The sequence below is a fragment of the Maniola hyperantus genome, chromosome 23 (genome assembly GCF_902806685.2).
Source record: "Maniola hyperantus chromosome 23, iAphHyp1.2, whole genome shotgun sequence".
Taxonomy (NCBI): domain Eukaryota; kingdom Metazoa; phylum Arthropoda; class Insecta; order Lepidoptera; family Nymphalidae; genus Maniola; species Maniola hyperantus.
Window position 1 is genome coordinate 9,237,644 of NC_048558.1, and position 554,983 is coordinate 9,792,626.

General features: G+C 39.1%; 16 protein-coding genes across 35 annotated transcripts in view; 8 read left to right on the top strand and 8 right to left on the bottom strand.

The window, feature by feature from the left end:
- Window positions 1-3,831: 3,831 nt before the first annotated feature.
- LOC117993084 (facilitated trehalose transporter Tret1-like) lies at window positions 3,832-18,100 on the bottom strand. 5 transcript variants are annotated; one of them, XM_069506604.1, is made up of 5 exons: window positions 9,399-9,524; window positions 8,700-8,793; window positions 7,260-7,308; window positions 6,031-6,166; window positions 3,832-5,443 (listed from the first exon to the last, which is right to left on the bottom strand). In XM_069506604.1, exons 3-5 carry the CDS (start codon window positions 7,278-7,280, stop codon window positions 4,098-4,100), a joined length of 1,503 nt encoding a protein of 500 aa, XP_069362705.1. In that variant the 5' UTR covers window positions 7,281-7,308; window positions 8,700-8,793; window positions 9,399-9,524; the 3' UTR covers window positions 3,832-4,097. The 5 variants fall into 5 exon arrangements, with proteins under 5 accessions (XP_069362705.1, XP_069362702.1, XP_069362703.1 ...); XM_069506601.1 differs by having other exon boundaries at window positions 8,695-8,793; XM_069506602.1 differs by lacking the exons at window positions 8,700-8,793; window positions 9,399-9,524 and adding an exon at window positions 17,805-18,100.
- Window positions 18,101-28,231: 10,131 nt separating this feature from the next.
- LOC117993081 (lysine-specific demethylase phf2-like) lies at window positions 28,232-53,711 on the top strand. The gene is made up of 23 exons (XM_034980806.2): window positions 28,232-28,332; window positions 28,809-28,894; window positions 29,886-30,068; window positions 30,533-30,645; window positions 31,093-31,229; window positions 31,724-31,919; window positions 32,630-32,725; window positions 33,250-33,395; window positions 34,716-34,842; window positions 35,918-36,040; window positions 36,793-36,909; window positions 37,392-37,984; window positions 39,498-39,721; window positions 40,185-40,324; window positions 42,815-42,910; window positions 43,391-43,601; window positions 44,052-44,199; window positions 44,708-44,830; window positions 45,520-45,629; window positions 46,661-46,763; window positions 47,537-47,720; window positions 49,166-49,241; window positions 49,779-53,711. Exons 1-23 carry the CDS (start codon window positions 28,232-28,234, stop codon window positions 49,856-49,858), a joined length of 3,513 nt encoding a protein of 1,170 aa, XP_034836697.1. The 3' UTR covers window positions 49,859-53,711.
- A 1,868-nt stretch (window positions 53,712-55,579) lies between these two features.
- On the bottom strand, window positions 55,580-68,390 carry LOC117993082 (uncharacterized). The gene is made up of 6 exons (XM_034980807.2): window positions 68,173-68,390; window positions 62,657-62,792; window positions 60,562-61,890; window positions 59,593-59,651; window positions 57,499-57,634; window positions 55,580-56,910 (listed from the first exon to the last, which is right to left on the bottom strand). Exons 1-6 carry the CDS (start codon window positions 68,212-68,214, stop codon window positions 55,580-55,582), a joined length of 3,033 nt encoding a protein of 1,010 aa, XP_034836698.2. The 5' UTR covers window positions 68,215-68,390.
- Window positions 68,391-84,912: 16,522 nt separating this feature from the next.
- LOC117993197 (facilitated trehalose transporter Tret1-like) lies at window positions 84,913-92,156 on the top strand. 3 transcript variants are annotated; one of them, XM_069506352.1, is made up of 4 exons: window positions 84,945-85,031; window positions 87,154-87,208; window positions 88,013-88,148; window positions 88,704-92,156. In XM_069506352.1, the coding sequence occupies exons 3-4, from the start codon at window positions 88,025-88,027 to the stop codon at window positions 89,990-89,992; spliced, it is 1,413 nt and encodes a 470-aa protein (XP_069362453.1). In that variant the 5' UTR covers window positions 84,945-85,031; window positions 87,154-87,208; window positions 88,013-88,024; the 3' UTR covers window positions 89,993-92,156. The 3 variants fall into 3 exon arrangements, with proteins under 3 accessions (XP_069362452.1, XP_069362453.1, XP_069362451.1); XM_069506350.1 differs by lacking the exon at window positions 87,154-87,208 and adding an exon at window positions 86,188-86,253 and having other exon boundaries at window positions 84,952-85,031; XM_069506351.1 differs by lacking the exon at window positions 87,154-87,208 and having other exon boundaries at window positions 84,913-85,031.
- Window positions 92,157-98,496: 6,340 nt separating this feature from the next.
- LOC117993259 (facilitated trehalose transporter Tret1-like) lies at window positions 98,497-105,437 on the top strand. Of its 3 annotated transcripts, XM_069506609.1 has the most exons (5): window positions 98,497-98,636; window positions 99,425-99,504; window positions 101,558-101,693; window positions 103,397-104,148; window positions 104,486-104,682. In XM_069506609.1, exons 2-5 carry the CDS (start codon window positions 99,481-99,483, stop codon window positions 104,534-104,536), a joined length of 963 nt encoding a protein of 320 aa, XP_069362710.1. In that variant the 5' UTR covers window positions 98,497-98,636; window positions 99,425-99,480; the 3' UTR covers window positions 104,537-104,682. The 3 variants fall into 3 exon arrangements, with proteins under 3 accessions (XP_069362710.1, XP_069362707.1, XP_069362709.1); XM_069506606.1 differs by having other exon boundaries at window positions 103,397-105,437; XM_069506608.1 differs by lacking the exons at window positions 98,497-98,636; window positions 99,425-99,504 and having other exon boundaries at window positions 101,563-101,689; window positions 103,397-105,437.
- Window positions 105,438-112,458: 7,021 nt separating this feature from the next.
- Window positions 112,459-166,388, top strand: LOC117993124 (facilitated trehalose transporter Tret1-2 homolog). 3 transcript variants are annotated; one of them, XM_069506588.1, is made up of 5 exons: window positions 140,749-140,954; window positions 146,175-146,258; window positions 154,242-154,568; window positions 155,821-155,956; window positions 164,978-166,388. In XM_069506588.1, the coding sequence occupies exons 2-5, from the start codon at window positions 146,229-146,231 to the stop codon at window positions 166,195-166,197; spliced, it is 1,713 nt and encodes a 570-aa protein (XP_069362689.1). In that variant the 5' UTR covers window positions 140,749-140,954; window positions 146,175-146,228; the 3' UTR covers window positions 166,198-166,388. The 3 variants fall into 3 exon arrangements, with proteins under 3 accessions (XP_069362690.1, XP_069362689.1, XP_034836759.1); XM_069506589.1 differs by lacking the exons at window positions 140,749-140,954; window positions 146,175-146,258 and adding an exon at window positions 112,459-112,579; XM_034980868.2 differs by lacking the exon at window positions 146,175-146,258.
- LOC138403992 (uncharacterized) lies at window positions 159,698-161,265 on the top strand. Its single transcript, XM_069506636.1, has one exon. The coding sequence runs from the start codon at window positions 160,059-160,061 to the stop codon at window positions 161,148-161,150; it is 1,092 nt and encodes a 363-aa protein (XP_069362737.1). The 5' UTR covers window positions 159,698-160,058; the 3' UTR covers window positions 161,151-161,265.
- Window positions 166,389-166,679: 291 nt separating the features above from the next.
- On the bottom strand, window positions 166,680-176,537 carry LOC117993125 (uncharacterized). Of its 3 annotated transcripts, none has more exons than XM_034980870.2 (5): window positions 176,406-176,537; window positions 173,121-173,420; window positions 172,289-172,451; window positions 171,543-171,780; window positions 166,680-168,947 (listed from the first exon to the last, which is right to left on the bottom strand). In XM_034980870.2, the coding sequence occupies exons 1-5, from the start codon at window positions 176,499-176,501 to the stop codon at window positions 168,830-168,832; spliced, it is 915 nt and encodes a 304-aa protein (XP_034836761.1). In that variant the 5' UTR covers window positions 176,502-176,537; the 3' UTR covers window positions 166,680-168,829. The 3 variants fall into 3 exon arrangements, with proteins under 3 accessions (XP_034836761.1, XP_034836760.1, XP_034836762.1); XM_034980869.2 differs by having other exon boundaries at window positions 166,680-168,962; XM_034980871.2 differs by lacking the exon at window positions 166,680-168,947 and adding an exon at window positions 170,210-170,651.
- Window positions 176,538-179,775: 3,238 nt separating this feature from the next.
- Window positions 179,776-183,783, top strand: LOC117993260 (facilitated trehalose transporter Tret1-like). Its single transcript, XM_034981014.1, has 4 exons — window positions 179,776-179,814; window positions 180,782-180,917; window positions 181,605-181,750; window positions 182,596-183,783. The coding sequence occupies exons 1-4, from the start codon at window positions 179,776-179,778 to the stop codon at window positions 183,781-183,783; spliced, it is 1,509 nt and encodes a 502-aa protein (XP_034836905.1).
- Window positions 183,784-191,280: 7,497 nt separating this feature from the next.
- Kdm5 (Lysine demethylase 5) lies at window positions 191,281-218,078 on the bottom strand. Of its 2 annotated transcripts, none has more exons than XM_069506481.1 (31): window positions 217,658-218,078; window positions 213,434-213,511; window positions 212,602-212,740; window positions 211,171-211,349; window positions 210,799-211,015; window positions 210,148-210,305; window positions 208,989-209,150; window positions 208,410-208,520; window positions 207,902-208,013; window positions 207,155-207,291; window positions 206,401-206,507; window positions 205,507-205,659; window positions 204,950-205,061; window positions 203,572-203,766; window positions 203,072-203,250; window positions 202,530-202,701; window positions 202,147-202,345; window positions 201,742-201,857; window positions 201,126-201,345; window positions 200,646-200,860; window positions 198,495-198,665; window positions 197,831-198,030; window positions 197,168-197,289; window positions 196,637-196,791; window positions 195,521-195,693; window positions 194,716-194,833; window positions 194,239-194,404; window positions 193,876-193,946; window positions 193,089-193,197; window positions 192,445-192,588; window positions 191,281-191,893 (listed from the first exon to the last, which is right to left on the bottom strand). In XM_069506481.1, exons 1-31 carry the CDS (start codon window positions 217,868-217,870, stop codon window positions 191,751-191,753), a joined length of 4,746 nt encoding a protein of 1,581 aa, XP_069362582.1. In that variant the 5' UTR covers window positions 217,871-218,078; the 3' UTR covers window positions 191,281-191,750. The 2 variants fall into 2 exon arrangements, with proteins under 2 accessions (XP_069362582.1, XP_034836767.1); XM_034980876.2 differs by having other exon boundaries at window positions 208,404-208,520.
- A 1,159-nt stretch (window positions 218,079-219,237) lies between these two features.
- Window positions 219,238-448,624, top strand: Cals (calsyntenin 1). Of its 3 annotated transcripts, XM_069506515.1 has the most exons (22): window positions 219,238-219,485; window positions 416,077-416,237; window positions 425,353-425,474; window positions 426,020-426,237; window positions 426,773-426,919; window positions 427,813-428,013; window positions 428,403-428,483; window positions 428,838-429,020; window positions 429,477-429,604; window positions 429,984-430,164; window positions 430,896-431,033; window positions 431,615-431,747; window positions 432,204-432,397; window positions 432,810-432,988; window positions 434,281-434,397; window positions 435,492-435,581; window positions 436,432-436,576; window positions 436,988-437,172; window positions 438,392-438,509; window positions 438,962-440,551; window positions 443,804-444,098; window positions 444,139-448,624. In XM_069506515.1, exons 1-20 carry the CDS (start codon window positions 219,401-219,403, stop codon window positions 439,027-439,029), a joined length of 2,874 nt encoding a protein of 957 aa, XP_069362616.1. In that variant the 5' UTR covers window positions 219,238-219,400; the 3' UTR covers window positions 439,030-440,551; window positions 443,804-444,098; window positions 444,139-448,624. The 3 variants fall into 3 exon arrangements, with proteins under 3 accessions (XP_069362616.1, XP_034837018.1, XP_069362617.1); XM_034981127.2 differs by having other exon boundaries at window positions 443,804-448,624; XM_069506516.1 differs by having other exon boundaries at window positions 432,813-432,988; window positions 443,804-448,624.
- On the bottom strand, window positions 318,695-321,445 carry LOC138403956 (uncharacterized). Its single transcript, XM_069506329.1, has 3 exons — window positions 321,410-321,445; window positions 320,758-321,159; window positions 318,695-318,850 (listed from the first exon to the last, which is right to left on the bottom strand). Exons 1-3 carry the CDS (start codon window positions 321,443-321,445, stop codon window positions 318,695-318,697), a joined length of 594 nt encoding a protein of 197 aa, XP_069362430.1.
- On the bottom strand, window positions 326,585-380,995 carry LOC138403997 (keratin, type I cytoskeletal 9-like). Of its 2 annotated transcripts, none has more exons than XM_069506662.1 (3): window positions 380,884-380,995; window positions 328,614-328,832; window positions 326,585-326,805 (listed from the first exon to the last, which is right to left on the bottom strand). In XM_069506662.1, exons 2-3 carry the CDS (start codon window positions 328,779-328,781, stop codon window positions 326,650-326,652), a joined length of 324 nt encoding a protein of 107 aa, XP_069362763.1. In that variant the 5' UTR covers window positions 328,782-328,832; window positions 380,884-380,995; the 3' UTR covers window positions 326,585-326,649. The 2 variants fall into 2 exon arrangements, with proteins under 2 accessions (XP_069362763.1, XP_069362762.1); XM_069506661.1 differs by lacking the exon at window positions 380,884-380,995 and adding an exon at window positions 330,537-330,561.
- A 2,819-nt stretch (window positions 448,625-451,443) lies between the features above and the next one.
- On the top strand, window positions 451,444-464,418 carry LOC117993146 (fez family zinc finger protein erm-like). The gene is made up of 2 exons (XM_034980891.2): window positions 451,444-451,572; window positions 461,811-464,418. The coding sequence occupies exon 2, from the start codon at window positions 461,818-461,820 to the stop codon at window positions 462,937-462,939; it is 1,122 nt and encodes a 373-aa protein (XP_034836782.1). The 5' UTR covers window positions 451,444-451,572; window positions 461,811-461,817; the 3' UTR covers window positions 462,940-464,418.
- A 27,149-nt stretch (window positions 464,419-491,567) lies between these two features.
- Pur-alpha (Purine-rich binding protein-alpha) lies at window positions 491,568-538,317 on the bottom strand. 4 transcript variants are annotated; one of them, XM_034981112.2, is made up of 9 exons: window positions 538,179-538,317; window positions 524,203-524,250; window positions 521,980-522,092; window positions 521,356-521,520; window positions 520,917-521,113; window positions 519,530-519,653; window positions 517,630-517,755; window positions 517,069-517,125; window positions 491,568-515,787 (listed from the first exon to the last, which is right to left on the bottom strand). In XM_034981112.2, the coding sequence occupies exons 1-9, from the start codon at window positions 538,219-538,221 to the stop codon at window positions 515,758-515,760; spliced, it is 903 nt and encodes a 300-aa protein (XP_034837003.1). In that variant the 5' UTR covers window positions 538,222-538,317; the 3' UTR covers window positions 491,568-515,757. The 4 variants fall into 4 exon arrangements, with proteins under 4 accessions (XP_034837003.1, XP_034837004.1, XP_034837005.1 ...); XM_034981113.2 differs by having other exon boundaries at window positions 519,548-519,653; window positions 538,179-538,316; XM_034981114.2 differs by having other exon boundaries at window positions 520,935-521,113; window positions 538,179-538,315.
- Window positions 538,318-544,330: 6,013 nt separating this feature from the next.
- Window positions 544,331-554,983, bottom strand: part of Tdg (Thymine DNA glycosylase) — a 104,779-nt gene continuing 94,126 nt past the window's right edge. The window contains exons 14-19 of the mRNA XM_069506666.1: window positions 552,114-552,252; window positions 551,538-551,607; window positions 551,308-551,396; window positions 550,470-550,758; window positions 549,912-550,089; window positions 544,331-549,197 (exon numbers count right to left, since the gene is read on the bottom strand). Coding sequence (XP_069362767.1) covers window positions 549,075-549,197; window positions 549,912-550,089; window positions 550,470-550,758; window positions 551,308-551,396; window positions 551,538-551,607; window positions 552,114-552,252 — 888 coding nt within the window. The 3' untranslated portion in view covers window positions 544,331-549,074. The remainder of the gene's footprint in view (window positions 549,198-549,911; window positions 550,090-550,469; window positions 550,759-551,307; window positions 551,397-551,537; window positions 551,608-552,113; window positions 552,253-554,983) is intronic.

Sequence of the window (554,983 nt, forward strand, 5' to 3'; positions counted from 1 at the left end):
GGTCAGCGTGGTGGACGATACCCTACACCCTTCTCATTCTATGAGGACATCCGTGCTTTGTAGTGGGCTTGCGATGTACCTATTGATGATGATGATGAAAACTATCGCTAAGCGCTCAGATGCTGTCTGTCTGTCAGCGTGCAGCGTGCTGTATCTCGTGAACCGTAAAAGATACAGAGTTACAGATTTCGTAGTGTGTATTTTTATTGCCGCTTTATTGCAAATCCATATTAATATCATAAACGCGAAAATAAGTCTGTCTGTCTGTCTGCTTACGCTGCCCAACAGTGTAACCGATTTTGATACAGAGTTAGTTTACATCCCGGGGAAGGTTGCTCTTTATCCCGGAAGACTAAAGAGTTCCCACGGGATTCTCCTCGGAAGTCATAAGTTCTTACCCAAGTTGCAGCCGCCGAGTGCCCTCGGTGCCCTAGCACTGGTCTCGCGGAACATGTACTATAGTCTGTAGTGACGAATATACGAATAAGGTACCTATGCTATTACTATACTCGCAGCGTTTCTTTGGCCGCAGCAGTCCTTCCCCTACGTAACAAGTGTTACAATACTTAATAAAAATTAAAAAATGGTTCCCATGCAAATTAAAAAACGCACACACTTGCACGATGCACGATGGTTCGAAACCCTTCGTGTGCGAGTCCGACTCGCACTTGCCCGGTTTTTATGTACCTATTTACGTTAATAACACGTTAATATTTGATACAGGCTATTTTTGGCAAAATATTAATGAATTTTTGACAAAGCTTTTTGTGTAGACGGTCCTTCGCCCGCGTGTGCCAAATGTTCGTTTGAAAAAATTGGAAAACACGTCTATTGAAATGAAAAATTGAGGGATTTTGATTTCCTTTTGAAATGTAGGTACAAGAATCGGATCTCCATTTATAGAACGTTCATTATGAAAGAATTTTTATATCAATAAGTAGATATCTACTTACGTACGGCTGCTCTTCATAATCATCATCATCATGATCAACCCATCGCCGGCTCACTACAGAGCACGGGTGTCCTCTCAGAGTGAGGGAGTGAGATGTGTACAGTCAACCAATCCGATTTTCAAAACCTTCCGGTGCTAATAATAATAGGTATAATATAATAATCCTTGAGAGCTCCTGCAGTCAGCACTCGAAATTGTAGACGAGTATATACCTAGGAGACACAATCCAAGGTAGGTCCAATTTCGAGAAAGAGATCAGCCGCCGAATCCAACTCGGTTAGGCAGCGTTCAGGAAGCTTCGAGACCTAGTGCTTGAAGACCAAAGTCTTTGAACAGTGCGTGTTGCCAGTGATGACATAATGGATCCGAGACATAGTCGCTAACTATGGGCTTCATAAGATAGCTCAGAGTCACTCAGCGGGCGATGGAGAGAGCTATGTGAGGAGTTTCTTTACGTGATCAAATAAGAAATGAAGAGATCCGTAGGAGAACTAGAGTAACCGACATAGCTCAACGGGTTCAGAAGCTGAAGTGGTAATGTGTAGGGCACGTAGTTCGTGAAACCGATAGAGGACGGACGATACGGACGACGCTGGGAGCCGCTGGATTCAGGCGGCGCAAGACCGTGGCGTGTGGAAGTCCCTACAAGAGACCTATGTCCAGCAGTGAACGTCTATCGGTTGATGATGATAACGATGAAAACTTGCACCTATTGGTTGTAAAATAGTTGAACTTGACCTAAATCGGTACATCATATTGGATACTTGTCCCATCTCTGGGAGGGGGGTATCTTGTAATACCTCGCCTATTATTGGCTCAGCATCGAGGCTCGCCGCTGCCTCACTTGAGCACGCTTGCCGGATTTCAAAATTAAGTGTATAGAGATGTTGTTACCACAGTTGTCTAGTTAGAGGAGCACAAAGAATCAGCTTGGCAGTTCAGTGCGGAGCTGCAACCACCATTTGATGAGAGCTTTGACTTGGACAGTATAAAATCTCGATCGCAATCACCTATGATTGGTTGATGCTCGCTTTATTAATAAATAATAAATAAATAAATAATATTGGCTACAATGTATTGTTGCAACAAAAATAACATCAATTCAGCGACAACGATTGCGATTGTAATAATGATTGATGCAGGTTTTACGGAATCGAGCAGCCAGCAGGGCGATTGTCTAAAACCTGCATCAATCATTATTACAATCTCAATTGTTCTGATTGGCTGAATTTGTGCGATTCTTGTTGCAACAATGCATTGTGGCCAATAGTGAGCGAGCATTAACCAATCAGAGCTGATTGCGATCGTGACATTGTAGCTGTCAAACAACCGCGGTAGAGCCATTCATTGTGTGTCAAGGATTTCCGCAAAGTAACCCTTGCTTCTATACAATATAACCTCTTAGTTATAAGATGTGATGTGTGGCACAATTTAAGAAATAAACGTATTAGTATTTTCTTTCTTTCTTTTTCTATTAAAAACGTCGTAAAAGGTTGTAAAATCATCTCTCAGGTAGTCCTAAATATGTAATAATATGATATAATGTGAGTCGTCCCGTTCGTCTCTGCGTGCTCAAGGGGCGACGACGCTGCGCTCTCAAGGAGTCAGCCACCCGCAACTGGCTCCCGAATAAGAAACATTTGTCGCTTCGATATTTCAGAAAATAATATTGGTACACATACTTTAGTTTTTCTTAGCTGATATAAAGGATAAACAAATCGCAGAAATCTTCTCGGAGAAACGCGTAATCGACGCGATCTGTCCGGTCCTTTAGTCCTTCAGGCCTTAGGATTTTTACTCAAGTCACAGAATATAAATAATAGTACTAACGTAGCTCAAGTATCATAATTTCATTGTCAGTTTGCGGTCTGTCCGTATGTCACAGCCACTTTTTTCCGAAACTATAAGAACTATAACTGTTAAAACTTGCTAAGTAGATGTATCTGTGAACCGCATTAAGATTTTCACACAAAAATAGAAAAAAAAAACAATAAATTTTGGGGGTCCCCATACTTAGAACAGAAACTCAAATATTTTTTATATTTACATCAAACCCATACGTGTGGGATATCTACGGATAGGTCTTCAAAAATGATACTGAGGTTTCTAATATCATTTTTTTCTAAACTGAATAGTAGTAATAGCGCGAGAGACACTTCCAACACTAAACACTCAACTAAAATGTGTGTGTGCCCCCCCCCCCCCCACTGTAACTTCTAAAATAAGAGAGTATATGCTAAGTAGTTTTCTTAATAAACACCATAAATTCAGTAGTAGATATGCTAACTAAGTGCCCATAAATTATTTTTCAAGCCGAAAAATAAAGGTTATAGACAGGACTGACAGACGAACAAAATTTTTTTTTTTTAAAGAATATTAGCCATGTTAAATGACTAATATTCCCCTTTCCTCTCCAACTAAGCGTCAGGCTTGTGCTAGGAGTAGGTACGACAATAGTGCAACGGGCGGGGTTTGAACCGTCGACCTTTCGGTTTTCAGTCCACTCCTTTACCGGTTGAGCTATTGAGGCTTCAAAAATGGTTGTATTTCGCTGCATTTCCAATGTCTAGAAGCATTTAAGATAATCAGATCCATAGAATAATATACAGACCGTGATAGAATAGAATAGAATAGAATAGAATAGAATGTTTTTTTATTCATGTAAACTTTTTAAAAGTGCTTATGAATAGTCAGGTAGTTTTAATTTACCACTGGTTCGGATATAGTGTGGATAAAGGTAGTGTGGTGCAAAACAAGGTCCCAATAAAAATCTTCTAATATCACTTAAAACAACTTTATTTGAGTTTGTACATTGGTATAGATATTAATTTTTTTTATTAATTATTAACATTATTACAATGAATAGTGGTACAAAAATGTATCACAATTTCAATTATTTTGTGTACCTGATACAAAATAATTAACTTAAATTACTTATTTCTAACTATAAGTCCCACAAATTGCTATTGCGCTGGAACCATGTCTCATTAACATCAAAATGATGTCATTTTGACGTCAGCCGAAATGAAAATATACCATCAACTCGAAACTTCAATCTAGTGCTGACGTCACTAAAATGGCGGCCACGCGCATTAGCAATTTGCGGGACTTATATAATATACTGATGTTAAATATAATTTGTTTCTTATTTTCTAACGAGATTACTTTTATCATCCATTAAACTTAGTTGTACTTCGATATCAGAATTCCTTTTGCCTTTGAAACTGTCTTCTATGTCTTGAAGAGTACGGTCTTTCGTCTCTGGCAACATCGCATACATGACCAACAAACATACTGTTAAGGTAGCAGAATAGACTAGGAAAGCACCTTCTACGCCTATAGAGGAGTAAAAATGGGGTGCCGTTTTCATTGAAACAACGAAAGCAGGGGTTAAAAATGAAGTGGATAACGTTGATCCTAGGCTTCTATATGTCAAAGGGAATACTTCACCACAAATCACCCAGTTTAAAGGTACTAAGCCTAAACAAAATGATACACTATAAAAAACCATCAAAGTCATAGGTACTGTATCCAATAACCAAGTCTGAGTAATAATCTCGGCTTTCCTCAAGTAAACAAAAGCAGATATTAAAGCAAGAGACAATACTGTCATCGCACCACTAGTAAATAAAATTGTTCGTCTTTTAACAGTTTTAAGTAAAAATATAGCAAGCAAAGCGCAAATTGTCCTTAACATATCTATTACAGTAAACTGCCATGCGACATCTTTAGCATCACTCTTATCCAAAACTGCTTGTAAAATTTGGTTTCCATATGCCGGCACCATATGTGCACCCCCAAATTCAAACACAATTAACATACATATAGCTATTATTAGCGGTTTGTAAAACTCTTTTTTCTTAAATATCCTCATTATAGTTTTAAGCGTATCCGTTATTGATTTGAAAATCCTGTTTATCTTGAACTCCTTTCTTACTTGTCTGTTCTTCCTCATTTCTGCTGACTGAATCTCTCTTTCTTGTGCCCTGATCATGGATTCTAATTCTTTTGTTTGCCCCTCGCCTTCCCCACGTACCCATCTGAAAGCTTTCTTAGCATCTTCAAATCTGCCTTTAGAAATTAACCAACTAGCTGATTCAGGGGATAAACTTATTATCACCATAGAAATTAAAGGGAATAAAGAACAGACTATAGCAGTATTCTTCCAAGACAAATACGCTCCCCAGATATGAGATAGCATAATTCCTAATCCTAAAGATATAGCGAAAGTTCCCAAAAATACTCCTCTGTATTTAGGTTCTGTATATTCTGCTACCAAGATGGCAGCTAAAGGTGTACGTAAGCCTAATGCAAGCCCGTGTAAAAATCTTGCGAGTAAGAAAAGTGGCACAGTGTTTCCTAGAACGAATACTATCCAGCCGAGTAACGCTGGGATGGTGCAGATGAGGTGAGACTTTTGTCTGCCGAAGCGGGTCATGAGGACTGGTGATATGAAGTTGCCGACGATGCCCATCACGCCTACTGCTGACCCTGGAACAGAGAAAGAATTCAAGTTAGTATATTAGATACACCTCGATGCAAAAAGAGAGTGGTATTTGGAGTTTTTGTACGTTCATAGGTTTTGAAAGATTGTAGCTAGTAGCTCCAAAAATACGTAACGGAAATTTCATTGTTTTTGACTGTTCAAGAGATAATTTATCCAAGATGGTCCTTAGCTATGTTTTGTCGAGGTTTAACTAATGAAGATCCCGATACTTTATAAGTTACCAGTTCTAGTGAACACAAATCTCTTCATTCAAGGTAACTTCTTCGTTTTTTTTTATTGGGCGACCCTCCTCACCAGTGATTTAAAATAATCGATAACAAGTTGACTTGACTGCAATCTCAACTGATGATAAGTGATGATGCAGTCTAAGATGGAAGCGGGCTAGCTTGGAAGGGATATGGCAATTTCCTTAAACCCATACACCTGATCGGTTTCTATAGGGCATCGTACTGAATAACTTGGCGGTATGGCTTTGCTGGCAGGGTGGTAACTAGCCTCGGCCAAAACCCACCAGAAACACATTAGTGCAGGAACAGCCTCAAAAGGAGAAGAACAATGAGGAGGTATTTACCTATCCAGGACGTGTCATGATCGGTCAGCGTGACGGGGCCCCCGTCGGCCTGGAGCTGCGCGAACAGCACAGCTGGGTAGCCGTGTGCGCAGCCGTGACCCACGATGTTCAGCGCTGCGCCGGATACCACGAACGCCTGGAACATTGGAGCAGAACATCTTAAAATCCTGACCATATTATAAATGAGAAAGCGTGTTTGTTTGTTGGTTTATTGGTTTATACTAGCTGATGGCCGCGACTTTATCCGCGTGGAATTAGGTTTTTAAAAATCCCGTGGGAACTCTTTGATTTTCCGGGATAAAAATTAGCCTATGTCACTCTCCAGGTCTTTATCTATACCCATGAAAAAAATAACGTCAATCCGCACACCGTTGCGACGTAATTGAAGGACAAACCAATAAACCAACAAACAAATACACTTTTGCATTTATAATATGGGAAGTGACAATATGGGTAGTGATTGGTTTGTTGGCTTGTTGGTTTGTCCTTCAATCACGTCGCAACGGAGCAACCGATTGACATGATTTTTTGCATGGGTATAGTTAAAAATCTGGAAAGTGACATAGGCTACTTTTTATCCCGGAGAATCAAAGAATTCCCACGGGATTTTTAAAAACCTAAATCCACGCGGACAATCAGCTAGTGTATACTAACGTACTTGTGGTAATACTAGTACTCTGGTGTACTTGCTTGCTACACGCTATTGATAATGGACATTATATGGGAGGAATCTACGTAAAATACAGTCCGCGACAGGTCGAGTTGGTTATCGGGGTATGAGACGCTCGCCCGCAATGGGTTACAGAGGGGGCTGAGCGGGTGTGCGGGGCGTTTCCTACCCGATTGCCATCTTGATCTGTCCCGTACTTTACGTAGGAATTCATAGGGCAACGGACGCCCGTCCGGCGTCCAGTGATCTCGCTTGAAGCGGGAATGTTTTTTTTTAGATAAAAATAGCGAGCAAGTAAGGAGGCGGGGCACCTGATGTTAAGTGTTATTTTATGGAGGTGTTCAGTTAGCCTTCTGTCCGTGCAAGCGAACAAAATGTTTTTAAAAATAAAAACTTCTTTAGTTCCGTTGTGTTTTGAAAGACGATGAAACGAAAAACCGACACTAAAAAAAATATTTAAAAAACCACGAGTTTCCCACGAGATTTAAAAAAACTAAATCCACGCGAATCATATAGTTCAATATATAATTACTTTATTTTCTCTTTTATTTTGATTTACCTGTTTAATAAAGGGCTTCATCTTGTTACGGCTTCATCAAGAACTCGAGCTGTAACAAGAAATACAGATTTTTAATTTTATAGATCGGGAAAGTACTTAATTATGTTTGATTTCCAGTGACATGAAATCAGGCATCTGATGTCGTAACTGGATGATCTAAGATTTTTTAAGATTATTATTCGAACCACAAAGAATTCAACCTCAAGAGTGTACGCATATACAAGGTTTTGCATGAAAAAAGCGTAAAATATTAGCGGGGGACAGAGGAGAATGCTTTGTTGTGATTGGTGGACTCAAAAGTCACGTAATCAAGAAAATGTGCTGAATGAGGGTACCAAACGGGCATGGGCTGACTTTTATGCTAAGCAACTACCTAAGCTTGCCGATCGGGGGTTTCCGGCTATTAGACGTTTATAAGTGGTGATCTGTGATTCGAACCATCAAATTCGAATCTGGTTCGAAGGACTATTTTTACCACAACTTTTTGCCAACTTTGAAAAGGTGACTACATTAAATTTGTATATGTTTAATTTATTGCTAAAATATGACTTTCTAAACTTTTAGAGCACCATCAACCGAGAACTCAGTCAAAAGTTTAAAAATTAAATGTAATTTTCTAACTACCCTCTCACACATTATTCATATAAAAGACATTGTTCCGTGACAAACGCACACTTAACCAGGTTAAGTGTCTCTTAAGTTACATGTAGGTACTCTGTAAATGTAAAATGTCAAACTGGATTGCGAGGGTACTTGGTTAAACTAAGTAGTGTTCATGTTACTTTTTAACCATTTATAATGAGATTACAAAGATAGAGAAGTGGCTCATTCTCTCTTTATCCCTGCAACATACTTCCTCACAGCTGAAGGTCGTGACCTCTTTCCATTAATCACATTAAGAGGGCGGAGTTCGGTGCTTTCTTCATTCAAACGTAGAAGGGTGATTATTAGGTTATTTGAAATTGTACGCTCAAAAATAAGTATTATATCGGTTTGTCTTGCCATTATCTACGTTCATCGATATATAAAACATTGAAAAAATATTGATTTTAAAGTTACCTACAAGCCTCGAAATAAAAATTATGTCAACTTTGGGCGTAAATAAATAAAATTGTGTGTGTGTGAAAATTCTAAAACAATTTAACTTTAGATATAGTTTATCTATTTATTAGTTGAAATATCTTAACTTTGCAAACATACATATGTGCTTTTTTTTTCAAAAATACTTTATCGGTAATAGAAATACACTACAATTGTAAAGATTTCAACTCTCTACCTATTACGGTTCACGAGATACAGCCCAAGCGACAGACAGACGGACTGACGGATGGACGGATGGAAAAGAAAAAGAAAAATATCGACATTGTAACATGAAATCGGTCTTTATATGTGTGTTATACAGATAGTAGGTACATATAACAAAATGGTTGTATACCCCACATCTTTTGTTGTAAGCCTCGTTTAGCCGTCGCCGTGAATGTGTCCCATTACATCAAGAGCGATTACATGCTCTTAACTCGTGTATGTGCTGCCGCTAGAATATGAAATACGGTAGAGTCTAGAGGTAAATCGTTTAGAGCGAAATTTTACCTAAAATGGCAGATTTTTGCACTTAAATGTGGGATAGCTTAGTGGTTAATATATCAGCCTTCTATTAGTGGGTTGGGGGTTCGATTACGGGCACGCATCTTACTTTAGGGAGTTATGTGCGTTTTAAGCTATTGAATATCCAAATTGCTCTAATGGCGATGGAAAACATCGTGACGAAACGTGTATGCCTGAGTGTTCTCCATAATGTTGCACTCTTGTCGTACCTACTCCTAGCACAAGCCTGACGCTTAATTGGAGAGGAAAAGGGAATATTAGTCATTTAATACGGCTAATATTCTTTAAAAAAAAAAAAATGTTCTCAAGGGTGAGTGAAGTCTGCCAATTCAGATTTGGCCGGCGCGGCGTGGTGCCATGATGATGATTTTTAATTTTTTGTCGTAAAGTACTGACACGAGTACTTTACTACCATTACAATCTAGCCTATGAGAGAGGCTCATAAGCAATAATTATATTAACCTAAACTTATAAACGTACTTATACCTAAGTACTTAATCGGTCCATTGACTTAGCTTAGTTTAGTTGAGATACCTTATTGGAAGACACTTTGTTCTTGTGTTCTTTGATATTAGCACTAGCACTACACTTTCACTATAATGATGATGATGATGAAGATAGATAGTTATAGTACGTATCAGGTATTTTGTTGCAAGCCTCCCATCGCGGTCGTCGTGAGTGAGTTCGTTGCATCAAGAGCCATCACATAGGTAGGTACTCTTAATTATTGATGTAGATGACGTGTTACCCCTACAAATCAGAATACCGTACAGTCTGAAGATAACCCGGTCAAAGCGAAATTTTACCTAAACACTGAATTACCTGACTTTACTTAGACTTATTCTTTTTTTTTTTTTTTTATTCAGATACAAGTTAGCCCTTGACTGTAATCTCACCTGGTGGTAAGTGATGATGCATTCTTGGTAGCGGGCTAACCTGGAACGGGTATGGCAGTTCTTATTAAACCGATACCCCTTTGGTTTCTACACGGCATCGTACCGGAACGCTAAATCGCTTGGCGGCACGGCTTTGTCGGTAGGGTGGTAACTAGCCACGGCTGAAGCGTCCACCAGACCAAAACCTGTACCGAAAATGCACGCTTCTCTATACAAACGTATTAAGTATGCCAATTATTATATTAGTTGTTACACTAGATCTAAAATAAGCCAATTAATTTTATTTATGTCCAACAATAATATAAATTTGATAAAATTATATTTATTTTGAAAGTTATGGCCCCTGAAATATCTCTATTTTAAGCCAAATGAGGCAGCTTGGTGAGTAAATAAACCATGTAAAAAACAATAAAATTGCAAAACTAATAGCTTTAGCCGAGACACGGTCGCAAGTATGGGTGGGAGAGATAGCTTACCTTATAAGAGAGCTCAGTCACTCAGTGGGGAGAGAGCCATAGATAAAAGAAGGAGAGAGCTATACTCGGAGATACTGATAAAACCAGAAATGAGGAAATTCGTAGGAGAACTAGAGTAACTGACATAGCTCAGATTCAGGCGGCGCAAGACCGTGGCGTATGGAAGTCCCTACAAGAGACCTACGTCCAGCAGTGGACATCTATCGGTTAATGATGATGATAATGATTATTGGATATCCATTTTCGTAGTTCTTACGGAACCCTAACAACTTGACATAACATTGCATTGTCTGGACAATGCAGAGTAATCAAATAAATAATGAATTAATGACGATGTACAAGTATTATTACAATGCAAAATCACTTAATTGCCAAGTGCTGACTTCAACAAGTCCTACTTATCTATTACAGCTATATAATTAACTAGCTTATGCCCGCGACTTCGACTGCGTGGACTACACAAATTTTAAAACCCCTATTTTCCCTCCTTAGGGGTTGCATTTTCAAAAATCCTTTCTTAGCAGAATTTCAAAATTCAAATTTCAAACAGCCTGATCTGTCTTAGTTTGAGCTGTGCGTTGAGTCAGTCGCAGTCAGTCACCTTTTCCTTTTATATATTTAGATGTATTATAATGCTATAATATTTTTTGTAAGATTGGCACGTGGCACGGCAGAAATAAAACTGAAATGAAGTAAAAAAAAAGTAATGACAAATAAAATAAACCTTTTGTTGACAAATCCGGCTAGCTACGTACCTACCTACTGAAAAAAATGAATTCTTTGTTACTTTAAAACGTGACATGAAGGGAATTGATAAACGAATCAATGCCAATTTAAAGCATGATCTATACAAATTGCAAAGAAATAAACTGGCTAAGTGCGTTACAGATGCATAAACGCCGGGTTCATAGTCTTGAAACTAAAGCGCACAATTTCACCGTCACCACGTCTGGTACACTTCGACCGCCCGTTGTGCCAGATGCTATTTCCCACGCACATGCACACTGTGGAATCAACTGCCTTCGGCGGTGCTCCCATTAGATTACAACATGGGGTTAATCAAGGGGCGGACCAACTAATTCCTGAAAGGCCGGCAATGCATTGGTGGTTCCTCTGGTACTGCAAATGTTCATGGGCGGCGGTAATCACTTAACATCAGGTGACCCGCTTGCTCGTTTGCTCGCCATTTTTATTTAAAAAAAGCTTGTAAACCAAAAGCAAGAATTATAAAAAGCAAAGTTAACAGACTTGTAACGTGTGTTTGTAATCAGTAAGTACCCTTATTATAAATGCGAAAGTGTGTTTGTTTGTTGTTTTGTCCTTCAATCACGTGATTTTTTGGATGGGTATAGATAAAGACCTGGAGAATGAGAAACTTGTATTGTAATGTAACACTTAAAGGGAATTCGCGAAAAATCCGATAGACGAGTGGAGCACGCAGCGCTCGCCGCGAATGATACATTACAAACTTATGGTTTGAGTTACAAAAACTCGATACATTACACCAAAATGTTACAAGTCAATCTCCAGCATTAGGTATCTAATTGTCCTTATTGTATAAGGGCACACGTAGCGTTGCGAAATGTTATAAATAAGTAATGACGAACGCTGACTGCTGTTTACGTATTTAATAATTATTATTGTTGCTTTGTTTCACATAAGGGCTTTACTTTCGCATTTGATTACATAAGCATCTATAAATAGGTACCTTACATTTGAAAAATCACGGCCTGAAAATCCGAAAAGCCACAGTTCTACAGTTTATTATTGTAAGGGGTAGGTACATAATATACCTACAGTAGTAGGCTCTGTTATAAAATTACTGCACACTAGCTGAAGCCCGCGATTTCGTCCACGTGGATTTAGATTTTTAAAATCCCGTGGAAACTCTTTGATTTTCCGGGATAAAAGTAGCCTATGTCACTCTCCCGGTCTTTATCCATATTCATGCAAAAAATCAAGCCGATCCGTTGCTCCGTTGCGGCGTGATTGAAGGACAAACAAACAAAACAATAAACCACTGCCGACAAACAAACACACTTTTGCATTTTTAATATGGGTAGTGATAGTTACAATAATAAATAACATCTTGCCCATAGATTAATTATTGGTTTCGCTGCATCTTACCCTTCTAATTAAAAAAACATTCAGAATCAAAATTAACCAAAATCAAAATATGGTTTATTCAGATTGTATTTTAATGAATTTTTGAAGGTCAGTTGTTGCATTTGTAAGATGATATTATAGTGGTGATAATTTTTTACGCGAACTTAAAAACTAAAGCTACAAGGGTTCCAAACGCGTCTAGGTTTGAGAAGAGCCCACAACAATCTCAGAATTTAATCCCAAACGTGTTAAATACCGTGACTCCATCACAAAATTAGTGAAAAACGACAACAATAACATTCGATTCTGCTTTTTCTGTTTCCGTATTTCGTTTTACGGATCAGCAGTTTTACAATCGAGTAGAATAAAGGCATAATCGATTTTATAATGATTCCCAGTAGAATAACAGTAGGGCGATTGTCTAAAACCTGCATCAATCATTATTACAATCTCAATTGTTCTGATTGGTTGAATTTGTGCCATTCTTGTTGCAACAATGCATTGTAGCCAATAGTGAGCGAGCATTAACCAATCAGAGATGATTGCGATTGTGACATTGTAGCTGTCAAACAACCGCGGTAGGGCCACCGATCAATAGTTTAGAGGTACAGTACGCGGCCGAAAGTAATGTACATCGACCTTTAGAAGGAGATAGCAGATTTGAAGAGCGTTGTCTCTGTCGTTGAGACCGACAAAACATCATATAGGCACGAGTGTCAGAGACAACGCTCTACAATACAAAGCCGAAATGTCATTCTAAAGGCCGATGTACATTACTTTATGCCACGTACTGTATCTAAAATACTTGAGATAGACTTTTTAACTACAACACTGGCGTTTGCCTTCGGAATTGCATAATAAAGGAAACCTGTATTTAAAAAAAAATATAAACAGCAAGGAACCAATCAGGCGAGTCACCTGAAGTTAAGTGATTATAGCCGCCCATGAATATTTGCAGCACCAGAGGTACCACCAATGCGTTGCCGGCCAAGGTAGTATTGTATTCTTCTATATCTCGAATCAATCTGAAGACGTTAGGTGACGCAGCACAACACTATATTACATTGCGACACGGCTATCTTGGCGCGTGGCGAAAATCGGAACTAACGAAAATGAAATGAAAATGAAATGAAATGAAAATGAAAATGAAAATGAAAATGAAAATGAAAATGAAAATGAAAATCTTTTTTTATTCGTATAAACTTTTACAAGTGCTTACGAATAGTCGGATGTATCTACCACTGGTTCGGAATTGCTTTCCTGCCGAGAAGAACCAGCAAGAAACTCGGCGGTTGCTCTTTTCAAATATTTGATATAGGTACAAGATTATGCCATGTATAAAATAGTATTTGCAGTCTTGTGCGTTGCTGGAACGAGCTGCAGGTCAAATCCACGTTCTTTTATCATTTGCATAACGTTGCCGTTGAGTGTCCCCTTTGTTCTTGTTTGAATATTCTAAGCCTTTGTTCTCCAACAGCGCCCCCCTGTCAATGTCATTCAAGTGCCAAGAGAGCCTTGTAGCACCGTATATCCATTTGCACAATGGACGCTACGACAGATTGCTTTGTGAAATTGCAACAAATCACATCATTCACGCCAGTAGTCAGTAGTGTGTCTGCACCTTTAGACAGTAACACCATTCTCCATCAGATGAGACCGCAACAATCGCTCTTGACATCGAATGAAAACTTTTTTTGTGGAATAAAAAAAAAAACGATCAAGTACTTACGCCCTATTCCATCAATCGGAAAATTACCGTTCGCGTAAAAACGCTACTAATAAGGAAACGAAATTATTGTAGTGTTATTGATTTTTTTAAATTTGATAATGAAATCAAGGGCCATTTGCATGACAGTCGGTTAAAATTACGCTACGATTAGTGCTACACTTTGTTTACAAAAAAACCTTTCAAGTGCGAGGCGGACTTGCATACGAAGGGATCCGTATCATCGTAAAAGAAATACTTGCTATTTAAAAAAAAATGTTTGACGGCGGCTATTTTGAATGTTTTATTATTTTGTTGTTATAGCGGTAATAGAGGAGTATTTGGGCCGGTAACATAGCTAATCATTTCTCTTCGGGGATATTGTTGGCTATGGCTAATGACCTGGCAGGGGGAGGTTTCTCCGCGTGTCCCTCTGACTAGCAGGGGGCATAGTGGACGAGGCGAAGAATGAGACGCGGGTGACGTGTTGGGATCGCGTTGTCGGCCGTCGGGTTTCTGGGGGAGGGGAGTTGCACATAGTTGGTGCACCTGGGATGTGCGGCGGGCGTGAATTTATATCCAGGAAAATCAATTTATATCTAATTTTTATCCAAGAAAATCAAAGACGTCTCGCAGTATTAAAAAAATCAAAGTTAATGCAACCCAAATTCCGAGCATCACATACCTAAGTAATATTTGCTTTTTTTTAGCAAAACCCGACAGATAGTTACTGACCGAAGAATAAATATATACATAGCGTTTTATGTGTGTATGTAAAATGTATGCAAATATTATATTTTTATGTTTGTCTGCAATTCTTTTAGAAGAAATACCGCTACACATAAAATACTTACACGTACGTCATCATCATCATCATCATTATCATCATCATAACCCATCGCGTGTCTATTCTACTAACACGGGTCGCCCTTCAGAATGAGAAGGGCTTAGGCTACAGTCCAACACGCTGGGCAGGTGCAGATTGGAAAATGATATTTGGCTTGTTCCGAAAAGTTAGAGGTGCGTGCCCGAACTCTAACCCCGGACCTCCGAATAGGAGAGCGAAGTTTTAACCCCTAGGCCAATCCAACCCTCAGCGTACCTACGTACTTACTTAAAGCTAGCCTTATCTAAATTCTATACAAACCATGCCCGCGTGGAATGGTGCCAAGAATAATAGCTGCATTTCCGCGCTGGATAGCCAGGCTGATCCGTTGCGCAAAAAATGAGCCAGCCCTTCTGTCACCTGATGAGGCTATTAATCGCGGTGAATTGTCTCGTAATTTTTTTTAGCACTAAGACTCCATGGCCCCAGGGTCTCCACAGCAAACGGAACATAAATGTAACTCTTGATAAGAAAGGCATACTTGCGCCGCTTGCCGTTTAGCTGTTTCTGCTGCGGCTCCCGGTCTTGATGCTGTCTCCCTGATATGACACGGGGCCAATTTGTCAACGCATGTTGCGTCCCACATTAGCGCCCGTCCCCGTTCCCAGGAAACCAGCGTCAATCCATCAGGTCTCTTGCCATCATCCAGATCAATTGTGCACAATTTTTCAAAAAATTTACATTAAAACTTTTACCTTACCTAGATTAGGCTTGTTACCTTTCACGTAACTTTTTGCTGAAGTTGAAACTAAGTATATGAAAACTTTTCATTAAAGGCTTTTTAAAGCACATTTTTTGTAATCAATAAAAAAAAATTATACTCTGGTATAATATTTTTCTTTTTCTTTAGACAGATTTTTAACAAGAAAAGCAAGTTACTTACTTATCTTTGCAAAAAGTTTTGAAATTCGCTTAAATATTTATCAAAATATAAGAGCGCACTGCGCTAGGTAATTAGGAAACTATTGAAAGTGTGATATAAAATTTTGATAATATCAAGATAAGTTATAATGTTATTTTGTAACTTTTTATTCAAAAAAAATCTCTTATTAAAAAAACGCTTCCCTACTAATAAATAAAAAAACAAAAGCTTTGCATTAAATTAAATTACCCTAAAATCATTTTTATATTATTATTAAATTTTGTTTTTATAAAAGGTTCTTTCTTTTTACATGAAGCTGAAAAGGTTATTTTTCACCAAACTTACCGTAAAAAAGACCGCGTTTCACAAAAAAAAACCACACCGACATAAAAAACTACAGCACCATTCCTATTGCTCCAACAATGAACTGACGATGAGAACTAAATCTTTGACGATTGGCGAACAAATTATAAGCTTATTCACACATTTCGACCTTGACTTTGAAGAAAGCTAATTTAGAGGAATTGTTAGGTTTATTACTAGGAAATAGTACTACTGATTGAAATGTTCTATAGACACGTAATATCGTACTGGAGGCAGAGAAGGTGTATTGTACACTTCGTGATTTTAATTTTTAATAATAATAATAAAATAAATATTTTATTTTATTTTTGTTGTTTCTGTTATTTTATTATTTGTTGTATTTAAAGGTATAATTTATTGTAATTTGGAAGGTAAGTAGGTATAATAATAACAGACAATTCTATTAAATAAACTCAAAACGAGCAGGCGGGTAGCCACTTACCTATGAGATTTTAACTTGACACGCAATCACGCCATAGCAATTTGTTTTTCAAATTTTAACACTGATATAACTACATATTAAAGTAAATTAAGTATCTTGTTAAATTAATATGCATGTGGAAGGAAAAAAGAGGAGAGGATGACCAAAGAAAAGGTGGATGGATTGTTTGAAAGAGGATATATGCGTGTAAAAGGGTTGGATAATACGTAGACGGATGACAGAAGTGAGTGGAAGAAGAAGACATGTTGTACCGACCCCACGTAACGTGGGATAAGGTAAGGAAGAAGAAGAAGAAGATACATAATAATATAGTAAATAATATGTTCTTAGACATGTATGTACAAGTATCTTTTATATTACACGACTGCCCAAACAAAATGTAATGCTGTAAAAACAAGTGCGAGTCGGACTCGCAAATGAAGGGTTCCGTTCCATTATACAAGAAATAACACTTTTTCATGGTGGACATTTTGAAATTTTTAGTATTTTTTGTAATTTTTTTTTTAATAGAGATAGCGAGCAAACGAGCAGGTGGGTCACCTGATGTTAAGTGATTACCGCCGCCCATGAACATTTGCAGCACCAGAGGAACCGCCGTGCGTTGCCGGCCTTTTAGGAATCTGTTGGTCCGCCCGCCCCTTGAATAACCCCATGTTGATGTTGTAATCCAGTGGGAACAGCCCCGATGGGAGTTGGTTCCACAGTTTGCATGTGCGTGGAAAGAAGGATCTGGCACAACGGACGGTCGAAGTGCACCAGACACCCGGGTATTTGTTGTTATAGCGGCAATAGAAATACATATTCTGTGATGTTTGTCCATCAATAACACGTAAACTCATTAAAAAATCATATTACAATGTAAAGGATTATTTAAATTATAAGAAAGCCTAAAAAAGAGCTGCTAAACTGCTTTGATAATTCAACCCCACACTAGTCAGACAGACGACGTCAAACGAGTCGCAGGGAGCCGCTGCATACAGGCGGCGCAAGACCGTGGCGTGTGGAAAACCATATACAAGAGACCTATGTCCAGCCGTTTACGTCTATCAGTTGACGATGATGACGATCTTGAAGTGTAATAATATTATGACGTTTGAATAATGTTATATAACCATTGCTATAATAGGTGCCTGCATATACTTATTGACCATTGCCATGCTTACCTCCTCACAAATACAAAAAAATTACGTGTGTAGATACTTACCATAAACCAAACTTTTTTTTTCACATCTAGGTCACATCACGCACTGGTTGACGCAACTTCACAGCGTAAAAAAATTATATAATTGTTTTAGCATTTATAAATTTGATTCAACTGTTTATTTAGATTTAATATTGTATTCACTTTTCACATTTTTCGTATTAATATTTTTATAATCCGCGCCATATTTTTTTTTGTATACGTAATATTTAGCTATTCGAATTTTAAAAATTAAAAAGTAGCGTTTTTAAATTATTGAGGAACGCGTCGGCTAGTGAGGGGAAAGTGTGTGCGGTCGATTTCTCCCTCGCCGGCAAATCGACTGTCGTCAGTGCATCGCACGCTATTGCAACACTGCTTCTTACGTGTTATTAGAGATCCGTGGTGGAATGATAGGTTTTTTCACGAAATAAGCCGGTATTAGGCATTTGGGGAAGTATGTTTGTTTGCACTTGTTAGGGTTACCGGTGGCGGTTCCGTACCTGAAGGGTGAGACTTTATTAGTCTATACTAAGCCTCCGCTGCCCGTCCGTCCGTCTGTACGTCTGTCTGTAAGTGGGCTGTCATAGTCAAAGTCAATTGCAACACTGCTTCTTACGTGTTATTAGAGATCCGTGGTGGAATGATAGGTTTTTTCACGAAATAAGCCGGTATTAGGCATTTGGGGAAGTATGTTTGTTTGCACTTGTTAGGGTTACCGGTGGCGGTTCCGTACCTGAAGGGTGAGACTTTATTAGTCTATACTAAGCCTCCGCTGCCCGTCCGTCCGTCTGTACGTCTGTCTGTAAGTGGGCTGTCATAGTCAAAGTCAATTGCAACACTGCTTCTTACGTGTTATTAGAGATCCGTGGTGGAATGATAGGTTTTTTCACGAAATAAGCCGGTATTAGGCATTTGGGGAAGTATGTTTGTTTGCACTTGTTAGGGTTACCGGTGGCGGTCCCGTACCTGAAGGGTGAGACTTTATTAGTCTATACTAAGCCTCCGCTGCTCGTCCGTCCGTCTGTACGTCTGTCTGTAAGTGGGCTGTCATAGTCAAAGTCAATTGCAACACTGCTTCTTACGTGTTATTAGAGATCCGTGGTGGAATAATAGGTTTTTTCACGAAATACGCCGGTTTTATGCAAATAAGCTGTGATAGCCTAGTGGTTAGGACGTCCGCCTTCTAATCGGAGGTGGCAGGTTCGATCCCGGGCACGCACCTCTAACTTTTCAGAGTTATATGCGTTTTAATTAATTCAATATCACTTGCTTTAACGGTGAAACATCGTGAGGAAACCTGCATGCCTGAGAGTTCGCCATAATGTTCTCAAAGGTGTGTGAAGTCTACCAATCCACACACGGCCAGCGTGGTAGACTATGGCCAAAACCCTTCTCACTCTGAGAGGAGACCCGTGCTCTGTAGTGAGCCGGTGATGGGTTGATCATGACGATGATGATGCATTGGGGGGGGGGGGGGGGGGGGGGGGTATGTTTGTTTGCACTTTTTAGGGTTATTGGTTCCGTACCTGAAGGGTGCCAACGAGGCTCTATTAGTCTATTAAGTACTAAGCCTTCGCTGTCCGTCCGTCCGTCTGTCTGTATGCCCATTTCTTTGTCTGTCTGTCTGTAAGCGGGATGTCAAAGTCAAAGTCAAAGTCAAATAATTTATTCAAAGTTTCAAATTCAAAGGTAGGTATATAGTACGCAACAGCTCGAGATGCCAATCAAGGTATGAGGCACGACGCCCTGCACACCCGCTCTTCACCCGCGCATTCCCGCATCGGGCTAGCGAGAGGGATGTGCGGAAATGCGGGGCGTCCGCACCCCGATTGCCATCTCGACCTGTCGCGACTGGCAGACTATGGCATTAAACCCTCACTCTCAGAGGAGACCCGTGCTCTGTAGTGGGCAGTGGCGTGCACAGGAGTTCAAGCCAGGGTATGGTATATAAAGCATATTACACAATTGAAGATTATCTAAATGATAAAAGAGCGTGGATTTGACCTGCAGCTCGTTCCAGCAACGCACAACACTGCAAATACTATTTTATACATGGCATAATTTTGTACCTATATCAAATATTTGAAAAGAGCAACCGCCGAGTTTCTTGCTGGTTCTTCTCGGCAGGAAAGGCATTCCGAACCAGTGGTAGATGCATCCGACTATTCGTAAGCACTTGTAAAAGTTTATACGAATAAAAAAGATTTTCATTTCATTTTCATTTCATTTATGCATTTAGGTATGAACTTATTTTCCGGCAGGTTTTAATGAAAAATAAGCATTGATTTATTACAACGAGGGTAAGCAGTGCGTTTATGCCTCTATCAGCTGCACGCCACTGGTAGTGGGCCGGTAATGGTTGATCATGATGATGATGATGACTTGACATGTAAGTACCTACTTACAAGTACAGCTATAGGTACGTAGCTATATCAAAATTATTACGCAAATTATGTAGCGTAAATAATTTTTAATTACTTTAATAATCAAAGCCGGAGCATCTTCAGGACGCAGTGTTTGAAATCGCGGTAATTGCATTGCATCACAATTCACAACGTCTAAGTACCTACCTACTGACTGTTTACTAGGGCGTTTGTGCACAGATCCGTCTGACGGATTCGTCAAAATACGAATCGAATGTAGGTATATTGTTAGTTTACTTACTTAAAATAAAGTATGTTGTAGGTACTTATATTTAAGTATGTTATTTATGTCATATTTCTTGAAGAATGTATAACTTGCGCTTTTCTGTTTATTAATTCATAGATTAATTATTGGTTTCTTTTTTTTCTTTTTTATGTGTTCCTCCCTTTTTTTCCTCCGACATGGCGGTCGGAGACTGTTCTAGGTCGGTACTAAGATTGGCTTTTTTTTTCCCATTTGCCTTTCTTATTGCTTTGTTGAAATTGGTGCTATTACACACTAAGTGCAGTGCGTTAGGGATACTACGTTACACTAGGCTTTTACTTAGACTATGCTAGTTTTTTTTAAAAATAATATAATATTCTTATTTTTCTTTTTTGTCTTTTTTTTTAAGTTTTATATCTTTACAAACAAAAACTTGCTTTCCGTTTGGTTATTATTATACGCATAATACTTACTTTTTTTTGCATCTTTCATAACATTTTTTTTTTTTTTTTGGTTTCGCCACGCTCTTAATTTTTCTTTTTATGTCATTGTTTATTATGTTAGGTTAGGACTTTTGTTTTTCTATGTACTTACTTAGATTAAGAATATAATAGGGCTAACATGTATCAAATAGGTATGTATGTATAGAATAGAATAGAATAGAATAGAATGTTTTTTTATTCATGTAAACTTTTTAAAAGTGCTTATGAATAGTCAGGTAGTTTTAATTTACCACTGGTTCGGAATGCCGTTCCTACCGAGAAGAACCAGCAAGAAACTCGGCAGTTGCTCTTTTTAATTCTTAATTTTTCAATTTACAATGTTATTATACCGTACTATACAAGCCATTGCAGCCCCGTGCATTGCTGGAGCGAGTCATATGGAGGAGTATGTAATAGGTAGGTATGTATGTAAGTATGTTATACTTATGTATCAAAGCCCTTAAATAAAAAAATAAAAAATATTCAACTGATCTCAGTACCTACTCGGTAGGCATAATAAATAGGTACTTACTTAAGAAGCTGTGATAGCCTAGTGGTTAGAACGTCCGCCTTCTAATCGGAGGTCGGGGGTTCGATCCCGGGCACGCACCTCTAACTTTTCGGAGCTATGTGCGTTTTAATTAATTAAATATCACTTGCTTTAACGGTGAAGGAAAACATCGTGAGGAAACCTGCATGCCTGAGAGTTCTCCATAATGTTCTCAAAGGTGTGTGAAGTCTACCAATCCGCACATGGCCAGCGTGGTAGACTATGGCCAAATCCCTCTCACTCTGAGAGGAGACCCGAGCTCTGTAGTGAGCTGGTAATGGGTTGATCATGATGATGATGACTTACTTAAGTAGTTAAAGTAGTTTTGTAAACAAAGAGATGGGGCTGGTTTCATGGTTTTATTTTTCTTTTGCAGCCAACTAGCAATTATTTTAAATGTCAAGGGCTAAGTATTGTAATTTACGTGTTGTCCGGAAATGAACGGCGATGCTTCTGGTTTCAGATGATAAATCCCTTTTAAGAAAAAACGCGCATACACGACGGGTCCCGTACTATTGTACAAGATGTACCTACCTACCTACTTATTAAATTTTTGAATTACAGACATTAAAATAAAAATAAAATAAAATAAAAATCTTTTTTATTCGTATAAACTTTTACAAGCACTTACGAATAGTCGGATGCATCTACCACTGGTTCGGAATGCCTTTCTCATCCATACTAACATTATAATCTAAATATATAAAACGAAAAGGCGACTGACTGACTGACTGACTGACTGACTGATCTATCAACGCACACCTCAAACTACTGGACGGATCGGGCTTAAATTTGGCATGCAGATAGCTATTATGACGTAGGCATCCGCTAAGAAAGGATTTTTGAAAATGTAACCCCTAAGGGGGTGAAATAGGGGTTTGAAATTTGTGCAGTCCACGCGGACGAAGTCGCGAGCATAAGCTAGTCCATACTAATATTATAAATGCGAAAGTGTGTCTGTCTGTCCGTCCGTCTGTCTGTCTGTCTGTCTGTCTGCTGACGGATGGGCAGTGAACAGCCGTTCACTGCCCATCCGTTCAACCGATTTTGACTACAGCGATATCTTGCATCCCGGGGAAGGACATATAGGATCATTCATCCCGGAAAATCAAAGAGTTCCCACGGGATTTTTAAAAACCTAAATCCAGACAGACGAAGTCGCGGGCATCATCTAGTATTAATATAATGTACTAGATAATGCCTGTGACTTCGTCCGCGTGGATTTGGGTTTTTAAAAATCCCGTGGGATTTATTTTTCTTAGATAAAAAGTAGCCTATGTCCTTCCCGCGGGACGTAATCTAACTCTGTACCAAATTTCATCGAAATCGGTTAAACTGTTGGACCGTGAAAAATTAGCAAACAGACAGAAAGACAGACACACTTTCGCATTTATAATATTACTAGCTGATGCCCGCGACTTCATCCGCGTGGAATTAGGTTTCTAAAAATCCCGTGGAAACTTTAATTTTCCGGGATAAAAAGTGGCCTATGTCACTCTCCAGGTCTTTATCTATACCCCTGCAAAATCACGTCAATCCGTTGTACTGTTGCGACGTGATTGAAGGACAAACTAACAAACCAACAAACCAATAAACCAACAAACCAACAAACAAACACACTTTCGCATTTATAATAAGGGTATACTGATAACATTAGTATGGATGGTAGCCTGATTCGGGAATCGATCCCAGGACTTCGTCATACGCAGTCGAATATGCTAACTCACTAACACTAGACAAACGAGGCACTTTCATTGCAGCAGCTGCGCAGACATTGCATACGTAACACTGTATGCATGCAATGCAAGCAATGCAGTCTGTCTACGCCTAGGCACTTGTCCCACCGACGAGGAAGTAACTATAGCTATCGACTATCTTCTCGTAACCGATTTGTGAGTCCATGTCAATAATAGATCGCTGTCTGTCAGCGAGAACCATAACTCATCGACATAGGAATACACTAGTAGTCTAGTAGTACATGCAAGTTCTTTGGCCATAACTTTCTCTCCTGACAGAAGCGAAAGTTCTGTCAGATATATTAAAGAAAAATCTCGGTTAGGGACGCTCTTTTGACGGTCAACACACTCGCGCAGTTTGCGCAAGGATTAAAATATGCTAAACGACCGGCAAAAATGTTAAATGTCCTACAAGAGACCTATGTGCAGCAGTGGACGTCTATCGGTTAGTGATGAAGATGAAGAAACGACCGGCCTGAGTTTATTAAAATCGCCTATCGCACTTGCAGACTCGCTCATACTTAGCGACAAAAGCTTTCTTTTTTTTTAATTTAAAATATAGTACAAATCAGCCCTTGACTGCAATCTGACTTGGTGATAAGTGTAATATTCCAAATTTCCCCTGCCAGGAATCAAACCGAGGGCTCCCACTGGTGAGATCACAGCGCTTATCACTCCGCCATAGAAGTTCTCGCTGCTCGCTTACGTTTCTAGTTTTTAGCTTAACAATAGTTTCTCGTTAATCGTCGGCGGTCGGACAAGTGCCTCATCCTTGCCTCAGCGATCTTTGTCGCTCATGTCACGTCACGCAGGTTTCATCATAGCTGTATAATCCACGACTGGTCGAGATGGCTATCGGGGTATCAAGCTGGGGGACGCCCCGCACATTCGGACGTCACTCGCGCTCGCACGCACCAGGTTAGCGTGGGGACTGTGCGGGTGTGCGAGGTGTTCCCTCTCCGGTTGCCATCTCGATCTGTCGCGTACTATAGGAAGAGGGCTTAGGTTTCATCAAGTGTGAGTTATGTGACAACATATATTTTATGCATTGTGATATTGCTCCACTGACATGGACTTATATGAGTACGCTGGAAGATCAACGTCATCATCATCATCACCATCATCAACCGATAGACGTCCACTGCTGGACATAGGTCTCTTGTAGGGACTTCCACACGCCACGGTCTTTGCCGCCTTAAGCTGCGACTTGCCTGATGTCGTCAGTCCATCTAGTGGGGGGTCTTCCAACACTGCGTCTTCCGGTGCGAGGTGGCCATTCCAGCACCTTGAGACCACAACATCTTTCGGAAGACGTACTAATTTAAAAAAAAAAAGCTAGTAGATGATACCCGCGACTTCATCCGCGTGGATATAGGTTTATTTAAATCCTTCGGGAACTCTTTGGTTTTCTGGGATAAAAATTACCCTATGTTTTAAGTTAGGGTTTAAGCCATCTCCATTTCAAATTTCAGCCAAATCCGTAAAGCGGTTTTTGCGTGAGATAGTAGCAAACATACATGCACACAAACACACACAATTTTAATAGTAAAACTGTGCTAATAATCCCCTTTCCCCTCCAATTAAGCAATGTAACTTAATTTATTATTACAATTTATTATTTTATTATTCTTATTATTATTACAATTTATTATTATTATTACAATTTTGGTACATGAAAAATAAAAATAAATAAAAGCTTGTGCTAGGAGTAGGTACGACAATAGTGCAACGGGTGGGGTTTGAACCGCCGACCTTTCGGATTTCAGTCCGCTACTTTAACCGTTGAGCTATTGAGGATTTTAAAATGTGTCCATCAATCAATTAGCCTGCTTGCGTCCACAGCTGGACATAGGGCTTCCCGAGAGTGCGCCACCACACCCGGTCCTCTCCCTTCCTCATCCACCCACTTCCCGCCGCCGCGCGCCGAAGGCTCGCTGGGGCAGACGTGTTCTGGAGTGGAGACCGCGTATCGGCAAGTGTGGGACGACCTCCAACCCGCTGGACTGACGTCCTCAAGAAGGTAGCGGGAAGTGGGCGGATCAGGAAGTACCTACGTGTGCCATGCAAATGCCATTCGTACGTGTGCCATGAAAATAAAGTTTCTTCAAAAACAGTTTGGCAATTGCAGGTCTAGCGTGTAAATTAATAGGTCAGTGCATTGTTCACATAACGTACGCTGACGGAATAACTGCCTTTCTAGTGCTTTCTATCCATTTAAGCTTTCTACCTTACAGTCCTTAGGTCTTATAGTATGACCGAAAAGAGTCAAAATTTAATGAGGCCACTTTCGTTCTTATCAAAGTCAAAGTCAAAGTCAAATGATTTATTCAAAATAGGTAATAAATTACTCTTCGTATCTTAATTATCGTATTATGCTATAAGTCTCTCAAATTGCTATTGCGCTGGAACCATGTCTCATTAACATCGAAATGACGTCATTTTGACGACAGCCGAAATAAAAATACATAGCGAGACCAATAAAATTATCCTGTAAAAATCGTGGTAAAAATATAGGTAGGTACCATCAGCTCGAAACTTCAGTCTAGTGCTGACGTCACTAAAATGGCGGCCACGCGTGTCGCGTATTAACAATTTGCGGGACTTATACTACGCTAAATAAATAAAAAGCTTTGCCTGTCTGTAGTTTATGATATGTTTTGTCAAGTCATGATTTCTGATTTAATAATTTTTTAACAAAGGATCTCTTAACTGGGCACGTTTCATTTACCTAAATTGAATTGAACAAAAAAAAGTTCAAATATCGGCGTTTGGTCATAAACTAATTGTAATTGGTTATATTCATGACTTCAATATAAATCTAATCGAGTAAAATATATCTAACTAGCTTATAATTTTCAAAAATCCTTCCTTAGCGGATGCCTACGTCATAATAGCTATCTGCATTCTGCATGCCAAATTTCAGCCTGATCCGTCCAGTAGTTTGAGCTGTGCGTTGATAGATCAGTCATTCAGTCAATCCTTTTAAGAAAAAGATTACCTATATTCATAATACTAGCGACCCGCCCCGGTTTCGCACAGATAGCTTATTACAATTTTCGTAGGCATTTCGTATTTCGTGGGCTATGTCACTCAGGAATAATGCAGACTAGGCTTTCTACTGATAAAAGAATTTTCAAAATCGGTTTAGTAGTTCCAGAGATTACTTGCCACAAACAAACTTACAAACTTAACCTCTTTATAATATAAGTATTTATAGATAATGTTTAAACAAGGAAGTAGGTAATAATAACAATAACATAAATGAATTGCAGTGCAAACGCTATGTTACAGTCAAAGTTCACAAGGTGGGCTAATCTGGCACTGCCTGGGCCGAATCGATGTCACACATCATTATCCATCGCCGGCTTACTACTGAGTACGGGTCTCCTTTTCTAATGAGAAGGGTTTGCCTATAGTCTACCACGCAGACCTAGTGCGGATTGCCAGTCGTGAAGTCTGAGAACATTATCGGAACTCGCAGACATGTAGGTTTCTTCACGATGATTTCCTTCACCTTGAAAGCAAATTGACATTAATTAATTGCGTAAGACCTCATAACTCCGAAAAGTTAGAGATGCATGCCCGGGATCGAAACTTGGATCCCCGTGCAAAGTTTACTCTGCCCGGACAATGTCAACTTTGCACACCTTGCGAACTAGCTAGCTAGATGATGCCCATGACTTCGTCCGCGTGGATTACATTTTTATTTTAAATCCCGTGGGAACTCTTTGATTTTTCGGCATAAAAAGTTGCTTGTATAAATTTCCGGGATGCAAGCTACCTCTGTACCTACCGAATTCCATATAAATTGGTTAAGCGGATGGGTCTTTAAGAATCCCGTGGGAACTCTTGATTTTTCGGGAAAAAAGTAGCCATGTCCTTCCCCGGAATGTAAGTTAACTCTGTACCAACTTTCATCAAAATCGATTTAGCTGTTGGGTCGTGAAAAGCTAGTAGACAGATAGACAGACATACATTCGCATTGGATGGAACAGCTAGTAAGTACTAGCTGTAGGTACCGACATAAGGACTTCATGCACACGATTGAGTAGTTATAGCTGTTATTTATTTACGCCAATACATAATCAAATAAAAACTAAATATTAAGGAAGTACCACTTAACTTATATACTCAGGTAATAACACTTATATTAAAAAATAGCTTGGCCCGCGACTTCGTCCACGTGGATTTAGGTTTTTAAAAATCCCGTGCCTGTCCGTGTATTCATTTTCCGGGATAAAAAGTAGCTTATAGGAGACCTTAGGGCCTTTATTAAGAAGGTACCTATTCATTATTCAAAGTAGATTACATAATAATTATGAACATCGATATAAATGACAAGATATGGTCAAGCGAACAAAATTTTTCACCGTTTAGGAACCTAATAAATCAACGCCACCTCTTAGATACTAATGAACGACCCGTTTGAAATCCAGACGTCACTGAGGTTGCATTGTCGGTTGGAGGTCGGTTGGAGCACCTATGAGTCGGTGCCATTTTGTTTGTTCAATAACCCTGTCCATACGAAGTAATATATAAGTCAATGGATATGAACGACAATGCAACTTAGAACGTAGTGGTTACATACTCTTTGATACGATCATAGTAACTAGAACTACTCAAACAAATTATACAAAAATGTATAAATTAAAATGCACTTCAGTAATTTTACTGTTCGGTCAGAATAATAACAGTTTTTTTAACCCTGGGAGATCTGTATAATAAAATAACAATTTTGATAACAACACGATAACGACTGCGCCTGCAAAAAATATTATACATTATTGTCGTTCAGAAATCTTTGCTTCATAATTTGTACAGGCGCTATTTTTAAGAAAAAAAAAGAGATAAATCTTGTAATAAGATAATTACTTTGCTTAGTTACTTTAACTATTATAATAAAATTATTTATTCGTTGTGCTAACTTTTATTTGAAAATATTCAATTTTACTGTATGTGATTTATTGTCTATGATATGTAAGCATTTTTTTAAATGACCACCCCAAAGCAACGTGGAGAAAAAAAAAAGATAATTGTCTATTCGCCATCAAAATGGCGTCATCGAAGGAAACCTATTGTTTGTGTGGTCAACCATATAATCTTGGACAATTTATGATAGAATGTGACTGCTGCCGCGAGTGGTTTCATGGGAGGTAAAGTGGAAAATGTTAAAGTTTTTCAGTTAAAGGCCTTTTGTGTGTGAGAAAAAATTGAATCAATTTGACAGCACTCGGCTCTTCGGCCATCATGTTGTAAAGATATGTTTTCTTTGATTTTTCTACATTGAATCAAGTGGAAACTGCGATATTGGTAATGTAACTTTCCTATTCAAAGCGTGCCAATATTTTTTTAGGGGTTCAAGGCGATTTCTCGGTCCCAGTGTTTGTTTATATTGTCGGTCACCATAGGGCCCTAAAATGCGTGTTTCTTTACACCAAAGCTTTGTCTAATATTATTTTTAATATATCCTAGTACAAGAAACATTAAACACAAACAAATTTTCAAAAATTCAGCATAGCCCCATGTTTTACATGTTAATATCTAGATTTTCTTGTTTTACCAATCAAAATATGCAGGTTGCTCCTAGTACAAAGTAGGTAATTAGGTTCTTATTGTTTATTTTTTTCAGCTGTGTGGATGTCAAAATATACCATTCAGACGATATTGACAAGTACCATTGCCCAAAATGTGCCCAAACCTACGGCCCTTCTGTATGTAAGTGAAACAAAACAGTACTTTACAGATTTCCTATTTGTATACAGTATCATCACTATCATGATCAATCCATCGCCGGTTCACTACTGAGACTGATTCTCTTCTCAGAATGAGAAGAGTTTAGGCTATAGTTCGCCATGATAGCCTAGTGCGGATTGGTAGATTTCACACATCTTGGAAAATTATGGAGAACTCTCAGGCATGCAGGTTTCCTCACGATGTTTTCACCACTAAAGCAAGTGATATTTAATTACTTAAAATGCACATAACTCCGAAAAGGTAGAGGTGCATGCCTGGGATCGAACCCCCAGCCTCTAATTAGAAGGCTGTCGTCCTAACCACTAGGCTATCATAGCTTACTACTAGGCTACAAAACTAGGGTACAGAACATAACCACAAGTAAAGATCACGCATGCTTGTGAATTTAAAAATCTAAATTAACACACCTATTGCAGTATTAAATACAGCTATAAAAATGTTTTAGGGACATGTTTATTTTTTGGTAATAACTAATCACCAAGGTGAGCCAAGCCTATTATTATGACTTCATACCAAAATATTGCTATGTCATAGTTTACTAGCTACATACCAGCTTTTTTGTTAAAATGGTCATTAAAGTGGCATAATTTATATTTTACTAGCTTATGCTCTCGCGACTGCGTCCGTGTGGTTTACACAAATTTCAAACCCCTGTTTCACCACGTTAGGGGTTGAATTTTCAAAAATACTTTCTTACCGGATGCCTACATCATATAATAGCTATCTGCATGTCAAATTTCAGCCCGATCCATCCAGTAATTTGAGCTGTGCATTGATAGATCAGTCAGCCAGTCAGTCAGTCACTCACCTTTCCTTTTATATATTTAGAAGGATTATGTTGGTATTTTAATGATACATATTATTTACTGTGAAACATGTGAGTTTTCTAACCTTATTCCTCCCCACTACCATTACAGATTTAGTCAATGCATTGAAATAATATTGTTTTCAGTGAAAATCCCCACAAACAACCACCGTGCGGACAGATACGAGATCGGGGCAGAGACTCGGCCGTCTCAAGCGGGGACTCCTGCCTGGGTGCGAGCGTTGGCCGCCCGACCCTTGCGCCCGACCTCTGCATCTCTGCAACGGATGAGACCTCAGCACTTTACCGAGGAATTTGTCAGAGATAATGGTAAATCAACTCTGTATTCTATTAATTTATTCACGTATAGTTTGCGACAGGTCGAGATGGCGATCGGGGAGGAAACTCCCCGCATAGCCCCCGCGCTAACGCGGTGCGGGCGAGCGCGTTTGACGTGCGTCATTCTCCAAATGCGATCTCGACCTGTCGCGTACTGTAGATTTAGGATTTGAGCAATCCCATATGAACACTTGATTTTCCCGTAGCTTGTGTTGTCTGTCTCCAGGATGCAAGCTATCCCTGTACAAAATTCATCAAAATCGGTTAAACCGATGCGCCATGAAAAGGTGTTAGACAGACAGACAGACTTTCATAATTAAATGGATGACTAGCTTATGTTTGCGACTTCACGAATTTCAAACCCCTATTTCACCACCTTAGGGGTTGAATTTTCAAAAACCCTTTCTTACTGGATGCTTACGTCATTTGTACGAATGTGTACTTATATGTTGCAGGGTTCACCCGGCCAGTGATATTCAACACTACTGAGGGTTTGGACATGAAGATACCAAACCCTGCCACTTTCAATGTCAGATCCGTGCTGAGATATTGTGGGGCACAGTTAGAGGTATATTAACTCTAACCTTATTTGAGACTTCCATATTTTTAGGGTTCCGTACCTCGAAAGGAAAAAGGAACCCTTATAGGATCACTAACTTATGTGTGTTTTTAAAAACAATTAAATATCACTTGCTTTAATGGCGAAGGAAAACATTGTGAGGAAAACTGCATACTTGAGAGTTCTCCATGTTCTCAAAGGTGTGCGAAGTCTGCCAATCGGCATTGGGCAGACTATGGCCTAAACCCTTCTCACTCTGTGAGGAGACTCGGCTCAGTAGTGGGCCGGTAATGGGGTAATGGGTTGATCATTATGATGATAGGATCACTTTGTTGTCTGTCTGTCGTGACTGTCAAGACCTGTCAAGGGAATCAAAATAAATATGTATACTGTCAATATAATATGGATACCTAGAGAGTGACATAAGCTACTCTTTACCCCGGAATGTTCTTCCAGGTGGAAGTAATAGACGTGCGCAGACAAACGACGCTGCGCATGCCGCTGGCTGACTTCGTGGAGTACTTCGAGACGCCGCCCGAGCTGCGCGACGACAAAGTGCTCAACGTGCTCAGCCTCGAGTTTACTGACACAAAGTTAGTTGCACTTCTTTTCATTATAAAAAATAATGTTCCCTAGAATGTTCTTCAAATTTTATTTGCTAAAATGTTCTTCAATATTAGCATCGTTTTACAGTCCTTGTTACAGTAGATTTTTAATTATTATCATCAATAGGTTTTTAGCATAAGTTTTAACATTTCCATTAAATTTTGAAGCACATATTTTGAAGAAAATAAATTAATGCTAGTAAAAAGCTAAAGCCATTGCTAAGGCGCATGGCAGTGCATAGGCCAAATTCATGGCAACAAGATTTTTTTTAGTGATACTTACTTCTCTATCTGCAATGTCACATAAGATAATTTAAAAAACGACGCCATTTTGAATGTGTTTGTTCTGTTATTGAGTTGGGATTCTTTCAAAATCAATATCTGTGCTTCCTTGTGACTATAAAAATTAACTATTGTCAAAATTTTTAGTTTCACTTCTTTGGCACGTACGCAATGAAGACACGCAAACATTTTCTTTTCAGCATGTGCAATCTAGTGGACCCGCCCGGCATCACTCGTCGTCTGGACTGGGCTCAGAATGTATGGCCTGCCAGCGGCGAGCCCGCGCGGCCTGCCGTGCAGAGATACTGTCTGATGTCTGCGCGCGCCTCCTATACCGACTTCCACGTGGATTTCGGCGGAACTACTGTGTGGTACCACGTGCTGCATGGACGAAAGGTAATATGAATGAAAATATTTTGAAACGTCGGATGCATCTACCACTGGTTCAGAATATCTTCATCAGAATATATCATAACTACAACCGGCTACGGGAATTCGCGCACCATTGGCATAAGAGGCGAAGCAGCTCGGAGCGTACAGGTGCCAGGACGGCACCACGGAGGAGCAGCAGCGGAGATCACAGCTGTATTAGAGACGTCTAGCCCCCAAGGGGGGAGAGTGAGCATAAGGGACAAGGAAGAGACAAATAATTTGTAGGGAGTCAAGAAGGCGCCCCGGGAAAATGCCAAGAGCAAGTACCGAACGGGCGTCCTCCCGCGATTCGGCCCATATAACCGAGAGGTTGGTGGGGCCATGGGAGGTGGAGGGTTCAGAATATCTTATGTAGTATTTTTTTTTCAACATTTACAATATTATAGTAAACCCACCCGGTATCACTCGACGTCTATACTGGGCTCAGAATGTCTGGCCTGTCGTACAGAGATACTGTCTGATGTCTGCGCGCGCCTCCTATACCGACCAGGGTTGTTGCGGATGCGGATTATTAGAAGTTCACATCCGCGGATGTGGATGCGGATGTTTGAATTAATGCGAATGTTCCGCATTCGTGGATGCGGTTCCGGATATCCGTAATACCCCTGATACCAACTTCCACGTGGAACTGGGGTAACTGGGAGCTTGAAATTAAGCAGTAAATTTTTTTTCAGATCTTCTACCTGATTCCGCCCACCACCACCAACCTGGCGCTGTACCAGCAGTGGAGCGCAGCCAACAATCAGTCCGAGAGATTCTTTGGTGATATGGTGAGTTGGGCTGTAGTTCTACAACCGCACCCCACGTCACCGCAAACAATTCCACTTCACATCAAAATCACTTAACATCAGGTGACCCGCCTGCTCGTTTGCTCGCTATCTCTATTAAAAAAAATGGATGATACAGAGTTGAAATAAATTTATTACGTCTCTGCGGTGCTCCAGGCTTTCCAACGAGCCGGTTAGTTTGGGATCGTCCACAAGTCGAACCCGCCTTTGGGTCCGATCTAATGGAAGGAGTTGGTACTGGTATCCATGTAACTATTACTATTATGTAGTCTAGGTCTAGGAAGTGTTTCATGTAACGATATTTTATATGTACAAATATGCACTAATTAACAGCTTTTAATTTTTATAACAGTTTTTTACTTAGATTTTATTAAATTTGTATAACGCGAACTCGCCATCCTCACATAAACTTTAACAGTTTCTAGAGGATGGCGAACTGTTTATTTTAAAATGTATTATTGAAATTTACGTGATCAATAAAAAAAAAAAAAAAAAATTTGTTCCAGGTGGAATGGTACGGCACAGCAGAGCTGGGTCAGGGGGAGACGCTGTTCATCCCGACGGGCTGGATCCACGCGGTGTACACTCCCTGCGACTCGCTGGTGTTCGGCGGCAACTTGCTGCACTCCTACGCTATCGAGATGCAGTTGCAGTGAGTATTGTCTCATCATCATCCATTTGTCCAATTTTAGAGCATTCGCATACTCTTCTTACTTATATAATATGAAAAGGACAGACGTAGTTTGACTGATTTAAATTAAATTTAGAGCCGTCAAACCTCATGAGTTTAGCTGCTAGTCGCGAGCCTATTGTTCAAATTTGTGAGTCTTTTAATGCAAAATTCATGTTCCGTCCATTTTTAAGGAATATTTAAAAAATAAATAAAAAAAAACCGACTTCAATAACCACAAACACTAAAAAGTAAAAAATAATTTAATTCATTACCCAATATATGTATTATGTAATATGTATACAAGAGTTATTGTAGTTCTATAGTTATATTTTTTGGAGCCGGTGCCAATTAGCCGCACGAACCGTCTATCTACTCTTCACATTGTTTTATGACTCCACATTGGCACCTCATATTTTTTGGAGTCGGTGCCTAGTTAAAAACCTACCGTTTACTAGCAGCAATTTACTCTTATCCACTGAGGAGTTCCGTTCTCCATCTCCGAAGATATTCATCAGATCTTTACCAAATTAAAATGGGACCACTTCTGAAATATGTCCTACAAAACAAAAAAAGAATCATTAAAATCGGTTCATAATTGACCAAGTAATCGCGTAACAAACATACAAAAAAACAAAAAAAAAAACCGGTCAAGTGCGTGGCGGGCCACGTGCAGTGTAGGGTTCCGTAGTCACAATCCTCGAAAAACAGATATAACTCCTTAACCTGTGAACTTTACATAACCCTGATAGTTTTCCTTTAAAATTGATTATATAATATACTACTGCTGTGAATTTTTTCACGTTCCTATATATATACTACCATTTGGTTGATAGAGGGGGGGGACACTTGACTCTAATAAAAATTAGCACTTTAAAACATATTTGTTTCAAACGAATCTAGAAATCGAAAAATGATGTTCCCACACCCGCAGTATTTTTAAAAGACCTATTCAACGATACCCCACACTATGGGATAGACGAGAAAAAAAATAACTCATCCCCACTTTACATGTAGGGGAGCTACCCTAAAAAAAATATTTATCAAAATTTTATTTCACCACTTTGTCGGCGTGATTAATGTTTATACCCATGCCAAATTACAGATTTCTAGCAGTAATAGTCTCTTGAGATTAACCGAGGACGGACGGACAGACGGACGGACATGGCGAAACTATAAGGGTTCCTTGTTTACTACGGAACCCTAAAAACATTCAGATGAATGAGAACCTCCTCCTTTTTTTGAAGTCTGCTGGTCCGAAATTTTTGATATGTATTTGAAATGATTGTGCTATATTTACAGGATCTATGAAATCGAGGGTCGAGTAGAGACCCCCATGATGTTCAGATACCCCCTGTTCGAGGCGCTGCACTGGTACGCGGCCGCGCAGCTACTGACTACGCTTCGTAGGCACAATGAGGAAACACAGGTAAATACACTACTACTATACTAGTAAACTATACTAGTATACTAGTAGGGTCGTTCTATAGCGGGATCCTATACGATCCCGCTATAGAACGACCCTCACCGAGCTGGTTAATGGATGAAACGTATTTTATATTCAATTTAATATGTCAATAAATATATTGCATATGGGTTGCCTAAAAAATTTCAGTCCAGGATGATTAATCTAAATATATAAAAGGAAAAGGTGACTGACTGACTGACTGACTGACTGATCTATCAACGCACAGCTTAAACTACTAGACGGATTGGGCTGAAATTTTGCATGCAGATAGCTATTCTATGGGCTTTTTACTTTCGATTGATATGGAATTTGTGAAATGATTTTAAATTTTTTTTTAATTATTAACTAGCTAATGCTCGCGACTTCGTTCGCGTGGACTACACAAATTTGAAACCCCTATTTCACCCCCTTAGGGGTTGAATTTTCAAAAATCCTTTCTTAGCGGATGCCTACATCATAATAGCTATCTGCATGCAAAATGTCAGCCCGATCCGTCCAGTAGTTTGGAGCTGTGCGTTGATAGATCAGTCAGTCAGTCAGTCAGTCAGTCACCTTTTCCTTTTATATATTATTTTAATTAATCATCCTGGACTGAAATTTTTTAGGCAACCCATATGCAATATATTTATTCACATATTAAATTGAATATGAAATACGTTTCATCCATTAACCAGCTCGGTGAGGGTCGTTCTATAGCGGGATCTTAGACCATACCATTGATATGTAGAATAGTGGGTAGTGGGTACAGATGACAGATCACAAACAAAGATACATCGCTCAAGTGACCATGTTTTTAAAATGAGAACAAGTATATTTATTGAGTTATTGACTGACTGATCTATCAACGCACAGCTCAAACTACTGGACGGTTCAGGCTTGAAGTTTGGCATGTAGATAGCTATTATGACGTAGGCATCCGCTAGGTAGGTAGGGGGTGAAATAGGAGTTTGAAATTTGTCTAGTCCGTCGGACGAAGTCGCGAGCTAGTCGCTTATAATATTATTGAGATGAATGAAGGTTTCTTTGTTCCAACCAGGATGAAGACTTCACATTAAGCGAGAGCTGCGTGTCCACTCCACCGGCAGAACTACCCCCCTTGTTGCTGCGAGGGATCAAAATACTATCCAGTGCCCTTAAAGAGTGGCATGCACTTAAAAGCGTAAGTATCCTTTCTGCGACGTATTCCTTATTGTTGAGGGTCGTGACCCTTTCCATTAACCACACAATCATCATTATCAACCAATAAAGGTCAACTGCTGGACATAAGTCTCTTCCTTCGACTAGTTTGATGTCGTCTGCCCATCTAATAGGGGGTCTTCCAACGCTGCGCTTTCCGATGCGAAGTCGCGCTATTCTAGCACTATGGGACTCCAATGTCTATCGAGGAACCGAAAGCTTAATTTGCTATAATCCGTTGAACAGACAAGTCTGTAAGTACAACATGCAGCATGCGATATGCGGTTCTTCTAAATATATAAAAGGATTGACTGACTGACTGATCTATCAACGCACAGCTCAAACTACTGGACGGATCGGGCTGAAATTTGGCATGTAGATAGTTATTATGACGTAGGCATCCGCTAAAAAAGGATTATTGAAAATTCAACCCCTAAGGGGGTGAAATAGGGGTTTGAAATTTGTGTAGTCCACGCGGACGAAGTCGTGAGCATAAGCTAGTTGGTATATATAATGCGGTGGATTCGCTTGATCCTTCTGCATATGATTCTACTGTCTATAGACATAGTTTATATTAAATTCTACACAGATCTCGGAAAGGTATTCTAAGCCATGCGTATGAAAAATGATGGCGCAAAGCGTTTCGTGCGTGTGCGTGCAGTTCTTTTCATTTCGCGAACCTGTATGATTTTGTGTAATATATTATAATTTTTGGGGTTTTTTTGTTTTAAACAGTCTGACTCGTCAAAACGCGACAACGTGCCCAAATGCTTAAACTCTGGACAACTGGTCAGAGAACTGTGCAAGGAGTTGCGCCTTTTGGAGAAAAGGAGTTCTAGCACTAAGGATAAGGTAAAATTATGCTTTTAAATTGCATATTAATTGATGAGACCATTCCTAATCTTATTTCTTAGATGTATCCTAGGTATCCTGTAAAGGTCGGGACATGCTAGCGCAGAGTTGAAGCGCATCAAAGTTGAAATGCGTCAACCAAAATATTTTCCCTGGACGCATGTGCTGTCTCTGTTCAATAATAGCCGATTCTTTCCAACTTGAGTCATCTAAATATATAAAAAGAACAGGTGACTGACTGACTGACTGATCTGGTATTATGACAGAGACATCCGCTTAGAAAGGATTTTTGAAAATACAACCCATAAGAAGGTAAAATAGAAGTTTCAAATAAGTGTAGTCCACGGGGACGAAGTCGCGGGAATAAGCTAGTTTAAAAAAAAGATTCAAATACCATTAAAAACATACGTTTAATAATAAATAGCTGTAAATTGTATAATTTTTAACAAAAATTGAGATTAATATTTTGGTTTTTTTTGCAGGATTTAAAAGTAAAGAATCACTCGCCAAACAAATCTCAGAGCAAAAAGCAAGCGACACCAAAAAAATCACTAAAACTAACATTACCCAAACCTATAATGCATATGCAACCAAATGCAAATGGCGATTTTGAAGAGAAAGTATATGCTGACAAATTCTATATAGACAGTAAAGAAGTTGTCTACCCAGAGAGATACATACAGGATGTTAAATATGTGACTAGCGATGTTAAATACGTGAATAGTGGTGTTAAATATGTGGACAATGGTGTTAAATATATAGACAGTGGTGTTAAATATGTGGACAGCGGTGTTAAATATGTGGACAGTGATGTTAAATATGTGGACCCTAATGTTAAGTATTTGGACGCTAATGTTAAGTATGTGGACAATGGTGTTAAATACGTGGAAGGCGATGTTAAAATTGTGACAGATGATGTTAAATATGTGAACGGTGTACCTGATATCAAGTATGGTTTGGAGAAGGATTTTTCGGAGAAATATGCATATCAAAATTATGACGAGGTTGCCTATCAAGATGGGAACGGATATGTGGATAGACAAGATAAGAAAGTTGGCTTGAAGATTAAACTGAAGTAAGTTTTTAAGAACTTTAACATACAAAAGACTCAAGCGTTGAAATATTTTTGAGTCTTTTGTATGTTATATAGTTAACTAGATGATGCCCGCGACTTCTTCCGCGTGGATTTAGCTGTTTGAAATTCCGTGGGAACTCTTTAATTTTCCGGGATAAAAAGTAGCCTATGTCCTTCCGCAGCATGCAAGCTATCTCTATACCAAATTTCGTTAAAATCGGTTGAACGGTTGAGCCGTGAAAAGCTAGCAGACAGACAGACACAGACAGACAGACACACTTTTGCATTTATAATATTAGTATGGATAAGTTGAAGATTTTTTAGATTACAATGATCCATCCTGCTACTATAAAGTAGCTAACCCCAAAAAATTGTATTTGAGTTATCGCCAATGGGAATAAAGTAAAAAAACTGATGTTTCTGCAAAAGTATGCTATACAAGAGCTAGGTTTTTAGCTTAGTTTGGTCATATGTGGTATTTTTCTTTATTTTCATGTTTTTGGTAATACATAACTCCAAAATCGGCCTAAATCTGGCTCAATCCAACCCAGTGTGACAATCAGCTAGGTGATTCGCTAACTCAGTGTCTAACACTGAACGATAGCCACTGAGGTTGGTTAGTTCTACATTGCTGCTTCACTGGTGTTAGCTTATTGAAATTAGTTTAATGAATTGGCAATATTTGACTCATCCGATGTCGCGCAATCTGTGGTGGGGTAGCCATCTTGATTCGATTTGTATAAATACGAGTGTTTGACAGTTATTACTTCAGTCTCGTTCCGATTCGAGACTCGACGACTATTAAATACTTTTGTGTTTAGCTCGTTATTTTGATTAAGTGGTTACAATAGCAATTGTGCCCTAATCAAGTTAATATTGCAGTTAGGTTATAATAAAGATTAAATCTCTCGATTAGCCTCTACGCGTTGTGATCTACATCCACGTGCAAGCTTTATATGAGGGAACATTTTAATAACTTATAAAATTAGTTAAATTTAACCTGCTTTTCTGACTTATGCTTAAACTGGGTGATTTTAAATATTTTTTCATAGAAAACCTTTGTCGGATTAAAAAATGAGCTTGGTGGTTATCATTCAGTGTTACGACACTAAGTTAGCGAATCACCCTGCTGGCAGTGGCGTGCAGCTCATAGAAGCATAACCGCACTGCTTACCCTCATTGTAATGAATCAATGCTTATTTTTCATTATAACCTGCTGTAAAATAAGTTCATACCTAAATGCATACCCTGGCTTGAACTCCTGTGCACGCCACTGCCTGCTGGTCCTATATTATAACCTGATCACTGGTCTACCCCAGTCCAACACAATTCTAATTAAAATAATCAGAGTTATTGTGACCCAATCAGATTGGGTTGGCTAATGTGACCCAATTGATTGTGTTGGCCAGACATTTGCACTCACACTGACATAGATCATTAGAGTTGTGGGTTGTGTTACGTTGTATTGTTTCTTTAGTAAAATATTGGTTCACTTCAACAATCTCTCTTCCAGCAACTCCCCATCATCATCACGCGAGGAACCGCCTCCATACAGCCTTCCGGAACATTCCATCCTCAAATCCCATCTAATACGAACGGAGCGCGCTCTCAAACCACTTCAGCAGTGGACCATCTCAAAGAAAGACATCGGAGACTACCATGAGGAGCAGATTCTTTTCACCAACGAGAATCTTCCCAACATACGGCCAGAAGGACAGGAGATGAACTATGGAGCAGGTATGCCAACATTGCCACATACTTCAGCAGTGAACCATCTCAAAGAAAGACATTGATGACACAGTCAAGCAGTGCAGCTCCAGCAGTGGATCCTCTTACATCATGATTGCCATTTTCAGGAAACATTCCAGCCAATTGGGAATTTCAGACCAGTGTTCTGCATTAGTTTGCAATTTACAGAAGCATTTATACACTCTTACCCCAATTTGAAATAGATCAAAACAATTTATTTTCATTTTTTTTTTTTTTTTTTTTTTTTTTTATTGCAATCAACAGCGATATATACAATATAATTTTACATAATAACAGACTGAAATTATGTCGTACCTGAACCTAACCTTCCAATGCCTGTCTTGGTTTCAAACCCTGTGTACGCCATTGGTGTAGCTCCCCAAATCTTTGTGTAAACCTAACAACCTTCGCAGAGATCATGATGAACTGCTAAATGGGTGTATTTTTCCAGGAATGTATTCAGCGGAAGACATGCAACATGAGTACCAATATGGAGATACGGCTCGCGCGGGCTACCAGCAGATCTACCAGCAGCCAGAGCTGGCCTACAGCGAGCCTGCTTACCAGCGCTACCCAGAGGTGGAACATCAGGTAAACAACAGCAACAAGAGTACCAATATGGAGATACGGCTCGCGCGGGCTACCAGCAGATCTACCAGCAGCCAGAGCTGGCCTACAGCGAGCCTGCTTACCAGCGCTACCCAGAGGTGGAACATCAGGTAAACAACAGCAACAAGAGTACCAATATGGAGATACGGCTCGCGCGGGCTACCAGCAGATCTACCAGCAGCCAGAGCTGGCCTACAGCGAGCCTGCTTACCAGCGCTACCCAGAGGTGGAACATCAGGTAAACAACAGCAACAAGAGTACCAATATGGAAATACGGCTCGCGCGGGCTACCAGCAGATCTACCAGCAGCCAGAGCTGGCCTACAGCGAGCCTGCTTACCAGCGCTACCCAGAGGTGGAACATCAGGTAAACAACAGCAACAAGAGTACCAATATGGAGATACGGCTCGCGCGGGCTACCAGCAGATCTACCAGCAGCCAGAGCTGGCCTACAGCGAGCCTGCTTACCAGCGCTACCCAGAGGTGGAACATCAGGTAAACAACAGCAACAAGAGTACCAATATGGAGATACGGCTCGCGCGGGCTACCAGCAGATCTACCAGCAGCCAGAGCTGGCCTACAGCGAGCCTGCTTACCAGCGCTACCCAGAGGTGGAACATCAGGTAAACAACAGCAACAAGAGTACCAATATGGAGAGACGGCTCGCGCAGGCTACCAGCAGATCTACCAGCAGCCAGAGCTGGCCTACAGCGAGCCTGCTTACCAGCGCTACCCAGAGGTGGAACATCAGGTAAACAACAGCAACAAGAGTACCAATATGGAGATACGGCTCGCGCGGGCTACCAGCAGATCTACCAGCAGCCAGAGCTGGCCTACAGCGAGCCTGCTTACCAGCGCTACCCAGAGGTGGAACATCAGGTAAACAACAGCAACAAGAGTACCAATATGGAGAGACGGCTCGCGCGGGCTACCAGCAGATCTACCAGCAGCCAGAGCTGGCCTACAGCGAGCCTGCTTACCAGCGCTACCCAGAGGTGGAACATCAGGTAAACAACAGCAACAAGAGTACCAATATGGAGATACGGCTCGCGCGGGCTACCAGCAGATCTACCAGCAGCCAGAGCTGGCCTACAGCGAGCCTGCTTACCAGCGCTACCCAGAGGTGGAACATCAGGTAAACAACAGCAACAAGAGTACCAATATGGAGATACGGCTCGCGCGGGCTACCAGCAGATCTACCAGCAGCCAGAGCTGGCCTACAGCGAGCCTGCTTACCAGCGCTACCCAGAGGTGGAACATCAGGTAAACAACAGCAACAAGAGTACCAATATGGAAATACGGCTCGCGCGGGCTACCAGCAGATCTACCAGCAGCCAGAGCTGGCCTACAGCGAGCCTGCTTACCAGCGCTACCCAGAGGTGGAACATCAGGTAAACAACAGCAACAAGAGTACCAATATGGAGATACGGCTCGCGCGGGCTACCAGCAGATCTACCAGCAGCCAGAGCTGGCCTACAGCGAGCCTGCTTACCAGCGCTACCCAGAGGTGGAACATCAGGTAAACAACAGCAACAAGAGTACCAATATGGAGATACGGCTCGCGCGGGCTACCAGCAGATCTACCAGCAGCCAGAGCTGGCCTACAGCGAGCCTGCTTACCAGCGCTACCCAGAGGTGGAACATCAGGTAAACAACAGCAACAAGAGTACCAATATGGAGATACGGCTCGCGCGGGCTACCAGCAGATCTACCAGCAGCCAGAGCTGGCCTACAGCGAGCCTGCTTACCAGCGCTACCCAGAGGTGGAACATCAGGTAAACAACAGCAACAAGAGTACCAATATGGAGATACGGCTCGCGCGGGCTACCAGCAGATCTACCAGCAGCCAGAGCTGGCCTACAGCGAGCCTGCTTACCAGCGCTACCCAGAGGTGGAACATCAGGTAAACAACAGCAACAAGAGTACCAATATGGAGAGACGGCTCGCGCAGGCTACCAGCAGATCTACCAGCAGCCAGAGCTGGCCTACAGCGAGCACCTACAGAATATCAGGCAAGATTTCTTGTTCTTTTCGCTGGAACGAGCAAAATACATTCACAACGTCATTATTCACAAGTCGTACGATGCTGTCTTGCATCAGCTAGTAATATTACAATATAGCTGTGATAGCCTAGTGGTTAGGACGTCCGCCTTCTAATCGGAGATCGGGGGTTAGATCTCGGGCACGCATCTCTAACTTTTCGGAGTTATGAGCGTTTTAAGTAATTACATATCACTTGCTTTAACGGTGAAATAAAACATCGTAAGGAAACCTGCATGCCTGAGGTTTCTCCATAATGTTCTCAAAGGTGTGTGAAGTCTACCAATCCGCACATGGTTAGCGTGGTAGACTATAGCCAAAACCGTTCTCACTCTGAGAGGAGACTCGTGCTCTGTAGTGAGCCAGCGATGAGTTGATCATGATGATGATGATTATAATATGGTTCTTTACGGTGTTTTTTTTTAATTAGCAGCAAGCAGCAAGCTACAGCGGCGACCCTGCGTACGCGCACACCCAGTTGCCGTCGTACGACGCCGCGGTCGCGCACCAGTTCCACACCACTAACTATGTAAGTCTTGTAAACATCATTTTACCTACGTTTTTTTTAATAAAGAATATTGGCCATATTAAATGACTAATATTACCCTTTTCTCTCCAACTAAGCGTCAAGCTTGTGCTAGGAGTAGGTACGATAATAATGCAACGGGCGGGGTTTGAACCGCCGACCTTTCGGTTTTCAGTCCACTCCTTTACCCGTTGAGCTCTTGCTCTTGCACTAAACGCGATCAATTTACTATTATCCGTTGAGGAGTTCCATTATCTATCTTCGAAGATTTTCATCAGATCTTCACCAAATTCATATGAGAGCACCTGGGAACCCTTATAACAAAAAAAAAATCCATTCGGTCCAGACGTCTTCGAGTAATCGGTGAACATACATTACAATACAAAAAAAAGATTCCGACTAATTAAGAACCTCCTCATTTTTTGAAGTCGGTTAATAATGATTAAAAAGTATGTCAACATTTTTTTTTTTAATATTTAATAGGTAGTCGAAGAACAAAAGCCCGTTGTACCAACACCACCAGCCAACGCAAGCCCACTTCCGGTGCGGCGGTCCGAGCGTCCGGTACGAAGACGCGTATCCAGTACATACGAATACGAAGACGCGGACTTGTACATAGACGAAGCCCCTCCCCCTACAAGGCGGAGGGCGGCCAAACCCAAACACCAAAGACATCATGCGCATAGGAATACAGGTGAACTATCCGAATGATCCACAAAACTGTTACACCTTCCAGCTCTCCATGCTAGATGGCGCTGTACGGAGTTCAATCGCACTAGAGAAGTTACGACCAATATATTGAAGATTGCTTCTCTGTACGCACTGCGCTTTTGCACATGCTTTTCTTCGTTGCACATGCACCTTAGCTCAGCATATGCGCTTGCCCGTTTAGTGAGATGCATGAGTGATTCTGATTCCTACTGTGACTACTTCCACATGTAGATGGCTTTGTACAAAGTTCAATCACGTTAGAAAAAGCCGTGTAATAATTGTTTTGAAATGACTCATTCAATTTTGTCCCAGCTTCCACATATAAATACTAGATGGCGTTGAATGAAGTTCAATCGCGCTAGAGAGCCGTGTATGAACGTTTTGTAATATAATATGTGCGGAATGTCGTATAGACCAAATCGTTTTGTTGCAGCATCAAACAGCAGCGCGTACCGACAACAACAACAGGCGGCGCAACAACAAACACCACAACCCCCGCCGGCGAGACCTGTGCCCGCCAATGGCATCGAGTCGCTCATCCAGGCGTCTGTGTTGGCTGAAGACCAGCCTGTTAATGACACGTGAGTCTAAATCTTGTACATATCGACCAGGATACAAATATAAAAATCGTGTCAGCAAAAGGGATAAATTTGCCTATCAGAATACTTTCTGTCGCACTCATTCTTCGAATATGAGAAGCGTGTGTGAGATTTTTGGATAAATAGTTAAAACAGTGGGCTTTAATAATGATGATTAATAGAATCTAATGACGACTAATAAAAGTTATCATCTATCAATTATTTGAAATGTAGGTAGTTGTAAATTTTGTCAGGTAAGGCTAAGTAATTAAAACTCAAGCAAAACATCGATATGATATGACACGTGCGTCCAATTCGGTTACATGTTCTAATAGAGGCATGTTTGCAGAGTCTAGAACAAAATATAGCGCATATAGGCAGAGCGCTTTCATTGCGAGTCAGATTTTTTCGGTCAAAACAATGCGCGGGCGCAGCGAGCGTTTTTTTTTGTTTGAATACAGGAATTAAAAGCGAAAACTATAGCAAAAATTGCTGTTTTAATTTTTTTTAGTGAGGATGCGGCAGTGGCGGGTATGCTGAGTATCGGTGAGCAGCGATTCGAGGCCCCTCCACGGACCTTCGGACTAGCAGTGGACACCCCCCAACCGACTACCGACACCTCTAGAGTCGAAAGGTAGGGTATTTTTCTATTGATTTTAGACTTATTTTGTGGTTTATCAACGTATATAAATAACCGGTACTGTACTACGATTTTTAAGAGTCGCATCGGCAATATTCTTTTGCGCAGAGAAACGCAACCTAACGCAGACTAAAACCGAAAGTACACCAATGAAATACAGACCGTATTGCAAGCAATAATCTCTTTATATGGTTGTATGGTGTGGTAATAATCTTATTATATGGTTTAGTTTATTTAGCTATTGGTATTTAGGTTTATTTTACACCACCTCCCATTGTCCATTTGTTCGTTTTTTCCCTAGCGTTAAGGTTGTCTGGAAGAGATCGCTATTTAGCGATAAGACCGCCTTTTTGTACCTACTTATTAAGATTTCTTTTTGTAACCTGTCATTTGTGTTTCTGTGGTGCAATAAAGTATATACATACATACATACAATAACGTCAAGACGTTAAGATTTTAAACACAAGAAAAGCAGACTCGTGCTATATCGCTCACAATTGCGGACTCCGAAAATGACGCGTAGGCAACAACCAATAGCGGACGGACGCGCGCTGATTGACTGAGATATTTCGCGCCATTCATAAATAAGACTTCTGCGCAGGTACATCAGCGTAACTTATAGAAGCGGTACTCATTTTGTTTTTTATCGAAGTGATAATGAAAATTGACTCTTATTTCTACAGCAGTAGTGGTGGAAGCCGGTCGCGGTCGCGCAAAGCAGCCAGCAGTGCGGACGACGACGACTATGATGAAGAAGACGTCATTAAGGAGGTGCATCGAGACGAGGAGTATGGTAAGCGATATTGAGCTTTATTACCATAGCAGTAGAAGCGAAAGTCGCTCAAAAAACAGGTCATGGCGTCACATGGCTTGGTAACGGCGTTTTCTTAGTGAAATACAATCTAGGTGACGTCACAGTCGGAATTCATCATGGCGGCTACTGCTTCGTGCGTTTCGAATATTTGTAGAAAGGATAAAAAAAGTGAAATCTTTGTTTGTTATTTTTAGATTTTTTCTCGCTTGATGACAGAATCAGTTCTCACGCGCCATTTTAACTTTATGTGTCAACTGTCATGTCAAAAGTTTTTTTCACTTTTTAAATACGGACTAAAATAGTACTTTGACATGACAGTTGACAGATGAAGTTAAAATGATGCGTAAGAACTCATTCTGTATAGGTCTAGCAATTCACGAAAGCGAGTGAACTTTACAGTACGCGGAAAGAGATAGCAGTTTTGTAGAGAATTGTCTCCGTCTTCGAGACCGACAAAACGTCCCATAGGTATAAGTGACAGAGACAACGCTCTACAAAGCCGAAGTCTCATCTAAAGGTCGATGTACATTATTTTCTGCCGCGTACTGTACTTGTGGTTACGTCGTATACATGGGCATTGCGCAAGTTTGCGTGCATGTTTGACCAATCAGTCCCGAGTAAGCGCTCGAAAATGCACACATTTAGACTGTTTGTGCACTCATCCGTATTCGGTTCGTATCCGTGATTTCACGGATGAGTGTGTACGGGAGCGGTGTGCAGGCTCGACCGTACCAAAGGGGAGATCTCCCACCGAGCGGTTGGTTGTGCTCGGTAGCGCCAGCTGGGCCGACGGTTGTATCTTGAAACTTCTATATATAGTCCAGATTGCAGAAAACTCCGTTAGTGCGATTGCTATCGGCGGTACATTTGTTCGGGACTACGTCATCGATTGAACAGCGCCATCTAGTTGCTATTGTGGTAACCGCCACAAGTGCACAAACGTCCTAGGTGTACCTTATTTATACCGATACGACTTAAACACAAGCATGAGCACTCTGTTTCGCTCGCAGTATACCCGTCGCTGGAGATGAGTTCGGACGAGGACGAGGACTGGTCGGTGCGGAGACGCCGCGCGCCGCGCAACCGGACCGACAGCAGGAGCAAAACCGACAAGTGAGGTTTTTTCCCTTTGTATATATAATACTAGCTTATGCTCGCGACTTCGTCTGCACGGACTAAACTAATTTCAAACCCCTATTTTACGATTTTATGAGACGACACACACGTAAAAATTAGAAAACACTAAACTATCATAACTAAACATTGGGGCCGATTCTCTTGTACACAATCTCTAAGCTAAACTAAATTAACGGGTCTAAATCTAGTGCTATCCTTTTCCGCAAGCAACATTGTGACAGGGATAGCAATAGATTTAGACGTGTCATTTTAGTTTAGTTTAGAGATTGTGTACAAGAGAATCAGCCCCATTGTATGGCGGTATCCACATACAAAGTTTGTATGACTAGTGTTTGTATCCCTATTCCCCAGCTATTGAAGCCATACGAAAGATTCTACAATCCACTCCCATCGCACGGTGGGGTGAAGTAACTTACAACGTAATAGATGTCGCCACAGGATCTTAGTCATAGATCCTGAATTACGCTAACGAAGTTTCTCTAGTGCCAACGGGAGTGTCTATTGCTAAGCTTTCGCGGTCCGTCCGTCAGTCTGTCAGCGGGCTGTATCTCATGAACCGTAATAGTTGAGTGAGTTGAAATTTTCATAGAATGTTTATTTCGATTATGGCTTTAACAACAAATAATAAAGTTTTCAAAATGGCCGCTATGAAAATAAAAAGTGTTATGTCTTGTGCGATGGTACGGAACCTTTCTTGTGCGAGTCCGACTCGCATTTCGCCCGTTTTTTTTATTTCTATTATATCCTAGGGACGAGTCTTGGTCCCCCCGCGCGCGGCTGGGCCGCGTGGCGCCGCGGCTGCGCGGGCCCGCGCGCTCGGCCGTGCGGCGCGAGTGCGTGCGCGCCGCGCTGCACGCCGCCGCCATCAGCAACGCGCAGGACAAGCACGACAAGCACAAAGACCACGCGGTGCACGACAAGCACCATCCACAGGTAAGTGGCGAGGAAAAATTTCGTGCTCACTGCTCTTGCGTTTCCATCCTTTTCTGGTGGGAGGCTTCGGCCGTGGCTAGTTACCACCCTACCGGCAAAGCCGTGCCGCCAAGCGATTTAGCGTTCCGGTACGATGCCGTGTAGAAACCAAAGGGGTATGGGTTTAATAAAAACTGCCATACCCCTTCCAGGTTAGCCCGCTATCATCTTAGACTGCATCATCACTTACCACCAGGTGAGATTGCAGTCAAGGGCTAACTTGTATTTGAATAAAATAAAAAAAATCCATCCAACCACTTGCAGCTGTCTTCTTTAAATCGTCAAGCCTGCAGGCTGGCGGTCGTCTAGTATAAGTCCCGCAAATTGCTAATGCGCGTGGCCGCCATTTTAGTGACGTCGGCACTAGACTGAAGTTTCGAGCTGATGGTATATTTTTATTTCGGCTGTCGTCAAAATGGCATCATTTCGATGTTAATGAGACATGGTTCTAGCGCAATAGCAATTTGCGGGACTTATATACGCAGGCCCGCTTGTTTTAGCACTACGAATCTACTCACTTCTGATTGGAGCACGTAGAGAAACTCCAATCATAGCCCTCTGAGTTACTCTGACCTTTCTTAAATATTATTTAGCGAGGATAGAACCGTAGTGATTCGAGTAACATTTTTTTCAAATTTTTGACATGAAGGCGCAAAAAATGCACGATCGGTCCATACCTCACTGATCCACGCTCTATTTATTAACAATTTTCTTTGAAAAAATCCCAAGTTATTACTATCCATACTAATATTATAAATGCGAAAGTGTGTCTGTCTGTCTGCTAGCTATCCACGGTCCAACAGTTTAACTGATTTTGATGAAATTTGGTACAGAGCTAGCTTACATCCCGGGGTTAGGACATAGGCTACTTTTTAACCCGGAAAATAAGAGTTTCCACAAAAAATTTAAAAGCCTAAATCCACGCGGACGAAGTCGCGGGCATCGGCTAGTTGTACAATAATGGAATTAATAGCACTTTTCTCTTATTTCTTAAAAAATAAAAATAAAAAAATTCGCCCGTTCGGTACTTGCTCGGTGGCTCTTTCTCGGGGCGCCTTCTTGACTCCCTACAAGTTTTCCTTTCTGCTTCCTTGTCCCCATCATGTCACTCTCCCCATTCTGGGGCAGACGTCACAGATACGGGAGATTCCCGTCGCCGTTCGTGGTGTCTCCTGTTCCCACATCCTCTCCTGTCATTGCGTATCTGGATACCTAGCTCTCGCTTCCCTCCTCTGAACTCGTCGCGTCGTCGTCGTCCTCCTCGCTTCCTTCCTCTTCCTGCTCTCCGTCGTCGCTGCCGCACTTCGGAGCAGCTCCTTCTCCTGTGCCACGCGTGCGCGAACTGCCGCATGGCGATAGAACAGTCAGCCGCTAACTGAAGATGTAAATAACGGTGTAATGTGCAGAGCGCGAAGCGAGCGGTGCTGGCGACGAAGAGCAAGCGACCGCCGCCGCCCGTGCACACGCCCCAGACTAGCAAGAGTGAGTTTTTTTTTATATATCTAACTAGCGACCCGCCTCTGCTTCGCACGGGAGCTTATCACAATTTTCGTAGGGATCTTTAAATTAAAATATATAATCAGGAATAATGAAGCTTTCTATTGGTGAAAGAATTTGCCAAATCACTTCAGTAATTCCGTAGATTACCCCCTACAAACAACTTTACCTCTTTATAATATTAGTATCTAATTAATAAAATTATTAATACAAACACAAGAAGAAACAAAATACAAAAATATAAAAAATATAAAACATTAAAAGGATATTGAATAACAGGGTCGTTCAATGCTCTCAGCTTACTTCAGTAACTCATGATGAACCCATTCATAGCTGTTGTCAGAATTACTTTCACCGAAAAATTCGAAAAGTGTCCCTGACGCTTTTACAAAAAATATGTTCTGAAAAGCCCCGTATTTTATGAAAACTGTTTAAATAAATGAAAAAATACCCAAAATAGTAAGTTTTATTTCTTGTTGTACTTTTTGTCTACGCGTCGAATCAATTTAACTTCCTTTTCAGATATGAGACTGAAAAAGGGTATGAAGACGGCGAAACAGCGTCTCGGCAAAATCCTCAAAATACACAAAATGATATATTAGCTTAAATTAATTAATTAAAACATTAGTAATACTGTTAACATAGTTAATTGTATATCTGGTAGACACCGCACTGGCGCCCGATTTTGACCCATAAATTACCCTAAAATTTGGGACATTCTTTTATTATGCATTCAATCAGTATAGTTAATATTGGGGACACCTTATTGATGTACTCGTATGAGAAACAGTTTTAATGTTTGTATATTTGTGTGCTAAATGGCAGAAAAACGTGAAACGTTTATGAACTTTATTTTATTTTTAGTGTTCGTTGTAGTTTTGAAGTTTAGGAGCTATGAGGTAATCATGCATCGTCATGCATTGGCAACCCTCTGCCAATAAATTGAATAAATTGTTAACGTTTAAGAGTGTCTTGCAATGCATGACGTTATTTCTAATACCCTTCCGAAGAAAGAAAAAAAAATTGAGTTTATACTTTGACGAAGATTTTTTTTACACCTTAATTACCTGTTATCTCCCAAAGCCACCATGATCCAAACTTCATAGTCACTGATCGTTCCTCCCTGTGTTGGGGACAATACGCAGAGCAACTTTCAGCATTTATAAAATAACGAAGGTCTGGTACGCGCTGGCTCGTAGTCCATAACGTGCCTATACTTATTTCTTTTTCATATAGACCTTGATTGAGGATAATAATTTTCACATATCTATATTAGACCTTGACTGAGGATAATAATAATTTTCACATATAGACCTTGACTGAGGATAATAATAATTTTCGCAATTAGACCTTGACTGAGGATAATAATAATTTTCACACATGGACCTTCACAAGGATAATAATTTTCACATATAGACCTTGAATGAAGATAATAATTTTCACATATAGACCTTGACTAAGGAAAATAATAATTTTCACATATGGACCTTGACTGAGGAAAATAATAACTTTCACATATGGACCTTGACTGAGGAAAATAATAACTTTCACATATGGACCTTCACAAGGATAATAATTTTCACATATAGACCTTGACTGAAGATAAGAATTTTAACATGCTTTTTTTGTTTTTTGTCTGTGTGTGGATACGGCTTTAGGTCCCAAATGTTAGGGTCCAGGTCGTAAAAAAGCGGGTATGTAAGATGTATATTTTATATTATGTATTTAGATCACGGACCAATATGTGTTGTAGGCGCACTTGTACATTGCGACATTAACTAGTGTCTCACTGAGATATCATGAATTTATTTAATTACTAAAGAAATATAATAAACATCAGTAAATTACTATAAAATTTCCTTTTTTCATTAATTTGTCAAAGTGATTGCTTAAAAATTTAATACTATTATGTAAAAATTACGGTACCCGGCAGGAAATATTGCACATCGGGCTTTAGAAAGAGATAACAGTTTCGTAGAGCTTCTGTCGTTGAGATCTACATTACGTCACATAGGTATGAGTGAAAGAGACGACGCTCTATGAAGCCGAAGCTATCGCATATCTCTTTCTAAAGTTCGATGTTTAATCTTTCCTGTGAGGTACCTACTGTAAACACTTACGTAGTCGGGTAAAATACGTACGGTACGCGGCAGAAAGTAATGTACATCGACCTTTAGAAGGAGATAGCAGATATATGTAGAGCAATGAGAGGAGACCCGTAGTCAATACTGGGCCGGAAATGGGTTGTGATGATGATTATTACTAGTGGTCCATCCCGAACTAAGACCTCACGGTATCCCATAATTCCCAATAGTTTTCACAAAATAAACAGCGCCATCTAGTAACATTATTACCAATAATTCTGAATAAATAATTTGAGTTTGAATGTCTTTGTCGTTGAGACCGACAAAACATCATAAAGGTATGAGTGACAGAGACAACGCTCTACATAGCCGAAATGTCGTTCTAAGGGCCGATGTACATTACTTTCTGCCGCGTACTGTATTGTCATTCTCATGTACAGGGTTTTCTAATAAAGGGGTTTGAATATTTTAGTATGGAGCCTGGCCTGCCTACATTTTTTTTTTCAAAATATCTGCCACGCACAAAACCTACATTAATCAATAGCTGGCATCAATACAAACAAGTAATGTATGAGATATGAGACAGACAGACAGACAGACACACTTTCGCATTTATAGTATATATTAGTATAGATCAAAGTTGTACTAGTACTGCACGCTAGTGATGGAGTCTTCAGTACAACTTTGATAGTTTAAATCTCAGAAATGTGACACTTTGGAAGACTTATCTCATACAATACTTGTTTGTATTGATACCAGCTATTGATTAATACAAGTTTTATGTGTGGCCGCTATTTTGGAAAAAAAGAAAAATGGCGGCCAGTAGCTAGGCCAGAACCTTCAAAACCCTTTCGCGCATATAAATAAAAATGCATTTGTGTCTTTATGTATCACATACCTAATTTATTATTTTATATGTGACGAAACTTACTGCCGTACTCTGAGTCGCTTAATCGTTACTTAAGTTTAGTGAAAACGAGACAGAGCTATATCTTTCACATAAATCTGTCTCGTTTTAACTCAATCTTAAGTACCGATTAGCGACTCTGAGTACCGCGGTTAGATTAGTTGACTAATTCTATCTGAAGTTGCAATACGGGGGTTTGTGCAGGTTATAGTACCTAGTATATATGTATACATTCCGCAACAGATTGAGATGGCAATCGGGGTATGAGGCGCATACACCCGCACGTCACCCATGCCCGCCCGCACGCGGTTAGCATGGGAGCTGTGCGGGTGTGCCGGGCATTCTCTCCCCGATTGCCATTTCGACCTGTCGCGTACTATAGGTATACAAGGCCAGCTGAGATCTGTTTTTGTACAGTCTGCAGAAATACTCCTCGTGTCCACCATTGGACTAGTTGTTTTGCGCGCATTATACATCTACTTTGTATGGTATAAGTCCCGCAAATTGCTAATACGCGTGGCCGCCATTTTAGTGATGTCAGCACTAGACTGAAGTTTTGAGCTGATGGTATGTATTTATTTCGGCTGACGTCAAACTGACGTCATTTCGATATTAATGAGACATGGTTCCAGCGCAATAGCAATTTGCGGGATCTTATACATACGTTATAGATATTTATGTATATCTGCGTATCTTTTTCTTAACATTCAGTGTTTTTAATCAAAGATCTGAGTAAATGTATTGTTTTTTTAATAAAATATACTGATAAATTAGTGCTATGTATGTATGTACAGTCAGTGTGCCTTTTTAACTTGACATGCGTTTTCTGGGAGTTTTTCTTAAGAGACAACTGTTTTATTTTCTTTATCATCATCGGTGTTTTCGTACTAAATATCACAATACTAAATACGCTTGTCTAGTTAAGACGAATTTTAAATTAGTATTTTCATGTTTAAGACTAGCCCTACTACACTGAATCGTTTTTTTAAGGGCCACATAATAGTTTTTTTTTTTTTTTTTATAAAAAATGTTACAATAAAACATAAAGCTTTGTCTAATTACGGAAGAAATGTAAAATTTCTGTAAATCTCTTCGTACACTGCGTACGCCTTATGTAGTATGTATTTTTTCTTTACATTAAAAACAATACTATATCAGAGTTTTTGTACAATATTTTATTTTTTACTTAAATATTCAAGGTGCCCTTGATATTAACGTGTCAGTGTTGTAGTTATTGGTATATTTTGATCCGATTTTGAATTTTAAATTTCGAAAAATATGTAAAACACTTAACACATATTTTTTACTTTATAAATAAATCTAGACTAGAAATAAATTCGGAATCGGATCCGTCTTCTACTTAATACTTGTATTAACATAAAAAGATATAAATAATATTAGAAAAAAGACAAAAATATGTATTTTCGTAAATCGCTAACTCACCACCGACTTGATGTATGATTTTTTTATAAAAAAGGTTTAGTGGAATATTAGTTTTGTATTTTATATTTTTATCAGTTAAATTTTACTATTCAGCATCGATTCGGTGTTATTAGTGCAAAATGTTTAATTTAAAAAAACGTGGCCTTCCGTAATTTTTTTTTCAAAATATTAAAGTCATAATTAAATAGTATACCTACTTATAGATTAATTTAAAGAGAAACATTTTGCATTATTTAAACACGATTAATTTCAACCATACATAGGGTGTTACAAAGGCAAAATAAAATTTTGTTTTCTTTATAAAAATAATTAAACATTAACAAACTTATGGTATGCAGAAATTACCAAAATAAATTATATATTTCATTTTTAAAGTAAAATATGAATTTTTTGCTTAAAAAAATAAAATAAACACCCTGTACTCAATAGTCACAATGCTAGTACGATATGTGAGTGAAGAATTGCTACACACTACAATACTTTAATGGTCGAAAAATAATTAAAAAACAAATCGCAAAATGCCACGTAAGCACTCCCTCTCACTCGCACACTGTACAGGTATTGAGGGTAAGTGAGAGAAAATGATTATCGCCGCCATTTTCGATTCGGATCGTCACGACTTACGAGTTTACGGTTCGGCATCTTTCATTCAAACATCGTAGTATGAGACTACAGACTCCTAGCATCAAATGATTTGTTGTAATATTCTGTAACTATGGTACTCTTACTTTGACTAAATTTTACCCCATAAATAACACAGTTGTACAGTTCGTACAAAAATAGAACTCACTCGCCATTTTTACTATGTGTCAACTGTCATGTCAAAAGTACGGTTCTCCTTTAAAATAAGGACTAAAATCGTACTTATGACATGACAGTTGACATAAAGTTAAAATGGCGAGTGAGATCTCATTTTGTACGCACTATAGAGCAAAATCCCAGGACTGCCAGACCTAACTTATTTTTTGGGAAACAAAAGTATGGGATAGAGTAGTGTTAGTATGCAAGCTAGCAGATATATGGGAGCTAATAATACACACTACGAATGTTTGTGAACTCATCCATGATTTGACGGACTCGTCAAAAAAATACGAATCGAATGTACGTATTTGTATGACGGCCACTTCGAAGAATCACGGATACGAACCGAATATGGATGAGTGCACAAACGCCCTAAGGGTAATTTGTGCACTCATTCATAATCGATTCGTAAAAATACAACTCGAAGTGGCCGTCATACAATATGTACGGATGCTTGTGCACTCACTTGATTCGCATTTATGTGCCCAAGCGTACGTACATTTTGAATGACGGCCACTTTGAATCGTATTTTTACGAAAAGGAATACGAATGAGTGCACAAACGCTCTCACACTTCTCTATCCCGCACATTTTCTCAGAAAATAAGTACTGTCTGGTGGCACTGGGATCTTGGACCAATAGTAAAATGTTGACATGTAAAAAAACGCAATGATTGCGATCAAAGTTTGGTTCTAGGGGTATGTATAATGCAAAATGGGTGCTGTATATTATAATTTGATTTAAAAAGATCGTTATGTTATTAATAAAAAATAGTTTTAAGAGTTTTTTTTACTGTTATTTTTGTGTTAAGTAAAGTAGTAACAGATGCAAATTTTGTTTATTGCTACAAAATATAAATATTATAATTAAACAAAAAAATAAATGAGTTGATTATTGTAAATCTTTTGTCTTTTTATTTAATACACATTCCAATTTCCACAGGGGTTTTCCTAATTTTGAAAAAACGTCGTTAAGAGTTTCAATGATATAAATCATTGCTATTATTTTGGCACAGGCAACAGAATTCTTATTTCTTCTAAAATTGATAAAAGAAAGTTTAATAATTACGTAATCACTATAATAAACAAATCATATAAGAGGACTGCTAAACCGTCTGTCCGTGTTATATTGCTTCATATAAGTCAGAGATTGCGTAAATGACAACTTTTCGGGAGACAGCGGTCTACCTCGGAATTCGTCCTCTATTTCTTGCAGTGTCCTATCCTTCGTTTCTGGGAGAAATATCAGAGAAATCACGAGACAATAACCCACGACACATGCATACAAAACATACGCTCCGTAAATACCAATACTGTTGAATAAATAGGGAACTGTTTTAACCGTAGTAAACAGATTGAACGACAAGAAAAGAACGCTTATACCACCAGCCAAACTTCTATATTCTAATGGGAATACTTCCCCAGCTATGATGAATGGTAAAGGCACCGTACCAGTTGCTATTGAGAACATATGTATGTGAATTAGGACAATTCCAATAGCTGGGTGATCGAAAAGTAACAGGTCATGTCTTTTGCAATAAGTGTAAGCTGCTAGAGAAAGAAACGCGAATAAATTTATCCCAACAGTTCCCAGCAACATGGTCCGTCGCTTGACTTTCCTAATTACAAAGACAGCCATGCTATTCGAAAGAATTCTCTGAATATCTAGCGTGATCATCATGAGAGGGAAATTCGCTCCAGGCCCGATAATGTTTGTGAAAATATCTATTGTGTACGCAGAGATAACGTTCGCCCCAGCCCATTGTCCTAAGGTGTAAATGTGGATCATTATAAAAATCGGCTTGTAGAACTCTTTCTTCCTCACTGTCGAATTTATGTACGCTAAATTACTCTTTAATTTCTTAGCAAAGGTGTCTGATATTTTTCCGAATTCTTTAGCTTCTCTTATCATTTTGCTGGCTTCTATCATTTTTGCTAATTCATCATCTTCACTGTCACCTCTCAGCCAATGAAACACTTTCCTGCACTCATCGTATCTTCCTTGATCAGCTAACCAACTGGGCGATTCTGGAGAGTATATCACTATTAATAAATCCCCGAAAACTAGGAATGCGTTCACCAAAGCAGTCATTTGCCAAGTGAGGAAAGATCCAAGAGTATGAACACACAGTACTCCTGCCGCTATCGATAAGGATATGAATGTGAGGAAAGCTCCTCTATTTCTCGGGCTGGTGTATTCTGCTATTAATACTGGTCCAAGAGATGCACTCATACCCATGGCAAGGCCCTGAAGCAGTCTGGCGATGAGCAGTGTAGTTATATTCGTCGCAAGGATGATGCAGAACCAGCCAACGAGCATTGGCACCAGGCTGGCCAGGTTGGCAGTTCTTCTGCCGTATTTGGCCATTATCGTGGGCACAATGAAATTACCTGCTACAAGGGCGAATCCCAGGATTGAGGCTGTAATGAAAAATTTCTATGTCAGGTAAGCAAGCGCAGTATAAAATTTGTGATCAAAAGAGATTTAGAAACTACGTAAGGTAAAGGCTCCAGTGAATGAACGCCCCCCAGTCAATGAACAAGAAGTCCTTTTGCGAATATTAAGAGCTGAAATAGAAAACCGTCTGATAGACATTTTTTTAATGTTTGCTTACAAGTTTTCCACTAGACCTACTAAATTGTATATGATTTCAGATTTGCCTGTTAGTGGCGGCTGATTGAAGAAGGCCGATTGTTGTTCCTCTACAAAACTGGTCAACAATAGTACGGACCGAGATAAGATAGGTAAAGCTTGGGAGAGTCACCTAGTCCCTACCGATATAATCCTTTACTTACCCATATTATAAATACGAAAGTGTGTTTGTTTGTTGGTCAATCACGTCGCAACGGAGCAACGGATGGACGTGTTTTTTGCATGGGTATAGTAAAAGACCTTGAAAGTGTTTATCTCGGAAAATTAAAGAGTTCCCATGGGATTTTTAGAAACCTAAATCCACGCGAACAAAGTCGCGTGCATCAGCTAGTAATAAATAATTAATTGAACACTACCAATCCAGGAGCCAGAAGTGTCGTCTATGGGGATGATGGAGTCAGGTTGTCGAAGCTGGGGCAGCAGTATGGCCGCGAACCCGATTAGAAGTCCGTGTGCTGCCATATTCACTGATACGCCGATTGTTACGAAACACTGAAATTATTAAGTTAAAATAATAATCCAAGGAACTAGGTAAGTACAAGCTTAAATTGCTAATCCACCAAAACAGACAAATCTTTATTAAATATTTCTCAAATAAACTTTTAAAAGTGCTTTTGAATCGTCAAAAAATTATCTTACCTCCTGTTGTTGTTCGCAATGCCTTTTCTACCTAGAAGAACCAGTAAGAAACTCGGCGGTTACGGTTGCTACACAGAAGCATGTTTAAATGAAAAAAAATCACCTACTAAGTAGGTAGGTAGGTACCTACTTCCTGAACGTGAAAAGCGTGGGTAAAAAAAATTAGGTTTACCCCCTCGAGTGATACCTTGGTAAATACCTACTTAGGTACCGTAAAACTACACAAGTATGGTCCTGATTTGCCAATTTTTAAATTTGTTCTTTTTCCACTAGAGAATGGATTAACATATTTAATACCTATTGATGTTTTTAGATAAAGTAGAACATAGTAAGTTAACACCCCAAGTCAAACTATGTTACGTGTGTTATTTCAAGTATTAAAAAAAAATTAAATTTGGACCATTGTTGTATGGCATGTTGCCAACTATGGTTCAAATTATAAATCATACTCGGGACGCATATTGTGACACATCAGACTATAATTGGATGGTTTGTTTGAATGCCTGAAGTTTAGTTTTTAAGAAAAACACAAAATAATGGGATCAAATCAGGTTTTATTGATTAAATTACATGTTACAATAGAATATTTTGTGAAAAATCTTTTAATCTCAAATCAAATGTTTTAAAATTACTTATCAAATGTTATATACACAGGAACATATTTGCCCAGGTTTTGCCAGGTAAGTTATTTTTGAATTGGTCTATTTTGCGACCATTTTTATCAAGGTACCTACATTTTCACAATGCATCTCAGATCGAACATCGTATTCGTTAAACTGTGGTAATAGGGAAGCCAAAGTTACACATTTCTATTGCATGCTGGATAAAACTGGCTGGCTGCTGGCTTCTGAAAACACACATTGAAGACCTGGCGGCTGCCTAACTTTGTTACCCCGATACGCTTTTAATTTCAAAATTATCGAGCTTCTCGGAATTTTATATTTTTCACCAGCTTGACGCTGGGTCAGCACTTTGTTGCTTATATATCAATCAAACAAAGTTCCATTTGGCGATCATTGTAGTACCTACTTATATGCACGCCCTCCAACTTTCCTTCTCATAAACTTGTCTCGTGACATCATTTCTGGAATAAAACATGTTGGTTTTTAATTATGGTCCAAAAAAACGTTAGGACCAAAGTTGAAACCTAAGTACCAAATTATTTAAAAAATCTTTAAAAAAAATTAATAGGTGCAATTACAGAGAAAACTATATGTCAAATACATGTTAGCAACATTACCTTTCTTATGAATTCAACTCCGTGTCTTTTTCCTCACTTTAGCCAGTGTTTACGAATAAAAGTTTGCAGAGTACTTACACGTCTTAGAAACAGGTTTCTCTCGCAGTAGGACGAATAAATTAAATTCACAACGCCATCTCACCAAAAAGCACAAAACTAGTAGACTTATAGGTTAAATCAAGTAAAAACTACGAAGCAATGTACTAGATGTCACTACAAGTCAAAAACAATTCGATTTTGTTTAAAGAGGTAGCAGGACTATAGTTGTGGCCCTGGACTATGGTTGTGTAGTTTTACGGTACCTAAGAAATTATTTTAAAATTTCTAAAAAATAAGTTTCTGACTTTTTCAAACGGAACACTATCGTGAACTGTGACCCCTACCTTATGCATGTAATTTATAAGTAGGTGTTGACCTACTTGACAAGTTTTTTTAGTGGTACCTAAGTGTTAAGCGATCATTCATTCCACTTCGGGATTTTAAGAAATCAACGCAGTTACTTGTTCTAATTTCTTCTATTTTACTTTATTCTACGTCAAAATAAAATCAATGAAAAGTTTAGTATACTTACCTGTTTCTTGAACGGCGTAATCCATGATTCCTTTCTCCCCATTTTCACACAACACGAGCAATTTTATGTAATTTAGTTAAAATAATGTTAAGCACATTTAAATATAATTTTACCAAAATATTTCAAGCACATTTATGTAATTTAACCAAAATATTTTAAGTAGCACATATTTTATGTAGTAGGTACAGCTACCACATTTAACCAAAATATTTTAAGTAAATACATATTTTATGTACAACAAGAATTTAATATACTTATTTGATTTAACACTTTCGACTTCTCGACATATTTGTCGTTAATGTTTTATCCTTCGCATTCTGTTGGATATCAATATTGTCATAAAAGTTCTTATTTAACTTTTTTTTTATTAATTTTATTACATAATCTTATCAACTCTTTTTATTATTAGAATGGTCATTTATGCCGAGCATATTAATTTACTGCCAATAAATAAATATATCTAATATATCACTGTATTATAGTATGTATTGTAACTACTTACCTTACCTACCTACCTAAATAATGGATTATAAAAACGTCATTATTGCCCTGTGATATGAAATATATAGTTAGGTACTTAGGTAGATAGGTACCTACGTATAACTGATATCGGAATTTATTCAATCAAAAATTTAGTAAAGTAAACTTTATTTTATTTTATTTATTATCACATTTTATTTATATTGATAGGTAAACAAGTACCTACAATTAAAATATAACTATACATACTTATTTCATTAGATTACTTACCTACTAACCAACATTTATTTACACTATCTTACTAGAGCAGCATCAGAAATTTTACATTTTCGTGAAGTATTTTCAACCCCAAATATATATCTTTTACCAATTTTTTTCGAATACATTTTTGCTCTACAGTCATCTTAAATCGCACCCATTTACTTTGTCTCATTATGTACATTTATAATTACCTATAACAATAACACTTAAAATACAATATTATGCATCATATAACGGGGCTACTACACCGTCTGTCTGTGTTGAATTGTTTCATAGAAGTCAGAGATTGAACGGACTTCAGTTCCTCGGGAGATAGCGGTCTACCTCGGAACTCATTCTCAATTTCTTGCAATGTCCTGTCCTTAGTTTCTGGCAGAAAGAGCCACGCGATCACAAGGCAGTAACCCACCACTCCTGCGTACAAAACATACGCCCCGTGGATGCCAACATTCGTGAACAAGTATGGTACAGTCTTCACCGTTATGAACAGGTTTGATGACAGAAAAAGAACACTTAAACCACCAGCCAGACTCCTGTATTCCAACGGAAATACTTCTCCAGCAATGATGAATGGAAGAGGCACTGTACCAGTTGCTATCGAGAACATATGAATGTGGATGAGAGCTATGCCAATAGCCGGATGTTCAAAAGGCAGGAGCTTATGCACTCTGCAGTAAGTGTAGGCTGCTGTTGCCAAAAATGCGAACAGATTTATTCCGACAGTTGCAAACAGCATAGTCCGACGCTTGACTTTCTTTATTACATAAACGGCCATGGTATTCGATATAATTCTCTGAATATCAAGGGTGATCACCATGAGAGAAATGTTCGCTCCAGTTCCAATAACATTCGTGAAGATATCAATGGTATACGCGGCCAAAAGATTCGCGCCAGACCACTGTCCTAAAGTATAAATGTGGATCATTATAAAAATTGGTTTGTAGAATTCTTTCTTTCTCATTGTCGTATTGATATACGCTAAATTACTTCTTAATTGCTTCACGAAAGAGTCTGAAACGTTAGCGAATTCTTTGGCTTCTCTTACAATTTTGCTGGCATCTATCATTTTTTCTAGTTCATCATCCTCGGTATCACCTCTCAGCCAGTGAAAAATTTTTCTGCACTCATCGTATCTTCCTTGATCAGCCAGCCAACTGGGTGATTCTGGAGAGTATATCACTATCAATATATCCGCGAAAACTACGAAAGCGATTACCAGAGCAGTCGTTTGCCAAGTGAGAAAGGATCCTAGAGTATGGACGAAAAGCACCCCTGTCGCTATCGTTAATGATATGGATGTGAGGAATGCTCCCCTATTCTTTGGGCTGGTATATTCTCCTATCAATACGGGACCGAGGGAAGCACTCATCCCCATAGCGAGGCCTTGGAGGAATCTTGCGATGAGGAGTATAGTAATGTTTGTGGCGAGAATTATGCAAAACCATCCAATAATCATTGGCGCCAAGCTGGCTAGATTAGCAGTTCTTCTGCCGTATTTGGCCATTATGGTGGGCACTACGAAGTTGCCGGCGACGAGTGCAAATCCCAGGATTGACGCTGAAAAGATACATTTTGACGTCAGATATTATTGGTTCAAATATTCGTATGATTAAAATTAAATATCGCTCAATGAAAACACCGTGAAGAAACCTGCTTGCCTGAGAGTTCTTTATAATTTCGACAAAAGTGTGCATGAAGTCTACCAATCCGCACTGACCGGTACGGTGGATTATGGCCCTTCGCCATGGCTGATTTTAAAAGCAATTTTGGTAATTGGGGGATACTCACATAAGATAGAAAAAGGTCTAAGGAGAATTGTCGTGCTCAATACCCCAAGGTCTAGTAGATAGAAGAGTAAGTAGATATACCACATCTACCTGTCTACCAGGCCTTGTAGTTAAAGACGACATCGACAAGTTTTTCTGCCCCATTCGTGGGTTCGTATATGTCGCTTGCGCATTAGCTTACAGTTTTATTAAACCATACCCCTTTGGTTACTACACGGCATCGTACCGGAACGCTAAATCGCTTGGCGGCACGGCTTTGCTGGCACGGTGGTAACTAGCCACGGCCGAAGCCTCCAGACCTTCAGACCAGAAATTTAAAAATTATAAAGTTCCAAGCCCCTGCCGGGAATCGAACCCGGGACCTCCCACTAACAAGACCACGGCGCTTACCAGTGCCAGGGAGATCGTCAAAAATCATCGACAGTTATCGACAGGCGACGATAGATATAAAAAAAAAAAAATCTTTTATATTCTAATAAACTTTTACAAGTACTTTCGAATACTCGGATGCATCTACCATAGTTAAAAATCTTTACCTATCCAAGAGCCAGAGGCGTCGTCTATGGGGATGATGGAGTCAGGCAGTCTGAGCTGGGGCAGCAGTATGGCCGCGAACCCCATGACCAGCCCATGGGCCGCCATGTTGAGTGACACTCCAAGGGTGACGAAACACTGAAAAAAGACAAGTATAGTACGCAAGTGCGAAACTTGAAAATACTAATTATTTGTTCATGAATAGGTACATATTAAATTTTTTTAATTGATGTAACCAGAAATTCACGGTTTTCAGATTTATTCCTTTACTGAGATCTACCTACCTACCTTTCATGATTTTAGGTCAACGGGTACCCTGTAGGTTTTCTTGACATACTCGACGGACTGACAGACAGACAACAAAGTGATCCTATAAGGGTTCCTTTTTTTTCTTTTGAGGTACGGAACTCTAAAAAGGAACCTTTATAGGATCACATTGTCTGTCAAGACTATGGGAATCAAAACCTATAGAGTCCCGTTAACCTATTAATTATAGAATCATGTGGCAACCTATCAATTAGTAATATCACACACAAGTAGGTAAAAGAAAAAAATCTGTGTAAGCAATAATAACATGAAAAAAAAATTAAGTGTTATTTCTTGCACAATGGTACGGAACCGTTTGTATGCGAGTCCGACTTGCACTTGACCTGTTTTTTGTATAAGATCGGGATTGAATTGCTTGCTTGACTGCAAGCAGCAGTTTTGAATATATTTGTTGACTAGCTGATGCCCGCGACTTCGTCCGCGTGGAATTAGGTTTTTCAAAAATCCCGTGGGAACTCTTTGATTTTCCGGGTTAAAAAGTAAGTAGGCTATGTCACTCTCCAGGTCTTTATCTGTATCCATGCAAAAAATCACGTCAATCCGTTGCACAGTTGCGACGTGACTGAAAGACAAACCAACAAACAGACACACTTTCACATTTTATAATAAGGGTACTGATTACTATAGATATTTTGCTTCAATGATGCTTCAATGGTATCCTTATCATTATCAAGATATGTAATACTTATCAATGATTATTATATGAGAAGAAGGTTCCTACCAAGTGTTTTATATCTTTTTGAAGTATTTATCGTTTTACCTAATTTTGATAAAATCAATTCTGATAACGCTTGAAGCGTGAGCGATAATAAAATAAAATCCTGATAATATGGAGATCTCTTGACAGATATTTGATAGCGCTAATTTTTCCAAAGCTTTGACCTTATTTCGGTATTATAATACCTATTACTAGATGACGCCCGCGACTTCGTCCGCGTGGATTTCGGTTTTTAAAAATCCCGTGGGAACTCTTTGATTTTCCGGGATAAAAAGTAGCCTATGTCCTTCCCCGGGATATAGGCTAACTCTGTACCAAATTTCATCAAAATTGGTTGAACGGTTGGGCCGTGAAAAGCTAGCAGACAGACACACTTTCGCATTTATAATATTAGTATGGATAATATTTTAACTTATCGGTAATCAGCCCCCTAATTGTGTAAGAATAACCATTTCATGGCTATCGCAATCGTCAAAAAATTCTGCCCTTTGATTGGTTGATTCGCTGCTTACATTTTTTCACAGCCAATCAAAGGGCAGAATTCTTGACGATTGCGATAGCCATGAAATGGTTATTCTTACACAATTGGGGGGCTGATTGGTTTGGGATCTTGGGAATAGGTAGTGGCGATTAAAATATATTGAGTAAGGTCGATAAGATAATTTAGGACTTGTTAACGTATAACCTCTACTTCAAAAAAAAAAAAAAGTCAAGCGTCACTCAAAAAAACAGGTATTATTGAAATAATGATGCCCGCGACTTTGGTAGGTACCTCGGTATCTACTGTAAGTAAATCTATAATGGAAAACTGACTGAAAATATCAACGCACAGCTCAAACTGCTCTGGGTCTAGAAACATGAGATAGAGTCTCTTTATAACGTAGTCTCATTACCATCATCATCATGATCAACCCATCGCCGGCTCACTACAGAGCACGGGTCTCCTCTCAGAGTGAGAAGGGGTTTGACTATAGTATATCACGCTGGCCAAGTGCGAATTGGCAGCTTCACACGCCTTTGAGACCATTATGGAGAACTCTTCAAACTCTTCTTCGTGCTGGTTTCCTCACGATGTTTTCCTTCACCGTTAAAGTAAGTAATGTTTTAATTACTTAAAAACGCACATAACTCCGAAAAGTTAGAGGTGCAGGGGATTGAAACCCTGACCTCCGATTAGGAAGCGGATCCTACAGCTTATAACGTAGTCACTAGTCACTATAAGAAAATATTTTCATTAAAGTAAGTAATGTTTTAATTACTTAAAAACGCACATAACTCCGAAAAGTTAGAGGTGCAGGGGATTGAAACCCTGACCTCCGATTAGGAGGCGGATCCTACAGCTTATAACGTAGTCACTAGTCACTATAAGAAAATATTTTCAAAAATTAGGCTTTATTCTTATCAGTTATCATAACAACACACATAAATGTGAAAATGGTGCCAAGTTCAATAGAGAAGTGGGCTTCGGCTTCGGGCGATAAAAGATTTCAAATCTAACTAAATAGAGCGAGATAATTTGTCTAAATAACTCAGTTGAAATAGAAATTTCAATTAACAAAATTTCCCACAGAGCTAAATATTGGTGGAGACCTTGGGTAGGTAGGTACACCATCTATAATATAAAAATTGAATCACTAAATGTGTTGGTCATCGCAAATCTCGAGAACAGCTGAACCGATTTCGCTAATTCTTTTTTTACAATATTCCTTGAAGTACGAGGATGGTTCTTACGGAGAGAAAATTTTAAAAAATTTGAATCGACTGTTAGGCGGAACGAAGTTCGCCAGGGCAGCTAGTTGCAAATAAAATATCAAAACACACATTTGGCAACCACGAACAAAAACCTACCGAAACAAAAATATAATGTGTGAGGGTGTACGTAGCATAATATTATGTTTAATAGCTTACCTGAAGTGTTAAAACTGACTAAATCCATTTATCAATTTAAAAATAGGCTAAAGAAATATATTGCGGACTAGGTATATTGTTTAACTAGAACTTGTAATTTACATAATTAAAATTGAATTAGTTAATAAGTTAGATAAAAATATTATAAATACGTAAATACATAGTTAAGATATTTTGGTAAAATTTTAAATTGTATTGTATCATCTGGGTTAGTAGGTACTGAAATGTATGTAATAATTATTAATCTTAATGTAAATGAACAGTATGTTCTTTTTGAAAACAAATTTCTTTGCTTTCCTTCAACTTTTAGAATCGCCATATCTCAGGAATGGTGATTCTTAGAACAAAAAAGTATCTGACAATTTTTGTAGATAATTTTATGATCTACAACTTTTGTCTGAGCTATTTTTAAATAAAACTTACCGTCTACAGGAAAACTCCAAAAACCCGGAAGTTTTGACTTTTGACCTTGAATAACTTTTTTGCAGACATGGGTTTGATGTCGGTATTTAATAATTCCAAATTTCTGACTTGGACTGGTGGGAAGCTTCGGCCGTGGCTAGTTACCACCTTACTTTCAAACGTTTCGTTTCGTTTCGTTGCGTTTCGGTACGATGCCGTGTAGAAACGAAAGGTGGTTAAAGGAAAGGTTAGCCCGCTTCACACCACCAGGTGAGATTGCAGTCAAGGGCTAACTTGTATCGGAATAAAAAAACCTTGCATCTCGGGGGTAGATTTGTTTGTCCCGGAAAATCAAAGAAAATCACGGATTTTTTATGATACCTAAGTCCGCGCGGACGAAGTCTCGGATATCATCTCTAGTAGGTACATAAGTATTAATTCTTATATATCTATATACGATACGATACGAGCTAATGATATAATTCGATTAATATACTGTTAATAGCTATTCACTTGGATTATAAAGATAAAAAAAGATACAATAAAACTGTAATTGATCATTGATCCTGATGCCTATAACACGAGTGTACAACTTATTTTAGGCATCGGTGGCTTAACCTAATATGGTTGTAATTCTCGTGAAACAATAAATTATTTATTTATTATTATTATTATTTATTGAATTATTCTGTAAGTACCTACTAAACTTTAAAGTAATGGTGAATAGGTGAACCCACCTGGGCGAAGTCTGCAATAAAATTGCACATTGCAATTCAATATATTTTCTTCTTTTGCAATTATCATTATAATAAGTAGGTATTTTAAGCGTGACCTTAAACATTATGATTGAGTAAGATAAATAGATAAGTAAACCTAAATTATTTTGTTTTATTGCAATCTAGTAGGTAGGTATATCTATTGGACCACACTTATTATGAATAATTTGCGCAACTTCGCAAGCATGCCTCTCTTATCGAGAGTTACATTTTTGTTCCGTTTGCCGTGGAGACCCTGGGGCCATGGAGTCTTAGTGCTAATAAAAATTTAATATAAGACATTTCAACACGAATAGCCTCATCGGTGACAGAAGGGGCTGGCTCATTTTGTTTTGTGCGCAACGGATCATCCTGGCTGTCCAGCGCGGAAACGCAGCCAGTATTATTGGCACCATTCCACGCGGGCATGAATTGTATAGTAATTAGAGATAAGGCTAGCTTTAAGAATTATTAATCTAGAGTAAATTATATACTTATATTTACAAAGGAGAATGCCAGGTGGCCATAATAAATTTGGCCCTTAGGCGCCCACACATGAAACTAAGTTTATGGAATCAACAATAGGTACCTACATAATACAGCAACTAATTGGTAAAAATATGAATTTAAAAAAAGAGAGGGTTTCAATGTTACAAATTATTTTTATTCTTTATTAGCTTATGCTCGCGACTTCGTCCGCGTGGACTACATAAATTTCAAACCCCCACTTCACCCCCTTAGGGGTTGAATTTTCAACGATTATTTCTTAGCGGATGCCTACGTCATAATAGCTATCTGTATGCTAAATTTCAGCCCGATCCGTCAAGTAGTTTGAGCTGTGCGTTGATAGATCAGTCAATCACCTTTTCCTTTTATATATTTACTTAGATTATTTTCCATAGAATCGATTTTCAAATTGTACAAACGCATCGTAGGTATATGCCAAATCTCGGTATTCTCCTTTTTGTCTGTCTGTCTTTTTGACTGTTTGTACGCGCTTCATGCTGAAACTACAAAACGGTTTTGAAATGAAATGCAACTTGGCATATACATACTTATATACCTATAAGGGGTTGGTTTTTGAAATTCATTAATTATTACTTGTTTAAAATACAAGTACTTAGATTAAAATATAGTTATACACAAATTAAACAATACACAGAACAGAATAAAATATTTAAGTAAGTAAGTACAAATAACTAGGTAATACATTAGTCAGTCGAACATGCAGAATTGTTTAAAATATTTCCATTTGGAAATAAATTCACAATAAGTACCTAGTTATCTGAGTTCGCACTACGCCCAACCCACTTCAGTTAGGTACTAATAATAAAAAGCAACAACATTTTAAATAATATTTAGACGCAAATCTACATAAAAATAATGTAAGTAGTTTACAAAATTGTACCTGTTTCTTGAACGGCGTAATCCATGATTCACTTTTCCCCATTTTTCATCACAACACGACCACTTTTATGTAATTTAACCCAAAACAGCACTTGTACCTATGTAATGTTAGGTTAACTGTCGCACATTATGACCGCCTCCCTCCGTTACTTGACTCCAATGGTTCGATTTGTCACGATTTGCATTGCACTATCGGGTATCGATATGATAAATACGTTTGCGAGTGTTGTACTTATGGCTATTTGTGTTTACAGTTAGTTCAGGCGCCAATAAAATCGGATTTTTCCGCGGACTTTTAGCACAAACGAAACAATGGGGCCAATTCTCTGGTACACAATCTCTAAACTAAACTAAAACAACACGTCTAAATCTATTGCTATCCCTTTCATAATGTTGCTTGCGGAAAAGGATAGCACTAGATTTAGACCTGTTAATTTAATTTAGTTAAGAGATTGTGTACAAGAGAATCGGCCCCAATGGCGCCGATTCTCTTGTATACAATCTCTAAACTATCTGGTTTTGATTGTATGTTTTTCGTGGCACTGTTCCAGTTAGTAGATTACCTCAGCTTGCTGGATCTAATTTTTAACATCTCTTCTCTTGTCCCTATTTCATTTTTCGTTTTTCTCCTTATATCTAGTTTTCTCATCGCAAGCTGTGGCAATCACTAAGTGGATCTACATTATAGCATATAATATGTACCTATTTCTAGTTGTGCAATTGTAAGTTTTCTTTGTGTAACCTGTTGATTGTCCTTTCAAATAAAAAATTAAAAAAAAATTAGAATTAAATTAAACTAAACTAAATTAACTGATTATAAGCTGTGATAGCCTAGTGGTTAGGATGTCCGCCTTCTAATCGGAGGTCGGTGGTTCGATCCCGGGCACGCACCTCTAACTTTTCGGAGTTATGTGGGTTTTAAGTAATTAAATATCACTTGCTTTGACGGTGAAGGAAAACATCGTGAGGAAACCTGCATGCCTGAGAGTTCTCCATAATGTTCTCAAAGGTGTGTGAAGTCTACCAATCCGCACATGGCCAGCGTGGTAGACTATGGCCAAAACCCCTCTCAGAGAGGGAGACCCGAGCTCTGTAGTGAGCCGGTAATGGGTTGATCATGACGATGATGAAACTAAATTAACAGCATCCTTTTCCGCGAGCAACATTTTGAAAGGGATAACAATAGATTTAGACGTGCCATTTTAGTTTAGTTTAGAGATTGTGTACAACGGAATTAGTCACATTATATTATTATGTTCTGAATTAGAATATGTACCTACCTATACGAATAAGAACAGGAAAGCCAATGGGTTCTACTTATTAACTGAAAAGTGCGGTTTATAAGGAAAATAGGTACCTACCTATAGTCCGCAACAGGTTGGAATAGGTATCAATCGGGGTATGAGGTGGGGGGGACGCCTCGCACCCAGTGGCGTGCAGGTCATAGAGGCATAAATGCACTGCTTACCCGAGTTGTAATAACTCAATTCATATTTTCATAATATGACCTGCCAGTACCAGATTCCTACCTAACAAATGCCTACCGTAGCTTCAAACCCTGTGCACGCCACTGCTCGCACCCGCACGTTACCCGAGCTCGCCGCACCAGTGGCCCTACCGCGGTTGTTTGACAGCTACAATGTCACGATCACAATCATCTCTGATTGGTTAATGCTCGCTCACTATTGGACACAATGCATTGTTGCAACAAGAATCGCACAAATTCAGCCAATCAGAACAATTGAGATTGTAATAATGATTGATGCAGGTTTTAGACAATCGCCCTGCTGGTTAGCGCGGGGGCTGCAAATGGCGGTCAGCAATTTGCGGGACTTATAAGTAGAATTACATTGAAGGAGGAACAAGACAAGTCCCGAAAATTATAGTTTTGTATGTGGCAAACCTACTTTTTACCTACAACTTCGTATGGAGATTTGCCAAATTGCATCTAAAATAGATGTTGATTATTATCAACACATTCTGTGCACGATAATGAAAAGAATGATCTATATTTTTATATTAGTTTCTATGTCCACGACAGGTCGAAATGGCAATCGGGGTATGAGGCAAGGGGACGCCCCGTCGGACCCGCACGTCGCGTCGCCCGCACTGGGTTAGCGCGGGGGCTGTGTGGATGTGTAGAAAGGATTTTCAGAAATTCCACTCAGGGATGCCAGGGCGGATAGTAAGATAATTAGATACTCGTAAGTATGCCCTTTTTCATCAATTCAAAGCCAAAAGATGTACATATGTATGTATCATGTATTTTTGTAACCTATTGTGTATCATACTTTTTTTATTTAGATACAAGTTAGCCCTTGACTGCAATCTCACCTGGTGGTAAGTGATGATGCAGTCTAAGATGGATGTTAGGTACCTACCTACATCAAAAAAGTGGGGTCTCCAAAATTTTATTTGCTATTTTATCGAGCGGGATATCAAATGAAATAGGAGGAAATGCTGAGTTTATAAATATACAACACTAGCTGACCCGCCCCGGCTTCGCTCGGGTGGAATTTAGAAAATCGAGGTGGGTGATGAATTTTCAAAAATCCTGTAACACCTATTTCTTCATTTGTGACCGAAAACCCAAATACCAATTTTCATGCAAATAACTTGAAAAATGACGGATTTTCATACAAATTTTCATCCCATATTTAACCCACTTAGGGGTGGAATTTCGAAAAATCCTTTCTTAGTGGATACCCACTCTTTACAAAGAACACACCCTCAAAATTTCATATCTCTAGGACCAATGGTTTAGGCAGTGCGTTGATATATATGTCGGTCAGTCAGTCAGGACTTTGAATTTTATATATATAGATTAAAATATACCAAGTGACAGAAAAACAATTATTAGGACAGCAATTATTAGGATTTAAGAAGATCGTATAGAGTTTTAGTTTTCAGCGTTATCTTGTTTTTATACACTAGATACCTATTTAGCAATTGATGCAAGTTTCATTTTCAATTGCCAACATTTTTTAAATGAAATTACGCAGGCATATCTACGAAAGGCAATTATAATTTACAATACCTTCGTATAAAAAACGCTTACAAAATATAGCAGTTTTGCAAGAGCTAAATAAGTACTACAACTTTCTTTTTTGCCGATCATCTAAGTATATAAAAGGAAAATGTGACTGACTCACTGACTGACAGACTGAGTGACTGATCTATCAACGCACAACTCAAACTACTGGACGGATCGGGCTGAAATTTGGCATGCAGGTAGCTATTATGATTTAGGCATCCGCTAAGAAAGGGTTATTCAAAATTCAACCCCATAAGGGGGTGAAATAGGGGTTTGGAATTTGTGTAGTCCACGCGGATGAAGTCGCGAGTATAGTAGTGTTATCTAAGCAGATAAGCCTTTCAAGGTAACTGAAAAATTATACATACCTACTTACAATACAACTATAATATTATTATTATAAAACTCCAGACATGCAAGCGTATTTAAAAAACTCGGCCAGGAGTGAGTCGGACGCGCACCCGAAGGGTTCTGCACAATCGTACCTACATGAAATAATGCTTTTTAATTTTTAATAATTTTCATGGCGGTCATTTCAGTACTTCAGTACTCTTATTATATATGCGAAAGTGTGTTTGTTTGTTGGTTTGTTGGTTTGCTCTTCAATCAAGTCGCAACGGTGCAACGGATTGACGTGAATTTTTGCATGGGTACAGATAAAGACCTGGAGAGTAACATACGCTACTGACTTTTTAACCCGGAAAATCAAAGAATTCCCATGATTTTTAAAAAACCTAATTCCACGCGGACGAAGTCGCGGGCATCAGCTAGTTTTTAGTATTTGTTCAAGTTACAGCGGCGGCAATAGAAATACGCAATATTTGAAAACTATAACTTTTACGGTTTACGTGAAGCAGGCCACTGACAGACAGACGGACGGACGGACAGCGTAGGTAGGTAGGGTCCGTTAGGACCCTCAAAATTCACACGATAGATTACATAGATGTTGATAAAACAAGTAAAATAAAAACATTAAAAACTGCGCACTTCACTCCTTAGCCTTTATTCTTTACTAATAAATAATTAAGCTATTCCTTCCGAATATAGTAGGTTACTGTAAATACAACAACTTCCTACGTTTGTTACGTCCTACAACTTTGGTATGGTGCAGTCCAAACTAGACTGTGAGGTCGAAATCCATATTGTCCGATCATGCGCAGTGCAGTGTGCGCTGGTGATTGCCAACAAGTTGACGACCTCCCTGGCGCAGTAGTACGCGCGGAGGTCCCGGGTTCGATTCCCGGCTGGGGTTAGGAATTTTATAATTTCTAAATGTCTGATCTGGTGGGAGGCTTCGGACGTGGCGAGTTAACACCCTACCGGCAAAGCCGTGCCGCTAAGCTATTGAGCTTTCCGGTACGGTGTAGAAACCAAAGGGTTTAATAAAAACTGCCATACCCCTTCCAGGTTAGCCCGCTTCCATCTTAGACTGCATCATCACTTACCACCATGTGAGATTGCAGTCAAGAGCTAACTTGTATCTGAATTAAAAAAGTGAAAAATCCATATGTTACCTACTAAATTAGTAGTATTTTTTGTAACATTAGTATAGTACCAACTAATGTTTTGAAAGTGTGTCTGTCTGTCTGCTAGCTTTACACAGCCTATTCGTTCATCCAATTTTGACATTTGGTACAGAGATCGCTTCCTTCCCTGGGGGATGGGACTCACCTAGGTTACTTTATTGCTTCGAAAAATCAGTGTTCCCACAGGACTTTTAAAAGTACCAATTATGACATTTGGTAGTTTTGGTATATAAGTAGATAGGACTAGCTAGCTTGCCCGTTGGCAGTGGACACACTTCGAGTGCGGAATCCTCAAAAAATCTTTCATAGATATATGGAATAGGTAAGGCCACCCGTGCGAAGCCGGGGGCGGTACCAATACCTAATTATAATAGACTAGCTGATGCCCGCGACTTCATCCGCATGGACTTAGGTTTTTAACTATCCCGTGGGAACTCTTTGGTTTTCCGGGATAAAAAGTAGCCTATGACTCTCCTATGATAGCCTATGATTGATGCAAAAAATCACGTCAATCCGTTGCTCCGTTGCGACGTGATTGAAGGACAAACCAACAAACAAACACACTTTCGCATTTATAACAAGGGTACCTACTGATTGTACGTCGTCGTGTACATTATGTACTTATATTAAAATCAATTATTATTATTTATCATTACGATAAAGTAAGTGGCACTTGGCAAATGACTTCGCATTATCACCTCACTCAGTGGCATTACCACAGGCGTATTACTATGTTAATAAGTAAGAGATAATATACGATTGGGTATGTAGCATACATTTTACTATTCAGGGCACCTTCACACTTATCTGGCTGCAGTGCGTTTTTTCAGCATGGCTTTTGAGATTTCGGCTTTGTAGAGCGTTGTCTCTGTCACTCATTTATTTATTTTATTTTATTTTATTTTATATCTTATTAGAACAGCAGTGCCACTTACACTAACTAGATAATTAATAATAAATTTAAATACAAATAAAGGTACAAGAAAAAAGACATAAAATACAAAACGAAAAAAAATCAAACGAAACCGCTACTTACCTATCTCTTTCTAGTTTAGATTATTAATATTATTGTAGTATTATTGTTATTTTAATAGACTAACCCAGCTTTCGCTGTTGCGTCTATATCAAAAGTGCTTCGAGTTTTCCAAATGTTTAAGTCTAATTTATTCTTGAACTGTGGCCCTACCGCGGTTTTTTGACAGCTACAGTGTCACGATCGCAATCGTCTCTGATTGGTTAATGCTCGCTCACTATTGGCCACAATGCATTGTTGCAACAAGAATCGCACAAATTCAGCCAATCAGAACAATTGAGATTGTAATAATGATTGATGCAGGTTTTAGACAATCGCCCTACTGTGGCCCTACCGCGGTTGTTTGACAGCTACAATGTCATGATCGCAATCATCTCTGATTGGTTAATGCTCGCTCACTATTGGCCACAATGCATTGTTGCAACAAGAATCGCACAAATTCAGCCAATCAGAACAATTGAGATTGTAATAATGATTGATGTTTGTTGTGGGCTCTTCCCAGACCTGGGCGCGTTTGGAACCCTCGTAGCTTTAGTTTTAAGTTTGCGTTATAATTATCACCACTATATCTTACAAATCTAACACCATACCAAACCATCAATAAGAGTAATTTATTACCTATTTTGAATAAATCATTTGACTTTGACTTTGATGCAGGTTTAAGACAATCGTCCTACTGGTTAACAGAATTTGACATAACCACATCCTTAGGCAATTTATTCCATATGTGAACAACTCTGTTGTTCAGAAAGTGTTTTAATAGATTTGTCGATGTATAATATTTTCTGCCGCGCATTGATAACGCTTTTGGCAGTTAGAATATAATAGAGAAAGTATCTGCAAACATGAACTTGTAATATAGTCCGGTTTCTTAAAAATATATAGCTGTAGTCAGCTAGTGCTTATGCCTGCGACTTCGTCCACATGGACTTCACTAATTTCAAATCCTTATAAAATATTTTACCTCCTCATAAATTTTCAAAAATTCTTAGGTTGTGTCTACGTCGTACCAACTATTGTACCTATCTAGTTCGGTAGTGTGAACTGTGCCGCCGCACAAGTGTGGCACTATGGGTAATTTACATTTTCGATTGTACCCAGTCATCATTTGTTTTGTTTTTAAGAATGAGGACTGAGGACTAATGCCTTGTTTCAATTGCGCAAAAATATGAAAGTTGTATAAAATATTAATATAATTTGTCTATTATGACTGAGATAGCTAGTCAAGTAAGACTTCGGTCTCCTTCGGGGAGTTCGGGAATCGATCCCGCTCACTCATTTCTAACTTTGCGGAGTTATGTGCATTTAATAAACCAATTAAATACCTACACCACTCGTATTTACCGGTGAATGAAAACATCGTGATGAAACTTGTATCGTGCATGCCTGAGAGTTTGCCATAATATTTTCAAAGGTCTAAGTATGTAAGGGTGAGATCTACAGAGCGCACTTTGACTTTGCTTAGACTTAAGACAGAGTTAAAACGAGACAGACGTATATCTTTCACATAAATCTGAATCGTTTTAACTCAATTTTAAGTCTGAGCAAAGTCAAAGATTTCAGCCTTAGTCTGTCAATCCGCAATTGGCCAGCAGAATGGACTATATGAATCATCTAAAACCCTTCTTATTCTGATGTTCTGAGAGGAGGCCGGTGCGTCAAAAGTACTTGTAGAAGTTTTATTGAATGAAAAATATTTTTATTTATTTAATAAAATCCGTACCTACTAAAATAATCATAATAGAAGGTACCTTATTATTATATTATTTAATTTTCTGTAACAATTTTTTTACAGGCAAACGTGTTTATAAAACATTTGATATAACTTTTACCATAGGCGTTTGCTTAAAAGCAAACTGCAAGCAGATAGATCATTACAGAATACAGTTGTATCATGTAGAGCTTCAATAGCTCAACGGGTTAAGGAGTGGACTGAAAACCGAAAGGTCGACGCGACGGTTCAAACCCCGCCCGTTGCACTATTGTCGTACCTACTCCTAGTACAAGCTTGACGCTTAGTTGGAGAGGAAAGTGGAATATTAGTCATTTAACATGGGTAATATTCTTATTTAAAAAAAATGTATGTAAAGCACGCTAAAGAGTGAACACCTAACTGAGATTAAAATTACATAGGTGCCTATTTAATCTAACTATATAAAAGGAAAAGGTGACTGACTGGCTGACTGATCAACGCACATCTCAAACTACAGGACGGATCGGGCTAAAGGGCATGTAGATAGCTATTATAACTTACCTAGGCATCCGCTAAGAAAGGATTTTTGAAAATTCTATTCCTAAGGGGGTGAAATAGAGGTTTAAAATTGGTGTAGTCCACGCGGACGAAGTCGCGAGCATAAGCTAGTTTAATAATAATAAAAAAACCGGCCAATTGCGAGTCAGGCTCGCGCAATGAGGGTTCCGTACTACAGTCGTATTTTTTCGACATTTTGCACGATAATTAAAAAATTATGATGCATAAAAATAAATAAAAATCTCTTTAGTATGTACAGGTGAAGACCTTTCATATGATACCACACTTGATATAGTCACTCACTTCGAAACTTGAAAATACTAATTATTAGTTCATGACCACAATTAAATTTTTTTTGTGTGATCTAACCCTAAATTCACGGTTTTCAGATTTTTCCCCAAATGTCAGCTATAAGATCTACCTACCTGCCAAATTTCATGATTCTAGGTCAACGGGAAGTACCATGTAGGTTTCTTGACAGACAGACGGACAGACAACAAAGTGATCCTATAAGGGTTCCGTTTTTCCTTTTGAGGTACGGAACCCTAAAAAAAATTCACCGATTCATACACAGTAAGCAGAATCTTGTTATCTATCTATGGCCTATGTTAAGACAAATAAAGCCACGAGTAGGTATGTTATCATTTATCTTATTAATATCATTAATAATATGCCTTTTATACACTTAACATATTATAGGTCCGCCTTCTAATCGGAGGTCGGGGGTTCGATCCCGGGCACGCACCTCTAACTTTTCGGAGTTATGTGCGTTTTAATTAATTAAATATCACTTGCTTTAACGGTAAAGGAAAAGATCGTGAGGAAACCTGCATGCCTGAGAGTTCTCCATAATGTTCTCAAAGGTGTTGTAACAATCATGGACTCTCATACTAATAGTCTCCCATACTAATAAAGCAACAGGAAAATTTATTGAAAAGCGTACTAAAATATTAGGTTAAAGTTTATAAAATCAGTTTAGTAGATTATAATAATGCTGTACTAACACATAAAAACATAAAATAACTATTTTAGAAGGTCAAATTTACAAAACGTTATAAACACTCGTATAACGAGGAAAACTGCAGTTGGGAAGGTAGTACATGGGAACGACCGAGCGGTCGATGCCTAAATGCCAAATGAGTTGTCGCGGGTGTTGACGGACCACCGGCACGGCGGTGCTTGCATACATTGAGTGCTAAGTGCAAGGGAACGTGCACAGAGGGAACACGTTCTTATCTGTAGGGCCACGCATGTGTCTGAAACTAGAATTGAATTGACTAGAGACACAGATAGGTCTGTTGATCTCTATGTTAAACAGATATTGCTTAAGTGCAAGGGAACGTGCACAGAGGGAACACGTTCTTATCTGTAGGGCCACGCATGTGTCTGAAACTAGAATTGAATTGACTAGAGACACAGATAGGTCTGTTGATCTCTATGTTAAACAGATATTGCTTGGAGTTCTGCACTCTTCTGATGGTTTTTATAAATACAAATACATAAATCAACTTTAGCGTTTGAAGACACTCATGCGAAGGAGAGTCGGAGCGCTCTGATGTTTGTACGTCCTGCCTAAAGGAAATCCTAGCGTCTCGGTGCTCTGAGAATCTTTTGCTAAAGTGATTTCGAACGTGAAATATTTTATCGCTTACATGTATAATACAAATACATCTAAAACCTAAAATTGTGTGGGGATAGTTATATACCCTTCTGAATGGCAATAATATATTAATACAAATGCATACACGGCAAACTCGAAGGATTGGGGTTTGGCCTGCGAATATAGCTCGTTTCGACGATACCGTAGTGCTGCCGCTCATCCTTGCGATCTTCTAAAGATCAACTGTGGGAATGCACCACGATAAAAATGCAACTCATGTTCATATTCATGATCATTATCATTATCGTAATCATCTATTCTCGATCGAACATAAGCGGGACGCACCGCTTTAAATAGTATGCTTGCATACGTTGCGCTATACAAAAAATGATGACGTGTTGTGGGGGGGGAACTACTGTTCGTTGGTATTTCATGAGATAAATTGCTCTCTCAATAACTTGAGAAATCAAGAACAAACGATGGGATACTAAGGGAAGGTAGAAGTTCACCGTTGATGGCGTGGCGGAGCGATCAACCATCATTTATCTTTTAATCTTTTCACCCATAAGGTAAATGATGCCAATACACAAAGCTCTTCTCCTGCTTCACCGGAGAACAGCTTGCACACGTCTAATAGATTCGGGTTTTAACTAATGTGTTCATCTCGTTGTTTACGGCATGATTCTATCTTGTTGTCCATACAAACTAAAGGAAGATTTACTTATTTAGATTCATGCTTAATAGGACTTAATACGTGAACCAACGAATTATTGTTTAGACAAACCCAATACACGAACGCACGTATAAGATAAATGGTTAGAGTTGCTATTTATTTCTTGAAATTGCTACTAAACTCTTTAGATTTTGCTTAAGAATTAATTCTAAACCATTGACATTTTATTTGTAAACAGAGGCACGTCAAAATGATAGACAAAATACTACAGACGTAACAGATAATATATAGCAGCTAATCCAAAGGTCTTACATGGTGAAATTGATTTTATTATATTTTAGAAGTAAAGTAATTGTAGATTTAAATAGAGTATAATGTGGAATTTTGAAGTGTATAAATTTAAAACTAAAGTTTAATCTCTATTGTCGACTCTATTGAATTTGAGTTTTATATGGTATCATTATACTTATGGAAAGGGTAGCCAAAGGGCTATAAATGGCTCTGCTTTGACGGTAGACATAATTAATTTTCCTATTTTTAATAAGAAGCTGTGACATACCTACAGGTACGAATATTGTTGATTTTATATTTCTATTGTTATACTATGTATGTTGTTTAATGTGTAATTTGTTATTCAACTGGTATTCCTTTGTAATAGTTTATGCTTATACCCGATGTGGGTTGGATATGTTATGGTAATACCATAGATGTATCTATTTTTCAATAATTGTGGATAGACACCGCCGAGTTTTTTCTTGCCAGTTCTTTCTCTCGGTAGATATGCTTTTTCGAACTGGCGGTAGATTTTTCTTAAAGGAAATAATAAATTATTTAATGATAAAGCAATAAGTAATGGTAAAGATAAACTTTGATATGGAGGGATTTTTCCCTGAATAAAACAGTTTATTTCCTTATACAATCTTTTATTTTGTTTTCTACCTTCAACCACGCCCTAGCTTATTGATAACGAATTAAGGTTTAGGCTCTCAGTAGGTGATTCCTGACTCTATTGTCTCTCTATTTCTGAGGCTAATCTAGCATCAGAAGTGGGATACGATATGGCTGAATTGTGCCTTTTCTAATGCAGTTTGTACAAGTTTCAGAAATACCGGCGAATTCGGATGGCTTTGTGAAAAGCCATCAAAGATGTTCCAACAGGCGTTGTGATGACTGACGTCCACGAGAGGTACCACAATGGACATTGGATACCCTAAATCTGGAAATCTTAATATGAAAATATGGTATGAAAAAAAAGTGAAAGTGAATTAAAACTTTTTTGCAAGACAATTTTTCAGGCAGGTAGGCCTTAGAAAGTTTTATTGCGTAATCATGGACCTATTAATACTCTGTGTAATGTAGTAACACAGTTTCATAGTACCTGTCGTCATTTTATTTGTTTTAAAACTAATTGTATTATAGAAATAAAGATGTGGGTACTAAATAAATAAAATTTTTGCGGGTAATTTTGTGTTCAGTATAGATGTTCTGTTTCAATGACTCAGATTATGTTTGAAGGTGTTTAATCGCATGATGTCCCAGCTAGTAACACAAATCGATATTACGTAAATTAATGTTAAAAATTTGCAGGTAGTTAGTTGGTATGAAATTTTTATTAAATGATCATACGATAAAATGTGGTTAAATGTCAGACTGACCGAGCGGTGAAAAACTAAAGCAAGTTTGTCAGTAAATATTTACTGATGATTAATTTGTGTTCTATTTTAATTTACGTCTGACGTCTAGCCGTATATTCGTAATTTATATGATAGTGATGTTGACATTGAATCATTGAATATTGTTTTACGAGTGATGAGTCATCTTACTTTTTTTTAGTTATGTTCTTGAGGCATTTCCTATGTAAGTACTTCGAGAACGAAGTACTTTTCAGGTTGGCCGAATAGATGTATATAATTTATTTATGTGTTACATAATGACAGAGAGAAAAGAAGGAAAAAAAGAACCAAAAAAAAAAAAGAAAAAAAAAAAAAATTTTTTTTTGTTGTAATTTTGTTTCAAATTAAGAACAATACAGAAATACATATTGCATCATTCGTTAAATATTGATGATTCATTGATCAGAAACGCGATTAGCGTGGCCATTTTTGTAAATTTGCTATTGACTTTGCATCGGAGTTCTCACTCGCGAAACGTAGAGATGAAAGATTTGTGATACCTACCTACAATACTTAAGAAATTTTGTTGGAGTTTATTTTTGTAGTTTTTATATAAGGATAGGTTAGGCTGCTGATGTCTTATCCTGTTGCTATGCCGCTAAGTCTAGTAGCTACTGATTGTTTGATGTCATTGTTTTTTTATATATACCCACCGTTATGTAATGTGATGTAATGGAGCTGCCAATCCACACTTGGCCAGCGTGGTGGACTATGGTTAAACCTGAAACTTAAATTTAGAATATTGGAATTTAGAGATTATTGACTACCCACTTGTGTTTAATATTTTATAATGCCGTTTTTGTTGTTTTGTTTGAATAATACTTTTGATTTTTTGATGTTTTTGATGTTTGAAGTGTTTAACTATTTTTGATATTGATTACTTCTTTGACGATCTTTTTAATGTAAATTATTTTTGTGGTATTTTTGACATTTTAGTTTTTGATACCTACCTTTATGTTTTTATTTACGATCTTTTTGGATTTTTATATTTTATTGTGGAAAAATGTTTTGGTATTTATTTAAAAAGGAAGGTTGTTGGCACATCATTGGATGTGGGAAGCAACAAATGTTTTTGTATAGTCCAAGGACTGATTGCAGATAGACAAAAAGAGATTGAATAGAAAATATTTTTGAAAGTAAATAACGATAATTAGATAAGTTTACTCTTTGATTATTTTTACTTCTTCTAACATAGTAGTTAGTTTTGTTTTGATATATCTTACATATACTTACTTTTTATATACCTACCCTTTGTTTTTGACTTTGGTACTTTAGGAGTAAGAGTCGATGGTATTTTATTAATTTTTTTTTAAATTATTAACTTGAAATTGAAAAAAAGTTCTTATGATTTAACTTATTTTGAAATATTAATATTTTTGTAACTTTTTCATTTTGATGGTTCTTTTTTATGAAACATATTATTTTAAATTCTGATAATTTACAATTTGTTCAGTTGCAATTTATCTTTGTTTAATATTCATCTCTATATTTTATTGGAATTTATTTAAAACTTTGATCAAATGTTCGATCAATGGAAAAATTGTATAGTGATATATGGATCAAAACCAATGGTGTTAAGGGACAATTTTATGATGGTTTACGATGTTGCCTTAAAACCAATGGTGTTGAAGGATATTTTGTAGATGATACTTTAAAACGTTGGAACCAACGGTGTTGAAAAGTACTTTTATAATATCGCTTTAATACCAGTGGTGTTAAAAATATTTTTTGATATTGGTTTAAAACCAATGGGGTTAAAGGATATCTTGTTTGGAAACATTTATGTGCTGTGGCGAGAAAAATATTTCTTGTATTTTTGAGAGTAAACTGTGTGGTAATTTTGTATGTCACACACATGTTTAAAATGTTTTTTTTTTAATTTTGTTGGAAGCCACAGACATGTTGTTTAAAAAAAAAAAAAAAAAAAAAATGTTTTGATGTTGTTAAAAATTTACTTTACGAATTGTTTGTTTTTATTTTGTTGCTTCGAGAACGAAGCAATTGTCAGTTTGGCCGTATAAGATAAATGGTTAGAGTTGCTATTTATTTCTTGAAATTGCTACTAAACTCTTTAGATTTTGCTTAAGAATTAATTCTAAACCATTGACATTTTATTTGTAAACAGAGGCACGTCAAAATGATAGACAAAATACTACAGACGTAACAGATAATATATAGCAGCTAATCCAAAGGTCTTACATGGTGAAATTGATTTTATTATATTTTAGAAGTAAAGTAATTGTAGATTTAAATAGAGTATAATGTGGAATTTTGAAGTGTATAAATTTAAAACTAAAGTTTAATCTCTATTGTCGACTCTATTGAATTTGAGTTTTATATGGTATCATTATACTTATGGAAAGGGTAGCCAAAGGGCTATAAATGGCTCTGCTTTGACGGTAGACATAATTAATTTTCCTATTTTTAATAAGAAGCTGTGACATACCTACAGGTACGAATATTGTTGATTTTATATTTCTATTGTTATACTATGTATGTTGTTTAATGTGTAATTTGTTATTCAACTGGTATTCCTTTGTAATAGTTTATGCTTATACCCGATGTGGGTTGGATATGTTATGGTAATACCATAGATGTATCTATTTTTCAATAATTGTGGATAGACACCGCCGAGTTTTTTCTTGCCAGTTCTTTCTCTCGGTAGATATGCTTTTTCGAACTGGCGGTAGATTTTTCTTAAAGGAAATAATAAATTATTTAATGATAAAGCAATAAGTAATGGTAAAGATAAACTTTGATATGGAGGGATTTTTCCCTGAATAAAACAGTTTATTTCCTTATACAATCTTTTATTTTGTTTTCTACCTTCAACCACGCCCTAGCTTATTGATAACGAATTAAGGTTTAGGCTCTCAGTAGGTGATTCCTGACTCTATTGTCTCTCTATTTCTGAGGCTAATCTAGCACACGTTTCAAAATAATGCGCGAACACATACTTTCAAAGCCCGAACGTGGTAGTCAGTTGAATTTCAATACGCAAACAACCGGATGATTGATTAGACAAATCCAATACACGAACGCACGTTTTAAAATAATGTGTTAGTTTTCAATATGTGAACACCCACTTCCTTTGCTCAAACCCCGTAAAGTCATTTGTCTGATGAACTCATTACTTCTGATACTCTAAAAGTTCTTGGTTTATTATGGGCACAACACTGCCAAAAGATCCTTCTGCTAGATGATGCACGAGCCACTTTAAAATTAAATTAGGAGTAACATTTATAGGTAGTTCTGTATCTGAGGTAGGACAGGGCTTTCTTAGGTAGGACCACAGGTCAGTTACAGTGTGTGAAGTCTACCAATCTGCACATGGCCAGCGTGGTAGACTATGGCCATAACCCTTCTCACTCTGAGAGGAGACCTGTGCTCTGTAGTGAGCCGGTGATGGGTTGATCATGAAGTGGAAGACTCCATTAAGAAACATTTCCCATTTACATTCGCTATAAAAATCCCTCTATTTAACAAGTCACAACTATTTACCTTTAGATAAATAGATAATTATTATTTATTCAGCGTTCTTCGTATGAGATTTTACATCAAACGTTGACAGAATTCGAGCATCGAACTACTTCAATGTTAAGGTAAAATGGACCTTAACAGCCTTGTTTTAAAACTCAAGTTCGCCCATACATCTATAGTCAGCTCTCCATACGGAAACATTTGTGAAATTAAAAACAGTGATACTGAATTTTTGACCTTTGATTAAGGACCATTAGATCCATTTTACTCTGGCCTTAATTGTTTCGATATCGAATTCTATCAACGTTGATGATATACAGGGTGTACAAAGAACGCTAGCAAAATCGAAAACAATCGACAACAACAAAAAAACGCATAAAATCTAAATATATAAAACGAAAAGGTGACTGACTGACTGACTGACTGACTGACTGACTGACTGACTGACTGACTGACTGACTGACTGACTGACTGACTGACTGACTGACTGACTGACTGATCTATCAACGCACAGCTCAAACTACTGGACGGATCGGGCTGAAATTTGGGAAGCAGATAGCTATCATGATGTAGGTATCCGCTAAGAAAGGATTTTTGAAAATTCAACTCCTAAGGGGTTTCAAATTTGTATAGTCCACGCGGACGAAGTCGCGGGCATAAGCTAGTATATTATACACCTGAATTTTTAAAAGTTCAAAATGAGCAAATAAAACATGTGATTGACGCTAGAGGTTACGAACTTTGTGTAGATAGGTGCCGCAGGGTCATTGTCGCGTCGTAGACGGTGCATTGACTTCGAGTTTTGCACGCGCATTGCGGGTTTAAAAAATACTAAATCACTAAAACTACAAGTATAAGCAAATGGTTATTGGTGTGTTTGGGTTAGGTAGTATAATGTTTTTCCATATTCGTATTCAAGACACGGACCCTTAAATCTGCTGACCGGAAAAGGATTGATGCCTTCGAAATGTGGTGCTGGAGACGGATGCTCAACATTTCCTGGACGGAGCATAAGACCAATGTCTCGATTTTAAATACATTAAAAATCAAGCTGCTGTCTAATACGAGAAGCGGTGGTCGACACACCCTTCTGCAATGCCTTCCGTACGGCCTCCAACAGGGAAAAATGGCACAACATCGTGAACAAGGTGATATCTCGAGGGACCCACGATCCTCAAAATCGAGGGATCGACGCGTGAAGAAGAAGTGGTAGTATAATAATAACGCTGAGTTTTCGCTAGCGTTCTAATTACATCCTGTAATATAAAGTCTCATACTAAGCAGACAGATATCTAAGTGTACCAACAGTTTTGTATGATATTGCTTATCATTGAATCACAAAGGATTTTCCTACTAAGTTATTAGAAAGTATGTTATAACCTCTTTGTTTGGACATTGATATGATAATCTAAAGCTTACTACATCTCAAGATTTTATTTGCGTAGAATATACGCAAATGCCTTAGTATCAAGTTAAGATCCAGTGCGAAAAGTCATTGCATGGTAATATAATCATAATAACATTATCGTGGTCATTGGCAATTTTGGTTTTGTGTTTTCAAAAATTATGGTGGCACCGGCAGTTAAACAGGTAGGTTACCTACCTACCTTGAACCTACCAACGGACATTGCGGAAGAAAAGTCGATAGGATACTAAATTTCGAATCGATCAGACTAGTGGAAGATGCCTTCGTCAACTAGAAACGAGCTGATGATCTTCAAACGGCTAAACATATTTTCTTGGGTTATAACTTATAACTAAGAACACTCTTTCAAACAACAAAAACTACTTAAATCAAAATCGGTTCATCCGCTTGGACCCTACGATGCTACAGACAGATACACAGATACACACGTTCAACTTATATAGCAACCTTTTTAGGGTTCCGTACCTCAAAAGGAAAAACGGAACCCTTATAGGATGTCTGTCTGTCTGTCTGTCTGTATGTCGGTCTGTCAAGAAACCTACAGGGTACTTCCCGTTGACCTACAATCATGAAATTTGGATTGTAGGTAGGTCTTATGCATTCGGGGAAAAATCTAAAAACTGTGAATTTGTGGTTACATCACACAAAAAAAATTAAATTGTGGTCATGAACTAATAATTAGGATTTTCAATTTTCAAAGTAAGATAACTTTATCAAATGGGGTACCTAATCATATGAAAGGTCTGTGCATTCTAAAACAGATTTTTATTTATTTTTTATGCATCATAGTTTTTGAATTATCGTGCAAAATGTCGAAAAAATACGACTGTAGTACGGGACTCTCGTTGCGCGAGCCTGACTCGCAATTGGCCGTTTTTTTTTAAAAGAATTTGTCCTAACTGATTGATGAGATCTACAACGCCCGGCCTAACCTGCTGGGGTTAGTAATCTTATATCAGAGGCCTACTACGTTTAATCCGCGACAGGTCAAGATAGCAATCGGGGTATGAGGCGGGGGGACGCCCCGCACACCCACACGTCACCCGCACTGGGTTAGCGCGGGGGATGTGCGGGCGTGCGGGGCGTTCCCTCTCCGATTGCTATTTCAACCTGTCGCGTATATAGTCTACTGAGCACGGGTCTCCTCTCAGAATGAGAAGGGCTATGGGCAGTGGCGTGCAGGTTATAATAGTTCAATGCATATTTTTCATTATGACCTGCCAGTGAACAGGCTTCTACTTAACTAGTGCCTACCCTAGCTTCAAACCCTGTGCACGCCACTGGCTATGGGCTACCAATTACCATACATTTTGATTGCAGCACACAACCTTTGAGAACCAGGCATGCAAATTTTCCGCACGATGTTTGCCTTCAGCGTTTAAGCAAGTAATAAATTCATTTACCTACTTAACTCCGTCGCGCAGTGATTTAAGCGCTGTGGTCTTATTAGTGGGAGGTCCCGGGTTCGATTCGATTTGGAATTTTATAATTTTTAAATTTCTGGTCTGGTGGGAGGCTTCGGCCGTGGCTAGTTACCACCGACAAAGCCGTGCCGCCAAGCGATTAAGCGTTCCGGTATGATGCCGTGTAGAAACCAAAGGGGCATGGGTTTATTATGGTACCTACCACAGAGTGTGGTGTCAGTGAGGAGATTTTATAGGCGCCGCGGCACCGTCCGCCGCGCCGCCCGCCTCCGTCTCGTTTTGTTGCGCGTTAAGGTTCGTACGCACCTGAGCGGCGCGGCGCGGCGCTTCAGTCCGACTGCAGAACGCGTCACCTCAGGCCGCTCGACGGTGTCTACCGCACTACAACTTCAGTACGCGGCACCTCGCGTCACTTGCGCGTCACTTTTATACCCGTTCGCGTACGAGCGCGAAGCGCCGTGCTGGGTATGTCGCACTAGCGTCACTGCACTGCGCGTCGCTTCGCTGCGCTTCAAAATATTCTCTCCAGCCGTGCCGCGCGGCAACGCGCGGTGAAGCGCTGTGCAGCGCCGCTCTAGTGCGATATGCGCCATACAAAATGATAGAAATGATATTTTGACGCTCTGTGCCGCGACGTGCAGCTCGCTGAAGCGCCGCGCCGCGCCGCTCAGGTGCGTACGAACCTTTAGTTTTAATCTTACGATATTTCATATTATTTTAATTTTGTGATATCTCTTAAGATTCTAAATTAAATGTAAAGAGCAATTTTGGTCTAAATTGAATATTACAGATGATCAACTATTTTATTTTGATAAGAATAAATAGTATGTCAGTAAAAACACCCTCAAAGGCTTTGTTTCAGATCACATTTGAAAATCATAAAATCGAGTATTTTGAGCCAATCTTCAAAGATATATGTAGGTTTCCGCTATCGCGGTTTTTTTTTAACTTTTTAAGCGAAACAATTCTACCATACATTATTTCCGTGTAACTTTGACCATTTTTAGGGTCAACGCGCCTCGGAAAATCTCGAATGAGAGGATTATATCCAACCTAATTCACATTATTTCAATTTCCCTAGGTTGTATCTCTAATTTTTTGATAACCTTCCTCTTGAATCACTCTATCGGTGGTCAATCAATCTATTGGTGAAAACCGCATTAAAATCCGTTGCGTAGTTTAAAAGATCTACGCGTTCATACATACATACATACATACATACATACAGACGCGGGAAGCGACTTTATTTTATACAAGCTTATGCTCTCGACTTTGTCCGCGTGGACTACACAAATTTCAAACCCCTATTTCACCCCCCTAAGGGTGGAATTTTCAAAAATCCTTTCTTAACGGATGCCTACGTCATAATAGCTATCTGCATGTCAAATTTCAGCCCAATCCGTCCAGAAGTTTGAGCTGTGCGTTGATAGATCAGTCAGTCAGTCATTCGTTTTATATATTTAGACTATGTAGAGACTGCCATACCCCTTCCAGGTTAGCCCGCTTCTATCTTAGACTGCATCGTCACTTACCACCAGGTGAGATTGCAGTTAAGGGCTAACTTGTATCTGAACAAAAAAGAAAAAGAAAAAAAAAACGCCAAAAGGTTAGGGGTGTGTGTTTGGCTGTGATCGAACCCTGAACCTCCAGAATAGGAGGTATGTCTTATCACAGCTCATGGTCTCTACATGGCCATACAATAAGTTACCAATTGCTTCTAGACATGGGCGGTGATGGGAGTGCTGCTCAATATGCTGGGGCAGGGTATGGTGCTGGCTTTCCCCTCCATCCTGCTGCCGGCCCTCCTGGCTCCTGACTCCAAGATAAAGGCTGACCTGGATGGCGCTTCTTGGGCAGGTACGTACTTATCTATATATTTACATAAAAGGAAAAGCTGACTGACACGCATAGCTCAAACTACTGCACGAATCGGGTTGAAAAGCATACAGATAGCTACCATAATTATCTAAGAAAGGATTTTTGAAAACTCAACCCCTGAGGGGGTTAAATAGGGGTTTGAAATTTGTGTAGTCCACGCGGCCGAAGTCGCGGACGTAACCTAGTAATTCCATACTTGGATATTTTGGATAGAAGCAGGCTACTGTGCGGGATCCGATGAAACACAGGAACAAACGCACTTTTCAATGGTGCGTGGGGGTCTACTTCTCCTGAAGATGCACGTAGGTTGAGTGTTTAAAAGATTTGTGTGGCGTTTGTTTTACCTCAGCACCACTGCACCTCAAAATCAATTAAACAAATGTGCCGTGAAAATAATATTAGTATGGATGGAAGCATTCATATGATTAATTTTGTTAACTTTTACGTCTACAGATTCTGGTCTCAATTCTAAGAACCTGGATCTTCGTAAGTCATCAGTTCATTACACTTATACGCATTTTGTTTTTATTCCAGCATCATGCGTAGCACCTGCTGGCATTCCTGGATTCTTTATATCATCATTCTTAATGGATCGGATCGGGAGGAAATTCACGCATATCATAGTAATGATACCAAGCATCGTTGGATGGGTTTTTATCTACTTTGCATCTAATATGTCTGCCTTGATTATTGGAAGAATTCTATCCGGGTTCACTGGAGCAGGTACTGTCATTTTGGGAGCTGTGGTTATAGGAGAATTTTCAAGCCCAGCAAATAGAGGAATGTTCCTCAATCTTAAAACTACAGCAGTATGTCTTGGAAATTCGATGGTACATATTCTTGGCAACTATCTCACGTGGAATCAAATCGCTCTGGTAGCCATGACTCCCCATCTTTTTGCACTATTAATCATTTTCACGTGGCCAGAAAGTCCAGCTTGGTTGGCCTCCAAAAAGAAGTTTGAAGCAAGTGAGAAATCCTTCTATTGGCTTCGAGGGACAAGTCCAGAATCGAGAGGGGAGTTAGAGGAACTAATAAGGGCACAAAAAGAAAGGGATGACCAGAAAAAATCGATGTCTATATTAGAAAAATGTTTAGAGATTGTCAACAAATTTACGAAGAAAGACTTCGTGAAACCCTCGATTATAATGTTATTCGCCGGGATCATTCTAGAAGCTTGCGGGAGACACTTCTTTGCTGCATACGCGTTACAAATAATTGGTGAAGTCACTGGGAGTAAAACAAATTCTTTTTACTACACTCTAGCAATTGATATCATTATAACTACGTCTGCTGCATGCTCATCAGTTTTAGTGAAAGTTTTCAAACGGAGAACTCTTTTCTTCTGGAGTGGATTTACAGCTTTGTTCATATTAGTGTGTGTCTGTGTGTATTTATTCCTTTCAGCATTAGGAATCATATCTAAAGATAGGCCATGGATCCCTATAGGTTTATTTGTTGTATACTTTATTCTGTCTAACTTAGGTTGTACTGCGATTCCTCTTGCATTATTAGGAGAGCTATATCCTTTAGCACATAGAGGGGTAGGAGCAGCCGTTTCAGGTATCATCTTAGCTTTAACTCTTATGGTAACCATGCAAGTAACACCATATTTGCTGGCAAGTGTGAAGGTATATGGGACGTTTGCGACTTATGGGGCGGCCATGGGTCTGTGTTTAGTTGGTATGTACTACATTCTTCCTGAGACCAAAGACAGAACTCTTCAAGAGATAGAGTACTACTTTAATTTCGGGAAGTTCAGGGATGATAAGATTGATAATGATGAGGAAGCGAAAATGAAGATGATACCTCACACAAATTAGATTTTTTGGTTTGTAAGGTCATGCAAGTACAGACAGAGTGGAGTAGAGAATCTTTTAATCTGTATGTGCATGCGACTGAAATTGGTATTCTGAAAACAAAATACGGCGAGACGTTTTCCTATACGTGTTCCTCGGCGCTTTCCCAAACACAGTTTGGTTTTCAATTGAATACTAACCAATCAAATTCAAATGAAATTTTGTACACGGGTTCTAGAAAAAATAGTTTTGAAGTCATAATATGGGCTCGATGGGCAGATAAATATTTATGAAATCTTTGAGCCCGTGTAACTTTCGGACGTGCTCTACCGCCGTTCCTTTATACATAAAATTCAAAGTACTGACTGACTGACTTACTGATTGACTTGGCCGATATCAACGTACAGCCTAAACTACTGGTCCTATAGATATGAAATTTTGAGGATGTGTTCTTTATAAAAAGTAGGTATCCACTAAAAAGGATTTTTGAAATTCCACTCCTAAGTGGGTTAAATAGGGGGTGAAAGTTTGTATGAAAGTCCGTCATTTTTCAAGTTAATTGCATAAAAATTGGCATTTGGGTTTTCGGTCACAAATGAAGAAATACGTGTTTCAGGATTTTGTATTCAACCCCCACCTCGATTTTCTAAATTCCACCCGAGCGATGCATGCCAGGGCGGGTCAGCTAGACTAACAGCTCCTAATTAGTAATGCTTATTGCTTTGTATAGTTTTAAGTTTGCACTTCTATCGGCTGTTCCCACGGACTGCAATTTTTTTACTGTTCAAAAACGTTTATGATGTTTAATTACAAAAGTACGTCAGCCATCTTCTAGAAGCTTTAATGTTTGTGATTTTTGCCGCAGTGATAAAATGCTCTTCGTGGCGACTTAAGTATAGGTTTAGTATAATAATAAAATTATTAAGATAAGGAACTAGGTACATAACATTAGCATAGTATTAAATAATAAGTAGGGACCTGTAAATATAAATGTGTATGTAATTTACATTTAATGATTAGGGTAGTGGGTACAGTTATATAATACGCATGCGTGAGTGTTCTGCATAATGTATAAAGGTGTGTGAAGTCTGCCAATTCGCACATGGCCAGCGTGATGGACTGTGGTCTAAGACCGGCAATTTCTTGCAGAAGTCATTCCGCAAGAGATTGCGGAAGTTGGCTTGCAGCGGATGTTGACACAGACATTACTGCGACAGGTCGAGTGTCGAGACAGATGGCAATCGCGGTATGAGGCGGAGGACGCCCCGCACGCCCACTCGTCAACCGCATTCGCCCGCACTGGGTTGGCGCGAGCGCTGTGCGGGTGTGCGGGGCGTTCCCTCCTCGATTGCTACCTCGACCTGTCGCGTACTATACAAATTGTACCTATTTCTATTCTAGTGAAGCACGACCTTTTACAACCTTGCCAACCAGTGGGGTGACTGGCTCACTCAGTGTCTAACGCTGAATGAGCCAGTCACGCTGAGCCACTGGGCTCATTTGACATTGATTAGTTCTTCATTGCTGCTTCACAGAGTGATATCAAAATAATTTTTAGTAGAAAACCTTCAATGGATTAAAAAATGACAAATATGCTCGGTGGCTATCATTCAGTGTTAGCGAATTAGTAGGCTGGGACGCACACTGTTTTTTAGGGTTCAGTGCCCGAAGGGTGCCAACGGGACCCTATTACTACGCCTCTGCTGTCCGTCCGTATGTCTGTCAGCGGGCTGTATCTGCAACTCGATTGCGGTAAACTGACAGCTACAATGTCACGATCGCAATCACCTCTGATTGGTTGATGCTTGCTCACTATTGGCTACAATGCATTTTTGCAACAAGAATACCATAAATTGATACAAATACAAATACAAATACAAATACAAATACAAATACAATTGTATTTGTATTTGTATTTGTATAAATTGATGATTGATGCAGGTTTTACGGAATCGACCTCCGCATTAATTGTAATAAGTAGAAAGTTGAAATATTCACAGAATGTGTATTTCTGTGAATGCCGCTAACAACAAAATACATATAATAAAAAATTCAAAATGGCTGCCATGAAAATTAAACAAAATTAAGAAGTGGCATTTGTATGGAACCCTTCGTGTGCGAATCCGACTCACATATTATTTTGATCGATTTTTTGTATTTTTCTTTGAAATAAAAACATTTAAGTACCTACACTGTTTCATTTATTTCTATTTTCTACGGTCCGTAACATAACCCTCCTATTGTTACTATTGTGTCTGGAAATAACACGACAACTTTTTACTATTTAGGGTTCCGTACCCGGTGGATGCCAACGGGACTCTTTTACTAAGTCTTTGCTGGCCATCCGTCTGTCCGTTCGTCTGTCTGTCTGTCAGCGGGATGAATCTCATGAACCTGTCGAGAGTTGAAATTTTCACAAAATGTGTTTCCATTGCCGCTATAACAACTATTAATATTACCACGTTAAAAGTTCCTACTGTTATCCTAATCCTAATCCTAATCCTAATATAATAATTTAAATGTGAAAGTGTGGATGTTTGGATGTTTGTTACTCAATCACGCAAAAACTACTGGACGGATTTGGCTGAAATTTGGAATGGAGATAGATTATACCCTGGATTAACAGATAGGCTACTGTTTATCCCGGAAAATTAATGAGTTCCCGCGGGGGTTTTTTTTTTGGGATTTTAAAAAACGAAAATCCACGCGGACGCAGTCGCGGGCTGATCAGCTAGTACATACGATGTATAGTTAGTACCAATAGTTCCGTACCGACTCGCACATGACCAAATTTTATTGTCTTACTAGCTGATGCCCACGGCTTCGCCTGCGTAGATTTAGGTTTTTAAAAACCCGTAGGAACTTTTGATTTTCCAGGACAATAGCCTATCCGTAGCCTGCCCGTCCCCGAGAGGGCCCGAGATGCAAGATATCTCAGTACCCGTAAAAACATTTAAATGCATGATCACAACGATTTAAGAATGCAAATCCTTACAGCATCAGGGCTGAGGAATTAGGTCCTCGATTTCAAAAAGCCTTTACTTGGTAGGTACCTCCAATATGTGGTCAGGTCTTGTACAGCATCAGGATTCAGGATTTAGAATCCAATTTTTATATGGGACAATGTGGCAAAGTCTCTCTATCGATTAAAAAAAATACTCAAATCGGTTCAAAAATCACGGAGATTTCGGTGTAGAAAAACACAACTCCTTCTTTTTTAAAAGTCGGTTAAAAAGTAGCCTATTGTAACATACATACAGGGAGTTATCCCTGATTGATCCTCTACTTGCCTGTGAAAGTCCCGTCAAAATAGGTTCAGCCGTTCCGAAGATTAGTCCGTTCAAACAGATAGACAGATAGACAGAAACAGGGAGGCAGTGTGATTCAGTTATGGTACAGTTCCAATAACCATAATATAATTGAGCTTAATTTGAGGTAGTTATTTCAAAATTACAGACAGACACTTTAATTTTATTTATTAGTATAGATAAAAGCGAAGAAGTTAATAATATGAGAATAGATTAAGGAAGTAATTAATTTGATCTTTTTAATTACTTATTAAAATGTTATTGTTTTGTGTAAATTTTTTTAGTTAGTTCTTACTTAGGTATAATATAATCTAGCAGACTTGGAAGACTGGTTCGTTTTTTGTAAGATGACTAGAATGTCACAGTGCATAATTTTGTTAAGAATTATTATGTAACTAGCTTATGCTCCCGACTTCGTCCGCGTGGACTACATAAACAAACTCCTATTTCACCCCCTTAGGAGTTGAATTATCAAAAATCCTTTCTTAGCGGATGCCTACGTCATAATAGCTACCTGCATGCCAAATTTCAGCCGTCCGATCCGTCGAGTAGTTTGAGCTATGCGTTGATAGGGTCAGTCAGTCACCTTTTCGTTTTATGACCCTTCGTGCGTGAGTCCGACTCGCACTTGGCCGGTTTTTTCTTTTCCCTTACTAAGCGAGCGATTTATTGACGTTTGAATTTTGATAAAAAGTCGCTGATTTAAATAGCAGCCATCACCCATTTTCCGAAAAGTTCAAGGTCGTAGGGATCGAAACTCGGGCCTCGAAGAATTATTTCGAAGAATCACGGATACGAACCGAATACGGATGTATTTGGTTCGTTATGCTTCGTAGTGGCCGTTATACAAATACGTACTCATTCGATTCGTATTTTTCCGGAATCCGTGTTTTCACGGATGAGTGCACAAACGCCCTAAGTAGGTGGCCGATGTCAGAACCACGAGGCTATCACCGCTACAACACTACAACAATAACAACAAACAACACAACAAGGTTTGCGGGAAGAGAATGTTACAAAACTTTTTTTTACAAAAAACAAGAACAAACCAAGTTCAAGTTCAAGTTAGGGCGGAAACATATCAAGCACTAAATAATCTATTTTTACTTAACTGACTTACAAGGTAAACAAGTACTTAGTTTCTCGCCGAAATGCGTAAGAGACGCAATATACGCATTATAAGTCCCGCAAACTGCTACTGTTCGTGGCCGCCATTTTAGTGACGTCAGCACTAGACTGAAGTTTCGAGCTGATGGTATTTCGGCTGACGTGTGATGTTGCCCGTTGGGGTCCCGTAGATGGGATGTGTAAATCAAACACGTGCGAATTGTTCCATGTCCTGTACCCGTAGTACAAGATTTTACGTCTCACCAAACGAAACCAAATTCGAGAGTCGAAATACTTCCGCGTTACAGTAAAATGGACCTAAACCGCCTTGAATTGAAGTCAAATATTCAATGCCACTGATTTTAATTTCGCAATGTTTCCGCTTGGAGTGCTGGCTGTAGAAGTGTAGACAAACTTGAGCTTTAAAACAAGGCGTTTAAGATCCAGTTTACTGTAACGCGGAAGTATTTCGACTCTCGAATTTGGTTTGGTTTGGTGAGACGTAAAATATTGTACTACGGGTACTGAGCTCCCGTTTATTACTGCTACTAATGCATAACCCCACTACATCACCGGGGTGGTTTTAAAAAAAATATGTTTGAATAAAATTTTTTTTTGATAATATAAAAATTATTTAAAGTAAACTTGTTTTTTTTTTAAAGAATATTAGCCATATTAAATGACTAATATTCCCCTTTCCTCTCCAATTAAGCGTCAGGCTTGTGCTAGGAGTAGGTACGACAATAGTGCAACGGGCGGGATTTGAACCGTCGACCTTTCGGTTTTCAGTCCACTCCTATACCGGTTGAGCTATTGAGGCTCGAATGTTTGATTTCCTTATTACCTAATACTTATTATAGAAATAAGCTGTTCGAAACATTCACAATCTTATAGGTTGTTTACAAGTTACAATATGAAATTTAAAATATAATGTAATAGGTACAATACGATGGTACATGCATGTCATCGTAATGAAATATAAAAGCCTTAGGCACTAATGATGCAATTTTAGGTAGTTAGCTACCAGACTACAATAATAATATACTTATACATATATTACAATATTAATATACTTACATGGGGTTATTCAAGGGGCGGACCAACAAATTCCTAAAAGGCCGGCAACGCATCGGCGGTTCCTCTGGTGCTGCAAATGTTCATGGGCGGCGGTAATCACTTAACATCAGGTGACCCGCCTGCTCGTTTGCTCGCTATATCTATTAAAAAAAAAAAAAAATAATAGCGAGCGTAGGTACCTCGCGTATTCATAAGTAAAGAAACATAAGCTAAACACTAATACTAGGTAACATATGGTTTTGTCCTATTTTTATGGACAGTCTCGACATTTTTACCATTTTGCACTGTAACGTTAGGTCCATCTTCACTTAACACTGTATAGGGTCCACCGTATAGCTTATCCAGTTTCTTACCAGTTTCATTTTTGATCAAGATTAAATCACCCTTCTGATACTGAATAGGATTACACTTTTTGTCCCATACATGTTTCCTTTTTAACTTGCTTAAAACTAAATTTTTATTCGCTTCCTTAGATGCTAATTGTAGCCTATACTTAAGCTCAAGTGCATAATTATCTTGGCTGTATAGTGGCTCTACTACATTACTTCTTAAATTACTAGGCAAACTACAACTGTTGCCAAATACGAGTTCGTACGGCGTATACTTAGTCTGTGTATGGAAATGAGAAACACCAGAACTGAAGCCACTGACTCCAAATTTCTGGATGTCCGTCACATAATGTTTGCAAATATGCAGCGAGATGCTTGTTGAGTGTTTTCTAAGGAGCCTATCGACTCATGGTGATAAGCTGTAGAATTAATCTTTTCAATTTGAAGTAGCTTACATACCTCTTTCATCGTTTCTGACTGAAATTCGTCGCCTTTGTCACTCGCGACAATTTTGGGTAGCCTGTAACAGGCTCTTGCCACACTTACTCTTTACGCTGCAAAGGGTACGCCTGAACGTATTTAGTTAGCTCGCATTGTAAACTTAAAATATAAACATTACCATCTATATCTTTATCTAAAGGAGCTATAATATCTAAATATACTTTTTCGAAGTACATTTATACAAGGATCCCTCGTGTCTACGTTGCTATTCAACTCCTCTGTATCTAATCTAGCTTTCTGAGTTCTTGTCATTACTAAGCTAACTTTACTATTCAATGATTTTAATTCTTCCGAACTTATGGTCACCCTACTCAGAGCGTCTGCGACGTTATCACTGCCTTTTACATACTCAATTTTAAAGTCGTACTCCTCTAACTGCAATCTGAATTTTAAAAGTCTTGTTGACGGATCTTTCATGCCAAATAAATAAATTAGAGGTTTATGGTCGGTTTTAATGATAAATTGCTTACCGTATAGGCATGGTCTAAAAGCTCTTTTTGAATAATTGGATAGTTTAATTCCGCTTTATTTAGAGGTCTACTAGCGTAGGCTACGGGTTTTAAATCTTTATTACACAAAACTTAACCGATAGCTGCGCCTGACGCGTCAGTTTGAAGACCGAAAGTGTTATTATCAGAAAAATCTGGGTATTGCAAAATGGGGGGTGTAATTAATTTATTTTTCAATATCTCGAAACTATTTTGACCTTCTTGTGACCATGAAAATATTGCATTTTTCCGGCATAGTTTATTTAATGGTAAGGTGATTTCAGAAAAATGTGGAATGAATTTTCTATAATAATTGCAAAACGCTACAAATCGTCTAACCTCGTCTGAATTTGTAGGTATCGGGTAGTGTTGTAGCACTCTAACTTTTTCTGGATCGGGTAGAACACCCTCAGCTGACACCACGTGACGTAAATATAGTAACTGTGTTTTCATAAATTCGCACTTAAGTGGGTTAAGCTTAAGGTTCATTTTTCTGAGCCGTTCAAATATACTTATTAAATTTTAGTTGTGAGTCTCTCTGTTTCTCCCAAATACTATTAGATCATCGCAGTAAATAAAACACTTTTCGAAGGTTAACCCTGACATTGCTATTGACATAACTCTAGAGAATGCATTAGGACTAATAATTATTACATGGCTAGACGCTTCATTCTGTATTGCCCAGTACTCGTGGCAAAACTAGTAATAATAAAATCCTTGATACAAATCCAAATGAGTGAAATAAATACACCCAGAAAGTGAATCTAAGTCTGGTATATTTGGTAAAGGAAACTTATTGTCCTGAATTGACTCATTAACCTTCCTATAATCTATCACTAAACGCCATTTTTTTCCGTTTTCTGACTTTTTAGGCACCAGTAATATTGGGCTATTCCATTCGCTATTAGATGGTTCTATTATGTCGTCATCGAGCATACGTTGTACTTTTGCTTCGATGCCTGTGGCAAGCGATAAGGTTTTGTATACACGGGTTTGGGATATCTACTCGTGTGGATTTGGTGTCGAGTTTCACCATAATCGACTGTTCTACAACGTTCGATACCTACACCTAACTTGTCACCTTCTAAGAAAAATATGTCTGAGTATTTAGAGCATATTATTTGAAGCGATTTTTTCTCGGTGGGGTCTAAATGGTCCAATTTCAATTCTGCTAATAATTTTTTAACTCGACTAACATCTTTTTGAGATTCGCTAAATGAACATAAGTTCATACATTAAACAAACATTAGTAACATTAGTCAAATAATGAGTAATTTGTGAGTAGCTCACGTCAAACTCATTATTTTGACTAATTTCTTAAACTGGACACTTTTAAGTAAAGATTTTTATATAAGCCTGTGTAGATGATACTGCTAGGGATTAAATTTGAATGTTATTAGTCTACTTTGTCGCATTAGTTTACAAATGGTGAAAAACCAAATTAAATTTGAATTTCGCGGGCAGACCCGTGTCTTGGGCATTAAGTAAAATCACTAGGTCTATTTTAGCCAAACAGCTATGCTCCTAAAATTCGAACATCCCCTCGTCTAATTCGCCCATACGGACGAACCTGCCCTGAAGAATTATTTATTAGCGCTCTCTCAATATACACCACGGTCTCTCGGACCGGTACCACACGAGTAGATCCGGTACAGTACCTGCATTAAGCATGCAGCGATAGGCAATCTAAATGCCGTGTAATATAACATCGAGCTTCAACTGTTCAGTGTGTACAAACAGCAAGACTGAGGACAGGTGTAGTCAGTAGTGCCATATCGCGATCAATTAAGAGAGGTTCAATGTGCCATGTCAGTGATAATGTTTATGCCTCATATCGTCGCTTAACTTGTAATACCACGTAAGTTTTTTGGCGGTTTTAATATTCCTAAGCTATTCTTTAGAGAATCGAGTAATATCTAAAGCCATTCTTCTACTCCTAACCATGAATTACATAAACCAAATTGAACCAAAATGACGACCCAAATTAGAACAACTTCTAGAAATATGGTTAGGAGAGATGTTTCCAGTGTGAAATACACTGGAAACTACTTTTCTCTATGAGCTGACCCCAACTAACATGGGAAAAGGCTAGGCATATACTTATAGGTACTTATATTCTTTAGAGAATCGGGAGACGCATCATTTCAGCCAGTCAGGAACAAAAAACGTCCCAACAGAAACTCCTACAGGATAAGAATATAATATTATAATTCAAATAAAAGCGACTTTTAGAAGCAATTTATTTGTACAGAAAAGTAGGTAAAATAAGTACATACCTACCTATGAAACCTTAATGTGTGATAACTGGCACAGTTCTAATCAGTCTTTAATTTTTCCTCATGAAATAAAAACAGAACACATACCTACATGATATGTGTGAATGAATGAATTCCAAAAAGTGCTCCAATTAATGTCCAAATGTTTTTTTTTAGTTTCAATCAAAAATGGTGATTATTTTTTCTATATTTTTTTTCTATAGCTTTCCAAAATTATATGTCATAATATACTTAATTGTTTTTTTGTTTATCATCATAGTTTATTTTAAAACGATATAGTATAGTAAGCATGGCTTAGGAATATTAATATAGTGTACATGTGTAATTTTTTTTAAATATATTCTATTCTAATAATAATCTTTCTCGGTAGGTACATGAATAATTCACCCTTCTCACATTTTTGCTCGGTGCTGCCCTCTTAACGACATGGTCTCACCAGCTATAAAGCAGGTTAGTATTGGCAAACCAGAGACATTATCATCATCATAATCAACCCATCGCCGGCTCACTACAGAGCACCTCTCAGAGTGCGAAGGGTGTTGGCCATAGTCTACCACGCTGGCCAAGTGCGGACTGGCAGACTTCACAGTTTGAGAACATTATGGAGAACTCTGAGGCATGCAGGTTTCCTCACGATTTTTTCCAAACGAAATTAACGAAAAGTTAAAGGTGCGTGGCCAAGATCGAATCCCCGACCTCTCGAATAGGAGGCGGACGTCGTAACCACTGGACTATAATGGCTCTTACTGGGAGACATAGATAACTATCATTAATTTATTCATGGAAGTAGGAAGTACTTCGTACAACTACAACAATAATTATTATTACTTCCTACATAGTACATACATGTATATTGTATATATTAGGCTAATTAATCGTCTCATTGACACTCAGAACAAACCGGTCAAGTGCGAGTCGGACTCGTACACGAAGGGTTCCGTATCATCGCACAAGAAATAACCCTTTTTTTTTAGGGTTCCGTACCTCAACACGAAAAACGGAACCCTTATAGGATCACTTCGTTGCTTGGACGATCTAACCTATAGATCGTCCAAGCAGATCGTCCAAGCTTCGTTGTGTGTCTGTCTGTCTGTCGGTCTGTCAAGAAACCTACAGGGTACTTCCCATTGACTTAGAATCATGAAATTTGGCAGGTAGGTGCTCAAATCCTGCAAATTGCTAATGCGCGTGGCTGCCTTTTTAGTGACGTCAGCACTAGACTTAAGTTTCAAGCTGATGGTGTATTTTTATTTCAGCTGACGTCAAAATGACGTCATTTCGATGAAATTAATGAGACATGGTTCCAGCGCAATAAAATTGGATTTAATAATATAGTTTTAAGCAAATTTAACTGGATTTAATACCTAATATAGTTTATTAACAGAAAAAGAAAATAAAAATATTACAATGAAACTTAAAGCTAGCCTTATCTAATTCATTTAAATTAAAAGTAAAAAAAAAAACAACATTAAATTAAAACTAAAATAAATTAAATTAAATCTAAAACCTCATCGAATTTTTATTATTTTATTTTGAGCAGTTTGCAGATGAACTAATCTTGTCTTGGCAGCACTCCCCAAACTTCAATTAAGTACCTATTTATATTAAGTGTGGTTTAGTTAGGGTATTATAAATAGTGTAACGAAGCTCACGTGGTATCGGTTGATGATGATGATGATGATGATGATGATGATACATATTGTGTTTGATGTGGTACCTACCTAGGTACAGTACGCGGCCGAAAGTAATGTACATCGACGTTTAGAAGGAGGTAGCATATTTGTAGACCGCTGTCCCTGTCGTGAGACCGACAAAACGTCATATAGGTATGAGTGACAGAGACAACGCTCTACAAAGCCGAAATGTCATTCTAAAGGCCGATGTACATTACTTTCGGCCGCGTACTATACATTTGGATAATACTAAGTGTAAACAAGTTAATTATCAAGAACTGGCTTTTCTAACTGGATTTTAGATCGGTGTTAAGGATACCCAGCTCTCCCTAGGTCGATTATAATTTTGACTGGCGACCCGCCCCGGCTTCGCACGGCGAGCTTGACCGATTTTATGTTAAGTATAGCTCGTAGCTTTAGTTTTAAGTTTGCGTAAAAATTATCACCACTAAGTATATCTTACAAATCCAACAACTGACAATCAAAAAGTGAAACTTATTACATATTCTATGATATAAAAATTAAACGCTAAAATATAAAAATGAATCACTAAATGTGTTGGTCATCGCAAATCTCGAGAACAGCTGAACCGATTTCGCTAATTCTTTTTTATAATATTCCTTGAAGTACGAGGATGGTTCTTACGGAGAGAAAAATTTAAAAAAATTGAATTGACTGTTAGGCGGAACGAAGTTCGCCAGGGCAGCTAGTTTTGAATAAATTATTGAAAAAAAGGGATAGACAATTATATTTTAAAAAAACTTAAATCTAAATTAAAAGTAAAATAGAACAACATTAAATTAATTATTTGATTTGATATATATTTCTAGACTTGGGCGGTGATGGGGGTTCTCCTGAACATGGTGGGTCAGGGCATGGTGCTGAGTTTCCCCTCCATCCTGCTGCCGGCCATCCAGGCTCCCGACTCCGAGATACGAGCTGATCTGCATGTTGCGTCTTGGGTAGGTACGTACTTTGTCACTTAAAGTCTTAAACTGTCGGGTTGTGAGCGATATACAATATACATTATTGACCGAGCGAAACGATGGTCTCCGAGTCGAAAAAAGCTTTATCTCAGGAGGGCTCCCATATGAAATGGGGGGCTTTAAAGTGGAGATTGAATTCAAGGCTATAGTGAAAAACGGCTACATTAAAATTAGTAAATGAAATTATTTCATTTTAATGGGCGACGACGACAGGGTCTTCTCCGGTTGGCCGAAGGCCAAGCGGGGGTACGGGCCTCGAGGCGTAGCCTCCTTACCCGGGTAGGGCGCGGGGTATTCATGTTACCCCGGTGTTGGTCTTCTAGCCGGAATTTCACTGGCTAGGGCCCGCCATCTTGGCTTGGGGCCTCGTGGCTGGTTGCGTTCCCCGCGCTGCGGGCGATAGATTCGCCGTCGCGCACGGGGGTGGTGTCTGGTCCGGTGGAGATCTCCGCGCTGCAGACGATAGGCTGGCCATCGCGCGCGGAGATAGTGTCGTATCCGGTGGGTCTCGCGTCGTCATCATCATCGCTAGGATCTCCTGCGTGCCACGCTAGTGGTGGCGGTCGTAGGAGTTCCCGAGGCAGAGGACGCCCCGTCGGTGGTCGAATGGTCAGCGGAGCGATGCCGTGAAGGTGTGTGTAAGGTCCGTAATCCGCGCGCGCAAACATGCGCCGCGCAAGTGTACGGACGTACTCCTCCACGGTGGGCGTCTTGAGGTCGCGATGAATGACATCATTCCTCACGTACCTCGGCGCTCCTACGATCATGCGTAGGCACTTGTTCTGCTGGACTTGTAAGCGGCTCTTCTGGTATTCTGAACAGAGAGCATACCAGGCAGGAGCCGCGTACGTCAGACGTGAGCGGACATAGGCTCCATAGATCCGGAGCTTGGTCTTCAGTGAGAGGCTTGAGGTAAGGATCTGGTACAGCATCGACGCGGCAGCCTTGGCGTGATCCACGGCGTGATTCACAGTGGGGATCATGCTCAGGCTATTGTCGATGCGACACCCCAAGTAGCACACCGAAGTCTGCCACTCTATGCCCTGCCCTCGCAGTTGGAGCTGACGTAAAGGCTTCCGGATGCCGAACAGGATCGCGGCAGTCTTCCCCACGTTGACTGCCATTCTCCACTTATCCAGCCAATCCGGGAGCAAATCCAGCAGACGTTGCATGCGATTGGTAGCGATGATCTGATGGTATGGTATTTTAATGGGCATCAGTATTTTAAAATAACTTCATAATAATGTTACTAGATGGCGCTGTTAATATTATTGTGAAAACTATTGGGAATTATGGGATACCGTGAGGTCTTAATTCGGGGCGGACCACTAGTAATAAATAATCATCATCACAAGACATTGTAGTTGAGACAAGTACTTGAGCTCAGAGTGAGAAGGGTTTAAATTTTAAGCCATAGTCACTTGGCCATCACGCTGGCCGGGTGCGGATTGGCAGGCTTGGCACACGTTTGAGAATATTATGGAGAACGCTCAGGCATGCAGGTGTCTTCAAGGTATTTTCCTTCGCCGTTAAAGTAAATGATAATAACCAGGGCCGCCAGTTTAACTGTTCTTCAAGACGCGAAGAAAGGGTAAAGGCCAGATTCCGATTTCAGACCTCTAAAGTCGATCTCTCATTCAGTAATTTAATAATTTTCCTTACAATATGTATTTTTTGTTCCAGCATCATGTGTTGGCATATCCAGTATTCCTGCTTTACTAATATTGTCATACGTGATGGATTGGTACGGCAGGAAGAAAGCTCAAATCATCACCATGATACCCGGAATCATCGGCTGGATCTTAATATACTTATCCACAAATATTACCACCCTGTTAATAGGAAGAGTCTTATGTGGACTGACAGCAGGCGCTTCGCTTACCTTGGGGGCAGTCATAATCGGCGAGTACACCAGCCCGAAGAATAGAGGAATGTTCTTAAATCTCAAAACCACAGCTGTAAGCTTTGGAAATATGATTGTTCATATCTTCGGCCATTTCTTAGTCTGGAAATACGTTGCGCTTGTGGCATTAGTACCCCATATTGTTGCAATTTTAATAGTCTTCACATGGCCTGAAAGTCCAGCTTGGTTGGTTTCCAAAAAGAGATTTAATTCTAGTCAGAAGTCATTTTATTGGCTTCGAGGTACAAGCTCTGATTCGAGAAGAGAAATAGAAGAATTGATTCAAGCGCAAAAAGAAAAGCTAAAATTCGATAAGTCGACGTCTATATCGGAAAAGTTATCGGAACTTTGCAATAAGTTTACCAAAAAAGATTTTCTTAAACCAATGATTGTAATGGTCTTCTGCGGACTTTTGCTAGAAGCTTGTGGCAGGCACATTTTTCCTGCGTACGCGATCCAAATTATTCGAGAAGTGACCGGGAATTCTGCAGATTCATTTTACTACACTCTGGGTATTGATCTCATAATCACAGTGAGTACTTTGTTTTCGTCAGCGTTGGTGAAAGTTTTGAAACGGCGAACTCTTTTATTCAGCAGTGGTTTTGCAGCTTTATTTATCTTAGCATGTGTCTGTCTTTACCTTTATCTGACGGCTAATGGAATAATATCTAAAGACAGACCTTGGATTCCTATACTTTTATTCTCCGGATACTTTATTCTTTCTAACTTAGGATGTACACCAATACCGCTTGCATTATTGGGTGAGCTCTTTCCATTAGCGTATAGAGGTGTAGGGTCCAATTTAGCAGGCATTCTTTTGTCCTTGTATCTCATAATAGGTATGCAAGTGACACCGTTCCTACTTGTAGGTGTTAAAGTGTATGGAACTTTTGCTGTTTTTGGATCCGCTACTGGTCTAGCATTAGTTGTTCTGTGCTTCATTCTACCAGAAACCAAGGACAGAACCCTTCAAGAGATCGAAGACTACTTCAGTTTCGGAGAATTCAGAAACGACGTTATTGACAACGATGAGGAAGCGAAAATCAAGATGATAGCTAATCAAATTTAGTAATAACCATTGATGCTGTAAGGCCACCCCACGTAATAACAAAACTAGAAACAGAAGGCAGTGATTCTTGAGACGGCATGAGATTCCACACTCTGGAGCCCTGGCACTGCACTGGCATGGCAGCTTGGGTCCTACCCCGCTGCTAGTGGACCCATTTCATCATGTTTTTTTCTGTTTTTTCTATTTTTTAGGGTTCCGTACCTCAAAAGAACAAACGGAACCCTTATAGGATCACTTTGTTGTCTATCTGTCTGTCTGTCTGTCGATCTGTCAAGAAACCTACAGGGTACCTACTTCCCGTTGACCTAGAATCATGAAATTTGGCAGGAAGGTGGGTCTTATAGCTGACATTCGGGGAAAAATCTGAAAACCGTGAATTTGTGGTTACATCACACAAAAAAAAAATTAAATTGTGTTCATGAACTAAAAATTAATATTTTCAATATTTGAAGTAAGATAACTATATTAACTGGGATGTCATATGAAAGGTCTTCACCTGTGCATTCTAAAACAGATTTTTATTTATTTTTATGTATCAAAGTTTCTGAATTATCCTGCAAATTGTACGACGACTGTAGTACGGAACCCTCATTGCGCGAGCCTGACTCGCACTTGGCCGGTTTTTTTTCTGTTGTTTCTGTTAGTTTTTTGTTATTTGTGATTTATTTTTTGTAAATATTTTTAAAAATACGTTAAGAGTGGTATGTGTAAACAAATGAGAGCATGTTGGTTGATCATGGTCAACATCATTATTTATTTGTTTTATTTATTTTTAGGGTTTCGTACCACAAAAGGAAAAAGGAACCCTTATAGGATCACTTCGTTGTCTGTCTGTCTGTCCGTCTGTCCGACGACATGTCTGTCAAGAAAACCTATAGGGCACTTCTCGTTGACCTAGAATCATGAAATTTGGTAGGTAGGTACTAGGTCTTATAGCACAAGCAAAGGAATAAATCCGAAAACAGTGAATTTGTGGTTACATCACAAAAAATAATTATAAAGTGTTCATGAACAAAAAATACTTAATTAGTATTTTCAACATTTAAAGTAAGATTATTAAACCAATTGCCACGTGGTGTGTAATGTGTATCATATGAACGGGAAGAAAGACCTGTAGTACATTCTAAGACAGATTTTTATATTTTACTAGCTTATGCTCGCGACTTCGTCCGCGTGGACTACACAAATTTTGAACCCCTATTTCACCCCCTTAGGGGTTGAATTTTCGAAAATCCTTTCTTAGCGGATGTCTACGTCATAATAGCTATCTGCATGCCAAATTTCAGCCTGATCCGCCCAATAGTTTGAGCTGTGTGTTGATAGATCAGTCAGTCAGCTTTTCCTTTGATATATTTAGATTTTTATGCACAATAGTTTTTAATTTATCGTGCAAAATGTCGAAAAAATACGCTGTATGGCCGCATGTACGCATTTGGCCGGTTTTTTTGGTGAAACATTGTGTAAAGACTAGGCTGCTACGAGACAGCAAATACAGTACAATGGGTAGTTGCTCTCTTTTTATAGATAGGCGTGCAATATAACGTTTTACAGATAGGCGTGTAATATAATAAAATAAAAAAATATAATTTTATAATAATAAAATTTATAATAATAAAATAAATAAATGATTATGATTATGATTAAAAAATAACGTTTTATAGATAGGCGTGTAATAACGTTTTATGATGACCTCACTGGAACTGGACGGCCACAGCGACGCGCGCGCCAATGTGTAGTAAGCGTGGTCGTGGTATTTCAGTATCTGCTTTTCTGAGTGATGCTTTTCAGGGTTCCGTACCTGAATGGTGCCAACGGGACCCTATTACTAAGACTCCGCTGTCCGTCTGTCAGCGGGCTGTATCTCGTGAACGGTAATAAGCAGATTGTTGAAATTTTCAGAATGTAACAGAATGTATATTTCTATTGCCGCTATAATAACAAATATTGAAAATATTGTCCGTTCATCGTAACTTGACGCGTGAGTAACATGTTGGCACCATTGCAAATCACTCAATAATAAACCCTAAGTTCTAAGGAATAAAGAAACAGAGCAATGGTGCCAACATAATATTACTCACGCGTCAAGTTACAATTAACGGACAATAATAGAAGTTTCAAAATGGTCGCCATAAATTTTTTAAAAAAGTGTTGTTTCTTTAAGATAGATGGTACGGAACCCTTCATGTGTAAGTCCGCACTTGACCGATTTTTTCCACCATAAAGCACCATTAAGTATACAATGACAGCTTTATGCTTTACTAGCATGATGCCCGCGACTTCGTCCGCGTGGAATTGGGTTTTTAAAATCCCGTGGGAACTCTTTGATTTTCCGGGATAAAAAGTAGCCTATGTCCTTCCCGGGGATGTAAGCTATCTTTGTAGCAAATTTCGTCAAAATCGGTTGAACGATTGAGCCGTGAAAAGCTAGCAGACAGACAGACACACTTTCGCATTTATAATATTAGTATGGATTCCTTCTGCCATCTAGCCTATGGACTAATAATAAGAACAGTACCAACGCGGAAGAAAGCAATGTACATCGGCCTTTAGAAGGAGATAGCAGATTTGTAGAGCATTGTCTCTGTCGTTGAGACCGACAAAAGTCAAAGGCCGATGTGTATTATTTTCTGCCCGTACTGTACGCATTGCTAGGAGAGAGAGGTCATCAGGCGCATTTATTATAATTGAATGCGTTTTGTTATGCAAGTATCGTAAGGCGTAACTTTACATTCAAGGATCTCTTCGTTTATAATGACATCATTGTAATGGACCCTCACCTATTTTGACGACCTCCCTGGCGCAGTGGTAAGCGCTGTGGTCTTATCAGTGGGAGATCCCGGGTTCGATTCCTGGCAGGGGTTTGGAATTTTATTATTTGTAAATTTCTGGTCTGGTCTGGTGGGAAGCTTCGGCCGTGCCTAGTTACCAGTTACCACCCTACTGGCAAAGCCGTGCCGCCAAGCAATTTAGCGTTCCAGTACGATGCCGTGTAGAAACCAAAGGGGTATGGGTTTAATAAAAACTGCCATACCCCTTCCAGGCGAAGATCACAGCTATGCTAGTGACGTCTAGCCCCCAAGGGGGGAGAGTGAGCATAAGGGACAAGGAAGAGACAAAATAATTTGTAGGGAGTGAAGAAGGCGCCCCGGGAAAATGCCAAGAGCAAGTACCGAACGGGCGCCCTCCCGCGATTCGGCCCATATAACCGAGAGGTTGGTGGGGCCATGGGAGGTGGAGGGTTGACCCCTTCCAGGTTAGCCCGCTTCCATCTGAGGCTGCGTCATCACTTACCACCAGGTGAGATTGCAGTCAAGGGCTAACTTGTATCTGAATAAAAAAAAGTTGATTAACTAGAGCGGTAATAGCCCAGTGGCTAAGACGACCGCCTCCTATTTATAGGGGGTTGGGGGTTAATGACCGATTCCTTTACTGTAAGCCTATATTGGAGTTCCTCTCTGCCTGACTGCCTCGTTGGTCTAGTGGTGTGGATGTTCGACTGCGGATGACGAGGTCCTTGATTCGATTCCCGGGTCGGGATAATAGGTAAAGTAAATAGGTAAGTATATATTGGGTTTACGCTGCGTTTACCGGTGCGAGGTCGCCATTCCAGCGCCTTAGGACCCCAACGTCTATCGGTTTTTCGAACTATTATTATTATTATTATTTATTTATTTATTATTTAATTAGAACGGCCATAAAGCCAATTACACTAATTAAACTACGAGTACAAACTAACATAAACATACATACAAAAATTGTTAAAATTATAAATTTTAAAAAGCAAAATTATAAATTTTCACAAAAGTGCAAAATCTGACCCATGAGGTCAGCCCATTTGTCAGCAAATATGTCACAGCGAGGGGACTCCTTCAGCAGCGCGTTGAGCGCAGCCAAAGTGCGCGGTATGGGTGACCACTGACCGGAGCGCGCTACCGTGCGACTAAACGGACTTACGAAAAATTTGGAGCGGTGGCGGAGATAGCTGTAATTAGAGGGTGCATAAATGCAGCAGAGCTTGTTGTGTAGTTCAGAGCAGTCGATCACACCCCTAAGAATCTTGCAAATTGTACCAATTTGGTCGCAGTCTCTTCGGGTTTTGAGCGAGTGGAAACCCAAGTGCCCTTGGAGATATTATGTGGGCTGCCTATTGCCACTTCAGTTTCGCCACCCGCTGAGCTATAGGTTAGTAGCTATATGTCGGTTACTCTGGTTGTCCTACGGATCTCTTATAGATAGGACTAACAGTACAGAGGTGATTGGAACACTTGCAATTATTAACCATTCGCACACCAGCTGCTCGATTGCGGTAGAATGACAGCTACAATGTCACGATCGCAATCACTACTGATTAGTTGACGCTCGCTTATTATTGGCTACAATGAAATTGTTGCAACAAGAATCGCACAAATTCAGCCAATCACAACAATTGAGATTTTTGTGCAGGGTGTGCGGCGCACACGGGCGCCGGGTCTAAGGGGGCGCCGAGCGCCCTCTAATGCGACACCTCCAAAGATGCGTCGATTCCGGCGCTCTCAAAGACCCTGCGCTCGTGTTATGGCCTACGCCGTCATCATTTAAAATTGCACCATTTGCATCCGAATTTCCGTTTGAAAATATAACTAATAGTATTCCATTTTGACCCTGCTCCTACTAGACTAGAGGGCGCCAGGGTACTGGTTGCACACGGGCGCCACAAGGGCTAGAGACGCCTCTGCAGGTTTCCCGCAGTCGAGGTGCAGCGGTAGGGCGATTGTCTAAAACCTGCATCAATCATTATTACAATCTCAATTGTTCTGATTGGCTGAATTTGTGCGATTCTTGTTGCAACAATGCATTGTGGCCAATAGTGAGCGAGCATTAACCAATCAGAGCTGATTGTGATCGTAACATTGTAGCTGTCAAACAACCGCGGTAGGGCCACTGCTCGATTGCGGTAGAATGACAGCCACAATGTCACGATTGCAATCACTACTGATTGGTTGACGCTCGCTCATTATTGGCTACAATCGCTACAATGCATTGTTGCAACAAGAATCGCACAAATTCAGCCAATCACAACAATTGCGAGTGCAATAATGATTGATGCAGGTTTTACGAAATCGACCTACAGGACCTGGTAGAATGTGTAAGGTGTGACTTAACTGATGTAAGACCTACGTCCTACATGTACCCACATTCCAGCGAATAAACGTTAATTTATTATTATTATTTATTTAACATCTGCAAGTGAGTTGTAATTTGTATCCCCGATGAACCAAAAGTGCAGGCAGATTTGTTACACAAATTGAACGGAATCGAAGGTCGAATTGGTACTACCTACGCACTACCGGTCGCAATTTATTGAAATAATATTAATATGTTATTTTAATGAATATAAGTAGTAATGTTTACAATATTTTGTAACAAAAATTTTTATTTCTTATTTTATGTGACTTGTAAACATATTTTTACCAATAAATTGACTATTGACCATTGACTATTTGGCTTTTATAATATGTATCTTTATTTCATAGATAAAAAGTAGCCTATTCCGAAGCTATATCTGTACAAAGTTTCGTCAAAATCGGTTGAACAGATGGGCCGTGAAAGGGTAGCAGACAGACAGACAGGCTGACCGACAGACAAACAGACACACTTTCGCATTTATAATATTAAGTATGGATCGTTTCTATAACACATCGTCCCTGTACTGATTTGGTCCTAAGTACCTAAAAGTAAAAATATCTTCAGTGCGATCATACCCTTCCTCGCATGAATGCAGACCATAGAGCAGAAACAAAGAGGAGATGTTGTATTAAGATTTCCCTATGAAATATCGAGTGACATTTTGCGGGGTGAGGGGTTGTGGAACGCCGCCCACTTCTCAATTTTCCATCTGCGGGTTAGTAGCAAAACTACTCGCTTAGCGACCTAACATCGATATATTGATGTCACTACATAGTTCAGCTATCTCACACTAGATGTCAATAAGTGTAGAAATTACGTATAAAATTACTTACAAATGAAATGTGATACCATTCATAGCATCAGAACGTCTGTCTGAATAACTTTGACACGATAAAACACAACACTTCATCCTTTTGTTCTTAAAAACGCGAAAACACACCGATAATACGAGTCTCAATATATGTGAACCTGACGAACGCAGACAGCATACTAACTAAGGCCCCGCCCACAGTGATGACGTCAGGACCTAGTTGAAAATCACAGTGCACAGTTGCTTAGGCCAACTCCTCTTTGTTTCTGCTCTATGATGCAGACGCGGCTGCGCGAGCGCAGCGAAACTGTTGCTTGCACTTGCGCAAACCACTCCAGCGCAGCGATTCCGCTAGTGATGTCACACTTGACTACTGAAAAAGCTAGCTATAGTCCATACATATAATGACTTCTCACGCGCCATTTTAACTCTATGAGTCAAGTGTCATGTCAAGAGTACGATTCACCTTTAAAATAAGGACTAAAATCTGGCATGGACACTAAAAATAAAATGGCGCGAGAGAAGTCATTTTGTACATTATATTATGTACTTTTATAACGATCCAATAATCGAAAGTAGAAGCGCTGCTCCTTTTTAACCGACTTTCAAAAAGGAGGTGGTTCTTAATTCGGCCCGTTTTTTTAGAGTTCCGAAAGGTGCCAACGGGACCCTTCAAGACTTCACCCTATAGTTTTACGAGTGCTATTTCTAAGCTTCCGCTGTCCGTCCGTCTGTCTGTCAGCAGGCCGAACAGCAGGCTGTCATGAACCGCAGTTTAGACAGTAGACAGTTCAATACACAGGTTATGTATTTCTATTGCCACTGTAACAACAAATACTTAAAAATAATTGTTGATTTTATTTGTACCCTTTCTTCATTCCTTAGACATTTCGTGCCATAGTTTCATGGTTTAAGTGTCATAAAACGGCAAATCGTGCCAGCAATAAAACGTAGTTCGACTCGTAACAGAGCACAAGTACCTATTTTTAACGACTTCAAAAAAGGAGGTTCTCAACTCGTCGGAATGTTTTTAAATTTTATTATAAGTATGTAATAATAAAAATATAGTGGGTTAGCTACCTAGTTGATCACAATGAATGTTATACAGTGGATAGCCGCCGCGCGCCGTTAAAATCGGTTGAACGGAACGTGAAAAACTAGCTGACAGACATATACACTTTCGCATTTATAATGTTAGTATGGATTAGTATGGACTAGTATGGATAGGCAATAAATTACATTTTTTGATGGTCGGTTGTTGGATTTGATAAATTATTAGGCGAGCGTAAAACTAAAGCTACGAGGGTTACAAACGCGCCCTGTCTGAGAATTTTAATTACCTAATTAGGTACTTAATTAGACGTAGACCTGGCCGTAGGACGTAGACCTAGCCGTAGACGAATATCCTGGCTCGAGAACCTTGATCACAGTACAAAGAAAAACAACCTGTTTCATGACAATCTAAAAAGAAAAAGGTAAAAAAAATGCCGTGTTAAGCTATACAGTCTCCGATAACCATGTCGAAAATTGCCAGCGAAACATACAAAAAAAAACCTCGGTAGGAGATGGCACTTGAAGAAGAAGTAGGTACCTACTTAATTAGGTAGGTACCTATTAATTTTTTGCAGGGCAGTCATGTGTTTATTCTTTAGTTACGCCTTGTTTAATGCGGTATTTTTTTTTAAACTATCGATAAAATTACAGAATCCCCACCGTATCCCAGCACTATGTACCTACTCTCACTCGACGGTCGAGTAGGTAAGTATTAGGTATACGGTGAGTTACGAATGCGACCACAGACCGCTCGGTTAATTCTTAACTTGAGCTATCATTAACTTACCATCAGTTGAATCAAAGTTTAGTGTGTTGACTTTTGTGCCAGTGCAGTGATCAGATTTGCTCGATGTAGCGCCCCAGGTCAGTTTTTATCGATATCTGTATGATTTGTTATGTTTTCGCTTTACTAATTTGGTAGAGTTGACAATGTATTAAAAATAATATTAATTATACGCCAAAGGGGCGATACTCTGGGGAGACGCAGGTTCGAATCCTGCCAGTTCCACAATATTTACTTCCCTTGAAGTGAAAAGAGTACCCACCTACTTAATTTACCTAAAGTTTATCATAAAAGATATAGGTAGACGAGAAAAAAATTGGAACGACGGACGCACTCATCTAAATAAGTATATAAAAGGAAAACGTGACTGACTGACTGACTGAGTGACTAATCTGTCTACGCCCAGCTCAAACCACTGGACGAACCAGGCTGTTTGGCATGCAGATAACTATTATGACGTAGGCATCCGCTAAGAAAGAATATTTGAAAATTCAACCCCTAAGGGGGTGAAATAGGGGTTTGAAATTTGTGTAGTCCACGCGGACGAAGTTGCGGGCATAAGCTAGTTTTTTTAATAAACCTAAATTCACGCGGACGAAATTGCCGGCATCAGCTAGTTGACAAGCAACAATAAATTTTGGCCAATTTGTCATTGGTGGGTGAGTTTGCAATAAATAGACAATTTAGAACGCCTTCCAGTTCCTTGTGCGTGACCGCAAGATACCGGAGCTAATGAGCTGGACGCAATTTCAATGAGCGCTTTTTCACTGGCCGGAACTGACAGTACCTACATGAACGCACAGTACCTACAGGAACGCACAGTACCTACAGGAACGCACAGTACCTACAGGAACGCACAGTACCTACAGGAACGCACAGTACCTACAGGAACGCACAGTACCTACAGGAACGCACAGTACCTACAGGAACGCACAGTACCTACAGGAACGCACATCAGTGCATGAAATACTTAATACCTACTTAATTACGAGGGTCATTCAATAAGTAAAGAGACAAATTCTATATGCCTCTATCACCCTTAAAATCTCCCAAACCGGTCAAGGGTGATCTACGACTTGCGTATACGTTGAATAAGCAAATGGTTGTTTTTTTATGAAATGGTAATCAGCTGGGCTTTTCATCAGAATGGAAAATTTAGTAAAGTAGGTAAGTATTAATAGATATCTGCGACCACTGCCAAAAATTCTTTGTGTTTTGGTAAACGGACGGAATTGATGTGTTTAATTAGCTATTATAATATAGAGCGCGCTACGAATATTCTTTACCTTAAGAAAAGAACCGGTCAAGTGTGAGTCGGACTCGCACACGGTTCCGTACCATCGTACAAGATACAATACCTTACACTTTCTGTAGAACACTGCAAGTTAATGACGGACTGCGTCATAGCTATCTCTGAATTGTGATTTAGTAAAATAATTTTTTCGTGAACACATATTAATTATTTTGTGTGATGTAACCACAAATTCACGGACTTCGGATTTATTCCTTTACTTGTGCTATAAAGCCTACCTACCAATTTCCCTGTAGGTTTTTTGACATACCGTCAGACAGAAAGACTGACGGACCGACGGACGAATATCAAAGTGATCCTATAAGGGTTCCGTTTTTCCTTTTGAGGTACGGAACCCTTAAAAGTAGGTAGGTACTTAGCTACGTGCTTAAAATTTCGAAAGGTTTGTTAAGTAAAAAAAGCTTCGTCAGTTCATATTTGCAAAATATTGCAATCTGAAACAAGTATAGTAGGTAGGTATACGTATCACCAACCTACATGTTCAAAAGAGAGTGGAACTTTTCATTTCATTTCATTTCGACAGTGTTATCGTAATATCTGATGTAATGTTCATTATCATGATTGCAATGGCCTTCGGTTTACATGTAGTAATGTAAGTCAGTAAGTACACCTGTAGGGCGATTGTCTAAAACCTGCATCAATCATTATTACAATCTCAATTGTTCTGATTGGCTGAATTTGTGCGATTCTTGTTGCAACAATGCATTGTGGCCAATAGTGAGCGAGCATTGACCAATCAGAGATGATTACGATCGTGACATTGTAGCTGTCAAACAACCGCGGTAGGGCCACTGATTGTTGTCTGACATCGATTAGATTTAGTATACCTACCTACCTACCTTTATTTCCAACACAAAATCGAAAAGCTGACTGACTGACTGACTGATCTATCAACGCACAGCTCAAAATACTGGAAGGATCGGGCTGAAATTTGGCATGGAGACAGGCATTTGCTAAGAAAGAATTTTTGAAAATTCAATCCCTAAGAGGGTGAAATAGGGGTTTGAAATTTGTGTAGTCCAAGCGGACGAAGTCAGTTACTAACAGATATTTTTCAAACAAAACAAACAAACTACCTACTTGTTTAAAGTACCTATTAGGCAAATCTAAATGTAGGTATATAAGTAGCAAGTCCTAGTTTTTGCTAAGATATTGAAAATGAATATGAGAAAATGAAAAAAAAATATGTACTGTTTTATATCCGTAAAACTGTAAAAATACGATGTTAAGAAAAAACAGTAAGTAGGTACCGGTTTATTATATGAAAGAACAACAAAAAATTATAGTCAAAAAGTCGCATATCATAGACGACCTCTAGACGTAGTGACAATGAGTCAAGTCAGCATTGAAGTGATGTGAACTAAATATACTTTAGAGAAAATAGATTTCCCGTTTGCTGAGCCAACGCGCTACGGCGCGGCGTGAACCAGCTTCACATTGACTGGGTGCGAAAGTAGGGGTAGTAAAAGTACCTTTTATTGGCCTTCAAAAGCAATGTAAGCTTAATTATAAGTATCAGTAAATGTTTTTGTTTCTGAGTTAAAAAATTTTTTTTATAGCGTTTATCGTTTAATTCTTATTGTGAATTACAAAAATAATGTTTTTTTATTCACTTTATTAGGCTTGACCACAGTTACCTGAGGGAAAGTGAAGATATGGCCCACGTTGGGACGCGTTTATCCAGAAGATACCTATTCACTCTTGTTCTAAGCATACCCGGATTGTATTTGATAGGAAACGCAGATTGCGGAAGAGTAAGCATTCAAGCATGAGGAATAATGATGCAAAACTATGTATAGTACGCGACAGATCGAGATGGCAATCGGGGTATGAGGTGAGTCGTGGAGGGGAGAACGCCTACTCCGCACCCGCGCTATCCCGCACCATGCTAACGCGGGGTGCTGTGCGGGTGTGTGGGGCGCCCCCACCCTGTTTGCCGATGTCACTTGTCAGGAACTATACCTATGGTTGCAGTAAGCACCCATTCTATATGAAAAGGCCTGGTTTTTCTGTTCATTGATCAGAATGCTGACTGCATCACAAGACAGGGTGGTTCCCCATAAACTGGGTGTGCTATTTCCATTGCATACCGGACGCTGATGATGCGTAGGGTTGGCACTTTTAACTTTTGCTACTTAAGACTATCTACTTAATCGAGGATGACATGACCTAGTAACGGTAGAAACAGTCTAACAGACGATTGTTGTTACTGGGAACTCATTGATTTTCTGGGATCAAAAGTAGCCTATGTGACTCTTCAGTTCTTTAACTCCTATCCCTGCAAAAAACACATTAACCCATTTGTTCGTTGAGACGTAATTGAAGGACAAACCAAGTATTGCGCAAAAAGTACTTAATGCATTGTTTTAGTGGTCCAAAACCATCTTTGCCTTTCTAATGAAACAGTTTGAGGCACATCGGTTGGCTGGTTTAAAGTCTATAACGGACATAGATGTAGAAACATTGTTTGTGTTTTATATTTTAGGAATTAGGATAGTTGACAGCCCTAGCCCAGTGGCGCTAGCGGCTAGGGCAGCGGCGCCGGCGCAACCTGCTATTTATTGCCGGTCCAAGATGGCAGCTTGATGAGCTATAACACGCGGCAATTAGGTACTATAACTATAGCACGCGACAGGTAGAGATGGCAATCGGGGAAAGAACGCCCCGCACACCCGTACAGCCCCCGCACGAACCCGGTGCGAGCTAGTACGGTTTACGTGCGAGTGTACGTGGCGTGCCCCCACATCCCCCTGATTGCCACTTCGACCTGTCGCGGACTATACGCACTTGTTGCTTGTTTCGACGCCACCAAACTACTTAACATTAATTTCACATCGGTCTAGTGTTAGTTACAGTACGCGGCAGAAAGTAATGTACATCGACCTTTAGAAGGAGATAGCAGATTTGTACAGCGTTGTCTCCGTCGATGAGACCGACAAAACGTCTTATAGGTATGAGTGACAGAGACAACGTTCTACAAAGCCGTAATTTTATTCTAATGGCCGATGTACATTACTTTCTGTACATGGTATTGGCCTAGATATGGCCAACAGCGGTGATAGCCTAGTGGTTAAGACATCGGTTCAGGATGTAGGGAGTTCAATCCCGGGCACGAACCTCTAACTTTTCAAAGTTATGTGCGTTTTAAGTAATAAAATGTCACTTGCTTAAACGGTGCTGGAATACATCGTGAGAAAACGTACATGCCTGAAAGTTCTGCAATGTTATGTCTGCTTATCCGCATTGAGCCAGCGTGTCAGACTATGGCCTAATCCCTTCTGAATCTGAGAGGAGACCCGTAGACTAATGGGCCGTCGCGCGCTCGATGGGTTGATCGTGTTGATAATTGGGCTACACTTATCACTATCCATATTATATATGCGAATGTGTGTTTGTTTGTTGTTTATTGGTTTGTCCTTCGATCACGTCACAACGGAGCAATGGAACAACGTAATTTTTTTCATGGATATAAGTAGTTAGAGCTGGAGTGTGTCATAGACTACTTTTTATCCTGGAAAATAAACGGTGCTTGTGGGATGGCTTGCATTTTTAACGATTTTTGTCCTTCTATCACGCAAGGACAGATTAACGGATATACGTGATTTTTTCTCATGGATATAGTTGAAAGTCATTTATAAATGTTTATTAAAAAATGTTAAATTCATAAATGTGTACACTTTATAAGGTAAACTATGTATTTGTTATGTTTCTCAATTAAATTACTAAATTGGTATAAACTATAAATCATACAGATTCAATGATTCATTGAAATACAATTCGCGACCGGAAAGTCCATTGAACAAATTGATTACATTACAAGTGACAAAAACACTGCATTCAAGTAAACAACATGACGAAATTAAATTAGCATCAGTTTATTTGATGACAAGTTAGCTTTTGACTGCGACAGAGTGAACTAGAGTGAGGAAGCTCTACGTTTTGATCCTGAATAGGATATGGGTGACGTGAAATCAAAGATACGATTTTAATGAAAATATTACAATAAAACTTTAAGTTAGCCTTATCTAATTAGTAATTACTATACAAATCATGCCCGCGTGGAATGGTGCCAAGAATACTGGCTGCATTTCGGCGCTGGACAGCTAGGCTAATCCGTTGCGCAAAAAATGAGCCAGCCCTTCTGTCACCAGATGCCTGCACTCGCGGTGAAATTTGTCGTAAATTTTTTTTAGCACTGAGACTCCATGGCCCCAGGGTCTCCACGGCAAACAGAACAAAAATATAACTTTCGATAAGAGAGGCAAACTTGCGCCGCTTGCCGTTTTCAGCTGTTTCTGCTGCGGCTCCCGGTCTTGATGCTTGGTGTTGAATATTATTTGTCTTGATTTGGTCACAACTTGGTACCTTGTCTAGAGAATCAATCTACATTTATATGGAGCGCGCTGCGGATACACTTCCCTCGAAAGAGCCCTCAACTCAAATAGACAAAAGCAATTAGGGAAAAAGCAAACCTGTTAAGAACGCGCGTTTTGTACTGCATGAAAGTGCAATACAAACCATACATTTACTTTACTTTCCACTTAGGCCTTGAAGGGAGACGATGGATGCCCTTTCTCTTAGTTCATTGACTCTAGTTGATATCGGCATTTCAATTGAGAAGACCATTCTAAGTGTGTAGGAGACTAGCTTATGCTCGCGACTTCGTCCGCGTGGACTACACAAATTTCAAACCCCTATTTCACCGCTCTAGGGGTTGAATTTACAAAAACCCTTTCTTAGCGGATGCCCACGTCATAATAGCTATTTGCATGCCAAATTTCAGCCTGATTCGTCCAATAGTTTGAGCTGTCAATAGATCAGTCAGTCAGTCACCTTTACATTTTATATATTTAGATTACAAAAAGATAATTTTTTCTACGTGACATTGGCGAAGTGCATTGTGCTCGGTGTGGCACTACCTACTGAAAGCCATAAAGCAAAATAAGAAGAAGAAGAAGAAGATAATTTTCGTATAAGTACATACATTACAAAAAAAAAAGTACAAAAATATCTATAAGTTTGTTTGCTTTAGAAAAACCAACCAAACAAACAAACACACTTTCGCATTTATAACGCTGCGTAGTGATACTAGCTGAGGTCCGCCTGGATCTACGTTGGTAAAAAATCCCGTAGGAACTCTTTGATTTTCGGGAAGAAAGGCTAGATTTTAGGGAGAAAGGAAGCACTCTTCAGGTCATTAACAGTTATATTAGCCATGCAAAAAATCATACTGATCCGTTGCGTCGCTGTGTTGCGTGATTGAAGAACAAAAGAACAAACAGATACTCTCGCATTTGTTATAATATTAATTGGGTAGTGACTAGTAAAGTACCTACTTAGTGATTTTTATTCCATACTAGCTGATGCCCGCGACTTCGTACGCTTAGATTTAGGTTTTTAAAAATCCTGTGGGAACTCCTAAATTTTCCGGGATAAAAAGTAGCCTAATGTCCTTCCCCGGGTTGTAAGCTACCTCTTTACCAAATTTCGTCAAAATCGGTTGAACGGTTGAGCCGTGAAAAGCTAGCAGCCAAAATTCATGATTCTAGGTCAACGGGAAGTACCCTGTAGGTTTCTTGACAGACAGACAGACAGACAGACAGACAGACAGAGAGACAGACAGACAGACAGACAGAGAGACAGACAGACAGACAGACAGACAGACAGGCAGACAGACAGACACACTTTCGTATTTATAATATTAGTATGGATTTTTGTTTACCATGCAGGGGTCCATCTTATCGAATTACAGCAGATAGCGGGATCTAGTCATAATATTCAATACGGTACCTACATAATATTATTAGGTATAAAAGCAAACCAGGATATTATAATCACATAAGTATATACATTTATTGCAACACCTTACCCTGGAACGATCTTTTACATTTACAATACTATTTGAGAATATATCCTGAATATAACCTTAAAATACACGTTAAGTCCCACGAACCAAACTGTGACGGTCCCTTGACAGTTGACAGCTCGCAGGGAGGGAACGAAGTGTAGAACTCTCGAATGTCATTCCTTTGCCGAGATGTCACTTCTGTGGCGTTCATAAAACTTTTCCGATAGTTGTCACGTAGCTTCCGCTTTAAAAAAGCGGCAAGCACAAGTGCGACAACATCCGGCCGTCCTGGTGACGCGTTCGCCCTCGGACAGCGTACTGGTCTAATGAAGAGCTGAAAACATTAACACGAATCAGATTCAAGGAATCAAGTGACACAACATGACGTTGATACACGAGTTCTAGATGATGTTCATACAGGATCATCTACCCGTGGATCAGCACTCACTACAACAGAATTCATAGCATGGATACCTGTTGCAGTTTGCGTAACCAATTCTCATACTACGACAGCATTCACAATGAATGCCTGCGGCAGTTTGCAGAATCAATCCCAACACTACAACAGCGTTCACTTACAGCATGGATGCCTGTTACAGTTTTACTTCTTCATTGGATTGCAAAGGAGGGGTTGGCTTGTATCACCTGTGGTTTGAGCTAGATGATGTTCAGGATCATCCTAGCCGTGTATCACCACCCACTACAAACAGCGTTCACTAACAGCATGGATACCTGTTGCAGTTTGCATAACCAATTCTCACACTACGACAGCATTCACAATGAATGCCTGCGGCAGTCTGCAGAATCGATCCCAACACTACAACAGCGTTCACTAACAGCATGGATACCTGTTGCAATTTGGTCATCGGTAACCAACTCCTCTAATGCTATCCGCCATGTTGAAGCGATTACATTAGACCAAGAAAAAAAAAAACTAACAAGAGATATACTCATTCATTTCAGACATTAAACTTTAAACTTTTGCAAATTAAAACTTTATTTTAATGTAAATAGTAAATACTCTTATAGTTACCGAAATATTTTGTTTAAAAATGACTTTTATGCTTGACAACATCCGGGTTTAAATCAGCCACGTGGACCCACGGTTTCATATTTTCTACACATGCAGTACCATCGTAATGCTTTGATGATCTTTCAGCTCCCCTCATATCCGCTACTTGGTATCTGTCGTTACCTAGAACCTTCACCACTTGAAATGGGCCTTTATAGAGAGGTAGCAGTTTGCGGCTTTGACCGTCACTGGAGTGACTAGGAATTTTCAGCACCACCAAATCTCCAACAGAATAGCTAGGTGCGTCTTTTCTTTTGGCGTCAAAAAAAGCTTTTTGTTTTTCAGCCTCTCTCCTAATGTTAGCATCGACCGTATTTCTCAGAGCAGTGACGTCAACAGAATGTTCCACGTTATTATCATCAGTGGTCATATCATTATTCATCCGAATTCTATACCCAAAAAATACTTCACTCGGTACAGCAGATGTGGTTTTATTAATTGTACTATTTATGCCTTGCTGTATGTTAGTTATATGTTGATCCCATTTATTATTCTCAGTATCAGCACCCATACTACGTAATGCTTCTAAAATGGTCTGATTATACCGTTCTACCTGACCATTCGAGCGCGGTACAGCTGTAGCGATAATATGAGCCCTAATGTTTCGCTCTTTGCAATATTTATTAAATAATCTTGATGTGAATGCCGTACCGGCGTCACATACCAACCGCTTTGGATTACCAAATACTTTAAATATCTTATTTAACTCATTAACAACAGCCTTACTTTTGGTGGTTTTGACGGCGGAGATAAAAACAAATTTGGTGAATGAATCGACCAGTACCAGTAGATAACAGTTACCCTGTGTGGTTTTGACAAATGGACCAAGGTGATCAATGTGAAGCGTGTGGAAGGGCCTAGCGTGTTTCGGAATTGGATATAATTTACCTGGTTTTTTTCCATGAATATTTTTGTAATATATGCAGTTTAAACAGTTTTTAATATATTTTGTAACAGTTTTCTTCAAGCGCGGAAACCAATATTTTGATTTAATTCTTTCTACAGTTTTGTCTACCGCAAAGTGTCCCACATCATCGTGATTAGCTCGAATGACATACCATACACATGACTTTGGTACTAACCAACGTCGCCCAAATTCTGTTTTACGATAAACTTTGTTACCTAATACTTCATATTGATTAAATATTTGTTTATTTGATTCGGCCTCACCTGACAATATAATGTCACGAATGCTACAGATACTGGGGTCCTGTAATTGAACTGACAACAACCAGTCACCTTCGGTTATAGTGTTCACGTTTTCAACTACTGCCGACACGTTATCGACGTCGCTAACAGGGTTTCTGCTTAGCGCGTCCACGTGCTGCATTTGCGACCCGGCTCTATGAACAATTTCGAACGTAAATTCTTGAGTATACAATACCCACCTACTTATTCGCGGTATTATTTCTTTTTTACTTAACGCGTGGCGCACAGCGTTGCAATCGGTGGTAATTTTGAAATTAGTTCCTAACAGGTAGTGGCGAAATTTTTGTAACCCTGCTACAATAGCTAAAAGCTCTAGTTCAAACGAATGAAATTTCTTTTCGTCATTAGTAGTTTGCCGGCTATAAAAATGCACTGGTTTTTCTCCATTTTCAGTAGACTGCATTAGTATACATCCTATTCCATCACGACTAGCATCAGTATACAGTGTAATGGGTAAGTTTGGATCGAATACATTTAACACTGCATTATTAATTAATGCATCTTTTATGTTTTTTAAAGCCTGATCTTGGTAAGGGCCCCATTGCCAGACAGCCTCTTTCTTTAGCAAATTAGTTAAGGGATTGCAGAGAAGCGCACAGTTTCGAATAAATTTTCGAAAATAATTTATCAGTCCTAAAAACTGTCTTAGTTGATGGATGTTCTTTGGAGTGGGGTACCTTTCAATAGCATCGAGTTTATGAGCAGTTGGACGAATACCTTTTTCTGAAATATCATAACCTAAAAAGGTCACTTGCTCTTTGAAAAATGAACATTTATCTAAATTAATTGTCAGTCCGTTCTTAATGAGTAATTTTAGGACCATTTCTAAACAAACTACATTTTCTTCGAAACTGTTAGTGGCGATTAGTAAATCATCCATGTAGCATATCACTCTCCCAAAACGTAGGTTACCTAAAACGGTATTCATAAGCCTTTGAAAAACCGCTGGCCCGTTGCAAACGCCAAAAGGCATTCGCAAATACTCATAATGCCCATCGTTTGTAATGAACGCAGTTTTGTGCACATCCTCATCTTTTATACAAATTTGGTGGTACCCACTTTTCAAGTCTAAAGAAGTATAAAATTTACATCCCTGCAGTCTGTCAATGAGGTCTTCTATTCGAGGCATAGGGTATTTTTCTTTGACGGTTATTTTATTCAGTTGTCTATAGTCGACACATAACCTTTTAGCTCCAGACGCTTTGTTCACTAAGAGGCCTGGACTTGCATACGCTGAGTTACTGTTACGAATGATTCCGTTTTTCAAGAGATCGTCAGTTATTTCTCGCGTAATTGCTCTTTCTGATTCTGACATTCTATACGGTCGTTGACAAATGGGTTTATTCGTAGTCAACTGTATTTCTAATTCGACACAGGAAGTTTTACCCAGGCATGAGAGATCTTCCGAAAAAGATTGGGTGTACTTCGATAAAATATTGCTTAAAATCGTTTCGTGTTCACTGGGTACATTACTAGTGGTGTTAACCCTACAAATGTTTAAAGCTTGCACTGATTGAAAGGTTAATGTATCTCCCACACGCACATACATTAAACTTCTATCTTCAGTAAAGTTTCTTCCGATTAGAATGTCACAACCAGAAAGCGCGTTAATTACATAAAGTGTAATGATTAACTCTACGGAATCTACATGAAGTGTAGCAGCTACAGCCTCTGTCACTTGAACCGATGAATCATTCGTAAACCCTACCAAATTTATTGGACTACTCAAGGGAAAAGGTTGTAAGTTTAGTTGAATCGCTAAGGCAGTTGTAATTAAAGAACAATCGCTGCCCATATCAAAGAAGGCTTCACTATCGACATCATTTACCAACACTTTCTTGAAAAATTTTTCTTTTGTTTTTATATTAGAAATCATTTTCACCTCAACGTCCTTTTCAGCCTTCCGTTTTAGTGTCGATTTGCAGGCTACCTCTAAATGTCCTATTCTGTTACATAAGACACACCTAGCATTGTCCTTAACTGGGCAGGTAATCTTCTTGTGCCCAGTTACCCCGCAACAGTAACAAATTAGACCCATATTTGGAGTATTAAGGGCATTGCTAGTACTTGCAAAAGTTTCAGATTTAATCGGGCCCCCTGGTTGAAGAAGTCGAAAAGGAAGCCTATGTGTTACTAAATTCCTTTGAGGGGCTTCTTTTCCACTAGGAGTGTGGGTTTTGCCGTGTAAAAAGGATGCTAGGTCATCACAGAATCGGAAATTGCCTGCTTCGGCTGCTACACTAATATTTACATCGCCAATAGATCCTACAATTATTGAAATAATATCACGCTCATGGAACCCTAATTGTAACCGATCTATTTTCGCTTTTTGTTCAAAATAGAATTCATATAATGACTGATTTGGTGAAGGCTTTGTATCTATCAATTCTTTAAGGGAGCTAAACATATTCCTTCTAACTTGAAACGTGTCAGACAGTGTATCACGCCATTGCCTCCACTTCCACTTGGTCCACCTGGTTTCATTTTTTTGCAACGAATCTAGCCACATTTTGGCGGTATTACGCAATTTCTGGAGGGCCTGATACTTTATCATATTATCAGACCAGCCAAACGAGTTGGCGTTGGACTCAACAACGTTAATCCACATATCTATACTATCTACGAGTGGGTCAAATTCGGGAATCACTGATGACAACACAACACTCTGACTCACGGTTTGCGATCCTTTACGCCTTCGCTTGTTTTTGCGTCGTTTCCGCTCACTTTCACTGCTACTAGAGCTGGAATCCGATGAACTCGAGCTCGTGGGAGACTTTCTCGATCTTCGTTTGCGTTCCCGTGGCATTTCGTAGGCGTAGTTCGAACACTTCTGATAAAAGCAAACCAGGATATTATAATCACATAAGTATATACATTTATTGCAACACCTTACCCTGGAACGATCTTTTACATTTACAATACTATTTGAGAATATATCCTGAATATAACCTTAAAATACACGTTAAGTCCCACGAACCAAACTGTGACGGTCCCTTGACAGTTGACAGCTCGCAGGGAGGGAACGAAGTGTAGAACTCTCGAATGTCATTCCTTTGCCGAGATGTCACTTCTGTGGCGTTCATAAAACTTTTCCGATAGTTGTCACGTAGCTTCCGCTTTAAAAAAGCGGCAAGCACAAGTGCGACAACAGGTATGGAAAACAAAAATAAAATGTATGAAAAACAAAAATAACAAAAAAATACAAAGTTTACATAACGATGGCATAGTTCAGGTTAACAATAAGAGTACATTACAATCCAGGCCTGAAATAAAGCGATTACTGGCTGAGTATTATATGAAACTAAACATATAAAAAAAAATTGTAAAAAAATAAGTCGGAATATTAATAAAATCATGTACAGAAAAAACTTAATTCATGATAGTGTACACCATAAAGAACCTCGTCATCAGTATGAAACTGTCCAGCAATTTCCATTTTTTTTGTTTTAGAACCAAATAAATCAGTGCCACCTCTTAGATACTAATGAACGACCCGTGCGAATTCCAGACGTCACTGAGGTTGCATTGGTGCTAAAGCACCAATGAGACGGTGCCATTTTGTTTGTTCAATGGCCCTGTCCATACGAAGTAATATATAAGTCAATGGCCACTTGCCAGAGCTGTGGTTCGTCTGAATAGACACCTATTTTCAGCGCGTGTCTAACACACGGAAACGGTAAACTTAAATAATCAATTAGTTACGGAATCAAAATATCGCATTTATTAGGAATTGTACTCTAATTGTGTTTTTTTTGTACAAATAATTGATTATTTTCGTTTCCTCATGGCGTGGAAACATTTTAGATTGGGCTGTTTTTGGGCGTTTTTTGTGAAAAAAACTGTTAAGTTTGAGTCATTTTAGTTCTATTTATAGATTTTATTTTTTTCTATGCTTAGAATGGAGAATGTTAACTGTATGTCCAAATTATAAAATTCATGTTCGGTCATCGTTTCAAGGCGACTTCCATGACGCAGTGGAGAACACTGTGCTGAACTCAAATCGCTCCAGCTGAGAATCAAACCCAAGACCTCCCACTAATACAGGGTGTAAACAGAACGCTAGCAAAAACTTAGCGTTATTGTTATACTACAAAACTCGGGTCAATGACCCACCTACGCCACGGCATTGACTCCAAGTGACCTACGAGGACCTACTTTTCCAACTCTCGCGTAAGTCAGATGTTTTATTTGCAATTTATCGTAAACTTTTACAAAATTATAAGATTTTTTAATCGTTTTTTTCGCGTTTTTTTGTGGTATCATATCAGTAATCATCACTACTATCACCTGTCTTCGTTATTGCCAGCGTTCTGGTTACACCCTGTATATTAGTGGGAGGTCTTGGGTTTGATTCACGGCAGGAGCAATTTGAGTTGAGGGTAGTAGACCCTCAACTCCTTCTCAACTCCTCTACTGCGCCAGGGAGGTTAAAAACAATTCCTTTATTTTTTCTTTCGGATTGTGTTATACTGGCCCTACTGGCCGTTGCACTGTTGCAACGTGATTGAATGACAAACCAACAAACAAACACAATTTGGCATTTAAAATATGGGTAGTGACTAGTGGTCAAAGCCTGCATTGGGATCACGCTTTTCTTATTCTTCTTTTTAAAAGAATATTAGCCATGTTAAATATCACTGGTTAAATGATTAATATTCCCCTTTCCTCTCCAACTAAGCGTCAAGCTTGTGCTAGTAGTAGGTACGACAATAGTGCAACGGGCGGGGTTTGAACCGTCAACCTTTCGGTTTTCAGTCAACTCATTGGTACTGATTCTGAGCACATCCTAATTTTAGAGTAGTGGTATCATCTTCTTACTAATGTAATATGAAAAGTACAGTCGCAGTTTGACAGTTTTAAATTTAATTTTTAGATGATAAAACCTGTGATTCTACGCACAGTCGCGAGCCTACTGTTTAAATTTGTAGCATGCACTAAAATTTAGAGTCTTTAAATGTAAAGTTCATGTTCTGTCCCTTTTTAGCATTGTTAAAAAGAAAGGGATGCAGATACTCTAAATTTAGTTTAGAGAAAGACAACGGAATCGGTGCCATTGAGGCCCTTTAAGCAGATGAGTAGATAGCCCTACACTCTGTGCTATAGGTCCACAAGAATATGGCGGCGTCGATAAAGGAGTCATCTACCTCAGTCGATAGTCGATACAAAGTCCAGCACTTTGTTCCGACGCCATCTGGGGCAAAATGATAAACGCGACCACTTGTATTTTGTATACTGCTAAATGATAACATTAGTATGGATGAAACATAGTATTTTGTTTCTACTAGTAACAAATTACTATGTTTTATCCATACTATCCATACTAATATTATAAATGTCTGGTGGGAGGCTTCAACCGTGGCTAGTTACCACCCTACCGGCAAAGCCGTGCCGCCAAGCGATTTAGCGTTCCGGTACGATGCCATGTAGAAACCAAAGGGGTATGGGTTTAATAAAAACTGCCATACCCCTTCCAGGTTAGCCCGCTATCATCTTAGACTGCATCATCACTTACCACCAGGTGAGATTGCAGTCAAGGGCTAACTTGTATCTGAATAAAAAAAAATAAAAAAAATGTGAAAGTGTGTCTGTCTGTCTGTCTGCTAGCCTTTCACGGCCCATCCGTTCAATCGATTTTGACGAAATTTGGTACAGCGATAGCTTGCTTCCCGGGGAAGGACATAGGCTGCTTTTTATACCGGAATATCAAAGAGTTCCCACGGGATTTTCAAAAACTAAATCCACGCGGACGAAGTCGCGGGCATCATCTAGTGCTATATAAGCTGTGATAGCATAGTGGTTAGGACGTTCGCCTTCTAATCGGAGGTCGGGGGTTCGATCCCGGGCACGCACCTCTAACTTTTCGGAGTTATATATGCGTTTTAACTTAAAACGCATATAACTCCGAAAAGTTAGTTTTAAGTAATTAAATATCACTTGCTTTAACGGTGAATGCAAACATCGTGAGGAACCTGCATGCCTGAGAGTTCTCCATAATGTTCTCAAAGGTGTGTGAAGTCTACCAATCCGCACATGGCCAGCGTGGTAGACTGTGGCCAAAACCCTTCTCACTCTGAGAGGAGACCCGTGCTCTGTAGTGAGCCGGCGATGGGTTGATCATGATGATAATGATGATACATACTTAGTAGTGTGAGAAAAAATAACTGCAAAACAATATTAGGTACGTCATCATCATCATCATCATGACCAATCCATCACCATTAAGGTTTAGGCCATAGTTCGCCACACTGGTCATGTGCGGATTGGCAGACTTCATACACCTTTGAGAATATTATGGAGAACTGTCAGCCGTGCAGTTTTCACGATGTTTTTCTTCACCGTTAAAGCAAGTGGATCAAAATTGAAATTTCGATTCTCTTGTACACAATCTCTAAACTAAACTAAATTAACAGGTCTAAATCTCGTGCTATCCTTTTCCGCAAGCAACATTATGAAAGGGATAGCAATAGATTTAGACGTGCCATTTTAGTTTAGTTTAGAGATTGTGTACAAAGGAATTAGCCCCAATAAAAGGTTATAATTTAGAATACAATAAGAATAGGATTAAAATTATTAAATTATTATTACTATATATTTTGATGGATCGATTTTGCATGCGTCTAGTTTAAGACCTGGAGGATGACATAGGCTACTTCTTATCCCGGAAAATCAAAGAGTTCCCACGGGATTTTTGAAACCTAAATCCACGCGTACAAAGCCGCGGGCATCAGCTAGTTTTACAAAGCGCTCGGACGGCCCAAACTTTTCCATACATTCACCTTTGCGATCCCATTTCGCCTTTTGCAACAATACTTTAATCACTTAATGAATCTACATAATATTATAACAAAATAGACGCTACCTATACCTAAACTTCAAAGAATTGACTTAGTGATAACCTGATAACCCCGAGTCACAAAATATTTTGTGCTCGAGTGGTATGATTAATCACGTGACGTCCGCAACGAGTTATCTATCAGCCAACTATTTTTATACGGAATCATAAAGGAGGTGTGTCACATAGCCTTGAGGCACAGTTCACGACAGTATTTTTAGGGTTCCGTACCTCAAAAGGAAAAAAGGAACCCTTATAGGATCACTTTGTTGTCTGTCTGTCCGTCGTCTCTGTCAAGAAAACCTATAGGGTACTTCCCGTTGACCTAGAATTAGGAAGGTAGGTAGGTCTTATAGTACAAGTGAAGGAATATATCCGAAAACCGTGAATTTGTGGTAAATTAAAACTACCTGACTATTCATAAGCACTTTTAAAAAGTTTACATGAATAAAAAAACATTCTATTCTATTCTATTCTTACATCACGAAAAAAAAATTAAAATGTGTTCATGAACAAGTAATTAGTATTTTCAATTTTCAAAGTAATATACCAAGTGGCCTATCGAATCTATCGCCCGCAGCGCGGGGAACACAACCAACCACGAGGCCCCAAGCCAAGATGGCGGGCCCTAGCCTAGCTAGAAGACCAACACTGGGGTAACATGAATACCCCGCGCCCTGCCCGGGTTGGAGGCCCGTACCCCCGCTTGGCCTTCGGCCAACCGGAGAAGAGCCTGTCGTCGTAGCTTTGTCGTACTGTACCTACATTACTTTCTGCCGCGTACTGTACGTCGCGTCAGACGTATAGCAAAAGCAGACTTGGCTCTTCGACGTCCATATTGAAACTGACGACCCTGTGGAGTGTGGCCCTTGGTTGTTGGCCTGTGGTTGTTTGACAGCTACAATGTCACGATCGCAATCATCTCTGATTGGTTAATGCTCGCTCACTATTGGCTACAATGCATTGTTGCAACAAGAATGGCACAAATTCAGCCAATCAGAACAATTGAGATTGTAATAATGATTGATGCAGGTTTTAGACAATCGCCCTACAGGTCTGCTGTGGTGTTTCTCATTAGGTAGCTCAAGGCACCACGGCAGCGCGACCGGTGGCGCCACCATGGTATCAAGTCAAAGTCAAATGATTTATTCAAAATCATTCAATCAAAAAAAAAAATAGGTAATAAATTAGTCTTTTTGATGTTCAGATGTTGGATTTGTAAGATATAGTGGTGATAATTATTACGCAAACTTAAAACTAAAGCTACGTGGGTTCCAAACGAGATGCTGGCCTGAAGTAGTTGTCATCTCGCGCCTGTTATTGTGCCTGCTCTTATCTCGTTGCGGGGGGCGATCGCGTGACGTTGAGGTCTTCGCTATTATCATTGCAATGTATTTCACAATCATCATCATCATCATGATCAACCCATCGCTGGCCCACTACTGAGGACAAGTCGGCTCCTGGAATGAGAAGGAAGCCTTAGCCGTCCAAGTGCGGAATGACTAATCTCACAATTATCGCAAAAAATTTGTAATTTCATACTTAATCCGTACTAAATAGGTAATAACTATGGGCCTCTTAAGATAGCTCAGAGTCACTCAGCCGGCGATGGAGAGAGCTATGCTTGGAGTTTTTCTACGTGATCAAATTAGAAATGAGGAAATCCGTAGGAGAACTAGAGTAACCGACAGCTCAACGGGCGAAGCTGAAGTGGCAATGGGCAGGGCACATACAACCGATAGACGTTGGGGTCTCAAGATGTTGGAATGGCGACCTCGTACCGGAAGACGCAGCGTTGGAAGACCCCCCACTAGTTGGACGGACGACATCAGACGAGTCGTGGGGAGCCGCTGGATTCAGGCGGCGCAAGACCGTGGCGTGTGGAAGTCCCTACAAGACACCTATGTCCAGGAGTGGACGTCTATCAGTTGATGATGATGAAATAGGTAATATGAATGATGCAAAAGTCTGTCTGTCTGTCTACTAGCTTTTCACGGTCCATATTATGTTAAACAGTTTGTACAGAGATAGCATTGTTGTAAGACCTACATGTACTCACATTCCAGCGAATAAACGTTTATTTATTTATTATTTGTTTATCCCAGGGAAGGACATAGAAGTTGCGTACTATAAAAGATCTAAGCGTGCAGAAGGACAGACGACGGGAAGCGACTTTGTTTAATACTACGCGTATGTAGAGAAGATCCCAGATCCTTCCGCATTCTGCTTTGTTTATCCAAGTACTTATAAATAGTTCATAATACCCACTTTATGCAATAAAATAGTGGAGGCCATAAAAGCCTTTATCAGTATAAATCAAACATTATCGACCCTACATTATTGACAGTGCAGTTATAGAGGATATAGTATCCTATTTACTATCAGCTACTGTTTAGTAAATAAACAATAATTTACAGTCTTTCATCATACAGATAACTGCATCTAATAGTTACCTATATTTCAATTAATAATATAAAAAACCGGCCAAGTGCGAGTGAGACTCGCGCACCGAGGGTTCCGTACTCGGGTATTTTTTTTGATTCTTTGCACGATAAATCGAAAACTACTATGCACAAAAATAAATAAAAATCTGTTTTAGAATTTGCAGGTAGAGCCCTTTCTATGACACTCCACTTGGTATAGTTATCTTACTTTGAAAATTGAAAATACATTTTAATTTTTTTTTGTGATGTAACCACAAATTCAAGGCCTTAAGATTTATTCCTTTCCTTGTGCTATAAGACCTACCTACCTACCAAATTTCATGGTTCTAGATCAACGGGAACTACCCTATAGGTTTTCTTGACAGACACGACGGACAGACGGACAGAGAGGCAGATAATAAAGTGATCCTTTAAGGGTTCCTTTTTTCCTTTTCAGGTACGGAACCCTAAAAAGTGGTGATGACCTAGTGGTTAAGACATGAGCCTCCTATTTGGGGGGTCGGGGGTTAGCACCTCTAACGTTTCGGAGCTAATGTGCGCTAAGCAATTAAATACATACATATCTGTTGCTTTAACGGTAGAGGAAAATATCGCGAGGAAACATTAACCTACATACCTATTTATAATCTGTGCCTACTTACTGCAAAATCTATCATCATCATCATCATGATCAACCCATCGCCAGTTCACTATAGAGCACGGGTTTCCTCTCAGTGAGAAGGGTTTGGCCACAGCCCACCACGCTAGCCAAGTACGGATCGGCAGACTTTATACACCTTTGAGAATATTATGGAGACCTCTCAGGTATGCAGGTTTCCTCACGATGTTTTTCTTCACCGTTAAAGCGAGTGATATTTTATTTCTTAAAACGCATATAACTCCGAAAAGCTAGAGATACGTGCCCGGGATCGAACCCCCGACCGCCCGCATAGGAGGCGAACGTCGTAACCACTAGGCTGTCACGGCTACGTAATATAAAATCTATAACTACAGCAAAATAGAAATATCTAAGTAATGAGTATCTGAGTAATAAGTAGCCGTGGTAGCCTAGTGGTTAGGACGTCCACCTTCCAATCGGAGGTCGGGGGTTCAATCCCGGGCACGCACCTCTAACTTTTCGGAGTTATGTGCGTTTTTAAGTAATTAAAATATCACTTTAACGGTGAAGGAAAACATCGTGAGGAAACCTGCATGCCTGAGAGTTCTCCATAATGTTCTCAAAGGTGTATAAAGTCTGCCAATCCGCACTTGGCCAGCGTGGTAGACTATGGCCAAAACCCTTCTCACTCTGAGAGGAGACCCGTGCTCTGTAGTGAGCCGGCGATGGGTTGATCATGATGAAGTAATGATAATCATGGGAGAAGATTTGAGACTTTTAAGAATTAATTTGACATTAAAAACATATGATTTTGACATTAAAAACATATGATGGTTGACATCATAAGCTATCATCAAGATATAGGTCACGATATCAAATTGTAATTGTTGTTTTATGACGTCTGTCGTAAGTAATTAGTATATCAAGGTCAGGAAAAGCCAGAACGGGATGACGACATATTGCGTTAGAAGAATATTCGGGATGTGTAGGGATGTGGCCGAGTTATCGATATATTAATGCAACTAGCTGATTCCTGCGACTTCGTCCGCGTGGATTTACGTTTTTTAAAATCCCGCGGGAACTCTTTGATTTTTCGGGATTGTTGTCGTTGCTTGGTACCTACAATATGAATTCACTATGAACACTTCCTGAATCTTGATAACCCAGGCGGGCAGTAACCCTGCAGCATCAGGATTAAGGAGTTGAATCCAGAATTTTTTATGTGACCACGACGTAAACTTTTTTTGTTGATTTAAAAAAAAAAATTGCAAATCGGTCCAGAAACCTCGAAAAAATCGATGTAGAAAAAAGAATCACCTCCTTTTTGACAGTCGGTTAAAAACCGATGACCTTGAAATATTTACGGAACAATCTTTAACTTTCTAACAACCTTTCTAACAAAAAAAAATGAATGAAATCGGACTACGCATTAATGAATTACAACTCAGTATACATTTTAACTTTCGTCCCCTCTCCTACGGGAACCATGCTGAATTTCGGGATAAAAAGTATCCTATATCCTTCCTCATAGTATGACCTCAAATCGTACCAAGTTTCATTGGAATCCATTCAGTAGTTTCAGCGTGATGCACGGCCGTGATACAGACAGACAGACAGACAGACAGACAGACAGACAGACAGACAGACAGACAGACAGACAGACAAAAATGAAAAAAATTACAATTTTGGGTTCAGTATCGATTATAGAGTGCCCTCGAAAAAAAATTTTGCAAAATATCTTCAATGTACAGAATTTGACCTGTTACAGTTTTATTATAAGTATTGATTGATTGATAAAGCAAAAACCATAATGAAATTGTCTAGATTCAAAAAACAATAACACGTAATTAAAAAAAATTAAAAAGCACAGCTGCCCTGCCAAAAACTAAAAACCGGCCAAGTGCGAATCAGACTCGCGCACTGAGGGTTCCGTAGTACAATCGTATTTTATCGACATTTTGCACGATAAATCAAAAACTACTTACTAGATCTCGTAGGGATTTTCGGTGGAATCTTGGATAGTAATGTGCATCATATATTTTTATTTAGTTTTATCATTCTCTTATTTTAGAAGTTACATGGGGGGACACATTTTACCACTTTGGAAGTGTCTCTCGCGCAAACTATTCAGTTTAGAAAAAAATGATACTGGAAACCTAGATATCATTTTGGAAGACCTATCCATAGATACCCCATAAGTATGGGTTTGATGGAAAAAAAAAATTGAGTTTCAGTTCTAAGTATGGGGTATCCTCAAAATTTATTGTTTTTTTTTTTCTATTTTTGCGTGAAAATCTTAATGCGGTTCACACAATACATCTACTTACCAAGTTTCAACAGTGTAGCTTCTGTACACTGCTCTGTTCTGTTCTAGCTGTAGTGTAGTGCAGCAGTGTAGTTTCGGAAAAAAGTGGTTGTGACATACGGACGGACAGACAGACAGACAGACATACATGACGAATCTATAAGGGTTCCGTTTTTTGCCATTTGGCTACGGAACCCTAAGTATGGTGAAGTAAGACACTTCCATGAAAATATTAACAAAATACGAGTAATATAGGTCTATGGAAAATACCTGTTTGTGTTGACAGTTTTATTATGACATTTTAGTGTAAACGCACTGTTTACACGCGGTTTTATGTTTTAATTACCTACTTATTGTTTACTCTAGAAAAAAAATTGTTAGGCCTATGTATCTAAATACTGACAACAACATTTTGTTGGTTGAGTTTGGAATAAAATACTTATTCAGTTGAGCACATCCGAAAACGCATTTATACAGGTTCTGAATGGGTACATATTAAATTATGCCATAAATCCCATGAACACAGGCTCTATCATCATGTTAACGTCGAGTCCTCCTCGCCAATACAGACCTAATACGAAGACTTAAAAGGACTAAGCCTTTTGAGCTAGTGTAGTCATAGTGCAATTCTAAGAACACGAGAACAAAGTGAACTGTGAAAGTATACTTAGTGCTAGTGCAACTTAAAGAACACAAGAACAAAGTGTATCTATCTAATTAGAAACTCAACTATAAATCGCTTGGCGGTACGGCTTTGCTGGTAGGGTGGTAACTAACTACGGCCGAAGGTGGCCGTCCCAGCAGACTAAACCGGAAATTTAGAAATTACAAAATTCTAAACCCCTGCCAGGAATCGAACCCGGGACCTCCCACTAACAAGACCACAGCGCTTACTACTGCGACAGGTCAGTAGTCAAGAGGAGGAGGGATGAGAGATGTTTAGTACTTTTATCTTCTAGCGAGATTCTCATAGCGTTTAATGATTAATAGGTATTATATTGCCCCTAGTGATGGTGATAGAAGGGTTGGGACTTTGCGCAAAGAATTGCCGTGGGAAACGCAGGTTAAGAACTGAAGACATTGAAACTATTAATTCAGAAGCGGAAAACTGTAATATATATCTGTGTATTTATTTTTGTATTAGTATGTCTGTTATCAGTGACATATAATATATCTAGATCAACTACGCTGACAGTGACGAGATGCACTGTAATGTATGAAATCATAATTTGCATGAAACATCTGCTTTGTTTTAAAATGGGAGGTTATTATGCACTAGTAGGCCCGCCCCGGCTCCGCGCGAGGTTCATTCTAGATACAAAATATACAACACATTATATTATATTATACTAGCTGCCCCGGCGAACATCATACCACCTAACAGTTTTTTTAAATTTTCTCTCCGTAAGAACCATCCTCGTACTTCAAGGAATATTATAAAAAAAGAATAAGCGAAATCGGTTCAGCTCTTCTCGAGATTTGCGAACAGCAACACATTCACCGATTCATTTTTATATATAGAGATTATATTATATTATATTATATTATATTATATTATATTATATTATATTATATTATATTATATTATATTATATTATATTATATTATATTATATTATATTATATTATATTATATTATATTATATTATATTATATTATATTATATTATATTATATTATATTATATTATATTATATTATATTATATATAACACTAATAAACCTTTTTTGTTAATTAAAGTTCTAAATGATAGTGAAACCATATTTAATTGCACTATAAAAAAGAAAAAAGAATTGACAAAATCACTTACAGTACGACAAGGCTCTCTTGGCACTTGAATGCCATTGACAGGGGGGCGCTGTTGGAGAACAAACGCTTAGAATATTCAAACAAGAATAAAGGGGACACTTGACGGCAACGTTAGTTCTGATTTTCACCACGCGCCAAGATAGCCTTGTCGCACTGTAATATTTGACGGAGCTATGGAGTATAAATCGACAAGAAATTCCATTCCCTATCCCGAACGAATCTGTTTTTTTCGGGAAAACTATCATAAGCTTAGGTAGCGTTTGGTCCTTTCAGCGTGAAAACAGACAGACAGATTAAAAACATTTAAACAAAATACGGGTTTGGACTCCATATTAACGGTGGAGGCATAACAATGCCTCCACCGATAAAATTTTCATTTTTTTTAACGCAGCACAGAAATCTTCCAGTTACAGTTTTGAAAGTAGGTATAGATATAGATGATGCGTAGGTATTTACTATTTACCAGTTATCTTAATAATATGATAACATGAACAACGTCATTGTGACGAAATTAAATGAAAAATATTATTTATTTCGTTACCTACATTGAATATTGATACACATTTCTTAGTAATTTCGAAGTTTTTCTCTCCAGTAAGTATACAAAAACAATTTATAATTATAGAACGACCGAAAGGAGTAGAAATTAAATGAGAGCGCCACTTTCGTTCCCATGTACTGCAACCAAAACAATATCAATCATCAGTACCCTAATATAATTAAAAAACCTAAATTCACGCGTACGAAGTCGCAGGCATCAGCTATTATTTGAAATATTTTAAATTATTGAAAACACGTGATAACCCATATAAAATGATCAAAACAAAATTATAGATATTAATTTATTACTTCAATCAAACAGCCTGTTTGTGTCCACTGCTAGACATAGGCCTTCCCTTCTTTATTACTTGCTAGCTGATGCCCGCGAATTAGGTTTTTCAAAAATCCAGTGGGAACTCTGTGATTTTCCGGGATAAAAAGTAGCCTACGTCACTCTCCCTTATCCTCTATTGCACCGTTGCGACGTGATTGAAGGACAAACCAACAAACCAACAAACAAACACACTTTCGCATTTATAATAAGGGTACTGACTTCTGACTTAATAATAATTGCTTATTTCATCGGGATTAAATTCTATGAAAATGAAAATGTTTTGCACTTGTACATTTTAAAACATTATATTTTCCGTAGTTCTACGGCCTCCAATTTTTTTATTGTTTTTGTATAAAGTCGTAGATCTACTACTTACCTATAGTAGGCGACAGGTTGAGATAGCAATCGGGGTACGGACGCCCCGCACACCCGCACAGCCCCCGCAAATACCCGGTGCGGGCGAGCGCGGGTGACGTGCAGGTGTGCGTTGTGTCCCCCGGACTTATACCCCGATTGCCATCTCGACCTGTCGCGTACTATACACGCATTGTAACTGAAATCCATTTAAGGTCTAAGCTGCCCTTTTGAATGTATTTTTTTATAAATACCCACATAATTGGATTTCAATTTTTTTTATACAAAACTTTTAAACCAATTTCACGCTTTATTGTAGTTATCAGTTTTTCAAGTGAACTATTCTTTAGAATATCGACATCAAGTTCTAAATGCACAAAAGATCAAGAGTCTACGTTTTTGTTTGAACAAAAAAACCTAGGGATTGCGCTTCCGTCAATAACGAGTACGTAAAGAGATTTAATAACGTCATATGGGTAGAGCGGCTTTTGGCAAAAACTCGAGACAACACCCATCAACACTCCCAAAAAAGACAAGAATAACAGACACCCGAGGCGCGCTGCGATTCGGGCGCAAGGTCCGTTTGTAATCTTCGTTACGTAATTAATTACCACCATTACATTATTATCTTACAAATTCCACTATTGACAATCAATATGTGTACAATGGTACCTAATTTGAATAAATAATTTGAGTTTGAGCTTTGAGTAACACTGAATGCTAGCCATTCATTTGACATTTATTTTTAATTCATCGAATTTATTTTCGATCCATTATTTTACGAAACATCAATTCGATGTCACTCAGTGAAACAGCAATGCAGAGCCAACAAATGTTAAATGAGCTCGGTGACTATCATTTTGTGTTGATCATTGAGTTAGCGAATCAGCCGGTAGGGCGCGTTTGGAACCGCCTCGTAGCTTTAGTTTAGAGTTTACGTAATTAATTATTCAATACGTCAATTTATTTATCAAATCCCACAATTGACAATCAAAAAGTGTACATTAAAATGCTTTGACTTTGACTTTGAAAGTAGCCAAATGGCTACATTTTTATAACTTTTGTTGCTTTCTCCTGTCTGTCACGTTTAAATATCAATGGCATATATTAAACTTGACCATCAAAGTACGTTAACCTTAACCTTTACTTAACTAAAAGAAAAGTTGTCTAACTGGCTGCATATTGAGTCAGGCGACTCGCCCTGGCTTCGCAAGAGTGGGCGGGAGTAGGCCTATAACTACTTACTAGTTAGGTACTGGGGACATGAAAGAGCCTCCCCGCGTGGTGGTTAGTGGTTACCCATCATCACAAGCAGCCGGCGTCCCTGGAAGCAGTACTACTAAAACAGATAAGTAGGCTGACTAATCTTTTCACCACGATGGCCACTATCCGAGCGCAGTTGCAACTTTTTGGGCTGCCCGTGTTTGAGGTGACCGTCGACTCGAGAAGAAGAAGAAGAAATTAGGTACTATAGAGGTGCATGCACCGAATAAAAGGCCGACGTCTTAACCACTTGACTTTCATATGACGCAGTGGTAAGCACTGTGGTCTTGTTAGTGGGAGGTCCCGGGTTCGATTCCCGGCAGGGGTTTGGAATTTTATAATTTCTAAATTTCTAGCCTGTTCTGGTGGGAGGCCGTGGCTTGTTACCACCCTACCGGCAAAGCCGTGCCGCCAAGCGATTTTGCGTTCCGGTACGATGGCGTGTAGAAACCAAGGGTGTATTAATAAAAACTGCCATACTCCTCCCAGGTTAGCCCGCTTCCATCTTAGACTGCATCATCACTTACCACTAGGTGAGATTGCAGTCAAAGGCTAACTTGTATCGGAATAAAAAATAAAAAAACCTACAACTTTTCGGAGTTAACGCACTTTTCAGAATATCACTTGCTTTAAAACAATGAAGGAAAAAATGGTGGGGAAACCTGCATGCCTGCGAAGTGCGATTTCTACATAATGTACTCAAAGGTGTGTAAAATTTTACAATCCGCAGTTGGCCAGTGTGGTGGACTATTACCTGAACCTAGGCACCTTCTAGGGCCTAGGCATCTAGAATCTAGGCAAACGCGTCCCATCTCAGACCACCACCATCAATTCCCATCAGGTGTGATCATGGTCAAGCGTGCGCCTATAATGAATACAAAAACCCTTCCCATTCTGAAAGGAAAGCCGTGCTTAATAGTGGGCCTGCATTGGAGAGTTGAGATGATGATGATGATGATGATAATATATAGCTGTCACAATATTACATCTTCAAAATCATTAAAAAAAACAGAACCCGACAAACCAACACAAACAATAATTAAAAAGAATTAAAGTAACATGTTTAGTTATAGATTAAATCATAGGTAGGGAATAGGGATGTTTAATTATGCATTATTATAGATAATTTATTATATTTAGCTATCTAAAAATAGTGCCGTGCTTGGTTGGAGAAATTATGATGCTCTTAAATAAATTGAAAATTATAGGGTGGGTTTGTTTAAATATTTATTTGTATGGTGGCTTGTGCAATAATGATTCCGAAGGAATTTTTAGATATTTTTTACACATTTAGACAATGTGTAAAAAGTAAAAATGCATTCATAAGTCGAAACTATTATACCTACCTACAATCGACGAATTTCTTAGTGACAAAGTTCCGTAGAAGCAACCTGAGCTTTTAGTTGCCCAATCACCAAACAGGAGGGTACGCGGCCGAAAGTAATGTAAATCGACCTTTAGAAGGAGATAGCAGATTTGTAGAGCACTGTCTCGGTCGTTGAGACCGACCAAACGTCATATGGGTATAAATGACAGAGACAACGCCGCGCTCTACAAAGCCGAAATGTCATTCTAAAGGCCGATGTACATTACTGTAGTGTGTTGATATGTTGTTATATTGATAACTAGCTCATGCGTGTTACATATCCTAACGATAACCTAGTTCAAATCACTTACGCAGCAAACCATCTTTGAAGGCTAACTCACTAGGTCATGAGACCAGCGCTCCGTCAGCAAGAAACTACCTCATTGCCATACGTGACTCCGCAACTAATTGGGATTTAGCTATATTTTAACATTAAGGTATTTAAACCAAGTGAGAGATGCGAAGAGGGGCAGTCTGTCGTCACACCTCGACGCAGTCTCTTAGTTAGGTTAGATTAGATTAGATTTAGGTCGTCACCATGTAAAACTCTGCGTCTAACCTCGGTGCAGAGTGCAGACGTTAGGTTAAGTTAAAATGTAAAGATTTAAGAATATAAATTTAGTAAAAGCCTATCATCGATTCCTTCAAAAATCCTTCTGGTTGCCGCTTACGTAACTTGCGTCATAATCGCTATTCTGCATGTCAAATTTCATCAACATCGGTTTAACTGATGGGCTGTGTAAAGCTAGCAGACAGACACACTTTCGCATTTATAATGTTGAATGGATTATACTTGAGCTTGAATGCTTTTAGTTACACCATGTATAACACCATAAACATACGGGTGCTAAGACTAAACCAACATCGATAGGTTTATATATCGATAAAGAGAGCGTCTCTCGCAACTCGCAACTGATTCTGCGTTGCGTACGCGCATCGTGCGTCTATCCACTTGTCGTATCATTCAGTCAGTACCTACTTCAGTCAGTTATCGGTCACTCGTGCAATAATACGAACGTCTGTTGAATCACCAAGTTGTTTTATTAACTCGTTAACTATTGTTCTATATATTCTAATAATTAATACATAACAGTTGTTGTAAAGTTAATTAGTGCTGTGACACGTTATCAGTGTTGTTCTAGTTTTTAGTGTTTTCTATATTATTAAAAAGGTGAGTAATTTATATTCAGTATTTATTTATTTTTATAAATAAAACCCTTAATTCACTAAAAGTATTAATAAATAATTACATTTAAATGACTAGGTCTGAATTATCACACTTTGTTTCATTTATAAACTAATAAAAAAAACTATTAATTTACTCTCGTACTGGAATACGCCCGTTGAATTTTACACTCGTAATTTATTTTAAAATTTTTGTTGTTACTGGTTATGTTATGAATAAATGTACCTAAGACAGTTTAATTTTTTTTTAAACAAACGATACTTTTTATTTAAGTAATTTTAGTTTTACACCCCTAAAATTAATTTCATTCTAATTATATTATGTATAGTAGGAAATAGTTTCGTCAAATATAGACACTAGATAATTCCCGCAAATTCGTACCGTTTATAATGGAGTTATGTTTCTAAAATCCCATGGAAATCTCTCTGATCTTCATGGATAAAATGTAGCTTAAGGTCACTCTTCAGGTCTTCTACTATGACCATGCAAAAACACGTCGATCCGTTGCTCCGTTGTGGCTTGATTGTAGGAAAAACCAAAAAACAAATAAGAACTTACATGTTTTATAATTTTGGTAGGGATGTGCGCAGTGGCGTCCACAAGGTTAGAAGCCTGGGTAGGCATTAGTTAGGTAGGAACCTGTTTACTGGCAGGTCATAATGAAAAATATGCATTGAGTTATTACAACTGGGGTAAGCAGTGCATTTATGCCTCTATGACCTGCACGCCACTGGATGTGCGTATAAAAGTAAAGGGTGATTAAGTATTACTAATTAGGTAGGTAATCTTCAAAACTTACCATGATACTATTACGAACTCGTCTTTTGAATCTAGATTTTCTGTATCTAGATCTTTCAGGAGTGTCCATCTATCGATGTTTTTACGCATCGATCATTATAATACCGACCTACTGGATAATCGCCGTGAAACAGCTGGTTAATTTTCGTTTTCAAAATAAAATCCAAAAGCTTACGGTCTAAAGGTCGTACTGAAATTAAAATACTTAAATTAATTGTGAATTCAAATGAAATCAAAAACCTATAAACAAAATACAAATGCAAAAGTGCGTTGGTCTGTCTACCTTTTCAGACCCATCCACTCAACTGATTTTGTTGGTACAAAACTAGCTTGCATCCCGAATCTTTCCCGCCATGGACAAAGACTACTTTTTACCCCGGAAAATCAGAGTTGCCACGGGATTTTTAAAGCACCTATTTTTAAATAAATTCTATGATTAAATTAGTTTTGAGGCTTTTGGTTAAGATGAACAAAAATGTAGGTGGGACCTACGCGTTTCAGCATTTTTAGAAATTCCACCCCCAAGGGGGTTGAATAAGGAATGACTGAATGTTTGTATGAAAGTACGTCATTTTTTAAGTTAGGTAAATCCATGATAATAATTATTGGTCATCATCATCATCATCATCATCATGATCAACCCATCGTGTCTCCTCTCAGAGTGAGAAGGGTTTGGCCATAGTCTACCACGCTGGCCATGTGCTGATTGTAGACTTTATACCTACACCTTTGAGAACATTATGGAGAACTCTCAGGCATGCAGGTTTCCTCACGATGTTTTCCTTCACCGTTAAAGCAAGTGATATTTAATTACTTAAAACGCATAACTCCGTAAAGTTAGAGGTGCGTGCCCGGGATCGAACCCCCGACCTCCGATTAGAAGACGGACGTCCTAACCACTAGGCTATCACAGCTTATAATTTCGGTAGGTATTTCAGGAAAATTAAAATTTTGGTTTGTTGTCGGCCCAGCCTTCGATCGTTTTGTTTGCAAAAACATTGATAGCATTTTGCTGGCACACGTTAGTCAAGTTTACACAAATACAAAATGTTCTCGATTCCTCGATGTTACGATGTTACGCCAAAGTGTTTTGGCACCCAATCTCAGAAACACATAATAGTATAGGACCCAATGTAAAAATGTAAAACAATGTCATTATGACGCTGATTACATACATGATACAATACGATTTTATACTTAATCGATAATAATAATAATCTTTATTTTTGACACATTCGTTTTACATAAACAACTTATTACAAACTTATTTGCTTAAATAATAGATAGAAATGGAAACTGTCTAGGTACCTACTTACTTAGGTGCCTACATTAAAATTCATTGTTAATTATCTTTAAAAGCTTTTTAGTAAGCTTTTTAGCCTCAATAATTATTCGGTGTCATTCCGTCGAAATTGGTAAATTCATTCGTTTTTTAAAAATCCCGTGGGAACTATTTGATTTTCCGGAGTAAAAAGTAGCCTGGGAAAGCTATCCTGTACCTTTAGTTAAAATCGGCTAAACGGATGGGTCGTGAAAAGCAACCGATATCTTTAAAACAAGAGTGAATAGGCATCTTCTAGGTAAACGCGTCCTATCTAAAGCCCCATACTCACTCAGGTGTGATTGTGGGCAAGCTACAGGCAAACGCTTGACCACAATCACACCTGAATAGTAATAAAAAAAACCTAGCACAGTGCAGACAGACAGACGGACACACTTTCGCATTTATAATATAAGTATGGAGTATGGACTTTCTTGAGTAAGTCTGTTCTTTTGAGTAGGTAGACTAAAAAGTTTTTAATTTTAACTTATTAGAACTATGTATGCCGCCATTTTAGTGACGTCAGCACTAGACAAGTTTCGAGCTGGTGGCTGACGTCAAAATGACGTCATTTCGATGTTAATGAGACATGGTTCCAGCGCAATAGCAATTTGCGGGACTTATAATTATATAAATCTTTATTCTATACCATAAATTACTTTTCAATTTTCTACATCCATGTCAATTAGTTACCAGACATAAATAAGAACCTTGCTCATCAGTGCATTGACCCTTGCATTCTTTAGTTTTCATCATCTTCGAAGATCGTGTATCGGTTGCCATAGCAACCATCTCGCTAGACAAGTTTTGTTTGTTTATTTATTTTTAGCTCAGCCAGTGTGGAACTGCGTTTAAAAATAGCACCTTGGGAACTATTACGTGTACCTACCTACCTACTTACTAATATGTAGTTAGGTAGGCATCAAAGACATGTACAGTTTACCTACCTAAGTACTGTACAAACAGGTCCGTAGGTTGTCTAATGTCTAGGTTCATGATCGCATGATATGACGTTGCGGATCTTTGAATATTACCTAAGTATTTGTTAATACAAATAAAACCGGCCAAGTGCGAGTCGGGCTCGCGCAATGAGTGTTCCGCAGAAAATATTGTACATCGGCCTTTAGAAAAATATTGTACCTTAAAAGAGACAGCGGTTTCGTAGAGCGTTGTCTCTGTCATTGAGACCGACAAAACGTCACATAGGTATGAATGACAGAGACAACGCTCTACAGAGCTGAAATCTCATTCTAAATGTCGATTTACAATATTTCTTGCCGGCTCAGTTTTCTGTGGCAGTGTTTTGTTATGAATGAGAGTCATCAAAGCATTTGTTGGCACGGAAGTTGGCACGTTGACTGCGTCACAGTGATGGCGCGTACAATCATACTTGCCAACTAACAAACCACTAACTAGCCGGTGCTAGACTACTACCGACCTAGTAGTAAATATCTTCCCAGCTGGATTGACTCAGACGTGAAGAATGTTGATAATTAATTAAGGTTCCGTACCTCAAAAGGACAAAAGGAACTCTTATAGCCTTATAGGATCACTTCGTTATCCGTCTATCTGTCTGTCAAGAAACCTTACTTGTAAAGATGTACTTCCCGTAGTATAATGTTTGGCAGGTAGGTAGGTCTTATAGCACACGTAAGGGGAAACATCCGAAAGCCGTGAATTTGTGGTTATATCACAAGAAAAATATTAAAATCTGTTCATGAACCATATTGGTATTTTCAACTTGCAAAGTAAAATCATTCTATCAAGTGTGGTATCCTATGAAAGAGCTTTACTTTCACATTCTAAAAAAGGTTTTTATTTATTTTATATGCTTAATAGTTTTTAAAATGTTATCTATTGTGCAAAATGTCGAAAAAATATGATTGTATACGGAACCCTCAGTGCGCGAGACTGACTCGCACTTTGTCGTTTTTTCAGAATACCTAGCAGATTCATTACCAACTGACTTACCAAAGCCAGCTGCGCCAGCTACTATTTTTCTCTCAAGTGCGAGTCAGACTTGCACACGTAGGGTTCCGTACCATCGTACAAGATATACCTAGCAATTTTATGTAGAACATTCAAGTTAATGACGGACTGCATCATCTATAATACCTTAGTGATTTAGTAAATTCATTAATTCGTGAACACATTTTTTTTTGGGATTTTAACGTTTTTGGGATGTTACCTGTGTGTAAATGGCGAATATTTGTAAACTTTATTCTTAGAATTAAGTTCTCATGTAAGTGACATTGTCTTTATGAGAATTAAACGCCTTTAAACCTATACCTAACCTAAACCTACCACAAGTACAACAAATTCACGGTTTTCGTTTTTTTTTTTAATTTATTTGTACCAAAAACATTTACAGTAAAGAGAAAAAGAGAGTAAAAGTAAAAGTGGTCAGGGAAGCACTTATCTCTCTGAGAGATCTCTACCAGTTTTTCTTCCACTTGTGTCAAATTTCGTGATTCTAGGTCAACGGAAAGTACTCTTTCCGTTGACGGACAACAAAGTGATCCTGTAAGGTATTGTGGTACGGAACCCTAATAAAGCGAAATCACAATCCCGTTTGTACCTAATAGCTTCAATCATCATCAACTTATCTTCGGCTCTCTACTGAGCACGGGTCTGATCTAAGAATGAGTTAGCCATAGTCCAACAAGCTGGCTAAGTGCGGTTTGGCACTCTATACACCGCCGAAAACATTATGTAGAACTCTCAAGTATGCAGGTTTCCTCACTCAAAATAGCACAGTATCTACTTATGTGCATTAACGTTGAAGGATACTTTCTTAATACCGATAATTAAGTAATTAATTAGAAGATCATACGAGAAACAACGCAGAACAAGTTATAAATACATACCTAACAATGGAGAATTTTCTCAGGTTTTTTCCAGATCGCGTGTCTATAGACATGGTAGACCATCGTTAACATTTATAGTTCATGGTCCTTCAATTGTCTTGTTAGGACTTACTAAAGTTTGTTACACGTTTTGTTTTATGTGACCAACACGTGCCATGTCACATCCTGGCATGCCATTAGGATTATTTCTATATCACATGTCTATTAAATTTATCTTAGGGCGTTTGTCCACTAGCCGGCACGGCAACGGCACGGCAGCCGAGGATTAAGTGTATGAAGCCGGTGCCGTCGCGCCGCCCGCCGGTAAGTGGAAATGCATGCCATACAATTTCATAAATGCCCTACTACCCTACTGCCGCGCTGTTGCCGTCGCCGGCGCCGTGCCGTTGCCGTACCGGCTAATGGAAAAACGGCCTAAAGATCTAGATAAAGTTAAAAATAATTATAACGCGACTAGGTAGTTACTCCTTCTTAATAAATGCTCTAAGAGAGGATCTTCAGAAGAAATTTCACCCGAGTCCCGAGCCAAACCAGGGCTGGTCTTGAATATTTTTACCCTGAATTAAAAAAACTTCTTGTCAAGTATCTTCAAAGGTTTGACGTCAAAGTTTATTGTAAGTACTTTGTAAGGAAGTTTATTCGAAATAAATTAGTATTTATCTGTATCAAAGTTATTTTTAACTTGTAATAATATTATCAGAAAGTAATCGACAATTCCTGAAAATTTAATCATGACCTGCAGATTTGCGAATAGAAAAGTTAATTATAATCAAATTGAAATGCTAAGGTATTTACCTACTAGATATACCTACCATGTCTATGATAACTGCAATAATGATAAGGCAGATAAAGCTTCCTGGTTTCAGGAACTTTTCTGATTAGTTTTTTAGAACTATGAAATTCAATAAATTCGATTTCGTTTGTTCGCTGTACTTATTTTAGTTTATTTATTTGCTTTATTGTTATAACTCATTACTATGTAAAAGGCGGTGTAGCCTGGCTAATATTAATGACTAGCTGATGCCCGTGACTTCGTCCACGTGGATTTAGGTTTTAAAAATCCCGTGGGAACTCTTTAAATTTCCGGGATAAAGTAAGTAGCCCATGTCATTCCCCGGGATGTAAGCTAACTCTGTACCAAATTTCATTAAAATCGGTTAAACTGTTGAGCCGTGAAAAGTTAGCAGACAGACAGACAGACACACTTTCGTATTTATAATAATATTAGTATGGATATGGATTATAGACTATTATAGATTCGATATTAGAAGCAGTGGGCAGTCGCCAGTCACACACAACTCAGTTCATGAATAATCTAGACATTTCATTGAACTGTATTGAAAACAATGAGCAGTACAATGTATCTAGAACAGTAGTGACTGAGTAATTGTTTCAAGGGAATCGGTTAGCATCTAATGTGGTTTTGAACGTGAATTAATATATACATACCTATAGTACTGCTTCTATCTATATATAGTACTAGCTTATGTACTAGTATATATAGTACCTACTAGCTTGTTCGTGCAACTTCGTTTTGTAAAAAAACCGGCCAAGTGCGAGTCAGGCTCGCGCAATGAGGGTTCCGTACTACAGTCGTATTTTTTCGACATTATGCACGATAATTCAAAAACTATGATGCATAAAAATAAATAAAAATCTGTTTTAGAATGTACAGGTAAAGACCTTTCATATGATACCCCACTTGACATAGTCACTCACTTTGAAAGTGGAAAATACTAATTATTAGTTCATGACCACATTTTTTTTTGTGTGATCTAACCCTAAATTCACGGTTTTCAGATTTTCCCCCAAATGTCAGCTATAAGATCTACCTACCTGCCAAATTTCATGATTCTAGGTCAACGGTCCCTGTAGGTTTCTTGACAGACAGACAGACAGACAGACAACAAAGTGATCCTATAAGGGTTCCGTTTTTCCTTTTGAGGTACGGAACCCTAAAAAATATCAAAAATGAGGAGCTCAGCAATTCCGAAGCTGAAGTGGCAATGGGCAGCGCACATAGTTCAAAAAACTGACTGTCTATACTACGATGTGGTCCCAAGGTGCTAGAATGGTTACCTCGCACGGCGAAAAGCGTAGCTTTTGCAGACCCCCCACTATAGGTGGACTGACGACATCTAACGAGTCTGCTAGAGCCCCTGGATGGCGGCGCGGTGAAATTTTCATATGTTTATCTATCTCAGTTGCCGCTAAAACAAAAAAATAAAATAAAAACAAGATGGCGAGTTTCAAAATGATTTTAAAAATTTTAAAAATTTAATAGCTAAATATATCTGGTATAATACCCTTTGTGTGCGAGTCCGACTCGCCCTTGACCGGTTTTTCTTTATAAGAGTTGCATATCTCTAGTTCACTTCCTAGTTCTAATGTTATCTGAGACCTACGCTACTTAGGTAATATAGACAAATGAAATAAATATCATGTTGATAACCAACATCTAACTAAAGCCTTCACACACGGGCGATAAATTGGTTACACAAAAGTCAGGAAAAATATGTAAATTAGCCGCCCGCCCGCCCTGGCTAAGTTTAATTTTTGAAAATTCGTGAGGGGTTGTAATTTCTGAAAATCTTGAAACACCTAGCATTTTTGACCGAAAACCAAAAGATCATCATAAGTAGATCTAACTTGAAAAATGACGGACTTTCATTCCCATATTTTAATCCTTAGGGAAAATAACTTTCAAAAATCGTTTCTGGGGTGTGCCTACGTCATAAAAGAAAACTAACTATGTACTGTCAACATTTCAAGTTTCCATCCCTAGCGGCTTAAATTGAACGGCTGTAAATAACTTGGAGCGAATTCGGATATTGTTTACGCACTAATCTGGTCTCTGACTCAAATCCAAGCTCCGAAAATCCGAGGTAATGTGAAAGCGTTCATCCACACAGTACTACGGTTACATCGGTCCGAATATTTATTATGATTACTTTGTAACTACAATTTTGGTACATGAATAATAAAAATAAAATAAATAAATAAAATAAATATTTCTTCTCGTGCGATTTTCTCTCCTCTCCGATTCGAGTGCGTAAACTACCATACAAATAGTTCTATGACTAACTTCAGAACACGGATTTCGATCGGATGCAGTGTGTGTTTCGCTCTATATCCGCCGGTAAAATCGGTTGTCTGTGTTACCGCTAATCCTGAAAAATAAGTATTATTGCGCTAACATAAAATACCAATTATAATATGCCAAAGCCGGAAAAATCGTGCGGCACGATAATTATTGAAAATTGCATTAAAAATTCATATCCATCTTTTATGGCAACTAGCTTAAGCCCTCGACTTCGTGGACTGCACAAATTTCAAACCCCTATCTCCATTCCCTTAGGGGTTGAATTTTTAAAAATCGTTTCCTAGCGGAAAATATTAAGCAAAAGTGTATGCCTAAAATATTTTGAGAGCTGTTCTAATAGGTCTACATTATTATTTGGTTTTAAAGCTGAAAGTGCATTCAGATGTCATTCATTGATCTGCATAAAGCAACTGTTGCCAAGTTCAGTGTTTGCACGCTTAATATCAAGTCGACCTTTGGTTTTATTCTGATAAGAAGAATAGATATAGATAAGTTAGGTATAGATTTCATCCTCAGATACTACGCATCAGTCATGCAGATAATTCAGCAATTGGCTGGACAAAGTCGCGGCAATCATCTAGTCTCTAATAAAATGAATTAACAATTCTATAAATTATTATTATCCTTCGTTTCACAATGAGGTAGTTAGTACCAATGTATGAATTTATTCGACAACTAGCTAACGTCCGCGACTTGGTCCGCATGGACTACACAAATTTTAAACCCCTATTTCCCCCGCTTAGGAATTGATTTTTTTCAAGTCTTTCTTAGAAGATATTTACGTCATAATAGCTATCTGCATACCAAAATTTCACTCCGATCCGTCCAGTAGTTTGAGCTGTAATGTAAGTTGATAGATCAGTCCGTCAGCTTTTCCTTTCATATAATATTTAGACCAGCTTGTGCTCGCGACTTCGTCCGCGTGGACTACATAAATTTCAAACCCTATTTTACCCCTCCTTAGGGGTTGAAGTTTTAAAAATTATTTTGTAGAAGATATTTACGTCATAGCTATTCATGCTTATCTGCATGACAAATTTCAGCCCGACCGTCCAGTACTTAGTTCGTGCTGTGCGTTGATAGCTTAGTCAGTCAGCCAGCTTTCCTTTTATATTTAGACTAGCTTATGCTCGCGACTTAGTCCGCGTGGACTACACTAATTTCAAACCTCAGTTTTACCCCTTTAAGGATTGAGTTTACAAAAATCCTTTCTTAACGGATGTCTACGTCATAATATGTATCTGCATGCCAAATTTCAGCCCGATCCGTCCAATAGTTTGAGCTGTGCGTTAATAGATCAGTCAGTCAGCTTTTCCTTTGATATATTTAGATTTCTAGTTAGCTATGAGGGTTCTGAAGGCGCTTTGATCTAGGAAGAAGCCACCAATAAACTCAGCGTACCTAATGTTCTGTGAGTCACAGTCACAAGCCTATTTAGATTTCTAATTTCAAGTAATTGTGCTATTTCTTGGATTAGACCGGTAGTCGTTTAGTTTGGTTATAAAAAGCAGAAGTGTTTCAGACTCGGTAGATACCTAATAGTTTTGTGAAATAGGTAATTTATAGACGCCTTTGTCTGTGAAGACGATGGTGACGGCTCGATGGTTTGGTTCCGTTACAAAATTAACTTTTTGCGTAAATGAGTAGATTTACTCACCCATTCTTCTTCCTTCAAAACCTCTCCCACTGCCAAGGGTTACGTAGCACCTAGTAGAGATCCCATGATAAGGAGATAAGTACTTCCCTGTCGACTTCCTATCAGTTCTTCTCCCTGTCTACCTTTGAGGAAGCTTTCAAAGCATAAAAAGCATGTTCGAGAAAAACATGACTTTTGTGGTTTTCGAAATGACCGATTCAATTTTTTTTTTAATTTTTATTAATATTGCTTAATCAACATCAAAAGTAGTGCAACTACATTACGTAATAACAATTTAAATTAAATATCACAAGGTTACTTCTGTAGGGCACATATTATTTCCCTTACCTCGAAAAAACTGCAAACTTTAAAAATTACCAATATGATTATTTATTTATTTTATTTATTTTTAGGGTTCCGAACCTCAAAAGGAAAATAGGAACTCTTATAAGATCACTTCGTTGTCTGTTTGTCCGTCTGTCGTGTCTGTCAAGAAAACCTATAGGGTACTTCCCGTTGACATAGAATCATGAAATTTGGCAGGTAGGTAGGTCTTATAGCACAAGTAAAGGAAAAATCCGAAAACTGTGAATTTGTGGTTGGACATCACCAAAAAAAATTGAAATGTGTTCACGAACAACTAAGTACAATAATTTTCAAAGTAAGATAACTATACCAAGTGATGTATCATATGAACGGACTTTACCAGAACATTCTAAAACAGATTTTTATACATATTATAAAAGTTTTTAATTTATAGTGCAAAATTTGGAAAAAAATACTCGAGTACGGAACCCTCGGTGCGCGAGTCTGACTCGCACTTGGCCGGTTTATTTTCTTTCATAACCCGTTGTGCCGTGAACTTGATACAATTTGCTGCCAATTTTACTGCACTACCTATACGGAAACTTTATTTAGAGTAAAGTGTTAGGGTTGTCAATACCTACAATAGTTGAACATTACAAAACATTTATACTTAATTTTAATATTTTTTTAAACCCGACTGCGGTTTGCACTACTGGTCTCATATCTGTCATGTATTTATAAAATGAACAAAATATACTTAATTGAAGAAAAAATCACATTTGAAAAGGCACTCCTCCGTATTTAATTTTTTTCAAAATGTTTATAGGTTAGGTTAGTATGTAGTCGATCAGTGATTTTATTCTAAGAAGACTAAATTATACTAGATGATACCCGCGACTTCGTCTGCGTGGATATAGGTTTTTTAAATCCCGCAGAAAGTTTTTATTTTTCGGGTTAATAGGTTTCTGCCAAATCTGGCCAGAGATTTTGCGTGAAAGACTAACAAACATACTCACTCAGTCACACACACAAATACAAACTTTCGCCTTTATAATATTAGTTTGAAGTGTGACTGGGTTCCAGGATGAAAGCTATCAGCAGTACCAAATTTCGTTAAAACCAGTTAAACAGATGGGCCGGGAAAAGCTAGCAGAAACATACCTTTTGCATATACTTAATGGATTATTATTACTTAAGTCTATTTTTTTAAATTCAAAAACAAAAACAACGAAAATTGACAACCCTAAAATACATCGCGTGAAAGCGAATATTAAGATAACGTGAAGGTAAGATAAAGTGAACCTATTTATTAAATCTGTATATATAAAATTCATAGTCCTGTCCTGACTGACTAACTGACGTATACCTAATATATCAACGCACAGCCTAAACCGCTGGTCATAGAGACATGACATTTGGAGGGTTTGTTTGGAGGGGTTGTAAAGAGTAAGTATCCACTAAGAAAAGATTTTTGAAAATCCACCCCTAAGGGGGATAAATAGAGGATGGAAGTTTGTATGTAAGTCTGCCATTTTTAAAGTTACATCGATAAAAATTGGTATACAGGTTTTCGGTTAATAATAAAAAATACGTATTTCACGATTTTTGAAAATTATAATGCTAAGTAAGGGATGAAAGTTTGTTCGAAAGTCCGTCCTTTTTCAGGTTACTTCCATAAAAATTGACAGTTGGGTTTTCGGTTACAAAAGAAAAAAAATCGTAGGTAGGTACCTATTTCAGGATTTTTTACAATTCTACCCCCACGCTGATTTTCTGAATTCCAACCGAGCGACGCCGGGCCGGGTCAGCTAGTTCAATACTACAAACACATAGTCTGTGTGAACACATGTATTTACGTAGAATCTCTTATCAAAATATGCTAGTTGAACTCATAACCAGAGTTCAATATTGTATGATACAACCCGAGTCACATGAGCCGAGTGTGCGCGAGCCACGCCCATAATCTAGATTCTATGAAACAATGGCTCTGTTATTAAAAGACCTACAGTTATCAAACCTAGCTTATGCTCGCGACTTCATCCGCGTGGACCACGAAAATTTCAAACCCCTATTTTATCCCCTTAGGGGTTGAATTTTCAAAAATCTTTTCTTAGCGGATGCCTACGTCATAATAGCTATCTGCATGCCAAATTTCAGCCCGATCCGTCCAGTAGTTTGAGCTGTGCGTTGATAGATAAGTCACATTTTCCTTTTATATATTTAGACTAGCTTATGCCCGTGACTTCGTCCGCGTGGACAACACAAATTTTAAACCTCTATTTTACACCCTTAAGTTTGATTTTTAACTATGAGATTTTAACATAAGCTTAATATAATATGTCATACTGCTAATTGCAAAAACATTAACTACAAAACTTCTTTATCGACACTTCAAAACTGACAGATTTTCATACAAACTTCAAACCCCTATTTTACCTCTTTAGGGGTTGAATTTTGAAAAATCCTTTCTTAGTGGACGCCTACGTTATAATAGCTATATGCATGACGAATTTCAGCGTGATGCGTCCAGTAGTTTGAACTGTGCGTTGATAGATCAGTCAGTCAGTCAGTCACCTTTTCCTTTCATATATATAGATACTTTAACTGAGCAATTCTTGTAATATTTACCTCGGTATTTACAATGTACCTACTTAAATTATTCAAATATTTTTTTGATATAATACGAGATGATGCTCGCGACTTCGTCCATGTTTTTAAAAATCTCGTGGGATCTTTTCGATTTTCCGGGTTAAGTAGCCTATGTCCGTCTTTGGTAGTAGGTAAGCTACCAAAGACGGACATACTTATTCGTATATACATCGAACCAAATTCCACCAAAATAAGTAATAATTGATTAAGTGGATGCGAAAAGTTCAGACAGACGGAAAGACACACTTTAGCATTGTTAATATTAAGTACTTAGGATGGACTGCTTTTTCGAAAACGGCTACATAAATAAGTAATTCTAATTGGAAAATATGTTTTATCTAAATCGAAAATTTTTCCAATTAGATATAGACCCTTGAGAAAAATCGTTTACACAAACAAAAACTCCAAAGATTCCGAGCAAAACACGATCGACTAATCTCAACTTTATTATTTGTGAAATAGAAGGTGTTATGACCCTCACTAATGTGATTGACGAAGAGATACATTTACAATATACCACCATCTTTTAAAATATCCTACAAACCGTTGAGCTATTTAGGTTTAAATTAAATAAAAATCTCTTCCTTTACAGATAAGCATGGGGGAGGACAAGAACGACGAGGGCGATGTAGCAGTTGACGAGAAGGAGGCACCACCCGACACCGAAGACACCACAGAAGCTAAACCAGACGACATAGAAGACAACATGCAAAAGCAAATAGACGTAGTTATCAACAAAGAGATGCCCATGAAATACGCGGACAGTGCGATCAGGCAGAGGGAAAATGAGAAGAGCAACTACATACAAAATATAAAGAACTCGACTTCAGGTCTGAGTCTAAGTCAAATAAACCTGAAGGAGGAAACTCTGCTCACAGACTCGAAGACTGTTGTGAGGTTTTCGCCGATATGGAAACAGGTAGGGTTTTTATTCAGCTTTTCATTATTTTTAAACATTTGAGATTTATAGAGCTCATTATGAGCTAATTTTTAGACTAGGTCACACTTGATGATAAAGGTCACAGGATTCTTCTCAGTCTGAGCAAAGTCATAGTCACTTGCGCTCTATAGATTTTAGACGGTATTGGAATACCGAATGTAAACTGTTGTACATACTTCCAAAGCTTTACACTTTGTTATGCTTAGGGGAAATAAATCATTTCCGAACTTCAAAGTGTGGAACATCGGCGCAAAGTTGCCTGTCTATCGGTATTCTACAGGATATATTTCGGAGAGTATGCCGAAGAACTTTTCGACCTGGTCCCTCCTTCACTATGGTACCGCAAGGCATCGCCAGGGTCTGCACCTCCATTTTCTCTACAGATTTGCCTTCTCATTTTCTAATTCGAACCTCTAAGATTTGGAACACCCTTCTAGCATCAGTTTTCCCCTCTAATTATAATATGGGTACCTTCAAGTCAAGAGTGAATAGGAATCTTCTAGGCAAACGCGCTCCATCTTAGGCTGCATCATCACTTGCCACCAGGTCTGATTGCAGCCAAGCGCTAATCTATAAATTTAAAAAAAATACTTAGTCATCATTTTTTTATATGAACATATTAGTCATCTAGAAAAAAAAAACTTTCATAGTTTCCTTGTATTTCTTGGAAAAAGGAATTGCTAGAAAATATTATTACCTATCACCATTGTGATTCAGGTCATACATAAAGAACACCAGCATGCACTAAGTAAATGCTTCCACCCTGACCCGTCATATCACTGCATTCCGAAGCCTGGCCTCCATTGTAGATAACATGGAATTGCATACCAATACCGCTGTAACTAGGTGATGCCCGCGGCTTCAACCTGTTGGATTCAGATTTTTGAAAATCACGTGGAAATTTTGATTTTCTGGCATAAAAGTAGCTTGTTCAACTCTGGAATGCGAGATGCTGTGAAAGAATATTTTTGAGAATAAATTTCTTTGAACCGGACATACGCTAAAAAGGATTTTTGAAAATTCTAAGGGGGTTATAAGGGGTTGAAATTTGTGTAGTCCACGCGGGTTAAGTCACGGGCCTAAGCTAGTTTTTTTACTGTTTTGAGGTACCTACCAAATTTATTCCATACCTGTTTGTTGAGTGATCTCTGGTTCTTAGAAACTGTTTTAGGTATCTTGTCAAATTACCCCGGTTCCAACATTCCTATAAAAATTGTTTCATGATTTCCAGACTCTGGCATCTATGGCAGCCATTTTGATGACGTTCACGGGGGGCCTCACGTCAGGCTACTCAGCGATACTGCTGCCCCAGCTCAAGGCCTCCGACAGTAGCATACCCTGCGACGAGAATACTAGTTCTTGGATTGGTGAGTGTTGTCATGTTCAGATCCTGCCTCCTGCTGACGGTCACGGGGGCCTCACGAGGAGCTGTTGGGGGCCTCGCGCTGGGCTACTCCGTGATACTTCTACCCCAGCTGTCTGACAGCAGCATACCCTGCGACGAGAGTACTAATTATTGGATTGGTGAGTGTTGTCATGTTCAGATCCTGCCTCCTGCTGACGGTCACGGGGGCCTCACTAGGAGCTGTTGGGGGCCTCGCGCTGGGCTACTCCGTGATACTTCTACCCCAGCTGTCTGACAGCAGCATACCCTGCGACGAGAGTACTAATTATTGGATTGGTGAGTGTTGTCATGTTCAGATCCTGCCTCCTGCTGACGGTCACGGGGGCCTCACTAGGAGCTGTTGGGGGCCTCGCGCTGGGCTACTCCGTGATACTTCTACCCCAGCTGTCTGACAGCAGCATACCCTGCGACGAGAGTACTAATTATTGGATTGGTGAGTGTTGTCATGTTCAGATCCTGCCTCCTGCTAACGGTCACGGGGGCCTCACGAGGAGCTGTTGGGGGCCTCGCGCTGGGCTACTCCGTGATACTTCTACCCCAGCTGTCTGACAGCAGCATACCCTGCGACGAGAGTACTAATTATTGGATTGGTGAGTGTTGTCATGTTCAGATCCTGCCTCCTGCTGACGGTCACGGGGGCCTCACTAGGAGCTGTTGGGGGCCTCGCGCTGGGCTACTCCGTGATACTTCTACCCCAGCTGTCTGACAGCAGCATACCCTGCGACGAGAGTACTAATTATTGGATTGGTGAGTGTTGTCATGTTCAGATCCTGCCTCCTGCTAACGGTCACGGGGGCCTCACGAGGAGCTGTTGGGGGCCTCGCGCTGGGCTACTCCGTGATACTTCTACCCCAGCTGTCTGACAGCAGCATACCCTGCGACGAGAGTACTAATTATTGGATTGGTGAGTGTTGTCATGTTCAGATCCTGCCTCCTGCTAACGGTCACGGGGGCCTCACGAGGAGCTGTTGGGGGCCTCGCGCTGGGCTACTCCGTGATACTTCTACCCCAGCTGTCTGACAGCAGCATACCCTGCGACGAGAGTACTAATTATTGGATTGGTGAGTGTTGTCATGTTCAGAGCCTGCCTCCTGCTGACGGTCACGGGGCCTCACGAGGAGCTGCTGGGGGCCTCACGCCGGGCTACTCCGTGATACTTCTACCTCAGCTGTCTCTGAGAGTACTGCTTCTTGGATTGGTGGGTGTTATTATACAGAGCTTCCTTTCTAATGACGACCACGAGGGCCTCCCAGAGAGCCTCACGGGGAGCCTCACGTCGGGCTACTCCGTCATACTTCTGCCTCAGGACTTTGTGACAAGACACTGTCGCCTCTCTAAATTGCCTCGCTAAGTTGTTGCGCTACATAAACGATGAACTAACAACAATTAAGTAACAATTAAAATCTTATTATTTAGTGGTTTATTTGATTTAAGTATAAATAATTTTACGACTTGTCATCAGCATAATTGCATTTTCTACGCTAAACAAATTATCCTATCTTGTAATGATATAAACCTAAGTACCCTTCAACTGGAGATCATGACAGTAAATTACAATAAGTACTATTATATTATTATCAACATTTTCGAAATATTATTATTTATTCTGTGTTATTACATCAATATAATATTAACTCAACAGGCGACCTCGTTACAGATTTATAGTGGCAGATAAATGACATGGAACTATGTGTATGTTTTCAGCACAAGTTTCCAGTTTATAATTATTAAATCATATTGAGTAGTTATATTTATAATTTTATCGAATTTCGAAAATTCGAATTCCGAGAATTTTTCAAATCGGTTCAGTAGTTCCAGAGATTACCCCCTACAAACAAATTTACAAACTTTACCTCTTTATAATATTGGTAAGATGAACTAGAATCGTGAAGTATCAAGTACTAACTGACTGAACACACAACTCTGAAAATCTCAACTCTCTACCCATTACTGTTTATAAGATACAGCTTGAGCAGCAGGTTGACACACAGACAGACACACAGTGACAGAGTTATGCACAAAGAAGGCGTAATAGGGACCCGTTTGCACACTTTGGGTACGGAATCCTAATAATAATCACGTGTAAAAAAGTCAAGCTAAATAAATGTATTTATTCAAAATCAAACAGTAATATAATGGACGTAACTAACTGGTACAATTAATTTAATGAAATAACTATAGTATTATTTACTCCGTTATGTAAGTTCAGTAAACAATGAGTTTTATTGCGTTTATTACTAGACTTCTACTACTATAACTAGTGTTATCTCAGATAAATTTAATTGAGTAAACTGGTACAATTTACAAAGATTACGAAGTAGGTATAGTTTAAAATAAAGTTACTTGAATTTTCTACTTTGTTAAATAAAATAACTAGCTGATGCCCGCGACTTCGGCCGCGTGGATTTAGATTTACAAAAATCCTGTGGGAACTTTCCGAGGGAGGGGGAGGGATTTTCCGAGTTAAAAAGTAGCCCTGAAGACCTAACATGCGCCCCGCGAGAAAATTTTGTCTACGCATTATCTCGTGTTTTTTCATACAAATAAGACGAGTAAATGCGTAGACAAAATTTTCTCGTGGTGCGCATGTTAGGCGTGCAGGTCACTCTCCAGTCTTCAAATTATATTCATGTAAAAAATCAGGTCATATTCTCTTGACGGGTGCTTGAATTGCATCGAACCCCCGACCTCCCGAGTAGGAGGCGGACGTCTTTACCACTATGCTATCGAGGCTTCAGGGTTCTATGTACCAATAATTATTTTGAAGTTTATTTTAAAATAACTTGAAATTGAATCTGAAACTCAAGAAAACTTTTTTCAATAAGTACAAAGTCGCCAAAAAGTTGTAGGTACTTAACTAAGGTTTTAATTTATTTGAACATAAAGTAATTGGCAAAAACTTTTATGTTACCAATATCTATTTTTACGGTTAAAATTGGTAGTAAAAACCCCTTTTTCACAATGTCACCATGCCTATTAAATATTTCGTTTGAAATATTTTTTACTCGGTATTGACAACTTTACGCTTGATCACGATTTCACCTTTACACACCGATTGAAGAAAAACACGGTCAAGTGCGAGTCGGACTCACACACGAGGGGTTCCGTACCATCGTGCAGGATATAACACTTTGTACTTTAAAAAAAATTAATTTGCATGGCAGCCATTTTATAATTTTTATTATTTGTTGTTAATAAAAATAACTAAGAACGTACACGCACCCTGTGAAAATTTCAACACTCTACCGATTATGGTTCGTGAGATACAGCCCGCTAACACACAGACAGACAAACGGACGGACAGTGGAGGCTTAGTGATAGGGTTCCCGTTGGCACCCTAACCCTTCCCGTTTAGGGAACCCTAAAAACATCGTTTAGTAATAAATTGAACCGAACCTGAATTTCTAGAATTTAATAAATTGCAAAAAAGCAAGAAAAATGTACGTAATTGTATGTCGACGAATATGACCTTTGATTGTTTATCAGATAGTAATGTTTAGGCTCGCAGGAGGTGGATGGAAGAAAACTAGTCGGCGATAATATCCTTATAATAATTATATTCGCCATCCGCCCCCCGCGCGCTGCGGGTACATAACGTCAGCGTAGCATCTCCGTTGCAAATTTAACTTCTTAAAATAAATTAAGCACAATTCAGCTACCATTTAGTGTTACATTACTTTTATGGACCGAAAGCATACTGAATAATCATTATAAGCGATATGGAATGCAGTAAAAATCTAAAAACAGTGAAACAAATTGTAATCAGTGCATAGTGAATTATCTTAGTGAAGTGTCATCACTCAAAGTACCTTCGTAGATTTGCATATTTTCTGACGTAAACAAAAATATTCCGAAACTTATTTTCGCCCGAGACTCATGTAACTACGATGGCGCAGTGTACAGCATAGTGGACTGAATATCTGTATTGCTTAAGTATATTCATGGTTCAAACCTCGTACCATCACATAGTCTGTTTATCTTTTTTTATTTATTTTTTATTTTATTATAAATATATGAGAAAAGTATTTTGAACTTTTTGGCTTTTATACATATTTTAACCGAAAATGCTCGGCTTATGTGCAGCTTGTAATAGCAATGTCTTAGTCACGCAAAAAAGATTGAAGTGCTCTGTCGGGAGTTGCGGTCTACTGTACCATAGCGAGTGCGTAAACTATGACGACACTAATCCATCAAACCGAGCGACATGGGTCTGTCCTTCTTGCACGGCTAGCAAGCCAAAACAAGATAACAGTAATACACCAATTCAGGGCAGAAACCGCAAGCAGCTATCGCCCGATAATGCAACCGTCTTACCGCCACTATTGGGCACGACAAGTGGTCCAAATCAAGAGATCATTATAAACGAGATTAGGAATTTGCGTCGTGAAATGAAGGAACACTTTGAAAACCAACAAGTATGCCTAAATAAGTTCGATGCCAAGCTTACTGAAGTCCAAAAAGAAGTTAGGGACCTTGGAGGTAAATTTTGTACGCTAAAGGAAGAAGTGGACGAGCTAACAAAGTCTGTGCAATACTTGTCTAATGCTTATGATGACCAGATTGGGTTAAATGCAGAATCCAAAAAGTCCCTGGAAAATCTAAATATGGAAAACCAAAACTTGCGATCGCAAATGACGGAACTGAATAGCAAAATTGATCATTTTGAGCAGCAAGCTAGAGATTGTAACGTAGAGCTTCAGTGCATCCCGGAAACAAAAAATGAGAATATTCTCACCATTGTCCAGCAGATGGCATCAGTGGTCGCTTGCGACTTAACAGATGGCAGCATATTGAACTTCCACAGAGTTGCTAAGATGGATACACAGTCCCAACGTCCGCGAAACATTGTAGTGAAGTTGTCTAGCCCAAGAGTACGGGATGACTTGCTTGCGGCCGTAAAACACTTTAACAAGAAAAATCCACAGAACAAGCTGAATACATCTCATTTGGGTTTTGCTGGTCAAACCATACCTATATACATTATGGAACATTTGTCCCCGAAGAATAAAAAGTTACATGCTGCCACTAGACTAGCTGCGAAAGAGAAAAAATATGAATTTGTGTGGATAAGAAATGGTCGTATATTTGTTCGTAAAAACAATGAAGCTGCAGCACTGTGGATAAAAAATACTGAAACTCTAAACGGCTTAAATTAGTATATAATTTCTGTATGCATGCATTAACATTTTTGTTGTATAAAATTCACATTAAATATTTTTTATCAAAATGTACGAGGTCTAAGGACCAAGACGGAAGATATCTATACATCGGCTTTATGTCATGACTACGATTTAATATTCTTAACTGAAACTTGGCTGAACAACACGGTTTTTGATAATGAAATCCTAGATAGTCGTTATATTTTACACAGGCGAGATCGCTCTTCGTGTCCACTATCTTGCCATAAAAAAGAAGGCGGTGGGGTAGCAATTGCCGTTAGTAAAAAAATTGAGTCTGTGAGGAAGTACGAATGGGAATCTGAATGTGAAGATTTATGGATAGCGATTAAAGTTAGTCATAACATCTTTATATATGTTTGTGGTGTTTACGTTCCTCCCCCAGTTAAGGAAGATTACTTGGAATGCTTTTTTAAAAGTGTGACTGATATTTGTAATAACAAAATATGTCAAGATTCACTAACTCTTATCGTTGGCGATTTTAATTTATCTAACATTTCTTGGGTAACTGATTTAAATGGTAGTGGCTTAGTGTCTGGTCAACTATGTAACAATATAGATAGTGTCTTTTTGGAAAACATTGCTTTCAATAACTTGAAACAATGTAATCCTATTCAAAATATAAACGACCGTATTTTAGACTTAGTTCTTACAAATAATTCTGATTGGATACAAGTAAAAAAAGAAGATAATGCTTTAGTTAAAATTGACAACCATCATCCACCTCTACAAATTATTCTAAAAGTAAATTGTAACCGCCACATGAAACCTTCTCGAACACCATTTCTTAACTTCTTCTTATGTGACTATGATAATGTCTGTAACGAACTGGATCAAATAGACTGGTTGTCTCTTTTTCAAAATGTTCACTCGGTCGATGCTAAATTAGACATATTTTACCAGACACTAATGCCCATTATTCATAGACATACGCCTATGCGGAAATCGCGAGATAGTCACTATCCTATATGGTTCTCAGGTCCACTATTACGAGCATTAAAGGAAAAGGCAAAAGTCCACCATAAAAAGCAAAAAATATAATAATTCAATGGATAAATTTTCATATAAATTACTACGAGAACGTTGCGCCATTATGGTGAAAGATTGTTATAATAATTTTAAAAAACGCGTTGTTGAATGTATTCGTGACGATCCTACCTACTTTTGGAAGTTCTTTAAACAACAGCGTAAAAATGGTACCAATTGTATTCCGAACGAAATGATTCTGGATAATTTTGTAGCCAAAGGAGGAAAGAATGTATGCGACGCCTTTGCTAAACATTTTTCATCGGTCTACACAAACACCAGTAACTGTCAAGTAGGCAATTCACCAATCCTAAACAATACCATTCCCACTGCTTCATTCGGTACTTGTCAACTGACTGAAAAAGAAGTTTTAAAACATCTCTTACACTTAGATTCACTTAAAGGGCCCGGCCCAGACCTTCTTTCCCCATTATTTCTTAAAAAATGCGCCCACAAATTAGTTAAGCCACTAACTCTCATCTATAATTATTCTTTGCAAACGGGTATATTTCCTACCAAATGGAAAATTGCATATATCACACCAGTCCATAAGTCAGGCAACTCAAAAGATATAAAAAACTACCGGCCTATATCTATTTTATCAGTTTGTGGTAAAGTCTTAGAAAGCTTAGTTCAAAAACAAATTTATTCTCACATAGCTCCTTATCTTGATCCTAATCAACATGGGTTTCGCCCTCACAAATCTACAACCTCTAACTTAGTTAGTTATATTTCAGACATCGCTGAGATTGTCGATGCTACTGGTGAGGTACATGCAATTTACACTGATTTTCGAAAAGCATTCGACATGGTGAACCATAACATCTTGTTATTAAAAATTGAGTTTTTGGGAATTCATGGCTCATTGTTACGTTGGTGTGAATCTTACTTAAGAAATCGGTCGCAACTTGTTGCTGTTAATGGTTTTAAGTCTTATGAGATAAAAATAACATCGGGTGTACCTCAAGGATCACATCTAGGTCCCACGTTTTTTCTAATTTTTATAAATGATTTGGCACTCAAGTTAAATTCTAAATTCAAAATGTTTGCAGACGATATGAAAATTTACAAAACTATTAACAGCCAAGCTGACGTGATAACACTACAAAATGATATTGATGCTGTTCACTCTTGGTGCACCAATAATGGTATGTCCTTAAATATTGAAAAGTGTTTCCACATTAAATTCACCAGAAGAAAAAATCCGCTAGACTGTGTCTATAAAATAAACGAGGTTATTCTTAAGGAAGTTTACAGTATGAGAGACCTTGGTGTAATTGTAGACTCCGCTTTAAGTTTTCGTCCACATATCGAGCAAATAACATCGAAAGCTTCAAAGATATCTGGACTAGTCTTCAGACAAATGAAAATATTCAAGGATCCCAGTTTATCTATTCTCGTCTTCAATAGTATTGTCCGTAGCATCCTTGAATATTGCAGCACAGTATGGAGTCCAGGGTATCAAGTTCATTCCGATAGAATAGAACGAATTCAAAAACGGTTTCTATACCATCTGTCTTACAAGGACTTCAAATGTAACAAATTGTTTTCGTATGATTCTCGTCTCTCTTACTATAAAATGAAATCGCTAAAGGATCGTAGAAAGATTGCGGATGTTATTTTTCTGGCAAAGCTAATGAAGGGTCTCATTGATGCACCTGAATTACTTGAACGCTTAAAGTTCGTTGTGCCTCGTGACTGTAGCCGCTTACACAATCGTAAGACTTTCTGTTTGCCTCAAGCCAAGACCAATCTCGGACTTCATAGTCCGCTATATAGAATGCTATTCCTTGCAAATTGTCATAGAGATGTTATAGATATCTTCTGTGACAGTATACCCACAATAAAAAATAAATTAAGTACCTTGATAAGTTAGTAAGTTAGGAAATCTGTGCATTGTTAGTTGTAAGTTAACCTTTTTTTTTTCTTTTTGTTTGTTAGAAACTATTTTGTACAAGTTTTGTTCTTGTTTAGTTTGTTTTGATAAGTTTGTTTGTTGCACTGTAGTTATTGTACCACCTAATCGCGCATGCCACGTCCACATCTAGTAGACACAATTAACAACTAACATTTCTGTATATCTTTTAACTTGTTATCATACAATAATTGTAGTCAGTTTTGTGGACTAATAAAAAAAAAAAAAAAAAAAAAAAAAAAAAAATATTCAAAGTTACATTTAAATGAAAAGACTAAAAACTAGTGCTTATCTCTACGGATGAGAATATTCTAACTTAATATTACGATTCCCACATCGCGCGGGTTCTGGTATTACGCCGCGTCAGCTATACGGGTCGTATTCGTACGTGGGAATGGGAATGCATGTTGCGCTGGCTCACTATGTATCAGCCGCTGGCTTCGCCTGCGTAACAAGATCTCAAGAGTTTAAAGCCGTCTTTTGTTTATTGTTGAAATTATTGTCTCCTCTATACCTACCACAATTAAATGCATTTACTTATATTATACGCATGTATACTGTTGATGAGAGCACAACATCGATTCGACTCGATTTAAATTTAGACTGTTTTGTTTGGAAATGAGCTCAATTTCTATTCAATGATCGAAATCATGAACTTTGGACTCATTTTCAGTAAAGTTTTAGGCTGTTTTGCTTAGAAATTATATAAGGTTTGTATTCAGTGGACCAAAAATGTCCGGATTATAGAAAAAAAAGGATTTTGATCAGAATTATAACTACACCGTTTTTCGCCAACTCCTTAATTTATTACCGTGGATCTGTTAAGCCGCCATTGGTAGTTAAAAAGTTTATTTCTTTGTTACAGCGGCAATGGCAGCGCTTCCAATGGGCCCCGGCTGCCTCATCGGAGGCTGGCTGATGGAGAAGTTCGGCCGACGAAACGCTCACTACATGGTCTGCGCACCATTCCTTCTCGGCTGGATCCTCATCGCTTGTGCCAACAACCTGGCCCTCATCCTCCTTGGAAGATTCTTCACGGGCCTCTGCGTTGGCTTAATAGGACCTTTGGGACCGGTCTTCATCAGTGAAACCACCAGTCCGCAACTTAGAGGCATCTTTCTCGCTGCCATATCATTAGCAATCGCTGTAGGCATTCTAGTTGCCCACATCATAGGAACATGGGTGCATTGGCAATGGACTGCTATAATCAGCTGTATATTCCCTATTTTATCAGTAATTTTACTAAGTCTAATCCCAGAAAGTCCAACATGGCTAATCTCCAAAGGACAAATAGAAGATGGCGTTAAAGCTTTTACGTGGTTGAGAGGTTATGATGAAGAAGCGAAAATAGAATTAAAAGGTATTATAGATAAGAAAAAAGCTGCGGATAACGAACCTATACAAACTTTGAGGGAAAAGATACGTAGTTTGAAATCCCCTGAGCTTATTAAACCATTGTTTATTATGATAGTTTTCTTTATAACGTGTCAGTTTTCTGGTGTTAATGCTGTCGCATTTTATTCTATTGAAATTATTGAGAAAGCCGTCGGTAAAGGTAGCATAGATCATTATACAGTAATGTATGTTATAGATTCTTTAAGAACTGTTATGTCTGTGGTAGCTTGTGTTACATGTAAAAAGTATGGAAGAAGACCTTTGTGTATGATAAGTGGAATTTTCACTGCTTTATCTATGGTTAGTCTATCAATATTCTTATATTGGTCAGGTGGGAAACCTACGGATTTATCTTGGATTCCATTAACTTGTTTGATGATTTATATATGTGCCATTTCTATAGGACTGGTTCCTTTACCATGGATGATGTGTGGTGAAGTGTTCCCTACAAGAGTGAGAGGTTTGGGATCGGGAATAAGTTCTGCGACTACTTTTGTATCATTTTTCGTGGTAGTTAAGACAGCTCCCGGTATGATGAAAAATCTAGGCGAAGTAGTCACCTTTTTAATCTACGGTATTATAGCACTAGTCGGTACTGGTATCCTATATTTCATTTTACCAGAAACGAAAGGCAAGAGTTTACAAGAAATCGAAGATAAATTCAAAAGTAACAAAATCAGTATAGCCTAAATAATAAATTGCCTAAGTTTAAGTTAGTATGTTTAAGTAGGTAGATGTTATAATTTAAAAGGTAGCCGTAGGATAGACACTTAAGAAATTCCATTGAAATTGTACATGCTGTAAGCGTACATTATTTACTATCTGTGATATTGTAGTATATAATAAGAATTTATAAATATACATATGTTATAATAATATTACGATTGTTGTTTTTATTTCTCGATTCTCTAGTTCTTTTTCATATTATTTTTTAATATAAATTTATTACTCATAAGTAGGTGTATTCTCTATTTGAAAAGGTACCTACCTACCTAATTATTATTCTTTAGCATGTCTTTAAAATCATGTGAGTAGGTACGTGGGTTCTACTCCAAGTTGTTTTTTTTTTCCTAAAATACGAACTTTTCTAAATTGTCCCAATATGGTAAGTATGTCTGTAATGTAACTAAGAGACTGATATTTGATTGAAGTGAATAAAAAAACAAGAAAAAAACAATTTAACATAAAATAAATTTATTAATTTAGCTTTACAACGAATTAATATTAATTAAATAATAATAGCACTGGTTTTAGTATTAAATACTTAAAGTTAAATGCACATCGGTACAAAACTACTTATATATTACGAAATTATGTCACAAATATAGGTAAAAACGGCTTATACATTACATTATTAATTCTAAAGTATGGCACACTGACGCAAATTAAAAAGTAAAGGAAAAAATAATGAAGTTGATGGCTTTTATCTAAATATACTTACTTATCTAGTAATAAAATTAATTTATAGGATTAGAGCAATTCTTTTACATGGGTAAATTTTTTATTAGTTTAGTAAATAATGTTTTTATATTTTAGTTAATTAGACCGGAATGGACACCTGAATCACACAATGGTCATATTTTAACAAAATTAATATAATACCTGAGAAATTGTAGGTAGGTATGCAGTTTTGAAAGTAAATTTTGGAAGGCTGATCACAAAAAACTATTTAGTTATTATAACTAAGGCACTTGTCCGACCGCTGACGATTAGCGAAAAATAAGGAGCTAAAAATTATAAACGGATTAGCAAGCAACGAGAAGCGAGTGTGTAGTTGGGATAGTTTTGTAGCTGGACTATGAGCGAGTGTGCGAATGCAACGGTGTAATGTGTCACGAAATTAATTTTTTCGTGAACACATTTTAGCGCCATCTATTATACTTATGTGATTTTATAAATTAATTTTAATTTATCAAATCACATATAGACGACGCTGTGGTCATTATTTTGCAGTGTTGCACATAAAAATGTTACGTAATGTTACGATAGTACGGAATCCTTCGTGTGCGAGTCCAACTCGCACTTGGCCGGTTTTTTAAATGAAAATAATACAATAAAACTTAAAGTTAACCTTATCTATTTACTATACACATTATGTTCACGTGGAATGGTGCCAAGAATATTGACTGTATTTCCGCGCTGGACAGCTAGGCTGATCCGTTGCGCAAAAAATTAACCAGCCCTTCTGTCACCAGATGAAGCTATTAATCGCGGTGAAATGTCTGGTAATTTTTTTAGCACTATGATTTCATGGCCCCAGGGTCTCCACGGCAAACGGAACAAAAATGTAACGCTCGATAAGAGAGGCATACTTGCGTCGTTTATTGATTCGAAATCACAATTCTATCACGTACGTTTCTTGAGCGAGAAAATAGTGGATACTTAGTTAGATACGAGTTCTTCGTCTGCGGAGGGACAAGTGCCTTGATGCCTTCTGCGCATACTGTCATAAAATTGCATTAAATATTTCAGCATATTATGGCAAAGTAGTGTGCTGAAAATGTACGATTTTGAATGAAGTTATATTTTCAAAATATTACTGTTGACTACGGCCATCAAAATCTAGTTTTTTTTAATATTAAAGTAGTTACCTACTTTAATAGACTTGGTCGATAAGCTATTTTGGACACAATTCAAAATACAATGAAGGTAAGTATATAATTAATAATATTATTAAGTACCTATCTATTCATTTCTAGTCCGAAAGTTAAAATTGAACAGTTTAACTAAAGTTTAAAGTAAAATCTGAGGTGCAGTAAACTTCGAGTGCACAATACTCGATATTATGTGCACCTAAGTCACTTTTTTAACTTTCCTGGCATGTCAACGGTATTTAGGGCATAATTGGCAGGCAGGGGCGGCCTTACGCTTTGAGAAGCTCTTGGCGGTAGATCTTTCCGAGGCCCTTATCCTTTGTGGTATTTATTATATGTATATTTTTATTTATAATGCTTGACGCGAACTGCAAAAGTTAGAGGTAAATAAATGACTTTAGAGTTTTAAAATTAATGTCATTTAGATGCTTGCACTCGCGTGTTGTGAGTTTTATAATGCGCGGCGCGTGGCGCAAGATTCAAAATACACATAACTACAGCACCCGGCAGGAAATATTGTACATCGACCTTAAAAGAGACAGCGGTTTCGAAGAGCGTTGTCTCTGTCGTTGAGAGCGACAAAACGTCACAGAGGTACGAGTGACAGAGGCAACGCTCTACAAGGCAAGGATTGTAGCGCGAGGGCGCGGGGCCCCTGCCAGGGCGAGGTCCCGAGTGGTTGCCCTTCTTGCCACCCCCTAAGGCCGCCCCTGCACACAGGTTACAAATTACTTCCGTGGGGGCTTAACCAGTCTAGAGGCGGGCGGCGCGAACTTTGCGAATGCTTGCTGGTCGAAGACTGGCAGCAGATCCCTCACCCTTGCTGACACAGTGCCGCCCGTCACCCTGGAAGAATAGGCTCTGTGAACAAGGAATTAGTGTGTTTCGTTAGGGTGCACAACTACAATGGGTGAACTACCTACGTCTATGGGTGTAGTAAAGCCTATAAAAGTAAATTAGGTACTTACGTCTATGGGTGGAGTAAAGTGAACTAAATTTAATTATTTACAACTATGGGTGTAATCACAGATAAGGGAGTTTCCGTTATCTGTGGGTGTAAAGTTACAAAAGTAAATTACTTGCGTCTATGAGTGTAGTAAGGCGTATAAAAGTAAATTACTTTTACGGGTGTATATTTTGCTTAAAAGTAAAGTATGACAGCCGGTGAAAATGTGTATAGAAGTTATTTCTATAATAATTATTAGACACAAGCAAAAGTAAGAAGACAAATTCACTTCACTTAAAGGAAATCTATGGCTAAAGTAAAGTTTTTCGATACAAAATTAATTAATAAACTACGTTTGTGTGTGTAGTAGAATCTACAAAAGTAAATTACATCTATGGGTGTAGTAAAGTTTACAAAAGTAAATTACTTACGTGTATGGGTGTAGTAAGATCTACAAAAAAAAACTTGTGTCAATCAGTGAAGTAACAAAGTGTATGTAATAAAAAAGCAAAGTGGGTTCTATTGCTTGTCTAATGTCCAATCTTTGTATTGAGTTTTGTGTACTTATAGTTTTCATCGTGCTTCTAAGCTAAATCTTGAAACACAAATAACGCGTGACTATATGCGGCGCGCGTTATGCACGATTGCACGACAAATGCCACATCAAACTCGCGCGTATGTGTGTAAGATTTGTAACACAAGGAACTGTATGAAACAAGTTTTAGTCCGTACAAAATCACTTCTCACGCGCCATTTTGACTCTATGGTTGAAATCTATAGAGCGCACTTTGACTTTGCTTAGCTTTAAGTTTCAGTTAAAACGAGATAGACTTATGCCAGCGTTATAGCGCTCTCTCGTTCTAACAGTTTCTTAAGTCTGAGCAAAGTCAAAGTGCGCTCTATAGATCTCAGCCTATGACCCAACTGTCATGTCGAAAGTACAGTGCGACAAGGCTCTTTTGGCGCGTGGCGAAAACTAACTTTGCCGTCAAGTGTCCCTTTTGTTCTTGTTTGAATAGTTAGCCTTTGTTCTACAACTAACGCCTGTTATCCAACTATCGAGATAAAAGTATGAATTCCAGTGTACAAGTCACACCTGCAGAGCAGAGTTGTGTGGAGACGAAGCGCAGATTAATTATTTTTTGACAAAAGCTCAAAATTACAGTACGCGGCAGGAAATATTGCACATCGAACTTTAGAAAGAAATAACGGTGTCGTAGAGCGTTGTCTCTGTCGTTGAAACCGACAAAACGTAACATAGGTATGAGCTACAGAGACGACACTCTACGAAGCAGAAATCTCTTTCTAAAGTTCGATGTGCAATATTTAAGCTTTATTTGCTTGGCATAGCGGCGACAGTCACAGCACGCCACGAGCATTTGATTCTCCTCCGCTTTATCAATTTCAACCATATCCCAAAGTAACAAGGCTGAGTTTAACTTGTTACTAAAAGACACGCTGCACCTCGACCCCACTCCGATCCGTAGATATGCGTCGTACTTTATAAAGTTCCTTGTTTTTGTCGCGCGTTATTTTTGTCTCAACCTTAGAGTTAGTTATTTGTGGGTAGGAGAGTTTGATTATGTTTTATGTTTCGGGGCAATCTGAAAAGAAACATAACACTTTGTTATGTTTATGTAAAGTGTTACATTGTTATGCGCGGTGCGGACAATATTGACGGTGGGGTAATTAAGCCAATTAGTTTGACGAACGAAACTTGGTTGAAACTTAAAAAACTACACTGACAGAATTCTTCTGATTTTCTCTTTCCAAAGGTGTTTTTTTTCAAAAGGGAGAGCTTTTCCTTTACCGATAGCAACCTAACGAATTGAAAAACTACGAAATTCCTACAGAAATTCGTAAAGGAAAAAATACTCACAAAGATTTTTATTCAAGTAGGTAATCTTACAAGAACATGATTAACTTAATAAACTTGATAACTGGTTCTAGAGATGCAATGCAATATACAGGGTGTAACCAGAACGCTAACAAAAACGTAGCGTTATTGTTATACTACCTAAAAACCCAGTACCAATAACCATTAGCCTCATTTTGTAGTTTTACTGATTTAGTATTTTTCAAACCCGTATTGTATAGCGTGCAAAACTTGGGTCGACGCCCAACCTACGATGCGGCATTGACTCCGAGTGGCCTTATTACGCAACGTTCGTTGACCTCTAGCGTCATTCAGATGTTTTATTTGCAATACATCGTGAACTTTTAATACAAACAAAATATAGATTTTTTAAATATATTTTCTCGCGTTTTTTTTTGCGGTATCATATCAGTTACTATCAGTAGGTAACATCACCTGTCTTTGTTTTTGCTAGCGTTCTAGTTACACCCTGTGTAGTAGGAAAGTATATTGCTTCTGTGGCAGCTTAGAACATTCTGCAGCAGAAAGTCGAGCTTCTCTATACTTATTAGCTAGTGCCTAGCCCTTAGTACTCTTAGACTACATAGGTACTAGGACTAGGTAATCTAGGACAATTTACCTGCTAGGTTTAATCAACTTGGCAGCTTGCGCCGGTGTAGCAAGCTCAGTAGGGAAGTACGTAGCTCCGTAGAAGTCAAGGCCGTTCTGCAGAAGGATATTTGCCTCCTCGATGTTGGCTAACGTGACGCGGATGACGCTGGAGGCTTCCTTGGGCACCATGCTGCTGACCAGCTCGCCGTCGATGCTGGCGATTGCTCGAGGTGGTGTCTTCTCTAGAGGTTTTGGGGTTGAGGTGCCTGAAATAATAATATTTTTGATTGACAGAAGATTCATGAGTTAATAAAATACTGTGTTAATATATGAGAAAATTATGAAGGTGTACATTTTGATGTGATTCTATTACCATATTAAGTAGGCACTAGCTTATGCTCGCGACTTCGTCCGCGTGAACTACACAAATTTCAAACCCCTATTTCATCCCCTTAGGGGTTGAATTTTCAAAAATCCTTACTTAGCGGATGCCTGCGTGATAACAGCTATCTTGATGCCAAATTTCAGCCCGATCCGTCCAGTAGTTTGAGCCGTGCGTTGATAGATCAGTCGGTCAGTCAGTCAATCAGTCAGCCAGTCAGTCACCTTCTCTTTTTATATATTTAGATTAAGTACTATCTATATTTATTTCTCCCGCACTGCCACGCTCCGCAGCAAAAAAAGACGTGAATAGTTCTTCATTTGCAAATTTTTCTCTTAGTAGAGACTTGTCGTCTTCTTCTTCTCTTAATAATGTATGTATGGAGTTATTACCAGTGTTTCCTTCTCGCGGCGACCCAGCGAAGTTGAGGCGAACCACTTCTACGATGGAGGTAAACTTGTAGAGGGCGTGGCGGACGTCCTCCTCCGGTATGTCGTCAGGAATGTCGTACACGTATACCGTAAACGTCTTCTGAGGACGGCAGGGGATGGCGATCTGGAACACCAGTGTAATATAAGGATTTTCCTACCATATCCTTACGTATGGGCGCTTCAATCAACTGTCTTTTTTGCCTTTGGATTTTCAAGTTTTTTAGGCAATAATCAAGAATTAAGTGGTTCATCCGGAGTGTATGTTCACTTAAGTGATTATCTTGGATTATCTATCTCATTTTGTTTGTCACTTTTGATTCATTTCGAGTCAAAGTTGCCGAATGAAAGACGAAATGAACCATCTGATATTGACATCACCATTTAAAAATGTACCTAGTAGTTAATTTTTCACGTAACAAGTCACGTAAACAAGTTTGTTTCAACATGTTCTAAATTGTTAACATACTATCGATAATATAAGGTTTTATGGATTGTCTTTTAACCAGCCTTTTTAAGATAAGGCTGCCTTCAATTAAATCGAAGCGCGACTTAATTTGAAGGCACCCGTACATTTTCGAGATAAGTAAAGGTATTCTTACAACAAAACTAAGCAGAACATAGGAAGAAGCAGAAGCATAGATGAAGGGCAGAACTAGCTAGGAAAGGATATCAAAAGCAGGCTCAAAAAGTAATGGAGCAAGATTTATAACGAACTCTTTATTTTTATAGTAGACTTTATGTTATTTCCTGGGCCCACTTTAGATATACAATAAGATCAATCTACGGGACGTACCTTTCTATAAAACCTCGAACCAGTGACCTTATGGAATCCCTTCTTGAAAACCATCTGGTAATCATCAACGCTGGAGAACTTGAAGAGTATCCCCGTAGCAGTTTTGGTCAAGGAGAAGCAGCCCTTAAACTCCATCTTCTCGCAGATGGTGGAGGCCTTCTCCATGCTGAGGCCATGCGAGGGCGTGAGCAGGAAGGCGCCCTTGGTGAGGAAGTGTTCGGAGTCCGAGATGTCGGACTCGCTGTCCGCGCCCTTCATCAGCGTGTGGATCTGCTCCTTCCACATGTACGGCTCAGACATCTGCCGGAGTAGCATTTCAACTATCATTTATCTGACTGCACACTAATAATGCTCTACTGACTGAAATTCGGCCACGGCAGCCACCATACTAACTAAGCCAAAAGAATTCTTTCATTTCATTCAATATTTTTATAGGTACAATTTTAAATTAAAGGAACTAAATTTCAAAATCATTATCATGATCAACTTATCGCCGGCTCACTGCAGAGCACGGGTCTCCTCTCAGACTGAAAAGGGTTTAGCCAATAGTCCACCACGCTAGCCAAGTGCAAATTCGCAGACTTCACACAACTTTGAGAACATAGAGAACTCTCAGACATGCAGGTTTTCTGCCGATGTTTTCCTTCACCGTTAAAGCAATTGTGATATTTAAATTTGCTAAAAATCATCTACCATCGATATAAATGACGTACGAAGTAATATATAAGTCTATGTCTTCTACTTATTAAAGTCTATTTAAATTATTAGGCGGGGCCTCATTATGGTACTGATTCTGATCGCAACAAATTTTTGGAGTATTCGCATGATTTTCTTGCCAAATGCCTTAGTAAGAAAAGGACAGATAAACTTAATTTTAATTTAAATCTGTCAAACCTCGTTACTTTAGGTGTAGGTCGCCTACTGTTTAATTTTTTAGAGTAGCACTCAGATTTAGTCTTTAATTTAAAATTCATTAATTTACGTCCTTTTTTAGCAATTTAAAAAAGAAAAAGATGCAGATACTTCCTCTAAATTTTGTTCAGAGAATGACATCAGTATCGATGTAGGTAGGTATCTGCCTTGAATAAAGCCCATAAATCAATCAATATCAGAAGTGTCGTAATAAGAATACAATAGTTGATATATGTTACATTGGAAGACAGTAACGACCGGGAACGTCTCGCGTCGCTGCACATCCCGATCCCTTCCCGAGCCTAATTGTACCATTGTCTCTCGACTGGCTTCCGTTTCAGAAAAAATATCGATACATCACGGTGATGGATATAATCTATAACCATACTAATTTTCGATGTCGGAAAACTCAAACTTTTAGGAACAATTTGCGTTTTATGCAATTGCACTTTTCTTAAGACACCTGCAACGTCAGCCGCGTGGACGGTTTTAAAGCCCGTGGTGCGAACTCTTAAATTTTTCGGGATAACAAGTACCCTATGTAACCACAAATTCACGGTTTTCAGATTTTTCCCCGAATAGACCTACCTACCTGCCAAATTTCATGATTCTAGGTCAACGGGAAGTACCCTGTAAGTTTCTTGACAGATCGACAGACAGACAGACAGACGATAATGTGATTCTATAAGGGATCCGTTTTTCCTTTTGAGGTACGGAACCCTAAAAATGAAAATTTTGAAAATTTGTTGGAAATTTAAAGTTCCTACGGGATTAAAAAAAAACCTTAATTCACGCGGATAAAGATGCGGGCATCATTCATTTTCATTTCATTTCAATTATTTATTTGCTTTCATGTAGGTTAGGTACATATTCTTAAAGCGTTAGGCCCTGTCAAGCCATTGCATGAGCTATTTTTGTATTAAAATAGTAAAGGAAGTAAGTTACAGAAACAATATTAATCACGTATTTAATTTACGGTTTGGCTCCCCGTAGGCGGACAAGACAGCGATCGAAATTGGCATCAATTGTCATCTTATGGTCTCACGACCCCGTAACACCATGTATGGTGGCGAGTGGGTAACTAAAGTAATTTACTTATTACTCTAATCGTATAAAAGGAATTACTTAGATTGGATTATTACTTTTCAATTGAGCTTTGTTGTGCAGCTTTTTAACTGGCTTGGTCAACTAATTGGTTGTAATTCGCCGTTTTAGGTTTTATTGAGTTTATTGCCGGTTTCTATTTGATTCCAAATCAATTGTTAAACCAACAGACAATGGTAGCGATTCTATAGGCGTTTTTCTAAATTTAAAATGACTTATATTAGACTTAGAAAGATGTGCTATTCTAAAAAACCGGCCAAGTGCGAGTCAGGCTCGCGCAACGAGGGTTCCGTACACAAGTACTTACTTACTTTTGACTTTTGAGTGTGGAATCAACTCCCTTCAGCGGTGTTCCCACTACATTTCATTATAAATTTTTTTTTATTCAGATATATAAGCTAGCCCTTGACTGCAATCTCACCTGGTGGTAAGTAATAATGCAAATCTAAGATGGAAGCGGGCTAACCTGGAAGGAGTATGGCAGTTTTTATTAAACCCATAGGTACCCCTGTGGTTATTACACGGCATCGTACCGGAACGCTAAATCGCTTGGCGGTACGGCTTTGCCGGTAGGGTGGTAACTAGCCACGGCTGAAGCCTCCAGACCAGAAATTTTGAAATTATAAAATTCCAAACCCCTGCCAGGAATCGAACCCGGGATCTGACACTAATAAGACCACAGCGCTTACCACTGCGCTAGGGACGTCGTCAATATGGGGTTATTCAAGGGGCGGAACCACAAATTCCTGAAAGGCTGGCAACGCATTGGCGCGGGCGGTTGCACTGGTGATGCAAATGTTCATGGGCGGCGGTAACAAACAGACACGCGTGCTCGTGCTAGCGCGAGTCAGACTCGCACACGAAGGGTTCCGTACCATCGTACAAGACATACCTAACTCTTTAATGTAGAAAACTGCAAGTTAATGACGGACTGCGCCAGCTATAAGTATTGTGTGATTTAGTAAATTATTTTGTTCATGATTTTTTTTTTTGTGATGTAACAAACAAACACACATAGTTCGGAAAACGGATATAGACGTTGGGGTCCCAAGGTGATAGAATGGCGACTTCGCACCGGAAGGCGCAGCGTTGGAAGACCTACCCTAGGTGGACGGACGACATCAGACGAGTCACAGGTTGGTGTGTGGAAGTCCCTACAAGAGACCTATGTCCAGCAATGGTCGTCTATCCGTTGATAATGCTAATCGTGATGATTTTTGACAATGAAGGTCTTGTTTGAATTAAGTACTTAAATTAAAACAAACTTACTTGTACGGATCCCCTGGGCTTATCCTTTTTCTTAGGGCTCTCTCTGCTATCGTCGGGCCTGTGTTCGGTGTCTGAGGCACCTTCGACTAAGGACATCTTGCGAGTGGCGTGCGCGTGCGCAGCGCGTCCGTATACCTCCGACTGCGGCGCTGGAGCGTGGAGACGCGCCTTAAGAACAGAGGAGCCGTGGAGGGGCGGTATTGTTTGTTAATTTGGTAATCGACTAAATTGTTGGTATTAGAATTGGCATGTGTGATTTGCAGGAACAAGTATCTGTTGTTGAACGGGTCGTAAAAAGTTTATGTCAAGTTCGTTGGATTAGACAGAGAAAACCAAACTACGTAAGTAGACTCCATATTTACCACTAGATGATACCCGCGACTTCGTCTGCGTGGATTTAGGTTTTTAAAAATCCCATGGGAACTCTTTGATTTTCCGGGATAAAAAGTAGCCTATGTCCTTCCCCGGGATGCAAGCTATCTCTGTACCAAATTTCGTCAAAATCGGTTGAACGGTTGGGCCGTGAAAGGCTAGCAGACAGACAGACAGACACACTTTTGCATTTATAGTATGGATTACCTATTTTGATTTTTGCTTATATTCTAGACTAGCTTATGCTCGCGACTTCGTCCGCGTGGACTACAAAATTTCAAAACCCTATTTCACCCCCTTAGGAGTTGAATTTTTAAAAATCCTTTCTTAGCGGATGCCTACGTCATAATAGCTATCTGCATGCCAAATTTCAGCCCGATCCGTCCAGTAGTTTGAGCTGTGCGTTGATAGATCAGTCAGTCAGTCAGTCAGTCAGTCAGTCATTCAGTCAGTCAGTCAGTCACCTTTTCCTTTTATATATATAGATTTGTTTTAAAAGAATGGCATTCTCTGATATATTTGTAATGTTTGATGATTATTATCCATGGAGGGATTCACATAGAGATAGAGTTTTGCAGAATTTAATATCTATACATATTACGTAGGTAGTTATAGGTAGATACATTCCAGGTAGGTAAGTACAGGCATTCCAAATCGAAGTGGTACTTAGATGCATTTGACGATTCAAAAGTACTTGTAAAAGTTTTATTGAATAACAATATTTTTATTTTATTTACAGTTTAATTTCTTTTCTATCGAAATTCCAGAACATTTATACCTACAAGGATTCCTTGTTTCCAATTCAAACCGCTAGGATATGGAATCCTTCCTTGAAGTCAAGAGTGAATAGGCATCTTCTAGCATTCTGCATCATCACCTGCCTGCAGGTCTGATTGTACCCAAACACTACTTTAAAAAAAGTTACTAGTTAAAAAAAACTTTCGTGGCAAAAAATAATATCTCGAAACAGCTGGACATAGATCGTAGGCATTCTATATGCCGCGGTCTCCATTCAGTAGGTACCTATCTCTGAGACTCCTTTGATGTCGTCTGTCCACACTTTAGTTGGAGATCTGCCAATACTGTACTTTCCGCTGTTATTACAAAATTATCTATCTTATTACTTTATTTATTTATTTATTTATTTTTATTTTTCATGTACCAAAATTGTAGTTACAAAGTAATAATAAATTAAGTTACATTGGAAATAATAATTTCAATTTCAATTTATTTATTAAATCGGACAACAATTGATCCATTATGTGTTAGTAACAATAAATACTTAATAACTATGTTAATACTTAAACACTAAGGAGTTAGTAACAAAATACTTAATCACTATGTTAGTACTTAATAACTAAAAGGGATTTAGTCCTCTGCACGAGTTTCCCCATCAGAGGACTATCCATTTTGTCCGCTATCATGCGCAGGATCCCGTTGCTGCTTCCTAATAATAATTAATAATAATAATTAATCCAAGGTAACATCAACCACGTCACATAAAAATAAATGACAGTTCTTGCGCACATTGTTTGAGAAGATAAAAGTAAGAATTAAAGAATCTTACTTGATATCTGAGTATTTTAAAAACATTTTCGAATAATAATTAAAAAGCGACTCCACGATTTTTCCCAACATTTTTATTACAGGAACTCCAGTCATGTTCATAAGCATAGAAAACGATTACAGATCTGTAACGATGTCGTCTAAGAATCTATTAGGTAGGTACGCATCATACCTAAGGTCTAATACCTACCTAATGACCTTGTTAGGAAATCGAAATAACAGTTAGCAATATTTTGAGGGTCTTTGGAAGTTCCAATAGCTTTCTATTTTTGAAGTGAAAACTTAGGACCCTATTACTAGACTCCGCTGTCCGTCCGTCACACTGTCTGTCAGCGAGCTGTAACTCGTGAACCGTAGGTACCTAATAGGTAGAGAGTTGAAATTTTAACAGAATGTGTATTTCTATTATAACCGTTATAACCACAGATAGAGAAAATTTCGAAATTACCACCACGAAAATTGATGGTACGGAACCCTTCGTGTGCGAGTACAACTCGCACTTGACCGATTTTCTGGATAAGAAAACTATGCGGAACAATGAAAATATTACCTAATCAGATCAATGATAACTAATAGGGTGACAATCAATTTAAATAAGTAGGTAGGTAGGTAATAAGTAGGTAGGTAGGTAATAAGAATGGAAAGATTTTATTATTGAAATAAATGAAGTATTACGAGGAAATTATAATGCTTTTTTCATTAGCATCCTTTTAACAGATTTTTTAAAACTTGTACTTATAATTATAAAAATAAATAAAAACTCTTAGAAATGTTGCTCTACTAAAAATTTTTAGTAGAGCAACATTTCTTGGCTAAGGCCATTTCTCAATCGTCAAATGACTTTTATCTGAGGAATAAAAAGGTTTTGACAGATTTTGTATAGGAAATCTGTCAAAATGACAAATTTATTCCTCAGATAAAAATTATTTGATTCTATTTTTTTTTAAGTTTCTAGATCCATCTTGAGCTATACACTCTTGTCAGTTAGGGCGTTTGTGCCATGTTTGTGCACTTATTCGTATTCGTTTTCCTAAAAAAACAATTCGTACTGGCCGTCATACAAAATGTACGTACGCTTGTGCACTAATTTGGTTCGTATTCATACGGATCCGTCAAAATACGAATCAGCACAAGCGTATATAATATATGTATACGTTTTTTAATGATGGCCACTTCACATCGTATTTTTACGAAAACGAATCGAATACGAATGAGTGTACAAACGCCCTAAGGCAGCTTTTCCTTTTATAAACATAGGTACCTAGTCAGTATGTTCACCGTACTGATAACGCCATATCAACAGATTACCAATCTTAAAATGATATAATCATTATTTATTTAGATATCATTTGTTTGCAATTTTTTGGACTTCTCAATACGAACCATGTAACTTGACCGTGACATTGTGGTTTTGTGAAACAAAAAATCGAAAATGGGAGTTACGCAGAACATTTCTCCGTTCATGAGACAGGTCTGTCCTGATTTTCTTTAAGTAGGTAGATTATTACTTACAGCCACAGAGGGAATATTTGTTGAGTTTGTTGTGGGCTCTTCTCAGACCTGGGCGCGTTTGGAACCCTCGTCGTAGCTTTAGTTTTAAGTACGTATTAATTATCACCACAGATATCATATCATCTTACAAACAAAAAATTTATGACAATCAGGAAGCGTAAAATTTTACCAATTCTGAATAAATGATTTGAGTTTGAGTTTGAGTAGGTTGCGGGGGTGGAGCATGAGCCCTAGGGCTCGAAAAAATACCTAAGTAATTGGAGAGATCGCGGGACGTCTACCTAACGTCGCCTCCTGTGACGCTCGGCACAGCTTAGGATGACGTTGGGACGAATGGGTTAGTTGGACTTGATTAGTCCGTACGCCACCGAAACCATGGCGGAGTCCACCTCCGAGTGACGTTAGAAATCGGGGACCTCGACTTCACCGGCGAAGACGCTGTACAGAGGTTGTAGATGCCCTACAATATAGGGTGCATTGTCGGTTGTGATTTGATCGTCAGAGTCGTCAAGGACGTGCTGAGGGCGTGTTTTAGCAGGGGTCCATTCTAGATCCTCCGGCTAGACTGTGCGTGGTTTGCCAGCCAAAAAACCGCATGACTGCCCAAATTTCTTCAATGTTGAATAATCAGTAGGTACCCTTATTATAAATGCGAAAGTGTGTTTGTTTGTTGGTTTGTCCTTCAATCACGTCGCAGCGGTGCAACGGATTGACCTGATTTTTTGCATGGGTATACATAAAGACCTGGAGAGTGACATAGGCTTAGAATAACAACTCGACTACTTTTTATCCCGGAAAATCAAAGAGTTCCCACGGGATTTTAAAAAAAATCTAATTCCACGCGGACGAAGTCGCGGGCATCAGCTAGTATTTAATAAAACTTTATTGTTTTTAATTTGTGTGTGTGCTGGTATAATTTGTTTCAGTGCTTTGTAACTGCGACGGTGGGTTTCAATATAGTCAGTTTCGGATGTGCGATCGGTTTCCCCGCAATTTTAATGCCTCAGCTGCACGAAAAGGACTCGCTTTTCCACCTTACAAAAGACCAGGAGTCATGGATTGGTAAGAAACTGTCTTTAAACTTTTCGATTTGTGTCATTTCTGTTTCACCAAAATCAGTTCAGTGTTTTAAGTAATGTACAAATAATCGTTTCAATGTCATGAAAGTAGTACCTAGTGAAATGACGGTGATGATGATAACTGACAAATACTAAAGCTACGAGCTACGAGGGTTCCAAACCCACCATGGTCTAATTAGCCCACAACAAATTCAAACGGGTAGGTAAAGAAAGACAGAAAAACAGTTTATTTTTGAAAGCTGTGCCACACATTACCAGTTAGACCTACAGGTTAGGTTAACTTTTTTTTAATGAAAATATTACAATGAAACTTAAATCGCCTTATCCAATAACTATACAAATCATGCCCGCGTAGAATGGTGCCAAGAATACTGACTGCATTTCCGCGCTGGACAGCCAGGCTGATCCATTGCGCAAAAAATGAGCCACCCCTTCTGTCACCAGATGAGTCAATCGCGGTGAAATGTCTCGTCAAACGAAACAAAAATGTAACTCTCGATAAGAGAGGCATAACTTCATTTAACTATTTAAATAATATCTCTCACCCGACTATACTCAAGCGTTTAGTCGACGTTAGCCCGATTAGGAAATCACTCACGATAGTATAAACGCTAAAATTAATTTAACTAGTTTAACTTACCTTAACTTACATAGAAATTTTAATTTTCAGCGGCCATACTCCCTCTGAGCGTGCTGTTAGGCAATTTCATCGCTCCGCCGATCATGGACCGGCTAGGACGCAAGATGACGCACTATGTTCTTACATTGGTATCCCTGGTTGGATGGTACATCACAATTATGGCTACTAGCTTTGAGGTAAATATCTATATACGCGACAGGTTGAAATGCCAATCGAGAAGGGAACGCCCCCGCACACCCGCCTCATACCCTGATTGCCATCTCAACCTGTTGAGGAGTAGGTACCTTTACCTACACTGCATTTCGCTCCGGTCTAGATTTCTGAAAATCTTTTCGTTTAATGGTCTACGTTACAGAGATCTACATTTTTAGATCCAGCTGGTTGAGCTGTACTTTGATGTTAGTCTTCTCCCTAAAGATTTCATCAAATGGTTTTTTTTAAAGAATATTAGCCTTGTTAATTATGACTAATATTCCCCCTTTCCCCTTCAACTAAGCGAAAAGCTTGTGCTAGGAGTACGACAATACCTAGTGCAACGAGTGAGGTTTGAACCGGCAACCTTCAGGAAAATTCGGAATTCAGTCCGCTCCTCAACCTTTGAGCTATTGAGGCTCTCAATAGGCATAGGCATTTTGGAAGTGATCTTTTTTTTTAATTTATAGACTAGCCTATCAGACCTAGTGGCAAGTGGCTATGTAGATGGGGTGCGCTTGTCTCCGCTCTCCGAAATCTATCCTATAGAATGCCCGATAGAACTGTAGATCTGAATGAACATTTTAAACTATTGAGGTACCTAAGGAGTAAGTAGAATTTCTTTGCTAACCCGGGTATCTTTATAACAAGAGTGAATGGGCATCTTCTAGGTAAACGCGTCCCATCTCAGGCCACATCATCACTTACCATCAGGTGTGATTGTGGTCAAGCGTATACCTATACCTATACCTATAATAAAAATAAAAAAACTATTTTTTACTAGCCCTATTTTGACTTACCCTTTTCTTAGCTAAAACTTACATTCCAGGCTCTGATGATAAGCAGACTCTGGCAAGGCGTGTCAGGAGGTCTCCTCACCACAATGCGATCAGTCCTCATCGGAGAATACACCAGTCCAAAAAACCGTGGAGCCTTCCTCACTACGGTATCATTAACTCAAGCATTTGGCGTGTTTCTCAGCCATTTATTAGGGTCCTTACTAACTTGGCAAATGGTTGCCTTAATCTGTGTGTTCTTCCCTTTCATAAGTCTTATCATGGTCATTTATACCCCAGAATCTCCAAGTTGGTTGGTGACTAGAGGAAGATACGATGAATGTAGAGAAATTTTCCGGTGGTTACGAGGTTATGACGAAGAAGAAGAATTGGCTGATATGATACAGTCTAGATTGGCGTATGAACGCGCGGAAATCAAAGAGTCTATCCGTAAATCTGAAAGAAACTGGTTCAGAAATTTTATGACGATGATAAGAAAAAGAGAGTTCTACAAACCAATAATATTGATGGTGATCAGTAATATATTAATGCATTTGTCTGGTGCTTCAACATTTGCTCCATATGCAACAATGATTTTAGGTTTATTGATGGGACCAAACGCAAACGCTTATTTCTGGATGGTATTCCTGGATGCCCAAAGAATTGTGTCCAATACTTTAGCCGTTTATATAATTAATAGAGTTAATAGACGTACTATGGTATTTGCTACAGGTGCGTTATCGGTTATCAGTCATATAGCTATAGTTATCTATGTTTATTATAAACAGAACGGTTGGAATTATGAATATATTTGGTTACCAGCTCTATTGATCAATTTACAGTTTTTAGCCGTTGGAATGGGTATGGTACCAATGCCGCAAGTGATTGGTGGAGAAATATTTCCATTAGAATACAGAAGTACTGGTGGGACTATAAGTATGGCTACGGGCACGGGTTTTATGTTTGTGGCGTTAAAAACTTTTCCGGATTTAATAGAGAAGACCGGTCTACATGGCACATATGGGATATATGCTATTATACTTTTAGTAAATTTGATCCTAATGATGGCTTGGCTTCCTGAAACGAGAGGTAAAACGTTGCAGGAGATTGAGGATGAACTGAGAGGAAGGCCGTTGAAACTCGAGGAGATCCAAGCAAGGGAGTCGTTACAATCGAATCCTATCGAGATATACAAGAGGAAAATGTCTGAGAGGAGGTGTAGTAGCCCAACAATAGTTTGAGGAATTGTTGTGGATGTAGGCAATTTGTAAATAAATATTTAGATAGGTATAACAACACAAGGGACTGTCACTGCAGCAAAATAATTTAGGTTGCTTCTAAATACAAGCTAAATACTCGTAATATTGTAAGGAATTGTACCTAAGTGTATCGAGAGTTGTATGTATATCTTCATAAAGAACTAAAGAGCTTCTGAGACGGTCAAGCGACTTGACGTCAAGCACGTAGATTTTTGCTAGAGTCAAGCATTTTGACCGTTTACAAAGTTTGCTTGATGCTTCGAGTCATTTACGTGCTTGACTGATGCGATTTTATATGCTTGCTCGACGCGATGTTCGGACAGTGTTTGAGAAGAATGAATCTTCTTAGAATGAAAGAATAGGAATACTTTGACTTGGCTCAGACTTAAGAGTTAAAAAGAGACAGATTGATGTCCTTGAAATGCATGTCTCGTTTTTACTCTTCAAGTCTGAGCAAAGTCGAAGTATGGTCCGCGACAGGTTGAGATGACAGGGTATGAGGTAGGGGGACGCCCTGCACACCCGCACGTCACCCGCGCTCGCCCGCACCGGGTTAGCGCGGGGGCTATGTGGGTTTGCGGCGCGTTCCCTTCCCGATTCCCATTTCAACCTGTCGCGTACTATATCTACCTACGTTCTAAAGATCTTAGGCTTATTTTCCTCTAATATAAGGTATCTTATTTTAATTTCATGTGGATGTAAAAAAAAACTCGTGTAGACATATGTTTCTATAATTCTCTATATTATTTGGTACACAAGTGGGTCGCGATGTCCAACCGTACGCGGTGATTTGGGCGGTCGTCCAATCAACGACATTACACTACAGTCCTAAAATAATCTACATTTGTATAGCTTCGGCTCACCGGTACGCTTGCACAACCGACTGTTCGCTTGTTCCCTGTAACATTCAAAACTAAAACACGCCGGCCCTATATACCACAGTTTAAACACGTACCTACAGTCGTTCAACGTAGACGTCTATAGTAAGAGGCGTGAAGAATGAGACGCGTTAGGGCTTCATGGCAAAACAAATTTTAATAGCCTTGTATTAGTCATTCTAGCACGTTTCTTATGGTCTTTAGTGTAATACCATCCTTTACCGTATAGAAAATTGTGAAAAGGACAGCAATATAAATTTTAAATTTCCTTAGTATACTGTGCTCTTCTACCATTGGCTATAAAACATCCAGCCAATTGAGATGAGCACATTGTGATTATAGTTTAGATTATAGTTTAGTGGTATACTTGAGATTTCCTTAGTTTGCCTAAAACAAGTAGGTATACACTATACGCGGCCCATACCATCTTGTTACTATAAACTTCAGTCGCTTACGCGTTTCCCCGAGGTTTCTGCGATTTATTTATTTTTTAAGCAAACTAAAGTATAAGGGGTTGAACACACTTTCAATGAAAGTTCTAGGTACACAGTCTTATTGAAAGTGTGTTCCAGGCGTGATTACGCTTTGAATGTGTAAACGAGCAAGGATCCTTAACTAACTGTACAGACATTCATACCGTTGGAATATTTAACATCAGATCAGAAACGACATTGAGACAACGGTGTTGGGAAGATTGTTAGACTATTAACAGACGACCCAATTTGGTTGGGCACTGAGAAACGACCATGACCATCTATATTGTTAACAGACATAGCTATTTGATTGTTGCCGACATTGACTTGCAAAACGAACTGGACAGATTTAGTTAAATTTGTTTAATGCTGTCACTTTTTTGCAACCGTAATCCGTATTATAGTCGACGCATTTTAAACTGAGTCGTCGAGTTATCTGTCTGTTTCGCTCGCACTTACAGGTCGTACAGCTTTTTGGCACTATTGCCAAAAAGTGACAGCATTACAAACATTTTACCAGAGAAAAATATTCTGTCAAATATTAGGATAGGGGTGACGTGAAATCAAAGTTTCATAGCCTACCTAGCGTGAAAAGTAGATATCATTTGACGCCTCGACGTTTTGTTACAAGTTTCCTAATCATGAACTGAGATTTAACAAAATCAGTTGAAATGAACTGCAAGTAGCCTTAGTAGTAGGCAATTGGCCTTAGTTATAGTGTCCAACCACACTAGCGACCAAATCAGTTCGTCTGTCAATAGTATAAAGCTACAATATACATATTATGTATTAAAAATTATAAAGTGCGTTTGCATTTAATGTTTTCTTATAAATTAATATAATTATATTATTGTACATAAAAACTGTATATTTATTGATTTTTGTAACTCCATTTTGGTAATTGTGAATGAATTGGTGTTGTATATGGATTTGTATAGATATTTTTTTCAATAAAAATTGCTCAATAATACCAAAAAATAGATCGTTTTACAATTCAAAACAATAACAAAACTTTAAAAATGCATTAAAATAATTTCATTGAAAAACTAATCTAAAGCCAAGCCCAGTCCAGAGACCAGTTTAAAGATTTTTTTAATTAAAAAAAAAGCACAAAAATTTCAAATCCAGAATAACAAGCAAATATTTCAGTAATAGATTTGTTATACCTACTTTAGTTTACGAAAAAACGTAAAATAGTAGCTTTTCGCTGAAATACGAAAGAGGCGCAATATACGACCTTTCTATGACGACCTGACAATAAAATCATGATATGAGTGAAAAAGCTAACTCCAGAAGGTCTAAAGCGTCGGGAAAATCGCTTCGCTTACGCATTTCTCCGAGAAGGTATCTGCTATTTTTCCAAGTACCAAGTGGTCTTCGTGAAATAGAACAACTATAAGTTCTCACATTTCAACTATCAAAATATTATTAATGTAAACGGTAAAATGGATTATAACCTATGTTTTATAAAATATAATATGATATTTAAGTAATTAAAACATTTTTATTTGATTCTTTAGCAAGCATAACAACTTTCTCAATTTTCCGATTTTCAGCAAGACTACAAAAACAAAATTTCTCACTAACAATTTAGGCGATTCAGATTGGGTAGTTCATTCATAAAAAGAAAACATATTTACTATACATTTATTAATTATTAAACAACTACAATAAAGTTTATACAATTTAAGAAAAGTCAGAAGCACTTGGGTACTGTCACGCCTTTACACTCCCTCGAATACTAAAACGAAATTACAATTTAAGACCTTAATTCTGTTGTATTATCTAAGTCTAGATATATCTATCCCTCTCATAATACTTCCTGCAGAAAGGGATAGCACTATATTTTAAGTTGACATTTTAGTTTACAGAATTATGTACAAAATAATTACCTGCATTGTGGCTAATTTTGTTAACAATCAACTAAATTGACAGGTCTAGATATAGTGCTATCTTTTTTTCGTAAGGAGCATTATGAAAGGGATGGCAATAGATTTAGACTTGTCATTTTAGTTTAGTTAGTCACAATATTGACGTTGTTTTGGTCATAGACTGAGGTCTGAGAGATCTTAATAAAGCGTATTTTGATTTTCGACTTCGTTCTTCTCAAACCTCTCAATGAGAGGGGTTCCACCATGCTCGCCGAGTTCGGATTGGCAGATTTCACACACCTTTCAGAATATTTGGAAGATCTCTCAGGCATGCAGGTTAAGACAGAGCGTTCTAACTCAAAATGAAGTCTGAGCAGAGTCAAAGTACGCTTTATAAATGTCAGCCTTAATATTTGAGGTCCTAAAAATAAATTGACGTTTCAGTATTCGACTGATAGGTTCTAACACAAAAGCAATAATAAAACATTGAAATTACATCGCACTCCATAGCTTCGAACATATCTTTTGCATAAAAACTCGCCAAAGAAACTTTTATAAGTTACACTGATGTACCTGCGCAGAAATCTCAATTTTTAATGGCGCGAAAGTATCTCAGCCAATCATAGCGCGCGTCCATTCGCTATTGGTTGTTGCCTACGCGTCATGTTTTGTACGCACGAATTATGAGCGAGATAGCACGAGTCTCTGTTGTTCCTGTTTAAAATCTTAACGTCAAGCAATAAGGTCTCTATTTCATTGGTGTGCTTTCGCATTTAGTCGACGTTAGGTTACGCTTTTCTGTACTAACGAATTTTACCGATGCGACTTATAAAAATGGTAATACTGCCCGTCTGTTAAAGTTGTTATTTAGGCGATATATACCGTAACATTATCTGAATAAGGTAAGGTTTACAATTAAATGTAACTTAACTTAACGTGCACTTACGTACAATTTTTTGATCTTCTGTAAACTAAGTAAACTCAAAACGACTTTTCTTCTGTCACATTTTGTACGAGTATATTGTGATAACGTATCTTTTCACTAAGGTATGACCACCATACTATGTAAATGTTTTTCGAAGTTTTCATGCAAAAGTTACATTGGCAGCTCCGAGGCAGCCCACTCACACAAACGTACAAATTCACACACTACTTACATTCACAATCGTATTTCTTAAAACTCTTAAATACATACATTTTTTTTAAATCCTCTAATTCTCAGTTTTTAAAAAAATATTTACAAAATTTTGGTGACCGTTCTCTCTTCACATTCAACAATTTTTTTTATCGAGCCGAAGTTTTTGGATTTGCTAAGTTAGGTAAGTTTCTCATAGCTCTACAATAAGGGTCAATTGTATAAGTAAAATTTTACATGGCATATTGATCTTTATGTCCACCGCACAAAGCACAAATTGCTTGCCCAAAAATTCGGTAGATATCATGCGTTACGTGGTGGAGCTAGAAGTGAAATAGGCATGTAAAATAGAAATTAGCTTCGATTCGTTGCTAATATGAATCCAACCCTAAGGATTCGATAGTATTGAGAATCCACACTGGGGATTAAAATTATGGAAATCTAAAAAGATCCATTTTAATAGTTTTACGCTTGTATCTTCAAAACAAAAGACAGAGAAATGAAAATAACTACCATATTATAAATGATATATCTATCTACTCCGATAGATACGCTGTCTTGGTATTAAAGAACATCAATATTCAATATAATTAATTCTTTAGATTTTTTTTTGAAAAAGTTTTCCTTTAAGATTTCCTTTCAATATTACCGGTCTTTAGAGGAAATTATTCTCATCAATAAGACATAATATTCAACGTTTCGAGAGAATTGTAAATAACTGAAAGCCGACACTAAACACCGATATAACATTTATTTCTGAACACTAAACTAACATGTAGAACTTTGAAATGTAAATCTATTGACATGTACCACATATTAAAATCATTATCTCATGTAATGGCCTAAGAGCGAGCGCGTGCCAGACCTTCATTATTTTATAAAAGCTGAAAGTTTCTCTGCTTGTCCCCAGAACTGGGAGGAACGTTGTTTGGATCCTAACTAAGTCTCTGGCAATGCATGGTGCGATTTCTAATACTACTCCGAAGAAAATATAAAAAAAATGTAGACTTTATACTTTGACATAAGCTTTTTTACACACCTCTATTACCTGTTATCTCCCAAAGCCACCATGAACCAAACAAACATCCAACCAAACGTTCCTTCAAGTGTTGGGGACAATATGCAGAGATACTTTCAGCTTTTATAAAATGAGGAAGGTCTGGCACGCGCTGGCTCTCTCTCTGTAAATCCGATGGCTCCATGTTAATCCGCCTTAATATCCTGACCACCAATGTATATATTTTGTTTATTTGAGATATAATAATGACTAATTTAGTTAAAATTAATGACAAAAAATGTAATATTTAGATTTTTAAATCATGAGAGTTTGCAATTTCATTATAATGTTAAAATCAATGCTGATTGATATTTCATTGGTCATCAAAGTCAAAGAATGTTACTTTCTCTGTAAAATATCATTAACACCACGAAAATCTGTGCCTGGCGTGATTGTGTAGTTTATTTTCTGTTTATTAGGCCTTTACTAATAAAAAATACTCACTACTTATATAGCCCGTACAAAATTAGTTCTCAAGCGCCATTTTATCTTACAGGTGACTTACTTTACATGCCAGTTGACACGTAAAGTTAAAATGGCGCGTGAGAACTCAAAATGAGTTCTACGCATTATACATACGTCTTTCAAGCATGCATTTGACGTATTTAAGCCATGTATATGACGTACATGTACTAGCGAATCAACGTTTATTTATTTATTTATTCCAGGATATATCTAAGTCACCACAGTGCACAGGGAGACCTATTCGCTGTCACAGAATGTCGCGGCAGCCGATCGGCTGATTCGCCAAACATAAGTATTCGCCGTATCCCGAATAGTGTGGCAAGTTGATTTGCCAAACGTCGAACAATCGTATGCTCGAATCCCGATAGTGGAGCCGTACCATAAGCAGGGTGTAGATTTATTAGTAAGGGCCTTGCGTTTTAAAAACTTCTTAAAATTCATTTTAATTAAAATTTTATTAGCGCAAAACGAACTTAATTAATAGCATTTGTTTTTTGAGGTGCAAATTTCTTTGTCCACAAAAACAGGTATAGAAAATATATAATTTTGTGTTTCTCAGTTTTAATTTTAAATGGGGTGAGTTTTTTTGACCCTGTCCTTGGCTTGTCAAATACTCTGGATCTGGAATGAACTTGTCAAAAAGTAACAGCATTACAAAATTTAACTAAACCAGTTCAACGTTTTGGTGCAAGTAGACCTCAGTTTTCGTGTACAGAGAAATTAGCAGCAATGTGTGAATATTGTTCTTTGCAGTCGATCTGATATAAATAAAATTCCTGTACACATATATATTACAACAATAGAATTAATATTAAAATATTCGCATAATTCGGAATAAATTACTTGCATTTTACATTCCAAAAACACATAGCCGTGACTTTGACTCTTCTAAAACGCGCGAAATTTAGGCCGAATTAAAAAAATAGCGAGCAAACGAGCAGACGGATCACAGACAGACAGATCCAAGATAGATTTACGAGCGATATAACGGTGTCTCGTTTTAACAGTTCCTAAGTTTAAGCAAAGCAAAGTACTCAAAGTACTTACGCTCTACAGAGCTTAAGTCGATTTACGGCTTACGCCAACGCTCTTATTATGTTAGTTAACTTGAATAGTAACTCTAGGGCCCCTCGTAAATAATATCGAAATAAAACATAAAAATTCCCGCCAAAATTTCGCAAGTATTAGAAGAGGCTTTAAAAAACATTTATTACCATCCCACTGTTATTTGTTCATGATAACTTACAAACAATTCAACCGTAAAATTATAACTTATAAAAACAATAGTAGTTTTTATACTACATATTAGTTTTTAAGAAAAAAATCTCTAACGAGCACACAGAATTCCAACCTGGGACTTTGTGGCAAGGCGCCATCACCATTTTTCAAGACAACAATACGCATTCAATGAACCTCACTGCATAAAGATATATCACTTTTTTTTTTCAATGTCCATATTATAGTATCAAAGCAAACTACCAAATGGTAGAAATTAACGAGTAAATGGTAGAAATTTACAACTAAATGGTAGAAATTTACAACTAAATGGTAGAAATTTACGACCAAATGGTACATAGTTTACTACCAAATTGTAATATGTGGCGATAAGACACAAGCCATTATCTAGCAAACGCTACAAATTACTGAAATTTGGTAGTTCTGCCGTTCAACGCTTAACAGTAGTCTGTAGTCAACGCTTAAAGTTCTGAGCAGTTGCAACACTCGTACACCAATTTTTACCTATTCCTGCTACGTCCGTAAAGTTTCTACCAATTGATAATTTTGGTCACAATGTCTAACAAAGTTGAGAGAAGTTGTACATATACCACATACATCCTCTATTTTCTACTAATTCGTACCACGTTATACCATTCGGTATGTGTTGGTACTTCGTTCTACCACTTGGTGTTGCGTCCGTACCGTAATAACACAATTTTACGTAAGCCCCACAAATTTCTACCAATGCCTAATAAAGTTCCGAGAAATTGCCACTGTTTTCAACTAATTCCTACCATGTCAAACCATTCAGTAGGTGTTGGTACCTCGTTCTAGCACATGGTAGGTGTCGCCTCAATGCCTGTCTGCCCGGTCGGCGCAGGAGCCGCAGACATAGTCGTCGTCCTCTCGCAGCGCGCCCCGGCTGAGCCCCACGCAATGCATGTGGAACCATTGGTCGCAACCGCCGTCGCATTGCACCCAGTCTACTTCTTTTCCTGACAGACAAAATGCCGGAATTAGAGGTCTGATCATCCATTTTAGTTCTCCCAATTCCCTCCCTCCCAAAGAGAACATTTCCAAACAAAACCTTTTAAGAAAGGTAGCAAACGAACTTTTATTTTTAAATTTCGATAATGGGTGACATAAAAAAAATACACTAAATAAAAATTTCAAAAAAATAGGTTTGTTTGAATGTTTTGTATGAAAGAAAAACTAACACCTAATACGTAAATATTTGTTTTTTTTTAAAGTCTTAATATCTATAAGGCTCTCTTCTTATATAATTATATATATCTTCTATCTTCTATCTATCTATATCTTATTAATAATATGATTTTTGTCAGCCCTAAGCACACCTAACACACACTATTTAAACTGAAAATTGCTAACATCAGTCTTAGTTTTTATGTAGTGCTTTGGTCTAAAATGTTCACCTTTTATTAAGTCCATATACAAATAAATAAAAATGATTACAGTGCGCTTTTCCACCAGAAGTTTTAGAATGAGATTACAGACAGATGACCGTAGAGTATAGTTATATAGTTACCCGTGGGTCGTAGGCATGACGCCGCGGCACAGTCCTCGTCATCGTCAGCGGAGGAGTGTGACGACGAGCTGCTTCGCCGCGCGCTCGCGCCGCGCGCCGCGCCCGCTCGCGCGCCCGCGTTTGAATGCGCGCCGCGCGTTTGTGCTGCACATTGAAACACTAATTAAAATTGTATTTAAAACACAATTTCAATCATAAAAATATTTAAAAATTTAAAACAAAAATCAAACAATAATTTAAAACAAAAAAAAAATGAAAAATAAAGAAATAAAACAATTGAAAGTCAAGAAAGGGCACCAGTGAAAAAACACGTGCTGATCGCTGCTCGTACCCTCGCCAGAGATTCAAGCGCTGTGGCGAGAGTGCGTATGCCGCATACGCATTCAATGTACTTCACTGTATAAACGTTTATCACTTTTTTCAATGTCCATATAGTATCAGAGCACCGAGAAAAACTACCAAATGGCAGAAATTTACTGTCAAATGGTAGATAATCTCTACCAAATGGTAGGAAATTATTAGCAAATGGTAGATTGGTAGATAACTATTAACTGGTAAAAATTCATTAAGTATTCAGATCCTGATAACCTACACCGAACGAAGTCGCGGGCATCAGTTAGAATAAAAAATAAAAAAATCCTCACCCATTCTTGAATGTCTTGGATGGTGTCGGTTGGGCATCCCTCGCTTGCGGCGCTCTTGTCGCGCCATGTAGTGCTTGCGCATCATCAGGCCAGAGCCCGACGACATGCCCTGGAATACACACATATTGGAGTTTTTGAAAATTAGTGAGGTACAGTGCGACAAGGCTCTCTTGGCACTTGAATGACATTGATAGGGGGGCGCTGTTGGACAACAAAAGCTTAGACTATTCAAACAAGAACAAAGGGGACACTTGACGACAACGTTAGTTCCGATTTTCGCCACGCGCCAAAAGAGCCTTGTCGCACTGTAGTGAAAAAATCCTCAGAAGAAGACCAAAATCTTCATGCTTGAAGACTTCGTCAGTGAAAATTATGATGAAAATGGATCCGAGACATGGTCGCTAACTACGACCTTAGAAGCAGCGGGCGATGGAGAGAGCTATGTGCGGGGTTTCCAAGTTATGTGATCAAATCAGAAATGAGGAGTCCGCAGGATCAGAGTACCTGACATAGCTCAACGGGTGGCGAAGCTGAAGTGGCAGTGGACAGGACACGTAGTTGGAAAACCCGATAGACGTTGGGGTTAAAAGGTGCTAGAATGGCGACCTCCCAACGGAAAACGCATCGTTGGAAGCCCCCCTACTAAGTGACAGAAGACATCAAACGAGTCAGCGGCAGTCAGGTGTGGTGTGTGGAAGCTCTACAAGAGAAGTGTATCGGTTTATCAGAAGAAGGAAAGCGCTAGATTTAGACCTATCAATTTAGTGTAGATGTCTTAATTTCTCACCTGTTTCCTATTTAAGTAATTTGTCGTAGTGGCTGAACCTCTCTTGATTGTTGTTTTTGCAGTATTCGTACCTGAAATAAAATAAAAATATTCATCGATTTATTAAAAAGTGTTACTTCTTATACGACGGTACGGAACCTTTAGTGCGTGTCCGACTCACACTTGACTGATTTTTTTAAAAGTGTGCGTGCTTTTATTCGTGCGTGTGCACATCAACGCTCACGTATGCGTGCTCCAATACGTATGAGTGAATGTATAGTCCGCGACAGGTCGAGATGGCAATCGGGGTATGAGGCGAGGAGACCGCACACCCCCACGTCCCCGATTGCCATATCGACCGTACTATATGTATGTGACATATACCATGCAGCGGGAGCGGCCTGGTCCGTTTCAGCTGGTGTTGGTGCTTGGCGGTGGTGGTGCCTCGCTTGCGGCGGCCCGCGTCCAGCACGCGCGCGGTGCGGCGTCCCTCCGCGGCTCTCGCGGCCCAAACCGCGCTCCACACCGCTGCTTGCTCTTCTAACCGCACCTACCATTGAAATACAATTTAAAAATCCTTTACAGTACTTTTATAAGTCGCATCGGCGAAATTCATTTGCGCAGAAAAACGCCGACTGAAACCGAATGTACACCAATGAAAGACAGACCTTATTGTGTGACTTGAAAAGTTTGAACACAAGATCAACAGAGTAGTGATAAGTCAACAACCGCCATCAAGATGAGCGGACGGACGCGCGCTATGATTGGCACAGGAAAATAAGATTTCTGCACAGGTACATATTATACATATTATATAGAACAAGAACATATTTTTTATACAAGATTATAATTCAGTCTCACCTCTAACAAGTCGCCTTCCAGCATGAGGTCTTCAAGTTTCTGCAACAGGCCAGGGGCGACCCGCGTGGTGGGCGAACGCGGCGTGGCGCTGTACGCGTGCTCTACATTCGCTGACGATCTGTTACCAAATATTAAACCATTGTTTTTACAAAATCCTCCAAGAATACTTGACATCTTGAAGAGTTCCCATAGGATTTTTTCAAAAATATAATCCTACGCGGACCAAGTCGCGGTTATATATAATTTTTTTAAATTTATAGACTAGCGCTTGGCTGCAATCAGACCTGGTGGCAAGTGATGATGCAACCTAAGGTGGAGCGCGCTTGCCTAGAAGATGCCTGTTCACTCTTGATACTATACCTAGTATTTTAGTATTCTTAATTCTTATAAGTTGTTACTGGGAGAACGTATAGTAACTCAGTTATACCTGTGTATTTTAGGTAATATTTATTGATATTTCACTTAAATGCTGCACACAACAGCTAGTCTACGCAACGTGACTACGCAACTTGACATTTGTGACAGCAGCGATTTCTGAACGGCTTCCCACGGGACAGCAGCGATTTCTGAAGGGCTTCCCACGTGACAGCAGCGATTTCTGAAGGGCTTCCCACGTGACAGCAGCGATTTTTGAAGGGCTTCCCACGTGACAGCAGCGATTTCTGAAGGGCTTCCCACGTGACAGCAGCGATTTCTGAAGGGCTTCCCACGTGACAGCAGCGATTTCTAAAGGGCTTCCCAGGTGGTCAAGCAGCTTGACGTAAAACACGTAGATTGTTGCTTTTTTTAGAAGTTAAATACTTACCGTCCATGGTCGTGTTTCCTGTCACTCTGCGGAGGCCGGTGTGCAGGCAGCGTGGCGAGCGAGGCGCTGCCCAGCACGGCGCGCGCCGCGTCCTGCCACGCCATGGCGCGCTCCGTCACGCATTGTAGGGCTTCGCCCTCCGCGAGCCGCACTGGCAGCTTTTGGAGCCACACCTGTCAAAGTTTCCTTTTATTGCAAACCATCGACATATTATAGCCAGCATGGCTACTACCACCGCTTACAGTAGTACAGTACGCCGCAGAAAATAATGTACATCGACCTTTTTTTTTTATTTTTTATTCAGATATTAGCCCATGACTGCAATCTCACCTGGTGGTAAGTGATGATGCAGTCTAAGATGATAGCGGGCTAACCTGGAAGGGGTATGGCAGTTTTTATTAAACCCATACCCCTTTGGTTTCTACACGGCATCGTACCGGAACGCAAAATCGCTTGGCGGCACGGCTTTGCCGGTAGGGTGGTAACTAGCCACGGCCGAAGCCTCCCACCAGACCAGACCAGAAATTTAGAAATTATAAAATTCCAAACCCCTGCCAGGAATCGAACCCGGGACCTCCCACTATTAAGACCACAGCGCTCACCACTGCGCCAGGGAGGTCGTCAGAAGGAGATAGCAGATTTGTAGAGCATTGTTGCAGTCGTTGAGACCGACAAAACGTCATATAGGTATGAGTGACAGAGACAACGCTTTACAAAGCCGAAATGTCATTCTAAAGACCGATGTAGATCACTTTCTGCCGCGTACTGTAAGTTCTTCTTTATGCTCGGTGAAAGTGGACTAAAACTGCACTGTCACTCAACCTATATGCAGTGGCGTGCACAGGATTTCAAGCCAGGGTATGCATTTAGGTATGAACTTATTTTCCGGCATGTTTTAATGAAAAATAGACATTGATTTTTTTACAACGCGGGTAAGCAGTGCGTTTATGCCTCTATGAGCTGCACGCCACTGCCTATATGTCGTTTTGTCGGTTTCAACGACAGAGACATTACAAATCTACTATCGTCTTCTAAAGGTCGATGTCCATTAGTTTCGGTACTGTACGAGCATGAGCAGTGAACAACAGAAACCTCCTCGCTCATCAAAGTCCTCACCAGTAGAGATAGTATGCGGTGCAGACGTGGCCGCTTGGTGCGGGTGCAGTCGGGGCACAGGAACTTGCTCTCCGTGCAGGGGAACGGCAGCTCTATCCGCTCCGGGGACTCTGATCTGTCTTCTAGTTCCTCTCGAGCTGATGCTACGCAGGATGCTGTTGGAAGGTATGAACATTTGCTACGAGCTGTTTGACACGCGATCGAAGTCGCACAAGAATTTGGAAAACTGTACACAACTGAAATAATTAAATGTAATACAGAAAAAAAAAATTCATGTAGGCCAACTTATGGCTCATGCAGCCGCACTTTAATCGTTACTTAAGATTGAGTTAAAACGAGACAGATTTATGTGAGAGATATTCGTTTTATCCGTCTCGTTTCAACTAAACTTAAGTAACGATTAAGCGACTCAGAGTACGGCTGTTAGAAGTTCGGTTTATTAGGTATGTGTTACTTAGAAGTACAGTGGAGTATGTGGTAAAATAAATATATTTTTTAAGTTCGGGGATTCGGATAAGACACTTCACTTACCATGGAACCAATCCTTGCACAGTTCGCACTGCGTCATGACTCCGTACTGCCGTTTCTGGCACACGCAGAACGTGACGCCAGCGGCGGGCGGCGCGCGCACCTCTTTGCGCATATTGCGGCTCCTGACAGATAATTAATAATATGTTAAAATATTGTCACGATTCCATAAAAATTGACATTGTGCCAGCCAGTAATCGTGACTGATATAAAAATGGAATATTCTTTAATTTTTTTTAACTGTATAGAGTTGGGCTTGACTGTAATCACGCCAAACAGGAAATGATGTAGCCTAACAAACAATGACTTACGTACTTTGAAGTACAACATAAAATCTAAATGGAAACATTTTACAGTGTATCAAAGTGCGAGCTCAAAATACTTCATTTGATTCAGAACAAATTGTAATGAGATAGTGAAATATATAAATATAATAACATATATAAATACCAAATACAAGGTACATAAACGCAAGCGCAGCGAGCTTGTTTCTGCTTAATTTGATGTAGCATTAGTGTTGGCATTGCGAGATTTCAACAGAATGTGGGCTTCCTATCAACTCTGGGCCTCGTCCCACATTGTGAAGTTTCACCAAAACAAGAGACCTCAGCCGCACTGGTGAGTGGCATTCTGTTGTCTATGGGCATGCACAAACATGGGGGTTACCTCAGCTCCCTGATAGCAGACAACTCCCTCTGCTCAGCCTGTTTGAAGGCCGCCACTATCTCGGTAGGTGTTGCGTCTTCGCTAAAGTGCTTGAGGAGTCCCCCTTCGAGCGAGGGTGCTTCGCCTCGGCCGCGCCGCCGCGTGGCGCCTCCACATTCAGTTCGTGGGGACAGGGCTTCCAGAAGGGAGTAGGGCCAGTTCTGAGAATAAAATACGATATATCACGGCTTTCATTTTTGAGATCTGAACTTTGAAAATTTCGATTTATGTTTAAAATTTCAAGCCTCTAGCTCGTCGGGAAATTAGGTTAAAATCAATTGCAAACTTTGTACAGACAAATTAACAAACTAACACACAGAGGGACAAGAAAGCGAGTTAATATCCAGTTCCAATCTCGGAATCTCGGTTTTAAAACCGGTCAAGTACGATTCGGATTCGCACACGAAGGGTTCCGACTTCCGTACCATCGTACAAGAAATAACGCTTAATTTTTTTTTTAATTTTCATGGCGGCCATTTTGAAATTTTTATTATTTGTTGTTAGCAATTGAAATACACATTCTGTGAAATTTTCAGTTCTCTACCTATTACGGTTCACGAGATACAGCCCACTGACGAGACGAACGGACAGCGGAGTCTTCGTAATCCCTAAAAACACCCCTTACCTTCTTGAGGAACATATCAGCCGCCCCTCGCTGCCAGTCCTTGGCGGATTGCAGCGCAGTGGACAGTTGCTGTTTCTCTAGTAGGGGCAGGGGGATGCTGGCGCCGCGGCGGGAGAGCGCTTCTACACTGTGCATGTAGGGGTACAGCTCCTTTGACTGCATCTCTTCTACCTGTTACCAAAATATGATCTCATCAGTTACACAGTATTAACATTTACTTCATATGTAACGCATGACGTGAAGGCAGCGCTGCGTCGATGTCATCCCCCTCCGTCAACAACGCGTCTAGTTCTGTCAAGTGTATTGTGTTCTTCTGTTAAACTGTCGATAGATTCCCTTCCTTATCTATACCTTAGCAAGCCAGTCCTTGGCATGCGCAGTGGCCGTATGTAACGCATGATGTGAAGGCAGCGCCGCGTCGATGTCATCCCCCTCCGTCAACAACGCGTCTAGTTCTGTCAAGTGTATTGTGTTCTTCTGTTAAACTGTCGATAGATTCCCTTCCTTATCTATACCTTAGCAAGCCAGTCCTTGGCATGCGCAGTGGCCGTACGTAACGCATGATGTGAAGGCAGCGCCGCGTCGATGTCATCCCCCTCCGTCAACAACGCGTCTAGTTCTGTCAGTGTATTGTGTTCTTCTGTTAAACTGTCGATAGATTCCCTTCCTTATCTATACCTTAGCAAGCCAGTCCTTGGCATGCGCAGTGGCCGTATGTAACGCATGATGTGAAGGCAGCGCCGCGTCGATGTCATCCCCCTCCGTCAACAACGCGTCTAGTTCTGTCAAGTGTATTGTGTTCTTCTGTTAAACTGTCGATAGATTCCCTTCCTTATCTATACCTTAGCAAGCCAGTCCTTGGCATGCGCAGTGGCCGTATGTAACGCATGATGTGAAGGCAGCGCCGCGTCGATGTCATCCCCCTCCGTCAACAACGCGTCTAGTTCTGTCAAGTGTATTGTGTTCTTCTGTTAAACTGTCGATAGATTCCCTTCCTTATCTATACCTTAGCAAGCCAGTCCTTGGCATGCGCAGTGGCCGTACGTAACGCATGATGTGAAGGCAGCGCCGCGTCGATGTCATCCCCCTCCGTCAACAACGCGTCTAGTTCTGTCAGTGTATTGTGTTCTTCTGTTAAACTGTCGATAGATTCCCTTCCTTATCTATACCTTAGCAAGCCAGTCCTTGGCATGCGCAGTGGCCGTATGTAACGCATGATGTGAAGGCAGCGCCGCGTCGATGTCATCCCCCTCCGTCAACAACGCGTCTAGTTCTGTCAAGTGTATTGTGTTCTTCTGTTAAACTGTCGATAGATTCCCTTCCTTATCTATACCTTAGCAAGCCAGTCCTTGGCATGCGCAGTGGCCGTATGTAACGCATGATGTGAAGGCAGCGCCGCGTCGATGTCATCCCCCTCCGTCAACAACGCGTCTAGTTCTGTCAAGTGTATTGTGTTCTTCTGTTAAACTGTCGATAGATTCCCTTCCTTATCTATACCTTAGCAAGCCAGTCCTTGGCATGCGCAGTGGCCGTATGTAACGCATGATGTGAAGGCAGCGCCGCGTCGATGTCATCCCCCTCCGTCAACAACGCGTCTAGTTCTGTCAAGTGTATTGTGTTCTTCTGTTAAACTGTCGATAGATTCCCTTCCTTATCTATACCTTAGCAAGCCAGTCCTTGGCATGCGCAGTGGCCGTACGTAACGCATGATGTGAAGGCAGCGCCGCGTCGATGTCATCCCCCTCCGTCAACAACGCGTCTAGTTCTGTCAGTGTATTGTGTTCTTCTGTTAAACTGTCGATAGATTCCCTTCCTTATCTATACCTTAGCAAGCCAGTCCTTGGCATGCGCAGTGGCCGTATGTAACGCATGATGTGAAGGCAGCGCCGCGTCGATGTCATCCCCCTCCGTCAACAACGCGTCTAGTTCTGTCAAGTGTATTGTGTTCTTCTGTTAAACTGTCGATAGATTCCCTTCCTTATCTATACCTTAGCAAGCCAGTCCTTGGCATGCGCAGTGGCCGTATGTAACGCATGATGTGAAGGCAGCGCCGCGTCGATGTCATCCCCCTCCGTCAACAACGCGTCTAGTTCTGTCAGTGTATTGTTTTCTTCTGTTAAACTGTCGATAGATTCCCTTCCCTATCTATACCTTAGCAAGCCAGTCCTTGGCATGCGCAGTGGCCGTATGTAACGCATGATGTGAAGGCAGCGCCGCGTCGATATCATCCCCTTCCGTCAACAACGCGTCTAGTTCTGTCAGTGTTGTGTGTTCTTCCGTTAAACTGTCGATAGATTCCCTTCCTCTTGGCGCGGAGGTATCGATGAGGATTGCTCGCGCTCGACGTTCCCAATCTTCTACTTGCACTGTAACAAAAAGTTAGATTTAGTTCATGGATTTTTTTTGTTTATTTTGATGATAGTGTGTGTGTGTGATATCGAAGCATTTAGATAAACTCAGATAGTCTCATCACAAAAACTTAAACGAGGTTTAAGCTACTGTTAAACACGTGTACCACGTGCGTACATTTGGGCTATATGGGTAAAAGTTTTTATGCCAAGCCAGGTAAGAAGCAAGGGAGATGTGTGCATGAGTGTGGCGTGTTCTTCAATGTGTAACGATACAACTTACATTTGAGCTTATAGAGCGAGGCGCGCTCCGCTTCGACTCGGCGATGCGGCACGACTCCATCGCTCTCCGCCAGCAGCTTGTCGATAGCGTCAGGAGTGAGCGTGCTGCAGTCCTCCTTGTGGGAGTGCACCGCAACTATGAACTTCTCCTGCTGCAGCCGCGCTTGTAACGCCGATAGCTGCGGCAGGACGATGCAGAGTCGGGACCCGAGGTCTACCACCTGAACAGAAATGCAAATATATACAATCTTACTTCTCATTCCTAGTCCTAATATTAAAATATGAAAGCTTGCATGTTTGATCTTTCATGCCACAATAAATCCACCACCACCTTAGGCCACATCATCACTTTCCATCAGGTGTGATCGTGGTCAAGCGTGTGCTTATCCATACTTCCATACTTAATATTATAAATGCGAAAGTGTGTCTGTCTGTCTGCTAGCTTTTCACGGCTCATCCCTTCAACCGATTTTGACGAAATTTGGTAAAGATATAGCTTACATCCCGGGGAAGGACATAGGCTACTTTTTATCCCGGAAAATAAAAGAGTTCCCACGGGGTTTTTAAAAACTTAAATCGACGCGAACGAAGTCGCGAGCATCATCTAGTTTGCTCACCTCTTCTAGCTCCCGAACTGAAGCAGAGTCACAATCTTCTAAGTCCTTGCCGAGTAGCTCCGTCGCTCGGTCCTCAAACTCTGCAGTTTGACGCAGCACTTCTTTTACCGCCGAACCTAAAGATAACAAAAAAAAAATAAGATCATATACCGGCTTTACTACGTTTTCAGTCGACGTTAGCCAGACTAGTAGAAGGACCCCGGATGGGTTCGTAGTCCGTAGTCATTTCTGTCATTTTTAGTACCTACTTTTCCTTTTGATTGTGTTTAATATTCCTCTGTCATTTTTTTAAAGTTCCCCAAACACAGAAACAGGGGGTGAAAATAAAAAGCTAAAAAGATTGCAATTGAACCCAATTTTTTGAATCGATTCAAGAAGAACGAGCGAAGCAAGCGAGAAACTTACCTTCAGGAAGCACGCAGGCCAGGCCATCGATCTCGGCAGCAAACAGAGTCAACTCGTGTATGGTGAGGCGGTACTTGGGGTCGTGGTGCCGCGTGCGCGTGCGCATCTTATTGAGATCCAGTTGTTGAATCACGCTCGCGCACTTCTCAGCGTCTTCTATCGCCGTTTCTAATGCGCGAACCAAGTCCGTTTTGTGCATCTGAGGACAACACGGTTCAAATTCAATGAATCATCATCATCATCATCAAAAAGCCTTCCTTTACAATTGCCTCTCCCCTACCAAGAGCTTTCTTATAGAGATAAGTGATTCTGTAACATCAGTTCCGACTTGCGCTTCAGCTTTTCTAGCATCGCGGGTAATGTAACAACTGTGCGACTCGTACCTTGAGATCGTGGGCCCTCTTGAGATGCGCCCTCAGGCCGTCCAGGTCGCAGGTCTTGGGCGTGTCCGGGTCTAGCGCGTTCTGGACCGCCTCGGCCCACTCGCGGAACTGTTCCGACTTGCGCTTCAGCTTCTCCAGCATCGCGGGTAACTCGTCCAGTGTGTAGCGATACCTGGACAAAAATCAACATTTTTTTTTAATCATGTAGACTACGTAATGAATCATGCGTACCAACAGTGCGCAAAACAGGATTTTTTAATATTTTTTCTGCGTTTTTTTTCTTGTATCATATTATCCAGTAATCGTTCAGTACTATCACCAGTCTTCGTTGCGTTCTGATTACATCTTGACCCCCACCCCCTCCCCCCACCCCCACCACTTACTCCTCCCTCCCCAAACTTAAATCTTTTGATTTAAGTTTGGGGAGGGAGGCCCATGTAATGTTTATTAATGGTCTACGTTTTATGCTAACCTGGTACTTTCATACAATACTCAGGGAAGGATAATGCCAAGTGAGCACGTCTAGAGCAAGTGACACGAACCTCAGTTTGTGTGCGGAGGGCGCGCAGCGACACAGCTGCTCGTAATGCCTGAGGCATGCGACCTGGGTAGTACATGCGCATGTCACACACGACAAGAAGCACGTGGTTTTGCACTCGTGGCACTGACGCTCGTCGTCCGGTAGTAATTCAAACGCTTCCCTTTCCGCTTCTGTCACACCCTGTACATAAAGAAAAAATGCCTTTAAAAATTACCACTATTATTAAAGGAAAAAAAGCGTATTAAAATCCTATCGTTGGTATAAGTCCCGCAAATCGCTAACGCGCGTGGCCACCATTTTAGTGACGTCAGCACTAGACTGAAGTTTCTTGAAGAATGGTATATTTTTATTTCGGCTGACGTCAAAATGACGTCATTTCGATGTCAATTAGACATGGTGCCAGCGCAATAGCAATTTGCAGGACTTATATAAAATCTTAAAGAAAAAAATTCCATGACCATTTCAAAGTTTAGCCAATCCCATAAAATGTGGTGCACTTACCCAGTCGAGCAAGGATTTCCTGAGCTTCCTCTCGTCGTGCAGCATGGTCCTCATGTCCCTGTAGGCCGCCAGCGCCACGGTGAGGCTGAGCGAGTCCGCCTCTAGCGCCATCTTGCACACCAGCTCGTCGTGTGAGAACACGCAGTAGCGCCGCAGTGTGGAGTAGTGGGCGATACATTCGCGACCCATTTTCAGCTGAAATACATTTTTGTACTTGAATTTTGGCGATGGAGAGAGCTATGCTTGGAGTTTCTCTACGTGAACAAAACAGGAATGAGGAGATCCGTGGGAGAACTAGAGTAACTGACATAGCTCAACGGGTTGCGAAGCTGAAATGGCAATGGGCAGGGCACATAGTTCGTACAACCGATAGACGTTGGCCAATGGCGACCTCGCACCGGTAGACGCAGCGTTTGAAGACCCCCACTAGGTGGACGGACGACATCAGACGAGTGGCTGGGAGCCGCTGGATCCAGGCGGCGCAAGACCGTGGCGTGTGGAAGTCCCTACAAGAGACCTATGTCCAGCAGTGGACGTCTATTGGTTGATGATGATGACTTGGATTTTTCGACAGCATTTGTATTGGCTAGTCTAAACCAGTATCGAAATTCATCCCAACCAAACTGGAAGAACACCCGGCTTCCAGGTACGCCTGGTATTCTTCCATCTTCATTTATTCCAGGTCATTTCTGTCATATTTTTGAAATTTGTAAATTGAGAATAAGCTCTGTGTATGGAAGCTAAACAAATTCCTCAGCCACCAATCACAAAAACTGTGATAAGAGCCAGAATTTTGGACTTTAACCAATAAATAACATGCCATATTTCTGTTGAAATTCCTTGCAAGAACATTTTTTTTATTCATCATAGACAAACGATTTACCACTGTCGGACTATGTTAATAAACTCATAGCTAGAACCCAGAGCCGTAAGGCGAGTGAAAAATATCAAATGTAAAAAGTTTTTGCTTATGTCAAAAATGTCATGTGTGGGTTAAGGAACTTTGTGAACTTTGTTAATTAATGAAAAAAAACGAATAGAAACATCTCAATAGTGTATTTAATAACAGTATCGTAATATGAAAGTAATATAGTGCTTCGCGAAACGTTCAACCACAATCACACCTGATGGAAAGTGATGATGTGGCCTACGATATCCACGGACGCGTTATCTTACGGGAAATAAATGATGACAACATTGATAAATCAACTGGTCGTTTATTAAAATTTCAGGATAGCTGAAAATGGAAGAATAAAACTGGTGGCGATCGCAATGGTTCGGAGATGATCGAAGTGATTCATGGAATTCAAGGACCTGCACAGCCCTAAAGAAGAAAGAAGAAGAAAAAAACATCTGTAAAAATTGTCAGAAAACTTACCCAGTCTGCTGGTGTGAAGTTGACAGCCTCAGCGAAGTTGTACCCCTGGTTGAAGCCAGCGTGGTAGGCGCGCGGAAACGTTATCACGAACTCCCCAGCGTGCTGGTCCGTTCTGTGGACAAGACAGAGGATGAGATCATCCATACTAATATTATAAACAGGTAAACTTTGTTTGTAGGGGATAATCTCTGAAACTAGTAACTACTGAACCGATTTTGAAAATTCTTTCACCAGTAGAAAGCGACATAATTCCTGAATTAACCTTTGTAATCACTTTTGTAACACATAATATAGTAAATTAAAAAAAACTGAATTTTTGAAGTTGAGCTATGTATGGGTTTCCTTATTTCTGATTTGATCACATAGAGAAACTTTTCTTTTCCATCGTCGCTCGCTGAGTGAGTCTAAAGCTTTCTTATGAGGCCCATAGTTAGCGACCATGACTCGGATCCATATGTCATCACTGGCCACATGCATTGTCGAAGGCTTCGGTCTTCAATCACTGAGGGATTTCGGATGAGAAGTCGAGCTTCGTACTCCGTACCTAAGATACTAACCTATAAACAGGCACCCCAGCCTTCATCAGCACATTGGGGTTCATGATGGTGACCAGTTGATGTAACAAGTCCGGCTGCAGCTGGAACAGCTCCGGAGCCTCGGCCTTCATCGCCGCTTCGAATTGTTCCGCCTTCGAGCTTGGTACTCCGTACCTACGAAAAAATAGACGTTTAATTATTATTATTATTATTTTTATTATTTATTGATCAAACATAGGTACACTTAAACATACTTACTTACGAGAACTAATACATAAAATACATAATAACAAACCAATTTGTTAAGTAGGTAGGTATACAGAAAAAATCGACTGTCCCTAAGCTAGGTATACACCTGTGTTTTAGGCGACAGCAATTAGAAGGACCATGGTTATTTTGTTACAGGATATGCTTGCGCTTGACGATATTCAAGCCTTAAAGAAAGCAATGATAAGGTCTAAGATGCCTATTCACTCTAGCCTTGAAAGTACCTGTTATACATAGCAGGTTTTTTGCTATTGGCAGGCAGGAAAGCATGTATTGCTGGTACCTTCAGGCATCTTTTACACAAGCGCGCTCCAACCTCATCATAATGATTCATCGTGGTTTTTTTATTGGGCTTTATTGTCGCCAAGTGCAAGCCTATACCACAATATACCACAACAGAGCCTCAATAGCTCAACCGGTATAGGAGTGGACTGAAAACCGAAAGGTCGACGGTTCAAATCCCGCCCGTTGCACTATTGTCGTACCTACTCCTAGCACAAGCCTGACGCTTAATTGGAGAGGAAAGGGGAACATTAGTCATTTAATATGGCTAATATTCTTTTACAAAAAAAAAAAAAAAAAATTTAAAAAACGGGACGAATTGAAAACCATCTCCATTTTGAAAGTCAGTTAAAACTCTTAACTCACCAAGTCTTGGCCTCCCCCCAGTGCAGGTAGTTGATGGAGTAGCTCCAGTGGTCCTCGTTGTGCCAGCAGAACGTGGCGAAACACATGCCCACGTACAGCCAAGGGACCTGCGCAACAATATCACTACTCGTAGTACTAGCACAACCTAAACACTATACGAAGTTAGTATAGCGCCGACTCTGTTACGTAATCCCGTACAAATGATAGAGACAAAACTCTCAGTGAGCGCTAATCATTTTGAGACACCAACCAAAACCATATTTGGTCCAAAATGTACCGAACCGAATATTGCGGCCGAATCATTCGGTTCAATTCTGCGCGGTAAACAGGTTTGTAGTTTGTACACGTCGCGTCGGTACGGCGCTCTGCAAGAGCCGGTCCGGCGTTTACCATCGCCCCCTCTCTGACTCGCGCGCAACATTAACAATCAATTTAAACAAAAAACCTAAAAAAATAATTTAAATAAATATTTTTTTATTTTGTCAATAAATAATTTTTACAAAAAGTAGTGTTTCTTTCATTTACAAAAAACTATGTACAACTTTCGGAATAAACCACACTACTTTAGTAATTAGTTAACATTACTGTTTAATAAAATGTTCTTTTTTAAATATTAACAATAATTTAAATATTCGGTAATTTTTCGGCAAATCAACCGAATATTCAGCCGAACATTCAGCGCAACATAACTTAAGGGCACAGTTATCATGAACGGTCTGTATATTCATATTCATTAATAGAATCGCAAGCTTACCTTCATCCCAGATATATCAGCATTGATATGCCCCAGCACGGAACCCTCTAAAACGGGTAAGTTATTCAAATTCCAATTAGATTCTGCATACTGTTGCTCGCCGGGATACAAGTGTGCACTGGACTTGGTTGGGAACCCTATCAAACAAACAAAATCTCATTAAAATCGATGCATCCCTTTAAGAGCTATTGTAGCTCATTCAAGTTTTTACTAATAGAATATGAACGAACGCAGGTCACTTGGAGTCAATGCCGTCGTAGGCAGGGCATTGACCCGAGTTTGAAAAATACTAAATCACTAAAACTTCAAAATGAGGCAAATGGTTCTTGGTATTGGATTGTGTTTATGTAGTATAACAATAACGCTAAGTTTTTGCTAGCGTTCTGGTTACACCCTCTTTTGATTCTTGTTTACCTATATACACTTTATGCACAAGAGCATGAAAAGCAGTTTTAGTCCGCTTACAGCCAGCGTAAAGGAAAACTTTACTAGCATGAGAAGTCAAAAGTAAATTTATTAAGTACTAGCTGACATCCGCGACTTCGTCCGCGTGGATTTAGGTTTTTTACAATACCGTAGGAACGCATTGGTTTTCCGGGATATAAAGTAACCTATGTCACTCTCCAGGTCTTTTACTATACAAAAAAATGCAAAAAAATCTCGTCAATCCGTTACTCCGTTGCGACGTGATAGGACAAACCAACAAGCAAACACACTTTCGCATTTATAATAAGGGTACTGATATACCTGATCCATGGTCCATAGAGTGCAGGTCGGCGCCGTACTCCACGGTGACGTCCTCGTCCATGGACGACACGACGCGCCAAAACTCGCGCTCCACGGTCGACGTCGGCACCATCTGTCGTCAAATATCAATAACGTGTATTATTACTACACTTGTGGCGGTTGCCATAGTTGCAACTAGATGGCGCTATTCAATCGGTAACATTTGATGACGTAGTCCCGAACAAATGTACCGCCGACAATTCTCGCACTAACGGAGTTTTCTGCAATCTGGACTATATTAAGAAGTTCAAGATACAATTGTCGGCCCACAACGAACCGCTCGGTGGGAGATCTCCCTTTAGTACGGTCGAGCCTGCACACCGCTCCCGCACAGCTTGATGCACAACTGCACGAAGCGCCGGGATAACCAACTGTTAGTTATAAGATGTAATGTGTACACACACACAATATAAGAAACGCTTTTTTTTTCTTTTTTTCTTTTTTACTGGTGTAATAAACTTACATGTACCGGCATATTGAAGTAATCCGACTTGAACTGGTCGGCCATTTCTCCGAATTGTTGTAACGTGTACTCCCGGCTGGCTTGCTCGAAACCGAAGGCTTCCGTCGGTTTTGACACCTGTCAAACGCTAGTTATTGTTAATTTTGAGGCTGTTTCAGTCCGAACGAACGTACCGGGTTATAGTCACATAGGGAAGTGGTCATAACGGGAAGTGACCATATGGCGAATGGTCATATTAGGAAGTGGTCATAACGTACCGAAACGATTTTCATAATGTACCGAAACGATTTTCTAAAGTGGTCCATCCATGCACCACTTTAGAAAATCATTTCGTTTTAGAATTTAGTACGTGGTTTTCGGTTTCTGATTGAAAAATCTTTCCGATAAGGATATCTTTATTTAATTCCTGTACAAATCATGGCCCGCGTGGAATTGTGCCAAGAATACTGGCTGCATATCTGCGCCGGACAGCCAGGCAAATCCTTTGTGGAAGAAACGTGCCAACTGCCAGCCCTTTTGTCACCAGATGAGGCTATTAACCGCGGTGAAAAGAATTTAGAGAGACACTATATATTATGTACGTACCGCCTCGGCGAGGCACACGGGGCACCGCCAGTCGCCTTTGGGCACGTCCGCGAGGGGAGGCACGAGGCAGAACGTGTGGTACGAGTCGTCGCAGCCGTCGCACAGCAGCATTTGCTCCTCGATGTCGCCTCGCCCGCAAATGTGACACATGTATTTGGCGAGCTGTGCCGAAATATAGAAAAAAAAAAAAAATTAATGTACAGTACGCGACAGAAAATAATGTACATTCGGCTTTGTAGAGCGTTGTCTCTGTCACTCATACCTATATACGTTTTGTCGGTCTCCAAGACAGAGACAAAGCTCTACAAATCCGCTGTCTCCTTCTAAAGGTAAATAATGTACATCATTATTTTCTACAGCGTACTGTATTCAGTTGTACCAACACATATTAATTAAACACATCATTCATTAACACAATCTACTTAAATCTAACTTCATTAGTCTAAAATGTGTCATGCCAAAGACCCTGAACTCAGCTAAATGTTGTGGATATAAAATGTACAAAATAATTCAATAAAATTCTTAGTAAAAAAACTTAGCTTTTGTTTAAGCCACATATTAAAATGTAGGAAAGCAGACCCCACCTAGGGGGGAAAACCCTAAGTCGAAGAAGAAGAAAAAAAACTAATATATGAAAACAAATCAATGAGCACAAATACTACAAAGTTATCTTGAGAAGTTGAGGAGTTTCTATGACCACCTCCCTGGTACAGAACCGATGTGGGTGGAGGAGGCAGGCTCAGGATCGTGTATATCACTGAAGGAGGCCGCGGAGCGGGAACGAGAGCTGGACGCCGACGCCCACCCGCTCCGCAGAAGAAGACAGGGGAGGAGAAGGAGACAGTATGCTCACCTTCTCCTGCCCTAGGCATTGGGAGTAAACTTGTGCCGGCCCAACGCCAGGACGTCTCAGTCGCATCCGATATCCGGGATCCTGAGACGTCTTATACTTGACGCGGACGGCACCGCTGGGTTTTTTAGTGGGTATGCTGATGGCGGTTAAACAAACCGCGAGTGAGTCCCACATACCCGCCCTTGTGCGGCATGCCTAATAGCATTTTTACCAGCGGTAAAAAAAAAAAAAAAAAAAAAAAGGCTCAGGATCGTGTATGGTGGCGTCAAACTGATTGCTTGACAAAGGGTAAAGCTGAGCACTCACCGGGTCGTCAGGGTGTAGCGGCGTATGTGCGGGCGGCGCGGGCGTCACCGACACGGTCATGTTGCTGAGGCGATGCTCGCGCAGCCGCGTGGAGCGCAGGACTCGTGCACGCGCCCCACAGCTCCCCGCTTGGGACATCCATTTGTTCTCGCGGGGACCTACGAAACAAAGAAAAATTAAGCAACAACGTTCTAAAACGAATACAACACTGCAAGTTAATGACGGACAGTGCCATCTTGATATGATTTAGTAAACTAATTATGTGATTGTGGACACTACTTTTTTTTTGTGACGTAACTTCAAATTGGCGGTCTTTTATTCCTGCTATAAGACATTGCTAACTACCAAATTTCATGATTCTAGGTCAACGGGAAGTTACGGGACCTTATAAGTTTTAATTGCCCTGAATTGACAGACGGGCAACAAAGTGATCCTATAAGGGGTTCCTTCCTTCCTTTTCATTTACGGCATCCCATAAATTTTAAACTCATACCTTATCCAAAATCTGACAATGGCTAGAAAGCTGATGGCAGATAGATATAAAAATTACGGAACCCTAAAAAGCAGATGTGTATCTGCGCCTAAACTGGCATCTATTGTGAAACTTGTTTGAGGACTAATCAGGACTCTAAAATAGAAGAGAGAACTTACTCCGCCTGGTCTCTCCTGGTTCCTCCTTGATAGGAGTCTTCTTGTCCTCCTTAATGGGTGTGTCGGCGGAGGGCAAAGCGCCCTCCGTGTGGCTGCCCTCGGCGGCCTCGGGCTCCGAGCTCTTGTAGCGTCGCGGAGGCGGCGGCGTCTGCGCCGGCGGCTTGCTGCTCCTTCGCCCCGCCTTCTCTGGTGTTTGTTCGCATTTTACTTCCACTTTCTATATGACAATAAAAATAGGTCTTTATTTTTTCTGAAACTCACAACAGTTTGTCAGAAGTTTGTTTACAAAATAATAAATTCTTATTTTTTAAATATATAAAAAGTATAGTTCACTGAATGACTGAAATATCGACGCAATTCTATTACACTTACCGTCTCCTTGCCATCCCCAGTGCCACCAACGGCCCCGCTGTTCTTGAACACATCGTAGGGGTAAAGGATACGTTCGTAGTGGTTCTTGAGGATGGAGCCTATCCCCTTGCCCTGGGGGTGGCCCATGCGACGCGCGATCTTCGACCATTTGCGCTCCGCTGAACATACTTCGAAGCCACCTGTGATGAAATACGTGTTAAAAATTAAAATTCTTATAGGGTCTTAGACTGTAGTAATAAAATGACGTGATTTTTAGGGTTCCGTACCTCAAAAGGAAAAACGGAACCCTTATAGGATCACCTTATAGGAAAACCTGAAGGGTACTTCCCGTTGACCTAGAATCATGAAATTTGGCAGGTAGGTAGATCTTACAGCTGACATTTGGGGAATAATCTGAAAACCGTGAATTTAGGGTTAGATCACACAAAAAAAATTAAATTGTGGTCGTGAACTAATAATTAGTATTTTCAACTTTCGAAGTGAGTGACTATATCAAGTGGGGTATCATATGAAAGGTCTTCACCTGTACATTCTAAAACAGATTTTTATTTATTTTTATGCATCATAGTTTTTGAACTATCGTGCGAAATGTGTAGTACGGAACCCTCATTGCGCGAGCCTGACTCGCACTTGGCCGGTTTTTTTATTTTTTATATAGCGGTAGTTTATGGGTTAGAATGAATTAATAAAGAGAATAATTTAAAAAATCATAGTTTTATTAATTTTTAAAATTTGTTGCAATCAGAATCAGTACCAATGAATATTTTCCTCTACTTTCTACAAAACCACCAACCAGATGGACTAAGAGCCCGCGGGGGGCAGACCTTCAGCTTTTATAAAAATAAAAGCTTAAAGTTTTAAGTTAACAATTCGAGGTCTGGCTACACTACGAACTACGGGCTGATTTTTCTATCGCCAGATAAACTAACTGACGAATAGATTTGACGTATTGATAGCTTTCCTATACAAAAACTGGCAAAACCTCAACTTTACCCTCAGATAAAAGTTATTTGATGATTCAAAAATCAGCCCTAATTGTGTGTGTGCCCTAAATGTATGGTAATGTATGACGTGATTTGTAATACTACTTCGAAGAAAATATAAAAAAATTACAACTTTATACTTTGACGTAAGATTTTTGAAACCTTTGTTACCCATAATCTGCCAAAGTCACCATGATCCAAACTTCATAGTCGCTGATCGTTCCCCGCTGTGTTGTGGACAATACGCAGAGAAACTTTCAACTTTGTTTATTTTGTTAATTTGAAAGTAATCAACAGCGTACTTACATAATTATTATTTAAATCTTAATCTAGGTTTTATAGAAGGCCACAAGGGATTACTTACAATTATAATGAAAACTATAAAAGCTATACTAGCTTTTATAACATAACGAAGGTCTGGCCCTCACAGGCTCTCTCTCCAACTTACCAGCTTCTTTGACAATTTTGTGCAAAGCATATAAGTCCAGCGGTTTCCGCTCCACTGTGGGTATTTTGAGCATGGAGCCCTGGAGCTCCCAGAACTTGAATATCTGGTCCAGAAAGTTCATCTTCACCCGGGTTATAGCCTGACAAAAATAAAAAGTACAAACTGTAGACTAGACTGTAGAATAGGGTCTTGGACTGTAGTCATAAAATGAAGTGTATAGCGGTAGTATAGCGGTAGTTTATGGGGCTTAAATTCATTACTAATGAATAATTTAAGTTTAATATAAAAATAGTTTTTTAACATAAAAATAGAGTAATTTCTGCGGGATTTTTTTTAAAGAAATATTCATTATGTATTTAAAAATATTTGTCGTTTACGCTCATTAATCGCTTTCCGTACAGCGTGACGTCAATAAACAATTATTTTATAATATAATAAAAATCATGATGTTTTCTAAATTATTCTCTTTAATAATGAATTCTAGGTCCATAAACTACTGCTACACAAAAAATCAAGTCATTTTATTACTACAGTCCAAGACCCTATTAATAGAACACGATTTTTGTTTGAAATAGCTCTTCTTCAGGTAGAAATGGAATGGCGACCTCGCACCGGAAGACGCAGCGTTGGAAGACTCCCCAGTCCCCACTAGGTGGACGGACGACATCAGACGAGTCGCAGGGAGCCGCTGGATTCAGGCGGCGCAAGATCGTGGCGTGTGGAAGTCTCTACAAGATACCTATGTGCAGCAGTGGACGTCTATCGGTTGATGATGATGATAATGAGGTAGTAATTTAGTTGAATATCTCAAAATATTAGGTTGATAAATTACCTCTAACTCGTTCAAGCGTTGTATCCTCGGCGTGAAGCGTAGTCGGTCCACGTCCACCGCGAACGGCGGCTGCCAGTGCTGCCGATAAGGAAAACTTGTTACTATTACTTGCTTCATTCTACTTTCCTACTTAACTAAGTATTATAAATATCTGATATCTCGCCCGGCTTTACTCAAGTGTTTAGTCAACGTTAGCCTGACTAGTTTCGAAATTCGAACCCATCCGGGATCCTTTTACAAAAATACTTGTAAAAATTTAATTGAATAAAAGGGACTCAGTTCAAATACTTGTAAAAGTTTAATTGAATAATTGAATATAAGGGACTCAGTTCGCGACGCGTGGGCGAATTGGGTCCCTTTGAAAAAGGATCCCGGATGAGGTCGAAACTCTGGTCGGGCTAACGTCGACAAAACACGCGAGTAAAGTCTGGTGTGAGATTAATGTATAATGGAAATCACTCACGATAGTTTAAACGCTAAGATAACTTAGTATTCTTTGAATTTACAATTTAATAATTTGTATGTAATGTTGTAAATATAATTTTTAGTCTTTTTTACAATAATTTTGTGCATAGCAAGCACTTATAGCTAGGACAAGTTGAGGTGGTTCATAAGGTGAAATAAAAGACGTTTATAATTTGTAAATAATTTATTTTAATTGGCAATCAGTACCCTTATTATAAATGCGAAAGTGTGCTTGTTTATTGGTTTGTCCTTCAATCACGTTGCAACGGAGCAACGGATAAACGAGAATTTTTGTATGGGTATAGTTAAGACCTGGAGAGTGACATAGGCTACCTGTTATCTCGGGAAATCAAAGAGTTCCCACGGAATTTTGAAAAAACCTAAATCGACGCAGACGAAGTCGGGGGCATCATCTAGTATTATATAAGTTGATTTGTTAATTAATTAGGTAACAATTAATTGTAGCCTTTACTAGCTGATGCCCGCGCATTTCCAACACACTTTCGCATTTTTAATAATATGAGTACTGATGTTGAGTTAATAATCAAATACATTTTCGCATTTAGTTATACTGAAGTAAGCAATATTGGTAGGATACATGGCTTATCCTTGCCTCAAACATGACACGGTGTGTGCCTAGTATAGTCTAATGTAAATCATTCCTAAACCATTCTTATTTTTCTTTATATATATAAAAGGAAAAGGTGACTGACTGACTGACTGACTGAATGACTGACTGACTGACTGACTGATCTATCAACGCACAGCTCAAACAACTGGACGGATCGGGCTGAAATTTGGCATGCAGATAGCTTTTATGACGTAGGCATCCGCTAAGAAAGGATTTTTGAAAATTCAACTCCTAAGGGGGTGAAATAGGGTTTTGAAATTTTGTAGTCCACGCGGACGAAGTCGCGAGCATAAGCTAGTCTAGTATAAAAATATTATTATTCCTATAAAATTAGATGTTTGTTAAGCCTTTTCACATCTCATACACAACACAGCCTCAAAAAATGTAACACAAATTACAAATAACTAACTTTTTAGGGTTCCGTACCTCAAAAAGAAAAATGTAACCCTTATAGGATCACTTTGTTGTCTGTCTGTCAGTCAAGAAACCTACAGGGTACTTCCCGTTGACCTATAATCATGAAAGTTGGTAGATAGGTAGGTCTTATAGCAGACATTGGGAGAAAAACCTGAAAACTGTGAATTAATAATTAATATTTTCAATTTATAAGTAAGATTGCTATATTAAGTGGGGTATTATATAAAAGGACTTCACCTGTGCATTCTAAAACAGATTTTTACTAGGCATCATAGTTTATGAATTATCATGCAAAATGTCGAAAAAATACGACTATAGTACGGAACCCTCGTTGCGCGAGCCTGACTTGCACTTGGCCGGTTTTTTTTTAATAAATTCAAACTGGAATGTCATTAAAATGCAAAACTGAGTACAGTGCAAAAACTTAACTAAGTAATAATATATTTATTATGCTTGATAATAAAACTCAATGACAAACCAGTAAGTAAACGATCATATGATCAATATAATATTATTATATTTTTATTTACTGAAAAGTTAGCCTTTGAAGTTGTTTTCAATCTCACCTATGGCAGTCTAAGATTGATGTGTGCCAACCTGGTCTGGGTTATTCCCACAGGATTTCAAAAAAACCTAAATATCTACAATGGGAGAAGTCGCAGGCATCATCTATTTCTTACAGAAATAACTTGCATCCTGGAGATAGACATAGACTAGGACTTTTATCCCGTAAAATCAAAGAATTCGTATGAAATTTTTAAAAACCTTAATCGCTGGCATTGTTCAGTAGTACTATAAGGTCTGGCATCCACTAAAGAAGTGTTTAGGAGACTTACTAGTAATAATACCTGCTCATCTGCCTTCTATCACTACCCCGATCATAAATGCTAAAGTGTGTTTGTTTGTTGGTTTGTCCTTCAATCACGTCGCAACAGAGCAACGGATTGACGTGATGTTTTGCATAGGTAAAGTCAAAGACCAGGAGAGAGACATAAAGTGAGAGGAAAATAAAGAGTTCCCATGGGATTTACAAAAACCTAAATCCACACAGACGAAGTCGCGGGCTTTTCCTAGTCAGATATATTTTTGCTCAATGTTTCTGTGGAATGCCTATATAACCTACATACCTACAAGCTATAGTGAATATGCATATTCTAGGCAAGCGTGCACTAACCAAGACCTCATCATTGCTTTTTATTTAAGCATGCTTGTAGTCCACCGCAAGCCTATCATCCAATAAAGCATTCCTTAATCTTTATGTCAACTGTCACTCTCCCACAACTAACGTCCTGCCTCACAAGCTGTCTGAGTGAAACATAAACCTTTAGTGTAGCATGGCAAATCTGTGCTATTTACCCAACCTGTCAAGCAGCGGGGCATATACTTTACTTATGTTAGTAAGTAGTAGTTAAGTAAATTTAAGTAGTTATTCTTTTTTTAATTTTGTTAATAGGTACTTACTTACCTACCTTTTTATAAGCACTAGCATATTATATCAGTAAAAGTAAAACTTAAATAAAACAATTAAGTAGCATGGCAGTACACATGGATAGCTTTTCTCTATATTATAGGTATGAGATGAGATGTCATCTTGTTTTTTTTTTAATGAAAAAATCTCCTAAAAATATCTGGGACATTGGATTGTAGTGGAAAAAAAGCTCAGAAAAAAACATTGTTAGAAATTGCTTTGTTATAAAAATCAAAACATAAGTATTTATGATTCTTATACCTGACTTTGTGCACAAAAAGAACTACAAAAACTTATATATTATTCGGATATTTAGGTATTTATGTTTATTTTCACTGTAGTGTAGGGATAGTTTAGCATTGCTTTGTTGGCAAGTCTTGCACCGGTAACTATAAGTATCATTAACACATTTCTAGTGAACTTAAACTTGTCTAAATTAGAAACTTAATATATTTAAGTAGTCATTCATTGGCAGAATATACATAATTACAAACTTTAAGATATTTAAGTATGTTTCGTTTAGTTAACATAATGAAATATTAATTTTAATGTGACCTATAAATAAACTTCAGTAAATAACTGTTTTATAACAGCACTCAGAGATTATGAGTTCTTGCAATGTGGCTGTATTGTAATTTAACCTAATAAGAGTAAATGTGACTGTAACTCCCAGAAGGTACCAAATAGATTAGCTATTTCTAAGAGCACTTTATACATCAGTAATAATTGATAATCACCATGTTTATAATTAGGTTCACATGTACAGTATACTGATATTGCATTTTAAGATTTACAATGTAACATAGGGCATCTGCTGGGAACATAAGCGAAAAAAAATTGTAAAATAATTAAAAAATAGAAATACTATAGGTTCGCGCAACTTTATGGTCGCGGTAGTTCTTTTTTTATCTAAACTAACGTAGGCAGAGGGCACGACACAAAATGGCAACCAGCCTACTCCAACAATATGCGAGTGCATACGACGATAATTATATGCGCTTTACACTAAAATGTGGACTCGCACTCGACTCAAACACGTAATATTTTTGATCAAGTACGTAAAAAAACTTAGGACAACACACTTATTCATCAGCCAAGTGACCACGGTTGCATCACAAGATGTTCTGGGCGATCCAATTTGGGGTTAGAAATCCGTAATTTTGCGTAAATCATCAAAATTATACCACTTTTTTGGAGAAGAGGAGGTGTGTTACATCGATATGTGACAAAGAAAATAACTTACGGCGGGGGGCTTGATCTTGCATATCCCTGACTTCTCAGCTATGGGTCGTATTTTGCTGATGTACGCCAATGGATCGAGGAACTCCTCAGGGGTTGGCTCGAAGACGGGAGCCTCAGGGGGCACGGTGAATGTAAAATTATCAGGTTTCATGGGGGACGCCGAGTCCCCCATACTAACTTCGAGTTCGACATTAGCTTCGTCACATTTTCCCATTTTTAACAAAAACCTATGCAGTTCTTACAAATTAAACTATAATGAACACTTTAACATCATCTAACGTTAAGGAATGAATAAAGCACGTCCGCAAAGAAAAAGTAGAATGAAAATTTGCCTTTCCATAAGGAATCACGAAAAGATAATAATTAAAATTATCACCAACAAATAACAGAGTTCACTTGCACGTCCGCCATGCGAAATTGAACTTTCGAAACTCCAGTGTTGCCATATAAAATAAAGTGATGAAATGATTGCAGTACATTTGCTAGCACAGATAGAAAACCAAATTATTGTACAAATATAATGGTCTAAAATGCTTTTTGTATAATTAACCTTCTATACGGAGGGTCCACTTCACCAGGGTTCAAACCTAAAACGTCTAACCTTTTTGAGTTTTAAGCGTTTTAAGCATGTTTTAACAGTGAAGGACAGCACCATGAATAGGGTAGGGGTAGTAACAATGACCAAGTGGACACTGTGCAATTTCGTATCATAAGAGGCTACCTGCACACTAATTCATCACCCTTATCGCCGGAAAGCTGCCAATCTAATTGCACATGCACAAGCATAAGAAAAAAATCTTTTTTCTTTACTGTTTTTGTGCTACAGTCCTTAATGGTTTATTATAAGTCCCGCAAATTGCTATTGCGCTAGAACCATGTCCCATTAACATCGAAATAACGTTATTTGTTGACGTATATTTAAGTAAAAATACCATCAGCTCGAAACTTCAGTCTAGTGCTATTGTCACTAAAATGGCGGCCACGCGCATTATCAATTTGCGGGACTTATACACTTCTTTTAGCATAATATTATGAATTGGAACTTTTAAGTGTTCTGGCACGTTCCTACATAATCTGTAGTAAAAATATATAGGGGTGGTACACAGTGACTCAATGTTTAATGTGCACAGTGAACCGTAGTTCATTGTGTACATCTTATAGTTGATATTGTATGATAATAATGGTTAAAATATGGAAGATAAAACTCAAAAGATATCTAACATAGATTATTAAATTAAAACATTCGTTTTAGTTTAGGGAGACACTTTTTTAGCGTTTAATAAAATAAAAAATAAAAATCTTTGGTGAGTGATTTTCATTATCTGTCAACGGCTGTACTCACGTATTTAGTCGGGCTAACGTCGATTAAACAAAGGCGCGAGCGAAGCGAGCGCGCTTTTTTTATACTTACCTTTTATTTAAACCTAAACAAAAAAATTGGTAAATTCAACAATAATTATTGGTCTGGAATGCAATAGGCACAGCTATACAAAAATCATAGACTTATACTGTATAAGACTTCAGTGTTGCTGTTTAATAAATGTTGACATGAAATTACGAACGCGCAGACTCGAAATACAATCGATGAACACATCCGTCAACCTCCGCCATTTGCGAAAGAAAGGCCGATCGCTGCTCTGCAGCGCAAGTGTCATCGGTTCGGATATGTCGAGTGATTGAAAATAGTTATTTTTCAGAATTAAACTGTGTACTCGTGAGTCGTGCTATCATTTAAACAGTTAAAATGATTGTGAGATTTTTGAGCATTCTGTGCTTCGGAGTTTTGGTGGCTTCGGCGCACAGCGTCGAGGGAAACAACGACAATGAAGGTAAGATCTAGTTACTTACTGCCCTAAAATGATTTATTTTGTTATTCTTACATAAAATGTAATAATTATCCGGTAATTAAACATTTCTCATGAATATTGATCTTTTTTCATTTAACTCTAGCATAGGTTTACCATTAAAAAACGAGCTAACAGTATAGACGTATGCGTATGTCGTATTTTATTTTGGTTTGTAAATTTAGATAGCTAGACGAAAGCGTGCACCGGGCCTTTTTTGTGGTGACTTTCGAAGTTGTCGTAAAGATTACAATACCTACGCGGTGCGATGGTGACCGTCTCGTGTAGGTGTACAGAACCGGCCAAACTACTTCTTGGCCTGCACAGTGCACACACGGGCGAGCCTATGTGGGCGTGCGCACAGGTTTCGCAGTTGATTCATTGTATTGTAGTTCCTCACTCCTCAATCCTCATAATCAGATACAGTTTGCACATGTTGCTGTGCATACAGATTTATAGACTAACCACTTTGTAGTCAGAGTGCAAACTCAACACTTACTTTAAGGTTTCTTCGCTGTCTTTGTCACAAAGACTACAGTACAAATTTAATAGTAGTGAAACAGCATTTTCTAGTCTTGTCTAAGTAGCTAAAGTTATTTGTAATATGTTATTTTAGTCTTGCTAGAATTTATAATAGATTCTTAGATCTAAGTATAGTATTAAACTATTGGTCTGGGTTAGAATATTAGTTTAGTAAGTACTTTGCTCTAACAATTAAACAATATTGTACGAAAGTACAATAATATAATACACCTAATTACTAGAAGTTAGCACCACAATACCTACAATTTATTAATCCTGGCTATGATGACCTTGTTTCTAATAATGTTGTTTGATTCATAAATGGACACCTCACAGTGTCATCAAAATAAATTTTTGCATATATATGTACATGGATTAAAAACTTTGCCTTTTTAGCGTAATTAAAGACTATTTGCTTACTCTATCTTAAATACTGAGTAAGCATGAGCACTTATTTCAACATTTTAAGGAGTTAGCCACAACAGTAAAAGTATGTAATGGGTTGAATTTTCAAATTAAGTAATAATCTTTGAAAGTACAGAAAATCTGTCTTTGCATTTAGTATTCTAATAATAGAAAAAAGAACTCTGTGTTACTCTTACACCTTTATCCTAATTTATAGGTGTATTTCTGAGTCATATTCTCCTTTGCTGAGGGTTGTGACCCCTCGTTCCATTACATAATGGTAGAAGTTTCCTTGGGATAATAATAAATATGAGGGTATTTACTTTAGATGTTTCATAAGTGCAAAGTTAAAAGTAGGGCAGCATTGAAAGCTCTGCAGAGAAAGGCAAATCAGTAGAGTTAAAAGTAAGCCCTGTATGCAGGGTTGTACCTCAGATCAGGCAGGCAGGTTTATGTATAGTAAGACAGAAATGTGTGCACAGAACTGTGCAGGCATTTTATAAGATACACACTTCATTTTACCTGCACTGTTTAATTGATCAGGTAGATTCTTCTTTTTGGATTCAAAGTGACATCAATTTTAAAAAGTATTTTGGAAGAACTATGTTCATCATTTTTTAGGCTTCCGTACATCAAAAGGAAAAACAGAACCTATATAGGATCATTTGTTTTTTGTCTGTCTGTTAACCCTAAATTCACGGTTTTCAGATTTTTCCCTAAATGTCAGCTATAAGATCTACCTACCTGCCAAATTTCATGATTCTAGGTTAACGGGAAGTACCCTGTAGGTTTCTTGACAGACAGACGGACAGACAGACAACAAAGTGATCCTATAAGGGTTCCGTTTTTCCTTTTGAGGTACGGAACCCTAAAAAAAAGAAAAAAAGTATTGCTATTTAACTAAGTTCCCACAGGTTTACAGGAAGTTGAAGATCTAATGGCAATTCAATTATGAAGTGCATGTGAGCATCAGAAGATACAAGTTGAATGAACAGACTTAATGGTGCAAATAAACAGTTTCAAGTTGCATGAATCCTTTTGTTGTTGCTTAGTTTTAACTTAGATATTTTATGCTTATTTAACCTTTGATATTGTGTAGGTAGTAAGCTGTGATAGCCTAGTGGTTAGGACGTCCGCCTTCTAGTCGGAGGTTGGGGGTTCAAATACTGGGATCAAGTTATTAAATATCACTTGCTTTAACGGTGAAGGAAAACATCGTGAGGAAACCTGCATGTCTGAGAGTTCTCCATAATGTTCTCAAAGGTGTGTGAAGCCTACCAATCTGCACATGGCCAGCATGATAGACTATGGTCAAAACCCTTCTCACTCTGAGAGGAGAACCATACTTTGTAGTGAGCCAGCGATGGGTTGATCATGATGATGATTGTGTAGCTACCTAAGACCCATTACGCACAGTCGACTAGTCGCCGGTGCGTAATCGGTCTTATACAAATCAGTAATAAAAAATTAATATTTGCAAGTGCTTCTGGCATCAGTTTTCCGCTCCACTTTTACTACTATGTACCTACTAAATATTTGATTTTATGGATATCTTGTAGGACAGACGAGTGTAAGACCTAATGTTTCTTGGAAGTTTTTTATCTTTAACATTGACTGTATCTACTAGTGGAGTAAAATTGTGAGTGTTAATTTTTTGAATTTTTAACTGGTTCAATTCCCGGGTGAGACAAGCGAATTTTAGAAAACCTTTGAATACAGTTTTGTTTCTTTTTAAATATATTAAGGGAATAAGGGAATGTTTCCTTGGAGTCATCCGGTAGTTGCCCTGGAGGGCCCATACTTTTTTTCCACCCTGTAAATATTAAAAAAAAATACTATCTTGGTTATCTACAGTATGAAATGACCAAGTAACAACTTTAGTCATACAATAGACTGACACATTGTATGATTCAACATGATCATTATTCTGTTTAAAAATAAAGATTTGATTAGTTTTGTGTAACTATGACTTCGGCACAAGGCACACCGGCAGGAGACGACGTGGCGTCTCTAGAATAACAATATTTTTGATGACAACTGAAACCAAGCTTTATTTTTTACGAGATAATGCCCTTGACTCCGTCCTAAACTAAATCCACGGATTTAGGTTGTTAAAAATCCCATGGGAACTCTTTGATTTTCCGAAATAAAAAGTAGCCTATGTTACTCTCTTTACCACTGATGTCGCAGTTTTATATCTTCGCAAAAATATTCGTCGATATGTTGCTCCGTTGCGGCGTGATTGAAGGACAAACCAACAAACAACCATTTTCGTATTAATTTTATATTATGTGTAGTGATTGCATACTAGCATGTGACACCTGTCAGTGACGTCGAAGCCTCGACGTTTTTTTCGTCGTGAACTGTAGTTCCACTGTATAGTTTCAATCGTCCTGTTATAAGTCCCGCAAATTGCTATTGCGCTGGAACCATGTCTCATTAACATCGAAATGACGTCATTCGACTACATATTTAAGTAAAATATACCATCAGCTCGAAAGTTCAGTCTAGTGCTGATGTCACTAAAATGGCGACCACGCGCATTAGCAATTTAAGGGACTTATAACTTTAATAACTACGGTAACCAGTCCAGAAGAAAATGGACTAGGTATCCCAAAACACTAGGAAGGTTTGTCGCCCTACAGCATTTAGATCATTATTTATATTCTAGACCGGACTATCCGCTTACGTAGGTCAACGTTAAGGCTCGGCGACGTGACTGACTTACAAATTCTCATAATTAGCTATTTAAATGTTAGGACGGTGTATCCCTTAGCTCATTTTGTTATCCCCTGTGAAATAGAAGTTTTTGAAATATATTATTTTTAAAATATATCGCCATCCAGCCATTCGTCGCCAGCATCTTGGTACCTCTAAAGGAACCCTTATAGGATTATTACGTTAACTGTCTGTCTGTCTGTCTGTCCGCCTGTCTGTCTGTCGTATCTGTCAAGAAAATCTATAGGGTACTTCCCGTTAACCTAGAATCATGAAATTTGGCTGGTAGGTAGGTCTTTTAGCACAAGTAAAGGAAAAATCCAAAAACTGAATTTGTGGGTACATCACACAAAAAAATAATTAAAATGACTGTGTTCATGAACAAATTAGTATTTTCAATTTTCAAAGTAAGATAACTATACTAAGTGGGGTATCATATGAAAGGGCTTACCTGTACATTCTAAAACAGATTTTTATTTATTTTTATGCATAATAGTTTTTGATTTATCGTGCAAAATACCGAAAAAAATACACGAGTACAGAACCCTCAGTGCGCGAGTCTGACTCGCACTTGGCCGGTTTTTTAACAGCTATGTGCCCTTCCCGTTGCCACTTCAGCTTCGCAACGCGCTGAGCTGTGTCGGTTTCTCTTGTTCTCCTACGGAACGGATCTCCTCATTTCTGATTTGATCACGTAGAGAAACTCCAAGCATAGCTCTCTCCATCGCCCGCTGAGTGACTCTGAGCTTTCTTATGAGGCCCATAGTTAGCGCCCATGTCTCGGATCCAATGTAATTCACTGACAACACTCACCGATCGAAGACTCTGGTCTTCAAGCACTGCCTTAGGCTGCCTCAAAGTGAGATACGCGTCGTATCGTACAGTACATGGCCTAAAGTAATGTACATCGGCCTTTAGAATAACATTTCGGTATTGTAGAGCGCGCGTTGTCTCTGTCACTCATTCATACCTATATGTTTTGTCGGTCTTAACGATAGAGACAGTGCTCTACAAATTTGCTATCTCCTTCTAAAAGTCAATGTATATTACTTTCAGCCGCGTACTGTACTCAGTTAAAGGCAGCCTTATAGAAAAATTCTGTTCGCTAATAAGTAAGATCAATAATCATAAAGGCGCTTAGATCGCCTACGCTTGCGTCTCTAAATTTTATTGCCTGCTCGAATGAAAAGAATACTTACCTAAATCATGTTATGATGTTATTTTTATTAGCTTTCTTAAATATCAGAGGGCAACGACCGCGTTTATTTATGTTATTGCAATTTTATTGTTTTCTGCATTGGCGTTTTGTGGTTCAAGACATTGTCTATGGAAATCATAAAATTCCATCGCAGTCCGTTAGGTATCCAGTTCTGTATACCTACCTATTTTGGATGATATCGTAGGCGCAAGTACGTTAGCACTATTATATATTCTATGGCGCAAGGCATGGGTTGGACCCCCAGCGCGATTCTTTCTCAAACTAAGCTTTATTTTGTTAAGGATAAAGGCGGCGGCATATTATCCTGACGTGCCCAAGCGCGCCGCGTGTCCTCCGTATTAGTACCTTATACCTTACCTACAAAAACGGTATGTCAAAGTACATAAAGCTTAGTTTAGGTAGTTATCTAAAAGTCTAGATGTACCTACTAAGTCCCAATCTAAGAGATTTTCCCACATTAATTTATTGCAGCCTATTATATTGTCAGCCCAAACTATTAGCAAGCTGAAGTGGCAGTGGGCAGGTCTTGCGGCAAGCCTGTCGTAGAGGCGATGGTCGTTGGAGCCGGAAAGTCCTAGAGTGGAGACCGCGTAGCAAGCGTTGTCGGACGTCCACAGGCTGATGATGATCTCTTCAGAATGCTAACTATCTCAGATCGGTTTAGTGCTTAATCGTGAAACTAACAAACAAACACGCAGACGTTTTCATATGTAAAGTGTCGATTAAAGTCGACTAACGGACTAATGGAATGTATTTTTGTAATATTTATATTACAATGTTTATAGATCGAACTAAAAGTGTGTTGGAAGGAAATTAGAGCTAAATAAATGTGTCAACGCGAACACTCCTGTATTCCTCCTGTAGTATGTCCAACGTTCCCTTAAAGCTTCTCACATACTACCGATAATATTCAACGAACGTAGCAAAAGAAATACAAGATCAACCGATTATCCGATTTTTGATGGAGAAAAACAAACCAGTCCAGTGCGAGATGGACTCGCACAAGAAAGGAATCGTACAAGATATATAACACTATGGACATTTTAGGGTTCCGTATTTATTTGCATGGCGGACATATTGATTTTTTTAAATATGTTGTGATGTGAAGTAATGTGAAGATGTACAACAATAGAAATGCATACTGAAAATTTTAACTCTCTACCTATTACGGTTCATGAGATACAGCTCGCTGACGATACAGACAGACTCGCGGTGACAGGGGCCCATTAGCACCCTTCGGGTACGGACCGCTGAAAATTAATCAAAGGACACAACATGCTAATGCAGACTACAGACTGCTGTGGATGATTTTTATAAACTTACTAGCGACCCGCCCCGGCTTCGCATGAGTGCAATGTAGATATTAATGTGGTAGGGTGAGTTCATCCTACTTTTTCCGTATAATATTTGTTAACTTTCGATGGATGCTTGATTTTTTCCGACATTTTGTACAAATATCGTTATATTTCAACAAATTAACACAAACCAGTATTAAACTATACCTATAAACCTTCCTCTTGAATCACTCTATCTATTGGTGAAAACCGCATTGAAATCCGTAGCGTAGTTTAAAAGATCTACGCGTTCATACATACAGACAGCGGGAAGCGACTTTATTTTATACTATGTAGAGATTTTCACCAGTGTACGCACACTACGCAGCGCAGTAGTCTGCGTAATATTAGACAGACCGTTGTTGATCAAAGATCGCGATCGATCTCGGGCAAAATGCGGTTGTCTGCGTTCGCTCTACTTCTAAAGTTAGAGATAATATTAATAAGTATAACGTATCATTAGTAAGGGGAATGAATGACATACATAATAACGGTCTCAAGTTTCCGGGACATTCAGTTTCCGTCTAAATCACTTTGCAGTTATTAATAATCTCGAAAGAGGTAGACATAGGAGAATTTCGACTTTACGTGGTGCACGACTTTTAAATCTATATTTACAGAAGTAGATAGAAAAAGAAAGAAATCTATATTTATACTGACTGATCTATCGACGCACAGCTCCAAAGTATTGGACGGATCGGGCTGAAATTTGGCATGCAGATAGCTATTATGACGTAGACATCCGCTAAGAAAGGATTTTGAGAATTCAACCCCTAGAGGGATAAAATATCGGTTTGTGTTTAATCCACGCAGACGAATAGAATAGAATAGATTTTTATTCAAATAAAATTTTACAAGTGCTTTTGAATCGTCAACTAGTTTAATTTATCACTGGTTCGGAATGCCGTTCCTACCGAGAAGAACCAGCCAGAAACTCGGCGGTTGTTCTTTTGAAGAGATCAATTTGCAATATTATTATACTATACTGTACAAGCAATTGCAGCCCCGTGCATTGCTGGAGCGAGTCAAATTCAAGCTTTCTTATCAGAAGTCGCGAGCATAAGCTAGTAGAATATACATATAAATAGATTTAAATTTACAATGTATAGAAATACTTATAATTTTAAAGCCGTCAAATAGGTCTTAACCTAAGTGGTCAGATATGAGATAATAGTCATAATGGACTAAGATTCAGCGCGTGCCAGACCTTCGCAATTTAATAAAAGCTGAAAGTTTCTCTGCGTATTGTCCCCAACACGGGGAGGCAATTGTCTGGCAATACGAATGTATGTCTGGGATGTATAAAATGGGTACATACCACGATTATTTTTTATTTTTAACCGACTTCAAAAAAAGGAGGAGGTTCTCAATTCGTCGGAATCTTTTTTTTTTTTTTTTTTTTTTTTTTTTTTTATGTATGTTCCCCGATTACTCAAAAACGCCTGGACCGATTTTGAAAATTCTTTTTTTGTTTGAAAGGGTATACTTCAAAGTTGGTCCCATTTCAATTTGGTGAAGATCTGATGAACATCTTCGAAGATAGATACTGGAACTCCTCAACGGATAAGAGTAAATTGCTCGCGATCAGTGTAATAGCTTAGTAAACAGTAGATTTTTAACCAGTCATAGCATAATTCCATGGGGCCACTAAAAATTGTGAAATAAAAATTTTTTACAAAAAAAATAAAAACCGACTTCGTTACATAAACACTAAAAATTGAAAAATAATTTAATTTATTACCGAATATATTATGTATACAAGAGTTAATATAGTTCCATAATAATATTTTTTGGGGTCGGTGCCAATGAGGTGCCATTGTGGAGTCCCATAAAAATATGAAGTCTAGACGATTCGCGCAGCTAAAGCTAATTGGCACCGGCACCAAAAAGTATTATTATGGAACTATATTAACTCTTGTATACATAATATATTCGGTAATAAATTAAATTATTTTTCAATTTTTAGTGTTTATGTAACGAAGTCGGTTTTTATTTTTTTTGTAAAAAAATTTATTTGTCGATATGTCCACCCAATAGCACGGGTCGTGGTCACGACGGGACTGCGGCCGGCGGTGCTGCGAGAGATGAACTTCGAGCTGTCAAGGGCAGTAGCGAACTACCCTCTTTCTTGTTCTTAACGCTGGAACTTCACGATCACTTTATTACCTGTTATCTCCCAAAGCCACCACGACCAAAACAAATATCCAAACAAACGTTCCCCCCAGTGTTGGGGACAATACGCTGAGAAACTTTCTGCTTTTGTAAAATAACGAAGCTCTGGCACGTGCTGGCTCTCTCTCTTCAAAGGAGTATTTTGCAATATGATGACTAGTACTATGACTGATAGGTACAGGTTGATAGGTAGTTCCTATCATTTGACACACAAACTGTTATCAACTAATCGCGTTTCGCATGAACCAAATTATCCACGCCAATTGTACCTATATGATATTTTGTTAGATGAACTATACTGTAACTAATGTTAATGGGCTGATTACACCTACCGAGTAGTGAAGCGAGACAGTAAAATGTCACTCGACCGAGACAGTGCTGTGGTGGCCGTTTATACGTATTTCGAAATTGCGCCGAGCACTCGTAAGTGTTTATACCAACCGAGTACTCGGCCGAGGACACTGACTCCCCACTGTACTCGTTAGGTGTAATCGTACCATAACGCAGGGCCACGACCTTGTCGCATAAGCGACGAATAACAATAAAGTAAACTGAACATAGTCAGACAATCCGTACCTGCGCGCAACGGTCTGCCAATCAGCATAAGGCCAGCAGCGTGAAGGACTGTGGTCTAAACCCTTCTCATTTTGAGATGAAAACCCGTGCTTAGTAGTGAGCGGCGATGGGTTGATCATGATGATTTTAGCGAGCAAACGAGCAAGCGAGTCACCTGATATTGAGTGATTATAGCCGCAGTACCAGAGGAACCGCCAATTCGTTGCCGGCCTTTCAGGAATTTGTTGGTCCGCCTCTTGCTAAATTGTATGATGGTAAAACATACACAGCTAGCTACTAGCTAGCTATTCACCAGTGGCGTGCACAGGAGTTCAAGCCAGGGTATGCATTTAGGTATGAACTTATTTTACGGCAGGTAAAATGAAAAATAAGCATTGATTTATTACAATGAGGGTAAGCAGTGCGTTTATGCCTCTATGAGCTGCATGCCACTGCTATTCACGATATACTGGACCTTGTTGCGCGCCGGTACGGATGGTTGTGGTACCAGCGCGCAACGGTCTGCCAATCCGCATTTGGCCAGCAGCGTGGTGGACATGGCGTTTGTCATGGCCTTGGAGGCGTGAGGAGGGCATGTTTCTGTTTGCCTTTCGTCTCCGTCTATTGTTGTAGACTAGACGCTATGCGAGTGGCGCGTTATTCCGCACCGTTATGCTCTTGAAGCAATTGTCTTTAGCCTCTTTAAGCTGTCTTTGTTTAATGAGGCCCGAGATATTACAGCCTTTATTATATCCACTTTACTTTATATTTCTTTGAACCCATAGGCATGCCGGTTTCCTTACAATGTTTTCCTTCACAATTAAAGCAAGTGATATTTAATCACTTAAAACGCAATAAAATTCCGAAAAGTTAGAGGTGCGTGCCCGGGATTGAACCCCGACCTCCGAATAGAAGGCGCTTTCTAATCCAACTAACATACCTAAACTTCGTGTAAATTAGTTATCAGCAAAGATAGTTCGGATCTCGCCGCGTGGCGTCCCAATTTCATCACGGTTACACAACTTCAGGGCACTCCCGCGGGTAATTTTGAGATTCTACGCACTATTTCGCAGTCTATTTTACGGTTATTGATTATAATAATTATACTCTAATGTTGCTTTGAACTATGTCTTTATACAGTAGAGTGAACTAGAGCACAGCTCACGACAGTTGCGGCGAGACAACGCTCTACAAAGCCGAAATATCATTCTTAAGGCCGATGATGTACATTACTTTCTGCTACGTACTAGTGCGTATTGTCTATTACACAAACCATTTCAAGATAAAAAAACCGGTCAAGTGCAAGTCAGGCTCGCACAACGAGGGTTCCGTACAACAGTCGTATTTTTTCGACATTTTGCACGATAATTCAAAAAATATGATGAATAAAAATAAATGAAAATCTGTTTTAGAATGTACAGGTGAAGACCTTCCATATGATACCCCACTTGATATAGTCACTCACTTCGAAAGTTGAAAATACTAATTATTAGTTCATGACCACAATTTTTTTTGTGTGATCTAACCCTAAATTCACGGTTTTCAGATTTTTCCCCAAATGTCAGCTATAAGATCTACCTACCTGCCAAATTTCATGATTCTAGGTCAACGGGAAGTACCCTGTAGGTTTCTTGACAGACAGACAGACAACAAAGTGATCCTATAATGATTCCGTTTTTCCTTTCGAGGTACGGAACCCTACAAAGTATAAAAGGGTAAAATAGGTAAAATAAAAATTAAATTAAAAATTAAAAGAAACCCCTGACACGAAAACCTCTAAAAAGTAATAACTAATAAGTAAGTATGTATTTAAGCTTTTAGTTTAATGTAAATAATAAAGTTTTTATTCAAGCGCTCGTTGCGTCGGGGGATCGCTAAAGAAAACAGAAATTATTCTGTCTGCAACAGATGACTTTCACAGCTGTTTCTGTTACCTCTAGCGGTCCCCTGACGCGACGAGCGCCTAGATAAAAACTTTACTATTTATATCAATTACTATTAAAATTATTAAAGCTGTGATAGCCTAGTGTTTCGGACGTCCGACTTCTAATCGGAGATCGGGGGTTCGATCCCGGGCACGCACCTCTAACTTTTCGGAGTTATGTGCGTTTTAATTAATTAAATATCACTTGCTTTAACGGTGAAGGAAAATATCGTGAGGAAACCTGCATGCCTGAGAGTTCTCCATAATGTTCTCAAAGGTGTGTGAAGTCTACCAATCCGCACATGGCCCGCGTGGTAGACTATGGCCAAAACCCTTGTCACTCTGAGAGGAGACCCGTACTTTGTAGTGAGCCGGTGATGGGTTGATCATGATGATGATGGTGACTTAAAATTATAACTTAAACGGCCAATACAAACTTACTTACTATTATTTTTACTTTTTACAGGTTTTTGGATCAGAGGTTTTTTAAATTTTTTATTTAATTTTTTCAGGCCAGAAATCCAAGGAGTTCCCACGGGTTCCTAGTTTGAAATAAAGTTTTGTTTATCGCATTGAAAACTGTAAATGATAACATAAGATGTTAATACCAGAAACTGTTGAACAAAAAACGATGATGCATCATATGTACGTCAATGTTTATATTACACCACTCTGCGAATATGGTATGTTTTATACATATCACATATTATAAAACTAGTTTTTAGGGTTCCGTACCCAAACGGGTAAAACGGGACCCTATTACTAAGACTCCGCTGTCCGTCCGTCTGTCACCAGGCTGTATCTCATGTACCGTGATAGTTAGACAGTTGAAATTGTCAGAGATAGTGTATTTCTGTTGCCGCTATAACAACAAGTACTAAAAAACAATAAAATAAATATTTAAGGTGACTCCCATACAACAAACGTGATTTTTTTGCTTGGTTTTATAGATACATAGCTGATGGCTGCGACTTCGTCCGCGTGGAATTAGGTTTTTAAAAATCCCGTGGGAATTCTTTGATTTTCCGGGATAAAAAGTATCCTATGTCACTCTCCAGGTCTTTGTCTATAGCCATGCAAAAAATCACGTCAATCCGTTGCACCGCTGCGACGTGATTGAAGGACAAACCAACAAACAAACACACTTTCGCATTTATAAGGGTACTGATGGTACGGAACTTTTCGTGCGCGAGTCTGACTCGCACTTGACCGGTTTTGTCACTGATGGCCTGGCGGCTACGACGACTTGGTAGATTATGTTGAATTTGACTCGTTAAACTCAAGATAACCGTGTTTGCCTAGTGGTTACTATTTATAATCTTAAATAGTACATTACCTGTGCGGTGTGACCTAAGTAACCAATTTTGTTTAAATCAATAGTAGGTACTTACTAAGTATTTTATTTAACAATCCCATGGATACTTTTTGATGCACGCCATCTTTGTACTAAATAAATAATACCCGCAATTATTTCATCTGCGTGGATTTAGATTTTGTAAAAATCCCGGGGAAGGACATAGGCTACTTTTTATCCCGGAAAATTGAAGAGTTCCCACAGGATTTTTAAAAACCTAAATCATCTAGTAATTTATAAAAAGTAAAAATTGTTTGAATCACTGAGCCTGAGGTCCCCAATATTGAGCGTCATTTGGCTTGGGGACAATTCGTTTCGGAATGTCCCAAATATTCCCATTGATGTTAATTGTTTTCCATTAACGTTAACCCCGGCCTGGAAACAAGTATCGACTCATCAAGCAAAACGTCTGGGAGGAGACAGTGTTCTCGCTCGATGCAAAGAGCTGGGCTGATGCTGGAGACAATTGGACAATACGGCTTTAGAGTGTCAGGCTTTCTAAGTAGGTACTAAGTAGGCTGATATTTTGCACACTGACAACATAAGGCGATTTAACCCGTGGAAAAGACAACACGTAAAATAGAACATACCTCACCTTAACAAATCATACTATAGTCACAGAGTACTCGTGTGCTATAGTCAAGTTTTCTTCTTTACTTTACTTAAAATGGAAACCACTTCTCACTGAAATGCGCAGTGATACACTATACGCGGTCCAAGACAAGACAAGATCGTATATCTTGTTACCGCGAACTGAATGAAATTATGGTATGAGTAAAAAATTAACTCAAAATGGTCTAAAGGTCGGCACCGCAGGGAAAATCGTTTCTCCGAGAATGTTTCTGCGACTTGTTTATCTTTTAAGCCATCTAAGGAAAACTAAGATACACACAACTTGTTGACGACTTCATGAGTGGACCTAGTGGGCGGGTATTTTGGCAGAGCGAACGTTGCGTTGCGTATATTGTAACATCTCCCCTTTGAAGGGTACGGGTTGCATTGGTTTTTGATTCACATAGCAAATAGTAAATACATATTATATCTGAGTTCGCTTGTTTAGTTTCATGTGATAAAACGATATTTTGCTGCGGATTTGATTGTGATATTGATATTCGAATTGAGAGAGCAAATACAAACAGTATAAAGAATCAACGTTTCAAATTCGTTTTTGTGTGATGGCGTAAAATGGATTTGGTATCAAATATCTACCTATTCATAGGTTTTATGGTTCCGTAGTAAAACAATGAACCTTTATAGTTCTGTTCAGTCCGTCTGTCTGTGTGTCACAGCCATTTTGAAAATCCATACTAATATTATAAATGCGAAAGTGTGTCTGTCTGTCTGTATGCCTGTCTGCTAGCCTTTCACGGCCCATCCGTGCAACTGATTTTGACGAAATTTAGTACAGCGATAGCTTACATCCCGGGGAAGGACATAGGCTACTTTTTATCCCGGGAATTTAAAGAGTTCCCACGGGATATTCAAAAACCTAAATCCATGCGGACGAAGTCATTTATAATATTAGTATGGATTATGGTTTACGGGATACAGCCCGCTGACAGACACGAACGAACCTTGGCACTCTTCGGTTAGAGAACCCTAAAAAAAGGTACATTGCTTAAGACGATGACGACAAACAGACTGACTAACTACTCAGCCTGCTAAGTAGTATAAGTTCCCTTTCCAATTACATAAGTTTGTTTAGCTACTTGTAGCTACAAAACTTCGACATAATCATTAGCTTCTAAGTTTGCCGCATCAGTATCACTTATTACCCAGTTACAACTTTTGTCATACACCCCCAAATCCCTTTTTGGAAATAACAAAACTTGGTCCATTAGCGATATGAGACGGGAAGCTACAGGTACTTAACATAGGTACCTAGTATAAAAAGTTGTTACTTTCTAACGGTTTGATTATATTGATAGTTCCCAGCGCTTTAATATGAACTTTACGATTGACTCTGAGAACAGTTTCCTGGGTTATATGCCTTTTTAATTACTTAAATATCACTTGCGTTAACGGTTAAGGAAAACACCCATCGTGAGCAAACCTGCATGCCTACCTGACCTGCTGAGATCTCTCTGTTCTCCATAATGTTCTCAAGGATATGTAAAGTCAGCGTGGTAAGTGGTAAGAAAAGTCAAAAAACGTTTTAATCCTCATATTCCATGGATTTGAAAACTTTCCACAAATGGGAACATAAAAGAAAGAAAGTGACCTAACCCGTGTCGACTATTGTAATAACCGGTCATGCCCCGTCTGTGGTGACCGCGGCGTGGCGTGGCGTGGCGTGGCGTGGGTGCGACCTACTTCGCCGGCCGGTGAGTTACCCACTCGTGTTGTGCGACTTGCCTTACTACCTTACCTACATGCCCTACATGGTTCTTGATAAACGACCGGCCGGGTCACCAGCTATTGATTAGGTATAGTGCATTCAAAATAAACTGGCGTGTTTCCACTTCAGACCGGCATTAGCAATAACAATAGGATTTAGTCATGGCGGGTGAATTCTTTGTAAACACTTGCGGCGTTTTTAAAACGCTTTCGATACTTTCCCTGTGTTATGTGTACTTAATTCTATTCTTTTTAATTATTGTATGAATATTCAAAACTATCCACACTGCTTGGTTTGCAACAAAGTAGATAAGGTTGAACCGGCTCCTTTATAAATGAATGGGCTCTATGAGTGTTTGGTTTATTACCCCTATTGTTTACGTTCAAGTGGAAACGCGTCAGTTAATACTGAATCTACTATACCTAGTAGTTACAACCGACCAAGAACATTTGCATCTCCAGGGGAGTCGCCAATATGTTATGTCCCGAATGTCACTGGCTCTAAATAACCAAAAAAAAAAAACGGCCAAGTGCGAGTCAGGCTCACGCAATGAGGGTTCCGTACTAGTCTTATTTTTTCGACATTTTGCACGATAATTCAAAAACTATGATGCATAAAAATAAATAAAAATCTGTTTTAGAATGTACAGGTGAAGACCTTTCATATGATACCCCACTTGATATAGTCACTCACTTCGAAAGTTGAAAATACTAATTATTAGTTCATGACCACAATTTAAATTTTTTTGTGTGATCTAACCCTAAATTCACAGTTTTCAGATTTTTCCCCAAATGTCAGCTATAAGATCTACCTACCTGCCAAATTTCATGATTCTAGGTCCACGGGAAGTACCCTGTAGGTTTCTTGACAGATAGACGGACAGACAGACAGACAGACACCAAAGCGATCTTATAATTGTTCCGTTTTTCCTTTTGAGGTACGGAACCCTAAAAATCAATATTTAACATTTCACCGCGATTAATAGCCTCGTCTGGTAACATAAGGGCTGGCTCATTTTTTGCGCAACGGATCAACCTGGCTGTCCAGCGCGGAAATGCAGCCAGTATTCTTGGCATTATCCTACGCGGGCATGATTTGTATAGTAATTAGATAAGGCTAGCTTTAAGTTTTATTGTAATACGCTAGTATTACAATAAAACTATAATATCTATATAAATATACCTCTATTTCACGTTCTTAGAGGATGAATTTTCAAAAATCCTTTCTTAACGGATGCCTATCATAATAGCTATCTGCGTGCCAAATTTCAGCACGATCCGTCCAGTAGTTTGAGCTGTGCGTTGATAGATCAGTCAGTCAGTCACCTTTTCCTTTTACTTATATACATATATTTAAATTTTCATACACAACTGACGAACTGACAATTTGGAAAAAATCTTTAATTTGTACAGTAGTATACCCGCTAGTGTTGAATAAATAAACCTTGCCTTTTACAATAACCATTCCTTCGACTCCCAATACCTTATTGTATGCTATGTCCGAACCATTTCACGATATTGCAATTTAATATAGCTTATATAAAAGCAATAGCTTGCACTCCTAGCTAGCTGTTAGTACCTATACAGTGTTTCCTTTGTTTTCATTGCCCTGGTGCTAATTAGTGCTAAGGAAAAGCTCTTGCTATCTGAACTGTTCGGTTTCTCTCAATTGTCGTTCTTAGTTTCTCTGTGCTCTAACTAATTGCAATAAAAGCTAGCAACTAATTATGAAATGGCACTGCTGGAATCCTCAATGCTTTAAGTAGTCGGTACCTAGGTATGTTATCAGTAGGTACCCTTATTATAAACGTGAAAGTGTGTTTGTTTGTTAGTTTGTCCTTCAATCACGTCGCAACAATGCAACGGATTGACGTGATTTTTGCATGGGTATAAATAAAGACATGGAGAGTGACATAGGCGACTTTTTATCCCGGAAATTTAAACCCGCTGAGCTATGTCGATTACTCTGGTTCTCCTACGGATCTCCTTATTCCTGATTTGATCACGTACAGAAAACTCGGAACTCCATCCGCTGATCTTATGAAGCCATTAGCGACCGTGCTTTTTGGAAGCGGTATTGCAGTTTATTCTAATTTATAGTCATAGACAGAACTAGATCTACCTATTGCTATGCCACAATCTATAGTACGCGACAGGTTGAAATGGCAATCGGGGAGGGAACACCGCGCACACCCGCACAGCCTCAGCGCTAACCCGGTGCGAGCGAGCGCGGGTGACGTGCGGGTGTTCGGGGCGTCCCCCGCCTCATCTAAATATATAAAAGGAAAAGGTGACTGACTGACTGACTGCCTGATCTATCAACGCCAAGCTCAAACTACTGGACGGATCGTGCTGAAATTTGGTATGCAGATAGCTATTATGACGTAGGTATCCGCTAAGAAAGGATTTTTGAAAATTCGACTCCTAAGGGGGTGAAATAGGGTTTTGAAATTTTGTAGTCCACGTGGACGAAGTCGCGAGCATAAGCTAGTACCACATAAGTTATGATTAGCAAGACAAATGATCGCGATCTGGACTCCGCTGTGTAAACTATAATAGCAGGCAAGCATTGTTAGCCTAACGAATATGGACATATGCCAAGTCCGCATGACCTTTGATAGGCGTCTGGTTAAGCCATTTATGGTTCAGGCGAGTTTAAACGCGGATTTCTCTTATACAGTAACACCTATGAATATTCTATGGCTTCACTCTTGTACCTATTAAGCACCCAAAGTTATTGATTGAAGCATTAATGGATCTTGTGATCGATCCTTTGACGAGTAAAACTTTAACGGTTATCCGTACCCTTGTATAAATGCGAAAGTGTGTTTGTTTGTTGGTTTGTCCTTCAATCACGTCGCAGCAGTGCAACGGATTGACGTGATTTTTTGCATAGGTATAGATAAAGACTTGGAGAGTGACATAGGCTACTTTTTATCCCGGAAAATCAAAGAGTTCCCACGAGATTTTTAAAAAACCTAATTCCACGCGGACGAAGTCGCGGGCATCAGCTAGTCTTAAATATATAAAAGGACAAGGTGACTGACTGACTGACTGATCTATCAACGCACAGCTCAAACTACTGGACGGATCGGGCTGAAATTTGGCATGCAGATAGCTATTATGAAGTAGGCATCCGCTAAGAAAGGATTTTTGAAAATTTAACCCCTAAGGGGGTGAAATAGGGGTTTGTAATTTGTGTAGTCCACGCGGACGAAGTCGCGAGCATAAACTAATTATTTCGTACTAGATGATGCCCGCGACTTCGTCCGCGTGGATTTAGGTTTTTAAAAATTCCATGGGAACTCTTTGATTTTCCGGGATGAAAAGTTGTATATGTCCTTCCCCGGGATGCAAGCTATATCTGTACCAAATTTCGTTAAAATCGGTTGAATGGATGGGCCGTGAAATGCTTGCAGACAGACAGACACACTTTCGCATTTATAATATTAGTATGGATTATGGAAGCGTTTTTTATTTGCCAAAACCTGTCTTAGAAACCTCATAATGATTTTAAAATCCCAGGGATATAAAAGTAGACATAGGCAACTTTTTAACCCGGAAAATTAAAGAGTTCCCGCGGGATTTTTAAAAACCTAAATCCACAAGGACGAAGTTTCGGGCAGCAGCTAGTTTTTAATAACTTTTTCCTGTTTAAGTTTCCCAGATCAACGGGCACGATAACCTTTGTCATAAAGCTTTCTAAAGTTTGAGAGCTTTATTAAAATATGACACTTTAGATCAGATTAAGTTTCCAACTTAAAGTTCAAATTATACTTCGGAAATAGTTTGATCTTCAGTGATGCTTGTTATCGTCGAAAACTTGATATTCACAAGTCACATTGCCAATGACCGAATTTCGCCCACGGCGGCCAAACTAAGCGGAGGTTAGGCATCTACGCGGGATATGGCACTGCACAAATGCTTTTTTTAGGGTTCTGTACCTCAAAAGGGAAAACGGAACCCTTATAGGATCACTTTGTTGTCAGTCTGTCTGTCTGTCTGTCTTTCAAGAAACCTACAGGGTACTTCCCGTTGACCTAGAATCATAATATTTAGCAGGTAGGTGGGTCTTTTAGCAGACATAAGGGGGAAAATTGGAAAACCGTGAATTTGTGGTTACATCACACAAAAAAATTAAATTGTGGTCACGAACTAATAATTATTGTTTTCAATTTGCAAAGTAAGATAACTATATCAAGTGGGATATCATATGAAAGGTCTTCACCTGTACATTCTAAAACAGATTTTTATTTATTTTTATGCATTTTAGTTTTGAATTATCGTGCAAAATGTCGAAAAAATACGACTGTAGTACGGATCCCTCGGTGCGCGAGCCTTGCAGCACTTGGCCGGTTTTTTAATTCCAGTCTTTCACTGCGATCTCACACGCTGGAAATAAAATGGAAGCGGACTAACTTGGAACGGCTATGGCAATTGTATTAAACCCGTACCTACCCCTTATCAGTTCTACACGGCATCGTACCGGAACGCAAAATCCCTTAGCGGCGTTGCTTTGCCGGTAGGGTGGTACACTGCGGCCATCCACAGCCTCCCTCCAGGCCAGACCAGAGAAACAATAATTTAGAAATTAAAAATTTCCCGATTGTCTCTGTCGGGAATCGTACCTGGCATCTCCTAATTATCACAGTGCTCAGCACTTCTTATTTCTCCTTTAATATTGGTCACTGAGAACTAGCCAAATCGCAAGCTTGTGTCCCTTAGCAAATTACGGAAACACTTAGGAGTCCTAAACCAACATCTCGAGCACCCGGGCTCGGTTTACCTATAACGTATAAACATATTATTATAAACCAACACTGTTCAAAGCTCAGTTTGTGGCTCTATGAATTGCTCTATTTACTGTATGCTCAAGCTTCAAAGGCTGCGTACATGTACTACACTAACTTATTCCCGCGACTTCCTCCGCGTGGACTACATAAATTTCAATCCCCAGTTTTACCCCCTTTGAATTTTCAAAAATCTTTCTTAGCGGATGTTCTACGTCATAATAGCTATCTGCATGCCAAATTTCAGCCCGATCCGTCCAGTAGTTTGAGCTGTGCGTAGCTAGATCAGTCAGTCAGTCAGTCACCTTTGCCTTTTTTCATTTAGAAGTTATGGTGGAATAAAGAAACTCACATACATACATACATGAAACCGTGAAAACATTATTTTCCCTATTTGGGCAGCCGCCGGTAAAAATAAAAATCTACATCAAATAAAAAAAGTTTAAACAATGAACATTACGCAATTTAAGGAAGTGGAAAGGATAATTTATATTCGCTCAGCATCCTGAAGCGAGGGCAATCAAAGTTGCCAAATGAAAAACGTTTCACACTCAGAATTCAGAAGATAGAAGTGGCGTAGGACCTTATCGCCGCGCAGGTGACTAGTAAAGCATCAGTGTTCGTGTTCTTTCCTAGACTTTTGGAAGTTATTCGAGTTTTAAAGCAGTAAGTATCACTTGCTTTAACAGTGAAGGAAAACATCGTAAGAAGTGCTGCATGTCTGAGATGTTCTCAAAGTTGTGTGAAGTCTGCCAATTCGTACTTGACCAGCGTGGTAAACTATGGCCAACCACTTCTCATCCAGAAAGGAGGCTTGTGCTCAGCTGTTGTGAGCCGGAGATGGGTTGATGGTGGTGATGAGTATATGAGTTCTCCATAATGTTTTCGGTGGTGTGTGAAGTCTGCCAATTCGCACTTGGACAGCGTAATGGGCTATGGTCCAAACCCTTCTCATTTTCAGAAGAGACCTGTGCTGACTCGCTAATTAGGCCAGTGGGAAATTCCACCTGTGACCCGAGCGAAATCGGGCTAGGTCACAATAATGTCAATGCTCAAAACCAAATCAGAAACAGCAGATCCCATTTCTATTAGGATTGTTTTGAATTCTGTGGTGCTACACAAGCGTTCCATGCCATGGTTTGTTTGCTTCTTATTTGGACTCGTTTGCGTTTCATTTCATTATTTTCATCGGTTTTCCTCTCCCTTTTAAGCGCCTATAGACGTGCCAACAAGTCAGCTGCCGACTCGTTCCAAATTACGAATGTAAATTATTATTTTTTAGGATGTTGATAAGGAAGGTATTAGTGATATTACTATCATTTACACCAAGCAATTTTTTTTTTAAATCTTTTATTAACAGGCTTTTACATTTATGTATGTCAGCCAAGCAATATTTTGTAAAGTTTAGTAATAAGCTGTTATTTCGCTTGATTCTACTAAACTATGCGTAACGTGAAACGTCATACTAAAGGCCGAACCGCAGAGCGGCGCGGCAAATAGCGTCAATATATCATTTCGATAGTTTCGTATAGTGCATGTCTCACAGCGACGTCGCAATATGTTGCTGAGCATCGCGCCATAGTTGCCTCCAAGACAATATTTTGACGTGCAGCGTCGCTGTGCGGTATAGCAAGCGGTGCGTCGCTAGTCTAGGTACTGCGCTCGTCGAATAGATTATATAACATGTGGTCCCATCCAGCGGAATAGTAAACAAATCCTCGCCACTTTCGTTCATCTACACATTGCTCGCACGTGAATGGGCAAGGAACTGACGCGAGCTGCTGCTTTACTGCAGTTGTAATGCGATAGGTGCGTCAAGCCACGTGGAGTGCTGCGCTCCGCAGCGCCGCGTTACATTACGCATCAAGGAACCCCTAACTTAAATTGGAGTCGAAGTTGGCACGTCTATAGACGCACTTCAACTAGTCTTTTGAAAGGAAAATTTATTGTCGCGATTGGTATTCAAAGAAATCGGTAAGTTTGGACACCAAGATTAATAGCTCTGTCCCGAATGCATACAAATCGCGAAAACTCATGAAAAATCTACTTAGTTGCCACAGACCACAGTTCACGACAGTGGGAACTTCTTACAAAACTTCGAGGCTTCGACGTCACTGACAGGCGTCAAAGGTTACAGCGCGACAAGGCTATTTCGGCGCGTGGCGAAAATCGGAACTAACGTAGCCGTCAAGTGTCCCCTTAGTTCTTGTTTGAATATTCTAAACCTTTGTTCTCCAACAGCGCCCCCCTGTCAATGTCATTCAAGTGCCAAGAGACAAGCTTGTCGCACTGTAGTACATTTGACGCAGATAGCCCTAAGGTAGTCCTATTATACTTTGATTTCACGTCACCATAGCCACCATTTGACTTATCATTGATTCACGATCAAACCGAGAGTTCCCTCACTCTAGTTCACTCTGACCCCACAATGAATCCTCCGTCTCATAGAAACCAGTCGCTAACTGGTTTACGTTAGCAAATAATTCAGATGAGACTTTACAATCTATAATAATTTAACAGATTTCGGGGGCGATATCACAAAAATTGTAACGAATGCTTTTATTGGATATTCGACACCTCACGTTTTTAAGGTTCCGTACCTCAAAAGGAAAAACGGAACCCTTATAGGATCACTTTGTTGTCTGTCTGTCAAGAAACCTACAGGGTACTTCCCGTTGACCTAGAATCATGAAATTTTGCAGGTAGGTAGGTCTTATAGCAGACGTAAGGGGAAAAATCTGAAAACCGTGAATTTGTGGTTACATCGCACAAAAAAATGAAATTGTGGTCATGAACTAATAATTAGTGCTTTCAATTTTCAAAGTAAGATAACTATATCAAGTGGGGTATCATATGAAAGGGCTTCACTTGCGCATTCTAAAACAGATTTTAACTTATTTTTATGCATCATAGTTTTTGATTTATCGTGCAAAATGTCGAAAAATTACGACTGTAGTACGGAACCCTCGCCTCGGTGCGCGAGCCTTACTCGCACTTGCCCGGTTTTTTGTTTTTTCCGGAATCCTATACCTACTTCCAGTAGATTAAAAACTATTAATCGCAATTGAGAACATCTACATGGAAACCACAAGTCCCAGTTTGAAAAGTAGACTCAAAAGAGTTCAGACTTTCAAAGACTGAAAACCTTTTTAATCGGTAAAAGTTCTAAAATAAAAAAGTAGCAGCGAAAATCTCCCCATGAGATAGAATTAACACGGTTTAAATGTAGGGTTTACAAAAACCTATATAAAGATTAACTCAATTGGTTTTAATAAAATCCATTCTTTACCCATTTAAAAAGGGTTAACCAGATTTTAAACGCAAAAACCGAGCATACTTAATACCTGCTTAAATTCTTAGGCACGACACGACAGGATTCTTAAAATTTAAGACGCGAAACTTTTCTCGGTGTTTATTTTCGCATTTTATACCCTTAACGACGAAATTATGTTAATTAGGATTAATTTTCGAACTTATTCCCAAACTTAGTCGTGTTTATCGAGAAACACGTCTAGGAGAAGACATTTCAGATACAGATCATGTCATTTGGGCTGATCAAAGTTTTCCACACATGAAATAAGTCATAATACAAAATATAAAATTGCTTCTCTGTAAACGCACTCATACAACGCCATATTATGTTTAAATTCAGTGCGGGCCGCGCCGCCCATCGCAACGCGCCCCCGGACGCCCTGCGTCTCCGTAAACGAGGCCTAAGAGGTCTAGACGGGAATGCGAGCTCTCACCTTCCAAAGAACCAGTGGAATTTCAAATTGATTCCAAATTCAAATATTGTGTCCAGCCAGCCAGCATAGCGAGATGTAGCGAAAGGTGGTAATTCGCCTCTTAATTTTTTTTTCGGCCCGATGGTCCGGTACTTTAGCAGAAATTAGTTAACATAATTATAACGCCTCCCATCGCGGGAAGTTGTTGCTTATCGTTGTTAGGACCGAAAAAGCAAACAGTCGAAGTTACGAACAAATAAACGCCCTGATACCTGCATAGTTCTGAGAATTAACATAATACAGCCACTACCACTGGGGATTGACTCTCGAAGAGTCTTTTAAAATCACTTTTTTCTCGAATTTACGAAACAGTGAAACATGATTTGGTTATATTTAAGCGTAATATTTTTACGTGTATGTTATATTGAAAACTAGCTTATGCTCGCGACTTCGTCCGCGTGGACTACAAAATTTCAAACCCCTATTTAACCCCCTTAGGAGTTGAATTTTCAAAAATCCTTTCTTAGCGGATGCCTACGTCATAATAGCTATCTGCATGCCAAATTTCAGCCCGATCCGTCCAGTAGTTTGAGCTGTGCGTTGATAGATCAGTCAGTCAGTCAGTCAGTCAGTCAGTCACCTTCTCCTTTTATATATATATATATTGAAAATAAATCAGAAATTACAAGTTGCTAGGCTACGTAAAATATAACTTATTATTGTCTACAGTGTGTACCTACTGAAAGATCTGTGTGTCTACCAGACTCATCACTACTATAAACAAATAAGTAATAAACTCAGGCTGGTTAACACGGAAATTACTACACGGCCTACTGAAACTTTTTTGATAATAATTGATTTCTTTCTGTAAAATGAGAAGCTGAATGAAGGCCTTTTTTGTAGGACAACTATTGGTTTACCTATTTGGTTAAGAGGCTGACAATTTTCTAATACAGCTTGTATAAAAAAATATAATCTAGAATATTTATTTAAGAATGCATGCCACGAACAATTTTTAAATTACATTTAAATAACTTGTTGCGTGCTCTTCAAGAATTCAACTATACATAATTTTGAAGTTCATTGTTCAATGTCAAAAGAATATAACTTCGAGCGAGATGCAACCTCGTGGTAGGGTCTCCTTTGTGTATTGTGTTTTAAATATTTTAGGTGGGTCTAGACGCGAGTCTTTTTACTTTTTAAGTTCTTTTGACGTCGGGACTTAAATAGCATTGCTTTGGAAGTGACTTTGTACGGGTTCTCGGTAGGTTTCCGTTCTTACCTGACGGTTCTGGTTTAGGTAACATGTTAAAAATAGAAATTATTCACGTTTCAACAATGTTTCGTATTTCGGCAAACTACCTGCTTGAATACATTCATGTTTTCAGTATTCATCATGTAAAATCCATCGCAGGTCCACTCTGAGTACGGGTCTCCTCTCGGAATGACAATAGTTTAGGCCATGGTCCGCCACGCTGGCCAAATGCAGATTGGCAGACTTCACACACCTTTGAGAATATTATAGAGAACTATCAGGCATGCAGGTTTTCTCATGATATTTTCCTTCGCCGTTAAAGCAATTGATATTTAATTGCTTTAAACAAACATAACTCCGAAAAGTTAGAGGTGCGTGTCCGGATCGAACATCTGATCAACCCGAATAGGAAGCAGACGATTCCAGTAGGCTAGACTAGTTCTAGTAGGCACACTAACCCTAGAGCCGTAAGCTCTAGGGTTAGTGTGTTATCGAATGAAAAAGTTATTTTGTAGGACAATAGTATGTGTTCTTCTAAAAAGGGAAAGTTGACTGACTGATTATTTAAACTGCTGGAAGGTTTAGGCTGAAAGGCATGCAGACAGTATGACGTCGACATCCGCTAAGAAAGCATTTTGAATTTTTAACGCCTTAGGGGGTAAAATAGGCGTTTGAAATCACCGACATATTGTATGGTTAATGGTACAATATTTAAAGGTCGCGGGCATAAGCTAGACTTATATACTCGAGCCAGTAAAAACAGCAAGCAAAGTTGCAATGCATCGAGCAAGTCTAGTTGTCACCGCGGTAATTGTACACCATGCGGTCATGCCCTGCGCTTGCGCAACCGAGCGGGTGATATTACAAGCTAGTAGCTACAACAGTTACCAGCCACGCTGAATACCGACTATATGTGTGTGTCGAACAATCTAGCCTTATTCCTTATCTGTATTAGAAAGGGTTTTTTTATTTATTTATAGACGAGAACTTTCCTGCAATCAGACCTGGTGGCAAGTGATGACGCAGCCTAAGATGGAGCGCGCTTGCCTAGAAGATTCCTATTCACTTTTGACTTGAAGGCATCTACTTTTTATTCCGGAAAACCGAAGAGTTCCCACGGGTTTTTTAAAAATCTAATTCCACGCGGACGAAGTCTCAGGCAATCAGCTAGTTATTAAATAATTTACAAAGGAAATTATATCAATCTCTCCCCAAAAATCCAAATTGGTTCCTGAGAGACTCGTAAAGGGAAAATTCAATTAAAATTATTTATTCTTAGGAATATAAATCAAAGGAAGCGTCCAAACAGTTGAGGAAAATGTGGATTTTGTGATAAGACTAATAAGGTTTTATTTTAGGGATCCGTATCCAAAGGATGTCATACTAACTAAGCCTTTGCTGTCTGTCTGTCTGTCACAGGGGTCTGTAGCTTCCGCTGTAATAGGAAGCCAGTTGAATTGAAAATACTAATTATTAGATGATCACAAAAAATTTTTGTGTGATATAACCCTAAATTCACGGCTTTCAGATTTTCCCCTTATGTCTGCTCTAAGACCTACCTACCTGCCAGATTTCATGATTCTAAGTCAACGGGAAGTAGGTACGGTACCCTGTAGGTTCCTTGACAGACCGACAGACAGACAACAAAGTGATCCTATGAGGGTTCCGTTTTCCTTTTAAAGTACGGAACCCTAAGAAAGACTTATTTAACTACAATTTAATGGAGCATTCTCAATAAATAGTATCGGAGCAGATTCAGCGTCTGAAATTCGGGAGCAAGTAAATAATTAATTCCGTATCCCTGGGAATTAATTATCCTCTATAATAATAATATTATTATTCCGTGCGTCCGCCTGTACGGACATTCTGATGTGTACTTATCTTGGAGGGAAGGGAGGGAAATAAATTGGATTTGGGATTATAATAATCTACGATTCTACGTTACCTTTTCCAAATACGTTTTAAATGTTGCTACCTGCGAGAAACGCTTATGATAGTTGTCTGGGGGGAGACTTCGGCCGAGGCTAGTTACCACCCTACCGACAAAGCCGTGCAATGAGGCAGATTACTAGTATAATTATAGCAACTGGGTACTACGGATAGTTTCTACGTTTCACGAAGACGAGTGGCTCATGATAAGTAAGATAAGGTTAAAGTACGTGGCAAAAGGTAATGTACATCGACCTTTAGAAGGAGATAGCAGATTTGTAGAGCATTGTCTCTGTCGTTGAGACCGACTATACGTCATATAAGTATGAGTGACAGACACACCCGAAATGTCATTCTACAGGACGATGTACATTACTTTCTGCCGCGTACTGTAAATGTGTGCGTTTGCGAGCGCTTGCTCGCGACTGATTGGTCCGACATGCACGCACACGTACGCAATGTCCGTGTATACGACGTAACCACAAGTAAAGTTCACACGCCTTCGAGAATTGTAAGAACTGTAAGGTCAGTAACGCTTAATAAAACGATCAATTGGATTTTCTCAATTTCCTGTAATTGAAAGACATGGATTATCCGCGGATTTGGGTAATCTTTTCCTCAAAGTCGTGCGGACGGGAAATTAAGGGAAAAACACGAATGTTTTGGCTATTTTTTGCTGTACTTTGTTCCAAGATTTAGCTAATGAAAGTTTGCAAGAACTTTGTAAAGCTGTAGCTAGTTAGGTGATTGATAGATGAAGGTTACTTTGCAGAATTCCAAGGCATGCAGAGACCAACCAGCCGAACTATTTCACACATACAACATCTATACACATAAGACTTGTCCTGACTGACTGACTGATCTACGTACAGCTTAATCCGCCGCCGCGGCTAGATACTTTATATTATGACAGTTACTTTTATAATATAGAGGTATATAACCCCATATCATGCTACTTTGCCATAAGGAGTTCCATCACGCTCAGTGCTTCTACTATTCATAACCTCTTTAATATTTAAGTGAGGAGGTGGCGACCCGCATAGCTACTTAAGAGTCTGTTACACGATAGGTGTTGCTATCAGTTTTGCTGTGACTGACAGATATCCTATCGTCTGTGATGACTGATGTTTGCATGAGAAATATCTGGATAAATTCTCTGCTCCAGCTGTCATCATCATCATCATCATGAACACTCACGAGTGATTTTTTACGATTTTTGGGGTGAATTTTCTAAAATCCCTTCTTGGCGGATGTCTACGTCAAAATAGCTATTGAGATATGTTGTGGCCGTATGGTAATAATTAAATGCGGCAACAGTGGAAGATGTTTATTGAGAGCCGGCTTATGATCTACTCTCGCTTATGGACTAACAATACTAATAAAGAAATCTTACATACTATTGTCTTAATCGTATTGCTTAACTACCTAACCTACATAATTTTGCATCACCTCTCTTTCAATCCGATGTGCAGGCAACCTAATTCGATATATTGAGGAGTTGCATTTTTATGTTACTTAAACTGACAATTCGTACATATTACAACTCCCCTGAAAATGTATGCGGTTACCCCTCCCCTTAAAAGAAAAAAAATGTTAGACGCTACATCGAATCAGAAGAAAAGATGATGACAATCACAAAAATAAAATCTAATGCTAAATAAAATTAAATTATGTAAGGAAACATTTTTTTTAGTTACTTCCTGTGCCTAAATGCAATTTATCTTATCTCTTACTTCGTATGGGCATACTTTCAACCTTACTTATAACTAGAAAAATCGTAATCTATTAAGTGCAGTCAAGGATTTAACTTTTACAAAAGTTTCGAAAAATCTCATCATAGGTAATAAAATAATCTCAAAATAGCATCATAGGTATTAGATATGTATAAGCTGAGGTATCGATTTCACAAATCAACTTCAAAAGATTCTTTGACCTATCAAATCGTCGTCATCATAAGTATGCAGCTGTCGTATAGCATCGTCGTAAGACGGTAAATATAAGGTTTCTATTCTATAACCCATAATAATACCTATTATGAAGTAAACATCTCAGGTATTCATATTTCCTGGACAGTCAACTCAAAATAAACCTCTCCTAGTCTTCATCTTCCTTTCAAGTTACTTCTTCACATAATACAAATAAATAAACAAATCAACAGACGCGGCGCGTACTTCATTTCAATCACGAGCATTTTTCACACACTTATAGTCTTCATCAAACTTATTTCTTTCAATAAGTATTTCAATAACATTCAACTTTTCATAAAAATTCTAGGTCTTTCACTAACACCAGCGCGGTAGATAATGATCAAGAGTCTAGACAAATATAGTTGAATGAGGAGGTACTAAATATGCGCAAAATATCGCGTTCGAACAAATAATAACAATCATCTTCCTACGTCAGTATGTCTCAATCCCAAAATAAATATTGTATATTTTATACCTATAGCACTTCTACAGCCGAAGGGTGATCAAGCCTTTGGTTTGCAGAGTCCTCATTTGTTAAAGCCGGGTAAAGTCTTATATCGTCAAAACTAGCACGAAACTAGACGAAAAACGTCTGTAGGGGAAAAAAATTCTCCTTATTTCATATTCATTTCCTTGTATTTGCAAATTGCATCTCGAGCAAAACCATTGTCTCATATAACAATACAAGATGTTCGGGTACGCGTGTGTCGTTGACCACGCGATGACACCGTTATAATTCTCCGAATTATTATATTTCGATTTTAACACCGAATATTTACGAAAGAAGTAAGTACCTACTTATTCATTTATTAATTATTATCTATTATTAGTTTAAACTATCCTACACACTATATAAAATCTTACAAATAAAGCACGAACGGAACTTATTAGTAGATAGTGGAGCAAGTATTATTTATTATAAAAAAACAATATTCTTCTAACCTATACCTACGTACAAAATTAAAATATCTATCCAAAAAAAAAATTACAATTCCTACACATTCTACCTATTTGCCCATTACGAGAGATAAATTGCACTTACTTTAACTATTAGCGACGCATTTTATTCATCAATTTCGTGACCGCCGTGTAGTCGCCGTCGTCGTCAGGACTGGTTTTGGTCATCAGGTCCGGAGGTCTGGAGTCTGCGCCTCTTCTTTACTGCATCTTAGTGGGCCGGGAAAACCCTGGACTCCTCGAACTGGGCCGGGAATACCCTGGACACATCCTAGTTGTGGCCGGGATAACCCGGGACGCACGATGATGCTGGGCCGATCAATGAAGCTTGAGATTGTCTTCTGTTCATAAGCGATTCATTTTTGAACTTATTTCTTGATGTTAGTGTTTTTTGATTTTTAATACAGGACGTGGAATTATTTTCTTCTTTTTGTTCTAATTGAGTCTTGAACCTTGATATTCTTCAGAAAATTTTGTAGTCTTCTTCTTGATCGGTGCCCAGCCGGTGCACGCACTTAGATTAGGCATGCACCGACTGGCAAGGGTCGCCATGAGATATGTTGTGGCCGTATGGTAATAATTAAATGCGGCAACAGTGGAAGATGTTTATTGAGAGCCGGCTTATGATCTACTCTCGCTTATGGACTAACAATACTAATAAAGAAATCTTACATACTATTGTCTTAATCGTATTGCTTAACTACCTAACCTACATAATTTTGCATCACCTCTCTTTCAATCCGATGTGCAGGCAACCTAATTCGATATATTGAGGAGTTGCATTTTTATGTTACTTAAACTGACAATTCGTACATATTACACTATCTCCATGCCAATTTGCAGCCCGATCTGTCCAGTAGTTTGAGCTGTGCGTTGATAAATCAGTTAGCTTTTTCTTTTATAATATTTAGATTGGGGGCCAGATCAGACCTATTTTACAAATTGTTAATTTCCAACTAGCCGCTTCCATTAAACATCTAGTCGTAGAGGTTACCAGTGCACGTGGTAGATCGCCCCACATTCATGTATGACTTACCTACCGAAGAGTGAACTAGAGTGAGAGGACTCTCGGTTTGATCCTGTAACGACGATATTTCAAATATTAAGGCTACTAGCTGATGCGCACGATTTCGTACGCGTGGATTTACGTTTATAAAAATCCCGTGAGAACTTTTTGATTTTCCGGGATAAAAAGTAGCCTATGTCACTTTCCAGGTCTTAAACTATATCCATGCAAAAAATCACGTCGATCCAGTGCTCTGTTGCGACGTGATTGAAGGACAAACCAACAAACAAACAATCACGCATGATTGACGGAATTGATTGATACATAACGTAAACTTTATTAGGCCCTTTATAAAAGTCAGGACGCCCCGTGCCAACATGGCGACTTTAGTCGATAAATCACAGTTTCTGCCTTTTTTGCCGCCATTTTACTCGCGGCGGCGTCTGATTTCAGTGTCTATTTTCGTTAAGTGCAAATTTGATGATAAATTGATGTGATTCGCTTATGCTGGCGTGACACCGACATAGCTGAACAGACTGCGAAGTTGAAGCGGCAATGGACGGGCCACAAAGTTTGAAGAACTGATAGTTCTAACTATCACCTGAGGCGCGCCAAACCAAGCCGAAACGTGCGCTCGCCATTTTAGCTCTACGGGTCAACTGTCATGTCAAAAGTACGGTTCACCTTTAAGGTCTGTACGCACCTAAGCTGCGCTGCGCGTCACTGCACGTCGCTGCACAGAGTGTCAAAATATTATTTCTATCATTTTGTATGGCGCATATCGCACTAGAGCGGCGCTGCACAGCGCTTCACCTCGCGTTGGAGAATATTGTGAAGCGACGCACGGTGCAGCGACGCTAGTGCGACATACCCAGCGGCGCGTCGCATCGCTTCAGAATACGTACGGCGCGGTCGGTATATTTAATGTATAGGCGTGATAGACCTCAAAATAAATAACGTAGTTGTAATTTTTGGCACATGACGGGCTCTTAACAGTATATCCTCAAAATTACCAACCCCTAGGATGTCGGCTTCCACCCTTTCCCTCTTCAATGTCGCTCATCTTGCGACGTTGTTGTTCGTACGCGATCGGGCATAGAAGTGACGCGAGCTGCCGCGTACTGCAGTTGTAGTGCGGTAGGTACCGTGAGCGGCCTGAAGTGACGCGCCCTGCAGTCGCACTGAAGCGACGCGCAGCTCAGGTGCGTACAGATCTTTAAAATAAGGACTAAAATCGTACTTTTGACATGAAATTTGACACAAAAAGTTAAAATGGCACATGAGGAGTTTTACTTTTTACGAACTATACATTATAATTGGTGTACTTAATAAGCTACAATGTCTATTTTAGTTAAATGGAAATCCGTTGGCATATTGATGAGATTCCCGTGGCATATAATCCGTAGTTCCTGTTCAAAGTGATCACTAAGCGAATGACGTCGGTCGGTGGGTGACCACTGACCACTGACCACTTGACCAGCGCAGCGACCACTCCATGGCGCAAATTCAAATTAAATTCGTGCATTTACTGATTTCGTGTTGGGTATTTCAGTTTTGTGCAGGTACCTAGTATAAACAACTTAACCTCCAATCCGGGTTTATTAGTCTCGGGATGACCCTAATATGAATCAAACGCAGTTCCAATGTCCACAGTCTTATATTCAGGTACACTTGTCACATCCACTTAGTTTATATCTAGCTTAATTAATCACCTAGTACTTATATCTCGCTTAATTACTTTTATATCGTCCCTATTTTTACTCCCGGCCGCGCGCTGTCACACCTCCACTCACGGGTGACAGATGGCAGATTTTCTGTGTTGCCAACAGTCGTCCATCCTGCTCCAGATATGTCCCCATATCTGACCACTCGGCCTTCCAACCGAGGGTAATGCCCTCATACCCATAACTCAATAGGAGCAACATAGAATACCTTAACAGTCCTATATTATAATTAATATGATTAGTATAATAATTCCTCTAACAGATCAAAGCTAACATTGTTAGATTTAACAAGTGCACAAAACAAGTGCCAATGAGACCTACAAAATACTGGTATCAATAATCATTATGTACATTGCAATCAACATCTGTAAGTCTAATTCTTATAAATACACAACAAATCACACTGAGATAAGTAAATAGTAAATACTATAAGTCATTCTGATTTAAGCTTGATATTAAGAAAATTCTATAATCTAGTTATTATTAGTGATATACGTATACAACCAATTCACAATAGTATAATCAAATATTGAAATCAACACAATTTATGTTAATACTTAATACAAGGAAATTATAGTGAAATCAATAATTTAATTTTTAAATATTATTATGAACTACATATTCTTCAAGTTTGTATTTGTATTTAGTAATACGTGAATAAATATTTGCATGGCAAATGTGGCAATACTAATTATGAGAATTATAAAACATCTTTGGTAAATTGCATTTAAAGCGAATAAAATATAATCAAACTTAAACAAAACAACAACGAGGAAAGAAAAGAAGGATAGTGAATTATCACCAACTTGAATTCTGAGTGCTAAGTACTCTATGATTTTAAACCATGTCACTATCAGTTTTCAATTAAAGTAAGTTTGTTTGCCCTTTCCTTCTTACCACTGTAATGACATGAATTCTAATCCTACATAATGCTCTAATGCAACACAAATGCAATATTTTCACTAGTATAAACATTTTAAGAGATATGGCAAGAGTTGTTGGATCCCATTGACCATTACTAACACTTTATACAAAATTAATCACAAAGTTCTACAATATACCAATGAACCTAACTACTTCTGTAGACTTCATAATTTCTTTTACTTAAAAATAAATTAAAAGAATATCTTATAATCCAATGTTCTCATACAATTGATGAATATTTGATATGAGTTGACCTTGATTATAATGTCTTTGTAGTGTTTCATGAATTACCAATTTGACTATCGTGAATTGACATTTAATTATTCTCAAGTGGTACCTACTGATTGGCACCATTGAAAAAAAAAAATAAAAAAAAAATATTACAATATAAGTATGTAACGTAAAACAAATAATAAGAAAACAATATGCCAATCTTTAATTGCATATATGTAGTATTATAATAAGCAATATCGGTAAGTATATGAATAATGATTGTAAAATAATTTTGCAGACCAGAAAGGCAGAGATGTCGGCACAGATATTATGTGACCATATTTTGTACTCTACTTGAATAACAATAAAAGATAATTACCTATCAAATTGAATTATTGAATATTGAACCTATGTCTACGAAATCAAGATAAATAATATGGTTAAATGTAGTTGTTATTATTAATAAGTACTAAGATCGAAACAAACCACAATGTATTCTAAGGAGACCCCAATAATCATATTATTTCAGAAATTTAAAGAAACATGAATCCACTAATTGATAATGATACACAGTACAGATCACTATGAGATCTACAATGTGCACAATGTAATCCTATATTTTCAAATAACTGAGACGACTGCCTCTGACTGTATCTCGATTGTAGTACAACAAATACTATTATTAATATAACAAAATAAGTCACAATGATGTTAGCCAAGGTATTATTGTATTATTATAAACTCGTTACCCGTGATGCCCCATATCATCCTTGCACTAGGGGTAGATGCATGCATAACTGTGTCTACCATAAGCCCCGTAAGTGCGATAGAGAGCGCAACAGACGGCGTTTTGTTGCCCCATTTTATTGTCTTGCAAGCAACGAGTCCTTGATGGCACTATAGACTTAATTGATGTAACATATAATAAAATCTGATTTCTGGAAACTTCCATTCTTGTACATTCTTGAGCGCGTAAGGACGAACGATGCCAGAGACCCTCGTCCTCTTATGATAATATGGTTAACTTGAACACGGTGATTGAGGACAGACAGCACCCAACGCTGCACCAACCCAGCGTCATGCTGAGCCGTGAATTGCTGCATCGCTCACCGTTGCTTGTCTCGTGTCAGTGTGTGACAAATGAATGACAAAGATGTAGGAAATTATTTCGTGATACATTGGTGTACTTATACGCTTTGATAACATATCAGCGATCCATACATTAATACCGAGCGAGTGAAGTAAGCAAGCCTTCGTGCGCGAAATGCTTATATAGTCTATTGGAATAGATGTTACTTGAAATAGTATTTAAGAATTTGCTCTTTACTGTGCTGTTTCCACCTAACATCAACGTAATACAATGAGTGACTGCGAAGATGTACATTAACATGAACCGATATTTTAGCATTTACAATCAGCATGTCATTTTAGATCTACTTTAAAGGGTCTATACAACTTCTACTACGTACCGAATTCAGCAAGACATAATTAATATATTATTACTGAATACGTCCATTATAAGAACTTTAATTTGAATTTAAGTAACCCTTGAACATTAGTAAGTATCTGCTTTCCACTTGCCGACCCCGAGTTAGTCTGCTTGTTTTCCATCAAATTAACTGGACTCCCTCTTGTCACCATCGCGACCCGATCAGTTGCTGAAGTTCATACTGAAGATCACCGTCCACTCGCATCGGGATTATCGAATCAGGTTTTACCAGACTATTATTGTTCGTCAATTTTCAGACGCTTCGTCAGCCGTTTTCCAATTCGTTTGTTGGTTCTTACTAGGACCAGCTTTTGTCACCGGAATACGATCCATTGTTTACGTCAGTATTGCCACCTTCCATTTGTCATTCTTGATTCCTTATTCTTAGGTTTATATTATAGTCAATGCTGCCCTCCTTTGGCACGATTGCTACAAAATCAAAAATTTCCACTTGCTGTATGTCACAATTGGGACATGAATTAAATTTTCCAATAACAATATGTCTCATTTGGAACATATAAAATAGACAACCTTTGACACACTTGGGACAAGGTATATTACATAAACTATTCTCAGCAATTACCGCTTATCACACCAGGAGTAAGTCCATACATAAGTCGGTATTCTTTTCTCCCATTTGCCACTTGGTTCATCATAAAATATTCTCAGGAATCACCGCTTATCACACCAGGAATAAATCCATACATAAGTCGGTATTCGTTTCCCTGATTTGCTTGTTAGGTTATCATAAAATACTCTCAAGAATCACCGCTTATCAGACCAGGAATAAGTCCATACATAAGTCGGTATTCTTCTCTCTTATTTGCTCGTTAGGTTATCATAAAATACTCTCAAGAATCACCGCTTATCACACCAGGAATAAATCCATACATAAGTCGGTATTCTTTTCAACTATTCTCAGGAATCACCGCTTATCGCACCAGGAATAAGTCCATACATAAGTCGGTATTCATTTCCCTTATTTGCTTGTTAGGTTATCATAAAATACTCTCAAGAATCACCGCTTATCACACCAGGAATAAGTCCATACATAAGTCGGTATTCTTCTCTCTTATTTGCTCCTTAGGTTATCATAAAATACTCTCAAGAATCACCGCTTATCACACTAGGAATAAGTCCATACATAAGTCGGTATTCTTTTCAGATATTCTCAGGAATCACCGCTTATCGCACCAGGAGTAAGTCCATACATAAGTCGGTATTCGTTTCTAATATTCTCAGGGATCACCGCTTATCACACCAGGACTCAGTCCATACATAAGTCGGTATCCTTTTCTCTCATTCACTGGTTGTCAGTTTGTTTAGAGTCTAAAAATAATAATCACATTCATAACAATGACACGTTATATCATAACAATATTAAACACCATTTTTTTTTTTTAATTCGCTTCCTCAAGACAGCCACCAGAAGCGATTATTTGTGTACAGTCAATAGAATGAATGTTATAGTGTCAACGGTTATGGCAAACCCGCTAAGTGTTTGCTCCCTTAATACCTCATTTGATTAATCTTCTTCTTAATTTGCTTTATGGCTTTTAGTAATTTGATTAATGATTTGAAAGACTAGTTATCGAGACTACTGAACTCAATACTCAAATCGATATTCTCAACTATTTGTGGAGTATCTACAGTAGTAAACATCTTTAGTTCACCGTGGGCTCTACCGCGGTTGTTTGACAGCTACAATGTCACGATCGCAATCATCTCTGATTGGTTAATGCTCGCTCACTATTGGCCACAATGCATTGTTGCAATAAGAATCGCACAAATTCAGCCAATCAGAACAATAATGATTGATGCAGGTTTTAGACAATCGCCCTACGTGTAATGTCTGCAAGTGATAATAATTGTGCAACTCGTTTGAAATTTTAATATAATTTAAGGGCACACACACAAGAGAGCAATCCGTCTTTTGTTTATAATAATTATATTAATAATTTATTTATTTAGTAAAAATATGCATCTCATAAGCTCCTTTTTCCAAAGTCAAATAGCTAGTCAAAATTTGGGCAGTAAAAGTAGGGAATCCGTTTTTCCACTATTTATCCGATGGGGCTTCCAAGGTTAAGATTTACACTTCTCTATATACTGACAATTTCATTTCTTATTTCAGATCTAAACCTAAGTCAGAGATCGAATTATTCGTGCATTATTTATACCCGAGAAACAACGATATGATAAAATTATGTGTTAGTAGGCTATATAAAGAAATACAACAATCCAGACCCTGTAATACATAACATTGCCACAGTCATTGCCACTTCATTTAATAACACCTTCGTAACTCTCTTTTGTTATTAGAGACACATGTTTCAAAGTTTCCTTTACTCGTACATAAAAATTGAACTTCGTAACTTAGTATTTCTTTCTAATTTCTATTATTACAGCAGATAGTATCATCTATTAAGTTGGTAAGCCAATCCAATAATAACAACAGTAAATATGATGTACTTGGTAGTTAACCTGTTGTTCAGTGCGTGTTTTTCCGAGGTAGTAAGTACCTAAAGGCTTTGATTTATGATAGCAGATTGTACAACAAGGGCACCAAACAAGCCACTTGAGCCGAGTTATAAACACTGCTTTTCACTTCGATTGCGAGGAAATGTAACAATAAGTAATATTACTATAAGTACATATCTATAGATTGATTGAAAAGAGTAGGGATTAAATGAGGGTGCTGTAATGAGTTTGTAGGTATAGGTCGCAACCTCAATACAAGTGCAAAAGTTCACTGGCACCATAGAAATTACATACATTCTTTCTCATCCATATGTCATTCAGAGAGACTGTTGTTTACCTATAAATACCTTGTGCATAACAGCATGAAACGCACTTTAGTCCTCTTATAGCCAGCGTAAAATAGAACCTTACGAGCATGAGAAGTGGAAACGTATTTTTATTTTATTATTATTTTTATTTTCTGAATTCTAAAAATCACGAATGCATGTCATCTATTAGTATAAGAGGATGTCAGCTACTAGTGACTTTATATGAATGTGATAGCTCATATAATTTTACCTTTTTAATTATAAAACTCTAAGAACATTTGAAAGAACCACTGTTATGCTGATAAATAAATATTTTAATTCAATTCCATTTATTTATTTTCATCTGATCTGATCAGTTAAATTCACTTTAGGTTAATATAATAATGATTCAATTCATTTTTCTTTCATAACCTCACCTCTCCTTAAATGGTAGTTGCAGCCAATGTAATTTATAATTTTCACAAGGGTGAGCAAACGGAACAAAAGTACATACTAGCACTTACTATAAATTTTATTGGTATAAGAATCAAATAAAATTCCAACATCCACATGGCTACTTTCGTGAGCATGAGTGTTGTATGTCTTTCTGTTTCTGGTATGTACATAGTTAGATTAATTCAAACCTGTAACCAAATATTTCATACCCTATACCTACTAGGTATTCAAAGTAATCTAATAACTCTAATTTGGTCGAATAAGTAAACCTACAGATTCAAAATAGGTTCAATGTTACCTACTTTATCTAGTGGACCAATTAATTATTTATTAGCTGATCCACCCCAGGTAGAATTTTCCAAAATCTTTTCTTTGTGTCCAGTAGTAGCTTAGTAGAGAACTCAAATCATATTTGATTATGCAGGGCCTGCGGGTTGATCTATGTCTGTCAGTACATAATACAGACTATTCAGTCGGTAGATAGGTATTAAATGGGTGCATCTAGCAATCGACTCTATTAGTCTCCCTATCACTGTCTATCATTCTCACAACCATACCATGCCTACCATAGACCCAAATCCAAAAATCTTACATTAAATGGTAGGTAATGAAAACACATGCACCTGACACATATTTCAGGCATTCTATCCTTAAATTGTACTAAAATATTACTATGTGTATAGTTAAGTATGTAATTATTTAATTAAACAAGAATAACTACTCATATTGAGACTATTCAATTCAAAGTTTTAAGACTTTATTTTAGTTACTAGGTAAACTAGATTTGCTTCAATTAACCATAGTAGTATTCAGATGTTTCTTACCTTCTTATTACTGTATTACATAACAATACCTTGAGGTTACACCCTCCATCATAATGAGGCAGGCAGGGATGGCTTTTTTTCTTTTGTATCATTATAACAGGCCTCACACCAAGAGTTACTGTGTTCTTATCCGATCCATGCAGGTACATGACTGCTTCTAATCACAACTTGAAGGTTATGTGCACTTCTCCACCACAGATGCCGGCCAAAACCACTTGTTCATCTCACATTCGTCGACCTCATCGTCAAGTCGGGGTCACAGGGTCGTGGACATCATCAGAAAAAATGTCGAACATGAAAAAAAATGGTAACAGTTGAATAATCTCGGAAATATTGCATTTAAGTGACACCAGTATCAAGTACATACCTACTTGATTATATCAGACCCCTGTATATAACCCAAATTTTGCACTAAAACCATTGATTGACCCATTGATGTAGATATGACCGTTGTTATTGTAAGATTATTATTTCTATTTTTAACTAAAGCACATGTACATATTTCTTTTTTAAAATGATTGTTGAATGATTTAAATTAAGACTTGAATAAAATTATATTGTCAACTTTACTTCCTAGATAGATAAAGTTATATATAAATTAGTTAAGTAGATATTATTCATTCTAAATTTTCACATTTTATTATGCTATGATAATGTACTATAGGTAATAATTTGCACACTCAGTTATTGGTTGAATGTGTTAGATCAAAACAGATTTAAGACCAAATTGTACCACATTCTAGCAAATAAACTCTACTTTTTTATTTCTACACTAGCTCATGTATCAAGTACTTACCTACATAATAATCTAATTGTTTTCTTGATTCTACTTTAATATAGGTAGGTGCCTATTTGGTTTAAAGTATTTCATATCACTTATTACCTTATTTCGATTTTAAAATACAAGGTGTTAGTACTACGGTGCGTTGCATCCAGTCTTGAAATTAATACTAATACTACTTATAACTTCATAGATCAAATCTTGGGCTAGGTATGTCCCTACATAATAATCCATTAAAGCGGTCAGAATAAAACTATAATCCCTTACTTTGAACTCTCAAATAAGTCATAATGCTGCTATCTACTTACTATTAATAATTATAGCCTTCACTTACTGGTTCTGAAAGTATCAATTGGTAATATTGTGACTTATCAAATACCTACTTAGGTATTTTGATGCAGTAATCTTACATTAGGCACTCTTAATATTCACCCATGCTTTAATGAACATCCACTGTAAGAAGGTAAGTACACAGATTCACCGCTTTCAATACAACCTATGGATGCATTGGACCCATCGACCTACGTACTTCTGCTTGTTCCAGACAGTATAAGGTGCTTTCCTCAAACCAATCTCTTGAGTAGTTGCGTTGGAGACAAGTCCTCCAACTCGACACAGGTCTACTCAAGTACTCCCAAAGTAATAGTGTAGCACCATTGCAGTTTGTATGTATTTCATATTCACTTTGTTATTCGTTCAGGTAGGTTTCTTCATATAATTTCCGATATAAGTACCTAATAAATATGTTGCTATGCGTCTTGTACAGGCACTTTTAACATCTTCCAGGATAGACCCGCATTTTTGGGCATGAATCACATCCAATCTTCTGATATAAACAACTTAACCTCCAATCCGGGTTTATTAGTCTCGGGATGACCCTAATATGAATCAAACGCAGTTCCAATGTCCACAGTCTTATATTCAGGTACACTTGTCACATCCACTTAGTTTATATCTAGCTTAATTAATCACCTAGTACTTATATCTCGCTTAATTACTTTTATATCGTCCCTATTTTTACTCCCGGCCGCGCGCTGTCACACCTCCACTCACGGGTGACAGATGGCAGATTTTCTGTGTTGCCAACACTAGGTATAAAGTCTTTAATACATAGAAATCGGCTCGCCCGAAGCGGGTTAGCGCGGGGGTGTGCGGGGCGTCCCCCCACCTCATACCCCGATTGCCATCTCGATGTCGCGGACTATATACATTTTAACAACAATGTTTTTACAAAAGCTTTTTGGTCCTTTATATTTGTAACTGTTTAGTTGCAAAAGCTTTGTACAGTTTGTTTCAAACTAGTATTGATATCGGGCGCATCTGTCGGCGTTGCACAAAGCCGAACAACATACAGACACCGGTAATTGCTGTGATATATATAGAGTTTAGCTAACAGCTCCAAATATAGGTCGAATACAAGCTACAACTACATGTATTGTTTATGTGAAACCCTTAACAAGACAACGCTTAGCAAAGTCATACTGAACGCGCGCGTAGGCGTGTATGATTTGTAAAACAAGGAATGTGCTATTGCAGTAGCACAGTTCACGACAGTTAGGGAACTTATAACAAAACGTCAAGGGTTAGACGTTACTGGCTGGTGTCAAATGTTAGTATAGTAGTAGTAGTAGATTAAAGTACAAGCTACGAGTAACGTACAGTGCTAGTTGCGACGTTCTTCCGTCGCGCGTTCTGAGTGGTCAAACCCTTAACCTTACCAAACAACGGAAACTAAATTTCAGTCCAAGTTTGCCAATAATAAAGAAACATACAAATAATACAATACAGGCAAGCACTACTTTAGTAAGTGGGAGTTAAAAGGGGGGGAGGAGGGGGTAACAAGTGTCGCTACAATCCGTGAGAAATTGAACGTAGTAAATAAGCTCTATCGAATCGAACTACTAAGAAAGTTATTTGGGGTGTGATAAGACGGTTAAGTATTTACTTGGAGTTACTCAACGTGATCAAATCAGAAATGAGGCGAACCAGAGTGCAGTACGCGGCCGAAAGTAATGTACATTGACCTTTAGAAGGAAATAGCAGATTTGTAGAGCATTGTCTCTGTCGTCGAGACCGACAAAACGTCATATATGTATGAGTGACAGAGACAATGCTATACAAAGCCGAAATGTCATTCTAAAGGCCGATGTACATTACTTTCGGCCGCGTACTATAACCGGCATAGAGCTCAACGGGTTGCGAAGCTGAAGTGGCAATGGGCAGGGTAGGTAGGGCAAATGAAGTGGCAATGGGCAGGGTAGGTAGGGCAAATGAAGTGGCAATGGGCAGGGTAGGTAGGGCAAATGAAGTGGCAATGGGCAGGGTAGGGAGGGCACATGAAGTGGCAATGGGCAGGGTAGGGAGGGCACATGAAGTGGCAATGGGCAGGGTAGGGAGGGCACATGAAGTGGCAATGGGCAGGGTAGGGAGGTCACATGAAGTGGCAATGGGCAGGGTAGGGAGGGCAAATGAAGTGGCAATGGGCAGGGTAGGTAGGGCAAATGAAGTGGCAATGGGCAGGGTAGGGAGGGCACATGAAGTGGCAATGGGCAGGGTAGGGAGGGCACATGAAGTGGCAATGGGCAGGGTAGGGAGGTCACATGAAGTTCGAAAAACCATCATCTGTGGAAAAACTTTATAATGCTCAGTGCTCAGTGCTCTAATCCGTGAAAATCTTTAGAAAATGTGTACAATACGCGGCCGAAAGTAATGTACATCGGCCTTTAGAATGACATTACGGCTTTGTAGACCGTTGTCTCTGTCACTCATACCTATGTGACGTTTTGTCGGTCTCGACGACAGAGACAATGCTCTACAATCTGCTATCTCCTTCTGAAGGTCGATGTACATTACTTTCGGCCGCGAAAATCTGGTAAATATAACGGACTATCTCAACTGTACCCTAAAAAGTACCCAAAAATGAAACCCCTACAAAATAAGCGCGCAAACTGCACTTAGCAATATTGCAGCGGCGTTCAACCCCTGCAGTATTAATACCAGGCGTCTAAGGTAGTGGTCCGGCCAACGACGATGAACGAGAAACGAGTAGAACTAGAAACTGAAACGAGTGTGTAGTTTCGATAGTTTTGTCGCCGGGCTATAAGCGAGTGTGCAAGTGCGACGAGCGATTACTTGCGCCATTCGCCCGCGGTCCATAGAGTAAAGTAATACACTGGAAATAGAGAGCCTTCTCATAAGTTTTTAATGTCACCCAAATTCCTAATGCAAACCTAGCACCATCTATTAGTTGGTCACCTACAACTGTAACTGTATACATACCTATAGGTACCTACATACATATATACCTACTATACCTATAAATAAATATGTGGTACCTACTACGTGCATTATATAGGTAAACCAAAACCACAATTATAATAGACCTTTGACTTTACAGTGTTTTATTGAGTTTCAAAACAAGTATTAATTTAACAATAATACTTAACTTATTAGTGAATTGAAAACAATAAAACACTGAAAAGTCAAAGATCTATGTGATTTTGGTTTATCTATTCAATGCACGCAGTGTAACAGGACCACCTTTTTGGCACCTTAATTATAGGTTCATTGGAATAACAACACTGATTGTGATTTACTTTTTATTTTTATTATGTCTCACAGATCACTAAATGTTAATTTCACGAGAAGACGAAGTAGAAACCACTCGACTCGACGTACCAGTAACGGAATTTACCTTTCGCCAAAACAGAAAAAACAAAACACCATGCCGATTCACAACACAAATGGCAGCCATTTGCAATCTCTGACCATAGAGTAAAGTAAATCAAGCAATAATTTAGTTCAGGTGACCAACAAATAGACAGCGCTAGTAAAAACTACAATAGGTGATACTAAGCGACTTTCCGGCCCCTGCCGCGGTCGCTCAGTCCTGTGCAAACCTGCGCGCGTGTTACACGTGTTCAAGCGAGCGAGCATCGCTGAACGAATATCGCTGAGCGAGTTTAATTTTGCAAGCTCGTCGCTCAGCGACAAAACTAGTGAAGCGGGTCGTCGCCGCAGAGTAAACAGAGTCAGAGAGCAACTTTTGATATATGCATATTTCGTTTACACGGAATGTACATTCATTGTGCGTTTCTTGAGAGAGAAAATCGCCAATAGTTAGTCGTTTTCTCGCCGGCGGTCGGACCACTGCCTTAAACCCCTATAATACCAGGCGTCTAAAATGCTTCTCACAGATTTCAGCCGCGGCTTTCAAAAGGATGAAAGCTCAAAATTGAAAGTTCTAAGCCCGCTACGGATACGATGCTAGGGAAGCCGTCTCTGATATTATATGCAGCTTTTTCTGCTTAAAATGTAGATTTTTAAGTGCTTTTAAATAAATTCCGAGAACTTTTTAATTGTGTTACAAAAAATGCGTTTTAACTTAGAGCTAATTACAACAGACGGTTATTAAAGTTACGAAACGGTTGGTGTTATTTTCTTTGGTTTCGAAGAGAAACCTGTCCTTCTAGTGGTATTAAAACTAATATTTTAACTTACTCTTTAATCAGTACCCTTAAATGCGAAAGTGTGTTTGTTTGTTGGTTTGTCCTTCAATCACGTCGCAACGGTACAACGGATTGATGTGTTATTTTGCATGGGTATAGTTAAAGACCCGGAGAGTGACATAGGCTATTTTATATCCCGGAAAATTAAAGAGTTCCAAGGGGATTTTTAAGAAACCTAATTCCACGCGGACGAAGTCGCGGGCATCAGCTAGTAAAATCAATAAATTAAAAGCGTAAAGTTATGTTTTTTAAAAACTGCTAAATTATTCAGATTCTTTGACAGTTCAGCCTCATCCAAACCTGCGCGACCAAAGCGACTTCGAAGCGAGAACGTCAGCTGCGCTGCTGTTGCATCCCAGATTAATGGCGCTATCCACTCCTACACGACCACTGCGCATGCACGTATAGGCTGAAATCTATAGAGATTATAGTATAGAGATATTAAGACTGAGTGGAGACCCTGGGGCCATGGAGTCTTAGTGCTAAAAAGTTTTTACGAGACATTTCACCGCGATTAATAGCCTCATCTGGTGACAGAAGGGCTGGCTCATTTTTTGCGCAACGGATCAGCCTGGCTGTCCAGCGCGGAAATGCAGCCAGTATTCTTGGCACCATTCCACGCGGTCATGATTTATATAGTAATTAGATAAGGCTAGCTTTAAGTTTTATTGTAATATTACGTGTTAAAAAAAAGACTGAGTTAAAACGAGACAAATTCATGTGAGAGATAAAACTCTTTCTTAAGTCTAAGCAAAGTCAAAGTGGGCTCTATAGATCTCACCCATAGATTCGCGTCGTGGACGCTCCCGCATCCCGCGTTCATGGCGCGCAGGTGTGGCCGTAGCTTTTTTATTTGATTCTAGTAAACTACTTTGAAAGGGAACACAATATTGTTGCTAGCAAAATATCTTGATATAGATATCATTTAATAGATAAAAGATAAACGGTATCTATTGAAGTGAAGTGCTCATTAACATTTGTGAAGAGCTGAGGCTAAAGTTATTCTTGGCGTCGTGTTTCAACTTTCAGCCCTCTGAAATTATCACTCATCTTTTGCTGAAAGATCAAAGTTGAGATATCTTCTTGCTATATTATTTGTTTTTCAAACACATTTCGAAAGTCTTTCTAGATAGGTATAATCATCATCAACAACATTTTTTTATAATGAAGTAAAAACAATTTAAGAAAAATTAGTTACAGGGTTCTAAAAAATTCTGAAATACATATTTCTTCATTATTAGTCAAAAGCCTAACTATTGTGGGATGAAATATCCAAAAATCGTGAAATACGTATTACTTTATTTTCAATCAAAAAATCAATTTATATGGATATTTCTTAAATTATGAAGGAATTTCATACACCTTTGTTTAAAGCCACCCACTGGTTTATAGGCTGTGCGTTAGTAGATAATCAGGCCAAATCTTGTTTGTAATATGTGCCTATAGATTGTTGTGAACAATCATACTAAATAATATTATAAATGCGAAAGTGTGTCTGTTTGATTTGTCCTTCCTTCACGCTCTAACTAAGCAACCAATCAACTTGATTTTTGGCATAGAGATACTTTTTATCCCGGAAAATCAAAGCGTTTCCACGAGATTTATTAAAAATCTAAATCCAGCGAACGAAGTCGCGGGCATCAGCTAGTTAATGTTATAAAGAAATATATTACGTCCTACATTTCAGGGTTAGTCCGGTATATAATTGAATTTTTCTAATTTAGGCAAAATAGGTAACGAAGTTTATGAAAATTCTTCAAATCCGGTAACTTTATTTGGGAGTTGTCAGAAACAACGCCTCAGCATATTTGTTAGGTGTTTTATAACGAAAATTAATGGAAAATGGCCGCCGTCGAGTAATTGTGTTAAAATATGTGCCTATATTTTTTTGTACGAAAAAATGTAAATTGGATTATTTTTAACACAGTTTACTTTTTTGAATTATCCTAAGAGCTTTACTTCGGAAATGTTGAATAATAGTGAAACTTTGAAACATTATTATGCAACTTTCCCGAGAATTTCCCGCGACTTCATCCGCTTGGACTAAACAAACAAATACCTATTTTACCCCCTTAGAGGTTGAATTTTCAAAAATACTTAAGTGGATGTCTATATGTCATTAGCTATCTGCATTCAAAATTTCAGCCCGATCCATCCAGTAGTTTGAGCTGTGCGTTGATAGATCAGTCAGTCAGTCAGTCACCTTTTCCTTTTATATAATACTAGCTTATGCTCGCGACTTCGTCCGCGTGGACTACATAAATTTCAAACCCCTATTTCACCCCCTTAGGGGTTGAATTTTCAAAAATCCTTTCCTTACGTCGTAATAGCTAACTGCATGCCAAATTTCAGCCCGATCCGTCCAGTAGTTTGAGCTGTGCGTTGATAGATCAGTCAGTCAGTCAATCAGTCAATCAGTCAGTCAGTCAGTCACCTTTTCCTTTTATATATTAAGATATCTAAATATTATTTAGATTATTTGTTGTTATAGCGGCAATAGCAATACACACTGAAAATTTCAACTCTACCTGTTACGGTTCATGAGATACAGCTCGCTGATAGACAAACGAACGGACTGAGCGGAGGCTTAGTAATAGGGCCCCGTTGTCAACCTTCGGGTACGGAACCCTAAAAATGGACTTTTATACAAACGTTTTTATATCTGTATCTACCTACACGCTCTCGTCACATACCTAGGTAAACCGTAAAGCCTGTACCTGAAATCTAGGGATAATTCTCTATCGATCCACGCGAGCGAGACACAAAACCAATCAGCTTTCTATTAAGGTCGCCGCCTGTTCGTAGGTATTTAGTTAGTATACCTAGTTGTTTAGTCTATTGTTGCTTATATTAGGATCTTTTCGTAAGAAGTCGTAATCAAAAAAAATTAAAACACGAAACACGACTGCCGTGCAAAAAAAAAAAAAAACTAAAAGTGTAAGATTTCATGGCGCCATACAGCCGTCATAATATTGATTTTTTTTAATTTATGGCCAGAGATCTTGCGGCTGAGGAAAAAGGCACCTTTGAAACATGCATCTGCTAAATTGAGGCTATAATGAGTCATCATCGAGGCTTACATTTCCTCACTCCGCCACTCGCCATCAACAGATGCTGATGCTGAGTCTTCTGTTGTGCCCACACAAAAATGGCTACTTATAGTATACAGGGTGTAACCAGAGCGCTAGCGAAAACTTAGCGTTAATAACCATTTGCCTCATTTTGTAGTTTTAGAGATTTAGTATCTTTCAAACCCGCAATTGTATAGCGCGCGAAACTAGGGTACATTGACTCCAAGTGGCCTACTTACGCAACGTTCGTTGACCTCTAGCGTCAGTCAGATATTTTATTTGCGATATATCGTAAACTTTTACAAAATATAGGGGAAAAAACGCGTTTTTTGTGGTATCATATCACAGTAATCATCAGTAGGTACTTACTATCACCTGTCTTCGCTTTTGCTAGCGTTCTGGTTACACCCTGTATTTCTTGAAGTAAACATACCTAATGATCGGAGGCATTTCTTGAATAAAAATGTTTTCACTCAGCATTTCTATCTAACTGTAACAAGTACTGTAACTTCGTCTTTGACAAGTCAAAAGTCTGTTTGAAAGTTTGTCTAAAAGGCGGAATCGACATGAAATATAATATTTATTCATCCCAAAGATACCTGCTTGCTATTCACATTTTATTTAGCTTGTATATTTCGATTTAATTGAACGTGAAATATGAGACGACGCCAGCTGAGTGGGAGACTGGTTATAATAGCTAACACATTCATTATTATTGTACATATATTTGTGTTTACCTTTTCCGGCTTTGACTAGCTACTATGATATTCAGCCGCACTCAGAGTCGCTAATCGTTACTTAAGATTGAGTTAAAACGAGACAGATTTATGTTAGAGATATAGCTCTTGTCTCGTTTTAACTAAACTTAAGTAGGTAACGAATAAGCGCATAGATAAATTCTCTAATCTGTAATTAAGTGACTCTGAGTACGGCAGATTGTGATGAATGAAAGAGCTATGCACCTAGAAAAAGAGACAGCTTTTTTGGTCCGGTACAAAAATCGTTCAGGGTTTATTTTTATTTTATTTTATTCAGATACTAGTTAGCCCTTCACTGCAATCTCATCTGGTGGTAAGTGACGATGCAATCTAAGATGGATGCGGGCTAAGCTGGAAGGGGTATGGCAGTTTTTATTTAACCCATATCCCTTTGGTTTCTACACGGTATCGTACCGGAACGCTAGACACATCACACATTGGCATCGAATGTCGATGATGATATCTTTTCCTTAACTAAAAGAGTCAGATCTTTTTTCTTTTGTTAAAAAATTATGGAAATACGGAATTACGGATAATCCAGTGAAAAACTCGCAAAAACAACTAAAATATAGTAACCTATTTTAAAACCATGCAATTATTTAGTCACTGCCTACTTCCTAGTAACTAAACCTTATCGCGATAAACTGAAAATGTAGGGCACGACTCGGTTCAACCCAAAGAAATCAGAATAAGTATAGAACTGTTAAAGAAGCGTCAAACTTTCGCCGCATATAATATGAGCACTGACTCATCATTGCTCGTGTTTTAAGAGTAGACTTACTTACATAGTATTAAATTTAATTTAGAGTATTAAAATATAATTTTAGGAAAAGTGGTGATAGCCAAGCTCACTGGAACGGTGTAGTGACGGTTTTTTGACGACCTCCCTAGCGCAGTGGTAAGCGCTGTGGTCTTGTTAGTCGGACGTCTTGAGCTCGATTATCGGCAGGGTTTTGGAATTTTATGATTTCTAAATGTCTAGTCTGATCTGGTGGGAGGCTTCGGCCGTGGCTAGTTACCACCCTACCGGCAAAGCCGCGCCGCCAAGCGATTCGTTCCGGTACGATGCCGTGTAGAAACCAATGGGTTTAATAAAACTGCCATACTCCTTCCAGGTTTGCTCGCATCCAATTTAGATTGCATCATCACTTACCCCCAGGTGAGATTGCAGTCAAGGGCTCGCTAGTATCTGAATTTAAAAAAAAACGCTGAATACTTCTATTGAGTACTTTATTTGATGTTCTGTGGTTCAACTTAAACTGGTATAGCTTGTTTTAATATTGACTTAGGAATACTTTATCAGTGCGTTACATCTACTCGTATGTCTAGACATGCCATGTGTTTGATTACCTACTTTACTATCCTTTAAGTAGAATAAATACTATGTCGAGCTATAATTGCACTGCTTTCTTGCTATAGCCCTTCCGCCTTAAGGTTATAATCTAAATATATAAAAGGGAAAGGTGACTGACTGACTGACTGATCTATCAACGCACAGCTCAAACTACTGGACGGATCGGGCTGAAATTTGGCATGCAGATAGCTATTATGACGTAGGCATCCGCTAAGAAAGGATTTTGAAAATTCAACCCCTAAGGGGGTGAAATAGGGGGTTGAAATTTGCGTAGTCCACGCGGACGAAGTTGCGAGCATAAGCTAGTTACAGAATAATACAGTAGTGCTTAGTTATAGTTGAGGCTACAACGAATCAAAATGAGAAGGACAGATTTATTCACCGTATACGAGTACCGAGAAAGACATGGATGGCAACGAGAGCTCAAATTCAAATTATAGCGTTTTAAAAATAAACTACTTATAACAATTTCTTGACGTTTTTGGAAATCGTGTTCATACTCAAAAATTACGGAAATTGACTTCAGTTTTCGATTAAAACTAAAATATTATTTGGAGCAGTTTTCGAATTTTTTTTGATCTAACAAGCATGTAATCCGTGTTTCGAATTTATATCATGATGAGTTTAGAAGACCTAAAAAGCACAATATTCTGAATTACTCTTAGTTCTAAGAGGAGAAAATCGCCCCCCCCCCCCCCCCCATCCAGCGCATTCCATACAAACGAAGTTTGGTTCTTATTTGAATAAACCAATCAAACTCAATAGTTTTTTAAGTTACGTTCTAGAATACAGTTTTAATGTTACACCGACTCAAAGATTTGTATTAAACCTTTAAGTTAGTATTCAAATGAGAATCAGACTACGTGTGAAAGCGCTGGGGACTGAGCCTAAGGTTACTTCTCTTAAAGAAGTTTTACTCCAAAAAATTTTTTACAAAAAAAATAAAAACCGACTTCGTTACATAAACACTAAAAATTGAAAAATAATTTAATTTATTACCGAATATATTATGTATACAAGAGTTAATATAGTTCCATAATAATACTTTTTGGTGCCGGTGCCAATTAGCTTTAGCTGCGCGAATCGTCTAGACTTCATATTTTTATGGGACTCCACAATGGCACCTCATTGGCACCGACCCCAAAAAATATTATTATGGAACTATATTAACTCTTGTATACATAATATATTCGGTAATAAATTAAATTATTTTTCAATTTTTAGTGTTTATGTAACGAAGTCGGTTTTTATTTTTTTTGTAAAAATTTTTTATTTCACAATTTTTAGTGGCCCCATGGAATTATGCTATGACTGGTTAAAAATCTACTGTTTACTAAGCTGTTACACTGATCGCGAGCAATTTACTCTTATCCGTTGAGGAGTTCCAGTATCTATCTTCGAAGATGTTCATCAGATCTTCACCAAATTGAAATGGGACCAACTTTGAAGTATACCCTTTCAAACAAAAAAAGAATTTTCAAAATCGGTCCAGGCATTTTTGAGTAATCGGGGAACATACATAAAAAAAAAAAAAAAAAGATTCCGACGAATTGAGAACCTCCTCCTTTTTTTGAAGTCGGTTAAAAAGACGTGGTAATAATCCAATATGTCGCGAGTAGCGGGAATCTGGCACCTTGACAGCTTTCTCCGAAACAAAATCGTAAAGTAAAATCATTACGCGTTCTCGATACTTGGCAGCCTTGACTTACTCGCTTTTTGACGATCGACCGGTTATTCAAAGTAGGTAAATTTTTGTTTTTCATTCAGATACAAGTTAGCCCTTGACTGCAATCTCACCTGGCGGTAAGTAACATACAGTCTAAAGATGGAAGCGGGCTAACCTGGAAGGCGTATGGGAGTTTGTAATTTTAGTTTATAAAAGTGGTAGGTATTTTGTAAAATTCAACCTACTAAGTCAGCGGTGGTAGTCTAGTGGTTAATACATCGGCCTCCTAATCGGTGGGTCCGGGTTTCGTGGTACACACTTACTTTCGGAGTTATGTGCGTTTTAGACAATTAAATATCACTTGCTTTAACACAGATATCTATCTCTATACAAAATTGATAATGCCCGCGACTTCGTAATCGTGGATTTAGGTTTTTGAAAATCGCGTAGAAACCCTTTGATTTTCCGGGTCAAAAATATGCAAGGGATGCAAGCTATCTGTAGACCAAATTTCGTCAAAAGTGTTTAAAAACAGGTGGGCCGTAAAAACTAGACAAACAGATAAACACACTTTCTCATTTATAATATTAGCATGAAAGTATTGATATAGAAGACTTGTAGGTCTTATTTAGATAGAGTTTTGCAATCGTTTAATAAATGATGTAGAAACTAATAATCGTATCTGTAGCGAAGACAGACTAATCAGTACCCAGATTATAAATGTGAAAGTGTGTTTGTTTGGTGGTTTGTTGGTTTGTCCTTCAATGCCAACAAACCACCAAACAAACCAAATAGGTAAAAAGGGGCGGACCAACAAATTCCTAAAAGGCCGGCAACGCATCGGCGACTCCCTCTGGTGCTGCAAATGTTCATGGGCGGCGGTAATCACTTAACATCAGGTGACTCGTTTGCTCGCTATATCTATTGAAAAAAAAATGACGTCGCAACAGAGCAACGAATCGACGTGATTTTTTGCATGGGTATAGTTAAAGAGCTGGAGAGTGACATAGGCTTCTTTTTATCTCCGGAAATCAAAGAGTTCCCACGGGATTTTTAAAAATCTAAATCCACGCGTACGAAGTTGCGGGCATCAGCTAGTGTATTATAATATCTACTAACGAAATAATAAATAAACCTATAAAAGGACTAGTTAAGTTTGTTATTCTGCCAATAGAAGGCAATAGGATCAGCACCCACCCGTGTGGAGTTGGCTGCTCTCCCATCGGGCGCGTCCCCGGCTGGCGGATAGGGGATTTCCCTCACCAGATTTATCTGGCGGGTACTGGGGAAATAAAATACTCAGCGCGGACCAAAAGCAAGCACAACAAATCCAGGCAGCGTCTGTACTCGGAGCGAGCGGCTGTCTGGTCAGCGTCTGTCCCACATTGGGCGGCTGTTTTCCGGAAGATGTGTAGGAGGAAGAAGGAAGTACGGGAGAAACTAGAAAATGAAAGCACAACAAAAAGAGATACTACCCCAGGCGGGTTCCGGCGCTGATGGTGCCGGGGAATCCCGCCCCCTGACAGTCTCGGCTGACAGGGGCTGCCCCTCGTATTCTGGGGGGGGCAACGTTTTGCTGAATTTGGATACACCATTTGCTAGGTCTGGCTTGCTACAACGCACGCCACCTAAAACGACACAGGCAAGAACACGGACTGAAACGGAGCAAACTGAGACAGAAGACGGAGTATCTACGGGAGATGAAGGTGCACAATGCAGGGGATCATCTTATGCAAGCCCTTTCACCTTTTTCTCGCCGATGGCAGGCACGCCAAAGAATAGAGGAGATTGGAAACGGAAGAAGTCTCCGACAAGTAATAAAGAGACGGAAACATTGGAAGAAAAGGAAGACAGACTACTAAATAGCCTGTATGGCAACATCGTTACGATAAATTCGCTCGTGGACAGGCAAGGGCCATATAAAAATACGGCAAACGAGGTTAAAATAAGACTGCGCGAACTGCAAAAACTGTCTGGACGGATTATGGATGTCCGAAGGATGAGATCTGAAGCGAAAAATGAAGAATCGGAGAGAACCCCAAAAAGGGCTAAAAGAGCCGTGGTTTTAGAAGAAAAGGGAACAAACACATCAACCGGAGCTGAAAATGAAGGTTTGGAATGGGACGATGACTTTTTTACGGAAACAGATTGGAAGGAAGTGAAAGCGAAAAGCAAGCGGCGACGCCGCAAGGAGAAGAAGGATAAAGAAATCGAAGGAAGCTCTGAAATGGCAAAACCACCGAAGGAGAAAGAGAAAAAGAAGAAGAAAGAGATAACAGAAAAGATGACGAGGAATTTGGAAAAACCACAGATACCGATACGGAGAGATAAAAGTAACACGGGTAGAAAGCCTCCGGTGGCCAAGCCCGAAGCTCTGCTAGTGGAGGTGAAAGACCGTGACTATGCCAGCGTGCTAAAGGAGGTTAAATCGGGATTAGCAAGCGCACAAGTCGTATTCTCCAAGGTGAGGAAAACGAGAAAAGGCGACATACTTCTTGAGCTAGAGAAGGGGCAAGAGGAAGGAGTTTCACAAATAAAAGAGAAAGTGCGGGGAAACTGCCCAAGTTTAACTTTGAGAGCACTCAAAGAGTCAGCGGAAGTTATAATAAGGGGACTAGACCTTATAGTAGAAAAAGAGGAAGTAGAAGAAGTTCTGAAACAAAAAGTAAAGGACTTTCGAATTAAGAGTTTCTGGGAAAATAGCTATGGTAACAAGACAGCGGTTGTAGAGCTACCGAAGAATGAAGCCCAAAAACTGGTTGACGAAAAGAAAATAAAAATAGGATGGATGAGAGTGCCAGTTGGCCTCATGGTGAAAAAGAAGAGATGTTACAGGTGTCTCGAGTACGGGCATATCTCAACTGGATGTCCAGGCCAGGATCGGAGCAAAAAATGCTATAACTGTGGCGATGAGGGACACAAGGCCAGAGACTGTGTGAAGGAGGCCTCATGTGCTATTTGCAAGGATAAAGGCCAGGACAGCACAAAACATAGAATGGGCTCCAAGACCTGCCCGTCCTGGAATGTAAAGGCACCCGGCAGAAGAATCGTAGATTCAAAAAACGCGGTATAGGAGCAGGAAATGGAGCGGTAGGATCGCATATCAAGGTCTTACAAATAAACCTAGATAGAACGCGAGCCGCCCACGACCTGCTCGAAGTAACGGCAAAACATCGTGAAATAGATATAGCTATTGTAGCGGAACCAAACAGGAAGATAGTTCAAGCCCGAGAATGGGTAACGGACCGGAGAGGCGATGCAACTATAGTTGTGTACAATAAGCGGACCCAAATAAAGGAAGTTGCTCGGGGAGATGGTTTCATTGCGGTAAAACTCTCAGGGCTCACTTTATATAGTTGCTACTTCTCACCAAACTACAGCTTTGAAGAGTTTGAGCACGATGTAAACGAGCTTTTCGAAAGTATCATGTCACAACGTGGTGACATCCTAGTAGCCGGAGACTTTAACGCGGCGTCAAAAGTCTGGTCAAGTAAGGCAGAAAATGCTAGAGGTCGGCGTATCATGGAAATGCTTGCTAGTGCGGATTTGGTAACGGTAAACGTGGGGGTTACCCCGACATTCCAAAGAGGCGCAAAGAATTCCACGCCAGACATAACATTTGCAAGTTCAGGTCTGGCGCAGAGAATTACTGAATGGCAGGTCCTGGACGAGGATAGCCTTAGTGGTCACCGGTACATAAAATTCCACATTTCCCAAGATGCATGGAAACCGCCAATGCAGCAGCAGGCAGGATGGAGACTGGATAAGTTAGACCAGAAGATACTGGAGAGCGTCCTTAAGGGAAAAGAAAATGAGATCAGCACACCTGAGGAGCTAGTGTTGGAGACCACGAAGGCTTGCGACAGAGCAATGCCAAAAAAGGGGCTGCCTAGGAAGGCGCCTGTTTACTGGTGGAATGCGACGGTAAAGCAAAAGAGGGATGAATGCACTAGAAGCCGTAGAATATACACTCGGGAAAGACGGAAAAAGGGTAAGGAATGTTCGATGGAGAATTGCACTGGCGCAGAAAGTGTTCAACGGCTGAAAGAAGAGTATAAGACGGCGAAAACGGCACTCCAACTTGCCATTACAAAGTCAAAGGCAGAGAAGTGGAAAGTGCTTTGCGACGAAGTAGACCAGGATACGTGGGGACTGGGATACAGAATCGTCACAAAAAAACTGCGACAAAACCCACCTTGTTTGGATATGGACCTCATAAAATCTGTGGTCAGAGTCTTATTCCCGTCTCATAGAAACTTCGGCCGGATTATGGCAAATGCCTCCGAAATGGTGGAAATAACGGATGAAGAGATAAGGAAGGCAGCTGAAGGGCTTAAGCCAAAAAAGGCCCCAGGTCCCGATCTTTTGTGTCCGGAGATAGTTAAATTAGCAGTGCAGACTATACCCGAGAAAATCAAACAGGTAATGCAAATGTCCTTTGCCTCAGGAACATTTCCGGCAGCCTGGAAGATAGCGAGTCTGGTCTTACTTAAGAAAGCCCAAAAACCAGCAGATGACCCAACAGGATACAGGCCAGTCTGCCTGCTTGCCTGTTATGGCAAGCTGATGGAGAGACTCCTTCTCAACAGGATCGAACAACTACTGCCAGACCACGGCAGCCTCTCCGATCATCAATATGGCTTTAGACAGGGTCGGTCGACGCTGATGGCTGTAAGGAGAGTTACGGAAACCGCCATGAAAGCAAGGCAAGGCACAAAGAAAACCAGAAAGCTATGTGCCCTGATCTGCCTTGACGTGAGAAACGCTTTCAACTCAGCTTCGTGGACGGAGATTCTTTTAGAAATACGGAAGAGAGGTTTCCCAGGTTACATTCAAAACCTGCTTAGTAGCTACCTGGAGAACCGATTTATAGTAGTGAAAGATAGTAAGGGTTTGGAGGAGAGGATTCAAGTAAGTAGTGGAGTTCCACAAGGATCCATACTTGGCCCAACTCTGTGGAATATTCTATATGATGGCGTTTTTAAGCTAAAGCAGGAAGAAGGTACAGAACTGGTAGGGTTTGCCGATGATTTGGCTCTTGTAGTCGTAGCCAAAACTGAAGCTACCCTCATGACACGGGCAAACACAGCACTTGACCGAATAAACACCTGGATGCAAGAAAGGCAGCTCGCCCTAGCGCCAGAAAAAACGGAAGCAATAGTGTTCAGTGGAAGGCGAAGGCTAGATCCTATTAATTTTTGGATTCAAGGTGCTAGAGTGACACCAAAAGAGCACGTTAAATATTTGGGAATATGGCTTGACAAGAGTCTTAAATACAAAAAACATATAGAAGAGGTAGCCAATAAAGCCCAGAAGCTGACAGAGGCACTATACAGACTTATGCCTACAAAAGGAGGGCCTAGAGCGAGCAAGAGGAGGGTGTTGGCATCAGTGGCCCACTCCATTATTCTTTACGGGGCACCAATATTCAGTGAAGCTATGAAGGTGGAACTGTATAGAAAGAAATTAGAAGGAGTCCAAAGGCGACTTGCTATAGGTATTTGTGGAGCATATCGAACAGTTTCCACTGAAGCCGTGCTAGTGATAGCCGGGCTTGTGCCTATTGCAAAACTGGTAAAAGAACGTGCTAAGCTGTTCGATAGCAAGGAGAAAACACTTTTAGAAGTGCGAGAAGATACCTTGAAGGAGTGGGTAAAGGAATGGTCGGGAGCAGGCAAAGGGACCTGGACCAGAGAACTCATTACCGACTTGAAAAAATGGCACACGAGGAAGCATGGGGAAGTAGACCGCTGGCTGACACAAGCACTCAGCGGCCACGGGGTGTTCAACACCTACCTCTTCGCAATAGGGAAAGCGCCTACTGAAAATTGCTACTTTTGCGGAGAGGAAGACACCCCGAGACACGCGATTTTTGAGTGTCCCGCGTGCGCGGATCTTAGAGAAGCAGCACAGGGAGCAAGCGACAGTGTCAACGCCCAAAATCTGGTAGCCCGTATGGTGTCAAGCGAAAATGAGTGGCACAGATACGGTCAGATGCTGAGAGCCATAATGTTGAGAAGGGAGGATAGAGAAAAACAAGAAAAAAAGGAGAGAGAGCAACCAGAGGGTCAGCACGAAGTAATGTTACACGGTTCCGTGCTGATCTCGCAGAGGGGGAGGTCTTTTTTAGTCCGTGCGAGTCGGACACACCCTGTCGATAGACAGAAGTCCATTAGGGATTTTTCCTCCTCCTAGAGAAAAAAAAAAAAAAAAAAAAAAAAAAAAAAAAAAAAAAAAAAAGGATCAGCACCCAACTGTGCGTATACCAAGTTAATTTAAACGGGGACAAATCGCCTTCCATTCGGTGTTCACTATTCTCCAGACATTACTGTGCATTCAATTTGCATTTAACTGTGCAAATTCTAAATTGAGAACTACTCCGATAGATAACAGTCAACACTACAAGCTTTAATATTGCTAGAAGCGATGCTATTCAAGGATCGCTTGGTTTGCTTAGGGTCGATTTACACTAGCAGCGAATCGAAGCGAATTTCTAAAATTTAACACAGCGTATTGACTTCTATTTCCCACCGCGTAAAAAACTATAAATGGATTAGTTATTCTGCCAATAGAACGTAAAAGGATCATCACCTGACGGTGCGTAGAACAATATGTATGCAAATCAAGTTAATTTCAACGGGGACGAATCGCCCGCCATTCGGCATTCACTATTCTCCAGACATTAGTGCATTCAATTTGCATTTAACTGTGCAAATTCTAAATTGAGAACTACTCCGTTAGGTACAGTCAACACTACAAGCGTTAATATTGCTAGAAGCGATGCTATTCAAGGATCGCTTGGTTTGCTTACAGTACGCGGCCGAAAGTAATGTACACCGACCTTTAGAAGGAGATAGCAAATTTGTAGAGCACTGTCTCTGTCGTTGAGACCGACAAAACATCATATATGTATGAGTGACAAAAACAACGCCCTACAAAGCCGAAATGGCATTCCAAAGGCCGATGTACATTACTTTCGGCTGCGTTCTGTACCTACATATTGTTACTTAAATATTATAAAGAGGTAAAGTTTGTATGTTTGTTTGTAGGGGGTAATCTCTGGAACTACTTAACCGATTTTGAAAATTCTTTCACCAGTAGAAAGCTACAATAGTCCTTAGTACCTATATAATAGGCTATTTTTTGCTGTACAAATTAATCAACCAAAAAAACTTTTTGGTTGATTTTGAAAAAAAATATTGAAAGTACTAAATAATATTAAGAAAAATAAAAATGTAAGAAATAGTAGTTAGACAATTTTGTACTTTAGACATACGTAATGTGTTTAACGTTGATTACATTTTACACACTTTGATATTAAGAAAAAGTTGCTTCCTAATCCTATTTTATTTATTTGTACATTGATATATAAACGTTTTGTTAGTGGGTGTAATAGGATTATCATCTAACTGTGTGTATGTGTGTGCATGTGTGTGCACGTGTGTGCGTGCGTACGAACGTATATGTATGTGTGAATGTGTCTGTAATGTAGACAATGGCGACCTCACACCGGAAACCTTGTGGACAAATGACATCAAACGAGTCATCAGCAACACGGCGCAAGACCGTAGCGTGTAGAAGTCCCAACAAGAGACCTGTGTCCATAACTGGACGTCTATCAGTTCACGATGATGATGATGATGATAGTGTGTAGAAACGCGAAACAAGTTAATATTTGGCGAAGCATTCAGCATTCACTATTCCCCAAACATTAGAGCATTCAATTTGCATTTAACTGAGCAAATTCTAAATTGAGAAGTAGGAGTATTCTGAGCTAGAACTTAGTACTTAGACGATGCAAGCTAACGAATACCGCTACTAGGTAGTTTAGTACTGTACTGTATACAATTTGTATTTACTTCCTAGGACCTAGGTGCTATTGTTATATATATTGTTCTAAATTATGAAATTATCGAACATGTACTAGTTTTCTCCATATTTTATTTACTATATATTATACTAGATGATGCCCGCGACTTCGTCTGCGTGAATTTAGGTTTTTTTAAAATCCCATGGGAACTCTTTAATTTTCCGAGAAAAAAAGTAGCCCACGTCGTTCCCCGGATATTAGCTAATTCTATACCAAATTTCATCAAAATCTGTTGACGGGTTGGGGTGACAGACGTACCTAAGTGTCGGACAAGCATTAAATTTAAATCATTCATTCCCCGCGTGCTGCCCATTCCCTTTGACTCGCTTTGACACGTGCCGCGTAGAGTTTTTAAAATTTTAGAACACAAATAAATATTTTTATTTTTGTATCGATTTTTTTAGGAATTTTAAAAAGTCGGCAAACAACAAAAGTTATTTACTTTGATGCATAGAAATTGCCTGTAGAGGGTTGTGCGCATTTAACAAGTCCCTATATATTAAGATTCGTTTTATTAAAATTCTAAAGATTGGTATTTTTAACGTATCCAAAATAAAAATAAGCTTGCAGGTGCGCCCACTGAGTCATCGCACCATTTATTTATACGTTTATACCTACTGTTACCAGTATCGTATTTTTATCCTACCTCGAATACGAAGTAAGTACAATGTTGTTTTGCACAATCGCCCACTAATTTTTCCTCAATTAAGGCTTAAAAGGTCGGAATCGAATGGGTGGTTTTAAATAATATCTGTCCCGGCTGTACTCTCGTGTGTAGTCGACGTTAGCCCGACTAGTTTCGAACCCATACGGGGTCCTTTTTCAAGGGAATCACTCACGGTAGTTTAAATGCTAAAATAGCCGACCGTTACGGGGTGGTTTTAAATTTTGAAGATCGGTCTACATACATGACCTACCTATTTACGGGTTCTAGTGCATTTTCTAAAATAGGTATACCGCTTGGTAAATCGTTGCCATCTTGAATTTCTATGTAAAAAAACATACAGTCGAATTGAGAACCTCCTCTTTTCAAGTCGGTTAATAATATATGTTCTACTTATTGAAAAAAAAAACCGTCCAAGTGCGAGTTAGACTCGCGCACCGAGGGTACTGCGGTTGTATTTTTTCGACATTTTGCTCGATAAATCAAAAACCATAATGCATAAAAATAAAAATAATTTGTTTTAGAAGGCACAGTTAAAGATTTTCAAGCGATACCACTTGGTATAGTTATTTTGCTTTGAAAGTTAAAAATACTAATGATTTGCTTATGAACACATTTTAATTTTTGTTTTTGTGATGTAACTTGTGTGTGATTCACGGTTTTCAAATTTTTCCTACGTGTGCTATAAGACCTACCTACCAAATTTCATGATTCTAGGTCAACGGGAAGTACCCTATAGGTTTCTTGACAGACAGACAGACAACAAAGTGATCCTATATGGATTCCGTTTTTCCTTTTGAGGTACGACACCCTAAAAAATTTTTGATTGATACTTATACTTATAGGATAAATAGTATCAATTTTCATAAATTCTCTGCGTGTTCTGACATTTCCTGATTCCTTCCTACCTATGGGACCTAATTTTAGTGTCGTAAATTAGGTTTCTTTATGTACCTCGTTAATCCCAACATATTCGCCGTAGCCTACCTAAGCTACGGCGCTATGCTAATCGCGATACTTTACCCGGCATTATGCTAATCCAACGTGGTTAAAATTAACTTTAAACTCGTTTTCATGCAAGTTCCGCTGCGAAACTAAGCTACTACGTAATACAACGCTTGTATAAACATCTAATAGTTTTTCAACGTAATTTCTCAAAAGTATTATAAATTTTTATTTTTATTTTTGAGAACATTCTGAAGTAAACCAACCTTTAAACCCCGTTTAGTTTCAGACTGTCTGTTTAAAAAAAAACTATTAATGAATGAATTAATGAATTTATTTATTTCATGTAGGACACCCTGTGCCTCTTCTGCTATTATATTGTCAAGACTCTACCACTAGTTAAATATACTGTAAAATTAATGGATATAGTTACTTTAGCAGTTATAAAAACCTGTTATTTCTGCATAGAGACGTATAAAAGTTTGAAAATATTTTTTTAAACCAAATTCGACAAAAAATTCGCTTTACCCCCTTAAAGTTTCTTAAACAGTTTCAGAAATTGTTTAAGAAATAATGACCGCCAAAGTTTTAATCAACTATTGCATGACTATTATGGAACCCTACCCCATGCGTGTTCCAAACGCACTGGACCAGTTTTGACTTTATTTTTGTTCTAATTTTGATGGTGTATGAAGATGAGTTGACTATGGTATATTCACGGAAATTCGCCATAATTATTTGAAGCAAATTTTCATGTTTCCCATATTATTACGTCACCTGCAAACGGTAATCTAGTTACGTGGTTATAAAAAGTTCCGCTCAGAAGTGGGATTTAATTATAACTTGAGGAAAATGCACTTAAAAAGTTAGCTGTCAAAAATTAGGTAAGCAAGAACGCGAACTTTGCACTCCTGTTTTGCATTTTCATTTACTGCAGGTATTTAGATTTTAAAGTTAATTTGAGGTTCACATTTTTTAGTGTTTTAACATTTTAATAGTACCTTATAAGGCTTAATGTAAAAACCGGCCAAGTGCGAGTCCGTACTACAGTCGTATTTTTTCGACATTTTGCACGACGAATCAAAAACTATTATGCATAAAAATAAATGAAACCAATTTCAAACCCCTGTTTTACTCCCTAGAGGTTGAATTTTCAAAAATCCTTTCTTAGCGGATGCCTACGTTATAATATCTATCTATATGTTTGCTAAATTTCAGCCCGATCCGTCCAAAGGTTTGAGCTGTGCGTTGATAGATCAGTCAGTCAGTCAATCAGTCAGCTTTTCCTTTTATATTTATAGATGAATGAATTCATAATACTTTGTAGTAAAACTAGGTAGGTAATAACTTAGAAAAATATAATACAGGTTTATAACATCATCATCATGCTCAACTCATCGCCGGCTCACTACCGAGCAGGGTATCTTCTTACAGTGAGAAGGGTTTTTGCCATAGTCTATCACGCTGGCCATGTGCGGATTGATAGACTTTCACACACCTTTGAGAACATTATGGAGAACTCTCAGGCATGCAGGTTTCCTCACTATGTTTTCCTTCACCGTTAAAGCAAGTGATATTTAATTACTTAAAACGCACATAACTCCGAAAAGTTGAGGTGCGTGCCCGGAATCGAACCCCCGACCTCCGATTAGAAGGCGGACGTCCTAACAACTAGGCTATCACAGCTTACAGGTTTATAATATTTAAGTTAAATATATACAGCAAAGAGACCTAGTAGATAGGCATCGTTCGATAAACATCGTTTTATTCCATTGTATATTTAGTATTCATGCTTCAAGAGTTCGGAATACAAATTGATATCATTCTTTAGATATGCTAACTTGATGCTAAGGTAAATAAATACAATTTATTTCAATGAAATACTGTATTTTGTTATACCAACAGCCGATGTAATTTGGAACGATGCACGATGGTACTCGAGCATAACTTTGTAATTGTTACATAGCTACATTCTCAATAATATTGTTCTGATTGGCTGAATTAATAACAGTAGGTACCATAATATAAATTACTAGTTTATGCGCGTGACTTCACACAAATTTCAACACCCCCCCCCCCCCCCCCCCCGCAACTTCGTCCGCGTGGATTTAGGTTTTAAAAATCCCGTTGTATTAGTCCCGCATATTGCTAATGCGCGTGGCCGCCGTTTTAGTGACGTAGCACTAGACTGAAGTTTCGAGCTGATGCTATATTTTTATTTCGGTTGATATCAAAATGACGTCATTTCGATGTTAATGAGACATAATTCCAGCGCAATAGCAATTTGCGGGACTTATAACTCTTTCATTCTCTGGAATGAAAAGTAGCCTATGTCACTTTCCAGGTCTTCAACAATACCCATGCAAAAATCACATCGATCCGTTGCTCCGTTGCGACGTGATTGAAGGACAAACTAACAAGCCAATATACCAACAAACACACATTTCCATACTTATAATATGGGTACTGATTATTATTATAGTTGAGTTTGTTATTATAATAGAAATGAACAAAGCCCGCTTGTAATAAAGGCGGAAACTATTACAAAAGCTCCAATTGTGAAGTTACGCAATATCGCCTGCGTCGCGAAATTACTATTTCTTCCCTGAAATGATTTTCGCGATCAATCGCGCGCGTAATTGCCGGATAACTTTATAATTACACCCCATTCCGTATTCATACCCGGGGCGGGCGGCGCGGGCGGGCGGCGGGCGGGAGTAGGTCCTACGTAGCGTTATAGTTGCCCTTGTATGTAAAAAGGATGATGGGTCTATTTTTTTTATTGTATACCAGAGGATGCCCGCGACTTCGTCCACGTGGATTTAGGTTTTTTGAAAATCCCGTGGGAACTCTTTGAATTTCCGAAAAAAAGTAGCCTTTGTCACTCTCCAGATATTCAACTATATTCATCCAAAAAATCACGTCAATCCGTTGTGACGTGATTGAAGGACAAACCAACAAGCAAACACACTTTCGCATTTATAATGGGGGTAGTGATACCTAGACTTAATGAAAAGTGAACATTTTACTCCACACTTTTAGACCAAAGCACTAGATAAAAAATGAGACTGTTGTTTGCAATTTGCAGCCCAAATAGACCGTAGTTTGTGCTAGGGCTGACAAAAATCATGGGCCTATGAAACATGATTAAAAAACCAACAAAAAAATAACTAGTGTTAGTTGTTAAAACTCACGGTTTTCGGATTTTTCACCTTTTTTGTGCTAAGACAATACCTGCCAAATTTTATGATTCTAGGTCAAGTAGGGTAGAAAGTACCCTACATATTTTTGTTTTTTGACTTGCAGATAGACAGACAACGAAGTTATCCTATAGAATAGAGGTTCCTTTTTTTATTTTTGAGGTACGGAACCCTAAAAGCAATACCGAAACAATGTAACAAATATACAAATGAAGCACTGTTTTCTACAAATGTTCCCAACAAAAGACCCCCAATTTCCCGAACGAAACTCCACAAACAGTGGAAAATGTTTAATTGCGGGGACCTGACAATACATTCAAAAGTCTTTTATTTTCAACTGTTAGGAATAAAGACTGACTTACTGTTTTCAAGGGTACTGCGTTGTCATCAGACTCTTTATAGGGTTCCGTACCTCAAAAGGTAAAAGGAGCCCTTATAGGATCACTCGTGTGAGAGTCCGAATCCAGACAGACAAACGAGTCGGAATCGCACACGAAGGGTTCCGTACCACAAAATATAACACTTTTATGTGCAAAATCGCAAGTTCATTTTGATGTAGGTAATGCAACCACAAAATATTAACGGTTTTCGGTTTTTTTTATACTTGTGCTATAAGACATTGCTACCTGCCAAATTTAAGATTCTAGGTCAACGGAATTTGATTCTCCTATGGGTTTTGATTCTCTTTTCTTGATAGACACAACAAACAGACAGGCAATAAACAATCTTATACGGGTTATTTTGGTATTTTTTTGACATACGGAACAGACGAAAACATAAGTACCAGACTAAATAAAGCTGATTTGAATATAACAATATCAAGGTAAAGGAATATGAAGCTATTTTGAATATAGCATTATCTATTTGAATAAACTGAATATAACAGCCTGATTAAAGCACGGATTAAACTTGCATCAAAACCGCGCTCAAACAAAATAGCACAACAAATTCACAAAGGAAGCCAAACAAAATGTCCTTTACGTAAAGCTGATTAGCAATTAACTGGGGCGGAATTGAAAACAAATGCAACAAACAACGGGTACAAAGCTTAAACTCGATTACATGCGGAACAGATCGTCATTAAATTGTACTTGGTACTGCAGGTTCAGTATAGGTTCACATAATTATCTCGAAAGTGTTGATAGATTTCGACTTTCAAGTCATCGAAAACGTTTCCTGTTTGCCACCACGTTAGTAGACTTCTAGCATAAGAAAGCTCAGAGTCACTCAGCGGGTGATGGAGAGAGCTATGCTTGGAGTTTCTCTACGTGATAGAATCAGAAATCAGGAGATCCGTAGAACTAGAGTAACTGACATAGCTCAACGGGTTTCGGGGGAAAAACCGATAGACGTTAGGGTCCCAAGGTGCTAGAATGGCGACCTCGCACCGGAAAGCGCAACGCAGACAAGCGAATTTAAAAAATCTTTGATTGCAGTTTTGTTTCTTTTTAAAAATAAGAGACTGTTTCCTTTCAGTAAAATGACCTAAGTTAAGGATTTAAGGTAGCTGCCCTCCAGGACCCATTATTCTTTTCCACCCTATATAATAGTGACGTTAGTGAGATCTCAGCTAAACACAGGATCGGATCGGATCTTGCGAACTTGGCCACAAACTTGGCATCGAATAAAAATAATATGAAACACGATATAACGTTTTCTATCTCATTCTTTCCCAGGCTTAATCCTATAGATGTATGTGTTTGTCTCTTTTTAGTGTCGCTTTTTCGTTTCGTCGAGTCACAGCGGTAGTAAATGCATTTTCATTTGCAAATGTATTTAACCTAAAAAGTAATAGTTACTTGTATAGTACCTAATCTAATGTTTTTTACTGATAAACCAAACTCAGTCCGCCATTTTTTGAATGCCGTGAGATAACGAGTTGGCTTGGGATCTCGTACATTAGTGTTATCCACACTTCACTGGGAGCCTGCCAGCTGCCAGCCGCTAACTTGATCCAACTTGTTTGCGGGGCGGGGCTGGCATCTGCTGCCAATCGTTGCCAGTTTGAAATGAAGATGTTTAAAAAAAATCAACATTTTAGTGTCAACTTTGTGTTTCAAATTTGTTTTAGTTTAACACCACGACGCGACGTTATGAAATATATGTTCTTATAGTCTATCTAATCTGTAAATCTTTGTGTTACACGAAACTGCTCCAGGTAGGGAAGTATTAGCTGTTTGCCTTTGAAATCATTTTCATGGCCAATCGAGCGGATAATCCCTTGAGGAAACTTGTAAATTTTCCTTCTACTCGCCTTTCCTTATTCGTGAGAATGAAATTAGAACAAAAATATCTTAAATTCTTATGTGAAGAAGAAAGATCAGGGCCGTTTGTTAACTAAGAAATTACATAAGATTCTATAATGTTTTAACTTTTCGGAGTTATGCGTTTTACTGTGAAGGAAAATATCGTATAAGTGTATCATCATCCCTGTTCTCCATGATATTCTCAAAGGCGTGTGAAGTCTGCTAATCGGCACTTAGATAGCATAGTAGACTATGATATAAACCGTTCTCAATCTGAGGGGAAACCCGTAGTGAGCCAATAGGTTGAAATGATAAATTGCCGACTTTTTATTATTGAGCAAAATGACTTCTTCTTATTTTGCTTTATGGCTTTTAAAATGACGACGTAATAAAAACTCAACGACTATGAATATGCAAATTAAGCACTTTACCAAAATGTCTCTTTATTAGCAAAACAGTTGTAAATGTAGCGACCATTAAATTTGTGGAATTGAACGTAAAATAGATTAGTAATTTATTACGCAGCACCTCCTGGGAACAATTATTTATGTTCTGATAAAATTAATATATTGTTAGAAATCAACTGACTAAATGATAAAATTGATATTGTGTTTGGCACCAAAACTGACTAAGGACGATTTTCCTTTTTTGGCTTTCCTTTTTGGATTCCGTAATAAAACAAGGAACTCTTTCGTCCAGTCCGTGTGTCTGTGTGTCACAGCTACATATTTTAAAAATCGATACTTATAAATTAAGAAGTGTCCATACCTTCAAGTCAAGAGTGAATAGGCATTTTTAGGCAAGCGCTCCATCTCGGCTGCATCATCACTTGCCAGCAAGTTTGATAGCCAAGCGCTAGTCTATCAAATTAAAAAAGTCTATAATGTCAAAGTAAAAGCATTTTTACTTACACTAGCGGCACGCTATGATGGCCGGTTTGACACATTACAATAGTGATGTGGAATGTCAATTTATTCTCGAACAAAAAACAATTAAGTTTTGTTTTTGTACCTGATTAAATAGGTTTAATAAAACAAAAATGTATATGTTTATTTAATTTATTTGAACGAACTGAATATTTGAACGAAAATGAATATACATACTTTATATGCACACAAGAAACATATGAATACAAAAGATACCGAAAAAGGTGCCACAAAAGGCCATAATTAATCAGATTCGTCCATACTACTATTTTCACTGTCGTCACTGCTATCATCACATACATTAATAATTATATGTTCGTTTTCTATAATATTATCTATTTTCACATCTCTTTCATAATCTTCCCTTATTAATTTAACAGTTCTATTCACAACCTTTTCCCAGTCTCCTTTAGTCACATGTTCACAAGCTTCTTCTAATAATTTTAGCATTTTTTTTGTGGTAAATGGGGGTTCTGTATTGTGTCTTGCAGCATATCCCTTAATTTGAGCCCACACCAACTCAATCGCATTATACTCACAATGGTAAGGCGGTAACCGTATAACTCTGTGCCCATGTTCTAATGCTATTTCGTCAATGACGTATCGGATCTTGGTTGGTTTGTTTTCTTTTAAAAGACGTACTAATTCCGCTTTTAACATATTCATGTTTGCATCTACGCCATTTTTACGAAGCCATGCGACGATATCAGCTTTCTTTTGGGATTGGGCAGGTGGCTTGTCAATTTGCATCGAGTGGTATGGGGCGTTGTCCATAATTATAATAGATGGTTCAGGGAGGCTACACAACATTGAGGTAAACCATTCAGTAAACTTTTCTCCATTCATGTCTTCATGATAGTCTCCAGTGGTTTTTGACGCAAAAGCCATGAGAGAACCTTCGACAAACCCGTTGATGGTTCCGGCGTGACAAATTATAAGTCGCGATCCTTTTCCTACAGGAACTTTGGAAGTAGATGCTGCTGTGTCATCGTTCCAAGAACGGCCTACAGTATGGTTAGCATTAAGCCATGTTTCATCCAAGAACACAACATTTTGCCAATTTTTGATTTCTTTCACTTGCCGTAAAAAAGTATACCTTGCCATCGCTATATCAAATCTTTCCATCAATATTTTGCGTTTGTTACATTTTTTGTATCGAAATCCAATGGTCTTCAAAATCTTCGTTAAAGAACTTTCCCCACCGAAGAATAATCCAGCTTCCTTCAGTGAATGCACCAACTTTTTTCTTGTTGGATACTCCTTCTGTAAATAGTAGCCGTAAACATGTCTTCGGATAGCATCGGCATCAAAGCTATCGATGCCTACGACTGGTTTTGCTCGTTTTCTCTTTTTTGGTGTGTGAAGTTTATTTTCTTCTGTGCCAGTCTCGCCATATTTTTTTTTAGTTATCCGTCTAACAGTTCGTTGTCCAATATTAAGCGCATCAGCTACGCGTTCAACCACTGACGTTATAGGTAAAATTGGCCCTCCATTTTGAGCTTCACGATCGAAATAGTTACGAAGGCGTATTAGGAACTCACGTGTCTGACTATTTAGAACAGTTCTCTGCGTACGTTCGGTCATATCGACGAAATCCACAACAAAGGGCTTGAACAGAGTCCAAATTAACGAGCAAGGGTCAACAGTAATGCAGTATCAATATTTGAAATCCAAAGCCAGGTCAAAACTATATCACAATCGCATTGCACTGACAGTTTATACTTTTCGAAGCAACGTCAATTCGAAACTGCTTTGTTTTGCATTGAGCATTGACGCGAGTTTGCCGGAGGTAGTAGTTGTGCTAGCCAGCGATCCTATGTGACGATCGTATTAGATTCCATTTTTAAAAATTTATTGATATTTTTTTGCGATTTCAGAGGTTTGTCCACATAGTGAAAATTGTTCATATTCACAAGTACATTCACCCCTTAAATGGTGCAAACTGATTTTTCTACACTTGTATACATTTAAGAAATCAATTTAATAAATAAATTTTGAGTCCTAAACCTAAAACTACATTCGATAAAATTTATGAATCTCTGCACATCACTATCGTCAATAAAGTAATACAATTATTTCCTTCAAAGTCGTTATCAATTAATACGGAACTTCATGAGCGGACAAACGTCAAACCGGCCATCATAGCGTGCCGCTATTATAATGTATACGAAAGTATACTTACAACATCGTCATTATAACAAGAGTGTCACGTTATACAAAGTCATATTAACTTGAAAAGCCAAACTATAGCCTCAGCATTTCTAAGTTGCAAATAAATATAAATAAAATTAATGTTATTTTATTATTTTAGATATTGGATATGCAAACCGTAAGCACGATCGTGTGGTATCCTGTGACTTGTGACTGAGTCTGAAACGTGATCGGAATCTATTTGAATGTCTAGAAAACTTCCTACCCTCAATATCTGCCCGAAAAGTTTCTAGAGGGTGGTTCTGGCAACAATGGATAGAATCCTTATTATTATAGGTGAAGTACGCGACAGGGTGACGTGCGGGACGCCCCCCCCCCCCCGTCTCGTACTCCGATTGCCATTTCAATCTGTCCCGGACTATAGGTACTTACTCGTACTATTTATTATAAGTACTATAATGAGCGTTTTAAGCAATTGAATATATCTTGAAACCTACATGCCTAAGAGTAATCCATAATGTTCTCAAATATATGTTAAGTCTGCCAATCTGCAGTTGGCCAGCGTGGCGAAAGGTCAAAACCAATCTCATATAAAAAAAGATATTTTTATATTAAAAAATTGGAAAAAAAATTGGCGTTTACGGATTGAGACGTCATTATTCACCTTCCGTACAGCATGACGTTCATGTTAAAAATAAATAAAAATAATGTTTTTTTTAAATTATTCTCTTTAATAATGGATTCTAGCACCATAAACTACCGCTATACAAAAAAATCACACACATTTTATTAGTCCAAGATCCTCTGGCTTAAAACGCACATAACTCTGAAAAGTCAGACATCGAACCCCCGATTTACCAGATTGGAGATGAACGTCTTCACCACTAGGCTATCACGGGTCTTATTTTGCTGAAATTCAATAGCTCACTTAGTAAAATGAATACAGCAAACTACAGTTTGTATTCTACGAGTAGTTTCTAGTACTTGAACAACTAACTCGAGCTCTCACGTTCAACAATTTGTCCTCAGATAATGGCGGATAGGAAATGCTGGTTAAATATTGTAAAGTCGATTTTCCGAGTTATTCAAACGAGCGATTGTGGTAAGCGCCCTGAGAATATAGATCTACAATGGAGATGCGACGGATCCATGGAAAGTTCTTTCTAGTTTATTCAAGAGGAAAAACCTACTTTTGCAGATTGACTTTTAATTTCAACGGTTGAAGTGGAATTTTATAGGAGTAGGGAGAAGATAGCAAGCTGTGGTAGCCTAGTGGTTAGGACGTCCGTCTTCCAATCGGAAGTGGGGGGTTCGATCCCAGGCACGCACTTCTGACTTTTCGGAGTTATGTGCGTTTTTAAGTGATTAAAATATCACTTACTTTAACGGTGAAGGAAAACATCACAAGGAAACCTGCACGCCTGAGAGTTTTCCATTATGTTCTCAAAAGGTGTGTGAAGTCTGCCAATCCGCACTTGGCCAGCGTGGTAGGTAGTCACATGGCGTAACGACAAATATTTTTCAATGGTTTAACATAAAAAAATATTTTCCCACACAAAAATGACTCTATTTTTATGTTAAAAAATTTAAAAAAATTGTCGTTTACGGATTGTGACGTCATTGTTCACCTTCCGTACAGAGTGACGTTAATGATAAAAATGATGATTTTTTAATTATTCTCTTTAACAATAAATTCTAGCACCATAAACCACTACTAACTACTACCCCTTTATTACTACAGTCCAAGACCCTATTGACGATGATGATGACGATGATGACTAGATAAAAAGTCATAGTGGAACAAAAAATACAGACAATCGATCATCCCGAAAAACCAATTAAACTATTATTTAATTCAAATCCACGTTAGATTAATTGTCCAATTAGGTTCAGTCACGGAAACATCGCTCTATCGGTTATTCAACTCGGTTAGAGATAAAATGGAGATAACAATTTTAAATCTAGGAAGTACCTGCTGAGATACCTCTGTAGGTTTATGATCCTGTAGTTTCTTGAGGGAGCTAATACATATTATAGGCGCTTGGGGCGCTTTCTCTTGGACTATAGGGTCTTGGACTGTAGTAACAAAATGATGTTATTTTAGGGTTCCGTAGCCAAATGGCAAAAAACGAAACCCTTATAGATTCGTCATGTCTGTCTGGCTGTCCGTCCGTATGTCACAGCCACTGTTGAAACTTGGTAAGTAGATGTATTCTGTGAACCACATTAAAATTTTCACACAAAAATAGAAAAAAAAAAACAATAAATTTTGTAGGTCCCCATACTTAGAACTGAAACTCATACGTGTAAGGTGGGGTATCTATGGATAGGTCTTCAAAAATAATATTGAGGTTTCTAATATAATATTTTTCTAAACTGAATATTTTGCGCGAGAGACACTTCCAAAGTGGTAAAATGTGTGTGTGTGTGTGTGTGTGTATCCCCCCCTGTAACTTCTCTGTAACCCTGTAAATAAGAGAATGATAAAACAAAAAAAAATATATGATGTACATTACCATGCAAACTTCCACCGGAAATTGGTTTGAACGAGATCTAGCAAGTAGTGTTTGATTTATCGTGCTAAAGTCGATAAAATACGATTGTAGTACGGAACCCTCAGTGCGCGAGTCTGATTCGCACTTGGCCGGTTTTTTTGTATAGCGGTAGTTTATGGGGCTGGAATTCATTATTAAAGAGAATAATTGAAAAAATCATGATTTTTATTTATTTATTCCATAATTAATAATTATATGAGTGATAAACGTCCTTTTCGCTTCGAAAGCTTCGCTTCGTAAATACCCTAGAAAGAGAAGAGCGAAATAGACTGCATTCAACTCCTGGCAAAGGGTGGTATTTGAAGCATTTCCCAAAATATATTTAATATTGTTCCTTTTTGAAATAATTGGAATGAAATTCCACAGGCGTAAATAAAGGCTTGGTTATGTAACGGGCTGGATTCCAGGAACGATGTGGATGTATGAAAGGACGTTTATTTTTGGTCCTCTTCCGGGATTCTCAAATTGTAAGGCATAATATGAAGCTTTGAATTTCCTCATATTATTTCCTTTGTCTATAGTATGTTTAAAGGTTTTTGTTACTGTTTGTTATTTTGGATGATGAGGAATAGTGTCAGTTTTCCCTTTTTTTACTTATTTATAAAACACTAGGTAGATCATTCCCGCGACTGCGCCTGCGTGGATTTGATTTTTTAAAAGTCCCTTAGGAACTCTTTAATTTTCCTGGATAAAAGTAGCTTATGCCCTTTCTCGGGATGTTAGCTAAGTCTGTACCAATTTCATCAAAATCGGTTTAACGGTTGGGCCGTGAAAAGCTAGCAGACAGAGAGACAGACAGGCAGACAGACACACTTTCGTATTTATAATACTAGCTTATGCTCGCGACTTCGTCGGCCTACACAAATTTCAAACCCCTATTTATCCCCTTAGGGATTGAATTTTCAAAAATCTTTTCTTAGCGGATACCTACGTCATAATAGCTATCTGCATGCAAAATTTCAGCCCGATCCGTCCAGTAGTTTGAGCTGTGCGTTGATACATCAGTCAGTCAGTCACCTTTTCCTTTTATATATATATAGAGATTAGTATGTACTAGACTAGGTGATGCCCGCGATTTGTCCGCTCGGTGTACTCCACTTGACCGGTTTTTCTAATAGATTTATCATCAAAAGATCACCGCTTAACCAAAATGATGATTTGTATGAATTGCTATAATTAAATAGCCTATGCCAATTTAATTAGTAGGCATACTCATCAATCAATCTATCGAAATATCTCATCCGTTCTAACCTAATTGCCCTTTACGATAGACCAACTCTATACATAGCTGTATCTTTCTTATATTTATGATTAAAATTGCGATATAGGTACTTACCTACTTGACATAGTTGTAGAGAGACTTGTGCTCTAATTAAGACTGTGCATATCAGCCGATAACTGGATGGGTAACCAGTGGCGTGCAGGTCATAGAGGCATAAATGCACTGCTTACCCCAGTTGTAATAGTTTGTGCATATTTTTCATTGTAAACTGCCAGTAAACAGGTTCCTACCTAACTAATGCCTACCCTGGCTTCAAATCCTGTGCACGCCACTGTGGGTAACCGACTTTGCATTTTTAGTTTCCTCACCGGTACCGATGGCTAAAGTGCTTTTGGAAACACGGAAGAATCGAAAATGCCAAATTCGGACCTCTAAAAGTCGGTCACCCATCCAGTCACTAACTTGGATCAACGTTGCTTAACAATCGCAATCGATTGATGTGTTATCACTTATCACAACTAGGTCACACGTCGTTCAATAGAGGCAATCAATTTTCAGCCATTGTCTATGCCCCAAGCGAGTTGTCACTATCATCCAATCTTTCACAAACACAGTTATACTATTACATAACAGTCTTTATTATTCGCTCAGTCAGTTTTAACTAGTTCTAACCGGAATTTTCCGGGACATTGCGGATCGATCCGGTCTGGTCTGCTATTGTTTTAAGCAATTATGTGACTTAACTTTGTTGTTTTAGGATTTGTTCTTACATATACCTATTGATATTACTTGTCTATAATATACAAAGAATATTTTGTGTTAGCCCATTCTATTAAGAGCTATTTTTGTATGTCAATGTACTGACATTGTAGGCCTGCGTATATTGGTTAAATGGAGCTTCGATATTTCAATAGTTGATACCATTGATGTTGGAAATTTATTATTCTAGGGTTGATACCAAGAGATAATCCAAAGTTAATATAAGTACAATAGATAGTTGATTACCTATTATACAATATTAACTGAATAATTTTCATATCAGGATTCACGATTATTATTTCGTTTATATATTAACACTAGTTGATGCCCGCGGCTTCGCCCGCTTGTATTTAGGTTTTTAAAAATCCGTGACAACTTTTACTTTTCCAGGACAAAAAGTAGCTTCGTAGTTCGCTTTTACTATTTAGTTCGCTAAGAAAAGATTTTTGAAAATTCAAGTCCTAGGGGAGTAAAATAGGGGTTTGTTTGTGTAGTCCACACGGACGACGTCCCGGGCATAAGCTAGTTAAAAAAATATCAATTCGTTCTCCACACCTTACCTAATAATTTGATTCGAACCATTACCAATAAAAAGGTTTTTCGTGTTTTATGTTAAACATACTAAATTCGTAATCCGTTTTCCGACGTTGTTTCTAGCGCACGTACACACCTAAGACTTCGATTTTGAGACAAGTTTAGTGATACGATCCCTTTGGGTACGGAACTCATGACGATGCAGTCTGACTTCACGTTCACACTGGGCATGACATCATCGGCCTTTAGAACGACATTTCGGCTTTGTAGAGCGTTGTCTCTGTCACTCGTACCTATAATTGACGTTTTGTCGGTCTCAGTGACAATGCTCTACAAAGCTATCTCCTTCTAAAGGTCTTCATTCAAGGATGTTCAAGACTTTCTGCCGCGTACTGTACGATAGGTATGAACGCTCACTAAAGCAATACCGATTATTATTTATCGATCAAATGTTCCATACAAAATCGCGCATCAAAACATTCGGCGAAGTCATATATTGCTGTAATGGTCTATTTCCCTTCAAAGGGCGGATATCACAATGATTCAAAATTGGAAACGCTCGGCGTTTTGTCCAGGAATCAGGATGCAAAGGCTCTATATTATACATGTAATATTCCAGGAGTTGGTGCGACATTTTAACGTAAAACTTCCTATGAATTTTCGGGCCTTTTCGTTGGCACGCTACATTTTTGACAGTTTGTTAGGTGAGATTTTAAGGCATGATTTTTTTAGTTAAATGTTTATTGTGTTGAACCAACAAATAAATATATTTCTATTCTATTCTAACAAAAATTAATTGTAAGACACTTGTCTATTTTCTATACATATCGCTAGTGCTCCTAAAATTTGGTTTTTACTAGAGATGCTGCGGTTAGCCGCTATTATTCGTTATTATTCTGCGACATTTCTAGTTTATATATGAAGTTTAAACACACCAATTTTTGGGCGCCTAACACTGGCTATACACGATCAAGTTTACTGGCAGACTTGAAGCGGCGCAGCGTTCAGTCAACATCAAGCCATACATCGTAAAGTGTACATGACATCATGCACACTGATAGCCATACACCACCAAGTTTACTGGATGCCGCGCTGCTTCAAGTCCGCTGCAAACTTGACAGGTAAACTTGATCAGCGTAAGTTCTGTATAACAACAACCTTACATTGCCAATTGTACTGATTCTGACAGAATTTTAGAGTATTCGCATCTTTTTCTTGCCAATGTAATAAGAAAAGGACATAGAAACTTAATTTAATTTAAAACTGTCAAACGTCGTGACTTTAGGTGCCAGTCGTGAGCCTATTCTTTAGATTTGTAGAGTGCACTAAAATGTAGAGTCTATAAATTTCAAATTCATCTTCCGTCCTTTTTTAGCAATGTTTTAAAGAAAAAGAGGCAGACACTCCAAATTTAGTTTTAGAAAAACATCAGAATCGACGCCATTATAGTATGTTTTTTTATATTACGAACTTCGCAGTTATTAAGTTCTTTCTAAAAATTTCCCACCTGCTCTCAGGCTGTTATGGATTTCGAGAATAGCGATCAAATACGTCATAAAAACATTTTTCGATATCGTATTAGAGATGTGAAAGGCTGAACTCCGAGACCTTATTACAGCTTACTAGGCTTTATGCTTCGAGCTAGCCTCAAAGACGTATTGAAGGCAGATTACCGCCGCACTATGGTATAAAATGGGGCTTAATATTGCTGCTTTGTAGGTCAGGAGTTATGCTTGGAGTTTCTCTACGTGATCAAGTCAAAAATGAGGAGATCCGTAGGAGAACTGAGTAGTCAGAGTAACTGATAGCTCAACGGGTTGCGACACTTAGAGGCAATGGGCAGGGCAAATAGTTTGAAAAACCGATAGACGCTGGGGTCCCAAGGTGCTGGAATGGCGACCTCGCAGAAAACGCAGCGTTGGAAGACCGCCCGCTAGGTGGTCAAAAATCCCGTGGAAACTTTGATTTTCCAGGGTAAGAATGTAGGTATCCTTGCAACTAATTATATATCCATGCCACAAATAACGTCAATGAAGAAAAATCAATCCAGCAAATAAGCAAACAAATACAAAAAAACCGGCCAAGAGCGAGTCAGACTTGCGCACCGAGGGTTCCGTACTCGAGTATTTTTTTTTGGACATTTCACACGATAAATCAAAAACTTTTATGCATAAAAATAAAAAAAAATCTGTTTTAAAATGTACACAAGTAAAGCCCTTTCATATGATACCTCACTTGGTAGACTAATCCTACTTTGAAATAAGAAAATACCAATATTTTGTGCTTGAACAAATTTTAATTCTTTTCTTGTGATGTAACCACACATTCACGGTTTTTCCCTTTGCTTGTGCTATTGCTAGACCTACCTGCCTGCCAAATTTCGTGATTCTAGGTCAACGGGAAGGACCCTATAGCACAGAATATATAATAGTACTAACGTATAGGTTTTCTTGACAGACAGACGGATAGAGAGACAACGAAATATATAAGGGTTCCTTTTTTCCTTTTAAGGTATGGAACCCTAAAAAACAATATTATTTCGGTTATGTAGATAGTTGTTTATTTGATCGACCTATTTAACTAATAAAAGAAAGTTCGCTTGGTTTTCTTTAAACATCGCCTCTACTCATAAACACTATCAGTATTATCGATCTCGTATTCAAAAAGAAAACCAAGGCCTTCGGTATTTTTATTCCACGTGCCCGGTTTATATAACAAGGCCTGTCGATGAGGCTATTAATTTCCCTCGCGGCCCATACCTCCTCACGGAGGACTCTTAGGGCCAATCACTGCCGAATTTATTATAGGTTACATTCCTTCATGTAATCGGTTGCTGATAAACTGTGGCCTATACCTATTGTAAAATATAACCTTCATCATCATCATCATCATGATGCCATCTCTTCATTATTGAGCCTCCATATTCCATAACAGTGGCTAAGTATAGTACGCGACAGGTTGAAAGGGCAATCGGGTAGGGAACGCCCCACACACCCGCACAGCCCCCGCGTTGACGCGGTGCGGGTGACATGCGGGTGTACGGGGCATCCCCCCCGCCTCATACCCCGATTGACATCTCGACCTTCGCGGACTACACGACTTCACCATTGTAAGAACATGATAGAGAACTCTCAGATATGCAGGTTTCCTCACGAAGTTTTCCTTCACCGTTATAGGTAGATACTTATTTAATTGCTTAAACCTACATAACTCTGAAAAGGTTCGAGGTGCATGCCCCCGATAAAATAAAAAAATATTTTTATTCAATTAAACTTTTACAACTATTTTTGAAACGTCAGCTGCATCTACCACCCTAAACACCCTGAATAGATGGCTGAAGCAATAAGATATCACCGTTTCATTAGTAACTTAAGAGTAAGCTCAATGGGATCTAGACTACGAACTAGCATTTAGGTAGGAGTAGGCTCACGGGTGTGAGTGCTGTAACCCGAGGCGCTGTATCAAGTACCTACATGTAATTACATAGCTCAGTCAATGTAATTGCGCCGTTTCTCGGCGGCGGAACATGGCGGGCTCTGTCTGGGAGCTCGACCACGGCTCTAAATCCTAATAGCCTACCTACATTTCAACGTCTGCGAAATTACGCCGAGTTTCGCCTATGCCAGTTTGTGAAATCTTGCTTTTTGATCCCAAGAAGAAGAAAAACACCGGCCAAGTGCGGTTCAGACTCGCGCACCGAGGGCTCCGTACACGGGGTTTTTTTTTTTACATTTTGCACGATAAATCAAAAACTATGATGCATAAAAATAAATAAAAATCTGTTTTAGAATGCACAGGTAAAGACCTTTCATATGATACCCCACTTGATATAGTTATCTTACTTCGAAAATTGAAAATACTAATTATTAGTTCATGACCACAATTTTTTTTTTTGTGTGATGTAACCACAAATTCACGGTTTTCAGATTTTTCCCCGAATGTCTGCTATAAGACCTACCTACTTGCCAAAGATGATTCTAGGACAACGGGAAGTACCTTGTAAGTTTCTTGACAGACAGATAGACAGACAACAAAGTGATCCTATAAGGGTTGCGTTTTTTCTTTTGAGGTACGGAACCCTAAAAATCGTCACAATCTTCAGTAATTAGGAATAAGACGTAGAGAGGGAGAAAATAAACACACCGAATATCGAAATATCATTTAATTATATGTGAAGATTCGAATCGGGTAGATGGCGTATTATGGGGCTCGGAGAAGGGTTGGCAGATGCCAGCTTTTTGGTGTGACCCTTTCGCGAGAGAGACATATTTACAGCGGCTTAAATCCTTTTACTGTATTCGCTAGATCTCCTGAGCAGATTGTATATTGGTGTCAGACGTAATCGCAAAAAGTTTTGCTTTTACATAATACTTACGAGTATCATGTATGTCGGTTTGTTCTTGCATAATATTATAGGGATATTGCCTGTGTCAAAAATAATTTCTCAGTGATTATTAAATAGAGAATATTCGTAAAATTCACGTTATTTGTTAGTTTTAAGTGCCATTTTAAATTATCGATTAAACTATATGTCCCACCATTTTAGTGACATCAGCACTAGACTGAAGTTTCGAGCTGATGGTATATTTTTATGTCGGCTGACGTCAAAATTACGTCATTTTGATGGTAATGACACATAGTTCCAGCGCAATAGCAATTAGCGGGACTGATAACACCCAACACCCATATTCACAAACGTCACTATGAGGTCTCATAGTGACGTTGTCACTTACTCAACTTATACCTACGTGGTGTTTAAAATTCTTTCGATTATATAGATTTTTAAAAGATATTGTTACGAATCTACTTCTGTATTAGTAAATGCAGGTCTTTTGAAAGTCACCAGTAGAGGCTATCCAGTGCCACCTATTTTATTAGTTATACCATAAATCCCATCTTATCTCTTTGTACTCGTAAACCTAGATTTGTAATTTTGTATTAAGCATAACTTTCAAAAAGGATCCTTTGCTACAACAAGAATAATAACGGGCATCTGCCAGTTCCTTTTCCCAGTAACTATCATCTCGTCTCAATCAACGTTTTGTAATATCTCGGAGACTCGATTAAACTTCGCTTTGATGTTCTGTTCTTATTGGATGCTCTGGACTCCGCCTGATACATGGTTTGAATAGTTCCTTGAGTTCATTTCGTTCCGATGAGTTCTTGTCAGCTTTATGTTATTTGCATTTCTAAGAAATCTGAGATGTCTATCATTAAACGAATAATTGTTTTGACTTTAAAATATAGGCAATACATTCTTCCTCAATCGGAACTGAAGTACAAACTTCTACTTTATTTTTTCATGTTCCAATACGTGACACCCTAATAGAGTCTTCAAATTCAGCTGAATATGGTTCAGGATGTCAAAAGTCTTCCAACAATGCATGTTGTCAGTGATAATAACATATGGATCCGAAACATGCTCGCTTTATCATGGGCCTCATACAATAAAAAGCTCACAGTCACAGCGGGCGATGGAGAGTTTCTCTTCGCAATCAAATCAGAAATCAGGAGATCCGTAGAGACCATAGTAACTGATACAACGGGCTGAAAGCTGAACTAGCAATGGGCGCTATAAACTGATAGACGTTGGGGTCCTCCTAGGGACCATCTTAAGGTGCTAGAATGGCGACTTCGCACCATAAAACGCAACGTTGGCAAACCCGCCATTAGAGGAACCTACACCACCAACACCCTTCCAGCATCAGTTTTCCCACCGAATTATAATATGGGTACCTTCAAGACAAGAGTGAACAGGCATCTTCTAGGCAAGCGCGCTCCATCTTAGGCTGCATCATCACTTGCCACCCAGGTCTGATTGCAGCCAAGCGCTAGTCTATAAATTAAAAAAAAAAACCCCTGGATCACGACGGCGCAAGGCCGTGGCGTGCAGAAACTTGAAATCTCTACAAGAGCCGTGGCGTGCAGAAACTTAAAATCTCTACAAGAGCCGTGGCGTGCAGAAACTTGAAATCTCTACAAGAGCCGTGGCGTGCAGAAACTTAAAATCTCTACAAGAGCCGTGGCGTGCAGAAACTTGAAATCTCTACAAGAGCCGTGGCGTGCAGAAACTTGAAATCTCTACAAGAGTCCTACGTCCAGCACGACGTCTATCAAAGATATTTTGAAAAGAGTAGTTTTAACCCGGGCAAAAAGCTTTATTGTATACATTCATACAAGTAGTGCCTAAACAAAGGGTTCAAGGTTCAACTCATTACCGCGGGGCGAGCATTAGCCGCTCCCATCAGATAGAAGGTCGTGGCTCTAGGTATTACATTAACTAAGTTTGGGAAAGGTAATTAGATTGTTCTATTACCTATCCTTTGTTGACCTTTTAGGCCGAAATAGGGAAATGGTTTAGAATATTAGCCATGTTAATCGTGACTATCATTCCCTTTCCTTTCCCCTCCAACTAAGCGTAATGCTTGTGCTAGGAGTACGACAATAGTGCAACGGGTGGGGTTTGAACTGCCGACTTTTCGGATTTCAGTCCGCTTCTTTTACGGTTGAGCTATTGAGGCTTCAATAGGCTTCGAGCTTTATCGAGCCTAGTGGTTAAGGTTCCTCCTATTCGGAAGTCCGGCGGGGTGATTACGTAAAACGTTGCAGTAGCGACAGCAACGCGACAGCAGTAGCAATCCGACAGTTCATTTGCTGTCTCTCTTCTTCTTCTTCTTATTTTGTGGCTATTGCTGTCTCTCTCTAGCCGGACGTTTGACAGCAATGATTGCGAGATTTACGCCTGTCGCGAGATACGTAATCACCCTGCGGGATTAGATCCCCATCGTGAGGAAACCTGTAATATGTCAGTGAGACCTCCACCATGTTCTCAAAGATTTGTGAAGTGCAGTCCGCACTTGGCCTGCATGGTGGACCATTGAATGTCAATATACAAGCAAAGCCACTTAATAAAAAACTTTTAAAAAATGCGTTGAACTTTTGGACTGAGCACGAATCGACTCGACATCCATATCACAGGCCACAGCACAAAATATTGCCTCAATATTCCTCTGTCTATTTTCCTTAACAAAGTGCCGTGAATTTGTTTTTACAACATATTGGAGGCATAAAGTTGGTGCCGAGCCCGCCGCTGATATTTTACGTTCCCCTTTATAAAAGCTTCTATAGATGTGCTAACTTACAACTCTAATTTGAATTAGCATCCAACTTTTTCGTAAGTTGATTGGATTGTGAAGTCTATGCTTAGTCTCGATTTAAGCTAATCCGCCCCGCTTCGTTTGAGTGCATTTTTTAAAATCGGTGAGGGGCTGGAATTTCCAAAAACACTCATTTTTTATTTGTAACCGAAATCCTAACTTTCAATTTATCTTCAAAAATGACAGACTTTCATTCAGACTTTCATCCCCTGTCTAACCTGCTTGGTTGCTAGATTAAAATGCATCTATAAATAAAATGTTTTTTTTTTACATAATTAACTTTGTAATGTTAATATTAATTTTGCGGTATGTATTGTTATAGTCTACGCATTTTAAACTGAGTCGTCGAGTTATCTGTCTGTTTCGCTCGCACTTACAGGTCGTAGGTAAGTGCGAGCGAAACAGACAGATAACTCGACGACTCAGTTTAAAATGCGTCGATTATAGTATTACAATAATTACAACTGTGTACCTACTCGTACTACTAAAACTGGAACTTTTGACGATCAGTCAAATATATTCACTGAATCGGAACCGGAAGGATTACATTTACTTACCGTATTGATTGGATGTTAAGAGATGCTGGTTGTAAGTTGGAACGTGTCGGCAGCAGACATGTTGGTACGTCTATAGATGCTATTTTAATAAAAGTACCCAGTGCTTTAGCTCGAAACTTCGGTGCGACCCATTCACTTAATGTCAAATGAAAGTTTATAGAAGAGCTAGTTGCTCGTCCTATACAACAAACTAGAAAGGCTAGCTAATGGAGTTTGCCTTTGTGATTTTATTGTTTCCAACTTTGTTAGCATTTAACGGAAAAGTAAGTTTAATAGCTTGGACATTATTGTATTTTTAAGGCAGTGTCGGACCGCCGACGATTAGCGAGAAATCATTAACATCATCATCAACCCATCGCCGGCGCACTACTGAGAACGGGTCTCCTCTCAGAATAGGAAGGGTTCGGCCCTAGTCTTGGTAGACTAGGGCCAACCCCCTCTTATTCTGAGCTGGCCAAGTGCGGAATGCGGATTGGCAGACTTCGCACACCTATGAGCCATGCAGGTTTCTTCACGATGTTTTCTTTTCACCGTTAAAGCAAGTGATTATTTGCACATAATTAAATTTGAAAAGTTAGAATTGCACATAATTAACTTTGAAAAGTTAGAGTTGCATGCCCGGGGTGGAACTCCCGAGTTCCCGAATAGGAAGCCGACGCGAACGTCGCGGTCAGCGCTCTATGCTTTAAAACATCAAAACTCGTATAAAGATGCTACTGTTTCAAAAACTTAATAAATTCCTATTAGAGACTCATTAGGGCATTATGCCCGAAGCTCTATCTATCTACTGCACTTATCTTGAAAAAAGTACTTATCTACTTAGTTTTCAATTCCTCTTAGCGTTTTCTTTTACGAAAGTAGTTCACTGACGATATTTTACCGTCTTATAAAAGTCTTTCGTTCCAGCGCTTTGGAAGCTTTTCAGCGAGTCATTTATTTAATGTCTAATGAAACTATGGTTGAATTACATTAGTCTACTTGTTTTTGTCTGCTTTGAAAAATAAAAGATTTACTACAGTAGGTAAATCTTATCAGTAAATCTCTAAAAACAAGTCGAGTATTAGTTCATGCAATCGGCACTTCTTAGTAAAGCATACGATAAGGCCAAATTCGGCCACCCATCCAGTTACAGAGCCGTGATAGCCTAGTGGTTAGGTCGTCCGCCTCCTATTCGGGAGGTCGGAGGTTCGATCCCGGGTACGCACCTCTAACTTTTCGTTATGTGCGTATACAAAAATTAAATATCGCTCGCTTGAACGGCGAAAGAAAACATCGTGAGGAAACCTGCATGCCTGAGAGTGGTACATAATGTTCTCAAAGGCGTGTGAAGTCTTCCAATACGCACATGGCCAGCATGGTGGACTTCTCATTCTGAGAGGAGACCCGTGCTCTGTAGTGAGCCGGCGATGGGTTGATCATGATGGACTGATATATTATGCATCACGTCGCAAGAGAACAAAATTCTAAGGAGTTGGAATAGTTTGTTTTCTTTGTTTTCTTCTTAAAACGCCAGGTGAAGTTAAGAGCTCGCTGGGCCACTTTACTGTTGTAAAAGTCACCCGAGACACTGGAAGTCTAGAACTTTTGCGAAGCACGCTCACTTAGTCTCAAATAGAACTTTATAGTTGTGCATGGCGTCGTCTTCGCAGGGTATTAGATTTATTTTCAAGACTAGAAAAATACCTAAACCGAGTAATTATAATTCTTGCTCTTTGGCGTCTTCCATTCCTTATATTAGGGGAATCTTATATCAAGACTTTTTAGAAGTGATTTACAATTTATCAACTTTCAGAAAAGTATAATTAGAGCGTGCCGAGTAAAGAAAAATAAGTTTTTGATAAAAAGTAGATTTAAAGAATATCTTTACAGAACAGGCTTGTAATTCAAGTATCAGAAGTTGGAAATCGACTTCGCGTAGATTTAGGTTTGTAAAAATCCTGGGAGAACTGTTTTGTTTTTCCGGGATACTCAAACTTAAATCATTTATTCAACTTAGGTACCATTGCACATGTTTTGATTGTCAAGTGTGGAATTTGTAAAAAAAAAGTCTCCAGATATTTATTTAGCGAAAACCTTACCCTTCTCAAAACTACTTATCCGTTTAAAAATGAAGTCCTAACCAACCTGTTCGTTAAACAAATGACGGTAACACCGCAAAAATAATCCGGGATTAATTATAAAGGGGGAAAGGGTAAGGAAACATTAAGGCGATGGATGGCGGATTTCGTTTAATGTATCCCGGGATGAAATCCGCACCTACAATATACATCTTCGAGCTTGTTTCGGAAAATTAAGACTGTTTCATCCAATTTCTGAATTTAAATTTTGTTAAGTCTTTAATTTAATCCACGTAATCAAGTATTTAATTAATATTCCTCCTTATGTAAACCTATACTTGTAAGTTATGTAAAGTCTTCGACTTAATATTAAAATAATAGGGTCTTGGACTGTAGTCATAAAATGATTTGATATGTTTTGTATAGCGGAAGTTTATGGGACTAGAATTCATTATTAAAGGGAATAATTAAATAAAAATGATGAATTTTATTTATTTGTAACAAAATTAATTATTTATTAACGTCACGCTCGTCACGCTACACGTAAGGCGATCAATGACGTCACAAGGCGTAAACGACAAAATATTTTCCCGCAGAAATTACTCTATTTTATCTTACCATCAACAGTCCAGAAGTCCCCACGGCTTAGAAGTATAGCACCCTCCATCATCAGGGTTAAAGTTTGCGAGTTGGAACCATCTTGCGAACTGATTGAAAATTGCCAATCGTTGCAGAATCCTTGGAGAAATTTGGTGTAGGTACATACATAAAAAATCGGCCAAGGGCGAGTGGGACTCGACACAAGAAGGGTTCCGAATCATCGTACAAGAAATAACACTTTTTAATTTTCATGGTGGCTATTTTGAACGTTTTATTATTAGAAATAGAAATACACATTCTGTGAAAATTTCAACTCTATATATTACGGTTCACGAGCCCGTCGACAGCCAGACGGACGGACGGACAGCGGAATCCCTCTTTTTGGTTAAAAATGGAACAATATTGACCTGACTAACAATTTCCATTCTGTCTATTTTCAGGTACGTTCACGGTATATCAGTTATCACGGACAGACAGATACTTTAAACTAGCTTTAGTGCCGGCGGTGAAGCAATCGGTCTCATGCGGTCTAATCGGCCTTCAGCCATCGACCGACTACGGTAAGTTAAGAGTGCTCTCCATGGTCGCTTCAAGTCGAGCGTGAAAGCACGCTTTTTGCAATACTCAAGATGTGTGTATACGTATAAGTCCCACAAATTGCTATTGCGCTGGAACCATGTCTCATTAACATCGAAATGACGTAATATTGGCGTCAGCCGAAATAAAAATATACCATCAGCTCGAAACTTCAGTGTGAAGCTGACGTCACTAAAATGGCGGCGCATTAGCAATTTGCGGGACTTATAACTCACATTATTTTTACTCAAACCTTATGAAGTGCAACCTTAATCTTAGAAGCCTACGTTACATTTATCACGGTGTATTCACTGCCGACTGTACAATTCAACTCACGAAGCTTTTGCATTTATCATCTATTATTTTGGTGCTAACTGTACTTAGGTAGATTATTTCTAAGACGTGAAAAGAATATGAATGGCCGTGAACTCTGAACCCCTTGAAACTCAATTTTTAATTTATAGACTAGCGCTTGGCTGCAACCAGACCTGGTGGCAAGTGTTTTTTTTTTTTTTTTTTAATTTAATTCATTTATAACAAGCGTACACCAATTAATACATAGTTTTTCTCTCTGGCGAGCTGGCGCTCCTTAACAATAATTAGTATGTACGTATTACATGATATTCTAACTCAATAATGAGATGGAGCGCGCTTGCCTAGATGATGTCTATTCACTCTTGCCTTGAAGGTGCCCATATTATAATTGGAGAGGAAAACTGATGCTGGAAGGGTGTTCCAAATCTTAGCCGTTCGGATTAGAAATGAGGAGGCAAATCGCTTCGTACGTATCCGTGGAATTTGGACTACGTACGGGTGCAGACCTTGGCGACGCCTTGCGGTACGATAGTAGAAAGGTGATGGAAGAACCAGGTTGAAAAGCTCCAACTGTGGAGCTTCCAAACTTTGGAGTTTGCTATTGTAATATTGTCAACAATATAACAAGGTTGCTAAGTACTAACAAAGATAATATATTAAACAAGTACAGATCGCTAACTCTCTATTTAAAATTGTAACTAGTTCAAGACTATTACTAGATGGCGTCACTTGGTTCATATGAAATATATTTTTTATAGATTTGACGAAATATCATATTTTACTTGTCTGGTTCATCAAATTTATTTATATTTAGTAACAAAATACAAAATTTTCACAACATCACCATCGGAAAAAGTTAATTCTTAATTTTAATTATTGACTCATTGAACTTTACGATATCCATAGCATTTTGCTTTGGATAGCTGAAGTAGTATTACAAAATTCCAGTAGATGGCGTAACAAAATGACTTGTTACTTGAAAATAAAATTATTATTTTGCCTTTGGATTGGTGACGGTTGAATTTGACGGTGTGTTACAATTTTCTGAGTGCTTTTATTTCTTTTCCCTATTTCTTTTGTGAATTGTTTCTGCTATATGGACTCCGAGATTCTGCTAACCCGATTACTTGTGCTTGCTCCTGGATTTTTGATGATGCCAAACTGCTGACCTACGCTTGATAGCGGACCCTTTGATGATTGCCTGTGATTTTGGATTTTGTTTATTATTTGAGTAAAATTTGAGTTGGCTCTAAATAAAATTGAGTTTCATCAGCTGTTCGATAGATGGCACTAAATAAATTCCATAACTCACATTTTAGCTTGCACAATAATGCCATCACACTATAAGGAGTTGACCTACAAGGTACCGGCGACTTAAAGGAGTTTTACGCAAGCTTTAAATGAATGTATGACGTTAGCGATCTTACTTGTATATATTATCTTTGGTACTAAGTAGGTAACCTATCGGCAGATTACAGATAGGATTGATTTATTAGTTTCGATCGTAAATCAGTTCGAAACGGTCCAATCGCGAGTGGGCCTACTGCCTAGGTCATTGTTCGTATAGACATTTAACGACCAATTCTCAGCAAAGCCGAAGCAGTCTGGCATCGATTTTGACAGAGTCATGTAAATATGGGTGAAGGTGGTGTCAATGGCTATAAAACTTTTACGAGCTAGGTCTTATTTACGACTCTGTGGGACGTTTGTAAACTACTATGAAGCCAAGATAATTACGTAAACGTTATATAGACCGTCCTTTTGCTTTAATGGTGAAGGAAAACATCGTGAGGAAACCTGCATGTCTGAGAGTTCTTCAGAATGTTCTCAAAGGTGTGTGAAGTCTGCTAGTCCGCACATGGCCAGCGTGGTAGACTATGATGGCGTAGCCCCTATCTAATTGTGAGAGGTGAACCATACTCGGCAGTTAGCCATGGGTTGATGATGTAGTGACTGGTGTGTGATGACTGATGTTATACCAATTTCAATCTTATGTTAAAGTAAACAAAGGTGAATATAAGTTACAAGATGGTGCCTGATGATTTAGGATTTTGAAAATCCCGTGGGATCTCATTGATTTTCCGGGATAAAAAGTGGACGATGTACTTCCCCCTCTACTTCTACCTCTGTACCAAATTTCGTTAAAATCGGTTGAACTGTTGTGCCGTGAAAAGCTACCAGAAAGACAGACAGACAGATACACTTTCGCATTTATAATATTAGTATGAATAATTTAATTTAAAGAACCAACTTACACATAATATCGAAAAAGAATGTGTTTCACCGGATCACCAAGCCAGCGTTGTGGAAAATAGGAAATTTACCGCCACCATCTTGTAAGGGAAATAGAAATCGAAACCAAATGAAAATTCACAAAGAAACAGCCGTGTAACAATACTGGAGGTTATTTTGTACGTGATTGTAAGATTTGTACACAACACGCGATGTTCCCATTTACCCAGTTAGGTTTTTTGTGCTTTATATTTTGTTACTTACGGTTTAATAGGTTAGGCACTGATTGTTATTATAGAAATTGTTTTTTTTTTATAAAAATGGCGAGCAAACGAGCAGGCGGGTCACCGCCGCCCATGAACATTTGCAGTACCAGAGGAACCACCAATGCGTTGCCGTCCTTTCAGGAATTTGTTGGTCCGCCCTTTGAATAACCCCATGTTGTAATCTAATGGGAACACCGCCGAAGGCAGTTGATTCCACAGTTTTGAAAAAAGGATCTGCCACAACGGATGGTCGAAGTGCTCCAGAAACCCAGGTTGTATAGAAGCTGGCGTTACTAATCCATGATATACAATGAACTGAGTTTGTTGTGGGCTCTTCTCAGACCTGGGCGCGTTTGGAACCCTCGTAGCTTTAGTTTTAAGTTTGCGTTATAATTATCACCACTATATCTTACAAATCTAACACTATACCAGACAATCAATAAGAGTAATTTATTACCTATTTTGAATAAATCATTTGACTTTGACTTTGACTTTGACTTTGAACCAAAAGCTTAATTTGCTATAATGCGCTGAAACAAGTCGAATCTGTATGGTGCAACGTTACATGCACCGCCCGCCCTCCCACTGCTAAACATCCAGGAAAAACCAGCCACCAGGCAAGTAATACGCACCCACCACCATGCAGCACCACACACACCCCAAAACACACTCGACGCACGTTTCGCATAAATTAAGTTTTTGCTTCATTGTAGGTATATTACAGGAATTAATTTAAAAACGTAAAACCAAACACGATTTGCGCAAACAAAATATCGCGCATCTCCCTCTTGAGTATGTCCCACCTGTAAATGTTGATTGAAATAGCATTAGCATAGCTTCATAGTTCGCGTGATGCTCCACCTTTATTTTGACTTTCTAGTCAATAGCTGCAAAATTGGAATTTCGTTAAAAGAAAAGAAAATCAAAAAATTCGGCGCGCAGAAATATTTTCTCTCTGGTTTTTCTCGCTTTTCTTTGTTTATAGTCGAAGGCCGCTAAGCCGCAGTGAGCGTAGTTAGATACTCAATAGGCTTAGTGTATTTTAATCTCACCAAAACGTTCGAACGTAGAATACGAGCGTCGAAAAACATCCAGCATTAAACTAAACCTACTTGTTTTAGAATAGAATAGAATGTTTTTTTATTCATGTAAACTTTTTAAAAGTGCTTATGAATAGTCAGGTAGTTTTAATTTACCACTGGTTCGGAATGCCGTTCCTACCGAGAAGAACCAGCAAGAAACTCGGCAGTTGCTCTTTTTAATTTTTCAATTTACAATGTTATTATATGTTAAATGTTTAAAGTTCATACATCTACAGTCGGAGCTCCAAGCTGAAATGTAGCGTAATTACAGTTAATTGGTGATATTGAATTTTGATTTTAGATCGTTTTAGTTAGGGTCAATTTTACTCTGATGTTGTTATTGTTATTGTGATACGATGCTCGAATTTTACCAACGATGGCTGAGATGTAAAATATTATACTAAGCACAAACAATGTAGCCAGAGCCATCACCAACTAGCAGTCCTCCACTGTTGGACATGGGTCTCTCGTAAGAACTTCCATGCGCCACGGTCTTGTCCCGCCTGAATCCAGCGGCTCTCCGCGACTCATTTGATATCGTCTGTTCCATAGAGCAGAAACAAAGAGGAGATGTTGTATTAAGATTTCCCTATGAAATATCGAGTGACATTTTGCGGGGTGAGGGGTTGTGGAACGCCGCCCACTTCTCAATTTTCCATCTGCGGGTTAGTAGCAAAACTACTCGCTTAGCGACCTAACATCGATATATTGATGTCACTACATAGTTCAGCTATCTCACACTAGATGTCAATAATCTAGAACTATTTTAATAATTACGTATAAAATTACTTACAAATGAAATGTGATACCATTCATAGCATCAGAACGTCTGTCTGAATAACTTTGACACGATAAAACACAACACTTCATCCTTTTGTTCTTAAAAACGCGAAAACACACCGATAATACGAGTCTCAATATATGTGAACCTGACGAACGCAGACAGCATACTAACTAAGGCCCCGCCCACAGTGATGACGTCAGGACCTAGTTGAAAATCACAGTGCACAGTTGCTTAGGCCAACTCCTCTTTGTTTCTGCTCTATGGTCTGTTCACCTTGTCCGGGATTTTACAACGCTCCGATTTCAAGTGCGAGGTTGTCATTCTAGCATTTTTGGACCCCAACATCTATCGTCATCATAACGTTTCAACGTTAAAGTAAAATGAACCTTGAAGTTCTTGTTTTAAAGTTAAAGTCCTTTCAAATTTTGCTGTATTAAAATCATTGGTAAGAAGACTTTAAATCAAGTGACTTTGAGTTCATTTTGCTCTGTGTGCTTAGTAGCAGTGTAAGTTTTTACATCTGAACCAACGATGATAGAAACTGTGATAGAATTTGAGACTGAAAAATAATGTAATAATAATAATAATAATATTAGCCGTATTACAAGTACACACCGGTGCCGGTACTCGAGCGCGACGGAGTCCGGCTCTATTGGGACCGGTCCATCATCACGGACAGGACTATTCTAGCGAATAAGCCTGACATCGTGGTGGTGGACCGGGCACAGTCGAGGGTGTTTTTGGTGGACATCACCATTCCGTATGACGAGAACCTCGTGAGAGCTGAGACGGAGAAAAAGCGCAAGTATCTCGATCTGGCTCACGAGGTTTCCGACATGTGGCATGTGGAGTCCACTGAAATCATCCCAATCGTCATATCTGCGAATGGGTTGATCCCAGTCAGCCTCGCTCAACATCTGAGGCGACTGGGTTTCCGTGGCAGTTCGCTCGCAGCCACGATGCAAAAAGCGGTCTTGCTGGACTCGGCTAGGATAGTCCGCCGATTTCTTCACCTGTCGCCCTGACCCCCGGCCGTTTGGTCTCCCCTGCCGGGGTGTAATCCTCCGCCCGGTACAAATATGTATGTATGTAATGTTTATGTAGGTTTATTTATTTTTGTGTATGTAAGTATATTATAAACTTTTTTGGCTTTTATATGTATCTATTTTGTACACGGGCGTGAGAGCAAATAATATATAATAATAATAAATAATAATAAATATCGTTTATTGTTTCATTATTGCTAGTAGTAAGTATGTACAATGTTTGTATCTAATATTATATCTAAACTAAAAACTAACAATATACAATAAGGTCGCAAACTCAGCATAGCCGAGCACCGCTCACACTGCTCAGCGCTGGTTTTCAGTTTGCGCCATAATTTACATTGATTAATAAAGACGCACCACGCCCGTTGCGTTATCAAGCAATAAAAAAAAATTGCATAAACTACAATAAAAACAGTGACATAGAAAAAAGAGCGAAATCTAAAAATAACAGTTAAATAAAAAATAAAAAAAATAACGTATAAATATAAATATAAATGTCCCTTCCCAGCTTGGCCTAAAGAATAAAGCGCTTAATCATTTAAATACAACAGTAATATACAGCAATATCATCTAGTGTAGGTATCTATAATTATCTTTAAAAAAAATATATATATTATTATATTATTATTATTATATTATTATACTATATATAGCTCAATTACCACTCACTCACTCACTCACTGACTCATTGACATAATTGTTCTCCTAGAAAGAGATAGAAAATGATATAATAATGTATGGGAGATATGTTCAGAAGTGGGATTCGAGTAGGGAAAAATTATGACATTTCAGAAAAACAAGATGGCGGCCGACCTGACTTTTGTAACTTTTTTGTTTTCCAACCGATTTTGTTACAACTTGCAACTATTGAAGATATTAGTAAACATGTTTTAGAAAAAGTGTAAAAAATTGGAAAAACAAGATGGCGGCCGAGATTTTCAAAAAATTTCCTCCTGTAAAATTTTGTATGAAACTTTTTTTTTTCAATCACGGTTTCATATAGAAGACAAAGATTCCTTTAGGGCAACATATGGAGGGAGCTGATGATTGAGGATTTCGGAGACGGGTGAAGGGCACGCTCAAGGTATTGAAGATAGGTGGGAGGTGCTCGACCAAATGTCATTCGAAACCTCATCCAATTGCCAAAAATTTGATTTTTTTTTTAAAATTCCGAAAAAAAGATGGCCGCCATACAAATTTCATCCACGTCAATCTCGGAGGGTATGAAAGATGGAAGAGTGGTTTCTTGGCAAAAGATGATCAAGATCCGAAGGTCTACTCGATGAATAGAAAAAAAATTCAAAATGGCGGAATTTATTTTTTCATACAAAATTTATGACTTTTTTAAAATTGTTCAAAATGGCGATTATAGACCTCGAGAGCTGCTTTAGCAGCTCGAGCAGCGAGCAAAATACTAGTTATACTATATATAGCTCAATTACCACTGACTGACTGACTCATTGACATAATTGTTCTCCTAGAAAGAGATAGAAAATGATATAATAATGTATGGGAGATATGTTCAGAAGTGGGATTCGAGTAGGGAAAAATTATGACATTTCAGAAAAACAAGATGGCGGCCGACCTGACTTTTGTAACTTTTTTGTTTTCCAACCGATTTTGTTTAAACTTGCAGTTATTTTAGATGTTAGCAAACGATTTTTAGAAAAAGTGTAAAAAATTGGAAAAACAAAATGGCGGCCGAGATTTTCAAAAAATTTTCTCCTGTAAAATTTAGTATGAAACTTTTTTTTTTTCACTTATGGTTTCATATAGAAGACCAAGATTTCTTTAGGGCAACATATGGAGGGAGCTGATGATTGAGGATTTCGGAGACGGGTGAAGGGCACGCTCAAGGTATCGAAGATAGGTGGGAGGTGCTCGACCAAATGTCATTCGAAACCTCATCCAATTGCCAAAAATGTGAAAAAAAATTCAAAATTGTGAAAAAAAGATGGCCGCCATACAAATTTCATCGGCGTCCATCTCGGAGGGTACGAAAGATGGAAGAATGGTTTCATGGCAAGAGATGATCAGGATCCGAAGGTCTACTCGATGGATGGAAAAAAAATTCAAAATGGCGGAATTTTTTTTTTTTCATACAAAAATTTTTATTATTCAAAATGGCGATTATAGACCTCGAGAGCTGCTTTAGCAGCTCGAGCAGCGAGCAAAATACTAGTTTTATACTATATATAGCTCAATTACCACTCACTGACTCACTGACTGACTCATTGACATAATTGTTCTCCTAGAAAGAGACAGAAAATGATATAATAATGTATGGGAGATATGTTCAGGAGTGGGATTCGAGTAGGGAAAAATTATGACATTTCAGAAAAACAAGATGGCGGCCGACCTGACTTTTGTAACTTTTTTGTTTTCCAACCGATTTTGTTACAACTTGCAGGTCTTGCAGATATTAGTAAACGGTTTTTAGAAAAAGTGAAAAAAATTTGAAAAACAAGATGGCGGCCGAGATTTTCAAAAAATTCCCTCCTGTAAAATTTTGTATGAAACTTTTTTTTTTCACTTACGGTTTCATATAGAAGACAAAGATTTCTTTAGGGGAACACATGGAGGGAGCTGATGATTGAGGATTTCGGAGGCGGGTGAAGGGCACGCTCGAGGTATTGAAGATAGGTGGGAGGTGCTCGACCAAATGTCATTCGAAACCTCATCCAATTGCCAAAAATTTTAAAAAAATTTCAAAATTGTGGAAAAAAGATGGCCGCCATACAAATTTCGTCGGCGTCCATCTCGGAGGGTATGAAAGATGGAAGAGTGGTTTCTTGGCAAGAGATGATCAGGATCCGAAAGTTTACTCGATGGGTGGAAAAAAAATTCAAAATGGCGGAATTTATTTTTTCATAGAAAATGTATGACTTTTTTAAAATTGTTCAAAGGGCCATTATAGACCTCGAGAGCTGCTTTAGCAGCTCGAGCAGCGAGCAAAATACTAGTTATTATACTATATATAGCTCAATTACCACTCACTCACTGATTGACATAATTGTTCTCCTAGAAAGAGATAGAAAATGATATAATAATGTATGGGAGATATGTTCAGAAGTGGGATTCGACTAGGGAAAAATTATGACATTTCAGAAAAACAAGATGGCGGCCGACCTGACTTTTGTAACTTTTTTGTTTTCCAACCGATTTTGTTTAAACTTGCAGTTATTTTAGATGTTATCAAACGATTTTTAGAAAAAGTGAAAAAAATTGGAAAAACAAGATGGCGGCCGAGATTTTCAAAAAATTCCCTCCTGTAAAATTTTGTATGAAACTTTTTTTTTTCACTTATGGTTTCATATAGAAGACAAAGATTCCTTTAGGGCAACATATGGAGGGAGCTGATGATTGAGGATTTCGGAGACGGGTGAAGGGCACGCTCGAGGTATTGAAGATAGGTGGGAGGTGCTCGACCAAATGTCATTCGAAACCTCGTCCAATTGCCAAAAATTTGGAAAAAAATTTAAAATTCCGAAAAAAAGATGGCCGCCATACAAATTTCGTCGGCGTCCATCTCAAAGGGTATCAAAGATGGAAGAGTGGTTTCTTGGCAAGAGATGATCAGGATCCGACGGTCTACTCGATGGATGGAAAAAAAATTCAAAATGGCGGAATTTATTTTTGTATGACTTTTTTTATAATTGTTCAAAATGGCCATTATAGACCTCGAGAGCTGCTTTAGCAGCTCGAGCAGCGAGCAAAATACTAGTTATACTATATATAGCTCAATTACCACTCACTCACTGATTGACATAATTGTTCTCCTAGAAAGAGATAGAAAATGATATAATAATGTATGGGAGATATGTTCAGAAGTGGGATTCGACTAGGGAAAAATTATGACATTTCAGAAAAACAAGATGGCGGCCGACCTGACTTTTGTAACTTTTTTGTTTTCCAACCGATTTTGTTTAAACTTGCAGTTATTTTAGATGTTATCAAACGATTTTTAGAAAAAGTGAAAAAAATTGGAAAAACAAGATGGCGGCCGAGATTTTCAAAAAAATTCCTCCTGTAAAATTTTGTATGAAACTTTTTTTTTTCACTTGTGGATTCATATAGCAGACAAAGATTTCTTTTGGGCAACATATGGAGGGAGCTGATGATTGAGGATTTCGGAGACGGGTGAAGGGCACGCTCAAGGTATTGAAGATAGGTGGGAGGTGCTCGACCAAATGTCATTCGAAACCTCATCCAATTGCCAAAAATTTGAATTTTTTTTTAAAATTCCGAAAAAAAGATGGCCGCCATACAAATTTCATCGGCGTCCATCTCGGAGGGTATGAAAGATGGAAGAGTGGTTTCTTGGCAAGACATGATCAGGATCCGAAGGTCTATTGGATGTATGGAAAAAAAATTCAAAATGGCGGAATTTATTTTTGTATGACTTTTTTAAAATTGTTCAAAATGGCCATTATAGACCTCGAGAGCTGCTTTAGCAGCTCGAGCAGCGAGCAAAATACTAGTTATACTATATATAGCTCAATTACCACTCACTCACTGACTGACTCATTGACATAATTGTTCTCCTAGAAAGAGACAGAAAATGATATTATAATGTATGGGAGATATGTTCAGAAGTGGGATTCGAGTAGGGAAAAATTATGACATTTCAGAAAAACAAGATGGCGGCCGACCTGACTTTTGTAACTTTTTTGTTTTCCAACCGATTTTGTTTAAACTTGCAGCTCTTGTAGATGTTAGTAAACGATTTTTAGAAAATGTAAAAAAAATTGGAAAAACAAGATGGCGGCCGAGATTTTCAAAAAATTTCCTCCTGTAAAATTTTGTATGAAACTTTTTTTTTTCAATCACGGTTTCATATAGAAAACAAAGATTCCTTTAGGGCAACATATGGAGAGAGCTGATGATTGAGGATTTCGGAGACGGGTGAAGGGCACGCTCAAGGTATTGAAGATAGGTGGGAGGTGCTCGAGCAAATGTCATTCGAAACCTCATCCAATTGCCAAAAATTTGAAAAAAAAATTAAAATTCCGAAAAAAGATGGCCGCCATACAAATTTCATCCGCGTCCAGCTCGGAGGGCATGAAAGATGGAAGAGTGGTTTCTTGGCAAGAGATGATCAGGGTCCGAAGGTCTACTCGATGGATTGAAAAAAATTCAAAATGGCGGATTTTTTTTTTTTTCATACAAAATTTTTTATTATTCAAAATGACGATTATAGACCTCGAGAGCTGCTTTAGCAGCTCGAGCAGCGAGCAAAATACTAGTATATATATATACATAGAATAATTTGCATAGCCTTAATATAATTATTTATTGTAAATAAATTTGGCTGCCTCTATCTGGACATTTAAGTAAAAGTTCTTTAATTTATTTTTTATAGCAATTTCGTTAGTAGGATTATTCCATTCACGGAGAGGAGGTGGGAGATCATTCCAAACCTTTGCTGCAGCAAAGCGGAAACAGCCCCTGAACCCTGCCTTTGTATGAGCAGGTACAGCAAGCTTTCTTTTATGTTGCACTCGAGTCGTGCCTCTGTCCTTACGCCATTGTAGTCTTTCATATAAATACGGCGGTCGCTTATTGAAAATTACTCTGTGAATCATCATTGCCAAGTGTAAGTTCCTACGTGATTTCATATTAAGGATCTTATGACTGTTGATTACAGGTGTAATGTGGCTTCTCCTCGGGACATCAAAACAGAATCTAGTGCACGCATTTTGTATGCGTTGCACAGCCTTTTCAGTTTTTTTGAGCAGTCTAGGTCCATAAATAGCATCGCAGTAGTTAAAGGCTGACAAAATAAGAGACTCCACGAGTATCCGACGAACTCCCTCCGTCAAAAAACGTCTCACACCGTATAGTACTTTCAGCTTATAGAAAGCATTTCTTATCTTAATGTTAAGATGTTCAATAAATCTTAGGTCTTCATCCATGTATAGCCCTAAGTTTCTTGCGATAGCCACATTCTCAATGGGTTTCCCATTCAGTGTTATATTTGGTTTCCTCCCTTTTATGTTAGCTCTTTGATGCTTAGTACCTAAAACCATAAAATTAGTTTTTTTGGCATTAAGAACCAGCCTATTTTCCTCCGACCATTTTGAAATAGAATCCAAGTCCTTATTTATTAATTCTACTGTACATGTTGGGTTAAAATGGTAGTAAATTTGAGTGTCATCAGCATATAAGTGGGTGTTGCAGTGTTGTATATTTTGGATAATATCGGCAGTATAAATTATAAATAGTAAAGGGCTAAGGCTCGATCCTTGTGGGGTACCTCGTGGGACAATGTTTATTTGAGATAAAAGTGGTATTCTCCCATCAGCGTCAACTGCCACAAACTGTTTTCTGCTATTTAAGAACGAGTAAAACCAAGTACATGAATTTGAGTCAACCCCATAATATCGCAGCTTGGCTAACATAAGCTCTACGTCTATGCAGTCGAATGCCCTAGAAAAATCTAGCAGCATTAGTATGGTGCCGTCCCCTCTGTCTGATGCAGCTAGTATGTCGTCCGTTACTGCTGTCAAAGCAGTTGATGTTCCGTGGCCCTTTCTAAATCCTGATTGTACTGCTGGAAGCAAGTTATTTGTTTCTAAATACCTAGAAAGTTGGCTACATACTAGTTTTTCAATGATCTTCGACATAACTGGCAGTATGCTTATTGGTCTTAGATCCTTATAGTCTGAAATAGTAGCAGCTTTAGGCAGCGGTATAACCTTGGCCAGTTTCCAACAATCAGGAAAAACATTTTTGGAAATTGAAGCATTTAATATATATGTGATTATTGGCAACGTCCGCGATAAAGTTAATTTGATCATGCTAATCGAGATGTCGTCATATCCTGCCGAATTAGTTGCTATACCTCTAATTATCTTAAGAACATCCTTTTGCGAACATAACTGTAAGGAGAATACGCTGTCCGTAAACCTATTTTCTGTAAATTTCTTTACTAGCTCTAATGGGACTGGAGTGCCACCACACAAATGTCAGACTAAAATGAATCTAAAACTCTTTGATTAAAGTCAAAAATTCAATACCATCGTTTTTAATTTGGCATTTTCAGTTGAAGCGCTGGCTGTTGATGTATAGACATAATTGAGTGTTAAAATAAGGCAATTAAGGTCCATTTTAGTTGACGCTAAAAAACTACCAAACGTTGGTCGAGATGTAAAATCCCACACTAAGCACACTGACGTCAGCCTGAGCGAGGCACACCCATTGCGACGGATCGACAGAATGCGGCATTTTATTACGGATTGTTAATTATTTATAGTAAGAAAAACGGTCTACAAATTAATTATTATTTATTTACTAAGATTGAATGGAGGTAAATATACTACTTTCTGACTCTTGAGTCCAGGAGTGTTTTCAAAATAGATTTTAATAATTACTTAACAAATCTCATAATTTTCACGAGAACTGGAACTTTTCACAGGAAAGGTACAAAATTAAGACTTTTATTTCTTCAGTCCTGCTTTTCTTTTCCACACTTGGACGTATATTTTATTACCATCACTACAGTGTCTGTCTGTCTGTCTGGTAGCTTTACATGGCCCATACAATGTTTAGTCAAAATGCGCAGTGCCTTCCGGTCCGGGGCGTACTCGTATCAGTTTTTTTTGACAGTTAATATCTGATAATAGAGCTTGGTTTTCAATAATGGTTTGAAATCTAATCTATTCTAATAAATATATATAAAAGGAAAAGGTGACTGACTGACTGACTGATCTATCAACGCACGTTTAACTACTGGACGGATCGGACTGAAATTTGGCATGCAGATTGCAGATAGCTATCATGACGTAAGCATCCGCTAAGAAAGAATTTTTGAAAATTCAACTCCTAAGGGGGGTGAAATAGGGGATTGAAATTATTTGTGTAGTCCACGCGGACGAATTCGCGAGCATAAGCTAGTTTTATCTGAATAAAGATCAGATGCAATTACCACTAGATCTTATAAAGTAGTCGTACCACAGTAGAAGTGCATTAGAATGTAAAATGCAATGTTATTATATATGCGGCGCTATTTGGTATTCGGAAAACGTGGTTTTCCTTGGGTGACAAGTGACGCTGGTGACGCCGCGCCGCATGCATTGCAGCGCGCAAGTCGCATGCGGTTATGCAAGTTGATGCTTTATAATCTTATCTTATAAATATATAAAAGGAAAATGTGACTGACTGACTGAGTGCACAGCTTAAACTGCTGAACGGATCGGGCTGAAATTTGGCATGCATGGTAGCTGCACATCTGCTAAGAAAGGATTTTTGAAAATTCAACCCCTAAGGGGGTAAAATACGGATTTGAAATTTGTGTAGTCCACGCGGACGAAGTCGCGAGCATAAGCTAGTACAGAATAAGTACAAGATTACATATATTTAAGGTTCCGTACGTCCGAATGAAAAAATGGAATCTTTATTGCATCACTCGTGTATCTGTCTGTCTGTCCGTCTGTCACAACTCACAGGCCACAGCCGAAAGGAATGTACTGATGGACCGATTAAGATGAAAATATGAATTTCTGTGACCTAAATACATACAGACTTGTTGTGACAAACTTGTAGAATCTAAAGTATTAAAGAAATTTTCACTTCAAAAACGCGCCGAATTGAGAACCCCTTTTTCGGATGTCGTTTAAAAAATAAAACTTTTTCTATGTTACTGTTTATTAAATTTTAACGGGCATTTTCGTTGGTAACTGTAGAGTAGAAATTGATTGACTTTTCTGTAAACAACCCCCTTTGGGTTTTCTTTACTAGTACCTAAATGACCTGGTTTTGGTAACCCGAGTTGAACTGGTTGCCCTGGTTGGAAGCACCGCTCTGGTGTTCCGAGTGTCCAGCGCTGCCCTGCTGGCCTTCGTCGTAGCCCCCGCTGGAGCCGACGTCGTGGCTTCCGGAGTCTTCAACTTTGTTGATCTGAAAGAAATGAATAAATGAAATGAATGTCAAAAAACGAATAACATATTACATATCAAACAATACTAATAGTAATGACAATCCCCATATGCCAGTTTCAGCTGCTGACAGACGTGTTCAAAGAGATCAAATCCTTTTTATTTAAGCTTCTGAACAACGGCGTTGACTCACCATATCTGCTATCAAAAATATCTTTAAGATGCCCACGGGTTAACTCCCGGCATCGGAAACTGTTTCATATTGCACCAAGTAAGACTAAACACGCTGATAACACATTCATACGACGAAGTTGCAACCAAGCTAATCATCTATTCGCGAAAAGTGATATTTTTCATCTCTCTCTCCATAGGTATAAATTAGCAATTAAGGATGTTATATCAAATTCTGCCTAGTTATAGTTTATATTTTGCTTTAGTTCTGTGTTCCTTAAGTTTACCCACCTAGTTAGTTTTAAATACTCTGTGCTTAGTTTTTCATATGCTTACTATGCCCGTGTGTTGTGGACACAATTTTTTTATTATTAGTGTTAATTTCTCATTGGAGACTGCTTTGGTTTAAGTGTTTTTATATATATACTATCTAGCTAACTAATTGTAACTGTTTGTCTCTAAAAAAAAATAAAAAATAAAAAAATTACTTGTATGAATATGGGAAGACAAGGTGTTTACAATTGAGAGTTAAGCCAACATATCCAGTCGGGAAACCCTGGCATACAAATTTTTTGACAAAGTCGGTATTGCATTTTTCATAAAGCTAATACATTAGATTCTAGAATAGATTTTAGAATTTAAGCACAAGAATTAGAATGAATTCGATTACGTTATTACATTATTGACTGACATTTTGGTGTGGGCTCTTCTCAGACCTGGGCGCGTTTGGAACCCTCGTAGTTTTAGTTTTAAGTACGTATTAATTATCACCCCTATATCATATCATCTTGCAAATAAAAATTTATGACAATCAGGAAGCGTAAATTTTACCAATTCTGAATAAATAAGTAGAGTTGAGTTGATTTATACCATTGACACAATCCTACTTAATATTATAAATGTGAAAGTGTGGATGTTTGTTACTCAATCACGCAAAAACTACTGAACGGATTCGGCTTAAATTTGGAATGGAGATAGATTATACCCTGGATTAACAGATAGGCTACTTTTTATCCCGGAAAATCAAAAAGCTTGGGGTGCTCAACAGAGCAAAGCGGTACTTCGCGCCCGAGCACAGGCTCCTACTCTATAAGGCGCAAGTCCGCCCTCACATGGAGTACTGCTCCCACCTTTGGGCTGGAGCACCCCAGTACCAACTCCTTCCATTTGATCGGATCCAAAGGCGGGCTGTTCGACTTGTGGACGACCCCAAACTAACCGGCTCGTTGGAAAGCCTGGAGCACCGCAGAGACGTTAGCTCTCTATGCGTGTTCTATCGCCTGTATAATGGAGAGTGCTCTGAAGAGCTTTTTGACCTCATTCCACCCTCTTTTTTCTACAACCGCACCGCGCGTCACCGTAAGGAATTTCACCCTCACCACCCGGGTGTCTGGTGCACTTCGACCGTCCGCTGCGCCAGATCCTTCTTTCCACGCACGTGCAAACTGTGGAACCAACTCCCATCGGCGGCGGTGTTCCCACTAGATTATAACATGGGGTTATTCAAGGGGCGGACCAACAAATTCCTAAAAGGCCGGCAACGCATCGGCGGCTCCTCTGGTGCTGCAAATGTTCATGGGCGGCGGTAATCACTTAACTTCAGGTGACCCGCCTGCTCGCTTGCTCGCTATATCTATTTAAAAAAAAAAAAAAAAAAAACCCACGGGATTTTCAAAAACCTAAATCCACGCGGACGAAGTCGCGGGCATCGTCTAGTGGGGTATAAGTAAGAGAGACATCTACTCGAGGAATACTCACGGAGGTAACGCTATGGTGGTGTGCGCCAACGTTGTGGGACTCCCCGCCTCCACTGGAGTGAGAGCTACCTTGACTGCCAGCGCTGGATCCAGCAGCATACTGGATGTTGCCATAACCAGCTCCATTGGAGTAGCCGGCGCTGTTCAGGCCCATCGTTCCCAGCCCCTTGCCCAGTCCGCCAGTCAATGCTGACCCGAAGCTGTTGACCAGTCCAGACCCGAAGCCCAAAGCTCCGTTCGCGAGGGCATGAGCACCGCCACCAGCGACGCCGGCGGCGGCCCCCAGGGCTCCACCCACTCCACTAGCTAATTTACTTCCAACACCAAGTCCAAGGTTTTGTAAATCCAATCCAAGTTGAGGGTTAGCTTCGAGCGCTGCAGCGCATACGAGGACGATCAGGACCTGAAAAGTAAAATAATAATGATCATGGAGAACCCTTCGTGGCGAATCCGATTCGCACTTGATCGGTTTTTTTACAGGGGAAATCTTATTAAGATCTCTTTGAGGAGATATCGGGTTATGTGAGGTTTCTACCCACTAAAACCCCCTTGGTGGTCATGTTCGGAGCATATTAAGTCTTCGGGAATTGTAACGGGCGCCAGTGTCTGTGTTGCGCGATGCCCATTAAGCTCATCTCAAGTTCTCTCCTCACCTCATGAACCTTGCATGTAGGCACGACACCTGTCATTGTCACACTTATTAGATAACTAGCTGATGCCCGCGACTTCGTCCGCGTGGATTTAGGTTTTTAAAAATCCCGTGGGAACTCCTTGATTTTCTGGGATAAAATATAGCCTATGTCACTTTGCAGGTCTTAAACTATACCCATGCAAAAAATCACGTCAATCGGTTGCTCCGTTGCGACGTGATTGAAGGACAAACCGACAAACCAATAAACCAAACAAACACACTTTCTCATTTATAATATGGGTACTGATGGCTAGCTTGAAGTTTCATTGTAACACTGGTTTACAGTACGCGGCCAAAAGTAATGTACATCGGCCTTTAGAATGACGATTCGGCTTTGTAGAGTTGTTGTCTCTGTCACTCATGCCTATATAATGTTTTGTCGGTCTCAACGACAGAGACAGTGTACTACAAATCTGCTATCTCTTTCTAAAGGTCGAGTACATTACTTTTGGCCGCGTACTGTACTAGTTTATTCCCGCGATTTCCCCGTGGGGTTTTTTAAAAAAAAATCTATATTTTATTTTTGGGCTTTTCTTATAAAATTGCATTTAACTTTATAATCAAAAAAGCATCCTGGCTGCCTTTGAAGTAGGGACAGCCAGAATGCTTTCAAATTGAATTTTCAATAATCCTTTCTTATCGGATGTCACGACATAATAGCTATCTGCATGCCAAATTTCAGCCCGATCTGTCCAGCAGTTTGAGCTGTGCGTCGATAGATCAGTCAGTCACCTTATAGATTTTCAATAAAAAAGTTAAAATATGCTACTAGAAATATACTTGACAGAAGATGAGGTATAAGCCGGGTAAGACTGCTGTAACGTAACATGCAATGTAACATGAAAGGAGCATTTCATAAGTGTGGACGCAGCGTGCGCACGATCTAAGCACGTACGTACTCGCATCTTTGTGCGCGCTGCGCGCCCTTTGTGTTCGGCGAAAAACCGACAAATGGCGGATCGCGGCGCGGCGCGCACGAGTTGAAATGCTCTGTTCGTGCGCGTACTGTGCACGGTTCGTGCGCGCAAGGCGTCCACACTATGGGAATTTTGTTACATTGCATGATACATTGCGACAATGTGGACGGTAAATTCTTTCATTGCGTGTTACATTGCATGTTACGTTACAGCAATCTGTACCCGCCTTAAGATAGTAAATACTTACAATGCACTTCATGATGGTGGCGGAAGGAAATTTGGTGTTTGAATGATTTGCTGACCTCTGACACAATGATTTTATACGCATCTGTAGAGCGGTGGTCATTAATTTCAAATTGAGTGATAATTGAATGTAATGATTAATTAATGATTTTGTGATTTATTTGATCGTTTAAGTATGAATATTTTGGAGAAAATGATCTCCGTTGCCACGGACTGATATTATTGCCATAAGCTAAGCTGTGATGTGCTGATAAGCTGTGATAGGTTAGGACGTCCGCCTTCTTAAAAAAAAAAATCTTTTTATTCGTATAAACTTTTACAAGTACTTACGAATGGTCGGATGCATCTACCACTGGTTCGGAATGCCTTTCCTACCGAGAAGAACCAGCAAGAAACTCGGCGGTTGCTCTTTTCAAATATTTGTCGAAATATTTGTTGTTGTTGTTTGTTGTTGTATTCTAATCGGAGGTCGGGGGTTCGGACCCCTCTAACTTTTCAACTTTGCGAAGTTAAGTGCGTTTCAAGTAATTAAATATCACTTGCTTTAACGGTGAAGGAAAACATCGCGAGGAAACCTGCATGCCTGAGAGTTCTCCATAATGTTCTCAAAGGTGTGTGAAGTCTACCAATCCGCTCCTGAGAGGAGACTCGTGCTCTGTAGTGAGCCGGCGATGGGTTGATCATGATGATGATGATAATGAACCTTTTCTTTGGTAGACCGACGCGATCGTTCTCCAATTCAATTGTGCAAAAATACTTGCAATATATACTTAGGCCGTGCAAGTGTAGTGGTTATGACGTCCACCTCCTAGTCGGAGGTTTGATCCCGGGTACGCATCTCAAACTTTCCGAAGTTTTTTTTTTTAAAGAATATTAGCCATATTAAATGACTAATATTCCCCTTTCCTCTCCAACTAAGCGTCAGGCTTGTGCTAGGAGTAGGTACGACAATAGTGCAACGGGCGGGGTTTGAACCGTCGACCTTTCGGTTTTCAGTCCACTCCTCTACCCGTTGAGCTATTGAGGCTCTTGTTAATGTTAATGTGTAGTTAATGTGCGTTTTAAGCAATCCGGTATTTGCCTATATCTATATATATAAAAGGAAAAGGTGACTGACTGACCGACCGAGCTCAAACTACTGGACGGATCGGGCTGAAATTTGGCATGCAGATAGCTATTATGACGTAGGCATCCGCTAAGAAAGGATTTTTGAAAATTCAACTCCTAAGGGGGTGAAATAGGGTTTTGAAATTTTGTAGTCCACGCGGACGAAGTCGCGAGCATAAGCTAGTCAAAAATAAATTATTTCTCAGTAATTATTAAATAGTGGGTCATCCAAAATACGTAGAATCCACGTCCTTTGTTAGTTTTAAGTGTGATAACCATTTTAAATTATCGAATAATCTAAAAAAGTACGTCATTATGATGTGACGTCACATCAAAGTATTTCATAGTCTCGCATACTAAGCGCGCGTTTTGACGTTCGATAAAAAGTTACTGATTTGACTAGTTGACAAATACCATATTAAATATCACTTGCGATGAAGAAAAACGTAAGGAAACCTACTTGCCTGAGAGTCTGAGAGAGTTCTCAAAGGTATATGAAGTCTGCTAATTCGTACTAGACCAGCGTGGTGGACTATGGCCTAACCCTTTCTCGTTCTGTGAGGAGACCTATGCTCAGTAGTGGGCCGGTGAGAGGTTGATCGTGATGGTGAATATATCTAGATATGTATGCGTCAATGACGACAATTGATATCATATCTATCAATTTCTTGATCTGGCGCAAGTAATTGATTGACTGCAATCTCACTTGGTGGTAGGTGATGATGCAGTCTAGGATTGAAGCGGGCTAAATTGTAAGGGATATGGCAGTTTTTATTAAACCCATGCCCCTTTAGTTTCTACACGGCATCGTACCGAAACGCTAAATCGCTTGGCGGCATGACTATGCGGCGGTGGGGTGGTAACTAGCTACGCCCGAAGCCTGCCTGGTCTGATATCAAACCAGAAATTTAGAAATTATAAAACTGCGAACCCCTGCCAGGAATCGAACCTGGGACCTCCCACTAATAAGACCACAGTGCTTATTGCTTACACTGGGCCAGGGAGGTCGTCAAAATATTACAAGAAGTGTAAAAGATGTTGAAGAAATTAATTAGATTCGGCGACGGCGACCTTATTACGAGTTGGGGGCTTTACAACCTTCCGAGTTACAAGTTATGAGTTTATTATAATTCCTGTTCATATTTAATGCGAGGGCAAAGTACCTTAATAGCAAAGTAAGAGTGTTCATAACAAGTTTGTTTGCTGTTGTTAAGAGTTGTTATGCCTACGGAGTGATATTAGAATAATCATATTTAGAGTATTGTAACTCTCTGTTATAACTTATACCATTATTATATGTAGTAGGGGAGCCCAAGCAAGTATTTTGGGATTTACTCGAGCGCGTCAGATTAAGGCAAGGTAAGTTAATTACATGCGGAAAAGTGTGCATTTCAATAATAATCTATATATATAAAAGGAAAAGGTGACTGACTGACTGACTGACTGAATGACTGACTGACTGTCTGACTGATCTATCAACGCACAGCTCAAACTACTGGACGGATCGGGCTGAAACTTGGCATGCAGATAGCTATTCAATCCGCTAAGAAAGGATTTTTGAAAATTTAACTCCTAAAGGGGTGAAATAGGGTTTTGAAATTTTGTAGTCCACGCGGACGAAGTCGCGAGCATAAGCTAGTCTCACATAAGGAAATTGGAGAGTCACAAAGTTGCAAAAATCGGCCGTGGTTTAATTCGCGTCTAAATCGTCAATCTTGAGAGTTCGCTTACCATCCCTTCTCAATATCTGACGCGCTCGAATATTTTTTTTTGTTCCTTTTTTGTTTTTCTTTTTTAAAATTTACAGACTACCGCTTGGCTGCAATCAGACCTGGACCCTGGTGGCAAGTGATGGTGCAGCCTAAGATGTAGCGCCGGCAGACGAACCGGCAGATTAATATTTTTCCGTTATCAGAAACACGTAGGGCGAATACACTATTAACATCTAAAGCACTCGAGTATTTCTGTGTGTTTTTTTAAACCTGTACACGCTCTCTCCACCAGTGAAAGGCATAATTATTATAACCTTTTTCTTTTTAGCATCTAATCATCACAATCCAATAGGTCCCCACGACGCTCGAGTAAATCCCTATTTAGCCTCTTGGGCTCCTCTACCCATATTACTCTCTTTTTAGGCCATAAACTGGTTACAATCCGTCAGTTAGTTTTTTTTTTTAATTCAATTAAACTTTTACAAGTATTTTTGAATCTACCACTGGTTCGGAATGCCTTTCCTACCGAGAAGAACCAGCAAGAAACTCGGCGGTTGCTCTTTTCAAACATTTGATATACAATATTATGCCATGTATAAAAAAGTATTTGCAGTCCTGCGCGTTGCTGGAACGAGCTGCAGGTCAAATCCACTCTCTTTTATCATTACAATTAGCTATATAATACCTTACAATTGCTAAATGTCTTGTTGTCTTCTTTCTTGTTGTTGTTCTGTTCTTGCTTGTCTTAAATTTATATTGTAGTTAAAAATCGGAAATGTGTTGAATATAAAAATACCATTGTAGAGGATGTGCAAAGCGGAGAGGTCCTTAGGCGTGGTTTGGGCGTTTTGAAAATGCAAAACACTATGTTATTTTTATATTATTACAAAAGGCAGTGCGGGCCGGCATTGTTCACTTCGGATTACTGACAAACGTAATGGCCGCCAGTGTTGCCAATATAATTTCTACAAAGAACTAGTGGCGCCGTACATTGTGTGATTTTATGGTGGTGTGTCGCTCGGTAACAACCATTAATGGAAATAGAAAAGATGCATAACGAGATAACCGACTGAAGGGCTTTTGTGTATATTCCGAAAATGAAATAATAGGACACTTTTTCGTGATAGGTACTGTTTTATTTTATTAAATTTTATGAGATTTACTATAAAGAAACAAAAGTTGTGATAAATTAATTGACTTTGCTAAAAATAACCCTCTTTGGATTATCCATACAGGTTTTGGTAACCCTGGCCGAACTGGTTGCCCCCGTTGGCAGCACCGCCCTGGTAGCCAGAGTATCCACTGCCGCCGTGCTGGCCGTGGTTGTAGCCCCCGCTGGAGCCGATGTTGTGGCTCTCGGAGTCTTCAACTTGATTGATCTGCAAGAAATGAACGTTCAACGCAACCTTGTTCTACCTTCGCCGTTCTGCCTCACAAGGACAGCGAAAACCCGTGTATATTGGCACCCTCATGTGCTCCACATCCAATATACTCTGCTACAATTTATCGTTGGCATATCTAATAAAATAAAAATAAAATAAAAAAACAAAGTAAACCCGGGTAAACCTAGGTTTACTACATCTTCTAGCATTACCCGTAACATATATAATAATCACTACCCCTCTATAAATGCGAAAGTGTGTTTGTTTGTTGTATTGTTGGTTTGTTCTTTAATCACGTCGCAAGGGAGCAAGGGATCGACGTGATTTTTTGCATGGGTATAGTGTAAGACCTGGAGAGTGACATAGGCTACTTTTTATCTCGAAAAATGAAAAAGTTTCCCACGGGATTTTATAACTTTTTAATCCACGCGGACGAAGTCGTGGGCGACAGCTAGTAGTACAATATTTAAAATACACCGAGCGACATAAAAACAATTAGAGCCTCAATAACTCAACCGGTAAAGGAGTGGACTGAAAACTGAAAGGTCGACGGTTCAATTGCACTCATTCCCGTTGCACTATTGTCGTACCTACTCCTAGCACAAGCTTGACGCTTAGTTGGAGAAAAAAGGGGAATATTAGTCATTTAACATGGCTAATATTCTTTTTTAAAAAAATTACGATATTCAACTCCAATCCAATCCATCAGCCTGTTTGCGTCCACTGCTGGACATAGGCCTTTCCAAGAGCGCGCCAAATTGGCGCTGCTCATTAGAAGTAGTGCCCATACTGACCACGCTGGGCAGGCGGGTTGGTCAGCGCAGGGCTGTAGGCTATTTCGCACCAGTGACGCTGCTGCCCGTCTCTGGTCTGTATTATTTAAAGCCAAGCCATATGGAATGGTTATCCCGCCATTCTTCGGTCGTCATATCCTCGTCCGCAGATTCGCAGGGGGCACCACGTGCAGGTGAGGTTGACATTTGGGGTGCTAAGATGTTAGCGCACCTCCTTACCCCCCTATTCAACTAGCACTAGCTATCGGCAGTTCTCGGTTTTAGAGTGCTGTTTGACTTTACCTTGGTACCCACTATGCATAATTATTATTATCTTCAAGCACAAGCCTATTTCACAATTTAAAAAAAAAAATTACAAAAAAAAATAAAAACCGACTTCGATACATACACTAAAAATTGAAAAATAATTTAATTTATTACCGAATATATTATGTATACAAGAGTTAATATAGTTCCATAATAATACTTTTTGGTGCCGGTACCAATTAGCTTTAGCTGCGCTAATCGTCTAGACTTCATATTTTATGAGACTCCACAATGGCACCTCATTGGCACCGACCCCAAAAAATATTATTATGGAACTATATTAACTCTTGTATACATAATATATTCGGTAATAAATTAAATTATTTTTCAATTTTTAGTGTATGTATCGAAGTCGGTTTTTATTTTTTTTGTAAAAAAAATTTATTTCACAATTTTTAGTGGTCCCATGGAATTATGCTATGACTGGTTAAAAATCTACTGTTTACTTAGCTATTACACTGATCGCGAGCAATTTACTCTTATCCGTTGAGGAGTTCCAGTATCTATCTTCGAAGATGTTCATCAGATCTTCACCAAATTTAAATGGGACCAACTTTGAAGTATATCCTTTCAAACAAAAAAAGAATTTTCAAAATCGGTCCAGGCGTCTTCGAGTAATCCGGAAACATACATAAAAAAAAAAAAAAAGATTCCGACGAATTGAGAACCTCCTCCTTTTTTTGAAGTCGGTTAAAAAATACTTACGGAGCTTGCGCTATGGTGATGTGAGCCAATGTTGTGTGATTCCCCGCCTCCACCGGCGTGTGAGCCCTGTTGCATCCCACCGCTGGACCCACTCGCGAACTGGTTCCCACCATAGCCGGCGCCGTTACTGTAACCGCTGCTCATGCCACCGCCATACGGTCCCGGCATTATTCCATATTGGCTATATGCACCCGCAGCGCATACGAGAACGAACAGGGCCTAAAAATTAAAAAATATACATATATAAAAGGAAAAGGTGACTGACTGACTGATCTGACGCACAGCTCAAACTACTGGACGGGTCGGGCTGAAATTTGGCATTCAGATAGCTATTATGACGTAGGCATCCGCTAAGAAGGATTTTTGAAAATTCAGCCCCTAAGGTGATGAAATAGGGGTTTGAAAGTGTAGTCCACGCGGGCGAGATCGCGAGCATAAGCTCAGTAATCAGTACCCTTATTATAAATACGAAAGTGTGTTTGTTTATTGGTTTGTAGGTTTGTTGGTTTGTCCTTCAATCACGTCGCAACGGCGGTGCAACGGATTGACGTGATTTTTTTGTACGGGTATAAATAGAGACCTGGAGAGTGACATAGGCTGCTTTTTATCCCGGAAAATCAAAGAGTTCCCACGGGATTTTTAAAAAACTAATTCCACGCGGACGAAGTAATATAATATTGTTAGAGGCTTAGCACATGAGTGAGAGGTTCCTGCGGTAGCGGAGCGGTGCGGGAGGGGGTGATGACGTCACGCGACAGCTCAGAGATTCGACAACTTGAGGCAACTGTCACCCTCCCGCGCCGTTCCACTACCGCAGGAAGCTACTCAGTTATGCATTAATGCGCTTCACCCATAGAGCATGCACAATAGTGCATTAGGGTATTTCGGAGAGTGTGCCGAAAAACTCTTCAACCTGGTACCTGTTTCACTTTTCTTCTTTTTTTATAGACTAGCGCTTGGCTGCAATCAGACCTGGTGGCAAATGATGATGCAACCTAAGATGGAGCGCGCTTGCCTAGAAGTTACCTATTCACTCTTGTCTGAAGGTACCCATATTATAATTCGGTGGGAAAACTGATGCTGGAAGGGTGTTCCAAATCTTGGCGGTTCGAATTAGAAATGAGGAGGCAAATCGCTTCGTACGTATCCGGGGAATTTCACCCTTCTACTATCGTACCGCAACTCGCAAGGCATCGCCAAGATCTGCACCCGTACGTAGTCGAAATTCCCCAGATACGTACGAAGCGATTTGCCTCCTCATTTCTAATTCGAACCGCCAAGATTTGGAACACCCTTCTAGCATCAGTTTTCTCCTCCAACTATAATATGGGTACCTTCAAGTCTAGATAGAATAGGAATCTTCTAGGCAAGCGCGCTCCATCTTAGGCTGCATCACCACTCGCCACCAGGTCTAATTTCAGTTAAGCGCTGGTCTATAAATAAAAAATAAAAAAACCGGCCAAATGCGAGTCAGGCTCGCGCAACGAGGGTTCCTTACTAACTACAGTAGTATTTTTTCGACATTTTGCACGATAATTCAAAAACTTTGATGGATAAAAATAAATAAAAATCTGTTTTACAACGCACAAGTGAAGCCCTTTCATACAATACCCCACTTGATATAGTTATCTATGTATCTACTTCGAAAATTGAAAATTATAATTATTAGTTCATGGCCACAATTTGATTTTTTTGTGTGATGTAAGCCTAAGTTCACGGTTTTCAGATTTTCCCCCGAATGTCTGCTATAAGACCTACCTGCCTGCCAAATTTCATGATTCTAGGACAACGGGAAGTACCCTGTAGGTTTCTTGACAGACCGACAGACAGACAGACAACAAAGTGATCCTATAAGGGTTCCGTTTTTCCTTTTGAGGTACGGAACCCTAAAAAGGAATATGTTAAAAGGTTAAGTATACTTACAGTGCACTTCATGATGCTAGTGGACGAAGAGTTGCTACTTGAATGACTTGCTACGTTCATCTAAATGCTTTTATATACTACATCTATTAAACATCTGCAATTAATTTCTAATTTATTGATAAGATAATCTAATTATTAGTTAATGATTTTGTGGGTATTTCATCGATTCTTTGAATATTTAGGAGACGTGTATTCCCCATAGCCGGATACGAACAGAACTAACCGACACACTAATTCTAGATTAGTAATTACGTACCTACGTTATTCATTTTAGACAGTTCTTAAAAATCTAGCTTGCTGTTTTTTATGGTTCCGTACCTCAAAAGGCAAAGGGAGCCCTTATAGAATCACTTCGTTGTCTGTCTGTCTGTCTATCCGTCTGTCGTGTCTGTCAAGAAAACATATTCACCCTTATTAATAAAAAATGCTTACTTCAAGCATTATCCTAAGCTACACTTGGACTAGTTACTTCCAGGAATAACGTAGTATTAACTTCGTTTTAACAATGTTATTAATAAACATGTAGCAAGCCCGATTTAACAATGCCAGCCTTACTTCAGAATGACAGCGTGCACGTGTGGCAGCTCCTTTATTAAAAAGTAAAAGAGAGAGTCAGCGAACGAACTGAATGCTGTGTGTGACAGTGACAGACGATATAGACCAGCGGACCTATAACTGTGACAGTATTTTTTGTTGACATTGACTTCACAGCTGATAACTTGCACCGCCATTTTTGTTTTGCATTTTTAACCGGCTTTCCAAAAGGAGAAGGTACTCAATTCGGCGCGTTTTTGTAAACCGATGTCTCCTAGGTTTCTGGCCGATTTGCATAGTTTTTTTTAATTAGTAGAGGAAGTTCGCAAGATATTACCATAAAAATGTATGGATCCAACTATTTAATCCTGACGCTGCAGGAGTGCTGCACTCCTAAGCCATGGGAATTTGGAAAGTATTGATGGCAATTAATTACTCAGAAAATGCTTCAGTTTCACTTTATATTATCAATGAAATAATCTAATTTGCGTTACAAACATGATATGAAAACACAAATCTCATTAATCAAAAATCGTTTTATTGATTATTATCACAAATACATATACACAACAAACATAAACGCAGGGCTGATGCTCAACATATGCATACTTAGTGCGTAGATCATGCTTAGTCAGTCGTTAAACCATGTGGCACCAAGGAGCAAATTTTACGCCGAGAGTAGAGTCGCATTATTTTACTTCCTCCTTAGTCTATGTTTATTAATACAGAATGTAGCTACTACAGACTTACACCTTGGAATAAAGTTAATCTCGCTCTGGTCCATGTTTATTAATAAGAGTGATTAGGTATAGGGTACTTCGAGTTGACCTAGAAATATGAAATTTGGATCTTATAGCATAAGTAAAGGAAAAAAACAGAAAACTGTGAATTTGTGGTTGCATCACAAGAAAAAAATTAAATATGTTCATGAACAAACAATTAGTATTCAATACTAATTGTTTGTGAACAAAATTCAATAGATACAATGTAAATGAGTGAACACTTAATAGGCATATGTACAAACTAGAAATAAGTAGCTAAGTAAAAATGTAAAAGCTGTCTGTGTTCCATAATAATAATAAAAAATTAAAAAAAAAAAGTATTTTTAATTTCCAAAGTATCTTAACTATACCAAGTAGATATAAAGGGGTAGGTACATTCTAAAATATTTATTTATTTATTATTTTTTGCATGCTTTTATCTGATGGTAAAGTGTACACTAGAAGTCGTTGTTGGTAGAAACAGAGATGCAGAAGTAGCAATAATATTAACGTCTAATTGGTTTCCTTAATCCCGGAACAAATCGAAGTTGGTAATAGAATCCCGGGATCCCGGGGCCGGGACAGATGCGGCTATTAGAGCAGACAGATTGGCACCGGATGCTGAGATATCGACTACGACACTAAATGCAGATTTGTGGGATTCATTTACTGCTTTATTAAATACTAGCTGATGTCCGCGACTTCGTCCGCGTGGATTTACGATTTTAAAATCCCGCGGGAACTCTTAAACTTTCCGAGATAAAAAGTGGCCTATTTCACTCTCCAGGGTCTTTAACCCCATGTAAAAGTCACGTCAATCCGTTGCTCCGTTGCTACGTGATTGAAGGAAAAACCAACAAAGAAACACACTTTCGCATTTATAATATATGGATAGTGATCTGTTAGTTTCTATTGAGGGTTTCGTACCCAAAGGGTAAACGGAACTCTATTAATGTCACTCTGCTGTCTGTCGTGTCATGGGCCTCTAACTCGTAGACTCGTCTATAATTTAAAAAAGAAAGAAAGATCGATATTTAGAAAGAGATAATTGACAGCTTCGGCTTCGTAGAGCGTCGTCTCATATACTCATAGTTTTCTCCTGATGCGCCCGCTGACTGATCTTTCCAAGCCCTCATTTAGCGAACATATTGTCAGAAAGTCTGGTCACTCTACATTCAAGTAATGTGCGCTTACCCTAACTACATAACTGCTTATTTTATTAGGGTTCCGTACCTCAAAAGGAAAAACGGAACCCTTATAGGATGTCTGTATGTCTGTCGGTCTGTCAAGAAACCTACAAGGTACTTCCCGTTGACCATTGTCTTATATCAGATATTCGGGGAAGAATCTGAAAACCGTGAATTTGTGGTTACATCAAACAAACAAAAAATTGTGGTCATGAACTAATAATTAGTATTTTCAATTTTCGAAGTAAGATAACTATATCGAGCGGGGTGTCGTATGAAAGGTCTTCACCTGTACATTCTAAAACAGATTTATTTTTATTTTTATGCATCATAGTTTTTGAATTATCGTGCAAAATGTTGAAAAAATACAACTGTAGTACGGACCCTCATTGCGCGAGCCTGACTCGCACTTGGCCGGGTTTTTTTAAAGGGCCGCGAATAAAGTTAAAATTTACCATAAAATCAGTTAATGTTATATCTTTAACGTCTTTCGCAAGCTTGCTTTACTGTGCGATATAAAATGAAGGATTTTTGTCTTGTTTCAGGTATTTGGGAGTTTTTATGGAACGAGAAGACAGAGAGAAATGGTTTGATCAATTGATGTTTATTTCAAGCTACACAGTTGACAGTGCCATCATCAGTTTCTTTGATTGATGAAAAAAATCGGTCAAGTGCGAGTTGGACTCGCGCAGGAAGGGTTCCGTACCATCGGAGGTACAAGATATAAATCTTTTCGTTTTTTAACCGATTTCAAAAAAAGGAGGAGGTTCTCATTTCATCAATTTTTTTTAATTTTCATGGTGGCAATGCGCAATGTTATGTATATGTTTGTTACTCTTTCACGCAAAAACTTATGGGCGGATTTAGCTGTTTGGAATGGAGATAGATTATACCCTAGACAACCACATAAGCTACTTTATTCCCGTAAAAATCCCATGGTTCCCGCGGGATTTTTTAAACGTATATTATGCCAATATCCACGCGGACGAAGTCGCAGGTATCAGTTCATCATCATCATCATGATCAACCCACCACCGGATGTTTTCCTTCACCGTTAAAGCAAGTGATATTTAATTACTTAAAACGCGCATAAAGAGCGAACCTCCGACCTCCGCTTTGGGGGCGGACGTCCTAACCACTGGACTATCACAGCTTCAGTTAAACCATCAGTAAGGTTTAAATAAATGGTTCGAGATTAAGTTCTTGCGAACCAGTTTCAACTTTAACCATTAAACTATAGCAGTAACCACTAACCGGTAACCGTTAAGGTTCGCTGTAACGACTCCAGCTCGAGGATTTACTAAACCGCAAACGATGTGGCACATTATATCCGCAGCCCATAACTGTAGCCAAACTCATAAAGGTAGCCACTTACGTTATGTTACTATGAGCGCACCTACAAGGCGAAATGGTATTCACGTCATGGTATTTACTATAGTTATCCCACTAAGGAGATTATGATGTTAGTTTGATTTTAAAGATCTCGTATTGAAACAACATACAAATTTTGAAACATAGTTTTGTCCATTCTGTCTGTGTACCACCTTATTTAAAACTAGCTGATGCCTGAGACTTCGCGTGGATTTAGGTTTTTAAAATAATGTAGGAATTATTTTATTTGGTGGTATAATTCGTATCCTATGTTACTCTCCAATCTTCAGGTCAGGTCTTCAACAATATCCGTGCAAAAAATTATTTCGTTCTGTAACTCTATTACAATATTGTGTTATGTGATTGAAACACAAATCAATAAACCAACAAACACACTTTCGCATTTATAATATGAATAGAGATATTGATATTGGTATATTGCTCTGTTTTATAAAAAGAAAAATTGAAAATAAAAAAAAAATTAAAATGTACGCGCGGAGTAAATATCTAAACAAGAAGTTAATAAAAGCGCTACCAAACTTTTCCAAACACAGTTTCTACCTAGTTTTAAAACAAAACGGGGAAAATCTAACAAAGCAACTTTATGAAATAGGTTCGCAGTTTGTTAGTCCTTTTGTCCCGCGGGAGTGAATACCAGCTAGAATCCCTCGCAGTCAAAAATACCTACAACTGAAAATCAGTAGATACGTGGAAAATAGGTCACTAGCCTCCTTTCAATCAATCATAATATTATGTTTAGCTAGTTTGGGTACCCCTAAATGGGTAAAACATGGGTTTCATATTTGTGTAGTCCTTGCTAGTTTTATATAAAAGGAAACGCTGACTGACTGACTCATGCACACCTCGTACCACTGCTGGACGGATGAGGCTGGGCATGCAGATAATTATTATGACGTAGACATCCGCTAAGAAAAGATTTTTGAAAATTCGATCCCCAAGGGGGTAAAATAGTAGTAATAATAAATACTAGTATTTAAAAGGAACGTTTTAATAAAGTTTATTCAAAGGAACTCATATACTATAAGGTGCGACGTAATGGAAAAATCAACATAATTAGGTCTAAGTAACTAAGTAGAAAGGAAAACTAGTCAATAAAAAAACAAATTGACAAGAGCCAGCGCGTGTCAGACCTTCGTTATTTTATAAAAGCTAAAAGTTTCTTTGCGGTATTTTCCCCAACACCCTTAAACTTAAATAAATTGTTAAACTTTAAGGGCGTCTGTTAGGGGGTCGCCACGACACTAACTGTCTGGCAATGCATGACGTGATTTGTAATACTATTTCAAGAAAATATTAAAAAATTACACTTTATACTTTGACGTAACATTTTTTACACCTTTGTTACCTGTTATTGTTAGTTTTAAGTTTGGATCATGGTGAAGTGTTGGGGACAATACGCAGAGAAACTTTCAGCTTTTATAAAATAACGAAGTTCTGGCACGCGCTGCCTCTCTCTATATTTAGTCGATAAAAAACCAACTAAAAGCCACCTAAATAAAGATTCTGTTTTCTGTTGCCTTAGTTATAGTGTATTCGACGCTGGCAGTAATTGCCGTGTTATTTTTCACAGGCGCTTTGGAATTCAATTCGAATTGCACTTTCCTACTTTTCTTTCTCCTTTTTAAGGACGTACGCGGTACGTTCCTACTTAACTATATTCTTTTCCTAATTACTTTACTTCACGTTGAATAAAGATTTGTTTTGCTTTGAAAATGTGGTTGAGTTTCATTAAATCATCTTCTATTAATCATCTTCTACAAATATAAAATTCAAAGTCCTGACTGACTGACTTATATATTATCAATTAACAACGCACAGCCTGAACCGCAGGTCCTAGATACATGAAATTTGGAGGGTGTGTTCTTTGTTACTAAGAAAGGATTTTGTCGAAATTCCACCCCTAAGTGGGTTAAATGGGGGTTTGAAATTCATGTAGTCCACGCGGACGAAGTGACGAGCATAAGCTAGTTATACATAATATCAAGACGGGTAGAGACTAGACTCAAACTTTTACATACAAATTTTTGAGCCTATGTTTGAAACTACATTATATTTTTAAATCTGGCAAACCACAAACAATTGTATGTTTTTAGAACGTATCTACAAAATTACATTGTTTGATTGGTTAATATTCAAATTAGGACAAAACTACGTTTGTATGGAGTACATTGGGAAGCGCGCTGGGAAACTTGGGCTAAGATGTATGACAATTTTAATTAAACCTTTGGTGTTTTCTACACCGCATCGTACCTTAAACGCTAAATCGCTTGATGGCACAGCGTTGCAGGTAAGGTGCTAACCAGCCACGGCCGAAGCCTCCCACCAGACCAGACCAGAGGTAAAGAAATTATAAAATTTCTAATTTCCCCTGCCGGGATTCGAACCCGGTACCCCACTGGTAAGACCGCAGCGTTCACGACTGTGCCAGGGAGGTCGTCAAAACTTAACGCTGTGTTATTTGGGTGGGGTAACTGTGTGATTTAAGCCACTTTTACCCCATAATAGTATCGCATAAACAGCTGAGATACGTGCCGTGAAATATTGTACCAGTTCATCATAAATGTATGTGATAAAACCAAATGTGTTTAGATAGTAGAAACTATTGCCGTGCCGTGATAGTAGAAACTATTGTAGTATTTCATCATCATCATGATCAACCTATCACCGGCTCACTACAGAGCACGGGTCTCCTCTCAGAACGAGAAGGGTTTTGGCCATAGTCTACCACGCTGGCCATGTGCGGATTGGTAGACTTTACACACCTTTGAGAACATAATTATGGAGAACTCTCGGGCATGCAGGTTTCCTCACGATGTTTTCCTTCACCGTTAAAGCTAGTGATATTTAATTAATTAAATCGGGATAGAACCCCCGACCTCCGATTAGAAGGCGGACGTCCTAACAACTAGGCTATCACAGCTTTTTTTAGTATTTACTTACAATTTATTACGTGGATATAAACACGTGGTTTTATACTGACTGTATACGGCATACTGATATTATAAATGCGAAAGTGTGTCTGTCTGTCTGTCGCTAGCTTTTCACGGCCCAAAAGTTTAACCGATTTTGATAAAATTTGGTACAGAACTAGCTTACATCCTGGTGAAGGACATAGGCTACTTTTTACCCCGGAAGATCAAAGGGTTCCCACGGAATTTTTAATCCTGTAAGGATCTGAAGTCAGGTTTTTGAAAGCAACTTTTATTTATTTAAAACTTCCTCAACCAAAGTACTGACAAGTACTTTCCCTTTATAAGAACGTTGACTCACTCCTCTGGAGTGTTTTGGAGGGAAAGAACACTCACAGTTGCCAAACTGAAGCCCTCCAGGAACGGGAGTTTTATAAAACCCTTTTTTCGAAAGCAATATTTTGTCATGAGACCCCTTTTGGTTCTTTTTAGGCTTCCGTACCCGAAGGGTGTCAACGGGACCCAATTACTAAGACTCTGCTGCCCGTCCGTCCGTCCGTCCGTCTGTCAGCGGGCTGTATCTCGTGAACCGTAATAGGCAGCGAGTTGAAATTTTTGCAGAATGTGTATTTTTACTGTCGCTATAACAACAAATAGTAAAAATTCCAAAATGCCTGCCATAAAAATTAAAATGTGTTATTTCTTGTACGATTGTACGGAACCCTCCCTGTGCGAATCCGACTCGCACTTAGCCGATTTTTAAGGATGAAAGCAAGCTTAGCTTCATATTACATGATGATTAAAAATACTTGTGTGATTTTAGTTTTAATTTACAAATTACGAAGTTTTTAAGTTGAATAAAAACCACTTATGTATTTCATAGTTTTAAGTTTTCACTTCTGAGTGCAATTTTTTTTTGTATTTGGTCAATTTTGTCAGACTTGGTCGTTATTTTTGACCACTCATAGTACGAAGCGACTGGCCTAGTGGTTAAGTGGTCACCTCAATGTGCACGGTCACGGGTTCGATCCTCGGTCAGGTCAAAACTTTTCGTTTTTCAATTAGTTCTGCATGAAGCACAGAGGGCTACCTTCATAGGTAGCTTATCTGCAACAACATGCTACATCAAAATCGGAAGAATATTTACGTGACTTCTCTACTGGAAGTCGGGTTGTGTACACTTCTGACATTTGCTTTTTTAATTTTTTTTTTAATGGTTCCGTACCTTAAAAGGAAATTACATACATACTTACATACATTGTAATTTGTAAGTTAAATAAAAGCCTGTAAAAAGGAGCCCTTATAGGATCACTTTGTTGTCTGTATGTCTGTCTGTCGTATTGGCAAGGAAACCTATAGGGTACGTCCTGTTGACCTAGAATCATGAAATTTGATAGGTAGTTAAGTCTTATAGCACAAATAATAGAAAAACTCCGAAAACCGTGAATTTGTGGTTACATCACAAAAAAAGATTCAAATGTGTTCACGGAAAAATTAATTTTCTAAATCACGTATAGATGGCGTTAGTCCGTCATTAATTTGCAGTGTTCTACATAAAAGTTAGGTATACTTTGTACGATGGTACGGAACCCTTCGTGTGCGAGTCCGACTCGCACTTGACCGGGTTTTTTGTCTGTGACACCTACAATAAATAAGTACGTTTTCTTTCTTTCTTTTTTTCAAATAGGCCACTACATACTTAGTCCAAAGTGTTTTTTGCACTGACAGTTCCTTATACACTGACCTTTTAACTTGTTGATTTCATGGAAATCGGTTCAGTAGTTTTGAGTTAGTTCACATATAGTACAGCGCCCCTGGTGGACCAATTAAAAAGCTCCGCTTCGTGAAACTAATTGACTTTTAGTAACAAGTACAGTGAGAAGATATTTTTAACTCAAAACTCGTAATCCCTGGATGACTGGATGTTTATTACCGACTAGCTGACCCGCCAATAAATCACCAATTTCGTCCATATTTTTACAAAATCTTTTTTAATAATAAATAATTTTTATTGATCGTTTCTCCCTAATATGGCAATTTATACAATTTTGGACTGTTCCCATTTTATATTTCCACCATGACATTTATTTTTTCGAGATACTCTTCGGGGTGTTTTTATCCCAACACGTGACACAACGTGAATAATAAATCGTCAAAAACGTGATTCATGTCACACAGAGTAGAGAGGCAGGTACTCATTGGCTAGCGCTGGTCCCTCCGACCCCACTCCCGACTGAACTCCAATTAACACTTCTCGCTGGTCGATTTTAATGAACTGGAAGCTTATCCATTAAGACTATGCTACTTTTTTAGGGTACCGTATCTCAAAAGGAAAAACGGAACCCTTATAGGATCACTTTGTTGTCTGTCTGTCTGTCAAGAAACCTACAGGGTACCTACTTCCCGTTGACCTAGAATCATGAAATTTGGCAGGTAGGTAGGTCTAATAGCTGATATTAGGGCGAAAATCTGAAAACCGTGAATTTGTGGTTACATCACATAAAAAAAATTAAATTGTGGTCATGAACTAATAATAATTAGTACCTATTTTCAATTTTCGAAGTAAGATAACTATATCAAGTGGGGTATCATATGAAAGGTCTTCACCTGTGCATTCTAAAACTGATTTTTATTTATTTTTATGCACCATAGTTTATTACCATGAATTAGCGTGCAAAATGTCGAAAAATACGACTGTGGTACAGAACCCTCGTTGCGCGAGCCTGACTCGCACTTGGCCGGTTTTTTTAGATGGTATAACCCGTGATTTTAGCGCACAGTCGCGAGCCTACTGTTTAAATTTGTAGCGTGCACTAAAATTTCTTTAAATGTAAAGTTCATGTTCTGTCCCTTTTTAGCATTGTTAAAAAGACAAGGATGCAGATACTCTAAATTTAGTTTAGAGAAAGACAATAGAATCGGTGCCATTGTCCCATATCATATTTAAAGAAAACAAAACGCTCTGTTTAGAACTGTGAGATTTTACATGTAACTTTCTTATCACCGCTTTTAAAATATTAACTAGTTCAAATTTTAAATTAGTTTCCACAAATGCCGAAAGTTAGCAAACGTTTCAATTAGATGATAGTATTCCGGACTCTATACCGCGGGGTAGTGGGTCCCGGAAAAACTTGAATCCCGGGAAATTAAGAGATTAAAGCTAACGGGAAATAGATTACGTGCTTCGGGAGATGATTGGATGCTGGATAGTTTTGATATTTTTACTACACAGCGAAAGCGGGTATTATTACCCTACTACGGCAAAGCTAAAAGAAAGGGTTAACAGTCAGTATTTTAACAGTCTTATCTAATCTGATGAGCCTAGCTCTAATTCTTTTTTATTATATATTTTTTGTTGTTATTTAACAGTTTATACGGATGTCTAAAGATATAAAATTAAAAGCTGACTGACTGACTGACAGACTGAGTGATCTATCAACGCACAGCTCAAATTACTGGATGGATCGAGCTGAAACTTGGCATGCACATAGCTATTATGACGTACCTAGACATCCGCTAAGAACGTATTTTTGAAAATTCATACTCTATGGGGTTTGAAATATATGTAGTCCACGCGGACGAAGTCGCAAGCATAATCTAGTATAGTACAATTTTCTAAGTAAGTTAAGTATACAACAGATACCTATCTCCACGCGTTTTTGAGAAAAAAGGTCTTGATAAACAGTCAGACGGAAAACGTTCAACGGAGTGATCCTATAAGCTTTTTAGGTACGGAACCCTAAAACATGGCTAATCTCTCGTTAATCATCGGTTAGTGGTCCAATGAAACATTCAGCTTACCGCGACTAACCGATATCACGCAAGTTTGTGAGCTGACTAACTTCTTGTAACAGAGTTATATTCATTTGTTCCTATTCCGCTGCTGCTTGGTGATTGGTCGACTACTTCCAACTTGGTGAACTAAACGAAGCGTTATTTGTCTAGCTTTTATATAACTAGACTAGTTTATGCTCGCGACTTCGTCCGCGTGGACTACACAAAAGAGATTGCCCATTTTCTTAGGAGCTTTGGGCCCCCCCTAACATAATTGTTATGTCACCATGGTTTTAATTTTATTTTGTAGACAAATAATTAACTCTTTATATTCTGCAAACGATTTCTATTTATTCACCCTGGGTATAAAGAAATCTTATTTTTTATATTGCTGATATTGAGGTTATATTTAATTAATACTTCTTCAAAATAAATTCTGTTCTAACTGTAATTGTGGATATTTTCAATAATAGAGTGAAAAATAGTCGTTATAAAACATAATCGTAAAAAAATAACACATTTAAAAAAAATTAATTTAAGTTTTGACACGACGCCACAAAAGAGAGCCCGTTCACGGGCGATCTCCTTTCAAACCTCCATTTAACCCTCTTATGGCGGTTCCTTTTTGTTTGGTATGGGAGCTTATGACATATGTCATAGATAATCGCTGGTGTTCTCACGGATGACGGATAGAACTCGGATGACGGAAGTGCAGTGCGTAATAGCCGTTAGGGTTTGAATTTTCAAAAATGCTTCCTTACTGGATGTCTACGTCATAATAGCTATCTGCAGGCCAAGTGTCAGCCCGATCCGTCGAGTAGTTTGAGCTGTGCGTTGATAGATCAGTCAGTCAGTCAATCAGTCACCTTTTCCTTTTATATATTTAGATATCCGCGACTTCGTTCGCGTGGATTTAGGTTTTAAAAACCCCATGGTATCTTTGCTTTTCCGGGATATAGAGTAGCCTGTGGTAATCCAGGGCATAACCTATTTCCATTACGAATTTCAGGCAAACCCATCGTCGTTAACCCATAGACGACCACTGCTGGACATCTCTTGTAGGGATTTACGTCACCTAGTGGGGGTTCTACCAACACTACTATTGCCACTTCAGCTTCGCCACCCATTCGGCTATGTCGTTTACTCTGGTTCTCCTATGGCTCATTTCTGATTAGATCACGTAGAGAAACTCCAAACATAGCTCTCTCCTTCGCCCGGTCAATGACTCTGAGCTGAAGCTCTGATATCTGAACTATTTCGGAAAGCAAGTTCAACCGTTTGCGTTGGTCTCGGTTATTATATCATTGATATCTGACAATAACTGTAAAATCTGAGAGACCAAATCTTGTTCTCTTAGTTTAGTTGTACCTATATGCGCAAGAATCTGGCAACTCATCGCATTATTATCCCAAGAAAACTACCACCATTATGTGATTAATGGAAAGGGGTCGCGACCTACGAATACCTACCCTTAAACTTGTTTACCATAAATATAAAACGGTGAAATCGAGGGAATATTGGAAGCATTTATTTTGTAACCATGTTTACTGAAAATATCGTTCAACAGAATGTTGCAGAGTTCCCGCTAAAGTGTAATAGGTAACCGCTTTAAAGCTTAGCTCGAAGCTCGAAGCTAGGAAGCTCGAAGCTTGCACAAACAACACGGTAAGTTGCCCCCCTAATTGAATAGCCTAACGCAGGGTGGTATGTTATCTTATAGAACAACACCATTGCAGTCTATTTAGTGTTGCCGAAGAGGGGGGATCAAAAATTTCTGAAAAGCCGGCAACGCATTGAGGGTTTCTGTGGTGAGTCAGTTAGTGAGCGATTCAGGACTTCTAAAGATATAAAAGGAAAAGCTGACTGACTGACCGATCTAGCAACGCACAGCTCGAACTACTGGACGGATCGGGCTGAAATTTGGTATGCAGGCTATTATGATGTAGACAACCGCTAAGAAAGGATTTTTGAAAATTTAACCCCTGAGGGGGTAAAATAGGGGTTTGAAATTTATGTAGTTCACGCGGACGAAGTCGTGGAATAAGCTAGTTTTATTATAAATTCAATTCAATTCTTTTTATTGCGAATTTGGGTTAGTTTACAGATCGTAAAGATATTATTAGTAAAGATTGAAGATTATGCAGAAATATTGCAAAAGTTAACTTACCTTATATGTAAAGTTCTATGTTTGATATTATGTCAATAATGATATTTTTTGATGGCATTCAAAGGAATGAAAATCGCAATAACTATTGGAAACCGATAATTTGGGGCGTCATCCAGGCGAGAAATCTCATTAACGATATTAATATGAAACAAGTGACTGGTTACTGAACACTTCATGCGTACGTTTTTCACATAATATAATCGACGTTTTCATATTTATTTTTGACGTGGAACTTGTATACGATGTGTACAGGATGTGTATTTAATTTACTATGTAAAATTCGAAAAAAATGAGCCTCGTAGCGTTTATACCCGTAGGAGAGAATAGAATTTGTTTAACAGGCGCAGTTATTATGCTCTCTTCATACAGACGTAGGAGGGTGATTACTACATTATTTGATACTAGATGATGCCCGCGACTTCGTCTTCTTCACGGATTCAAACACAGACAGAAAGACTTTCACATTTATAATATTTGTATGGATTGTACGCTCAAAACTAAGTATCATATTCGTTTGTCTTGGGATTATCTAGGTTCATTGATATATAAAACATTGAAATAAATATTAATATTCCTATTTTAACGTTAAATTTATGACAACTTTGGAAAAATCATTTGCAGTGAAAAATCACCTGTGAAATCACTTGAAGAAGAGTAGGCAATAATTTCACCAAATGAAAATCATTTAAGAGTAGTTAGAGAGAGCAATAACACCCATATCTACAAATAACCCATTCCAATCGCGGCGCATTTTTTACAGCCTCTTCCAAGAACCTTTTTATACCCCATAAAGATTTCCAATACGTGCGCCACTGAATAATTAATGTGTTACCGAAACCTCCCTGGCCCCGAGGGTCTGTATATTTGGGGAACGCCAAACTAGTGCAAAAACTAACATTAAGACCGAACTAATCCCATTAGAGACTTCGGTTGTGAATGGATTTGTTTTTATTTATAATCTTGTTCACGCTTCTTCGTGATCTGCGTTTTTTACAGTATTTATGCCTGTGCCCAGTGGCGTGCACAGGGTTTGAAGCCAGGGTAGGCACTAGTTAAGTAGGAGCCTGTTCACTGGCAGGTCATAATGAAAAATATGCATTGAGCTATTACAACTGGGGTAAGCAGTGCATTTATGCCTCTATGACCTGCACGCCACTGCCTGTGCCCCATCTTTCTCCGATTGTGTCGGATTTCCGTCCGATCGGATTCCGAGTAAGAGAATAGAGTGTACCGCTGTTTGCGCATTTTTTTTTTAATTTATAGACTAGCGCTTGGCTACATACATACATAGCGCATACATTTGTGCGCTGTGCGCTGTGCAGTGTGCACGATAATATCTCCCACGCCGATGGCTGATCTTCATCAATCTTGGAGATTCCACCGTGGCCTAAATCCGGTGGAAAATCGCCTGTGAAATCCCTGTGAAAACATAACGATTTCAGTAAAGAAAAACTATTATATATATGTTGATGACGCGTCCTCGAAAGGAAGATGACCGCCGCGACCAGAAGCTGCATTATAGTTTATTTTAAAGCTTATAAGACCTGTATTTTTAATTAATACTTAGTTTTTCATTTGAAGCAGCAGAGTTTTAATTTTCTTAATAACTATGACTAACACATCAAAAAGTATTTGCTAATATTTTCTGTCAGGCGTTTTTTATATCAAAGAATATTGATTAAATTTTTTTGGTGAATAAAAACGTTTGCTTTGATAAGTTCTAGACTATTATTAAAAATCTAGTTTTAACTAAATATAGATCAGCAAATTACGAATTTGCTGATCATGCTGAGGGCAGAAATGAAATCATTGTCCTTTTTACCCATCCTAAAATCGGCTAAACAAAAGTTTTCACTTCAATAGATTTTCACTTTCCTAGACATTAAAGCAATGTAAACGAATTGTTGGTAAGCCTACGAGATACGAAAACAAAGGAACCTTTTTTCGTACACGCAAACATTTCATTAAATAAAACATTTCCATTTGAAATAAATGTATTTCATCATTATGTAGCCGAGTGGTGGGAGTGGGGGGGAGGGGGTAGTGTCGAAAATACCGCGGGTATCAATTTCAATACGTTGGGAGCGGGATTGAAGCACTCAGGCGTAGGGAAAGCCTGTAAGGCTGAACGAATAAATCGCGATTTGGTTACAACATGCAGGCATTTTCGAGAAAGAGGTTAGCCAATGAATCCAACTCGGCTGGACAGCTTTCTTGATGCTTCGAGATGTCTTCTTGTCCAAAATTCCTCAGTGCTTGAAGACCAAAGTCTTTGAACAGTGCGTGTTGTCAGTGATGGATGACAATGGATCTGAGGTATATTTGCTAACTATGGGACTCATAAGAAAGCTCAAGAGTCACTCAGCGGGCGATGAAGAGAGCTATGTTTGGAGTCACTTTACGTGATCAAATCAGACATGAGGAGATCCGTAGGAGAACCAGAGTAACCGACATAGCTCAACGGGTGGCGAAGCTGAAGTGGAAATGGGCAGGGCTCATTTCATGTGCGCAAGCGCAGCGTTGGAAGACCCCCCCACTAGGTGGACAGCGACATCAAACGAGTTGCAGGAAGTCGCGACGCTGCACCGTGGTGTGTGGACGTCTCTACAAGAGACCTATGTCCAGCCGTGGGACGTCTATTGTTTGATAATGACGATGATGCGCATGCCTATTTAATTTAAAAAACATTTTTACTCGCTCCGCTTATGAAACCGCTGTCTGTTGAACGTGTCTTTATATAAGGTAAAACATTTAATTTGGGTCGACGCGAGCGCGGGTCAGGGAGTATTAAATTATCGAATTATTTTAGCGGTTTCCTGCGTGTATTGGCAAATCGAAAATAATATATTATTTACCATTACCAGTGTTTCGCGACACGTTTAATATTCTACAGAAATAGTTGTTTATTTACCGAAATTGTTTTTATAATCCGGTATTTTATAATCATCTATACTAATGGTCCAAGATCCCAGAGTTGCCAGACGTTACTTATTTTCTGAGAAACAAAATATATGAGATAGTGGGAAATGTTTTTACCTTTAACAGCTGATACCTATATATTAGCCCACGGTACAAGTTAGCAGATCTAGGCACATTAATTGTACGCACTATAAGTCCCGCCAATAATGGCCGCCATTTTAGTGAAGTCAGCACTAGACTTAAGTTTCTAGCTGATGGTATATTTTTATTTTGGCTGACGTCAAAATGACGTCATTTCGATATTAATGAGACATGGTTCCAGCTCAATAGCAATTTGCAGGACTTTTAACACTATTCTATCCCACACATTTTGTTTCTCAGAAATTAAGTAAGGTCTAGCGGTGCCGGGATCTTGCTCTATAGTATTTTAAAGAGGTTTTTCTTGTAAGTTTATATGTGGGGGATAATCTCCGAAATCCGAATTTGAAAATTGTTTCACTGATAGATCCTACATTAGACGATTGCTGTCACTATCTATATTATAGATGCGAAAGTGTGATTTTTGTGATTTGTCCTTCAATCACGTCGCAACAAAGCAACCAACGGATCGACGTGATTTTTGCAGGAGTAGATGCCTATAGTTAAATACCTGGCATACCTGGAATACCTGACGTAAGATACTTTAACTCTCAGAAAATCAAAAAGTTCCCACGGGATTTTCAATAAGTAAATCCACGCGGATTAAGTCGCTATTGAGTAAATAAAACGCTAAAAGTTTTGTATGTTATTTTACTTTTTCTAAATAAAAATCCAGTATGAATAAATCGAGAGAGTGCTTATAAATCGAAGCGATTAATTAGTACTAATAGTTCATATCACGCCTCTCGGGCAAATTCGATTCACACTTCACGTCGAATCGAAAATTTACGTACGTGGAAACTACGTTAATTAATATTTCCAATCTTTTGAACGATTTCAACCGATTAATCGTGAATAATCATCGTCACTTCCGCCTCTCGAAATGTCTCGATGTCTACTTCTGGATCATCTTTTTTTTTAAAAGAATATTAAAGTTAACTGCTGACTAATATTCCCCTTTCCCCTCCAATTAAGCGTAAAGCTTGTTCTAGGAGTAGGTACGACGAAAGTGCAACGGGTGGGATTTGAATCGGCGACCTTTCGGTTTTCAGTCCGCTCCTTTAACCGTTGAGCTATCGAGGCTTACACGACTCGACGACGACGAGGTCACACGACTGTCCAAAAAAAGGAGTGTAGCTAATGATTTCAAAGTTCATTTCAAATGAAGTAAAGATGTCACTCTCCAGGTCTTTAACTATTGGTACCCATGCAAAATATCACGTCGATCCGTTGCTCTCGCGTTGCGACGTGATTGAAGGACAAACCAACAAAGCAATAAACCAATAAACAAATACACTTTCGCATTTATAATAATTTATAGTAAGTATGGTAACGACCCTCAGTAATGAGAAATACGACGTGTAGAGACGCAGATTGTATTACAAGAGTCAGTGATAGAGAGATTTAATATTCATATCAGCGCAATCAGCGTACACGCTACGCTCTTTTGTGTTCGCACAATAGGAAGAGATCCCTGTACCACTCATCAAGTCATAAGCGGAAGCGATCAACTATGGTGGTGGGTAGGTACATAAACTTTAAGAAGTGTGACAAATAATATAATATTCATATTAGCGCAATCAACTTACAAGGTATATCCCAGTAATGTAGGAGGAGTTTACCTATCGTCCAATAGAGATGTGACATGCACAAGTCAAAAGCGGACGCGATAAAGTTCTTCAGTAATACATATTTTTCAAAATCTGGTCTCTAGTTTGATCTGGTGCGAGGCTTTGACCTTGGCACTATGCTACTGGCAAAGTAGAACCGCGTGGTGATTTAGAGTTCCGGTACGATACAGCGTCAAAACCGACTAGAAGTATGGGTTTCATCATATTGTCATACATACACCTTTCATGTTAATCGGCTTCCATTTTAGAGTGCATCCTCATTTACGGGTGAGATTGTAGCCAAGGGGTAACGTGTCAACGAATAGAAAAAGCAGACTTAAGCTACGATCAATGAAAAAGCGCTATAATATTCATATCAGCGCAATCAACGTACAAGCTACGCTCTTTTGTGCTCGCACAATGGGGGAGAGATTCCTGTGCCTCGCCACAAGTAATAAGCGGAAGCGATAAATTAATATACTTATAAACGCTTTGAAATAAATTTGTCACATCAAAATTAAATTTATTTCACAGAGTATCTCTATGAGTAATACTTACATTGAAATGTTTACTTGTTGCTATATTTTTTACTAATTGTTTTTTTTGTTGTTACAGGTATGGTATGAATGTTTTTGGAGCTGACAGTATTCAAGCAAAGTCAGAAATGGTTTGTTAGTACTCAAAAATGCTCTGTGCTGCGCCTCGCCAGATGTGCGCCGGCCCTTAGTGTGATGTTATGCAGTGCGTTTGTGTGGATCAACAAGCAGGCACTCTCTTAGTAACTGCGTTTGTATGTTGCGTATGAGCTGCATTGATACGTGCCAAGGAATCCCCTTGGAACTCTTTGATGTTCCGCAGTAAAAAGTAGCTTATGTCACGCTCCAGGTTTATAACTATATCCATACAAAAGTCACGTTAATCCGTTTCTCTGTTGCGACGTGATTGAACGACAAACCAACAAACAAACACGCTTTCGCATTTATAATATGGGTATTGATTAGTTCTTGACAGAAATCGCTATTTTTTAGCAAAAACGCTGCCTTTAGTATTCTTCTTGTTCTTTTCTCGTTTGTATTCTTTGATTTGCGGTGTAGTATACAATTAAGGAATATAACAAATATAATTTTTTCATGGTGACGATATTTTAAGAAGGTGAGATTAGATTCTGGTTTCAATAAATTTTGCACGCCATGCTTCTCAGGATATGTGACCACCTAATTTTTAAGTCCCCATGTAAATAATGTACATGTACCATATTCGAGCAAAATTTATTTTTAAGGATATTAGCCAAGTTAATTGCTGACTAATATTCTTCTTGCCCCTCCAATTAAGCGTAAATCTTGTGCTAGGAGTAGGTACGACAATAGTGCAACGGATGGGATTTGAACCGGCGACCTTTCGGGTTTCAGTCCGCTCCTTTAACCGTTGAGCTATCGAGGCTCTAAAGCGAGCAAAATAATTGATTATGATTATGGTATAACAGTAGCCCTCCTGTCATCACTTGTCCCACACACAGGACGTCCTTTTCAGAGAACACTGTACAATCTAAAAACAAAGGTGCCTTTATCGGGGGTGAAATAGAAGGATAAACTATCTCGCAACACCTCGGCGAGCTGTATGAAATAATATCAACACAAAGGGAAAACAAATACTTCCAATTTTCCGCCTGTTCGGTATTGATACAGGAAATATTTTTTGCCGATCCAAAAAATTTTATGTTTCCGACAAATCCTAACCGATTTAAAGATTTACGCCAGAGCATCATAGTACGACATTTTAGCATGCCACATTATATAAAAATAAATTTGTAATGCCGACAATTGGAGATGTCTCTCAACAAGTTCAAAGTTTTCATAAAACGTAAACTTATTGAAAAATCTTACTAAAATATTTTAAAGGATTATTTAAATGATAAGAAAGCTTGGGAATAAGTTGCTTAACAGCTTTATGATAGTTTTAATAAGTTAAGTGATTTTGTAGAGTGGTGATAAAAAAAATACCCGGCTGAGTTTGTTGTGAGCTCGTCTCTTTTGTTGTGAGGGTTCCAAACCTGGGCGCGTTTGGAACCCTCGTAGCTTTAGTTTTAAGTTTGCGTAAAAAATATCACCATTATATCATATTACAAATCCAACAACCGACCATCAAAAAGTGTAAAATTACCTATTTTGAATAAATATTTGACTTTGACGAGGTACCTACTACCTACCATATCCGAACGAAGTCGCGGGCATCAGCTAGTTTATAATAATAGTATGGACGAGTCAAAACACCACACTGCCGTGACATGAATTCAGAGTTCTTGAAAAATCTTGCGGAAACAGGAAATAAATGGGAAATAAAAAGCCGGACAAAACCTCAGGTGACAATGGTTTAAGTTACCTTTTTAAAAGGCGCGCTAAATGTCGCCATTATCTTAAAAGAGTCGCGTCACGGTATTCCAGAAATTTCTAGAGTTCTCTAGACTTTCCCGACGAAATGGCGCATCCTTTAACAAAATGGCGGTCATTAGCGAGCTACGGAATGTAATATGGCGGCGGTATATTCGAGACGCGGAGTTTCTGACATTTAAATTGCTTGTATACGGCTTCACACTGAAAATGGCTGAAAACTTGTAAATATATTCGCGAGAATGTTTTAGCTGGCTTTATCTGAAAGAATAGATAAAACCAGACAAGCGCGAGTGGAACTTGCGTAGAGAGGGTTCCGTACGATGAATATGTTAGTTTGTGCGCACACTAAACTTGAGAGATTTAGGTACTACATATTATGTTGTTTTAAGACCATAGACTTCTTTACACAGACTTCTTTCAAACACAGGTGTTCCTGAAAGATATAAGTGAAGAACTATATTCTGCATTTTTTCCAAATTTTAGTTTCTCATCAAAGTCAAATCATTTATTCGAATTGGGTAGGTACTATACTTTCTGATGGTCAATTGCTGAATTTGCAATTTTATTTTTATTTTATTTATTAAATTAACTAACGGCTACTTACACTAGTACATTTTTAAAAAAAAACTTAATTCTGAAAATATTACTTACTAAGTGCAGTCGCCAATTATAAGTTAATACAACATTTACAAACATATGTGACAAAATAAAAAAACAAACATTAATAAGATTACAGATAATACTTCCTACTCAAGACTTCCAATATGCAAAGATCTTTTCCCGAAACTTATATAAAGAGTCAGAATTAATGTCAATGACAGAGCTGTGGTGGTTAAGAGTTTTACATAATCTAGAGATAAATACAATGATATAGTGGTTATGGTGATAATTAATTACGTAAACTTAAAACTAAACCTACCCACAATAAACTCAGCAAACTATCTTAAAATTATTAAAAAAATTGAGACTCAGAACAAGCAAGCATATTTATCACGTCATATATTAACAATTTGGTTGGTCTACTAAACATACATATCTCCGCCCATCTCCGCTTTGGTCGATACTGGGCCTTATATTATTCTTTCTGTCCGACGTTTTATTGCTTGAGCTAAAACGTTAGGGCATGATATATTATTAAAAATCCCAGAACGATCTAGGTATAACAGAAAAGATATGCGTAGTCATTTTGTCACAAAATTAATTTGGTGGAGAGTAATTGGATTACGGCGAAACGCAATTAGCTCGTCGGTGTATCGCGGGCTTAAAGCGAAACATTCTGATGATGATGCCTTTCCATCAGATGTGTATGTAGTATGTAGTGTAGATGAGGAGGTTAAAGCTAAGCCGTTCAGCAGTGAGCCAGTAATGGGTTGATCATGATGATGATGATTGGTGAATTTGACATACATCCGTAGCTTAGAAAATAGAACATCTCTGGTGGAAAGGCACCCTTATGGGTAATCTAGTCGACACATAAATTGATGTACTTAATCACAAACTGTTCTTGCTATTTCGTTAGCATTTTCCTTCAACAAATAACGACCCACATCACCTTTCTTTTAGGTTTCTTTATGTTAATTTTACTGAAAATCACCCTTTTCTTTGAGATTTCTTACTTATCTATAACGATTTTTTTCAGGGTTTTTACCTGACCTGCGAATACTGACTAAGGCTAAGGCGTGGACTGGAATGTCCAGTAGGCTTTAGAAGTTTTTAGGGTTCCGTACCTCAAAAGGAAAAACGGAACCCTTATAGGATCACTTAGTTGTCTGTCTGTCTGTCTGTCTGTCAAGTAACCTACAGGGTACTTCCCGTTGACCTAGAATCATGAAATTTGGCAGGTGGGTAGATCTTATAGCTGACATTTGGGGAAAAATCTGAAAACCGTGAATTTAGGGTTAGATCACACAAAAAAATTAAATTGTGGTCATGAACTAATAATTAGTATTTTCAACTTTCTCCTTCTTCTGACTATATCAAGTGGGGTATCATATGAAAGGTCTTCACCTGTACATTCTAAAACGGATTTTTATTTATTTTTATGCATCATAGTTTTTGAATTATCGTGCAAAATGTCTAAAAAATACGACTGTAGTACGGAACCCTCATTGCGCGAGCCTGACTCGCACTTGGCCGGTTTTTGGCTTAAGCTCGACAGAAATTTTGTGTTTTTATGTACATATGAAATTAATGAATATAAGCATCAAAGAACTATGGTAAAAAACGCTGCCTGACTGACGTATCAACGAACATGTGAAACTGTTAAGTTTCGATTCTAGACCTAAAAGTTTAACCACTAGATTCTAAATAGTAGATAAATAGAAATTATGGTAGTCCCTATAAATAAATAAATAAATAAATAAATTTTTATTCATGTAAACTTTTTACAAGTGCTTATGAATAGTCAGGTAGTTTTAATTTACCACTGGTTCGGAACACCGTTCCCACCGAGAAGAACCAGCAAGAAACTCGGCGGTTGCTCTTTTTAATTTTTCAATTTACAATGTTATTATACCGTACTATACAAGCCATTGCAGCCCCGTGCATTACTGGAGCGAGTCAAATCCAAGCTTTTTTATCGTTTACATAGTCTGCGACTGTATAATATGCTTTTTTTAGGAGCATACTTTTAACACATTTTTTAAACTTGTGTAAAGGCAAGTCTAAAATTGCTTGTGGAATTTTATTATAAAATATTACACTCATTCCCACAAATGACTTTCCCACCTTCCATAGGCGGAGCGCAGGAGTAGCTAGCTTATTTTTGTTTCTAGTTTGCCTATCATGGATATGGTCTATATAAAGTCTACACTGTCTTTATCAAGGGAACCTAATAAAAAAAGCAAACCCAGCAAGATGGTTAACACAAGTGAGCAATATAGTGTGTACTGGCATCAATAATTTTGCCCGTATCCTCTTCATCCGCTATCGCCGCGATCATAGCGCCGGGCCCCGAGCGGGCCTCGCTTCGTTTGCGGAAACCTATGCTTCCACTCACATGAGTGTTATTCCGTTGTATTCTTGTTGACAGACAAACAGACTGGATGAAACTATAAGGGTTTCTAGTTTTACTACGGAGTTCTAATAAAAAGAGCAAACCCAGCAAAATGGTGAACACAAGTGAAAGTGAACACAATATATTGTTTAATGGCATCAATTATTCTACCCGTATCCTCTTCACCGCCTATCGCCGCGATCATAGCCCTGGGCCCCGAGCCGGGCTCATTTCATTTTCGAAAACCTATGCTACTTGCTTGAACTTTATTCCGTTGTATTCTTGCTGACATACAAACGGACTGGACGAAACTGGATTTCGAGTTTTACTACGGAATTCTAATAAAAATAAGCAAACTGGCTGTACACCTTGGTATGAATTTTCAAATTTTCTATTTTCCCATGAGACTATCCGAACATCCGATCATCTGTCTTTTTAAGTTTTACATTTATTTGAAAACGAAATAAATCTATTTATTTGAAGCTTAGAGCGAGCGCTAAAAATGTTTGATCTATAGAATAATCCTGATCTAGCTTTAGTAATTTGTTATACCTATACAAGACACTAATAGTGCTGAATCCAGGCTTTTAGCATTAGACCAGCCCAAGCAGAACCAACGCGACAACGCTCTCTCGTGACTTTTACAGCTTTTGATAAAAAATTACAAGATGAGCTTATGGACTTCTAAAAATGTCCGCATAAATATCTGCTCAACCGCAATTAAACCCGGCGGTTTTTGGACCTTCTGGAGCTAAGTTTTGCACCCTTATCATGATTTCATTGTCGATTCGCGGTAACAAGGCATTGACAAGGTCGTATGGGCCGCGTGCAGTGCGCCTTTTATTCATTTCAGCGAGAAACTACTTTACATTTTAAGTAAACTAAAGAAAACTGAACTATTGCGTACTTTATTTTCTTTAGTTTGGATTTAAACAAAATAAAGTCGAAGTAACAATTTTTGCGCCAGATTTTTCTTTTCACAAAGGTGGCATTAGACATACTTCATGTAAGTTTACAACGCTTTGTCGAGAAAAAAATCGCTTCGAAATCGAAAGCTTTGTCGCACGTATTGTGCTTGGCCTCGTGATGCAGTTAGCTGGTAACCGTGACAAATGGCCGCTATAACCATTACAGCGATGGCGCGATATACGACTGCTACTCCAACGAGAGGTTATTGCCATTTTTTGTTAGCAAATCGTAAATACCTTCATTTTCTAAAATTTATTTTCATGTTTGGTACAGTGTGATTTTGTGAGACAGGTAAATTCTTCTTTCTTTCTCCTTTGGAGCTATGCAGGTCCTTAAATTACCTGTATTTACCTGTATCATGTTGGCCGTATCCAAGTTCCGGGCCTATACACTTATATCCTGATCGAAATTAGAGGAGCTTCGAGGAGCTGTACAATGTATCCCCTATGCCTACATCTTGCCTACATATAAAAAGAGTTGTCCTGACTACTTGACTAATCCCCCGACCTCTCAAATTATTTCTTCGAGCCCTCACCCCCAAGCGGAGCTTCACGCGTCATAAGACAGCTTAGTCACTCAGCGGGAGATGGAGAGAGCTATGCTTGGAGTTGCTCTACGTGATTAAATCAGAATGAGGAGATCCGTACGAGAACCAGAGTAACCGATATAGCTCAGCGGGTGGCGAAGCTGAAGTGGTAAGAGGCAAAGCACAAAGTTTGAAAAACCGCTAGTTGGGGTCCCAAGATGCTGGAATGGCGACCTCGCAACGAAAGGCGCAGTGTTGGTAGACCCCACCACTAGGTGGACAGACGACATCAAAAGGGTCTGCGGGACGACATCAAAAGACCGTGGCGTGTGGAAATCCCTACAAGAGACCTACGTTTAGCAGTGGAAGACAGAGGTGTATAGGTTGACGATGATCTAAATAAGTCCAACAACTTGGACTGGGGGGGGGGGGGGGGGGGGGGTGAGTCCAGCACCGCTAATTTGTTCTCTAGAGCCTACATAAATCACTGTCAGGTTTAGCCCGCTACGGGACTACAGTCTGACGGCTTATCCCCGTCCAATATATTTACTTTCATAAAAGTTTTGATCAATGATCAGTATGGGAGCTGTTATTATGTTCTTCTTTGTAGTTACGGCCTTGGCAAAGAGGTCGTGGTCGTCACTGCAGTGTTGTGGCTCCGGGTTCGATTACCGGCAGGGGCAGTTTTGAAATTTACCTTCTCTACATAGTATGAAACAAAGTCGCATCCCGACGTCTGTCCTTTTGTACGCTTACATCTTTTAAATTACGCAACGGATTTTGATGTAGTTTTCATCAGTAGATAGAGTGAATCAAGAGGAAGGTTTGAAAGTATAGTTTTGTTTAGTTTTGTGTTAGTTTATTGAAATATGACAATAATTGTTCAAGATGTCGGAAGTAATGTCCGTCTGTCGTGTCGGTAAAGAAAACCTAAAGGATACTTCCCGTGACCTAGCATCATGAAATTTAAAAGGTAGTTAGGTCTTATAGCACAAGTAAATGAAAAAAAACCGAAAACCGTGAATTATCATACCGTGAGGTATCATATGAAAGGGCTTTACATGTACATTCTAAAACCATTTTACATTAATTTTTATGCGTAATAGTTTTTGATTTATTATGCAAAGGTTGAAAAAATATGACTAGTAGGTACAGAACCCTCGGTGCGCGAGTCAGACTCGCACTTGGCCGATTTTTTTAAAAATACAAATAGCGAGCAAACGAGAAATCAATATAAATCGATAAAGACTTTTCACAATTCATTTATATTATATTGGTGTTCCCTACATTCCTGTAAATTTTTAGCCATTTATGCGAATTATTTGTTATGTGTGAATGTCTATTTTGACCGGACTATAATATTATTTATATCCCGTAGTGTGAAATAAGATTTAATATAGAAAAAACGATTTTTCTTTGTTTCTAATTCCGCAGCCGTGTCCGGGGCGACCGCTAATTAATTCTCCCCGGGAAGTATTGATCAATGTCGCGGCGTCCGTCCCGGGACTATTTTAATGGCTTGTCAGAGCAACCACAACTTGCGGGAACTTTTTGACGTGGAATGATACTAGCTGAGGCGCTGTGATAACTGCTTTGGTATTACTTATTAGATAAGGAGACAGTTTGTTTTGGGGGAAGATCCTTGAGCGTGAATGGGGTGGGTATAGTTTCTGAAGCGAAAACTCCTTTAGGCGTTTTTGGGATGGGTCAAAGTTAATAGTGCTCGAAGTGCTGATAGATGTAAAAAAATATCAACATGAGGGTTCCGTACATCGTACAAGATTTTTTTTTTAATTTACATGCGGAAACCTGTGTTACAACTCACATGAGTTTATTCCGTTGTATTTTTTTTTACTGAGCTAAACTAGAACTAGATTATGTAGGTACTTTTTTTAAATTTAATAGCTGCCATTTTAAAATTTTATTATTACAAGTTATAGCGGCAAAATTGCTGTGAAAATTTGAACTCTACCTATGTCACGAGATACAGCTCGCTGACAGACAGACGAACGGACGGACAGCGGAGGCTTAGTAATAGGGTCCCGTTGGCGGCACCCTTTGGGACGGAACCCTGAAAAGTGTGCTCAGTAGTGAGCCGACGATGGGTTGATGATGGTAGAGGAAGGGCTCTCTGTCTGAAAAAATAACACTATTTTACTCAGCAATGGAGAACTTATGTTGATCCATACTATCCATACTTTAATATTATAAATGTGAAAGTGTGTCGGTCTGTCTATCTATCTATCTGTCTGTCTGTCTGCTAGCTTTTCACAGCCCACCCGTTCCACCTATTTTGACGAAATTTGGTACAGAGATAGCTTGCATCCCGGGGAAGGACATGGCCACTTTTATCCCGGCAAATCAAAGAGTTCCCACGGGATTTTAAAAATCTTAATTCACGCGGACGAAGTCGCGGGCATTATCTAGTAAAATAATATGTAGGTTTGTAGTATTCGAGAGGATATGATCATAATCAGCAACGCAACGCGCCGCCATATTGGCTAGCGTTTATTTTGTAAGTATAATTTCATTTAAAGCCGCCGCCTGTCGTTTATTGGAACAGATTTTCCGTGTTATCGGAAAAACAGTTTGGGTTAAGCGAGTGGTGAAAACGCTAACAAAATGTACATAATATGTTTTTTTATGATTTCTTTTAGCTGTAACTCGTAATTTATTTACTACATATACATATTGCGCTAAATAGGTTCTTTTATAAAAATCAGTTAAGTGTGAGTCGGAATCGCACACGAAGGGTCCCGTACCAATCGTACAAGAAATAGCACTTTTTGATTTTTTTAAATTTTCATGGCGGCCATTTTGAAATGTTTAAATCAGCTACTTTTATCAAACGTCAAAACACTCGATTAGTAAGGAAACTTGTATGAAATACACAGATGTGACGTCATATACATTTGACGTAATTTGACTAATTTTTTAAGTTAAATCAATAAAGCAAATTAAGAAGAAGAAGAATAATTTAAAATGGTTAGCAAACTTGAACTAACTAACAGCGGAGGTAAATTTTACGAATTTTGGAAGACCCTCTATTTAATGATTCCTAAGAAAAATTTATTTTTGATCTATGTCAATTTTTGACTTACCTCAAATTTTGTCTATGCATCATCTCAACTAGCTATGGTCATCTAAACCACACGTGTCTGCAAAGTTTCAACTTAATCGGACAAAGTAGCCAAAAAATCTGTTAGGAATCGACATAATATAGGAACTAAGCAACCTAAAAAAAACTTTTTAATAGCTTCGTGAAAATCCTCAATAAAAATAAAAGCCTATTTTAGTTTTATTATACCCTTATTATAAATTCGAAAGTGTGTTTCTTTGTTGGTTTGTCCTTGAATCACGTCGCAATGGTGATTATTTGCTTGGGTATAGATAGGGACCTGGAGCTAGGCTATTTTTTATCCCGGAAAATCAAAGAGTTCCCACGGGATTTTTAAAAACCTTATTCCACGCCGACGAAGTTGCGGACAAAAAAAAAGTTGCAAAACGTGAAACACTTAAAACGTATTAAAATTATGGTATATATGCTAACCGGAAGTACGCCATCGAAGGCGGGAGTGTAACGAAGAAAAATGGCGGACGACTTCCGGTTCCATCTCGGGTTAGCGGCCATTGAGAGTGGATAACGAACCGCTTATGTGCTTAGACTTTAAAAAGTTAAATTTTGTATTTTTTTAAAGTTTACAATTTTGGTTATCCTTCTGCTTAAAGTATTTGACTTATAAAATCACTAAATATTGTAAAATACTTAATGTCCTCGCCTTCGTCCGCGTGTATTTAGGTTTTTAAAAATCTCATACGAAGGCTTTGATTTTCCGGGATAAAAAGTAGTTTATATCTGACTCCGGGATGCATGATATCTCTGTATCAAACAGATGATGCGGGTGATTTTGTTTTCGTGGACTTGCCCCGGCTAAAAATAAAGATAAAAAAAGGTTTTTAAAATCCCGTCGGATCTCTTTGATTATTCCGGGACAAAAAGTAGCTTACGAGTTTGTCCTTCCTCGGAATTCAAGCTATCGCTGTACCTTTCATCAAAATCGGTTAAACAGATGGGCCGTGGAAAGGTAATAGACTTGAATTTATAATATTAGGAAGGAATACAAGAAATAATTAAGATATAATATGTATATCTATACTAAGATTATAAATGCGAAAGTATGTTTGTTTGTCCTTCTTTAACGCCCTAACTAAGCAACCAATCAACTTGGTTTTTGGCATCGAGATAGTTAAAAGGACGGAGAGTAACAGGGTCCTTTTTAAAACCGATGAAGTCGTGGGCATCAGTTAGTAATTTTATAAATGCGAAAGTGTGTTTGTTTGTTTTTGCTGTAAATATAAAAGGAAGCGCTGTACGGAAGGCTCAAGGCGTATAAAGATGGCGGATGAGTTCCGGTGCAATCTCGGGTTACGGTCATTAGAGACTGGATAACGAACCGCTTTTGTGCTTTTTGAGTTTTTTACTTTTTTTTTTTGAAAACTTCTCTTTTTGTAAAGTTTGCAAGGACTGAGATATTATAACTTTGGTGCTTTGTTGTAAAATACGTTTTCAAGAGTACCTATACCTATTGTTGCAAAAGGAAGGCTTCGAAGGATTTAATTAAGTTAAAATAATATGAAGTGTTTCAGAGGAATCTTAATTGGATCTCTTTTAAAGCAGTACAATTTGTATTGCGTTTAGAAATTAATAAAAAACACTACAACAATGGAAATATAATAATATTACTTTGTTTTCTTTTAAGTAAGCTCATACTTTTAACGACCCCCCTGGTGCAGTGGTAAGCGCTGTGGTCTTATTAGTGGGAATTCCCGGGTTCGATTCTTGGTGGGAGGCTTCGGCCGTTGCTAGTTACCACCGTACCGGCAAAGCCGTGCCGCCAAGCGATGTAGGCCCGGTATCCACCTAAGCGGAGAGGAGAGGAGATGCGTTTAACCGACTAATCAAATTAAAAATAGATGACGTGAAAAAATTATCACGTCATTTTTAAAAAATCGGACTGGTTTACTGTTCATATCTCCTCTCCGCTCCGCTTAGGTGGATACCGGGCCTTTAGCGTTCCGACTTCCGGTACGATGTCGCGTAGACACCAAAGGGGTATGGGCTTAATTCAAGCTGCCATGGCCCTTCCAGGTAAGCTCGCTTCCATCTTAGACTGCATCATCACTTACTACCGAGTGAGATTGCCGTCAAGGACTTACTTGTATCTGAATAAAAAAAGCTGATATCCTCGACTCTGTCCGCGTGGATTTAGGTTTTAAAATCCCGTAGGAACTTTTTGATTTTCTGGGATAAAAAGAAGTGTATCTATACACAAAATCACGCAGATCCTTTGCTTCGTTGCGGCGTGATTGAAGAACAAACCAATAAACCTACAAACAAGCACACTTTCGCATTTCGTGTTCTGAAATGATTTTCGTGAACTACCTACCTACTATTGTGACGTGCGGGTGTGAGGGGCGTCTCCCCGCACACCCCTCATACCCCGGTTGTCTACTCAACCTGTCGCAACCTGTACTTTGCTGTTACTTTACTACACTTATACTACGAGTACAGTACCCGTAGTACAAGATTTTACGTCTCACCAAACCAAACCAAATTCGAGAGTCGAAATACTTCCGCGTTACAGTAAACTGGATCTTAAATGCCTAATGTCAAAAACCACATCTCCATGGCTGCCATCATCATGAGGCATCCAGACTTATACAATGGATTGATTGTTATTTATATCTGGCGGGAATGGACTATGAGTCATATTTAATTGTGAACTATTTGAATCAACATATTTTGTGTCATGTTTAACATCTAGCTGATTTAATTGTTACGTTAATGATTTGTGACGTCACAGGAAGTATCATTTAGTTCAATCACTTTGCAATTTGTAAAATACTGGAAGTTAAATAATACCAACCTTAAAAATATGTCAGTTTTGCTGTCCTGTCAAATTAGTATAAAAAGCGTAGGTTTAATAAAAATGGCGGTCAATTGTGAGAATTAAGTCGAAGGCGCAAGCTATGCTTAAAAATACAGTGAAGTGAAATTGGAAACTGACTATTATTGAAGACCATCCCTATACTTCTGCAACATTTCAGAAGTGGGATACTAAGAAGAGAAGAGAGCAGAACATTGAAGAATGTCAAAGATTTTTTTTTTTCTCTTCTGAAAACACCACGCCTCTGCTTAGAAAATTACGCCGCGGGCCTATATCGACGCAAACTCATCTTCAAGATGCGACCAGAGGACTTTTCTGTGTATTATAACATCAGAGGACTTGAAGTTGAAATATCTACGTGCAAAATTGCGGTCTACAATACCAATACCAGACGCCCTACTTACTTTATTGAGAGTACCTACTTATCGTCATCGGAAAATTGTGGAAGAATCTACTACTTCAGCGCGGGCTTCAAGATGTAGAAAAGGGGATTAAAGTTCAACTACGTCTTTGCCACGCGTGAACAAGAAGCGCTGCTGTAATCTACTGACGATGACGGATCAATCACGAGCCACGGGGTTGCTGATGTCAACAAATCCGGCATCGGGTGATCGGGGCGCAACGAGCCACGCCGCGCCGTGCGGGACGCAAGGGCACCGACTCCTGTGTCGCCATAGCAACAAGTCGAGCATACCTACACTCGGTGAGTCGTATTACATCTAACCAACAAATTTTCTAAGCATAATATGCAAATTACTCTCATAATATTACATTAGTGCAGATAGAATCTTTGCCTACCTACATTGATCCCGGAAGTTAATTTTTGTAAAATGAGTTAAAAATACCATAAGTATCTAAAGATTTCATCATGAGGAGAGGCTTTAGGTGCACTCACATAATATAATCACTTTATGTAATAATTTGTGTAAAATAATGTGCATGTGTGTGTAATTACAAAAAAATAGGTGTATACTTTTTGTGATCTCTCCGATGTAGGTCTGATTATCATTATCACTAGGCAGCCGATAAAATTAAATAACCTTTGTACACGTTACTAAGTACTCCAGTCACCGCAAATCCTGAGGAATAAATCGAATCACAAAATCTGACCACCGCATAGGTCCATGAGTCCCATGACTACCGCCTCATAGGGTGGCTCTGTGTGCTGATTAATACAATATTTAATGTTCTTATTCGTAACTAAAATAACTTATGCTATTCCATCTCTGGAGAGTTTATCTGCATTGAAGTATGTATGCTACTTTATAAACGTAGGTGATTTGTAGTAAGTAGATTCTGTTCCGGTTTCAAAACTAAAGGCTCATACATATAAATATTAATCTTGGTTTCCAAGTTGTTGGTCTGATTTGTTCGGATCGGCCGCAATCAGTTCACCACGAGACTTTAAATACGAGGACATTTGAATTATTTAATCCTTACCCAACTTTAGTGACTGTGTGACCTATTCATGCTTACCTACTGGTAAATTATAACTACCTGACTATTCATAAGCACTTTTAAAAAGTTTACATGAATAAAAAAAACATTCTATTCTATTCTAATGACTTTCCAATATAATGTCTGTGTGACTTATCCAAGTTAAAAACTGTGTGAGAAACCCAATAAAACTAAGAAAACTACAATACGTCTAGCCAACTAATCTTAATGTAACAAAATTTATAAAATTAATTAAACACCTTGAAGACCAGAAAATAGAGCCAGGTTAATGTTGGAAATTTAATTTTTGCTAGGAACTGTGTGTAGGTACTGAATTCTTTTTAGATAATTAGTCATAGATACACTATTTCAAAGTCAAAACATTTATTCAAATTGGGTAACATTGTACACTTTTTTGATCGTTAATTGTTGAATTTGTAAAACAATAATGTAATGGTGATCATTAATTACTTAAACTTGAAACTAAAGCTATGAGGGTTCTAAACGCGCCCAGACCTGAGAATAGCCGACAAAAACTCAGCAACTATTTTTTTAATTTATATTTTGTTTATTTGACTAACCAACAACAATGACGACTCGAATTTATTGTTCCTACGTTAAAAATCAATCTTACGAAAAATTTTAAGAAAAATTCTCGACATAAATTACAAACGTAAACTTAAAAAAAAAAAGAGCAATCTATATAGTGTGTAATAATTACCTACGGATCACTACTACCGGTTTCACTAACAGCAATACCACGATGTTACAAGTTGAGCTGCACATTTTTCTTACCTACCCACTATCTCAAATATTATGTAGGTTACCAGGTTTTGTGGCATTGAATTTAACAAAAATAATGCCCTGTACAGTGTACATTCTATAACTTTAATAAAAAATAAATAAGTTAAAACAAAATTCATACACAATAAAACTAGGTATTTATATAAAAGAGACTATCGTAACTAAAAGATAGATAGCGTACAGGTTAACCATTGGCTAGTACAGATGAAATTCAGTAGGTAATAGGATTATGCTTACAAGTTAATAAGTAATAGTAAGATAGGTTTACGAATTGCAGGAAGACAATAATGTTACAATGACAGCAGTGGGTCAGTTGCGGATAAACTGTATCAAATATTATTACAATCTCAATTATTGTGATAGGCCGATTTTTAGGTATTCTTGTTGCAACAATGCATGATAGCTGATGAGTGATGGTGAGCATCAACCAATTATAGGTGATTACGATCGTGAACTGTTATTTTTCGAGCACGGTCGTCATGACTTCGAAGCATAAAATTACTAAACTGACAACGAAATATGTAGTTGAAAAAAAGACTGATGTGCAAAATAAAGCGGGCAGGGCTTAGTTCAAGACACAATTTAAATGTCATCAATAGATTAAATAAAATTCATTATAATAAAAATACACAGATGACAAAATATACATCTTCGACATCATCATCATCATCATCAATCGATAGACGTGGGGGTGTCCTGGGGTGCTGGAGTGGCGACCTTGCACCGGAGGGAGCCGCACTGGCAACGTTGAAATATACATATTATGAGCTAAATAATATCGATGTACCTACTTAAAACTAACAGTTATTAATTTTGAATCGAAAGGTAATATATCGCTAAATCAGCAGATGCTAATTATCATCAAACATGTAATGTCTGAGTGACTTCCCTAACGGGACGACTGTGTGACTTCCTTAACGATAAATCAGAGTAACTTCCCTATCTGAAAGACTGCGCGACTTTCTTAACGGAACGTCTGTGTGACATCCGTAACGAAACATCTGAGTGACATTCCTAACGGATAATCTGTATGACTTCCGTAACGAAACTTCTGAGTGACTTCCCTATCGAAATGTCTGAGTGACTTTCGAAAGTGACTTCCCCTAAAAATGTCATCGTCAAGAGTGAAATTAGATAAAAAACAATAGTAGGTAGAACTTATAGTTAAACGAAGCTCAACTCTACTTTAATTTAATTATACTACAGTCATTACATTAAGTATTACAGTAAATCTAGTAAGTATGATTAAAATACAGAAATCACGATTAAATTGAAATATTGGTCCATAAGTCCAAAATCCTAATTAATTAGTAATAAACTTTTATTATGAATAACTCATTAATTAAATAATAGTGTTATATAAAATTAGAAACTCCTTAAGTTTGATTTTATTATTTAATATGCAACTGAGACATGCCAGTAACATTACTCCTGTAATTTTATAAATTCAAAAAATCCCGATAAGTGACGAATGACATTCTTGCATTGTCAGAATTACTCCCCTACATGCTTTAGTCTGTATCAGTCCTGTTTCTTGTATCAATAATATTATGATTCTTGTTTGTAAGATGATTCTTATACTTTCTATCCTGACTGTTTTATTCTGTACCCGTGTTCTGTTCCTTATTAATACCTCATGGAAACTCATCATTGGACTAAAAATACATTTGAAGTATGATGTCTGTCACATCCCTAGAGCATATCTGTGAGATCTTCCTAAAGAAGGGACTGTAGTAAATCGTAAAGAAGACTGTTTGACCGACGCAAATGGTCTTGGTGACCTGCGCATCGAGTCTGTGTGACCTACCCAACGGGGCTGTGTGACCTGCGCAAATAGTCTGTGTGATATGTGCAACGTGTGACATACATATGTGTCGCCTACCCAAATGGTGTGTGTGCCTCTGTGTGTACGTGTGTGTGTGTGTGTGTGAATCACTCCAACATAGTCTCCGTGTGATCTCTATTCTCTCCAACACAATGACTTGGATATGGAATCTATTTGACCTTCCCATGATAAATTGTTCGAGATGAATTAAAAGTACGTACAGTAAACTCTGCTAAAACAAGACCATAAGAATATAAAATTCAATAATCGTCCCCTGCAGATTTAAAAGGGATAGAAATGAAATCTCGTCTAAGTATGCATACTGTTTTTCTTAAGTTTATAGGTGTCATGCCCATGTAAAGTTCTTCCTAATGCAGAACTCTAGGAACGTCGAACGTCAGTTACTTACCGAGTTATTAACTTGATAATAATATAATAACGACCTTGAAAAATAACTCGTGATATGCTACAATGTCAAACCTAGCTTTTCTTGTGCAGTAGATATCTAAACCAATTTTAACTTCTTAAGTGGGCTCAGTTCAGTGCTTTCTTCATACAAACGTAGGAGGGTAATTACTACATTATTTGATATGATATGCTCAAAACTAAGTATTACATCGGTTTGTCTTGCCATTATCTAGGTTTATTGATATATTAAACATTAAAAAAATATTGATTTGAAAGTTACGAGCCTCAAAAGATTCCTATTTTAACACTAAATTTATGACAACTTTGGGCGTAAATAAATAATTGGGGTATGAAAATTCTAAAGCAAATTAACACTAGACATAGTTTATTTATTCATTAGTTGAAATATTCTATTTTGCGAACATACATTTAGTATTTTTGTTTTCTCAAAATACTTTTCCTATACCCTTGATTTCAGTAAAAATCATCGTGCTTCTCACCTTTCTCATACAATGTCAAGTGAAAAGCATACAGGTTAGGTCGAGCGTACTGCGCCACCTTAATAAAATGGTCTCATGAGTCATGACGTCAGCTGTTATAAACTTATCTGGATAGACAAGTACCTACCTACAATTTTGGATTGCAGATACAACGAAATCGTTTACATTTCATCAATTTCAAACACCCACCTACTGGTGACTGATGGTGCGAAAGCGGGGATGTTATCTGAGTGCCGTGAGACACGGCCTTTCCAGGATGGCCGAATGTCAAAAACCACATCTCCATGGCTGCCATCATCATGAGGCATCCAGACTTATACAATGGATTGATTGTTATTTATATCTGGCGGGAATGGACTATGAGTCATATTTAATTGTGAACTATTTGAATCAACATATTTTGTGTCATGTTTAACATCTAGCTGATTTAATTGTTACGTTAATGATTTGTGACGTCACAGGAAGTATCATTTAGTTCAATCACTTTGCAATTTGTAAAATACTGGAAGTTAAATAATACCAACCTTAAAAATATGTCAGTTTTGCTGTCCTGTCAAATTAGTATAAAAAGCGTAGGTTTAATAAAAATGGCGGTCAATTGTGAGAATTAAGTCGAAGGCGCAAGCTATGCTTAAAAATACAGTGAAGTGAAATTGGAAACTGACTATTATTGAAGACCATCCCTATACTTCTGCAACACTTGTTTTAAAGCTCAAGTTTGTCTAGACTTCTTCAGCCAGAGCTCCAAGCGGAAACATTGCGAAATTAAAATCAGTGGCATTGAATATTTGACTTCAATTCAAGGCTGTTTAGGTCCATTTTACTGTAACGCGGAAGTATTTCGACTCTCGAATTTGGTTTCGTTTGGTGAGACGTAAAATCTTGTACTACGAGTACAGCTCGGTCGTGACAATGAAAAATGCTGAATAAAAGTTGTAGTGGTGCAAGACAAATGGGGTGCATGCGAGGTGCACTTTAATGCCTTGCACGCTGAGGGTGCAAGATTAGATACTTTCTTGTCGCATTTGGAGAATAAATAAGCTTTTTTTTTATTTTGAATAGTAACTATTAATAGTGCTCTCCATGGTCGCTACAAGTTGAACGTGAGTGCATTCTATTGCAATCAACATTTACGGGATGTGTGATGTGTGAATCCACGTTTGGTACTTCTATTCTATTCTATTCTATTCTTATTAAAAAGTGTATGTAACCTTAAGTAGTTAAAATATAATTTTAAACGTAAGAACTTTGAACAGTTTCTGTGTTCCGTTGCTTATTTACTTGCAGCTACTCTATGTACTAGTTTCAGAATTCGTTAGTCGGTTACACAAGGAATAGAGACAGTAGTGGGTACTTCACTGATTAGATCGTTTGCGCTTACAACCCCTAAATCAAGGGTTCTTACCTCCCTTTAGTACTTGAATCATTTATTTTACTGCAACTTTACTCTGGGCTGGTTTCCGCACTTAAACGTTTCCATCTGTTGTGCGTGCATCGCCCCTCCCCGCTGAAGTCTTCACTGCAGCCATCCAAGCTCGCTCCAGAAGCCGAGTAGACCGCCCAGGCTGCCGAGGGCTTCATGAAGTGAAGTCGGGGAACCCAAATGGCGCGTGCGTTGTTCTGCCACGCTCGTGCACCCTAGGAGCACTAATACCACGTAAACGAAGTCGGGGCCATCAGCTAGTAGAGTCATAAATCTGCAATTTGTTAAACCCTATCCAATCTTAATCACTCAGCCATTTCGGTAATTTGGAAACCGTGATTGATGGACAGAGACAGACGACGCGAACTGCATACGATAGAGCAGGAGAACTATAGGCCACTGAAGGTCGCACTGTGCGACATCGATTAACCGCCTTTGTAGCATATTGAAACCGACGCGTCGGTTTCAATATACTTCACAAAGGCGGTTAACGGGTTAACTGTGTAGGACGTAGGTATATGATATGATATTCATAGCCTGGATTTATGTTCGTTTGGACAGACTGAATATTTCTACATACAGTATGATTTGATATGCCTTCAATAACTTTGCGTTATGAGCATTTTAGGTACTTACCTAATTGATATCATTTTGTTTTTTAGGGTTCCGTACCTCAAAAGGAAAAACGGAACCCTTATAGGATCACTTTGATGTCTGTCTGTCTGTCAAGAAACCTACAGGGTACTTCCCGTTGACCTAAAATCATGAAATTTGGCAGGTAGGTAGATCTTATAGCTGACATTTGGGGAAAAATCTGAAAACCGTGAATTTAGGGTTAGATCACACAAAAAAATTAAATTGTGGTCATGAACTAATAATTAGTGTTTTCAACTTTCGAAGTGAGTGACTATATCAAGTGGGGTATCATATGAAAGGTCTTCATCTGTACATTCTAAAACAGATTTTTATTTATTTTTATGCATCATAGTTTTTGAATTATCGTGCAAAATGTCGAAAAAATACGACTGTAGTACGGAACCCTCATTGCGCGAGCCTGACTCGCACTTGGCCGGTTTTTATTTTACTCAGATACAAGTTAGCCCTTGACTGCAATCTCACCTGGTGGTAAGTGACGATGTAGTCTACGATGGAAGCGGGATATGGCAGTTTTTATTAAACCCATGTCCCTTTTAGTTTCTACAGGGCATTGTACCGGAATGCTAAATCGCTTGGCGGCGGCCTTGCCAACTTTAACGTTGAAGGAAAACATCGTGAGGAAACCTGCATGTCTGAGAGTACTCCATAATGTTTTCAAAGGTGTGTGAAGTTTTCTAATCCGTACATGGCCAGCGTGGTAGACTATGGTCTGTAGTGAGCCGGCGATGGGTTGATCAAGATGATATTCACAGTGTTATAAAAAAGGTCCACGCGGTGGCGGCCATAAATTAGTATACAATATATTTTAGAATCTGCTGCAACATAATATAGAAGGGCGTAGCAAAATATAATTACGCAATAACAATAAACATTTAGCATGACGCAGGGCGGAATTTTAATGAAACCCTCATACATTTTCATTTGGCGCAAATTATACCCAACAGCGAATTATGCAAACTCGCTACACCATGTATCACGCGCTGTCATCGCAATTAAGCGGACATGGAAAAGATTAACTAGTTTTTTCACAGGCAGATTTTAAACCAGGCATTAAACAGTTTTTAACTATCTACATAGGAACAAGCGGTCATAGCCTATAGTGGTTATTAAAGACGTGGGCAGAGTAAACTAGAGCTTCGACGCCACAGGCAGGCGTCAAATGTTTCTACATTTGTCGCTAGGTAGCCTAACGAATACCTCCGACGACAACGACCTCCCTGGCGCAGTGGTAAGCGCTGTTGTCTTATTGTGGGAGGTCCCGGGTTCTAGTTACACCCTGTATTATGTCCGTTTCCGGAATGTAAGCTATTGCTGTGCCCGTCAAAATTGGTAAAGCGGATAAGTTATGGATAACAGATGGACAAAGACACTACCTAAAATAGGTATATAATGGCACCGATTCTAAGCACAACCTAATTTTAGAGTATTCGCACCCTCTTCTTACTATTGTAATATGAAAAGGACAGAAGCAGTTTGACATTTCTAAATTTAATTTTTAGATGGTAAAACTCGTGATTTTAGCACGCACTCGCGAACCTACTGTTTAAATTTGTATTGTGCACTAAAATTTAGAGTCTTTAAATGTGAAAGTCATGTTCCGTTCCTTTTTTAGCATTATTAAAAAGAAAAGGATGCAGATACTCTAAATTTAGTTTAGAGAGAGACTAGAGAATCGGGGCCAATGTATTTTTATCAATTAGAATACATAGTAGGTGTAAGATAGGAATACCTGTAGAAGTGCCAAATATATTACAGTCTTTCGGATATGTTCGTGTTCCCAACGATAGTCCGCTGCAAAGATGGCGCCTAGACACTTTCGGTTGAGACAGGATGAGTGGTTTGATATATTGCAGCGATCCAACTGCGATAAAGCCTTGCCTTCGCCGGAATACGTAAAGCTTAGCTCGCATTCACATTAAACTACGAATTTGTAAGTGTGGATTTATCCATCAAATTCTAGCTTTACTAAGTGTTAGGTTGGAAAAGACATTTAGTTTTACAAAAAATACTAAAAATAATCCATACTTTATGTTACGAGTATGAATGCGATGTCTGTCTTTTAGGTACGTACCTTTTCACGATCCATCCGCTTAACCAATTTTGACGGAATTTGATAGGACGGTACAGAGACAGCTTCCCGGACTGACATAGCCTAGTTTTTATCTCGGAAAATGAAAGATTTACCACGGGGATTTAAAAAAATCAAAATCCACACACACAGGACCAAGTTCAAGTTGCAAAAGATCGTGATTTTTTGCATGGATGATGACCACAGGCTACTTATTATTCCGGAAATTCAAAGATTTCCCAGGGGAATTTAAAAAAAAAAATTGAAGTCGTAGGCCACAGCTAGTGAACAATGTTTACGTTGAAGAAACCTCATAATATACTTAACTAGCGACCCGCCCCGGTTTCGCACGGGTGTTTAGAACAATATTAAACTATATGTTGTATAAACCTTCCTCTTGAATCACTCTATTGGTGAAAACCGCATTGAAATCCGTTGCGTAGTTTAAAATATCTAAGCGTACATATAAAACAGCGGGAAGTGACTTTATTTTATATATTATGTAGAGATAGCGTCGAGCAAAACAGTTTATAGGTATAACTCACCAGAAAATAAACCAGTTTATAGGTATAACTCACCAGAAAATAAACCAGTTTATAGGTATAACTCACCAGAAAATAAACCAGTTTATAGGTATAACTCACAGAAAATAAACCAGTTTATAGGTATAACTCACCAGAAAATAAAAAAGATTGAAAAGGGACGGAAGGCCGCAAAACAAACTCAATTTGAATTGTAAAAATGGACACCGGCGGGGACAAGCCACTAAAAGGTCTCATATAAAAACAATCTTCTGTGACCTCTCGAGTCTCGACCCCACACAGGTGAGTGGTCGACAAACAAACACGCGCAAATTAAACTGACTGGACCGTGGGAAGGACAATTAAAATGATGGACTCATTTATAACGAACCGCTACTAGAGTCTGTCTTGTGGTCTAATGAAAACTTATAATGGACTAGCTGACCCGCCCCGGCTTTGCTCGGGTGGAATTTAGAAAATCGAGGTGGGGGTTGAATTTCCAAAAATCCTTTTCCAAAGAAAAAACGATTTCTTCATTTGTGAGTTGTGACCGAAAATCCATATACCAATTTTCATGCAAATAACTTGATGACAAATAAAATGACGGAATTTCATACAAACTTTCATCCCCAATTTAAAACCTTGGCAGTAGAATTTTCAAAAATCGTGAAATATATATTTTTAGGGTTCCGTACCTCAAAAGGAAAAACGGAACCTTATAGGATCACTCTGTTGTCTGTCTGTCAAGAAACCTACAGGGTACTTCCCGTTGACCTAGAATCATGGGTAGGTAGGTAGGTCTTAGAGCAGACATTCGGGGAAAAACCTGAAAACCGTGAATTTGTGGTTACATCACACCAAAAAAAATTAATTGTGGTCATGAACTCTAATATTTCAATTTTCGAAGTAAGATAACTATATAAAGTGGGGTATCATATAAAAGGTCTTCATCTGTGGATTCTAAAACAGATTTTTATTTATTTTTATGCATCATGTTTTTTGAGTTATCGTGCAAAATGTCGAAAAAATACGACTATGGTACGGAACCCTCGTTGCGCGAGCCTGACTCGCACTTGGCTGTTTTTTATATTTTTAACCGAAAGCTACTAATTTTCATCGATGTAACTTCAAAAATGACGGACTTTCATACAAAACTTCCATCCCCAATTTAACTCACTTAGGGGTGAAATTTCGAAAAATCCTTTCATATTGGATATACCTACTGTTAGGCGGTACGAAGTTCGCCGGCAGCTAGTATGAAATAAATAAATTTTGATGCGTAAGTTTAGCCGTCATAATTCCTCATACCCCGACTGCCATCTCGACCTGTCGCGGACTGTAGTTGTATTGTGTAAATTAAACCGCAGCATTTGAATTGTTAATACAGTCCACAGTAACGGATGTCAATTCATCTCTATCATTGAAGTGATCAAATGTTAAAGGGTTAATTACACGTCATACAAAACGCTCTGTTCCGTTTGTTTATCATTTTAATTGGCATTTTCACGGTCCAGCGCGGTGCGTCCAATTTTGAATTGTTTATTTATTTGTGCAATATTGCATTGACACCTGATCAAAGAAAATAAATATATCTATACCTCTACCTGTTGCCTGCAACATCGTCTGCGCTGAAATTATATGTTTGCACATTTCACCAACCCATACCTACTTATATCATACTAATAATATACATAATTGCAAGAGTGTGTCTGTCTGCTAGCTTTTCACAGCCCACCCGTTTAATCGATTTTGGCGTTTGTACTTTGGCTACTTTTTCCCGGAAAATCTTAGAGTTCCCACGGAATTTTCAAAAACCTCAACCCACGTGGACGAAGTCGCGGGCATCGTCTAACGCGGTTTATATTTTTGAAAAATTAACAAGTAAACAAGTAACAAATTTAAATTCCTACCTATTCAGCGAAGCCCCACTGAAGTGGTTACCTGTATTATAATTTTTTTGTTACGTTTCAGTTTTCATTTCATATTTTCATTGACGGTAAGACCGACCGATTCCGTAAATGTTCTATTAGGTATAACTTTCTAGTACGGAATACAAAAAAGATGTTGCATTTGGAAGAAAAACTGGAAAAGCTAAAGAAAACTAAAAACTGAGCTTGTTAGAGACGTTTTCCAAGTAACTAGTTTAAGCACGGTGCATAATTTTTACTTGTCCCACGGAACTTACTTAAGACTTAAGAGGTTTTTTAGAATTTTAAAGAGCTGCCACCTGAGGGCCCGTTCTTATGTAAATGTTTGAAAGTTCAAAAGAATCTTTTCGCAGAGAGTTTTTGAAGCGAAACTTATTAAGGTTACACTACACACGCTTCTCCCTCATCATCAGTTCGACCCATCGCCGTCTCACTACGGAGCGCAGGTCTTTCTCAGAATGAGAAGGGGCAAAAAATACGTCAATTATGTATCTTACTAGTAAAAGCTATTCTCACTGGAGAATAGAATTTTCTTCTATATTGTATCCCATTGTCCTTCTATGGGTTGGGACGAAGAATAGGGCTAGGATTGAGGATAGGAAGAAAGCCCTGGTCAAACAAATCGCGTTACGATAGCGAACTCCAAAGCGACTCCTAGAAGTTCTAAATCGAGATTCACTCTCCACATACTCCACATTTTCTCTATTTCCTCAAGTTCAGGCTGACAAGACAGTGTTAAAACGAGGCAGCGTTATATCGCTGAAATATATCTGTCCCATTTTAACTGAAACTTAAGTCTGAGTAAAGTCAAGGTATGCTGGCTAAGGTCTATAGAGTGCACTTCGCTTAGGTTGTAACGAGAGACATTTGTGTGAGAGACGTAGTTCTGTCTCGTCTTAACTGTGTCTTAAGTCTGAGTAAAGTTAAAGTACGCTTTGTAGATCTCAGCTTTAGAGTCCGATTATATAGGACGGCAATCCGACACGACCAGAGAGAGATCAGACGAACGGCTTTACGTGCCCTCCGACGCACGGGTTATACCGAAAACTTCTCAACTCGAAGCTGTTGCTGAGAAATTCTTGATCCTGCTATCTTATAATAAAAAACTTCGTAACACCCATGGCAGAGTGGTCGTGGGAGTCATGAAGTGATGTTTTTAGGAGGAGATGTTGCGCCTCACGAGCATTCGCCACGTCTTCTAGCTGGCCGACAGCCTGGTACACTCGTGCAAGGGATCGCCCACAGCGGACTTAAATTGGTTGGTCCATCGCATAGTTGACCTTCCTCGCCGTCTGTATACCTACTGATTCGCAAACTCAGTGTTCATCGATGAATGATAGCAACCAAGCTCATTTGACATTGGTTGATTCTATCACTGAGTGATAATAAAATTATTTTTTACTGAAAACCTTCTATGGGTTAAAAATAAATGTCAAGTGAGCTCGGTGGCTATCATTCATCGTTGACCACTGAGAGGTGTCCTCCACCTTGCCCTCGTTTAGTACCCTGCGTTTTTTGGCTAGGGCCTTAGTGACGACATGAAGATCACAAGATGCGTTACATCCCACGCCGCGTTTTATTCAGCCAGGACCTTAGAGACATGACGGGCAAAGACGCGTTAAGCTGACAATCCTGTCCGCATTATATGTTTCATGCTTTAATACTTTCTATTACCTATTCTTGGACGGAGATTATCCCCCATTATCCCGGCAAATGGAGGGGATAATGGGGGATTATTTCTTGTGTATTATTTTATTTTTCGCTTATTCCTTACTAGCTTATGCCCGCAACTTCATTCGCGTGGACTACACACATTTCAAACGTCTATTTTACCGCCTTAGGGGTTAAAATTTTCTGAAATCTTTAACGGATGTCTACGTTATAAAGCTTACCTATCGACTTGCCAAAAAGCCCGATCTGTCCAGTAATTTGAGGTGTGCGTTGATATTAGCCAGTCAGTTAGTTAGTGAGTTCCTTTTACAATTATTTAGATGACTACCTGACGCCGATGCTTCGGATAGATATAGTTTCTCTGAAAATCCTGAGGGGTGGTGTATGCTATAGCAATAATTTAATGCCCGCGACTTCGGCCTCGTGTGTTTACATTTTCTAAAATCCCGTGGAAATTCTAGATTCAAATTTTCCGGAATAAAAAGTAGTCTATTTAGCCTTTAAGTATATCCATGCAAAAACCATTCGTTGCTCCGTTGTGGCGTGATATACAATGATGTGTTTCTTTTTGTTTTCAGGTATGTCCCGTGAAGAGTACTTATTTGATTATGCTGTTCATGCCATTGGAGACAAGATAAGAGACATATTTTACTCTTTTGTTTTTAGTTTATACTTAGTTATTGTTAATTTATTTGATTTGATCAAATCAGAAATGAGGAGATCCGTAGAACCGTACTAGAGTAACCGACATAGCTCAACGGGTTGCGAAGCTGAAGTGGCAATGGGCAGGGCACATAGTTCGTAAAACCGATAGACGTTGGGGTCCCAAGTTGCTGGAATGGCGACCTCGCACCGGAAGACGCAGTGTTGGAAGGCCCCCCACTAGGTGGACGGACGACATCAAACGAGTCGCAGGGAGCCGCTGGGAGCCGCTGGTTTCAGGCGGCGCAAGACCGTGGCGTGTGGAAGTCCCTACAAGAGACCTATGTCCAGCAGTGGACGTCTATCGGTTGATGATGATGATGTTAATTTATATTGCAACTGATCTCAATCCAGACAGTTTCTCTACACTATATCGTGACTATCATCATAATTATCATAAATCATCATCATATATAATATATATATATATATATAATCATCATAATTATTATAAATCATACAACTACATACTACATAGCTGAAATGTCATTCTAAAGGGTGTTCAAAGTACCTTTGTTATGATCTAAATATCATCATCGTCAACACATACGAGGTCCAGTGCTGGACATCGATCTCTTGTAGGGACTTCCACATCCACACGCAACGGTCTCGCGCCGCCATCTCAGTTGACCGATTTTTATTATTTTCGATTCACGACTATCATCATAGATAATATACTAATCATATTCAGGTACGTACTCAAAAATTTGATTTCCCGAATTAAAATAATGTATTTGTTGTAAACATACCAGAAGTGAATTTTAAATATTAACCACGACGCGCACAGGCTTATCGAGAGTTTACCTTTTATAATAACTTAACTGCAATATTAACTTGATTAGGGCCCAATTGCTATTTCGACCACTCAATCAAAAATGGCGACCTAAACACAAATTTTAATAGTATGTATGTATGTATGTATGTATATACTTTATTGCACCACAGAAACACAAATGACAGGTTACAAAAAGAAATCTTGATAAGTAGGTACAAAAAGGCGGTCTTATCGCTAAATAGCGATCTCTTCCAGACAACCTTAACGCTAGGGAAAAAACGAACAAATGGACAATGGGAGGTGGTGTAAAATAAACCTTAAATAGTCGTTCGAGTCCCGAGTTAGAACGGGACTAGTCTAAGAATCATCAAACACCCTTCAAGATGATTGCCACTTGCCACTTGCCACTTGCCACTTGCCCCACAACACAAGTCACAACAGATCACGTGACTGCCATTCAAAAGGCGGCAAATACAAATATGCGATAACTTTGTATAGCGCGCAAACTCACGATGCCAATAAATACTAAAATATTGCTTATTGAAAGTAGAGCTTCCAAGTGTTCCCAAGCCAAAACCACGTTCATTTACAACCCTCGCGACGCGCTTAGTGCATCCCCATAAATACCCATCCAAGCCGGGACTGTACTCTGTACTACCCCAGCACTGGGACGATAAATACCAACATAAATAACTCCCTCCGGAACTCACATGATAGCTTGAACTCTATAACTAGCTCTTGTAGGCTTGTATATGACTAATATGGCTTACGATTCCACCTTTGTTCTCGTTTTAGCTTCACCACTTTTTACACTTTCACACGTTTTAGCACCATTTAAATGTGCCTGCAATCTATTGATTCCTTTAAAGTAAGAACCGGCGAAATAGAAAAGCCACTAAGCCCCTTGCGATCAGCTCTGCGCACACGTCCGCTAAACTCGGCCGGATTATACGTTGCCCAGTTCCCCGTATTAGCCGTTTAAGCGCTGGATTATGAGCTTTACTCGACTATTTTCAATTGCCTTTTAATATTTTCAAGCCTTTTAGCCTGCTATTATACCATTGCTGCTTTGGTGCTTTCTAGTCTACAAGGAAATCTATTGAAAATGTTAAATACCACTAAGTAATTGTTAAAGTAACTTCGAAAAGAACGGGATCCAACAAGACGATTTATTTTTATATACTTTTTTAGATGTAGTATACAATACACTATGTACACATCACTACCCATATTATAAATGCGAAAGTGTTTGTTTGTTGGTTTATCCTTTAATCACGTCGCAACGGAGCAACGGATTGACGTGATTTTTTACATAGGTATAGTTTAAGACCTGGAGAGTGACATAGGCTACTTTTTATCCCGGAAAATCAAAGAGTTTCCACGGAATTGTTAAAAACCTAAATCCACGCGTATACTAATTCGCGTCATCGGCTAGTTTTGAATATAATTTATATGGAAGTAATCGAAAAATTCTTGCAAATTTATCTTGAAAATACCTAGTTAAAAACTTATAAAGCTGCATTATTACAGACTGAATTAAGCCTTCTTCAAGTTTTAACTTGTTTAAATTAGGCTCGCCAAAGCTGTTGGGTTTGAAAGAAAAACTAAAAGCTAAGCTTGTGAGGGCCTTTACCAACCGCTTGAAGCGCTGTGTGAATAAATTTCATTCATTACAGGGGACTTGCACAAGAACTGAGAACATAGCTTTTTAGAATTCTAAAACGCCTTCTGGTTAGTTTTTTAACTAATTGTTCGCTTTTTAGATTTTTAAATGAATATTCTTAAGTAAAACTCTATTATTTTGTAAATTATTGTTATAATCGTCTTTACCTACCCAGTACTGTAAAAAATACCTACTTTTTGTGGAGGAGAAAATTCTAAACATATAAAAGGAAAAGGTGACTGACTGGTGGAAGGGACTGACTGACATTAACAGCTGATCTATCCACGCACTGCTCAAACTACTGGACGGATTGGGCTGAAATTTAGCATGCAGATAGCTATTACGAAGTAGGCAATCCACTAAGAAATGATTTATGAAAATTCAACCCCTAAAGGGGATGAAATAGGGGTTTGAAATTTGTGTAGTCCAGTCCGGTTGCTTTTTGCAAAGTGACAAATTACGCTAGTTCAAGTGAAGAGTTATTTCTCAAAAACTTACATTTAAATCTCGGGTTGGGGTAATGTAATAATATATAAACGCTGTAAAAGTAGTCCTTATATAAATTTCATCAGATAATGTAGTTTGGAAACGATTTAACTTGCGTTCGCGATTCCGAGAGTTGAGTCAGTTGACTGTAACGATGGTTCCGAGAGGAAGGATCTGTATTACGTAACCGATTTGCTGGATTGAAATTGCGATTTGATAACAATTACGCCCAGTATTTAAACAACGGTACTGATTCTGAGCACAACTAAGTTTTAGAGTATTCGCATCCTCTTCTTACAAATGTAATATGAGAAGGGCAGATACAGTTTGACAGTTTAAAATTTAATTTAGAGTTGTCAAACCTCGTGACTTTAGCTGCCAGTCGCGAGCCTGTGTTTTAAGTAGCATTCGCTAAAATTTAGGGTCTTTACATGTAAAACTCATGTTCCGTCCTTTTTTAGCAATATTAAAATAGTAGATACATAACTGTATCGATCGAACCGTCGACCTCCGATTAGGAGGCGGGCGTCCTAAAAGGGGGTACCACGGGTCGATTTTCGCCGCACGGCTAGGCCGCACGGCAAAAATCAACTACGCCGCAAGTGACTAAAATCGCAAGCCCTAAAGTTGGGTGCCATCCTACTTTTGCCGTGCGGCAGGTGACTAAAATCGCCTGTGTAAATGGTCAGTTGCAGGCGATCGCTCGCCGCATGAATCGTTTAAAAACGCCCGCTCTGCTCAGCATTATCTTTGAAAATGAACAAATCGCAATGTGTTTTTGTCGACCGGTGTAAATGGGGTGGCGATTCGATTTCAGCGATCGATGCAACGGGTGACTTGCCGCACGGGTAAAATCGTCCCGTGTAAACCCCCACTAGGCTATCTCAGCTTACCTAATTCTTTGCGACCCCATAATTACATGTCAGATCGCGTTAGCAATTAATTCTCCGTTTAGCGCGTCCGGGTCGTTTTTTACGTAATTTCCTGCCCTCCTGCATGCAGTCCCAGTGAGAGGAATGAGGATTCATTGTCAGGGTCGCCATATGTTTTAATTAGCCCAAATTTCTCCCTATTCTGGGATTCTCACGCTCGGGTGTAATGGAATAAGAGACCGTGAGTTTATATGCGCAATGGTACTAACACAGGGAGGAATACTGGCCTTGTTAATTATGACTAATATTCGCCTTTCCCCTCCAACTAAGCGTAAAGCTTGTGCTAGGTAAGGAGTAGGTACGACAATAGTGCAACGGATGGGGTTTAAACCGGCGACCTTTCGGAATTCAGTCCACTCCTTAACCGTTGAGCTATTGAAGCTCTGAATGTAGTAATATGCTCAAGACTGGCACGTCACGAGGTTTGACAGTTTTAAATTAAATTAAGTTTTTCTATCCTTTTCTTATTAAATTGGTAAGAAAAAGATGCGAGTACTCTTAAATTTAGTTAATTTTGTTTTTCCACAGTGGGTGCTAACAAGTAGGTACAATTTTCTCCTTTCTCATCCAATAACAGTACCTAATTCATTGTCAGGGCGCCATATGTTTTAATTAACCCGAATTTGCCCTTACTCTGGGATTCCAGTAATGAAGGTCTTATTAAATTCCACGAACAGGTGTACCTTCTGCTTCGTCTCTAATTTACCTTTGTCTATGTCTTTGAAATGTATGAAATAATCTGATTCTTAACCGATAAAAAAAAACCGGCCAAGTGCGAGTCAGGCTCGCGCACCAAGGGTTACGTCCTACAGTTGTATTTTTTCATGACCACAAATTTAATTTTTTTTGTGTGACGTAACCCTAATTCACGGTTTCCAGATTTTTCCCCTTATGTCTGCTAGAAGACCTACCTACCTGCCAAATTTTATGATTCTAAGTCAACGGGAAGTACCCTGTAGGTTTCTTGACAGACCGCCAGACAGACAGACAGACAACAAAGTGATTCTATAAGGGTTCCGTTTGTCCTTTTTAGGTACGGAACCCTAAAAAGAAGGCTCTTTGATTGCTTATATCTCGGAAACGTGACGCTTTGGAAGATTTTGTCTCATACAATACTTGTTTGTATTGATGCTATTGATTAATATAGGTTTGATCCGTGACCTCTGTTTTAGAAAAAAAGTAAAATGGCCCACTACTAGCCAAGGCCCTTTCAACTCTATTACGGTTCATGAGATACCGTTCACTGACCATTGAAGTATTGACAGACAGACAGACGGATGGACAGCGGAGGCCCAGTTTAGTGTACCCTTCGGATACGGAACCCTACTTTATACGTGTTCCGACCCGCACGTTTTTTTTAACTAAAAGATCAGTAGCCTATAGGTATAACAGCCGAATCTTGAGTAAAGTTTAGATTAGGGGTGTTACAGATATTCGCATCCGCATCCGTAAATGCGGAACATTCGTATTAATTCAGACATCCATATCCGCGGATGTCAAAATGTTAGCATCCGCGACAACCCTGGTTTAGATTTGTCATTTCATTAACTACTGACAAGGGGCTGTTCTGTGTGTACATGTATTTATCGAAGCCTCCACTGTCTGCGTATCCCGGCGTGTGACCCAGTTGCTGTCTCGGCTACAACCGCAACCCCGGCCAATCTCGGCCGTACTGTGATTGACGAGGGACTTGTCAAAGGAATGAACCACTAATCAAGATAACTTATATTATGACTTTTTTCAATCATTCGCTAGTTCACCGCTGAACCAGAGTGAACTAGAGTGAGGGAACGTATGTATGGAACTCTCGGTTTGATCCTGAATCGACGATATTATGTCAAATATTAGGCTATGGGCACAGTTTACGACAGTTAGGGAACTTCTAACAAAACGTCGAGGTTTCAACGTCACAGGCAGGCATCAAATGTTTAGTACATTTGACGCAGGTAGCCCTAAAGTAGCCCTATTTTTCTTTGAAATTACGTCACTATAGACTTTTATTAATTTTATTGTCGATTCAAGTTCAAACCGAGAGTTCCCACACACACTCTAGTGACGTGAAATCAAAGAAAAATAGGCTATTATATAGACCTAGGCTACCTAGCGTCAAATGTAGCGGGCGAAGGCGGATGATGATGTGCGGGTATGCGGGGCATCCCCCCCGATAGCCATCTCGACCTGTCGCGGACTATAGGTACCATCAACCATGCATGGAGCTATGAATCAGCTTAGCTTTACAGATAGATGGAAAGTGATGTCGGCCTAAGATGGGACGCGTTTGCCTAATCACTTTTGTTATAAAGGAATTTAGCTTATTAGTAAGAGTACCTCTCCATATCACAGCATCTTCATCTTATCTGTGTGCAGCCCAGAATCCTGCGTTTTGTTAAGGGGCCTCAGTAAATCCGGAAGATCACTCGAGCGGGACTCACGAAAGCCTCGTCAAAGGAACCAAACACTAATCAAGGCAGGGGAGGATTAAGAGAAAAATTACTTCGGCAAAAATGTATTGATAAAACCGACTCGACTGATTGATTCCGCCTTTGAAGACTGGATCAATTCATTACGTGTACTTATAGATCAGACGAGTCGCAGGGAGCCGCTGGATTCAGGAGGCGCAAGACCGTGCCGTGTGGAAGTCCCTACAAGAGACCTATGTCCAGCAGTGGACATCTATCGGTTGGTGATACTTACCTATAGATGTTCTGAATCACTACCCATATCATAAATGCGAAAGTCAGTTTGTTTGTTGGTTTGTCCTTCAATCGCGTCGCAACGGGGCACGAATCGACGTGATTTTTTGCATGGATATAGTTAAAGACCTGGAGAGAGAAGTTCCCACTGGATTTTTAGAAACCTAAATCCACACGACTCGCTAGTGAGTACTCGGCCTAAGGAGAAATTCGTTCAAATTATATTGTGAAAAAATCTGACTTCTTAAAGGTTTGGTCTGGACAATAAATAAATGAAATTCTACCGTAACCCTTAACTTATTATAAACTAGCTGATCCCCGCGGCTTCGCCCGCGTATATAATATAGCCTATGTCACTCAGGAATAATGTAGCTTTCTATTGGTGAAAGATTTTCAAAATAGGTTCAGTAGTTCCAGAGATTACCCCCTACAAACAGACTTAACGACATTACCTCTTTATATAATATTATAAATTATAAGTTATAAATAAGTAATCTAAGGTTTAAAATGAAATTTCTTTTATGCCTTTGGGGTTATGCAAAACTAATAAGAACATTGTTTTTCATATTTGCTTATAAATTGAAAACAATAAAATAATAATAAGAAAACTGACCTTATGTGGATGTGTACTATATTTAAAGGCTTGGTAACACAGTACGCGTGTCGGGAAGATTTTACAACGCGACTCCTAGAAATCTATATATATATATATAAAAGGAAAAGGTGACTGACTGACTGACTGATCTATCAACGCATAGCTCAAACTACTGGACGGATCGGGCTGAAATTTGGCATGCAGATAGCTATTATGACGTAGGCATCCGCTAAGAAAGGATTTTTGAAAATTCAACTCCTAAGGGGGTTGAAATAGGGGTTTGAAATTTTGTAGTCCACGCGGACGAAGTCGCGAGCATAAGCTAGTTGTAATATAAGGTACTGTACGAAAGCATTGTGTAGCGCTCACAATATGGAACGCACAATTAGGAGCCGTGCAGTAGTCGCGCTTTGCATTGTGACATGTTGCATACAGCTCTATCTAAACTCATTATTAACTGGGCGATTTCTGTACATTAAGAAATATATTTTGAAAAATTTAGTTGGATTATGGAAATATTATTATCAATATAGACCCCAAAACAATTATTTTATTGAATTTGTGTCTGTCTGTCCACGTTTCAACACTAAAATTTACGGAACTAATTTTATCGTTACTTGGCATACTTATAGCTAACACTCCGGGTTAACATATAGGATAGTTTTTATCTCGAAAAACATTAGGGGTTTTTTGGGAAACGGGATCAAATTTTTATCGATTTTACTTCAAAACTTCGTCAAAATTAGAACCAATTTTTGACATTCAATTTTTTTTACAAAGTTTGTGCTGTCAAGTTGATCCCACGTGAGTTTGGTTAAGATTTGATGAATAGTTTCGGAGATAGAGGATGGAACTTCTCGACGGATGACTAGTAAGAAGTAGACTCTTAACCATAATACGTAACATATATGATTCAATTCTTCCCTTTTAGTAAGGTTTGATTTCTGTAAAAAAGTCAATTAGTCAATTCAGTGTGTTCGCTTAGTAAGTAGTTAGTACCCACATAGAGATCGCTGCTGGTAGTACTGATAGGTATGTGAGTTACGTAGTGACTTACCGATGGCTTTTTCAACTGAAATCTTTCCTTGCAGTCACTGTCGCGCGTCGCTTTCCGCCATCGCGTTTATGCCGCATTTTGTTTGGCCCAAGCCTTATTATAAAAGTAATCAAGACAGCGACGGAATAATAAGTGGAACTATCTAGCTGCGGAATTTAAAATGTTTTGTAATAACAAGTAGGGATGAGTACTTTTTAGGGTCCCGTACCCCAAGAGTGCCGGACCCTTTTACTTAGCCCCCACTGTCCGTCCGTCGTCTGTCAGCGGGCTGTATCTCATGAAAGAAATACACAATCTGTGAAAATTTCAACTCTCTACCTATTACGGTTCACAAGATAAAACCCGCTGATAGACGGACGGACGGACAGCGTAGTCCGTCCGTTAGTAATAGGGTCCCGTTAGCACCATACGGGTATGGAACCATAATAACCAAGATGGCGAATTTCAAAACGGCCGCCATGCAATTAAAAAAAATATTAAAAAGTCTTATCCATCTATATCCATACTAATATTATAAATGCGAAAGTGTGTCTGTCTTTCTGTCTGTCTGTCTGCTAGCTTTTCACGGCCCGACCGTTCAACCGATTTTGATGAAATTTGGTACAGAGTTAGCTTATATCCCGGGCAAGGACATAGGCTACTTTTCATCCCGGAAAATTGATGAGTTCCCCCGGGATTTTTAAAAGCCTAAATCCACGCGTACGAAGTCGCGGGCAGCAGCTAGTTTTTTATACGATACTACGGAACTCTCCGTGTGCGAGTCCGACTCGCACTAGACAGGTTTTATTGTACCTATTTCTCGGAGGACGCATCCGTTATACGGAACGGGGCATGCAGTGTTTTGTGAAATTGCAATTTTCTATTTTACGGTTGGAGAAATTGCTTGTTTATATTTTTTCAGTCTCATGAAAGAATGTGTGATGTTTTTTTTAACATCAAGTTACATAATTCATTGTTTCTATTTTTATATGTTTACCGAACCAGTGGTAAATTAAACTAGTTGACGATTCAAAAACGCTTTTACTACTACTAAGAATAAAAATATATTCCATTCTATTTTATTCTAAGCTTATAGAATAACTAGCTTATTCCCGCGACTTCGTTCGCGTGGACTACATAAATTTCAAAACCCTATTTTAGCCCCTTTATTGGTTGAATTTTCAAAAACCCTTTCTTAATAGCTATTTGCATGCCTTTCAAGCCGATCCGTCCAACCGATTTTGATGAAATTTGGTTTAGTTTTACCTGACTTCCCGGGGACGGACATAAGCTACTTTTTATCCCGGAAGATCAAAGAATTCTCGTGGAATAATTAATGGCCCATCTGTTTAACCGATTTATATGAAATTTTGTACAGAGGTAGTTTGCTTCCTGGAAATTGACTTAGGCAACTTTCTATACCGGAAAAACAAAGAGTTCCCACGGGATTTTTCAAAAACCTGAATCCACGCGGATGAAGTCGCGGGCATTACCTAGTATTAAATAATATAATCAGTCTCAGCTTTTAGACAGACTTAAACAACAAAGCAAATCACTGGAAAGTCAATATTCTAGACCCTTTTATCGAAATACAACTCGATTTTCAAATAAAAGCGAATAATACCACTCGAATCCTAATGTACGAGTAACTGTTGAATTAGAAATGCCGTTTGAACTTTAATCTAATAACGATCCGTCGGCTCAAAGTAAAGGAACATGCCAAATTAAATCACAATAAAGAGAAAAAACACCAATCCAAATTACCGTGATCCCTTTAAATTCGTTTTTAGGGTTCCGTAGTCCGTACCCCAAAAGGGATAGGTATAGGAACATTTACAGGATCATTTCGTTGTCTGTCTCTCTCTCGTATCTTTGAAAAAAAAGAAAGATCAAACCTAAACTATCCGTTGACCTAAAACCATGTGGCAGGTAAGCACAAACCTATATTAGGCTAAGTAAAGGGAAAAATCCGAAAACTGAATTTGTGATCAAATTCACGATCAAAGACGTTTCAGTCCACGCTTGAGAGAATATAATATGGGTAGTGATAACGTAGGTGCTAGGCCCCCACTAAGATAGAGTTTTCAGGAATCCCACTCAAGTGAAGCCTGGGCGGGGCGACTAGTGTATATAAATAGATTAGGCAGATGGCGACTCAACGATCAAAGACGTTTCGGTCCACGCTTGAGAGAATATAATCTTCATAAAACGTCTGTGAATATTTGAGTAGCAGTTTTAGAGGTTATATTGAGTTCGTACTAATTTCGTTTTCAATTACTTCTAGATATTTCTTATAATACTATTAAATTATGAGTTAGGTACCGTATTCATAGATTTTTTATCTGTCTGAATTTATATTTTTAAAATTTCTTTAAGTCAATAATTAATAATCAAAGAATTTTTAGGGTTCCGTACCTCAAAAGGAAAAACGAAACCCTTATAGGATCACTTTGTTGTCTGTCTGTCTGTCGGTCTGTCAAGAAACCTACAGGGTACTTCCCGTTGACCTAGAATCATGAAATTTGGCAGATAGGTCTTATAGCAGACATTCGGGGAAAAATCTGAAAACCGTAAATTTGTGGTTACATGGCACAAAAAATATTAAATTGTGGTGATGAACTAATAATTAGAATTTTCAATTTTCGAAGTAAGATAACTATATCAAGTGGGGTATCATATGAAAGGTTTTCACCTGTGCATTCTAAAACAGATTTAAATTATTTATTTTTATGCATCATAGTTTTTGAATTATCGTGCGAAATGTCGAAAAAATACGGCTGTAGTTCAGAACCCTCATTGCGCGAGCCTGACTCGCACTTGACTGGTTTAGCCCTTACCTATATCTCACACGGTATCACCACACGAGTAGATATCTACTCATGTGGTATCACGTTGCGTGGCTCATTATTTTGGTACATCTACACATTTCTGTCCTAACTCCTAACTTGCCGGTTAGCTTGCCGGGATGTTACGGACATTATTTCACCTGTCCAAGGATTCTTTGTTTTACTACGCAACCCTAAAAAAGAAGTATATCACCTTAAAATATTCGAGAGCAAAGTAGATAACATTACCGTGAAAGAGCGGAGGGTTGACACAAACAAAAAAAGTGATCATTTTTAGTTCCCGCGACATGATTCACCTCCCGACGTTCATATTATACCAACACGTTGTAAACATACATTACCATAATAGCTTCAATGTTGCAGTGAATTTGTTTTCCTCGACACGGAATATTGCCCGAAAGCCTCATCCGACATTATTTATATCACTGTCACATAATATTGGACCAAAAGCGAGTGCGTGCCAGACCTTCGTTATTTTATAAAAGCTGAAAGTTTCTCTACGTATTGCCTCCAAGACAGGGAGGAACGATCAGCGACTATGAATTTTAGATCATGGTGGCTTTGGGAGATATCAAAATCTTACGTCAAAGTATGAAGTCTAATCCATACTCCATACTAATATTATAAATGCGAAAGTGTGTCTGTCTGTCTGTCTGCTAGCCTTTCACGGCCCATCCGTTTAACCGATTTTGACGAAAAGATAGCTTGCATACCGGGGAAGGACATAAGTTACTTTTTATTACGGAAAATCAAAGAGTTCCCACGGGATTTCAAGAACCTAAATCTTCAGTACCAACGTCAAAATCGGTTAAACGGATGGGCCGTAAAAAGCTAGCAGGCAGACGGACGGTCCCACCTTCGCATTTATAATATTAGTATGGAAGTATGTAGGTAGGTATATTAAATAAGTCTAACTTTGAGCAAACTGGAGTAATTAATAGTAGTAATCCATACTAATATTATAAATGCGAAAGTGTGTCTGTCTGCTAGCTTTTCACGGCCCAACCGTTCAACCGATTTTGATGAAATTTGGTACATAGTTAGCTTATACCCCGGGGAAGGACATAGGCTACGTTTCATCCCGGAAAGTTGAAGAGTTCCCACGGGATATCAAATATCTAAATCGACGCGGACGAAGTCGCGGGCATCATCTGTAAGTGTCAAGCCGTTTCTAGTTTCTAGTAATCCGTGTTTTGCCTGTATCGCGCACTCGACCGTCTCGCTTACTTTGCGATAATTTTATTTCTACCCACTTTGTTTTGTATAAAATCGCAGTGATGTGTGGATAAGATACCTACTGTTTATTTGTTAAATTTCTCATGTAAGTGAATTTAATTCTTAGTGAGAATAAAGTTCTTTAACCGTTTCTAGTCAGTTATACAATTGGCAAGTGAACCGCAGCGTCTCGGCACAAGTAGGAGCTATTGTCGAGACGTGGCGCGTGGTGCGGTAATTCGACGTAGACATACGTATCACGTAGGTACAGCGAACGCACTTCACGTCTGTTCTGTTCTACGTCTCACATAATATGTCTCGTCTCTCCTAATTAGTTTCACGTCTGTTATATTATATAGTACTTAGTAAATTACAAACCATTACTACATCTAGGTTTTTATTAAGATGATCTCCGCCTTACCTCCTTGTAATGTACTTTAATTCGAGATTTATTTATTGTTTTACTTCATCATCATTATCACAACCCATCGCCGCGCCGGCTCACACGGGTCTCCTCTCAGTATGAGAAAGGTTTGGCCATAGTCCATCACGCTTGCCAAGTGCGGATTGACAGACTTCACACACCTTTGAGAACGATATAGCGAACTCTCAGATGTTTTTCTTCACCCTTAAAGCAAGTGATATTTAATTACTTAAAACGGACAGGTGCGTACCCGGGATTGAACCCCCGACCTCCCAAATAGAAGGCCGATGTCTAACTCACTAGGCTTCTATGTGTTTTTCACATGTTTATATTTTAGCGTCATTTATAAAGATAATATCCAAGTTATACTTACGCGATAAATCGAGAAACGGTGCGATAAGTCGACGCGACGCGCGACGCGCGACGTGCTGTAGCAAGTGAAACGCTTCGTTACAATGTTACGACCGTTATAAACTAACTCGGCGGAGTTTAAGTTTATATTTCTGTTTCTAAAAATGTTGATATTATCTTGAGATATACACGACTAAGTACTAGGTGCTAGAATTGCAAAATTGGTCCGGAAAACGCAGCGATAGAAGACCCCCACTACGTAGAGTGTAGACAGACATCAAACGAGTCGCAGGGAGCCGCTGGGTGGCGGCGGCGGCGCAAGACTTAATTTTTTGTTTATTTATTTATTTTTTACTTGTACCAAAAACATTTACAGTAAAGAGAAAAAGAGAGTAAAAGTGGACAGGGAAGCACTTATCTCTATGAGAGATCTCTACCAGTGACCCTTGGCAGTGCGAGAGGTTGTAAAGGGAGTATAATAGATACAAAAAGAAAGAAATAATTTTATATTTATATTTATTTATTCAGATACAAGTTATCCCATGACTGCAATCTCACCTGGTGTGATGATGATGAATGATGATGCAATCTAAGATGTTAGCAGGCTGACCTGGAAGGCGTATGGTAGGGGTGCGGCATCGTACCGGAACGCTTATTAAACCAGATCAGACTAGAGAAAATTTTGAAATTATAAAATTCTACTGCCGGAAGTCGAACCCGGGTCCCACTAATAAGACCACAGCGCTCACCACTGCGCCAGGGAGGTCGTCAAAATGTCGTTGACACTTGAGGTTGTTATAATTTTCGCCGATGCGGTAAATGCTATGAAATAGATTAAATGGCGCCCAAATAGGGACCTCTTACCGACAGTAATTATAACATTAATATGTTCAGATCTAGAAATGGCTCACATATTATACGCATTAAGATCCAGTTTAAGCTTAAGACGCCCATTACTGTAACGCAAAGTCAACCTCAGGCGGCTAAGGGTACGACCATACTTGAGACTTTCTATCTTGTCTAAACTCTACCTATACCAACTCCAAAGACCGAGCGAAACAAGGTCTCCGAGTATACTTAGGTGAGTTTTGAAATAGTCCGTCCGTCTGTCAAAGCTTCAGACCTTGATTCATGGTCATAATTACTTCAAATTCGCAAATAACATTTAAATCAACAGACATAGGTCTCTTGTAGTTTCACACGCCACGATCTTGCGCCGCCGCCATTTAGCGGCTCGCTGCGACTCGTTCGATGTTGTCCGACCACCTAGTTGGGGGCGTCCTACGCTGCGTTTTCCGGTGGGAGGTCGCTATCGGCTTTTCGAACTATGTGCCTTGTCCATTGCCACTTACAGTACGCGGCAGAAGGCATCGGCCTTTAGAGCGTTGTCTCTGTCACTCATACCTATATGACGCTTTGTCGGTCACAACGACAAAGACGATATTATGCTTTACAAATCCGCTATCTCCTTCTAAAGATCGATGTACATTACTTTCTGTCGCGTACTGTAAAACAACTTTAGGTCGTACGACAAATGGTTAGTGTAATCTTGCGGCAAAACAAATCGACACAAATGTAATTCAGCAAGATGGCTGCCGTAATGGCGGTCTAATGGCACATGTAAGGGCGCTGTAAATAATTTGACACGAAAATCGCGTCAGTGTGTGCCTCCTGAGTAGGTACTGCCTCTCCGTCGCCTCTCCGTCGCCTCTCCGTCGCCTCTCCGTCGCCTCTCCGTCGCCTCTCCGTCGCCTCTCCGTCGCCTCTCCGTCGCCTCTCCGTCGCCGGGAGAGCGAGTTTAATGAATACTTAGCTCGACGGTTATAGGGGTTTAGTGTGATGTAGTACAGAAATATCTAGATTTTGAAACGAAAACTTCTTTAGTAGGTATAGTTCGCGACAGTTCGTTATGGCAATCGGGGTATGAGGCGGGGGGACGCCTTGCACACCCGCACATCGCCTGCGCTATCCCGCCCCGGGTTAGCTTGCTCTCTCGACCTGTCGCGTACTATATGTAGGTAGGTAGGGCCTAGCCTGCGAGAGAATGATAAAGAATATGCAGTATATCGTATAACTACCCCTATTATAAATGCGAAAGTGTGTTTGTTTGTTGGTTTGTCCTTCAATCACGTCGCAACGGAGCAACGGATAGACGTGATTTTTTGCATGGGTATAGTTAAAGACCTGGAGAGTGACATAGGCTACCTTGTATCCCGGGAAATCAAAGAGTTCCCACGGGATTTTTAAAAACCTAAATCCACGCGTACGAAGTCGCGGACATCAGTTAGTATACTATAATTTCATACATATTAGTTGCCATACTCGATTCTTTTTCGTTTCTGAAATACCCAAGCATTAATTAAATAAACACACCGTTTATGAAAATTTTTACTCCGAATCACACTAAAAGAAAACTACAGATGATACACGGGTTTTATTACAAGAAAATGTCAAACAAGCTCTGTATTTTTTGCTTTTTATGCAAGGGTAGGTACATATATGAATGCGAAACAAAAAACTAGTCGCGCGGCTCTCGAAAGTGTAATGAATCTCCCGGAGAATACAGAGAACATTATGCATCTCGGAATTACTGCGCGCACAGGGATCGCTAACCAGCTATGATTAAAACCGCAGCCTAGCTATCTTACAGTATGGAAATGAACGTTATAGTAAGTACGCGACAGGTCGAGATGGCAACTAGGGAGAGGACGCCCCGCACACCGCGCTAACCCGGTGCGAGCAGGAAACTTAAAGAAATACTTCCGCGTTTATAATACAGGATGTAACCAGAACGCTGGCAAAACGCAAAAACGAAGACAGCTGATAGTAGTACTGATGATTACTGACATGATACCATAAAAAAAACACGAAAAAATAAATAAAAAATTCTATAATTTTGTAAAAGTTTACGATATATTGTAAATAAAACATCTGACTGACGCTACAGGTCAACAAACGTTGCGTAAGTAGGCCACTCGGAGTCAACGCCGCGTCGTAGGCGGGGCATTGACCCGAGTTCTGCACGCTGTATATTGCTGATTTGATAAATACTAAATCACTAAAACTACAAAATGAGGCAAATGGTTATTGGTATTGGATTGTATTTAGGGAGTATAACAATAAGGCTAAGTTTTTGCTAGCGTTCTGGTTACAGCCTGTATTAAATGGATGAATTGAAAACCACAAGTGGAAAACACCCAATGTACGATTGTTTCAGAACTGTATGATAGCTAATCAGTGATACAATGCTTTCTGTTAGCCTGGCGCAGCGCAGCGCTACAAAAACTGTAATATAAAATATATTGTCGTTTATACCGTACTCATGTTTGCTTTTACATTTCCACGAGCACTTTACCAACAGTTCAGTTATTAGCAGTGAAGTTCACGAAAATAGTGAAAAGTTTACCAAGCAATTTGGGGGATGTTGTTTTTAATTATTCTAGGAAATTAATAATGTTTTAGGCATAATATTCATACAAACTAACAAATTTTACCACTTTATTTACGACTAGCTTATGCCCGCGACTTCGTCCGCGTGGACTACACAAATTTCAAACCCCTAGTTCACCCCCTTAGGGGTTGAATTTTCAAAAATCCTTTCTTAGCGGATGCCTACGTCATAATAGCTATCTGCATGCCAAATTTCAGCCCGATCCGTCCAGTAGTTTGAGCTGTGCGTTGATAGATCAGTCAGTCAGTCAGTCATTCAGTCAGTCAGTCAGTCAGTCACCTTTTCCTTTTATATATATAGACTAGCTGATGCCCGCGACTTCGTATGCGTAGATTTAGGTTTTTAAAAATCCTGTGGGAACTCTCAAATTTTCCGGGATAAAAAGTAGCCGTCTACCCCTTCAGGGATTGAATTTTCAAAAAACCATAGCGGATGTTAACGTCATTATAGCTATCTGCATGCCAAACAGACCGATCCGTCCAATTTTTTGAGCTGTCCGGACAATTGCAAAATTTTTGCAGTTGTGCATTGTAAGGTCTACATCTCCTTAGGATGCTCCGGTGTCGGGACGAAGCGTGCGTCGAGTGTGTTTGGGATTTATGTGGTGGTGCGTATTGCTTGCCTGTTGGCTGCTTCTTCCTGCATGTTTACCAGTGGGAGGGCGGGCGGTGCATTTCGCATGCTGCATGTTGCACCATACAGATTCGACCTGCTTCAGCGGATTATAGCGAATTAAGCTTTTGGTTCATTGTATTGTACGGGAGCGGTGTGCAGGCTCGACCGTACCAAAGGGGAGATCTCCCACCGAGCGGTTGGTTGTGCTCGGTAGCGCCAGCTGGGCCGACGGTTGTATCTTGAAACTTCCATATATAGTCCAGATTGCAGAACACTCTGTTAGTGCGAGTACTGTCGGCGGTACATTTGTTCGGGACTATGTCATCGATTGAACAGCGCCATCTAGTTTCTATTGTGGCAACCGCCACAGTATATCATGTATTTCCGCAAGGTAACGCCTGCTACAACAACAACAGTTTTAGTTATTCATGGTTTTCTTACTGGTTCGTATTTTTCGATTTTAAAGTATTATTTTCTCGCGTTTACCCGCTGTTTTTCTCGTAGCTCTGGAAGTGAGCACTAATTCGGAGCTATTAGGAGGAACTTGGTAATTAGCGTCCCGCGCGTGGCCCGGACAGCTTCAATTAGGCTCTGTACGAGACTGCCAGCGGCGAAAAGGCTCATTTCTGAGATTGGGCTTTCGAAACTGTTTTTTTTTAAAAGAAAGAATATTAGCCAAGTTTATCATGCTGACTAATATTCCCCTTTCCCCTCCAATTAAGCGTAAAGCTTGTGCTAGGAGTAGGTACGACAATAGTGCAACGGGTGGGGTTTGAACCAGCGACCTTTCGGTTTTCAGTCCGCTCCTTTAACCGTTGAGCTATCGAGGTTTGTTATTTTCACGGTTCCGTACCCGAAGGGTGCCAACGGTACTCCATAAGCTAAACCTCCGCTGTCCGTCCGTCTGTCTTCTATCAGTGGGTTGTATCTAGCTTATGGACCGTAATAGGTAGAGTTGAAATTGTCACAGTGTATTTTCTCTATTGACGATAAAACAACCAAAATAATAAAAATTTCAAAATGGCCTCTCTTAATATGGCTATACTATCACTATACATATTATCACTTCCCATCACGACACATATCACTACCCATAATATAAATTGTTTGTTGGTTTGTCCTTCAATCACGTCGCAACGGAGCAACAGATTGGCGTGATTTTTTGCATGGGTATAGTTCAAGACCTGGAGGGTTAAGACTCAAGGTTGACATAGGCTACTTTTTATCAAAGAATTTTTATGATTTTTTTATGAAACCAAAGAGTTCCCACGGGATTTTTAAAAACCTTGGTTTTAACGTTATAAATAAGTTTCCACTAGTAATACTTTACCGCATTGCCTGCGGTTATTTGTTTACTCTTGAGGTTACTCTTGAGGTTGTTTTGAGTTGAGAGTACCTGCGTATTGTACTACTTTGTAGTTGGGAAATGGGAACTCTTATTATAAGATTGTATCAACAATAATTTCTACAGAATCATGCTCTGCTTGCTGTTGGTTATTGTACTCTTGAAGTTTTCTCTGCCTTTTGTTTTAGTACAAATAAAATAACAGTATAGTTTTTATTGTAAGGAGTTGTAAATTGAATTGAATAACTTCTTGCTCTAATTCGAATTGTTTCAAAATTCAATGTAGAATAAATTTTTCATTTTATTTGACGGTCATAGTTAGAGATTATTTCACCAAAGGTTCCCTGTAAGAGATAGCTTTAGCACCACAATCCGCCACGCTGGTCTAGTGTGGATTGGCAGTCATCACACACCTTTGAAAACATTATGGAGAACTTTCAGGCATTTTAGGCGTTAAAGCAAGTGATATTTAATTGCTTAAAACGCACATTACTCCGAAAAGCTAGAAGTTTAAGTTAGGTGTGTGACCAGTATCAGACCCGCGGGGTGATTACGTAAAACGTTGCAGTAGCGACAGCAACGCGACAGCAGTAGCAATGCGACAGTTCATTTGCTGTCTCTCTTCTTCTTCTTCTTCTTCTTATTTTGCTTTGTGGCTATTGCTGTCTCTTTCTAGCCGCTGTTACGTGTGGTGTGACGCTCTCAAACGGACAGCATAGATCGCGAGATTTACGCCTGTCGCAAGTCTGTCGCGAAATTTGTAATCACCCCGCCGATCTCCAGAAACGTTTTTCCCGCTAGGCCACGCGATTCTCAAAAATATACTACTAATACTAATTGCAAATGTCGCTGGTCTGGCAGAAATACTAATTGCAAATGTCGCTGGTCTGGCAGAAATACTAATTGCAAATGTCGCTGGTCTGGCAGAAATACTAATTGCAAATGTCGCTGGTCTGGCAGAAACACTAATTGCAAATGTCGCTGGTCTGGCAGAAATACTAATTGCAAATGTCGCTGGTCTGGCAGAAATACTAATTGCAAATGTCGCTGGTCTGGCAGAAATACTAATTGCAAATGTCGCTGGTCTGGCAGAAATACTAATTGCAAATGTCGCTGGTCTGGCAGAAACACTAATTGCAAATGTCGCTGGTCTGGCAGAAATACTAATTGCAAATGTCGCTGGTCTGGCAGAAATACTAATTGCAAATGTCGCTGGTCTGGCAGAAATACTAATTGCAAATGTCGCTGGTCTGGCAGAAATACTAATTGCAAATGTCGCTGGTCTGGCAGAAATACTAATTGCAAATGTCGCTGGTCTGGCAGAAATACTAATTGCAAATGTCGCTGGTCTGGCAGAAACACTAATTGCAAATGTCGCTGCTCTGGCAGAAATACTAATTGCAAATGTCGCTGGTCTGGCAGAAATACTAATTGCAAATGTCGCTGGTCTGGCAGAAACACTAATTGCAAATGTCGCTGCTCTGGCAGAAATACTAATTGCAAATGTCGCTGGTCTGGCAGAAATACTAATTGCAAATGTCGCTGGTCTGGCAGAAACACTAATTGCAAATGTCGCTGGTGTGGCAGAAATACTAATTGCAAATGTCGCTGGTCTGGCAGAAATAAATCTATTTTATTAAACTTTGTACAACTTCAGAAGGGCGTATAGTAAATAGAAATACCAAGTGAAGTATAATATAATGGGGCACTGACTGGTCTTCAAGATAATTTATATTGAATCCAGACCACTTTGAAGGCAATACTCCCAGACTATAGCTATAGGTATCTGCTTTACGTCTATTCTCCGTTATATGGCTGAAATCCTATTTGCTGTTGTTCCATTGTTCCGATTTCCATTGTAAGTATATCTCTTTTAAATAACAACTTTGACGACCACCTTGGCGCAGTGATAAGGGCTGTGGTCTTATTAGTAAGAGGTCCCGGGTTCGATTCCTGGCAGGGATTTGGAATTTTATAATTTTATATGTCTGGTCTGGTCTGCCGTAGAGGCTTCGGCCGTGGCTTGTTACTACCCTACCGGCTAAGTCGTGCCGCCAAGCGATTTAGCGTTCGGTACGATGCCGTGTAGAAACTAAATTAGGCATGGGTTTTTAAAAAACTGCCATACCCCTTCCAGGTTAGCCCGCTTCCATCTTAGACTGCATCGTCACTTACCACCAGGTGAGATTGAAACGGTAAATAAAAATATTGTGAGGAAGCCTCCGTGCCTTTGAGCTCTCCATATAAAGTTCTAACAGGTGTGTGAAGTCTGCCAATCCGCATTTGGCCAGTGTGGTTGACTATGGCCAAATCTTTCTCACTCTGAGAGGTAGACCTGTTCTCAGTAGTGAGCCGGCGATATGCTGATCATGATGATGACGAATTTAATTTTACTAAGGTGTTAAAAACTTTGAAGCTTACAAAAAAACTTTTTTTATTAAAATACTGAATTCTATGGAAAAGAAATACTCATAAAAGTATTGAAATTAATGCTAAAGGTTCGACGTAGCGCGTAAAAAGTTGCAGAAAATTGTTTGTCAACAGTAAAATCGCAATAGTAATTTTTATAATGTAATAAAACCAGAGATAGCTATAAAACGTAGCTTTAGAGCAAACCTAATTCAGGTTTACGGCTCCCAAAGTAATATTTTAACACTGTTATAAAAAAATTGGCTGTAAAATGTTCATACATTTCAATAATATTTTTTTTGAAAGTCGATTTCCATTTTCGTAACTTTTAGAGTTCCCAGAGGGTGCCATCGGGACCCTATCACTAAGCCTCCGCTGTCCGTCTGTCCGCCTATCAGCGAGCTGTATCTCATGAACCATGTCTTCAGTGTGTCTTTCTATTGCTGCTATAACAACAAATAATAAAAAATGGCCGCCATGTAAATTTAAAAAAAAGAAAGTACATAATCTTGTTAATCATAAAAACGCATCGATAGAATCATTTTGATCTAATTTAATTTACAATCAAATCAATCAATTGATCATCGACTATTTTATTATTATTTGATTTATTTCCGAATCTACCTATTCCATTGTTTATGTAAAATTAAAGAACAAAATTTTAGCTCGCTTCGCTTGCACTTGTATCTCTGTCGACGTTACCTAACTTATATTATTTATTCAAACAAACTGATACAAAATCTCGTTTTCTTTTGCTTTGCTCAGCCTACTTATTCGCCAACTCAGTGGCTAACACTGAATGATAGCCAGTTCATTTGACATTTATTTTTAATCCATTGAAGGTTTTCTACGAAAAATATTTAAATGTCACTTCGTGAAGCAGCAATGTAGAACCAACCAATATCAAACGAGCTCGGTGGCTATTATTCAGTGTTAGACACTAAGTTAGCGAATCATCCCGTTGGTCATGGAAATTGGCCAGCGTCTAAAAAGAGGCGCCTTAGAACTTTTACAAATTACACAACTCATAGTCTTCTAAATATATAAAAGGAAAAGATGGCTGTCTGACTGACTGACTGACTGACTGACTGATCTATCAACGCACAGCTCCAACTACTGGACGGATCGGGCTAAAATTTGGCATGCAGATAGCTATTATGACGTAGGCATCCGCTAAGAGAGGATTTTTGAAAATTCCACGCCTAAGGGGGTGAAATAGGGGTTTGAAATTTGTGTAATCCACGCGGACGAAGTCGCGAGCATTAGCTAGTCCTCTATAAAGTAGCACAAGCTTTCGACAAGGCTTTAACTTACGAAGTGCATCTAACAAGACAACTACAGTAAGAATGTTAGTGGTTACTGTAACTTGAGTTTAGTTTCCTCTCCGATGGTCCTGTAGATGGAAGTAGGTTATTAACTTGTAGAGTCGATACCGCATCAAAGAGTTGGGATGCTTCGTGGTTTCTAGAACTTGTTTATTGTTAAGTCAGTTTTATGGATTGACTAGATGATGCCCGTCACTTTGTCTGCACGGATTTAGGTTTTTTAATGACTCCGTAAGAACTTGGTTTTCCCGGATAAAAAATAGTCTATGTCAATGTTCAGGTCTTTAACTATATCTGTTACTCCGTTACGCCGTGATTGAAGGACAAACCAACAAATGGAAAAAGGACACCCATGACATAGTTTATTCCGGCGCTTCTTCTGCTTGAGGTCCTTTGGCTTTACTGCTTAAGAGGCGCCGGGATAACCTAACCCGTAGTGGTAATGTGTGGTACAGCTTTAAAGAAAAAACGTTTTTTCTTTCTTTCTTTTCTATCTTTCTTTTCTTTCTTTCTTTTCTTTTCAAACAAAACTTTCGCATGTAAATTATGGTGTAGGTTTACTTACTCCAATTTTGTCAAAATCGAATTAAGAAAATCAGGTAGGCAAACCTAGAGCATATTTTGGCCCATACTTATGTTTCGGTTAAGGCAAAGTTTTAATTCTGACTTAAATCTGTCTTGTGAAGTCTGCAAAGTCAAAGTACGATCTATCGAGTCTACCACTGGTTCGAAACGCTTCTTCAATCGCGAAGAATCGACAAGAAACTCGCCAGTAACAAATAAAAAACCGGCTAAGTACTGGCGGGGACAAAAGTATGTGTGTTAGTTTGGTATAAGAAAATCCGTAAAAACACTAGTTTAACTTTTTCAAATGCGTGAAGCTCTGCGTATCTAAGGAAGCAGAAAACCTATGTATTCATACATTGTGACCATAAAAGACTTAAGAACTCGCAAAACGCGCTAGAATAAACTTTATATCTTAGAGAATAAGGTTGATATTCGTTCGTTTGGGAAGTTTATCAAAGATTCTGCGTGGTTTCGCAAACTACCGTCGTTTTATACTTCCCGCAATTACCTTAGTGGGTCACTGGAGTTGCGTCGCCTCTCATTTACCAAGACGAATTACGGAGACGTATTTTAGACGTGTTTCAGGATTCAACAAGCGGTGATAGCCCAGTGGTTAGTGGTGATAGCAAGCGGCCTCCTATTCGAGGGATCGGGGGTTCGATCCCGTGCACTCTAACTATTCGAAGTTATACATACCTATGTGTTTTAAGCAATGAAATATCAATTAATTAATGGTGAAGGAAAACATTGTGCGGAAACCTTTGTGCCTGAGAGTTCTCCATAATGTTCTCCATAATGAAAGGTGTGCGAAGTCTGCCAATCCGTTGTGGACAGTGGCCAAACCCTTCTCATTCTAAGAGGGTGTCCACTGTCCTTGAGAAGGGTTTGGCCGTTTTCAGTAGTCAGTCAGTCAATTGAGAATTTTTTTGAAATAGTTTTTTTTAACGTAAAGCTACTTAATTCAACGCAAAATCATAATTATAAAATAGAACTCACACACAAGTAACAAAGTCACTAAATACGAAAGCAGGGCATTATTCTCTCACATCTCGAGTGTGCGGCCATCTTGTCGAGAGCTTCATTTGCAAATGGCGGCGCGCATTGTTGCGAGCCGGCACACTTGCCTCATCACAGACATTCAGCGCGCGATGTGGCACAGACACAATACCTCAGCTTCGCACTCGTTGTGGGGTTGCTTGGTGGATTATCTCGAAAGTGTGTCTGTAGAACTTTCGGAATGAGAACTTGTAATCTGCACTTTTAACTATCGTCTGCATCTTTTGAAGTTGCTCGTTTTTTCTTACAAAGGTTTTCCTGCCTGCATTTTCTTCGACCTATATAAGACTAAAGGTACCTATCGTAATGAGTAATGGTGATAACTCCTTAATTCTCAGTATTTTTCGTTATATTCTTTTAAATTTTCAGTATCTTTTACGACCTCCCTGGCGCAGGTGTAAGAGCTATAGAAACCAAAGGGGCATGGGTTTATTAAAAACTGCCATACTCGTTCCAGGTTAGCCCACTTCCATCTTAGACTGCATCGTCACTTACCCTAGGCAAGCGTGGTGGACTATGGCCTAATCTTCTAAATATATAAAAGGAAAAGGTGACTGACTGACTGACTGACTGATCTATCAACGCTACTCAAACTACTGGATGGATCGGGCTGAAATTTGGCAAGCATATACCTAGCTATTATGACATAGACATCCACTAAGAAAGGATTTTTGAAAATTCAACCCTAAAGGGGTGAAATAGGGGTTTGAAATTTGTGTAGTCCACGCAGACGAAGTCGCGAGCATAAGTTAGTTCCTTTTATACTTTTTATAATTTTTTTTAGTGTTTACCTACACTTCAAAATTATTTAGTTCCTTCTAATTCTGAAAGGAGACCCGTTCTCAGTAGTGGGTCGGCGGTGGGTTAATCATAATGAAAGTAATGTTTCCGTTTCAATTTGGAGAGCATCGGTTCTCTCATAACGTTCGGTAGATATGCAAAATGGCGGACATCCCCCGGGGTAGGTGTATTGCGTGAATGAATAATGCACGAGCGATGCGCTTTGATTTGCCCCTTCACACATAATGGGAGGTTTCAGGTTGTTGTCGTCACTATACAAGCGTGTGGACCCGGGGCTCACTGAAAGGTCGAGTTTTGTTAGGAAAACATTTACTGTTAGAGAGACAGTAGAGCCGTGAACGTGATAGGTTAAGACGTCCGCCTCCTATCTTCTCATTTGGAGAGCCGAGAGAAGATCTGTACTCAGTAGTGTTATCCTTACGACAGTGACATAATTATGTCGTAGATAATCGCAGGTATTCTCATTTCTCAAGGATGACGGATAGATCTCTTATTACCTAAGTGCAGTGTTCTGTTCCTCACAAACAGTCGCGAATTTCGCAAAATTATATAAAAACTAAATGCTAAAAAAAGTCTCTGACATTATGTCAGAGGTAGGAGCCGCCTAAATAGAATCCTAACCTAAAATTAAGCAAAGAAGAAACCATTGTTAACTGAAAATAACTTTGTTTTGTACAAATAAAAAAAAAAAAAGTGCAGTGCGTAATCGCCGTTACAGTTACACATGTAAATACTTCAGTAGGTACATACGTACATACAGATACACATCAACGCTTAAGAATAAGATACATCAAGTGCTTGTTCGACCCTTTAGATAAAACGGACCCTTTTCCCTATGCAAAGGACCGCCAGGGCACCCCGGCTATTATCAAGACCAATTCTAGTGAAAGATTCACGCTTGGCTGAAAGGGCGGATTGGTTACAAGCACCGCTTTCATGGCAACTGTAAAACATTTCTTTTCTTCGACTGAGTAGACCTATCGTAATTTACGAGGGCTATGTTCTTCGTGTTTCCGTGACTCTGAAGCTTTCAGGACAAGTCTTAGGTACATTATTCTTTTGTGGTCTTTGTGAACGGTAGTATCGTTTAGTTCGTGTCTGTCTGTGTGTCACAGCTATTTAAATAAACCGGTCAAGTGCGAGTCAGTACAATATACAACACAGAACTCGGTAAACATAACTTAAATAAACTCTAAAACATGTATAACTTAAGAGCTAAAATCGAGTGGCATGATTTGTGAGGTGAATTGTACGTGCACTAGACAACACAGAACACCATAAAAACTAAAATATGTATTATTTGCATATACACAAGAGTTATATTCGTGTGGCAAAATTTGTGCGGCACACTGTACATAACAAAACATGAAAACCATTGTAACCGTACCCCAGTCATAACAGCTCATGAGTTCAGTTGGTTTACTTAACCTCTCTATAACTACATAGATAGGTGTAACCAGGGCTGTCCAAAACATGCTTTTGTGTACTTACTCATGTGTTCTACTAATACGTGTACTGTTTGCAGGGGAGTATGATGGAATAAGGAGTCTTGGTTATTTTTAGGGTTTTCAAGGTTTAGCGTACGCACAACAGACGGAAACGTTTAAGTGCGGAAACCAGCAAAAAAAAAGGTTTACCGTATTTTAGCGTATATTTATTAGTAAAAAATAGTGTATTTTTAGATTGTTAATAATTTTGACTTTAGGTAAAAGAAAAATTAGCTAAATAACACCTTAAGCTTCAACTAAACTTCACAATACCATAGCATTTTAGTAAAGTTGTGACTATAGCATTATATTAAAATCATATTGAATACATATTACGAGTATTTAGTGTGGTCTGCTTGTTACCTAGTTTATGAGAAACTAGGTCTCTGTAAAGTTCGCCAAAACCGTTTCGACAGACACACTTTCGCGCTTATAATATTAGTATGGGTTTTAATAACATTAAAAATCTACAATGGAACGAAAATACACTTTATTGTAGGTACGCTGGACAGCAAGAACTTAACAACATAAATGTATGTTTTGTGACTTTATTTGTAAAAAAGATTTTTTTAACTTTTGACAACCCTGCCACGGCTATGGGGAGCCATGATTACAATGAGTGGAAATGAAAAAGGCTGCTTATACGCCGCCCCTGAGAAAGAATACTAAAGTGAAAAATAGGAAAAGGCTTTTCAAAAACAGGCGAAAGGAGTATTTTCTTTGGCGTGAATCATTCCAATGAAAACATACAGCCTTTTTGTCACACTACTGTAATCTTTACGAAGAGAAAAACCGGTCAAGTGCGATTCGGACGCGCATAGGAAGGGTTCCGTACCATCGTACAATATAATACACGCAACTCTTTTATGTAGATTATAGAATATTAGATTTAGTACTTAATAATTTTTTCGTAAACATTTTTTTTGTGATGTAACCACACATTTACTGTTTTCGGATTTTTTCCTTAACTTGTGTTATACCTAAACCCTACCTACCTGCCAAATTTCATGATTCTGAGTCAACTGGAAGTACAATATATAGGTTTTCTTGACCGACGCGCCGGACAGACGCTCCGTCTGTCTGTCGCTAAGGGTTCCTTTTTTTATTTTGAAGTACGGAACCCTAAAAACTGCCCGAAGTCTAAACTATAGGCCGATGAAAAGTCTGTAACCTGCGGGGGTTGTCCCATAAAACTAAAAAGATTTGCCGAAGTGCTCCGTACATTCTTTTAGTGGCAGTATTTCAAGTGCAATCTCGCTGAAGTGTCCGACACTCTGAGAGCGTATTAAGTATTCATGCGGGGTGTCACGCGAAATAGTCTACACTCTACAGTGTGGGTGAGAGTTTACGATGGCTGTAAAATAGAGTTTGTTTTACAATCTGCATGAATGTGTTGTGTATGTTTGTATGTCAGTTTCATTTTTCCAGCATAACTACTAAATGCGTCAACAGATTGGGGTATCGTTAGAATCTCTACAATAGCATCCCGAGTGACATAATTTTTTGAAAAAGTTTAATATGATGAGTATGGCCGATTTTCAAATGTGAATTTTTGCTTTTTATTCGTTTTTTTGGTACGGCAGTAGTCGTGTGTTTAATTCTCTTAATTACGACTTGTTTTTAAGAAATAAGATTGGCCGTCGAAAATATAAGACGAGTGGGTTGGCATTTTTTCATGCTGACTACAATTTTTTTAAATCTCTCTAATCTAAATATATAAAAGGAAAAGGTGACTGACTGACTGACTGATCTATCAACGCACAGCTCAAACTATTGGACGGATAGGGCTGAAATTTGGCATGCAGATACCTATTATGACGTAGACATCCGCTAAGAAAGGATTTTTAGAAATTCAATCGCTTAAAATAGGGGTTTTAAATTTCGCAGGCATAAGCTAGTAGACAGCATAAGTTTGTACAATCGCATCGCTTTAAGCCATACCTATTGTTGCATTTTAATTTTCCCAGTATATCAAAGGTTCTGCTTTTATCTAAAGCTATAAAACAAAGCTTTTAATAATACGAGAGCCCTACACATACGTTTCTAAAATAAAGAAACATTCCCAACATATTTTTAGCTTTGTGTCATGTCATACACAAATATCCCTTGTACCCATCTTGTATCTCATATTTTATATTGAGTTCATTTAAATATGACAAATATAGAACAAGGTAATGTAATATCTTGTTTTACTCATAATTAAGGTTCCGTACCGTAAAAGAAAAAAAGGACCTTTATAGGGTTTAAACTACCGTGAGTGATTTCCATTCTAAATAATATCTGTCCCGGCTTATTATTTAGACCTTTATAGGATTACTTTGTTGTCTGTCTGTCGTGTCTGTCAAGAAAACCTATAGGGTACAGTACGCGGCCGAAAGTAATGCACATCGGCCTTTAGAGCGTTGTCTCTGTCACTCATACCTATGTGACGTTTTGTCGGTTTGAATGACTGGGACAATGCTCTACAAATCTGCTATCTCCTTCTAAATGTCGATGTACATTACTTTCGGCCGCGACTGTACCTCCCGTTAGCCTACAGTCATGACATTTGATTGGCAGGTCGGTCTTATAGCACAAGTTAAGGAAAAAATCCGTAAACCGTGAATTTGTGGTTACATCACAATTTTTTTTATTTTTTTCTTGTAGAGACAAACAGTTACAATGTTCAGGAAAATATTAGTTTATCACATATATAGATGACGCTGTCCGTCATTAACTTGTAGACTGCAGTGTTCTACGTAAGTGTTAGGTAGGTAGGTATATCTTGTACGGAACCCTTCGTATGCGAGTCTGACTCGCATTTGACGGGTTTTTTATTAATAAATTGTTATACTATTTACGTGGGCAGGCAGTTATGAGTTATCGTTGAAATATTCATAAGCTCCAGTAAGCAAGCGGGACAAATAGGGGTAATAAAAGACATGTGAATTCGGATTTCGGGTGTTCCACTTTAGGTGTCATTTCAAGGTCTTCGCTGACAATTTTTTTTACATTTTTCTTTTTTTTTTTTTTTTTATTCACATACAAGTTAGCCCTTGACTGCAATCTCACCTGGTGGTAAGTGATGATGCAGTCTAAGATGATAGCGGGCTAACCTGGAAGGGGTATGGCAGTTTTAGTAAACCCATACCTTTGGTTTCTACACGGCATCGTACCGGAACGCTAAATCGCTTGGCGGCACGGCTTTGCCGGTAGGGTGATAACTAGCCACGGCCGAAGCCTCCCACCAGACCAGACCAGAAATTTAGAAATTATAAAATTCCAAACCCCTGCAAGGAATCGAACCCGGGACCTCCCACTAATAAGACCACAGCGCTCACCACTGCGCCAGGGAGGTCGTCAAAATTATTAGTATCGATAGATTGGGTGCCAGAAACTATAGTCCGCGACAGATCGAGATGGTATTCGGGGAGGGAACGCCCCGCACACCCGCACAGTTCCCGCACTAACCCCGTGCGAGCGAGCGCGGGTGTCATGTGGGTGTGCGGGGCGTCCCTCCGCTTCATACCCCGCTTGCCATCTTGACCTGTCGCGTACTATATAGGTAGTTCGGCTAGAATTTGATATTTTATGCCTACATAATATATTCATCTGGAATAATGTACCAAAATGGTTAAAGAGTTTTTGAAATCAGATGAGTAGTTTAGGATATTACCTCTTACCTCCAAACTTTACCTCTTGACAATATTATTGTAGCACTGACAGTGAAGGATTTGTCTCAAATGGACTAAACGTATTCTAAGACTGCTATAGCCAGAGGGATGAAGGTTCAGTCCATGTCGGTTCAACAGTTTCTGATATGTAATTTGAAAAAGTAGCCCGTGCCCATTTCCGGGATGCAAGCTATCTATACCAAGTTTAGTCAAAATCGGTTAAGCGGATGGGTCATGAAAATGTAGCATGCAGACAAACATACTTTCGAATTTATATTATTAGTATTTTGCATTCGAATTGGAATTTTTTGATATTCAAAATTAGAATTTTTTTTCAATCCACTCCCCCATCCCCCACCCAGCTGTTTTTGTAAGAAACATCTCAACAAAGCCTCTTAACAAATTCAAAGACACGCTTTCACCTGTCCACCGCAGATACTGTTTTAAGGGTAAGCCTGCACTGCGATATGTTACCGCGCGATTTTTCCATAAATTCTGTCACATGAAATTTTAGGGTAAGCCCGCACTGCTAAACTTCAGCGCGCGATTTTTCCACAAATTCTGTCACATGAAATTTTAGGGTAAGCCCGCACTGCTAAACTTCAGCGCGCGATTTTTCCACAAATTCTGTCACATGAAATTTTAGGGTAAGCCCGCACTGCTAAACTTCAGCGCGCGATTTTTCTGCAGAATTCTTTGTTATGGAAATTGTATAAAACCGTTCGCGCGTATTTTTTTGGCGAGTGCGTGCGATTTCTTACAATTTCTATATAATTTTGGCAAATTTTACCATATTTATTATTTTATGGAAAGATAATAGAGAGACAAATCGATATCTGAGTCACTACATCGAGTTACTAGTTGCAACCTTTTTATCCATTAGCATTCCAAACAAGTCACACTATGACTGTGGGTGTGACTCGATGGGAAAAAATCGATGAGTTCCCAACGAGTCACACTGTAACACGATTGGTTATGACTCGTTGTGAACGCCTGAGTTACTTTTAGATCTAGAACAACAAATAATAGAATAATAGGCGTAATAAGTTTGTATGGAGAAGCGCATAAGCAGTGTAACCTTATTTCTAAATTGAATACCGTTTTACAATGGTTTTACATAACCGTGACAGCTCGTTACTGGCGCCGAGCGCCGAGCGCCGAGCGCCGAGCGCCGAGCGAGGAGAGCGCGCTTAATGCGAGTTAGTTACGTGTTTCGATTTATATTGCGTCCGTGTCCGCCATTTTGTTAGCCTTTTATCCGCTCAGCTTACTCTGTTCTGTATCTATTGTGAAATGAAATTCTATTTTTTTTGTCCAGTATAAAGCTGTGTGTATTGATCTACTAGCGACCGTTGTCGGTGCGTTCACAACGAGTCATAACCAATCGTGTTACAGTGTGACTCGTTGGGAACTCATCGATTTTTTCCCATCGAGTCACACCCACAGTCATAGTGTGACTTGTTTGGAATGCTAATGGATAAAAAGGTTGCAACTAGTAACTCGATGTAGTGACTCGATGGGAACAAAATCGATGAGTTCTCAACCAACTTACTGCTTAGTTGGAATGGGGAATTTTGGTCACAGTTAACATGGCTATTTAAAAAAAAAAGATCAGTCAGTCAGTCAGCTTTTTCTTTTATAAATATAATATAAGATTATTATATAAGATGTAACAAAAACAGCTTTAGTTTTGATGGTAGCAGATTGTTTAACGATATCATTCGGCATCGGTCCTTGAATCGAGTGTAGTGTTCACGGAATTCAGAATAAGCGTAGAACTGGTAAAGAAAGAAATGAAAATGCATTAATTTGTTTTTGGTGACACAGATAAAAACAAAGTAGGTACAAATGTAACATTTTCATCTGTGACACCACCCCAAACGGGTGTACAGCTCAGCATAATGTCTTGCATCATATGCGTTAACACATATAAGATGCAGGACGCTGATTTTCAGAAATTTTCATTTTAAAGAAGTGTGGGCTTGTCGCCGCACAGATGACTAGTGTAATAGTAAGACGTATTTGCATTGCGTTGTAGTTTAATTCAGGTTCATTTGGGTGCTAGAGACATAAGGCAGGTATGTACATTGTATATGGATATTTTATGTGCTTTGAAAATACCTGCTACAGTGCTACAGTGACGACGACTTTTCGTCCCGTAGATCTCAACACCAGTGCCGATCGCAGTCACCTTTGAAGGCCTACTGCGGTGCTTTGAGTATTTTGACGGTGTGGTCAAATGAGATCAAAGCACAAGTCGCGGGGAGCCGCTAGAGTCAAGCAGTGAACGTCTATCGGTTGATGAAAACGATAATCCATACTAATATAATAAACGCGAAAGTGTGTCTGTCTGTCTGTCCGTTTAACTGATTTTGATGAAATTTGGTATATACAAACTTGGCTTGCATCCCGGGGAAGGAAATATGCTACTTTTGATTCAGGAAAATCAAAGAGTTCCCACGGGATTTTTAACAACCGGATAAAGTCACGGGCATCATGTAGTACATACTATTTCTATTGTCTTATTTAGCATTCTGTGAGTGTAAGTAATCGTAAAACGGACCGCGAGATTGAAGGGTTTTACGATGGGCGGCAGATGGCTCTTGTTTACGCAAGCAGCGCTTAGACGACTCTGCTGCCTACATCGTGCTATATCGGGTAACCTACATCTTGTCTATACATATCGGCAGAGGCGGATTAAATTTCAAGAGCACCCGAGGCAAGCGTCTCATAGGCGCCCCTCTTACAGCCATCTTCAATTTTTTACTAATTAACTTCGAAAAAACGAGGAATCGTCTCATTGCATAGCTGGTAGTTGGTGATTATATTTATTTATGTGAGCGAGTGAACAACATCACGTCATGACACTTTTCTATCTATATTAAAGAAGAGGCAGTTTCGGTCACTTAGGTAGGCCAGGTAATGGAACTCCTCATGATCACCTGCGCCCCTTCGTAACCTCGCGCCCCTAGGCACGTGCTAGTTTGCCAGGGATAATCCGCCTCTGCATATCGGGTAACATTATTGATATGAAACATTTTATTGCTTTACGTATAGGAAATCCGTAGGAGAACCAGAGTAACCGACATAGCTTAGCGGGTGGCGAAGCTGAAGTGGTAATGGGCAGGGCACATAGTTCGATAAACCGATAGACGTTGGGGTCCCAAGTTGCTGGAATGGCGACCTCGCACCGGAAAACGCAGCGTTGGAAGACCCCAATAACTGGACGGACGACATCAGGCGAGTCGCAGGGAGCCGCTAGATTCAGGCGGCGCAAGACCGTGGCGTATGAAAGTCCCTACAAGAGACCTGTATGCTGATGATGATTGCTTTACGGCCGATATTTATAACCAAGTAGAATCTAGATATACTCGCGACATAAAAAGCCTGAGTCCCGCCGCGTGACAACAATCGTCTCATGGTACCTAATTAATTGTATCCCAAAACATTTCACACTCGGTACTAAAGAAAAAAAATCAACCATAAAGACAGACTTCCCAAAGATATCCAATAAAATATCAATTCCAGTAAGTAGCCTCGCCGATTTCAACAATCTTCAGTCCGCGACAGGTTGAGATGGCAATTGCGGTATGAGACGGGGGAGGCCCCGCACACCCGCGCTCGCCTGCACCGGATTAGCGCGAGGGTTGTGTGTGTGTGCAGGGTGTTGCCACCCCGATTGCCATCTCGACCTGTCGCGTACTACACCTCGGACAGGGCGCCGCCGCCGACTGCCCATGAACATAAAGCCCGCCCATTTGTCGGGTGAAAAGTTGAACGCGCAGTTTGAAATGAAAACGGCCGACCCTTGAATATTTTAGCTTGGCTATTATTGTATAACGGGGGCTAATGGGGGCATTTCTTACCCAAATTTAATTTTTGTAATGTTACCTTGAACAAGTATAGTTGAGAATATTATTAGAACAGATTCATGAAAATTTTCTTGAATACTTTTAACGAAAATAAAAGTAATACTTTGCACTGGTTTAATGCTGTACCCTGCAGCATCAGGTTTAAGAAGTTGTATCCAGAAATTTTTATGGGACCATCTCGGAAACTTCCTCTACTGATTATAAAAGAAGAAGAAATCTCGGAGAAGACGCTGTATATAAATTATCTACATAGAAAATACGGAATCCTAAAAAGCACCTATAATAATCATAATCATTTATTTTCTCCGAATAATGCAACATAATATTATTATTTACATAGGTCTTAATAAATAAAATCATCCACTTATCCTGCCAAGCATACCGTGGCGTGCTAAACTAAGAACCTCCTGCTTTTGTGGAAATCGGATAACCTTAAACCTTTTAGCTTGTACAAAATGTGTTACAAATACAATATCTAATATTGTATTCTCAAGGAGTTACCGAATTGAGATATAAGTTCAAGTTGCGTAATATACTAGTAACGTAACCGATATTTGCGAAGATTTCAGCGTGAGAGGCGGCACAGCTTCCGCAAACTGCAACATGCACTACTAACTTACTCAAAGCATACAAGCATGTATAAGATAAATGGTTAGAGTTGCTATTTATTTCTTGAAATTGCTACTAAACTCTTTAGATTTTGCTTAAGAATTAATTCTAAACCATTGACATTTTATTTGTAAACAGAGGCACGTCAAAATGATAGACAAAATACTACAGACGTAACAGATAATATATAGCAGCTAATCCAAAGGTCTTACATGGTAAAATTGATTTTATTATATTTTAGAAGTAAAGTAATTGTAGATTTAAATAGAGTATAATGTGGAATTTTGAAGTGTATAAATTTAAAACTAAAGTTTAATCTCTATTGTCGACTCTATTGAATTTGAGTTTTATATGGTATCATTATACTTATGGAAAGGGTAGCCAAAGGGCTATAAATGGCTCTGCTTTGACGGTAGAAATCATTAATTTTCCTATTTTTAATAAGAAGCTGTGACATACCTACAGGTACGAATATTGTTGATTTTATATTTCTGTTGTTATACTATGTATGTTGTTTAATGTGTAATTTGTTATTCAACTGGTATTCCTTTGTAATAGTTTATGCTTATACCCGATGTGGGTTGGATATGTTATGGTAATACCATAGTTGTATCTATTTTTCAATAATTGTGGATAGACACCGCCGAGTTTTTTCTTGCCAGTTCTTTCTCTCGGTAGATATGCTTTTTCGAACTGGCGGTAGATTTTTCTTAAAGGAAATAATAAATTATTTAATGATAAAGCAATAAGTAATGGTAAAGATAAACTTTGATATGGAGGGATTTTTCCCTGAATAAAACAGTTTATTTCCTTATACAATCTTTTATTTTGTTTTCTACCTTCAACCACGCCCTAGCTTATTGATAACGAATTAAGGTTTAGGCTCTCAGTAGGTGATTCCTGACTCTATTGTCTCTATACTTCTGAGGCTAATCTAGCACATGCAACTAGGAATCAGCTTAGCTTATATTTAGTGCTCTGTACATACAACCAATTGAAGATATTGATCCAATCCAATACAGTCTGGTAGAATTTTATTAATCCAATATGCTGTAATTAACACATTTTGCAAAATTCTGCGAGCGATTTTTTTAATAACTTATTTTTAACTTTTTAAAAAATTGTTCAAATGCATATTAGAATAAGTACGCATAAGCTACTAAATGCTACAAAATTATTATTTCTTCAATTGTAGTTTTTTTTTTCAAAAACTATCTAAGAAATCTAATAATGTGTTTAAAATATATAAATAGGTACTTACTACTAATATAAAGGGGTATAACTCAAGGGGTCAACCAATTTTTTTCCTATTCACGCTGTTTAGAAGATTTTTTTTAATCTAAATTTTTTTTTAAATTAACTTTGTATCTGTGTACCGTGTCGCTAAGTTTTTATAACTGTACTGAACAGCAGAAGTTGTGGTACAGACGAATCTACGTTTTAATACGGAACCATAAAAAGGAGGTTTGTAATTCTTTTTTATAGCGGTAACTGTAGTGTAATTATATTATAGAACATGAGGGTATTCTCAAAATAAATTCAGTTGTTGGTCAACCAGCCTCGTTTTATTACATGGTGGCAGCGGCGAGAGTGAAAAATGTTAAATTAAAGAGTAATAGTAATGTGATAATTAAATAATAAGCAATAAAAGTGATATTAGTAAAGTGATTATTGAAAATAAGTAAGAATGGAGCACGCACGACCGCCACCGGAGCTAAATATAGAAGGAAGTCCAGCCGTGCGGGCTGAGGCGTGGTCAAAATGGTGGAAGCAATTCGAAATATTTCTCAAGGCATCCGGGATAATAAAAGAAACTCAGGATGTACAGGCCAGCTTGCTGGTAAACCTCATCGGGCCAGACGGTTATGAAATTTATTCTACATTCACGTACAATAAAGGTGAAAGTGCAGACGACCTGAAATGTTTAAAAAGTAAATTTGATAACTTTTTTGGAACCAAGAAGGCTAACGTGACGATGTTAAGATTTAAGTTTTTTACAAGAAATCAAAGCGACGGTGAGACTATAGGTAAATATGTAACCGCGCTCAGATTACTCAGCCAAGATTGCAAATTCGAGCATCTCACGGATGATTTAATAAAAGATCGGATCGTATGTGGCATATCTAACAATGTCGTGCGAGATCGACTGTTGAGAACGGACGATTTAAATCTGGCGAAGGCGGTGCAAATTTGCGAGGCTGATGAGGCGTCCAGGCACGAAAGTCGTCAAATACAGGAGGCAAGTTCGAGCATACGGGTGGATGGAGTGGCTGGTCGGAGCGGTCGCGAGGCTGGACGAGGCAGTGATCGAGGCGACTGGTCGGCGTCGAGAAGCGCGCGCGGGTCCTGGCGCGCCGCCGCCAGTGGGGCGCGCGACGAGGAGCGCCGGGGCGTGCGCCCGCGCCGGGAGGGCCGCGCTTGCTATCGGTGCGGCCGTGATTTTTGTGATGAGCTGCGGTGCCCAGCTATTCAAGCTATTTGTTTTACGTGTAAATCCCGGGGGCATTTTTCCCGGAAGTGTAGATCAGTGGGAAAGCGGGTTCACAAAATAAGTGAGAGTAGCGAATCGGACGGATCTAATGATGAGTTAATTTATGTGAATGTGATTAGCGATGGTAAGCCGAAGGAATGGACTACGTTTTTGGACTTTAGTGGTAAGCAATTAGAATTCAAATTAGATACAGGATCGATGATAAATATTTTGTCAAAATTCGAGTATGAGGAATTAGGCCTTAATTTTAAAAATTTAAGTCCCTACCGTGGCCGTGTGCATTCTTACACGGGAAATATTGTGCCGATAATAGGACAGTGTTATGTATTATTTAAGTATAAACAAGTAGAATATAACCTAAAATTTGTAGTGTGTAATATGAAATGTCAAAATATTTTAGGTCTGAGTGCTTGTGTGAAGTTAGGCTTGATACAGCGGGTAGACGCATTGGATATTGATAATGATTATAGGGATCTATTTAAGGGCCTGGGAAAATTACCGGGAGTACACAGATTAACCATAGATAAAACGGTGCAACCGAGCATATGTCCAGCTCGCAAGGTTCCACTAGGGCTTAAAGATAAACTGTATAGTGAGTTGCAGCGTATGGAGGAACTGGACGTGATTCGTAAAGTGCACCGTCCGACTGAATGGGTTAATGCTATTGTGATAACAGCGAAAAAGAACGGAGACATACGTGTGTGCTTAGATCCGCGACCGTTAAATCGCGCTATTAAGCGTGCGCATTTCACTCTGCCGACGGTGACCGATCTCGCGTCGCGACTTCGCGGGGCGAGTTTCTTTAGCGTGCTCGACGCTCGCTGTGGGTTTTGGATGCTGCAGCTGGACGATGCCAGCGCTGACCTGTGTACCTTCAGCACACCTTTCGGCAGATACCAGTTCTTGCGGTTACCGTATGGAATAAGCTGTGCGCCAGAATTATTTCATTCGAGGGTGCGACAACATCTGGAGGACCTGGAAGGGGTCGATTCCTTTATCGATGATATAGTAGTTTGGGGTAGAACTCGCGAAGAGCATGATTTACGTCTAAAACGATTACTAGAGAGGGCACGAGAAATAGATATGAGATTTAATAAGGATAAGTGTAAATTCAGAGTTAAAGAAATAACGTACTTGGGGCATATTTTTGATGAACGCGGTATGAGACCGGACGTAAATAAAGTGAAAGCTATCTTAGAAATGCCTGAGCCTAGGGATAGAAAATCGTTGGAGCGGTTTCTAGGTATGATTAATTACTTATCGAAGTTTGTTCCCAATTATTCACAGTCGGTAGCAGTCCTTAGGTATCTATTAAAGAAAAATTCTGAATGGGTCTGGGATTCGGTGCACTCGGAAGCAGTGAATTTATTAAAAAATAAAATCGCAACGGCTCCGGTACTAGCGTTGTATTCCAGCGAGCTGCCCGTGGTGCTGTCGGTGGACGCGAGCTCGGAGGCGCTGGGCGCGGTGCTGCTGCAGGGGGGCCGCCCGGTCGAGTTCGCCTCGCTCACGCTCACCGACACGCAGCGACGGTACGCACAAATAGAAAAAGAGATGTTAGCCATCGTCTTTGCGTGTGAACGTTTCCACCAGTATATATTTGGGAGATGTGACATCACGGTACAGAGTGATCATAAACCGCTCGAAGCTATTTTTACAAAATCGCTTTCCTCGGTTCCCGCGAGGCTACAGCGCATGTTGTTAAGGATTCAAAGATATGACTTTAAGGTCACTTATACTCCGGGAAAGTATATGTATATAGCGGACACGTTATCTCGTGCGCCGTTATCAGATTATATGTATGAAAAATTTAATGAATGTTTGGAGGCTCAGACTTGTTTTATGATTAATAATTTACAGTTCAGCAATCAAAAGCTAAGTCTGATAAAAGAACATATAGAAAAAGATGAAGAATGCCAAGAAATACTGAAGTATATAGTAGAAGGATGGCCTAGAAATAAATACGACGTAAAAGTTAATCTTAGAGTTTTTTGGTCTTATCGTGAAAGTTTTCAATATGTGGATGGTTTAATATTAAAAGATTATTTGTTGTATATCCCGAGAGCCTTACGAGGAGATATGTTACAGAGAATTCACGAGGGGCATCTCGGTATTGACCGGTGCAAGCGGCGCGCGCGACAAGTGATGTTCTGGGTAGGCATGTCGCGCGACATCGAGCGCGCGGTGCGCGAGTGCGCGACGTGCGAGCGGTATGCGCCGGCGCCGTGCCGGGAGCCGATGTTGCCGCACTCTATTCCTGATGTACCCTGGTTCAAAGTGGGCTCGGATATATTCGAGTATAGGAAGAAGTATTATCTCATTTTAGTAGATTATTTCTCTAACTTTGTTGAAGTTACAGAATTAAATCTTATAAATAGTAAGTCTATAATAAAGGCTATGAAAGAACAATTCGCAAGACATGGAATACCAAACGAATTAGTGACTGACAATTTTTCTGCGTATGTATCTAGTGAATTTCGGGCCTTCCTTAGTGCATGGGATATCAAACACGTCACATCTTCTCCCTTATATGCACAGAGTAATGGTAAAAGTGAACGGAGTGTCCGTACTGTTAAAAACTTACTAAAGAAATGTTGCGACTCGGGCGATGATTATTACATAGGGCTGTTAAATTTGAGAACTACGCCACGAGAAAATATCGATTCACCCGCGCAAATTCTTATGGGTAGGAGACTAAACACGCGGTTGCCTACATATCACAAACTCTTGGATGAAACAGTCGATCGTAAAAAAAATTATAGTGCTATATTGAAGCATCAACAAAAACAAAAACTAAATTATGATAGGTCTGCGAAACCCCTTCCACCGCTTCACACTAATGATAAGGTTGTGATAGTAGACGGCAAGGAACGCAAGCTTGCGAAAGTGGTTCAGCAGACTGCGGAACCTAGGTCTTATTTTGTAGAAGACCAAACCAGGCGTATATATAGGCGCAATAGGCGACATTTGGTAAATAGAAAGGGCGAACAGACGTCCGAGGGAAGGCACAATGATTGCGAGACACGTTCAACTGAAACTAGTGCGAGTACAGGTGAGTCCGGTACGGTTGCAGATACTAATCTCATGGGTACGGGATCAGCCAAAATGACGTCGAAAGACGCTGTTTTGCTGCAGGATTGTGCCTTGCCTCGTCGCACGAGAAGGGCTTGCCGTTTAAATAATAAAAATAATTCAGAATAGTACTGTTGTTGTGTAGATTGGTAGTGTAACTTGTACATAATTTTTATTTTATTTTATCTATTGATGAATTTTAGCAATGATAATTATTTTAAGTGGGTGTACCTACTAGTGATGTTATTTTGTATTGTGCATTGTTATTTTATATCGGATTATTAATGGAATGTGTTATATGGTATGGATTTTGTAATATCAGGAGATGAATAGAAATTTAATGTATTAGAATTGTAATGCATGTTACAAACATCAATTGTTTTTCAGTATAGAAAAAGAAAGATGTAGTGTAATTATATTATAGAACATGAGGGTATTCTCAAAATAAATTCAGTTGTTGGTCAACCAGCCTCGTTTTATTACCTACCTACCTATATACCTACTCGACGAACAGACAAACTCGGCAGAGGGATTTGTTTGATAATATCTAGTGAAATAGCGTAAACAATGTCATACATGGACCTACTGCATGCATGTACTGTGACCACACTTGGCCTCTCTCCAGGCTCAGCTCTGCGCTGCGCCTATCCATATTCTAGCAGCTGCATCCGTGTACATAGTGTAGGCCCATCTAGTAATACATGCTATCGTGTACGTTTTACCTAATTGGTTATTAAGCATTTAATGGAGCACTTTACTTTACATACATCTATATATGTATGTACTCATGTTATGAGTAATTTATTAAGTATTCGTGTACTGCGTCTCTCCCATAGTGTACTTTACATAATAACACTAACATTTAATAACCATTTGTAGTTAGGTTACTTTGTTTCACATCCAGTATCAGTTCCACCACCAAGACAAATCTAACATGGTATTTGTTAAAATGAACAATAATGCCGCGCGGGTGCAGCGCTTTGGCCACGCTGCACAGTGAAGCCATATAAATAACTAGCTTATGCTCGCGACTTCGTCCGCGTGGACTACACAAACTTTAAACCCCTATTTCACCCCCTTAGGGATTGAATTTTCAAAAATCCTTTCTTTGCGGATGTCTACGTCATAATAGCTATCTGCATGCCAAATTTCAGCCCAATCGGTCCAGTAGTTTGAGCTGTGCGTTGATAGATCAGTCAGTCAGTCAGTCAGTCAGTCAGTCACCTTTTCCTTTTATATATTTAGAAAAAGCGCGACTGCAGCGCTACACCCGCGCTGCGGGCGCGCATCAGTTCGTCGATCGAAATTATGTGGATTTACAAAACAGCGCGGCTGCAGCGCTGCCTCCGCGCAGCACTTTGCGGCAATTTTGAAAGTTGGCCTTAAGTGGCAGGCGATGTCAAATAATATTTTTTGATACATATACCCTTCTTCAGGTACAGCTAGATAATAAATAAATTGATAACTTGCTTCCCTGACTCGGTGACCCGAAGAGGATCTTGACATCCGACACTAGAAGCTGCCACTCTTGCCTGTCCTGAATCCTGATCCGCTTCCCGCTGGCTCCAAGGAACTGAACACTAATGTAGCCCTTTTCTCTTGTTACAGACATTCCTTACCTCGAGCTAGCAGAGCCTGATGAAGGGTACCACGGGCTCATCCGCGAGAACGAGACCCTGGTGGAGGTGACGCCGGCCATCCGCGCGCGGGGGCCGCTGTGCTCCTTCCTCATCCTCAACAACAAACACCATGGGGAGGCGCCCTTCGAGGTAGGACCTACTCTAACTACTCACTTCTTTCTACTTAGAATTATCAGATCAAAAGCTGGACAACCTAAGACCTTCGCACCATTGCAATACACGTAAGTATTTAAGGTGAACCTTCATTTTTTCTACGGAAAATTGTTTTACTTTTTCCTGGGGAAGCGATCGAGTTCCCTTTAGCACACGATCCATGAGGATCTCTGGCCTCTCATTCTGGCCAACATTTGTACGTCAGGGTTTCCTGACTGGATATGTTGGCAACTCTCTATTGTAAACACCTTGTCTTCCCATATTCACACAAATAAATTATTTCATTTCATTTCATCATTTCATTTCTCTACTTATACTTAACAACAAACATCATGGGGAGGCGCCATTTAAGGTAACGTCTCCAAGTACCCTCTTCTTCCCTAGTAGGTAAATCTGATCTAGAATTATCAGATATCACCCGCTGAGTGACTCTAGTTACAAACCAATACGAATACAAGTATCGCAATAAGCCTACAGTGTCGAATACATATCGCTCCAATGTTCATAGCACGACGCAATCAACTGTATTGATCGTTTCAGTTTTTAGTTAGTTAGTACACACGGTTCGTTGAGTCATTTTTTCAAGTGCCAGGCTTTTTGAGATGAAAACGAATGTAAAATAAAATATTTCAGCGTTTTCGTCGTAGTAGGTATGTTGTTCGTACTCAATGCCAATTTCTTTTAGTTCTTTTTTTATCCCGTTTTTACGGTTCCGTAGCTTTTATACGAAATGAATGCGGCGATAGCCTAGTTGTTAAGACGTCGGCCTCCTAATCGGTGAGTTCAACCCCAGGCACGCACCTCTAACTTTTCGGAGGCCTTATAAGTCATTAATATAACTATAAATATAACTTGCTTTAACGGTGAAGGTAAACATTATGCATCGTAAGGAAACTTGGATGTCTAAGAGTTCTTCATTTTTTGAAATCGGTGAGTAGATAGAATTTCTAAAAATCTGTACTCGTTCATTTTTGCAGACCGTAAATCCAAATATGTACCAATTTTAATTAATATCACTTGAAAAATTACGTACTTTCATACAAACTTTCAACCTCTATTTAGTCCCCTTAGGGGAAGAATTTCCATAAATCCTTTGTACACCATAAAAAGAAGCTACCTTTATAATTTCAAGTTTCTAACCCATGGTTAGGCTATTTGCGTTGATAGAGCAGTCAATCAGTTGTCATCAATTCTTGTTGTGTATTGATGTAGGTTCTCTCCATAGATGTGGTTCTTTCTATAATATAGAGTCCTACTAATAGAAAGATTTTGAGAAATTTCAATAAGTTCTTTAGTATACCGAAATCCACGCGGACATAGTTGCGAGAAAAAGCTGGTCTCGCAAAACCATTCAGGCGTTTTATAAAATATGGAGCTTCGACAAAATTGTGTTGCATTGAATTCAAATTTCAAATACACTGTATTGGATACGAATACACTTATTCGAATACAACTGCACGAATACGATATATGTATTCGATATCGAATACATCGCGTCCATATTTGATATCGGAATGCAATTCGATACTTTCAAGATTGGTTTCTGGAGAGACTTTTATAATAAAGTTTGTCATTTTCTAAATGGATACTGGTTTTTGATGCGCACATTTTAATCAAATAAAATACTCTTAAGTATTTACTTTGTTTTTTTTTATAAAATAGAGAATAATATTAATGGATTAAAGGATAGAGTTTCTTGTCTAGTAATTCATTTTTGATCTTAGAAAAACCTTTTGTTCTAAATCAAAGAGCACATACAATCTAGGTACTCTTAAGTAGATTACTAAACTGCATGTTGATATTATGTCAGTCAATTTATCCTTTTATTATACTAGATGATGCTCACGACTTCATCCGTATGGATTTAGGTTTTTTTTTAATTCCGTGGGGAACTCTTTAGGTGCTGATAAACTTGAGCATTCACTTGTAACAGAACATCGAGCATTCGCCGTTTTTATTTTTGTCGAACTGAACAACGAGCCGAGCCAGGCATAGAGCCAAATATTGCTTCGAACATTTTGAGCATTCATCTATAAATATATAAAAGGAAAAGGTGACTGACTGACTGACTGACTGACTGACTGACTGACTGACTGACCTATCAACGCACAGCTCAAACTACAGGACGGATCGGGCTGAAATTTGGCATGCAGATAGCTATTATGACGTAGGCATCCGCTAAGAAAGAATTTTTGAAAATTCAACTCCTAAGGGGGTGAAAAAGGGGTTTGAAATTTGTGTAGTGCACGCGGACGAAGTCGCGAGCATAAGCTAGTTCTTCATGAAAATGTCAGACTTGACGGTCGCGTGTGCTCGCTAGAATGCTCGCCAGAACGCTCGATAGAATGCTCGCTAAAATGTTCTCGTATTTTTGTGTGAATGAGCATTCGCAAGAATGCTCATTACAAGTGAATGCTCAAGTTTATCAGCACCTTAGATTTTTCAGGGGATGCAAGTTATCTCTGTATAAGTTAAGACTGTATGCAAGTCGGTTGATTTCCTAGTTGAAGTATTATGAAGTAACAAACAAACAAAAAGACCCACTTTCGCATATATAAAACAAAACAAAGCGCAAATCGAATATCCCTTGGAACCGACAAGTAAGCGAATGTAGTAGTGTAGTAGAACTAGAAACTACTTCATGTTGCTACAGCCTACAACACTTCTAGAATACACTCTAGAATACAAGACACTAGTTTGGCAGCTGCCTCGGCGCTGCAAAACACTAAACCAAAGAGTTTAACTGACATCTACCTGTAGATCGGTCATTGAGAAAAATTCCTACTTAGTTACTGAAAGTATCTTGTGTTTTCATTAAAACTAGCTGACCCGGCGAACTTCTACCGCCTAACAGTCGATTCTTTATTTTTTTATTTTTTTAATAGTTAATTTTTCTCTCCGTAAGAACCATCCTCGTACTTCAAGGATTATTATAAAAAAAGAATTAGCGAAATCGGTTCAGCTGTTCATTCAGCGATTAATTTTTATATATAGAGATTAATAGAATCCTGCTTTAAAAGCACATATTAATAGTATCCTACTTTAATGAATAGTGTAAAGTGCCTTTGTTGGTTTGTCCTTCAATCACGCCGCAACAGAGCAATGGATCGACGTCATTTTTGGCATGAATATAGTTAAAGATCTGGAGACTGACATAGGATACTTTTGATACCGGAAAACAAAGATTTCCCAAACTAGCATTTATTATCTTATCTGTTGCTAATACAACGTTCGAATATCCTTGACAAATCGCTTACTACAATTTCGATGCCAAGTTCCAAACATTGGCAAAGTGATGTTATTCAGAATCCATTACCGATGTTTTTCTTTGTTTTGAAGTATATGCTGCTCCAAACGAATATAACTAAGTATACTAATTGATTTAGAGTTGTCCTCATAATTGTGCAATAATGAGCGATTTAGCGTTCCGGTACGATGCCGTGTAGAAACCAAAGGGGTATGCATGGGTTTCATAAAACTGCCATACCCCTTCCATTTTAGCCCGCATCCATCTTAGAGTGCATCATCACTTACCACCTGGTGAGATTGCAGTCAAGGGCTAACTTGTATCTGAATAAATAAATTTAAATGAACTGGTCTAATACGTATCAGAATTCAGAACATACATAAGATAGGTTACTGGGTATGTTACCCTAACCCGGTACCCTAGCCATTGTTAGTTGCCAAAAACTTTTTCGGTCATTATTTCTTAAATGGTTAAAACTCCATGATTATTTTAAAATGCCTATTGTTTAATAAGGTAACACATTTGGCAAGATTTTTTTTCAACTCACGTCTTTCATATTCAGGAAATACCTGAATTAAAAATAATTAAAAAATTGTATAGCGGTAGTAGGTTTTTTATAAATGTACTTTTCACATATTAATAACATGATAAAAATATACAAAAAATCGAAACACCTCGTAACACCTTTTGGGTTTGGATGTATTTAAATTGTTTTCGATGAGAAGTATAATTTTGAATTTAGAGAAAAAATAAAAGCACATAATTGCTACCCTGCTTGTAACACAACCTTTTTCTACCAACATTATATTATATTGGAATTCAGTTTCCAAAGTCCAATAAATAAAAGGACAATAAATGTATCGCAACTAGTTAGTGTCAAATTTTTCTGTGAACCAAAATCTTAATTTGCCAGAAACATGTCGAATCTGTATGGTGCAACATGCGGCATGAGAAATGCACCGCCCGCCCTCCCACTGCTAAACATGCAGAAAAAAGCAGCCACCAGGCAAATTACAAGGTGGTACGCATTTCGCATGCTAAAGTAAATGTAACGCAAAGTAACGCCTGGCTATACAACATACCTATACAAAAAAAAACAGTCTCTCTAGTCTCTACTCGATCTGTATCGGGGCACAAGTTATTACCCTAGTTTATGATAGATTCAGTGAATCCAGTCCAATAAATAACATTCAGATCTGCCGCGAAGTTTTCCATGCGTCAGAGATATATGGCAAGTTTCCGAGAGAATTTGCAGCTGCAATTTATAAAATTGAATAAAAATCGCTGTGAATTGAGTTATCGAAGTTTGAATACAGTAGGTAGGTAAAATTTTCAGTAGTACTTGATTTTAGGGTTCCGTACCCAAACATTTTTCTTTAAAACAACCGAAAAAAAGGCATTTATACTTTACTTATGTGGCTTTGCTTTGATAAAAAGCAGCTAATCCCAAAAAGTCGTATTTAAGTTATCGCCCAATAACGTGGAAATTTTGAAAAACGTTTCTTTAACATGTTTTTCTAAATTATGCTACCGTACAAGTTATTTAGGTCCATTGTTTTTAGTATTCATGTATTCCAATATTGATTTTATAAATTATTAAACAATTATTTTTATATAATCACAATATTGAAACCCCCGTTAATTTAAGTTAATTTAATTTTAGCATGGAGAATTTGATTAATTCAAAAACTACTTTTTGGGGTTAGCTGCTTTTTAGCAAAAGGACGGCCAAGTCGTTCAAAGCTCCTAAGTTATAAAACGTGAATATTTCGTAGCCGAGTTATAACTGCCAAGCGGAATTTCCCCGGAGAAATTAACTGTTGTTTAGCTAAACGCTCACCGCCAAAACTGGTTTTTGTGGCGTGTGCTTGTTTGTTTGCGGTGAGGATTTCACGCGGATACCTTTTGAATTGTTTCTGAAGGTTCTGCTATAGGCATAACACACTGCTCCCTCCTTCACCATTTCACTATCGTACCGCAAAGCATCGCCAAGGTTGTTGCGGATTCCAATATTTTGACATCTGTCTGTCTGGATGTCTGAATTAATGTGAATGTTCCGTATTTGCGGATGCGAATATCTGTAACTACCCCTGGTCTGCACCCGTACGTAGTGGGGCTTGGCTGCAATCAAACCTGGTCTGTGATGATGCAGCCTAAGATGGAGCGCGCTTGCCTATAAGATGCCTATTCACTCTTGACTTCAAGGTATCCATATTAAAAGTGGAGGGGAGGGAGGTACTGGGAGGGCGTTCCATATCCCAGCGGTTTGAATTAAAAAATTATGAATCTTAATATATAAAGGAAAGGGTGACTGACTGACTGACTGACTGATCTATCAACGCACAGCTCAAACTACTGGACGGATCGGGCTGAAATTTGGCATGCAGATAGCTATTATGACGTAGGCATCCGCTAAGAAAGGATTTTTGAAAATTCAACCCCTAAGGGGGTGAAATAGGGGTTTGAAATTTGTGAAGTCCACGCGGACGAAGTCGCGAGCATAAGCTAGTTATATATAATTGAAATATAAAAATATAAAACATACCAGAAGTGCAGTTAAATATTAATCACGACGCGCACAACCTTATCGAGAGTTTTACCTTTTATAATAACCTTACTGCAATATTTAACTTGACTAGGATCCAATTGCTATTGTGACCACTCAGTCAGAATGACAACCTAAACACAAAAAGCATTTAATAGTCGATCGAGTCACGGTCGGAACGAGACTGGCTTAAGAATCATCAAACACTCGTATTTATACAATCGAATCAAGATGGCCGCCCCACAAGCCAAAACAGATCACGTGACTTCCGTTTCAAAGGCGGCAAAAGTGCGATAACAAATTTCAATGTATTATTTCTTATTTCTTCTTTTATGTCCTATATCAATTTAAATTTAAAAACTGTAAACACTTTATTTTATTTTATTTATCCATTTACTCGCCAACTTTATATATTCTATGCCACTGACGTTTAGGTAATATTTAAAAGGCGGTCACTGAAAATCAGCGTTGGGGCATTTGGTACCTCAGATATTTGCTCTAGAGGTTTGTGTCTGAGGGGCCCGACGTCTCAACACAAGCTGAGTGGCCTACCTGTTCGAGGTGTTGCACTGCTGTACAGGACGATATTGCCTACACCATGTACCACCTATATACCTCGAATAAACATTATTCTATTCTATTCTATTCTATTCTATTCTATTCTATTCTATTCTATTCTAAAAAGGTGAAGAAGGAACCAGGTCACAAAGTTCTTGGCACACTCACCGAAACATTTATATCCTGTAGAATACCGATAGACAGCGTATTCGCTCTAATCGTACCGATACAATCCATATCGGTATAATATAATGAAGTTCAGCTTCCACAAATGAAGCCAGATCACGACAAGCGTTCCCGGTAACGCACCCTGCGTTCTTGCCGAACCCACTAATTATTGTTATTTCCCGCTAACAAGACAATATTGTGTTACCTTTTATCTTTATATTTTATCCAGGTAAGCGGTATTTTATAAAGTATAACAAAGACGAGCTTCAGTGTTAGTTTAGTAGACAATGTTTAAAATTATTCAGTTTTTCCTACGGTACTTTGTAATTATGATACCTAGCAAGACTATATTCTCTTCATCATCATGATCAACCCAGCGCCGCCGGCACAATACAGAGCGAGTCTCCTCTCAGAGTGAGAAGGGTTTGGCCATAGTCTACCACGCTGGCCATATGCTGGTTGGTCGACTTTACACACCTTTGAGAACATTATGGAGAACTCTCAGGCATGCAGGTTTCCTCACGATGTTTTCCTTCACCGTTAAAGCAAGTGATATTAACTTACTTAAAACGCACATATCACATCTCCGAAAAAGTTAGAGGTGCGTGCCTGGGATCGAGCCGCCGACCTCAGAAGGAAGCGGACGTCCTAACAACTAGGCTATCACAGCTTAGTAGCTTGTCTTACAACGGGTCTAATATGTCACTAGTTCACTTTGCTAATGAAGCGAAAATGTACCACTTTGGTACCAGCACAGTTTTGTGGTACCAGTTATCTGAAGTAGCAATGGGCAGGGCACATAGTTCGTAAAATAGATGGACGTTGGGGTCCCAAGGTGCTGGAATGTCGATCTCGCACCGGAAGGCTCAGCGTTGGAAGACCCTCCACTAGGTGGACGGACGATCAGACGAGTCGCAGGGTCCAGCGAAGCGAGACCGTGGCGTGTTAAAGTCCCTACAGGAGACCTATGTCCAGCAGTGGACGTCCATCGGTTGATGATGATGATGAGTTAGTAAACGTATATAGAAGGTATCCGCGATTTGTTTATCTCTTAAACAAACTAAGGAAAAATGGAATTTATTATACACTAGATGGTGGCCTTGATTTTCCGGGATCAAACCCCTATGTCCATCCCCGGGATGTAACTAACGTTGTACTAAATTTCATCAAAATCGGTTAAACTGTTGGGCCCTGAAAAGCTAGCAGACAGACACACTTTCGCATTTATAATATTAAGTATTGATATGGATTCAATGTGGACGTAGCCTAAGGCAAAAGCTAGTTATTAAAAAAATATGTAAATATCACCTTAACCTTCAAGTAAAATCACGAGACAGCCAAAATCTTTGATCTCCACCTAATTTGATTATCCCTTCAAAGAAAACCGTAAAACACTTAGCCAAAACTTTCCACCTCAAAGTTCAAGAGTATATAACTTTACAGCCCTCCAGCCCTCCAGCCCTCTCCGAGGCGCGACCCTGGAAAAAGGTCGATTTAATGTATTTACAAAAAACATTTTTGTAAATACATTATTTGACTTTACTTTCTCAAATAGTTTCGGAGAAACGGGTAAGCGACGCGATTTGTCCGGCGCTTTAAAACTTCTGGCGCTACGTTTTAGCAAATCTGTATGCCTGAGAGTTCTCCATAGGATTTTCAAAGATGTGTCATCATCATTATCAACCGATAGACGTCCACTGCTGGACATAGGTATCCTGTAAGGACTTCCACACGCCACAGTCTTGGGCCGCCGCCTGAATCTAGCGGCTCAAGATGGAGAGAGCTATGCTTGGAGTTTCTCTGCGTGATCAAATCAGAAATAAGGAGATCCGTAGGAGAACTAGAGTGACCAACAAAGGTGTGTAAAGTATGCCAATCCGCACTTGGTTAGACCACCAGCGTAATGGACTATGGGCAAAGTTTTTTATTCTGGGAAGAGATTCGTTCTCAGTAGTGAACTTGCAATATGATGATGAAAATCTTCTTCTCGCGTCGGTCCCTCAATTTTGAGGATCGTGGCTATCCGAGATATCACCTTGTTCACGATGTTGCGCCATGGTTCCCTGTTGGAGGCCGTACGGAAGGCATTGCAGAAGGGCGTGTCGACCGCTTCTCGTATCTCGACGGACCAACATCTCGGGCTTCGTCCGCAGGGTCTCTTTCCTCCGATGTTGCCAGTGATCAACAGTTTCTCTAAGCTAATCGCGTTTTTCCTAGCAATGTGACCGAAGTAGTCAAGCATCCGCCGCAGACAGATGTTGGACAGCAGCATCTTGATTTTCAAAGTATTTATAATCGAGACGTTGGTCTTATGCTCTACTACGTAATACTAACGTCTCGGAAATGTTGAGCATCCGTCTCCAGCACCACATTTCGAAGGCATCAATCCTTTGCTGGTCGGCAAATTTGAGGGTCCATGTCTCGACTCCATATTAATATGCAAAAAACAAGCGTACAGACCAAATATAACTTGGTCCATTGCAAAATGTTCTTGTCTCTCCATATTTTGGTCAGTTGGGACTTGGCACTTTTGATGATGATGAGATATTGACATACTATTATGGTTGTTCTAGATAATGGTGATAGACGAGAACGAAGCGCGGCTGCGCGTGCGCTACCCGCTTAACTGCGAGAAGCGACGCAACTACAAGTTCGACATCGCCGCCGTGGGCTGCGATGGATCCTACTCCAACACGTGAGTCCCATTGTGTTGCATATTCTCTACACTTATTCTGTGATCACTGATCCTACATAAGGTCGATAACTTTTCGGAGAGTTAACGCGCCGGGTAAAACACGTAGTTTACACACATGTAAACTACGTGTTTTGCCCGGCGCGTTCCGACTTTGCCTGGTTTTGACTTTCTAAAATTGATCAATTGTGTACTTGCGGTAAGAACATATCCCATTCGCAGTACTTAGCGCGTCTGCTAAGGCTGACTTGTTTACCTTTTAACGACCGAAATTAATAAATCAATCTACCCGTAATCTGTCGATAAGCTTACTAACGGACGTTGTTAGTATTTTGTTAATTGCTGTCAAAAAAGCCACACAATTTTTGACAAATAACAGCGTTGCTAAAAATAATCTGTCGGCAGATTACATATAGGATTGGTTTTATTATTATTAATTTCGGCCATAAATCAGCTAAGGAAATCATATTATAGGTATCTGTGTGTTTAGACATCTGTAAGTTCTAAGGATATGGCTCAATTCGACGCATATTTCTTTCCTGTTCCAGCGTCCCAGTGCACATAACAGTGACAGACGTGAACGAGTTCGCGCCGGTCTTCAGCCAGGCGGCGTACGTTCGTTCCGTCGACGAAGGCAAGATCTACGACGAGATAGTGCGCGTGGACGCGACCGACCGCGACTGCACGCCGCGCTACGGCGACGTTTGCAAGTACGAGATCCTGAATGACGGCGACCGGAGTCAGCCCTTCACGATCGACAATGAGGGTAAGTACTATTGAACAAACTAGATGGCGCTGCTCGGAGTTGAATCATGTTTAAGGAATTTTCGGGAATGTCAAAAAGTTTGGTCCATTATCGGAGTAGATGACTCTACTGCGACCACTACTAACTGTTTACTAGGTTAGAATATGGAAGAGATGGCTGAGTTCATAAGCTCTTTAACATAGACTGTTTTCTATAAGAGTAGAGTTTACGAGTAAGTAGTTTATTGTATAAGAATGTGCCATAAACTACTAAAACTACTTCAAAGTAGCTGTTTTGTTAGTAAGACCTGAAGTTGTAACGCCTGAATTAAATAACACTGGCTACAATAAAATCACAATCACAAAGTATGCAACCTTGAACAAATTCCAGACTAACAGCCCACTAGACGCCCTAAGACTAACACCTTGTCTTCAAAGAAGATCTTTCATGATCACTTTCACATTAGTAAATTTAAAATTGCTCCAGAGATTTCTCCACGGTGTCCATAAATGTCTCACTTAGCACTAACAAATTTTTGTTTTCTGGTTTCTTTTAGGCGTCATCCGCAACACAGAGGTCCTGGAGTACGACAAATCGCACAACCACATCTTGTCGGTGGTGGCGTACGACTGCGGCATGCTGCAGTCCGCGCCCGTCATGGTCACCATCAAAGTCAACAAGCCGTGCAGAGCGGGCTGGAAAGGTAACAATCATTCCAATGACAAAGAAGTATCGCTAAGTAAGGAGCATGCCAGAAAGAAACATTAGAAAGAAAGAAAACAAAGAAAGAAAACTTTTATTTGATCACAATACTAAAATAAACCTTAAAAGCTAATTAAGTCAATCTACATAATTAAACTGATAACAAAAAATAATAATAATAATAAATACTACCTATATATACGAGTACGTGTGACCAAATATAGGTCTCCCACTCAGCATCATGCTGCAGCAAGCTGCAGCGCTGGTTTTCAGGTAGTGTTTCATTACATTAGGGGTATGGGTGCAATGAAGTTGTCACATCTGAGTTACAGTGCGACAAGGCTCTCTTGGCACTTGAATGACATTGACAGGGGGGCGTTGTTGGAGAACAAAGGCTTAGAATATTGAAACAAGAACAAAGGGGACACTTGATGGCAACTTTAGTTCCGATTTACGCCACGCGCCAAGATAGCCTTGTCGCACTGTAGTCTGCTTCCATCTTGAATTGCATTGTCATACCACAAGGTCAGATCATAACAGTCAAGAGTTAACTTGTCATCAAAATACAAAATAGATCTGAAGGAGATCTTTATTTCCGAAACCAAGAACCTATCTTTACTGCATTGAAATGACCTTTGCTAGTTTTTTGTCTTCCCAGAAATGTGTTATTTTGTGATAATTTTGCACTATGGATTTTTTTTTGATTTGTCAAATTGCTTTGACGCTTATAGTTTATCGACACTTAGACCAATTTTTTTAGTAAAAAAAAAAAATTCTATGCCCTTTCATTAAAAAGAAAGGCACATGAATTGACTTTCTTTGTCACAAAAAGGCAACTAATCCACTACAAAACTACTTCATTTTGAATTCTGACGATGAAGTGGCTCCCCCCAGGTCTAGCAGAGCGAGTGGACTATGCGCCGGGGACGGGCCCGCTGGCGTTGTTCCCGGCAGCGCGATTAGAAGCCTGCTCGAGCGACGAGCGCTGTCCCGGCGTCACACGCATCCAAGCTGCAGTCACGCTGCAAGCTTCGCGTGCTGGTGTCGCCTGCGACCGCGATACGTATACAATACACGCACAACGCACTATATGCGGTAAGCTTGTCTTCTTCCTTCTTCCTTCTTCATTTTCTTTTCCGCACTTAGACGTTCGTGAGACCGCTGGACCGTGGATGGCGGTGAGCTATTATTTTCCATCTGCATTTATGGTCAGAAATAGCAGGTAAAAAGTAAAATATAGTCAAAAGCCTCATGCCCCTATCCAGTGCGTCAATTTATTCTAGGTCTTTTTCAGCCTTTACCCTCCTCCGGTTGGCCCTTCAGCAACATTTTTAGGGCTCTTGTGTCATCTATTTGTTGCGAAATCTTGGGCCGATAAAAGGAAAATTTCTGATAACTAATAATATGACTGCCAATGTTGGGTTTTTAACCTTCCGGGTTATAAACAAATTATTTAACATTTAGACTAAATAATTGTTTTACAGGTCTAGACCAGAAAACCATCGATCTTCTTCCCAGTCCAGGCGCAGGAAACGAATGGGCCAAGTCTCTGAAGCCAGACTCAGGTATTGTTCGCATGGATTTTGTTTCATTAATACTGTGTTGGAATAAGTTATAAAAGTAAATAGCTTTAGCTTTTTTTGGGGTAATAACGAGCCTAATGGGCGTCGTGCAAAGTCTTCCCAATATACGCTGACGGTAGCCACAGAGGGCGGAAGTTAGTGAAAATTCCCCATTAACCCCATGTCTTCCCCGGGACGTCAAATATCTTATGGTTAACAAAAAGCGGATGATAATGGTAAATTGTTACAATAGACTTTTTCGGACAATCAAGCTTTCTCTTCTCCAAATTCTTTTAGAGATTAAAACCCAGGTTTTGAAGACAAACCTCGTTATAAAGATAATAAAATAACTTTCAGGTCGCGACGGTGAACAGATGTTCGAATTCGACGGCGAGTCAACATCGGCCGTCATACCAGAGTCCATCCTCAAGCACTCCATAGGAAGCACCTTCGCGCTGTCCACGTGGCTGCGTCACGCGCCGCCTCCAGACCATGACAAGCATCGCAAGGAGCACGTACTGTGCTTAGCTGATGATCATAGTAAGTTTACTCTTCTGTAATATCGGATCTTTATCAAACCATAATTAGATGACGACTGATTCATTTATTCTATAGGCTTACCCACATAATCTTTGTTTATACGTCACAACAACACTCCCTTGCAAATATCTTCGCAATCTCCACATAGCTGCAAAAACCATCGTAGATTTGATACCAGTAGAACACGAATCTCAAATACAGGGACTTGGGTGAAATGATCTTTGTATAGGACCCGCCTGGCGACGGAAGGTGTCCTCTCAATATATACACTTAGTTTGTGATGGGAGAATTGAACCGAAGTTTTTGGAAACCATACACTTGAAAGGCAAATTTTGCAACGTTTTACCACGATTTATTTAGACTTAGTAGTTCTAAACACAGCACTTTGTGAGTGTCACGTGGGATGAAAGAACCACATAGGGGATTATTGATAAATGGTTTTATTTCGTTTCACAGAAATGAACCGCCACCATTACGCGCTGTTCGTACGCAACTGTCGCCTCATCCTTCTGCTGCGGAGAGACTTCGGAGAGGGAGACCTGAACATCTTCAGACCGGCCGAGTGGCGCTGGAAGCTGCCTGAGGTATGAATACCCTGAACCCCTGAACCATCCACACTCATGTTTCGCCGTCATTCACGGGTTTTTGCACCTCATAGTCTTATTATGCTGTACGCTAATTTGTACACGTAATTTTTAAAACTCCCGTAGAAATTCTTTGATTATCCGAGATAAAAGGTAGCCGTATTTTTTTTATTTTTATTATTTGTTCATACAAGACAGACATGAATCAGCAGTGGGAACCTCATTCAGGTTTTCAAAAACTTTTATAAATTACTTGTTTTAAACACTTGGTCGTGGCATTAATAATTTTTTTTATTTAAGTTATCATTCTGATAGATTTCTAAAATCCCTTTCGTAAATTTCTATTTGATTTATATGACGTGTATTTCCCCTTGTTTAGGTGTGCGATAACGAATGGCATCACTACGCAGTGAACGTGCGTTTCCCGAACGTGGAACTGTTCGTGGACGGAGAGCCCTACCGCGCTCCGGACGGCAAGGGGCCGGAGGTCATCGACGACTGGCCGCTGCACCCGGCACATGGGGTCAATACTACCCTCGTTATTGGCGCCTGCTGGCAAGGTGAGAATATCTAGATCACTACGCAGTGAATGTGCGTTCCGAACGTAGAACTGTTCGTAGACAGAGCCCTACCAGCAAGGATTAGGGTACGGTGGCAAGGAGCCGGAGTTCATCGACGTTATATCAACTTTAGCACCTTGGGACCCCGACGTCTATCGGTTTTTCGAACTATGTGTCCTGCTCATTGCCACTATAGCTTCGCAACCCGCTGGACTATGTCGGCAGTCGGCACTTAACTTTGCTGTGACCCAGGTGTTTAAAAACTTTATCTATTCTGGGATTCTCTACTCTAGGGCATTAGATTAACATGGAGTCATCATATTGAATCTATGTGTACTTTCCATACCTTCATAAACATGCTTTGCAAATGCCGTGTGAAAGGAGTCTTATGGTACGCCTAGACCAGGAGTTCCCAGACTTTTTTCTTATAGGCCACTTTCAAATTTTACTGGTCCCGGTGGCAGCTACATTTGTACCATATTCAGAAAACTCGATGAAAAGTGTTAGGTTAGGTTAGTAGCTGAGCTTCTTCTGGCCTAGCTTGATAGGTAAAGTTAGCCGACATTTTAGTGCTTCACTATCGAAAGCAGATAAATTTTTGTGAACCCCTGCTTACTAATTGTAAACCCTCATTTTTGTCACACCAACGTAGACTCCCGTCGAGTCTCCTGTTGGGAACCTATGGCCTAGACTTTGAAGGTCAAATAATTGGAGCTGTCCCTTGGTTGCAGGCACAGAGAGCGACATGAAGCACCACATGCACGGCTGGATGGCGGGGCTGGGGATCCTGCTGGGAGCGGTGCACTCGCCCTCCGAGCTGCGCTGCGCGGCGCGCTGCAGGGAGGGGCTCAGTCTGGCGCCTGATCTGTGTGAGTATAACTAATCAATCAGGTCGCTCTAAACGTCTTTTTGAAGTAAAATCGTGAACTGTGGTATAAGTTCTCTATATAAGTTCCAATAGTCTGGTGCATTTGTGCACGGGACCGCCCACAGCGGACTTAATTTGGTCGGTCCATCGCGTAGTTGACCTTCCTCGCCCTCTGGTGCCCTCCACCTTGCCCAGCACTACAGGACGCTCAATGGAGTCACTCTCACGCCGGGGGACATGACCGAAAAACTTTAGTATTTGACTCTGTACTAACGCCGAAAGACGTTGTTTAATGCCAAGTTCTTGGAGTTCAGTAATAGTTGCCAGAAATAGCAGCAGCTTCTTGGTCGGGATGATTTTAGCCTCCTCCGGGTGCAATATGTGCTCCACTAGGAAGACTATGTTTATGCCGTTGAGTAGTTACGTGCGGCCATAGAAACGGACATACATACAGGTCAAACTCATGATCCTTCTTTGGGCTTCGCCGCGGTCGGGTAATGATGTCTAAAGGCAGATTCTTTTTCTGACAGAAATTTTCTGATAATATGCGGCAGGTGTAAAAGTGTCATTTTGGTTGATCAGATTTGAAGTCGGTGTCAGTGGAAGGGGACGGCGCCGCAGAGGTGGAGACGCTGGTGAGACGCGTGGCGTACGGCGACGCACGCTCCTTCCCCACACCGGGGCGCAGGAACGTTCATCTGGCTACCACTATCACGTAAGTATTATTATTGCAATGAACCAAAAGCTTAATTTCCTGTAAGCCGCTGAAACAAGTCGAACTTGTATGGTGCGACATGCACCGCCCGCCCTCCCACTGCCAAACATGCAGAAAAACCAGCCACCAGGCAAGCAATACGCAGCACCACACAAATCCCAAAACACATTCGACGCACGTTTCGCCCCGATACCGGAGCACCCTCAGGAAACGTAGACCTTATAATCCACAATTTTGGGATTTGTGTGGTGCTGCGTGGATTTGTGGGATGTGAAAATATTGCTCTTTGATGTCACAGTGACTAAGCCGATTTGACTGACATCTGGAATGGAGATAGCATAGACTCCAACATACCATTCTATCCCAGATTGATCCAGCGGGATTTTAAAAATCCTATGTCCACGCGGATAAACCCGCGGGCTTCATCTAGTTATTTATATTCATCTTCTTCCCTAGTTGCGACAACGGACGCGTCATCAAGGCCCGACCGGCGGAGTCCTACGTGATGGTGCTCGCGCCGCAGACGCCCACCATCCTGCTGAACGGCAGCGCGGACGCGGCGCGGGACTACGCGCATTTCCGAGCTGGCCTGCCCGTGTTCCCCGACCTGAGGGTGCAAGTGCTGGCCAGATCCGGCGACAATGTCAAAGGTCAGTGCCTTATTTCCAAGAATCCTAATCCTAAGGTACCTCAAAGGAACATCCGAAAACCTCTTCAGAAAAATTTCCGAACAGATTCAAATCCATACTAATATTTATTATAAATTTGAAAGTGTGTATGTCTGTCTGTCTGTCTACTAGCTTTTCACGGCCGAACAGTTTAACCGATTTTGATGAAATTATGTACAGAGTTAGTCCGAACTCCTCAATTTTTTAATGAATTTTTTAACTGAAATCTATCAATCAAAAGTGATTTTAAATCTGAGCCGCTGGTTTTTTTTTCCAAGAATTTAGTGTTCAGAATGTTGGACTCTCACACTGATATTTTTTCTCGATCCTCATCTAATCTGAAGTTTCCTTTTTGTTATGTGCCAATTCACTTATGTGTTCGGATATTCGTCAGAAGCGGAAACCCAGAAGCTGGACTCGTGCGTGGTGTCGGTGTACCCCGCCCTGAACCCGGACCACGAGGCGCTGGCTCTGCGCGGCGCCGCGTCTCTGCCCGAGTCTGACATCCGCGCCACTCTGACGCGCGACGGAGTCAGCCTCACCGGCACCGACACTGTGCATAACTACCAGAAGGTAAGCTTCCGTCGGTTGCAGCAGAAGGATATAGAATGTTTTTGGGCATCGTCTTCGGTACTTAAAGCGTCATCCAGAACTTCGCGACCAAAACGACCTCGAAGCAGGAGCTGTCGCCTCCCACGACATTGAATGTGAAAAACCCTCCGCCTCAGGAACGTCCAAAAGTTATTTGTATAACCTTTAACAAAAGTCCGCAATCTATTTTGGACTTACCTTTACACAAGTTTAAAAAGTCTATTAAAAGTATGCTCCTGAAAAAGCATATGACACAATTGAAGATTATCTAAATTCTAAATGATGAAAGAGCGTGGGTTTGACCTGCAGGCTGCAGCTCGTTCCAGCGATGCGCGGGACGGCAAATACTTTTTTTTATATGGCATAATATTGTAAATCAAATCTTAGAAAGGAGCAACCGCCAAGTTTCTTGCTAGTTTTTTCACGGTAGGAATGGCATTCCGAACCAGTGCTGGATGCTTTTGACGATTCAAAAGTACTTGTAAAAGTTTAATTGAGTAAAAAATATATTTTTTTTAATTTTATAATGGCGCTGTGAAAACTTTCGCGACTGCAACACGATCCCACTGCGTCTGTAGAGTGGGACGCACAGTGATCTCATGGTTAGCAATGGCTCTCGCATCGCATTCTGCGTCCCGCGTAGTGAAGGTTTCACTTCTAGGGCGTGTGTGAACTGGCAGAGCATGGGTCTCCTCTCAGTATGAGAAGGGTTTGGCCATAGTCCATCACGCTGGCCAAGTGTGGATTGGCAGACTTCGCACACCTTTGAGAACATTATGGAGGACTCTATAGAACGTACTCCGACCTTGCTTAGACTTATACAGAGTTAAAATGAGACAGAGCTATATCTCTCACATAAATCTGTCTCGTTTTAACTCAATCTTAAGTCTGAGCAAAGTCAAAGTGCGCTCTTTAGATCTCAGCCTCAAGCATGCAGGTACAGAAATTGTGATCAAAGACTTGTATTGACTGTAAACACTTTATTTCATTTTATTTATCCATTTACTTGCCAACTTTATATATTCTATGCCACTGACGTTTAGGTAATATTTAAAAGGCGGTCACTGAAAATCAGCGTTGGGGCATCTGGTACCTCAGATATTTGCTCTAGAGGTTTGTGTCTGAGGGGCCCGACGTCTCAACACAAGCTGAGTGGCCTACCTGTTCGAGGTGTTGCACTGCTGTACAGGACCATATTGCCTACACCATGTACCACCTATATACCTCGAATAAACATTATTCTATTCTATTCTATTCTATTCTATTGCCCCCAGGTGCTGCGCGAGATCGAGTACAGCAACAAGAAGCCGGCCTACTACCTCAACCGAGTGTTCAAGCTCACTTGCTCCGAGCTCAACGGGCGGTTCACCAGCAACGAATACGTGCAGACTGTGAGCCCATTTTACTTACTCATTCACTAGTCAATATATTATAAAAAAGAAAAAACTGACTGACTGACTGATTTTTCAACACACAGCTTGAACTACTAGATGGATTGGACTGAGACATAACTATTATGACGTAGGCATCCGCTAAGAAAGGATTTTTGAAAATTCAACCCCTAAGGGGATGAAATAGGGATCTGAAATTTGTGTCGTGTACGCGGACTGAGACACGGGCATAAGCTAGTTTTAAAATATGTTTCAAATTCTCAAACTCAAATCATATATTCTTCTTCATCTTCTTATTTTGCTTTATGGCTGCATCATTTATTCAAATTGGGTATTGTAAATTTTTGTAACATAATGATGTAATGGTGATAATTAATTACGTAAACTTAAAACTGAAGCTACGAGATGAAAAATAGTGATCAGGGTTCAACGCATATCACGGCCACGACGGCCACGACGGCCACGACGGCCACGACAAACGAGTGTAGATTTTAGATGTGGTTTTTGAGAAGTCCCCGAAATACGTGGAATTTCAAAACTTAACGTTTTTGAATAAGAATGCTTCTTAGGGCCAAGTTTTAAATTAGTTTTTAGTTTACTCCTACGTACAGTACGCGGTCGAAAGTAATGTACATCGGCCTTTAGAATGACATTTCGACTTTGTAGAGCGTTGTCTCTGTCACTCATACCTACTCATATATGACGTTTTGTCGGTCTGAACGACAGAGACTACAAATCTCCTTTTAAAGGTCGATGTAGATTACTTTCTGCCGCGTACTGTAGCCACTGTAGCATAATTTTTTAGAAACAAGTTTTTCTGAATACCCAGTGTGGTGACAGAAGGGCTGTCTATTTTTTGCGCAAAGGATCAGTCCGGCTGTCCAATGTAATGTAGTCACTATTCTTGGCATCATTTGTACATCAATAAGATAAGGCTAGCTTTAAGTCTTATTGTAAATTTAACGTATTTTTAGATATAAGATGGCAGAACTGATTCTACAAGTTGTTGTTTGGAATTGACCAGGTTTTGCGTCTGCTTAAGTCGGGTCTAAAGTTTTTGTAATAAGATAAAAATATATATGTTTCTCGTTCAGTTGACGGTGGTGCACCCGCGCGCAGCGGGCGACGCGCACGTGCAGAGACCCAGCGGACTCGCCGACAAGCTGGACGTCGCTAGGGATAAGGTCATATTTTATTTTATTTTTATTTTATTTTATTAGATATGCCAACGATAAATTGTAACAACATTCACAAATATTCAAAACATGTCACAAACAATTCCAGTCCTACTACAATCATCAATTATAAGCATTTACAGCATTACGTAAGTCTCCGATTGTGTTAACAATAAGCTACCTACATTACAAACTTTTAACATTAACCACTAATTAATAAATATAATCTACAGCTAAATTAATAGATACAATTGCTTAATTAATAAAATTAGTTGCTCATTACATAAAAATTAAATTCAATTAGATAAGAGTCAGATAAGGATAACAATTTAAGGATTAAAGATTACGAGAATGTCAGCTCATTCATGGAGTACAATTTTTTCTTAAATTTAATTAGAGAATCGTGGAAGATATATATTTACATATTTATATTATATTTTATATTTTTTATATCTTAAAATATTTATTAGGGTCTTGGACTGTAGTAATAAAATGATGTGATTTTTTGTATAGCGGTATTTTATGGGAATCGAATTCATTATTAAAGAGAATGATTAAAATTTTCGCCTGACGTATTTCAGCGGGGAGAGAATTCCAGAGTTTGACACAGTTAGTGGTGAAAGAGTTACCATAGTATACCGTGAGGCTGTGTGGCATGTTAAGCTTATTGTCGGTGGCCGAGAGAGACTTCGAACCACAAGATTTAGTAAAGGTTAATGTATCTTGGTACCTTGCAGATAAGTGCCCAGGTGCCAAGCTTGTAAGTCTAGGTAGTATGGTGTGTGATGATAGGTCAGTGTAGGTAATTTGTGAGAGCTCCTTCCCAACGGTTTTCGATCAACATGTTTGTTGTCAACAGTCGCAAGCCAGCAACAACGTGGAGGTGCCCATGGCGATGAACGTGCCGCGCGCGTTCGCGGCGCACGCGCAGCACTCGCCGCACGCCGCGGAGGTGCCTTCCGCGAGGATCCTGGACCTGCACTCTAACAAGGAGAGGACCTCCAGTAAGTTATTTTGTTTTATTTTATATACTAACGCTTGGCTGCAGACCTGCTGGCCAGTGATGATTTAGATCAAGATGGAGCGCGCTTGCCTAGAACATTTAATGAGAAACTAGCTGATGCTCGCGGCTTCGTCCGCCTGGACTATATAAATTTCGACCCCCTATTTTACTCCCTTAGGGGTTGAATTTTCAAAATTTATTTGTTAATCCCGTAGCGGCTGCCTATGTCATAATAGCTATCTGCATGCCAAATTTCAGCCCGATCCGTCCAGTAGTTTAAGATGTGCGTTGATAAATCAGTCAGTCAGTCATTTTTTCCTTTTATGTATTTAGATGAAGATGATTGTCGTCAAGCGCAAGCCTATATCGCAATAAAAAATTTTTTTTCTAAAATGTACCCTCATTGTGACAGACAACGTAGCGGTCCTGATCGGCGCGGTGTGCGTGGGCGCGGTGGTGTCGCTGGCCGCGCTGGGCGCCGCGCGTGCGCGTGCCCGGCCGCGCGCGCCGCCGCGTGCGCAGCGCGTGCCGCCGCACGACAGCGAGATGGCCTGGGACGACTCCGCGCTCACCATCACCGTCAACCCCATGGACGAGGTGAGTCAACCATTACAGTACACACACTTTTGTAAATTACGATAATGTCATCATCATCAGCCTGTGGAAGTCCACTGTTGGACATAGGCCTTCCCTAAAGAGCCTCAATAGCTCAACGGTTAAAGGAGCGGACTGAGATCCGAAAGGCCGCCCGCGCCGGTTCAAACGCCACCCGTTGCACTATTGTCGTACCTACTCCTAATACAAGCTTAACGCTTAGTTGGAGGGGAAAGGGGAATATTAGACATCATTGGCTCATTTTTTTTTAAAAAAAAGAGCGCCACCACACCCGTTTCTCAATAAGAAGTCAACCTCTTTATATCGTCGGTCCATCGTGCTGGAGGGCGTCCCACACTACGCTGACTTACGCAGTCTCCACTCAGGACTTTCCGGCTCCAGCGGCCATCGCCTCTACGGCAGGCATGACCTGCTCACTGCCACTTCAGCTTGCTAATGGTTTGGGCTATGTCAATGACCTTGGTTCTCCTGCGGATCTCCTCATTTCCTTTCCTCCTCATTAATAATAAATAATAATATATAATAATAATAATAATGTTTTTGGTGGACATCACCATTCCGTATGACGAGAGCCTCGTGAGAGCTGAGACGGAGAAAAAGCGCAAGTATCTCGATCTGGCTCACGAGGTTTCCGACATGTGGCATGTGGAGTCCACTGAAATCATCCCAATCGTCATATCTGCGAATGGGTTGATCCCAGTCAGCCTCGCTCAACATCTGAGGCGACTGGGGTTCCGTGGCAGTTCGCTCGCAGCCAAGATGCAAAAAGCGGTCTTGCTGGACTCGGCTAGGATAGTCCGCCGATTTCTTCACCTGTCGCCCTGACCCTCGGCCGTTTGGTCTCCCCTGCCGGGGTGTAATCCTCCGCCCGGTACAAATATGTATGTATGTAATGTTTATGTAGGTTTATTTATTTTTGTGTATGTAAGTATATTATAACTCTTTTGGCTTTTATATGTATCTATTTTGTACACGGGCGTGAGAGTAGATATATCGAGATAATAATAATTTCTGATCTTATCCCTTAGGGAAACTCCTAACATAGCCCTCTCCATAGATTGCTGAGCGACTTGAATTTGTGGGCGAGGCCGTTTGTCAGCGTTCACGTTTCAGCACCACACGTGAGGATGGGAAGGACACTGGCTGGTACGCCGATGTACCTGCGCAGAAATCTTATTTTGGAAGTTTATCGTGTCCACAGTCGGTGAGGGAGGGCGGGCGCGCGGCGGGGGCGGGCGCGGCGCCCGCGGACAGCTCGGACGGCGAGTCGTGCTCCGACTCAGACTCCGAGCACAACGAGTCCTCCGATGATGAAGAAGGTACATTCATTTAGAATTTAAACCCCATACACATTTTTGAAATGACTATTTTTGCATGATAGACTTGTGCTTGATGACAGTCATGCTTAAAAAAGCAATGATGAGGTCTAGATTGGAGCGGGCTTGCCTAAAAGACACCCATTCACACTTGCCTTTAGGGTATTTAGGTTACACGTGACAGGAGACTTGGAAGCCGAAAGGGCATTCCACACCTTAGCGATTTCAGAAACGTTGAGCGAAAACGTTTCGTACGAGTACATTGTGTAAAGTGTACAGTACGCGGCATAAAGTAATGTACATCGTTCTTTAGAATGACTCAACGACAGAGACAACGCTCTACAAATCTGCTATCTGCTGCAGATCGATGTACATTACTTTCTGCTGCGTACTGTACAGTGTAATCCACTTTGAATAAATAACTTTAACTGTGACTTATGTTTCTCATTCCGCAGTGATGGCCGGCAAGCAGCACAAGTACAGGAACATCAGCCAGCTGGAGTGGGACAACAGCACGATGTAATGCACCCCTCCCCCCTCTCGCTCTCAAACCCCCCCCCCCCCCCCCCCCCCCCCCCCCACCACTTCACTCACCCCCTCGGCAGGCGCGCACACCCTCTCATAATCACTTAACATCTCAATCGCATTTTGTATGACCACTATTGATAGATGATTTGCGTTTTGAACAGTGAACGATAAAGCGTAGAAAGTGCGTTTGTAACTATTGTCAGTGGAAAATAGGGGTCACAAACTTACATCTGTTTAAGTTGCAACAGTTTCATGATTGGTATCATGCGACACTGGACGCGGTCGTGATTGGCTGGCCTAACGTGATAGGTACGGAGCTTCAATAGAATTGAAGATGCGTGCGCAGTGGCGTGCAAAGGGTTCCAAGCTAGGGTAGGCATTAGTCAGTTAGGTTACCTATTTAGAGGCTGTCATGATGAAAAATGACCATTGAGCTATTTCAACTTGGGTAAGCAGTGCTTTTATGCCTCTATGACCTGCACGCCACTGTGCGTGCGGTATAGTACATGTGCATCGTCCACCACGGTAGAGATTTTGTCACGCTGTAATAGAGCGTACGGATTATTTCTATGTCTTGTCGTTCACTGGTTTTGAAGCGATTTTTATGTAACAAAATTTTCTTATATGCAAGTTTATATGACCACTATATTGTTAGATGTGATGGTTTTGATTTATATCAGGCGATCTTCGAATATAGTTTTTGTGTATTGGGGAATTGTAATTCGGGGTTATTGTGCGAATTTGGGGGCATTTATGTGTGTCAAAATCTTTCTAATTTAGATGGTCTATAAATGGGGTGTAATTTTGGTTTGGGTAGTATTTCCAGAATTTTAGGTTAGTTATAGTTTCGGTTAAAAATAGTATACCTAACGTTGAGTTGTTATTGAAATTGCAGGTCAGTTTTGAACCTGAAATTTTCCAATTTACTAAGACAAAAAACAATATTGTGAGGAACTGTTTTGGAACATTAATATAAAACAAAATTATTATAAGTAACTCATATTATATACGAGGGAAGAAAAGATTGTTTATTTGTTATTAAAATAATAGTGGTCATATTACATCGCTTAAAATGCGATGTTTAGTACAGTTTTGTGAAGGAATTGATTTCAGATTAGAACAAAAATTTTAACGACATGAAATCAATTTTTCTAACTATAAGTTGAAATGTGTTGAATGTAATCGCAATGGCACAAATTAGAGACTTTAAGTCACGTTCATAATAAGTTTTAAAATTCCGTATAAATTTTTAATTTATACCATAAGTTAAATATTATATTTTAGGTACATGTAATTGTGGGTCATTCTAGGAAAATAGTGAAATTACAAAAAGAGTACTTAGCTGAAAATAAAACCAACTAAAAAACTTAGTTTCATAACCATCATTTTGAAATATGTCATTATTTCACCATAATATGATATATGACCTTTTTTCTTAGCTTTTTTGCAGCACGCTCAAAGGTGTCAAAAACGCGTGAACCCCCGCCAGTTGTCCGCGTCGCTACGCGTAAGAGCGTGTCCACACGGCGCGTTGCGTTGCGTTGCGTCGTCGCAACGCAAATATTTTGACGCATAGCCGGCCACACGGGCGCTGCAGCGTTACTATGACGCAGTCAACGTTCCGTCGGCGCAGCGGCGACGCACAGTTGCGGCAAGTATTTTGAAAAAAATTCGCAGTCAGTCTATAGCAAATCATGGATCGGAAAAGACGTCTAGCATTGCTCCTATTACTACGTCACCGCCGAAATCGACGCAAGATCACAAGACGGTACTGGATCAGTCCTTTCATTTCATTAAGAAATCGTGATGGACAGTTTTTTTTTTTAGAATATCGGGAGTTGCTATTAGACGAAAAGAAGTTTTATAATTTTTTTAGAATGAGTGTATCCAGCTTCGAATGTTTATTGAAGTCCTTAGAACCACACATACGAAAAAACTATACTAATATGAGGAATCCAGTGGAACCAGTAGAAATGCTGGGAATCACTTTAAGGTAACTATATAAATATATTTAAGTAATAAAAATATAACAGTTTTTTTGGTTTGTTTAATTAGTAATCAACTCACAAATAATCAGCAATTGTCATAATTTTAAATTTAGACATTATTTAAGAGAGTAATCAACTCACAAATAATCAGCAATTGTCATAATTTTAAATTTAGACATTATTTAAGAGAGATATCATCCAGTAATTACAAATTAGAAAAATCGTATTCAGTTTCTTCACTTGCTTGAGATGTTTCTGGAGATGTAATTGAATTATTAAAATCAGAAATGTATGTACTTTGAAAATTTGCTGTTTGATACCCATATGGTGGTTGGTGAGACGTTGATGGGCCACTCACATATGATGATGTTTGTCCATACCGCATTTCATCTATAATTTGTATAACTTTACTTTGGAAACGGAGAGTTTCTCGGTCGGAAAATTCTTGAATAGATGGCAATATAGCTCTGAAAAAGGACATATGGCGATTTTCCGGCTCCTTGAGAAGTTTTAGTCCTTCTCTTTCAAACTCATCCATTTGCATTGCCCTTTTGCGCGCGACTGGAACATAGCGCGGAGTGTTGTCTGTGGTAATGTCATCATTTGTAGACGTAGATTCATTGTTGATTTCTCTAGGCGAGTCTAAGCTAGATTCGGTGGCATTTTGTTCCACTTTTCTCAAAAAAAGGAGTTGATTGTATAAATGATACTTCTTCAGTTTCGTAGCGCCCGAGCCCGATTTTGATGCTTCTTTTAATTTTTTTGAATATCTGAAGTAATTATCTTTTACACTTCTCCATTTTTTTATTAAATCATTACCTGCAAAACCAATAGTAAACATGATTTAATAATTTATACATAGTGAATTTCTCGATAAAATTTAATGACATATTCAGATATCGTTAACAAACACTATGTGACCGACTCTGGAATCGTGAAAATATAACAGCTGTTACATACAAAAAGCAATACCTACTGAATCAAAATGTATGCAACAGCTGCTATTTTTTTCGCGATTCCAGAATTAATTGGTTACATAGAGAAAGTTATTTGCTATCGATGTCTGAATATGTCAGTATTTTTTTTCGGGTATCTATCTATCTCATAAATGCATATTATAATAATTATTTTCTTTTCAGATACCTAGGAAGTGGAAATTCAATAACTGATTTACATTTCAAATTCAAACGGGGAAAATCTACTATTGCATATATAATACAAAGAGTTTGTCGTGCTATATGGACCAATCTTCTTCGAGACAACATCCCTGAACTGACAACTGAAAGTTTCCAAACAATAGCGAGGGGTTTTGATGTAAAGGCAAATTTTCCTCAATGTGTTGGTGCCATCGACGGCAAACATATCCGCGTGTGTAATCCTGCAAATAGTGGCTCACTTTTTTTTAATTATAAAGCCTTTTTTTCGATTGTGTTGCTAGCTATTGTGGATTCAAATTACAAATTCGTATTTGTCGACATCGGTGCATACGGAAAAGAATGCGATTCAACCATATTACAAAATTCTAAACTGTACGAGCTAATGATTAACAACAACTTACCACTACCTCAACCCCAGCCACTCTCTGGTAGCAATATACCAACCCCGTATGTATTTGTGGGTGACGAAGCTTTTGGACTGAGCAAACATATTATGCGTCCATATGGCGGTCAAAATCTCGACTTACAACAAAAGGTTTTCAATTACCGTCTAAGCAGAGCCAGAAGATATGTCGAATGCGCTTTTGGGATTATGGCTAACAAATGGCGCATTTTTCACAGACCGATAGACGTGTCCTATGACTTCGCTACTGACATTATAAAAGCATGTTGTGTATTACACAATTTTGTCGCTGATCGAGATGGTTTTAGACAAAGAGATAAATTTGCTATAAGTGTTGATGAATTTCTCCCAATACAACCCGTACATGAAGAACAGACAGCACCGAATGTCATAAGACAGCAATATGCGACCTATTTTATGACTAGAGGAACTCTGCCTTGGCAGCTAAATAAGGTATAATTGTATTATGAGGGTTTTCAAGATTTTCTTGCACCGCCAATTCCGCGATCAGTAAAAAAAATAATATTTTATACCTACTCAGCGTAGTCTAGGTTAGTTTTGAGCTAAGTAATAAAATAGTACTCACGCTAATCTAAATTCCCTAAGTTTTAAAATTTTAGAGTGTCGAGATATTAATTTTGTACTGATCGCGGAATTGGCGGTGCAAGAAAATCTTGAAAGCCCTCTTAAATAAAAAAAACATAAATATCTGTACTGTGAACTCACCAACTTTATTTTTTCGTTCAGCTGTGAAATTCTCGTAATCAGGAAATAAAACTTTTGATATGTCTTCCCAGGCTTTTGTTTTTAAATTTTTATTTTTAAAATCTACGTTTGACTTGTCCCATATAATTTCCCTTTCCTGTATCAATGTAATCAAGTAATCTATGTCAATTTCTTCAATGGTATTCATTTTACCCTGCAAATAAAACTAATTACCCTGCAAATAAAACTAAATACAAAAACGTAAACGTAAAACGAAATGAGCTTCCGTGTATCCTCTCTGTCAACGCACAAGCAACTGAGCGCTGACGCTCCGACGTCGCACGAGTACACCCCCTCCCGCTTCGTCTCGGGGGCTGCTGTCCGTCATGTGTGCGTTGCGACGACGCAGCGCGCCGTGTGAACACCTTGGTTATTTGTATGTAAAACAACGCAGTGGTAGCGCTGCGTCGACGCAACGCTGACGCAACGCGCCGTGTGGACTGGCTCTAAGTATAGTCCGTACAAAATGACTTCTCACGCGTCATTTTAACTCTTTAGGTCAACTGTTATGTCAAAAGTACAGTTCACCATTAAAACAAGGACTAAAATCGTACTTTTGATATGAAGTTTGACACATAAAGTTGAAATGGCGTGTGAGAAGTTATATGTGTCGCGCACAAGCGTACGAATTTGTCTCCACTCTTTAAAATAGAATTGTATGAGCATCACCTCAAGGTTCGAGGAGGCTCATGTTTTGGGTTCAAAACTAATCGATACCAATCTATAGAAGTCGTTGGTACTATAAAATATAGTAGTAATATGATACTATAAACATAGTTCCAGCGCAATAGCAAATTGCTATTGCGCTGGAACTATGTCTCATTAACATCGAAATCACGTCATTTGACGTATATTTAAGTAAAAATATACCATCAGCTCGAAACTTCAGTCTAGTGCTGACGTCACTAAAATAGCGGCCACGCGCATTAGAAATTTGCGGGACTTATAACATGAATTTAAGACTCATTCCAAGTCCTAACTCCAGATATGTCACTATTTTCCTGAATCGACTGAAACTACAATAAACTGAAATGAAACGCAACACGTTTAACGTCATTTTACGAGTGCATTTAGTAGAGAAATCATCCCACAGCGCACGGAGGGGGTCCTAAGTAATAAGTCTCAAAAATGAATCATATCAAATTTATACGTAAACCATGGTTCCCCTCGCTTGCTTTCGTAGAAACGACTGGTGTTCAGTGCATAGCGGACTTACCTTTTCTATACTTCTACATGTTACTGAATTAGGACTAATTTTAAATCAAATCAAATCAAATGGTTTATTCAAAACTAGCTGATGCCCGCGACTTCGTCCGCGTGTAATTTAGTTTTTAAAAATCCCGTGAGAACTCTTTAATTTTCGGGGATAAAAAGTAGCCTATGCCACTCTCCAGGAATACGTATCAACAACTTATTGTTGGACGATCGCAGATTCTCCAGACTGGCTCCATTTATTGGCCCTCCTTTTACAGATTAGTTTCTTAAATTCTATGATTAAAAAAATAAGAAAAAAAATTCAGCTTCTTCGTATCTGATTCATTCATTGAAACCATTCACCGTCTATAATTTCATGGTCTACGATAAAATCCATACTAATATTTTAAATGCGAAAGTGTGTCTGTCTGTCTGCTAGCTTTTCACGGCCTAACCCTTCAACCGATTTTGATGAAATTTGGTACAGAGTTAGCTTATGTCCCGGGGAAGGACATAGGCTACTTTTTATCCCGGAAAATTAAAGAGTTCCCACGGGATTTCAAAAAACTTAAATCCACGCGGACGAAGTCGCGGGCATCATCTAGGCGGAGGTAATGAATAATTGCAAGGAGAGCTATTTGCATTAAAATTACTTCTAAATCAGTGTTACTAATTGTGAAAAAAAAACTAAAAAAAAAGTTGTACCTATGTATCAAACAGTAGTCGTTATTTGGTATGGAGTCGATCTATTCTAATCTAAGTGGGTTCTAGTGATAAGTAAAATACTATGTATTGTATATTACTTAACTTGTAAGACGCTTCGCCGTACAGCAACTGTTTTACTTTTTTTAATATATAATTTTTATTTTTAATGGAATAACCAGTGGCGCCATCTTTTATTCTACAGTTGAAACGACGCCATTTTTTTTTAAGCATTTAGTACAAGAAAATGTTAAGACGTGTTTACATTAGGGTTTTTACCGTCGAGAAAACGTAGTTATTTTCACGAGTCGTATTTTCTGTGTGAAAGGATTGTATTTATTACGATCTAAATATTTGAAGAGATAAGTTATGGTGACAATGAACTGCCAAGAAAAACTGTAAATCAGTTGACATAACTGTTATGATGGCAATGCCATCAATTAATTGTTATGAGTGAAGAAACTGTGTTATGATTTTTTAGATATTTGCTAAGAAAGTATAAAATGTGTTTGATCTAAAAGACTTTTCGATTGATTGACGACATTTTCCGAAAAAAATGTCATTTGTATTATTATATTACGTTTATATTCAGATACATTGTATATTATTAGCATTTTTAAAATATTTTAAATACTAACATTTGTATTTTTAATTACATATATAGCATTTATGATTAATTCATAACATATGATATAAAAGCGTAAAATGACTCGTTTAGACTGATCTTCATAGTTTAACATAAGACGATAAAAGTTGTTCGTGTCTCGACGGTATTAGGCTGAATGTGAATACGCCTTTATTTAGTACAAGAGCCAACATTATATAAGTTCAAAGCATTTTTACGTAACGGTACAAAACACTTCACGCGTAGAGATTAAAGTTTTTATTGTTATTATTAAATTAAAAAATGTCCACTTTCACCCCTTACGAGCTTCTCAAACAAAAAATCGGCTTAAATGTATATTAGGCACAGAGTTATTTGAAAAAAAAATTACCTAGATGTACTATAACTATACACTTAATTATACAAAATATCGTTTTAGGATCAGCTACTATATAATGATACTAAGTATATATAATTATATATATATTTTGAATGCGTTAAGGGATTTTTACTAACATTTAGGTACTAAGCTCCGTGGTAGGTTGGCGCGTACATGCGCCGTTTACGGCTATTGCAAACCACAGACTTTTTATCGAACAACAGTCTCATCGAGTTGCTCGCGAAATAAACTCCGGCATCCCATTTACTTTTGATATAGGTACGTTCAAGTCAAGAGTAAATCTTTTTTTCGCGCTCCATCTTAGGCTGCATCATCACTTGCCACCAGGTCTGATTGCAGCCAAGCGCTAGTCTATAAATTAAAAAAAACTTATTCCTTATTTTCTGATATTGATATAGATTTTGTGACTTTTCTATTGGTCTAATAACAATATTAGATTAGCCCACTAAATTATTCTTTACTGATATAACTATTGGCCGGTCAAAAGTCTTTGGTTCGCAAAGGCTCATAATTATAAGAGTAGTTAAGTTTCATTCCTTCATTTCCGGCGCGGCGGTGTTGCCGTCCCTCTCGCGCGTCGCCCGCCTGCATCGCTCTGTCCCTCTCGGGGGTTTTGCATATCAGGATAGTTTGCCATACTAGTATTAGTGTCCGACACTCCGTCAATTAAAGCATAGAAAGAGTCATATTTCGTCTATATTTTTCTCTGTATTATTTCGCTGTAAAAAAGTAAGTATGCGTTTCAAATAAAAGACCATCGTATTTCATAAATTCGGATCAATTTTTTATCACTAGCAATAAAATGTTTTTTTTGGTTTATATTTTACTGTTTTAAATCTTGTCTATTAAATTGATTTCGTACTAACCCAAAAACTACTTCGTAAATTTTGCCACTTTATATTAAGCAATATCTGTGAAACGACTTAGAGCCTGCACAGATGATAGAACATGATGGTTTAAGGTGTTTTGCTACGGTGATTCACCGCACCATTAGTCCATCGTGTGCTTTATGTGATACAGTTCTTAGTGACTCATTTTTGTCCTCCGCGGACAATATTTCGTCATCTGCGCATAATAGAAAAACAAGTTACAGTTTACTCGAATACTACTTATAAAGATGGTACAAAAAATTTGACTGACTTTTTTTCGAACAATTTGCGTAACAAATAAATTGGAGAAGAGTAAGATTCCGTCTATGCTTTAGTATTATTATTAGGAGAGTGTCGGGCTGTACACTAAGCAATTGTGACATAATCATTGGTGTTCCGTGGATAGTGACGTCGATTGTTGTCTCTTTTTCTCTTGTGTAATAACGCGTTGGTTTGTTGGAACGTCTGTTGTGTGCCTGTTCTGACGTTTTTTATTATGTGGCCGGGAATCTATGTGAGAATGCAATTTGTAAGAACCACCTTCAATATTATTAAAAAATATTTAAAATATTTAAATTGTAAAGACAAAGTTTTTGGAAAAAATGCAATTTTTATTAAAATGTACTAAATTTGAAATGACGTATTTAACATATTAGCCATTTTGCCTCCTAAATGCTGCTGCACTGCAAACTCTGCAAATGTTCATGGGCAGAGGTAATCACTTAATATCAGGTGACCCGCCTGCTCGTTTGCTTGCTATTTTTACTAAAAAAAAATTGTTTTTATCACCCGTGATTGTAATTTGTACAATGTGACATATAATGTCTAACCTGACAGTTATTTTATGTCAAAATTGACGTAATTTACCGTGCGGTGAAACGCATTGTGCTGACTATGCACTGGGAAAAGCTATAAATTAAGAAAAGAAGTAGTTACTCTTAGTTGTAGAACTAAAAATCTGGAGTTCTCAAGTATGCGCTCCTTGAGGATACGTGTTGGATTTTTGGAGATAAGACATATCAAAATGGGCACACAAGGAATGTTAGCAAGTCATGCGTTTAGGAATTTGTTTTATCTATTTATTTGTTTTTGTAGTGCCATTAAAAAGTTGTTTTTGAATAAAACTTTGTACTGTAGCATTCCTAAACGCAAGGCTTGTTTGTGTTTGTTTTCTATTAGGTTTCCAGTTGTTTCGTTGAGTTTGTTTTTACTCGACAACCGTCCAATGACCAATCCCAATTTGTTTTAATTTATAAGATCTGAATTCTGACACTTTAAAATTTCTGCCACGGCTCAAAATAGCACAAAATGCAGGCATTTTGATTTTAACTCTTGACGAAAATGTATTTCGAGGTAGCTACTTATCTATTTTATATTATTTACTTGACTAATACATTATTTCTTTAGTTTATTTCGTATTAATGCGGTATTACTGCTGTACACATAGGTATCTTCTTTGATGTATGAATTATTATATTTTAGCTAAAAATAAAGTTGGTTTAAAATAATTCGTGTTTTATTTGACAGCGACATGAGTTTTAAGTCCTGTAATATCTAACGGTCTGCGCTGAGACACTGTTGTTCGCGGAGGACAAAAGTAGAAATTAGTAGTAAAACATGAGAAACTTTTGTCCTCCGCGGACAAGTCTCTCGTGTGCGCAGGCCTCTATTAGCCTTTGAATAGGGTAATAATTAACTCGTTTTTAGAAGATTACAATTCAGCGTAGGTAATATTACAGCTGTATATTATCCTTAGTTTTTGAAAAAAATTGACTTATCGAAGCAGAAAATCGTGTGCGAGGAAAGCGCATAGTGTGTGCTTAGCCTTATAATAACAGCGCAAGTTATTTCGACAGCGCCATCTATTTTAAGTACACCATACTATCTGGTTGTGAACATTATCGAGAAGGCTAAAGCAAAACACCTGGGCACAGAGATGCCCAGCGACCCGCCCGGGTAAGGAGGCAAAGCCTCGAGGCCCGTACCCCCGTCTGGTCGATCCGACCAAACGGAGATGACCCCTGAAGAGAAGGTATGGAAAACAGCATGAGACATGTGGATGATGTGACAGCAACAGTGAGGATACCTGCATGAGGTATCCTCACGATGTTTTCCTTCACATTATCACATGACGTTAAAAAGTAATTAGTGATATTTTAGTTGCTAACAATGGGTAGGTAGGAAAAGTTAGATGTGCCTTTATATGGCTGACGTGGTGGACTATTTGTATTTATTTATTATTATTCCGATAGAAGTTACTTATCCCTTGACTGAGCTCGCGCCTGGAGGAACCTAAGTGATAAAGCGTGGAGCTAACTTATTAAGCGTAGGCAGTTTCATTAAACCCATTCCCCTACTCGGGTTCTACGCGTCATCGTACCAGATCGCTATCACTTGGCGCCATTTATTCAGCGCCATCTATCGAACAGCTGATAAAACTTAAATTTATTCAGTGCCATCTAACGAAATTCTGCGTACCGGACACTTCCCTCAAGCATGGAAGCACGGCACTGTCCGGGTCTTTCTCGACATAGAGAAGGCCTTCAACCGTGTGTGGCACGCTGGACTCCTGGCTAAGCTTCTCAACACCACAATGCCGCCAGCGTTAGTGCGAGTAGTGGCACCAGCCACCAATCCTACAAGACCGAAGACTTTATGTGTCAGTGGAAGGCGCGGACTCTCAATCGCGCCACATCCAAGCTGCAGTTCCTCAAGGCAGCTGTTTGTCGCCATTGCATTTCATTTCATTCCATTCCATTATATTCTATTCATAGAGTTAAAATGGCTTTAACTTGATTAGTTGTGAAAATCATAGAAAGATTAATAATAAGGAAATAAGCAAAGAACTTAAATTGTGTTTCAACTAAGTAAGTACCTACCTAGGTTCTACTTATGTAAAATAATGTACCTAAGTGTGAAAAGTGTTAGTACCTAGCTACAAGAAAAATAGAATCTGTACCTATGTTTATTATTTTTCAGTCAAAAAAGGCTTATTTATTTATTTATTATTGTCCTATTTAAGTAACTTTTTTTACCGATTTAACCAAAAGCTCTACCCCTTCGCTACTCTATGGCACGCTGCGCAAACCTCATAAAACCATCCGCAAACACGTTGCATAATGTACCACCCACCGCACCACACCCGCTGCGCTGGAGCGAGAGAGATGCGCATACCCCCGCACCATGGGGGCGAAGGAGATGACAATAGTTACTGAGGAAATGCGCAACGGAAGAGAGCAGGATAAAGGTATATGAATGCTATAGGAATGGTAGAGATGGCTATATAGTTGCTCTAGAAATTGTTGATATTGAAATCTAAGATATGGAGTAGCTTTAAAGATTAAATGGTTACCTACTTCTTAAAGTGCATATTACTAAATTCTTAAGCATGAAAAAAATGACAACTTCAAACATGCAAATTCGATGTAAAAAATTACCTACATAAGCATAAAATGTGAGTAAGTACCTTAAATGTAACTTTAATTTATAGTGGAATGGAAGAATTTGGACTGTAGATATCACACTTACCTGCCCTGTTACAATATGAATATCAAAATGTTTCCGATTTGGGTTGGGTTATCGGTAAGAGTCCGACATGACCACTTTGCTCCCCCGTGGCCAGTGGAATCCATGATGAATTTTCCTCACGAGAAAAAAAGGCTACTGATTTTTTTTAAATTACTTAGGTGTTATTAATTCCTTCGTTAAGTAAGCAGTTAATTCTGTATAAAGCAAGTAGGTAAAAAATAGGTATCTATTTGTTCTCCCCACGTTAACTTCTTAGGTCATTTAAAAGAAAATATTCTAGGTACCTACCTAAATGATTTTACCGCACTCGTTTATTAACTTAAAAAAACAAAATCAATAGGTATTTGGCTTACATTTAGAGCTAGGAACACAAAATATTATAAAATTTTGTGAATTAGTAGAATAACTGGCGTAATAAGTTTGTATGGAGAAGCGCGTCAGAGGTGCAGGTAATCAGAGTCGCAGATGATACAAAATTGAAAGGTTGACTGGTGACCCGTGACCCCTATCACGCTGCTAGCACTTCACTTCATACCACCAAATAGATCAATAAATCACCCACTGCGCAGGTTTATTATCACAATTTCCTTCCTAAATACTGTTCTTTGATTTCGTGCATCAACGGTGTAAATGCGCAACGCAACAGAGCGGGACGGCTGCAAGGGAGGAGTCGTGAATAATTGAAGGCGGTGTCGCCCTTTTGGCTGCGAATGGCGATAGAGGGGACAACTTCACTGCCGGGGGGTCGCGGGGGGTCCGGGCCCCCCGCGCGGGGTCGGGGGGTTGTTTGCCCGGGCCACTTTCCGCGCGCCTTTCGCGGCCAGAATTTTCGCGTCCGCGGCGTCCGTGGCAGTGCAATGACCGTGCCGTGATGCTCACTTGGTGATGTGATGTGATGTGATAGGTGTGATAGGTGATAGGATCGCAGGTGGGTGATCATCGCTTTTTACTCTATTTACCCATCTAACGATTGTGAAATTTTGATTTAGGTACCTACCTACTTAGATAAAAAAAATCCAATGTGCTAACCCGGAACCTACCTAGTACCTACTCATGGAAACCTGGCTCGGTATATTGTATAGCTGTACCTAGTAGTACCTAAGTACCAATTAGCTAGAGAGAAAAAATTATTGCACACAAAACAAGAAAAAAAAACTCCATCTCCTTTTTTATTCTGTTGAAAAATGCAGCCATCGTGATTCTTGGTGGTTCTTTTTATTGAACACTAAACACAAGCGTCGGGATCGCGAGGCGCGTTTCACAAAAGAGTTCAACGGTCACTTGGCGCTACGAAATCGCAGGCCTCTTTAGGTAATCTCTGATCTTGTATCATCATCATCATGATCAATCTATCACTGGCTCACTATAGGTCTCCTCTCAAAGAAGGGTTTTGGCCATAGTCTACCACGCTGGCCATGTGTGGATTGGTGACTTCACACACCTTTGAGAACATTAATGGAGAACTCTCAGGCATGCAGGATTCCTCACGTCCTTCAGCGTTAAAGCAAGTGATAGGTACTTATCTATTTAATTCATTAAAACGCGCATGACTCCGAAAAGTTAGAGGTGCGTGCCCGAGATCGAACCCCCGACCTCCGATTAGAAGGCGGACGTCCTAACCACTAGGCTATCACAGCTTAGCATTTGTGGCTGGTCTTGTGTAGGTAATAAGCAGAAAAATAAAGCTTTTGTAATTTAACAGCGGAATCCTAAAACGCATCCTTCCTAATCCTTCCGAGTGAGCAGCCGCTAATCCCCACGGATATGTTTGTACACGCAGGCATCAGAGCGACACAAACACACAAACACACCGACACAGGAAGTTAACACTATAATTACCAGTAAGCTGCCACTTGTTAACACTTTTGTTAACTTTACGTCTAAGTTAACTGACCGCCAACTTGCAATTACAGTTTTTTTAGGGTTCCGTACCTCAAAAGGAAAAACGGAACCCTTACCTATAGGATCACTTTGTTGTCTGTCTGTCAGTCACTTCCCGTTGACCTACTTAGAATCATGAAATTTGGCAGGTAAGTAGGCCTTCTAGCAGACATTCGAGGAAAAATCTGAAAACAGTGAATTTGTGGTTACATCACACAAAAAAAATTAAATTGTGGTCATGAGTTAATAACTAGTAAGTATTTTCAACTTTCGAAGATAACTATAGGTACCTATGTCAAGTGGGGTATCATATGAAAGGTCTTCACCTGTGCATTCTAAAACAGATTTTTATTTATTTTCAAGTATCATACTTAGTTTTTGAATTATCGTGCAAAATGTCGAAAAAATACGACTGTAGTGCGGAACCCTCGTTGCGCGAGTCTGAGTCGCACTTGGCCGGTTTTTTTTTTAATGAAAATCGGTTGCAGCTCCTTGAATGTGAATTAAAGCAAGTTATTTTTAAAGTTTCTTCATTTAACAAAAAAGCGATGTTAGCCTATACCTACCTACCTTATAGTGGTTAAGACTGCGTCCTTTTATTCAGGAGGTCGGAGGTTCGATTCCAGGCACGCACCTCTAACTCTTTGGTTATCTAGTGCATTTTATAAGAAAAATATCGTGAAGAAACCTGCATGCCTAAGAGTTCTCCATAATGTTCTCAAAGGTTTGTGAAGTTTGTCAATCTACACTTGGTCAGCATGGTAGTCTAAAATGCTTTTTTATTTTAATTCTCACTTAAGTACCTACTTACAAGTTAACTCTTGACTGCGATAAGTGATGATGCAATCTAAGATGAAAGCGAGCTAACTTGGATGGATGAGGTAGGTATGGTGGTTTCATTAAACCTAGGTATAGGTATAGACCCCTGATTCATTTAACCCGGCATCGCACCGGCACGCTAAATCGCTTTCGCTGGTAACAAGCCACGGCCGAAGCTTCCCACCAGACCAGACCAGAGACAATTTAGAAATCACTAATCCCCAAATTGCTTCTGCCGGGAATTGAACCCGGGACCTTTCACTTACTTATAATACCACCGCGCTCATCACTGCGCCAGGGGTGTCAATTCTTATTTTGTGCTTAAATCCTACTCATTCTTAGAGAAGATCCGTGCACAATAGTAGCTGGCGGCCATTATTGAAAACTGAACCCATTACCCATAGATAGAACACTCCTGCATAATAATTGACAAACAAAATCACTACCTACTTAGCTAACAATTCTTATTTCAATAAAAATGCGCCTCCGATCTATGACCCCCACCTTACCTAATAGACATAATTCCCTCCCGATGAACATCTCTTCACAGCAGTTAAGCAAACTCAAAGACACATCAGAGAGGATCCGTCGCTAATCCAATAACCGCCCTCCCCGCCCGCCCTACGCGCGCTCCGCCGCCCGCCCTCCACGCCACGGCGCGTGACGACTCAGTGTCAGGTGTGAAAAGCGCTAATTGTTAACGTGACACGGTCTTTAATGTGTTCAGTCTGAGTTTACAATACATTATGAAGTAGGGAGGGCCGGCTTATTAATGCACACGATTTCATTTGCCACCTACGCGACAAGTTGAGATGGTAATCGGGGTGTGAGGCGGGGGGACGCCCACCACCCGCTCTATCCCGCAACGGTTCACTCCGATTGCCATCTCGACCTGTCGCGTACTATAGGTACATAGGTCATACCTTCCTTACATTGAACGATTAAGCGGTCAAGACTTTGGCCATATATTTAAGAAAGAATGAAAATATAGTCACTTACTTTAACGGTGAAGGAAAACATCGTAAGGAAAGTCTAGGAAACCTACATGCCTGAGAGTTTTGCATTTCCACCAATCCGTACTTGACCAGCGTGATAGCTAAAAACGCACATATTATGTAACTAAAGTTTGAGGTACGTACCTACCCGGGATCGAACTCCGGCCCCCCGAATATGAGACCAACATTTTATCCAGTAGGCTATCACCGCTTTTACATCAAGATTTACATGATCCCGCGGCACCCTTAACGTCAGGAGTGTGCCTTATAACTTTTCAATCAGGTTCCTTCTTCACCTTTCTATTACTTACTATCTACCCGGTGATCGTATCGCAACGCATCGCCAAGGTCTGCACGCGTACGTAGTTGAAATTCCACGAATATTTACGACGCGATTTGCCTCCTCATTTCTAATTCGAACCGCTAGGATTTGGAACACCCTCCCAACATCAGTTTTCCCCTCCAATAATTATAATATGGGTAACTCTAAGTCAAGAGCGAATAAGCATCTTCTAGGCAAGCGCGCTCCATCTTAGGCTGCATCATCACTTGCCACCAGGTCTGATTGCAGCCAAGCGCTATAAATTAAAAAAAAACATAATCTAACTTTGAAAAGTTGGAGGTAGGGACGTGCCCGGGATCGAATTCCAGACCCCCCGAATAAGAACCCAACGTTTTAACTAGGTATATCTACTATCATCATCATCATTATAATCAATCCATCGCCGGTTCACTACAGAGCACGGGTCTCCACTCTCATCTCAGAGTAGGAAGGGTTTGGCCATAGTCTACCACGCTGGCCATGTGCGGATTGGTAGACTTCACACATTTTGAGAACATTATGGAGAACTCTCAGGCGTGCAGGTTTCCTCACGATGTTTTCCTTCACCGTTAAAGCAAGTGATAGATACCTACCTATTTACCTAATTACTTAAAACGCACATAACTCCGAAAAGTTAGAAGTGCGTGCCCGGGACTATCCTAACCGCTAGGCTATCACAGCTTTTAACTACTACCTATAGGCTTTTTTTACTTAGGTACATCAAGATTTACTAGGTATATGATCCCGCAGCACCCTTTTAACGTCAGGGTTGCCCCGAACAGTTGGAAGGCTCGCAAGGCTTATTAGGAGCGAGTGGGCGAGGCACCTCACGAATGGGGTGAGTTGTCAGCCCTTTGTCCATGTCACTAGCATTTGATAATCCCGTCTGAAATATCATGACAGTTTTTTATTTGACCGAATATTCTAGAGAGAGCCAGCGTGTGCCAGACCTTCGTTATTTTATAAAAGCTGAAAGTTCCTCCCAACACAGGCAGTAGCGATCAGTGACTATGAAGTTTGGATCATGGTAACATGGAGGGGCACGGAGATAGGTAATTAAAGGTGTAAAAATCTTACGTCAAAGTATAAAGTCTATTTTTTAACATTTTCATCGAAAACACACACACCCCTGCCAGACACCTGGCGGGTGGGTGCCACTACATTAGTGTAGGTACTTAGACATTTAGGGTATCTGGCAATAGGTACATGACGTGATTTCTAATGAGATTTCGGCTTTGTAGAGAGTTGTCTCTGTCACTCATACCTATGTGACGTTTTGTTGATGAATGACAGAGACAACGCTCTGCAAAACCGCTGTCTCTTTCTAAAGATCGATATACAATATTCCCTACCGCGTACTGTAAGTACCTCCCTACTTTTGAGAAGTTTTTGAATTGATGGAATTGATATTTTTAACTAGAGGCTATGGAACTGCTTTAGATAAAAGTAAAGCCCTGTAGCTACGAGTATACCCTATTCAAAACAAATCAAAAAGCATTTACGTCGAAATAAACCATGTCAGCACCATAACACAAATCAAAGAGGACAAATTCGCTCTTAAACGGTGGTAATCGCCAAATCCCGGATTATAGAATTGGGAAAGGGACAGACATACACTCGAACAGGAAACAGAGGGAGACAGGAAATTAATGATGTTTAGGGTGTGTTATGGGTGTCAAGGCGATGCAGTGTGTTCCCCATTCGCCTATTGCGTTATTTATATTGCGGATAATTTTGTTCACATCGCGTTTTTATTAAAACAAAATACTTAACGTAATGTTGTTAAAATTGTCTGTTTCAATATGAAGTATTTCTGTAGTAAGCAACAGAAATACTTCATATTAAATATATAATACTTACTTCATATTAGAAGAAAGATAGGTACCTATATAACAGAAGATGATTTTTGTCTGAAATTAATTAGGTACGTTACACACATTAGATTTTGAAACGTCACGCAAGTCTGTCTAGAGTAAGGGGGTGTACCACTTATTTGGAAAGCAGATCTTATTAAGAAATACTTCGACTTCGTTCGCGTGGTGAAAACACCGTGGGAACTCTTTGATTTTCCGTGATAAAAAGTAGCTTTTGTTCTTCCCCGGGATGCAAGCTATCTCTGTACCTACAAAATTTCGTCAAAATCAGTTGATCCTAACCGGGCTGTAAAAGGCGAGCAGACAGACAGACAGACATACTTTCGCATTTAGAATATTAGTGGATAATGTTTGGAGTTTTCTTGGGATAATAATGCGGTGGGTTCCCAGATCCTTCCGTAATACTTCTTACTTAGTAAAATTAAATTTCCAAACTTTTACAATATTATTTGGAGACTGCAGAGACCGTAGATAGAGTAATAAAGGTAGATGCAGGAACGTTTGCTTTCTCATTCGCACTAAAAAGAGAGCAGAGAGTTACTAATGTGATAAACAGAGACGCAGCTAACCTATTTTTTGTCCCTTATCGTGTAACTGGTTTTTTTCAAGAATACATACAAGAAGTTGCAAAACAAACTTTGAGAATCCGTGGCGTAATTGTATTTCTCATGAGTTATTTACTTGTTTTCACATAAATAACGTTTTTAATACAAATATTGTTGATCGGTCAATACAAATATTGACTACTAAACAATGGTAATAATTGTCGTGTTATTCATCGTTACGTCGTGCTATCGCTATCTCATACGTGGTTACACAGTACTTACTTACATCTAACTATTATTCTATCTACGGCAGAGACGAATGATTTATGTACTTAACGATATAATATTTACAAGAACCAGACGATTCCCGTGAATTCATCTGCATGAATTTAGGTTTTTATAAGGATCCCGTTGGAATTTCTCAAAATCTGCATCATAATTCATAAGAGAACCTACACATGCAAAATTTCAATCAATACTCACACAAGTCCTAAAGACTGCGTTGTCTGGCAGACAATCAGTATATTGTACTTATTGATGATAGACTTATTATACTCGGTAAATCATATTATCACTGTTATTGATACTTAGTTTAAAAAATACCTTAACATGGGCAGACATATTTTAATTTACGTAGGTAGGTAGATATGTAAGAGACAGAACATAGTTGCAATTTAGTGTCTACACAGAGATGGTTGGTTAGAGTCGAGGGTCGAGTGTGTCACCCCCCGGGCGTCGCTAATGACGGCGCGGTAATGACGTGTTGCGGCGACAGACGTCACGCGCGACGATCATTGACGTCGAGCCGACAAACTGCGGAAAAGTGGTTTTTTATTTGGCATTTATTTTTGGCTGAATTTTCGTAGGGTGGTGAGATTTCTGTCACTTCGATATACCTAATGACCTAATACCTACCTTCTTATGAAATCAAATCAAATCAAATCAAATAACTTATTCAAAATAGTTAATAAATTACACTTTTTGATTGTCAGTTGTTGGATTTGTAAGATATAGTGGTGATAATTTTACGCGAACTAAAAACTAAAGCTACGAGGGTTCCAAACGCGCTCAGCTCTGAGAAGAGCCCACAACAAACTCAGCCGGGATTTTTTAAATTATTAAGTATCACCACTTCACAAAATCACTTGAACTTATTAGAACTATCATAAAGCTGTCAAGCAACTCATTCCCAAGCTTTCTTATCATTTAAATATCATCTATATATCTTTAATCAAAACCATATCTCCGAAAGCATCCAAACTTCATAGCCTGACTTCATAGCCTGACTTCCTCCCTGTGTTGGAGACAATACACAGATAAACTTTCAGCTTTTATAAAATAACGACAGTCTAGCACGCGCTGGCTCTCTCTCTAAGAGAGTTTATGTAAAATCAAAGAATGTCCTCCCAAAGCATAATAAGGAAGAGGTTTTCGCAACGCTACACTTTAACCCTAAAATGCTCGCGTCGAGACTTCAAGAGCACCATCATGCTTTAATTATATTAATCACGTACTTCATTATGAACTTTAACCTCACACTTTAAAGTTGCTTTTTCTTTAACTGGGTTTAAAGTGAAGACAGTATGCGGCTAATCTACACTATCGAGTCGAGAGGCTGGATGGCTGGACCAGATAAGATGTGATACTGGTTCTTGGAGAGGGCCATTATGATATTGAGAGAGATTACCTATTGAGTCAGCTTATTTGATAATGTGATGGTGTGATAGCGACGGATTGATTTCTTTTGAGGGAGGGTGATCACATTTTTTTAACAAGAATATTAGCCATGCTAATCAAGACTAGTATTCCCCTTTCCTCTCCAACTAAGCGTAAAGCTTGTGCGAGGAGTAGGTACGACAATAGTGCAACGGGCGGGGTTTAAACCGGCGACCTTTCAGAATTCAGTCCGCTCCTCAACCGTTGAGCTATTGAGGCTCACTCTTCACTTTATCAGTCAGTTTGCATAGTTTTGTTAGTGGTTGAGAGTTGTGTCCTGTGGAGTACAGTACAGCCAGCAACTGTAACATACAAATAATTCAGTGACACAGTTCACGATGGTTCAGGAAACTTGGAACAAAACGTCAAGGCTTCGACGTGTGACGTCACTTATTTAACTTTACCCCAACCCAATTTTTAACCGACTTCAAAAAAAGGAGGAGGTTCTCAATTCGTCGGAATCTTTTTTTTTTTTTTTTTTTTTACTATAATATTTTAGCGTTTATAGACGATCGTAGTCGGGTTTTCAATTATATTTCTTTAAAAAACTTAACTAAGTATTTGAAGTAGGTAGGGTAGGTAGTAGGTACCTACTTATTTAATTTAATATTTGAGTCTAGAAACAAGCCTATTTCGCCGCTAGCCTATAGACCCCCTAAATATGAGGTTCCAAGTGAGGCCAGGTGCAATGTTGGTACAACAATGTTTGCAATTACAATAGCAAAGCGAGTCGCGAGCTTTCACTAGTTCGCATGAGAGGGAATTATTATACTTTACTTATTCAATACTTGACGTAAAACGGCTCGTAGTTATTGTAGTTTCAAGTTCTGGGGGTAGATTTTGTGCAACGAATTGTTTTGGTTAGTCTTTTGTTTTAATTTGTTAAATCGCACAATAGGTACCTACCTACCTACTTAGTTTTTGTTTTATTTAAACGATTTTACAGTATGCGGCAGAAAATAATGTACATCGAACTTTAGAATGAGATTTCGGCTTTGTAGAGCGTTGTCTCTGTCACTCATACCAATGTGACGTTTTTTCGGTCTCAACGGTAGAGACAACGCTCTACAAAACCGCTATTTTTTTCTAAAGGTGTAGGTACATTATTTTAGTCAAGATGTTTTTCATAGGTATACTTACACTGTAGTCTGTGATGTTTTTCTCTTTCTAACACGCAGCGATGTGAGTGTTCTCGCTCGCGCGTTCTTTAGCTCAGGTCGATGACTGATGTAGGTACAAGATATATTGTAGAGTTGCACGTTTTTCAACGAGTGTAAAGAACTTTTCAGCAATTAACTTAAAACAAAACGTAACCAAGACTAAGTCAATGAATGACTCACTACCTAACCCTAAAAATCACGCAGCAATACCCCGGGGGTGCCAAACACCGGTCCGTTAACCGCCGCCCGCTATAGCAGTCCACACGAGCATGCTCGGGTTAACCCGGCACCGCCTCGGTAATAATAACCCTCCCACGGGCACATATTGTTCTTAAACTGATAGGGTGTATTGTTTTAACCGTTTTACCGTTTTTTTAATAAGTACTACAAACGCAGATAGATTGGCATTCGTATGTATAATAGTCCGCGACAGGTCGATATGGCAATCGGGGTATGAGATGGGGGACGTCCCACACACCCGCACGTCACCCGCGCTCGTATTTTAAGTAAGTATTTTGAGTTGGATAGACTGATCATTACAATTTTTGATGTCGTGATAGCCTCCTATTCAGGAGGTCATCGGTTTAATCCCAGGTTCAATCAACCTCAACTTAATTTTTCCAATTGCCGTGCGTTAAAACGCTGCTTTACGGTGAAAGAAAAAATCGTGAACAAACCTGCGTGCCTAAGATTTCTCCATAATGTTCTCAAAGATGTGTAAGGTCCGCACTGGGCCAGCATGGCGGAATATGGCCTAAATCCTTTTCATTCTGAGAAGAGACCCGTGCTCAGTAGTGGACCGGCGATGGGTTGATCATGATGACAGGTGATTGGTTTTGGATTGGTCTCAATGCGACGTCAAACACAACATTTTTGAAATCGAAAACAAACACGCAAACACGCTTTACTTTCTTAATTAGTAACGAAAGTGGAGTTCGAATTTGAATAGGTATTGAAGGGCCCTTTTCCATTCCGCGGCTCAGGAGTCAGGGTGCCGGGTGCCGGGTGGCATTCACAGAGCGAATGTTTGCAAACGATTTCTCCACAAAGCAGCCGCCGCGACAAATGGAAAGGGTACGCCCCTTGCAATTTGCTTAAAAGTTAAAACAAGCGACGTCGAGCTTTTGTGTCCTAACCGCCAACACAATGACACACTCACGCGATTGAGTCGCGACTACCAGTAACGACGGGGCGGCAGCTTCGCAAAACGATAGCAAGCACAAGCGACAAAAACTATCATAGAACCGTACAACAGAACGTGACTTTAACGCTGCCCTACACAATCAAGTTTACCGTCAAGTTTGTCGCGGATTTGAAGCAGCAGCGTCTAGTCAACTGATAGCCATACACGTTTAGTGTGCATAATATCATGCACTGTCAAGTTTACTGAACACCGCTTCAAACTTGACGGTAAACTTGTTCCAGTATGGCCAGCGTCAGTCACATTGCTGAAAACGTGCTCGTGATGTGAAGATTAACATTTCTTGCGCAGTTAGGTATGCCTCGGAATTAAGTACATGTTTCCAGGATCCATCTTAGAAATTACTATTATTTTGTTCAGGAATTACTTATTTGGTGGTAATTACATTCGTGTAAAACCTAAGATTGTATCACTAATGATCATAGTGTTCTGGGTGACCTCAACATATCTGTCTCTCTGTGGGGGAGATAACCAAAAAAAGAGTAGGTATTGGTCTAATAAACTGCTAAACTTTTTCATGAAAGCACTATTTCATCTTAAGACTGCATATTCTTTATTAATTAATTATCAAGTTACATCAACATCAACAGAGATGCAGTCAACTTTTTATTAAATAAAAAATAAAAATTAACTAACAATAGTTTTCTCCGCAGGTACTTGATGACAATGCAGCCTTTCCAATCAACGGCGCGGCCCGAGGGCCCGCGGGAGTCCTCTCCAGAGAGGGCGAAGTCCCCAGACACTCCTACAACACCTGTCCTCAACTTCTCAATAGCGAGATTGATGGAACCAGACAGAAAAAAGTCTGTATCCCCTGAATTGCCGCCACCATCTGGTTTTCTATCCTACGGAGCTCAACTCTTGGACTCAGCTTTCAAACAGTACATTCCAGCTGCAAGAAGACAACTAGTTTCTCACTATCCTCTACTTTACTACGGACCGGACTTAGTATCTTTAACATACGCCCACCAGTTACATTTACCGAGACCACCTCCTGTGCAATCTCCTCAAAGACCTCCAAGTCCTAGAGCTCCAGCAGCGGATCATGCGGTATCCTCAACAACAGGGCCTACTCCATCTCCGGCGAAGAACAAAAGTTTTGCTTGTGGAGACTGTGGCAAAGTATTCAATGCCCACTATAACTTGACAAGGCATATGCCAGTCCACACTGGGGCGAGACCGTTTGTCTGCAAAATTTGTGGCAAAGGTTTCCGACAAGCATCCACGCTGTGTCGACACAAAATTATTCACACGTCAGAAAAACCACACAAATGTCTTACTTGTGGCAAAGCCTTCAACCGATCGTCTACCCTAAACACTCATGCAAGAATCCATGCAGGTTACAAGCCATTTGTCTGCGAATTCTGCGGTAAAGGGTTCCACCAAAAAGGCAACTACAAGAACCACAGGTTAACCCACAGCGGCGAAAAAGCATACAAATGCAGCATATGCAATAAAGCTTTCCACCAGATTTACAACCTAACTTTTCACATGCATACGCATAATGAACGAAAGCCGTTCACTTGCAGCATATGCGCCAAAGGGTTTTGTCGAAATTTTGATCTCAAAAAACATACGAGGAAACTCCACATGAGTGCGGGGAGTTCTAACAATGACTCGTCTTTGGACACACAAGATGAATCCACGCAAGAAGCCAGCACGAGTCCTACAGAGGAAGCAAGCAGGGCAGCATTTAGGCCTTTTCTAGGAGCATCCTACCCTCGAATCTTGGACCCTGCAAGGATTACTGCCCCGAATACCTTTTTCTCAAAATTATTGTGACCCGAAAATTACTTCAAAAAATTTAGCGAATCTGATTGAATGAATTGATTGTGGATTTGATAGAGTGATACAAGGATACTCACGTTGTATGTAGCCAATTGAATGTCTATATTTTGTAAATATTTTGGAGATATTATTAGGTGTTTATGTAGTAAATAAAATAATGCTAAAGCTATTTATATTCTAAGCCTTGATGTGATAAAGAAATAATTGTATAATAATTCGGCTCTTTTTGATTCCATATCAGCTATCTTTTGTGGCAATAAATAGGTACCTACCTACAGGTAAAATTTTATCGTAAATCTTAATAAATGTATAACAATCTATCCATCGCCCATTCCAATAAACTTATTTATTCTCATCTACTTACTACAATTTGCAAATAGATAATGATTATGTATTTATGTGGATAGCGTGTGATTATTTAGATTTTAAGTATGTGAATGAAGAGAAAAACTATAACGAGTGTGGCCAAAAAGGATAGGCCTAGGATATTTTGAAGAGGTTTTTGATAAAATGTGAAAGTTGGTTTATATTACTGATTCTATGTGTTACTTAAAATATGGATAAGTGTACACCTGCCTGCTAGCTGTTAGGCCGTGGAAGGCCACGGCTAGCAATTTTATTTTGGCGAATAAGCGATTGTGACAAAACCACTTCTTCAAAATATCCTAAGTATAGGTTACCTACCTACTTACTGACTCTAAAGTCTAAAGGCCATATAAACCTAACAAAATGTCCCCTGGCAAACAAAGTTGGATTTTCAATAAATGTTCAATCAAGTTCAAAGCTCTTGAAATGAAAGAAATTAATCTTGTCAGTGTCAATGGTTTTACAGATTCTCATACCTGTGCCAGCAGAGATAATATATACTTGTTAATATATTATCTCTGCCTGTGCAAAGTTTTAAAACCTTGCCGCCCTTTTTAAGTAAAAACTAAGTAGGTTATAGGTGGGTAGGAATTCTTTGTTGTTTGTTAGCCCGTGTAATTTTGAATTTACCTAATAGGTGTTTAACGAAAACCTGACGAAGCACAGATACAAAATAAGTATATTAGTTTCTAATAATCTATAGAACCTGTCTACACATAGAGTTTGATTGCATAATATTAAAGTGCGAGTTAGATACGCGCACCAAGGGTTCCTTACTACAGACGTTTTTTTTGACATTTTACACGACGATGTATGCCTTTATTCCTTTTGAGTTACGGAACCCTAAAAATAAATCAATCTTCGTCTGTATCGAGCGTACTACGCTAATAAACCTCCGCCTCCACTCCACTCCATCTGTGTGCGTTGGTCTTTAGGAGTTAGGACAGTGGCATACCTATACAGACGTTTATCTACCTACCTAATGAAGAATAAGGAAATTTTGCAAGATCTATGCCTGGCCTATTCGTCATGAAAGTTGAAACTGCGTGTTGTAAATATTAATTAATTGTTAATTTCAATGCAATATTATGAGTGTATCAAATTATAAATGCCTATTATGAAAATCTATGTATTTTTATTTATCCCGGATAGAAAACCGATTAGGTCGGTAGAGTGTAGAGTCGCGAATTCATTTTATTTGCACGATTGAATAATTATAAATATTTAGATAGGTTTACAATACATACATCAATTATTGTAGCCATAGTAAGTACGTGACAGGTCGAGATAGCCATCGGGGTGGGGACGCCCCGCACACCCGCACGTCACCCGCGCTTTCTCGCACTGGGTCCGCGCGGGGGCTGTATGGGTGTGCGGGGTGTCCGCAACCCGATTGCCATCTCGACCTGTCGCATACCTACTAGATACCCTCGTAGATTTATCAACACTATATTATCATCTAACAAATAAAAAATTTAACAATCAGGAAGCGTGAAATTTTACCTATTCTGAATAAATAATTAGAGTTTGAGTTTACTTTTCAAAGAAGACCGATTTTGACATTGAACTTTAGTAGCCTTGAGAATTTAGTCACCCTTAGAGAAACAAAAAGTCAAACGAACCGTTAAAACGGCAGGTCATTTTAACCTCTAATCACTGGCGCGGTGGGAGGTCAGGGTTGTGCAGGGATCGACATTCGTGCGGGGTCCATGTTCGCATTGTCAACTGAACAGTCGCCGAAATTACTGGGTTGAAAGATTTGCTGGCCCTTGCAGTTACGCGCCAGACCTCCTCAAAGTTGAGTTACAGTTTCAAAATTTAGCAACATTAATTATTGCAAAAGTCGAAGTTCTTCTTGAACAATAGTTGCTTACAATTAAGTATTTTTAAGAAAAAGCTGGAATATACAAGATATATGCCTAGTAGATAAATATAAAACATATTGTAAATTCCTAACCCAAAAAGTAAATACGGGAAAAATAATAATATTATGGAGTCAAACGCATTTTCAAAGTAGGTATTTTTTTTAAAAATTTAAATGGAGTAAGTAGTACTTAATTTAACAAGTAATATAATGATTTTACTTAGAACAATTTAGTAATTCTTTCATTGATAGGCTATATTATATTATATTACATTATATTATAAGTAGGTATAGGCTCGAGCAAAAATAAGTAGATCATTTTCCTTTAGGTACACAATTTTCAATCCACGTAACTAGGTACCTACCTACCTATGTAGAGTCTATGCAGATCCTTTTGAATCAAACCAAATCAAAATATTTTGTAAGTCTAAGTAATAATTACTTAAATTAAATAAGAATCACTATAGCCAAATCTTAAGTGATACTAAACACTTCTTTAAACATTGTTCTAAACTTTATTCAAAGGCAAATTGCAATTGACAAAGATATTCGCCAAAAGTCTTTGAATAAAGTTTTATATTTGCAAGGTTAAAAAATATTCCCTGGATCTTTTAAACGTAAAACCGTTAGCACACTTTGGCAGCCGCAGCCCCAAAAAACTTTAAGCGTCAACTACCGTAATACGAGCCTCTGTACAATAATAATTATTGTTCGTTTATAAATAATAGCATATCGCGCTGCGCCTTTGTGCGCGGCGGAAGCGGGAGCGGCGCGTGCTAGTGTGCGCACACCTTAATTACGCAGGAACAAAGCGCCAACGAACTTCGTGACTCACAAAATGAACAATGGAGAAAAAACAGATTTTATTGTAAATCGAGATCGACTCTCAAGTGACTTTCATTGTTAGTACTTAGTACTTATGAGTAGGTAAGTAGGTGGTTCTACGCGCGGGAAATGGACTAGCTTTTGATCTGGGAGGCTTCGGCCGTGGCTACCCTACAGGCAAAGCCGTGCCGCCCAGCGATTTAGCGTTCCTGTACAATGCCGTGTAGAAACCAAAGGGGCTTGGGTTTAATAAAAACTGCCATACCCCTTCCAGGTTAGCCAGCTTCCATCTTAGATTGCATCCTCACTTCATCACAGGTGAGATTGCAGTCAAGTGCTTAATTGTATCTATATAAAAAGGCCACCAGACCAGACCAGAAATTTAGAAATTATAGAATTCCAAACCCCTGCCAGGAATCGAACCTAATAAGACCGCAGTGCTTACCACTGCGACAGGGAGGTCGTTAAAATAGTATACCTTTAGATAGATAGATAACTGGACAGATAATAAATAGGTCTAACATATGTACGTGTGCATATGACAGGAATGACAGGCACTCTGTAGACGGGAATCGTAATATGCAGCCAGTTATCAGCGCGCCCCCGACTGAGAACAAGCCGCCCGCCCGCCCGCCCTCCTCACACAAGATTGAGATATTTTGTCACACTACTGTCCACAGCTTTACTGCAACTCAATCTACGCAAACAATACCTACGAAAAATATCAATAAACTTTGTGTCTACTAAGTATTCGATGGTAAGTATTTCCAAGTGGCACAGGTGTTGAAATATTTAGAAATTAATGAGAAAGCCAAGTTAGCTATCTCCTAAACTACCTACAAGATAGGTTTTTGTGACGAAACATGACATTACAAGATTTGTAAAGAATTAAAGACTCGTCTATTTAAGACGAGCTTATTACATAATCATCGGAAGCTTAACTTTTGTCATATTTAGGGTTCCGTACCGAAGGGTGCCAACGGGACCCTATTGCTAAGCCTCCGCTGTCCATCTGTCTGTCAGTGGGCAGTATCTCATAAACCGGACCTAATAGGTAGAGAGTAGAAAATTTCAGAGTGTAGGTATTTCTATTGCCGCTATACCTACTTAACAACAAATAATAAAAAACCAAGATGACGAATTTCAAAATGGCCACCATCCAAAAAAGTAGGTACCTAGGTACCGAGTGGTACTGATTCTGGGCACAACTAGGTAATTTTAATTGTACCTATTCATTCGCATCCTCTTCTTATTAATGTAATAAGTATGAAAAGGACAGATACAATAGGCTACTTGACAATTTTTTTAAGTTGGTCTTAAATGGTTAATATTTGTCCTATTATATCAAAAAAATTAACACTATATTTTTTTGCGCCCTAAAAACCGTACAACTTTAATTTAAAAAAATATTTTTCTTAGACAGGTGAAAACACTGTCGGCCATGTTTGGCCGATAGATTATCTGTGCTCTGACGTCATGCATTTGTAAACAACAGCATAACCACAGAGTACATTATATATACTGAGCATAACCTACCAAAGTTTAATAAACATGACTTCTATACTAGTTTACATGAAAAATATAGTAATTATCGTTATTGTATCCGAGAATGTAAAAAACGCATCGATAAAGACCACAGGAAAGTTGTGGATTAGAGTGCCCAGTGAAATAAATATACGTAACACGCAAAGACTTGCTTAAAGGGATCCTATATGACTAACGACTTCAACCCAAATTTATTTTTGCAAAGATCACTTTGTTGTAAGTCTTACTTAATAACTTATTCAATTTATAAAGAGAAAACGATATTTTTTTACGTTTACTATGAGTTTTTAGAAATATATAAAAACTAGCTTATGCTCGTGACTTCGCCCGCGTGGACTTCATAAATTTCAAACCTCCATTTAACCCACTCAGGGGTGGAATTTCAAAAATCCTTTCCTAGTGGATACCTTCTCTTTACCTACAAAGAACACACTCACCAAATTTCATGTATCTAGGACCAGCTGTTTAGATGTTTAGGCTGTGCGTTGATATATAAGTTAGTCAGGACTCTAAATTTTATATATATGGATACTACGTTAGTCCCCGCGTGACATAGGAATGACATTTCTTTGTTTACATATTTAATGACGTCACATCATGGCTGACAGCGTTTTCTGCGTTTCAAATAAAAATAAAAATTGTATTTTTTTAAATTGGATTTATATATCCATCCTGCGTTTTTAATAATTGTTATTGATATATTTCGTTGTTTTAAGCAAAATACTATAATAAATAATCATTTATTGGACGAAATTAGATATGAGTCAAGTAGCCTATTTAACAGTTTAAAATTTTATGTATAGAACCGTCAAATCTCTCGACTCTGCCTAATTGTTAAAATTTGTAGCATGCACTAAAATTTAGAGTCTTTAAATTTAAAATTCATGTTTTGTCCTTTTTAGCAATATTAAAAAGAAAAAAAATGCAGATAGGAACCTACTCTAAATTTAGTTTAGAGAAAGACGACAGAATCTGCGCCACTGTTGTAAGTATTACTTTGTACTCGCACTTGACCGGTTTTATTCTATTATACTTAGGAGACATACAAAAAATCGATAATCTCTACCTCTCATTGCATACTGATTTGTATCGACACCCACAAATATCATCCAAGAATACACCTAATACGCCTTACGTAGGTAGGTACAGAGGACAGACAGACACACGCCGCGCCTTTATCTAATAACAAAACCGTCCTACGACACGACAGACAGACCGACGCCGCTCTCAATTCTTAATCCGGATATTGGGTCGCTTCCGATTCTTTTCCGATTGTACAAAAGAGGTTCCGCGTACAGCTCTGCAACAAAAATAACTAAATACGTAGATTTCATCATTATCAGTAAGTATTTATTGTCCCGCGGATTTTTGTAACTGAGATTAAGTATGGCGATAGTCGGCCTCCTATTGGGGGGTCCGAGGTTCGATCCTTAACTTCAAACACCTTTGAGAACATTATGGAGAACCAATCGGAGTCATACTACCGACTGATTGACTGACTGATCTATAAACGCACAGCTCAAACTACTTACTGGACGGATCGGGATGTACAGAATACAGATAGCCATTATGACGTAGACATCCGCTAAGGAAGGATTTTTGAAAATTCAATCCCTAAAGGGGTAAAACAGGAGTTTGATGTAGTCCACGCAAACGAAGTCGCGGACATAGCCTAGTATCATTATAGGTATCTATATGATATGCGTTTAACTAACCGTTAACCGATTAAACCGGCATGGCTGAGAGTTCTCCATAATGTTCTCAAAGGTACCTATGCGAAGTCTGCCATCGGAAAATGAACTTTTCTTTATTTTCCCCGTTCTTCTCTAACATATTAGCATAAAGCTTGTGCTAGGTGCAGATACGACAATAATAGTGCAATGGGACGGATTTCAGTCCGATTGGTAGTTTAACTGTTGAGCTATTCAGGCTAGCCGCTAGAGACCTGTGGCCCTACCGCGGTTGTTTGACAGCTACAATGTCACGATCGCAATCATCTCTGATTGGTTAATGCTCGCTCACTATTGGCCACAATGCATTGTTGCAACAAGAATCGCACAAATTCAGCCAATCAGAACAATTGAGATTGTAATAATGATTGATGCAGGTTTTAGACAATCGCCCTACTGTGCTCTGTGGCTAGCAATGGATTGGAATCATAATGTACCTATAGGTAGCATTTAGCTAACCTAATAAGTAATACAATCAATCAATCAGCCTATTCACATACAATGATCCACAGCTAGACATAGACCTTCCGAAGAGCGAGCCACCATACCAACACGGTCCACCCACTTTCCACTACCTTCATTCCAGCCCCCCTAGCATGGGCAGGAGACAAAAATTTTATCCCCCAATTATATCCACTGACGAGGGATAAAATTTACTTGTCCACCTCTCAAAGCACGGCAACAGGGGAGAGGAGAAGTTTATCCCTAATTCGGGGACAATTTTTTCCTCGACATTAGACGTGGGTTTAAGTTTATTCTCATAGAACTTAAAAAATCTAACTTAAAAAAACATGTCTCGCGGTACCTGTTGGGTTTAGGTTATGTTTGGGTTGTGTTTGGGTTATGTTTGGATTGTGTTTGGGTTATGTTTGAGTTGTGTTTGTGTTATGTTTGGGTTGTGTTTGGGTTATGTTTGGAATATGGTTGGGAACCCCAACATAAACCCAACATAGGTCCCAAATACCAATTACCACTAACCCAATAAAGGTAAAGGAAAAGATCCAAAAACCGAAAAGTCCCCCGTTTTATTCACTGGATAATTATATCCACCCGTGAGCCCATGCTCGGAGAGTGGATAAAGCTGTCGGAGGGGATAAAGATTTTATCCTTTCCCCGGGGAGAAAATTATATCCCCGCCCATGCTAACCCTGCAGTAGGTTGTCCGACACTGCTAGCTGGTGTACCTACAGTACGCGGCCGAAAGTAATGTACATCGACATCTAAAAGGAGATAGCAGATTTGTCGAGCGTTGTCCCTGTCGTTGAGACCGACAAAACGTCACATAGGTATAAGTGACAAAGACAACGCTCTACAAAGCCGGAATGTCATTCTAAAGGTCGATGTAGGTACTGCGCTTGCTGGCACGCAGTCTCCACTCCAGAACACGTCTGCCCCAGCAGAAGGGCAAATCGGCCAGTCGCACGAGTTTCTTGTGGTCGAGATGTCCCCTACGTCATCGGTGTGGCGACAGACGTAATAAATAATAATACATCATAGATTAAATTAGGCGTAGGTACTTAGGTATTTATGTGGTAGTGTTGTAATCCGCACAAATCCGCTGCTCTGTGTCGTTGTGTCACTATGAGTTTCCGGTTTGCTCAGCACAATGCTTTAGCGAAGGTACCGGCGCCGACCAAGCGTTCATAACCTCACATTAAATAGGAGATCACAGAAATGAGATTTAAGCAATGATGCGAATCTATTATCCGTGCACGCTTCATAATTTTGAGAAATCTGATGTTATAAAAAACGTACTAGAGACCTTAATGATCTGAATCTGTCTGAATGTAAACTTGCGAACCACAGTAAGTAGGTAACAGTAACTCAGAACTCAGCTCGTTGCCACATTACGTGACTCCGACTAATTGGGTTTTATCTACATTTTTGATACTAAGTAGCTGCTAATGAAGGTATTTTAAGTAAGTTAGAGATGTGAAGAGAGTCATTCTGTCGTCACATCTCGACGCAGTCTCTTAGGTTAGATTAGATTAGATTTAGGTCGTCATAATACTTAGGTATGTGAAACTCTGCATCTCACCTTGGTGCAAACGGACGTTAGGTTAGGTTAAAATGTAAGGATTTAAGAATAAATTTAGTAAAAGTCTATCTTCGTTTACTCAAATCAAAATCTTTCTGGCTGCCGCATACATAACTATCTCGACGCCACAGAGGTATTATGGAGTATTTAGGTATTGCCCAATTTGTCAATAAAAACAAACCGTCCGTCCGTCTGTCCGCCCCCGCCGGACGCGGACAGACGCTAATAGGCTTACAGCGTATTGTGACACACAGACTGACGGATTACATCATTGTCAGTAGATTTGTGAAGAAAACTCGTGTTTTGCACAATTTTCCATCGCAGGGGGATTATGGTTTTATCCTGGCAAATGTTCTTTGATTGAACACAATAAGATTATATTATGTAGGTAGGAAACTTATATGTAGTTGGGCATTTTTCAAAAAAGTTGTCGGTAGCGTAATAGGAATTCCACATAAATAAAAATTTAGTTTTGCCTTAAAATTTAATTATATTGTAAATATATAGTATAAACTATATAAAAATAGTAAATTTTATTAAAAATAAATGTAATAATTGGGAATATTTTCATTTTTAACTTGATACCACCCAATTGAAGTTCCATTACGTCACTGACTTTTTATTGGATTTCCAGGGAAATAAAACAAGTTATACATTAATTATCTTTAATGTCGAAAAATTAACCAAATCAGCCTTCTAAAAATAATTAAAACTAAACATATAACATCAAATTGTACTGAAGTTTTTAACAAAAATGTTCTTTAACGCTACTTTTGGATGTTTTGTACTAAAGAATTTTGTTAAAACACTGACTATTTTCTTATAAATCTTTTAATATTAAATTGTGACAAATAACTAATTATTTAATAACATTTCTAAACATTGAAATATTTATATATCTCTGACTTTATAGCCATTTCTCTAAAAATAAACCTTTATCAAAAATGGGACAGTGACGTATAGTGGAATACAAAATCGCGTTTAGGAAACATAAGGCATCGTGCACAATTAGTCAAAAAAGACAAAAAAATAGCATTACAAATCAAATATTATTTTGTAGCTAATCATCACAGTAATATTATAAAACGAGAAGTTTCGTTTGTTACAACCTGCAGCAAAAACTGCTGAACCGATTGACATCTCTTGATCCCGAATATCCCGCAGGATAGAAATCTTGCAAGTGAAATAATGTGGGCTGGCTATCTAAGACGTAAATTAAATAATTATTATAACATATATTCTATAAAGTTTTTAAATTATAAAATTTAAAGAATATAATATACGGGCTGGTTCATTTGAGTGGGTCAGTAAGGGGAGGTCCTGGAACCGCTGTAGCTATGAGAAAACGTTTTTAGGAGACCATCCGTTATTTTTAAAATAATTAACATCCGCAATATTTTTACAGCGGTTTATATAGCCTAACACACCAGAATACATCATAGGTTAAAAACTTACCTCTATCTTTTTTATGTTGGTTTAAATGATGATGATGATGACAATCCAACTTCCTATGAAAACACCTTTATTGTTCCATTACGTTACTTTTCAATTCCATTCACGCGACTGTGGTTCACGGTAGCGTAATGGCGGTGACGTATACCACCCCTTAAAAATTCAAAATCAATATTACATATTAATAATCAAAGGTTAGACTGATTTAATTTTACTTTCCAAATAAAGAATAACAAATCTCTTTAATAACATACAAACACAAATGCGAAATCAAACCTTACCTATTAAAATCAGTATCGTTGGTGGAACAAATTTTTTGAACCAAGTCGAAGCAACCACTTCTGTTGCGTTTTTCTGGCGACTGCTTTTGTAAAATACAACACGGCGATTACCATAGACTAATAATGTTGCCAGTATTCCGAAAATATTTTGCAAATGGTGCAATTTTCATTCGAAGACCTCGAAAGGCCGGTAGCGTAAGCGGAAATTCCACTAACACCAAATTCACGGGACAGCAAATAAATTGTATTTTTTAAATAAAATTCTATCGTAATGTCTTTGTTTAAGGGCTTTAAATTGAAATTAGTATCATACTTAACTACCTCAGTGTTCAAATATTCATGAAATATTTTTGGACGGTATAATTTTTGACTCTAAACTTGACAAGGTGTTAGTGGGACATATGTCAGAAGGTACTTCCTCTCTTTTATTTTTTGGTATTTTATGTTTTTAAAACTCTTAAACATGAATTAACATATTAAATTATAAAAGATTAAATATTAAACAATATTGGTAAGCATAGACAATAGCTTGTTTTTTTCATAAAGTTTGATCAAATTACCATCAAAGTGGCCGGACAACGACTTTTATAATGGGACAACTTTTTTGAAAAACACCCAGTTGCGTAGTAGGTAGGTATAGGTACCTGAAGTCCGTACAAAATGACTCCTCACACGCCATTTTAACTCTGTGTTAGTCAAAAGTACGCTTCACCTTTAAAATAGGACTAAATTCGTACTTTTGACATGAAGTTTGACAAATAAAGTTAACATGGCGCGTGAGGAGTTAAAATTTTCGCGTTATATGTACTTAAAATTACAAATGTTTTACAAATGTCTCTTGTATGGATACACGCCACCGTCTTGCGCCGCCGCCATCCAGCGGCTCCCTGCGACTCGTCTGATGTCGTCCGTCCACCTAGTGGAGAGTCTTCACACGCTGCGCCTTCAATAGCGATAATATTAAAAAAAGTTTAGGTATGTCAAGCACGTTTGCTTACCTGCCTATGTACTTAGGTAAATAAAAAACCAATAAATTAATAAGTTTATTTGATCAGCAATAAAGTTTACGATTATGAATAATAGGTAGGTACTAGCTGATGCAGGCGACTTCGTCAGCGCGATTGAAGGACAAACCAACAAACAAACACACTTTCGCATTTATACTAATATAGGTAGTCATAAACATGACTATAATGACTATAATAGGTAAGTTGAAGTGGTATTTCTACTAACTACCGATAGCTATTAATTAATATAATAAGGGCATTGTCCGATTGAGAGCAGCCCTCCGATTGAATAAAAATGTTGCCTACATAATAATTCAAGTAATAACTTACAAACACTTAATAAATCTACCTGCATCATAAAACTTTTCAACATACTAATAAACCAATCAATCCGTTCAAGCAGATTGAAGCACCCTCGATGAGTTAGTTTAACAGTTTGTAACGAACTGACCGAGGCCGAGCCGGGGGCGGGTCGTTACAGAGTGTAGCAATAAACATTGCGTTAACTGCACTCCAATCGCAATCATATAAAACACACCGGGAAAATAATAACAGCGGCATAGATTACACACGGGAGGTGCGACAAGAGGTTCAAATTCCTCTGAGAGTTTTCTGCCCTAGAAATGTAAATTAAAATAAGTTGCGTTTTTATAGAATTGTTTTAAGTTCAGGTATGGGCCTCATATTATCTCGTGAAAAGCATTATAGATCTCCACTGGAGTAGTTTACCAGATTAAATCTACACAACTGCCCCAATTGATTCGTTAGTCACAAGACAAGCGGAAGGGTCTGGGTACAGATAACGGAATATAAATTCTCTAGTCCGTGGGTCTGGGGTTGAGATCTATAGAGCGCATTCTGACTTTGCTCAGAATTAAGACAGTGTTAAAACGAGACAGCGTTATATATCTGAAACTTAAGTCTGAGCAAAGTCAAAATAGGTACGCTCTATAGATCTCAGCCTGGGAGCCCACCGTATTATTTTTACAAAAAGCCGTCTACCATTGTAAATTAATTAATTAAGACTTACGACTCAAGAATCTCTGTCTCTGCGTCGTATCCCTCAGCAATGAGGAATAGCTACGATGCAGAGGAAGAGATTACTGAAAACCCTTCAAAATGGTGTAGGGCGTAGGCTTTACGAAGGTACTCGAATATTATTTTCTGTTTTAGTGTTGTTGTCTACTCTTTGCCGTGGCCGTACACCGACGGGGAGCGCGTTAAGAGTTCGCAGATTTGTTTTATTGTTCCTCCCCCTCCCGACGCGGAGGGTTGTAAAAAACTCGCGCAATATGCTCCTCATAAACCCCTCCGCGCCGTCGCGTCGCGTCGCTTCGCATCAGGCTTGCACTCGGAGTTCTGAAGGGCTAGCACAAATTTGAATATCTCGATAACGTTGATAGATTTCGAGTATCAAAATACCATATTATTGTGGGCTGCAGTGACTAATGCTGTTATACACAATCTTAAAACTAAATTGATAGGTCTAAATCTTGTGCTAACCTTTTCCCCAGGGAGAATTACGAGAAGGAAAGCGCTAAACTAAACTAAAATGACGTACACCTGTCATTTTAGTTTAATTTAGGGATTATTTACAACATAATTAGGTACATTAAAGTAACATTGCTGAAAGTTACAATGAAATTCAGTAGATACATTGAACAGTTCTTATAGATACATTAAAAGTGGAATCGTTGGGAAATTGAGAACTGACAAGTTGACATCTATAGCGCTTATTTGGTTTAGATTTAAGACACAACCAAAAATAAAAATAATCATGGCTAAATCTGTTTCTTTTTAACTGTCTTAAGTCTAAACAAAGTGAAAGCATGACCTTTGCTTTATAGATTTCAGCCTTAGACTTTGCCAGACTTAAAAGGTAATGAAAACTCTGGATATCTAGCTCTTTTTACGTACCTACTAGGTATAGTTTTCTTCCTGAATGTAGCTGTAGGTTCAAAATTAGAAGTTTTAGTTTCATTTTATTCTGAAGTGTTTCGCTACTCGAAAGCTATCATCGTTTACGAGATGTGCAATCTCGTACTAAGGATACCGAGCTCTGTCAAATTTATTGTTTTGACAACTCAGACGAGAGAAATGTGGTCCGATTTGAAAACTATTGTGATTTTGTGGGGCTTGGTGGGGCTTCAATCGCTTTTGTTTTTTACATTTTTATTGTTTGACAGATTGAATGAGGTTTTGTTTAAGAAAAGAAATGGGGTTAAAAGTTTGCACTTTCCTCTTTAATTAATAGAGACTGTAGGATTATGTTGGTTAGAAAAATTGAAACCCAGAGTCATAGGTTTTTTGGTCAGGGTGGGAAAAGAACAATTTTTTTTTAAACAAAACATTTTATGTGTAAACCTGTTTTTTTTAATAACAACTGGCCAAGTGCGAGTCAGGCTCGCGCAATGAGGGTTCCGTACTACAGCCGTATTTTTTCGACATTTTGCACGATAATGATGCATAAATAAAAAATCTGTTTTAGAATGTACAGGTGAAGACCTTTCATATGATACCCCACTTGATATAGTCACTCACTTCGAAAGTTGAAAATACTAATTATTAGTTCATGACCACAATTTAATTTTTTTTGTGTGATCTAACCCTAAATTCACGGTTTTCAGATAGATGGCTATAAGATCTACCTACCTGCCAAATTTCACGATTCTAGGTCAACGGGAAGTACCCTGTAGGTTTCTTGACAGACAGACAGACAACAAAGTGATCCTATAAGGGTTCCGTTTTTCCTTTTGAGGTACGGAACCCTAAAAACATGTTTCAAACACTTCTTTTGGCAGATTTAAAAGGACTATCTTACTGTAATAAGTAGATACTTATGTAAATATGTTTTGTAAAACATGTACCTACCTAGTATGTAACATGTATCTCGGAATGAGAAGGGTTTCAGACCATAGTCCACCACGCGGATTGGCGGACTTCACACACCTCTGAAAACAATATGGAGATCTCTCAGGTATGCAGGTTTCCTCACCGTGTAGGTAATATTTAATTTGGTTATTGGTTAAATGAACTTACTTCGAAAAGTTAGTGGTCGGGATCGACCCCCGACCCCCCGAAAGATTTTAACCACACGGCTATTATCGCGAAAATTATAGCATTAAAAAACCAGTAGAGCACCTCCTTTGACATTTGAAATGACAAAATAATAATCACAGGAAGCCTCCTCGTGAAATTTTTATGACAAATCAGTGGGCGAGAGAGATCCTCCAAACATTAAGCACTCGAGATGACGGCCTTCACAAAGAGACCGCGGACAAAGCCGGGGGACGGAAGTACGCTATTGTGCAAACATTGTGAACATTAGGTATTATATTGGGCTAATACCTGCGTAATTGTAGTGCGGGCTAATGAGGTAAAAAGATTCTTATGTAAGTAGTACAGTTTAATAGGTCTTACCGAAACGCTCTCTAGATAATTTTATTGGTACCGACTCCGTTGTCTTTCTCTAAACTAAATTTAGAGTATCTGCATCCTTTTCTTTTTAACAATGCTAAAAAAGGACAGAACATGAACTTTACATTTAAAGACTCTAAATTTTAGTGCACGCTACAAATTTAAACAATGGCCCCGATTCTCTGGTCTCTCTCTAAACTAAATTTAGAATATCTGCATCCTTTTCTTTTTACTAATGCTAAAAAAGGAACGGAACATGACTTTCACATTTTAAGACTCTAAATTTTAGTGCACAATACAAATTTAAACAGTTGGTTCACGACTGCGCGCTAAAATCACGGGTTTTAACTATTACCATCTAAAAATTAAATTTAGAACTGTCAAACTGCGTCTGTCCTTTTCATATTAGGTACATTAGTAAGAAGACGATGCGAATACTCTAAAATTAGGTTGTGCTCAGAATCAGTACCATCAGACTTAAAATAAGGCCAATCAAACTTAAACTTACTTAATATACCTAAGTATACTTAATTCGAATATTGGACAAAAAGTTTAAAAAAAATGCCAATGCAATGCAATCCGTTTAGAATAAATAAGTAACATGCAGATGCAATGTGGTTTTTTTTTTTTTTTTTTTTATATTCGTTTGATAGTCGTCCCGGAAGCCTTCGCACATTAGTAGACCCTTTCTAACGCAATAATCCGTGTAATCCTTGCACAATCACTTCTGTTCGCGCCTATTTTGTGCTCTATATTTATGGTTTAGCGACAACCGCATCCTTTTCGGCTCGCTCTGCTTATTGATAAACGTGTCTATTTATTCAATTGTCATCTTACCTCACATCTTGTCGAAATCGTAATTATTATACTACTTACTAGCTGATGCCCGCGACTTCGTCCGCGTGGATTTAGGTTTTTTAAAATCCCGTGTCCCACTCTTTGGTTTTCCGGGATAAAAAGTAGCCTTTGTCCTTTCCCGGTCCTTATTCGGTCTCTGTACCAAATTTCGTCAAAATCGATTAAACGGATGGGCCGTGAAAGGCTAGCAGACAGACAAACAGACACACTTTCTCATTCATAATATATTAGTATGAATACCTTGTAAGTATCTAGGTACTAACCGCACGACGCGAGGCGGTGCAGGTCGGGTGCCTTGTGGTTGGTTAATGAGCTCTGACCTTTAATGTTAGTTCAGTGTAAGTAGTTGGCGTTACATTGTAATTTCCGCAAGGTCTTGGGGGGGGGGGAGGCGCGGGCGCGGCATCGCGGCATATGCGTGACTCCCGGCGGGACGCGCGTGTTTGCTCGCGTAATTTGATCAAATATTGCCCGATAATTATAACTGTTTTGTTGGTAAACTCTATAATCGGTGCTTTGATATTGTTTCTCCATTATGAATGGCATTTGGGTACCTAAGTAGGTACCTAATTTTGGCAGGGACGGACGGACGGCTGCATTGATGTTTTAATTGAAAATGTAAAAGTACCCACCTGTTCGGATTGGTATTTGAATAAGCACCTAATCTTCTCATCAAAACAATCGAAAGACTTTCAAACCAACAATTGTGTTGTAAGTTGTTTCGATTCTATTGTTGGGACGTGCTTTTAATATAGGTAAGTATTAGGTAGTAATGTAAAATACCACATTGAAATTAAAATGACTAAAAAGTAATTTCATATCTAAATTAGAAACAAGGAAGCACTCATTACAAATTTTCTCGTGGTAGGTAAGTAAAATAAAACTAATTTCCACCGGATGCGCCGCGCGCCGGGCGACGCGATTCGACGGCTCTACGAAGTATCTACCTAACTGATTAACCCATCGCCGGCTCACTACAGAGCACGCGTATCCTCTCAGAGTGAAAAGGGTTTTAGCCATAGTATACCTACCATGCTGGCCAAGTGCGGATTGGCAGATTTCACACACTTCGGGAACATTATGGAGAATTCTCAGGCAAGCAGGTTTCCTCACCATGTTTTCCTTCATCGTTAAAACAAGTATAAGTACTCCGAAAAGTTAAAGGTGCGTGTCCGAAATCGGACCCCGGACCTCCTGAATAATAGGGAAGCAAAGATTTTAACCACAAGGCTATCATCGCGCCTATCGTGTTAGAGCAAGTAAAAAAGTAGGTACACTGTACACATATCCCTAACTCCAAAGTAAGTACAAATGTTAGAGGTCCTACGTTCAGGGACGCGCAACCTGCCAATCCACACTTGGCCAGCGTCACTTACGCTGGCCAAGTGTGGACTATGATCAAACTCTTCTCACCTGACTGACTGACATATCAAACCAACGTTCCTACAATTATTGTAGGTACAACGTTCCTACAAAACCCGGTGCTAGGTATACCTACCTACCACCGGGTATACCTACCTACCACCGGGTATAGTGAGATTTTGCATACCTACCTACTTATTGTAGATTTTCACTATAACGTACACTTCCCATAAAAAGGATTTTCAGAAATTCTACTCAAAAATGTCGGAGCGAGCCGACTAGTACAAAACATGAAGTTAGTAAGTAGGTACCTACTTTAGTAGCTGTAAGTATTCAAAAACTCACCAAATTGCTTCGAGGTAAAGTTATAAATAAACATCGATTAGCGAAATTCGCAATCACATTCCCAAAACCAACCACTCGTCGCTAACCAATAAATTGAAATCGCTTAGTTCAACTGTTTTAATAACCCATTACTCGGGTTTGATTCCCGCCCGCATCCACCCACTGCCCACCCACCTAATTACCAACCGAAAATGTACTGTAATTGTAGGGAATAAGGTAGGTTTTGGAATAAGGTTGGCGGTAATATAATTTGTGGATAAGTACAGGATGTCCCGATCGGCGCACGTTTCATTTAATGGAAACATCGCCTCTTATCGGTGTTGCCATCTGTTGAGTGCGGATTTTGTTGATATCGTTCTATATGGTTCCTGATTGGTTTTTTGACGACCTGTCTGGCGCAGTGGGGAACGCTGTCGTCTTATAGTGGGTTCAATTCCTGTTGAGAGCAATTTGGAAATTTGTAATTTGCCTCTGGCCTGGTGGGAGATTTGGGCCGTGGCTCGTTACTACCCTATAGGCAAAGCTGTGCCATCAAGTAAGTAATTTAGAATTCTTGTATGGTACGATGTCCTGTAGAAACTACTACCTACCACTTACTAACATGCTATACCTATTATATCGTCAACATCTGTGGCGATACGGGCTATGGGTTTAAGTCGAGCGGGACTCGAGCCACGTCCGAGGCACGTCCGACGCGCGGACGATCCACGGGTTGCAATTTTGTATGAAGAAACGTAACACGGACGAGGCTCGAATGACTCGTACACGGTCTGATGTGACCTCATACAAATTCCCAATCTGGTGCCTCGGACGCGGCACGGCTCAGGCCTTGCACGGTCTAGCATAAATCATCCCTTAGGCCGCTTCCATCTTAGACTGCTTTATCGCAGTCGCATGTTTACCTCATACATACACATTGGCGCACGCATGTAACCTAGCAACCACGCGAGCTAAAACCAGTGGATAAAAACTAACTTAAGTAGAAACGAATTCAAAAAGCAAATCACGATCGATGGACTTCAAAACTGCACTTTATTAACTCCTATAAATATAAAACACATCCTAATAAGTAATTATATTGTTTGATGGGATCGATTAATCGCACGTTTCCTCATTCCTTGTGCACGCGGCCGGCGCACGGCGCACGGCGCGACCTCCTGCCTGCAATAAACTGCCTATAAACTCATTATCGACTCATCACTGCTGCTTGTTATTGCTTGTTATTGCTTGTTATTGCTTGTTATTGCTTATTGCCCGGCGGCTGATGCTCCCGTTGTCTTGGACACCACCTCGACGTAGAATATAAAAAACTGGTAAATATTTGAGGATTCGGTGAACTAGGTACACTTCTCGTGCCTCAACTCTATTCATTATCAACAAATCATCGCTGGCTCACTACTGATTACGAATCTCCTAGTGGCCTAACCACTACGTCACAACGTACAACGTCAGCCTTCTGTTTAGGAGGTCGGGGCTTCGATCCCAGGCACGCACCGCTAACTTTTTAGAGCTATGTGAATTTGAAGCAATTAAAATATACCTATTCCTTGTTTTAACGGTGAGGGAATCATCGTGTGGAAACCTGCATGCCTGAGAGTTCTCCATAATATTTTCAAAGGTGTGTAAAGTGTGGCAATTTGCACTAGGTCATAGTGGCAGAGTATGGCCAAGGCCTCCCCAATCGGAGAGCCGCGCTGAGTAGTGGGTATAGGAGGTGGGCAATAGGTTGATCATGATGATGATAATGAAGCTTGTGGTTCCTTGTATAGCAAATGTCAGCAACACTGACTAAATTACTAGTTATTTTTAGCTTATTTTAAAGAATTGGTTTGAATTCAAAGTAATGATCAAGATTATCAATTTATTTATTGAAGTTAGTTTAATGAATTGGACATTATTTGACTCATCCGATGTCACGCGATTTGTGGCGGGGCAGCCATTTTGAATCGATTTGTATAAATGCGGGTGTTTGACCGTTTTGAAAGCAGTCTCGCTCTGACTCGAGACTCGACGACTATTAAATACTTTTTGTGTTTAGGTCGTTATTTCAATCAAGTGGTTGAAATAGCATTTATTCCCCGATCAAGTTAATATTTCAGTTAGGTTAGTTAAAAGACTAAAACTCTCGATAAGCCTCTACGCGTTGTGATCCATATCCACGCGCAAGTTTAATGATGAGAGGACATTTTAACCAAACTCATCTAAAAATACCGAATAATTCGCCTGCTTTTCTGACTGACTCTTTCACAAATATAAGATCTGTAGCTAATTCTACTTGTAAATCACTAGCCATAATAATATGGCTAGTGAGTGGTTTTAGGTACTTATAAACCTAAATTCAAAAGTGTGTTTATTTGTTGGTTTTTTTTTGGTTTGGTTTGTTGGTTTATTGGTTTGTTGATTTGTTGGTTTGTCCTTCAATCACTGTGATTTTTTGCTTGTGTATGGTTTAGACCTTGAGAGTGACATAGGCTATACTTTTTATCCCGAAAAATCAAAGAGTTCCACGGGATTTATATAAAAACCTAAATCCACGCGGACAAAGTCACGGGTATCAGCTAGTAAAGCATATTTTCAATCTTTTTCTTTCTATTTTTTAATTCTACTTTTAACAAATCTTAATAAACCCAAGTAAACAACCCACTTGCACAGATTACACGTCAACACACGACGCGAGGCTCCGGAGGGCGGGCGGAGGGCCCACTCCGCAAATATTTGACGAGTGTAATCGGTTTGGGATCGCGGGAATCGAAGCCGGGACCCTAACATCTCGCGATGACAGATTGCGGGATGTCTATTTACGTAATTAACTGAGGGTGACTTTCATACGTGCAGATATCGTCGTTTCGGTTTTGGACTCTCTTTCTAGGTTGGATTTAGGTGTCTTCAAATTCAGAATATTGTTTACTAGCTCTTGCCTGCGACTTCGTCCGCGTGGATTTGAAATTTTAAAAATCCCGTGGCACCTACTTAATTCTTTGATTTTCCGGGATAAAAAGTAGCCTATGTCGCTCCGCAGGTACTACTAACTAACTAACTAAGTAGGTATACCTACCTACCCATGCAAAAAATCAGGTCGATCTGTTGCTCCGTTGCAACGTGATTGAAGGACAAACAAATAAACACACTTTACCATTTACATACTTATCTACCTAATATGGGTAGATGCGTATTAATTATCTAGTGGTAGGTACTTAGTCATTGAATTTATTGGTTTTTATGAAAACAATTTTATTTAAGGTACCTACCTAAGTAGGTAGTAAGGTAGGTACATACGTAGGTACCTACCTAAAGAGATAAGAAATAAGATAAATAGAGACCTTTTGGAACAATTTAAATACTGGACTGCCCGTACCACACCTATATCTAAGTTCGTTGGATTGATTTAGATTTCTTTTTAAATCCCGTGGGAACTCATTGATTTTTGAAAATAAACAGTAGGTACTTATCCAGTGTCTCCGTCTCTAGGATGCAAGCTATCTCCGTACCCAATACCTAGATGATGCCATTCATCCACGAGGATTTAAGTTTATAAAAATCTCATGAGAACTGTGATTTTCCGGGACAGAAAATCTATGTCCATACCTGGGATGCAAGCTGCCCCTGTACCTATCAAATTTTGTATGCAAAATTGATATATTAAGTAGGTATAGGTACGAGTGGAAAACTAAATGTGTAAATTGCAAATGCACTATGTAAAATAATCCATATTATGTAAGTAAATGTCCATTTGAATAAGTGCGTAGGTAGACTGTAGAGCTAGGTCTACGTAGCTACGTTGACGTAGCTATTGCGTAGCACAAGACAGTTTTCTTTGCTAATCCATACTTACCTAGAACTAAACAAATAAAGAGGAATGGTTTGTTTGTAATTGATGAACGCTGAAACTACTGAACCGATTTTAATCATTCTTTCACTAAGTATTAGAAAACTAGGTAGGTAGGAAGGTACTTTATCCGAAAGTATAGGCTATAAATTGTATAATGTACCGCGAACGAAGTAGCGGGCAAAGACTATAGTACCTACTTACTTACTTTATATATTACAGTAGGTATTAGTGTGGTGTGTACCTAATGTCTATGTAGGCCACAACAGGTAGGTTCCTATCACCTACTAGTAATCTAGGTAGGTAAATATAAGTATAAAAGGAAAAGCTGACTGACTGACTGATCTATCAACGCACAGTTCAAACTACTGGACCACCGTCTGCGTCTGCGTACCTATACTGGATGCGCACTGGCACTGCAGGGGCTGAAATTTGGCATAGGTACTAGCTATTAAGACATAGACATCCGCTAAGAAAGGGTTTTTGAAAATTCACTCCCTGAAGGGGTAAAACAAGGGTTTGAAATTTATGTAGGTAGGTAGTCCACGCGGACGAAGTCGTGGGAATAAGCTAGTAAGTAAGTACCTAATAATAATAATGTCCAATGACATCATTGCAGTTCTACGAAGTACCTAGGTACGAACCCATTGCTATAAATCTATTTCAATTGAAGTCAAGTCGAGGTAATAACACCCAGGTAGGTAGGTACCTACCTAGTACCTACGTAGCTAGGTATCTCTTCCTACCTACCTAGGTTTCTTGCTTACCTACCTACCTACTAACTCAATTATTTTATTCACTGTTCTACGAATCTAAATCAATTTCAATTGACGCATAGATAACACTTTCCTAGGCATCGATATAGGTACCTACATCTAGGGTTGCCAGGTCGCCAAACCTAATAGCCGGACAGACCAGCCAGTTTGGCCGGACATTTGGGTAGAAAGGCCGGACACCCTACATTATTGAGGATTTTGTGTCTTAGTATTAATAGGTACGACAAAAAAATTATATGTTAAATCAAGCTTTTTTTATTATTGTCATAAATCTTGTTGTCGGGCGGCACTGCTGCCTGCGGGAGCGACCGACAGTCGGCTCGCCTGCGCTCGGCCACGCTCGTTTGCGAAAAATGTAAAAAGCCTAACAAAAGCCGGACACGCAATCAAAAAGCCTACCTATGTCCGGCTTTATCCGGACGCCTGGCAACCCTACCTACATCGATGTTCCTAGGTAGGTATAGGTAGGCAGCAATCAGCATTGATACCTAGTTCTATCAGGCTCTATCTAGGTACTACCAACTTAACCTTTGCGCCAATACAGAATCAATACCCCCTCGACTCCACACCATACCTATTTCCCAAGAAATAGCCAAAAGCCTCCGCAAACATAATATTATAGGCAGCTTCTTCATATACAAAGTTGCTTGTGTAGCCTGGCGCTCACCAAAGGGCGTGCGCTCTTAAATTATTACTAACCAAGCTATACTGAGCATCTACACCTTACTCTTTCTCACTTTAAGTTAACCTATATGTTTATCTCGCTCTATTGTCAATGGTAGGTATGACGTGTATTGCGCTTTCGTCTGCCGTTGTATAGTCGTCTCGCTCGTCGGTATGGGTGTGGTATAGTGGTGTCTCGCTCGCTCTCATTAGGTTAGTCTAGGAGTCATGTTTGCTGACGCTTGCCAGTCGCATGTTGTTTTGTGTGGCGTGTACAGAGTAACTTCATACGACATGCAAAGATTTTAAAAAGATTAAAATAATGGTTTCAATTTCTTTCAATATATCAATGGTTAACAAATAAACTATTAATAAACTTAAATCTAAAAAAAAAAACAACATTAAATTAAAACTAAAATAAATTAAATTAAATCTAAAACCTCTTTCAATAACCAATTAATTTAGGTAAATAGGTAGGTACCTACTTACTTAATTCTACTACTAGGTACCTGAAAGAGTAGGTAGAGATAAGTGCTTCCTTGTCCACTTTTTCTTCCTTTTTCTCTTTAGGTACCTAGGTAAGTCCTAATTTACAACTTTCAAAAATAAATTTAAAAAAACATTATTAGAATACTTCTACAAGATGTAGGTACCTAGAGGTATTTAAGATCCTATTTTCCCGATGGATAGATGGTACCTACCTAACATTTTGAAATCATCATTATTTTATTTTATTTTATTTTATTTTATTATTTTTTTATTATCATCATCATGATCAACTCATCGCCAGCCCACAACTGAGCTCGGCCCTCCTCTCAGAATGAGAAGGCTTTAGACCATACTTAGTCCGCCACGCTGGCTATGTGCGGATTGGCAGACTTCACACATCTTTGAGAACATAATGGAGAACTCTCAGGCACGCAGATTGCAGGTATCTCAAACCTCTCCTAACGTTGTTTTCCTCTACCGTTAAAGCAAGTGATAACAAGAAAGTATTTAATTGATTAAAAACACACGCTTCCAAACGCTTTTTTTTATTTTTATTCACATACAATTGTAGGTACCTAAGCCCTTGACTGCAATCTCACCAAGTGATGATTTGATGTAGTCTAAGAGCTAACCTGGAAGAAGTACCTATGGCAGTTATTATTAAACCCATACCCCTTTGGTTTCTACACGGCATCCTACCGGAACACTAAATCGCTTGGCGGCACGGCTTTGCCGGTAGGGTGGTAACTAGCCACGGCCAAAGCCTCCCACCAGACAAAAAGTTAGAACCCCTGACCTCCCGGCTAGGAGGCGGGCGTCTTAACCACTAGACTATCGCGGCTCTTAGGTACCTATAGATGAATATAGCTAAATACCTACCTACCTATGCTACCTACCTAGCTATCTAACAAGTGAATGAGTGAGTGAGGGAGGGAGTGACTCGGAGAGCTTTGATCTGGATCACTCTCGCTTCTGGTTGTTTGCTTATTAAAGGATTTATTTAATTGAATCGACTTCTTGCCGCTTTGTCGGCACTGCACACTCCACACTCCGCCTGTCAGCCCGCGGAGGCGCGGCTTAGCAATCGTACAGTGGGACTAAGTATGGCTGCTGCCCAGTGGCGTGCACAGGGTTTGAAGCCAGGGTAGGCATTAGTTAGGGGAACCTGTTTACTGGCAGGTCATAATGTAAAATTTGCATTGAGCTATTACAACTGGGGTAAGCAGTGCATTTATGCCTCTATGATCTGCACGCCACTGCCCACAAATGACTTTTGGACTTTCCTGAGGCGGAAGGCAGGAGCTGCAAGTTTGTTTCTGTTTCTAGTTAGCCTATTGTGTAGATCACCAATTTTCTTGTAACTAAGAATATTTTGTCTTACAAAAATTATGTTATTATAAATATATTGAGAGGCTACAGTAAGGATATCTATTTCCTTAAATTTCTCTCGAAGGGAATCGCGTTGCTGCAGTGCTGCCCCTTACAAAGGCAGTGCCAATTAGGTTCGCAACGGAAAAATAAGTGGTAGGTACTAATAAGAACCAGTAAGAAATTCGGCCTTACTTTTTTTTAAACTAATTACTTTACTTTACTAAAAGGTACCTAATAGATCTGTTTATCTACAACTAGCTGATGCCCGCGACTTCGTCCGCGTGAAATCAGGTTTTTTTAAAATCCCGTGGGAACTCTTTGATTTTCCAGGATAAAAGTAGCCTTTGCCGGGATGCAAGCTATCTCTGTACCAAATTTCGTCAAAATTGGTTGAACGGATGGGCCGTGCAAGGCTAGCAGACAGACAGACAGGCAGACAGACGGACAGACAGCCGGACAGACAGACACACCTTCGCATTTATAATATTACCTAGTATGGATTAGTATAGATGAGAGACTCCATAGCTTTTTTTTGTACCTAATGGTTAAACAGCAACTAACATCGCAGCAGCAGACTAGTGCCAATTGGACTCGTGTCCCAGTGGGAAATGTGAACGATTGGCATTAGTCTGCCTGGGAAATTCCCACAGATAAATAAACCTCAAGAGTACCTACAAGGTTTTGCATGAAAATAAAATCGTAAAATGTTGGCGGGGGCAGGCGATGCTTTGTGAATGTGCGGAATGAGGGTACGAACGGGCGTGGGCCGAATTTTATGCTAAGCAACTGCATAAGCTTGGCGACCAGGGGTGTCCGGCTATTAAAGTACGCGTCTATATAGGTGGTAGTCTGACATTTCCCTACTGTACGATTGCTAGATGGTAGGTATATCTCTATAGCGAGTAGCGACCCTCCGCCTTCGTGACGGACGCGTCGCCGACGGAAGCGTCGACGTCAAGTGCACCTTTGTTCGCGAATCACTCCAATTTGACTGGGTTTGATATTTGCCTCTAATTTTAGACAGATTTATTTGGATTGCCAAGCATAATAATATCTATCTTCCAATCCTTCTAGGTATCTATCTAATCTTCCATGCTTTGATTGGTACCTATCTACTATCTACCTACAGACAAAACATCAAAATGAGTGAAACAGTTGAACCGTGAAAAGCTAAGAGACAGACAGGCACACTTTCGCATAATTTAAGTAAGTATAACATTTATCTAGGAACTATATAAGTACCTACCCGCGACTTCGTCCGCGCGTGGATTTAGGTTTTTCAAAAATTCTTGGGAACTCTTTGATTTCCCGAAATAAAGCCTATGTCCGTCCCCGGGATGTAAGCTAATTCTGTGCCAAATTTCATCAAAATTGGTTAATCTGTTGGACCGTGACAAGCTAGCAGACACTTTTTAGCATTTTATTAAGTATATCTATAGGTATTGAGTAGGTAGGCATCCTTATTAGGTAGCTGGTACCTACGCTTTATAAGACCTGTCTTAGAGAAACATTTTTGAACCAAGTAAGCCCATTATTCTCCTCAAGAGGTGTCATAAACTGTTTAGCATGAGGAGGGTCTCCTTCTAAGCGACAATCCCCGCAGCCCGTTGCCTTTGCGATGCAAATGATGGCAGGTGTCGCCTCATTGTTATTCCTCAGTCCTCACTGATCCCTCCCGAGTCCCGCCTCCTCACAATAGACACCGCGTTTTTGTAAAGCGCCCTCATTAATTTACTTTGTTGTTTGCTGACTACGTAATTAGTTTTAAGCTCAAGGTCGCGACTTGTAGTGGTAAGTAGATACCTAAATCATCATCATCATCAACCAATAGACGTCCACTGGTGGACAAAGGTCTTTTGTAGGGACTTCCCTCGCGCCACGGTCTTGCGCCGCCTGAATCCAGCGGCTCCCTGCGACTTGTCTGATGTCGTCCTTCCACCTAGTGGGCGGTCTTCCAACGCTGCGTCTTCCGGTGCGAGATCGCCATTCTAGCACCTTGAGACCCCGTCTATCGGTTGTACTTATGTGCCCTGCCCATTGCCACTTCAGCTTCGCAACCCGTTGAGCTATGTCGGTTGCTCCAGTTCTCCTACGGATCTCCTCATTTCTTCACATAAGACTTCAGACGGATTTTTAAGAACTTAATACCACGCGGCCGGAGCATCAATATTTTGAGTTCAATGAGTTTCCGTGGGATTTTATTTTCGGCAACATTCATTACAAAATTTTCATGTTTTGTTTGACAAACATACGATGGCTCGCAAGATAAGAGCTTGGCCAAGATTCCGTGCCCCAGGGGCACTAAATCTAAGATTTGCTTAGCTGCTTGAAACTGTGTGGTCTAAGCGAATAATATTGTGATGATATGATGAATCAATGCTTTTTTTCTTCGATGATTAACTTACAGTCATAGAAAAATACTTACTATAAAGGTCCTACATCAAAAATGAGTCCTGATTCCTGAAGAGCAATCATTATTTTTCCAGCATGCACAACAATAAAGCAATGACAATATTTCAACAGCATCGGTATGCATCGGGTATCTTTGATGTTCACCCCCACATCAAGTGGGGGGGCACGGCTGCACGCATGACGTCACGTCGAGAGGCGGCGCGATTGATCCGCGTTATTTTTACCCATTGCTGAGTGCGGGTTGAGGAGATACGTGCTCAAGGGTCTGATAACTGGATAGTGATTAACGATCTGCATTCTGCGATCTAGTATCATGTCTTATGGAATCTTGATATTGGGTAAAGCGGCACATATCTAGGTACCTAGGTATTGGGAAAAACCGTATTACAAAAAAGTGGAGTTCCCGCGGGAACTCTTTAATTTTCCGGGATTAAAAGTAGCCTTTGTCATTCTGCTGGTCTACCCATACCTACAAGTTCACAAGTTTTCATACAACGTAAACTTATCCAAAAATCTTATTACAATGTAAAGGATTAGGTACTTACTTATTTAAATGACTAGCTGATGCCCGCGACTTCGTCCGCGTGGATTTAAGTTTTTAAAAATCCCGTAGACTCTTTTGTTTTCCCGTTTCCGAGATAAAAGTAGCCTGTGTCACTCTCCACTACCTATCTCAATATCCCACGGGATTTTCAAAAAAAAAAACAAGATTCCGACGAATTGAGCTTGAAAAAAGCTAAATTCACGCGGGCGAAGCCGCGGGTTTCAGCTAGTTTTTAATTATTTTTTGACTTTAGGGATGAGGTCCAGTGTGTTTTCTATGATGATGTCACAAATCACAAATGTTGACATTTCAATGAAATTGGTTGTTTCTCTTATCGGTAGTGCTTACTACAAAGTACAAAGCATCATCCATTAGATTGTATTTTATGTTCAGTTAGGATAAAGGGTACAGTCCGTAAAAAATGACTCCTCACGCGCTATTTTAACTCAACAACACGTCTAAAACAAGGACTAAAATCGTACTTTTGACATGAAATTTGACACAAGTTAAAATGCCGCGTGAGGAGTTAAATTTTACGCGTTATAAGACAAAAACTGCCCACATGATTTTTTTGTAATTTCTTTATTTTTCACCATTTATCGTAAAACTTTCCTACGGCACACCGCGCGTCGCAGTCGCGCACCGATATTCCGCCTTGTGTATGTCGAGCGATACCGCTCTGTCACTCTATTCTTACAACTCTAACTCCTAAACCTTCGCCAACTCGTAACCATATCACTCCCGTCACGATGGCTCACATTGAAGACTCAAGTTTAAGTTTTACACGTAACTGGTCGCTAGAGTTAGCGTTAAGCTGTCAAAATGTATGACGAACAAGATGGCTACCACGGACGCTATCATTATTATTTTGGTGCAAAAGTTTCAATGTTTATAATTCGTCGAATTTATAGCTTTTCAAAGGTAATAATATGATTTGCTGGCACTTGGCAGTTGCAACGATTGCAAAAGTCATTAGTTTGGTGTTAAAAGCCATTGCTTTTAAAATAGGTACTTACCTACTATTCTATGTAATATAGGTATATTTTACCTGCCATCATTCATTTTTTTCTATTGACGCTAACTCTGGACACCAAGTTTTACAAAAAACAGTTAAACTTGAGACTTATTTTAGCGTGAATTAAACTCACAACACGAATTTTACCAAGAAATTACTATCAGACAATTTTTCAATAAAGTTACAGTTGCTTAAAACTTAATTAAATTATGTTTTTTCTTATTGAACAAAATTTACTTTACTTCAGCAGAAGTAAAACATTAAAACTATTGAAATATTATGAAATATTAAAAAAACCATTTTCAAGATCAAGTCAAGATTTTTTTTCAGATGTTTCTTTTATTTTGCTATACAGTGGTAACTATCCATCATATTATCGGATAGTCACTTGCCACGTTCTATGACGTATTTTATGCCTTTAAATATTTTCTCTCCCAGCAAAACTCGTGTTGCGCTCACAAAAAGGTATTTAGTATATAAACATACAAAAATGACACAAATCATATTATAGTACTTATAAATAAATGGCATACTTTCTACGCCGGTTAGAATTTCACATAAGAAATAAAGCGAAAATTTATATTTAGGTATATGTTATAAGTAAGTATATAGAAATTATATTATACAATACTAATATGTCCATCGTAAGTACACAAGCACCAGTCGCAACTCGCAGTTTGACTGCCTTACCAATACGACTTCCCGCGCACAAAATGCCAAAATTGTCCAAATGTGGCAACATCTAAAATTGGAATTTTCCAAGAATAGCTATAACCTAAAATGGAACTGTCCAAGTGGGTACGGCAATGTCCAAAAATTCTCGCGAATATTTAACGAGAAAGGCCGTCGTGGCCTGTTGGTCCAATTCCTCAAAACCCCTCAGCAATGAAAACCCTAGCCATATTTTGGGGTACGATTGTTTTCATATTATGGTGGGACAGTCCAAATCGAGCGCGAACATGGTGTTTTGGTATATTTTTAAAACTGAGTAAGCATTAAGTAAATAAAAATGTAATTAAATGTAGTTAAAACACAATGTTCGCGCTCAATTCGACTTGGCCGCCATAGTATGAAATAAATTGTAGCCCAAAAGCTTTCATATGACATAGGTTTGAACATTTGAGGGATTTTGAGGAACCACGGGCCACGCATTTTGCCCATGGTCTTTTTGAAAAAATACGCATTTGTGCACGGGATTACACCATCTTTCCCACTCCATAATACAAAGTATAAAACCTGTCGGACACTGGATACCTCCATTTTATTTAATTGATATTACATGAAAATAACATATTTTGGTACAGTTACCTTAGGCGTAACTGGGCAGCAAAATAATGATTTCATAGGACTTATTTTGTACTCCGACGGGCGAAATTGGACCTATGATTTTCCGGGTTTTGGTCCCGTGCTTGGACTATTGGACCACTAGAATTGGATCTACTATTTTAATCCTAGTTACGCCCAAGGTTTTATGAATCCTAGTGTCTTTCAGCTGTCCTCTTGCCTCTTTACATACACAAAAAGCACACAGCGGTTCTAAAGATAAACCAATTCGATGGAGATCTGTCAATGTTCCAAACATCATCAATAGCTTAGTGCCGAACAACAGAAAATAACAAGTATATAATCATTTCATTATGATATAATATTAGATATACAATACAATAAACCTATAGGAAAAATTCATCACACTTCGCAATCTTTGGATACAAAATCTCAGGTGCTCTTGAAATGTCATATGAATCTACGGAGGCTGAGAGCCATAGAATATACTTTCCTCAGACTTAGGCTGGTATTTATAGAGCGTACTTTACTCAGATTGATAGTTGACAGACTTATGTGTGAGCCATAACTCTATCTAGTTTTAACTCAAAGCCCGAAGTCAAAGTACGCTATATCCTACATAGATCTCAACATCAGAGCTAAAACCAGACAGATTCATGTGAGAACATAAATCGATCTCAATTTGAATTCTCTACTGATGCCAGTAAATATTTTGTTGGTATAAGTAGCCTCATATTAAATTAACAAGAGCACTTAAGACAGTAGAAAAAGGAGCTAGATTCGAGAAAAAAAAGCTGCTAATACTAATTAACTAAATAACTAAAATTTTGAAAATATAAATAAATAAAACTTGTGTAAACTGAACGAAAGAAATAATATCTGCTGATCCTTGATATACGAAATCCGGTTCTCCTTTTTCGGTAATTTTCAACGAAAAGTAAAATGTGTTTTAATATCAGTAGGTACAAAAATCTAGCCCCGTTTTCCATCAAAACAAGCTGTACCTGACTCAAATACAAAAAATATGTGTTCGTGTTAGACACGATGAAATGATAACGCGTTTCAGTCCAAACAATAATTTATCCTCATCACATGAGCCAATCAGTCCCACCGTTCTTAACGTTACTATACCATTACCAGCTATCTCTTCCACATATTGGGTGTACAGTCTTATACATTTTATACAGAAATTCAAAGAAATAGAGCTAGGTCACCATCTTCAAATGCTAACAGACGCAATTTTGCGTCTCCTGTCGACTTCACTACTATCCTCGTTTACCGACATTATTATATTTGTGAGTGAAATTGGAGAGATCTTTTAAATTGTGCCTGTTAGCAATTGAATAGGGTAATAGTTCACTTATACAAAAATCTCTAAACTAAATTGGCAGTTTAAAAAGTAGTGCTATCCTTTTTCGCAGGCATCGTTATGAACAAGAGAGCACTATTTTTATCAGCTCTACTTCTAAAACAGTTGATTTTTGAGGATCGCGTTCACTCCCATCAATCACAATATTTGTAGAGGCTGTCTTGGGTTAATAATTAGCTGGCCCCCAGAGAAACCGCACTAATTTTAAGACTTGTCAATAATTAAGTTTAGAGATTCGCTACTCAAGATCAAAACAACCTTGTCATTATTTTCGAGACTACCCTCAATGGAAACCTTCTCGAACGTTCCTCCTCTCCATACACAACACCCAATATGCCGTCATCCTCATACCTTATACACCACAAATTATATTGCAATCTATTTTTTTTACAACTTAGCTTCCCGCAAACTTAGTTCACGGCTAATTTACACCGCGGCCATCTTGCGCTGTCACACTTCGATAAAATGGCGGATGGAATTTTCAGAACAAGTAAGGATGAGATCTATAGACCGTACTTTGACTTTGCTCAGACTTATTACGTTACAATTAAGACAAGTCAGGTTTATGTCAGACTTAACTCTGTATCGTTAAGTCAAAGTACGCTCTATAGATGTCAGCCTAAGTGTCTGATTTTTGTCATTTATCCATAGAACAGGTGTCAAAGAAGCATCGTTCGGGACGCCCTTAAGCATAAAAAGAAGTTTCTGTACACATAAGATTCTATCAATATAATTGTTAGGATTTTTTTTCCTCGGCAAAATGGCGGCTGCCCTGGCAAACAGCACAAGATGGCCGCCGCGTCAAGTGCAAACCTATCTAGACAACGCCCTGTCGCTCGGTACACTACAGAACACAGTTGTATCCTTCGTCCTCACCCTAGGGAAAACATTTACATGGTGGCAGATCACGGCCAAGCCACGTTTTATATTATCTGTGGTATCGTATGAGGTTTTATAGTTTTCGAAACAAAATTTGATGCTGAGGTCTTCAATATTATATCAAATAAATTAAATAAAAAGTGATAATCCAAAGTGTACGGCTTTAAACTAAAGAATTTAATTTCATTTTACTCTTAGTGTCATAATTGATAATTCTACAACAATCATAAATAAGTTTTTTGGAAAACACTCGTTCAATTTACAGCTCTCGAAATTTTCTAAAAAAAAATTGAAATGCAAACTTTTTGAACCGAGTATAATTTTAAATTAAGGAAACTTTAATTTTTAGGTGACGGCATTAATTCATAATGCCGTAACAACTACGACAATCGCAATACATAATGCAGCTCTAGGACGTCTGGCCGTGATCGCACCACCGCATATACCGAATACTATACATAAAATATATTATTATTAGGACATAAGTAATATTTCGAAATTGTTTTTAACTCTACAAAATCATTATCCATATTACTTTAATGTAAACTACATCGATTGGCAGTATTCGCTCTCCTCCTCATCTCTCATGATATTTTCGCTTAGCGTATCACCCGTGACGGTATTCAAAGTAGATACACACTAGCGACATTTTTGTCTTATCCCCATCATGCAGTGACCTGCAACATTTTGTCGTGTCGCTTTTTTGCGAACAAAGTTACTACGACACGACAGAGGCGTACGAACTACGAATAGAACAATCTGTCATAATATCTCTTATTCGCTACGATAATTTAAATCGTAAATAAGTAATAGTAAGTAAAGATAAATGTACCTAAGTAAGTTGTGACATCAAACATGTCATTTTTGTAATAAGATGTGTCGGATGTGTCATAGTTGACATCACATTTATGGAAGAAAAACTTCTTTAGGCGCGACTTGAGAAATATTTTCTCGAACAGAAGCCATATTTAAAATTAGCCACCAAATGGAGCAGCTGTTTAAGGGCGCCATTTTTAAAAATTGACTTCTCACGTGCCATTTTAAATTTATGTGTATAATTTCATGTCAAAAGTACAATTTTAGTACTTATTTTGAATGTGAACCGTACCTTTGACACGACAGTTGACCCATAGAGTTAAAATGGCGCGTGAAAAGTTATTTTGTACGGACTATACCATATTAGTGCCATAGTAGACGAATAGCTTTTGTGTTATATACTACGACTCATTTTCAAAACGACTAATTTCTAACATGACTTATTTATTTTTTATTTTATCGTAATAGGATCTGCCAGAACGTCAAAGAAGTTTCACTTCCACCGCGCGTAAAGGTTATACGGCACTAATGTTTTTTCAAGTATGTAATAGCGAATAATACGCTGCATACACTTGTGTTTCCAATACCTACGAATGGGATATAAATACTTTAATGTGGCTAGTGTGCCCTTACTCTTACCGAACAAGTCCGACTCGTACAATATTCCCCGACCTATACAATACATACTTAGCACTTACAACAAATTATACAGTTTTACACCGATGTTATCAATTTTATACAATTATACCAAGCCTTTATACCATTAGCTTTACCTCCTGGACGTTATACAAGGTCTCTTATTGTACAATCGGCTTCAAATAGCTGAACACTTTATTAATTTATTTATTATTCGAATGTGTTAAGAAAACTGTCAATACAATTTAGAAATCTGGATGTGTCTTATCACAAATATTCAGTTACACATTGGTTTTTTAATACAACATATTAGTCTTAACAATAAAAAAACGGAAAAGGTTTTAAGGTACTTACAAAAATTTTTGTCGCCGACTGTACAACCGTCCCGCGTGGAGTTTCACATTCTCGGCGTAGGTGGCAGCACCTGCGCCCTAAAACTATCAAAAACCCTATTCTCGTAACATTATACTAATTCGGTTGCACACTTGTACGTTGCAGAAAAAACAAAAATTATACACTGCTTATAAATATTTCAGTATTACATTCAACATATTGTATACTCGTATGTAGCGTATAATTTTTTATTAGTAAGAACCTAAATAGATAGGTCTAAAAGTAGTGTCATTATTTTTACAAAGTTCTCTACAGAACAGGAGAGCATGATTTATCAATTTAGGCTCCAATTCCTCCTACATTGTCGGTCGCACATACAAATGGTACACGCGACCGATGTCCGCGACCGACACCAGCGAACCTAAATCCATATTTGTGTAACCGAATTAGCACTTGTATGAAATGAGTATAATGTGGCAATGGAAACGGCACATTTCACACATTTTACGTACCCCGATATCGGATCGGATAATGGGAACGCTTTACGTACCTCCTCCGTTCTCTTGACGAAACTAAAGCTAGAGTGTAAGTTTTTGAGTAATGGTGCAAACACATTACCGCGTTGTAGTGTATCGTAACACATTTTATATGCAGGCGTGCCGCAACAAACCTCACCACAGTAATGTGTGCAGCTTAGAACTATTCACTAGAGTTAGGGTTTGTCAATTCTGAAAATATTACAATTTGTTAACGAAACACTCGTGTTCAAATCCCGCTAGGGGCGTTGTACACCCATAACTTACAACTTAAAAACTTATACTCAGCTCTGGTACGAGCGAACACAGTGTCAGTTGGCACTCATAGCATACGTCACGGGGAACCCTGTCCTAACTGTTGTCGTGGTCATGAAGGGGAAACGTGCACTGTAATTTTGATCTGTGTACTGTGTTGAAAGAACCATCATCGCCCCATCATATTTATTTACTCAAGTCGGGGGACAATAGACTTTCTGCGGCTAACCAAAATGTTGAAAAATTTGATGTAACTAAAATTCCAAACATCAGTCAATAAAGGTTGTAACTACTTACATAATAATTAGGTTATTAGACAGAATTTGGCTGTAGACATCATAATTTTGTCAACTTGCATTATAATTTTATAACTCAAATTCGCAATAAAGAATTTGATTTTTTTACATATCTTGTTTCAAACATGGATACTGTTTCTCTTTTTGTTTTAAGAAATCGGTTAGCGTTAGCGTCATCCTTCATCTTCGTAGATCTTCATCTTTAAAAAAAAGAGACCAAAAATGACGTCGAAAGTAGATCTTTCCTTTTGAATGTGTTAAAAGTAAACTCTGTGGAATGCGAGGCATATGTATACATACCTAGCCTTCCACAGTGTATACCTTATCACACCTCGCCCCATCTCGCTTCAACCAGCGGAAAAAACTGAAACAAACATAACTCACGACGATAACTGCACAACGCAGGATGTCACACTGAACGCGCACGTATACGTGTACGATTAATAATACTAGGAACTGTATGACGTTATTCAACAGCAATGGCGTAACAATAGGGTGGCGAGACGGGCAGAACGCCAGGGCCCCAGTCCTGTGGGGGACCACCGGCCGTGAGCACTAGAGGACTTAGCATTATTATTATGACAAGACTTAGTAAAATTTATTTATTCAACTAGCTTATGCTCACAACTTTAACCTCGTCGACTACACAAATTTCAAAGCACTATTTCACCCGCTTAGGGGTCGAATATTTAAAAATCATAATAGCTATCTAGGTACATGCCAAATTTCAGCTCGATCCGTTCAGTAGTTTGAGTTGTGCGTTGATGGATCAGTCAGTCAGTCAGTCATAGAGCCCTAAAACTAACTTCTTCTGTTCTGTTTTATAAATAAAAAGAAGTGGTGCCTTTCTTTTACATGTTACATGTAAGCATACATCATTTGACTGTTTTTACTTTAGGTTACTAGAAAAGGGCGAAAAATGCACACAATAACATTAGCCGACAATAGCATTTGTACCTAATTTATGTAGGGATTTATTAAAAAGAATCTTCAACGTTGGTTGATCTTCTTTATATATTGAGATTAGAGGCAGAGCCCCATCCGATGAATTTACCGCGGGCCTCTAACGGCATACCTAGTTACGCCCCTGTTCTACCGTTCCTTATATTATTACAATTTTAAAAGCTGCGTAACACAAAAAGACTAAATTCTAGAGCCAGCCCAGAATCAGGATTCCTGTATTTCAAAAGAATTACGATCAAAAGTGCAAGTTACCGACACGCGAATTTTTTCATAAACAAAGGTTAAAAAACTTAAAACGTTTTTTCCTGAAATTAAATCAAAAAAACAAAAAAAAAAAACAACCGCCTATTTGTGGTACGGAATGGAGAAGTTTCATGATGTTGTGAATCATTAAAATATAGATATCTAATAATAAATCTGTGAAATTTTGTTTGAGATCCATCAATAAATGGCTGAGAAATGAATAATTATTTAAGTCAAAATATTTTAACGATTGCGGTGTCTCACTCGAGTGCGACGTCATTTTACCTAACCGAGATCGTCTAGCGAAAAAATTCTAAGCACCACAAATCAGTCGATCGCTCAATAGTTTTCTAAGGTGCTTTGCAGATGGAGCAAATTCAGTAGAAGAAACTGTCAACTTTTTAAGTTTCCTTTAAAAGTTGCCAGTTGCTACAAACCAAATACTTGGGCCGGTTTACGGTTGCCGCAATTTTGTGGCAATCTGTGAGCAACTGTAATAGCTGAGTAGGTCAGTGTACGTATCTACATTGTGACGCGGGATATCGAAGCATTTTATTACGTCGCCGCCGTCGACGGCGTCAACAACGATAAATTCTTCCTCAAAGCAATCGTCGGTTTTGGATTGAATTTGATATTGCTAGTTGCGGCAATTGGAAACTAACTTAGTTATCAATTGCAACAACTGAAAATTGTTGTCGATCACCGGAACTCGCAACTCGAGTTGCTACGTGTGCGCAGTTCCATTGAGATATAATATGTAAACAGCTAGTTACCAGTTGCTGCATATCTAGTTGCTCCTTCTGCAAAGCGCCTCGATGTTCTTCACACGCATATATATTATTTAGTGCTTTAGATCCAATTAACTCAGGCTCACGCCTTGTTACTTTGAAGGTATGGTACCTTTAAAGTAATTAATTCATAAAAAAATTCAAACTTCTCCATTATGTATAGGTATATTTATGGTCAAAGGCGAGCAATGTGCACAAGGCAGGCGGTTCACCTGATGTTAAGTGATTATGCCACCACACATAACATTTGCAGAACCAGATACACTGGCAATGCGTCATTGTCGGCTTTTAAAGAATTTGTTTTCGTCCCTTGAACCAATCCAAATCGCAATTCAATATGGTTTGATTTATTTCACTAAATATTTATATAAATAATACAATAATAATTATTATTTATACGTAAGAACCGAATACAATGTCAAATAAAATAGATTTAAAGGATAAAAGAGATTATTATGGGATTATTGCTGGTTCTTTTATAAATTTTTAGGACGCACTCACCATATTTGCCCTGTGTCGGGTGTAAGTGCGGGTTACCCTTAGATTAAAGACTAAAATCGTACTTTTGACATGACATGCGTCCTCAAAATGTATTGCACTATATTCTAGATTCATTTAACACTTTGTAAAACCTCTTTGAATGAATAAAAAATCCATTCTATTACATGTATTTCAAGGGCTGAATTCCCGTGACGTATGCTGCGAGATAAGTCGTTTCGTCCTTACGGCTAACTGTAGTCGCTTCGATGTGATCCCTTCAACCGTTTAACTTTACCCTAACCGTACTCCATGGGCCCTAGCATCGAACTTTGATAGCTACAATGCAATAATCGCAATCCCTTTCGATTTTCCGGCATCTTTTTCTTCCAATGTCAATTTTTCAGTCATCAAATAATCTTTATACAAGGAACTACAGGTTTAATTTGTTGTAATCCGCCAAAACAGACAGATCTGTATGGCACAACGCAGCATGTTATACACCACCCGTCCTCCCACTACTAACACGCAACAATTGCAAAGTACGTTAGTAGGTACTTTGCAATTATGAAATTGGAGTCTACATCTCCTGAGGATACTGCAGTGTCAAAGTACACACTTTGACTCAGGAGATTTGTGGAAGATTTGTGTAAGATTGTTTTATTTGCTTTTCCTGCTTCTTAAGTAGTGGGAGAGCGAGTGCACATAGCATACTGCACGTTGTACTATACAGATTAGTTTGTGCTGGCGAATAGCAAATTAAGCTTGCAGTTCCTTCTACATCATGGAGTTCAGTTAAGTAATGCCTGTTGCTATCCAAATAATCTTTAACTATGACAGGACGTTTGATACAGCAATTGTGACAGTTGCAATGTGATAATAATAAGTTCGTTACTAGCGCCACCGTACTCGAATGCCCGTACAACAACCGGCCAATCAAATGATACTAACAATAACACGAAGTCAAATCAAAAAGCCGTTTTAAACTAGCCATACAGAAATATCCAAACATTTTAATATGCATTGAAATAATTCATTTCTTTTCAGAGGTTATCCATGAATAATATCAAGTCACATAAAATATTCTTTCAAGTTATTTCTATCCAACGGAAATATACATCAACTGCTAACTCTATCCTGCGCGAATACTCAACAGTGAACGTTCTGTATCCAGGTTTTTTTTGAGTCCAAACCACTATTGCCTTTCTATTACATTTTTTTATATTACATTCAATTTTCAGGTACTGGTATTGCTTAAATGTAATTAAATGAACTCTTTTTTGTTTAGGTCGTTTCTGTGGCGGTGAATGATGAAGCCTGATCGGTCAAATATTCTACACTTGATTTTTTTTAAAGTAAACAAGTACAGTACGCGGCCATAAGTGATGAACATCGATCTTTAGAAGGAGATAGCAGAGTTGTAGAGCACTATCTCAGTCGTTGAGACCGACAAAACGTCATATGGGTATGAGTGACAGAGACAAAGCTCTACAAACCTGAAATGTCATTCTAAAGGCCGATGTTCTTCACTTTCGGCGCGTACTGTAGCTTCTCGATGAAATGCGTAAGAGGCGCATACGACCTCGTTACCGCGAACTGACAATGAAATCATGCTACGAATGGAAACTCTAAAAGCTAGCGCGCACCACGGAAAATTTCCGTACGATTTTTTTCCGCAAAATCTGTGAACTACATAGAAGTGCGCGCACTGCGGAATTAATTCCGCACCGGATTTTGATAGATTAAAATTCAAATTTGCGGATTTTAAAACGCACCACAACTCACGGTACCGTGGTGCGCGCTAGCCCTAACTCCAAAAGGTCTAAAGCGCTGAGCGAATCGCTTCGCTTAGTACGCGTTTCTCCGAAAAGGTTTCTGTAATTTATCTTTTGGAAAATGACATAAAAATCAGTTTAGAAATACACAGAATACGTTAAATTAAACTGTGCTATGATTTAGAACAGATCTTTAAGGCCAAAATATTTCGAAAATTATAGCCATATTATATCCGGTCAGGCGTGTAATTCAATGCTATGCCATATACTGAGGAACTATCTATGAATCAATTGTCAGAATCTACTACGCATTGCCACTGGGTTTTTAAATCATATTTTACTTATAAACGGGGACCAAATAAGAATATAAATAAGAAACCATATATAGCTTTATAAACGTGATGACGTTACGTGACGTTATCATGGTGCAGATGCGTGTCAAAATTTAATAATCTCTGGACTTCAATTTTGGGAAGATTTTTCAGTGGTTGAGAAATCGAGAAACTGAGAATTCGCCAGGTTTCATTTTACGATAAATGATTTTTGACATATTTCAAGAAGTAAATTATGTAATTTATGGTGTTAACATTCTCTCTTCTAAAACTCCAAATATAGAAGGAGATTTTTTTGAAGATTTTAAAAGTTTTTAAAGCCTTTTAAAGCTGCTAATGGAAATGTGCAACTTTATACGGGGAAACATACGAAACACAAAAGTCTCAAGAAATAGGAATGAAAATACGCATGCTTTTTTTCGGATTTAAGTAACTATTTATTTTAATTTGGATACCTAGTCGATAACTATTTTTTTTAAGACATTTAAGCTAATCGTCACGTTATTGGATTAAGCAAGCTTGTTGGAGAGTTTTGTGTTCTAGAGGTATAAATGTTCCGCACTTTCGGATGACCATTGTGTTTTCGTGATTCTTCTAAGAGGCTCAATATAGGGCGAAGAGGCCAGTGGCAGTGCGTAGAGACACAATGCGGGGCGGAGGGCGGAGGGTGGAGGCTGCGACGCCAGAGCGAGCTCCTCGCGACATCAAACATAACGCACAGATAAATTATCTTTTAGCAAAACATCAATCAATATCAGAAATATAATTAAAACTAACGTACTATTATAACTCTCTGAATTATTTATTTATTCTTATTTTTTTTATTTTTACGTTTCCAGTATTCGATCAGTATTCTATTAAGTGCCTATGAGGGAGCGGGAGCGGCGCGGCGCTCGTCCACGTCACAATCGTCTATTTCAAACACCTTGTTTTGAGGACACCAAACTTTGCTAGCAATCCTTTGGTGGTAGATCCATTAGATTGGCTGTCACTGTATTGGTACGGCTCCACTAGCAGGATTCGGCAAATGATTCGACATATCGCGAATGATGTGGCCGGCGTCGACCGGATCGTGCCGCACATTCGCGCTAACCCGAATCTCAGCGCGAATATAGGGTTTTTAAAAAACCCGCGGGAATTCTTTGTTTTTCGGGGAAATATAATATACACCACGGGGAGTCTGTCGTCTGAATCGCGTCTGCCGGCCGCCTGATTTGGCAAATCTCAAACTTATGTAAAAATTCGCCAATCACAAAACATTCGCCGTATCCCGAATAGTGTGGCCCGCCAGTTGATTTGCCGAATGCGAATTGGCCAAACTCGAATCATTTGCCAAATCCCAATATTGAAGCTGTACCATATTAGTAACAGCAATTTAGCCGAGCCTGACTTCAGACAGTTAGATGGACTTAAATTTAGTCGTAGCAAGACTACCACAAATTAAGTCAATGTTAAGAATCATGGCTCTAGAAGCTATTCTTGCAAATCAGACATCTGCTTTCCGGAAATCTTAAGAGAGAATTACTTTTACTTTACTTTACCTTAAACCTTAAAATCTATACAAACTACTAATTTAACTTTTTTTCAAATGACACCTATTATCTTGTAGACTTAATCGGATACGACTTGCAAGAATAACTTCCTTCTAATTTAATTAACCACCAGTTAATTGCTACGCATATCTCAAGTTTTAAGTGAAAGTTTTTTGATGTTTTCTTCGGTTTCTTGGTAGAATTTGGTATAGAAACTGCGGTGGTTAAACACATACATACTTAATTTTATAAGAGAGTTAAATAGTCTTTCTTATAATAAATGTTTTCATTGAATTTAAGGTGTGCTCTGAGGGTTTTGAAAATTTGAGGGTAGTTTTGATTTTTTTTATGTGACGTCGACGAAGCGAATGAGTAATGAATATTTATAATAATTGACTATCACTTTAGCCTACACACTCGCGACCAGACTCTCAAAGTAACGTTTTAAATGTAACGGAAACATACTTAACACACGCAACGCAAACAACGAAACGCAACGCGTATTCAGGAAAATTTAATAAGCTTAACAGACGATGGGATATTCTATATTTATGGGGCAGATTTGGTCAACGCGAACCCTATTCTATAGGATTGTCCTAAACTAAAGATGACTAACAAAATGGCGGACAGCATTCGGCACGCCGCCGGATCATATTCGTTCGTCTGTTAAAGTTTATTTTGTAATATGGACCTTAAGGCGAGTCACCGAGGCGGGCAGCGCTTGAAGTAAACCGCTTGGCAACGTTCAAATTCTGTGTTTCAAACGTTAAATTTGAATTTAATAAATTATAGAAGTCCTGTTGAAAACCAAAATTTAGCAGGTTCTCTGTAGTACTTAAAGACAAATATTTCCATATAAAAATTATTTGCCAAGTCAGAAATTTAAGTATTAAATAATTAGTTTTAGACTTTTTTTCGGCTTATTTCAAGATTTTATTTGATAGAGTGAAGTACTTCCTATTGTGTACCAAAGTAGCACATTCTTTAGACAATGTCTTTAGGTATATTGTATATTTTTAGCAAGGCCATTATTTAATAGTAAATACCTAAAACATTTGATCTAGCAAACCAGTTTTTCCGCTTAGCCTCGGAGACTCGCCTTAATGTCTAACGAATAGGGTTATGTGCCGAATCTTCAACGAGTGTTTGTTATGACTGTTAACGATAGGTTTGTCTACTAATAAAATCACATGTAGTGCGTACATTTTGAGAACTCACTTGCCATATTTGCTCTATGTGTCAACTGTCATATACAAAGTACAATTTTAATCCTTAATTTAAGTACTTTTCACATGACAGTTGACACATAGAGCTAATTTGGCGAATGATTTATGCATTAAACGTGATTTTGGATATATAAATTGATCTGATTAGATTCAAAACGTATTTCGTCAGGCGCGTCGCGTGTATAGGTATGCCGCCGCCTTAACCTATATTTTAACCACAAACATACAACTCAAAGCAACGCATAATACTCAGAATTAATATATTAAACTATATAAAATTAGATTTAACGCTATATACCTACTTATTAAATAAATGCGAAATGTTAATGTCTTTAGCGCTGGTTTGTTCGCAAAATCGTCAATGGCAGTGTTCAAGCCGTAGTGTGCCAAGCTTAAATGCGCCTTGAGTAATGATAACTTTAAGTCTGAGATTTGTACAGCATACTTTATTTTGCGCAGATATTACTTAGAGTTATAACGAGACAGATTTATCTCTTTAAAATCTGTTTCAACTCTTAGTAAAGTCTGAGCATTTTAACTGTCAAGTCTGAGCACAGTCTCAGTTTAATTGTGGAAGTTCTTTTTTCTTGTCTTATTTGATGGCTAGTCGTAATGCCAAATCAGTACATAAGTTGTACAGATTTGCTATGGCTTTTAAATCGTATCTCTTGCAATTTGTAACTTTAAACTTTTCTTGTACGACATCAGAAAACGCGCTTTACCACGACTTCAGTGTCATACCAGTGGTAAATTATTCGACGATCCAAAAGCACTTGTAAAAGGTTACTTGAATAAAAATATATTCTATTCTATTCATATAAAATCAGGGCCTAATTGGACCTAATAGTAGGTGATAAAATAGCTTTTGAATATTGATCTATTCAAGACTTGTACAAATGTCATATTGGGATAGTCTGATTTTTTGTAGTCTGAGAAATCTTACCGTGAAATGGATGAAATATGACCTTTCAATTTGAAGTAAGAATATTTAAAATAATCAGACTTGGCAAAATTCAGAAGCGCATTTAAGTTTGGCAGAACCTGTAACTAGAAAACACAACGCACAAAGTGTGGTAGACGCACGAAGTGAGTCGACCGTGAGATAACATGTACCTTGAGAGCCGCCAACATATCATTCGTTCTAGACTCATTTCAGCGAGGTGTTGGCATCCAAACACATACAGCAACAACATACGAAAAAAAAAGTTTGTCTCGTAGAAGTTGGGAATTGAAATGATTTTTGGTTGATTGCTATACAGCAAATCTTCACTTCAAGTGTAAAAGTCCTCATCATCTAGAGCTTTAGAATGTGATGACTTCTGATTTCTGTCAAGACATTTATACACTTAGGTCATACTCAGGTGTGACTTTTCGTTCAAGCTTCAATATTTAATCTCATATCCTATATGCAACGGTACTAAAGAAGTTTTGACTCCAAATAAGGCATATGACTTAATCTATGTTTATCTGCCAGCACCTCGCATACATTTTGAGAAAGGACTCGCCATTCTCTCTCTGAAGGACTCTGTGTCTATGTGTCAACTATTGAAAGTACGGTTTACCCTTCAAGTAGTTACGTATGAGTACGTAACCGCTTTAAGGGTAAACAGAACAAAAATGGCGAGTATTCCTTAAAATATATGCATTATACAAACACTCAAAACAATAATAAAGCGATGAACAGAGCCGGGAGGCGGAGGCTGCGCGGGGTGCGGGGGCGGGGCCGCGGGGCGAGGTATCACAGGAGGCAGCTTCGAGCACTCGGCGCCGCCGGCGGGCCTGCACCACGCTCTATACCGAACACACCAACCCTCGACCTCGCGCCGGAAGGAAGGAAGACCCACGGGACATCAGGCAGCTCACATGGAGCCGCTAGTTACAAGCGGCGCAAGACCGTGGCGTATGGATACTAAAGGAGACCTATGTCTAGCTGTGGCCACCTATCGGTTGATAAAGATGATGAATTCCAGCCCGATATTTTTTTCGCGCTTGACGACAATCATGCTTAATAAAAAGCAATTATGAGTCTGGGTTGGAGCGCTTTTGCCTAGAAGATGTTTATTCACTCTTGCCTAGAAGGTAATGTTTCATGCTTTTCAGGAAAAACCAGGAAGTACTCACAAGTACTACTCGTGAAGTACATACTCGTATGGAATTTGACACTAGTTGATTATATGAAAATGGGCGATCTACTGATAAAGGTTATTAGTCCTTGCAATCAAGGTCCTTACTATAATAGTTGTAACTTGTAAGTAACTTAACCCCTACATTAACGATTTAGGCACTAAGACAAAGCTAGTTCTAAGCTATCACGGGATATTGGGCCTTCGAGTCGCATCAGCCTCGAAGCAACGACGAAGGGGACGGAAGGGGCCCGCCGGCCGACAGAACACAAATTCCGAAAATCAAAATCCCGTAGCGTTACACCCACCACACACTCCTGCCTATTGCCGACGATACGATACGATATATGTAACCACGAAATCAAACGTCTCCACGATACTATACTCTTCAATTAAACCACATCGTAGCAGCGACGAATATATTTCTTTTTATTTATTCATTTATTTAATCTCATCTAAATATAAACTCTGTAAACCTTAAACGTCTATGGAACTAAAATTATTTATATTTTGTACCATAAATTGTTGTTTAAAATTAAGCCACTAGTCGCGGGGAGGCATCCTAAAGCCCCCGGGGGCTAGTAGGGGCCTGGGAGCACGGGGGCCTCCCCGCGAGCCCTCAACAGACAAGCGGTACGAACACCGGACGAGGTTCGCAGCGCGGCCGGCGCCCGCCGCCGAGCGAGGCAAGACGAGCGTTCGCGCGTACACACGAGCGATCGCGAACAGACACGAGCCACGCTCGGCTCGACTTCCTCGACCGATGCGCGCGGTTCCGCCGACTCCCGCTCAAAAAGAAAACTATCCTAAACTTACGATAGAACGAGAACGCCGCTCCGGCTCCGAAATATATTTACTATTTATTTATTCGTACAGTGTAGTGATTTATATAGGTATTTTTACTTTTTTTTCTATATTTTAAACGTTATCGGACGTCACCAACTTATCCCACTCTATAAAGGGGTTCGAGGGAGAATGTACTGTAAATTAACCTATCCGAAGGACCGTTTTAGACTGCATAGTATTTGTCCGGTCTTATTCTACGAGTGTATTTTTGAGACGTTATTGTAACATTTCAAGTGCTCAAACAAACATTTCACTGGAGCAGACGTAAATCTGTCATTTTATACTCATGATTTGACATATCCATACTTTGACAGATAAGTTCAACTTTAATTTCATGTTTGTCGACTTGAAATCTTACAACAATTTAGTGTGTTTTTATCGCAGATGCAATCTAAGAAGTCGAACTATGCCTATGGGTCATTAGGGCGACGATACACTAAGTTACATTTAAAATCCTAACACGAAGTGTTCCACAGATCACGAACATCAGTATTACGGACATAACGTCAAGTGTGGAAGCACCTCGCGCGCAGTACTAATGCTTTACAATTACACATTACGATGCTGTCGAGAACAAATAGTATTGAGGATTAATTTAACATCTGTAAAACAATGTCTTTAATACCTACAACGAAAACATGAAAATAAGAATTATCTCTATACTTTTACAGACCAAAAAATCTAGGCAACGAATTATATTATAATAGCTGCTAAAACAGGACAGAGTTTATCTAAAGTAAAAACAACGATTTATATAAAACATAATTCATAAATCTTGAGAACGCTCTCGCCATATTTGCTCTGTGTGTCAACTGTCATGTCAAAAGTACGGCTTACCCTTAAAATAAAGACTAAAATAGTACTTTTGACATGACAGTTGACACATAGAGCAAATATGGCGAGTGCGTTCTCAAAATGTATGCATTATATAATGTAGTATGTAAGTATATATGACAGTGTGTACTTCGTAACCGCAACACGGTTGTTAGCGTTTCGGTGATTGAGTACAGATTACAAAGTAAATATACAGTTTGTATTTAGTTTCAGAACGCATACTATCACAAACTAGTTCTATAAAAATAAACTCTCCATATTTTTAGGCTGACATCTATATAGAATTCATTTAAAGTTAAAAGGAGACAGTTTGATGTCTCTGTCTCGCTTTAAATCTAAGTAAAGTCTGAGTAAAGTTAAAGTATACTCTCTAAAGCGAACTTTGACTTTGCTCAGACTTAAGTTCAGTTAAAACGAGACAGATTTATGCCAGTGATATACCACTGTCTCATTTTACCAACGTCTAAGTCTGAGCAAAATCAAAGTGCGCTCTATAGGTCTCAGCCTTAGATTTTTATTGTAACTAGTTTACGGTATTTTGCATTCTGTATCTTTAACTGAATACAAAGAATGAGCTGCATAGAACAATAAAAAAAAGTTTTTACAGACACTGTCCGTTACAAAAATTCAAATATAATATCTTAAAATCATACTTATGTTTACAGTTTTTATCGAGAACAGTGTCGCATTTTCCGGAACATAATACGAATGACGATATTTACATTGTACAGTGGATTTAAAACTATATCGATGTCGTGATAAGGTTCAATTTTAGTTGGCAGCCGGGACCGGCGAAGCGATGCGAACCGATACGAAACGAAGCGAAGCACGGGAAAGCGTAAATTAATTAACTTAATAACAATCACTCACTGCTTCGGAACGTGGATTTAAAATCGCGGGCATACATAAGTAAGTGCTAAATAACGTAAACATCAGAAGTGGGATTCATTTATCAATTCATTTTAAAAAGTATAAATCAAATTTTGTTAGAAACAAAGAATATATATTTTTGTAAAATTTCATCCTAAAAATGTTCAATTCATCATAAAAATGGGATTTACCATAATATATATAAAGAAAATAATACATTCATTGAAATACCTAGAGAATCTTGTTATTAAGTTATCAAAACAAACTTTTATATATTTTGTATACCTTTGTGTGTTCTGTGTATAGGTAATATTAAAATGTATAACTTCTTTTTATTTCATAACAATATTTACTTATTGTATATTTTTAGATAATCAAAAATTGCCACTTTTTCGAAAGTACCCTCAAATTCGCCTCCAAATCCACAATCTGAAGCAGGGAGCGGAGTCCTTAACATGTATTAGTAACGCAATAAAATATAAAACGAGTTTATCACTAACTGACTCACTGACTGAGTAGATAACTACGTACCTACTAAAATGTAAAACTCTTAACAGCCTAAATTTTTTTGCTGTATTTTTGTATATTTTTTTATTTATTTAACTTTTTAAGAGTAAAAAATGTTACGTCGCCAAACCACGAAACTGTGAGAGCAAACGCGCATGATCCGGTTTACTAATTTTTTTTTAATTTAAATTTTCTATACATATTTATCATTATTTCGTTCATTTCTGTATCGATTTTTTTGAATTATGTCATTAAATTCATTTAGATCAGAACTACGTCAAATATTTTGAAAACCGATATCTCGTTTTTCGAATCGATTTAAAAAAATAGGTCACGCACGTTCATTCTAACAAGTAAAGGTTGCGGCGACGCGTCGTAACCATCAGACGGACAATCACAAAATGAGGAAACAATATATAGATGTATATAAATACATTAGTAAGAAGTAGGCACGCCCGACTCTGTCACACACACTAGCCTACGCGCACGCACACATGCACACAATATATACACAAGCACACACGCTCGACGCTACGCACTGGTTGGTGAAACCAAATGTACTTTAAAAAAACTCGTCTAAATAATACTCCCATGTATTGAGTTTAGAGCTTGACAAAGCAATTTTTGCAAAAGATAATTTTAATTTTCACGTTCACACATACATGAAAAAAAAACAAAAAAATCGACATCCCATTTTTCATCAGTTGATTAGTCTAATAGATATTTACACAGAGGTCATTGATTATTCGACGACATTTGGTAACCGTCCGAAAGCGAATTTTCGAAATTAAATACGTTTCTAGGTACTCAAATTGTTTTTTGAGGGTATTGTACTAAACTTTTCTTTTTTGTATAATTTTGTGTTAACTAATTAATGTTATTGGTTCAGGTTCCACCAACAAGTGGTGTCGCCACACCCAGGGTGCTCACGAACCAACTTAACCTATCCAGAGGACGCAGCCACGGCCACACTAGGCGGACAACCCACCCACACGTCGACATTGTCGACACCCACACTAACATCGATAAATCATTGTCCTACTCCAAGGCAAGGAAACGCACTGTGGAATATTTCTGCCAAACCCCATGATGTTATTGAAGTTAAAATTTCGCACGTTTTTGGGGTAAAAACTTCAAGGTTGCGTCAGCAACATGCTAATTTTATTAGCTTTTGCAAGGGGAATGCCGAGATTTGGCCCAAAAGTGCCCAATATGATACATGTATTTAAAACCATTTATCAAGTGGAAAACCTTACTATACGATGCGTTAACACAATTTGAAAATCGATCCTATGGAAAATTATTTGTAACATTGAAACCCTCTCTTTTTGAAATCCATATTTTTACCAATTAATTGCTGTATACTGTTGATTCCATATAGTTTCATGTGTGGGCACCTAAGGGACAAATTTACTATGGCCACCTGGCATTCCCTTTTGTTTCTTAACGCAACCTATCAAGGTTTAATTTTGAATGAAAGTGTCAAGTTTTTTGTGATTAATCCTGAAGGCTGAGGCTGAGGGTGAGGCTGAATGTTCGTGAGTAGCTTCGTTTGGACGAGACGCCCAAGTGTTTCCTCTGTGAAAATTCTCGATATTCGAATTCGATTCGGTGGGGAGTCAAAATTGACTGAATAACAGTAAGTTTATTTGAATATTGAGATAACTGTCCTACAAAATGGATGGTTTGATTGGAGCGTCCTCCACTCCGAATATGTCCAAATAACGAGGCCATAATAATTAATAATAACCAGCTGCATTTTTGTAGGCAGCTTAGTAAATATTTGTATAATGAAATGGCCACATAGTCCTACAAATGAAGTGGTACGTATTTCCAGTCCTACGCTTACAAGTTGTCTATTTCACGGCACAGAGGATTCAACCTGAACAGTACGCATATACAAGATTTGCATGAAAACAAAATCGTAAAATGTTGGCAGGGGACAAAATGCTTTGTTGCGATTGGTGGACACAAAAGTCACGTAATCAAGACAATGTGCGGAATGAAGGTACCGAACGGGCGTGGGCCGACTTTTATGCTAAGCAACTGCCTAAACTCGGTGATGGCGAGTGTCCGGCCATTAGGCGTCTATAGGTGGTGGTCTGTGATTTCACGGTAACACTTTTTCATTCAACGGGCTGACTGTTATTAATCACTAAAAAAGGCGGCGGCAGCTGGACCAGAATGTTTGTTTGTTTTCACTTCTGTCGATAGTCCCCACTCCCCACTCTCCACTCCCCACGGACTGCCAATGTTTTTTGATGTTAGACTTTTCTGTCAATTACAATGTAAAGTCCAAGTTTGAGGGTTTAGCCTAAGGTGTAAGGTACGTAGATTATGGAGATTTACTGGATTTATATGTATGCCAATTGAGTATATTTGCGCAAAATCTGCTTTTTTGGATTCCTCTAAATTACCATTGCCAACGAAAAATGACCGCGCAGAAATATTTCACGGTGCTTATCCTAAGCCAAGATATTAGTTGCTATTCTTTTCAAACAACCTTAAAATTATAGTTAGCTTAAAATTATTTATACACAGTATTTTTTGTGTCCACCCATTTTTTTTTGAATTTATCAAACTTTGCCAGTCTTTTGAATTTAGAAATCACCAATAATAATTGCCAATGTGGAAAATTTTCTTCCAAATTTTATAGACACTTGGTCTTTTTTTATAAATACAAATAAGAATATAAACGCTTATGTTTGATACACAGCGTTAAAATTACGCAAAGGTTTGTTTTGTATTCAATTTAAAACCGCCAAAAGATTTTAAGCTCTAATAAAGTACAGCTGTTGGTACAACAGTAACCTAAGATATTATGCTTAAACTACACTTTGAAGTATTGAAAATTATTAGAACATAAATTTTTATAGACACTTTTTAATTTTTTTTAAATACAAAATTACCGTTATTAAAAAGCTCACCCTTTCCCGTGTTTTTATTATGCCAATATATCGCAAATTTATATTTTTACAAAATTTTGCTATTATTTAATTAATTTAAAATTAACGAACTCTTCGAGTTTTGGTTTTAAATTATTACGTAACTGTGTCTCAATTTCGAATAACTTTCAGTTTAAATTTTAACCTACTCCCAGAAATTTCCAAATATTTTAATTTCCAAAAATTTTTTAGACATTCGTATTTTTAAAGTACAAAATGAAACTCTTGGAGTTTTTTGCCAATTGTTTGCGCTTAAAGCGCTCTGGATTTGATCCGGGATGACGTCAGACGTCAAAACTTAAATTAAGTTAGGGTATAAAGGTATATGTAAGGGTATAAAGTTATATATAAGGGTTTATAAAGCTACAATGCGGCCGCGGCGCGTCCTGCCGCCTACGACAATATCACAGCAGTACGCTCCCTCCCTGACGACTGAGTGTCGCCGCCTTGCCGACACCCTCTCCTGTACTTTCTTCTTCACTCCCACCACTCCCCAACAATCCCTCCACTTTCCCTAGAATCCCATCACCTCCCTCAACATCCTTCTACTTCCCATAACTCATTTCTACTTTCCGATTACTCCCAATGTCTCCCCTTCACTTTCCATTCACTCCTCTTTCCTCCCCAATTCACTCCCGAAGTGTGCCGACAAACAGCAGATGTATTACGCGCCTGCAAACACCCGGTGCCAATCTCCCCCGGACTCGCTGAGACTAGAATCATTTCAGATACCCAAACGTGGTGGATTCCGGCTCTATAACCTATTAGGTAGCATAAAAATGACACTTCAGTATAAATTTTACGACTCAGTTGAAGATTATCTACAACAATTCAGTTCAACTAAACTGACCAGAGAAAAAGTATCAGCCAATTGCCATCTTATATTTCCAACGAAAAAGGACTACATACACGCTTTTTAGACATGTTAATTTAGTTTTGTGGACCATCGATTCTGTCCCTTACTATCTCAAATTTAAGTCAGCTTATTTTATTAAGCGCTAGTCAACAAAACAAGTTTAAAAAAAACATTTAAAAGAAAGTTTTAAAAAGTATATCGGTTATTATATGAATGTTCAAAAGACAAGGAAATGATTCTACCCTCGGAAGTCCCCCTCCCGTGCCTGTTAAAAACATTTCGATCGATGTAAACAGACAAGAAACGCCATAATTAAATAATTCATGATAATAAAAAAAACACATACACCTACTAACTAGATAAGTGGCATTACATTATTTATCTCCCGTAACTTTATCATTTATTATGTTTTATTTTACAGAACTACCGCCGAAGACGCCTCTATTATTAACCTTATAGTTTTAATTTCGCACAAAACCGAACCTTTTCACTGCTTACAATTCGTTCCCCGGTACAAATGACTTGAAACTTAACGAAACTAAAATGAAATATACATATATGACTTATACCGAAATTGCTTCGGTAGATAAATTTTACATATACAGACAGACACGGCCTAAAACGTCTTTTATACATCGGATGCGTACGAACTATTGTTACTGCAACTCTATATTTTACAAATGCTATATATTTTCAATAACCTAATTAACAATAATTGGTATTAGATCAAAAAATTGAGACATTTTAAATTGATTGGTAGCAAAAATTGCTCTTTGTTACCATAACATATTATGGCTAAAATAATATTTTTTTACACATAAAACCAGAAACCATAATACCAGAATGACGTCATTTTGAACAGACTTTTGTTGATGCAATACAGAATGAGGTGTACTGAAATGAAGATGGATTGCGTTAGTTTTTTTAGATTGTATTTCTTCGGCTTATCTGCTCCAGAAAAATTGTAACTGGTTCAACGTACAGTAATGTATTGGCAATTTTACAAAAAATATGCTTTTAGCACATCAACTACTGAAATGGACGTATACAAGTACGATGAAAGAGGTGTACCATACAAGGTCAGTGCTACCCACTAGCCATGCACGTCACGAGCTTGAGGTGTTGATCGCTTTGCATGTGAACGCGACGATGTGCTAAAAGCCCGGTCCAATAAGGCTCGGTATTAATCTAAGCGGAGCAGAGAGATGTGTTCAGTCGACCAATCAGATTTTTAAAAGATGACGTGATACCTTTTTCACGTCATGTATTAAGAATCTAATTGGTCGATTGAACACAATCTCTTCTCCGGTCCGCTTAAAAAACCAGCTCTTCTCTAAAGAAGAAAACGCTGAAATCTACAAATGTCCCATTTCGAGACTAAATAAAAAATAACCGAATAATAAAAAAAAAAAATCGAATCAATACCATGAATCTATATACGCTCCAAATACCTACTGGAAGCAAATATCTACTTATCGATATCCCACTTCTGGCTTCTGAGCGAGAGCGAGAGATCAGACAGCATTGGTGTCCGACCTCTCGCTCCATTTTGTTAGTCGAAGTGGGATAGCGATGAGAAGGTATATGCTTCAAGTAGGTATCAGGAGCGCACGATCCACCTTTGCTATACATTCATGGCTGATACCAAATTTATAAGTACCCGCAATAACGAGTCGCGAGTAACAGAACTCCAACGCATCCGATCTACAAGAAGACGTCGGCCGGCGCCCGAAACGATCGACGAATTCCCCGCCCGATGTGTGCACGTATTTACACGGAGGAGTATTTGTTTGTGAAGGGGTGTAAGCGTCTGGTCGCGCGACGGTTGTGCGACAGTCGGGCGACGGTCGCGCGACGGTCGGGCGACGGGCTATGTGGCGGCGCTCAGTGCGGCACGCTGTCGCATCAAATCCGCGCGCCCGCCGCAAATGGCTCCTGCAAATTTATTTTGCACCGTCAGCATAAATTACAAGACTGCCAAAAAAAAAGTGTAAATTTTTCAGGGTATTTTACCAAAAGCGTTAGGTACTCGTCAAAATAGGCTACTTGACAATTTTTTTAAGTTGGTCTTAAATGGTTAATATTTGTCCTATTATATCAAAAAAATTAACACTATATTTTTTTGCGCCCTAAATACCGTAAAACTTTAATTTAAAAAAATATTTTTCTTAGACAGGTGAAAACACTGTCGGCCATGTTTGGCCGATAGATTATCTGTGCTCTGACGTCATGCATTTGTAAACAACAGCATAACCACAGAGTACATTATATATACTGAGCATAACCTACCAAAGTTTAATAAACATGACTTCTATACTAGTTTACATGAAAAATATAGTAATTATCGTTATTGTATCATCCGAGAATGTAAAAAACGCATCGATAAAGACCACAGGAAAGTTGTGGATTAGAGTGCCCAGTGAAATAAATATACGTAACACGCAAAGACTTGCTTAAAGGGATCCTATATGACTAACGACTTCAACCCAAATTTATTTTTGCAAAGATCACTTTGTTGTAAGTCTTACTTAATAACTTATTCAATTTATAAAGAGAAAACGATATTTTTTTACGTTTACTATGAGTTTTTAGAAATATATAAAAACTAGCTTATGCTCGTGACTTCGCCCGCGTGGACTTCATAAATTTCAAACCTCCATTTAACCCACTCAGAGGTGGAATTTCAAAAAATCCTTTCCTAGTGGATACCTTCTCTTTACCTACAAAGAACACACTCACCAAATTTCATGTATCTAGGACCAGCTGTTTAGATGTTTAGGCTGTGCGTTGATATATAAGTTAGTCAGGACTCTAAATTTTATATATATGGATACTACGTTAGTCCCCGCGTGACATAGGAATGACATTTCTTTGTTTACATATTTAATGACGTCACATCATGGCTGACAGCGTTTTCTGCGTTTCAAATAAAAATAAAAATTGTATTTTTTTAAATTGGATTTATATATCCATCCTGCGTTTTTAATAATTGTTATTGATATATTTCGTTGTTTTAAGCAAAATACTATATAAATAATCATTTATTGGACGAAATTAGATATGAGTCAAGTAGCCTATTAGACTGTACGTTGATAAATCAGTTTACCAATTACTGTCAGGACAAATCTTTGTATATGGATGGATGCGTGTGTTTGTGCGTGTGCGTTTGTGTATGTGTATGTGTGTGTGTATTAAGAAATAGCATGAAGTACTCACAACGTCCCTGGTGGGCTGCGCACTGCCGGCCCGCGGGCCGCCCGAACCGCTTCCGCCCTGCAATCACATTGTATATATACATTACGCATATTTATCACATCCTTCCTTTTGCTCTACCGGACTACCTTATTCGGATGAATGTCATGAGGTCCGAGTCGGGCCAATAATATAAAAATACTAATCCTACCATGTATTGTAGATACCAAAAATATCCTTGGTCGGGAGGACATTGTAAGTTTTGTGGGGAAGGAGTTTGGTCTCGAAGATTTTTTGAAAACTATAGAGGTATGCGCCTTGACTGCAATCACACCAATTAACAGTTGATGATGCTGCCTAAGGTGGAGCGTGCCTGCCTGGAAGGTAGCTATTTACTCTTCCTTCGAAGGTCCTTCCACGAATGTACAATATGTCTAGACCGTGACGCGGTTTACGTTACGCACACAAATGCCATATGGCGGTTCTATTCAACAACAATACTAATAAGCTAATAAGTTTCTAGGCTCGTTACAGACATAAAAGAATAGATTCCAGCAGCAGACGCGGATGATATGGGGTCCTCACCTGATGGTGCTCAGCGGAGTCGGAGTGCGCGCGACTCATCTTGTCGCAGTAGTCGGCTAGGATGTCGCGGAAACGCGTCCAACACTTCTCGGGGACTGTGATCGCTGTGCGAAAGTTGCTCTTTACCTGCGAACCAACACAATACAGTGTGGAGAATACAATACACACGCACACTCTTTAACTGGCTGACTTCCACGCGCCACGGCTTCAAACCGTCGTCATCCAGCGGCTCCCTGCGACTCGTCTAATGTCGTCTGCCCACCTAGGGGGGTCTTCCAGCGCTGCGCTTTCCGGTGCGAGGTCACGATTCTAGCATCTTGGATACTCGGGACCCCAACGACTATCGGTTTTTCGAACTACGTGTCCTGCCCATTGCCACTTCAGCTTCACAATTCGTTGAGCTAAGTCGGTTACTAGGGTTCTCCTGCGGATCTTCTCATTTCTGATTTGATCATGCAGAGAAACTCCAAGCATAGCTCTCTATATCATCCACTGACCGACCTTTAAGACTCAGAATCAAAACAAAAATTCTTTGGCAGATATCATTAGCCGTTTGGATTCGAAGCTATTCAAATATGTAAATGTTGTAGTTACATTAAACTGATAAAAAATTAATTATTGATTTAATTAATATGGTTGATGAGTTCATTCTCATTTCGACTGCATCTTCAAAACTCTTTAAACGGCTACACAATACTACCATTTTTATAAGTTACGTCGATGTACCTGCACAGAAATCTTATTTTTAAGATAACAAGAGTGTCTGTTATTATTATGTTTAAAATCTTAACGTCAAGCAATAAGGTCTGTATTTCATTGGCTTTAGTCTGCGTCAGGTTGCGTTTTTCTGGACAAACGAATTTTATCGATGCGACTTATACAAGTGGTAGTACCGAATTACTATTATGAAATAATTTCAAAATGTCTGTCTATCTTTTCACAGCCTGTCCGTTTAACCGATTTTGACGAATTTCTGCATAGAGATAGCTTGCATCCCAAAGACAGGCATAAGATACTTTTATCCCGGAAAATCTAAGATAAGTTGCAGGCATCATCCAGTTTTCAATATTTCATTTGAAAAGAATAACATTAAGTTAATGGACAGACTCATATAAAAAATATATAGTAACTTACAACTATAAAAAATATCTATATTATGCAACTTAAAAATATGAAAATAATAAATGACGACATGAGTGAATGAATTTATGATTTGCATTAGCATTTTTAAAACAAAGGACTTTTTTAAATCTTTGCTTGTATGATAAAGTTGATGAAAAGTAGCGCAGTAAGTAGTGAAGTAAGTAGTAGTAGTAGAAGCAATAATAAGATTGGGATACATTTAATTCCAATTATATGAATAAAATCAATCCTCGATATAAAATCAAAATTTAGTCCAGAAATTCAGAGACACCATCCATGATTACTTGGACGGCTTCGACAGAGTATCTTCGATCAACCCATCGCCAGCCCACTACTGAGCACCGGTCTCCTTTCACAATGAAAAGGGTTGAGGCCATAGTCCGCTACACTGGCCAAGTGCGGGTTGTTGTAAATTAACATTTGAAAAGAGCAACCGCCGAGTTTCTCGGTGGGAAGAGCATTCCGAACCAGTGGTTAATTATTTTGACGATACAAAAGCACTTGTAAATGTTTATTTGAATAAAAATATATTCTATTTTATTCTTTTGGCAGAATTTCACTTTAAACACATTTTGAGAATATTATGGGGAATAATTCTTATGCATGCAAGCATGTCAACACACGTACAAGTCAAACTAGTAAACAGCTTTTAAAAAAATGTGTACATGCGGGTAGAAACACAAAGCGTATGTTGAGGGGGCGGAATGTTATGGACGTATATGACATGCATAGAGTAGTGTGTCTGGCGCGAAATTACTTGCAACGAAGGTACCACCTCGCTGACTTTCATGTAGATGCCGCGGTTGTTCTGGCCGATGTCGAAGTAGAAGTTCTTGTTGTCCACGCGCAGGTGGCGCCCCTCCGGCAGCTCGCCCTTGAACCTGCGCACAACATCCCACGTATACCGCACACGTCTGGCAATCCACCGATCCACGTGTCATCAAACTAAATCGAGCAAGAGTTAATGAGGCTACTACATACCCGCCGCAGGAGCAATCTAGGAATTTTGACTCTGAAGTACCTCCTTAATTGTTATGCATATAGCCAAGCCAGGGCGATTTCCTAGATTGTTCATGTGGTGGGATGGCAATATTTAGCCCTGTCCATTTAGTTTAGAGATTACGAAATGCAGCAGAAATAACCATAATATTATAATCCTCCTAATAGTATCAGAGACACCTTAAAAGTAAGTCTTGTTTGTAATTATTATTATCATGACAATGCTCTGAAACACACATCAGGTAGGCCCAACTGATCATAGGGAATCATCAATTCGCATAGCATTATTATTGGCACAGAAAAAAATCACAATTATTATATACTAATATGAAAATCGAATGTCTTAGACAAAGTCCACGATTCTCTAATTAAATTTAAGAAAAAATTGTACTCCATGAATGAGCTGACATTGTCGTAATCTTTAATCCTTAAATTGTTATCGTTATCTGACTCTTACCTAATTTAATTAATTAAGCAATTGTATCTATTAATTTAGCTGTAGATTATATTTATTAATTAGTGGTTAATGTTAAAAGTTTGTAATGTAGGTAGCTTATTGTTAACACAATCGGAGACTTATGTAATGCTGTATATGCCTATAATTGATGATTGTAGTAGGACTGGAATTGTTTGTGACATGTTTTTAATATTTGTGAATGTTGTTACAATTTATCGTTGGCATATCTAATAAAATAAATTAAAAAATTAAAAAAAGTCTCGATCATGCGATGCAATTCAGGAAATGGCAGGGAAAATAGGAAATTGTCAAGTACTGTGAAAGCTGGGACAGGGTTGGGGAGTGTATCGAGGATCGGTTAGCTGTAACGTCAATTAGGAAAGAAGAGGAGTTTAAAAGGAGACTGTCGAGTTTACTGCTCAGGACTTGCAGGGGAGTAAAGGAGTGACAAAAGGCAATATTGCTTTTGTAATGTGATTCCGAAAGAATTTTTAGATTTGCTATTAGACATTTGCCATTAGATAGAATGTATGAATCTCGAAAAACTCGATGCGTAAGAAGTGGAGGAACTCTGAAAACAGGAGCATAAAGGGAAGCTATGAAGGGAAAGTAGAAAGCTTCGTAGAGAAGTGGGAGTAGGGAAGTGGGAGTAGGGCACGACACCGATATGAGCTGTGGCAATAATCACGTGGTCGCGTGCACGGACCCGCCGTCGTCGGTGCCGAAGTCGTCCAGCAGGTCGGTGAGCGCGTCGCGGAACTCGATCATGCCCTGCGCCGGCAGCGCCACCTGCGAGCGCGGCCCGCCGCGCGTTATCGTCTGCGAGACGCGCAGGAACCGCCCCCGCGAGTTCTCCTTCAGGTCCAGGTAGTACCGTCGGTTGTCCTGCAAACATACCCCGTTGTCACATAATACACGACGGGGTACCCCAAGTCCCAACCTAAGTCACGCATTACAAGCGTTAAATATCTGATTCGCTGAAAAGTTTATGGAAAACGCTGAAATATCTATTTTTATGCAAAGCTGCAAAGTTATTATTTAACACGAATCACCATCATCATCATGATCAACCCATGACCGGCTATAAATAACAAATGGCTTAAAACAATTTGAGGAGGATACATTACCTTGAGCATCATCTCAGATTTGAGTTTGCCGTCGTCGGGCACGTTCTCCGGGTTGGGCGGGCCCAGCGACGAGTAGAAGTCGCTGAAGCTGGACAGGTGGTCGCGGAACTCCGCCGCTGTGGACATCGCCAGGAAGATCTGGCTCCGGCGCCCGTCCGCGCCGATCTGGAACAACGAAGGACATCATTGGTGCAGGCCGAGCAGCGCTTGCACGCGGACTTGACTTCAGCAACTTAAACTCTACTTTATTATACTGCTGTATAATAAAGTAGAGTTAGTTAACTGTACTTTATTATGTCGCTCATAAGAGCGAGATAGCACCAGCCTGTTGTTGAGTTTAAAATCTTAACGTCAAGCAATAAGGTCTATATTTCATTGGCGTACTTTTTAAGTAGGCGTCTGGTTGCGTTTTTCTGCGCAAACGAATTTTGACGATGCGACTTATAAAAGTGTTAGTTATATTACTGTATATACCAGTACTTTTTACTTGCCATAAAACGTTAATTAAATAATTAAAAACCCTGAGTTATGCTTTATTGACGGTCAAAGTTCAACTGTAACAGTATCGTTAGTTTATCGCCTTTCATGCAAGTGGACCTAAGACCTGAAGTCGCTAGCACAAACCTCTGCAACTTTGATGAAGCGCCCTCTCCGGTTCTGCTTCACGTCGAGGTAAAACCTCTTTGACTGTATCTGTAACATTTTCGTCGCCAACTCCTGCTCTTGTGGCTGTTGACCTGCAAACAAACAAACAAACAAACAAAACATACATATCGACTATTGAATGAAGTAAAAAAATCTGTTTATGTAAATATATAAAAGGAAAATGTGACTGACTGACTGATCTATCAACGCAAAGCTCAAACTACTGGACGGATCGGACTGAAATTTGCAATGTAGATAGCTATTGTGACGTAGATATCCGCTAAGAAAGGATTTTTGAAAATGGGGTCAAGGGGGTAAAAATGGGGTTTGAAATTTGTGCAGTCCACGCGGACAAAATTGCGGGAATAAGATAGTTGATTCATAATCCTCAAGAAAGTAAGTTAGCCTTACCATTATAGAAAAAGCCCGAATAATTTGCAAAAATTTCGCTAAATGCAATAAGGGTGACTAATCAACATTGAATGCAGCATAGCTGCGCTGTGCTGTGCTGTGCTAAGCTGTGTAAGTTTGTTTGTATCTTCATCTATCATCTATCTATATATATAAAAGGAAAAGGTGACTGACTGAATGACTGACTGACTGACTGACTGACTGACTGACTGATCTATCAACGCACAGCTCAAACTACTGGACGGATCGGGCTGAAATTTGGCATGCAGATAGCTATTATGACGTAGGCATCCGCTAAGAAAGGATTTTTGAAAATTCAACTCCTAAGGGGGTGAAATAGGGTTTTGAAGTTTTGTAGTCCACGCGGACGAAGTCGCGAGCATAAGCTAGTTATAATCTAAGATGAGTGATAGAGCATAGTACAGCACAGCATAGCTCAGTTTTGATTGGTCACCCCAATAGTGATGATGAATACTAGTCAAATCAGCGACTTTTTATCAAACGTCAAAACGCTCGCTAAGTAACGGAGCTTGTATGAAATTCACAGATGTGACGTCACAAAAGTTTGTAATTTGACGTATTTTTTAGTTAAATCGATAATTTAAAAAGGTCAGCAAACTTAAGCTAACAGTGGACGTGGGCTTGCGAATTTTGGAAGACCCTCTATTTAACGATTCCTAAGAAAGAATTTATTTTTGACATCATCCCAATTGTCACATAATATGATAAATTACAATACCAATAACTGATTGTGGTACATGCGATATCGATCTACATATTTGTTGATCCCCCCCCCCCTCCCATCACCCCCCCCGCGCACATTGGTTCCGCTGGACGACTTTAATTGATATTAATAGAGCAGTAGAGAGCGACATGTACATCTAGACTTTGTAGATGTCAGGCGTAATTTTTTTTTGTGTATTAATAGCGAGAAAACCAGTGGGCGGGCATCTCACACCTGTTATTAAATGGTACCGCCGGCGCCGCCCATAAACTGCACCACCATGTCGCCAATGCGTTCGTTCTTTTTTAAATAGCGAGCAAACGAGCAGGCGGGTCACCTGATGTTAAGTGATTACCGCCGCCCATGAACATTTGGAGCTTACGGAGGAGGAGATCCTCCTTTCTGATGTGATCACACAGAGAGAATTCAACCATAGCTCGCTGAGTGACGGAGCTTTGTAATGAGGTCCATAGTTAGTTCGAAGACTTTAGTTTTAAAGCACTGAGGAATTTTGGACGAGAACGAGGATTCCCGAACCAGCCGAGTTGGATTCGGCGGTTGATCTCTCTCTCAAAATTGAACCTACTTAGCTAGATTGTGTCTAGTTACCAATATCTAGATTGTAGCTATACTCTATACATGGAGCGACCAACCAATCAGAAACGAACTTATGTTATTCCACGGAACCAAAAAATATAAGCTCGTATGTGATTAGGTGGTCACTCAAAATGGTTAACACCCACTGACATTTTTGTCTTTGTCAGTTGTATGTGATAACGTAATCGAGAGAGGCCTATACTAACTTCTCTCCGTGTATAGAGTATAGTCATCAATCATCACACGCAGCGCGCGGCGCGCGGCGCAGTCGCACAGAACGGGCGGCGCGGCGGCGCGTGACAGCGGCGCCGTGTAATCGATCGCGATTTCTAATTACGACTATTCCAGTTTCGACACCTGTTGCGATCATCGACAATTACTGCTATTATTACATTAGCCAGCCTTTTCAATAGGAGCCTTAATAGGGGTTTGAAATTTGCATTGTCCAAAGAATATTTTTGAACACTTACCGGAGTCAAAATTATTCCCACCCGCGTCCATGCCTTGACCATGATATTCTGAAAATTAAAAACGTAATCATTAAGTACTTACTTACATTAATTAAAACTGGAGAGTCAAAACATGGATATTTACTTAAATAAAACAACGGCATTTTTTAAATTTTTAATTTGCTTAGTACTTATAATTTACTTAAATATATTTTATTTATATTATATGAGTAGCTCAACGCTTTGCTGAAATCACACTTGTAGGAATCAAGAACAGAATTAATTAATGAATTCTAGCTCCATTAACTAGCGCTACACAAAAAATCACTTCATTTTATTACTACAGTCCAACACCCTATTGTTTTTGATTTTAAATAAACAAAATAAAATAAAATAAAAACTACCAAAAAAGGTAAAGACTTGAATTCGGAGAGTTCGGGGTTCGATCCCGGGCACGCACCAAAAGCAAAGGAAAATAGGTATCGTGAGGAAACCTGTATGCCTTAGATTTCTCTATTTCCTCAAAGATGTGCGAAGTCACACTCGGCCAGCTTGGTAGATTGTGACTAAATCCTTCTCCAAATCCATCATTCTGAGAGAAGGCCCGTGCTCAGTAGTCATGATGCGTGAAGGACGCACAAGATTGCAAGAGTGTCAGTCAGCTAACACTTGCTTCCCACGGCGCGTGACATTGCGGACGCGGACCAGCCCGCACCGACGCACCGTGGGAAACGTATCGTCTGTAGTAGCGCAACGCTGTGCCAACGTATGTATTCGAGAACAAAGTAAAGCGTTTCGGTGGACGTGCAGTATCGTGTCGTAGTAACGTGGGAAGTTGCTCAATTGCTCAATGTTTCCACTTTCATAATCACACCGCAGGATTTTTTTATACGCCTTTCCACGCAAATATGCTGTTTGTGACCTTGTGCCGCATTTTGCATAGCTTGCCGCCGCAATACTCTCATTTAACTTTTCACCCTAGCGTTAAAGATTTTTCATGAACTTTACATTTGTTATTATTATAATATTGTATTACTTGGCGGAGGCACACAGGAATGTGTCCAGTACGCAGTTTACGCCGGCCACCCGATACTCACAGCGACGTCCCGGCGCCGCCTGGCCGCCTGGCGGAGCGCGGGGCCGCCATGTAGGGATTGTGTAATAAGGCAAACACGCCCTATCTTTCTCTAACTTCCTTTATTACTGATTACTTATTAATATACTTAACTACTCCACCTCACGGTGCGTCCGATCCGCGGCGAACTTCAAAATAACTTCGAATCTCAAGACCAAGGGGCGCGTGCACAGAGTGAACTGGCGCGAGGGAACTCTCGGTTTGATCCTGAATCGACGATTTGTCAAATATTAGGCTACGGGTGACGTGAAATCAAAGAAAAATAGTCGTTTCATAGGCTACCTAGCGTCAAATGTAGGCAACATTTGACGTCACTACGTCAAAGCCTCGACGTCTTGTTACAAGTTCCCTAACTGTCGTGAACTGTGGCGGGGATGTGCGTGGTGGTCCGGCCGTGCGTGATAATCCGCAGAATCACGTACCGTGGGAAGCCGGTATAGGAAGGATTGCGATGACTGTATTGGTTGCACTGTTCGCACAAGGGGATCGCTCTACTCGCGATCGTATTGTCACCAGCCATCAGGTTCTGTGCTCACAAGTACATTCAGATCCAACTGCCATCACGTCTGCTAAGTAATTGAAACATTAGGGCTAACATTTCTGATAACTAGGACATTTTCTGTACCAAAAGTTGTGTTGATTAGAAGAGTTGAGGTATAATATGAAAGGGCTTTTTACCTGTACATTCTAAAACGATTTTTATTTATTTTTATGAATAATAGTTTTTGATTTATTCGTGCAAAATGTCGAAAAAATACGACTGTAGTACGATACCCTCGGTGCACTCGGTGACTCTGAACCTATAGGTTTCTTAACAGACAACAAGTGATCCTATAAGGGTTCTGTTTTTCCTTTTGAGGTACGGAACCCCAAAAACCGTTAATACCTGACATGCCATAAAATCACTCCCAATAGTATTCAGTAACGACACAACGACCTCTCAGAGAGGAGTTAACCATTAGTTAATGTACATATTGGAAACTTGAATTCCAACTTGAATACAATATGGCTATTACAATGTAAAGGATTATTTAAATGATATGAAAGAGCGGCTCACTCCTCTCAGACACCTTTGACAACAACTCTCAGGCATGCAGGTTTCCTCACGATGTTTTCCTTCACCGTTAAAGCAAATAATATTTAATTTCTTAAAACGCACAAAACTCCGAAAAGTAGAGGTGCGTGGCCGGGATCGAACCCCCGACTTCCCGAATGGAAGGTGGACGTCCTAACCACTAGGCTATCAGCGCGAATGCCCTCTGCGTATTACCAAGCTTGGCACGCGTCGCTCCAAGCGTGGCAGCAGGCCCTGCCCCGCACCGCCACTTAGCCAAGAGCTCAGGTCACTCGGGGCGCCGCAGGATATATTATTTACATTGCCGATCGATATTCATAACGAACTAATAAATTCCGTTATACAATACTCAAATAGATGCTCGAGTTTCTATTTTATTTATTTATAATATTTTCAGCGTCCATTTCCAGTTCAACATCAACGAGTCAACTTGCAAGTTTTTGTTTCGCTATATGAAAGTTAATCAACTTAAAGTTGATTACAAAATATGACCTTTTATGCTAAGGAAACTATTTAGAAACCCTTCCACGTTAGCTCGCTTCCATCTTAGCCTGCATCACGACTTGCCACCAGCCTACTGATTCGCTGACTCAGTCAGTGATAGCCGCCGAGCTCATTTGAAATTTGTTTTTAATCCATTGAAGATTTTCTACGAAAAAAGCCAGCCTTTTAGGAATTAGTTGGTCCGCCCCTAGAATAACCCCATGTTGTAATCTAGTGGGAACACCGCCGAAGGGAGCGGATTCCTCAGTTTGCATGTGCGTGGAAAAAAGGATCTGGCACAACGGACGGTCGAAGTGCACCAGACACTCAGGTGGTCAGGTTGAAATTGTATGGCGCGTGGTGCGTTCGTAGAAAAAGGAGGCCTATAGCTCCAGGTATACCTAGGCCTCCTTTTTCTACAACCGCACCGCATTGCCGCATCGGTGTTAGCATTTTAGTGGTGACTACCCCACATGTACTTAAGAAGACTGGACCCACATGAGTTTAAGGTATACTTCACAATGTGCGCACAATACCTACGCGACATGTGGAAATGCTAACCCGGTGTGGGGCGGGAGAGCGCGAGCTATGTGTGGGTGTGACGGGAGTCCCCCCGCCTCATACCTCGTACCCGCCATCTCGACCTGTCGCGTACTTTACATGATAAGAGACCACATGACTGGCATGCCAAAACAAAAAGGTAACGTTGATTGACAGACGCGGCGAATTCTACATAGGCGAATAAATTGCAAAAGAGTAAAAACTAAGCAATAAAGAATTTATCACGCCTGATTTCATCATCATTATGATCAACCCATTGCCTGCTCACTGCTTTGGACGGGTCTCCTCTCAGAAATCAGAATGAGAAGGGGTTGGCCATAGTCCACCACGTTGGTCAAGTGCGGATTGGCAGACTTCACACATCTTTGAGAATATTATGGAAAACTCTCAGGCATACAATGATGCAGGTATTGTCACGATGTTTTACTTCACCGTTAGAGCAAGTGATATTGAATTGGTTAAATAAAACGCACATAACTCCGAAAGGTTAGAAGTGCATGCCCGGGATCGAACCCCCGACCGGCGCAGGAGGCGTACGTCCTAACCACTAGGCTATCACAGCTTGCATATAACGCCTGATTTAGTGATCCCTTATTGTAAATCCTTATAAATAAAGTTAACTTTAATCATTTCTCATTTAACAGTTTTAGGGTTCCATATCTCCAAAGAAAAAAGGAACCCTTATAGGGTTCCTCCGTTGTCTGTCTGTCAATACGTCGAGGTAATTAAAACCTATAGGGTACTTCCCACTGACCTAGAATCATGAAATTTGGCAGATAGTAATGTCTTATACTTATAGCACAAGGGAAGGAAAAAAACGGGAATTTGTGATAACACAAAAAAAAACAAAGTGGTGCCTTTTTGTGGTACAATGGTACGGAACTCTTGGTGTGCGAGTCCGAGGCGCACTTGACCGCTTTTTAATTTATCATTACAAGAGACATTAGCATTTTGCACATGTGCTAGAATTATTATCGGCGTGGCAACTCTTCCTCTCTACGTAACTTAAGGCCCAAGACACGGGGCTGCCCGCGAAATTCAAAAATTTGGCTTTTCACAATTTGTAAACTAATGCGACAAAGTAGACTTATGGCATTCAAATTTCACCCCTAGCAATATCATCTTCACAGGTTTGTATATAAAAATCTTTACTTGAAAGTGTCCAGTTTAAGAAATTAGTCAAAATAATGACTAATTTGTGAGTAGCTCACGTCAAACTCATTATTTTGACTAATTTCTTAAACTGGACACTTTCATTGTAAAGATTTTTATATAAGCCTGTGAAGATGATACTGCTAGGGGCTCAATTTGAATGCCATAAGCCTACTTTGTCGTATTAGTTTACAAATTGTGAAAAACCGAATTAAATTTGAATTTCGCGTGCAGACCGTGTCTTCCACCTTAATGATAAATTTCTCAGAGGACGCCCCAATCTCGGGATGTGCGTCACCCTCACCTAAATCCCAAAAACGTGGCTATTAAAAGAATGACAGTTGTAGGTCGGCGCCGCAAAGCTGCCCATGTAGTGTGGTGGGACTTGCAGGACTATCTGTTCCAAGAATACAATCTGTCGAGGTCACACCGACTATTCTTATATTACGTCGCTTTCAAATTACTATTTTAATACGCTATACGGTTACCCTATGGTAATAAAACATCGCGATCTTATTTATTACTAGCTTATGCCAGCGATTTCATCCGCGTGGACTAAACAGAAACCCCTATTTTACCCCCTTAGGGGTTGAACTTTCAAAAATCATTTCTTAGCGGATGTCCACGTCATAATAGTTATATGCATACCAAATTTAAGCCCGATCCGTCCAGTAGTTCAGCTGTGCGTTGATAGATCGGTCAGTCTGTCTTACCTTTTCCTTTTATAACAAGAAGTTCTTTATAGTTTCATACTGATAAAGAACTCTCAACTGTTGAATGGTCAGACGAATAATCCGTTATATTCATAGGCGATGGAGAGGGATCGAATCAGAAATGAGGAGATCAGTAGGAGAACCAGAGGAACCGACATAGCTGAGCGGGTGGCGAAGCTGAAGTGGCAATGGGCAGGGCACATAGTCCGAAAAACCAATAAACTTTGGGGTTCCAAGGTGCTAGAATGGTGACCTTACACCGGAAAGTGGATTTGATTAGATTTATAGTCTGTTTTTCATTGTCTAGAAGCAAATTCGTTAGGAAAGCTGGTTCTGAGCACACAAATTCATATAGTCAAGCCTACGCCCCTACGCCCTACGAGCGACGGACGCCTGGCTCCCGTACACAGTAATTCCGTATAACGCACGTGTAAATTATAACGTACAGACGTACATACCTATAGTAACGTTGTAATATAAGTAGTATGTAAACTAACTGAAAACATTATTCAAATGTCGCAGACAGACAGTTGTTCAAATAAAGTTTTATATTAGCGTAAACATTATGTGCATAATATTATAAATTCTAAGCTAAGTTAGACAAGCGACTTTGAACTTTAATTCAAAATGCATAAAAGCATATAGTATAGGAATTAGACAAAATTAAAGGTGGTCAGGATATGTGACTTAGTAGCACCATAACAAGTGACCCTAAGCGTTTGAACTTTAGAGTTTAGATAATCTTGGCGATGGTATGGGGAGGGAACCTGAAGCCAAATAAACCAAACTAATTTGGTCTATTTGGCAGAAAGGTTCCCTTCCCAGGGTGGAAGGGGTACCATCGTGTTAGAGCGTGTTAGAATACAAAATTTGTAACATTGGGGCCGATTCTCTTGTACACAATCTCTAAACTAAACTAAATTGACAGGTCTAAATCCAGTGCTATCCTTTTCTTACTTACTTACCTAACTTGCGTACAAAATATAAATACAACATAATTGTACCCCAAAATAACTGCTACACTTTCTCAAAAAGCGCATTTGCATTTGGTATTAAAATTTTTAATCATTTACCACTCAATATTAAAAAAACAGAAGGCAATATGTTTAAAAATAAATTAAGAAATTGGTTAATTAGTAAGGCCTTTTATAATGTTAATGAGTATTTTTATGAAAATTATTGATGTAAGTATAGTATGTAAGTACCTAGGTAGTGTTTTTTAGTTTAGTAAACAAAATAGTTAAAAATTGTAATAATAAAAAATTGTATGTAACCAGTATTGCACGCCACAAAGTGGCAAACTGTTAGAACTTTACAACAAGTATAACACCTAATGTACCTACACAGTTAATGCAATAAAATTTATTCTATTCTATTCTATTCTATTCTATTCTATTCTTTTCCGCAAGCAAAATTATGAAAGGGAAATTATGAAATTATGAAACTATACATATTTAGACGTGCCATTTTAGTTTAGTTTAGAGATTATGTACAACGGAATTGGCCACACTGACTTCTATTTGGTTTGTAACATCCCGGCAAGCTGACGTTAGGACCGACACTATGTAGATGTAGCAAAAAAATGATGAGCTGGTAGAGTTATGATTTATCGAATCGCGGTTGACGTCAGTCGTATGGTTCCACAATCCACATTCGTGCTGAACCCGAACGGTCCTCGAAATCTTCGTTTTTCCGGAATATATTATATCCAAGTAAGTAAATACACCACAGGGTATTTCGCTATCACAGCATGCGTCTGCCGGCCGACTGATTTGCCAAACTTATTTGAAAACTAGCTTAATCCCGCGACTTCGTCCGCGTGGACTACACAACTTTCAAGTAAAATAGGGGTCTATTTGACCCCTTTAGGAGTTGAATTTTCAAAAATCCTTTCTTGGCGGATGTCTACGTCATAATAGCCATCTGCATGCCAAATTTCAACCCGATCCGTCCAGTAGTTTGAGCTGTGCGTCAATAGATCAGTCAGTCAGGTAGTCAGCTTTTGATTTTATTATTATAGATTTTAAGATTTTATTCAAATAGAAAATGACTAAGTCATCGTCATCATGATCAACCCATCGCCGGTTCACTACTGAGCACGGAGTCTCCTATCAGAATGAGAAGCGATTGGCCATAGTCTAACACGCTGGCCAAGTGCAGATTGTTGATTGGCAGACTTCACACATTTTAGGGAACTCATTTGCCGTATCAGGAATAGTGTGTCCAGTAGATTAGCGGAATGCCGAACTATCGAGAACAGGAATCATCTGTCGTGTACGTGAAGCCGTAGGTACCTACCACAACAAACTCAAATAGGTAATTGTCCAACGACATTGGGCGCGTGGTTTGGTTGGGAATGGCGAATCTAATACGGCGTTGGGCGCGTCGGTGCGCGTTACGTAAGTGGTTCAAGGCGGGTCATTGGCAGCAGACATAATTTAGCCTCAGACACAGACACCAGCCAGACGGACAAAAAAGTGAAACCCATATTTTTTTCCTGAGAAATGACTACCTTAGCTCGTTCCGCGAGAAGGGGCCGTTTACATTACCTACGTCTCAATATTAGAGTTACTTTTTATGGGTTGAACTTGAAATGCTTTTTAGTACTTACTTTATTGTTACGCGATGATTAATAAAGTGAGGTTACGTTTTTTTGAGGCGGAGGATGATTGTGAATTTATTTCTTGGATAACTTTTTTAGTCAATTGCCTGAACTATCATTTGATGATTGATTAAGCGAGCGGTGATGGCCTACTTATCAAGACGTCGGCTTTCTATTCGGGAGGTCGGGGGTTCGATCCCTCTTCACTTTTCAACGCAATTAAATAACACTTGGAAACGTTGAACGAAAACATCGTGAGGGAAACCTGCATGCCTGAGAGTTCTCCATAATGTTCTCTTAAATGTGTGAAGTCTGCCAATCTGCACTTGGCCAGCGTTTTAGACTATGGCCTATCCCTTTTCATGCTGATAGGAGACTCGTGCTCAGTAGTGAGCCGGCGATGAGTAGATCATGATGAAGATGACTCAGTTAATTTTTTTTGAATTTTTTTTTGAATAAAATCTTCACATAAACAAGCAACAGAGAATCTATACGCAAATAAGATACGCACCGTAGCATTAATAATGAATATTACAAATCGATTATCATAATAATCATAAATTCATCGATGCGCAGAAACGGATTTTATAATCGATTCACTTTCTCCATCGGCCATCGTTCCCAGCGTTGGCCAACTGTTGCCAAACGAACTAATCGCGTTCGCGCCGCCAATTTTATTTCCTTGCGTCACTTACATATTATTATATGTTTTAGCATGTTTGTCAATGTCTCCATTTTAGGGTTTCGTACCTCAAAAGGAAAACAAGGACCCCTTATAGGATCACTATTAGTCGTCTGGCTGTCAAGATAATCTATAGGGTACTTACTTCCCGTTGACCTAGAATCATGAACGATAGGAGTTACTTATTGAGTAGCTATTTATTGCTCTTCAACATTTATATGTTGAAGAGCAATAAATAGAAATTGGGAAATAAGTTTCTATTTTCCGTCGTTTGTTTCGGTCCAAAGTTTCAAAGTCACTATAAATTGGTTTTGTTGGCGGAGTTGGTAAAAGTTGTCTCTGTTCGAGGAATCATTTGTAATGAAATAAATGTTACAAATCTGCAAGCTCATGTACAGTACGCGGCCGAAAGTAATGTACATCAGCCTTTAGAATGACATTTTGGCTTTGTAGAGCGTTGTCTCTGTCACTCATACCTATATGACGCTTTGTCGGTCTCAACGACAGAGACCGAGCTCTACAAATTTGCTATCTCCTTCTAAAGGTCGATGCACATTACTTTCGGCCGCGTAGTGTAATAGTATATGGTGTAATTCAAGCTGCAGGGATTTGTTATTATGGGTCACACAATATCAGATGGCCTTCTATCAAACGGTATCTATGGACGCAAGGCTGGAACTAACACCCACCCACTAACTAGCTCTAGAGAGAATGTACATAAGAATCACAACAACTCGAAAGGTAACACTCGTAAGATGGTAGATTGTAGAAGGACTGTAGTTGGACTAGGTAGTAGACAGCATGGATGAATGTCTTACCAACGGATGCTATTTCTAGAGGAAATGGAGTATTTGTGGTCTTTTGCGTTCAAACTATCGTGAGTGATTTCCGTTATACATGTCTCACACCGGGCTTTACTCACGTGTTTACTTGAGTAGTCGTCGCCATCCCCCTCCCCGTTCCCCCTAGTTTCGGACCCCGAACGGGTTCGAAACTAGTTGGGCTAACGTCGACTAAACACGTGAGTAAAGCCGGGTGTGAGACATGTATTTGTTGTCTTCAGTTCAGTAAAGGCGAGGCGATGGACGCTTTACTGCAGTGTAACTGATGATGTAGGTACACTGTGTTCCACCTCGCACACTACCTGTCTGTGAAATAGATCTGGAAGAAAAGTTTATAGTGAAAATAGAAGAAATATGTGCAGAAAATATGGGCATAAAATACTGGACGTGGAGGAAAACTGGAGAGTTGGCACAGAGTATTGAGAAGAGAAAGTGGAAAAGGAGGAAGAGGAAAAAACTGAGAAAAATAAACAGGAACCTAAAATGGTTCAGCTTCACAATCGGGATTTGGCAAATGATTCGTTATAGGCTGGCTACATTCGCACTAATCCGAATTATCGTAAAATTCGCCTGAACTGGAATTATTTGTCGAATCCCGATAGTGGACCCGTGCGATAAGAAAACAGACAGAGCTAGACCCAAAGGCTAATATGGTGACAGAAGAGTTTTAGCCAATATGAGTTCAAAAGTATTTGTAAAAGTTTCATTGAATAATTTTTTTTTAATATGATTTGTAATTTCAACCCTAGGTCCCATACAAAATATGCGAAAGTGTGTTTGTGTGTTGGTTTGTCAATCACATTGCAACGTAGCAATGGATTGATGTTATTTATTTTATTTTATAATAATTGATAAGGAAGAACAGGAGAGTGACATAATCTACCTTTTATCCCGGAAAACTAGAGTGCTCACAAGATTTAAAACGAAATTCACGCAAACATAGTCGCAAGCGTCAGCCAGTCGTACTATAAAAAAAAACAACAAGCTTTACCTAGCATCTGCCTTTATTTATATTTTGAATGGGCACAAATGATAACTCAGCAGTATCTTATAACTTAACAATATTCAGAGCATTGTTTTCTTTAGCAGATAAGTAAGTGTTTTAAATTGCTGGGATTTGAGAATTAAAACAAATTTGTATCTACGAAAGGAACCTATTTATAACATTTCATAGATAAACTTATCCATACTAATATTATAAATGCAAAAGTGTGTCTGTCTGTCTGCTAGCCATTCACAGTCCATTCGTTCAACCGATTTTAACGAAATTTGGTACAGAGATAGCTTGCATCCTGGGGAAGGACATGGGCTACTTTTTGTCCCGGAAAATTAAAGAGTTCCCACGGGACGGGAAAACCTAAATCCGCGCGTACGAAGTCGCGAGCATCATCTAGTTTCTTATTAAATATTCTTCTTAAATGTATAAGGCTCATCAAACATTATTTCAACCTAATAATTGTACCTGCATTTTATTGAATAAACAAATCAATTTCTTAAGCCTTGTCAATCAAGACTAACTGGAATAGAGTGGGTTTGTGTGGAACCATGTCAAGGCAGCAGTGAAACACAGGAGGGCATAGGAACCCGCTGCTATTGTGTCCATGGAGGAAGCACTGATAATCCAGAAACGTCCACATGTATGACATTACTGAGAAAACCCTATTTTGTGTCTTTCCTTTTAGTTTCTACTTGAAATAATTTTACATTTAAATATGTTTATTAAGTGCTTAAATATATTATATCTAAGTAGTTAGGTATAACAATACAGCCCCAGCTTGACCTTTTTCTCAAGGACAGCCTTGAAAGTAACCTTAACACTAACTATAACCTAAACCATTTAATTTGTTACTTTTTAAGTAAAATATGTATAAATATTACTAATGAAATCTAAATATATATAAAAAAGGTGACTGACTAACTGACTGACTGATCTATCAATGCACAGCTCAACAGACTTGCCACCCAGGTCTGATTGCAGTCAAGCGCTAGTCTGTAAATTAGAAAAAAAAACCCTGTGCTATGGGGAAGCCAGTCTTTGACCATTGTTTAAATAAAATGTTTATTAATAAAATGAAATGGTTTATTTAATGTAGGACTATTTGTGGCACTTATGATAATGTCAGGACTCTACCACCAGTTTGGAAAGCTGGCAGAGAACAGCCAAGGAAGCTCAGGAAAATCTCAACAGGCCTTTTCACTCCTTCTCCAGGGATTTGTGAAAACGCTTTGCATTGTGTCACTTCCATAGCATTGCTCATCATAGCTTTAGTGGAAATGGGGAAAATGAAGCTAAGCTAAAAGAGCTGCTCAAGTGGAAGCCGGACTCACACACAAAGGGTTCTGTACAATCATACAAGTAACACTTTTTAATAAATAAAAAATTGTGATGCGACCACAAATAGACAGTCTTGGGACTTTTCCCTTTAAACACTTGTGCTATAATAATTATAAGACACTACCACCTACCAAATTTCATAATTTTAGGTCAACAGGAAGTACCCTGTAGGTTTTGATTCCCTTGACGGGTCTTGACAAAGAGACAAAGTGATCCAGGAAAGGTTCCTTTTTCTCTGGAGGTTTGGGACCCTAAAAATAGCCTCATAACGAAATCCAGTTTGGTTTGAAAACACACTTTTTGAGTTCCATACTAAAGACCTTAAAAATGCAACTGTAGTCTCAGTTTTTTCACTGGTAAATCTTCATTTCATGGACTAGTTAGGTTCTGTTTGTCTGCTCCTCATATGACTTGACAACATACAAAATTAAGTATTAGTTGTGATATAACCAACAAATGAAGCCATGCAGAAACCCAGTAGTCTCATGTGTGCATAATCCTGTGTCCACGCTGCCTGCATTAGCAACATTAACAATTATAATCTTGAGTTTAAGGTCACTAGTTAGTTTCTTTTTTAATTTTCATTAGTTAAATACCACATTATTACTAAAATTGTGCAAAAAAGGGAAGTACTCTTAGTGGGTCAATAATGATCATGTAGACAACCTTATCATGCCATCAGTCGATGGACTATGAGCAGATTGGTTGGCGTGATTGGAGACAACTTCCCCGGCGGGAAAACTCCATGAGTCTCAGCTAATTATCCAGTATATGCTTTGTCTTTAGTGGGCGGATCGCCTGCCTCATTGTCAACTGCACTGCCACTTGCCAGGCGATTTGGATGGTTAGTAAGTCTTGTCTTGTATTTGCAACTATAGCTTTTAATTAATTCTTATGTAAGAATAAAACAATTACCTAAATGAATTAGCTACATCTTGGCTACACAAAATTGTTATTTGCGAGCTAATGGTGAGCACAGGCCCGCTTCTTCTTGAACTTAGGGTTGTTAAAAGCACCCTGAGAGATAATTTAGATTTTCTTAAATGATTTAAGTATCATAAGTTTACTTGGAGGTTGTAAGCTCTGATAAATTTTATGCACAAGTTGACTAGTTAAGCTGTGAAATGGCAATAGACAGAATATACACTTTCACATTAGTATAGACACCTAAGGTCTGCACAAGGATTGTAGTAACAAGAAAAATACCTGTTGCTGGAAATAGAATAGACACAATATCACAAAACTATTCACATTCAACCTAACATGTACAATAATTACATATTTTTCTTTAGATAAGCATGCAGCACATCTCCACAACAATGTCAGTACAAAAATCAAGTTGCACACTCCATTGTAATTGAACAAGACTTGAACATCTACTTACTGGCTTTTAGCATTTTACTTCACTAATCTTACCTTCTGTCATTATCAGCTGTTAACTTACTGACTGCTTTATTTGCACCAAACACTAGCAGCTATGAACAATTGCACAACTATTGCTCCAAATCACACATGTTGTTGAATATTTCTTGATTTTGCTCATTGACTTTACTAAGCCTTGGCAACACTGCAGCTCTTTTCTTGCTTTGTTTTAATATTTCATTTCTCATTAGAATCTAGTTGGAATCTCAATATGATGAAGCCATTGCAGCTCTGACTACAAAACTCAATCAATAAGAAGTTGTCATTGAGTTGCAATGAGATTGTATGCTACATAGTCAATTCCTTTGTCTTCCTTCAATGTTTCTTATGTTAACAAAATATGTTTTTTTTTATGTTCCAAAGCTCAGAAACACTGCACACATGGTTAGGCAACTACTCTATATATCACTTGCACTGACACCTCAGAATGGCACACAACACTGGTCACTCACTTGTAAGAACAAAGGAATGTAACACTTGCAGTGATTTTAACGTGGCATATTGGAGCTAGGGGAACAGCTAACATGGAGAGGCCGCGTCGGGGGTGCCTCGGGCGACGAGGCAGGGTAGAGCGCCGCGGGGCGGGCGCCGGCACTGACCTGCTACGGTGCCGGCGTCGGCTGACGGGTCGGGCCCCGGGCCGCGAGGCCTCCGCCGGGCGAGCTGCCCTCGCACCAGACACCGGCCCGCCCGCCGAGAGGTCGCAGACGAAAAAATCGATAGGCAGGTCGTCAACCTCCGCCGGCGCTGACGACGAGCCGGGCGGGCCGCCGCGCCGTCGCCCGCCGCCGCACCAGAAACCCAGCGAGGCCTCCCGCCTCGACGCCCGCCGCATAACACTCCGACAGACCCGAATTCGCCATTTTGAAACGGGAACAATGAGATATTTACTTTCGAACGTTACGATCGCTGGGATACTCGGCCGCGAGGGGCAACGGAAACGGCGCGAAACGAAACAACTTATGGAGGCTGCGCCGCTGTAAATAAATACGTACTCTGACTAGAAATCCCTTCGTCACCGCTGCCGATATCCGACATTTCAATCCACACACCGAAATCTACACAGGCAATCCACCAATCTTTTCGGAACCTCTTGTAGAAGTCAAAATGTCTATGGTTTCGAAGCCATCAAATTGAAGTTCTTTATAATGCAAAGATCAAGTTGAATCCTCATAAAGTATAATTCTTTCATTTAATCTTAAAATTAATTTGATAATTAAATCAAACAAATAAAATTCAAGTACGTACCAAAATGTTAAAAATGATATTTTTTTAAATATTCATGTTAATATCTACAAATTTATATTTTAAATGTATATCAGACAGCTGACATTAAAAGAACCTCTCAACTTTTGTCGTCAAGTAGATTTTTGTACATAGATATACTAAAGTATGTACATAACTACAATCCAGCTGTGTCAACTGAACATTTCAGCTGACTTCACTATATTAACTACTTAACTAATAATATTATAAATGAGAAAGTTTGTACGTTTGTTTCTCTCACGCCACAGTGACTGAATTTACTCCCTGAATTAACACGTTACTTTTTATTCTGAAAAATGAATCCAGTTATGTTCCCGCGGGATTTTTAAAAAAACTTATACCACGCCGACGACGATGTCGTGGGCATCATCCTAGTCTAACATAGTTTTATCCAGAGACATGCTAGTTTTATCAAATATATATTCTTAGCTCATCTATATACCTATTTAAAGAAGAATACATTATCTTAGAGGTACTATTAGAGTTTGGGAGTTTAGGTAAGAATGAAAATTTTTTGTCCTGGGATTGCTCGGTTTTTTTAACTATAGACATTCTGTGTTGTTGTTGATAGTCTGTAAACGGGTAATTTTACAGTGCCGAGGACGTAGATAGAGTAATAAAGCTAGATAAAGGAACGTTTGCTTTCTCCATCACACTAAAAAGAGAGCACAGATAAAGTTACTAATGTGATAAACAGAGACGCAGCTAACCTATTTTTTGTCCCTTATCGTGTAACCGATTTTTACAAGGAAGGAATGCAACTTTAGTTGCAAAACAAACTTTGAGAATTCGTCGCGTTATTGTATTTCTCATTATTTATTTACTTGTTTTCATATAAAAAACGTTTAATACAAATACTGTTGATCGGTTAATAGTTAATACAAATATTGACTACTAAACAATAGTAATAATTGTCGTGTTATTCATCGTTACGTTGTGCTATCGCTATCTCATACGCGGTTACACAGTAGGTAGGTAGGTATATAGCTAGGTATGTAGGTAGGATAGCTGGAGTGAAGACTTCGGCTGGGAGGGGCAATGCACGCACAACAGACGGAAACCAGCCCAGAGCAAAAAAGAAGGTATCTAGCTGTTTTACTCAATCTACGGCCGACGACAACAGGAACTGTCAGTGAAAAAATAAGTTTTCCCGCTATTTTTTAAACGTCTAAAGTTGCAAGAGATCATTTACGACGATTTCAAACAAAATTAATACGGGTAAGCTCCCGTATCTTTTTATGAATTCAGCTGGAGCTGGCTGGCGAAACCAAACCCTAACGTTTAGTCATGTAGAAAATATATATTATTTTCCTTGTGCGGCAAAACTTGGTTTCTTCAATTAATTTTTTAATGTTTCCTCGCAAATGGGAGAAAAGTACTCTACAAGTCTCGGCCGAAATACTATTTATTACTAACCTCGTTTAGTTTAAATTCAAAATCACTTCGGCCTTCCAATAATAGTCGTCCAGTAATCGCTTTATTTCAGGCCTGGACTGTATGTACCTACTATTAACTAGGTACACATTTATTATATCTGTTTAAGTCCCAAAGACACCATGATCCAAACTTCATAGTACTCCCTGTGTTGGAGACAATACAGAGAAACTTTCAGCTTTTATAAAATAACGAAGGTCTGGCACGCGCTGGCTCTCTCTCTATAGTGAGATAGGGCACTACGCTTCCAGTTATGCTTTGTACTTGGTAAGTAATGCACTCAGTTCCCATAGACTGAGCACCATTTATTTCCATCAGGCGTGACTGCAGCCAAGCGCAATCCCATCAAGAATGTAAGCAAGAATACTGTAGAACTTGCAATAGTTTTAGTTTATGTAAACTGTTAACACAGCAATAAAAGGTGATCAGTGTTCAGTTCAGGGCAGAATAAAACATCAGTATAATATTACAAATGACTATAATTTTGTCACAATTTTTCCATACAATGTTAATAACTTTTTACCTTACACCTATTTTTATAATACATTACTTAGTATTAAGTTGTATTTTATTATTTAAAATTTTCCTGTTTAATTTCTAATTACACCCTACGGAGTCAGCTTAGTTCCAATGAGACGTACATTATTATATTCCAAATTAAACCTCACGTACGATCTTAAACGAAATTTAGAAAACCTCGAGTACTTTATTATGTTACACTAGAATGTAATTCGATTAGATCTTATCATATACTAAAATAATTCTTGCTTAGTTCGCTACGAGAAGTTCGTTAAAAACTGTACAAACATATCGACGCTACGCAGCGTCCACACTAGCGTCCATCGGGCGACAGTGTAGCACTACATATAATCATTAATTCATAATAATAATAGAGATAAAGGTATATCGATAAATTGTACTTTATAGCGCGATGCGGGACGCGGCGGCGGCGCACTAATTGACTATCGACCGTCGACGTCGACGCGCCCGCGCCACGTCCGCTATAACACAAGCACCGTGGTTTGCGAGTCATTCGAGTACTAGCGGGGAGCGCGCGCGGCGCCAGGTGGGACTCGAACGAGTTCACTGTGGATAACAAGCGAGTTACGATAATAAATTACAATAATTAAGTATCAATAAAATTGAGCTAGATTCGAACTCCGTCACCTGTCGGGCCTGGTCACCGAGCGGTACCGCAACAAGTAATAGACAAGGGCAGACGTCGAGTATTATTTGCGATACGAACGATGTTGGCAGACGAAGTTTTATTGCTTTTCAATTGAGGCTAAGTAAATATTGCTTCGGAGCTCCTGCACCGGGTAGTGTTTGGCACGGCAATACTGCGAGCGACTTCACAACCAAGCGCGCGCACGGCGCACAACTACTCTACGCGTCCCCGCACGCCACTGCGCGCCGTCCACAAACCGCCGCGCGGCACTGAGACCTGTTGCTGTTCCTGTTCATGTTCAGGGAAACGAGCTAATAGGACATAGTCCTCGTTCACATTGCGACCAGTTTCACATTCACATTCATTCACATTGCGAAACGTCAGTCTTAACTGCCTCTCTTGCGGTGACGACGTTGCGTCTTTTGGTACTCCTTCCTTGTGTTCTCAGTTTTTGATTGTAAGTTTATATGGCTCAGTCATTGGACTGTATTCTGTTTCTAACTTCGTGTGTTTCTCAGACTGTTACAATAATTATACAAATATATCAGTATTAGTTTTGTAGTGAGCACCCTTGCACTAACCAATCACAATGATAGTGCGTCCTTTTTACTTCCATACAATTGTGCAAGAGAGAGCGCCATATGTTAGCTCGATTCAGTGAGCAAGGTATAGAGATAGACGCAAGGACATGTTTCACTTTGTACATTCGCTATACCACCTGTAGCGCTATCGATCCGCGTTCAACTGCGCGTCAATATGTCCTGAGCACAAACACATCATACTTTTTAACCGTATCCTGCCTTCTTACGTTTAAAAATTTAAATATTAAGCCGTTTGATGTGATCATCTCGATAACGGACAATCATTGCAATACCTTTTGTAGTGTCCTTGTATACCGCATCATTAACACCACAAAATACTATGTTGCGATAGTTATGGCAGTACCGAACGCTTGTAGTACCTCGAGTGCGAAGCGTCGAAGCAGAAAATTGGCGACGCGCCATTGGTTTGTGGACAGATAACCGGCGTGCAGAGACTTCTTAATATTTAGACTGCAGTGCGAGCTCGTGAGTCGTGCGACTACAATCCGACGGACGCGCGACGCGAGGGCGATGCTCGCACGTCGCGTGACAACGAAGCTCGCCCTAGAAGCGCAGCATCCACCGCGAACGAAGCTGAGCTAGTATAATATTATGTCTACTTAGTTCAACTGAACTCGCAACGCAACGGCCAACGAGTCGTCGAGCGTGCTCACTAAAGCTTCATTGGCGGCAGACGCTGCGCCATATAATCATTAGCGGTGATTTATTTCCATTATTCACTAGGTCGCGTAACCACTAGACGATTAACGGGAAGGAGCGGTGATAGAAATTAACCATATCATTATAACAATTGTACTAAGTATCAATATTATTAGTTAGAGATAAATTTTAAAATTTTATAATATTGCCACAAGTTAGAACGAATTTTACAAAAATATACATACTGTACAAAATAGTCGAGCTGCGGGCGCGTGCGCCGCGCGCGGCGTCGCCTACTACTTACAGTCGCCGCGGCGGCGCGCGCGTCGCGCTCCTAACGCTAACTCGTTGATAGAGACTTACACTAACGGCTGGCTCCGAGCCCTCCCTCGCCTCCCTCGCCTCCCTCACCGACCAACTGTGTGCTTACTGTGACGCTTTACATCTCACCAACGCCGATAGGATTCGAGTGTCGAAACAACAGTTTCAAAGTAAAAAGGACCTAAATATACTTGATTTTAAGAAAAATCCACCGATTTTAATTTCACAACGTTACCGCATGGCTGTAGATATCGACAAACTAGAGCATTAAAACAAGACTGTTAGGGTCCATTTTACATTAACGCTTAATTGTTTCGGCGCTCCAATACAATGTACATTGGTGAGATGTAAAATGTTAAAGTAAGCCTACTGAACTCCGCTGCGGGAACAGTGGGGCGCGTGTATTCGAGAAATCGATCACAAGCGATACGAGACGCGCGACCGCGGCCGCCTGCGCGACCAGCACTAACTACGCTACACTGATATCACGGATATCACGGATATCACGGATATCACGGATCACAGCACTTGCATTTTATGACCTTCCAACCATTTTAAATCAATAATGATGATAGCAACAATACGCAAATTAATTGATAAAAACTTCGCATAGCCCATGTATTTCGACGACGATACGTCCGAAAAAACGCGTTTGTTAGACGGAATAAGTTTTCATATCCCAAGCAGAAATAAATAAGAGAGGGGACGATGAAACCGAAATTGTTCTTATGGGTATGCTATTTTTTAAACGAATTATGATTTGGGACGTATCGCAGTCAAGTGAAGTATAACAAAAGTGGACGATACTGTATAGTTTAAGAAAAAGTGTAAATCTGATTCGTAAGCGAGCAGCAGGCGACCGTCGCGGCGCGATCCGCAATAATACAATTAAAACTTGTTATAAAGCAAAAAATACATTATTATTGTAAGATTAAATAAAAATATAGTAATATCAAAAAAGCGTAATAAAGCACTCATTATGTACAAAGGCGATACTATGTGCTCGTTGAGGCGAACCTTTACGCTACGGAGTCAATGCCGACTTATCAGCACATGAGCCTCTTCTGCTAACTTCACACAACTGTGCTATGTTGTGAGTGAAGTTAGCGGCAGAGCACTTGAACAGGATAATAGCTACAGTACCCGGCAGAAAATATTGTACATCGGCCTTTAGAAAGAGATAGCGGTTTTGTAGAGCGTTGTCCGACAGAACGCCACATAGGTATGAGTGACAGAGACAACGCTCTACGGAAATCTCATTCTAAAGGTCGTTGTCCAATATTTGTTGCCGGCTACTGTACTATTCGTATTGATATTGTTAAATCTAGTACAATAAATGATTGGTTACGTATAGAAGTTTATTATGAACGTTGCTGCTAACGGTCCAGAGTTCCACTTCCTTGTTCACTGTAGTCTATGCGATGACTTCAGTCTGTACAGCTTTACACGCACAAGTCAGGAGTAGTTGGCGCCGGCGCGCGGCGGTCAAACGACTACCTGATGATGATGATGATGATACCTGATGATGTATTTATAAAATAAAAAAAACCGACTTCCAAAATCACTACAATGTACAAAATAACTTTTGTTTCTACGCGTGTATGTATGTTAAAGGCAGGCGAGCTTTACGCTTTCATTTCTATTTTCTCTTATTATGCTCGCCCGACTTCACCATATTGTATCATCAGGTTTAAGGAGTCGGGACTTGGAGTGTAATCATGAAGCCGTTGCCGCAAGACTTTGAACTCTGAACCATTGCCAGTGAATCAACGCCTAATTTTCAGTTAAGATTCAACTATGTCTGATTGCATTAGCTAAATTTAACATACATAAAAACAATTTGCCAAAAAATCTTTACAAAAAGTAGTAGTCGCTAAAGTTAAACGATTTTACTACAATTTGGTACTTAAATGTTTTGTATACTGTGCACGAAATAGATAACATTTCGGCCAATTCCATGCCGAAGCGGTTGAGATGTCTATATTAGTTCGTCGACTGCAGTAAAATGACAGTTATTTATGGTGTTCGTATTACAACAATGCATTGTAGCCAATAGTGAGCAAGCGTCAACCAATCAGAGGTGATTGCGATCGTGACATTGTAGCTGTCAAGTCATTGTACCGCAATCGACCAGCTGATGGCGTGGGCTGGAATGGCGTGTTACGGAGCTCGACCGTTCTCCGTTACTGTTGTACTCTTGTAAGCTAGTTAAAGTTAATAACGCGTCAATGACCAAAACTGTAATCTATATCGTGCGCATACTTTAAAAGTAAATACTCGTACCAGAAATTAAAGGAAGCGTAAAAGTCAGGATCAACGGGCCCAGCCCTGACACTTATAACTATAAATATATTAAAGTTATGCTCATTGCCCTCTGACTTAGTGTAAATGCTAAGGTTTGATAAATAGGCCTTTGAGGATGTCTCTGATTTAATTCATAAAATGTAAGCATTTTTATTGATTTCAATGATTTATCAACATAAAAAGGTTTTCCAGACTAGAGCGTAAATAAATAAGTATAAATATTATTCAAAAAAAATTAGAGATTCCATGTCGATTAGTGTTTTATTTCAATTATATCGACGAGTTTTTACTAATTAATAACTATCGGTAAGTATATTTAAAGACGTTAAAAATATTACTAAAAAGAGCCAAATAGTTAATTTAAAAAGTAAATTGATTAAAAATGATGAATAAAACCAAATATGTAAGAAAAAAGATTTTAAAGGTATACTTAAATACATAAACATTAAAAAACAATGGGAACAACTTCAAATGCTCAAAATTTGTTAATATCTTCTAACTATATTATTTTATTCAAATACTAAAACGCAGGCTTGACACCTCCCGCTTCACTCACAATAACATTGCAGGTAACAACTCGCCATTTTAGCTCTACGTGTCGACTGTCATGTCAAAAGTACGGTTCGCCTTCAAATAATCATGGACTAAAATCGTACTTTTGACATGACAGTTCACACATAGAGCTGAAATAACGAGTGAGATCTCAAAATATATGCATAGTTGTGTGTGAAGTTAGCAAGAGGCGTAAAATGGCACCGGGTTTATATATTTGAATAAAACAGTGCTAGAACTATACGGTTTTTTTTTCGGTTTCCCTAAACATCATCTAACTAGTCATTTGCAAAGAAATTGGAATCAATTCAATCTTTAACGTTTAAAAAAAATCACTTGCAACAATATGAAACATGAAACGAAAATATTGCAAGTGCAACTTTGAATTAGCTTCATACTCGCTTCGAATGGAATTGTTTTTTATAGGCGAGTGTCAGGGCGGAGCGAACACGAGCAAGTCGACAAAAACACCAGTACAGCTCGTCCGCGCACCACCGCGCAGTGTCCGGCCCGCAGCCGGACCGTGTCCGCCACGGGCGTTTACAAATACATATTGCTCGGTACTGTGTTGGGTTAGTTTTCTTACAAAGACTCGTGCGAACCTTCCATTGTAGTATGGAAGCGCACAGACTGGGTTATCGCACCCAGTCGTATTTACACTCAATCTGCGCGTTTCCACTTGGAAGATCGGGGATAGTTCGTGCGTGTTCGCACGAGTCAAATTCGTACACATTCACACGTCAGTGTACGGACAAGGTCCTGCCACGACTCCGGACTGCGCGCTCGTGCGCGGACACCTCCCTAAATAACACTAACGAGACGCGCACGCACGCGCAAAATAATAATAAATATAAAATAATATCTCTTACGCAATCTTAAATACCCTGTTGATTTCATTTTAAAAACTTATCAAAATCCACCTGAATGACGACAAAATAAATAAACAAAAAAACGCGTTTCAAATAGTGCAACGATGCGATCTCGATCGACGCCTCGCCGGTACTGCGTTACCGTGTTTGGTTACAACCTACTATAGCACTCTTCAGCAGTCTACGATGCACCCATCCCTTACATTCACTGTTCACCGACAACCCCTAGCTCCATAACACTCAAGGATGCAGGGTTGGTGTTAAAAGGATCAGTCAGAACGTTATATCAATTTTAATACTACATTTTTAAAAAGCAAATCCTGTCACGATCGAAATATAAACTTGTCGCTAATACTTTGAGGCCGCGATTACACCTGAAGTTTTGCTCACGGAAGTAGCTTACGTAAGTAACTTATGGCAAATTTACTCTTGTAAGCAGTTTATCGTAATTTGTTACAACTCTAAATCTATATCTAAATGTGTTTGAATTTGCTCACAGAACTTTGATAAGTTAAGAACTCACGAAATTAATAAACTTGAAAATAATGCCTAAACAAATAAAATACTGGTTGGATTGATGTATCTTTCTTAGTAATGTTTGGTGCAACTTGTTCTTACAAAAATTGAAAATCAGTGGCAACTGGCAGTCATTCTAATAAAATGAAATAAATGATTTTGGTCCTCCGTCCTTAATTCCAAAGACAGATATACAAATACACAAGGTTACCCGACATGTTCTTTGCTTTCGTGTTTAAATGATATAAGCGACAGCAGCAGCTTTGCTTGACGGTGAGACGCCATTTTGATAACTATAGTGTACTTAAACGGGTTTGTAAGTACTTACGCAAGTTAAACTCACGAAATCTTATGTAAGTATCATTTACTGTAATTTAATTTTAAGTGTAAATGCACTCATAAGTTACTTACGTAAATGTTACAGAAGCAACTAACAGGTGTAATCGTGGCTTTACATGGTGTTTCATGAAATTCGCACGAAACTGCATTTGCAACAAATGTATAATTAGTCGCTACGAAGATTTAGATTTGCTTAATTAACAACTTTTATTGATTTTTTTTGTCGCATTTACAAAGTAACAACGATGAAAAACAAGTCAGAATGTAAATAACAAAAGGATTCATTCATAAATAATTACGTCACACTTTTTAATATTTAAAACTCCCTTTTCACTTTAGCAATACAAAATATAGTCTTCTGCTACACACAGGTAGACAGCTCCCTCTGTGTCGTGTGACGCAATGTATCTAGCATGCGACGTCATTGAACAAATACGTTTTCAGCGTAGATATATACCTAGAGCTAAATGAGCTATTGATCGCTGCACTATCCGCGCCTTGAGCACGAGCCGACCTCACTTCATTCCACTTCACATCTCTATAATATATATAAATTCTTTCGAGTAAACCTATCATTAACGTATATGTCTTTCTTACGTATGTTATTTCGTTTTTACCTTAAATTTAATTTTTTTATCGTTTGTGCAATGAAAATAATTCAATCGAAGTTTTCGAGGGCTCGGGTGCAGCGCGAGGATTGCATGAACACAGAGAGCGTCGCACGCCGAGCGAGTCCGTTGCGATCTGACGTTCTTGACAGGACTCGATCCCGACACCGGCCCGTCGCCCGTCGCCCGTCGAGACGAAAATAAAAACATCAACAACATACTAAAGACTTACAAAAATAAAACACGGTCGAGCGACGAGCGCCCGCCGAATGGCAAACGTACAACGAAACAATCAACCCTTCAGCACCCGGTGTAAATATTATGCATTTTAAACCTTAAATTAACTCACGGGGCGTAACGAGGAGCCTTAAGATAAGATGGCGCACAATTAATAAAAAATAGATTACAATATTATGTAAAATTATGCTAGTCACTAGCGATCCGAAGCTATGTAACTCATTCGGTAACATTAAGTCGAAAGCGCAGCGAGCGGTCTCCGGCCGCGCCCGTCGCCGCGCGACACCAATCTAAAGGAACCTTCGTATTTGTATAATTGAGCTAAGTTGACGCGCGTTCCCGTGCGAGTTGCGACCGACGCGTCGCCGGAGGTCGCCGGCCGCCGCAGGGGCCGCGTCATCGCAGCCCCAAAAATAAGTACATATACTGTGTAAAAATGCTTAACTCGATTCGTAAATAGCGTAACCGACTCCACGTAACACGTAACACGTAACTAAATCTAAATAAAAGTGTACATTACACATCATGTAGGCCGCTCCTGTGACTTAGATAAAAAACAAACTCTCCGAACGACCGCTCGCGCGGGGGTCGCGGGGGGCGGATTAATTTTTTTTCTTAAAATTTGACTAGCCGACACGAATTAGTAAGTGACTAGAACACGAAACATATCATTGGCAAGACGTTTTTTTTCCTCTGAGGCTCAACCTTTTAAAAGTTCGCATCGAAAATATAGAAATGAAAAGGTTTCGCCCGACCGCGGAGCGCGCGCAGCGTTCGATCGAAAACGACAAAAATCACAGACATTCCGAATAAATTAAGTACGTAGAGTCGCCCCCCGCCCCCCGCGCCGCTCGAGCGGTAACGTGCGACAAGCGATCGCGACGTCTAGCGACTCGCTTAAACGTGTGATGGACCGAAATAAATACATACAATATTTACAAATAAATCCTAAAAATTAAGCTCATCAGTTTGAAAAAGATTAAATTACATCACTAGCGCAGCCTGCGGGCGGCAGGCGCGGGAGATTCACGCGCGGCTAACAGAAGCCACCGAAGCCGACGGAGGGCACGGACGGCACGGCGGGCACGGCCGGCACGCCGCCCGCGTGCTCGCCGTTCTTGTGCAGGTCGATGAGCTGCGGCGCCGACAGGTAGTGCGTCTGAGGAGCAAATCGTGCTCGTGTGACTCGTCAACTTAAAAGAGATCTATAGACTCAAGCAAAACGAATTGTAAAAAACCGGCCAAGTGCGAGTCAGGCTCGCGCAATGAGGGTTCCGTGCTACAGTCTTATTTTTTCGACATTTTGCACGATAATACAAAAACTATGATGCATAAAAATAAATAAAAATTTGTTTTAGAATGTACAAGTGAAGACCTTTCATATGATACCCCACTTGATATAGTCACTCACTTCGAAAGTTGAAAATACTAATTATTAGTTCATGACCACAATTTAATTTTTTTTGTGTGATCTAACCCTAAATTCACGGTTTTCAGATTTTTCCCCAAATGTCAGCTATAAGATCTACCTATCTGCCAAATTTCATGATTCTAGGTCAACGGGAAGTACCCTGTAGGTTAGGACAGACAGACAGACAGACAACAAAGTGATCCGTACCTCAAAAGGACAAACGGAACCCTTATATCCGTTTTTCCTTTTGAGGTACGGAACCCTAAAAACACCCAACAATCATCAAGGTATGTTACAATTGTTTGCTACTACACCATATTATATGAACATGTTGTATCAAATTGTTTTGTAAGATATGTTAAACGCGTCATCACTCTCACTCTCACACGTGGCTACTAGTGTCTTAAAGCCAGAAGGCGGAAAATAGGACTGGAATACACGAGTCTCTCAGCCATATCGTACCTGCTGGTGGTGCGCGGGCGGCGGTCCCGCGTAGCCGTTGTAGTAGGAGTTGTAGGGCGCGTAGGCGGGCGGCACGCCGGGCGCGTAGCCGTACTGCCAGTCCGGCAGGTAGCCCGGCGCCGGCCGCATGAGCTGCGTGCCCCAGCCGCCACCGTAGCCCACGAACGGTCCGCCGTAACTGCCATTACCAACATGATTAACATTATGCTACAGACGCTTAAAATTAACACTTAAGCAACGTCTCAGTCTACTTGGGTGAACTTGCACTTGCCTGTCCCTCCGTCTGCTTGTTTGTCCGTCCGTCTGTCAGAGCATGTAACTTCTAAATTAATGAACATCTTTTTTCTTAAAAAATAATAATTATGCATATCTAAAATAAAATTATATTTAACGTTCCCTTAGAAGCAAATAGTCTTAAGATAACATTTTTTGTCGCCTAACAGCCTACAGCTTAGCTTCTGGGGTTGATCGTTGAAGGCGAGGACGTGGTTTTCTCCTATTATTTGGTCCTTCGAACCGGATCTTCAGCTGTCAGTGTGAAATGCGCCAAGTACTCACCCGTTGTTTCCATACGCGGGCGCACCGTACGCCGGATAGGGCGGATACAGGGCGGGGGTGTAGTCGGGCAGTGCGGGCACGGGGGGCGCACCCTCCCCCGCGCCCCCCGCCACTGCCACGCTGCCCGCCACGCCGCCGCCTGCTGCGCCGCCCTCGGCGATGGACGGGATCTGGTCGACTAGGGACTCGAGGCCGGAAAGGGACTTGGAAGCTACGTCTTGAGACTTGCTCTTGGGCGTACCGGGGCCCGAGTCCCCGCCGCCTGCGCTGCCGTATTCGCTTGGCGAACCTGAGATACAAATATGTTATTAATTTCAAATACAAAAACGCTATTTAATATTTGAAACCACCTTAAATTTTAGTTAACGCGTAATACCCGACATTCTCCGAAGACTTTTTACTACCGCACCGCGCCCTTCCAGCCTTGTCGTCGACATTTCCTTTATATGCACGAAACGCTTTGCGTCATCATTCCTCATACGCATGACTAAACTCTTCCGCAATCTGTATTTCCTACTAATTACGATCCCGGTATCTTTAAAATAAGAGTGAACAGACATTTTTTAGGGAACTGCATCCCATATTAAGCCATTTTATCACTTATCATCATGTGTGATTATGGCCAAGCGTGCCTACAGTGAACAACAATAATTATAATTAAAAGACTGCTTCAACTGTTTAATACGTGTGCATACAATTAGGACATGTCGTTTCATATCTGGGTGCAAAATATGTTGCAAACGTCATAACTCTTTTACGCGAGGAAAGTTATGTATCAAGGAATGAAGTGTGGGCGTGTGGTTCGTGTGTGAATTGTGGTGGTCGAGAGGGTAGTTACCGGGCGGCGGGTGGTGGTGCTCGGGCGTGGGCACGGCGCGGAAGGGGCCGCGCGAGAACCCCGACTCGCTCTCGCCCGTGGGCGTCGACCTGTAATACAAACGAGTTTATATCACCTTGGTAGATGAAACCCGCGACTTCTATCAGATTTAGGATTTTAAAAATTCTGTGGAAACCATTTGGTTTCCCTGAACACTTTTACGTCATTCAAAAAATCATACAACTCCTCACCTATTATAATTACTAGGATACATAGAGGGGTGTAGTTGATCTAGCCGTGGACTGTCGCCCACACCGTTTCCTGCAACAATGTTAACATTATTTAGTGAATTTCAAACGAATCAGTTCGTCAACAACTAACGTAACTTTACAAGTTTCGCTAGTATATTAAATTGACTATTCTAAATATTTTGCAGTTGCCACTTCCATTTCAGCGATGTCAAAACGACCAGGTTGGTGTCGTTACTCGTTTTAGACGTTAGTATAACTTCTATAGTACGCAACAGGTCGAGATGGCAATCGGGGTATGAGGCGGGGGGACGCCCCAATTGCTATCTCGACCTGTCGTGCATTATACATTGTCTGATCTTCTCCCATGGCTATTTTCAGGTGTAATAATGAATTTAACAAAATTGGTCCTTCGAACCGGAACCCTTTTCAAGAGGTATTTATTTTGAAGATCTGTTTAAATCTCAAAATGTAAATTAGGTGTGCTTGAAAAATTTGAGTTTTGTTACATGTAGTCCACCTGCAGTCTGGACTAGAGCTAGCACGATACAACACGACAACGCTTTTTAAACTAGCTACCTTGGTCTTGCGGGTAGTGTTCGGCGCTGTACCGCATCCGCTCCGCGTCACCGAACAGCGCCGCGCCGAACGCGCCCGCGCTGCCTGCGCCGCCGCCGCCGCCCGCCGGCGACAGCTCCGCGCCGCCGGGGTTGCTTTGCTGCACATCAACACAAGTATTGAGAGCTAAGAAATATGCTACTGCGATTCTTGGCCTCCTAGTAGAGTAACCAATAGTGTATGTACAGTACCCTGGTGAAATACATTAATATATTTAACAGTAATCGGAAAATAGCGTGGGTGGTGCAAAATGGTGCAATTATAAATCGCGCCGATCTCGCTCGACAGCTCGACGCCGAACGCGCCGCCGCCGCCGCTCGAGCCCGACGTGATATAGTGCAAGTTGCAGTCGGGGAGCATACCTTATTGTAGTCGGAGAGCGAGGAGTTGCTATTGCTGCCGGGATGCATGTCGGTGCTGCCCATGGGGCTGTGGTCGTCGCGCGGCGGCTCGAAGTCCAGCGCCGCCATGCCGGGCGACACGGGGCCGGGCGACGAGATGGCGGCGCCGATCTCGCTCGACAGCTCGGCGCCGAACGCGCCGCCGCCGCCGCTCGAGCCCGACGTGCCGCTCTGCGGGTATAGTGACACGTGTCATGTAGTGGTACTGCTACAGCCTGTTCAGGGAGACGACCTAGTGTAGGGACCTTGCGACTGTCTCTCGTGCGCAGCGGCGCGTGCGTCATGACTGTTGGTGCTCCTTCCTTTGTGCTTAGATTTTGATTTTATGTTGACCTGGCTTGTTCATTGCCCTGTATTCTTTTTGTTTCGTAATTTGACGTGTTTTTTGGACTGATTATTGTCGGTCAAGGTCATACCCACTGAATAATAATAATAATACGTATATAACGTATATAATCATCATCATAGTGCGTCCTTTTCATGTGTTGCAATTGTGCAAGAGAGAGCGCCATATGTTAGCTCGACTCAGTGAACAAGGTATAGGCAGGTAGCGTCTGCGTATTGGTATAGTGACTCGCGTCGCCACTCGTGTAGTCATACACTCAAAGTTTGTAAATTAGTACATATGTGGCAATATTACCCAAATTTTTGATTGATCATCATGATCAACCCATCGCTGGCTCACTACAGCACGGGTCTCCTCTCAGAGTGAGAAGGGTTTGGCCATAGTCTACCACGCTGGTCATGTGCGGATTGGAAGATCTCACACACCTTTGAGAACATTATGGAGAACCCTCAGGCATGCAGGTTTCCTCACGATGTTTTTCTTCACCGTTAAAGCAAGTGATATTTAACTATTTAAAACTCACATAACCACTAGGCTATCACAGCTTTTTTGATTATTTTACTGTTTTATTTTATTTTATTTTATTTTTTTATTTTATTTTATTGGTTTGCCAACAGATAGTAAACATGTTATAAAATAACAATTACAATTCACAGAGAAAAAATTTAGAGTGTACACCCAATTAGTGGCAAACCGGCATGCATTTTAAAAGTTTGCAAGTGCGGGATTACCAGTTAACTTAAAGCTAAAAATACAAATATGAAAAAATAAAAAATAAAAACACTGCAATTTACAATAGTACTAAATATTAAATACTAAATATTACGTAAAACAAGAAAAATAAGAAAAATTACGAAGAAACATACGAGTTTATAATGCTGCATCAATATACTGATGCAGCATTTTTTTGTACTGCTGCAAGGAGAGTGAATGAGGATCTATTATCATATTTTTCGCAGTTTTAAAAAGATTATTATGTTCGCGAAATATTCTAATCAATACATTGTTTTCTCCTAAGTTTGTTCTGCATCCCCTTATAATATAAGGCTTGTACGTAGAAAATCGCGAATTTTTGCGAGGCACAGAAAAAATTATTTTGCGTAAAATGTTTGGGCAGTCAATTTCATAATTTAAAATTTTGAACAGAAGTACCTGATCGGATACCCAGCGTCGGTTTTCAAGTGACATTATTTTAAAATAGCTCAGTCTTTGCCTGTAAGATGTTAATTCTGCTTTTTTATTCTGATGTACCGTTAACAGAAAAAGGAATCGTTTTTGAACCCTTTCTATTCTTAATATGGGGTCTTTATAGGATGGATTCCAAATGCTGGAGCCATATTCTAGTAAGCTGCGAATTAAGGCAGTATAAACCACTTTAAGGGCCAAACACGACTTAAAAGATTTGCAGTTGCGCCAGATAAAACCTAATAGTTTATAGCATTTACTGACTATTCCGTCTATGTGCGTGTTGAAGGATAGTTTTTTATCAATAATAATGCCTAGGTCTCTGATCTCATTTACTTCATCCAGCAAAAGGCCATTAAGTGTATATGAAGTCTGAAGTGGCATACGTTTTTTGGTAAATTTTATATGTAGACATTTCTTAATATTAAGTGGCAGTTTATTTTTAGCAGACCAATCTGAGATAGAATTTAGGTCATTTTGAAGAGCTAGAGAGTCTGATGTAGCTTCAATAGCTTTAAAAATCTTTAAGTCGTCAGCAAATAGTGAATAATTGGATGACTTTACATGGTCACACAAATCGTTTACAAAGACTAGAAACAAAATAGGGCCTAAATGAGATCCCTGCGGAACGCCTGATGGGACCTTAAATGGAGCAGATTCATAACCGCAAACAACAACCTTTTGATGTCTTCCCGACAAATAAGACTTAACCCAGGAAAGTAGATTGCCTTGAATGCCAGCAGTGTGTAGCTTATTTATCAATATGGAGTGGTCAACACGATCAAAAGCTTTACTTACGTCCATATAAACAGCATCCACCTGATGTCCCTTATCTATTTCATGAATAATTTGTGTTGTATATTCAGTCAAGTTAGATTTTTTCAGTAATTGATTTTTCA

Bases quoted from the DNA above. Each gene is read 5' to 3' on its own strand.
- LOC117993084 (XM_069506602.1), bottom strand. From the start codon at position 7,280: ATGAAGCCCTTTATTAAACAG. The intron at 6,167-7,259 runs GTAAATCAAAAT...CCAATGTTCCAG, and splicing joins TGAAGCCCTTTATTAAACAG to GCGTTCGTGGTATCCGGCGC. The intron at 5,444-6,030 runs GTAAATACCTCC...TCTCTGTTCCAG, and splicing joins TCATGACACGTCCTGGATAG to GGTCAGCAGTAGGCGTGATG.
- LOC117993081 (XM_034980806.2), top strand. From the start codon at position 28,232: ATGGCGTCATCGAAGGAAACCTATTGTTTGTGTGGTCAACCATATAAT. The intron at 42,911-43,390 runs GTAAGTCTTGTA...AATATTTAATAG, and splicing joins AGTTCCACACCACTAACTAT to GTAGTCGAAGAACAAAAGCC. The intron at 49,242-49,778 runs GTGAGTTTTTTT...CTTCCTTTTCAG, and splicing joins CACGCCCCAGACTAGCAAGA to ATATGAGACTGAAAAAGGGT.
- LOC117993082 (XM_034980807.2), bottom strand. From the start codon at position 68,214: ATGGGGAAAAGTGAATCATGGATTACGCCGTTCAAGAAACAG. The intron at 61,891-62,656 runs GTAAAGATTTTT...GTATCTTTTCAG, and splicing joins CGCCTCTGGCTCTTGGATAG to CGTCAATCCTGGGATTTGCA. The intron at 56,911-57,498 runs GTAGTGTTCAAT...TTTTCATTACAG, and splicing joins CACTTCTGGCTCCTGGATTG to CCTCAATCCTGGGATTCGCC.
- LOC117993197 (XM_069506350.1), top strand. From the start codon at position 85,008: ATGGTGGCACCGGCAGTTAAACAG. The intron at 85,032-86,187 runs GTAGGTTACCTA...TTTTGATTGCAG, and splicing joins TGGCACCGGCAGTTAAACAG to CACACAACCTTTGAGAACCA. The intron at 86,254-88,012 runs GTAATAAATTCA...AATTGCTTCTAG, and splicing joins TGCCTTCAGCGTTTAAGCAA to ACATGGGCGGTGATGGGAGT.
- LOC117993259 (XM_069506606.1), top strand. From the start codon at position 99,481: ATGGTCTCACCAGCTATAAAGCAG. The intron at 99,505-101,557 runs GTTAGTATTGGC...ATATATTTCTAG, and splicing joins TCTCACCAGCTATAAAGCAG to ACTTGGGCGGTGATGGGGGT. The intron at 101,694-103,396 runs GTACGTACTTTG...TTTTTGTTCCAG, and splicing joins GCATGTTGCGTCTTGGGTAG to CATCATGTGTTGGCATATCC.
- LOC117993124 (XM_069506588.1), top strand. From the start codon at position 146,229: ATGAAGCCGGTGCCGTCGCGCCGCCCGCCG. The intron at 154,569-155,820 runs GTAGGGTTTTTA...CATGATTTCCAG, and splicing joins TTTCGCCGATATGGAAACAG to ACTCTGGCATCTATGGCAGC. The intron at 155,957-164,977 runs GTGAGTGTTGTC...TCTTTGTTACAG, and splicing joins GAATACTAGTTCTTGGATTG to CGGCAATGGCAGCGCTTCCA.
- LOC138403992 (XM_069506636.1), top strand. From the start codon at position 160,059: ATGCTCGGCTTATGTGCAGCTTGTAATAGCAATGTCTTAGTCACGCAA.
- LOC117993125 (XM_034980869.2), bottom strand. From the start codon at position 176,501: ATGTCCTTAGTCGAAGGTGCCTCAGACACCGAACACAGGCCCGACGAT. The intron at 173,421-176,405 runs GTAAGTTTGTTT...CTACTCCGGCAG, and splicing joins AGCCCAGGGGATCCGTACAA to ATGTCTGAGCCGTACATGTG. The intron at 172,452-173,120 runs GTACGTCCCGTA...CTGGTGTTCCAG, and splicing joins GTTCGAGGTTTTATAGAAAG to ATCGCCATCCCCTGCCGTCC.
- LOC117993260 (XM_034981014.1), top strand. From the start codon at position 179,776: ATGGGAGTTACGCAGAACATTTCTCCGTTCATGAGACAG. The intron at 179,815-180,781 runs GTCTGTCCTGAT...AATTTGTTTCAG, and splicing joins TTTCTCCGTTCATGAGACAG to TGCTTTGTAACTGCGACGGT. The intron at 181,751-182,595 runs GTAAATATCTAT...CTTACATTCCAG, and splicing joins TTATGGCTACTAGCTTTGAG to GCTCTGATGATAAGCAGACT.
- Kdm5 (XM_034980876.2), bottom strand. From the start codon at position 217,870: ATGGGAAAATGTGACGAAGCTAATGTCGAACTCGAAGTTAGTATGGGG. The intron at 206,508-207,154 runs GTAAGCTTGCGA...ATTGTTGCGCAG, and splicing joins CTGATATATCTGGGATGAAG to GTCCCTTGGCTGTACGTGGG. The intron at 195,694-196,636 runs GTGAGGACTTTG...AAACTTTGACAG, and splicing joins ACCGCATACTATCTCTACTG to GTGTGGCTCCAAAAGCTGCC.
- Cals (XM_034981127.2), top strand. From the start codon at position 219,401: ATGATTGTGAGATTTTTGAGCATTCTGTGCTTCGGAGTTTTGGTGGCT. The intron at 432,398-432,809 runs GTCAGTGCCTTA...GATATTCGTCAG, and splicing joins ATCCGGCGACAATGTCAAAG to AAGCGGAAACCCAGAAGCTG. The intron at 436,577-436,987 runs GTAAGTTATTTT...TCATTGTGACAG, and splicing joins TAACAAGGAGAGGACCTCCA to ACAACGTAGCGGTCCTGATC.
- LOC138403956 (XM_069506329.1), bottom strand. From the start codon at position 321,445: ATGACAGGTGTCGTGCCTACATGCAAGGTTCATGAG. The intron at 321,160-321,409 runs GTGAGGAGAGAA...TTTACTTTTCAG, and splicing joins CTACATGCAAGGTTCATGAG to GTCCTGATCGTCCTCGTATG. The intron at 318,851-320,757 runs GTGAGTATTCCT...CATTTCTTTCAG, and splicing joins ACCACCATAGCGTTACCTCC to ATCAACAAAGTTGAAGACTC.
- LOC138403997 (XM_069506661.1), bottom strand. The intron at 326,806-328,613 runs GTAAGTATTTTT...CATTTCTTGCAG, and splicing joins ATCACCATAGCGCAAGCTCC to ATCAATCAAGTTGAAGACTC.
- LOC117993146 (XM_034980891.2), top strand. From the start codon at position 461,818: ATGACAATGCAGCCTTTCCAATCAACGGCGCGGCCCGAGGGCCCGCGG.
- Pur-alpha (XM_034981112.2), bottom strand. From the start codon at position 538,221: ATGTCGGATATCGGCAGCGGTGACGAAGGGATTTCTAGTCAGA. The intron at 521,521-521,979 runs GTTTGTGCTAGC...TCGTTGTTCCAG, and splicing joins GCTTCATCAAAGTTGCAGAG to ATCGGCGCGGACGGGCGCCG. The intron at 521,114-521,355 runs GTAATGTATCCT...GTATGTTTGCAG, and splicing joins AATCTGAGATGATGCTCAAG to GACAACCGACGGTACTACCT.